The 576,716-nt window shown below is 34.9% G+C and overlaps 3 protein-coding genes, 1 long non-coding RNA gene and 1 pseudogene across 8 annotated transcripts; 3 read left to right on the forward strand and 2 right to left on the reverse strand.

The window, feature by feature from the left end:
- Positions 1–18,602: 18,602 nt before the first annotated feature.
- Positions 18,603–228,568, reverse strand: DPH6 (diphthamine biosynthesis 6). Of its 4 annotated transcripts, XR_013761892.1 has the most exons (12): positions 228,415–228,568; positions 225,187–225,281; positions 220,925–221,118; positions 206,613–206,663; positions 127,498–127,571; positions 122,788–122,906; positions 75,881–75,942; positions 28,391–28,485; positions 26,169–26,300; positions 22,495–22,607; positions 21,704–21,791; positions 20,465–20,487 (listed from the first exon to the last, which is right to left on the reverse strand). XR_013761892.1 is itself a non-coding variant. In XM_079127487.1 (10 exons), the coding sequence occupies exons 1-10, from the start codon at positions 228,435–228,437 to the stop codon at positions 20,434–20,436; spliced, it is 855 nt and encodes a 284-aa protein (XP_078983613.1). In that variant the 5' UTR covers positions 228,438–228,568; the 3' UTR covers positions 18,603–20,433. The 4 variants fall into 4 exon arrangements, 2 of the variants coding, with proteins under 2 accessions (XP_078983613.1, XP_078983614.1); XM_079127487.1 differs by lacking the exons at positions 22,495–22,607; positions 26,169–26,300 and having other exon boundaries at positions 18,603–20,487; XR_013761893.1 differs by lacking the exons at positions 20,465–20,487; positions 22,495–22,607.
- LOC306652116 (mesoderm induction early response protein 3-like) lies at positions 130,354–133,417 on the forward strand. The gene has a single exon (XM_079125173.1). It carries the CDS (start codon positions 130,369–130,371, stop codon positions 131,935–131,937), a length of 1,569 nt encoding a protein of 522 aa, XP_078981299.1. The 5' UTR covers positions 130,354–130,368; the 3' UTR covers positions 131,938–133,417.
- Positions 228,569–228,684: 116 nt separating the features above from the next.
- On the forward strand, positions 228,685–437,673 carry LOC306654183. Its single transcript, XR_013761899.1, has 3 exons — positions 228,685–228,764; positions 436,362–436,440; positions 437,597–437,673. It is a non-coding gene; the product is annotated as an uncharacterized lncRNA (long non-coding RNA).
- LOC306653531 (adenosine 5'-monophosphoramidase HINT1-like) lies at positions 298,825–299,354 on the reverse strand (annotated as a pseudogene). Its single transcript has one exon. The product of its transcript is annotated as an adenosine 5'-monophosphoramidase HINT1-like (transcript).
- LOC306655053 (dnaJ homolog subfamily A member 1-like) lies at positions 299,424–300,871 on the forward strand. Its single transcript, XM_079129243.1, has 2 exons — positions 299,424–300,369; positions 300,448–300,871. The coding sequence occupies exons 1-2, from the start codon at positions 299,490–299,492 to the stop codon at positions 300,783–300,785; spliced, it is 1,218 nt and encodes a 405-aa protein (XP_078985369.1). The 5' UTR covers positions 299,424–299,489; the 3' UTR covers positions 300,786–300,871.
- Positions 437,674–576,716: the final 139,043 nt, after the last annotated feature.

Raw genomic sequence — 576,716 nt, forward strand, 5'->3', positions numbered from 1 at the left:
GTAGAAAAAATGTTGATCATCAGTAGAAAGTCATAGGCTAGTACCATTAAAAAATGAGTTCAATTACACCAAATTAACAAATGAATTCATAATATTGTTTGAAGTAGGCCACTGTAATATAAATGAAGAAACCAAAAGAATGCTTGTAATAAACTAAGTTTACATTCAATCTGGAGTAAATTTGTTATTGCAAATTGGTACAAATTGATCTAAAATACCAGGGAGGCATAACAGGCATCAAACAGGCAGGAGATATCTATTTGCAATCCTTAAAATTTCTCTAATTTTGTATTTAAAAGTGAAATAGGAAAGCACACTTATTTGAGATTTTGGTAATTTCAGTTTTAAAAGGAACTTTTTTAGAAGATGAAATGTGAAGTCAACTTAAAGAAATACTTTCATCAATTAATTCTAACAGGCTCTTGAATTTCTAACCATGTTTAGTTTAAAATAGACTATATATATATATATATATATACACACACACATGCATATATATATAAACATAAAATATATCTTGAAAGTAAATTTGTATATTAAAATAGGAAAATAAAATGTATTTGTCCAGTTTTTCAAAGTAATTTCTTAATGGATTTTAAACTGGAATTTCATATCAAAACAGTATTCTTATATGAGTTTTTAAAATATGAACCTTAGAAAAAAATATCAAATGTTTTCCTGTACAACTAGCCAATAAATTGAAGGTTATAGAAAAGTCAAGATGATTAATTCATATTCATCAACAACTTTAAATGGAAGTAATTTGTGGGTTACTGGGTTCCTTTCTTCAGATACAATCAAATGAGAACTCAATTCACTCTGGAATTCCTCCTTTCAGCTTTATAAACTTTTAGCTCAGGGAAAATCTTTTTCATCTATACTTTTGCCTACTACTTCTTCCTTTACCATGATTACATAAAAGCAAATCTTAGATTCAGAGCATTTCATTTGTATATATTTCATAAAAGATAGGGAACTCTATTTTATTTTTACATATAACCTGATTACTATCATCACACCTAAAAGTAATTCCTTTAATATTAACATAAAAATTAAATAATCATATGATTCTTAACCTTAAGTCTATTGATGAGGTGAGTTACATTTATTGATTTCCAGATGTTGAACCAACCTTTCAAGCCTGGGATGGACCCCCACTTGATCATGGTGCACCATCTTTTTAATATGTTTTTGTATGCGATTTTCCAGAATTTTATTAAGGATTTTTATATCTACGTTCATCAGGAATATTGGACTGAAGTTTTCTTAATGTGTTTTTGTCTGCTTTTGCTTTTAGGGTGATAAAAACTTCATAGAAAGAATTTGCAAGGGTTCCCTCTTCTCTATTTCATGGACTACTTTGAGGAGTATTGGTATTAGTTCTGCTTTGAAGGTCTTGTATAACTTGGCTGACAATCCCTCTTGTCCTGGGCTTCTCTTGGTTGGTAGGCTTTTGATGACTTCTTCTATTTCATTGCTTGAAATTGATCTGTTTAAATTGTGTGTGTCCTTCTGATTTAGTTTGGGAGGATGAAATGTCTCTAAAAATTTGTTGATGTTTTTGAGATTTTCTATTTTGTTGTAGTACAGATTTTCAAAGTAGCTTCTAATTATGTTCTGTATTCAATGGTATCTGTTGTGATATTTCATTTTTCATCACAAATTTAGGTAATTTGAGTTTTCTCTCTCCTCTTTGTTAGTGTGGCTAAGGGTTTATCAATTTGGTTTATTTTTCAAAGAATCAACTTTTTGTTTTGCCAATTTTTTGAATAGTTCTTTTGTTTCAATTTCATTGATTTCAGCTCTGGTTTTAATTATTTCCTGTCTTCTATAGCTGTTGGTGTTGATCTGTTCTTTTTCTAGGGCTTTGAGATGTAATACTAGGTTATTTATTTGTTGATTTTCTATTCTTTTAATGAATGAGCTCAATGCAATGAACTTTCTTCCCTGCACTGGCTTCATAGTGTCCCAGAGATTTTGTTTGTTGCATCATTATTCTCATTTATTTCTAAGTATTTTTTCATTTCATCCCTGATTTCTTCTGCTATCTATCATTCAATAGTGTATTATTTAGTCTCCAGGTGTTGGAGTAGTTTCTGTTTTTTATTTTATCATTGATTTCTAATTTCATTCTGTTATAATCTGATAGAACACAAGGAAGTATCTCTTTTTTTGTATTTACTGAGGGCTACTTTGTGGCATAACATATGGTCTATAATAAGGAAATAAGGTTAAAAATTAAATCAATCAAATGTAAACATGTAATAGACTAACAAAACCTATTCTTGGAAATGAGATTGAGATATGGATGGAGAAGGCACAAATAACCTGCACCAGAAAAATTTTAAAGAATCATTGTAGTTTCTTCTATATATTCTATATCAATATATTCTATATCAATATTCTATATCAATATTCTATATCAATAAATATTCTATATCAATAAACTTGAAAAAAGCTGAAATGGAAAAAATATCTAAAATAATTTGACACCAGAGAAATAGGCAATATGGTGAATAGTTACATATGTATTAAATACATTAAATCAATTTCTAAAAACCTTCAATATTTCCAGACCCAGATGATTTCATTTACATTTTATAAATCAGTTAAATGGTAAGTTGCTTGATTTAAAGAAAATTTTCTGGAAAAGAGGAGGGATTCATTTTTTTGAGATCCATATAATCCAAATTCTGTTAACTGTAACTAGCATTTCTGTTGGAAATATTTTGGAAAGGATGAGTAAATGCCCTTTCAATGTTATTCTGGAGTACTGCTGAAAAGACCCAGTCAAGGAATATTCAATTCTCTAAGAGGTGAACTTTTATTTCACTTACTCTTTACTGATTATAGACTAGATTCAGTCAAGTTACTTATTAATATGTAGATTTTTGTCCAGTAGTAATATAAATGGCTTGTGTCATGTAGAAAATATAACTCTCAAATTATAATTTTATTGTCTTATGGGTTATTTACAAATTTTGTATATTATCCATCAATCTTGTTCCAAAATACTTTCATTACATATGTATTTTCTCTGAGATTCTCTTGAACTAACTTTTCTCAATGGGTCAGATCAGTGTTTATTGATATTGAAAATACATTCAATCTATATTTTCATTAGTCTCATGTTTCCAATTTTTTAAAAATACAGTTAAAAATAATAAATCCTGGTTATAACCTGAGGAAATAGGAAAATTTTATCAGTTTCACTTATTAACATGGATTCTTAAAATCATTAATAAAAAAATCAAATGGAATCCAACTATATAGGAATAATATAACCACTGAATTATTTCAGAGATGCAAGACTGATATAACATCTGCAAAGTAGAATGAATTCACCATATTAAGAGAAAAGCATGTGATAATTTGCAATAGATATAAAAAACATTGTTCTTCAGGGTGAACTGATGAAAGCTTTTCTTTTAAGTTTAGGGGCAAAGTAAATATGAGTGAATGCCTAAATCTATTCAAAAAGGGAAAAGGGAAGAAAAATAAAAGCATAAGCAAAGGAAAGAAAGAAACAAAACTATTATTATTTGCAGATTATGACTATAAAAATAAAAATGCAAAACAAATCTGCAGATATTCTTTAAACTAGTACTGAATTTGGTAGGTTTTCTGGATACAAGTTAATATCCAAATCAATTTTATCTATATAAACCAAGAAACAGAAAATGTGTAAGGTCACCTTCTACTTTCATGTCCAGTGACTTTGAACATATGTTCTAAACCCTCTTGACTCAGTTTCATCATCTATAAAATAGAGATGGTAATGTTGTATTTCACTATTTTTCTTTTTTCCATGTTTTAAAATTCTTAATTTTATTCCATATTTTAGCATATTTCTATATTTTTTTCTAGTCAAGCATGCAAAACACATTTTCCTCTCAAAAATGGTTCTCTTTTCAAATAGCATACCAAAGACAAATGATTAAAGGAACGTTACAAATAAGATTTTTCTCTTTTTTAAAAGCAATTTCCCTGGATTACTTCCAAAGATAGTTCAAATTCAGTTTGAAATAGGAGAGGAACTAGTAACTGCTTATGTTTTTGCACATTCTTTAACTGTGACATAATTCATAATGAAGACTTTCCATCTTCATTGTAAATGAATTAAGTTCAGAACAGAGTTACAAACTCTAGTACCTACTTTTTGTTTCTAATGTATACTATGAATCACATATATGGAAAATTATACATTGCCTTATGTCATATACTATTTAATTATTTTTATTAATCCAATTTGACATCTATGATTTGATCATTTGTTTGCCTAAATATAGGCATATCTAATGAGGGACTATAAAGTCCTTTTAGAATGTAGCATTTTTGCAACAAACTTTCTTTTAAGCCTCCTTCAACATTGCTAAAAGACTAGGGGGATGTCTTTCCTGAGAACTTTCAAATATATAGCTTTTACTTAACTGGAGACTTTCTTCCTTAGGTCAAGTATGCATGTGTACTTTGAATTTTTGGTTTATATTGTTGACCCAAAGCTAATTATAAGTTAAGGGTCAGTTCCCTTGCATATAATGGGGCTTTCAGCTTAGAACAAATATTTTTCTAAAGACAGAGAACATTTTTAAGTGGATTTAAAATCAGCAATTTACATTTCCTCTTTGAACTTAGTATATGTCCTGCCAATCCATTTTCTTTCAGTCTGTCCTCTCTTTATCATTAGTGATAATCATAAACTTCTGAAAAAGAAAGCCATATTATAATAAAACATAGACTTGATGTTTCAAACTTATCTTAATTGATTACTTCAGACTTAATTTCAAGTTGTTTAACTTGCCTTAAACACAGCTATTATTGAACTTTAAGAGTAATGCAGTCCTACCCATAAAAAAAAAAAAAAAAAAAAAAAAACCTAGATTAATCAGTTTAGTCCTACTAGTATTGGTCGAATGGCCTTCTGTATGCAAACTTCTTGCCTCTCCTCATTTTTCCCTAGCAAAATCCTATTTTCTACATGTGAGACACATGTTGGATATTGATTTAAATATCACATTTCCTGATGTTAGAATAAGACTTATTTGAGCCTTCCTTTGGCATATTTTTTGTGTTTTTGTACTAACCCAAATGATAAGATTGACAAATAAGGAGATCCTTTTTCTCTTATTGATTACTAACATCAACAATACATATTACATCATAGAACATTAGATATCACATAGGCATTAATAAATATTTGTTGAATTAAGTTGAATTGAGTTAGGCTTTAAGTTTGTCAAAGGATAAGTAATTTATATAACCCACCTTTTAAAGTAGTCTAGAGTCCTATCTATTCATCACTACCACAGATAAAGTAGTTACTGGGACATAAGGTAGTATGAGGCTGTCATGTAACTAGAAAGATCACATGGACTTTTGTGTGGTGTGCCTAGAAGCAACATTGCCCCTTTTAAATTTGTGTACATGTGTAAATATAGGAAGTTAGGGTGATTATTCACAGAAAGAATTTAACACAGGAGTTATCTCATTAGTAAATGCAGAATTTTGAAGTCAAAATCCTTTTGTAGCCAGGCATGGTGGTGCACACCTGTAATCCCAGTGGCTTGGGAAACTGAGGCAGGAGGATCACAAGTTCAAAGCCAGCCTCAGCAACTTAACAAGGCCCCAAGGGACTTAACAAAACTCTATCTCAAAATAAAACATAAAAATGGTCTGGGGAGGTGGCTCAGTGGTTGAGCACCCCTGGGTTCAATCCCTAGTACCAAAAAACAAAAAGAAAAAAGGAGAAAAACCCACTTCTGTATTAATTATCAGAGACTTCAAATTTAATAATAGTGGGAAGTTAAGAACTTTGCCTGATAATGTCATATGAAAGGAATCATTAATTACTAAATGTGTTGTAAGAATAAAGGAACATATTACCTGTGGGATTTGGTATTGGCCACTTATTACACTATTTGTTGAGATGTCTTATGTTTTGTTGTATTTCATTCAGTTTTTTAAATTTTTAAAAAAATTTTTATAGACCGCATTTTGATTCACTGTACACAAATGGGTTACTACTTTTCATTTCTATCATTTTATACAATGTAGAGTCACACCATTTGTGTAATCATAATGTACATGTAAAGATGTCTCTCAGTCCACTATCTTTCCTTCTTCTGCCCCCTTGCCTCCTACTTCCCTCTACACAATCCAAAGTTCCTCCATTCTTCTCTTACCTCCCAGACGTCCCCCTATTGTTATGTATCAGAATCCACTTATTAGATGCTGATTGCCCTTTGAAGTTTTGGGGATTGGCTTATTTCACTTCTGCAACTGCATCCGTTTACCTGCAAATGCCATACTTTATTCTTCTTTATGGCTGAATAATATTCCATTGTGTATATGTGTATATATATATATATATATATATATATATATATATATATATATATATATATATACCATAGTTTCTTTACCCATTCATCTATTGAAGGACATCTAGGTTGGTTCCACCATCTAGCTATTGTGAATTGAGCAGCTATAAACATTGATGTGGTGGTATCACTGTAATATGCTGATTTTAAGTCCTTTGGCTATAAACTGAGGAGTGGGATAGCTGGGTCAAATGATGGTTCCATTCCTAGTTTTCTGAGGAATCTCCATACAGCTTTTTAGAGTGGCTGCACCAATTTGCAACTCCATCAGCAATGTATGAGTGTACCTTTTTCCCCACATCCACATAAACACTATTGCTTGTATTCTTGATAATAGCCATTCTAATTGGAAAGAGATGAAATCTTAGGGAGATTTTGATTTGCATTTCTCTTATTGCTAGAGATGATGAACACTTTTTCATGTATTTATTGATTGCCTGTATGTATTTTTCTGTGACGTGTCTGCCCAGTTACTTAGCCCATTTATTGATTAGGTTCTTTGTACATTTGGTATAAAGATTTCGAAGTTCTTTATAAATTGTGGAGATTAGTGCTATATTTAAAGTGCATGTGGAAAATATTTTCTCCCACTCTGTAGGCTCTCTTTTCACATTATTGACTGTTGCCTTAATGAGAAAAAGCTTTTAAGTTTGAATCCATGCCATTTATTGACTCTTGCTTTTATTTCTTGTGCTCTGAGAGTCTTGTTAAGGAAGTCTAGTCCTAAGCCAACACGATGAAGATTTGGATCTACTTTTTCTTCTATTTGATGCTGGATCTCTGGTGTAATTCTTAGTTCTTTGATCCATTTTGAGTTCAGTTTTGTGCAGGGTGAGAGATAGGGTTTAATTTCATTTTACTGCATATGGATTTCCAGTTTTCCTAGCACCATTTATTGAAGAGGCTGTTTTTCTCCATTGTATGTTTTGGCACCTTCGTCTAGTGTGAGATAATTGTATTTATTTGGGTTTGTGTTCATGACTTCTATTCTGTACCATTGATCTACCTGTCTATTTTGGTGCCAGTATCATGCCATCTTTGTTACTCTTGATGTATAATACAGTTGAAGGTCTGGTATTGTCATACTTCCTGCTTCACTTTTCTTGCTAAGGTGGTTTTGGCTATTCTGGGTCTCTTATTCTTCCAAATGAATTTCATGATTGCTTTCTCTGTTCCTATGAGGAATGTCATTGGAATTTTAATTGGAGTTGCATTGAATCTGTATGCTTTTGGTAGCATGGCCATTTTGACAATATTAATTCTGCCTATCCAAGAATATTGGAGATCTTTCCATGTTCTAAGGTTTTCTTTCTTTCCTCAGTGTTCTGTAGTTTTCATTGTAGAGGTCTTTCACCTCTCATGTTAGATTGATTCCCAAGTTTTTTTTTTTTTTGAGGCTATTGTGAATGGGGTAGTTTTCCTAATTTCTCTTGCAGAGGATTCATCACTTATGAATAGAAACGCATTCGATTTATGAGTGTTGATTTTATATCCTGCTACTTTGCTGAATTTATTTATTAGTTCTAGAAGTTTTCTGGTGGAGTTGTTTGGATCCTCTATAGAATAATGTTGCTGCCAAATAGTGATAATTTGAGTTCTTTTCCTATTCCTATCCCTTTAATTTCTTTGGTCTCTCTAATTGCTGTCTAGAGTTTCAAGGATGATGTTGAATAGAAGTGGTGAAAGAGGGCATCCCTGACTTGTTCCAGTTTTTAGAGGGAATGCTTTCAGTTTTGCTCCATTTAGATTTATATTTGCCTTGGGCTTAGCATAGATAGTTTTTACAATGTTGAGGTATGTTTCTACTAATCCCTATTTTTTGTATTGTGTTTTGAGGATGAAGTTGTACTGTGTTTTATCAAATGCTTTTTCTGTATCTATTGAAATAATCATGTGATTCTTAACCTTAAATCTATTGATGTGGTGAATTACATTTATTGATTTCCAGATGTTGAACCAACCTTTCAAGCCTGGGATGAACCCCATTTGATCATGGTGCACCACCTTTTTAATATATTTTTGTATGCGATTTGCCAGAATTTTGTTAAGGATTTTTACATCTATGTTCATCAGGGATATTGGACTGAAGTTTTCTTTCCTTGATGCATCTTTGCTCTGCTTTTGGTATCAGGGTGATACAAGCTTCATAGAATGAGTTTGGAAGGGTTTCCTGCTTCTCTATTTCATGGACTACTTTGAGGAGTATTTGGTATTAGTTCTGCTTTGAAGGTCTTGAAGAACTTGGCTGACAATCCCTCTGGTCCTGGGCTTCTCTTAGTTAGTAGGCTTTTGATGACTTCTTCTATTTCATTGCTTGAAATTGATCTGTTTAAATTTTCTATGTCCTCCTGTTTCAGTTTGCATGGAGCATGTGTCTCTAGAAATTTGTCTATGTCTTTGAGATTTTCTGTTTTGTTGGAGTATAGATTTTCAAAGTAGCTTCTAATTATGTTCTGTATTCAATGGTATCTGTTGTGATATTTCATTTTTCATCACAAATTTAGGTAATTTGAGTTTTCTCTCTCCTCTTTGTTAGTGTGGCTAAGGGTTTATCAATTTGGTTTATTTTTCAAAGAATCAACTTTTTGAATAGTTCTTTTGTTTTAATTTCATCGATTTCAGCTCTGGTTTTAATTATTTCCTGTCTTCTATAGCTGTTGGTGTTGATCTGTTCTTTTTCTAGGGCTTTGAGATGTAATACTAGGTTATTTATTTGTTGATTTTCTATTCTTTTAATGAATGAGCTCAATGCAATGAACTTTCTTCCCTGCACTGGCTTCATAGTGTCCCAGAGATTTTGTTTGTTGCATGATTATTCTCATTTATTTCTAAGTATTTTTTCATTTCATCCCTGATTTCTTCTGCTATCTATCATTCAATAGTGTATTATTTAGTCTTCAGGTGTTACAGTAGCTTCTATTTCTTATTTTATCATTGACTTCTAATTTAATTCCATTATGATCTGATAAAATGTCAGGTATTGTCTTCATTTTTTGCATTTGCCAAGAGTTTCTTTGTGCCCTTAGATATGGCCTATTTTAGAGAAAGATCCATGTTCTGCTGAGAAGAAAGTGTATTCATAGATGGATGGAACATTCTACATATGTCTGTTAAGTCAAATTACTAATTATATTTTATAGTTCTATAGCTTCTATATTTAGTTTTTGTTTGGAGCATCTATCCAGTGATCGGAGATGCATATTAAAGTCATCTGGTATTATTGTGCTGTGGTCTACTTGATTCTTGATATTGAGAAGGGTTTTTTGGATGTATGCAGGTGCCTCAATATTTGGCCCATAGATATTTACAATTGTTATGTATTTTTGGTGTACATTCCCTTAATCAGTATGAAATGGTCTTATTTGTCTCTACTGATTAACTGTGGCTTGAAGTCCACTTTATCTGATATGAGAAAACAAATCCCCGCTGTTTATATGTTCCATGTGTGTAATGATTTTTCTCATTCTTTTACCTTTAGTCTGTGAATATCTTTGCCTATAAGGTAAGTCATTTGGAGACAGTATATTGTCGGTTCTTGTTTTTTAATCCAATCTGCCAGTCTTTGCCTTTTGATTGATGAGTTTAGGTCACTTAATTCAATGTTATTTTTGAGATATGATTTTTATTACCTGTCATTTTGAGTTATTTCTAGTTTTTAATTTGTGTTAGTTTCTCCTTTGATTGACTATTCCTCTAGTGTAGTTCCTCCTTTTGCTGGTTTTCACTTTTATTTTTCACTTCTTCATGAAATATCTTACTGAGTATGTTTTGTAATGCAGGCTTTTTATATGTGAATTCTTTTAACTTCTGTTTATCATGGAAGGTTTTAATTTCATCATCAATTCTGCAGCTATATTTTGCTGCACATGATATTGTAGGTTATCATCCATTTTCTTTCAGAGCTTTGTATGTTTTATTCCAAGACCTCCTAGCTTTGAAGGTCTGAGTTGAACAATCAGCTGAAATTCAGATTGGCTTCCCTCTAAATGTTATCTATCACTTTTCTCTTGCAGTCTTTAAAATTGCATACTTATTCTGTATGTTAAGTATTTTCATAATAATGTGCTTTGGTGTGGGTTTTTTGCAATTTTGTATATTTGGGTTTTGTATGTCTCCTATAATTGATTTTCCATTCTATTTTTCAGGTTTGGGAAATTTTCAGATATTATTTTCTAGAAAGGATTGTGCATTCCTTTAATTTGTACCTCTAAGCCTTCATCTATTCCAATAAATCTTAAATTTGGCCTTTTCATGTTATCCCATATTTCTTGGAAGTTTGGTTCATAGTCTCTTAACATCTGTTCTCCATGGTCAACTTTATTTTCAAGATTATAAATTTTGTCTACAATAGCTGAAATTGTCCTCCAAGTTGTCTAGTCTGCTGGTGATACTTTTCAATGAATTTTAAATTTGACTTATTGATTCCTTCATTTTGAGGATTTTTGACTGATTCATCTTCAGGATCTTGATCTTATTGATCTTTCATTTTTTGTATTTTTTCTCTCTACATTTCTTACATCATCTTTTACCAAGTAGATCAGTTTAACCATGAACTTTCTGAATTCCATCTCTGATATTTCCTCTACTGTGGTGTCAATGGAGACTATTGTTGAGGTGTTCTGTGTAGTTTAGGATGGTCTGTTCCTTTGATTTTTCATGTGGTTTGTGTGTCTACCCATATATCTAGATGAATGTGAAGTTGTAGAGTTTCGAACTTATGACTTTAGAGTGTTGCTCTATGTTACTAGTACCTCACAGATGAGGGGGAGAAACCCAATGATAACAACAATCTATCAAACAATATATAGCAGTAGACTAGGTACTTAGTTCCTATTTTCATATCTACACTGTTGATTGGTACAATAGGCAAAAATAGTAGGATCAGCAATTTTCATCTATAAAAGCAGTAAACAATCATGAATTATGCCTGGCTTAAAATCAAACAACAGGTGTTGTCTATGACTTCTGCACATGCCTATAACCATAGGGACTCAGGAGGCAAAGGTAGGAGGATTGTAAGTTTGAGACCAGCCTCAGAAACTTAATACTCAGCTACAGAATTAAAAATAAAAAGGCTGAGGACGTGGTAGAGCACCCCTTGGTTCAATTCCCAGTAGCTACCCCTAACAAATTACAAATGAATAAACTCCAAGAGATATATTATTGCTACATATAGTATATATACACCATCTGCCAATGTGACTAAATTGTAGTTATATTTTCCCACATTTACTCTTTTCTTTGCTCTTCAATCTTTTCTGCATCTCTGACATTCCATCTCAGATTATTTTCTTCTGCCTCAATATCCCTAACTATCCTTTGGTGTGGAGCTACTAGTAGTACTAGGTTTTGTTGAAAAATTTGCTAATTTCCCTTTTAGTTTTCTCAAACTTTTATGAAGCAAAGTTTTAAACATACAATTTAAAGGATTTTACAATTACCACCTAAACTACTGTCTAAAATCTGTAATTATCATTGTATTATTTTATCATAAATCTAGTCTTCCATTCACTATTAACTATCTTATATATTTGAGCATTTTCTAATAAATTGCAGACTTTATTCCTAAAGGCTTTATTAGGCATGTTATTAATTAGGTTAAATAATTATTTCTTAAACAAATGGAACAGAATGAAATGGAACATCACACACTTACCATTGAGTTTTGTCAAATGTATTATTACTAGTTTGGAATTTCTTTTTTTTTTTTTTTTTTTTTTTTTATACTGGGGATTGAACCCAGGGCCACTTAACCACTGAGTCACAACCCTAGCCCTTTTAAATTTTATTTTAAGACAGGGTTTCACTGATTTGCTTAGAGTCTTGCTAAAACTTCTGAGCCTGGCTTTGAACTTGTGATCTTCTTGCCTCCACCTCTCAAGCTGCTGGGATTACAGGTGTGTGCCATTGGGCCTGGCTTGTTATTATTATTATTTTTTAAAAATGTGCAATTGGTGTTTATCTGAATGAATGGATCAATGAGACATAGCTGTTAGGTCATTATGTAAGAAAAAGTTGCAAAGTGCAGGAGTTACGTGATATATAAATATACCTGTGCATTATATTGCATGTAATTTTTAGACATTTTGATTTACTTTTTGGGATATGTAATTTTAAAATATTTGTTCTAATTAGTTATATATGAGAGTAGAATGCATTTACACATTTTGATCGATCATATATAAATGGAGTGTAATTTCTCATTTTTCTGATTGTACATATTGTAGGATCACATCTGTCATGCAATCATATATGTACATGCAGTAATAATGTGTTTCACTCTACTATCCTTCTTATCACCATACCCTTTTCCCTCTCTTTAGTCCCCTCTACCTAATATACAGTAACTCTATTCTTTCCCAACCCTCCTCTCCTTATTGTGAACTGGCATATCAGAGAAAATATTTGGTCTTTATTTTTTTGGGGGTTTGGTTTATTTCATTTAGCATGATATTCTCTAGCTCCAAACATTCACCAGTATATGCCATAATTTCATTCTCTTTAAAGCTGAATAATATATATATACACACACACACACACACACACCATATTTTCTTTATACATTCATCTGTTGAAGGGCACCTAGGTTGGTTCCATAATTTAGCTATTGTGAGTTGAGCTGCCATAAACATTGATGCAACCGCATCACTGTAGTATGCTGATTTTAAGTCCTTTGGGTATAAACCAGAGTGAGATAACTGGATCCCATTCCAAGTTTTCTGAGGAATCTCCACTCTGCTTTCCATAATGGTTGTTCCATTTTGCATTCCCACTAGCAATATGAGTGTACCCTTCCCCCCGCATCTTGGCCAATATTCATTTTTGCTGGTATTCTTGACAATTGCCATTCTGATTGGAGTGAGTTGAAATCCTAGTTTTGATTTGCATTTCTCTAATTGGAAGAGATGTTGAACTTTTTTTCATATATTGTTGATTGTATATCTTTTGTGAACCATCTGTTCAGTTCCTTACCCATTTATTGATTTTTTTTTTTTTTTAGTGTTAAGTCTTTTGAGTTCTTTGTGTATTCTGGAGATTAATGCTTTATCTGAGGTACCTGTGGTAAAGATTTTCTCCCAATTGGTAGGCTCTTTATATTATTGATTCTTTTGCTGAGAAGCAGCTTTTTAGTTTAAATCCATCCCATTTATTGATTCTTGATTTAACTTCTTGTGCTTTAGTGGTCTTATTAAGGAAGTCGGATCCTAGGCCGACATGGTGAAGTTTTGGGCCTACTTTTTCTTCTAGTAGTCATAGGGTCTCTGTTCCAGTGCCTAAGTCTTCAATCCACTTTGAGTTTTGTGCAGGGTCAGAGATAAAGGTTTAATTTCATTTTGCTACATGTGGTCCGACTTATTTTTGAAGGGTATATTTTTCTGGATTGTAGTTATTTTTATGTAGCACTATAAAAGATATGATTCCATTGTCTTTTGACTTCCAATTTTGTTGTTAAAAAGTTGGGTTTCATTCTAATTGTTGCTTTTTTAAACTACTTTCTTTGCAATTTTTTTCTTTGCCTTCTTATTTCTAGTTTTACCATGATGTGCATAATTTTATTTGAAGTTCATAAGACTTATTGAATCTATACCTTGGTGTATTTCATCAGTTTTGGAAGATTTTCAGCTATTATCTTTTAAAATATGACACCGTCCCTATTTCCTATCTCCTCTTAATGATACTACAATTATATGTATTTTGGATCTCACTGTATCTGTCTCCTATCTTTTTTTTCTTTTTGGTACCAGGGATTAAACCCAGGAGTACTTTATCACTGAGCCACATCCCCAACCTTTTTTTATATTTTATTTAGAGACACACTGTATTTTATTTAGGGCCTCACTAAATTGCTTAGGACCTCGCTAAATTGCTGAGGCTGGCTTTGAACTTGCTATCCTCTTGCCTCAGCCTCCTGTGCCACTGGGATTACAGGCGTGTGTTACCACACCCAACATATGTGTCTTTTATCTTTTTCTTCATAATTTATTCTGAATAGTTTCTTTTGAACTTTCTTCCAGTTCAGTGATTCACTGTTTGGCTTTAACTACCTCTTCCTCACCGCACCTCAGGCACTCAAAGCTCATAATCAACATCTGTCAATGTGACCAAAGTAACTGATGTTTTGACCCTCAATCTGGGTTTAAATCTATCATTTAATCATCACATCTGTGGGCAGTGAGGCAACTTTTCCACCATCCCCTCTACTTTATGTATGTGATTTATTTGTTTGTCTTTCTTACTCCTTAGGACACATGTTCCAGGAAGGCAATAATTTTGGGCAGTTCAATACACTACTATATCCCGAAAAGCCTAAACAGGTCTAGGCATTCTATGAGCACTCAATAAATATGTACAGAATGAATAAATGATAAGCTGTTTTCATTTTTAAGTAATCACCAAACTTTCTGAAAAGACAAATTAAAAACTTTATTTCTTAAAATTACAACAAATGTTGCATGAAATAATAGCAATAAAGTAAAAAGTTTGAAAGCAGTGAAGGAAAATAGTTGATTGCTTATTTGTTATTTTCTTCCCCCATATTAGTCAGCTGTCCATAGATTTAAGGTACGCAAACAATCTTCCATTTCCCACTTTGAATCCTGACTCCCTGACTTATGCTTTGGATAGGTGATACTCTCCAAAAGCTCATGTGTGATAATGCAAGAACATCCAGAGGGAAATGATTAGGTTATGAGAGGTATAATGTAATTGGTGGCTTAATCCACTGATAAGGAAACTGGGTGGTAACTCTAGGCAGGGAGGGTGTGGCTGGAGTAGGTAGGTCACTAAAGGCATGTCTTTGGTGTATATATTTTGTCTCTGATGAGTGGAACTCTCTCTGCTTCCTGGTGGTCATGTCCTGGGATGATATTTTTCCACCGAGCCTTTTTGCCATAATGTTCTGCTTCACCTCTGGTGCACAGCAATGGAGTCAGTCATCTACAGACTAAATCCTATGAAATTACATGCCAAATAAATTTTTCTTCCTCTAATCATTCTTGATAGGTCTTTTGGCCACAGTAATAAAAAGCTAACCAAACACCAACACAGTGATAGGTCACAGCTACTACTGAAGTCTATTTACTAGGCTAGACATGAATCAAGTAGGCCTAAATTTGGGTGACTCTAATGTTTCATTTAGTATTAGCTTCAATGATCACCTGCAGCACCATCAACCCAGTAGTTACTTATGGTGCAAGGCTCATCCAAGTCCCAAGTTGTATCATTTAGGTTTAAATATCTTGTTTTAACCTTTCCAAAGAAGCTTTCTTTTCTTTAGACTGATGGCAAATGTTGGGAGAAGGTCAATTAAAAAAAAAAATTGTTTTAGTTGTAGGAGGACATAATACCTTTACTTTATTTTGATGTGGTGCTAAGGAGTGAACCCAGGGCCTCACATGTGGTAGGTGAGTGCTCTACCACTGAGCCACATCCCCAGCCTCAAGATCAATTTTTTTCTTAATCAAAAAAATTTTTTTTGGGAATTAAAATGTATGCTCATTATAAGAAGACACAAATTACAGAAATATAAAGAAGCTTCTCTGTGTTTTTCTCCTTCTTGGTCCCTTCCTCCATACCTAAATCCAATTTCAATATAGCAGTTTTATATGTAGCTCTTATTGTTCTCATTCATACACAAATAAATATTTTTATAAGTTCCCAGTGTCTACTATAAAAACATGTAGATACAGGAGAAAAACAGAACCATAACCTAAACATTATTCTTCATTTTTGAATCAACAATATAGTATGGCCATAACTTTAGTTCAGATTAGCTAACCTAGTGATATTTGTTGCTATAATCACAGCACTGGGAATATAAATGCCAGTAATAATTTGTACTTAATGTCAAAACTAGAATTATTCTGTAATTTGCCCATATTTATAGTTAATTCCATGTAGAACTGAGTAAATGCTCCAAGTTGTAGGTTTGATGAAGAGAAAGATAAAAGCACAAAGTTGGTTTAATGTTATACTGTTTTTCAAGTATTTGATGACATATCTAAAATACTCTAATTTTGAAAATAATGCAAAACAAAATGAAAGGCAAAAAAAAGACATGAAAATGATGATGTCTTTCAAAGTTACAAATTCTAGGTTTTTGTGCTTTAATAATTATATAAAACATAATTTCCTATGTAATTATTTCAACAAAAACAAAGTGCTAAGCAATTAAAGGATAAAATTGTAATCAGATGATTATTTGCATAAAAGCAAAATTAACTACTAAGTCATAGTATAGAAAATTAGCAAAACTGAGACTAAATTTCTGTGAACCTTGCTTCTTTATAAATACATTGGCTTTGCTAACAATTAATTTGAAATACTATTTCCCAAAAAGCTGTCTGAAAACAAAACAACTATATAAGGGAGAGTTTCTGAACAGTTACAAATAAGTCTTGATTTTTCTCTTTTTGAAGGTTATACATTTTAATATGATCTTTTGGTTGATTTATGTAAAGCTTTGTATTTTTCATTTTCTCAAGTCCATCACTGCAGTGATGTATAATACATTTTAATATCAAGTTTGCCAAAAGCAATAAAATCAGGGTCTCAAAGAAATTTTAATGTATTTCTCCCATTTTTAACTCAGAGCTTTCCATTATTTAACTATTTTGCTTGACATCTCATGTTTAGGTGATATTTATATAATACTCATATAAATAATTTAAGATTTTAACTTAATGGTAAAATTTAAGTAAATGAAAAAGTTTAATGGTGGTCATCATATATAAAGTGAAAATCTAAATGATAACTTAAAATACGCACCAACAATCTTTCTAAATGTTCAATTTTATATTCTAGTTTGCTTACAGCATTTTTCTATAAAGAAAAAAATAAAGGGACCCATAGAATGGTATTAACATGAAATGGAAAACATCTCTAAGAGTCTTTATGAAGAAAAAAAATGAAGTATAAATAATTTGAGTTAAGTTGAAAACTTCTTATTGAACTTCTATCTAACACTTCAAAAGCTGAATCAGAGGATAAGACAATGAAAAAGGATCAGTCCTCAAGAAATTTGCAACCTAGTAGAAATAATTAAGTCCTTGATAACATAAAGCTGAATAAAGTTATTTGTCACAAAAAGGGAAGAACAAAGTGTTAGGGAAGTTTATCTTGTTGATTAAATGCATAAAAGTATTAGAGCTCAGGGTTGTATCATGGATAAAATGTAAACAGTTAAAGGGAAGAAGAAAAGAAAGCAGATAAGACAAAATGAGCAAAGATAAGGGAGGACAGAAGCAGAAGGGAGTATCCAAACGGTTCAGTATTATTAAAGCAAAGGATACATACAGGGGAGGCCTAAGAGAAAGACTGAAAAAGGATCCTATAGACATATGCCAAATGGCCTTCAATTCATGGCTAATCATTTTATCACTTTAGAAAGGAATGTAACACTATCATGGAATTCTGTGCAGGGAAATGAACACTAGAAATGAAAATCAATACAGCAGTGGAATTGACTATGGAAAGTATGGAAGCTAAGAGTCAACTGAAACTAAAAGAATTTGGGTAATATACAACTTTAATTGGAGAGATGCACATAGAGTAAGAGAAATATTAAAACTAGAATATAAAAAAATGAGATAACCAATTGAATGTTTATGGTGAAGAGATATAGTTTATAGAATGATGCCAAAATTCTGTGCCTGAATCATTAAGGGTAAATCAGTTGTGCTAAATAACAAAATGGAGGAAAAAATACTTGGAGTAGGAAATGAATTCAAATTTTATACATAATTACACATAGTCCTAAGTCCATATTTAATATATCCAATTTTACAATGGATATAAAAGCTATCTAATCAGAACTCTGATGAACTAAATAAAAGTTCTAATAAATAACTAAATAATATAAACTAAATCAAAGTTTTGAGAACTGAATATGTGGGTAGACAGGCCATATTCATACACAGGGAGACTCAACATTACCAAAATGTCAGTTTAACTTAATGTGTCATTCAACACAATTCCAATAAAAAGCCCAACAAGGTATTTTGTGGACAAGAAACAAAAGACACAGTATAGTCAATATAATATTGAAGAAGAACAAAGTAAGTCAGAAGACTGACACTATCTGATAAGACTTACCATAATGTTAGAATAATCAAAAAAGTGTGGAGTTGGCAAAGGGGTAGGCAGGGCAATGGAACAAAACAAAGAGTCCAGAAATAGTTCACACAAATAACTAAAATAACAAGACAATAAAATGAATAAAAATGGCGCTAGAACAAATGACTATTTAATTTTAAAGAATAAATATATACACTGATTTTATGTCCTTTACAAAATCAATTCAAAATGTATTAAAGACCCAAATGTAAAACGCAAAATGCTGTCCAACTCTCAAAGATAACAGAATAAAATCTAGATAACTTGGGTTTGGGTGTGATTGTTTAAATTTAACAATAAAGATCCAATAAAAGAAGGAAAGAGCTGATAAGCTGGACATTAAAATTAAAAACGTCTGCTCTGTGAAAAACACTAGTATGAGAAGGAGATGACAAACTACAGGATGGGAGAAAATATCTGCAAAAGATATATCTGATAAAAAAGTGCTATTCAAAATATATGAAGAACTCTTAATGTTCAATATTAAAGTAAATAATCCAATTAAAAATGGGCAAACGATCTACAGAGAAATTTCACCAGAGAAGATATATGAATGGCAGATAAGCCTAGAAAAAGATGCTCAACATCATAAATTGTTAGAGAATTGCAAACTTAAACAACAATGAGATAACAAAACCAACTATACTGGCAAAAATTCAAAACATAAACAACATCTAATGCTGGCGAGGATATGGAAGAAAAGAAAGTCATTTATTACCGGAGGGATGCAAAATAGTACAACTATAATGGAAGACATTTTGTTAGTTTCTTACAAAGCTAAACATCCTTTCATTATACTTTTATAATCTAGTAATGATACTCATTGGTATTTACACAAATGAATTGAAAACTTACATTTACACAAAAACCTGCACATGGATATTTATAGCAGTTATATTCAAAGGTGCCAAAAGGTAGAAGCAACCAAGATGTCCTTCAGAAGGTGAAAGGATATAATAAACTTTGGTATGTTCAGACAATAGAATATTATTAGGTACTAGAAAGAAATGAGATAACAAGACTTAAAAAAACACAAAGGAAGCAAATTTATAAGTGAAAGAAGCTAATCAAGAAAGGATACATACTAATGATTTCAACTATATGACACTGTGGAAAAAGCAAAGGTATGGAGACAATAAAATGAGTGATTGCCAGAGGTTAAAGAAAACCAAGGAAGAAATGAATAGGTGGAAGAAAGATTTTTAAGGGGACGAAACTATTCTGTATGATACTGTAATGGTGGATACATATCATTTAACATACAAAACTCATAGACTGTAACACATCAACAGTGAACCTTAAGGTAAACTGTGGGTTTTTAGTGATAATAATTCATCAAAACAGGTTCGTCGACTGTAAACATATATGACTCTGGCATAGGAAGTTAATGGTGGAGTAGGCCATGCTTGTGTGGAAAGGGAAGTATATATGGGAACTCTGTACTTCTCAATTTTGCTGGAAACTAAAAACTGTCCCCTCCCCCTCTTTTTTTTTTTTTTTTAATTGTGTAAGGTAAAAATGGTTATAAAATAACAAATAAATGTTATGGTATTATTTATACTTGTTCAGTAATATTGATACTTTTGAAACATAAATATATTCAAAACAAAAATGAGAGATCACTTTGGTGATATGCAGTAAAATAAACTTGACTGGTTAAATAAAGCGATAGACTTTTCATATGCCTCTGTATTATGACGAAGTTTGCAGAGATAGGAAGGAGAAAGAGGAAAATAGTGGGATGAAATAATTGCACACACAGGAGATGCAGTAAAATTAAAGGGGAACAAAAGGAACTTATGTCACATAGAGGTCACAGAAAGTCTGTGTTAACCAAAGAAAAATTCAGCACAGAGCAGTTGGCAATGTTAATGAATAAGCCACTGACATTTTTTTCAATTGATCAATGTTTCCATTAATTTCTTCTTAAAATGCTTTTTCAAAAATTATGTATATAAGTAGATGTTTTGTAGTTGTCAGGCTCTGGAGATACCTAAAAAAAAAAAAAAGAAAGAAAAGGAAGAGAAATTCACCATTTTTATTTTTATTCAATGTCAGTAGATATCTCACCTTAAAGATATAACATTGTAATGTGCAATAGGGAAATTGACTGTGAAGACTGATGAAATACCAAAACAGTAAGATGAATAGTGAACTGTTTAGATAGAGTAATGGGAGTAGTATCTAATCAATATTGTGCAGCAATAGCTGAAGGACCTAAAAGTAAGGGGTTCCTTTCAGTAAGTCTGAGAAATGTTTGGATAGTATTATTCATACTCTTGAGGGTTACCAGTTTTTTGATAAAAGGCAACTAACAATCATCTCCCAGCCCAACTGACTGACCTATTTTCAGTCCTGTTCATCATCATCTTTCTGGAGAACTGGTACCAGTAACTATTTTCCATTATGAAAGCTCACATTCAGACATTTTGGCATTACCATTCTTCTACTTTTGATGAATCCTCATTAATCTTTTTGATCCTTCAGATTTCCTATCACATATATGTAAGCAGAGGGTGTCTCAAGATTTGGGGAAAAAAACAAACACACAGAAGACTTTTTCTAATCTTTTTTTCCTGTCACTACTCTCAATCCTCACACAATATCAGTATTTCTATAAAGACAGAAATATATAAAGCAATATCTCAAGGATCAGATGATCTAATCCAGATCTTTACCAATTCCAATGGACATCTTTAAATTGGCATATTGCTCTATTTAAAAAAAAAAAAAAAAAAACTCTACTGTACTTTTGCCTCACTTTCCATCTTTCTCTTGCACCTCCATTCTGAATATTTTCAGGAAAGCTGTTATATCTCCTTTCTTCTTATTTGTATGAAGAAGATCCAATTCATCATTGAATCTTCCCTGTAATGCTTATGCCCAATAACCTAATTCTTACCTTGCTACATGATTTAATACTTGGTTTTATATTGTCCTTCATTTTCTTACTGTTTAATGTATATATTATTCCCATTTCATTGACTGTAAGCTTTTCAGAAACATAATGTCTTTGTATCATAAAGCTCTTAAAATTATAAGCAGCTGTAATATTCTTAGTTATTTACTGAGGACCTGGAAAAAAAATCACTAATGACAAAATCCATTTTCTTTTTCCTGTCATGTACTGTCATAGAATTATATATACAGAGTCAATGTGTGTATCTCAGTTTTCTAATAAAATCACTGTGAATCTTAGATTTACTTGCCTTGTCTTCCAAGTGCAATTCTAAAAAACGTAGATAAGCCACAGGTGCAAATGCATCAGCTGAATGTACAACTACTTCTGAGGAATCCCTGAAATATAATTTAGAATGCATTTACTACACAAATTATAGCAAATCATTCCTGCTACTGACAGAAGAGACCAAAAATCCTTGCTTTGTACTAATTTCCATTGATGTACAATATGCAGTGATTAACATATTTTTAATGATTAACTGGGAAATAGGATCAAGAACAGTAAATTTTTAAGAAAAAACAGTGAAGTTTTTCATCTTTACAAGGACACAAAGTTCAACTTTCAGGTTCACTCAAAGCTCTGGGAACAATTTTAAGACTTAAACTTCTGCTCAATTTCATTTTCACAAATTTGCTTGGTAGGGGCTAAACATTAAACATTAGTGCTTTATCTTCATTATTCTTTTCATTTTCAAAAGGTAATTCATTCAATGTTTCACACAAAATCTCAATTATCCTTCACAAAAGCATTACCCAGGATGGTTTAAGCCTTGGCTGAACTCTTCACACTGCAATATCATTGCTATTAAAATTGATCGTCTGACATAGTAATTACCACATTCAGGCAAAACAGTATGAACTGCTTGCTGGCACCATATGGATACAGGTAAATTAACTCAACTTTTATCAGAGATACCCTGTAAAGCATATAAGAATAACTAAGATTATGTCTGAAGTTCTAATAACTAATTATTTTTTATTATTGCTTATTGGGAGTGATAATGCTTTGCATTTTAACCAAAAATTTAAATAGAAATACCTCTTTTATCTCTTCAATGCCTTAGGAAGCAGTTCCATTGTTTGTATTAATATTGTTAGCATTTTGATCACTGTAGTATAGCAGAGTAAATCCTTACTTTGACCCCTTAGTCACTAAGGCAAAAAAAATTTTTTTTGAATCAACTTTTGTGATGCAAAGTTACTTAGTAGCAATAGAAGAAAACTCAAAATACTTGACCACAAAGTACTAAGTTTTCATGAGCAATATGTTATACTTTCTATTTGAAAGATTCAAGAGAGATTTAAAAACTATGTTTGATGCCAGGCATGGTGGTGGATTATGCCTGTAATACCAGTGATTCAGGAGGAATCCTTGTCAGGAGGATTGCAAGTTTGAGGCCAGACTCAGCATCTTAGCAAGATTCTATCTCAAAATGAAAAATTAAAAAGACTGGGGATATAGCTTAGTGGTAAAGGACCCCTGAGTTGAATCCCCTGTACCCCAAACAAACAAACAAAAACAAAAGTATGTTTGATGATTTTTTAGAGACTGAGTTACATTTATGAACCTTTATATCTTCTTTCTGCATTTTGTTAATTAGATTAGGAAAAGCAACATTATAAAAGACTTCTTTTATATGCAATTATAATGTACTAAGATATTAATAATAACTAAAATGATCACTAGAGTAGAGGAAACAGATCAGGGGAAGGGAGGTTGGGTGGGAAAGTGAAAATATTACAGAATGTGACTAATCAGTTTATGTTATATGTGCATGTACAAATACAGCATAATAAATTCTATTACTGTGTATAATTATAAATCATCAATTAAGAGACAGAACTTCTTGGACATTAAAGGAAAAGTAAAGTATAACACATAGAAATAGAATCATTGGTGAGTCAGGATCCTGATGAAAAGATATAATTTACCTTCACAGGTTACATCAACCAAACAGAAAGATAAAGTACAGAGGAGCCCTCTTGCTTGCTACCACCTACCTCTCTGGATTGATCCCCACTTGGTTTGTTACCCCTAATTTGTTATTTCTTTATTTCTCAGAGTTGTCTACTCTAGTTGTATTTTGGTTCAGCAATCAGATTCAACCATCAATTCTTGTTACAATATCACTTAACAGATTAAATTTTAATCTGTTTCTGAACCTGGCCTTGGAAACTGATCCTGAGCCTTAATTATGCCTAATTTAGGCAGCTTGGTTTTGATATCCTGGACAAAGGAGTGTACCAAAACTATACTTAATCTGAACCAATATTATCTACTGAAAGGATCTATCACAGTAGAAGGGGTACATGTCTTCCCTTCTTATGTCAGTTATCTCCATTAAAAACAGAAGGATGACAGCAAATAGTTTACTTAACTGATGCAATTACTGCATTTGGAATCAAGGTTTTATCAAGAGAGAATATATAACATTCTTAGCATTAAATAAAAAGGAAATGCGATTTTTGTTGATTCAATTAAATCAGTAATCTCTAATTGATTAAACATCATTTCATTCATTTATATAAAGCAAGAGTCAACTGGAAGAGACTAGATCTAAAACCAGAAGTTTTTAGTTTAGACAGAATATGCTACTATTGCTCTTATTTCTGAAGCTACTTTTTTTTCAAGAATGCCTAGTCTCTATTTGCATCACATACTTCTGAGTTCTAAATGCAGGATCTGTCAGTACATCTTCAAATAACCCAGAAAATTAAGATCAATTGTGCCACACCAAAAACACTTTTTAATTGGCTGCCGTCTTCCCCATTACCTATTAACACAAGTAATCAGTGTGTTACTACCTTTCCTACAAGTGAGGCTTTTCCATTCTAAGAGCTTGCCCATGTTCCCTTTCATTGCTATGTTGGGCTCATCCCTACTTACTACTTTAAAATGGTAGCTAAGTCTGGTTTGAGCCTCTTTCCTGAGGCCACTCTACTGAGATATGAGAGAACCTCAGAAGATACCCTCACCTCAAAAGAATCTCTTACCTCAAAAGAAAATCCCTTGTATTATCTATTGAGCCTCAGAAATGGCTTTTGTTCTTTCCTCTCCTCTAATAAGACAACTGTGATAGGTTGGGGGCAAGATATTGTACACCACTCCTGTTCAAACATATGGTCTCTGTTTTCACTAACATGTACACAGATAGTCTCTGTGGACTCACACCTACCCTCTGTACAAACATCTAGATGTGATTTCTGTGAAGCTTGTCCTGACACCCACAGTTAGTGCTGGTTTTCTTCTTTGTGTGTTTTAATATTGTCTTTCTAGCCCTCTTGTAAAACATCCACTGTAATTGTGTGAGAGGTACACATAGAAGTATATGGAACAAAGCATGTAAACAAAATAATAATGATGATTTAATTATCCTTAATATGCATATTACATTCATGCACACATACATATTAATAATGTCATATAATATTCCTAGCATAATAAAAATAAAGTTTAATGGGCCTAAAAATCTAAGTATAAGAAAAAGAGTTAATACATTTAAATAAATTCTCAGGTAATACAGGATCAATATAAGATGGCAACTAAGTTAAAGTATTTGTTTCCTTCTCACAGTAAAATGCCACAGTATGGTGTTCTGTACTGAATCATATCTTGAGTAGGTAGCAAATGTGAGTAGTTTGGAAAAGTGGAAAATGAATGGACTTTTTTTAATCTTGTGATTTAGTCCTTCCTTTCTTCCTTCATTCTTGTTTTTTCATTACCCTTGTAAGTAACAACTTCATAGTAGTAGTGTAGTAATACTGACCATTCAAAAGGAAATACAGGCTTATCTCAAATACTGACATTAAAAAGAAGTATTCATCAACAGAGAAAAGGAAGTGATTATTTTCGTTATTACAACTTTAGGATTTAAGTTCTGATATATATGTATGAAATAAGAGAAGCTGTAATTTCCCGGCAATTGTCCTCTTTTTTTAAAAGCCAGGCTGTAATTCTTTTCATCAGAACTTCTAAGGGAAAAAAAAAAGATGCTCATTTTCTGATCTAAAATTTGTATTTTAGAGGTAAGTGATTTTATATATTATTTAATATAAAAATGAATTAAAAATGTTCCAAGTAGAATTTTTAAAAATTACTTCTAAAGGTTTGAGACTTTCATAGAAGATTTTTAAAATGTTAAACTTCTAGAATCACTTCAATCTCTAAATTATTTTACCGTACAAGGATTCAATCTGTATTTAAAATATTCCTAATAATAATCAAATAATTTTGCATGTGAAAGTTTATTTTTGTCCTCTTAGATATGGCCTTTCCTTTTTTTTTTTTTTTTTTTTTTTTTTTAAATAAAAAATGTTATTTGAATCAGACATTTGAAATAGGAATCCTGGACTGGGGTTTTGGCTCAGTGGTAGGGCGTTTGCCTAGCACATGTGAAGCACTGGGTTCAATTCTCAGCATCACATAAAAAAATAAATAAAGATATCATGTGCAACTACAACTAAAAATATTTTAAAAAAGAAATAGGAATTCTTATAAATACTCATTTGTATGCTAACTAGGGCAGACCAGTATTTATTATATAAAACAGAAATTATTAAATTTTCCCAAAATGAATTCTAAGGTAGATGTTCCATCATTATTAATGGTCAATTATTAAAGTTATGTTTTGATTGTATCATATGGAAAAGTATCTCTAAATAAAATCTTTCATTTATACATAGTTTTAGAATGGATAATGCATGTTAACTTACATTTGATGCATATTAGGCAGGCATGATAAGGATATTTGTATCTTAAGAAGAGGAAAGATTTTGTACATATTAAGAGATATCCTTTTTCTAATGAACCAGGATAATTCTCAGTCTGTAACCTCTAAATATAACCTAAGACAGGGATACATAAAAATATGCGAAATAAAGCATGTAAACAAAAATAATAATAAATGACAATTTAACAACACAACATTTATCAGTGCCTACTGTATGTTTTGAGAGTTCAGGTATAAGAACAAGCACTGGAAATGATGGCAGCTCAAATCTTCAGAAAGGGAAATATCTAGCAAAGTGGGAAGAAATAGGAAGGTGATTTAAAGAAAAGAAATCAAGTAAGAAAGAAATGAAGCTGAAGACAGATATAACCTATGAAGAAAAGAGAGAAAAGGATATGCTTAATAATCAGAATATGATTGGTGATAAACTGACAAATGAGTAAGAACAAAAAGGCAAGGTTTCCTTTGTGTTCTCAAGGGACATATTGTTGATTTGTCTGTTCACCTCTCTTTTTACAGGAAGAACTCTTGCAGAGAAGGGAAGTAGCTTGCAGTTTCACTTACAAAAACTTCCCTCAATAAATGATTATTTGGCTGCAGTGAACAGTTCAGATGAACAGATGGTTCTAATACACCTTCTCTGACACCTTTTCTTGAATAGTATGACAAATTTCCCTCAAGCCATTGTCTCCATCAGGCTTAAGGGATGGAGATGTCCACAAAATTAAGAGGCTGAAAAACTTCATTTTCTAGGGTAAAGTACTATGATAAAGAGAGGTTCTGGTTGTGAAGTGTAAAGCAATACATGTTTTATAATTATGGACTGTCCATAAAGACTTCTGGAGTACTCAAGAACTTCAGTTTTTCAGGTAAATGGGCAGTCTTATTTGTTGGCATTTCTTCCTCTTAATGTCCTTCCCCGCTGCCAAATTTGGCTAGTCTCATATTAATAAGTAAATATATATCAAGTTTTCCATTATACTACAAATTCACCCTAGCACGTGGATGCTGTTCTTAAATAATCAAACAATGCTATTTCATGGAAGTGATACCTTATGTATGTTTCATTCATGAATCATTGTGTGATCAAAATAGCCAGAAGTATCTCCCATCTGGAGTTTATGACTCTTATTCCTTACTACCTTGTATTGTAATTATATATAGCGATGTCTTCCTCCCACTCCTATGAAGGTAGACACTCTCTTTGGACATTAATAGTTTTCAGTAAAATGATCTGAACATAATAGATACCTCATAATTATTTGTTAAATAAATCATCATTATGTTGATTATTAATAGGAAAGAAGTCAGGAAAAACAAGAAAAAATACATGAATTTTGTACAGGAATTTTGTGATGAAAATATTTTGCCATGTTCTTCTGTTAAATAAACATATTTTTTAGAAAATCTACCTTGAGCTGTCTTAATTTTCTTAAATCACTTCCTCTCTTATTAGTATGTACACAGAATTCAAATCTTATTTTTGAAAAGACCTAAAACTGTCTTTCTAGTCAAGCATAATTCAGACAATCTTTTCCAAGAAGCATAAGAGTTCAGGAAAAGGAGATAAAATGCTCTCTTAGCATATGAGAAGAGTGACATACATTAGAACATGGATAATGATGTAATAAAATGAGGAAAATTCCTGTTTTTCAGTATACTAATTTTAACAATTATGATAAACAAATCAGACTACTCAACATAAATTGAACCCATTTAAAAAACCAAGTTTACACATAAAAATAACCACAAGTAACTGAAGAGAAATATTAAGCATTATTATTCTAACTTTTTAAAGCCAAAAATAAAAGGAAAAAGAGGATGGAGTTAATGGAACCCACAGGCTACTGATGTGGCAGTTTATCAAATGTAGCTGTAATGAAAGATAAATAATACAGGCAATTCACACTTCATGAAAGGATAAAAGTGTCAGTGTGTAGGTACCAGTTTTACTGCAGGCCATAATCAGCAAGTAAACGAAAGTGCAATGTCTAAAAAGTTTATAGCCTTCTATGAAGGCCTCGTCTTGTCAGGTATTGATTTAAGTATTCAGACGACTTCACTGGCATTAAACAAATTGAGTGTTTGTGAACTTAGAGGACAAGTTCTATTTCTCCCAACAAAAGTTGCCTCAAGCTTAATGTTAAGTTGCTTCTATCACTTAAATTTAAGGAAAGGGAAAAAACTTCTGAAATGATATCTTACACAATTATTTTCTTCTTAAATAGAGGGCAATCCAAAGTGAATGTTTCATATTCTCCACCTTCTCCACATATATGGACTCCATATTTCTTAGAAAGCTGAAAATAGGAGGGGGTGGAAAAGTAATAGAAAATAAAATTAGCAAAAATGCCCACTTAACCTGTATTATTTTGTACTAAAAAAATCATGCAGGAAACTGATTCCAAAATAGATTGCAAGCTACAGGAAAATAATCTTTCTGCTTAAAACACATTTAAAATAATTTAAAACATTTTATCATAAAGCATAGGATATTCAATAGTCTCAAAACCTTTACAAAATGGTGAGGGACCAGTATTTTTATTTCTAGTGTCAATACTTACAGATACTGTAAGTTTTAAGAGTGATACTAACTTTAGATTCAAAATGAGGTTAAGCTACTAAGAAGTAAATAATCTATGCAGCCATACTGTGCTCTCCTTGTCCTTTGACCTTTAAGTGTAAGCGGGGAACCCTTTTCTTAGGCCTGTGAACAAAAAAAAAGTCACATACATGGTTATTATACTTGAGGTTATTACTATTAGGTAAATTCCAAGGCTACTAAAAACCAGTGAAGGTCCAAAGTGGTAAGAAGTCTTAAAAAAGTTTAAGTCCAAGAAAAATTGAGAGAGCTTGTAAAGTTGTCACATCCTACTTGAAATTAAAAGATAAGCAAAGAAGCAGAGAACCAACAAAATTTATGATTCTCATTAAAAAATAAGCCATGTTACTAAAATGAACCTGATACCAGAATTTTTAAAAAAATCTCCTACTTGGCTGGTTCATGGATGGTATCAATGCTGGGGAACATTCTCACTGGCTGTTATCAATGTAAATCTTTTGGCTCCTACGTGAAGTCTTTATCACTATGATTCCATCTCCTTTATTCTGAATGTCACAGCTTTTTCTGCTTATAGCCTTTCTTTGCCTAATGTTTTCATAGCCCAAAGAGTGAATTGTTTGATGTTCTGTTACTGCTAGTGCTAGAACTATTGCCTATGTCTTCAGCTTTACATACATAGTTACAAATTTATTAATTTGGTTATTTTTGAAGCTATGATACTATTCTGAACTTATTAAATTTCAACTATCGACCATATGCCTTTAGGAATGTAAAGCATAGGTCTAAGAGAATTCCACTTTTCCCAGTAAGGATGAGTAGTTATGTGAGGCATTATAAAGAAAAAAAAAAAACAAAAAAACAAAACAAAACAAAAAAAAAAACACAAGAAAAGTGAAGGGGAAAAAACAGAGTGATATTTTCTATGAGGGTTCCCAAGAGTAAAGTAGATACATTTTTACCATGCTGGGTCATAAAGCAGAGAGTTAGCAAGGCCAAATTATGAGTTGGTCCCTTGAGTCCAAACAAGAGGAACAGACTACTTTATATTAAACAGAATTTAATTTTTATCTGCTTTGCAGTGAAAACAGGGATAATAATGTGATAAGAATTACAGGGGTGTTTCTGTTTTGTTGGCTAGTACCTATCCCCTTCTTTTCATGGCTGATCTCTCATGCAAGCTTTCCACTGAGTGAACCTTCTAATCTCACATTTATGACTTACTGCTAGCCTTTTTATATGAGTCTACTTTATCATTATTAGTTTTCTTTTGTTAGAAAATGCTTCATTGATTCTTTACATTATTTTTGCAATCCACTATCAAAGAATAACTGGCTTTTTAAATTAAAATTTGGATGGTTGTTTTGTTCTTAGTAGAAATTATATAAGCTGTTATGTTAAACCAGTACTCTTTACAAAAGACTGATATAGTCAAGATGGTGCTCATTAAAATCTGGATGTACCCTGTGATATTTTCAGTTTTTAGAAAATATTTCTATTCATTCAATTAATTCTTTAATAAATACTTATTGAACAATGATTATTAGCTAGGACTTGCTAGACATTTAAGATCCAAAAATAAGCAAGACAATGTCCTTTGTCTCTTTAAGTTTATCGAATATATTTCAATACTACAAAATAATGACATGACAGTGATGTTGTCTCGATAAATGAATATATACAATTTTTCTGCCTTTCTATGAATGATTCACCAGCATAGACACACAGATTCCAAGTCACGAAATCTAGATAAAGGGCCTAGATTTTTAAGATTGAGAAACCAGTTAAGTATTCTGACCATGATTCTTTATAATGTCTCTTGTGGCTCCTCTAAACTATACTAGCTTCAAACTCTAATATACACAAGTACTCAAAAGAAAAACTCACCTTTACTGGCTTACTTTTAGCTAGCTCCAAGGCCTTTTGATGTTGTGAGAGAACTGCCCCATGAAGCAAAGCCTATGCTAGCCACATTTTGAAAATTTCACTATGAAAAATCAAACCCTTAGTGGCACAAAAGTATGATTTATGCATGTAATAGTATCATTTAAGGTAAGTGAAGGACCCAGATATACACATTTCAGAGACACATTTATGGCACAACCTTCAATTCACTTTTCTAAAACTCATAGGTCAATGTTACTAATATTTCACAGAAAACAACAACTTTATTTCTATTACATCTCAGATATGTCCCTGGCTTACCTCAAAATTGGAATTAATGTATGCTATCATTTAGGCATTTCAAATGCAATTTTTGCAGTTATCTTTGATAAGTTTTTCTATCAGCATTATTACAAAGAAAATACTAAAAATCTAGACTGGCCCCGGCACAACGCCCACAATCTCCAGCAATGACTGGGACCAGCCCGCAGTCCAGTGCCAGCATGCTGTGTTCCACATGGTCTAGCGCCCGTGCTGTGGCTGACCATCCATCAACACGTGGAGTTGCCTCTGCCCACTAGCATGGATTTTTCCCAACCTGGAGGCCACTGCTCATAGTGGGGCAGCTCCCTTTGTGGGACACTGCATTATCAAGTACCTCTCAGGCATCCAGCTTCTGGAGAATAGGAGGTTTCAATAGTACAGTGAAGTTTTATTATAGAATATTTTTTAATAGTAGTATTATTACAATTATTCCCATTATACCTATTATTATTCCTACTTTTCTTTTATTAATATTTTGTCTCACTCTATTTTCCTCTTATCTATTTCCTTGGAGACTTTTTCTCCCTTTTCTCATGTTAACAATCAATTTCTTTTAATTCCACTTTCACTAATCCTATAACCTAGTACCTCTACAGACTCACTTCTTATCTCATTATCATTATATCCTACACCCCTCCCCATCTTAGAAATTGAGGTCCTTATTGCAAACCTATTGTTTATGCTGTAGATAATAATCAAACTCATCATCTCTGTTTAAGACAATACAGTTAATATCTTAATAGGGACTATTTGGGTTAAGGATGCATATTGTTTGTATGGTGTGCTGCTAATATTGATCTTCCACTTAAAGGTGAGGCATTGGAAACCTGCAGAGACACTATAAGTCTATGGGGGGAAACTGGAATAGCTCGGATTTGCACTGCTAGAGGGGAAGATACAAGAATAACATGAAAAAACAAAGGAAGAAAGTGTCCCAAACAAACCTACATGCTATATTAATAGAATCCAATGACAGCATGGAAGAGGAAATGTCAGAAAGGGACTTCAGAATGTAAATAATTAAAATGATCTGAGAAGCACATGATGAGATAAGAGAGCAAATGCAGGCAATGAATGACTGCACAAATAAACCAGTTAAAAGAGCAAATGCAGGAAGCAAAAGATTGTTTCACTAAAGACATAGAGATTCTGAAAAAAACAAAAATTCTTGAAATGATGGAAACAATAAACCAAATTAAAAACTCGATAGAAAGCATAACTAACAGACTAGATCACTTGGAAGACAGGACCTCAGACAACGAATACAAAATATTTAATCCTGAAAACAAAGTTGGCCAAATAGAGAAGATGGTAAGAAATCATAAAAAGAACCTCCAAGAATTATGGGATATCATGAAAAGACCAAATTTAAGAATTACTGGGATTGAAGAAGACACAGAGAAACAAACCAAAGGAATGAATAATCTATTCAATAAAATAGTATCAGAAAATTTCCCAAATCTGAAGAATGGAATGGAAAATCAAATACAAGAGGCTTATAGGACACCAAATGTACAAAATTACAACAGATCCACACCAAGGCACATTATAATAAAAATACCTAACATACAAAATAAAGACAGAATTTTAAAGGTTGTGAGAGAAAAGCATCAGATTACACACAGGGGGAAACCAATATGGACATCAGCAGATTTCTCAGCCTAATAAAAGCTAGAAGGGCCTGAAACAACATATTTCAAGCTCTGAAAGAAAATGGATGCCAACCAAGAATCTTATACTCAGCAAAACTTACATTCAGATTTGATGATGAATTAAAATCCTTCCATGATAAACAAAAGTTAAAATAATTTACAAATAGAAAGCCTGCACTACAGAACATTCTCAGCAAAATATTCCATGAGGAAGAAATGAAAAACAACAATGTAAGCCAGAAAAAGGAGGAACTACCCGAAGGAATAGCCAATTAAAGGAGAAACCAAGGCAAGTTAAAAACCAAAAATAAGCCAAAATGACCAGGAATACAAGTCATATCTCAATAATAACCCTGAATGTTAATGGCCTGAACTCATCAATCAAAAGACATAGACTGGCATATTGGATTAAAAAGAAAGACCCAACAATATGTTGCCTTCAAGAGACTCATCTCATAGAAAAGGACACCCACAGACTAAAGGTGAAACAATGGGAAAAAACATACCACACACACAGACTCAATAAAAAAGCGGGGGTTTCCATCCTCATATCAGATAAAGTGAATTTCATGCCAAAATTAGTCAGAAGGGGAATGGAAGGACATTTCATACTGCTTAAGGGAAGCATAAATCAGCAAGACATGACAATCATAAATATTTATGTCCCAAACAATGGTGTATCCAGGTATGTCAAACAAATCCTTCTTAATTCCAGGAACCAAATAGACCACAAAACAATAATACTAGGTGACTTTCTTTCACCATTGGACAGATCTTCTAAACAAAAATTGAACAAAGAAACCACAGAACTCAATAATACAATCAACAATTTAGACTTAACAGATATATACAGAATATTCCATCCAACAATGAGCAAATACACCTTTTCTCAGCAGCACATGGATCCTTCTCTAAAATAGACCATATGTTTATGCCACAAAATTACTCTTAGCAAATACAAAAAAATAGAGATACTTCCTTGTATTCTATCAGATCCTAATGGAATGAAATTAGAAATCAACTAAAATAAAAAACAGAAACTATTTCAACACCTGGAGACTAAATATATGCTATTGAATGATACATGGATAGCAGAAGACATCAGGAAGGAGATAAAAAAATTCTTAGAAGTAAACAAGAACAATGATACAACACATCAAAATCTCTGGGATGCAATGAAAACAGTACTAAGAGGAAAATTCATTGAATTGACTATGTTCAATAAAAGAACAAAAAGTCAAAAAATAATTGACCTAATGTTATATCCCAAAGCCCTACAAAAAAGAACAGATCAACACCAAAAGTAGTAGAAGGCAGGAAATAATTAAAATCAGAGCTGAAAATCAATGAAATTGAAACAAAAGAAAAAATTCAAAAATTGAAAAAACAAAAAGTTGTTTCTTTGAAAAAATAAACAAAATTGATAAACCCTTAGCCATGTAACGAAGAGAATGAGATAGAAAACTCAAACTGCTAAAATTAATGACAAAAAAAGGAAATATCATGACAGACACTACTGAAAAACAGAACATAATTAGAAGCTATTTTGAAAATCTATACTCCAACAAAATAGAAAATCTTGAAGACACTGACAGGTTTCTAGAGACATATGATCCACCCAAACTGAATCAGGAGGACATACACAATTTAAAAAGATCAATTTCAAGCAATGAAACAGAAGAAGTCATCAAAAGACTACCAACCAAGAAAAGTCCAGGTCCAGATGGATTCTCAGTTGAGTACTACAAGACCTTTAGAAAAGAACTCATTCCAATACTCCTCAAAGTATTCCATGATATAGAAAAGGAGGGAACCCTTCTAAACTCATTCTATGAAGTGAATATCACCCTCATATAAAATGAGACAAAGAAACATCGAGGAAAGGAAATTTCAGACCAATAACCCTAATGAACATAGATGCAAAAATTCTTAACAAAATTTTAGCAAATCGCATAAAAAATATTAAAAAGATAGTGCACCATGATCAAGGAGGGTTCATCCCAGGGATGCAACAAGGTTGGTTTAACATTCGGAAATCAATAAATGTAATTCACCACATCAACAGACTTAAGGTTAAGAATCACATAATTATTTCAACAGATGCAGAAAAAGCATTTGATAAAACATAGCACCCCTTCATGCTCAAAACACTAGAAAAAATAGGGATAATAGGAACATATCTCAACATTATAAAGGCTATCTATGCTAAGCCCACAGCCAACATCATTCTAAATGGGGAAAAACTGAAAGCACTCCCTCTAAAAACTGGAAAAAGGCAGGGATGCCCTCTCTCACAATATTTCTATCCAACATCATCTTTGAAACTCTTGCAAAAGCAATCAGACAGACCAAAGAAATTAAAGGGATACAAATAGGAAAAGAAGAACTCAAACTATCACTATTTGCCAATGACATGATTTTATATTTAGAGTATCCAAGAAATTCTACCAGAAAACTTCTAGAACTATATAAATAAATTCAGCAAAGCAGCAGGATATAAAATCAACACTCATAAATCTAATACATTTCTATTCATATGTGATGAATCCTCTGAAAGAGAAATTAGGAAAACTACCCCATTCACAGCAGCCTCTAAGAAAAAAAAAAAAATCCTTGAGAATCAATCTAATAAAAGAGGTGAAAAATCTCTACACAACACTAAGTAAAGAAATTAAAGAAAACCTTAGAAGGGGAAAGATCTCCCATGTTCTTAGATAGGCAGAATTAATACTGTCAAAATGGCCACGCTATCAAAAGCGCCATACAAATTCAATGCAATTCCAATTAAAATCGCAATGATGTACCTCACAGAAATAGGGAAAGTAATCATGAAATTCATCTGCAAGAATAAGAAACCCAGAATAACTAAAGTAATCCTTAGCAGGAAGAGTGAAGCAGGTGGTATCACAATACCAGATCTTAAACTATACTACAGATCAAAAATGGCATGATATTGGAACCAAAATAGACAGGTAGACCAATGGTACAGAATAGAGGACACAGAGACAAACCCACGTAAATACAGTTATCTCATACTAGACAAAGGTGCCAAAAACATACAATGGAGAAAAGATAGCCTCTTCAATAAATGGTACTGAGAAAATTGGAAATCCATATGCAGCAAAATGAAACTACACCCCTATCTCTCACCCTGTACAAAACTCAACTCAAAATGGACCAAGGACCTAGGAATTAGAGCACCTAATAGAAGAAAAAGTAGGTCCAAATCTTCATCATGTTGGCTTAGGACCAGACTTCCTTAACATGACTCTCAAAGCACAAGAAATAAAAGCAGGAATCAAAAATTGGGGTAGATTCAAACTAAAAACCTTTTTCTCAGCAAAGGAAATAATCAACAGCCTACAGAGTGGGAGAAAACCTTTGCCACACACTGTTCAGATAGAGCACTAATCTCCGGAATTTATAAAAACTCAAAAACCTTACACCAAGTTTACAAATAACCCAGTCAATAAATCAGCTAGGGAAATGAGCAGGCACTTCACAGAAGAAGATCAACAATCAACAGATACATGAAAAAATGTTCAACATCTCTAGTAATAAGAGAAATGCATATCAAAACTACCCTAAGATTTCATCTCATCCCAATTAAAATGTCTATAATCAAGAATAAAGCCACAATAGGTGTTGGTGAGGATGTGCAGAAAAAGGTACACTCACACATTGCTGGTGGGTTGCAAATTGGTGCAGCTACTCTGGAAAGCAGTACAGAGACTCCTTAGAAATCTTGGAATTGAATCACCATGTGACCCAGTTATATACTCGTTGGTCTATACCCAAAGGACTTAAAATCAGCATACTACAGAGATACAGCTACATCAACATTTATAGCAGCTCAATTCACATAGCTAGATTGTGTAACCAACATAGATGCCCTTCAATAGATGAATGGATAAAGAAACTGTGGTATATATACACAATGGAAAATTTATTCAACCATAAAGAAGAATAAAATTAGGGCATTTGCAAGTAAATGGATGGAGTTGGAGAATATCATGCTAAGTGAAATAATCCAATCTCAAAAAAACAAAGGCTAAATGATTTCTCTGATAAGTGGATGATGATACATAATGGGGTGGGGGAGGCAAGAATGGAGAAAGTATGGATAGTATGGAGAAAAATGAGGGATTGGGGAGGGGGTCCAGGGGAAGGAAAGATAATAGAATCAGACAAACATCATTACCCTATGTACATGTATTATTACACAAACAGTGTGACTCTACTTCATGTACAACCAGAGAAACAAAAGTTGTACCCCATTTGTGTACCATGAATCAAAATAAAAAAGAGAAAATGAAAAAAGAAATAAAATAAAACCCTTTATTAAACTCTCAAAAAAAATTTAGACTTTTTCTAAACTTTAGTTTCTTGCTGAAATTTTGTGATTCCATAATTTAGATATATCAAATAGCAATCTATATTGAAAAAATATTTTCATGTTGTCTATTCTTTCACTAAGAACTAATATTTTTAATGATTAAAATACATTTATGCTTTTTACTTAGTACTGTATATGAAAAGTAGAAGCTGACAGTGTTTGTCATCATAACAAAAATGTCAGATGGGTTATAAAACTGTGCTTTTATAACCCAGAGAGCTGAGAACGCAATCATGTGGACAAACTAAATTACAGATCCATGAGCCTTTCCTACATGAGTGAAATCCCATGACTACTTTCTTAATTGGGAAACAGATGCAAATCTCCATAGATTAAAGGATTCTATCAATGTATATTGAAAGTAGCCAAACATTTATGAACAGTGGACTCCTGTGATGAATTATTAAGAGTCTTGAGGCGACCCATGGAGTCTTTTTAGTCTGCCAATTCTTTACCACAAATACTAATCAAGTGCACATAGTGACTACATGCAGTATGCTAGGGTTGGGACAGAAAGGAGGTAAAAGATCCCTTGGGAACACCTGCTCATTCAAATCTTTCCTATTAAGCTTCCACTTCCCCAAAGACTGGGGACAGGGTAGGAAAATTGAGAAATTTCCTCTAGGGTTTGGAGGAGCTGAGAGTAGTAAATTCTTGTAAAAACAGAACTGGATATAAAGTGAGGATGGGGCCTTGGGTTCCTTAGACTCACTGGAGTTGAACTCCAAGCCCAGATGAAAAGGAGAGTCCTGATCTTGGACTCAAAACAACTTCACGAAGTGCATACTGAAATGAAATGCAACTAAGAGCAGTCCCAGTTCAACTAGAGATTAGTTTGAAGAGAATAAACACCCCAGACTAGCTGCCAGATAGAGAAAGGGGGTATGCTTTTTTCTGGGGTAAGGATTATTTACCTCAGTCTCTACCATTCTGTTTTATTCATTATCTGACATAAAATATAAAAGAGATGTGAAAACATGCAAAATGTGACCTATAATCAAGAGAAAAAAGAAAAACTCAAAACAAAAGGAAATAGAAACCGACCAACACAATAACCAAATGTTGAGCTCAGTAGACAAGGACAAAACTATTATATTATAGTGCTTAATAGAAGAGGTAGATAAAATTCAGGAAAGATGGTAACTGCAACAGAGATGAAAAATCAGGGGTAGATTCATCTAGTTCATATAATGGCTGTAATACTTCTTGGACATGGGACCTTGGATAAACTGCTTAACGTCTCTGAATTTTGGTTTGCCTAGGTAACAGCTTTTGGGGATGTTGTGAAGTTAAATAAGATGATAAATACAAATCTCTTAATAAGGCCTGGCACATAGAAAGCACTCAGTATATGCTATCTTCTCCCCATTAGATTAATTTGCCCTTCCCTTGAGTCTTCTGCTCCTTTATCTATTACCACAACTATTATCCATTACTTTTATGCAAATAACTCTTAAAACTCCAAGCAAACAATCTCTCTCCAATATATTAGTTCCCCCAAATGTTTACTGAATGTTTTATTTGGAAGCATTATTTTAAATTTAACATGAATAAAACAAAGTTCTTGGTTTTTCTGCTCAATTCCTTGTAATAGTCTACATATAAAAAATAATTCATTTATTGAATCAACAAATATTTGCTCAGTACTTAGTAAATGCCAAATCTATTTATAAATTAAAGGATACGGCAGTGAACAAGACATATAAAGTACACAGTCTCTTCTATCCTAATATTCTGATGACCACTCTGCACTTCAACCATTAAAAGGATCTCATCTTCCTACTTTGTTTTCACCTCTCTCAAACTCGTTTACTTGCTATCACCACAATTACTTTCCTTAACATTATATTATTGTGGCACACATCTGCTTACTTTTGGTGGCTGATAATTTTCTATTCAGTAAAAATCAAGATCCTTAAACTGATAATCAAAGACTTCAGCTAACTCAAAAGGACTCAGTTGACTTGAACAAACCCCAAAGACTAAATCTTATAAAATATAAAGACATAAAAATAAATTCCAAGATGTACTATTTTCCCTTCTCTTTAACTTAGAGAAATCAGTCTATTTTCTGCCTGTGGTACTATTCCATCCTACTTTGAGACTTGTATTTCCAAAATGCATCAGCATGTTACTTCTTGAATTCAGATATCTTACATATGTGAGTTTTACATGTCTACAATTTCTAAATTTCCAAGACCCTCTCTAAGGGCCTTCTGAGTAGTGTGTAGCACATGGTTCTCAATGGTCAACTGGTTTTCTTCCCTATGGTTCAGAAATTGATGTATGTCCCAGAAAATAACCTCACTGGAATATACTGATAGGTCTAATCTGAACCAGAAATAAATGCTACATCTAACCAGATAAATTATTTTTAATAAAACAATAAGATCATTTTTATTTTATTGTACAATTTTCACTGTATAAAAGTATATTCATTGTTTCACATATATCTGAATTGTTATGTTCTTTTTCAGATAAAATTTGTAAAGAAAGAATATTGGCTTACCATCTAACTGTATTGTTAAGGTAAGCTTTAAAAATATTTTTGAACAGATGTGGCTAACTTGAGCATTTCATAGCTTACAGGAATGCCTTAGAGTCTCAGCAGTTAAAAATTCCTTATAAATGAAAAGTAAATTGCTACATAAATATGTTTTTTAGTATACGTATTTATGTAGACACACACTCATATTAATAACAATGCCATGTGAACATGGCATTGAACTAAAAACGTTAAGGGCATCGTGATTTCTCTGTTTAATTTTTTAACATCTTAAAAGACTGGAATAACACTAATGTGAGAAAAAGACTTTTCTTCTTTTAAATGAACCTCTTCTGTAAGTCATTTTTTAAACTGAAGGAAAAAAAAAAAAAGCCAAATCAAATTGCACTTCTTTACCTTCTATCTTCACCTAAGGAACACCATAAGGTTTATAAAAAGCACCACAATTTCATTTTATAAATTGAATCTTAAAATTTCATGCTGTATAGATTTACTTATAGCACTTTTCAAAATTATTTTTTTGATATTTACTAAAGGTGGTACTGCAGATAGTAGTGTGAGGTACTAACACAAAGAAGCAGTTCAAATAAAGAACAGTGATTGCTTTAGCAGATGCATATGAAACAGTGGAGTTCAAAGCAGGGAACCCACCTAGAAGGAACCCAAAAACCTTCTCAAAGTAAATAAAACTTGAGCTGAGACATGAAAGATATGTTAACCAGGAAAGGTATACAGCAAGAAAGATAGGAGAGAAGGAAGGGGTATTCCAGAAGAAATAGCATGTAGTAAGTCACAAAGCACACGATGAGTTCTAGAAACTAAATTAAGTTTGGTCTAGCTAGAGCCAAACAAGATGAGTAATGGGGGGGGGGGGGAGTGAAATGATGCTGAAAAGTTGGAAAAAGGACAGATTTTATTGCCCTTTATAAGGGATGCTAAATTATGATGCTAAATTCTGTGATAATCCATAGAGAAATTTTAAGCAGAAAACTGACCTGACTGCATTTTTATTTCATAAACATTGTTTTGGCTGCACAATGGAAAAGGGCCAAAAAGGGAATAAATTTAGAAGCAGGAAGAACTGAGAAGTTGCCGGGAGAATGTAGACAGCAGGTGAAGATTTTCCAATCTGGAAAGCAGCACTGGGAATACACAGGAGAGGGTGTATATCTTGAGAATTTTTTAGGTGGTTGAAAGTGTACATAAGAAAAAGTAACATCTTTTCGTCATCCATTGAAGTTAATATCTGAGACCTCTTTGAGAAAAGCCAAATTAACAACAGCAAATCATGCAATTTTATTAATAAGTTTTATGAGACATGAAAGCTTACATAAGAAAATGAAGACACAAACAGGGAAAATGGTGTCTTCTTCTGGACGGTCATGCAGTTATGACTGGAGGACAAAGGGGTAGTAAACTAGTGGGAACTTAGCAAGAACTGTTCAGATTCTTTCCTACATTCTGGTGTGATGTGCCTTTCTTTGATGTATAGGGAGGAACCCTCCGGAATGAAGGTCCTATAACTGCATTTAGAGGAAGGTCAAGAATTCTTTACAACTTGCTTCAGGGAAGAACAGCAGAAGAATGTTAAAAGTGACTTTCCTGCTTCAGGTGTTTCCTCAAATGCCAAGGTACCATACTTTTGGGCAGCATGTCCTGAACTCTATGAAAATTAATGATTAGCTGCTGGAGGACTAAAAGAAATTTAAAGAGTAAGGGAAATTCTTAGTTTTCTGCATTGGGAAACTGAAAGAATAGTGATCTATTCAGTTTTCCAGGTAACAGTTTTCTAGGAGGATCCAATGACCTTATCCTTTTCCAATTTATTTGGCATGCACCACCATTTAATTCTCAAATCTTTGTAATCATCTTCCTCAGGCTTTCGTGTTGCTGTATTTTCTAAGTTACTGTTATGCTTCTTTGCCTCCTTTCTTTTCTGCTGTTCCTAAATCTTCCTCATGTTTTTTTTTTTTTTTTTCCTACAATGTTCTTCCCTCACAATGTATTCCCTCTAAGATGTCATGTATCTCATGGCTTCAACTATTACCTTGATGCTAATATGATCACTATAAATTACAGACTATTTGCTTTATGCCTTAAAGTTAAGAAATGATATTATCTTATTTAATCCTTAAAATAATTTTTCAGAATGAAAAAGACCAGAGACTTTGAAACCAGATAGGGTTAGGCTTAAATTCTAGTTCTGCTATCTAGAGTTGTAGCTTTGGAAGTACTTACCCTATGATTGATTCCTCATCTGTAAAATGCAAACATTAATAGTACCAACCTCATAGATTTGTCAGATGATTAAATAAAATAAGGCATGAAAAGCACTTAGCACAGTGTATGGCACTAAGTGAGCACGTGAGAAATGCACAGTTTAATTACAAGAGTAAGTAAAGCCCATGTAGCCAGGCACTGTGAAAGCACCACTGCATAAATTATTATCAAGAATAACGTCATATTTTATTCCTGATTTTCAGGAATAAAGTTATTTGAAATGTATGCCAAGTAAACTGTCCAGCACCTAATACATACTCAATAAAATTACTGCCAATTTAACATTTTTCCCTGCCATATACTGGTATGGTACAGGTTGAGTATCCCTTATCTAAAATACATAGGACCAGAAGTATTTTTGATTTCAGATTTTAGAATAACTGCATATATATAATAAGATATTCTGGGGAAGAGACCAAAGTCTAAACATAAAATTCATTTATAATTTATGTATATTTATATGCACTAATGTGTAACTGTATGAGAGAGATTATCTATCTATTAATATAGATAGGCTATGGAACTGGAAACTGAACCCAGGCCCTCAAGCACTATACCACTGAGCTATATCCCTACCCTCTAAGGTAAATTTATACAATATTTTTAGTGTACCTGTGTTTTACCTGCAACCCATCACATGAAATTAGGTGTGGAATTATCCACTTGTGGCATCATTTTAGTGCTCAAAGAGTTCTAAACATTGGAGCATTCAGATTTTTGATTCTTTGACTAGGAATGCTCAAACTGTATAAACTATTTTCTTACCTATAAATATTTAATCAATCAAAAAAGTTATCATTTGAATCCACTGCAGCTATCAATTTAACTCTTAAATTATACCAAATTCTCTCAATATGTGTTTTTTCCTTCGAAGTCTTATGATACATGTTTTTTTAAAATTTATTTTTATTATAAACAAATGGGATACATGTTGTTCCTGTTTGTACATGGAGTAACAGCATACCATTTGCATAATCATACATTTATATAGGGTAATGATGTTTGATTCATTCAGTTATTTCCCCCCCCCACCCCTCCCTTCCCTCTATACAGTCCCTCCTTCCTCCATTCTTGGCCCCCTCCCGCCCCCCATCATGTGTCATCATCCGCTTATCAGTAAGATCATTTGTCTTTTGGATTTTTGAGATTGGCTTATCTCACTTAGCATGATATTCTCCAATTTCATCCATTTGCCTGCAAATGCCATAATTTTATCATTCTTTATGGCTGAGTAATATTCCATTGTATATATATATACCACAGTTTCTTTATCCATTCATCAATTGAAGGACATCTAGGTTGATTCCACAGTCTGACTATTGTGATTTGAGTAGCTATGAACATTGATGTGGCTGTATCTCTGTAGTATGCTGATTTTAAGTCCTTTGGGTATAGGCCGAGGAGTGGGATAGCTGGGTCAAAGGGTGGTTCCATTCCAAGTTTTCTAAGGAATCTCCACACTGCTTTCCAGAGTGGCTGCACTAATTTGCAGTCCCACCAGCAATGTATGAGTGTACCTTTTTCCCCACTTCCTCTCCAACACCTATTGTTGCTTGTATTCTTATAATCGCCATTCTAATTGGGGTGAGATGGAATCTTAGTGTAGTTTTTGATTTGCATTTCTCTTATTACTAAATATGGTGAACATTTTTTCATATGTTTGTTGATTGCTTGTCAATCTTCTGTGAAGCATCTGTTCATATCCTTAGCCCATTTGTTGATTGGGTTATTTGTATTCTTTGTGTAGAGTTTTTTGAGTTCTTTATAGATTCTGGAAATTAGTGCTCTATCTGAAGTATGAGTGGCAAAGATATTCTCCCACTCTGTAGGCTCTCTCTTCACATTGCTGATAGTTTCCTTTGCTGAGAGAAAGTTATTTAGTTTGAATCTATCCCAGTTGTTGATTCTTGCTTTTATTTCTTATGCTATGGCAGTCCTGTTAAGGAAGTCTGATCCTAAGCCAACAAGTTGAAAATTTGGACCTACTTTTTCTTCTATAAGATGAAGGGTCTCTGGTCTGATTTCAAGGTCCTTGATCCATTGTGAGTTGAGTTTTGTGCAGGGTGAGAGATAGAGGTTTCGTTTCATTCTGTTGCATATGGTTTTCCAGTTTTCCCAGCACCACTGTTGAAGAGGCTATCTTTTCTCCATTGCATATTTTTGGCACCTTTGTCTAGTATGAGAAAATTGTATTTATTTGGGTTTGTGTCTGTGTCCTCTATTCTGTACCATTGATCTACCTGTTTATTTTGGTGCCAATACCATGCTGTTTTTGTTACTATTGCTTTGTAGTATAGTTGAAGTTCTGGTATTGCGATACCCCGTTTCATTCTTCCTGCTAAGGATTGCTTTAGCTATTCTGGGTTTCTTATTCTTCCAGATCAATTTCATGATTGCTTGCTCTATTTCTGTAAGGTACATCATTGGGATTTTAATTGGAATTGCATTGAATCTGTATGGCACTTTTGGTAGTATGGCCATTTTGACAATATTAATTCTTCCTATCCAAGAACATGGGAGATCTTTCCATCTTCTAAGGTCTTCCTCAATTTCTTTCTTCAATGTTTTGTAGTTTCATTGTAGAGATCTTTTACCTCTTTGGTTAGATTGATTCCCAAGTATCTTATTTTTTTTGAGGCTATTGTAAATGGAGTTGTTTCCCTCATTTCCCTTTCAGATGTTTCATCGCTTGCGTATAAAAATGCTGTAGATTTATGTGTGTTGATTTTATAGCCTGCTATTTTGCTGAATTCATTGATGAGGTCTAGAAGTTTTCTGGAGGAGTTTTTTGGATCCTCTAAATATAGAATCATGTCATCAGCAAATAGTGACAGCTTAAGTTCCTCCTTTCCTTTTTTTTTTTTTTTTTTTTTTTTGCGGTGCTGGGGATTGAACCCAGGCCCTTGTGCTTGCGAGGCAAGCACTCTACCAACTGAGCTATCTCCCTAGCCCCTCTTTTCCTATTTGTATCCCTTTAATTTCTTTAGTCTGCCTAATTGCTCTGGCTAGAGTTTCGAGAAAAATGTTGAATAGAAGTGGTGAAAGAGGACATTCCTGTCTTGTTCCTGTTTTTAAAGGGAATGGTTTTAGTTTTTCTCCATTTAGAATGATGTTGGCCATGGGCTTAGCATAAATAGCCTTTACAATGTTCAGGTGTGTCCCTACTATCCCTATTTTTTCTAGTGTTTTGAGCATGAAGGGGTGTTGTCTTTTGTCGAACGCTTTTTCTGCATCAACTGAAATAACCATATGATTCTTATCCTTAAGTCTATTGACATGATGGATTACATTTATTGATTTACGGATGCTAAATATGATACATGTTTTTAATTTTTTACAGTACATTTTAATATTTTGTAATTTGTTTATAATAGGCACCTCAAACATAAAGTTCTGTATATCCTTCTTACTCAGTTATATTCAAAGTTTAATATCTCTTATAAATGAGGTCGTGCTTCCTCTTCACTTAAAAGGTCAGTTACAGGTGTTCTTTTTCCACAGAAATGGCATAAAACCACAAAGATGAAGAATACAAGGGACAAGGTGACAGCATTAACCAATTTACTGGAACCAAGAACACTGACTCCTAGGACAACAGTGGGGAATGCTGAATATCAACTGAATTACATAGAACCACCAAAAGGGAGATAAATTAGAGGCCCCAGTTACCTCTGGAAGTGAGGGAGACAAAAAATCAGCAACACAAGGAACAAAGTCTAAACTTTTTGTCTCTCTCAAAGGCAGCATGAAATCAATTTTGATAAAATTCTCTTTCCCTTTTATTTTTAAAGTGATTTATAACTGGAATTGCAAATTGTGCTTTTGTCAAACCAATAAGGAAAACAAGTTAACTTCTATTAAAGAGGGAAGAAAAAGTGCTAATCACCTTTTCTTATGATATAACCCAATCTCTTATGAGATTCAGAGAAATTTGGGAAAGGAAGTATTTTTAAGTAGTTGCCCATTTTGATTTTCAAATAAATACATTCCCTAGCAATATTTTTAGCTTGAAATCTGAGTCATATTTATCCTGGTTTAGATTGTATTGCATTCAGAAGAGTGTAATGCTTCTTAAATAGTACATATCTGTTTATCCTTGACTCAAGGCAAGAAGGCCAATTTCCCAATTCTATGTGAGCTCCCTAGAAAGAGAAAAGAACCCAATAAACTCACAATTTTTTTTTTTTTGGTACTGGGGATTGAACCCAGGGGCACTTAACCACTGAGTCATATCCTCAGTCCTTTCCTGCCTCAGTTACCCAAGCTGCTGGTATTATAGGTGTGTGAAATTGTGCCTGGCCAAACACACATTTTTTTATACAATGTAGTTCTGATCTTCTATCTTTCTAGTAGACAATGTTTACTTAGTTGATCTTAAAAAAAATCTCTTGATTAAATAAAGAAATATCTTGATTAATAGAAATGGTTGCTTATAGTAACAGTGGATTAAATCCCACATATCTATTTCCATGCCCTTTTAAAATTCTAAGGCAAGGAATTTCACAAAAAAGACATAAAACCACAAAAAATGAAATCCACAAATGAGGAGGTGACAGTATCAACCACTTTGCAGAAGCAAGAATACCCAATTGTAGACCAACAGAGGGGAATGTTGAGGACCAATCTAATTTACACAGTACAACAACCCAACAGGTGATGAATTAATGGCACCAGGTAACTCTAGAAGTGAAGAGGAATAAAAAAAAGGGCATTAAAACAAGAATTGATTGACAGTCTATTTGACATGCAGTCAGATTCCTAGATCCCTTTCCTCTAGTCTGGCAGCTGTTTCTTTCTCACCTTGGCAGAACAATAGAGGTTTATTCTCTGCAGAGAGTAAAAGAAAGGAAATAGCCTGGGAGAAAGGAGGCACAGCTGAAGGCAGAGGTAGTATAATAAAAATCGAGAGAATCAGTTAACTTCTGCACACAAGATTGATTCTAAAACCATTAGCTATTTTTCCTCTCAATTCCTAGTGTTTATATGTGAGTTTATATGTGAGGTGTTCCCCAAAAGCTTATTTATGAAACAATGCCAGAAGGTTTAGAGGTTAAATAACTGGGTTATGAGAGCCTTAACCTAATCAGTTTGTTAATCCCCTGATAGGGATTAACTGAGTGGTAAATACAAGCAGGTAGTGTGCCACTGGAGGAATGGGTCATTGGGGGCACGCCTTGTGGGTATATATTTTGTCCCTGGCAAGTGGAATCTCTCTCTCCTTCCGGATCCGCGTGTCCTGAGTTGCTTTCCTCTACCACATTCTTCCACCATAATGTGCTGCCTCACCTTGATCCCAGAGGAGTGGAGCAGTCATTTGAAACTATGAGCCCTCAAACAAACTCTTCTTCCTCTAATTCTTGTCATGTTTTTTAGTCACAGCAGTGAAAAAGCTGACTAAAACACCTAGAAAAAAAAAAAAAAAAAAAAAAAAAAACAGGAGACTGGAAAACCCTTTTCTGTGAAAAATGACCAGGAAGAGTATGTGTATTATCTATATTTCCTAGATTATTATATCTGTTTTTTGGTCCTGGTTCCTAAAACAAAGCTCCTAAAACCCTTGTTGATGAATGCCAGGATAATTTTTTGGTTTAATATTTAAGGACAACCTGCCTTTGGTTGCATGAACTAGTGCATTTTTTTTTTTTGCATTTATTGGTATATTATAGTAATACAATTGGGTTCATTTTAGCATGACCATACATGTATGAAGTTTAATTAACTCTGTATTAGTCCCTGGCACCCCCCCCAACACACACACCTTTTTCTTCCCTCCTTCCTCCTCCTGTTTCCCTTCCTCTCCTTTACTGGACTTTCTTTCACTCTTTTATATATTCATTTTTAATTGGTGCTATGTAGATACACATAAGGATAGAATTTACTGTGGTATATTTATATATGCACAAGTGTAATTTTGGCAAATTCATTCCTCAATTCCTTCCCTTTTCCACTCCTATTTTTGCTCTTTAATCTCCTCCTTCTATTGCACTGATCTTCCCTATATTTTTATGATACCTGACACTCCTTTTTTTCTCCTTACTATGCTCTAGCTTTTCCATATGAGAGAAAACATTTGACTTTTGATTTTTCTGAATCTCTCATATTCCACTTAGCATGATATTCTCCAGTTCCACTAAATTATTGGCAAATACCAAAATTTAATTTTTCTTTATGGCTGAGTAAAACTCCAGGTGTGTGTGTGTGTGTGTGTGTGTGTGTGTGTGTGTGTGTGTGTGTATCACGTTGTCTTAATTCATTCTACTGACACGCACCTGGTTGGTTCCATATTTTGACTATAGTGAGTTGCATAGTTATAAACACTGATGTGATTGTATCATTATAGTATGCTGATTTTGCATAAAGGAGTGGGAGAGTTGGGTCATATGGTGGTTCCATTCTAGTTTTCTGAGGAATTGTCATACTATTTTCCACAGTGGATGTACTAATTTGTAGTCCTATCAACAATATCTGATTGTACTTCCCCCCACATCCTTTCCCACATATATTATTTTTATTCTTTGTAACTGCCATTTAAATTGGAGATGAAAGCATTTCCTTAATTGGCATTGTTTGTTGGCTATTTGGGTTTCTTTTTTTGAGAAATGTTCGTTGTGTTCTTTCATCCATTTCTTGATTAGGTTGTTTTCTGGGTGTTAAGCTTTTTGAGTTCTTCTTGTATTATGAATATTAATCCCCAATGTGAGGAGTAGCTGGCAAAGATTTTCTCCCATTCTGTAGGCTCTATCTTCACATTCTTGTTTCCTTTACTGTGCAGAAGCTTTTTAATCCCATGGCATCCCACTTACTCTTTTTTTTTTTTTTTTTTTTGAGTATTCAGTGTCTGATAAAGGAAGTTTGTGTCCACACCAATATGTTTGAGTGCTGACCTCATGTTTTTTTCTAGAGATTGCAACATTTTTGGTCTAATTTCTAAGTCTTCGATCCACTTTTATTTGATGTTTTTGCAGAGTAAGAGACAGTCATCTGGTTTCATTCTATTTAAGGATATTCAGTTTCTCCAAAAACATTTATTAAAAAGGCTATCTTTTCTCCAACATATAATTTTAGCACCTTTGTCAAGTATTAGATGATTGAATCTGTTTCAGTGTCTTCTACTATGTTCATGTCTATTTTGACAACAATACCATACTGTTTTGCTACTATAGCTCTATAGTATAATTTGAGATCAATTATTATGATGCCTCCAGTATCATTTTTGCTCAAGATTATTTTGGATTTTCTGAGCCTCAATTCTTCCAAATAAACTTCAGGACTTTTCTCTTTTAGTTCTGTGAAGAAACGTCATTGGTATTTTGATGGGGATTGCACTGAATCTGTATAGTGCTTTTGGTAACATGGCCATATTAGCAATATTTATTCTGCTTATTCAAAAATAGGGGAGGTCATTCTATCTTCTAAGGTCTTCTTTCTTCAGTGTTCACTATAAAGATCTTTTACCTTCTTGTTTAGATTAATTCTCAAGTATTTTATTTTATCTTTTCAAGGTTATTGTGAATGGAATACTTTTCTTGATTTCTTTCTCAACAGAATCCCTGTTGTAGTACAGGTAAAACTACTGATTAATGAATGTTGATTTTGTATTCTGCTATTTTGTTGAGTTCATTTATTAGACCTAGTACTCTTCTGGTAGGGTTATTTTTTTTTTTTTTTTTGGTGGGGGGGTCTTTTAGATATAGGATCATGTCATCAGAAAACAATGATGATTTGACTTCTTTTCCTATTGTATCCCTTTAAATTCCTTCTTTTGCCTGATTGCTCTGTCTAGAGTTTCAAGAACTATATTGATTAGGAGTGGTGGGAGTGGACACCCTTATCTTTCTGATTTTAGAGGAAATGATTTCAGGTTCTGTCTATTCAGTATGATATTGTCTTTGTGTTTGTCATATTTAGACTTTATAATGTTGAAGTAGGTTCCCTCGTTTCTCCAGTGTTGTAACATGAATGGGTGATGGATTTTATTAAGGTCTTTTATGCATCTATTGAAATGATCCTATGATTCTTGCCTTTAATTCTATTTATATAGTGAATTATATTTATTGATTTGCATATACTGAACCAAACTTGCATCTCTGGGATGAAATCCACTTGATGATGGTATAGATCTTGATGTGTTTTTAAATGTGGTTTGCTAATATTTTATGAAGTATTTTTGCATCTGATCATTAGGGATATTGGCCTGTAGTTTTCTTTCCTTGATGTATCTTTTGCCGGTTTAGTATTAGGGTTACACTGACTTCATAGAATGTATTTGGGAGTGTTCCTTCCCTTTCAATTTCATCGAATAAATAGTTGTTCTTTAAAGGTCTGGTAGAACTCAGCTGAGAATCCATCCAGTCCTGGGTTTTTCTTTATTAAAAGGCTTTTAACTATGGTTTCAATTCCACTGGCTTGGTATTGGTCTGTACAGATTTTCTTTATCTTCCTGGTTCAATTTGGGCAGATCACATGTGTCTAGGAATCTGTCAATGTCTTTGAGATGTACCAATTTACTGGGAGTATGTATTTTCAAAACAGTTTCTGATTCACCTGAATTTCCAAAATGTGTGTGGTGGCATCTCTTTTTTCATCTCTAATTCTGTTAATTTACGAGAAACTGAGAAAGAGAAATCTCTCTTTTTCTTATTTTGGTTAAGGTTTATTAATCTTGTTAATTTTTTTTGTATTGATCCTTTGTATTATTTTTTTTATTCTCAAGTTCGTTAATTTTGGTTCTGATCTGAATTATTTCATGTCCTCTATGATTTTGGTGTTAGTCTGTTCTTTCTTTTCTAAGGCCTTGAGGTTTTAGCATTAGCATTATTTATAATTGGAATTTATTTTTCAATATAGGCACTCAATGCTATATTTTTTCCTCTTAGAAATGCCTTCATGCTGTCCCAGAGATTTCTATACATTGTATCTCTCTTCTCATTAGTTTCTATGAATTTCTCAATTTCCTGTATAATTTCTTCTATGAGCCTTCCCTCATTTGAGTATTGTTCAATCTGCATGAGTTTATCTGGTTTCTATAAATTTTCTTGCTGTTGATTTCTAGTTAATTTTCATTATAATCTAGTAGTATACACAGATTATTTCAAATGTTTTTTGTATTTCTTAAGAGTTTAAATTATGATCTAGAATATGGTCTGTTTTGGAAAAGATTCCATGAGCTGCTAGGAAGAAACGGCTAGTGAATTCATCTGTTTTTGGATGAAATGTTCTGTAGATGTCTTTTAGGTCCATTTCATTTATGGTATTATTTAGGTTGCAATTATCTTTGTTGATTTTGTTTGGATGACTTGTATATTGCTGATAGGAGTGTGCTGAAATCATCCTGTATTATTGTATCTGGGATTTAATGCCAAGAAGTAATTTTTTAATGCAGTTAGGTGCACTCACATTTGGGGCATAAATATTTATTACCATTATATCTTCCTGTTAGATTATCTCCTTAAGTATGTAGTGTCCTTGTTTCTTCTGATTAATTTTTGATTAAAACCTGCTTTGTCAGATATGAGAATAGTTATTCCTGTTTTCAGATTCTCTTGCATAGAATATTTTTTCAATCCTTTTACTTTGTCTATGTGTGTCCATACTTACGAGTTTCTTGCAAAAAGCCTTGTAGCCTTGTTTTTAAATCTATTTTTTCCCCCCCTTTTTTTTTTTTTTTTTTTTGGTACTGGGGATTGAACCCAAAGGTGCTTAACCACTGAGCCACATCCCCAGCTTTCTTCATAATTTATTGAGAGGCAGGGTCTTGCTAAGTTGCTTAGGGCCTCATTAAATTGCTTAGGCTGGCTTTGAACTCAGGATCCTCTTGCCTTAGCCTCCCAAGCTGCTGGGATGACAGGCATGCCCCACCACACCCAGTTCATCTGTTTTTTAATCGGGGAGTTACTTTCACTATCATTATGGACAGATGTTTGCTATTTCCTGCCATTTTGTTTTGTTTTCTATAGTTAAGTCAGTCTTGATATTCATTCAGTTGTTCTAGTGAGCTTCATCTATTTGGGATCTTTGGGGTTTGTTTCTTCTGTATGCAGTATATCTTTAAGCATTCTCTGTAGTGTTTCTGTAATGGTCATAAAGTCTTTTAGTCTATCCTTATCATGGAAAGGTTTTATTTCTTTGTTGTTTCTGAATGACAGCTTTGGTGGATATAGTAATCTTGTCTATTGTTTTCTTTTAGACGTTGGAAGATCAAATTTCAGGCTCTCCCTAATTTGGGGTTCTGAGTTGAGAAGTCAGATGTCAGTCTTTGGGGTATGTCTCTAAATGTGATCTGACCTTTTTTTCTTACATTTCACAATACTTTTTCCTTATTGTCTGTTAGGCATTTTGATTAAGGTGTGTCTTGAGAGGCTCTTTTTTGATCTTGTTTATTTGGGGTTCTATATAATTCCTGTATGTGGTTGTCTATCTCATTTCAAAGGTTGGTAAATTTTTCTTCAAGGCCTGAAGTTCTGTCTTCAAGGCTTGAAATTCCAGTTTCTGTGCAATCTAATCTGTTAATAATACTTCCAACTGAACTGAACTTTTTTTTTTTTTTTTTTTTTAGGTTCTGGGGATCGAACCCAGGGCTTTGTGCTTACAAGGCAAGCACTCTACTGACTGAGCTATCTCCCCAGCCCCTGAACTTTTAATTTGATTCATTGTTTCTCTCATTTCTAGGAGTTCTGATTGCTTTTTCTTTTCAATATTCTTTTCTTTATTGAAATGATCTTTAACCTCATGTATTTGCTTTCTTAATTCATTCTTCAGATCTTCTTCCAGTTCATTGAACATTTTTAGAATCAATTTTTTTTATAGTCATTCTCTAGAATTTTATTCACTTCGATATCTGTGGGTTCCTTTGTTGGGGGGATTGTGAATTATGGAGGGAGATTTGTTTTCTTGTTTCCTCATGTTTTTGGAGGTCTTGTACTTGTGCATCAGTTCAGATAGATTCCTCTACCTCTTTTGGACACATGTCCTTTTGTATGCAGCCATCTTTTTTGTTCTAGGGATTGCTTTGTTTTTGAAGGATGAGTATATGTTCAGTGAGTGGGACCTGAGATTCCCCTCTACTTGTTACTCCTTGGGAAGAGCTGGTTTGGGGTTTTTGTCTCCTCCATTCTATGTGCTGAAGTATTGTTGAGACTCGACTGCAGCTAGTTTATGTGGGAGTGAGGTACTCTGTCAACTTGATGGGTTCCAATCACTCCCAAGTCCCTCTTTGAGATGGAGGGTGGGGGAGCAAGGAATAGAAATAATGTTAGCAATTAATGTACAACCTTAAAATAAAAGTGCAATGTCTACTTTGAATTCTATAACGCTAATGAATATCTGTATAGAAATGTTGGGGTCAGCATTTAACATAAGCACCAACAATAAACAATCATGAAACAACAAGTGTTCCCTGTCAGCTACTGTAATAATCACATGAATGGTGTAGGAATTCCATAACCTCTATAATTCTATTGGATAGAATTGTAGTTTCTAAAATGAAGAGAAAATAGGGTAGGATGACAAGCAAAAAGTTGAAAATATTTAAGAAGTGAACAGTGGTGAAGCATGAAGTAGCATATGATGGTTATAAAGGAGGAGGAATAACAATTAAAAGTAATAAAGAGAGGAAGAAGGAACAGGAAAATTTTGCTGTTGGTGGGAAGAAAGTGAAGAAGGGGTAATAAAAGGAACAAAAGCCAAGGTACAAACAAACAAAAATAAGATCAAAACAATATATAAAATTTCATCCCACCAAAGTAAAACCAAGTGTAAATAATAAATGGGTGAAGAAGAAAATGGAAGTAAAATTACATGATTATATGTAATTCTATCTATGTGTCAATATATAATTTATATTTAATTTTATGTAACATATATATAAATTTATATAATTATATGAATATTTCTTTGTATATATGTATACATACATGTGCAGTTACAACATGCACACTCACACACACACATACACATAATCGTGCAGAATGGAAAACAAGTAAAAAGTAAATATATAAATAAAAATTCAAAAAATATAAAAGTAAAAATTAAAATTCAAAAAGAAGGGAAAAAAGGAATGGATAGGAAAAAAGAAACATTCTTAATGAGAAATAAAGTGCTTATTTCCATTGAGGTGGTCAAAACTCTTGGTAAGTATGGCTTTTCATTGCTTATGCTGTTGTGCCATTTTTTGTATTTATTTTTGGGCTCTGGGGCTGGGGGTTGTTAAATGTCTCTGTTTCTCACCCACCTGCCAGGAATTGCGGCCAGGAGCCAAACCTGGTTATAGTAACTCTCTTCCATCTCCAAGTATACAGTGGGGAGTGCTGACAGATGATGTACTCCTATAACAGCCCTGGTACAGAGTTCTACATTGAGTGTTTCAACAGTTGGGAATTTAGTCTTGGTTGACTATTGGAATTCTGTTGGTGAGTATTTGAGATTTAATCAATATTCACTATTGCTGAGGAGATGCTAATCTCTGCTGGAGGTAAAAGTCTCAGGGGTCTTCTGAAAATTCTACTTTTAGGGTGAGGAGTCTAAACTTCCACAAGTCTTGGATTCACTGCTGTGAATATAAACTACCCAGGATCAGACATGGAGTGCAGATACAGATGTCTGGTTAGTTATTAGCATCTATGGGGTGCCATTAACAAAGAGCTCTCTTCTAGGCATCCTGAACTTGGATTGCCTTAGGCACAAGTCTCCCTGCACCTGGTTCAATCACGACGGTCCAGGCACACTCTGGACCCCATTATAGGTAACTGTTGGGTGAGAATGGTGACTTCTTTTATGAGTTTTCAATAGCCCACTTTTGCTCACTGCTGGGTAGCCAGTTCCCACTATGAGGGTGACTGGTTCTAGCTGGAGTTTCTGTCCAGGGGGGTGATTTGGTAGTTTTTCATTCAATAACTTCTCCCACTGTATTTGAGTCAAAGATCAGTGGCCCTTTCTATTCTGCACATTAGCCCAAGTCAATTTTATTTTCCCTCTTTCTTCCTCCCTCTTTGCCTGTGCTTCCCCTCCCCACAGCAGAGGGCTGGCATCACTGATGCTAACACTGCCACTGTCAGTCATGTCTCTAATGTATTATTTTTTATGTTATATTCAAGGTTTTCAATATTTTGTATCTCTATGATTTTTTTCTAACTGTCCAATGTTTACTTTCAGTGAATTTAGAAATTTCTGAGGAACAGACTTCTTGCTTTTTTAATCTTGAGCTAAGGAACTGCTGGGGAGTATATCCTTCCTTTAAATATGCCATCTTCCTCTCCAATGTACTTGGTTTTTAACTCAGGTCCTGATACAAATCTCCTAAGACATTTGTAACTTCTTGATAAGAGCATCTAACATAGAGGTCCTAAATCACTTAGAATTTCCTGGGTGGTAGAAATAGCTCTTGTTCTGATGAGAAACTCTCAGTGGGTTCCTGGATAGCTTCAGGTTGGGAGCTGGTTTCTAGGAGAAGAAATCCCATGACTAAGGATTGGAACTTGAAGTCATAACTTCTGACCTTTGGGGAAAAAAAGAGGTGCTGAGGATGAGTTGATCAACCAATGATGTAATCAATCATGCCTATGTAATGAAGCTTCCATAAAACTCTGAAATGAAGAGTTTGGAGAGTTTCCATATTGTTGAACACACAGAAGTCCCTGGAGGGCAGTATAACCAGAGAAGGCACTGAAGCTTGCACCCCTTCCCACATACCTTGCGTTATAAATGTCTATCTGGCTGTTCATACCAATACTTCAATAATAAACCAGAAAATGTGTTTCCTTGGGTTTGTGATAAGCTCTAGTAAATTAATCGAACCCAAAGAGAAGGTTCTGGGAACTGGATGGTCAGAAGTATAGGTGACAACATACTATTTACAACTAGCATCTGAAGAGGAAGAGTCTTATGGGACAGAGCCCTTAATTTCTAGGACCTGACATTATCTTCAGGTAGACAGTGTTAAAATTGGATTGAGTTGTACACCACTCAGTTGGTGTCTGTTGGAGACCTGGTTTTTGTGGGGAGAACAATTTCACAAATCTAGGATCAGAAACATTGTATTAAATGATATGCGAGAATAGGGAGAAAAATATTTTTTTTCCTCCAGATTTCCCTATTACAGTGAAACTCAAGGTCAGAAATCTCCATCTATATGCTTAGTGCTTACAACAAATTTCCAAGAACTGAAATTCCCGAACTAAAAATTCTTCCTGTCTCAGAACAGTGGATAAAAGTATACAAACGCAGGTTACATCACATAAGATTTTACAATCTTAGGGGCAAAAGAAATAATATACACACTTCCAAGAGTTAGTAGGAAGAAAAGAGAAAGTCACATATAGATAGGAATCAGAACAACTTCGAACTTTTCTACTGTATACCATGCTATATGCCAATGAAGCAAATGTATCAATATCCTGAAGGAAAATTATTCTAAAAAATAGAATCCTATTGCTTACTAAAGAACCAATCAAAAGTGAGGAAAGACATTTTCAGATATGCAGTCTGTAAAAATGTACTTCTCAGTGGTCTTTTCTTAAAAGTCTCCTAGAGAAGGTATTTCACAAAAGAGTAAATAACAAAAAAGGAAGACACTGTCTCCAGGCAACAAGGGATTCAGCAAAGAAGGAAGGTAAAAGGAATCCCAGGATTACAGAGAGGTGCTGGAATGTCTTCCAACAGACACAGAGAGAAATGGGTTCATATTAGACCTGGTCAGAAGGTTCTGGAAAAACTTTAGTAGTAAGAAACCGACAGAATAATTCACATATTCAAACATGTGGACACAAGATTAGAAAACTGGTCAATAGTGTAGCATTGAATTAGTGATTATTACACAGAATATTAAATAAATAAAGAAATCAAGACAATTATTCACTCAAGGGAAAAAATAAGAAGTTGTACATTACCTGATTTATTACCTGATTCAGTGAGTATTGGGTTTTCAGTTATTCTAATGATAAACACTGAACACTCATCCAACAGAACTGCAATATAACCACATGAAAAAGATGGAAGGAGGGAAAGTACATGTATGTGATGGAGGCAAAGGAAGTAAACACAGCTAAATTCGTACATTTCAGAGTGGCAAATGGATAAATTATGCTAACACTGTGTAAGACTTAAAGATGTTGTTCTTTAAAACTGAAATTACATTCATAGAAATTTATCTTATGAAAATAATAATCAGAAACGTACATGAAGATTTATTAGAAAACATCATAATCCTAATAATTTAGAAATAACCAATATTGCAAACAAGTGATAACTTGTAATCTCTTTTATAAAGATCAAGCATATTATATATGTAATATGTAAATATGACATGATACATTCATAAGTAGAATATAAATGTTGGGATCTACACAGCCTCTAGTTAATGTTTTTCAAAGTACACTTATTTATGTGAGAAAATGAACATGTACATCTGGAAAAAAAAGATGATAAAATTACATGTATAGTTAACTCCATAATATAAATAAAATCTGTATTAAGTATTCAACTACATGAATTCGCATATGAAACAAACTCTCAGAAAATAAATCATTAGGGAATATACTAATATGTTAGCAATGTGCACTATGGGACAGTTAGAACTATAGTTTTAAATTATTTCCCTACACTTCATTGTATTTCAAATTCTCAGCAAAAGGTAGGCATTTTTATGTTTCTGTTTTTTAAAAAAATTCCATTCATCTTCACTCCTTATTCGCCCTTTTCATTATTATAGACAGATATTTTAAAATATTTAATGTATCTTTTATGTCCTTATAAGTATATTGGTACTCTGTGATGCCTGAATTTTTAAACTATTTATATGCTGATTGTTTTCACTTAGCAATAGTGTTACTATAAGTCCTTTGAGTATATTTTCCTAACTTTGCAGATCTGTATTTTATGATGTACATCTACAGCATTTTAATATCCTCTCTTTCAGGAACTGATATTGATATCGCCTCCAGTAACCCCACCACCATAAAAAATTAACCCTGATAAGACTCTTTTTACTAATGTCCCTTTATAGACTAGTAGAATTGTTATGTTAAGGCGGATAGTTATATTTAATCTAGGTATTTCAAGATTGTCCTTAGAATGGAATCGTCCCTGTCTATAGTCCAGAGGGGTTCTATAAACCAACTCCTGCCAACAATTGGCATTATCTGGCTCTGTAATTTTTCAAAAAATATTTTTTTAGTTGTAAATGGACATAATATCTTTATTTATTTATTTTTTTCTGGTGCTGAGGATTGAACCTGGTGCCTCACACATGTGTTTCAAGAACTCTGCACTAAGCTACAGCCCCAGCCCTGGCTTTATAATTTTTGACAAATAGGTAAAAACTAACAACTCCTTATTGCTTTAATTTGCATTTCCCTAATTGCTAAATCAGTGAGCATCCTTCATATTCATATTAGCTTTTGAGACATTCTCTTCTGCATAGTGGTTCTCCATAGGTTTTGCCTATTTTTTCTGTTAGGATTATTATTTTATATATGTGAGATAACAATCCCTTGACAGGTTTGAAACTTATTCTCATTATGACCCAGTATTTGATATATTTTGAAAAGCAGAGAAGATGGAGGACTAGAGGGTGGCTGCATTTCATGTTGCTCCAGGACTCAGGATTCAAAAGAGGAGATATTGAGAGACTTGGGACCAACTCAAAGAAGCCAGGTGAGTCTCTCCCATTGGGGAGGCGTCCCGGATGGGGCGGTAGTCCTGGAATGCAGGGAACTTTGTTAAGTAGAGCTGCCTGGCGAGACACCCCTCCCCCCGCTGGAGCAGTGAACTCGGACAACTGGGAGCGTCGTAGAGGAGGCCGCTCAGCACAGCGCTGGGACTCGGAGCAACCACTGGGGCTCCGGGCGGCTGCCCAGAGGAGGAGCTGCGAGGAGAGCTGTTTGGACTCAGAGCGACCACTCCTGAACACCCGGGCCTGCCCGGAGGAGGAGGAGGAGGAGCGTGGCCACTTGCATTCGGAGTGACTATACCAGAGCTACCGGCAGTTGCCGGAGGAGGAGCTGCATGGCAAGCTGTTTGGAATCAAAGTGACCGTTCCTTAACACCGGGGCCTGCCCGGAGGAGGAGGAGGAGGAGTGCAGCAGGTCGCTTGGACTCTCAGTGACTGCGTTGGAGCTCTAGACAGCTGCTCAGAGGAGGAGGCAAGTGGTGCGTTGTTTGAACTCAAAGTGACCACTCCTGAACACCAGGGAGCTGCCTGGAGGAGAAGCGTGGTGAGTCGCTTGGTCTCGAGTGGCAGCACCAGAGCTCCAGGCGGCTGCCTGGAGGAGGCGTGCACCGGGTCACGTGGACTCATAGCAACTCAGAGTGACCGCTCCTGAACACCGGGGGACTACCTGGAGGAAGAGGAGGAACGGGGCGGGTCACTTGGACTCGGAGTGACTACCCAGGGCTGTGGGCGGTTGGCAGGAGGAGGAGGCACGAAGTGAGTTGCTTGGACTCCTAGTGACTGCACTGGAACACCGGGTGGCTGTCTGGGCGAAGAGGCGTGTGGCGGGTCGCTGGGACTCGGAGCAATTGTATGGGGCTCCAGGTGGCTGCTCAGAGGAGGGGCCGCATAGCCAGGCAATTAGGTGCAGAGCAGGGTCCCAGGATCTAGGAGGCTTCTTCGTGGAAGAGCCCCACAGAGACACGCTTAGGGCGGAGCAAAGGTTCCAGGCCTGAAGGCAGATTCTCTGAGGAGAGGCAGCCTAAGGAGACTCGTCTGTGAAGGGTGAGGCTCCCAGGCCCAGGAGGTACGTCCGGGCCCTTGGGAACATTGCAGAGGAAGGCAGCCCAGCCCAGGGGGTAGCTGTAGATTGAGGGGAACCTCTAGGAGGGGAACTGACCAGTGAGACCTCCCCACCGGGTGAGTCTTCCCTGCTGGGTGAGGTTTCCCCACAAGGACGGTAAAATCAGGGACACAGGCCCAAACAGGCCTTGCCTCAGCCCGCAGCCTAGTTCCCCTTTGGATGACCAGTGGTCAACAAGTGGAGCCACCTCTGCCCACTAGCAGGGAATATACCGCACCTGAAGGCCACCACCCCTAGAGAGGCAGCTTCCTTGTGAAGCACCGCGCTATCAACATCCTCCAAGACTTCAGTCTACTGAAGGCTAAGAGGGGATATACCAGAAATCTTCAGGGACATTATAAGTCAATAGAGGAAATCTGCAATATCTCAGCGGTCCACTGACACCTGAACAATATGAGAAAACAAGGGAAAAAAATGCCCCAAACAAATCTAGATGTTTCATCAATAAAACCCAATGACAGGATGGCAGAAGAAATGACAGAAAAGGAGTTCAGAATGTACATAATTAAAATGATCAGGGAAGTAAACGAGGAGATGAAAGAGCAAATGCAGGCACTGAATGATGAGATGAAAGAGCAAATGCAGGCATTGAATGATCGTACCAATCGACAGTAAAAAGAGCAAATACAGGAAGCAAAAGATCATTTCAATAAAGAGTTAAAGATACTGAAAAAAAAAACCAAACAGAAATCCTTGAAATGAAGGAAACAATAAACCAAATTAAGAACTCCATAGAAAGCATATCCAATAGGACAGAACACCTGGAAGACAGAACCTCAGACACTGAAGACAAAATATTTAACCTTGAAAACAAAGTTGAACAAACAGAGAAGATGGTAAGAAATCATGAACAGAACCTATAAGAACTATGGGATATCATGAAGAGGCCAAATTTAAGAATTATTGGGATTGAGGAAGGCCTAGAGAAACAAACCAAAGGAATGAACAATCTATTCAATGAAATAATATCAGAAAATTTCCCAAATCTGAAGAATGAAATGGAAAATCAAGTTCAAGAGGCTTACAGGACTCCAAATACACAAAATTACAACAGACCCACACCAAGGCACATTATAATGAAAATACCTAGCATACAAAATAAAGACAGAATTTTAAAGGCTGTGAGAGAAAAGAACCAAATTACATTCAGGGTGAAACCAATACGGATATCAGCAGATTTTTCAATCCAGACCCTAAAAGCTAGAAGGGCCTGGAACAACATTTTTCAAGCCCTGAAAGAAAATGGATGCCAACCAAGAATCTTATACCCAGCAAAACGTACCTTCAAATTTGACGATGAAATAAAATCCTTCCATGATAAACAAAAGCTAAAAGAATTTACAAAAAGAAAGCCAGCATTACAGAACATTCTCAGCAAAATATTCCATGAGGAAGAGATGAAAAACAAAGAAGCAAATAAGCAAAGGGAGGAATTATCCTAAAGGAATTGTCAAATAAAGGAGGAACCAAGTCGTGTCAAATAAATAAATAAATAAATAGATAGATAAATAAATAAATAAAATTTAAAGAAAGAACCAAATGACCGGGAAACCAAATCATATCTCAATAATACCCCGAATGTTAATGGCCTGAATTCATCAATCAAAAGACATAGACTGGCAGATTGGATTAAAAAGAAAAATCCAACAATTTGCTGCCTGCCTGCAAGAGACTCATCTCATAGAAAGAGATACCCATAGACTAAAGGTGAAAGGATGGGAAAAAACATACCATGCACATGGACTCAGCAAAAAAGCTGGAGTATCCATCCTCATTTCAGATAATGTGGACTTCAAGCCAAAGTTAGTCAGAAGGGATAAAGAAGGTCATTTCATACTGCTTAAGGGAATCATAAATCAGCAAGATATAACAATCATAAACATCTATGCCCCAAACAGTGGCTCATCCATGTATATCAAACAAATCATTCTCAATTCCAAAAACCAAATAGACCATAACACAATAATACTAGGTGATTTTAACACATCTCTCTCACCACTGGACAGATCTTCCAAAATTGAACAAAAATTGAACAAAGAAACCACAGATCTCAATAACACAATCAATAATTTAGACTTAACGGACATTTATAGAATATACCATCCAACTAAGAGCGAATACACTTTCTTCTCAGCAACACATGGATCCTTCTCTAAAATAGACCATATATTATGCCACAAATCTAATGTAGCAAATACAAGAAGATAGAGACACTACCTTGTATTCTATCAGATCATAATGGACTAAAATTAGAAATAAACGAAAGAGTAAAAAACAGAAACTATTCCAACATCTGGAGATTAAACAATATGCTATTATATGATGAATGGATAACAGAAGATATTAGGAAGGAAATTAAAAAATTCTTAGAGGTAAATGAGAACAAAGAAACATCATATCAAAATCTCTGGGACACTATGAAAGCAGTACGTAGAGGGAAATTTATTTCATGGAGCGCATTTAATAAAAGAAGTAAAATTCAACAAATAAATGACCTAACACTACAGCTCAAAGCCCTAGAGAAAGAACAGACCAGCACCAAAAGTAGAAGACAGGAAATAGTTAAACTCAGAGCAGAAATCAACGAAATTGAAACAAAAAAAAACAATACAAAAAATTGATAAAATAAATAGTTGGTTCTTTGAAAAAATAAACAAAATTGATAAACCTTTAGCCACACTAACAAAGAGAAGACGAGAGAAAACACAAATCACCAAAATTCGGAATGAACAAGGAAATATCACAACAGACACGACTGAAATACAAAACATAATTAGAAGCTATTTTGAAAATCTATACTCCAACAAAATAGAAAATTTTGAAGACATCAACAGGTTTCTAGAGACATATGAATTGCCTAAACTGAACGAGGAGGACATACACAATTTAAATTGACCAATTTCAAGCACTGAAATAGAAGAGGTCATCAAAAGCCTACCAACAAAGAAAAGTCCGGGACCAAATGAGTTCTCAGCGGAGTTCTACAAAACCTTTAAAGAAGAGCTCATTCGAGACCACCCAGTGAGAGCCTCTCGACGCAGAGCCAGCCACAAGTCCCCAAGCCAGCGGAGACCTCCGACCTGCAAGCAGCTTCTGGGACCAGGGCTGGGTAGCCAGAGACCTCTCCAGGCAGCCTTGCCCCCCTCCAGCTGTAGGCTTTTTCCACGGGGCGATCCAAGATGGCGGACTAGAGGGTGACTGCATCTCCAGTTGCTCCAGAACCCAGGATTCAAGAAGGGGAGGCATTGAGAGACTCGGACTAAAATAGAGCCATGGGGTGAGTCTCCCCCACCCAGTGAAGCTCAGCTGGGCTGCAGGGCGGGATTCCAGCGGCTTATTAGAGTAGGACAGGGCAGATAGAGTCTCCCCCAGGCAGCTCTGTGCACTCTGGCGGTGGGCTCCTCCCACAGGGACAGATTCTTCAGCCTCACGGAGCAGGCCCCCCAGTGAGAGCCTTTCTGCACAGAGGCAGCACGGCCAGCTCCGGCCTGCCCAGCTGCCAGCGCCGGCCCGCCCCCAGGTTGCTTCAGAGACCAGCACAGGGCGCCAGGGACTTCCCCAAGTAGCCCAGCCCCATCCGGCGGGAAGCGCCTCTCTAGGCTAGCTTCTCAGGGCAGACCGCCCAGTGAGAGCCTCTCGACACAGAGCCAGCCACAAGTCCCCAAGCCAGCGGTGACCTCCGACCCGCAAGCAGCTTCTGGGACCAGGGCTGGGAAGCCAGAGACCTCTCCAGGCAGCCTTGCCCCCCTCCAGCTGCAGGCTTTTTCCACAGGGCGATCCAAGATGGTGGACTAGAGGGTGACTGCATCTCCAGTCGCTCCAGAACCCAGAATTCAAGAAAGGGAGGCATTGAGAGACTCAGACTAAAATAGAACCACAAGGTGAGTCTCCCCCACCCCCAACCAGTGAAGCTCAGCTGGGCGGCAGGCCCGGATTGGAGCAGCTTATTAGAGTAGGACAGGGCAGATAAAGTCTCCCCCAGGCAGCTCTGTGCACTCTGGCGGTGGGCTCCTCCCACAAGGACAGATTCTCCAGCCTCGAGGAGCAGGCCCCCCAGTAAGAGCCTTTCTGCACAGAAGCAGCGCAGACAGCTCCGGCCTGCCCCGCTGCCAGCTCCGGCCTGCCCGCAGGTTGCTTCAGAGACCAGCACAGGGTGCCAGGGACTTCCCCAAGTAGCCCAGCCCCCTACGGCGGGAAGCGCTTCTCTAGGCTAGCTTCTCAGGGCAGACCGCACAGTGAGAGCCTGTCTACACAGAGCCAGCTACAAGTCCCCAAGCCAGTGGAGACCTGCGACCTGCAAGCAGCCTCTGGAACCAGGGCTGAGCAGCAAGAGACCTCTCCAGGTCTCTCTCCCTGGAATCAGTAGCGGGCTAGGGGCAGCGTTCTTCTGAAGCACTACATTATCAAGTTAATCCAAGACTTCAGGCTACTGAACGCTGGTAGGTGATACACTGGAAATCTACAGGGACACTATAAGCCAATAGAGGAAATCTACAGTATCACAGAGTCCCACTGACATCTGACCAATATGAGAAAACAAGGAAAGAAAATGTCCGAAACAAACCTAGATACTATATCAATAAAACCCAATGACAGCACAGCAGAAGAAATGTCAGAAAGGGAGTTCAGAATGTACATAATTAAAACAATCAGGGAAGCAAAGGAGGAGATGAAAGAACAAATGCAGGCATTAAATGAACGCACCAATCAACAGTTAAAAGAGCAAATACGGGAAGCAAAAGAGCATTTCAATAAAGAGTTAGAGATACTGAAAAAAAAACCAAACAGAAATCCTTGAAATGAAGGAAACAATAAACCAAATTAAGAACTCCATAGAAAGCATAACCAATAGGATACATCACCTGGAAGACAGAACCTCAGATATTGAAGACAAAATATTTAATCTTGAAAACAAGGTTGACCAAACAGAAAAGATGGTAAGAAATCATGAACAGAATCTACAAGAATTATGGGATATCATGAAGAGGCCAAATTTAAGAATTATTGGGATTGAGGAAGGCTTAGAGAAACAAACCAAAGGAATGAACAATCTATTCAATGAAATAGTATCAGAAAATTTCCCAAATCTGAAGAATGAAATGGAAATCCAAGTACAAGAGGCTTATAGGACTCCAAATATACAAAATTACAACAGACCCACACCAAGGCACATTATTAAGAAAATACCTAACATACAAAATAAAGACAGAATTTTAAAGACCGCGAGAGAAACGTATCAGATTACATTCAGGGGAAACCAATAAGAATATCAGCAGATTTTTCAATCCAGACCCTAAAAGCTAGAAGGGCCTGGAACAACATTTACCAAGCCCTGAAAGAAAATGGATGCCAACCAAGAATCTTATACCCAGCAAAACTTACTTACAGATTTGACGATTTGATAAGATCCTTCCATGATAAACAAAAGCTAAAGGAATTTACAAAAAGAAAGCCAGCATTACAGAACATTCTCAGCAAAATATTCCATGAGGAAGAGATGAAAAACAACGATGCAAATCAGCAACGGGAGGAACTAGCCTAAAGGAATAGCCAAATAAAGGAGAAACCAAATCATGTCAAAAAACAAAAATGAGTCCAATGACTAGGAATACAAATCATATCACAACAATAACCGTGAATGTTAATGGCCTGAACTCATCAATCAAAAGACATAGACTGGCAGATTGGATTAAAAAGAAAAAATCCAACAATATGCTGCCTGCAAGAGACTCATCTCATAGAAAGAGATACCCATAGACTAAAGGTGAAAGGATGGGAAAAAACATACCATGCACACGGACACAGAAAAAAAGCTGGAGTATCCATCCTCATTTCAGATAATGTGGACTTTAAGCCAAAACTAGTCAGAAGGGATAAAGAAAGGACATTACATACTGCTTAAGGGAAGCATAAATCAGCAAGACATAACAATCATAAACATCTATGCCCCAAACATTGGCTCATCCATGTATGTCAAACAAATCCTTCTCAATTCCAGAAATCAAATAGACCACAACACAATAATACTAGGTGATTTTAAAACACCTCTCTCACCGCAGGATAGATCGTCCAAACAAAAATTGAATAAAGAAATCATAGATCTCAATAACACAATCAACAATTTAGACTTAACTGACTTATATAGAATATACCATCCAACAAAGAATGAATACACTTTCTTCTCAGCAGCACACGGATCCTTCTCTAAAAGAGAACATGTTTTATGCCACAAAGCTACTGTTAGCAAATACAAGAAGATAGAGGTACTACCTTGTACTCTATCAGATCATAATCGACTGAAATTAGAAATAAATGAAAGAATAAAAAACAGAAATTTCTCCAATACTTGGAGATTAAATAATACATTATTATAAGATGAATGGATAAGAGAAGACATCAGGAGGGAAATTAAATTCTTAGAAGTAAACGAGAACAAAGACATATATCAAAATCTCTGGAACACTATGAAAGCAGTACTTAGAGGAAGATTTATTTCATGGGGTGCATTCAAAAAAAGAAGTAGAAATCAACAAATAAACAACACTACAGCTCAAAGCCCTAGAAAAAGAAGAGCAGACCAATACCAAAAGTAGTAGAAGACAGGAAATAGTTAAAATCAGAGCCGAAATCAACGAAATTGAAACAAAAGAAACAATCAGAAAAATTAACACAATAAAGAGTTGGTTCTTTGAAAAAATAAACAAAATTGATAAACCCTTAGCCACACTAACAAAGAGAAAGAGGGAGAAAACTCAAATTACTAAAATTCAGAATGAACAAGGAAATATCACAACAGACACGAGTGAAATACAAAACATAATTAGAAGCTATTTTGAAAATCTATACTCCAATAAAACAGAAAACCTCGAAGACATCAACAAGTTTCTAGAGACATATGAATTACCTAAACTGAATGAGGAGGACGTACACAACTTAAATAAACCAATTTCAAGCAATGAAATAGAAGAGGTCATCAAAAGCCTACCAACAAAGAAAAGTCCGGAACCAGATGGGTTCTCAGTGGAGTTCTGCAAAACCTTTAAAGAAGAGCTTGTTCCAATACTTCTCAAAGTATTTCATAAAATAGAAGAAGAGGGAACCCTCCCGAACTCCTTCAATGAAGCCAATATCACCCTGATACCTAAACCAGACAGAGACACATCGAGGAAAGAAAATTTCAGACCAATATTCTTAATGAACATCGACGCAAGAATTCTCAACAAAATTTTAGCAAATCGCATACAAAAATATATTAAGAAGATAGTGCACCACGATCAAGTGGGTTTTATCCCAGGGATGCAAGGTTGGTTCAACATCCAGAAATCAATAAATGTCATTCACCATATCAACAGACTAAAAGTTAGTAATCACATGATTATTTCAATAGATGCAGAAAAAGCATTCGATAAAATACAGCACCCCTTCATGCTCAAAACACTAGAGAAAATTGGGGTAGTGGGATCATTCCTTAACATTGTGAAGGCCATCTACCCCAAGCAAATGGCCAATATCATTCTAAATGGTGAAAAACTGAAAGCATTCCCCCTAAAAACTGGAACAAGGCAGGGATGCCCTCTTTCACCACTTCTATTCAACATTGTTCTTGAGACTCTGGCCAGAGCAATTAGACAAAACAAAGAAATTAAAGGGATACGAATTGGAAAAGTGGAACTCAAACTATCCTTGTTTGCTGATGATATGATTATATATTTAGAGGAACCTGGAAATTCCACCAGAAAACTCTTAGAACTCATAAGTGAATTCAGTAAAGTAACAGGTTACAAGATCAATGCTCATAAATCCAATGCATTTTTATACGTAAGTGATGAATCTTCAGAAAGAGAAATTAGGAAAACTACCCCATTCACAATAGCATCAAAAAAAAAAAAAATACTTGGGAATCAATCTCACAAAAGAGGTGAAAGACCTCTACAATGAGAACTACAGTACACTAACGAAAGAAATTAAAGAAAACCTTAGAAGATGGAAAGATCTCCCATGTTCATGGTTAGGAAGAATTAATATTGTCAAAATGGCCATACTACCAAAAGTGCTATACAGATTCAATGCAATTCCAATTAAAATCCCAATGATGTACCTTACAGAAATAGAGCAAGCAATTATGAAATTCATCTGAAAGAATAAGAAACCCAGAATAGCTAAAACAATCCTCAGTAGAAAGAGCACAGCAGGGGGTATTGCAATACCAGATCTTCAACTCTATTACAAAGCAATAGTAACAAAAACGGCATGGTATTGGTACCAAAATAGACAGGTAGATCAATGGTACAGATAGAGGACACGGACACAAACCCAAATAAATACAATTTTCTCATACTAGACAAAGGGGCCAAAAATATGCAATGGAGAAAAGATAGCCTCTTCAACAAATGGTGCTGGGAGAATTGGAAATCCATATGTAAGAGAATGAAAGTATACACATATCTCTCACCATGCACGAAACTAAACTCAAAATGGATTAAAGACCTCGGAATCAGACCAGAGACCCTGCAGATTATAGAAGAAAAAGTAGGTCCAGATCTTCAACATGTCGGCTTAGGACCAGACTTCCTCAACAGGATTCCCATGGCACAAGAAATAAAAGCAAGAATCAATAACTGGGATAGATTCAAACTAAAAAGCTTTCTCTCAGCAAAGGAAACTATCAGCAATACGAAGAAAGGGTCTGCAGAGTGGGAGAAAATCTTTGCCAATCATACTTAAGATAGAGCACTAATCTCCAGAATCTATAAAGAACTCAAAAAACTCTACACCAAGAATGCAAATAATCCAATGGACAAATGGGCTAAGGAAATGAACAGACACTTCACAGAAGAAGATCTACAAGCAATCAACAAACATATGGAAAAATGTTCAACATCTCTAGTAATAAGAGAAATGCAAATCAAAACCACCCTGACATTCCATCTCACCCCAATTAGAATGGTGATTATCAAGAATACAAGCAACAACAGGTGTTGGCAAGGATGTGGGGAGAAAGGTACACTCATATATTGCTGGTGGGGCTGCAAATTGGTGCAGCCACTCTGGAAAACAGTGTGGAGATTCCTTAGAAAACTTGGAATGGAACTACCATTTGACCCAGCTATCCCACCCCTTGGCCTATACCCAAAGGACTTAAAATCAGCATACTACAGAGATATAGCCACATCAATGTTCATAGCTTCAATTCACAATAGCCAGATTGTGGAACCAACCTAGATGTCCTTCAATTGATGAATGGATAAAGAAACTGTGGTATATATATACAATGGAATATTACTCAGCCATAAAGAATGATAAAATTACGGCATTTGCAGGCAAATGGATGAAATTGGAGAATATCATGCTAAGTGAGATAAGCCAATCTCACAAAACCAAAGGTCGAATGATATCACTAATAAGTGGATGAGGACACGTAAGTGGGGGAGGGTGGGGTTAGTGTTAGGGTTAGAGTTAGGGTTAGGGAGGGGCGCAAGAATGGAGGAAGGAAGGTCTGCATAGAGGGAAAAGAGGGGTGGGAGGGCTGGGGGGAAGGGAAAATAACAGAATGAATCAAACAATAATACAATATGTAAATTTATGATTACACAAATGGTATGCCTTTACGCTATGTACAAACAGAGAAACAACATGTATCCCATTTGTTCACAATTAAAAAAAAAAAAGAAAAGCAGAAAATTTTCTGAATTTTTCTTCAGTAATCATGAACTTTATGACAGTAAATATTGCTAACATTTACTAAACAGAACATGTCAGATACTGAACTAGGCAACTTATGTATCATTTCATTGTTATTTCTTCCATTTTACATATAAGAAACCACTTAAATTTATGTTTCAGGTAAGCAAAAGGCCTAGAATTCACATATGGGCATCCAGGTATAGTGATGCTTTGCTGACCACCATCCTGCACCTTCTTTCACTACATGTGATCTGAGTGAACTATAAAAACACCTTATAAGCTGGGCACAGTGGGCATGTCTGCAATCCCAGTGGTTCAGGAGGCTGAAGCAGAAGGAACACAAGTGCAAAGCCAGCCTCAGCAACTTAGTGAAGATCCTGTCTCAAAATAAAAATATAAAGGGTTGGTGAGCTGGGTGATGTGGCATACTCCTGTAATCCCAGCTGCTTGGGAGGTTGAGGCAGGAGGATTGTAAGTTCAGAGCCAGCCTCAGCAAAAGTGAGGTTCTGAGCAACTTGGTGAGCCTATGTCTAAATAAAATACAAAACAGGGTGGGGGATATGGCTTAGTGGTTGAGTACCCCTGAGTTCAATCCCTAGTACCAAAAGGGTTGGTGATATGGCTCAGTGGTAAAGCAACCATGGGTTCAATTCTCAGTATAAAAAAAAAAAAAACGGGGGGCTTCTGCCCAAAGTTATCTTCTTTCTACCATGGCTACCACCAACCTGTCTGTAATCTCACAATCAAGTATTAATATGCAAAAGGGAAACCATTACAATATATAGATATTCATTTAATTAAAAATATTAATCCTTACATATAGTAAAATATTAAAACAATGACAGTGGTAAACTGATTTATTACAGTTAACTAGTAATATCCACCTGTATTACACAAGGAGTACATAAGAGCTATCTCAGGGTCATTGAGGCTGGTGAACAAAATAGATTAGGTTTTCCTATATCTAATCCTTTGTCTCTAACATATACACGTTCAAGGGTTATCTGTTTCTCTCTCTTGCATGTGTATTCCTTATTATTCATGGGACTGTGTCAAAGGTTGAAAAATAAACATGGATAATCTTTTATCTGATTTGATTAAATTAATCATATTTATCAAGATAAAGAGACATTCCTTGCCATATGATTTGTATTAGGTAATGATGGAACATAGAGTTGGAAGTAATAAGTCAAACAAAATATACTCTCTAAATGCAGAAAGAAGATAAAACTTAGGTGACTCATTCCACTTTATATAAGAATCATCATGCTCTAGATACATCAAGGCTCCTTTATGAGCTTATGCAAAAATGAAAGGTAAAAAGTAGAGAGAAAAATGTGGGGAGTCTAAATTAAGACCTGGGTTCTATAAGATAACTGTTGTGAATGATGTGAGAAACAAACTGTTGTATGTGTAAACATTTATTTAGCAATCACTTTATGGACAAATTAGATAGATTATACCTCAGAGAAAAATTTAGAAGATGACACTCAGATTGTCTTGTATAATTTTCTGTACCTCTCAGGAAAAGAATTTCTGTTCAAAATATATAATTATATTAATATCCTTCCCTACCAGATAGGGCAATTTTTATAATCCTGACAAGCAACTTACCAAAATCAGCAAAAATATCCACAGCTAGGTTTCACAATATAATCTCTTGAAACATTGCTCTGTTCTATCCTTTCTCCCTTTCACTCCTGAAATTCTAATTGAACGTGTATGATGATGATATTTCCTCTCCATCTTTTATGTATTTTTTTCACTATTTTCCATCCTATTTTCTCTGTGCTTCAGTATGGATATTTTGTTTCACCTTATCTTCCAGTCACTATTTGTATATAGCTGTATCTGATCTACTAGAAAACTCATATATTTATGTTCTTAATATCTGGTACTATTATTTTTAAGATCCAATATTTCATCTGCTTATTACAGATTCTAATTCTCCCCTAAAATACCACATCTGTTTTATTGAGCACATTAGCCTTAACCATTTTGGAGTGTAAATCTGATAATTCAATTAAATGGATATACATGGATATTCTCTGGGATGTTTCTATTGTCTATTCTTCTCTTAGTTTCAGTTAATTCATCAGTTCTCCTGATACACTTGGCAGTTTTTGATTGCCTGCTGAAAATTGTAAGCAAAATATTGTAGAGGTAATTTGAGGCTCCGAATCAAGTTATTTTTCCTCAGAAAGAAACAGGCAATAAAAGTAAACTCCATCACTTAATTCAGTCTAGAACTGATATGACTTTAAAGACAGATATGAGTATTTGCAAAGGCTAGACTATTTTAGATTTACCTTTACTCCTAAGATATAGTTTATGCAGTAGTTACAACAAAAAAACATGGAGGGATTACCAGGTCCACTCTACTTCAGTTGCTCTGAATGCTAACTTTTGTCTCCCTTGCCCTGTGAAACTGAATGCCTTATTCATCTTCTTAGTTGGAGTTTTCGCCTCAGTTTCTTAACATCTCTGCACCATTTCTGAATCAGAAATTACTTTGAAGGGAAACTAGGCAATGTTCAGGCTTCTACTTTCTTTGAAATTCTGGTCCTTCAATTTATTACAGATCTGGCAATTCTCTAATGCCAGATCTAAGTTATTTTTCTTTAAATTTCATACAACTTTTCAAGTTGGTTGTGGCAAAATTGGTCTGATGTAAGTTATTCCACCATAGCTGGAAATGAATGTCTTTAATTTTTAATAAAATTTAAAACATATATACCCTCAGATTCAGAATTTCCACTTCTAGTATTTTATCCTATAGAAAAACATAACATGGACCCCAAACATATGTACAATAATGTTCAATCCAGCATTATTTGTAACAACAGAAGACATGCAAACTCAATAAAGAATAATGCCCACTAATAAAAAATAGCCTTGAGATATTACAGCATATCCATGTAATGGAACACAATGATTATAAACAAATGGCATGGATTTGTACATGTTAAAATATGCAAGGTGAAAAAAAATACAAGAGTATGTGCCAATTTAGGTAAAAATGGATAAACACATGCATATATATTTGCATATGCCAAAATGTTTCTGAAGAAACACATTAGAATAGAAGAGAGAGGTTGCTCTGGGAAAGAACACAAAACCTGGATGCTTGGAATCACTGGAAGATTCTTAATTATTTTTAGTCTTCGAATTTATTATTTACACAATACAAACCTTAAGTCTACAATAAACACTGAGAGAAAAATAAAATATACCATGTGAAATATAAATAAGGAAAAGAGGAAACTGCTACTCCAAGAGGTTTTTCATTTTTTAAGCAAGAAAGTCTCACAGTAGTGAGCAATGAACTTAGACTTTAAATCAAACAAAAAAAAAAAAAGAAAGAAAGAAAGAAAGAAAAGAAAAGAAAAAAGAAGATGCCCACAGTGCAAAGTCTAGCCTTTTGTAATCTTCATATTGTACATTAGGACTATAAGCCATTGCTAGCTCATTTTGAACTTAAATGTATAATTTTTGTTTTATTTTCTCTCTGTGAGGAAAATGATGCTTGATCCACCAATGCTCTTTTTAATGTTTTATAACTATGTATGTATATAAACAAAATAATATGTATGCATATGTGTGTGTATATATCTATGTATCTATATACATATATAGATATATAGAGAGGTTTTAAGACAAAAATGCAGAACGTGAAACTGAACTGAAGAGTATGTGCCGTAATTACTTGCATCTGGTCTCTGGCACCTGGTTATTAAGAACTGAATATTTTTCCACTTGAATATAGTACTATTAGAAATTTAATATATGTGTTTCATTTATTTGATTTTTTTTGTATGACTAATGCAAAGTTTGACATTTTCACTCAATAAAAACTAGAAAAAAAAGATAAAATGGATTTATCTAAGTAAGGGAGGGATAGTATTCAGAGAAGGTGAGTAGAATCATCAGAACTTCAAAACTGATGAAGAACAGGATAGATGTAGTAGATTGTCATATTACAAGTCTCATTTTCCTCAAGGACACAATGAGTCAAGGGAAGGTGTTTAAGTTTTATTTTGAGGCAAAGAGAAGCAACTAAAAAATTTATAAGGAAAGTGTGATAAGATCACCTTTGCACTTCTTGTACATTGTGATGGTGAAATTGTGGACAATGAATCAACAGGGAGTAAGACAAGTAGGAGAAAAACTGAAGCTGGAATGCTGCAATAACCTAGAAGAGACTCTACCGGGGTAACAATGAGTATAAAAAGGGGGCAGATAATGAGATATTTAGAAGGTGAAATTAAAAGACTTAGGGCCTTATTTATGAACAAAGGAGCGGATGAAATCATGTATTACAATTTACTTTTTTGAGCTGAACAACTGAGCAGATAATGGAGCTCTTCGCTGCAGAAAATGAAAAAATGGCACTGATTAAGTTAGCATAAGTAGAATTCAGTTCTATGTAGAGGTTGAGTATTTGGGGACATTTCAGAAATGAAGGTGAATTCAAAACTGGTCAGGAAATCAAGTCAGGAAAATGATGGGGAACATATTTAATTGTTTTAAGAATAAAACTGGTAGTTGAAGTCATTGAGATACTTAAGATCATCACAGAAGGAAGGCTAGGGATGCAATCATACATTTAAGGAAAAGAATCTATATGGAAAGTCTGAACAAGAAAATAAGTACTCAAAGTCTTCAGAAGTGAGTAGTACCATAGAAGCAAATAGTCCACAGTTTCAAGAGGGCACATATTTTTTCAGAGAAATATAGAAATTCAGGATCTGCAATGTGTCAGTGGTATTAAGAAACTAGAAGCTGATACATTGTACTTGATCCCTGTGTCAGAATTACCTAATGCTTGATTAAAAGGGTCATCATCACATCTTGTCCCTCTGAACTGAAATTTCTTGAGGTTGGATGAGTATATGATTTTTAATAATGTCACCAGGGAACTACATTTTAGGTCTGAAAACAACTAGAATAGATTGTAAATGCCTCAAGAATAAGGATCATAATTGATAAATTCATCATGTATACTTACTGCTCTCTGTAGCATCTGTCACATAACAGACCCTCAAAGAATGTTGAATAATGTAAATATGGGATGAATGGATAGATGGAGAGATGAACAAGCACCTGAATGAAGAACTAAAGAACTAATGCTTGCCAAAATTTTGGCAAGATTATTAGAGTTTATATTCTAGAGTGGCAAGGGAGAGCAATAAACAGATCCATAAGATAATGTGGAAAGACTGCTTTACGTTGGCTAGCTAGGAAGAGCTTCTCTGAGATGACTACATAAATTTAATTTGTCAAATTATGAAAAGATATTAACCTTGTGATGGTCTGAGGAAAACATGTCAAGAAGAGTAAAGTTCAAGGAGAAAAATGGAAGTAAACACGCTTAAGTTATACAGAGGTACATGAGGCTATGGCTTAGTGAACATGATAGAAACTAGTAAAAGATAAGCCTGGAAAGACTGATAGGATGCTGATGATACAGGGTCTCAAAGGTTGTGATCTCATAGGAGTTTAGATATTACTCTAGCTTCAATGAAAATCCATTTAAATTTTAAACAAAGCAGTAGTATAATTTGATTTACACTTTAAAAATATCACTCTGGCATCTGTATGAATAATGAATCACAAAGGGCAATGGTGGAAGTAAGTAGACCTGTTAGGGGCTGATGTAGCATGCCAGACAAAAGATGCTTATGGCGTAGAGGTAGCAGTACAGATGGTAAAGCAAGCTTGAATTTAGAATATATTCTGGAGACAAAGCAAACAAGATCATGTTCATGTATCAGATAGAAGAGGAGGACAGGAAGAGTTCAAAGAATTTAGATTTAGCCTGCAGACAATGAGGTTCATTTAATTTTGAGGCATGAGGCAAAATTTGGGAAATAAAATGGAAGGCAGAGGAAAATTTGAAGGGGTCCGTGATAGTCTAGGTTTAAAGAGACAGGCATGTGTATTAAGATGAGGACAAAAGGAATGGTAAACAACAATGATATAAAAGCAAATCAAGTATGTAGGGATGTAATTTGTGGTCCCTCTGAGCAGTGGAGCATAGGAGAGAAATATGAGCTAAAAATATATGAGCAATCAGAACAGACCTAATAATTAAAGCCACGTGAGTTACTGTGATCACCCAGAAAAAGTTTATATAGAGAAAATGGAACCTCTACTATAAACTAAGTGGCAAAAGAGATGAAGAATGACCAGAACAAAAAAAGGAAAACTAGGGAAGTGTAGCATCATATATGTGAATAGAAACAGTTCAAGAGTGCTTATAACTGGCAATAAAAAAAAAAAATGAGTGTCCATTGAGTTTAATAAAACAAAGTTGTGATGATCTTTGAGCTGTATCCATTTAGAGGTGAAAGAAATCAGACTCCAGGTATGAAGTATCCAAGAAGTATTGACAAAGAATACAGATAACACTCCTAATTTTTTTTGTTTGAAGCAAAGATGAATTTTCATAATTTTAAACACATTCTTATATTCATTAGAAGCATAATTTTTTCATAAGGCATATAATAAATGTTATTTGAATTTTTCTAAAATAAAAACCATTTTTATAGTCATATCATGCATGGCACTTCTTTTTTCTTCCCTTATATTTCTATATTTTGAAAATTAGCATGAATTCTTACCTCTAAGAGATAAGGCTCCATTTCATCCAGCGTTTTCCCAAGATGTTTATCTGGATCTAAACCTGCCAAGAAAGATTAAATTTTTCTAGATAACTGTAGATAGGAATTTTAAAGACACATTCATCTTCCCTTTGCCCCTCTCACATAGGAAAGCATGAGAATACATTTTAAGTTGCTTTTGTCTTAAAGTAAAATGTACTTTGCTAGTGTTTACTTTCCTATTCTTGTAGAGCTAATTTTCTTGCTCCTAAAAATAAGTTTCAGATCATTTCAATAGCACTGCATCAATAATTAGATGCATTATTTTGATTCCGCTCTCTTTTTTGAGTAATTATAGTTAGAATGGGAAAAAAGGATAATTTTAAAGACATGAAATTTAAATTTTTGGTATTTTAATCATTGCAGCTTATTTTACTCATGAACAACAGTATGACTTTTCTGATTTTTCCTTATTTAATTCAAACTTGAAACATTGCACTTAAAAAAAAAAAAAAAAAAAAAAAAAAAAAGGTAGCTAGGCATGGTGGCATATGCCTATAATTCCAGCAAGTTGTGAAGCTGAGGCCGGAGAATCGTAACTTTGAGGCTGGCCTGGGCAACCTGGGGAAACACTGTCTCAAAATAAAAATAAAAAAGGATTGGGGATGTTGCTCAGTGGCAGAGGACCCTTGGGCTCAATAGCCATGAATGAAAGTAGAAAACAGAAGAGAGGTAGACTGTTTTCTATGTAATTAATTTGCTTAATAGTAGCACATGGGCATAAATAATTATATTATCAAATAAACTGACATTTCATTTTAATGACCACTTGTGCAACAATGTGTTTTCCAAGAAAAAAAGAGAAACAACTATGAAATCAGTACTGTGCCAAGAGCATTTTGTTACCCTACAATAAACAGATTCAACATAGTCAACATTACTGTTACTAATGTAACAGTAGAGTATGTAGGTGATGGAGCAATAATAAGAGTGGTGAAAAATCTCATACCACAAATCAACTATAAAATTAAAGAATTCATTTTAAATATTTATTTCCATATATACATTTGTGGGTGTAACTTCATTTAAGAAAGTTGTTTTTATTTATTATTGATTAAACCATTCAGATTCTTAATTATACAAACTGATTAGTAGTTTTCTATTTTCATTTGGATGCCTTTTTTGGGTAACATGACCTTTTTCTCTTTTTCTTTCTTTCAGTATTGGTGATTGAATCTGGGGTGCTCAACCACTGAACTACCCCCAGTCCTTGTTTATTTTGAGTCAGCGTTTCACTTAATTTTCTAGGCTGAACTTAAATGTGCGTTCCTCATGCCCCAACCTCCTGAGTAGCTGGGATTTCAGGAGTGCACCACAACCAGCCACATGACATTTCTTACAGTCAAAATATCACAGCACCAAAGAGAAAGGCAGAACTTATGGATTCTTTTGCTACTGTGTATTGTTAGATCATATTTTTAAAAAAAGCAACTCACACTGGTAGCACTGGGCACATTATTTAAATCAGTTTCCTTCATAACAATCCTATTCTTGTGGAAGAGTCATTAAAATTAAAATTTCAGTATGCTGGGGTGAACACCAATGAACTCTTGACTCTGTTCAAATATATTGCAATTCAATATATAAAATGAATAAATAAATGAAATACTTTGAAACAATATCCATCAACATCCAGATTTAATAAGAATTAACATTTTGCTACATTTCTTCCATAAGCATTTTTTTTTTTCTTTTTGCAGTATTGGAATTGAATCCAGGGTCTCACTCATGCTAGGCAAGCGCTCTACCTCTGAGCTATATCCCCAGCCCACACTACCACCAATGCAATGGAATTTCATGATATATCTACTTCTAATCAATATGCCCTATTCCTTTCCATATGGACAGTCACTCTTCTGAAGTTAGTGGGATATTTCTCAACTATGCTTTTGTAATTTTACTACATATCTATGTCTATTAAAAAAGCATTTATTATTGTTTGTGGACATTAAAATTTTGCACAAATGATATTATTTTAACTAGTTTTTTCAATTCACACTGCTAATGAGTTATACATATTTACTACTGTGACTTCAGTTCATCTATTTTACCACTGTATTACATTTCATTATGTGGATATAGTCTCCAGTAGATAGACACTTAGGGATTAGGTTGGTTCTAATTTCTTATTTACTGCTGGTACTTTTTGTACTACAGTAAATATGCTTTAATATGGAATTACTATGGGAGAGAATAAATATTTTTGTTTATGTGTGTGTGCATGCATGTGTATCTTTCACTTCTATTAGATATTGCCAAATTTTTCCCTAAAGCAGTGTTACTAATTTATACTTCCAACATCAGGGAATTATAATTTCCATGTCATATATTGCAAAAATAATTTAGTGTTGTCAAATGCTTCATTTATTTATTTAATTTTGTGTTGCTATAGTTTGAACCCACATCTTTACTCATGTTAGGCAAGTATTTTAGCTCTAAGTTATACTAGATGTCAGATGTTCTAATCTTTGGCAATCTGATACATATACACACAAACACAGAAACATTTACACATACATATGTATTTATATAAAATTTTTTCACATATTGTTTTAATTTCTATTTTGTGATTATTACTGAAAGTAAATATTGTTTCATACTTCACTGCCTACTCATTCAGGTTCTCACTTCTATGAATTATTAAAATCATTTGGCCACTTTTAATGGTAAGTTTTATCTTTTATTTGAGATTCATAGTTCTTGATATATTCTGAATGCTAATCTTCATTGTAATAAGTATTAAATATCTTCCCTACTCAGTGGACTATCTTTATACTTTGTTTTGGTGGTAGTAGTAGTGTCTTTTATAGTAGACAAATGTATATTTGTAATTTTTTTTCCCCTTTGTATTGACTGTCCATGTGCTTTACAATTTTTCTAATAGACTATTCATCCTTTTTCCCATAATTCTGAAACAAACAAAGCCATTATTAGTTTTGTACTTACCAAATGTGTTTGTATGATGAATTTGTATGATGCCATTTGTATAATGAATTTATTTGGGGCAGAATAGTTTATTGTTGATTGCTGTTTTGTTCTCGGTAGATCTTACCAGATGTTTGGCTTCTAAGGGTCTCATCAAAGTGCCAAATTTTTGTTTATGTTTTCAGTGTTTGCCTTTTCATTTTCATAGATTTTAGTCTTATCTTTACCATTTCCTTCCTTCTGCTTTTAAAATGCTTGCTAAGTAGCTTATTTAATTCTAGTTTCTTAATTTGAACACTTGATTCACATATATTTACATATTTTTTTTTAAATAGAAGGATTTAAATACCAATTTTGCTGCATCCAAAAAGATTTGAGAAATGGCACTTTTATTGTCATTTAGTTTTCAGTGTTTCATGAATTTTATTGCTATTAAGGAATTATTGTGTGAACATGTTTATTTTCACTACTTTTTGTTGTTCAATAACTTGATTGCCCTGAGGTTAAAGATTGCAGTCATTATGATAATAGTTCTAAAATATGGTTAAGTTCAACAGAAACCTTACAAAACAGAATGCACCAGGGCCACACAGGTTCACTGGTAACACTACCAAACATTTAACAAATTATACCTATTCTCTACAGTTTCTTTCAGAGGACAGAAGCAGAGCATATTTCCAAAAACCCATTTTATGAGGCCAGCATTATCCTAATACCACAGTGAAAGCAATTACAAGTAAACTAAAAACTAATATCTCTCATGAGCACACATAAAAGCTTCAACAAAATATTAGCAAATGGAATTTAAAAATATATAGTTATATACTATGAGCAAGTGTGATTTATCACTGATATGGATGGCTGGTTGAACATCTGAAAATCAAGTAATGAAAACCATTACCTCCGCAGAATAAAATGATAGAAAAAATCATATGATCATATCAATAGATGTGAAAAAAGCATTTGACAAACCCAACACCTATTTATGATAAAAACTTTCAGTAAACTAGAAAATAAGGAGAACTTCCTCAACTTGATAAAGAATTTCTGCAAAAACTCTACTGATAACCTCATACTCAATGGTGAGAAACTCAAAGTTCTCCTACTAAGATGTGGAACAAGGAATGGATATCCCTTTTCCCTACTCCTTTCAAAAACTTAAATTCTAGCTAATGAAATATAAAAGGAAATAAAATGTATACAGAATGGTAAAGAAGGAAAGAAAAAAAACTACATTTGTTTGAAGATGACATAATTATATATGTAGAAAAATACTACTGAAACTAATAAATGATTATAGCATGATTGCAGAATACCAAGTTAATACACAAAACTCAATTGCTTTCCTATATACCAGTAATAAACAAATGGAATTTATAATTAAAAATACAATGGCATTTAATTTAGTATCTTCTAAATGAAATATAAAGGTATATGTTGAACATAATGTGCACAAGATCTACATGAGGAAAACTGCACAATTCATGAATGAAATCAAAAGAATTAAATAAATGAAAAGATGTGCCACACTCTTGTGAATAGAATCAATAATGTCAAGGTGCCAGGTTTTCCCCACTTATATATAGATTCAAAGCAATGACAAACTACCAGCATGTTGTGGGTTATCAACAAACTAATTCCAAAGAATATATGGAGAGACAAATGATCCAAGGTAGTCAACACATTAAAGAACAAAGTCAGGAGACAGAAAATACTTCAAGACTTACCATGGTTACAGTAATTGAGACAATGTAGCACATTGGTAAGAGAATAGAGAAATAAATCAAGGAAATAGAATAAGGAAACCAGAAACAGTGCTACATAAGTATAGTCAAATGTTTTCTGGCAAAGGAACAAAGGCAGTACAATGGAGAAAATAAAATCTTGAAACAAATGGTTCTGGAATAGCTGGAAGATTCATATGCAAAAATGTATCTAGACACAAATCTTAGACCTTTCATAAAAGTTGATTCAAAATGGATTATAAACAAAACTTTAAGATGCAACACTATGATTCCTAGAAAATATAACAAAGAAAACCTACATCACTTTGGCTATGGCAATGACTTTTTAGATATGACACCAAAAGCAGGATGCATTAGAGAAAGAATTGATGAGCTGGATTCCATAAAAGTAAAAAACAAAGAAACAAAGAAACAAAATAAACTGCAAGGAATGTAAAAAAAAAGAAAAAGAGTAATTTGTAATTGTAATCATTTGTAATTGATAACAGGGTGAATGTCAAATTAGTATCCATAAAACATATTTATCATTGGACTCATTTTGAATTTTTATAAATGGTTCAAAGAGAAACATTTTAAATAATCAAGTCAATGTTTGAGTTAAAGTTTGGCACAAAACTTAGAAAAAATAAATCACTTATCAGTTCAATTTGTTTAGTTTATCAAAAAGAATTCATTTATATTCCTAAGCACAACTAAACAATGGTGCTAATATACCGATGTATTTATTTTCAAATAATTCTATTATATAGTATAAAATTAAAATGTATTAATATATAATAAGACCTCAGTAGTTTTCAAATTTATCTTACACATTTCCTTCTATTTTCAATTTTGAAGAAGTACTATTTAACTAAATGTAACCAGTCCAAAGGGTACAATCTTTTCTTTAAATAAACTCTACTATTAAGACCCACTATAGTTTTGGTATAATTTGAAAACTCTTTCTAATTTTTGCAATGGCATCATTCCTATTTCATTCTATACAAAACTGTGTTATATTAAAATGCTTTGAGGGACTATGAAAAGCCTATGTAAAAGCCCCATAGGCTTTTTCAGTGTAATTCAACTTTATTTAAATGCTTCAATTTATTCTAATCCTTAAACAAGATGTTTCTCTTTTAGGTTGATTCAATTTAGTTTATTGTCTAGTATGGATGGACACAAATTTTGACTCACCAAGTCATAAGTCAGTTCAATTTACCTCCTCAACTGGTCAACTATGGAATATGAGTCTCGATGCATCTATCTTTTCTACAGAAATTTTTATAATTATTAAGATGGTTACACTTACCAATGCTGATATAAATATCAATATCAGAAAATATCAATAATATAAAAGATAGTCCATAGAATCGAAGTTGTTGTTATATTTAGAGAACATTTTAATTCAAGTTCATGAATAAGTTCTTTAAGTTACTAACAAGCTTTTCAAAGTACAGAAAAAAATTAACTGTTAAGTCCTGACATGTAACCATTTAATCATGTCTTACAGACATTCCTTGATGGAAGCTGGGTGGATGAATAAACCCACAACAAGACCTAGGCACTGGATAACTCCATGCAGAATTAAGAAATTAATTAGGAGGAAGAACCATAATTTGCAGAACTGACATCTATTTTACTTTACTTGCATGTATCAATGGGAAGCAATTACAATTCAATTAAAATATTCAATTTTATTACTTTACTGACTGACCTTGAAGTTAATGCCTGTTTTATTTAATTGCATCATCTATGAATAAATGTTAACCCTACAATGTTATGCCCCATTATTTTCAATGCATTTTGACTTCTCAACTGAATTATATCAGTCAATTTATTATCTACTGTCATAGAAGCAAGTGAAGGTTTATTTCTTCACGACAGTACAATATATGAAGAGAGAAACATCACTAAATGCTTGATAATGCTATTTTTAACAGTCAAGTAAAATGAATTGTGTTCTCATCTCAAGTTTTGTGGCTTAGACTTTTACTATAAAATCACTATGTGATATTAGTAAAGGTATAATCAATTTTAAAAGCAATTTCTAGTCTGCCTCTAATTCTTGATTAATTCATTATAGACAGGGACTAAATATCCCATGTAGTTTTAAAACTAACACACACACACTCCTAATAATCTCTTCTTATCTCTACCAGGTTCAACTTCCACCAGAACAAGGAGTTTCATTTTTTAAAAAAACCTTTATTTTAAAACAAATATTATTTTATTTTTTTCCAGAGTCCAGATAAACACATCATTATTCTATAATTGAGCATTTTAGAAGTAAAATGACAAAATTTGTGTTAAAAAAGAAAAGACAGAGAAGACGACCTATTACGTGATCTCTAAAATAAAAAAAGCTAAAATATTTGAGTGACTATCTATGGAGAGACCCTATTTCAATTCCTAGATTTCCACTTCTACAATCAGACCACCAAATGCTATTTGCCTCAGGGCTTACATCAGGGCTTAATCTCAACATGTGACTTTTTTCTGAAATTTATAAAATGGCATTTTACTTCAGTATAAGTAACATAAAGTAGATTCAAAGTTTATGGATTCACTTTTAAGATCTATGGCATACATGAAATGAATGACCAATAAATCATATTAAATGCAATTATGCATTTAATGATAATCAATACTTGCTAGGAATATTTCAAATGATCATCTTGTCTACCTTAAAAAATACTATAGTTTTTAACATGTAAAGAATAAAAAGTGAAAGATATACAGAACTAAGAGGTTTTGTTCCCTGAGGAAAGGATTTGAAATATTTCTAGCTAATATTTCACAATAGTTTTCAACATGAAGACTACTAGAAACTGAAAGTAGTTCAATCTGAGTAGACAGTGTTCGAAGCAGGAAAAATTAAAACTAAAAATGTAGAGAAGAGTTAGATCCTATAGCAACTATTGTTTCATTTTAAGGAGTTTATATTTGAAAGGAAGGCCAGAGAGAAGACTGAGAAAATTCTAAGCAGAAGAATGGCATGATCTAGTTTGACTTTTAGAGAGGTCATTCCAGTTTTGGTCTAGTTCTAGGAAGGGAACCAAGATTGAAGATAAGAAGGCAAGTAAGAGGAGTGCTGCTATAGTGTAGGTGAGAGAGGATGTGATAGACAAGATTATATATATATATTTCTTGCTGACAAACCAGGTACAGGAAATATAGGAAAGAGAAAAGGCAAAGATGATTTCTAGGGTTTTGGTTTTAGATAAATTAAAAAGAGAACAGCTCTAGCAGCCATTACATCAGACACAGAATAATAGAATAAATGTAACTTTGGGAAGGAAAAAAAAGGGTAAATGCTATTTCAGACACTGAGATTCCTACGAATCACCAGAGAAGAAATATCTAACTGGCAATGAGGTTAACGGTTCAGAGTATAGGTAAGAGGTCTGGGATGGATACTAAACTAGAAATAGAAATTCATAGATGAAATAGCTCATGAAAAATACATAATGTGGCCAGAAAAATACAGGAAAGATCCTGGAGGAATATAAATTTTAATGATTATAGTAAGAATAAACTGTCCAAAATGTAAATCTGATTTAGTCATTTTCTTATCATCTGCAAACTTTACTGAAGTATAACTGGCAATTAAAAATTGAATATACTTCAGGTACGATTTGATATATGTATACATTGTGAAATATTCACTAAACAAGATAATTAACATACCTATTATATGATAGTTACCATTTTTTAATATGGTGAGATACCTAAGATCTATTTTCTGTACCCCACAGATTTGTATCATTACTATGTATCAATTAAAAATAAACAAAATACTCAAGAAAAGAAAAATTGAAAGTCAAACATTTTTTAAATCTATCACTTTCACAAATTTAAGTATATTACAATATTATTAACTGGAGTCACATTATTGTACATTACAGTTCCAGAACTTATCTTGCATAATTGAAACTTGTCCCCAAATGCCCTCTCTCCCTGGCTGTGTGTAAACACCTTTCTATTCTCTATCTTGGTGAGTTTGCCATTTTTCGATTCCACATATAAATGAGATCATGCAGTATTTGTCTTTCTCTGTTTTATTCGGCATATTGTCCTTTGGGTTCATCCATGTGGTTGCAAATAAAATGATTTTCCTTGATTTTAAGGCTAAATAATATTTCATTATATAGAAATACTACATTTTTATTCATTCATCCAAAGGTGGACAGTGAAGATGGTTCCATACCATGGCTATTGTAAATAATACTGAAATGAACATGGGAGTGCAGACATCTCTTCAAGATACTGCTTTTATTTTCTTTGGATATATATCCAGAAGTGGGATTGTGGGATCATATCATAGTTCTAGTCTTAAATTCCTAAAGAACTTCAGAAACTATACTATTTTCCATAATGACTGTACCAATTTATAATCCCATCAATCAACTTTTATATCTTTCGTCTTACTGATAGATAATAGACAATCTAACAGTTGTGAGATGATTTTGTTTTGTGATTTTGATTTCCATTTCCCTGATGATTAATGGGTAATCATATAATTCTTATATATGTGTACCTTTTCATATAATTCTTATGTATGTGTACACCTAGTTTTCCTAGCACCATTCGTTGAAAAGATCACCCATTCTGCATTGTGTGTTCTTGGCACATTGGTGTAAGATATGTTGGTCACATGTGCATGTATTTACTCATGTATCTGCTGCTTTCTTTTTTAAAAACTCTGGCTTTATGACATGTTAGGAAATCTTTAAGTATAATGTTTCCTGCTTTATTGTCACTCAAGATTAACATGATATCTTGGGGATACTTTTGAATATTGGGATTTTTTTTCCCCATGTTTATAAAGAATGCCAATAGGATTCAATAAGGATTGTATTGAATCTAGAAGTCATTTTGGTGTGTATTATCATTTTAATATTAATTATTCCAGTCCATAAACATGAAATAATTTTTCATATTTTGTCTTTAATTTAATGTTTGTATCTTCTTTCATTAATGTTTTAAATTTTCAGCATACAAGTCTTTTATCTCTTTAGTTAAGATTATTCCTAAATTACATTATTCTTCTTGTTTGCTGCTGTGAATTGGATTGTTTTCTTGATATATTTTGCTGATAGTTCTTTGCTTCTATACTAAAATACAACTATTTTTAGTGTGCTTATTTTGTATCCTGCAACCATACTGAACCTAGTGATTAGTGCTGACTTTTTTGTAAAGTCTGAAGAGTTCAGAATGTATTTGATCATGTCATTTGCAAGTAGGGAGGATAACTGTGCTTCTTCGTTTATTATCTGGGTCCCTTTTACTTGTGTTTTTGTCAGATTGCTCTGATTAACTAGCTAGTACTATGCCAAATAGAAGATAAGAGTGGGCAATCTTGCCTTGTACTATGATCTGGAAATTTTCTACTTTAAAATCCTTAATCATACTACTGGCATGACATTGTTCCTTTTCTTCCCATTCCCATTTCAAATACTACTGAAAAGATTATAGAATGAGGATAAAGAATATATCAGGACTAAAAAAGTAGTAAAAAAAAAAAAAAATACTATTCACATACCCAGAACTTGAACTAAATTCTGCTTCAGTGAACGTGGAATCAAATTAAAAGGAAAAGCTCTCCTATGACTTTTCCAGTGCAAGAATAACTGACTAGAAAAAGACATAAGAAAAACTATGGACAACACTGACGACAGCCTACCTTAGCCCTCACATTGGTTTTTATTACCTCATCTGGTTCCTATGTAAGTTTAATATGACTGGGACCTATATATGATTATAGAAATTTACCTACATACGTTTAAGACAGCAATCAATACAATAGTATCTATTTGTAAGATAATTCTTTAAAGGATAAGCACTTTACCTTTTTTAGCACCTCCTTGCTCCAAGCAGTTTTAATACATGCATACTGGGCTTTCAGCTAAGGTAAGACATTAAATTTTATCATTATGACAAATAAGGAATATTTGTTTTAAGGTGCTAAACCTCAATATCTGCTTAGAAGTATAGTCATTAAATAATCTGACTGCTATATAGACAAATAGAAAAATACTTGCTGACCTACTTTTTATGAGGCGTTTTCAGGTAATAGTCACATATGAAGATGAAAGTGATTTTAGTATAAGTTGCCTGACACAGCCATATGTGTTACTACAGAAGGTAAATTTTTATAGTATCATACACTATAATTGAATTCTCCCCTAATTGTTTGTGAATATTATAGTTTATATATTTTTAATTTTAGGAGGAATTAGAACTATTAATTGTGATGAAGGCAGAAAGTCAGCTTTTATAATTATGAAGTAGATTTATATATATATATATACATGGTTATATACATATACAATATAAATATGTATATACTTTATGTATGGAGTTATAGGAGATATATATGTATGTATTGGATAGATAGAATCTTAATCCATTCAAAAATTTAAGGAATATAAGCACCAAGTAATTTTAGGCCTAATTTATTTTTAGAACAGCTTGCACTACCTGGTAAAAAAACAATTTATGTCTGTATGCCTGTATGTATGGTAAAATGAAACATAATAGCATTTCTTTCTCCTGCCATTATTATATGTTGCTCCCCTTTACAACTAAGCAAACAATAACTCTGTTAAGAGATGGATGGCTATGTGACCAAAAGTATTTTTATTTAAAACTACATAAACAGAATTTGATATTTAATCATTAGTGTTGTTTTTAAATTGAAAATGTAGGTAATTCACAATACATTTAGGAAACTGTTAAAACTCTCAACTTTTGATGTTTGAATTCTTGAGTCATAAGTTTAAAAACTCTGTGCTAAATTACTCTGAACAAAGATAGAATATATTTAAATCACAATTAACTATACTTGAAAGCATATTAAGTAATCTTTTTATAAAAAACAATTATTTGAACAAAGTTCAGGTGTAAAAAATGTTATGTTAACTATAGAATATGAAAGAATAACAAATTGCTTTTAACCTTTACTGCTCAGCATTTTTTTCTGGGGAGGCTATTACAATGAACAATTTTAATTATGTCCATTATTATCCAAATGAATGACAGAAGAGCACAATGTGTAGAAGCAATAATTAACATGCCTTATCTTGGCTTATTGGGCAGTGATAAAAGAGGAATCAGATTAACATAACATACAGGAATTATTACAGGTGAGTATGCGTAGGAGTGGGATTCGGCAACTGGGATGGCTGTTCATGTTCTAATTAGCATGGGCATCTCTTAATTTTAACCCAAAGGGTGAGAATTTTAAAGTATATGTTAAAAATAAGGAGAAAAGTCTGGTTAGCAGCCTTCCAAGAGGAAAGGAAGAGTTTAAAAATCATCTGAGCAGCTTTGAAGACAGATAAAGACACTAGCTATGAGAGATAAATGGGCTGTGACATTATTTGAAAGGTCAAAAAAGAAGTTGGTGGATAGTGTTAAAATAAAAAACTGGAAACAATTTGGAAGAGACATTTATGAATAAGTTTAAAGTATCTAGAGCATTTTATAATCTGACATTTTAAAAAACGATACCAAAAATGCAGCCAGGAAAGGAAGAATCTGAAAAATACAAAGGCGAAAAGTAACATGAAGATAAACAGGCAATGTGAATGACTGGACTAACTGCTGAGTTTCTCATTAGATAGAGCAAGTAGAAGGATAAGAAGTAGCAGGGAAGTTTAATTCAATTTTATTTTGCATTGACCTTTGCTATACAAGATAGTGAGGGAAACGACTATTCCAAGGGCACTTTCTGAGAAAAACCAGTGGGGCAGTAACGGAGAGCAATCTCCTAGGAGGAAATAATAGAGCAACTTGAGAAATTCTACAGCAATAAATCACCATGGCCAGATGGTATTCAACTGAGAGTTTCTGAAGGAAATAAAGTGTGAAACGGCTAAGCTAAAGATGAGGATATGCAATGTATCTGAAAACCAGCACTGCTTCTAAATATTACAATTTTGCTAATATGAAGCTTTTCTTTAGGAAAGAAAAAACAATAAAATTAACATTTATAAAATCACAGAAGTGAGGATTTCTTGTTGATAGTGGAGAAACTGATAGAGTCTAATTAAGACTAGCTTTCTTTAACATCAGGATAAGGTTAACCTGCTGAGGTCAAATCGCCCACTGAGTCTATAAAGAACACTGTTTCTCTCCATCCTATTAAACTTATCTGGAAATGTCAATAAAATACTAGAGAGAAGTAAACCAGTAAATGTAATTTATTTGGGAGTTACATGAAGCTTTTAACAAGGTGACATGAGACTGTTGGGGAAAATAAATAAGAAGAGTCTTTGGGAAGAGAAGTCAGAAACTTCAGTCATTAATTGCAAAACTTGCTAAGTAATGAAAACAAAGTTTCAGGAACAATTTTTCTTTCCTTCTCTAATACTGGGTTGCCTGTTCCAGAAGTATAGATCATTTTCAAATGAAAGAATAAAAATAATTTCACTATAGACAAGGAGGGAAGGAAGATGAGATTCCAAATCAAAAAAAGAAAACAACAGATACACAAGCAATGGTAAAATAAGCATATTATAAAAATATTTATTCATGAAATGCAATCTGAAAGCTGCAACTGAGTATAAGTTTTTCATCAGTGTGCTTTTGGTAAGCCTAAGATTTTATTAAAAAGTAACACATAATAATATAGAGATCAATTTCTATGTATCCAATTGAGGGTTATCTCCTTTAATGTGGTCACTTTGGAAAATTATTAAATAGTATATTTGCCCTTGACCCAATTATATTTGAAAATACTATTGTAGAACTGTCTTTATAGTCAATAGTATATTGGTCTGAAATTAATCAATAATTTAGAGTGGAGCAAGAAATCACTAGGGAAAGAGGGAATTTGCCCCCGAGAAGCAAACTTAATTAGCATGCAGTTAAGTTTGTATTTAATTCTACAACCTTCAATTACTTCTCTGTCTCATCATGGAGCACTGTTATAAAGGGAAAGAACAAGGGCCATGCAATAGAAGCTTCAAGAAACCCATACAAGGGCTTGGGGTACCATCCTATAACACATATGAGAGCCTATGTTAGAAATTAAGACCTGTTTCACATAACTTCTTCTGGCTCTTAGAATTGTTCTCTGAGGCCACTGAAAGTACTAGTTGCCTTTCAAAAATTACTGTTCTCCTTGGCCCAGTAACCTACTACCTTCACTTGAAGTTAAATATAACCCCTTTAAATAGGTATCATATGGTACCATGAATTATCATTTCATTGTCCTGATCATTTACCACTATGTATTGTAGTTGTTTCTGTGTCCCCATCTTAATGTAACCTTTTCCCATTTAAAATGGCAATTTCTACTCATTATAGGAAATATGGAAAAACCTGAAAAAGAAAATTTAACTTTTTCTTATTCATACTGGCTGGAGGTATCTGTTGCTAATATACTATCATTTTCATTTTTAAGGCTTTTTTTCTATGAATACCTTTAGTCTAAACTTGAGATCCAATTGTTTTTACTGACTCTTCCTTCAATTACTGTTAACTTTAACCCTCATAAGTGAAAATGCCTATAACAAACAAGATACCTCATATTAACTTGCTAATGCAACCTCTTAGATCTGATTACCTGTTTTGGAAGCCACAAAAGACAACTGACACATATTAAGTATAGTACATAAAACCTCTAATTTTTTTCTCTCAAGTGCTAGTGTTTAATCATTTCCTCTCATCCTATATTGTATAACTGGTTTTAGGTACTGACATTCAGAAGTCTACATATACCTATTACAGTTCACCTAGTAAGAGGTAGTCTCTCATTTCAACCACTTATTATGAATCAGTATTCCAATTCTGTTATTCAAAGTATTACTGATCACAACAATCTCTGTCATCTGAAAATCTAATCAGCATGCCATTAAAAAGTGGTCAAATAATTGTGTGAAAGAGTTAAAAGAGTGGGATAAAGAAATAATGATGTTACATATCAATAGGTTGATACTAACTTACCAACTTCATATTAGGTTCATTTGTTTAACCAGTTGAATTAATTTATTTGCTTTATATTACATTCATTACACATTTTCATATATACATGAAGTCTGATGTCTTTACACAAGAGATATGTCTCTGAGAAACTAAAGAAAGTTACATCACATTTTAAATATCAACAAAATTCAATTTGAAAGGATCTGTGTAATGAAAAAAATCTACCCCTACTATGAATATACTTTGGTAATGCTGTTTTATCTTAACTGTTATGTTGGTGTGCAACTGTAATGAGTCAAAATTGCAAAATCAAAACTGATTTAACAGGAACTAAAGATTTTAGAAAGAAGAGATAAACCTAGTATAGTGAAAAAAAGAGGAAAAGATTAATTTGTTAATGTGGATCTCAGGGTTGGAGCAAATAGCTTGCAAAGAATGAACTGAAACAAAAATATTTACCTGTTATTTACCTGTTCAAATATATGTTATTTAAGTGAACCTGGAGCTTTTCCAGAGAAAAAAGACTGAATGAAGGGGGGAAAAAAGGTATGGTAATACTAATGCATGCAGGATGCAGATCTAATGATTGCATACTAGCAGCAGCATGCACTTCTGACTAGAGTCTATTATTTGTTGATGTATTCATTGCAACTTGGTTTATAGAGTATGCATGGTTTTTTTACCTACAAGATGAATAGATAATCTGTACTTTAACTTGTTTTGCTATTTTATATATTAAATAACCTTCATACTTTAAAAAAATGCAATTATTGTAGCACAGCTGAATGGCCCTAGAGCACACAATCTCCATTAAATTTGCTTACATTTAATTACTCCTGCCAAAGGTAGGTGAGAAATAATTCTGATAAGATCTTTATCCTGGTAGCCAAAAAATAAAATGAGATAAAATCAGTGATTTCCAATCAAATTACTATCTGAAACTATTTGTAGCATTTGCCCTTTAATACCCTATAAAACTGGGCTTTGTGTGATAACCATTATAATTATGTTAACTGGTAAAATCATTTCCTCCTAGAAAAATTAGTGTAAGTCATTAGTGTGAGCCATCATCAAAGTCAACTGTGACTGTACTTCCTGTATTTTTTCATGTTAAACATTTTAAGGTTAGTTTTAAAAACATCATTATTTGAAAATTGTGATACTATTTCAAATCTCCTAAAAAACATATCAATATTTGATCTGAAATATGTTTAACAAAGTAAGTAAAAATGTAAGATTAACAAGTATATATAAATCCAAAATGCTCCAAGGCTGAACCACAGTTCAGACAATGATTTTTATGAATCTGTCAAAAAAATGAAAAGAATATCTTCTAGTTCCAGTTTCATTGAAAACTATAAGCTTTATGTTTTTACTTATATTCCATTTGTTTCATGGGAAATTCTCAAAGATTTTTAAAGGTGAAGAAAAGAAAGGGAGGTGTTTTGAATTTACATTGTAGAGTAGTTGACACTTAACACCTATGTGACCCCTAAGGTTGTTCTTTGCCGATAGGAAAGTGAAACATGTAAGAAAAACCTCAGTTAATATTTTCACTTGTTCTCATATATTACAGTATATCAAAAGGTGCTCCACACTTACAGGTATGAGGTTATATAGTAGTATTTATGTATGTAACACATTCAATTATTCAAATAAATTTCACACATACTGTCCCATTTTAATAGTAAAATCACAGATTTTTGACTTTGAGTCCAGTAGTCTTTCCTGAAGATGAAATTAAACCATAATAAAATAAAGAAGTGATCAGAAAGCTAATATACAGTCATGGTTGTAAACCACTGATACAATGTCGTGCAAAATATGGATGAACAAATAAGGATGTTGAACAAAAATAAGTTCTCTAGTTAAAAAAAAGCAAAGAAGTATATGATACAGGAATGTAAGAGAAGGAAAAAAGCCTATATGATGTTTCATACATGAAATAGGCTAAACTGGGAAATATTTCATGCAAAATACATAGATGATTTGTTGAAGGAAATTCTAGTCTTACAGCATGAGTTGCAGTGGGGTTTCCTGTCACCATTCACTATCATTACGGATGGTTTTTCAGACTCTCATTTATAACAGATATCTTAGACTATGTACAGGTCTTACTAGAAATAAACCCAAAGAGTACAACTGGAAAAAGAAAAAGGAGACTTATTCTGGTAGTGGGGGTGGCAAGAATTGTTGAAACAAAGCCAGGTGTGGTCATATAGGCCTGTAATTCCAGCAGCTCAGGAGGCTGAGGCAGGAATATCACAAGGTCAAAGCCAACCCCAGCAATTTAGCAAGGCCCTAAGGAACTCAGTGAGACCCTGTCTCAAAATTTAAAACGTAAGGGGCTGGGGATGTGGCTCAGTGGTGCCCCTTGGTTTAATCCCCAGTACCACTCCCCCCAACCCCCATTTTAGTCAGTTTTTTTTTAACCTCTGTGACTGAAAGACCTGATCAGAACAACTGCAGAGGAGGAAAAGTTTGAGGACTCACAGTTTCAGAGGTCTTAGTCCATTAAAGCCCAGCTCTATTCCTCAGGACTTATGGTGGAAGAGTGTGGCAGAGGGAAGCAGCTCACATGGTGATCAGGAAGCAGAGAAAGAGGTCTGCACTTGCCAGATACAAATATATATCAAAGTCACACCCCAGTTCCCATCTCCTCCAGTCACACTCTACCACTTCAGTCAATCTCTATCAGGAGATTAATTCATTGATTGGGTTAAAACTCTTACAATCCAATCATTTCTTCTCTGAACCTTCTTGCATTGTCTTACTTGTGAGATTTTGGGGGACACCACATCTAAACCATAACATCTCCCTAAAAAAAGTGTTGTTGAAACAAACTAAAAGCATTTTCTATATCCCAGGGAAGAAGAGCACAGGTATATTCATAGAACATGTTGAACTATTAATAAAAATAATCGCAAATGAAGCAAATATCAGAGCTAGGTCCTAAAAGGGGGAAAAAAACTATCCCTAAATATGTTAGCTTTCACATGTTGATACAAATGAAAGATAATCTGGGATCAGAGAAAATATTTTTGAAATATATATAATTCCTGAGACGGGTATGGAAGATATATTCCACCTAAATGAATTTAAAAAAAAAAAAATAAGTGAACCAAGAATAAGAAAGGTGTGTCATAAAATAATTAGTGACAATAAAAGTTCATTACCACATTAAGTGGTAAGCCAGATTTTGGCCTTTAAGGTAATGCAGTAATATTTGACCAGTAGTTCTCTGCCTTGGTTTACTATTGGAATCAATTCATAATGCAGCTCTAAAACATACATGTGCCTGGGTCCTATGTACAGATATTCTGATTTAATTGGTCGGGACTACTGGAATTTTAAAAAGCTTAACAGGCAACTGTGATGTTCATCCAAGGATGAAAACCATTGTTCTAGGAACCTGACCTGGGCTACTGTGTCTATGAAAAAGAAAAGGGAGGTAAAGTGTCTTTATTTGGCTGTGACATCCACAATGTACAGGTTGCCCAATACAATATATAAACTGTCAAGGTACAAGAGCACATTGCTCTGAAAATATTCATATGTATTTCACTATCAATTTATAAATAAGTGCAAATCAGACCCAAAACAGGAGACATATTTCTGAAAAAATGCAGGAGGGGATGGTTTGAATCAAAGATCAATCCTATGACTCTCTGAAATCTAAGCATCCCAAATAAGACTGCATATCTAGACTATCTATAGGGCCAATAAATTAAATTCCTTACATTGACTAAAAAGGCTAAAAAGATACTATTACAATTTTGATGATGTTGATATTTAAAGAATTATAAGTTAAAGAATATTTTTGTAAAGATTAAACCTAATTATTAGTGGGATGTATTCCTCCCCAGAGGACATTAAAATATTCCACGTAGCAAAAGATAGAAAATAAAGAACTAAAACATGAAAAATTGATGATATACAAAGAATATAATAAGATTAAAAATTAAGAAATAGCTTATCAATTCTACCAGTAAGCATAGTGAATTAAAAAATTTAAAGACGAATATTGGATTATAATAAAATCAAATGCTATGCTGATTATAAAACACTCATCTGAAAGCACATGCACACTCAAAGAAAGGTTACAAACAAATGAACCAATAACAATATAAAAGGCCAATGTAATAAAATACTGCAGTAGTCCTATCATTAATATCAAAGCAAAAATCATAGCAATGATGATTTTAAAAGGATTGCTTTCAAGTGATAAAAATTAAATGGAGAAAAAATAAATAGCTGATGAATATTTGTGAGTTAAATAATACTATACTGTTACAATAAAAAGGAAAAGTTCCTTTCCCACAGAATACCCAACTATATGGCCTTCCCACAAAAATATACCTGGATGATGCACAGATCACTACAAATATTTTTAAAAGATACTGTTGGACTCACAAGAAAGAAAATGTCTGAAGAAAAAGAATGAGCCAGAATCAGAAAATGAGTGATACAACAAACATAAAAATCAGAAAGCTTTGGATAAAACTAAAACTATCATTAAAATCAGGAGACTCACCTTAGGATCTACCTGAGGTAGGGGAACTACTTTGAGAATTCTTCACAAGCTAGAACTCTCAAAGGCAGCTAAAGTGGTCTGAAGATAATGCCATATTCTTTCTTCTAATATAAAGAGGAAAAGGAAAGCCCCATATACACAAAACCATTCCCAGAGGATTTTAAACACATTGTTTAATCATGTAAAACACAAAACTAACCAAAGAAGGAAATATGGCACTCAAAACAAGAAGTGGCATATGATTCAGTATACAAACAAGAACAGAAATTTAGACCAATAGGATCTTCAGATATTAAAATGGTCAAATAAAAGACCATGTTTAGGGTTTTTTCAAGATGGCAGAATAGAGGAGGTTTTGTTCCTGGCTGCTCCTTGGCATGAAACCAAGAATGCAGTCAGCTTCTTTGCAAGGTGGGCAAACAAAAAAAGGGCGGGGGGGGGGGATTTACTGGAATTTAAAATGGGACATTCAAAGCAGACCAGGGACACAGGAGGTTGAATATAATAAAATAAGGAAAAATATTCCAGTGGCTGCCAAGGCCAGGCCTGAAGCACCACCCAAAGCAGTCCCTCTATGAGCATAGTAGAGGGATAAGGGAATTAAAGGAACCTGCATTTTTGGGAGGCTAGAGGTGTGCCTGGGTACGGCACATTTACCATCTTGGCGTGCTACATGATGTGCTACATGATGTCCCTGTGCGGGGAAAGAAGCCACCATCTGTTCAGATAGCATGTAAAGACGAAGGAACCATTTTGCAACTGCAGCATCCGGGCTGCAGCTGAGGAAGCCAATTCTCGGCAAACGCAAGTTTGCCCTGAAATACACACATTTCATAGCGCAGAATGTGCTTAAATGGCCAGGAGAAAATCAAACCTGGAGAGAGATTTACACAGGGGACAACTGGTCTCAGAAACCAATCTGGCTCTACCCTTCTCCCTCCAACAGGGCTGCTTGCAGATCTGCTGAGAAATATGCATCTGGCTGAGAACTCAGAAGGGTGGAAGTAGGAGAGATTGTTTAGAGAATGACCCCAAGATCAGGAACGGTGGGGCCTGCAAGTGACAGAGGGGACTAATAATTGGTTCCCCCACCACATGAGTGGAAGCCAGGGGAGATCTTTGGGGTAAAGACATCCATTGTGGACTAGCAAGTACTGGATGCTGAAGGAACACTGATTTAAAATCTCTAGAACAACTGGATTTCAGCAAAGAGATGGGAGACCGCCTAAGCCTAAACCCTGCCTCCAGAAATTCCACCTATAGGATTAGTGTCAGCAATCCAGAGGGTGGAGCATCAAAATCCAGATGACTCTACCTAAAACTGCTGAGAAGTTGAGAATATTTTGAACTCCAACAGAAAGAATTCTTTAATTTTTCATCAATATTTTTTCCATTTTTATTCTTTTTCTATTTAATAGTGACCTTGATGTTACATGGACATTTATACATTTTTATAACTTTTTTCTCATTTCTATCATTTTTGAAACCAGTTATTTCTTATGGATTATTTTTTGTGAACTAAGATATGTATTAAAATATTTTAGTTTTGTTTTGTAGTCTCTTCTTATTTTGAATTTTTTAAAAAGTTTTACTTCACATTTTTTTTCTCCTACCTGTCTCCCTTGATTCTCTTTTCTACTAACAGCCAATCTCTATTGTTCTCTCTTTCACTCTTCCTTTAATCATTTACTTCTGTCTTCTCTCCTCCTCCCTCATAATCATCACATCCTATATCACTTCTGTTCTCTCCCTGTCCAACATTTGAAGTTGGAAACCCTTTTGCAAACTTGCTATTTTTATTGTGGGCAATAACTGATTATACCATTTGTTTATTGTGATAATTAACATTGTAGATGGCATAGTAGGAACTATTTGGTTTAATGCTGTAAATTGTTTGCATCGACCACTGTTATTATTTGTTTCACCTAAACAGTGAGGTACTGGAAACCTTCAGGGACACTATAATAAGTCCACAGGGTAGAAATTCTACTGACTAGGATTCATACTGTTAGATGGGTAGACATACGAACAACATGAAAAAGCAGAGGAACGATTTCCCCAAACAAACCAAGATACTTCTACAATAGAATCCATCGGCACCACAGTGGAGAAAAGGTCAGAGAAGGCATCTAGAATGTACGTAGTTCAACTGATCTGTAAAGTAAAATACAGTATGAGGAATGAAATCAGAGAGGAAATACAGAAAGTGAAAGATCACTTCAAAATAGAGGCACATATTCTGAAAACAAATGAACAGAAATCCTTGAAATGAAGGAAACATTAAACCAAATTAAAAATTCAAGAGAAAGTATCACCAACAGACTAGACCACTTGTAAGACAGAACTTCAGACAAGGAAGACAAAATTTATAATCTTGAAAATAGAGTTGACCACAGAGAGATGTTAAGAAACCATGAACAGAACTTCATGTTATAGGATAACATGAAAAAAACAAATTTAACATTTATTGTGATAGATGAAATGCAGAGATACAAACCAAAGGAATGCACAATCTTTTTAATGACATAATATCAGAATACCAAAACCAAGAGAATGAAATGAAATATCAAACACCAGAGGCTTACAGAACCCCAAATGTACAAAATTACAATAGACTCAAACCAAGGCACATTAAAATGAAAATGGCTAACATATGGAATAAGGGTAGAATTTTAAAGGCTGGGAGAGAAAAATATCAGATTACAAATAGGGGGAAACCAATTTGGATCTCAGCTGATTTCTCAACCCAGACCTTCAAAGCTAGGAGGTCCTGGAATAACATACTATGCTCTGAAAGAAAATGAATGCCAACCAAGAATCCTATATCTAGCAAAATTAAGCTTCAGATTTGAAGACAAAATGAAAACCTCTGATGGATGATAAAATGTAAAAGAATGCTCAACTAGAAAGTGCACACTACAGAATATTCTCAACAAAATATTCCATGAAGATGAATTAAAAAAAAAAAAAAAAAAGGTGAAAACCAGCAAAGGGAGGAACTACACTAAAGGAACAGCCAATGAAAAGGAGAAACTAATTCAAATTAAAAACTAGAAATAAACCAAAATGACTGGGAATACAAATCTTATCTAATAATAACCTTAAATGTAAATGGCCTAAACTCATCAATCAAAAGACATAGATAGCAGACTGGATTAAAAAACAAGACCGAACAATACAGTGTCTCCAAGAGACTCACCTCATAGGCAGACATTCACAGATTAAAGGTGAAAGGATTAGGAAAAAATCACTCATATGGATCTCATAAACCAGTAAGGGTTTCTATTCTCATAGCAGACAAAGTGGAGGTCAAGCCAAAGTTAATCAGAAGGGATAAAGAAGGACATTTCAAACTACTTAAGGGAATTATACATCAACAAGACATGACAAGCATAAATATTTATGTACCAAACAATGCAGCATTCACGTACATCAAACATTCCCTTCTTAATTTCCAGAATCAAATAGATCACAACACAATAATACTGGGTGACCTTAACACACCTCTCGCACTGCTGGGTAGATCTTCCAAACAAAAACCAAACAAAGACTACAGAACTAAATAATACAATCAATAATTTAGACATGACAGACATATAGAATATGTCATCTAACAATGACTGAATATACCTCCTTCTTGGTAGCACATGAATCCTTTTCTAAAATTGAACATATCTTAGGCCACAAAGCAACTCTTAGGAAATACAAAAAACAAAAAACAAAACAAAAAAAAAAAAAAACAGAGATAATGCTCAGTAGTATTCCACCAGATCATAAAGGAATGAAATTAAAAATCAATGACGGAATAAAAAGCAGAAGCTACTCTAATACCTGGAGACTAAATAATACACTACTGAATGATAAATGGATAGCAGAAGACACTAGGGAGGAGATTAAAAAATTCTTAGAAGTAAATGACAACAGCAATACAACATATCAAAATCTCTGGGACACTATGAGGACAGTGCAAAGAGGAAAGTTCATTGAATTGAGCTCATTCATCAAAGAATGGAAAGTCAACAAATAAATGACCTAACATTGTATTTCAAAGCCCTAGAAAAAGAAGAAGAAATCAACACCAAAACCAACAAAAGACAGGAAATAATTAAAATCAGAGCTGAAATCAATGAAATTGAAACAAAAGAAACAATACAAAAAACTGACAAAATAAAAAGCTGGTTCTTTGAAAAAAAAATCAATAAAATTGATAAACCGTTAGCCACACTAACAAAGACAAAGAGAGAGAAAACTGAAATTATTAAAATTTGTGATGACAAAGGAAAAATCATGACGGACAATCAACGAAGACATTGGCAAATTTCTAGAGACACATGACCTACCCAAATTGAATAAGGAGGACATATACAATTTAAACAGATAAATATCCAGCAATGAAACTGAAGACTCTATCAAAAGCCTACCAATTAAGAAAAACTCAAGACCAGATGGATTCTCAGCTGCATTCTATCAGACATTCAAAGAAGAACTTACTCCAATACTCCTCAAATTATTTCATGAAGTAGAAAGGTAGGGAACCCTTCTAAACTCATTCTATGAAACCAGTATTACCCTCATACCAAAACCAGACAAAAAAGAAGGAAAGAAAACTTCAGACCAATATCCCTGAAGGAATACAGATGCAAAAATCCTCCATTAAATTCTGACAAATTGCATACAAAAACATATTTAAGATAGTGCACTACAATCAAGTGGTGTTCATCCCAGGGATGCAGGGTTGGTTCGACACAGGGAAATCAATAAATGTAATTCATCTCAACAAGAGACTCAAAAATAAGAATCATATGATCATCTCCATAGAGGCTGAAAACACATTTGACAAAATACACCACCCCTTAATGTTCAAAACACTAGAAAACCTAGGGATAATAGGAACATACCTCAACATAGTAAAAACTACATATGTTAAACCCAAGGGCAACATCATTCCAAGTGGAGAAAAATTGAAAACATTCCCTCTAAGAACTGGAACAAGACAAGGATTCCCTCTTTCAGTACTTTAATCAACATTGGCCTTGAAACTCTAGCAAGAGTAATTAAAAGAAATAAATTAAAGGGATACAAATAGGAAAAGAAGGACTCAAACTATCATTATTTGCAGAGGACATGATTCTATATTCAGAAGATCCAAAAAATAACACCAGAAAACTTCTAAAACTAATAAATTCAGCAAAGTAGCAGGATATAAAATTAACACCCATAAAGCAAATGTGTTCCTACAAATCAGTGATGAAGTCACTGAAAGAGAAATTAGGAAAACTACCCCATTCACAATAGCCTCAAAAAAAAAACAAAATACTTGGGAGTCAATCTAACAAAAGAGGTGAAAGACGTTTACAATGAAAACTATAGAACACTAAAGAAAGAAATTGAAGAAAACTTTAGAAGATGAAACGATCTCCCATGTTCTTGGATAGGCAGAATTAACATTGTCAAAATGGTCACATTAACAAAAGTGTTACACAGATTTAATGCAACTCCTATTATAATCCCAATGACATTTTTCATAGAACTAGAAAAAGCAATCATGAAATTCATTTGAAAAAATAAGAGACCCAGAATAGCCAAAGCAATCCTTAGCCAGAAAAGTGAATCACAATACCAGACCTTAAATTATACTTCAGAGCCACAATAGCAAAAAAGGCGTGGTTTTGGCACCAAAGAAGATACATAGACCAATGATACTGAAAAGAAGACACAGAGACAAACCCATACTAGACAATGGTGCAATAAACATACATTGGAGAAAAGATAGCCTGTTCAACACAAGGTACTGGGAAAACTGGAAATCTGTATGTAGCAAAATGAAATTAAACCCCTATCTCTCACTTTGCACAAAAATCAACTCAAAGTGGATCAAGGATTTAAGCACTAGAATAGAGACCCATTGCCTAATAGAAGAAAAAGTAGGCCTAAATCTCTATTATGTTGGCTTAGGATTTGAATTCCTCAACAAGACTCCTAAAGAGCAGGAAGCAAAATCATGAATCAACAAATGGGATGGTATCAGAGCTGGGGTTGTGGCTCAGTGGTAGAGTACTTGCTTAGCATATGTGAGGCACCGGGTTTGATCCTCAGCACCACATAAAAATAAATAAATAAATAAAAAGTCCATCAACGACTAAAAAATATTTTTTTAAAAAATGTCAAGAGCGAGTCCATAGAATGGGAGAAAATATTTATCATGTGCACCTCACATAGAGCACTAAACTCCAGGATATAAAAAGAACTCAAAAAACTTAACACACACACACAAAAAACAAATAACCCAATCGATAAGTGGGCAAAGGAAATGAACAGATACTTCACAGAAAAAATACAATTGATCAACAAATATATGAAAGATATTTAACATCTTTATCAGAGAAATGCAAATCAAAACTGCACTGAGATTCATCTCACTCCAGTCAGAATGGCAATTATCAAGAATACAAGCAATAATAAATGTTGGTGAAGATGTGGGTAAAATGATATTCTTATACACTGCTTGTAAGACAATCTGAAAGCAGTATGGAAATTCTTTAGAAAACATGGACTGGAACCACCATTTGTCCCAGTTATCCCACTCCTCGCTTTAGAGGACTTAAAATCAGCAGGCTACAGTGACAGAGCCACATCAATGTTTACAGCAGCTCAATTCACAATAGCTAAACTATGGAACCAACCTAGGTGTGCCCTTCAACAGATGGAAAAGAAATTGTGGTAGTACAGAATGGGATATTATTCAGCCATAAAGAAGAATGAAATTATGGCATTTGCAGGTAAATGAATGGAGCTGGAAAATATCATGCTAAGCAAAATAAGCCAATCCCAATGAACCAACAGCTCTATGGTTTCTCTGATATGCAGATACTGATTCACAATAAGAGGTGGGGGAGAACAGAAGTACTGTGGATTAGACAGAGAGCAGTGAAAGTGAAAGAATCAGATATTATTATCCTATGTGCATATGATATCACAACCTGCATAACTCTACATCATGTACAAATAGAAGAATGAGAAGTTCCACTCCATTTATATATGATATGTCAAAATGCATTCTATTGTCATATGTAAATAATTAGAATAAATTTTAAAAAAAGAACAGACTATGTATGAAATGTTTTAAGAATTTTTAAAAATGAATTATATGGTAAGAAAGTAGGTAGAATTTCTACTTTTTCCCCAAAAAGAATGATACATAAGGGAATTCTATAAACAACCAGAAAACTGGATTAAATTAATCAAACAAAGGATTTATTGTACAAAATAAGTAGCAGATTAGAAAGAATGATGAGAGTCCCAGGTTTTCACTTTGTTTCTGTCTGCAGGTTATTTTCAGACTTAAGTGCACAGAATGGAATCTACACTTAGTCCAGTGATCCTATTTGAAGAACTAAAGATTTAAGGAAACTGAGGGGCCTACAATATGTAAAACAGAATAACAGAAAAAAGTTACAGAAATACAGAGTTCTAGAAAAATCTGGGGTCTCTCAGATTGTTGTCTAAAGAATAATCTGCCAAGGTACACAGTGAAACTATATTGGACTAATTAAAGAACACTGGTTGGGGAAGAAACCAATTAACTCCGGAACTAAACAATTTTTAGAACTTATACAAGGTGGGGCATTATCTGGGTTCACACCAGTCAGGGAGTAGGTTGTGGAATATAGATGACATTCAATAGAAACCCCAGAAAAGTCAGGCCTTAGAGTGCATGTAAGTACATGCACTCAAGTACAGGTTACTCTAGCTGTTTTCTAAAAATAACTTATGAACAAGTGTTAAAGGACTAGTAGACAAGAATACACCAGAAATGATAAAAGGTAAGATAAAAGGCATATATCTATAGATTGAAGACACCAAAGTATACTGATCAGTTAAAAAAAAGAAAAAAGAAACCTATTATGCCAGTGGCACGTACCAAACTAAAACTATAAAAATGATATAGCATAGATAATATGTCTTAATACAGAAAATAAAGAAATATCGTCTATAAGAAAGAAAAACTAAAGAAATAATTACATTAGAAGCAATCTTCACAGTACCAACAATGGAAACCAGAAGACAGTGGAATAGCATACTCAGATACTGAGACAAAATGACCATCAATGCAGAAATAACAACAATAAAAAACCCAATCTTTCAATAATGATAAAGAAATAGTCATTTTTCAGAGAATAAAAACTAAAAAGCTGTACTTCTCTTTGGGAACCTTTAATGGTTAGATGGCAATAGTCAGGAAAGAGACCTAAGAAGGGAAGCCTGAAGTACAATAAGGAATGAAAAGCAACATTTAAGAAACTTAAACACTGTATAAATAATAATAATAATAATAATAATAATAATAGTAATAATAATAAATGTTTCATTAGCAAAATTAAAAACAAAATTAAAATCTAAATAATTTAAAAATATGGCATATAAATCATGATGGAGAAGATGAGTCCAAGCATTGTAAGGTCTTGTATTATTTAAGCACAATTTCAATGCTAATTAACACTAGATTGTATTTCCTACTTAAAAATGGCTTTAAAAATGGAAGAAAAATTTATGCATGTTGAGAATCTATGTTAAAAGAATATTAAATTGAGTTACTCAGGAAGAAGAAAAAAATGATCCAAGAAATATACAGGACTTTAAAGTGGAATAAAATGAAATACTGCAGGTAAATATAAATGAATTTTGTGAAAACAAAAACAAATATTGTAAGAATAAACCTAAGTAGATAATTAAATGCAAGACAACAAAAACACAAATTCAGGATAGAAATAAAGTAACCACCAACGAAGAGCTAAAAAAAACAGAGTGCAGTTTATTAATTGCATAGCTGGAAAATCAAGAGAAACTGATAAATACAAAAAAAAAGGCCAGAAATAAGGGAAAAAGGATCATTAAACATCTTTTCTAATCAAGATAAACAGTAAGTTGAGGATAAAAATCCAAATACAGGAGACAAAAATGGCAGAAGGGAGCTCAACAGCAAGTCCCCAATTTCTTCACAACACAGAAAGGGGGCAAGAAAAGAAAAGAAAAGAAAAGGAGTTGGGTAACAAAACAGATGCTCTAAGACTCAATATTACAAAGTCTAAGATCTAGAAAGCCTTCAAGAAAAGGTACCACAGTAAAGAAAAAGCACAGAGCTCCCTCCCACTGAACAAGTCCAAGGTAGGGGAAGTGGGAAGGGTAACAAAGATAGACAATGTAGAAGTGAAAAAAACGTCTTAAGCTCACCCACTTAAAAACATTTGGAAAGGCAGACAAAATTAAGTGAGACGGCACAGCAGGGCCTTTAAAATAGCTAAGAATTTAAAACCAAAAAGTGAAAAGAAAGCTGAGCCCAGGGTCAGCAGCCAGCTTGTGGAGACCTCCTCTATCTAGTCACCTCCTTTAATCAATACAAGTGTTGTCCTATGCTCAGACACTACAAATTAAACCAGAGAGAAGTCTCTTGCAGTAAGATCTCTTTTGAATCTGGCCAGATACAACTTTTGGAGAAACCCATACTAGCTGAAAACCACTGAAACCCCCGCACCCTCTTCCTCACCTGGGGAATCAGGTGGTATGGACCTGTGTCAGGAAGTACACCCAACCCAGAGCTCTACTCTGCCTCTGGAACTCAAGCGAGGGTGGGAAGTTCTGTGCAGCATTCGCTCAACTCAGTGACAGCAACAAAGCGGCTTTGGCCCGGAGCAGAGGAAAGCGGATTCATCTGGTCCTGACCCCTGACATTGGGAAGCCTTGAGATGTCCCCTGGTATTGTGGGGCCCTACTAGAGAGAATCTGTCTGAATATCCACTGACATACAGACCTGGTTCTTGGATGGTGACAGTCATGGACATAGACCTACTACAATAAATTCCCTCAATACCCCAGGAAACGTCTGCGGAAGGCACCTACGAATATAGCCAAAGGCAGGTAAGTTAAGGCAGAAAATTACCAGAGCCTAGGCAACAGGAAGTGGCTTCTCCCAGCCTTAATTGGTGTGCAGCCTGACCTGTGATCACAACTGGGAAGTAAAAGGGCACTGTTGGGATAATGGCTGTACCCTGCATTAGACATAGTCAACACTCACCACTCACAACCTAGGGCAGTTGAAACTACAGCCCAGGTAAATCATGTGACTCCCTTAACTACAGTACCCGAGAGTGATAATAGCCAGGGGAATACATCTACACACAGAACATGCAGAGAAAAACCCAGAAATAGTAACTGTGTTCACAGACAGCCACCAGGATCTTCATCACCACAAAAAGGATCCTGTAGAGGGCAGCAGGTACACGGTACAAACAGCAATCACAGGGACATATCCAGAGCCTACATCCTAAACTGCACACAACAGCAAAAGGTAGGCCACAATACTGCGTCCTTTGAACAGTCAGATGCAGGTTTCCTGAGCTGACAAACCAGAAGCTGCTGTTGGGAAGTTCATAGCAAATAGGAAATTTATTTTTGTGTCCCTGGAACTCTGGTGAGATCCACAGTCAAAGAATGATGGGTATCACTAAATGTTCAAAACCCAGTGAAATCCAAACCAAAATTCAACAAGAATTTTCTTCACCTTGACATGATTTATTATAAATAACTCTAACATCATCTTTGATCATATAAATAGTTCTTTAACTTGACTGATAATTATTATCCTAATAGCCAACATTGTACCTTCAACCCAATATAATGTATTTTATCTAATAGTTTAAAGCATTAATTACAATCGATCTTCCTATCTTTGTTTTCCTAGCTCTAGTTTATACTCGCTCCTCTTACCCTCCATTCATCATTTTGCATTAACTGCTACTACCTCAAATATTTAATATTCATCTGTTTCTATTTACTATCTTGGTATGAATGATTCTATTTCTTTTTTTTTCTTTTTTTTGTCCCCCCCCCTCCTTTTTGCCCAATCTTTCTTCCTCCCCCTTTTAACTCTCACATGGGATTATATAAATTTACTAAATTTAGTAAGCAATTTTTCGACCTATTTCAGAACAGTGTTACAAGTTTATAGCTGGATTTGAGGAACCATGGAGAACAACAGCAACAAGTTTTTGTTTCTTATAAGGTTAAATAGAACAAGAATTGGCTCTGAAGAGATTACAGTAAATAGGGCTCAGTGGTATCTCTTTTAAAGTGGTGCTGATATTAGAATTAGCGAGGTCATACACTGACTTAAAATATTATCATCTGGATATAAGCCCAACCCAGGGCTCTTATGAGAAAGAAGCTCACAAAGTAGTCACTTGAAAGAAGTGAGAACTATATCAATAGATGGGCAGACAGACAACAATATGAAAAAGCAAGAGAAAAAAAACATCTCAAATACCCCATAATGCTTCAACAACTGACTTCATCAAACCACAGTGAATGAAATGTCAGAGAATAAATTTAGAAAGTTCATAGTTAGAATGTTCTATTAGTTAAAAGAAGTTGTAAGGAGTGAACTCAGAGAGAGAATATAAAAAGTCAAAGACTACTTCAAGAGAGAGAGATTCTGAGGAAGAATCAAACAGAAATCCTTACAATGAAACACTCAATAAAACAAATTAAAAATTCAATGGAAAGCATCACTAAATAGATTTAGTGATTTAGATTTAAACTTTGAAAACAGATTTAGGCCATGAAGACAAAGTATAGAATCTTGAAAATAAAGTTGACCACACAGAAAAGATGTTACAAACAAAATATTTAAGAAATGTGGGCAGCCAAGAACCCCCTCCACCCCCACCCTGGCCCCGGCGGCAGGCCCGGATCACGGGCAGCTTTTTGGAGAAGGGCCGGCCAGTGAGAGGCTTCCTCGCACAGCCAGGCTCCCCCCGGCCCCTGTGGCAGGCCCAGATTCCAGGCAGCTTCTCGGAGCAGGGCCGCTAGGCGAGAGGCTTCCGCGCACAGCCAGGCTCCCCTGGCCTGGGCAGCAGGCCAGACACAGGACCAGACCAGCCATGCTGCAGCCTGCAGACTAGTTCCCTTTTGGCTAACCATCAGTCAACAAGTGGAGGCACCTGAAGGCCACCACCCCTAGAGGGACAGCTTTATGTGGAACACTGCATTATCAAGTTCCTCCAAGACTTCAGGATACTGAAGGATAGGAGGTGATATACTGGAAATCTACAGGAACACTATAAGCCAATAGAGGAAATCTGCACTATCTTAGCATTCCATTGATACCTGACCAATATGAGAAAACAAGGGAAGAAAATGTCCCAAAGCAACCTAGACGCTATATCAATAAAATCCAATGACAGCATGGCAGAAGAAATGTCAGAAAGGGAGTTCAGAATGTACTAATTAAAATATTCAGGGAAGTGAACAAGGACATGAAAGAGCAAATGCAGGCATGAATGATTGCACCAATCAACAGTTAAAAGAGCAAATACGGGAAGCAAAAGATCATTTCAATGAAGAGTTAGAGATACTGAAAAAAAAACAAACAAAAATCCTTGAAATGAAGGAAGCAATAAACCAAATTAAAAACTCCATAGAAAGTATAACCAATAGGATAGAACACCTGGAAGACAGAGCCTCAGACATTGAAGACAAAATATTTAATCTTGAAAACAAAGTTGACGCAACAGAGAAGATGGTAAGAAATCATGAACAGAATCTACAAGAATTATGGGATATCATGAAAACGCCAAATTTAAGAATTACTGGGATTGAGGAAGGCACAGAGATACAAACCAAAGGAATGAACAATCTATTCAATGAAATAATATGAGAAAATTTCCCAAATCTGAAGAATGAAATGGAAAATCAAGTACAAGAGGCTTACAGGACTTCAAATATACAAAATTACAACAGACCCACACCAAGGCACATAATGAAAATATCTAACATACAAAATAAAAACAGAATTTTAAAGGTTGTGAGAGAGAAGAATCAAATTACATTCAGGGGAAACTAATACAGATGTCAGCAGATTTTTCAATCCAGACCCTAAAAGCTAGAAGGAACTGGAACAACATTTTTCAAGCCCTGAAAGAAAATGGATGCCAACCAAGAATATTATACCCAGCAAAACGTACCATCAGATTTGACAATGAAATAAAACCCTTCCATGATAAACAAAGGCTAAAAGAATTTACAAAAGAAAGCCAACATTACAGAACATTCTCAGCAAAATATTGCACGAGGAAGAGATGAAAAATAATGATGCAAAACAGCAAAGGGAGGAACTACCCTAAAGGAATAGCCAAATAAAGGAGAAACCAAGTTGTGTCAAAAAACAAAATGAGCCAAATGACCGGGAATACAAATCATATCTCAATAATAACCCTGAATGTTAATGTCCTGAACTCATCAATCAAAAGACATAGACTGGCAGATTGGATTAAAAAGAAAGATCCAACAATATGCTTCCTGCAAAAACTCATTTCATAGAAAGAGATACCCAAAGACTAAAGGTGAAGGGATAGTCCATGCACATGGACTCAGCAAAAAAGCTGGAGTAGCCATCCTCATATCAGATAATGTGGACTTCAAGTCAAAGTTAGTCAGAAGGGATAAAGGAGAATATTTCATACTGCTTAAGGGAAGCAAAAATCAGCAAGACATAACAATCATAAATATCTATGCCCCAAACACTGGCTCATCCATGTATGTCAAACAAATGCTTCTCAATGCCAGAAATTGAATAGACTATAACACAATAATACTAGATGTTTTTAACACACCTATCTCACCACTGTATAGATCTTCCAAACAAAAATTGAAAAAGAAACCACAGATCTCAATAACACAATTAATAACTTAGACTTAACAGACGTATATAGAATATACCATCCAACAAAGAGCAAATGCACTTTCTTCTCAGCAGCAGAAGGATCCTTCTCTAAAATAGACCATATTTTATGCCATAAAGCTAATGTTAGCAAATACAAGTGATAGAGCTATTACCTTGAATTCTATTAGATCATAATGGATTGAAATTAGAAATAAATGACAGAATAAAAAACAAAAACTACTCCAACACCTGGAGATTAAATAATATGGTATTGTATGATGAATGAATAACAGAAGACATCAGGAGGGAAATAAAAAAATTCTTAGAGGTAAACGAGAACTAAGAAATATCACATCAAAATCTCTGGGACACGATGAAAGCAGTACTTAGAGGGAAATTTATTTCATGGAACGCATTCAATAAAAGAATGAAAAAAAAAATCAACAAATAAATGACCTACCGAGACAGCTCAAAGCCCTAGAAAAAGAAGAACAGAGCAACGACAAAAGTAGAAGAAAACAGGAAAAAGCTAAAATCAGAGCTGAAATCAATGAAATTGAAACAAAAGAAACAACTGAAAAAACTGACAAAATAAAAAGTTGGTTCTTTGAAAAAACAAACAAAATTGATAACCCCGTAGCCACACTAACAAAAAGGAGAGAGAAAACTCAAGTTACTAAAATTCGGAATGAACAAGGAAATATCACAACAGACACGAGTGAAATACAAATCATAATGAGAAGCTATTCTGAGAATCTATACTCCAACAAAATAGAAAATATCGAAGACTTCAACAGGTTTCTAGAGACATATGAATTACCTAAACTGAACCAGGAGGACATACACAATTTAAATAGATCAATTTCAAGTAATGAAATAGAAGTCATCAAAGGCCTACCAACAAAGAGAAGTCCATGATCAGATGAGTTCTCAGCCGAGTTCTACAAAACCTTTAAAGAAGAGCTCATTCCAATACTCTTCAAAGTATTCCATGGAACACAGGAGGGAACCCTTCCAAACTCATTCTATGAAGCCAATATCACCCTGATACCTAAACCAGACAGAGATACATCAAGGAAAGAAAATTTCAGACCAATATCCTTAATGAACATCGATGCAAAAATTCTCAATAAAATTTTAGCAAATCACATACAAAATTATATTTAAAAGATAGTGCACCACAATCAAGTGGGTTTTATCTCAGGGATGCAAGGCTGGTTCAACATCTGGAAATCAATAAATATAATTTACCATACCAAAAAACTTACCAAAGTCAAGAATCACATGATTATTTCGATAGATGCAGAAAAAGCATTTGATAAAATACAGCATCCCTTCACGCTCAAAACACAGGAAAAATTGGGATAGTGGGAACATTCCTCATGGCCAATATCATTCTAAATGGTGAAAAACTGAAAGCATTCCCCCTAAAAACTGGAACAAGGCAGGGATGCCCTCTTTCACCACTTCTATTCAATATCGTCCTTGAAACTCTAGCCAGAGCAATTAGAAAGACCAAATAAATTAAAGGAATACGAATAGGAAAAGAACTCAAACTATCCCTATTTGCAGATGACATGATTATATATTTAGAGGAACTGGGAAATTCCACCAGAAAACTTTTAGAACTCATAAGTGAATTTAGTAAAGTAGCAGGTTATAAGATCAATGCTCATAAATCTAATGCATTTTTATACATAAGTGATGAATCCTCAGAAAAAGAATTTAAGAAAACTACCCCATTCACAATAGCCTCGAAAAAAATAAAATACTTGGGAATCAATCTCACAAAAGAGGTGAAAGACGTTTACAATGAGAACTACAGAACACTAAAGAAAGAAATTAAAGAAAACCTTAGAATATGGAAACATCTTCCATGTTCTTGGATAGGCAGAATTAATATTGTCAAAATGGCCATACTACCAAAAGTGGTATACATATTCAAGCAATGCCAATTAAAGTCCCAATGATGTACCTTACAGAAATAGAGCAATTTATCATGAAATTCGTCTGGAAGAATAAGAAACCCAGCATAGCTAAAGTAATTCTCAGCAAGAAGAGTGAAGCAGGGGGTATTGCAATACTAGAACTTCAGCTACACTACAAAGCAATAGTAACAAAAATGGCATGGTATTGGCACCAAAATAGACAAGTAAATCAATGGTACTGAATAGAGAACACAAAAGCAAATCCAAATAAATACAATTTTCTCATACTAGACAAAGGTGCCAAAAATATGCAATGGAGAAACGATAGCCTCTTCAACAAATGGTGCTGGGAAAACTGGAAATCCATATGCAACAGAATGAAACTAAACCCCTGTCTCCTCAACCTGCACAAAACTCAACTCAAAATGGATCAAGGACCTTGGAATCAGACCAGAGACCCTGCAGATTACAGAAGAAAAAGTAGGTCCAAATCTTCAACATGTTGGCTTAGGATCAGACTTCTTTAACAGGACTCCCATAGCACAAGAAATAAAAGCAAGAATCAAAAATTGGGATGGATTCAAACAAAATAGCTTCCTCTCAGCAAAGGAAACTAACAGAAATGTGAAGAGAGAGCCTACAGAGTGGGAGAAAATCATTGCCACTCATACTTCAGATAGAGCACTAATTTCCAGAATACATAAAGAACTCAAAAAACTTTAGACCAAGAATAAAAATAACCCAGTCAGCAAATGGGCTAAGGAAATGAACAGACACTTCACAGAAGAAGATCTATAAGCAATCAACAGATATGTGAAAAAACGTCCAACATCTCTAGTAATAAGAGAAATGCAAATCGAAACTACCCTAAGATTCCATTTCACCCCAAATAGAATGGTGATTATCAAGAATACAAGCAACAATAGGTGTTGGAGAGGATGTGGGGAAAAAGGTACATTCATACATTGCTGGTGGGGTTGCAAATTACAGCCACTCTGGAAAGCAGTGTGGAGATTCCTTAGAAAACTTGGACGGAACCACCATTTGACCCAGCTATCCCACTCCTTGGCCTATACCCAAAGGACTTAAAATCAGCATACTACAGTGATGCAGCCACATCAATGTTCATAGCTGCTCAATTCACCATAGCCAGATATTGTGGAACCAACCTAGATGCACTGCAATTGATGAATGGATAAAGAAACTGTGATATATATATATATATATATACACACACACACACACATATATATGTATATATATATATAAAACTGTGATATATATATATATATATACACATACACACACACAATGGAATATTACTCAGTCATGAAGAATAATAAAATTATGGCATTTTGCAGGCAAATGGATGAAACTGAAGAATATCATGCTAGGTGAGATAAGCCAATCTCAAAAAATCAAAGTACGAATGATCTTGCTGATTAGCAGATGATGATACAAAATGGGGGGTGGGAGGGGGGTAAGCATGGAGGAAGGAGGGACTGTATAACTGTATGAGGGAAATGAGGGGTGGGAGGGGTAGAGGGAAAGAAAAAATAACAGAATGAATAGAACACCATTACCTTATGTAAATGTATGATTACACAAATGGTATGCCTTTACTTCATGTACAAACACAGAAACAACATGTATTTCATTTGTTTACAATGAAAAAAAAAAAAAAGAAATGTGGAATAACATTAAGAGGCCAAATTTAAGATCTGTTGGGATAGATGAAGGCTCTAAAACACGCTAAAGGGATGCACGATGTTTTCAATGAAATAATATTAGAAAATTTTCTGAACCTTAAGAATGAAATACAAATTCAAATACAAGAGGCCCATAGGACTCCAAACATTCAAAATCAGAACATATCTACTCCAAGTCACATTATAATGAAAATGCCTAACATACAAATAAGGATAGAATTTTAGAAGCTCCAAGAGAAAATAACTGGTCACATTTAGAGGGAAACCAATCCAATTTTCAACTAATTTCTCAATCCTGACCCTAAAATCCAGGATGGCTTAGAGTGGTATAGACCAAGCTCTCAAAGAAAATTGATGCCAGCCAAGAATACTATACCCAGCAGAATTAAACTTCAGAATTGAAGATGAAATAAAAACCTTCCATGATAAGAAGAAGCTATACAAATTTAAAAGAAGAAATCCTGTACTACAAAACATACTCAACAAAATATTCATGAAGAAGAAAGGAAAAATAAAAATGAAATCCAGCAGAGGGAGACATCACACTAAAAGAATAGTGAATTAAAGGAGAATCAATTATCATTTAAATATTAGAAATAAATCAAAATGGCAGGAAACAATCATCTCTCAATAATAATATTGAATGTAAATGGTCTAAACTCCTCAATCAAAAGACATAGGCTGAAAGACTGGATTAAAAAACAAGACCCAAAGGCATGGTGCTTGCAACAGACTCACCTCATAGGCAAAGACATCTACAAGACTAAAGGTAAAAAATGGGAAAAAACATACCATTCACATGGGACTTGTAAACAAGCAAGATTGCTATCCTCATATCTGCTAAAGTGGACATACAGCCAAAATTAATCAGAAGAGACATAGAAGGTCATATTGCTTAAGGCAGTCATATATCAACAAGATAGAATGATTGTAAATATTTATGCCTCAATCAATGAAGCATACCCACACACTGCAAAGACCCTTTCTCAATATTAAGAATCAAATAAATCACAATAGAATAATACCGGGTACCTTTAATATGCCTCTTTCACACTGGATAGATTATCTAAACATAAACTGAGTAAAGATTATACAGAACTAAAAAATGCAATTAATAATATGAACCTAGCAGATACTTGTAGAATATTCCATCCATCAATGACTGAATTCACTTCTCAGCAGCACATGGAACATTTTCTAAACTAGAGCATATTGTAGGTCATAAAGCAAATAAAAAAAAAAAAAAAAAAACAACTCAGAAATACAGAAATAATATCTTGCATTCTATTAGATCAATATGGAATGAAATTAGAAATCAAAGATAAAAAACAAAAAACACTCTTAACACCTGGCAATTAAAGAATACACTTTTGAGTGATCAATGGACAGCAGAAGAAATCAGGGGAGAAATAAAACAATTCTTAAAAGTAAATGATAACAGTGACATAACATCAAAATCTCTGGGACAGTATGAAGGCTGTTTTAAGAAAGTTCTATAACTGGGACCATATCAAGGCTGTTCTAAGAAAGTTCTCTCACTTAACTCATACATTAAAAGATTGGAAAGATACCAAATAAATAATCTAAGATTATATCTCAAGGCCCTAGAAAAAGAAGAATAAGCAACATCAAAATCAGTAGAAGATATAAAATAATTAAAATAAATAAAACTGAGAATAAGAACAATACAAAAGATAAGACAATTTGTTTGAAAGTATAAACAAAATTCATAATCCCTTAGCCAAACTAACTTAAGAGAGAAAAACTCAAATTAACAACATTTGTGATGAAAAAAGAAATATCTCCACAGACACCATGGAAAGTCAGAGGATAATCAAAAACTATTTTGAAAATTTACATTCCAATAAGCTAGAAAATACTGAACATATTGATTTAAAAAATGATCAAAATTTTGAGCAGCCACTCAAAATTTTAAAGAACTGAAACAGATTCTAAGTATACTATCTGACCAAAATGCAATTGTGCTAGAAACAAAACTTTATAAACAGAAAACTCTTGTTTGGAAATTAAGCAACACACTTCTAAATAACTCATGGGATGCATAAGGAATTTCAGTGGAAATTGGAATGTATTTTGAACTAACTAGTAATGAAAATAGAACTATATCTGAAATTAGAGGAAAACGTATAGGTTTAAATATTTACATTAGAAAACAAGCATGAAATTTAATATCTATGCATGCATCAAGAAATCAGAAAACAATAGCATGTTAAAGCCACTGAAAATATAATCAAGGAAATAAAGCAGTAGAAATTAATGAAATACAAAATCAACAGGTAATATAGTATATCAAGAAAACCAGAGAACTAATAAAATCAAACATTTATAATACTGATAAAGTGGAGGAAAGGAGCAAATTATCCACTGGAATGAAAGGATAACATCATTACTGATCCCAGAAATGATAAAAAGACAATAAGAAGACATCAGGAACTACTTAATACCTATAATTTCCAAAACTTAACAATAATGGTCAAATTCAAAGAAAAACATACCTTATCAAATAAAAAAAAAAAGAGAGAGAAACTGAATAGTCAAAATTTAACACAGCAATGGAACATCTAATAAAACCCTTCCCCACAGGAAATCATCATTTCCTATGACTTAAGCAATAAAAACTTCTAAACATTAAGAAAAAATTAATACCAATCTCTTAAAAACACCTTTCAGACAACAAAGCTTATTTTACAAAGTCTTATTATCCACACCTGCCACTACTAGGAAAGTGAAATTATAGACCAATCCCTCTTATGAACAAAAATGCAAAAATTCTAAACAGAGTACTAATAAAATCTATCAAGCAATGTATAAAAAGAATAATTCACCACAACTATGACATTCCAGAAATGCAATCAAAATGATTTTGGTAAACAAAAATAACAGAATTCTGTAATTTATTTCTTAAAAATATTCATAGATGAGAATTACTTCAATTTGACAGAGATTTAAAATAAACATGTTCACAAATTCTATGAAACTCATCCCAATAAAGAAGTGGAGTTTATGACCCTGTCCTTGAAACTCAGTGGGTTTGTGGCTGCTTTGACCAATAGTTCAACAGAGGAAATATATGTCTTTAAAGACTAAGTGAAAAAAATCTATGTAGTTCCTATCTTGAGGACAACTTTTTGGTGATCTAGGCTACCATGTAACAAATAAGACTACCTTAATGATATCATGATGCACTTCACTCACAAGGTACAGGTGATGACAGGCACTGAATATGCAAATGATGAAGTACCCAGATGATTGCACCAGTCAGTCATTTAAGTCATCCTGAGTTGTCCAATAATTTCCAATTGGTACCCCAAGTGTCAAGGAGAAAAAAAAAAAGTTATTTGTCCTTTCCAGATTATAGACCCACAGATTCTATAAACATAATCAAATGCACATTATTTTATGCCATTGGTTTTGAGTAGTGTGTTTTCAGGAAGAGGTAACAGAATGTAACAAATTTCTAGAAATATTTACAGCAAAAGTCATTTTAAGGCTCATTGAAACCTTTCTTATGAGAATTATACCTATAACTACCATTTTATTCAACACTGATGATCCAGGGCTTCTTCCCATGACAAGATCCTACACTGTTAAGAAATTTCTAGGAATAAAATGGAAATTGAGCAAGATAGGAACAATTGAGCAGAATAAAGAAAAGATAAGCTCAAATAAAAGTGGAGAACAAAACCAGGAAATCTCAAGACATTATAAGTATAAAACTATTAGAAGAAAACATAGAAGTCAATCTTTATAACAGAGTTAGGCAATGATTTCTGAGATATAATGCCAAAGAAACATTGTTATAAAATCAACCGATTAGGGTTGGGGATATAGCTCAGTTGGCAGAGTGCTTGCCTCACATTCACAAGGCCCTGGGTTCAATCCCCAGCACCACAAAAAAAAAAAAAAAAAAAAAAAAAAAAAAAAAAAAAAGAAAAAAAAAAAAAAACCAACTAAACTCTTAAAACTAAAGACTTTTGAACTTCAAGGTACACCACAAGAAGGTAAAGAGAAAATCAGAATGGGAGAAAATATTTACAAATCACACATCTGATAAGGCATTCATTTCAAGAATATATGTATAAAAGAATTATCTACAACTCCATACATGAGTGAAAAGACAACTCAATTTAAAAAAATGGATGAAGGACTAAAATTGTCATTATTCTAAAGATGACATACAAATGGCCAATAAGTTCATAAGGAGATGCTCAACATCATTAGTCCTTAGCAAAATCCAACATAAAATCATGATGAGATATAACTTTACATTACTAGGATAGCTATGGTATGAAAGACAGGAAAATTATTATTTTTATTACTTATATACAGTAACTAAACAATATCCTTCTGACTTTTTTCTTTCCTAGTTCTTACCCCAGGAATGAAGTGAAGAGGATGAGATATAATCTTTTGTTTTTTATTGTAAACAAATGGGATATATGTTGTTTCTCTGTTTGTACATGGAGTAAAGGCATACCATTTGTGTAATCATAAATTTACATAGGGTAATGTTGTTTGATTCATTGTTATTTTTTCCCTTCCCCCCACCCTTCCCACCCCTCTTTTCCCTCTATACAGTCCTTCCTTCCTCCATTCTTGTCCCCCTCCCTAACCCTAAACGCTCCCAACCCCCATTATGTGTCATCATCCACTTATTAGCGATATCATTCGACCTTTGGTTTTTTGAGATTGGCTTATCTCACTTAGCATGATATTCTCCAATTTCACCCATTTGCCTGCAAATGCCATAATTTTATCATTCTTTATGGCTGAGTAATATTCCATTGTATATATATACCACAGTTTCTTTATCCATTCATCAATTGAAGGACATCTAGGTTGGTTCCACAATCTGGCTATTATGAATTGAGTAGCTATGAACATTGATGTGGCTGTATCTCTGTAGTATGCTGATTTTAAGTCCTTTGGGTATAGGCCAAGGAGTGGGATAGCTGGGTCAAATGGTGGTTCCATTCCAAGTTTTCTAAGGAATCTCCACACTGCTTCCAGAGTGGCTGCACTAATTTGCAGCCCCACCAGCAATGTATGAGTATACCTTTCTCCCCACATCCTTGCCAACACCTGTTGTTGCTTGTATTCTTGATAATCACCATTCTAATTGGGGTGAGATGGAATCTTAGGGTGGTTTTGATTTGCATTTCTCCTATTACTAGAGATGTTGAACATTTCTCCATACGTTTGTTGATTGCTTGTAGATCTTCTTCTGTGAAGTGTCTATTCATTTCCTTAGCCCATGTGTCGACTGGATTATTTGCATTCTTGGTGTAGAGTTTTTTGAGTTCTTTATAGATTCTGGAGATTAGTGCTCTATCTGAAGTATGATTGGCAAAGATTTTCTCCCACTCTGTAGGCTCTTTCTTCGCATTGCTGATAGTTTCCTTTGCTGAGAGAAAGCTTTTTAGTTTGAATCTATCCCAGTTATTGATTCTTGCTTTTCTTTCTTGTGCTATGGGAGTCCTGTTAAAGAAGTCTGATCCTAAGCCGACATGTTGAAGATCTGGATTTACTTTTTCTTCTATAATCTGCAGGGTCTCTGGTCTGATTCTGAGGTCTTTAATCCATTTTGAGTTTAGTTTCGTGCATGGTGAGAGATATGGGTATAGTTTCATTCTCTTACATATGGATTTCCAATTCTCCCAGCACCATTTGTTGAAGAGGCTATCTTTTCTCCATTGCATATTTTTGGCCCCTTTGTCTAGTATGAGAAAATTGTATTTATTTGGGTTTGTGTCCGTGTCCTCTATTCTGTACCATTGATCTACCTTTCTATTTTGGTGCCAATACCATGCCGTTTTTGTTACTATTGCTTTGTAGTAGAGTTGAAGATCTGGTATTGCAATACCGCCTGCTTCACTCTTTCTGCTAAGGATTGCTTTAGCTATTCTGGGTTTCTTATTCTTCCAGATGAATTTCATAATTGCTTGCTCTATTTCTGTAAGGTATGTCATTGAGATTTTGAGATATAATCTTGTAAATAATTTCTTTTACACTTGGTAAGGCGCCCCTGTTACCTTTGGAGATAATTTTCTTTAAAAGTAAAAATAAGGACTGTGCCTTCACATTTTGGAATGTAAATAAACCTTTGGTGGGGTGGGTGGGCAAAAAATGGTGAATCTGGTTTTACAACCCTGGAGATGTCTCCAAGATTCTGTTTTCATCCCTGGCTTCAAATATAATCACACACTGCTAGAGATAAATCTCTCAGGTGTTCCCAATATCTATTCAGTCATATGTTAAGTTTTAAAGCTTGTCTTTTAGTTCAGATCCCAAGTTTCTTTAAAATTTGCTCAGAAAGCACCAACTTCAAAACTTTTAAAATATTTTCCTCACAACCCCACATATGTAATGCAATACAAAATAAATAAGAAATTGAGTTAAGCCAAAATATTAGATTGTCAAATCATACCTCTGAAAAACTAGAGAATTTAATGAGAATTCTAGGAATAGAAGTAATCAAACAACACAGCAAATCAGGTAGAGGTTCAGAACCATAAGAAGAGCTCTCCAGGACCTTCTCTACCTACGACATTACCTATTCTGACTAATAGTAGCACATATGTTTAATCAGAATTACAGTACCACTGTCCATTTCACATTTATGATGACTAGCACAGTGACCAGAGATTTCATTGTCAATAAATTCTAGATTTCATCTTGTTTGAGGATGTAATTATATACCAGATATCACTTATATACCAGATAAAAGTGTAGCTTTTAACAGTTACTGGCTTCTACGTGTCATTGTGCCAACAAGTTCCCTTCAAAACAATACAATGTCGTTCCTTTGGTTTTGTCCAGTTCTGATCAATGTTTCATGATGACAAATTCTCTTTTTAACAATAATACCTGAGCCATCCATGAATAACTGTAAAGGCCACACTATCTTGTATCGTCCAACCATAATTTAGGCTAACTATGGTATTTCCCTAAGTGGGCATCCTTAACTTGGTTCTGGTCAGACACCCATTGTTATTTAATAACTTCCCCAGTGATTAGAATATTTAATAGTCTTCCCTGGGTAAGGGGAATAGCCCTCTTCTTGTATTGTTGACTGATAGGATGTCCCATTTATGTAAATATTCTATTAGTCCAGGCATTTAAAGTTTTCTTGTCCCTCTAGGGTCATCTCCAGATGTAGCCAGTCTCCTGGAAGAGAGCTCCCTCTAGTGTCTCTGTTTGAATTAGTAAGTCTTTTTTATCATCATGAGCTTTCAGGAATATTGATTTGTTCTGATACAATACCCCAATCCCTGAGACTAGTATCAAAAATTCCTACAGAATATGAAGACAGCAGGGAAGACACTGGGTAAGCCATTACATGGATTATTATCATGGTTTACTAGTGAGATTTGTGCAATTTAGGAAAATGGTTTGTACACCCCCCCCCCAAAAAAAAATATGTTCCAAAGATTGTCATTTGGTATATCAAATAAAGCTCTACTTGGATATCACAGGTTTTCCATGAACATACTTTGCACAACTCCAAAGAAGAGTTATCAGCAATATCTATTTATTAAGCCATATCCAAATCTATCTCCCTCAAGGGTGGTCTTCTAATCTTAAATGAAATCTAAATTCCATTCACATTTACATATTCTATTTGGAGGAAATCACACAATGGTAGACAGTAGAAATTTACCTTCCATTTTAACTAGGTAGATGTCATAGTGACATACTGTTTTGATTATTCTCACAAAGTGTGCAAAAGCTCTACTATTTAGAATTTCCCACTTACATAATTCATTCTGAGTAATTAAGTCATCAGAAAAATGATCAGAATAATAAACATAGTCTATGAACCAAGAACTGAGTGGTTACTATGGGTACTAAACTACCTATAGTGAATTACCCTAATATAGTTATCAAGTAGCACTGTCACTTTTTATCCAGGTAGAATCTTTTTAGGTGGAGCTTGTACATCCCCTATTTCCCTTCTCTAGAGAAAACAAATCCAATTTTCTTAATATTAGGTAAGGTTAGCATCGGATCTGTAAGAGACACCTAACAGTATCATTCTCTAGCCTGGACGCTCTGGCATGGGGATCACAGGATTATATCCCTCCTTAGGACTTTCATTCATTTTAAAGTTCCTTTCCATCTTTTAAGATTCCCCTCATCTCCATTTATTACCTATGTTGATATATATCCTTTCCTCTATAATTAGGATTTCTGGCTCAGTAGATGTATTATAAACTCATAGGGCCAGTAAAAACAGCAGACTTGGGAACACTTCTTGGGTAGAAATTATAGGGTTTGATAGGCAAGGAGTCACAGAACACTTGGTTTTGTGTTTAGAGATAGGTCTTAAATTGCCTAAAATGAGATTAAGTTATATACACCCCTAAGAGCCTTAGGAATATGTGTTGTCAATCCTTTTGTGTGTTCATAAGGGTGATGATTGGCATTTTACACCACTATGTAAGATCACCTCCCTCAAACCTTGTTACAATGTTGGTACATTGCCTGTTTGATGTGGGGTGGGGGGAGAAAAAAAGAGAATATATGTTATCAAATTTAATGGTATTGATATAGTATTTTGTAGACTGATAATACTTTCCACTATTTGGTATATGCAACTTTGAACTCAGGTGTGGGTCTGGTAAATCAGGCCAAAAAAAAAAAAAAATCTGCAAAATTGTGAGGCAGAATTGTGTTCTTGTATCCTTCCCTCTTCTCTCCATATCGCTATCTCCCAATCCCTGAAACTTGACCAGTAGAGTCCTGTCATTACTCCCTTTCACATTCAATGTTAGCACAAAATCATTTAATTGATTAAGCTAACCCTTAAAGTTGTATTATTTTTTCTAGTGATCAATTCATTTACTTTGCTAACAAATATATCTTTCAAGAAGATCTTCCAGTAATAAAGTGGTTTAAAGCTTTTTCTCTGTCATATCCCTTTCTCTTTTTTAGCAACAAGACTACTATAAGTTTTCATCTAAAGATGAAAACTCTGCCCCTCTAGTAAATATGATAATTTTTTGCTAAGTTTTTGTCACAAGGTTGCAACTAATGTGTGTATAAGGAGATTATATGAGTTCTTCCTTCTTTCTTTCCAAGATGTGTACTCTAATTATTAGAAAGAATGGATTACAGACCTGTTTTCTGATCCTTTTGTTTTCAATAATTATTAGATTTTCTAAAAAATATATCCTCTGTTCTTAAGAATTAAGATTTTCATTGTGGAAGAGAAAGGAAGAACAGAAAGAATACAGAATAAACATTATTTCATCATTCAATGACATGGATGAATTTTATAAACATAATATTGAGCCAAAGAAGCCAGATGTAATAGAGAATATACTCAGAATATATAGAGAATATAATTAACATATTCATTGATATAAATTTAATAACAGGGTTTGGCTCAGAACATTTGCAAATAGTTTAATCCCCTGTACCACAAAACCAAAACAAAACAAAAAATATTTTCTTAAATTAAAAAACAGGAAAAATCATATCAAGTATTGGGAGACTTGTTAACTTTGGGAGGGCAAATATTGACCAGCATAATGTTAGCAATGCTAACATCTGCACTCTTTACCTTCCTTTGAAGCTGTTTGAAAGTGAATTTATTTATAAAGTTTTTCACAGCTTGAGACCTCTTTATTTCAGAAATCAGCAAGGTAAACACTTACATGAGTTAGGCTTTGGAAATCCTGAGGCTCCAGGGCATTTTCTATAATATGTTCACAAAACAAATGCACTGGGCTCAAACCCTATAGTTCCTCAAAAACCAATATATTTATAAAAATTCAAAATAACAACTTATACATGTTCATATAAAATATCTGCATTTGAATCAGATTACCACCTGCCTGCTAATGTCTGTGCTAACTAATCAAACAGTATTCCCTCAAACATGATTTTGTCACCATCCCCAACAAAAACCCATTACCGTGTTTATTTCTGATAACACAAAGTAAATCAATCATAATTTTAGTATTATTCAAAATATGTTAAAATATAAGAGAAATATCATGTGTTGTGCCAAATACATATTTTAAGAATTTTTTGAAAACAAACCAAAAAATCCCAAGGATCCCTATATTTCTTATTTCCTACAAACCTGAATTCCAAATCCTATAACAACTTAAATGAAAGAAACATAACACAGTATCAATTTTAGAATCAGTTATATATTCAAAAAGAGCAGCTCACTTTTAATCATTTGACAAATGTTCAAAAGCCAATTTTAACACTTTCTCTTCTTTACAAGATGTGTTTAATTTCTTTTAACTTGTGACTACTAATTTTTATATTCTAAATTGTTCTTACTTTTTCATTTTAACTGCCTTATTAGTGAACTAAGATTATCTATGTGGCAACAGTCCCTTTTAGAGTCTAGTTACATACCCAGGGCTGCTACTTTGATGATCACTGCTTGAATGTTAGATGCTATCATCTCTCGGAGCAAATCTTCTTGGTTCCTTTGCCAAAGGTAAGCCAAGAGCTGGAGATTAAGCCTTTTACACCTAAAAAGAAAAAGAAAAAGAAAAAAAAAATGATCTTTTAATATTCTATACTTAGATCTATAGCGATTACTTAGATTTTGTACATAATGCTTTCTTCAAGGATTTTAGTATTTAACATGCTTTAGAAAACATGTCTTGCCTAATGAAAATTTATATGTATATACATTTATATATATATATATATAATACATATTACATAAACATATTTAATTCCTCTGGACTATGCATAAATATGTAAAATGAAATGTCCAAGTTGACTGGATATATTAATGTTAATAAGGCCCAGAGTTTAAAAATCTATGTAAGAAAGCTTACAAATGTCAGTGGATGATTAATCTCATTTTGAAAACTTCCATGATACCACAATTGTGAAGCATATACAATCAGGAAAATAAATTTATTCTAATAACCATATATTTTGTAAATTTACAATGCCTATGCACTAATCTATTAACTTGGAAATATTTTTTAAGAATTTAATTGAAAGGAAAATAATAACAAAAAGTACAATTCACTGAGTATATGATACACTGTAGGCATTGTACTAGATACTTTATACTCTTGGTAGAGTAGAAAGAATATGGGTTTTGAAGTCAAAACATCTGGGTTTGAAACCTCATCTGTATTCTACCTGGATGGTTTTTGCAATTCAAGTAAATGCCAAGATCTTGCCCTTAGTTCTGTAGTTCATAAATAGGGGCAAAAATATTTCCCTTCAAAGTTCTTGATAAGATTAAAAGATGGAAAATGAAGTCATGATTTGTTCTTGTTTCACATTCTTCACATTCCATACCCAATCTATCACCTTGCATAATGTGATGAGTCCTCATCAGTACCACTACTAAGGATCTGAGTCACCCTTATCTTTTTTTGGTGGGAGGAGTATCAGAGATTAAACTCAGGGGCACTCATCCACTGAGCCCTTTTTTTTTATATTTTATTTACAGACAGGGTCTAACTGAGTTGCTTAGTCCCTCACTGTTGCTGAGGCTTGCTTTGAACTCGCAATCCTCCTGCTTCAACCTGATGAGCTTCTGTTAAGTCACTATTATCTCATATCAATATCTTAATTTCTTTTCCTATTTCTACCTGCTCCCTTTTAAAATTCATTTATAATATCACAGTCAGTGTGATCCTTTTAAAACATAGATCATGGAATTCCATGCAATACTGGCATGTTTTATACTTTTCTTTGTAGCGGTCTTTCACCTCTTTAGTTAAATTTATTCCTAGGTTTTTTTTTTTGGTCAGCTATTGTAAATGAGACTGCATTCTTGATTTCTACTTCAGATAACTGGCTACTGATGTATAGCAATGCTACAGATTTTGCCTGGCTATAAATACCAAGGAAATAAAAAGAGTATATTGAACAGATATCTGCATTCCCATCTTTATTGTAGCACTATTTACAATAACCAAGAAATGGAAACAACCTAAACATCCATCAACTTATTAATGAATATGGAAAGAGTACATATAAATAATGGAATAATATTCAGCCATTAAACATGTAATCCTACCATTGTGACAACATGGATAGATCTGGAGATCACCATGTTAAGTGAAATAAGACAGGCACAGCAAGACAAGTACTCATTCACACATGGAATCTAAAAAATTCACCTCAAAGAAGTTGAGAGAATGTTGGTTACCAGAGTTTGGGTGGAGAGGAAAGCAAGAGTGAGAGATGGGGAAAGGTTGATTAACAGGTACCATGTTACAGTTAGATAGGAGTTACGAAGTTCTGGTTTACTACCGTATGTCAGGGTAACTACAGATGACAATCATGCACTATATATTTCAAAAGGCTAGAGGAAAGGATTTTGAAAGTTTTTATCATAAAAAATGACAAATGTTTGAGAAGACAGATATGTTTCACCTGATTTAAACATATGATACACACATATATCAAAACATCACATGACTACCTTTTTAATATGTATCATTTTATGTATTGGTTAAACATTTTTAAATCCTTGCAATGAACCTACATAAGTCTCACCCTTGTTAGTTCCTGTTCCTTACTTATATCATGACTTTGCTTAAATGTCACTTCTCAGGAAGGATTATAATCAATTAATAAATTAAAGATAATGTAGATAAAGAATGTAACAGAATGCTAGATAAAATAGGCACTCATGAAATTGTTGTCAAGCCAAGTGACTTGTCCAAATCTCATAATAAGTAGCTGAGATCGATTTCCAACCAAGAATATAACTAAAACCCATCATATCTAGTGTCTGTAAGGTTTATTATGCTAAAATCTATCATCCCTAGAATCTACATGGTTGCTTAGCTGACTATTCTCAGTACCTACTCAATGTACCAAACATCATTTACTCACAAGTGGTATTAAAAATATCATTATCTTTTCAAATACATACATCCTGCCTTTCAAAGAAATCAAAATCTTCTTCATTAAAGAGATTTTTATGTCATTTTTGCCTTTGTAAAATGTCTCAAAGCATCTAAAGCAATGCTGAGGCAGTTAGTCAAAAATAATAAAATTTAAACTACCCATATGACACAGCACTATAGTTCTTGCTTTCTTGTCACTGATGTTTAATGCCTACTAATCAAACTAGATTCTCTACATTTTCTTGTTAAGATTTTGGTTTTTTTAAAAAAGACCTTATTCCTTCCAGTTCTCACTGCAAAATTCCTGGTTGTTGCTTTGGAATTCACAACACTGAAAAAATATTTTAGACTTAAATCAATCTTCCGATCCTATTTAAACTCTTTAACAGTTCAAAATATCTTGGCTCAAACAAACTGCCTTTGAAAATCACAGTTGTATTTGAGCTTGTGAAATCTATAAAACACTTAAAAAAAAAAAAAAGAAACTGATGCAACACAAATTATAAATTGAGAAATAAGATAATTAAAAACTGAATGCATAGCCATCAGTGGTTTCCCAGTTATACCACATTAAACTTTCTGAAGTTAAAATTATTGCAGAAATGCTTCATGATATAAAATATAGTCATAAACCATGTGTTGAAGTATACTTGAACTGTTTTGAGAAAGCCTTGCCCTCTATCCATTGGTATGTCATGAATCATTCATATGTATGCATGTGCATATGCAGCTTCCTAATCAGATGCACATTTTAATTTGGCTTTTTAACTTGAGATGTCAGCCCTATACCTACTAACCCCTGTAAGTTTGAACTTACAAATAAACATTAATTTGTAAACTAAGTAATTCTCAGAGAAAATGACACAAAATTGCTGAAAATAATATTTCTAACTTAAGGCTTAAAGGATACGTAATCCATCTCCATCTGTAGATCAACTGTTCTCAATTGCAAGCACATAGAACTTAAGGAAAACATTCTCAAAATTCTGGGGAATGTTTGACTTCCTCTTCTACACCTTCATCCTCCATTGCCCAGAGATCCAGATATACTCCTAAAATGTGAGATCATATGCTTTCCCCTCCTTTCCCAGCATTTACTTTTAAAATCCGTATTTTTTAATAGCCTTAAATTCACTGTGAAATTTTAAGCCTTAAATTCACTGTGAAATTAGAAAACAAGTAAAAATAAAATTCTGTTTTCAAGTCTATTAATATGCAAGTTTTTAACGAGACAATCTGATATTTTATAAAAATTACAAAACTATTACATAAATCATCCATGCATTACTTCCATTTATCCTTTTGAATAGTTAAATAATTTATTTCCAGTCAAGATTTACTTAAGATAAATACTGGAGTACACATTTTCTTTTTTGCTAATATAATCATCCACATAAAAACTTTTGTTTAACAAAACCAACATTAAATAATTAAAAATAGTATGATTTAACCTTATGATTTTTGAATAGATCAATGGAACTGACTGCTTCTAATTGTAGATAAGACAAAAATGTTTTAAGTCATCCCTTGGAGACTGATGAGATGAAGGAGAGAAACAGTTTAAAAATTCACTGAAATCAGCATGTATTCATATATAAGTATTTCAATCACAGAACTGATTTCTATGGATCAAAAAGGAGGAGATTCTTCAGTAAGTTTTTTATTCCTTTAAAATATTACTGCATTTCTTTTATTAGCACCTGATTTTTATTACTAATGATGATGAGTTAAAAGAAATGAAATAGGTATACTCAATCAAAGAACGAAAAACTGAAGATATTATCTACCACTTTAAAACTCTGTCTCAGGGATGGGGATTTAGCTTAATGTCCTTAGTTTTCTTGTGTAAGGAAGGTCCTAGATTTGATTCTGAGCACCACAAAATACAAACAAAAGAACTCAACGTCTATCTAAATTTTTAATTACAAATTATTTAGGAGCAGAAAGAAGTAAATCTGACTTTTGAAAATGTACACACACATTTTCACAGGGCATGTATAATGTATTTATGATTTAGATATAATTATTTTCACTCATTTACATTATTCTATTTTTTTTTGTGTCTGTCTGTGTGTGTGTGTGTGTGTGTGTGTGTGTGGTGCTAAGGATTAAACCCAGGGCCTTCTACATGATAAGTGCATGCTCTATCACTAAGCTATACTCCCAGCCCCTCATTCACATTCTTAAAATACAAATACTATAAAAACTATAGGACAAAGTAATGTTTTCTTACACATTTTCTACTCGAACATGTTGATAATCAGAAAGTATAGCACCTACTGATATGCCATCTACTTCTTCTTTTTCCTGAAAGTAAAGGAAAAAAAAATTAAACATATTGCTCTGCATCATGCTCTAAAAATTATAAATGAATTGCATCTCACCTAGGAAACCACCTTTGATGAAGAGAAATTTCCTGAAAGTAAAATTTAATTCAGAAAAAAAAGGGCATACATATGTTTGAATCCTCTTATCTGCAGTAAGAAAAGTAATTATTATTATTTTTTAAATTAAGTTACTAAGTCACTAGAGATCCATTTCCATGGGAGAAAGCAAAAACTTGGGGAATACTTCCAAACTTTCTTTACACTTTTATATTTAAATACCCACTAATATTTGATGCAAAATTTTGAGAAATTTCTATTCAAAAACCATATTTTTGCAGGTTGTATAACTTTCTTAGAAACTGTAAGCAATGACACAGATGAAACAACACAATGATTTTTATCTATATCTTAAAAAACACAATTGATGTAGGAGCATCGAAGAAGCAGGAGATAAGCATAGTAGATACAGAACTGTATAATGGGATGAAAACAATGAGTTATTATTGATATTGTTATAATTGAGGACATCCAGCAATATAAACCAGCACAGTCCCACAGGGACAAAGACTACCCTGTCTAGTATACACATTAATGAGCTGAAGGAAGATGGAAATTCAAGTATGATCAAATACAATACTAGGATGAACTAAAAAGAAGATCAATCAAGTACATGGATAGATACGAACAACTTGGGGATTTGGAAGGACAGGTAAAAGATGAAATTTAATGTAAAGAAGTATAAGACAACACAGGGAAGAATAAAATACAATATGGGTATAAACGAGGGAACCCTTGTTTGTAAAACAGACCTGAAAAAAGTGACTAGGGGGTAATTACTAATAACAAACAGAATAGGAATTCTCTGAACAGACCTAAAAGAAAATTCATCCTAGCATATGGATATATATAAGAAATTACTTCAGAGAGATGACTTCATTAATAATACTGTTTTATCAAACAAGGTAACCTAGAAAGAGAAACAACAGCATTTTCAAAAGAAACAAAAGTCATTACTTCCATACATACTGAAATAACCCCGAGACATACCATTTTAAAATGCCATAATAAATAATCAAAAAAGCACAACAGGAATGTCTCAAGTCTTTGGAGATAGTCAATTTAAAATTTCCCCTCCAAAAATGGTAGAAATATTTGCCCAAACTACTCCAAAATAAAATGATTACTTCTGTCAAATAAGGTTTCAGAAAAAGAGCTACTTTTAATTATTTTCCAATTTCAGCAACTTTGTGAGAACACTTGCTTATAACCTTTTTCTAACACAAACCTAGTAATTTTCTTTTCATAAAAGTCATCGTATTCATTTGGAAAAAGTCAAAGCACAGTGTTTCTCTTTAAGTGCAAATACAGCACAGATCATAGAGTAGTGAAGTTATAACAAGAGCAAAATTTTAGTTATATCCCTATTCAATATATTTATCTGAAGTTCTGCCCTAAGAAAATGAGGTATAGAATGTTAAATACATATGGATGTAGGTATATGTGTACATGTGTATTTCTCTGTAAATCATGGAAACAAAGACTAGAACCACTAGTGTTTTTCCTCCTAAACTATCAAATCACTGTTAAAATAATAATTGGAATTTGTTATCCACGTTACTACGTACTGTTGTGCTATGGTTCTCATTTAAACATCATCACAACCCTAAAACATCTATTTAATTTCATCTTAATATGCATTCATTTTCTAGAATTCTATCCTACTTACATCTCTCTCTCTCTCTCTTTTTTTTTAATGTGGTAACACCTAACAAATCAGTTTAAGAATCATATATCTGGCTGAATTCTGACTTCTTAACACTAAACCTATATAAAGATTATTAGTTGTGTTTGTTCAACAATTGTAATCACTACTACCCAATAGAACTCTGGTCCTACCATCTACTAGTTCCATGATTTTTGAATAAGTTACTTAATTTCTCTGTTTCAGATTCCTCATCTATAAAGTGAAAATAATAACAATTCCTGTTTTCTAGGGTTATTGTGAAGATTAAAATAATTTGGGTACATAACATAGTGTCTAGCACCCAGTGAGGGCTCAGTAAGTATTTTTTTTATTTCATTATCATAATCTTTATTATTCCTACTACTTCTATAACTACTTGTATTACTACTTCTACTACTACTCCTACTACTACTACTCCTACTCCTACTACTACTACTACTACTGGTACCAGCATGGGATAAAGGCCTAACTATTTGATTTGACTGACAAAGCCCTTCATTCCTGGACTTTAACACTCTTACTCATTATTATTTCTCAGCACTAGCCTACTTTGACTCTAAACTCTGGTTGCAACAAACTTTTTCAACATAGTAAGTCCTGAAATATGCAGGGATCATCATGACTTCTACTGAATTCTTCATCATTCTGAATATAACCACAAACTTCAAAGAAAGGTAAAATAGACCCTTAAGAGATGAAGATCTATATATAATCAGTCCTCTCTGTATAAAGATACAGCTAGGCTCACTCCCTAATCTATACCTTCTATCTTGGGGGGAGAAGTCCGTAACTTAATAACAGAGGCAAAATGGCAGGAATGGATGTGTCAGAGGAAAAAAAGAATGTCCTCAGATTAAAAGGCATCATACTGAGACAGTATAAAAGTATAACCAAATAAATGGTCTTGTGCCCAAAGCTGAAATAAAATAAGGGCGGGTGCCGGGCGGACCGCGGCGGCGGCGGCTGCGATTGGCTCAGGCGCCCCATCCGGGGACTGGGCTCGGCGCTGCTCGTTCGCCCTAAAGGTACCAATATGGCGGAGGCTTCCTTTGGAAGTTCGAGCCCAGTTGGGTCTTTGTCTTCTGAGGATCATGATTTTGACCCCACTGCTGAGATGTTGGTCCATGACTATGATGATGAAAGAACTCTTGAAGAAGAAGAAATGATGGATAAGGGTAAAAACTTCAGTTCGGAAATTGAAGACTTAGAAAAGGAAGGAAACATGCCTTTAGAAGATTTACTGGCATTCTATGGCTATGAACCTACAATTCCAGCAGTTACCAATTCCAGTGCAAACAGGTCCCCAAGTGAACTTGCAGATGAATTACCAGATATGACACTAGACAAAGAGGAAATAGCAAAAGACCTCTTGTCAGGTGATGATGAGGAAACTCAGTCTTCTGCAGATGATCTGACACCCTCTGTGACTTCTCATGAAACTTCCGATTTTTTCCCTAGGCCTTTACGATCAAATACTACATGTGACGGTGATAAGGAATCAGACGTAGAAGATGTTGAAACAGACAGTGGTAACTCACCAGAAGATTTGAGGAAGGAAATAATGATTGGTTTACAGTATCAGGCAGAGATTCCCCCTTATCTTGGAGAATATGATGGTGATGAAAAAGTGTATGAAAATGAAGACCAGTTACTTTGGCGTCCTGATGTGGTTTTGGAGAGCAAAGTTAAGGAGTATCTTGTTGAGACCTCATTAAGAACTGGAAATGAAAAAATAATGGATAGGATTTCTGTGGGAGCACACACAAGGGACAATGAACAGGCATTGTATGAACTTCTCAAATGTAACCACAATGTAAAGGAAGCAATCGAAAGGTACTGTTGCAATGGAAAAGCATCTCATGAAGGAATGACTGCATGGACAGAAGAAGAATGCCGAAGTTTTGAACATGCGCTCATGCTTTATGGAAAAGATTTCCATCTTATTCAGAAGAATAAGACAAGATTTGGAAAGAAACGATATAACCATCACCCTGGAGTTACGGACTATATGGATCGTTTGGTAGATGAGACAGAAGCTCTGGGTGGGACAGTAAATTCTTCAGCCTTAACTTCTAACCGGCCTGAGCCTATTCCTGATCAACAGCTGAACATTCTCAACTCCTTCACTGCCAGTGACTTGACAGCTTTGACCAACAGTGTAGCAACCGTCTGCAACCCCACGGATGTGAATTGTTTGGATGATAGCTTTCCTCCACTGGGCAACACACCCCGTGGACAAGTAAATCATGTGCCTGTTGTAACAGAAGAGTTACTCACCCTGCCTAGCAATGGGGAAAGTGATTGTTTTAATTTATTTGAGACTGGATTTTATCACTCGGAGCTAAACCCTATGAACATGTGCAGTGAAGAATCAGAAAGACCAGCAAAGAGGTTGAAAATGGGCATTGCTGTCCCTGAATCCTTTATGAATGAGGTTTCTGTAAATAATTTGGGTGTGGACTTTGAAAATCACACACATCACATCACCAGTGCCAAAATGGCAGTCTCTGTGGCTGACTTCGGCAGTCTGTCTGCCAACGAGACCAATGGTTTCATCAGTGCCCACACTCTGCATCAGCACACCGCCCTTCACTCCAAGTGACCCAAGGAGGAGCCCAGAGACAGTGGGTGTGCAGTACCAGTAAACTTGAGGGGAGCTATCAGGTTTGCATAGTCTTTCACTGGAAGTTTGAATCTTTTTCACTATGACATCAGTGATGTCAGTATGTATAGAACTATATCTTGATTTATCAAGAGTATTTTCATTTTTCAATCCATAAATGTGGAAATGAACTATGATCAGCAGAGTTGGGAACTAAGATTGAACTCTGTGGTGCAGCTTTAAGCTCTGCTTCTCTCTTCCTCATCCCCTAGTACCTCTTCCCCTCTCCCTTATTTTCTATTCTTTTCTGTTCCCCACTGCCCCCATACCCAATTTTAAAACCTGTAGACAAGAGGCCACCAGCTCAAAACCAGCACAGATGTTCTGAACTGAATGGTGTGGCTTCTTTTCCTGTAAATTCCTTTTGCTGTAATGGATGCAGTGGAATATCAATGTTTACAGGTACCAATCCCAGTCCCTGCTCAATGCAGCATTTTTTTTTTTTTTTGGTTTTGTTTTCTTTATTAATAAAAGCAGGGCTAAGTTTCTTTAAACTGCACAAACATGCAAGGATTTTTTAAAAAATGGAAACTTCTCTCATGTTATTCAACTAGAGCACTTCAGTTTACAAAACAGCAAGTACATCTTTATGGAAGCCAGCACGAGGAACCGTGTGCAAATTATGAAGACTCTTGCTTGGATCCTGTTTAAAAATTCTAGACCAGGGCTACCTTACACAGAGTTGGTCATTTTACTGCCGGGAGATTTCTGTGTAATTTCATTTACTGGCTAAAAATTGGTACTTGAAGATGTGGTATTCCTATGGGGTTTTGTCCACCATTGTTAAGATTGTAATCTTAAACCATACCGGTCACTGATAATTTACTTTATCCTGAGGCAGTTGACTTGCAGACGCACAGTCTACAAAGCCTAGGATGTTGCCACTCAATGGTTTACATTTTGGGACACCTCTTTTAAGTTGTAGCACAGAAGTTCAAAGTGTTAATATTTAGAGGGACTTCTAGATTTTATGCATAATGCAGTAGAACCTTGAAGTATATTTAAGCTCTTTTGTTTAGCTTGAGCAGTTGGCAAGAGAAATGTGAGTGCCTATCTGAAATAGAATGGTACGTTACCACTTTTAAGTTTTAAAAAGTGACAGATGTTCAGCTGCATCTCAAAACTTGGTTTTATTTTTATTCCAAACGTGAATGAGAAGCCATCGTCATAAACTTTGGCCATTTCTGTTCTATGGACATGCATCTTTAAGTTATAAGGTAAATCAGACAATATGTAATACAGTATTAGGATATAATAAGCTTTGCTTTTTTAGTACAGTTAAAACAATTACCTTTTTTTGCACCGTCTTAACTAAAATTTTTGATTTTTACTAGTTGTGTCGCTTTGCAAAAAAAAAAAAATGTTTGGCTGTATTGCTAACATTTGTAAGTGTAAATCGCTTCAAGGTTGTGCTGATGAGTAGATAGGATGTAGTTAGTGGTCTTAGTAATGATTGAAAGGGAGGGGATTTATTATACAAACTGTGAACTGCAATGACATCCTTAGTTTTGGATGATGTGTATTCTTGTTTTTTTCTTTGCAGCATTTTAATGAAGATTGCTTTGAAGTGTTTACGCAGTAGCACATTTACTATAAAATTTAGTTTAGCACAGTGGACAAAAGTAGTTAAATTAATAACTTAAAATCAGTCTCTAATTTATACATCTAAAGTCTAGCATTCCTGTATGCACAGTAAATAATGGGTAGCCTGGGCTCTGTTGCTTTCTGATATTTTTATCCAAGTTGTTAGCTTCTTATTGCTGTGTTGTTGTGCTAAACTTTGAACCTTATTTCTTTTGTGAAAAATCAATACACTTTCTATTATTTAGTAAGATACTGGCCATAATCTTCCATTGTTATAATTTTAATTTTCACTCTGGGTTTACAGTGGCTGGACTGTATAAATAATTTACACAAAGATGACTGAATGCTAATACCAGTTGCACTTACATGCCCATTCTCATTAGCTGATGCAGTAATATATTCAGTTTATCTATGCATTGCTGGGATCTTGATATAAGATGGAAACAGTGTTTCTTATCTAAAGTTTTAATTATCAGCAAGTTGAATGGACACTTTAGTTATTTAAATATTTTTGACCAAAATCTAGAAAATGATATGAGAGAAAAATAAATTCCAGCTACTTTAATAGATTTTTAAATGCCAATCTGATTTTAGCCTCTTGGAGAGTGCTAACTAGCTGGTAACGTTTACTTTTAATTCCTTGTTAAAATGAGGCAATAATTTGCAAGATTTTTGTATATATGTGTAAATCCTTCATATCTTTTTAGATCTAATTCAATATTTTCTGAGTACTTCTGTCATGTATAATACTATTTTTGTGCATGCTTGATGTGACATTCACAAATTGTACCACTATGACTTTATCCATGTAAAATAGCTATTTATTGAATTTTCTTTTAAATGCTGGATTTACTGTTTTTTTTTTTTTCTCTCCGTTTAAGCATCCTAACAGTTTGTTGCTGTTTATTAAAAGAATCGCGTTTGAAAGCAAAAAAAATAAAATAAAATAAAATAAGTGTGCTTTAGCAAAGAGTTAATATAGACTCCAGGACCTAGAAGTTTAGGTACATTCAAACCAACTTCCAATGATCCAATTCTGTGTCCATCAAGCAATATAAAGACTATAATTTAGGCTGCCTTCTTACTTTCTATCCCTAAAAGTTTATGCTAGTCTATCAGCACAAGCTGTCACCAAAAATCAGAGAATCTGGAGTTTAATATATATTAAATTACATACTTGTCATCAGAATAAATAAAAGGTATTTTGCCAACTAAAGGAGAAGAAAATAAAAACAAAAAATAATGATGTCATAGAGAAATTAGGGACAAACTGGACCCTAAATGGCCTGGCACATTGCTAAGACACAGGGGTTCCCAAACACGAGTGGAAACTCTTCAGCTTATACCATTATTATTATGAATGATGGATGTATAAATACAACTCAGGAAATAAAGTCAGCAATAGCATCATTGACTAATAGAACAGAACATAAAGTCATTAAACACTTATATTAGTTACTGCTCTCAACAATGCTCCTTGAGGTAGATTATCATTATCCTTCCCATTTTGTAAATAAAGGACATTAAGAGATACTTACAAAGTCAGCCATGAGCATATGTGTGAAACAGATATCACAGGCTCATTTGTAGCTTCAATCACTGTCCATAACCCTAATCTTTGTCAGGATGAAAGAGGCCTGTGGAATGCCTGGAAAGCTAGTCCAGGAAGCTATCTTACCTATACTGACAATCCTAGCAGAGAGGGCACAAACAACCTAATAAAACATAACTTCATTATTACCACTATTTCCACACTAACCAAAAGGACAGATACACCAAGAATTCATTCAGAAAGAATCTATATATCAACCCAAAACAATTAAGGATCTAAGGGCTAAATACAGATGATCAGCCATGATTCCTGCAACGTATTTTAAATTGTTCATGTTTATGTGGAAGAAGAACCACAGCAATTTCTTCACTGAGGCTGGGAAGTAGCCTGTATGTACAGCAATTATGAGGCAAACAGTTATTTTTGTAGAATTAGGTGTACCTATACATATGAACATACAAGTACAGCATAGAGGTATAAGAAGTCCTGCCTTTGGTCTTTTAAAGGAAATAAAAGAAATACTAAACTATAGTGAATTTTTGTTTTGTTTTTTGTTTAATAATAAGAGACAGAACAAATTGTTTCTGGAAGAACACATGCTGTTGCTAATAAGCAGGATTGGGTGGAGAATAAGAGAAAGGGATAAGGACTTGTATTTTTACTTTATACACTTCTGTGTTTCTTGAATTTTTTTCTGCAAAAACATGTGATACGAAATTTCTAAACATTTACATTAAGAAAGCAAATAAGGGATATTGTTCTTCGAAGAATAAAAAACAGCCATTAAAACCATATTTTCCAAGAATATGTAGTAAGTTATTTATGACATAAAATTAAGTGGAAAATATCAGAGTGTACACTAAAATATATAAATAAATCCAATAAACATAGAAAAAGGACCAGAAGTAGACCAAACTATAAAAGTACTTATATATGCCTGAAGAGTGGTATTTCATTTTTTTCTATTTTATTTCCAAACTTTACATCCTCAAATGATTTTACAAAACACATATTGCTTTTGTAATTACAGGGAAAAAATTATTTAAAATGCTTCTATAGATATAGGCATTCATTTCTTGTCCCACATGCTGTTAATATGGCAGGCAGAATTATTCATGGGTTCATCAAAGAGTAATTTAGAAAGCCTCTGTAACCAGTTTAATACCATATTAGGAAAAAGGAAATATGAAAATAGCATAACTGAGGGACTTAAGAAATTAAAATCTAGTAGTGAAGGATGTAGGGGAATGGATACATAAAGAAATAAATAAAATGTCATATAAGTCTAAATATATTATAACGGACAACAAAAGATAATATTAGAAATTATTTTTTAAAATTATACTCCAAACATGAAATATTCAGATTATTGAATCTTTATTCTTCTAACTATAATAAAACATGGACAACAGGTAAACTCCTACTACTGACTTCCTGCATTCTCCTTAATATATACAAAGTCCAACAAAATTTTTCAGAGAAACAAATCTGGTTCTATGAAGAAATAGAAATAATTTATCACCTTACAAGTTGAAACATTCTTAATTGTCAATCTCCATTTGATAGTTGATTGTACAGTTACATTTTCCAGGTTATGCAAATAATCAATAAGGGCCTAATATACCATAGTATTATTCTAATCACAAAAAGAGCTATAAACATGGATCTATCCATAAGAGTTCAAAACCTAGTCCTAAATAATTTTTATTTTTTTTAATTTTTTTTTATTGCAAACAAATGGGATACATGTTGTTTCAGTTTGTACATGGAGTAACGGCATACCATTTGCATATTCATATATTTACACAGAGTAATGATGTTTGATTCATTCCGTTATTTTTTTCCTTCCCCCCACCCCTCCCACTTCTCTTTCCCCTCTATACAGTTCCTCCTTCCTCCATTCTTGTACCCCTCCCACCCATTAAGTGTCATCATCCGCTTATCAGTGAGATCATTCCTCTTTTGGATTTTTGAGACTGGCTTACCTCACTTAACATGATATTCTCCAATTTCATCCATTTGCCTGCAAATGCCATAATTTTATTATTCTTTATAGCTGAGTAATATTCCATTCTATATATATATCACAGTTTCTATATCCATTCATCAATTGAAGGGCATCTAGGTTGGTTCCATAGTCTGGCTATTGTGAATTGAGCCGCTAAGAAAATTGATGTGGCTGTATCTCTGTAGTATGCTGATTTTAAGTCGTTTGGGTATAGGCCAATGAGTGGGATAGCTGGGTCAAATGGAAGGTCCATTCCAAGTTTTCTAAGGAATCTCCACACTGCTTTCCAGAGTGGATGCACTAATTTGCAGTCCCACCAGCAATGTATGAGTGTACCTTTTTCCCCACATCCTCTCCAACACCTATTGTTGCTTGTGTTCTTGATAATCGCCATTCTAATTGGGGTGAGATGGAATCTTAGAGTAGTTTTGATTTGCATTTCTCTTATTACTAAAGATGTTGGACATTTTTTCATATATCTATTGATTGTTTGTACATCTTCTTCTGTGAAGTGTCTGTTCATTTCCTTAGCCCATTTGTTGATTGGGTTATTTGTATTCTTGGTGTATAGTTTTTTGAGTTCTTTATATATTCTGGAAATTAGCGCTCTATCTGAAGTATGAGTGGCAAAGATATTCTCCCACTCTGTAGGCTCTCTCTTCACATTGCTGATAGTTTCCTTTGCTGAGAGAAAGCTATTTAGTTTGAATCTATCCCACTTATTGATTCTTGCTTTTATTTCTTGTGCTATGGGAGTCCTGTTAAGGAAGTCTGATCATAAGTCAACAAGGTGAAGATGTGGACCTACTTTTTCTTCTATAAGATGCAGGGTCTCTGGTCTGATTTCAAGGTCCTTGATCCATTGTGAGCTGAGTTTTGTGCAAGGTGACAGACAGGGGTTTAGTTTCATTCTGTTGCATATGGATTTCCAGTTTTCCCAGCACCATTTGTTGAAGAGGCTATCTTTTCTCCATTGCATATTTTTGGCACCTTTGTCTAGTATGAGAAAATGGTATTTATTTGGGTTTGTGTCTGTGTCCTCTATTCTGTACCATTGATCTACCTGTCTATTTCGGTGCCAATACCATGCTGTTTTTGTTACTATTGCTTTGTAGTATAGTTGAAGTTCGGGTATTGCGATACCCCCTGTTTCATTCTTCCTGCTAAGGATTGCTTTAGCTATTCTAGGTTTCTTATTCTTCCAGATCAATTTCGTGATTGCTTGCTCTATTTCTGTGAGGTATGTCATTGGGATTTTAATTGGAATTGCATTGAATCTGTATAGCACTTTTGGTAGTATGGTCATTTTGACAATATTAATTCTGCTTATCCAAGAACATGGGAGATCTTTCCATCTTCTAAGGTCTTCCTTAATTTCTTTCTTCAGTGTTTTGTAGTTTTCATTGTAGAGATCTTTTACCTCTTTGGTTAGACTGATGCCCAAGTATTTTATTTTTTTTGAGGCTATTGCAAATGGAGTTGTTTTCCTCACTTCCCTTTCAGCTGTTTCATCACTTGCGTATAAAAATGCTGTAGATTTATGTGTGTTGATTTTATAGCCTGCTATTTTGCTGAATTCATTGATGAGGTCTAGAAGTTTTCTGGAGGAGGTTTTTGGATCCTCTAAATATAGAATCATGTCATCAGCAAATAGTGACAGCTTAAGTTCCTCTTTTCCTATTCGTATCCCTTTAATTTCTTTAGTCTGCCTAATTGCTCTGGCTAGAGTTTCGAGGACAATGTTGAATAGAAGTGGTGAAAGAGGACATCCCTATCTTGTTCCCGTTTTTGAAGGGAGTGGTTTCAGTTTTTCTCCATTAAGAATGATGTTGGCCATGGGCTTAGCATAAATAGCCTTTACAATGTTCAGGTATGTTCTTACTATCCCTATTTTTTCTAGTGTTTTCAGCATGAAGGGGTGTTGTATTTTGTCAAATGCCTTTTCTGCGTCAATTGAAATAACCATATGATTCTTATCCTTAAGTCTATTGATATGATGGATTACGTTATCGATTTACGAATGTTGAACCATCCTTGCATTCCAGGAATGAACCCCACTTGATTGTGGTGCACAATTTTCTTAATATGTTTTTGGATACGGTTTTGTTAAGGATCTTTGTATCTATATTCATCAAGGATATTGGTCTCAAATTTTCTTTCCTTGATGTGTCTTTTCCTGGTTTGGGTATGAGGGTGATATTAGTTTCATAGAATGAGTTCGGTAGGGTACCCTCCTTTTCTATTTCCTGGAATACTTTGAGAAGTATTGGAATGAGTTCTTCTTTGAAGGTCTTGTAGAACTCGGCTGAGAATCCATCTGGTCCTGGGCTTTTCTTGGATGGTAGATTTTTAATGGCTTCTTCTATTTCATTGCTTGATATTGATCTGTTTAAATCCTGTATGTCCTCCTGGTTCAGTTTGGGAGGAGCATATGTCTCTAGAAATTTGTCAATGTCTTCGGTAGTTTCTATTTTGTTGGAATACAGATTTTCAAAGTAGCTTCTCATTATGTTCTGTATCTCAGTGGTGTCTGTCGTGATATTTCCTTTTGCATCATGTATTTTAGTAATTTGAGTCTTCTCTCTCCTTCTCTTTGTTAGTGTTGCTAAGGGTTTATCTACTTTGTTTACTTTCTCAAAGAACCAACTTTTTGTTATATCAATTTTTTAATAGTTTCTTTTGTTTCAATTTCATTGATTTCAGCTCTGATTTTAATTATTTCCTGTCTTCTATTACTTTTGCTGTTAGTCTGTTCTTCTTTTTCTAGGGCTTTGAGCTGTAATGTTAGGTCATTTAATTGTTGACTTTTTATTCTTTTCTGGAATGCGTTCCATGCAATTAATTTTCCTCTTAGTACTGCCTTTCATAGTGTCCCAGAGATTTTGATATGTTGTATCATCATTCTCATTGACCTCTAAGAATTTTTTAATCTCCTCCCTGATGGTTTTTGTTATCCATGTTTCATTCAATAGCATATTATTTAGTCTCCAAGTGTTGGAGTAATTTCCTTTTTTTATTTTGTCATTGATTTCTACTCTCAGTCCATTATGATCTGATAGAACACAAGGCAGTATCTCTATTTTTTTGCATTTCCTAAGAGCTGCTTTGTGGCATAACACATGGTCTATTTTCGAGAAGTTTCCATGTGCTGCTGAGAAGAAAGTGTATCCCCTTGTTGATGGATGGAATATTCTATATATATCTATTAAGTCTAGGTTATTGATTGTGTTATTGAGTTCTATGGTTTCTTTGGTTGGATTTTGTTTGGAAGATCTATCTAGTGGTGACAGCGGTGCGTTAAAGTCGCCCAGAATTATTGTGTTGTGGTGTATGTGATTCTTGAAATTGAGAAGAATTTGTTTGATGTACAGGGATGCACCATTGTTTGGGGCATAAATATTTACTATTGTTATGTCTTCCTGATTTATGATTCCCTTAAGCAGTATGAAATGTCCTTCTTTATCCCTTCTGACTAACTTTGGCTTGAAGACCACTTTATCTAATATAAGGATGGAAACCCCTGCTTTTTTACTGAGTCCATGTGCGTGGCAGGTTTTTTCCCATCCTTTCACCTTTAGTCTGTGGATGTCTTTTTCTATGAGATGAGTCTCCTGCAGGCAGCATATTGTTGGGTCTTTCTTTTTAATCCATTCTGCCAATCTATGTCTTTTGATTGAGGAGTTTAGGCCATTAACATACAGGGTTATTATTGAGAAATGATTTGTATTCCCAGTCATTTGGCTTATTTTTGGTTTTTAAGTTGGCTTGGTTTCTCCTTTGAGTAGTAGTTCCTCCCTTTGCTGACCTCCATTGTTGTTTTTCATTTCCTCCTCATGGAATATTTTGTTGAGAACATTCAGTAGTGCAGGCTTTCTATTTGTAAATTCTTTTAACTTTTGTTTATCATGGAAGGATTTTATTTCATCTTCAAATCTGAGTTTTGTGGGTATAGGATTCTTGGTTGGCAACCATGTTCTTTCAGAGCTTGAAATATGTTGGTCCAGGCCCTTCTAGCTTTTAGAGTCTGGGTTGAGAAGTCTGCTGCTATCCATATTGGTCTCCCCCTAAATGTAATCTGATGCTTTTCTCTTGCGGCCTTCAAAATCCTATCTTTATTTTGAATGTTAGGCATTTTCATTATAATGTGTCTTGGTGTGGATCTGTTGTGATTCTGTGCATTTGGTGTTCTGTAAGCCTCTTGTATTTGATTTTCCATTTCATTCTTCAGGTTTGGGAAATTTTCTGATATTATTTCATTGAATAGGTTGTTCATTCCTTTGGTTTGTATCTCTGTGCCTTCCTCAATCCCAATAATTCTTAAATTTGGTCTTTTCATGATGTCCCATAGTTCTTGGAGATTCTGTTCATGATTTCTTACCATCTTCTCTGTTTGGGCAACTTTATATTCAAGATTAAATATTTTGTCTTCATTGTCTGAGGTTCTGTCTTCCAAGTGGTCTAGTCTGTTGGTGATGCTTTCCATTGAGTTTTTTATTTGGTTTATTATCTCCTTCATTTCAAGGATTTCCGTTTGGTTTTTTTGAGAATCTCTATCTCTTTGTTGAAATGATCTTTTGCTTCCTGCAGGTGCTCTTCCAGCTTATTGGTATTATCATTCATTGCCTGCATTTGCTCTCTTATCTCATCCTTTGCTTTGTGAATCATCTTAATCATGTATAATCTGAAGTCCTTTTCTGACATTTCTTCTAACATACTGTCATTGGATTCTATTACTATAGAATCCAGATTTGTTTGGATCATTTTCTTCCCTTGTTTTTCCATGCTGTTCATGTATCTTCCCTCTAGCAGTGCAGATCTGGGGTATTGCAGATTTCCCCCATAGGCTTATAGTGGCCCTATAGGTTTCCAAAACCCTTTCTTTAAGGGAAGATCAATATTAGCAGTGCCCAGATCAGATACTATGCAATCCTAGACCAAATAACCCCTATGGAGACAATAACAAAATTGTCATAATAAACAAAATGAGTTCAAATGTTATCTTCGGTAAAACAAACAGGTTTGCAATAAGGTCTGCAGTTTCTAATGGAGGACAAAGAGGATGCAGAGGGATGTAGAATATGGCTGTTAATGGGATAAGAAAAGAATATACAGAAGTTCTAGAAAATAGAAAGTGTGAGAGTATAATCAAAAGCAATCAGATGTTAGCATGCAAAAAAGGGAGAAAGAGACTCTGAAGGAACAGGTAAACAATAGGAAAAGAAAGCAAGAAAAGTAAAGAAATAAAAACTTAAATTTTTTTAAAAAGGAGAAAAAAGAAAATCTACTGTATAACAGTCATATACTAATGAAACTTCCCAGTGTTCAGTAGCCTGATGCATGAGAGGTACCTGACAATGAGCTTTAAGCCTCCAGCAGGCGTTGCAGGATGGGATTTGCCCCACCCAAAGATCGGAGCTAAGGCTTCCAGGATTATCCAAGATGGCCACTCTGGCTTCGAAATGTGTTGGCAAATGGGGAGTTACAGCTCAGGGGTGGACGTGGTCAGCTGGAGGTCCTGGAGACGGGATGCAGTTGGTCCGGCAGGGGTCCTGGAGGTCCGGTGTGTTTGGTGTAGTTGTGGGATCCTGGAGGCCGGGTGCAATCAGTCGGTCTGGGTTCCCAGTGATAGGGCGCAGTCACATGGTCTGCGGGTCCTGGCAGCAGGGAGCAGTCAGTTGATGTGAGGGCCCCAGAGGCAGGGAGTGATCGGTAGGGCTGAGGGATCCTGGAGACGGGTTCAGTCAGTCCAGCCAGGGTTCCTGGCTGTTGTCTCAAAATGGCGGCAGCCACATGTAATCAAACCTGCAGGTACTGTGACAGTGAACTTCCAGGCGACAGCAGGCAGCTGGTGCTCCACTGGCGGTCTGCGGTCAGTCTGCTGGCTGCTGTCAGATGATCGGGAGGTGAACCTCCAGCGTTGGGTGATGGATAGGGGTAAGGTAGGTGATGGACAGGCGAGAGGCAGGCAAATGGTGAATGATAGACCCCTGACAGTGAGCAATCTGCTCTCAAAAAAGGCGTCAATATGCTGGCAGATTGCAGGTCATCACAGCAGACAAATGGGGTAAACACCAGGGGATCGATAAGCAGCAAAAACTGCCTCACCGAGAAACAGATATCCTCTGCTTGAATCTGGTGTTATGGAGCGACAAGGAACGCAGCCTCCCTCTAGTCTGCCATCTTGGATCTCCGTCCTGAAGAATTTTTAAGACTACTCTAGAAACCTAACTATTAAAGTATCAGGAACACACACACAAAGGGATAGAACATGCATTTCTTATACAAAATGTACCTGATGCCATGTTCTTATTCCTACACAAAGTTCCACCAGACAAGAGTGGAATGATGAAGGCATCCAGGCATATGGTAACAGTACAAGTCTGAGAGGAAAGTTTGAAGGTAGAAATCCAGACCCAAATTAAGACTCTGTGTATTCAATATTCACTTGTCTCAATCCAAAAAATTGGCTCACAAAGTCAGCAAAATAAATTGAAAACAAGCTGTTCTTTTTTTTGCAAATAAAAATGGGATCTACTTATTCTAAGGAAGATATGCAGCTTGCAAGTATCAGAGACATTAGTTTTTTTGAAAAATGCCTCAGTTGCCAGTATTATTCTGTTAATGAGTTCTTGCCTGTTGAGAAAAAAATGATCTGCTGAATTAAAGTGGTTTTCATCTGAAAGACATTCTAACATTTTAAATATGAACCATTCATTAAAGAGGTGTACTAGCATTATAGCTCTGAATGGAAATATTTAGACTTTTGGCAACATGACATTTTTAAATAAAAAACATTTATGAATGCCAGTGATGTTGTAGGGCCTGGACAACTAGAAATTTATATGGTCAGTAAAGCATTAGATGCTTTTTCCTTAAACTTCCAATTCTTCATTTGGTAACATTACACATGTTTAGACTAATAAAAGTACCATAGAAATGAATACTATTTCATGTGAAATAATTCTGAAAGTGATGCTTAGAATATCTGAGTAAAATATTCAAGCATCTCACTGAGAATTTTGCTGAAGTGACTGGTTAAAAAAGTATTTGTTTTTCTTAGCATCATCAAAAAAAAAATAAATTTCTAAAACAGGAAATGATCATCATCTGGAATTCTTCCATTAAACAGTGAACTTCTGGAAGAATATTAGGTCACTTATTTGCAGCATTACTATCTTTCTTATGAGTTTTCTCAAATAGGGGAAAAAGTTGTTAAGACTAAAAATCAAATGACAAATTGCAGAGGATTGAAATGATGTCAGTTATTTACATTTAAAAAACTAACAATTATTTTACTTTTAAATCTCCATCTTAAAAAAAAAAAAAAAATCTCCATCTTAGTTGTAATAGCATGAAGGCATCTGAGACCAAATGAATCTACAAATGAAGGCCTCTACAAATGAAACTGAAAAGAAGTGTAGAACTACAGTTGCTTTCTTTCCTTAAGCTCCCAAGGCATTCTTCTTGTTAAAAGGATTAGGTGGCATTTTGAAAACTTCTATGGAATGCTTTGACAACAGCAATAAATACATAAACTAAAAAACGAAGCATTAAATTGTTCAATCCTTATTTTAGGAAAATGAGGCAACACTAAGGATGAATTCATTTCTAAGCAGCCCAGTTTAGTAGCAAGTGTTTTATCTATTTAGAAGCTGCTTTCTAAATTTATTTTCTAAGCTGCTGAGGACATGTTCTTTGATTAGTTTGATATGACTTTTAAATGCAATTTATATAAACAGGGCTAGTCTGTTCTAAAACCTACACTTAAACCAGTTCTATAAAGAAAAAATAATTTATATAAAATTTCATTTGCAGTAATATGACCACACGGAAATGTACATATATAAATATTACACATGTTTCATAAAACTCAATTCCTCGAAGAATCTTCATTGAATATGAGTAAGCCTACTACTCAAACTTTATCCTGCTTCAGTATTCACTTACTTAACCTGAACTTATTATGAACTATCTAGAAAGCACTATGCTTATCACCAACACTGCATTATCTCATTTGATCATCTCATAATCCTTCAAGGGAGATTTGATCATTTTTATTCTAAAGATGAGGAAACACTAGGTCAAGAAAGTTTATATAACTTGTCCAAGGTCACTCGCTAATAAATAAATTAAAACTAGGTGAAAGTCTATGCTTGGAACTGTCATTGAGCTGTTTATTCACCTGCTGTGAGCCACAGACTATTTCAGCACTTGCTTCACAGTGCTTTCTCAATGTTCTTGGAAGAGTTAAGGGTATTTTTGTTTTTTTCTTTTGGTAGGCTCAAAACTTTTCAATGGTCATATATCACTCAAAATAAAATAAATCCCCCCTTCCTTCTCTATTTTCTTTTACTACTCTCCCTCTCGCTCACTCCAATATAGAAACAAAGAAGGCATCTGAGGTTGGTCTAAACTGAGGAGCTAAAGTTTGAATGCAGTCATGAAGAACCAGACCTGTCTTGAGGGAACAAATCTGTTACCCCAATGGACAGGATTTTCAGAGGTTGTGGGGCAAAGAACTGAAATAGCAAAGGAGAAAGCGAAAACTGGTGAGAATGGAAGAAAAGTTAAGGCTCATGTTGAAAGGGGGCAGTGAGCAAGAAGATGAAACTAAAAGACTAGGCAGAATCAATAGCATGAACAGCATTGTATAACACAATTTTATAGACTATAGTAAAGAATTTAGGCCATATACTGAAGAAGGAGAAGGAAAGAAGGAAGGAAAGGAAGACTGACAGACTTTTAAGTATGATAATATCAACATTAGATTTACTTTTGTTAATGTGGTAAAATATACCCAACATAAAATTTACCATTTTAATAATTTAAAGTGTGTAGATAATTGTTTAGGCATTAAGCACTTTAACCCTACTGTGCAATTGTTTTTACATTTTAAAAAGATTAAGGGAAACTACTGCTTTTAAAAATGTCTAAAGTTAGAAGCGGAGTAACTACTTAGGAAACCCTAAAGAAATATGAGTAAGAAATGAGAAAGCCTAAACTAAGTCAGTGGCTATAATTACAAGAAGGCGGCTGATTTGGGCTATGTTGATAGAGAATGAGCAACAGATTTTGGTGATATGTAGCTGAGAAAGGAACCTGAAATACTTTCCAGTATTTGACTTGGTCACTTGATGGAGAGCAATGGCATTGGTTTGATAAGAAATGCACAACTTCGGAGAGGAAGTTGCTGAGTATCTTGGGTCACTGAGTCATATGTGTTCTTTTGTCATTCAGTGGGAAGGGTCCAGGGGTAGTTGGGTATGGAGCACAAACAAACAGGTATAATGATGTGATATAAATGTGTATACCAGAGGTAGCTAAAGTCATGATAAGAGATGAGATAAAACTGAGATTGTAAAAAGTAGATAATGAAAGGGAAGGTAAAGAATGAAAAAAGCCTTGAAGGACTAAAACATTCACAAAGTGTTTTAGTCAGCTGTTTCGCTGTTGTGAATAAAAGATCTGGTCATAACAATTGCAGAGGAAGAGAATTTTATTTGAGAGCTCATGGTTTCAGAGGTCTTAGTCCACAGAAGGCAGGCTCCATTCCTCAGGATTCAAGGTAAGACTGAACATCATGGCAGGAGAGGGTGGTGGAGGGAAGCAGCTCACATTGTGGTGATCAGGAAACAGAAAGAGAGACTCCACTCTCCAGATACAAAATATATATGACCCATAGTCAAGCCCCCAATTAACCACTTCCTCTAGCCACACTTGACCTGCCTCCAGTTAATCCCATCAGGGATCAATTCACTGATTAAGACTCTCAGAGCCCAATCATTTCTCCTCTGAATCTTCTTATATTGTCTCACACATGAGCTTTTGGGTAACACCTCATATGCAAACCATAACACAAAAGAAGAAAGAAGAGTCTTCAAAGAAAACCAAAGACAGACAGATACAAGGAATACAAGGAGGAAGGGATATCATGAAAGCAAGGTCAAAGAGGTTTTATAAAAGGAAGGAGAATCTATATTGCCAAGTATCATAAAGAGAACAAGGAAGGAAAATACTGGAGATTTTAAGAAAGAAGAAAAATTGTCCACTGGATTTGGATGTTATTGACCTTGACAAAAGAAGTTTCAGTAAATTGGGAACTAAGCTGCAACAGGATAGGAGAATGAGATGAGAGAGAAAATAAATATAAATATTTCAAAAAGATCTGTTACAAATAGACATTACAATTGCTAGAAATAAATGTAGGATCAAGGGGAATGTATCATATTTTATACTAAATCAAAAACAAGTGATATGATTTATATAAGTTCACAAAACATGCTGGCAGCACCATTATGGAAAGAATGATATGTCATTTCCCAGTTCATTCTTACTTCTGCTGGTAAACAGAAACATCATCTAGTTCAGGAAAAATAAAGCCATGAAAAAAAAAAATGTATCTTAAAAAAAAATGTATCTTAATTTATGGTATTTAAAAACATAGTTGACCTCTCAAAAGCAAACTAAATAAAAATTCCTATCTTTAATTATAAACACTAACTGCACTATCTAGAAAAAAAAACTTTAAAAAGTATATAACTTTCCTTTTAAAAAACATTTTCAAAATTAAACTTATCAGTGAGGCACCACACAGATCAGCTTTCTTTTAATTAGTAGAGGGACTGTAATTGATGATCAAAAGAATTTGTGATTTTAAATGTGATCAAAAAGAAGATTAAAAAAAAAGAAAGAAAAACAGGTCAATAAGAGAGCTTCTAAGTTAAAAAAACACACAACTTTACAATGAATCCAGTAAAAAAAAAAAATAAATAAATAAACTTTCACAAGCTTGGTTTTCTCATAAAATACATATGACAATTCCTACTTCATAGGATTGTGAGGCAACTACTGTAACATTTGGGAATGCACTTGAATAATCATAAAGGACAATGCAAATATTACTTATTTCCTCCTTAATCTACTGTATGTTCTCCTTTCTCTATTTTTGTTACTAGTGTCACATAGGCTTAAACTGTACAAGTGATATCTGACTCTCCTCTCTGTGAGTGCTTATCTGATTCCAGGTAGACTAAAAGGATGCTCTCTCCACTTTCTGATTTCTTGGCCCTCCATCTGGTACAACTAATATTTATCTTCTTAAAATCAATCCCTCCATGCCAAACAAAATTTTCTCTCTAACTTTATTTTCATAAACCCCTTTCATAACTATCTATGATTTGGTTGAACACCCTAATTTCCTATGTTCATGCCTTTGTTTCTACTCTTCTTTTCATTTGGAATTTTCTCCTAATCCCCTGCCTTCAATCTCCATCTAAATCCTATTCATTTCTCATAACCTGTGAAGCCTGATCCCACTAACCAGAAGCAATCTCTCACTCCTTTAAATTCTTTATATCTCTTACTTTGAATGCTTCTTGAGGTACTTTAAATGTCATTTCATACATGGTCTAGGTTCTATTACATTCTATTAGCATCCACACACTACTAAGCATAGGGCTTTATATTCAGTTATCAAAAAAGTACATAAGAATAATTCAGTCATTTGTATGGATTCTACAATAACAAATGTACAGGGGTTGCCATTTATTATATCATTTAGCAATATTTAAGTTGTATTTTATAAGATTAAGATTTCGAAGACTATATCAGTCAGGGCACAACTGGAAGAACAGAAAACATTCTAAGAATTTGAAGAAAAGTATAGGGAATTTATTATAGCTGACAGAACTAAGAAGCTAAACAGAGGACAGTGAGGCACCACACAGATCAGCAATAACAAAAGGCAGTTAAACTATCCCTAGACCAAAGAAATAGAGAGGAATATACCAGAGCCCAGTAACAAAGTACCCATCAGAAGTAACCTCAACAGACCTGTCTAATAAGAGCTAGATCTAGGGCAAGTGGTGAACTAGCAATAGCACAGGTTCCACCCAGACACAGAAAGGGGGAAAAGTCAGGAGTCTTCCCTTCCTCTTGCCTTCTTATCTTCCCAGTACCTCCCTTCCACTTACCAAGTCTCAGAGAAAGCCAGCCAACACTGACATTTTATAAGTCAACCAGGCTTCCCTGGGATCCCAAGCCAGTGCCTGAAGTGGGGCAAAACAATGATTAAAAAGGTAAAAAGGCTCAAGAACAGCAGAAAGATCTTAACAGGATGTAATCATTTTTTAAAATTGAAAGTGGGGGAGGAAAAAAGAACAAAAACACGAACCAAATAAAAATGTCTCCAAACCAGCAAGAATCAGATCCCAATAGACTTTATTTTCCTACTTAGTAAATTATTTAGCAATTATTAGAGTTCCCATATGCTCTGCATTCCAGAGAGCACAATATACAAGCAGACATTCCTGCATTCAAGGAAATCACCATCTTGCAAAGGTATCTAGGACACACCAACCCTCACAAATAAGATAGAGTAAAATTCAGTGGCTTCTAGCATCACCACATAAAGCACTAAGAATCAAGGGCTATCACCTCTATTTTAAAATTTCTTTTGATTTTCTTTTATCAAATCTGGACACTGACAGAAGCAACTTACCTAACAGCACCAATGAAAATTCAGGAGAGGAAAGATACTCAGTTTGAAACTACAGAATATTCTGCTAGGAATCAGGGGTAGCAAGATAATCTTTATTTAATAAATGCCACATAAATTACTCAACAAACAGGAACTCTCACATTTTCATGTAAGTCCAGTTATCAATTCAATAAAGAAAGAAAGAAAGACATGGTGCCAGCTTTCAAGATGAAGCAAGTGCTTTAATTTGTGTAAGTTTGTGAACTAAATCAGAGGCATCATTATCAGGAAAAGGACTCAGGTATTTCATTTTTTTAAAATTATGTGCTCCTTTCATAAGGAAATGAAAACAAAAGTCTTGATAAGAAAAAACAATTATGTAAAAGCCTATCTAGCTTCATATTCCTTATAAATGTCTTTTTTAAAAATGTTCAATTACTTCAATAAAAGAACATGATAAATTTCATCAAAACCCAAAAGCCCTTTAAAGAAAACAGAAATGCACATTAGCAAACCTATCTTAGAAGGCTTGAACTAGGATTAAGGCAATATCTATTAAAATTACAAACACACATTTCCTTGGACTCAAAATTCTACCTAAAAACTTACAGATATGGTAGAGAGAATGTACCTACCATGCATGAGGCCTTGGGTTTGATCCCCTGGCCCACAAAACAAAGAAAAACAAAAAACAAATCAATAAAATCATAGATATATTTACACACAGAAAAATAATTAGTAGAATATTTGTAGTTACAGCAAATAATTGGAAAAAATCGAAATGCCCATCATATAGTAAAGAAATGATAATACCTACATATAATGGAACATGACTCAACCATTAAAAATGAGAAAGCTCTTTTGAAGTGAATTACGTCTAGAATATATTATTCAATGAAAAATTAAAGGGATAGAACATTGTACATAGTGTATATGTTTCCTTTTATAGACATGAAATATTTCTAGAAGTATAACTGAAAACTAACAACAATGATTAGAGAAGAAACTAAGTACTAAAGAAAGGCACATGCCTCTGAATTGTGATTTTTGAACCAGATGCCTGTTCAATAAATAAACAAAATTAATAGCAACATCAGCAACAGTAAAATCCTCTAAATCTCTGCCTTTAGCAAATCTGGCAGGAAATCAGTTGATTTCTGAACTAAGTTAGTTTCCCCCATTCTTTAAGACAGAGAAATTTTCAAGGGAAGGATTCCAATCAGCCTTGATCTACATATTATTGTCTGAAGTGGTGTTACCACTATAAAGTTACTGGGTTTCAAAACTGTAGCAGAATGTAGCTACATAAACATATGCATTTGCACACTGAAATAGTAAATACTGGGGACTGGTTACATTCTTCTCTCTTTTGCCCTTGATAAACTCCAAGAAAAAACCCAAAATCTACCAACAGCCCTACCAGCAAAATTGTAAGGCAGACTATAATCTCCAGAATTCTTTTATGGTTAACCTGCCCATAACCTCCACATGGTTAGGTAAATTAAATTAAAACACAGACCTATTAGCAGATTTTTCTTGGTACAGTATCTTTTAGATACTCAATTTAGGATTCATGACAAAAAAGAATGCTGACTACCAGTCAAAATATGCTTCTCTCAAACCCTATTTGAAACAATGTGAATTAAAATACTTTTTCAAACACCTATTATTTGTCATCAATAAGTATTATCTGAATATCAGCTCCATGACTGTAGAAAAGTAGAAAATACATGAAATATCTTTATTCAAAAGATTTTTTGTTATCAAGAGTTGGTACATAAAGATCAAGTCTATGAAAAGTGTTAGAACACTGCCCCTCAGCTACCTGCAAACTGTCACACTTGGGAGAATAGAACAAAAAAGCTTAAACAGCTATTATCATTCCTGATTTGATCCCTCTGTCAAACTTCATCCCCCACAAATGGACAATGAAGCAATGCACCACTGGAAACATGTAGTAAAATACATTTAATATAAACAATAGTTATCTTTGTTCTAGCTGCCAAACATTAAATCTTGTTTTACATAGAGATAGGTTGAAGAGTAAGAGTCACACAAAATATGGAGATGGTCTTTTGTAGGTCTTCGTCCCATGTTAAACTCCCTGTACATTAGAGGGATCAAGAGATTGCCAATGTGATTTTCTAATTTCAGAATAACAGATTAGCTGTAAGCAGATAGAGAAATAAACCTAAGGATCAGAAGTGGTTTTAGAATCTGCAGATATCAGTGCATATTTGGGGTCTCTGAGGTACCTCAGCAATCAAAATCAGAAATCATAAAATTAGAAAACCTAATTAGAATCAGTATTTCAAACTTGCCAAAGCCAAATATTGACTAAAATAAAACTTCAGCATCAGGTGACAATTAAAAAGAGACTCCAGTGCTATTGTAAACACACTGCTTAAGTTGAATAATATATTTCTTTGGTCAAACCTTTAGTATTTTGTGGTCTAGTACAGAAAAGCAGACTTTTCTGCTGCAGTTGTTAAAGAATGCTGCTTTGAAGCATTTTCTATCCGGCCAGTTATATTACATTAATATTTTAATATCACTACTTTATGGACATAATATATCAGAGGGAACAAACACTAACTTAGAAAAGACTGGATAAAAAGACAGTCAAAAAACCAGGTAAGAGTGGCAGAGCAAAAATAATAACAAATGCACACAAAAATTAAACTGGGAAAGTATAGCAATGTAAATCAGAATCTGTCCTTAAAAAGTATATAGGCAGCTGGATAAAGGACACAAGAATAGAAAATTAATACAAAAAAGTAAATGAAAAAAACAACAGTTTAATAGAATAAAACATCACGACATTGCTGTGAGAGGCTACTAAGGGGAAAGAAGAAATGAAATTATTTTAGACAAGAGAAGTCTTACTAGTTTTTAACAAAAAGTCTTAAAAAATGTATAGCCACTTGAAAATATAACTATCTTTTTTTATTTTTGTTTTTAATTTTTTTTAGTTATAGATGGACACATTGCCTTTATTTATTTATATGTGGTGCTAAAGAGTGAACCCAGTGCCTCACATGTGCCAGGTGAGCACTCTACTGCTGAGCCACAACCACAGACTCTGAAGATCTTTAAATAATCTATAAAAGTAAGAAATATCCTTAAATGAGGTCTCATAGAAGTAGCATTTTACTAGACATACTTTTGATGATGACTAACTATGAGATGTTGGCCAAGATTTCTAACTTCTTTGGATATAAGATCCCTCACAAATAAGAGGTTTAAAGTCTGAATGTCTATTATTCTGATACTGAGCATTTTCTTTCTATGAAAACTACTCAACTTTTCTGCTCTAAAATGAACATGAGATCTTCGAAAGCAAAACAAAAGCAAATATATTGTTTTAAAAATATTTTTAGTTGTAGATGGACACAATACCTTTATTTATTCATTTTATGGGGTGCTGAGGATTGAACACACTGCCTCACACGTGTGAGGCAAGCACTCTACCACTGAGCCACGATCCCAGCCCAAATATATTTGTGAACTATGGCAAAAGACATTTAGCAGTGGCATAATACTTTACTATATCTACAAAGATAAGACTTCGCAATTATGGGTTTTATTTCTCATAGCTCTGAAACTATTATATTATTTTAGTTTTTATTATATCCTATTGCATAATATTAATGGAAATGAGAAAAAAATCCTGGGGGATTACTACTAGATTAAAATGTACAATTATATAATAACTATAAACCAGAATATAATATTTATTGTCTGAATTATATACAACTTCAAATACATCTTGTTCTAGATATTTTCTTCTATTGTTTTGTTAAGAAATCTTTGAGAAGGGTATGTTTTTTAAACTGCTGTTACTATTATGCTTTGTTATACAGCATGAAATATTTTTAGAAGTAGAAAATAAATTATATTACAAAGTGTTAAGAGCTATGTAACAAACAAAGGTACCGCAAGGGTCCCATAACATCAGTGTACTCCATCAGTCCAATGTATTCCTTCATTAGAATAGTGCCATCACACATGTGGATAGTAGTGATGCATTGGTTTCCAGTAGATGTACTACTATTACAGCTCAGACCAATGTAATACTTTATAAACCTACAATATATAATGATCCATTCATTTAGAAATTTCCTACAATGAATTCTTCTAAACATTCATTCACAGTGATTTCATTTTCTATCTAGATATACAGACAGAAATGTTTTAACTGGCCAACTAACTAACTGTTTAAACTGGTGTGACTACATGGGCTTTCTTCAATTTCACATTCTCACTTCTTATCCAGCTATCTTAGGGTTCAGTAAAAAGAAAATTAGTGATAATGCTTTCAATTTAATTAGTATATTACACACACTGTAATTATTAGCAGGAAATGTTATATTAATGAATGTAAAAGTTAGCTGTAAATTACCTTATAGCCATTATCAATTTCCCAAGCTCCTGCTCCTTAAGATAACCCTCTCCCTATGGTCCTTCCGGTAATTTTTCTTTGCCTGATAAACATGATGATTAAATAGCACACAGAGCAAACCTTTGATACTTTTTAAATTAAATCCATGCCCAGCCTAAGGGCTGTGTCTGATTTCAAGTAAATGTGTCAGTTAATCAGATAAAAAATTATCAGTAACTCAGAGAAACAGCAGCCGTAGGCTTCATCAGTGCCAGGGAAGGCTGAACAAAATAAGACATTCAGACAATATCACATTATGTGTAAAGGTTACTGATAAGTCTATAACTAAAAAGATCTGCTTACCACTGTAACAATGTCTAAAAAAATGTTAATTCAACATTCAAATTATCTTTAAAATTTTAAAGAAAAAAATATAGAGAAAAGCCTGAGAATACTTTATCCATCTATCCATATACACACATATACAAACAATCCCACATAAAGAAAGCAAAAATATGCAGCAGATTTAGAAGAAAAATTCTTAAAACTATCTTCTCAGAGAGATTTTATTGAGAAAGAACTTAAGGAATACTAATGCAACTTGCACTAGGACACTGTAAGAATTATAGAAAGTAAAGTGAATATTTTATGGTTTATAAGGGAAGGTATATATGAGTTTAAGATAATTTGTCTACACAGTTCTACTCAGTGCCTCAAAACAGTTTTGTGCAATTTCATAAAATTTTCTAAAAAATCTATTCGATGACCATAGGAAGATTCTAATTTAATTAAGAAAGATCATTTTTGACCTATAACAATGAACACCAACAGTCATTTGCAATATTACCAGTTAAAATAATATCAAGGGTCTGATTATTTTAATAAGAGGATTTAAAAGTTCCCACAATTATTAAATAAATCAGCTGGTAAACTTACGCTCTCAGAACATATTATGATTTTCAAAGCATTCTCAGATACCTAATTAAGATTACTTTAACTATAGAAGAAGGCTATCTTATAAACTGATATATCAGTAATAACTGCAAAAAAGAAAATTAAATCTGAAAAGAATAGAAAATTATCTTTGAAAGACATAATGAGTAGTAGCTATGAGCAATCCATTTATAAAGCAGAATAGGAATCCCAAGTATTCTGACAAAGAAAATTTCAAATTAATACCCTATCATCTTTATTCTTGTCTTCTACTGTGATCAGATAATTTATTCAACTGCAATAAGATTCTCATTCCTCTTCACCAAGTGGAACTTCAGTTAGTAGACTTCAGAAAGAAGTGGGTCAATTTTATACAAACAAACTGCTATCAAACACCCATACAAATTAAAGAAATCCAACGATTCTAAATTTATTACACATGTATGGATATAGGGTCATTCTATCTTAGAGTTGTGATTTTTAATACATTGAAAAGTTTAATACAGACTCTCTGAAATCACTGTTTTAATCGAGAACTTTTGAAATGCAGAGGAAGTAGTATTTCTTTCCTGACTGCTACAAGCAGCAATGTATAACTTTTAGGAAATACTTTTGAAGAGGAGAATCCACAAAGAACTTACCTTGGTTAAACTAGGTTAATGCTTCTCCAATACTTCTAAATATTTGAGTTCACTGAAGAATAACTCAAAAATTATCTTCGGATTACAGGATGAACATCAAACTGGTCACCAAGTGGTAACTTAATAGAGCTGCATCTACCAATCCCCAGAGCTTTCTGGTCTCCTCTCATATATCAGAGGGTTTAATTATTAATGCCTGCTCCCTTTGACCCTCATATGTCTTATATTAATGCACACAATACTGTCTCTCTAACACTCCACAACTTGACATCTATGCCAGAGTGTTAATACATTGTTAAAGTGAAAAGCACAATGATTTATTTATTGTTCTTAAAAATTCTAAGTGAAAATAAGATTGTTTTTTAACTTACTACAAAAAAAAAACTTGCCAAAAGGATTCCAGTGATGTTCTATAATTATAATACTAGGTCTATCCTCTAAAATTAACTGAAAAGGAAATAATAATTTATTATAATGATATGCTTATTATTGGATTAAAAATACAACTTACATTTTTCAAATGTATATTCCCATAGTTGCTGTAGTATGAATGTCCCTTCTAAAATACATATTGAAATTTAATTGATAATCAAACAGTATTGGAAGGTGGGGTCATTAAAGAGGTATTTAGGTCATGAGGGCTTGCTCTGCTTTCATTATGAATTAAGACCATTATCACAGAATTGGGTTAGTTATTGTGAAAGTGAGTTGTCATAAAAGCAAGTGTGGCTTCTTTAGTTTTATCTTGCTCCTAATGCTTGCTTTCTTGCATGCTCTCCTGCCCTGTGATGTTCTCCACTATGCTATGACACAGCATAATGGCCTTTGCCAGATACCAGCACCTACATATTAGTCATCTCAGCCTCCAAAATTGTGAGAAATAAATTCATTTCTTTATAATTTACCCATCTCAAGTATTTTGTTATAGCAGTAGAAAAACAGACTAAGATAATGGTCGAAATGTTACTTTTTTAAAATAAGTAATGATAAAATTCATTTTGGTAAGGAGTGATTTAAGTAAATCAATATTAAACTTCAAAAACCAAAATAAAAGTTAATCTTAGAATAAATTAAAAAATAATTTAAAAATCAAACAATTTCTGATTTTATAATAATAGCCTAATTTTGCTCCTGGGTTGGATTCAAGGCATAAGATTTTAAAACCATATGAGGGAAAAAAAGCACCCAATTATCAGGTATAAGTTTATTTGCTGTCATATGTAATTTCTGTGGTCTCGTACTTTAAAAATTTGAAAATTTAGAGAATGCATGCCTATAGATAATTGTTTTAGGAAGTCCTATGTAGTAAGGATGACATCTATCAGACATCTGATGATGGTGTGTATTTAAAACTGAATTTGGGGTTTGGGGATGAACCTTAGAAATAAAGAGCATATTTAACATGTACAAGGCTATCAGTTCAATCCATACCACCACGAAAAAGAAAAATAAATAAAACTAAATTTTGCATAAATGAGCTTCTCAAGATTTAATAAATGAATATTATTCTGCAGTGTAAAGTACCATAAACACTGATGATAATGAGATCTTAGTGCTATGTAGGAGCTATCTCATATCAACTACATAAATAGCAAATATATTTGTGAAAGTCTGCACAGGATGCCTTTAAAATCTACAGTTTAACATTTTTACTCATGATTTAAAATAAATCCTATAACAGTGTTTTACAGTATGCTAATCATATTTAATTTTAGAATTTCACAAAAATAAGAGAAATTAAACCATCTTCTACTTAAGGTTGGATATAGTTTTAAGGGAAATTTACTTTCAAATAAACAAGGAATTAAAGATTTATACTAGTTTATATGAAAACAATACTGGGTAATTGCTTAGTAATTACATAATAGGTAAAGAGAGTCTCTTTATAGAATATCTACTCTGGCTAGTAACTTAAGAAGGAATGGCAGGATTACAGCACCACCATTTTGCAGTCTCTATTAAATAATACATAAGCAACAATCATCAACAGCTGTTAACATCACTTTAAAAAAGAGATAATAAGACAGTTCCTGTCTCATGATGGAAGGACACACAGCCATTTGTCCCCACAAATTTTTCTTTAAAAGAAAAATCTGAACCTGAATCTGATTAAACTTCTAGATTTGTGTTGCCCTATAGAAGTTTTTGCACTCTGATGGGAATATTCTAGCTATCCTGTCCAATACATATGTAACTGCTAGTCACAAATGGCTAATAAACATCTGAAATATAGCTAGCAAGCCAAAAGAAATATTTTCAAAATTCACTTGTTTAATTAGTTACAACTTCCATTTATCTAACACGTGGCTAACAGCTACTATATTGGACAGCATATCTTTAGATCTAACTACTAAGTTACAGGAAATCAGAAAGAACAAAGCAACATATTACAAAAACCTGTGGAGATTTAAACAGTATGTTGGAAACTCTCCAGGACAAGTGCATTGATAATTCAAAATTGAAATTAGAGAAATTGAAAGGAAAAAAAATAGATTACAAGAAACTTTAGAGACATACCAAACAACTGCAACTCATAAAAATTATTTAGATTCTCATACAAATAAAAAAAAAAACAATTAGCAATTATGGAAATGCAAATCACACTGAGATTTCAGCTCACACAAGTCAAAATGGTAGTCATCAAGAATACAAATAATCATAAATGCTGAAGAAGATGTGGGAAAAAAGGAACACTTTTATAATGTTGGTGGGATTGTTAATTAGTACAACCACTATGGAAATCAGTATGAAGGTTCCTCAGAAGACAAGAAATGGAACAACCATTTCTGACCTAACTATACCATTCCTTAGTGCTTACCCTAAAGAATTAAAATAATGATACTACAGTGAAACATGCATAGAATATTTACAGCAGCACAATTCACAATACACCAACTATGAAACTAGCCTAGGCATCCATCAATAGATGAATGGATAAAGACAATGTGGTACACATACACAATGGAATTTTATTCAGTTGTAAAGAAAAATGAAATTATGTTATTTGCAGAAAAATGGGTGGAACTTAAGAACATTATGTTAAGTAAAATAAGTCAAACTCAGAAGGCCACAGGTCCTATGTTTTCTCTTATATGTGAAAAGATAAAGAGAAAAGAGGATGTGTGTATGGAAGGGGTCCTCTTGAAAATGGAATGGGACCAGGGAAGGGAGGAAAAGAGGGAGGGGGAAAGTGCTAGGGAATGATATTGGTCAAATTATCTTGTTATATTATATGCATGTATGAATAAATATGTAACAGTTCCCACCATCACGTACAAGTATAATATACCATTAAAATAATGTGGTTAAAAAAAGGAAAAAATTATAAAACCAAAACAATAAAAACCCCAGAACACTGTAACAAATTTACAAAACAACTGGAAATTTGAACACGGATATGTAAAGAATTAAAGATTACTATTAAGTACCTTATTTGTGTGATTATGGTGTTGCCATTATGTTAAAAAGAAAACCTTACCACTTATTACTGAAATATTTACAAATAAAATATAATGTCTAGGATTTACTTCAAAATAATAATGGAGGAAAGCAGGTGGATATATGAATAAAAGAAGATGGGTTACAACTTAATTGTAGCTAGCTAATAAGGGATGAGAAGACCATTACATTACATTTTCTTTAAACTGTTTACATTTCACTATACTGTACAGGTTAGCCTCCAATTACTAGGCTCAAACAGTCCTCTGTCTTAGCCTCCAAGTGGTTGGGACTACAGGTGCCCACCACTGCATTTGATTCAAAAGTTCATAATTTTTTGAAAAGAAAAAATTATATCATAAATATTTTTTTAAAAAAAAGGTAGAATTTCAGGATCAGCAAATCCTGTTCCACCCGAGCAATGATAAACCTGGACAAACTGTCAAAACAACCATCTCAGGAACCTGGAAACTGACCAAAGCTAAACATCATATTAGGAAATGTTATACATGAAAGACTACTGAGCTTTGGCAGTTTAGAGCGGTCTTGCCTCATGTTGCTCCCATAGTCAAGGTGGAATAAAATTAAAAAATCAGCAGTTTTACTAGTAGAGTGGGTTGACTGAATTTGCAGTGGGACAAGGAGAGTCCCCACCACCAGCAACATTATCAGTAATTAACAGAGGAACTGAGAAGAACAATGTCTCAGCTAGCTTGAGGTTGCAGTCCTGAATGAATCAAGCAATGAACCTTCAGAACAGCCATAAATTTAAAAAGGAGATCCAGAAAATGAAACAGCATAGAATAAGTTGATACACTCTACACACATTATGTTGAAGCCATCAGGAAGGTCAAACTAGCAACAAATTCCTAGCTGATCATGAGCTTGTGCAGAGAACACACAAGAGAGAACAAATGGGAAAACTTACACTACTTGATTTACTAAAATTTAGTATAAAATCACAATAAAGATGCCAGATGAAGCATTGGATAACTTCATTAATGCTCTGAGGAGTCTACACACACAGCAGATTAATGGTTGCCTGGGACTGAGGTGTGAGAGCACAGTTGACTGCAAATGGCATGGGGAAACTGACTATGGTAGTAATATTCTAAAACTGGATTGTAATGACTGCACAACTCTTCAAATATTATCACTGAATTGTACACTTAAAATGGGTGAATTTTACAGCTTCAAATTATTTCAATGCTTGAAACTATGTTCCAATAAAATCATAAAAATAACCAGATAGGAATAAGGGGTGGGAAGACAAGGATAAAACAAGTTGTTTTTTATGTAGTCATCCCTCAGTATCTATTGGAAACTTGTTCCAGGACCTCCTGGGAATAGCAAATCTAGGGAAGTTCAAGTCTCTTGTATAGTATGGCTTAGTATTTGTATATAACTTGTGCCTATCCTCCTGTAACCTTGAAATAATCTCTATTATTTATAGTACCTAATACAATGTAAATGCTAGGTCAATAGTTTAGTCAAAATTGTTTAAGAAATGTCAAGAAAAAGAAAGTATGTACATGTTCAATACAGATATTATTTTCTTTTTTAATACTTTCTATTAGCGGTTGGTTCAATCTGCAGATGCAGAACCCACAGACATGGAGGGCCAACTCTATATTAATAATTTTTAAATATGGGTATATTAGTAGCTGCTGTAGTTTGAATATGATTTGTCCCCACTAAAACTCACAGAGAGACTTAGACTCCAATGTAATGGTATCAGGAGGAGGTGAGGCTTCTTTAGGAAATGTTTAGGGTTAGGGAATTTGTCATCATGAATGAAATAATATTGCTGTTGTTTTGCCAGAATGGGTTAGCCATAGAACCCTTTTGAGCCCTCTTTTTCTCTATTTTGCTGTCCACCATGAGTTGATATAACATGTGGCCTCCATCAAAGCAAAGCAGATGCAGGTGACCAATTTTGGACTTAAGCCTCTAGAACTATGAGCTAAATAAATTTTTTTTCTTTATATATTACCCAGTATCAGGTATTCTGTTATAGTATTACTAGAACAGTAACCTATTGCTGAAGAAGAAATTAACTCAAAACTTACTGGCTTAAAACAAATATTTATTATTTCACAGATTCTGTTTTTCAAGAACCCATGTACAGTTTAACTGATACACCTGATGCAAAGTCTCTTTTGAAGTTGTAATCGTGCCATCAGAGATCTCCTCTGTCCTAAGCAGTGATTTTATCTGAAGACTCAATTGGAAAAGGTCTTCAATTCCTTGTGAAATGTTTCTCAGTGGCCATTAGCCATTTCCTCAGTTTGTTGTCACATGGGATGCTTATAACATGGCTGCTAATTTCTCTCAAAGTGACTGAGCAAGAGGGCATGAAAGAAATCTTGCAAAAAAGTTTTTTAATATTTTTTTTATAATCTCACACTTACATTCCATCACTTTTGCTCTAGTTGATAGGTTAAAAGTAAATCATTAGGTTCGCCCACAAGAAACTGAAGATTATAAAAGGGCATGAATACTAGCAAGCAGAGATCCCTTAGGACCACTCAGCAGCTGCCTACAATAGGTGATAACTAATTGGATTAGCTCTATTATTCCTTTTATTTTTGTGTGTTTAAGTTTTTATAGGGGATTCAAGATGGCGGACTAGAGGGTGGCTGCGTTTCGTGTTGCTACAGGACTCAGGACTCAAGAAGAGGAGATATAGAGAGACTTGGGACCAACTCAAAGCAGCCGGGTGAGTGTCTCCCACTGGGCAGGCGTCCCGGACGCGGCGGTAGCCCCGAAAGCAGGGAACTTTCTGAAGTAGAGCTGCCGGCGAGACGCCCCTCCCCCCGCCGGAGCAGTGAACGCAGACAACTGGGAGCATTGGAGAGGTGGCTGTTCACCACAGCGCTTGGACTCGGCGCAACCCACCCAGGCTCTGGGAGGCTGCCCAAAGGAGAAGGTGCTTGATGAGCTGTTTGGACTGAAAGCGACCACCCCTGAACACAGGGGGCTGCCCAGAGGAGAAGGAGAAATACGGGCTCGGCACGTCGCTTGGACTTGGAGCAGCTGCGCCAGGGCTCTGGGCGGCTATCCGGTGGAACAGCGTGGTGAGTGGTTTGGTCCCAGAGCATCCGCTCCTGAACACAGGGGGGTTGTCTGGAGAAGGAGGAGGAGTGCGGCGGGGTGCTTGGGCTCGAAGTGACTGCACCAGGGCTACGGGTGGCAGTCGGGACGAGAAGGTGCACAGTGAGTTCCTGGGACTCGTGACGCACCAGATCTCTGGGTGACTGCCTGGTGGAGAAGGAGGTGCGTGGTGGGTCACTTGGACTTAGAGCGACCGCACGGAACACCAGGTGGCTGCCGGAGGAAAAGGCGTGTGGCGGGTCACTGGGACTCGGAGCAATTGTAAGGGGCTCCAGGTGGCTGCTCAGAGGAGAGGCCGCATAGCCAGGCGAAAAGTGCAGAGCAGGGTCCCAGGGCCTAGGCGGCTTCTTGGTGGAAGAGCCCCACAGACAAACTGAGGGGCGGAGTGAAGGCTTCAGGACTACAGGCAGCTTCTCTGAGGAGAGGCAGCCTAAGGAGATTCATCTGCGAAGGGCGAGGCTTCCAGGCCCAGGAGGTAGGTCCGGGTCCCTGGGAACATTGCAGAAGAAGGCTGCCCAGCCCAGGCGGTAGTTGTGAATTGAACGGAACCTCTGGGAGGGAAACCGACCAGCGAGACCTCCCCACTGGGTGAGTCCTCCCTGTCGGGTGAGGTTCTCCCAAAAGGACTGTAAAATCAGAGACACAGACCCAAACTGGCCTTGCATCAGCCTACATCCTACTTCCCCTTTGGATGACCATTCATCGGCAAGTGAAGGTACCTCTGCCCACTAGCAGGGAATATACTCCACCAGAAGGCCACCTCCCCTAGGGAGTCAGCTTCCTTGTGGAGCACCGCATTATCAACTTCCTCCAAGACTTCAGCCTACTGAAGGCTAAGAGGGGATATACTAGAAAGCTTCAGGGATATTATAAGACAATAGAGGAAATCTGCAATATCACAGCGGTCAACTGATACCTGAACAATATGAGAAAACAAGGAAAGAAAATGCTGCAAACAAATCTAGATGTTACATCAATGAAACCCAACGACAGCATGGCAGAAGAAATGACAGAAAGGGAGTTCAGAATGTACATAATTAAAATGCTCAGGGAAGCAAATGACGAGATGCAAGAGCAAATGCAGGCACTGAATGATCGCACCAATCGACAGTTAAAAGAGCAAATACAGGAAGCAAAAGATCATTTCAATAAAGAGTTAGAGATATTGAAAAAAAACCAAACAGAAATCCTTGAAATGAAGGAAACAATACACCAAATTAAGAACTCCATAGAAAGCATAACCAATAGAATAGAACACCTGGAAGACAGAACATCAGACATTGAAGATAAAATATTTAACCTTGAAAACAAAGTTGAACAAACAGAGAAGATGGTAAGAAATCATGAACAGAATCTCCAAGAACTATGGGATATCATGAAGAGGCCAAATTTAAGAATTATTGGAATTGAGGAAGGCTTAGAGAAACAGACCAAAGGAATGAACAATCTATTCAATGAAATACTATCAGAAAATTTCCCAAATCTGAAGAATGAAATGGAAGACCAAGTACAAGAGGCTTATAGGACTCCAAATATACAAAATTACAACAGACCCACACCAAGGCACATTATAATGAAAATGCCCAACACACAAAATAAAGACAGAATTTTAAAGGCCGCAAGAGAGAGGAATCAAATTACATTCAGGGGGAAACCAATATGGATATCAGCAGATTTTTCAATCCAGACCCTAAAAGCTAGAAGGGCCTGGAACAACATTTTTCAAGCCCTGAAAGAAAATGGATGCCAACCAAGAATCTTATACCCAGCAAAACTTACCTTCAAATTTGATGATGAAATAAAATCCTTCCATGATAAACAAAAGCTAAAAGAATTTACAAAAAGAAAGCCAGCATTACCGAACATTCTCAGCAAAATATTCCACGAGGAAGAGATGAAAAACAAAGAAACAAATCAGCAATGGGAGGAACTATCCTAAAGGAATTGTCAAATAAAGGAAGAACCAAGTCATCTCAAAATAAATAAATAAATAAAATGAACCAAATGACCGAGAATACTAATCATATCTCAATAATAACCCTGAATATTAATGGCCTGAACTCATCAATCAAAAGACATAGACTGGCAGATTGGATCAAAAAGAAAGATCCAACAATATGTTGCCTGCAAGAGACTCACCTCGTAGAAAGAGATACCCATAGACTAAAGGTGAAAGGATGGGGGAAAACATACCATGCACATGGACTCAGCAAAAAAGCTGGGGTATCCATCCTCATTTCAGATAATGTGGACTTCAAGTCAAAACTAGTCAGAAGGGATAAAGAAGGACATTACATACTGCTTAAGGGAAGCATAAATCAGCAAGACATAACAATCATAAACATCTATGCCCCAAACAGTGGCTCATCCATGTATGTCAAACAAATCCTTCTCAATTTCAGAAACCAAATAGACCATAACACAATAATACTAGCTGATTTTAACAGGCCTCTCTCACCACTGGACAGATCTTCCAAACAAAAATTGAACAAAGAAACCATAGATCTCAATAACACAATCAATAATTTAGACTTAACGGACATTTATAGAATATACCATCCAACCAAGAGCAAATACACTTTCTTCTCAGCAGCACATGGATCCTTCTCTAAAATGGACCATATATTATGCCACAAAGCTAATGTAAGCAAATACAAGAAGATAGAGACACTACCTTGTATTCTATCAGATCATAATGGATTGAAGTTAGAAATAAATGAAAGAGTAAAAAACAGAAGCTACTCCAACACCTGGAGATTAAACAATATGCTATTACATGATGAATGGAATATCAGAATATATTAGGAAGGAAATTAAAAAATTCTTAGAGGTAAATGAGAACAAAGAAACATCATATCAAAATCTTTGGGACACTATGAAAGCAGTACTTAGAGGAAAATTTATTTCATGGAGCGCATTCAATAAAAGAAGTAAAAATCAACAAAGAAACAACCTAACACTACAGCTCAAAGCCCTAGAAAAAGAAGAACAGACCAACACCAAAAGTAGTAGAAGACAGGAAATAGTTAAACTCAGAGCTGAAATCAACGAAATTGAAACAAAAGAAACTATACAAAAAATTGACAAAATAAATAGCTGGTTCTTCGAAAAAATAAACGAAATTGATAAACCCTTAGCCACTCTAACAAAGAGAAGACGAGAGAAAACCCAAATCACCAAAATTCGGAATGAACAAGGAAATATCACAACAGACACGATTGAAATACAAAACATAATTAGAAGCTATTTTGAAAATCTATATTCTAACCAAATAGAAAATTTCGAAGACATCAACAGGTTTCTAGAGACATATGAATTGCCTAAATTGAATGAGGAGGACATACACAATTTAAATAGAACAATTTCAAGTAATGAAGTAGAAGAGGTCATCAAAAGCCTACCAACAAAGAAAAGTCCAGGACCAGATGGGTTCTCAGCCGAGTTCTACAAAATCTTTAAAGAAGAGCTCATTCCAATACTTCTCAAAGTATTCCATGAAATAGAAGAGGAGGGTACCCTCCCAAACTCATTCTATGAAACCAATATTACCCTGATACCCAAGCCAGACAGAGACAAATCGAGGAAAGAAAATTTCAGACCGATATCATTAATGAACATTGACGCAAAAATTCTCAATAAAATTTTAGCAAATCGCATACAAAAATATATTAAAAAGATAGGGCACCACGATCAAGTGGGTTTTATCCCAGGGATGCAAGGTTGGTTCAACATCCGGAAATCAATAAATGTAATTCACCATATCAATAGACTTAAAGTCAAGAATCACATGATTATTTCAATAGATGCAGAAAAAGCATTTGATAAAATACAACACCCCTTCATGCTCAAAACACTAGAAAAAATAGGGATAGTGGGAACATTCCTTAACATTGTAAAGGCCATCTATTGTAAGCCCATGGCTAATATCATTCTAAACGGTGAAAAACTGAAAGCATTCCCCCTAAAAACTGGAACAAGACAGGGATGCCCTCTTTCACCACTCCTATTCAATATCGTTCTTGAGACTCTAGCCAGAGCAATTAGACAGACCAAGGAAATTAAAGGAATACGAATAGGAAAAGAAGAACTCAAACTATCCCTATTTGCGGATGATATGATTATATACTTAGAGGAACCAGGAAATTCCACCAGAAAACTGTTAGAACTCATAAGTGAATTCAGTAAAGTGGCAGGTTACAAGATCAATGCTCATAAATCCAATGCATTTTTATACATAAGTGATGAATCCTCAGAAAGAGAAATTATGAAAACTACCCCATTCACCATAGCATCGAAAAAAATAAAATACTTGGGAATCAATCTCACAAAAGAGGTGAAAGACCTCTACAATGAGAACTACAGAACACTAAAGAAAGATATTAAAGAAAACCTTAGAAGATGGAAAGATCTCCCATGTTCTTGGATAGGCCGAATTAATATTGTCAAAATGGCCATACTACCAAAAGTGCTATACAGATTCAATGCAATCCCAATTAAAATCCCAATGACGTACCTTACAGAAATAGAGCAAGCAATCATGAAATTCATCTGGAAGAATAAGAAACCCAGAATAGCTAAAGCAATCCTTCGCAGGAAAAATGAAGCAGGGGGTATCGCGATACCCGAACTTCAACTTTATTACAAAGCAATAGTAACAAAGACGGCATGGTACTGGTACCAAAATAGACAGGTAGATCAATGGTACAGAATAGAGGACACGGACATAAACCCAAATAAATACAATTTTCTCATACTAGACAAAGGCGCCAAAAATATGCAATGGAGAAAAGATAGCCTCTTCAACAAATGGTGCTGGGAGAATTGGAAATCCATATGCAACAGAATGAAACTAAACCCAAATCTCTCACCCTGCACAAAACTCAACTCAAAATGGATTAAGGACCTTGGAATCAGACCAGAGACTCTGCAGATTATAGAAGAAAAAGTAGGTCCTGATCTTCAACATGTCGGCCTAGGACCAGACATCCTCAACAGGACTCCCATAGCACAAGAAATAAAAGCAAGAATCAATAACTGGGATAGATTCAAACTAAAAAGCTTTCTCTCAGCAAAGGAAACTATCAGTAATGTGAAGAAAGAGCCTATAGAGTGGGAGAATATCTTTGCCAATCATACTTCAGATAGAGCACTAATCTCCAGAATCTATAAAGAACTCAAAAAACTCTACACCAACAATACAAATAATCCAATCGACAAATGGGCTAAGGAAATGAACAGACACTTCACAGAAGAAGATATACAAGCAATCAATAAACATATGAAAAAATGTTCAACATCTCTAGTAATAAGAGAAATGCAAATCAAAACCACCCTAAGATTCCATCTCACCCCAATTAGAATGGCGATTATCAAAAATACAAGCAACAGGTGTTGGCGAGAATGTGGGGAGAAAGGTACACTCATACATTGCTGGTGGGGCTGCAAATTAGTGCAGCCACTCTGGAAAGCAGTGTGGAGATTCCTTAGAAAACTTGGAATGGACCCTCCATTTGACCCAGCTATCCCACTCCTTGGCCTATACCCAAAGGACTTAAAATCAGCATACTACAGAGATACAGCCACATCAATGTTCATAGCTGCTCAATTCACAATAGCCAGACTATGGAACCAACCCAGATGCCCTTCAATTGATGAGTGGATAAAGAAACTGTGGTATATATACACAATGGAACATTACTCAGCCATTAAGAATGACAAAATTATGGCATTTGCAGGCAAATGGATGAAATTGGAGAATATCATGCTAAGTGAGATAAGCCAATCTCAAAATGCCAAAGGACGAATGATATCGCTAATAAGTGGAGGATGACACATAATGCGGGGGAGGGAAGGGTTAATGTTAGGGTTAGAGTTAGAGTTAGGGAGGGGGGCAAGTATGGAGGAAGAAAGTACTGTATAGAGGGTAAAGAGGGGTGGGAGGGGTGGGGGGAAGGGAAAAAATAACAGAATAAATCAAACATTACTGTATGTGAATTTATGATTACACAAATGGTATGCCTTTACGCCATGTACAAACAGAGAAACAACATGTATCCCATTTGTTTACAATAAAAAAAAATAAAATAAATAAATAAATAAATAAAAGTTTTTATAATAAAAATTTACAAGGTGCGAGAAAATATTATTTGCAGAAATTAGTAGAAGAAACCCAGTTCTTGATTAACAAAATTCCGGGGCTTTTACAAAGGAGCAAAAAACAGAAAATGACACTTTTTACAAAGTTTAACACTTATTGACCACTTACCACAATCACAAAGTGTTCTAATGCTTAACATGTTTAATAATAGTTCATTCTTACAACAAGTAGGTACTACAATTATCTCAACTTTAAACATGAAAAATAGAGACTGAGAGATTAAATAATTTTTCCAAGTCAAACAGCTAATAAGTGACATAACGAAAAAATTCCATGAGTGAGTGACAGGAAGGAAAAGGCACACAAGAAAGTCATCAAAAGTTTAGAATTAGGAATTCTTGGTGAAATTGAGATTCTGGGGGTTGCCAGATGCTGTCTTATTAATGATTAATCATTGCTACATAATTTGTATGTTAGAATACGCTATTGTATCAAAATAACTAAATGTTTTTACTCCTTTTTACCAAAATAGGACCATTAAAAAGACAAGTTTATTCTATGATTCATCTCTTTCTCAAAACATCAGGATGAATTATGTTTAGATACAAGCAATATTTAATAGTTAATTTAATTTTCTCATTTATATATATCACAAATGTGGCCAGCTGTTTCTTTCAATTTATTCTTTATTCTTCTATCAAATCACATTTCTTCCTCAGTCTCTGATCAGTTGGCAAGAAAAAAAAACTTTTTCCTATGCTTCACTTTCCTTGTGTAAAGTCAAATGTGTAATATTGATTTGCTTGAATACAATGCTTAGAATTTATGAAGTACTCTCTCTCATACATGTTATCTTATTGGATTTTTCTCACAAGAAGCCTATGATAGCTTGACAGTTTACTGTAGTATTGCTATAACAGGACTGTGGTGATATGATGAATATGCAATGACTTAAACTGACACTAATGACACTAATGTAATACTGGTCCACTTCAGGCTTTGAATATAGCTCTTGCTGCTGGGCTGTTAAGATTTAGGACAACTTTCTTCCTTTTCCTCTTCCTCTTCCTCTCCCTAATCTGGGGAAAGCCAGATTACCCTTCTTCCCCATCCTAATCCAAGTTATCTGTCCGTGGGCATACACCCATCCCAGGAATGAAATAATTCGGACTTGGGGATGGCACCAGAAGATCTAAGAAATTTCCCAAATTAACAAGTGAATTACATCTCACCACCCACCACCACAAAGGGACACACCTAGAATGTAGACTTCAATCACTTCTTTAAAAACCCTGATCCCTTCTTGGGAGGAATCATAACCTATGTCTTTCTCCTTCACTAGCAAAGCAATAAAACTTCTTTTTTCTTTATCTCAAAACCATGTCCTCATTATTGGATTGGCATTGGGAACAAGGACTGAGCTTTCTGTAACACTCAGACTTCTGCTATTTATTTCAGGGTCCTTCCTTCCCAGTGAAAGAAAGGACATTTTTTTAAGCTGTTTTATCTCAACTCCCTAAGGTCTCCCTCCCAGTGACGGGAACAAAGCCCTTAAAGCTGTTCCAGGAATCAGCCCCAAACAGGGAGTAAAAGGGTAAATTGAGCCAGATAGCCAGATAGTTAGTGCTCAAACAGTAGGATTACCAGAAACTATTGACCAGAATCTACGCCCTGTTGTAAAACATTGTGAAACATGTTGTATGTTATCAGCAAACCCAGACCCCCTTTGAAATTTCCTGGCAGCTTTGTTCCCCTTTTCCCTTTCATGTGCGACCCCTCCCGATGTGTAGTTTCTGCCTTTATAAACCTGCAAGATTTTCTGCTAGGGACTCGACTCCTCCAGTCGGGTCCCAGCGCGCTGGAATAAACACCTCTTGCGGTTTGCATCAAGTGCGCCTCCTGCGGTTGATTGGGGTTGCCGTTGATCCATGGGACAGAGTTGGGGTTTCCTTTTTGGGGGCCTAACACCAGTATTCACTATCTTCCTCCATGTTGGTTCCAGACTATAAAATATGAGAAATTACCAGCAAGCTTAAGTAGTTATAAACCAATTTAAAAAGAAAAAAGTTGTACATTACGTAAGAATTCTGCTGTGCTATAAAAGACATAAAAATGATGGGAAAGGAAATTACAATCAGAAAATGGAACTAAGAAGTCTGGGTGGGCTGGCATAGTGTGCAGGACTATAATCTCAGTTACTTAGGAGGATCCCAAGTTCATGGCTACCCTCGGCAATTCAGCAAGACCTTTTCTTAAAACAAAAAAGAATGGGGGCCTGGGATGTAACTGAGGGGTAAAATATCCTGGATTCATTCCTCAGTATTGTGTGTGCAAGACACACACACAAACTCAAATTTTACTAAATTCCCTAAAATTACAATTTTGCTACTCCAACTTTGCACAGCAAGCTATAAAGTCACCTAGAAGCTTGCAATTTCAGGCAAGTGAATAGTATGTGCCTACTGAATTGTGTGCCCAGTATCTTTTTCCTGGAAAGCACCCACCCACCATCTAAGTGGTAATTATAGCCACTGTTTATAAGATGTCCCTCTGGCAATAATTAGGGCATTCCAAACTAGACAGTAGTTTGTTTTTCAGATATCTGAAATAGAAATGGAGAGATTTCAATCTCAGGCTAAAATACACTCTTCAACAAAGAGATATAATCTTAGAAAGTACAAAGCAGCCATATTTTCTTCCATGTGATCTGGGAAGCTGAGAAAACCAGTCCATTAAAAGAAAATGGAGTGGATAAGCAATGCAAAGCAGATACAAAAAAAATTTGGAAAGTGTTCTAACTCCAGGTCCCAATTTTATGAAATTCCCTTCTATCCTAAAATCACACATGTATTTTTTTTTTAATTTTAAGTTAGCTTAACTTCATTTCTATCACTTGTAAACAGAATCTATTAATATATTACTCAAAGAAATATTATGCATATTCAAAATAATAACTAGAATTTCAGTGAATACTTGTTCTCTAAACTCTTGCAGGGAAGGGCCCTGCATCTTTCTCATATTTCAATTTCTGTAAACAATCATCAAAAATACTGACTCAAGGCCAAATATTTGGACATGTTTCCTCAACATAATATGAAATAGAAAAAAAAAAAAAAGAAAAGGAGGTATATAATATAGTAAAATACATTTTTCTAGAGCTATATTAAAAAAACTATTAAAATGTTTTGCTTTAGGAGGATGAAATACAAATTCTATACCTTCAATTGCAGGTTTATTTGCCTAGCAATGTACTTTTTAAAAAAAGAATGTTCACAAGAGTTATCATGTTTATCTGTATTATGTTTTCAAATATTTTTTTAAATTAAAAACCTAATAACGACTACTTGTAAAAAGTAGCAAAGCTATTTTTGGCAAACAAACTTTTAGACAAAACCATTGAAAATACATAAGCCTAGAAGAAAAGCTCTTTATGCAGAAGGGGCATCCAAATTTAAAGAAAAGACCCCAAGGCTAAAAGAAGACTATTTGAGCAATTATCTCCTTACTTGGCCTAAATCTATTCCAGGCTCCCTAGATCTTTTTCAATTGAACCTGGATCCTTGGGTTAATTTGCACTTCACTTAATAATAAAGTTTGAGATTCCTGTGGCTCCTTACTCTTAATAAAGGGAAAATGAGAAGAAGGGGCCCGAGGTGGGGGTGGGAAGAAGACAGGCTGAACTGTCAGTCATAAAAAGAGATTTGTAGTAGACCAAATAAATGTGGGTTATAATACACATAAATGAATATACTCCATCACTGTAAAATAAAATTTCTTTAGTTTATTTGACCAGAAGAGGAACAATTATGAATGGCTGTTCTTAAGCCATATGTGACCATATAAAGCCACATAATGATAGCAATCTGTTGTGGCAACATTTCATTTTCCTTAGGTCCAGGATTACACAAAAGAATATTTTCTTGTAATAAATTCATGTGTGCCACTTCATGCTATTTTATTTAGAATTTCTCTTCTCTGAGATAGCCTCCTGAGACATGCATCTCATTTTCATGAGGTCCCTGAGAGACTTAAGCATACAGTATTTACTTCAGTATAATATCAACAACATATTGCAGAACATTTCATCTAAAATAATAATAGAAAATGTTGAGCCATCTTTCCATTTGGAAAAATATATCTGGAAGAATGTGATGTCTGACGAAAGGCACATTGCTTAAACACATTGTGCCATCTCAGCCTGCTTTGAGAATTTAAAGGGAGTGCGTGTGTGTGTGTGTGTGTTTGTATAAAGAATGGAAGAATGAAGACTGATAGAAGGCTGAGCAACACTATGGAAAGAAAAGTTAATGCCTTTCTACAAGATGTGACTCACACAGAGTAAATAAGGGCACCATAAGGTTAATGGGCTGCCTAGATTGATCAATAATAAAATGACTGAATCTTCAGATAAACAAAAATTTTCTAAAAGTTACTGAAAATAGCTTAAACAAAATTCAACTGTTCAGGGGCACTGTCAATTAATCATATTGCGTGTCATGACCAACATCAAATATGGAGTTGTATTATTCAGGTTTCTCCAGAGAAACAGAATTGGGGTGTGTGTGTGGGGGGGGGGGGGGATACATTTACAGATGTGAATACATAGAGTTACTATAGGTATTGGCTCAATGCTTATGGAGACTGAGAAGTCTCATAATCTTGCACCTGAAAACCTTAGAAGCCCAGGAAGGCCAGTGGATTACTTTGAAGGCCTGAGAGCAGACAGCCAATGGTACAGATTCTTGTACAAACCTGAAGGTTTGACAATCAGGAGCTCTGAGAGTAGGACAAAATTGATGCCACAGCCCATACTAGACAGAATCAGAAGCTGCTTTTGCTAAAAAAGCTCAGTCTTCATTTAGGCCTGCAAATTCCTAAGGGGTAACTGAAAGCACCAAAAAGTTAGAATCTCTGCCTTTATTTTATATCTGTCTACAGCTCTGCATGTAGGCAAGCTAATTTAAGGAGTGTTCATCTAAAAATTGGTAATACAAGGTTTATTAGCCCTAAATTTACCTAACCTATCTTGTCCCCCTTCAAGACTGAGGACAAGAAGATAAGAGTAATTAAGGTATCTTTAAGATCTGTAGGGACATTCAATGACTACTTTTACAACTCCTGTTCTAGGCCCCTGGAGTGTTACCTTTAAGTCTCCTGTCATTGCCCTAAATGTGCTAGGAACAGGAAAGCCTTGCAAGCAGATCAACTCAAGATGATAGTGCACCCAAAGCAAAGGAATCATCTCAGGGAAACCAAATAACCCCCTCCCAGAATCACAGGTCTGACTGATAAACATCCTGCATCCTGGGAAGCAAATGGAGATTGCTCCCTCAAGGGATAACGACTTCTCTGGAGCCACTCTGCAGAACCAGAACTGAGATAATGGTCAACCAAAGCATTTATCCAAGACTGCTTAATTATGCATAACTCTCCTCCCCTGCCCTAATTCTTTCCCTACTTAAATCTAAAGCTCATACCAGTACCCCCAAAACAGGGCTGAGATGCTTCATCTTCCTGTGCCTCCCCAATATGGTCATACTGATCGAAGTTACTTTCCTTCTTTCCTCGATTACTTTCTGCATTTGGTTTTTGGAGTTGGTGACTCAACCTTATTTGTCTGACCAGCAGAATCTGATCTCTGGTTACAAATCTGGTAACAACACAGTCAAGAAGTCGAGGCGGGGTGGGGGGAGAGAGAAAAAAAAAGAGAGGAGAGAACAAATTGCCCCTACCTCTACCTTTTTTTTTTTTGTTCTATTCAGGATCCCCAATGAATTGGATGATACTCACCCACAACAATGGGGAGGGCAATGTGCTTTATTCAGTTTACCAATAGAAATGCTAATCTATTCTGGAAACACCCTCATAGACAGACTCAGAGATAATATTTAACTAGACATCTGGATGCCCAGATACCTGAATGCAATCAAGTTGACATATAAAATTATCACAGAGGACAATGAAGAAAGACAATTTATTTACTTATTATTCAAGTTTTCCATTCAGACATGGATGTATCTGTTAGGTCAGAAATTAGGCGACTGTAGGGGGCAGAGCTGAGCAGCTGGAAGAAAGAAGCTGAGCAGCTGGAACAAAGACCAGCCCCCAAAGGTGACTAGAAAGTTCCCAGCACGGTGGATGGAAAGTTCCACTGACCATTCACACCCACTTGTCACTCAACAGGACCCCCTCCCATCCCAGCCTATAAAACCCCTGGGCAGCCAGGGCCACTGTGCGATTTTCTCTGGGTCCCTATACCCTGGGGGTCTGGGAATTTGGCCCGAGAGGCAAATTCCAATAAAGCTTGCTCTGGCCACCTTCTGTCCATTTTATTTGGCCGCTAACTGTACCCGCTGAGCCCACCGAGCCCGCCAAACTTACATTTGGTCCCGCCGCCGAGCCCGCCCGAGCTTACAATATCTATCAGTAAATAAATGAAAACTATATCACGTAAGTGCTAGAAGGGAATTCATAACAGTTCTCTCTCTTTTTATTGGTAATAGTAGTAACCTATATATTGGAATAAGATTTCCTAAGATTCAGAAATATTTTCTTTTCCCCAAAGATTATTTTCACTGTCTACCACTGACATATTTTTAAGTTTGAGAGCACTACTAAGAATCACTGAGATGTTAATACACATGCACGCTCTCTGCTTCGGAAATTTAAAGGTATTATTTTATTTAATCTTCACAACTTCAGGATATATGTTCTTTTATTTTTGATTTTACAAAGCAGAAATGGAAGCAGAGGGTTTTAGTAACTTCCAAAACAACATACAACTTCTAAGTGCCATATGGAGCAAGATGTGAACCCTGGCAGGTAGATTGAGTCAGCATGTCAAGACTATACTAAAATATCTGCGGGAAGGCATAGAAAGAAATGAAGTTTGTTATTTTGGTTTACTAGACAGAATAGAATGCATTACAAATATAGAGTCAAATGCACTAATTACTTTGGTATGACTTTTAAGGCTTTTATGAGGAAAAGAAAAAAAAAATGGATATATTCCTTACCACAGAAAAGACACTACCTTTAAGTCATTTGTCTAATGGCTTTAGAGCAGATTCATGTTAATTCATCAGAGTAGATTTATGCTAATTCATCAACATTCTCTCATTTTCAATCAAAATAAAAAACATTTCAGATGATTCTGTTTAGAGAGTGACTCTATAATCACAAATGAAGCCAGTTGGTTCACCATTATTTCCACCAGCTGAATTAAAAAGTCACAAATATCAAGCATATTAAATGTTCATATAACAATATGAAGCATGTATGTAGACATCAACCCACAAAGGAATTACACTTCATGAATCTATTCCATTTATTTTTATTTTTGGTGCTGGGACTTGAACTCTTAGCCTTGTACATGCTAAGCATGTGTTCTGCCACTGAGCCTTACCTTTAACTCCACAGAACTCTATTTTAAATGATGGTTGGGTTCCTAAGCTAAACTCCTGAGCTAGTAATTTTATGTTACTATATGTAGTAATTAGTATTTCTATCTTTATAATGAAAAAGAATAGAAAGCAATAGAAAAATAATAATAATAAAAATTGTACTGGAAACAACAACAAAACACTTAGACATGAATCTGAAAGAATATGTGTATGATTTCTACACAGGAAACCTCGAAACATTACAAAGAGGAATAAGGAAGCTTTGATTTGCCATATCTATGGATTGAAAAATAAACGTTTTAATGATGTCAATTCTCAAATTTGTCTATAGAGTTAGTGAAATCCCAATCAAAAATAATCCCAGCATATTATTTTTGCAGAAACTAGCAACTTGATTCTAAAACACTTGAGAACGGCCATGGCATTCTCTAAAAAGAATAAAGTTTAAATAATAAATGCAGGAGAGGATGTGGAGAAAAGGAACACTTTTACACTGTTGGTGGGATTGAAAATTAGTGCACTACAGAAATCAGTATGGAGGTTCCTCAAAAGACTAGGAATGGAAGGACCCACCATATGACCCACCTATACCACTCCTCAACATTTATCCTAAAGAATTAAAGTTAAAATACTATAGTGATACTTTGTATATCCATGTTATAGCAGCACAATTCACAATAGCCCAACTATGGAACCAGCCTGGAGGTCCATCAATAGACCAATGGATATAGACAGCATGGTATATATACACAATGGAGTTTTATTTAGCCATTAAAATGAAATTATGTCATTTGTAGGAAAATGGATGGAACTTGAGAATATTATGTTAAGTGAAATAAGTCAAAGTCAGAAAGTCAAGGGTCATATATTTTCTCTTGTATATGAACGCCAGAAAAAAGGAAAAGAAAGGTGGGTGGGGGAGAGGGGAATCTCATGGAAGGGACCAAAAGGTAGGGGCAGTGATGCCAAGGAATGATATTGGCTCAATTTTATTTTTAAAAATAACAAAAACCAAAAAATCTTGCAATACTAAATGCTTACAAGGATGTAGAGCAAATAAAACTCTCAAACATTGCTGCTGAGAATGCAAATTGGCTTATCTACTTTGGAAAACTACATTACTGAAGCTGAACATATGCATATCCTTTAATCCAGCAATTTGACTTTTGTACATCTTACTAACAGCAATAGAAACATACGTAGGCCTAAAATAAATAAAAAAGTATTCATAAAAGCACCTTCTGGAATAGCCTAAAACTAGAAAAACCCAAATGAATACCAATGTATTCACATACTGAAATACTACGCTATAATAAAAATGCCTAGATTCCTTTTATATATTAACACAGAAGTATCTAATAGACATAATATAAAGCAAAAAAAGCTAGATATAAATTCATTCATATTATGATTCCAATTTTATGAAGTTTATATGTGGAAAAATAACCTATGGTGACAAGTCAGGATAACAGTGGCCCTTGGGGAAGGGAGAGTGGTGATTGGGAGTAGGTACAAGAGGATTTCTAAGGTTTTCTATTGTGTAAAATCTTAAAGCCATAAACTCATCATTGAAATACACTCCAAAATTTTTTAAGTAAACTTTTAAAATGAAGTATATAATACACACATAGAAAAAAAATCAGATTGCTTGACAAATACTCAGAAATAAATAACGTATCTAACTGCTCCCCAAATCTAAATACTTCTCCAGGTTGTTCACACATCACATCAACTTTCACTGTGTGTACCACAGACACATAGGCTTTCTCTCATCCTAATCCTACTCACTAGGCTACTTTATTTCCTGCCAGAGGCCTTTGCTCAAGCCCATCTCTCAAGAAGAAACATCTTCCTTGTTCAACTGGAAACACCTCTTATACAAGTCTTCCTCAAAGTAGACTTTTCTAATTTTTGATCAGCTCAGTAATTCTCATAACCTCTTTCTTGTATTTTCCCTCTGAATTACTTGTCATAGTTGCAATTTCATGGTCTCAATGGTTTATTTAATTAATGTCTGTAGACACTAACAGCTAATTATGTAATTAATTGGTAATTAACACAGCCATTAATTACCAGAATATAAGCAGATGCTTACAAAAAGTGCATTTCTCTTTGTTAACCATTATATACCAGCCATGAGCATAAGGCCTGTCACTCAAAAAGCACTTAACAAATACTTATTAAGTGAATAAAGGAAAATATCATGAAAGCAAACTGTAAAACAGTATCATAAAGTCAAGAAATGGATATTAGTGAACTTTCCTTTACATCACAACTTTTATTTTTGTTGTTCCTCAAGACCCAATTTTCAACTCTACACATTTTAGAAACTATCACTGACATTAAGGTCTATCATGAAACAGCAGAGTTAGTAGCAGCTCTATTCTCTAAACTATTCCTTTTCATAGACAAGTTTCCTTGCCCAAAGCAGGTGACCCCTAAGAAAAATAGCCAAATTCAATATTTAGAAGTTGAGAGAGCAGAGCTCCATAACACGGCTAATTCACTGCTAGTTAAAAAAAAAAAAAAAAAAAAGGTCCCTTCTTTTAATCAATTTCTGTATTCTGGAGTTGCAGGGGTTGGGGGGAGAAAGACTATTAATGATCTATCAAAAGTTCAATCAACCCTCAATAAAATGATGGAGAATGAAAAATGACCCAAAATCATAGTTAAAAGTAATAAAACCAAGGCACAAAATTGATCTAATTCAAATTCATTTATTAATTACTTAATGTTATTCCAAAACAATTTACTAAAAGAACCAGATATTCAAAAGACAATTGCTATTCTACTAACATTACCCAACAGTGTAAAAATAATATGATGATATGATTACAACTGTGTAGAAATAGCAAATATCACAAGAATCAATATTAACAAGCCAAAATTCTCATCTGTTAAAAACAACTGGATACTGAGCTATGCTCTTCCTTTTTTAATACTAGATGGAAACTTATACATTGTTAGTCAATCTGAAAACCATTCTCTTCACTTTTTGTGGGTTGACACAAGAGTAGTATTATAATTATTCATAGCATCATGCAAGTTCATTTTTAATTGTTAGCACCTTCATTTCATGGAGACCAAAGATGTCCTCAGTTCAAAAGTTAAAAAATCTATGTTCTTCAAGAGTCAAATAGGGTAGGGAGGATATAGGCTGCAGATTTCAATTCCTCCACAGTTTGGAAGAAAAGCAGAAGTGAAGTTCATTGGAGAGGTAGATGACAGAGAAGATACTGATTCACAATACTGGAAGGTCAGAAACTTGGAGGGATTCAGACACCTTGGTTCCAGGAACAGGAAAAAATCTGTTAACCCAGAACCAGCACCTGCACCATCAGGGCAGGTCTGAAGGAAGGGTAAACAAAGGGAGGATGAGGGAAAGGTAAGGTTGACAAGTTTGCTTCAAAAACAGTGGTAGAAGAGAAAGACTGAGTAAAGCTGGAAGGAGCAGCAAAGCCAACTCATCAATAAAAAATGCTGTTAATTTGCTGATAGAGAACTGTGGGAGATAGCTATTTTGCAGAGTCTACCTGTAAACTTAGAGCACGGAAAGCAATTAAATCTCTATAGCTCCACCCTACCTATAGATATCAGCTAATAATCATAGGGAACAACTTTGAAGTAGGCTGGCCAAGTAACCTGTGTAGTGGGACAGTTGTGAGCTGAAAGCTGCTGAACACCACTCCTTAGCACCCGCAATGAGGGTATGGTAGAGCAGAGAACAGTATGCGACACTTTTAAGGAGTGCTGCACCTAGGAAGCAATGTATGCCTCTACCATGGGCCTCCCACAAACACATCTACCAGGGAGGGTGGCACTTAGAGAGGTACCTCTGCCATGGGTCACAGCCCTACACCCTGGCCGCTGCCAAGCACCCTGCTAAGACCCAGACACTAGCCTCCACCCTGCACCTTGGCTGCCACACTGCATATCAGTCAAAGGCCACCACTTCACACCCCATGCCTCTGCCATATGCCACCTTACAGAAAATACTGAAAATTACAAGGGAAAGTCCACACTTGCTTTTATAACTAAGAGCATGCATAAGAAATACCTCCATTTTAAATATCATGGCAAGAAGAAATTTGAATTTTTAAATGAATGTTGCATTAATTGGTTTGTATAAAGTGTTTTATCTTCCCTCATTACATATTTTTTCACAGTTCCAACTCATTTTCTGTATTCTTTCAATTAACTGGATTTTTTCTTCTTTCACATGACCATTCCCCTCCCTTTTCTCTATTCCTCTTTGCTTGTTTGTTTTTCTACATCCCTTCCCTCCCTCACCTGTTTTTTTCCTTTCTATTCTTTCTTGCCCTTCTAATATAATTTAGTATGAAGTATAATATCATTAATATTTGACTTTTTAGACTATTCTGTACTACTTCTCCCTCACTTTTCTCATTGGTTCCAGTGGACTACAGAGGTCATTAGCAGTAAATTTTTCAATATGTTGATAGATGGTTTGCTTTTACATTACCACTGCTACTGATAGAAGCTCTCTTCTCTTAAAGTGGTGCTGGTAGTAGAACTGAGCAATTTACAATGATTAGATGTATTTACACTAAGATATCTGATCAACCCAGGGTTTATCGTAAGAAGATATGTGCTAAAAGACTCTCTCATAAAAGAGGAAAAGGAACAAAGCCGAAGTGCAAAAATAAGATCTCAGAAAACATGAGGAACAAACAACAAAATGTCATTTTTATAACCCTAAAACAATGAATCCAAACATCAAAGTAGATGAAAGATTTCAAAAAGATGACTATTAAAAGATCAAGGAGTTAGAAGATCTAAGAATAAACTAAGGGAAAAATGAAAGGATACATAAGAGCATTTCAATAAAAAGATTCTGAAAAAGAACCAATTGGAAATCTTGGAAATGAAAGGCACATTAAGTCAAATAACTCAGCTGAAAGTCTCTTGAATAGGACAGATCAAGTGGAAAACAATTTCAGAGTTTGAAGACAAAATGGACACTTTAAAAATTAAGAAACTGTGACCAGAATATCCAAGAACTCAGGGAGAACATTAAAAGACCTAACTTATAGCTCACAGATATTAAGAAAGGAACAGAGATACAGGTTAATGTCATTTTTAACCTATTTAGTGAATTAACTGCAGAAAAATTTCCAAACTTTGGGAATAAAATGAACATCCAGAGAGGAGGCATTTAGATATTAGAGAATTCCAAAGAGAAAAGAAAGGAACCTCACTATGACAAATAATTAAAATGCCAAAAATCAAGATCAAGGAAAAAAATCTTAAAAGCAACAAGAGACTAATAGCAGGACACTCTAGAAGAAAACCAATCAGAATAACAGAAGATTTCACAGAAGAAAACATGAAGTCCAGGAGAGCTTGGAATAACATATTTCAAACCCTGAGAGAAAACAGATGCCAACCAAGATTGCTATATTCAGCAAAACTATCATTCAGAACTGACAAATTGAAAATCTTATAAGATAAGCATAAACTAAAAAAAAAAAAAACTCATGACTACTAAGCAGCACTATAGAAGACATTTAATGGACTCCCACACAGAAAAATAAAGTGAACTAAGGAAAGAATAAATCTCATCAGAAGTATATAAAAGAAAATGAGACTAAGGATCATATCAAACATTATAAATAAATCAAAATGGCAGAAAGTAATAAGTACTTCTCTGCAGATATAATGTAAATGGTCTCAATTCTCCAGTTAAAAGACACAGACTGGCAGACTCAATTAAAAAAATGAGACCCAAATATGTATTAGCTGCAAGAAATATATCTCATAAGCAAAAACATCCATAAGCTAAAAGTAAAAACATGAAAAATGATATTCCATGCCAAGGAAACCCAAAAGCAAGCAGGAAAGACTACTCACATATCCAACAGAGTATAAGCCAAATTCAGAAGAGACAAAGAAGGTCACCACACAGTGACAAAGGAACCACTACAAGAATTCAATAAGACATAATGATGATAAATATCTATGCCCCAAACATTGGTGGACCCAATTACATAAAATAAGCACACGATATAAAATTACAGACACATCTCAATACAAAATACTAGGTGATTTAACACACCTCCCTAACCAGAAGATAGGATACAGACATAAAATCTACAAAAATTATACAGACTTAAAACTTACTATATATCAAATAATTTTAACACATACTACAGAAAATTTCATCCAACAGCAGCTGAATATACTTTCTTTGCAGCTACTCATGAAACTCTAAAATAGATTGTATTTTAGGCCAAATGTTAGCACATAAAAAAGTGTTGATATAATTCCTTGCATTTTAATAGATCATAATGGAATGAAATTAGAAATCAATAGCAAGAAAAACTATATAAACTATTTAAACACATGGAGATTAAACAACATGATTTTTTTTTTTTTTTTGTACCAGGGATCGAATCCAAGAGCAATTAACCACTGAACCACAGACCCAGCCCTTTTTTTAATACATATTTTTATCTAGAGACAGGGTCTTGCTGAGTTGCTTATGGCCCTTGCTAAGTTGCTGAGGTTGGCTTTGAACTTGTGATCCTCCTGCCTCAGCCTCCCAAGCTGCTGGGATGTGCTGCCATGCCCAGTGAATAAGAGGCTTTTGAATGATGAGTGGATCATCAAACATAACCAGCGGGAAATTAAAACATTCTTAGACTCAAACAAAAATGGAAATACAATGTACCTGAAACTCCGAACACCATGAAGGTAATTCTAAGGGAAAAGTTTATAGCTATGAGTGCCTACATTCAAAAATCAGAAAGAGTCTAAATAAATATTCTAATGATGAATTTGAAGGTCTCAGAAAACAAGAATAAAACAATTCCCCCAAAAGTAGAAGAAAAGAAATAATAAATATCACAGCCTAAATAAAAAAAACAATGAAAAGATCACTGAAATAGTTGGGTTTTTTAAAAGATAAGCAAGATTGACCAAACAAGAGAGAAGATCAAAGTTAATAAAACTAGAGACCAAAGGGGAAAAAAAAAAGGAAATATAACAAAAGACATCACTGAAATCCAGGGGGTCATTAGGGAATATTTTTGAAAATTTATACTTCAATAAATTAGAAATCTAGAAGAAATGGATAAGCTTCTGGACACATATGACCTACCAAAATTGAATCAACAACATGAAGAGAGCCTAAACAGATCAATTATGAGCAATAAGGTTAAAGCCAGGGTTGGGGGTGTGGTTCAGTGCTAGAGCACTTGCCTAGCATGCGTGAGGGACTCGGTTCCATTCTCAGCACCACATATAAATAAATGAATAAAATAAAGGTCTATCAACATCTAAAATTAAAACAAAAAGATTAAAGTCAAAAGCCCACCCACAAAGAAAAGCCCATGACTGACTGACCTGATGGATTCAGAGCTGAATTCTGCCAGATCTTTAAAGAAAAACTAATGCTAATGCTCCTCAAGTGATTCCATAAAATAGAAAGATAGGGAACACTTCCAAACTCATTCAAAAAAGCAGTATAGCTCTCATACCAAAACCATACAAGGACACTTACAGGAAAGAAATCTATAGACCAATATACTTTATAAACACAGATGCAAAAATCCTTAATAAAATATTAGCAAATCAAATTCAACAACACATTACAAAGATCATACACTGAAATGTAATATATCACATAAATAAAACCAAGGACAAAATCACATAATCATTACAATATTGCAGAAAAGCCTTTGACAAAATACACCCATTGATGCTAAAAACCCCAAAGAAACTAGGGATAGAAGAAACCAATTTCAGTATCATAAAGGACATATATAAAATACCCAAAGCCAACATCATACTGAATGGAGAAAAATTGAAAATATTTCCTCTAAAATCAGGGCTAAGACAAGAATATTCACTCTCACCACTCCTATTCATATTGTACTTGAAATTTTAGCCAAAACAATAATGCAAGTACAGGAATTGAAAAGAATACATATAGGAAGAGAAGAAGTAAAATCATCACTGTTTGCAGATATGATCTTTAACTTAGAAGATCCCAAAAGCTCTAGCAAAAGACTGTAGAGCTGATAAATGAATTTAGCAAAGTATGAAAATACAAAAATCAATATGCAAAAATTTTTATACATCAATAATGAATCCACTGTAAAAGGAATCACTCAGGAAAATAATTTCATTCACAAAAACTGGACAGACACTTTACAGAAGAAGACACACAGGCAATTAATAAATATATGAAAAAGTGTTCAACATCTCTAGTAATTAGAGAAATGCAAATTAAAACAACTCTAAGATTTCATCTTACTCCAATTAGAATGGCTTTTATCAAGAACACAATAATAGATGTTAGCGTGAATGTGGGGAAAAAGGCACACTTTTACATTGCTGGTGGAGTTACAAAATTGGTTGCAGCCACTCTGGAAAGCAGTATGGAAAATCCTCAGAAAACTTGGAATGGACCCACCTTTTGACCCAGTTATCCCACTCCTCGGTTTATACCCAAGGGACCTAAAATCAGCAAACTACAGTAACACAGCCACATCAAAGTTTACAGCAGCTCAGTTCACAATAGCTAGATAGTGGACCAACCTAGATGCCCTTCAACAGATGAATGGATAAAGAAACTCTGGTGTATGTATACACAATGGAACACTATTCAGCCATAAAGAAGAATAATATTATGGCATTTGCAAATAAATGGATGGAATTGGAGATTATTATGCTAAGTGAAAGAAGCCAAGCCCAGAAAACAAAAGGCCAAATGTTTTCCCTGATAAGTGGAGGATGACATATAATGGGGGGTGGGGGTGAGGAATGAAAGAATAATGGGGGAACTTTAGAATATGTAGAAGAAAATGAGAGGGACAGGGGTATGAAAAATGGTGGAACAAGACAGACGTCATTACCCTATGTACATGTATGATTACACGAATGGTATGAATCTAAATTGTGTACAACTGTAGAAACGAAATTATGTACCCCATTTGTGTACAATGAATCAAAACGCAGTCTGTAAAAAATTAAAAACTAAATAACAAAAAAAACCTAAATTTTTTTTTTTTCTAGGAATAATTCTAACCAAAGAGGTAAAAGATCTCTACAATGAAAATTTTAGCTCATGGAGAAAATAAAAGAAGATGACATTAGAAGATAGGAAGGGCTTTCATGTTCATGGATTAGAAGCATTAATATTGTTAAAATGGCCATACTAACAAAACTGATCTACACATTCAGTACAATCCCCATCAAAATACCAATGACATTCTTCACAGAGCTAGAGAAAACAGTCCTAAAATTCATATGGAAGAACAAAGTACACAGAATTAGTAAAAGCAATTCTGAGCAAAGAGAGCAATGCTGGAGACATCACAAAACCCAATTTCAAATTACACTACTGAGGCATAATAACAAAAACAGTATGGTACTGGCAAAAAAAAAAAAGAGAGAGACAGAGACAGAGACAGAGACAGAGAAAGACAGATCAATGGAATAAAAGAAGACACAGAGATAGACCTACAGAGATATGGTCATCTAATTACTTTGGGGTAATGACAACTTTTTAAACAAATGCTGGGAAAACTGAATAGCCATATACAAAAATTAAAACCAGATGCCTCTCTCACTTTGCACACAAACTGACTCAAAATGAATCAAAGACTTAGGAATTAGATTTTAAACTCTGTAACTACTAGAAAAAAACAGGGGAAATACTCCGACATATAGGTGCAGGCAACAACTTCCTAAATAGTACTCCTAAATCTGAGTAAATAATACCAAGAACTAATCAACAGGATGATAGCAAATTAAAAAGCTTCTGGACAGGAAAGGAAATAAGAGCATAAAGAGAAATCCCAGGAATTGGAGAAAATCTTTTTCCAGCTACTCCTGTTACAGAGAACTCATATCCAGAATATATAAAAATTTTGAGAAACTTTACACAAAAGTAAAATTAAAAACAACTCAAACAATAAGTGTGCAAATGAACTAAACAGATATTTCTCAAAAGAAGAAATACAAATAGCCAACAAATATATGAATAAATGTTCAACATCTTTAGCAATCAGGGAAATGCAAATCAAAACTACACTAAAATTTCATTTCACTACAGTTAGAATGGGAAACATAAAGAACTAACAATCAACAATAAATAGTGGTCTGGATATGGAGGAAAAGGAACTTTCAACTCTGTTGGTGGGAAAGTAAATCAGTACAACCACTATGAAAATCAATATGGAGATTCCTCAAAAGACTAGTAATGGAGCTGTCATATGATTCAGCTATACCACTCCTTGTTATTTATCTAAAATAAGTAAAGTGAGCATACGATACTGAACACGAACACTCATGTTTATAGCAACATAATTCATAATAGTCAAATTATGGAACCAGTCTACTTGTCTGTCAATAGATAAATGGATAAAGAAAATGTGGCATATATACACAGTTTTATTCAGCCATAAAGAAGAACAAAATTATGTCATTTTTCAGGAAACAAGAAACTGATGACATGGGATCAATTTTTGATATGTGTAACTTTTCCTGGAAATCTTCTTCATGTTTCATACAGAAAGATGAAAATCACAGAAAGGTAACTGCTTACTACAACTTTTCTTCAATTTCCTGAGGAAAACAAAAGCTTAAGTCTGTTATACACATGAACTTAGAAAAAAAATTTAAGGATCACTGAGTTGATCTGAGTACTGGAGAAAGTACTGTTCTTCATTTTGTTTTGTTTTTCTTTTAAATAAGTACAGCAAATATGTTCTTGAAAAGTTAATCACATAACAAAATTCTGGTCATATTTTTGTTCTTGCATTAAGAAACATCAGAAACACAAATTGTTAAATCTAATAATTATCACATTTTTAGAAAAAAGTAGAAAGCTATTCTAACTTTAATTTTGTTCATATATTTCTAAGTGAGGCTATATTTTAAGAGGGTTCAAAGAGTTTCCTAAGCAAGGTAAAAAGGACTATTCAATATGTCAAAGTTGCCATCAACTCTGACCTTAACTCATTCAATTTAAGTTCAGCACGCAACACTTCCAAGAAGTTTAGTTTTAGTTATCTGGATGGTAGATGTTCATAACTTGAATTTAATCTCTGTGATAAATGACCTAGAATTATAATGCATTACTTTTCTTCACTGGAAAACCATAAAAACCATAAATTAAAAAAGCTCAGAGCAAGGTAGGGGAGGGGAATGCATTGCTTGAATGTCTATTTATAAGTTAATGAATTTTAAAAGCTACTTTGGACTTTTCTATATTTACAATCAAGATATGATCTTTATTGGGCAGATAATGGAATAGATATTTTTCCAAAAAGATAGATATGAAAGGTCAATAAGTATATGAGAAAAATGTTCAACATCACTAATCACAGAAATGCAAATCAAAGCCACAATGAGATATCATCTCACCTCAGAATAGTTACAATAATAAAAGACTAAAAATAACAAATGCTGGTGATGATGGGCATAAAGGGGAACTCTACACACTACTGCTGAGAATTTAGATCAGTATAGTCATGATAAAAAACAGTATGGGGCTTCTACAAAAAACTAAAAACAACTACTACATGATCTAGCAATCCCACAACAAGGTATATATCCAAAGTAAATGAAATAAGTAAGTCAAAGAAACATCTACACTCCTAGACTTACTGCAGCACGAAATACAATAACCAAGAAACGTAATCAACTAAGGTGTCCACCAACAAATGAATTGATAAAAAAATGTAATATACCGCACAAGTGTGCATGGGGACACAGACATACACACACAGACACACACACACATACAAACACACACAAAGAGGAATATCATTCTGTCATAAAAAAGAACAAAATCCTGTTATCTGAGACACAGAACTGGAAGATATTATATTAAATGAAATAAGTTAGGCACAGAAAAATACTGCATTTTCTTGCCTAAATATGGAAGTTAAAAAAGTTGGCTTCATGGAAGTAGAGAGTAGAATAATGGTCACTAGAGGTTAGGAAGGAGAGAAATGATAGAGGGAAGTTGGATAATGCATACCAACACACAGTTACAGGAATAATGTTCTATAGCATGGTAGTGTGACTACAGATCACAAAAATTTATTATATATTTTATAAAATAACTTGGAGTGCTTGAAGGCTCCCAACACAAATAAATGATGTTTAATGAGATGAAAAAACGTTAATTAGTCTTACTTGATCATTATATGTACATATAAAATAATCTCACTGTAACTCATAAATATAATTATTATATATCAATTAAAATAAAATAAGGTCACTACACCACTGAAATCAAGACATGATGAGGCACAGGGAGGTAAAGTAATTTGCCCAAAATCACATAGCTAATAAATGGTAACTGGGCAACTAGGTAAAAGAGCCAAAATACTCTCCATCTATGCAACACTATCCCTGCTCACATGATTTTGATTATTAATTATATGCTGATGATCTCTACCATCAATTTATTCATTCTTGATTTCTCCCTTTTAAGCATCACTGTCTCCTATTTTGAAATTCCTCAATCTCACTATATTCAAAAGGCCTAAAACCCAACTTTTCTCTCTATGCCTCTTCTTCATTACCATAAAATACAAATCTTTTCAGTTTGTATCTTAACTTGAAAATCTTCAAAGACGCCTCATATCTACAGAATGGAATCTTTAAACTCTTCAGCAAGGCACACAGGCTCTGAACAAAACTGCTCCCTATTTACCTTCTCACTCTTACTTCCTGTCATTACATATATATTTTCCCGTCATTACATATATACATATATATATACACACACATACACACACACATATATATAATATACAGACATGCACATATACACACATGGTTTAGTGACAACAAACTGAAAAGTATGTGCCACATTTTGTCATATCCCCATGCTCCATGTAAAATGTTATCTCGGTCTGGGAAGTCATTCATCTTTCCTTTTTTGTTGGGGGTTTGGCCGGGGAAATATACTGGGCATTGAACCCAGAAGTACTTAACCACTGAGAAACATCCCCAGCCTTCCCAACCCCACCTTTTTGTGAGATCAAGGTCTTACTAAGGTGCTTAGGGCCTCACTAAGTTGCTGAGACTGACCTCAAACTTATAATCCTCCTGCCTAGCCTCCTGAGTCACTGGGATTATAGAAGCATGCTACCAGCTTGGCTATTCATCTTTTCTTAGTGAATCATTACCTCATATACATTTCCTCAACTGGCTGTTGTGCACCTTTCCAGGTAAAAATTAATCTCTCTCTCTCTCTCTCTCTCTCTCTCCTCGTCTATATTCCCACAGCATTTATTTAAAAAAAAAAATTATCGTCATAGTATAATGCTGTATTGTCATTAGTAATGTAGATTGTGAGCTCTAAGAGTGCTGGGTCATTCTTTTATTGATATTTGTATTCTGTATCCAGAAAAGAGTAGTCACTCAGAACACACTTGATGAATGAATGGTGGTGGCTCTTCTTTAATATTCAAAATCAATATATCCTAGACCCAGAAAGATAAATTAACATATCACAGTATATATCATAACCTTAATTAATCATCATTTGCCTATGAAATGTTACAAATTTAGCAATATCCACAAGATATTTGTTTAAATATCAATATAAATATAGACCTTCTTTATTAAAATGTTAGTAATAAAGAACCCTACCCTATAATAATAGGGAAGTAAATAATAAAATACATGAAGGCAAAAATAAGTAAGAAATGTTAGGCCTGTCTCCAAGCCAAAGACTTGAACATGAATAGCCATCAATTTGTAAATATTACAAAATATGCCCATAAACCAAATAGTGAAGTTAGTCTCAACAGCTTCCCAGCTACATTAATTCCTACATGTACAAAATATTTTGGTACTGGCATGACAGTCATGGCTTTAACAAATGGTTAGCAAATTACATTCATAATTCACAACAAAGGCATCATTCATATGTTCATATATATATACACACACACACACACACATATGTGTGTGTATATATATACACACACACGTAAACATACACACACTCAAGTACATGTAAGTATGAGGTAGACTGAAACTGTCTCAGCCTCTTGTGTGGAAAATACATTGCTCATTTTTGCTCAGAAGAGTAAACTACACAAGTAGATCTTTAAAGAAAAAATAAACTAGAAAACAATGTGATTTCCACTAAGTTTTAAACAGTTGTTTCCTCTGCAGGTATTTTCCTCTTAAATTCTATTGAGAAAAAAATGCACAGGTTCAAAATAAGGTGATGAGAGGAATGCAAAGCAGCATAAACAAAGCAGAGTAAAGATTAAATACACAGTAGTTTGGTTACTTAAGCTACAATGAGGTAAATTAAATCTGTCTTTAAAATTCCCTTTAAAAATGTGGAATATCTAGAGAACTTTCACTTAATTTATATTACACTCTCAACATCAACCTTCTCTGACTGAATTTAATGAGTTGCCTTGAGTGATTCTAATCCTAAAGTCACGGCTTTGGCTATACTCAATGTTCACACTTGGGTTGGCTTATAGTTCAGAGTTCAAAATAATACAACATGTAATATACATGCAATGAAAAATTACACCTAAGTCAGTCACCAGAACATAAAAGCAACATTAATATTGCTGTTGTAGACTAAACAAAAGCAGGAGTTGTCAGTCTTTAAAACTTTTACTGATTTTCTACCTTCAAACACAAAAGGCATTTTGGAAATAAAGGATTCATTAGAAAAGCCCTTTCAACTACTGTTGTAATTCATGTTTTTGCCTTATAGATGGGACTCCAAGACAGGATTTCATGAACATTCTTATTTACACTGTCAGTATTTTGGAATTTTACACTCTAAAGAGAACAGCTGATATCTGACATTACAAAGTTTGACATTGCAAAGTGCACACAGTATGTTAAATCACTAGCAAGTCCAAGACACAAGAGAAAAAAAACTTTGATTTATTACAGAAAAAACTTAATGTACAGTTCATTTTTCTTTTTGTATCACAAAGTTGATATTTTTGTCTTCAGAGCCAAGGCTTAAAACTAAGATGAATAAAAATTAATTAACTAAAAATAACACAAACATCAAATCATCAAAATATTTGGGGGAAAAAAAAACAACTCTAGGAATGTTTAAAAAATTCTGGAGCTTGAAAGTTATAATGTAACAAGAGGGCAGGTAATAAAGATGGCTTGTATGACAATATTGTCTTTGTTAGTTTTGTCCCCAAAGAACTAAAGATCTCCTGATTACAACTTTGTAATTTAAGTCAACTGAAAAGATTCCTGGGGAAAGGAAACAAAGCAGAGTCTGAGTGCCAGCATTTAAGTGAACTATATTACCTAAGTTTACTTTTCAGTGTGGGACACTGTAAGTAAGAAGGGCTCCTACTTCTACAGCCCATGCTAGGTCATGACCTGAACTCACCATATTGGTGTAAAAGAGAAAGTTGTGCTGGAGTCTCTGTTTTACATGCTTCTCTGCCTCACCTTCAGGATCCTGTAATCATATACGGCCTTACAATGAAGTGTTCACTCTGTACTGTAGCTCATTGTCACGATTTTTAAACAGTTGCTTTTTTATTGTAATGAGCCAATTATGAGCCAGTCACTCAAGCAGTCATTAACAATAGATTTTTTTAATTGCATTTTTAATGAATTTTATTTTGGATAAAAGCCCTTAAAAGTACCTATGGCAAAGGGTAATCATACATTGAATTAACAGCAAAATCTGTTTAATAATTACTTGTCTTTTATTTACTACAACAAAACAAATTCCATGAGTGAGCTAAAAAATTGACAGTGTCAGGGAAAAAAGGTTGGGGAGTGGGAGAGTTGTATACTGCACTGCTAAAAATTTTTAAATAAAAACAGGCCTGTTTTGCATTGTATTATCTCCATGTTCTTTTTTTAATTTTATGGTAACAAATATATCTTGTGAACATAAAGTTTGACTCTATTTAGGAAATAAGATTTATTAACATTTTATACATGTTATTAGTGAAAATATAATTATAAAGAAATAAATGATTAGAGAAAGCAAACATATAATACACTCCTTCTAAAGATGGATATACTGGTAAGATATGTTACAAGTTATTTTTTGAAACATTTTTAAACAAAACCTTTTGGTGTGAAAATCTTCATTTATCTCAAAATCTTTTTTATGTATGTGTGAACAGAAGTTTTGGCTGAAGATAAAAAGTAATCTTAAAGAAAATTTGAGTAAATATAATTGTGAATGATCAGATATATAAATGTAGATTTAAGTTAACTGTTAGAAACTCCTACATATAAGTCTGAATTACAACAGAATATGTAAATATTTCTAGGTACAATGAAATAAAGACTAACCTTAAAATTTTATCCCCGCAAAATTTTAATACGAGTTGCAAAAAAGTACCTCATTTAAAACATATCTATTCATACAATTCTGAATCCCTTAAATTAATTTACTACTATTAAATCATACTAAGAGATCTCTACTCAAGTATGATTTAATAAATCACTAATCAGGAATTTTTAAGGCTGTGTTCTGCTGCTAGAAAATCCTCTCTGGAGGACACTGGTTAGGTTTTAAAGTTTTTAATCCACTAAAATCGCATACCTATACAATGAGAAAAAAATACATGTACAAAATACAGATATATATCTGTATATGTGTATGTAAGTGAAAAACAATTTCTGGAAAAAGTGTCCCTATGCACTCTTATTTTGTTAAGAAAAAAAGAAAACTTTTTGAATGTTCAAGGTTTTTAAAAACCTTGTATTTTCTGCCTCAAGAATGGGCTGACTGAAATCACAAGGCTCTGCAGGAGGACTGTGCTGCCTCTGGTTAATTAATCTGCCAGCTGAATGACAGTGCGCCTAGGGGCATGGTGCTGGCATCCCACACAGGGTCCCAATGTGCTTTAAGCCTTGGATAGCTACATTTTGCACGCCAAGACTTTGCCCAATAAATAGTAGCACAGCCTTCAGAACCTTCCTTCTCCTGCCTGAGACATTCCATTTAATTAATGTAATCCCTCTTTATATTTAAAGTTTTAATAAAAATTGAGGCTGAGGCAAAATCAACACATCTATGCCCCTGAATGCAGTAATCAGTTGCTTTAACACTTATGTATCTAAAAGATTTCTTTACAAGGCATAAAGAAAATGAAAGCAAAATGTGCTACTGCATGCTCAGAAAGTATTGAACATGCTATTTGATTTATTAAAAAAAATTTGTACAATCTAACTGTTTAAGAATTAAATTTAATGACTCTGGTAATTTCCATTTCAGTAGGTTTGTGGTTTTATTAATTACAAAAATATAAATCATACATGTAACTCAAAACACTTTGAAAATTACTAATACCTAATCTTGAATAAGGTAAGGCTATTTTTTAGCAATAGGATACAAACGATACTCTCCTAATCCCTTTTACTGCCAGAACAAAACATCTTTGAAATCAAGATAAAATCACTACATCATGAATGTTAATATCATCCTGAGCAAAATAATATCTTATGACTAAAAAAGGCCATCCCTTTAGGGATAAATGTTGTGTTAAAGTGGATTATTCTTTTAGTAGTATAATAGAATGGCTCCCACCTAGTCCCAGATGGAAAACCAAAATCTGCATTTAAATGGAAATATTTTAAAATAGATAGGACAAAAGGCTAAAAAACATAAGGAATACCTATTTCCTTGCATTTTAAAACTCCACAGTGCCACATGAGAACTTTTCCAGAAGGTTTTGGCTTAAAGATTAGTTTGTATGTTTGTTTCATTTTTACAAAGAACTTGTAGCATAACATTATTTTGCAGTTTTGTGATTAACAGATATTACTTGTGCCTATTATATCAAATTTGCAAATTGGATCAAAAAGCTGGGCTGCACATTACAAGAAATGGATTTACGGTTTAGGCTTATTAGGTAGAGTTAAGAATGAGTCCTTTATTTCCTTTTTATTTTTAACCATGCCATTTTATAAGTAATTCTTACAAGGCAATAGTAGATTGTTGAAATCAAATAAAATCTGAGTTTGTTCAGCATTGATTCAAATCACCACTATGGCTAGAGAAAAAAGAAAGCAAAATGCTAGGCAATATTACAACAACTGCTCTTCGCGACCTGAAAGATTATTTTCAGTTCTTCAATAGTTAGGGCAATTTTCTTAAATCCTGAAGGAGCCTGACAGCACTGCACATTTCTTAATGCTTGCATTTACTTTTACATTATAAAACAATAAAACAGCAGGATAATGTTCATGCAGTTTAGAGACTTGTAACATTACCACAAATAATTCTACTGTATTATTGCAAAACATAAGCTTTTTAAATGTAGGCAGACTAAAGAACAGGTAATCTATATTCATTGAAAGCAGAGACAAATAAGGTTGAAAATATAACATGAATGTTGTACCTAGTTCTAAAATAAAGTTTGAAAAGGCAAAATTCACGATGGATGATTTTCTTTGGTCCTAAATTAAAATAACAATTTTCAAGCATAGTGCTTACTGGCAAGGGAAAGGTTTCCCACATTTCTTTGAGTTTATAATAAAGTATGTGACTTCTGCCACCTCAAGAATCAGTTTCATTAATTAATTTGATCATTTTTTCATCGATGTTGTAAACTGAGAAATTTTACCTTAAAGATACAGGTGTTATGCAATAGTCACATTTGATTATTTGACCCCAAATCAAGAGTCGATCTGCAGAACTTAGTCATACAGCCCCTTTCTCAAATTTCCCATCTTCAAATTACTATTCAAGTTTTAATACACACCCTTGTTGCTGCAAGCTCTGTCCATTTTTGTACAGGAAATCACGTGGATTTCTTTATATGAAAGACAATTTATTTAAAAGTATAAGAGGAACAAAAGTTCCTACATATGTACTGGGTAATTTTCTTACTTTCAACAGGCAATTCATTTCAATTTTTGTTAAACATGACTATTCTAGTGATAATCTTAAGAATGAGAAAGATAAAAAGTATGTGGGGCTGGGTAGAGCTTGCTGAGCATGCACAAAACCTTGAGTTTAAGCCCAAGCACCCTTCCTCCCCCACCAAAAAAAAGGCATTTCTACTCAGTAACCTAGTTCTCAGATTTACCTGAGGAACTCCATCCCTGCATACAGTTCCCTACCATATGTCCCATCCCTTACCTTCATCCCCCCAAAAATCCCCTAAAATTTTTCAACCATTGACCATCACCAAAAATAAAAAAATTAATACATATAATCATTAGTCTACACTAAGTAGCAGACTAAATTAGGGAAGCAATATGTGAGGACCATCAAGGAAGATCTGACTCCCAAATATTTCAAACCATTATCCTTAAAACAATGCCCAAACCACTGAAAACTGAATAAGCAAGGCAAACTAGGTTTTAAAAGGAAATACACTCTTTCTAATTTCTGTAGGTACTGAATTCAGAGCTAATGTGTAAAAGAAACTGCCCTATAAATCTAAATTTTCCTATTCTAAATAAATGACACTCTCCATTAGTAGGAAACCCAAGTCTAATACCTGACTGCTCCAAGGGTAGCCTCAAATAAACAGCATTAGCATCACCTGGGAAGTTGTTTAAAAAAAAAAAAAAAAAAAACAAAAAACAAAAAAAAAAAACTTTCAGGATCCACTCAAACCAAGAGAATCAGAGCCTGAATTTCAAATAAGATTCCCCAGATGATGTATGTGCACGATCAAGTTTAAGACTCTCTAGCGTGTATCTGGTTCCTCCATTTATTCTTCATCTACAGACATAAAAAAGTGAAGAATACAACAACCTGTACTCATTAAAACCCATAAATGTTGTAGATGACCATAACTCAAATATGAAAAACAAAGAGAAATTATGAGCAAAATTGAAGTATTTGAATTAGATCTACATCCTGTAATCTTTGTTTTAACACTTAAAAATTCATTGATGTTGTTTATGTACATGCACACACTTGTGAGAAAAGAAAGAAAAGACAGAAAGCAAAAACAGAATGAGAATGAAAGGCAAAAGAATAGGCAGAGAATAAAACCATACAAATGTGCATAGTAAGCATACATAGATGTGTTCATAGCTGGAAATTAGAAGAAACAAACAAACAAACTCAGCAATTTGGAAAAGAGCAGCAACATTCCCTCTCAACACTCACATGTACACACCCAAGTCCACTTTCATATCATAAGTAAGGAACTACCAAAAGATAAGTATTCAAAAAATAGGGTCAAAAAGCCATTATTCTCTTAACCCCGTAAGACAAGAAAACAGGAAAAATTAGTACTGAGAAAGTAAAGAGACTATTGGCAAAATGTAGTTACAATACCAAGAAGGTTATGTAATATTCTTTTCCAAAGACTAAATAATTAGTAGTAATTACCATAAAAAATCATTCTACTGTTACCAAAAAACACCTATTACAATGTAGAAATTAAAAAGAGTAGCACAATAGTTTTGTTTGTTTTAAATGCCATTGTAGAAAGTGCTAACATTAAAAAGTTAATTACAAAGAAAACATGAAATATTTTCTATAGAATTTTTAGTGGACATAAAATAATGGTTTAAACCTGCAGTAATAATTTGTACAGTGTGATATACATCTAAAACATTACATGCTTCATATAAAAACATACACCCAAAATGATTAATCTATTATGATTAAGTCAGTATTTGATCACCATTTGTTTACTTAAGAAAAAATTAGAAATCATTTATAAATTCTGCCAAATGTAATGTTGCCAACAGAAGTAAGTCAGTTGTTATCAAAGTGTGGTTAACTGAAAAATGGAACCTACTGGAAAAAATAATTATAACATCACATCTATAAACATTTAAAAAATAGCATATGTCTGTGTTCATCCACATGCACATTATTAGTATACAGCATACTAAAATTTAGCCCACTTTCAGGTGGTCACCAATTGAATATAGTTCCATTAAACCCTAGAAACTGACTTCTCACAATAATGAGGAAAATCACCCTATGCTTTGTATTACATGACTGACCTTCCCTAACATATTTCTTTGGTTTTGTTCCAAGAATAAAATGCAATCAAATGTGGACAGAATGCTATTCTCAGCTTGTATTCACCAAATTTAGAAACTATAAAAACAGAATTTCAAGTTAAGGTTTCACATACACTAAACAAAGACATAAAATTTCAAAATAAAAATAATAAATGCATAAATGGGTAAAGTATTAATGAAAATCAACCACAATGTATATCAATGGCCTTAGGAATTACTGGATACTTCGATTCATTAATTCTACATATGGAAATATATCCTGGGGAATTAATCTTGAAAAGGACAAGTTCCTGTTTCAATGTGCAATTCTTTATAGTAATAGAATAGATTCAACCTAATTTACAAAATTGGGAATCATTAAGGAAGTATTTATACAGTCACATGTTGAAATATTATTAATATTAAATTATGTTCATGAAAAAGTTCTAGTGACATGGAAAAATATTCTTGGTATTTTAGATTTAAAAAAGTAATGTATAAAGGCTGTACACAAATGATTATATATCTACATACAGATGTATGAATCTGTGTGTATGTGCTAAATACATGTTTGGAGTATATATCAAAATATTAACTCTGACTTAAATCTTGAGCAATATCTTCATACTTTTTATATTTTTATGCATTTTCTTTAATTTAAAAATCATAATTGTTCAATGTATCAAAGAAAATCAGGGAAGAATTTACACAATAAGTTTTTCTTAAAAAATAATGATACTATAAAACTATGAAGACTGCATGTGTCTATAAGGAGTACAAGGATTGTTAATATGTAACTACTCTCAGAAGATACTTACTTCAGACTACCTGAGTGGTAGAAGACAGATAAAACAAAACTGACAGTGAGGCATAAAAAATCAAAAATTAAAATGAAATAGCACAGAATTTCAGCTTTATTAGCATCTAGTAACTAGACAAAGTTACCAAAAGGGATAATGTCTAATGCCAATATTACTTTATGCAAATGTACCAAATAATTGCAATGAATAATTTTAAAAAATAAATAATAAGAATCCTTTTTTTATGAGGCTTATTGTAAGTCTAGATGACTATAAGGAAAAAAAACTAGTTACTACCAAATTACAAGACGAACTATAAGTAGCATAATTTTGTTTTCTACAAAGCAGACACAAAGATTGTTCTGCTCTTTGCCAAAATACAGTTAAGACACATCTTTAAGTTGTCCAGATAATGAACATTATATACTCAAATATGTGCAAAATTATCAAGTTAGGGCTTTTTATCAAACAGTATTTTAGTCAACAGGGTAATTATTAACAGTAATCTGAAAGAAGTTGCAAATGCTTCATAATCATTTCCATTCCATATGGCTTGATTGATCAACTGACTCCAAGTCAATAAACACATGAGGTGAAGAGTATGAAAGTATACACACTAAATCTACTGCATCTAGCAAGGAATTCAGTGATAGCAATGATTTTTACACAAAGTAGGGACTCAGTAGTTATGAATTAACCATAAAGAAGAAAGCATCAATATAAGTTTGACATATTATAACTATTTAAATCTTTATACAAATTAGTTTTACCTATTAAAATAATGTTGCTCTGTGCTCTAAAATAAGCACGAGTAGCAGTTCAAAAAGAAATCTTACACAAAATAAAAACACATGAAGGATAAACAAAGCAACTCAAAGTTAAGACAAAATTTCTACATAATGTTCAAGAACTCCATCCAAAAACAAGACACCTGCTACTAGGTGCTACTTTTGCTACTAGCCAAAAGTTTTACAGAATGTCACCAAGTCTTTATTAGAATCTCGTCCATGATAACACTAAAGAATATCTGACATAGATGATGCTTCTACAAATAAGAAGAGGTGTCTGGCTTTCCAAAGCAAGTAATTCAAAAGAGTAAAGTAAACTGTTTCTGATCCATAAACTCAGTATATGCTAAATTGGAAGTTTCATTTATTTCTGAATCATGACTTCACTTAGGCAAATACCTTACAGTGTTACCTTGGTGGAATCCATGCAAAAATGATTGTTAATATGTAACTATCTACTCTCTGTTGGGGAGGACCAGGAGAAAAACTGAATTAATAATCTCTGAAAAATCCTAGAGACTCTAAGCTAGTTAAGAATGAACTAATAAATTATTTCAAGGTATTACTTAAAATTATAAGATAAATTAAGAATCATAAGTATAATTTCCCAAACAGGTACAGATAGAGCAAGATGCCCTTATGGAATTGAACACTCATTGCAAAAACTTAGTACTACTGGTCAGATAAGGAAGGATGGTCACCATAGCATGAACAAGGAAGAAAGCACAAAATAATGTGCAATATTTTTAAAAGAGCAAATAATCCATCATTAAAAATAATTTTGATTAGTTTATAACAGCAATCTTCTGCCTTAAAATTCAATGCTCAGTCTTTGAAACAGGCAAGCATCTACAACTGTGCCTTAATCAGCTACATCTCTAGCACATAGGAAAATGGCCAGAACACAACAAGATAAAATAAATAAACAAGTATATGTTACATTCTATGACTCATATGGCATGCGTAAACATTACAAATAATGACTAGATAGCATGTGACTTCTTATCTTCACATCTATTTTACTTCTCATTTTATTGAAGCTCAAAAAGAAAAGCATATAGAAGAAAACCCTCTTCTTAAGTTCTTCCTCATGTTGTTTTCTCATGTAACTTTTCAAGTTTCTGGTGATGTGTCTTTTTTCTACCTTACAAAGCTTTCCTCATTAACAAGTTTTAGTAGGTGGTCACCGGAAAGATCATTTAGAAAAGTGAAACATGGAAAACATTCAATTAACTGCAGCCTATATGAAGCTAGAGCAAAGCCAAAGTACTAAGTTTGAGATCATATACACCAGAGCAAAAGTAGCTGATATGTAGAGTGCTGAAAAGTGAGACAAAAACAAAATAAGGAGTAGCAGAATTTCCACCACACAATGCAGAGGAGAACATAGCTAACTTCTCTAAGAACCAGATCAACAGATAAATCATGACAGACAATATTTAGTTAATTATGAGAAATGAATGATCTATGGTCTCAATGAAAGAACAAGTATTTTACCTAGTGACAAATAATAATGTAACAGAGTTAACCTTTATTGATGCTTCCCATATGAACTTTTCTACACATATTATTCCATTAAATGCTCACAATAATCCTTTGATTGAGGTATTACTAGTTTTACTTTAGAAGTGTGAAAGCTAAGTCAATAAAAAGTTTAACCAAGGTAAAACCAAGTGGTGGGTGCCTATAGCACAGGCAAGTCTAAACCTAGAGTACCTACTTATCCCTTGAAGGCAACAAAAAAACAAACAACATTTCTTGTTAAATGCAGGATTCATTTTCTTAAACATATTGAATTAAGACAATATCACTAGTCCTCATGAAAGGGAGAAAATGTGCACTGTGACAGGGGTTTCTCAACCACTCTTTTGATCTCCAGAGACTTGTTGGTCTCCCTCACTTCTGTGCAATAATATTCCTCATCACAAAACAGTGATGGAGTAGAGGAAGAGCAGCTGATCCTGATATACCTACACTGTAAGAGATGTCTTGAGACATATTTACACCTTCTTACACCTTTATTTGTAGTAGTACTACTGGCTTCACCTGAGTTTTGCTTGTGAAGCCAAAAGATTTTTAAATAAAATATATATTCAAAGAGTTTGCCACATTTCTCTCTTGTACAACTCATTTCAAAAAAAATCACATAATTCAAAATCAACTTATAATAAAGACAAGTGAATTAAGAAAAATAATAGCATGATATTTCTTTTCCTCAGGTTTAATCTGTTTCATTCAACAGCAGTAATAATCTTGTCTCCTATCCTACCACCTTGAAAAAAATTCAAGGATTTTGAGGACTACTATAAAATTATCATTGACATTTTAATTAAAAAAAAGAAATGTACACAGAATAAACAGGATGTTTCCTGTAACAGTCTGCAGTGGCTGCTCCATTGCTTCTCTGTACAGTCTTGGTAAATTATGCAGGCTCTCACTAGACAGAGCAGCTGTATTTCACTGTCTTCAGTAATGTAATCTACATTTATCACTATTTTAATTAAGCAGATTCTTAATTTGGTACTCTCATTGCAAAGGAAAAATACTTTATTCCATTTATTTGGTAGACAGTATCTTGTCATTCTTATAAGCAAGAATTTAATTTTAAACATGTTTCTTAGTTCAACCAGTCATTATTTTGAAAAGAAATATATTATTTTATTAATTAAGTTTTGTTCTTTTTCATTCTATTGGTTTAAAACATTGGTTTCTTCTTTATTATGATAAAAAAGATACTTTTGTGGATCTCAATTTTAACTCAAGAAATATATACTAAAAAAATGTAGTTTATTACATTGCATTCAAAATTACTCCAAATCAATATGAAACACAAATAAGAACTTTATGAGAAAAAGAAAAATTCATTGACTATTAAGAAAATTCAATTCAGAAATTGTATAGGATGATTTTTATCATTGGGTTATCTGAAATGTCTGAATCTTTAGCTAAACCATCTTTATGGAATACAACTTTTAATCACCTTGAAGGTAAGTTCTGAATATTTTGTTATTCATTTCCTATTACTATTTGTAACTATAATAATTTAATTAAAAAACAAATTGATAATTATGCTGGAGGTATGCGTGTTTTATAGCATAACTTATTTCACAGAGAAATAATTATTACATGGCCTTGTTAGATTGTACACTTTTATACCTGTGCTATTTCCCATCTTATATAGCAATAAAAGAAGCCACGACCTTTGAAAAATTTTGTATTCAGCACATATTAATTGAGCATCTTTTATGTGCCAGGCAGAGAAATAGTTACTATAAATCCAAAGCAAAACAAAGGTCTTGCACAAAACAAAAGGAGTATTAGCCATCAACAAAACACACATAAACAGGCAGCCAGTGGCTTTTGAATTTTATTCCCTGGAAGAAGACGGCCTGTAGGTCCCCATCTTCACTTCATCCAGCTAAGATCTATTTTACCTATCAGTTACTTACTGTAGCTGGTGTAAGAAGCAAAAGCCACTTACCTACAAAACGTGAATAAGGTCTCTGGATGAGTACTAAGAACATGGGTAAATGAAAAAGTATCCTAAGTATTCCTTGATACTCTAAAGGAGAAAATTTATAACTTCTATTTCTTCGTATCTAAGTTTTATTTGTTATCAATTTTTACATATTGCCATATTTTGGTTTGAACATAAATGCCTACCAGAATAAAATTTCTAAAAGTGGTCTGTTTAAGACTTTTGGAAATAAGGTCTGTAGGGAGTTAAAAAAGTAAATGCACACCTAATTTTGTACATTACCAAGAAATGCTGTGCCAACTTTCAGATTCACAGAAATCACCAGAAGTTGCCTGATAAAACATTTAAAAATGTAAAGTACATTAAATGTATTCTTGATTTTATATTAAAATTTCCTCACATAAAACAAAGTCATTTACCTTTGTACTGTGATATTTAAAATACAGTTATCATTTAAGAATTTATAATGACCTGGCCAATTTATATATAGTGTCTCTAATTCCTCACAAAAAACTCAAAGGATGAGCTTTTTTATTCCCATTGTGCAGATTAGAAAGCAGTCTCAGAGGACTGACAATGTGTTCAACATTACATAGAGAACGCATGAAGAAACAAGGACTTCAGTCCATACTTTTTACTAGAATACTTTCAAAAGCAAAATAAACTTGATTCAGGTAAATTTTCACTTCTAATCATATTTAAACATGATGTCTGCTTTTATTATCAATTAATAACTCAACATCTAGTTGTATTTTACAATGAAAAACTTAGCTATCCACACATTCAAATAGGTAACCAAAGAAGAGAGGAAGGGAAATCTAAAATTTAAATCAATGTTAATGAATGACAAATACTTCAGGCATTGTGTAACTCTCTTGGTTTGAATTTAAATAACATCAAACCAGGGTTATGCAACTCAGGAACAAGTAAAGTTAAGTTCTAGGCAGCCCACTCAGATTCTAATTAAATAAAAGAAACAAGTACAAAGGAGTTAAATTATTTTTAAATACTCTTATTAGAGTTAAACCTCAAAAGATATTTTATGAAGAAACAGTGCAGCCTGTAAGATTCCTTGTAGCTCAAATTACTCTGATGAATGTTTGATAAAACTTGAGAATTATCACTAGGTAACAAGAGGTAGCCAATAATTCTAAATGAAAACTCAGAATGATCTTTTGTTTCCTTTGTTTCAAGTAAAGCCGCTAGCACAAACCACAGACTGTCTACTTAAGAGGTCTCTTGTCTGAGCAAAAATTAAATTTAAATATCTTGCTTACCTGAATATTTCAAATCATCTAAATCTAGCTACTGTTTGCTAAAAGACCATAGAGGGCACTGTTGCATCAGTTTTGAAGCTTTACAATAGAAGCCTAAAAAAAGAAAACTGTCTATAATATAATTTCTCTAAAGGGTCAAATGTATGGAATCTACTAAGCCTAATATAAAAGAAAAAAATGTATGTTTTTCTAAAACAGGCCAGACTTCGATAGGAAAAACTTAACAAAAACAACTGTCAAATTGAGAACACTGCATGGGACACATTTTGCATTTCCTTTTGTAGTGCTTTCATGAGAAAGGTAACTAATCATAGCACCTTCTTATCCACTGGAAACAGCACCCCATTGCAGAATTCTCTTCACAATCAATAGGAAAATGAATGTGGCACCTCATGCAATCCTTCCATAATTCTATCAAGAGAAAGAATGCAGTTTGTTTGCATACTTTTGTCTAAAAGGCCAACTCCATTTGTCCCCTCTTTGGGTAAAATGACAACTACAGATCAATCACTCTCACATGAAAGTAAATACACTGGGGGGAAAAAAACCGAAATCCTCACTTTTTAAAAAAATTTTTTAACACTCAAAGCAAAACAGAAAATATTTAGAGCTACTGTGAAACAGTACATGATATGAAATAAATGATACATACAATACTCAAGAATCTTGTAATTATGTATGAATAGCTTTCAATTAAATTTCCATAGATTTTCTGTTACATCGTTCCTGTTTTAATTCTTTGAACCCAAATTCAATGAAGTGCAGTGCAAAAGGGTTTTTTAGTACGTTTGCAACATATACAATAAGACCAGTACATTACAACATAAAGCTTCTATTACACTACCACTTAAATTTTTCTACTTGTTTATTCACCAAAATTTTAAATTTTTTACCCTACAAATACTATAAAAGTGAAAGGAAAATCAAATTATTTCATTTGGGTAATTTAAAAATACTGTCCTGAATTGCTAATCGCTAGACAAACATATACATTAGCCATGAAAATTATAATAATATGGCCCAACAAATTAGAAATAATATGTAAAGTGTGGTACTCCATTACCACAAATCAGACTACTACATATCATAGCAAACAGATCAACATTAATACAGCAACCATCATAAAACTGAGGCTTCTAATATAAAATTCCAAATTACCTAGAAAAAAGAGTATGCAACACATTTTGTCGCTTGCAAACTTCCAGAGAGATTAGCACCTTCTCTGAAATCAAAGTTCACTCAAAGTGCAAAACTGTGAAAGTGGAAAAAATTCCTTAATAATATGTCAACCCTCTTATAATTCAAAAAGAGGGGAAAGGACTTTAGATGGTATATAGATTTCATTTTATTACAAAAGCTCCAGTTTAACAAGTTATTTTCAGCCAATAAAAGTCAAAAGTAAAGGATTGTTAAAGTCTCTAGTACTGACTCTAGCCTTTAACTTATTAACATAACCAAAATGGTACTTCATATCGTTCCCTTAAATTATTAATTTATGAGATTTGCTTAGTCTCCTCCTGAGGCAAGACAGTCTGTAGGTATTTTCAATGCATGTAAACAGAAAGCTTTTATAATGGTCTAATAATATACTAAACATAATAAAACAACTCTTTTTAATGAATGTTGAATGCACAATCCTATGAACTTATGTTTATATAAATGGACTATATAATTTAAAGAATCTGTTAAGATCCTTTAGGAAGTTAATACACAAATTTAGAAAAATTAAACATAAACCTATTGCTTCTTATTGATCTGATAAAATAAATGTTTATAACAGAATCAAAGTGCTGCTGTGACTAAGAAGACTCACATGCAGTTTCAAAGAAATTTAAAAGAAACTGTCATAAACTGTGAGAAAATGTATTTGCAATACTATTTTTTATTTACCACAAGAATGATTGTGAAAATCAGGTAATGTCTTTTTAATATTCAGGATTTTTAACTGGATATTTTAGTTTACTATTGTAGAAACATAACATTAAAATCAATTTTAGTTAACTAATTTATGCAAAGCTTGATTATGAGCAATAGTTGCTAAAAGGATGCAGCATTGTTGATTCACATACAAGCATTTCACTTAACTACATTAGATAATAGCAGTGCTCCTAAAGGAGAATAAAAAGCAAAGTGATTACCAGTCATTACAGTTAATTAGTGCTCACATTACATTCTTTGGGATGGTTCTCCTTTAAGATGAATATTTTTGAAGGTTTGCCAAACCTTGCCTAGGTAAGCATTGGGATAAGCCGTCAACTACCAGTAAGCAGAATGAAAAACAGGGACAGATCAGTTCAGTATCCAATTAGTATGTCTTTTAAACAGGAAAAGGTTGAGGGGAATGAGTAAAACTGGAGACTCATACTTCACATTCTGCAATCTCACTGATAAAAGGAGGAAATGTGTGTTTATCAAACTTGCTGTGAGTGCACAGTTCATTTGGAATCCTGTAAACAATCGCCTGGCTTGCCCACTTCCAAATGCATGTGAAAATCTTGGAGATTCAGAGCATCATATTCAGCAAGCAAGGTCACTCTAGTGATGCCCTGGAAATGGGAAATTAGGAAAACGTGGCAATCAGAGGTTTAGGACTGACCAGAAAAAGCCCTGAGGCTGGCTTCCCATCTTTCACCACCAGTCAGGCTGTCTCTGCTTATTCAGTACTAAAACAACAGCATGTAAGAAAATGAATAGAACTCTAAGTACCTAACTAGAACACTGGTTTTCTTATTTAGAAAATACTAGATATTTGTCACAGCAAAAATTAAATTAATTAAAATTAAAAATAAATTTTAAAAAATCTTTCAAACACAATATTTAAGAAACAGCTCTGAAAGAAAAACAGATTCCTCATGAACCTTCAGAAAGGACCTAGGGAATGGCTGACATCCTGTTGATTATCAAGTTTCCTTTCCCCTATACCATTCTGGGAGTTATTAAATAGCAAACAAACCTTCAACAAAGAAGCCTGGAAAGCACTACATGCTCATTAGAAGAAAAATATTTAAAAACTCTCAAATGTGCAAAAATTATATAAACATTCTTAATACTGTTCAGACTTAAAACATCTTTCATTTATTTTGTGCTTATTATTATACATATACATTTTACAAAAATGTTACTATATGGAGTTATTATCTGGTTCCTTCTCATAATTATATATACTGATGCAACTTTATTTTTATGCTATATATAGCATACCACTAAATAGATATTTCATAATTTAGATCACTAATTACTTCTAAATCTTCAAGTATATCTTTAATTATTTCTTTAGTATGAATTCCCCAAAGTGAAATTGCTTGGTAAAAGAGGTATATTTTTTTGTCTGATGAGCTCTCCCAAATTACCCAACAGGAAGGCTGAACCAATTTGTAAGGGTTTCTGGCAACACATAAGAGCACCCATTTTTCTAAAACCAGTATCACTTCTTTTTCCTGCCAAAGTGATAACTTGCATTTTTTAGTTAGTGAAACTGAATATTTTTTTGCCGTTTGAATTTATTTCTCTGTGAAGCCTATATTGAAGCTCACCAGTGTGATTCACATTAGCTTTCTGTTATCAAATTCAGGTCACATGACCATTTAAAGTAAGAAGAACTTGGATAAGGCTTAAGATCAACACAAAAATAGCTATGAACCAATAAAAATGTTTAAAGGAACTAAATTATGAAATGTTCAAATCAAGAGCATGGGTTATTTACCAAATTATGATGGTTCTCCCTTCTCTCTCTATCTCCCTCCAACAGTACTTCCTAGAAAAGAGACCACAAAAGAACTGATCTTAAAATAGTCCACAGGCTATTTCAATGGCTCCATAATAAATCTTGTAGAAGGTGGCAAAGAAGACTTCACAAAGAAAAGAAATGAATGAATAATAGTTTCTACTTCTTCTGATTTTTAAATGTATTTTTAGAGATATCTAAGATGATCCAAATTAACTCACCCTTGTCAAGATCAGATAGGCTTAACTTCGCTCAGTAAGTTTAACACTGCTCATTGTAAAACCATTTGATCCAGTACATGAAGTGACCACTTTGTGTGCACTGTAGAATACTATAAATAAGTATGATAATTCTGTAGGTGGTGAGAGGAATTTACATACAGGAGTATATAGCTCCATTCTACCACTTCTTAACATCCAAAAAGCCATTTTTAAAATCTTTTAATTTTTCAAATGCTCTTTGCAAAGTCTAAATCCTCTAACGTCAGTTCATCTAACTTTCAGATGGAAGAAGTGGCTGGAGGTTTTTTACAAATAAGTTAACAGAAAATGCATTGCTTAATTTTAAAGATAAACACAAAGTTAAATCCTAAAAGAATATGCCAAGATAAACTGGTAATGGAAAAAAACATGTATTAAATTAGAATCTTTGTCATCTTTGGATTCACCTCTTTATTTCCTTTTTAAAAACTCCATGCCTCAGTTTTACTCACATAGGAAATATGAGTTCCATATGTCTCTTGGAAAGCGAACTATCTGACTGAAAGGGTCTAAAAATGACTCAGGAGGGTCAAAAATTATAGGCAACAAATGTAGAAGGATAAATTCAATTCAATCTATAATACAAATCTGTCCCCATTAAAACTTCATAATTTGAACGATGACCATTCTTTTTCTTGTCTGCATTAACTTACTAATAAAGCCAAGAAGAATTACACTCATCTCAATGCCCACTTGCAGCAACTATTTAATATTAATATCTTAATAGAACTTTGTATGCAATGAGAAAAATCACTTAACGTTACTGGATTATTTTGGAAGAAAGAAGAAAGACCCACTACCGACATTAGGTTGACATGCATGATAAAAAATAAAACAAAACAAAAACTTAGAAATAAACGAATTTATATAGCAACTTTCTTTATAAAAACTTACAAAGGTTCTCATTTGTGTTCTCATTTTGTTCTCAATGAGGGTAAATCAAAAAAGCTCTCAAGAAGATGCTATACAAAATATGATTTGGAAAGGAGAGGTAGTTTCTAAATAAAGCATAGCACTCATGCAGAAAAGACACAGGCTATGTGGAGAAGAATGAATTCTAATAACAGTCTAGTTTAGGTGGAACATAGGTTACATGTAGGAGAATCTGGGAAAAGATAGAAGATAAAGTTATTCTGGAGCTCCTAACAGATCAACAGTAAGCAATGAAGATTTTGCTGAAGAAGAGAAATGTGATTAGATCTACCCTTTAGAAATATGAACCTTGCAGGAATTTGTATGATAAATTATGGAGGGTAAGAGACTGGAGAGATACCACACATAGAACATAAGGGGTCAATTAATTTACGAGCCAAGAGCCAGGTTTAATCTGATCTGATGTCCCAAAGGCTACAGACCCTATTAAGATTTTATATTTTGCTTCATATACCAGTAAATAATTTTTCTGTGTGATTACTGTATTTGAATCCCATCTACATGGGTTATCATCATATTAAAATACATTAATATATATTTTGCTTCCTCCTATGAATCACTACTAGGTGCTTTTAAGAAATAAAGATAAAATATCATAATTTATTTTGGTTATCAATGTTGCCCAGTGAAAGCTATGTAAATTAGCCATGGAACTGTCCATTTTACAGGTATTGTATACAGGCTGCTTCTCAATATTTCAATACCATCAAGCCCTATAAATTCCTCTTTAATGTCCTCTGTTCACATTTCCCATTGTTGAACCCCCAGTTCATGTCTTTATAATCTTTCAGTTAGTCTATTTTTCAGTTTGAACCCTATATCTATAGTGTTACACTTCTCTTATCTACTTCTTGCATTATTAGTAATTCAATCTGATGATCTTAAAGTTACCTTCAAACTCTACAATTCTACATCATTCCTTTGCAAATCCTTCAGGGCAGTGGTCTTCAATTTTGTTTGACTACAAGAACTTGTTTAACAATAAGAAAACATCCTAACATATACACAATGCATGTGTATATACCCCACACACCCACAGCCCTTCCTCATACACTCATTCAATAGTGTTCTGGAAGTTTTAGTCAGAGCAATTGAGAAAGAAATAAAAGGCATAAGAATAGCAAAGGAAGAAGCCAAATCATACCTTTGTGCAGATCATATGATATAAAAACTAAAGAGACCACATGAAACCTACTAGAACTAATAAACAAATTAAGAAATGTAGGATAAAAAAAATCAACATATAAAATCAGTAGAAATCATGAAAGAAATCATGAAAACAATTCCATTCTCAATAGTTGTATACACACACACAAACACACACACGTGTGTACATGTGTATGTAACAAGTATGAAGAAATTTAACCAAGGAAATGAAATACCTCTACAACACTAATTGCAAAACACTGATGAAAGAAATTTAACACACACACACACACATACACACAAAAAATAAAAAAATTTTTAAAAAAGGAAAGAATTCCCATGTTCATGGATTGGAAGAATTAACATTGTTAAAACTCCCATACTACTCAAAGTAACTTACAGATTCAATGCAATCTCCATCAAAATATCAATGACATCCTTCACAGAACTAGAAAAACAAAATCCTAAAATTCAAATGGAGGCACAAAATACCCAAAATAGTCAAAGCTATCCTAAGCACAAAGAGCAAAGCTGCAAGCATGATAATACCCTATTTCAAGATATACTAAGAGAGTCATAGTAACAAAAATAGCAAGGCATTGGCATGAAAAGAGACATGTGAACCTATGGAAGAGAATAAAGGATCCAAAAATAAATCCATGCATATTCAGAAAACTGATTTTCAACAAAAGTGCAAAAAATACACATTATAGAAAGGAGAGCCTCTTAAATAAATGGTACTTGGAAAATAGTAAAAAGTATGCTTATGATTGAAACTTAACCCCCATCTCTCAACCTATGTAAAAACCAACTCAAGATGAATCAAAGATCTAAACATAAGGCTTAAAAATACAAAAATTACTAGAAGCAAACATAATGGAGATACCTCAAGGTATTAGTAGAAGTAATGACTTTTTACATCTAACTCAAAGTCACGGAGATAAAAATAAAATATAGATAACTGGAATTAAATCAAATTAAAAAGCTTTTGCATAGCAAACAAGAGAATGTAAAGACAACTACAGAGTAGGAGAAAATATCCGCCAACTATTCATTCAATCAAGGCTTAATATTCAGAAAACATGAGGACCTCAAAAAGCATCAGCAAAGCAAAAAATCAAGTAATCCAATTAAAAAATAAACAATCTGAACAGGCGCTTCTCAAAAGAAGAAATACAAATGGTCACCAAATATATGGAAAAATGTTCACTATCATTAAGGAAATGCAAACCAAAACTATAAGATACCACCTCATTCCAGTTAGAATGACTATTATCAAGAAAACAAAATTTAACAAATACTAGCAAGAATATGAAGAATAAAAAAAAGAACGATTGTCACTGTTAAGGGCAATGGAAATTGGTACTATTATTATGGAGATGAACATGATGGCTCCTCCAAAAGCTAAAAATAGAATTACCATATGTTCCATTTATCCAACTTCTGTGTATATATCCAAAAGAAATGAAATCAATATACCAAAGAGTTCTCTGCATACCCTTGTTTATTGAAGAACTATTCATAATAGATAAGATATAGAATCAGTCTAGGTGTTCATCAAAAGATGAATGGATAAAGAAAAATATGTTGTATATATGGGTACAATGGAGTATTATTCAGCCATAAAGTACAAAAAATTTTGTTATAGCAAAATGGATAGAACTGAAGGATATCATATTAAGCAAAATGACAAACACAGAAAAACAAGTATTTCATGTTCTCTCTCATATATGGCAGCTAAAGAAGAAAATAAATAAATGAATAAGTCAGTCTGAAAAAAAAAGAGATTACAAGGGACTGGAAAGGGTGCAAGTAGAAGAAAGGTAGATGAACATGTTTAATTCTTATGTATGCATGCATGGAAATATCACAGTAAATTCCATTCATCTATATAATAAAAAATAAAATAAATTGAAAAAACAAACACTGAATGTTACATGAAAGAATAATTCATGTTGCACCTTGATATTTTCTATTTTATTTTAGTCTTTTATTCAAAAAAAAAATGGGAAAAAAAGGTTGTGACCCATAAAGTTGAGTTTGGAAAACACTACCACAGGGCTTTCAATTTACTGAACAATCCCTGACTAAAATTTAAGACACTCTCTTTTTTTGGTTTCAATCCATCTTTAAGGAATTATTTTCCCTATTCCTCAAACTCTAAATGCTAGCCAAATTGAACTACTTTATATCCTTCAATATCTCATGATTTCCTGCTTCCATGACTTTGACTAAAATCTGCCCTTAATTTGCAACTTTCTCTTAACCATTCTGTTACACCTGTCTCTTTCGAAATTCAAACAACCTTCAAAAATATTACATGACTTCCCCTGTAGGGCCTTCTCTGATTTCTCTCCTAATATTTTTTAGTCTAAACCTCTATAATCCTCTGACTAAACACTCTTATGGCAACTGTATTTTGTGTTAGTTTCTCTGTGTATACATCTTATCTCCTCATAGTCTATGGGGAAAGAAACAATGTTTCATACAACTTTTTTATTCTCTAGTATTATTATGTTTTGAACTAATGTTTAATGAATAAGGACAAAAAAATCTATAAATAGTAGTAATAAGGTAAAAGATAAGTCAAAATCAGGTAGGATGTACTTTTGATTTACTCAGTATTTTCTCACATCTACACATCACAGAAAAAGTTCTACTAACTCACCTCTTACACCACATCAAAAGAAAAAAAAACTACAAATAAATATTTAGGCATATCATTTGTCTTGTTTTATGACTATTTTATGATTGTGACACTATGAATTTACAGACTGAAGATATTTCCAATTTAAAAAGGCAAGCTGACATAAAAGATCATTTTAAGTTATATCATATTATTGTATGACCACCAATAAAGTCCTGTACTCCAAAAATATATAAGGATGACAATAAGGAATCAATCTTGGTAATGTGTTCTCTGTCATTTAATCAAGAACATAGCAAAAACAAAGAAACTACATCTAGAAATGAGGTAAAAGGCTATAGGACAGAAACATATCTAGCACTTTAGACAACACAACTCCAGAAGCAGACATCTATGAAAGGTTTCTTTGAAAATAAACATATTCAGGGTTGGGGTTCAGGGGAGCCAACAGGACATAATGCCAGAGTTGGAAAGCATAAAGAAATTTCAAAGAAAAGTCAAATGTACTCAACATACTTTAAAATACAAAGTAGCTGATTAAATAGAAAAAAAAAAAAAATCTAGTTTGCAGAAGTAAAGAATACAGGATATGAAAGTTAAATGGTAAATTGATGCCCTGTATTTTAGTCAGCTTTTTCATTGCTGTGACCCTGACAAGAACAATTTTAGAGGAGGAAAAGTTTATTTGGGGGCTCATGGTTTCAGAGGTCTCAGTCCATAAAAGGTCAGCTCCATTCCTCAGGGTTCAAGGTGAGACAGAACATGAAAGTGGAAGAGTATGGTGAGAAGTGGCTCACATGATGATCAAGAAGCAGAAAGAGAGACTCCACTTGCCTGACACAAAATATGTATCCCCCAACAACATGGTTCCAATAGCCCACCTCCTCCACCCATACCCCACCTACCTCTAGTTAACACTCAGTTAATCCCATCAAGGGATTAATTCACTGATTGGTTTAAGGATCTCATAACCCAATAATTTCTCCTCCTAACCTTCTTGCATTGTCTTACACATGAGCTTCTGGGGGATACCTCATATCCAAATCATAACACACTAAATCAGAGAAAAGATAAACAGAAAGCGTATGTATGTTTCTACACAATATATACATTCAAAGAGTAACAAAAGTGAAGGAAGATCAAGATTGAGGAGACAGAATGAGTTTTACCAAAAATGAAGAAGTTATATTTTCTAGGCTTTAAGAGGAATCTATAGATGAAGACTCTGGACCTGTGATAATCTTAGGAACAATAAGAATTACAAAGTATGTTACAGAATTTTATTTTCAAATAGATCTGTCATCATGTACTTCCTCATGTATACCTGACCTTATCCTCTCAAAAAGCCAGAAATGACAGTCTCAAAAAAGCTGCACCTGGAAGTAAAAATGACACTGGTCTGTTGTAATGCAAACTCTTCCTATTTGAAGTCCAGAATCAACACTAGAAAAGAATTTCTTATGCCAAGGGATCAGGTTAAATGTCTAAAATCTTGGGAAAAGACAGGGCTTACAGCAAGTTGTACAGTGCTCAAGAGCCAGGAACAATTTGTACAGTGTTATATGCCTATTTAATTAGCACCATGTTGGGGTCTCTCTGCAAATCAATCTTAGGGTCCTCTTAAGTTTCTCTCACTCCAAATCCTCTGTATTTGTCTCAAAGTAATCCACAATCCAAGATATTTCTCCCCCAAGATTTAAAGTAAAAAGAGATTCACAAAGTCATTTTTTTACCATAAGCAGGTTTTCTAAAGTGAAGATGCCAAAATATTTTGAAAAGAGTTTGCTCAGCATTTTTATAAGATAGTCTGCAACTGGAAATTATTCTTGGTACAGATCATGGTAACACTGCCAAAACTGATAGAATGCCTTATTATGAAAGCTCTCACTACGATGCCTATTCACGTAAGCCTCTAGATAAAAAGCAAACACAAAATCAATTTACCACTGGTTTTATACCATATAATGAAACGATGTTGTGGTTCCTCTGCCTTACATAAATTATTAGTTAAAAAAAAGGTGATAAATTTTGGACTTAACTACTTTGTTTAACAATTCTTTAAAAGCCTCCATATACCAGGAACTCTGCTAGGTACACTTGAGACACAAAACTGAAGAGCACTGAGCATGTCTTTAAAGATCTCACAGTCTAACAAGAGAGACAGTTAAACAATCCTAATACACGAGAACCACAGTAGAGGTATAGACGAACTGCCATTAAAGAGATAGGAAGAAGGTAAATTAGTTTCACAAACTAATTTTCACAAAAGGATATGAGGTGAGAAGGGGGCCTTTAGGAGAACAAAGAAATAAGAATCCAGAAAGACAAAGGTAAAGATTCAGACATGAAAAAAGAAAGCTTCTAGAAACCTAATTAGTTCCTTATAACTTGATCCCAGAGGCTTATATGGGAATGGCAAGATCGGACTCATAGGAATGCAAGGGCATTCTCAAAGGATCTTCTGTGTCAGACTAATAAATGAGTTGTTCAAGCATCTGTATATTGACAACTATGTGTAGAAGAGCTAGTTGGAGTACAGGGCAATTCTGAAGGCAAGCTGACTAGTTCTGACTTGCATAGTACATAAGAAAAACCTGTTGTGAGAATGAGGACAAAGGGTCAGATTTTAGAAATCACAGATGTATTATCTACAGATTCTAGAGATCTAATTGTGGTAGTTGAGGTGGAGGTGGAGGACTGAGAAAAAGTAAAAATCAAGTAGTGAGGACCAGCCTTATTTACACTTGGAGATTCATGATTTCCTTACTCCTAGAAAATGTGATCCTGATAATCTTGATTCCACCTCTCACTACAGAAATGGCAGATGATCTAGGCCTTTATAGTCTAATGAAATCATTTTCTTAAACCTATGACTGGATTCCCTAGCCCAGCCCACCTAGTCCTCCTGCCACAAGGTCCCACATACGCCGGTGTGGAGGGAGTAACCAGCCCAACCACCAGTGGCATGTCCTAGTAAGGAGTATGATACAGTAGCCCCATTCCCCACAAGTAGTGGGAGATAATTGTTTCACAATTTTCTACACCCAAACCTGAATTGAACCAGGAAAAATGGTTAAAATGCCCTAGGCACAAAGTTTCTGCTAAAACCTGTCAGCTCCTTCTAGATCTCAGACAAGGCTTACATTGAAATGTAAACGGAGGAAGCCAGAATGCTTAGTAGGAGAGGGCCTCAAACCCAAGGAAAGAAAAAAAAAGAGCAAAAAGAGTCTTACCTGAACTCCAGAAAAGTAAATTTTATGGTGCTTTACTAAAGTAATTAACGGCCGTATAATTTTTCCAGGACTTTTGGTTTTTTTTGAATTCTACATTTTTTTGATCTCATGAATATTTTGATCAGTTCTATTTTTTTATTCAACTATAGTTTTTGAACATCTGTTACACTGCAATGGAGATTCACCTATAAAGTTACAAGGCTTTGATATTTGTATGTTGTGCTGTCTGATGTCATGTTTTGTCTGTATCAAAACTGAGCACTCCTAAAATTAAAATTTAAAAATGGATCCAGATACTTTTAATTCGTGTGGTTTTAAAAGGTTCAATTCAAATTGGGTAAACTAATAAAAGTAAAATGTCTTTAAAAATAACTCACAAGTCTCTAGGTGGTCAAACTAATAAAATGTTGATGTTAATAAAATGTTTAACATCAATTTTTTCTAGGACTTTCCTTCAACAAGAAAAAGATGGCAAATACTGTTAAGGACACTTGTCTAATATCTTGGTTTTTTTTTAAGAAAATAAGTGAATTAGAGTTAACATGTATGCATGTATGGGATTACTCAAATGTGTTTGTAGAGACATCTGATTAATTTACAAAGTTAAAATGCTAATTGTTAAATAAAATCAAGTACTCTTAACTCCTTAAAAAAAAAAAAACTATGACTGGATCATGGATGATAAGAGTCAGTCAATGAAGTCTTTTGAGTTATTAAAGAAGAATGGAGCTTTTTCTACTAGATTTGAACCAGGAAGACTTGTAACTGGAAGCAGTCCTCTAACTATAAAGGTTAGAGAAATATAAAAGACTTGACTGAGAAAAGAGTCAACAGAAAGGAGAGGAAACAGAAAACTAAACAAAATAAGAAAGTAGACTTATGTATTTTGGTCCTATATTTTCTACTTGAAGCCAAATGTACATTTGAAGCCAGAATTAAGGACAGGTAGTTAGTGTAGAAATAGGGGATCGGGTCAAATTGAGGAAATGAAGCCATGAAGCCATCTGCCTCTGGAAGTTGGAGACTGCCCCTGGAAGAATGGAATGTCAAGGATCTCCGCGGAGCCCATTGATTACCAAATTTGCCTGCCTTTATCAAGGACTGCAAGCAAGGAGCTGCTAATTAATGCCCCCTGGGCCCTTGCCTGCCTGAATCACCTTGGCCCTCCCCCTGACCATGGCTTCTCACTTTATGGTAGGCAGGAAGGAAAGATAAGGGGGGAGAGAACTGGAGAACAAAAGAGAATTTAACCTATAAAAGATGTAGGGTGCGCTCACTTCTTGGGACTTTAGAACATCAGCCATGGCCCCCTTCTTCCTGCCAGGAGAAGTCTATATTATTACCTTTAAATAAAACCTGCTTAATATGCTTGCCTTGGCTGCTTTTCTAGTGTTCAATCTTCAACATTAGAAGAAGCAGAACTCGTCACCGGTAAACGGCGGTATCACATTTAGATTATTGCTAATAAATTCTCTTTTCACTTACTCCTGTTTGAATGTAACTTTCTGTCCCTTGTAACCAAAATATTTTAACCAATACAAAGAAAGCGCTAACTGATATTTCCTTAAACCATTAAAAATCTAGTTTTTAAATAAAACCATTCATTTGTATTTCAATAGAAAATATTCCATTTAAAAGAGAAGCAAAAAAAGACAATTATTCATACATTATTATATTCAAATTATTAGAAGAATTTAAGATCAATATCAAGATACAATACTGCAAGAGAAAAACAACAAAAAAGAATAGCACCGAAACTTAGAAGAGGAAGCCTGAAAATGAATATTTAATTTAAGGAGGTGTATTAAATATAATCTATTAGAATAAAGTTAGCACAGGTTTCTGGATCATGAGATTTCATTAAAATGAAAGCAAAGGTACAATCCCTTAAAAACAAGAACAGGAGGGAACCATCAATGCTAAAGGATTTTAATTAACTTCTTGAGTCAGAAAGTAGATTAAGGAATGATGACTGATAAATCAGCACAGGAAGCCATAATCCACTGTTTGTATGGAAGAGAATAAAGACAAGAAAGGAACCAAGTCAGGCTTGTTATACTCCAAGTATAACAAGTCTGAAATGTAAGAATGATAAAACTAAATCAAAAGCATTTATAGTCAACTTTCCTCTTTACTTATATTTGAACAGGCAACTAGGACATTCGAAAAAAGCCTACAGCATGAAAGGAAAGAAAACATGAAAAGAAGACTCCTGAGAAAAAACACTAACATTTCAGGGAAGAAAAGATAATAGTTAACATCTTATTTATATTTTAAGAAGGGTGTAAGAATGTTACTCCTAAAGAAAGAGAAAAAAAGTTGTTATAAAAAAAAAAAATCAATGACAAGAAAAGTTTGTGACTACTGAAAACACAATTGCTAAAATTAAAAAAATCAATGAGAAAGTACAGTTTTATATTCTTGCAGAATGAACAACAAAAGACACAGATATGAAAATATGTTAGAAAAGATACACATGAAGAATTGATCTTGTTCTAATATTTGACCAGGAAGAGTATCAAAAAAAAAAGGAACAAAGAATATCAAAAGGAGCAAATTATCAAACAAATAATGAAAGGACATTTCCCAGAGCCATCTTTACACTGTAGTCCTACTGGCTCTGACATTTTTTTGAGTGTCACATTTAACATCAAGCAATCTTCCCTGAAAATTTTTTAAAAATTTTAAAAAATAGAAAAAAAAAAAGTTAGAGCAGTCCGAGGTCTTATACTCAACACATCTCTCCATGTGTGAGGAGTTATCTTCTGCCAACACCCGTCATCCTACACTTCATTCTATTAGAACCAAAATAAATTAATACAACCATCATGGATTCTATCACTATAGTCAGAGGAATGCCCTGTTGTGACTGACTTTCAGCAGGATTACATGCCCACCCATGAATCATCAATGGGAGAAAGAAGGTAGGGATATGCCGTGAAATAGGGAATTATGGAAGAGATTCAGGGAAAGAATCCCTCAATGTTCACTGTGGCATTATTGTGACATTTTGGAACACTAAGCATAAAGACCCAATCATAAAAGTTTACAGAGAACAAAAATAAGTCACGTAAAAAAGAAGAAAAATCAGATCAACATCAGCAAAGGATAGAGGACAGTGAACAATTCTTTCAACAATTTGAGGAAAAAAATGATTTTCATCCTCAAATTCTAAATTCAAGTAATGTATAAACTGTCCAAGAAGAATGGGAACACTTTAAAACTATAAGGAATGGAAAGCACCCTCTCTGAAGAAGTTTCTTAAAGATGATTCCACTGAAGTAAAACTAAATAAAAAAGAAGAGGACATTAAATTCAAAAGGAAGTAGTCCCAAGCTAGTGGAAAAAGAAATAATATGATGATACTTAAATGTTTTCTATAGAAATATGATGCTTATGTGTGTCTTTTGAAAACTATTACATCGTTTATGTGATTTAAAAAGAAAACTCACACAATCTGAAAACTACTACATTTTTCAGAATATAATACAGGTTATCTATAATGCCAAATTAAACTACTTGAGAATCAAAGTTACATTTCAATATTAAAGAAATTCTAAAGAATAAAGATTAGTCACATAAAAGCCAGAAATTTTGCAAACACCTTGAGATATATATATCTCTGTCACAGTTACCTGGTAATCTATAAGACATAAAGGCTTATTACTTTTCTATTAGTTTTCATAATTGCAACAAAATAGCTAGAAAATTTATAACACTATAAAGTATTCCAACTTTTCCTCTCTTATTTTCAGCAATAAATAAATTAAATTCCTTGTAAAACAGAAAATCACCTCACTCTAATATTTGCGTGGGGCAAAGAGTTACAGAAACAAAAAAAATAAACTTAAATATGAAAGTTGCATAACTGAAACCTACTATAAATGTTTAAAATGAAAATAAATCTAAATATTTTCAATGATTCATTAATATTCAAAGAATTAAAATGTAGTTCTGTATTCTTCTTAGAACAAATGAAGATAACTTAAAAAATTATAGCTTTTCTAGATTAGTTTTTTCCCACAATTACTCCATTATTCATTAGAATATGTAAGACCTCTACAGGAGTCTTTACACCAGTATTTCATAAATGGATTTTACTATAAAAGCCTGGTTACACTATGTCTTCCACAAAAACAATATATTTCTGATATTTATGTCCTTAAAATATTCTATAGTAAAATTAATATTTTTACACAGGAAAAGAAACTATTTAGTACCAGACAACTTGATAACATCTCTTTCAACTATAGTTATAATTATCATGCATGAAATTCCAAAGCAGAAGTTGTCAAGATTTAACATTAGCATTAATTTATGTCATAACTGACTGTTACTATAAAGATAATGGCAAAGAATCTATTTCCCAAAGACAGCAGGGATCAAAGGGAAAATTCTTCTTAATTACTACTAATCTGCCCATTTTTAATTAAATTGATTAGTAATTTATTATCTTTCCTTTTCTTGGAGGGCTGTTATCACAGAGCTTCTTCAAAGTTACCAAGTCTGTGATTTTTATATAACCCAATTACTTCTAATATGAGTTCTACCATTTTGTAATATTGGCTTATATTTCAAATTTCTTCTTCAGTTTCTGTGTACCTTGAAAGAGAGCTTTTGAAAGTGCAAGATTTGCACTCAATATTTCACATCTCAAAGTGAACACTGTTGAAATCATAATTGTACCATTTTGTAAAGCCGCCTATTAAAAGCAAACTTGTATTCCTTCCCCTTTCTTTGATAATCAAAATAGTTATAATTAGCATGTGATCTCCCCTATGATTTCCTTTGAAAAGCATCTACTCCTTATCATATCTATAGCTAAATAACAAATTATAGAACTGTTTTTCCTATCAGTTTTTAAATAAAAATGAAAAATTTCTGACATACTAAAGAACCACTCTAAACAAGAAAACTGTAAAAGAATTTAAATGCTTCATATATTTAAGTCAAAATCCTGAATTCATATTAAGCTTTAATTGGTATCAAATTTAAAGTTGTAATGAAGGAGTTATTTGAGACTAGAAAATTTTCATGACAGAGGTTCATGATAATACTTCTGAAAAGGCTGAACTTATATGAAGCACGAGAAAATGAACTGCAAGATCCCCTGGTAGAGGAACGAACAGAAATCTTTCTTCCTTTCCCTTGTGAAAAGATTTTAAGATATCCAGGAAATACTCGTCTAAATGGCCATATCATCAATATACCTTACATGATTTGACTGTAGCTGACTGGATAAAAATTCATATTAAGAAGAACACTGAATTATACTGAATGGTTGGCTATCAATGAGAATGAAAAGATAACCGCTCAAGACAAAATCATCATCATTAATTAACCTTAATGAGAATAATACATATTAGATTTATGAGCTCCATGCTTCTCTCCTAAATGTTGCCTACTGAAATTAATTAGTGCGAAATTTATACACAGTACTGAAGTATTTAATTCATACTTCTTCCACCAGATTTAAGAAAGGCACACAGCTCCTACTTCCTTTAGGTTTACTTAATCTTTGTCTTATCTGAAAGATCTCCCTTGATCAACTATAGTACCACCCCCCAGCCAGGCCCTGCTATCAGCTGCTATCTCCTTGACTCTGCTTCATTGTTCTCATAGTACTTTTCAACAGAAAACATGTTATTTGTTTGTTTATTTTCTGCCTTTCATTAGAAAGCGTGATCTATCAGAATAGGCCTTGTCTGATTTGTTTACTGCCCTATCCCAAGTGCTTTGCACCACATGCCAAGAACATAGTAGACATTCCAAAAATATTTTGTAAAACTACTACTGAATGGCCATCAGTCTCAATATTCTAAGGGAAAAAAAATTAAATATCATTTGATAAGCCTGAATGTCAGACTGTATCAAAAGTTTCATTTTTAAATATCCTTTAATATAAAGGCATATTAACAGGGTTTTTTTCCCTCCCCTAAAAGAGATAAAAAATCCTTTCAGAGAATAGTTGGGCTATTAATAGTTATAAATCATTTACTACTAAATAATTCAACAATTTAAATTTTCAGTTACACACTAAATTAGAAAAATGTAAATGATCACTCTGCATACCTTAACAAGTTTCAGAAGTTCATAGAGATCTTCAACTTCATCACCTTCACGTTTGGTGTACACTTGTCCTATATCCAAGCTCCTTCCTCTTATGGTTCTGCGGTAGAGGGGAAGAGCCATTGCTTCTGCATACAAGTCAATGGCATGATGACCCACTGTCTGATACATGTAGCTATCCAGTTCATCAGATCCCACTGCAACAATTAAAATGGAAATAATCAGTAAAACAGATTGAAAGTATGGATTTCAAAGTCCAAGTAGGTTTTACTGTTTGAAGAGGATCAACATGGACTTAAAAGCTTGCAATACTATATCTCTCTGAATTTATGGTGAAATAACACCAAAAACTTGTACATTTGGCTGGGAGCAGTGGCGAATGCCTATAATTCCAGTAACTCAGGAAGCTGAGTGGGGAGGATGACAAAGTTAAAGGCCAGCCTCACCAACTTAGCAAGGCCCTAAGCAACTTAGTGAGACCCTGTCTCAATATTAACAATAAAAAGCACTCGAGATATGGCTCAGTGATTGAGTGCCCCTGGATTCTAACCCTAATACCAAAAAGAATAAAAAATTGCACATTTGTCCACAGCTGCTCTTAGTTAATACCAGCTCTAATCATCTATACTGTTAATTACAAATAAAACTAAAAATTTTAAAACAAAATGCAGCAATGTTTAAAGAGCAATGTAACAAAAGTTTGATTATTTCATTCAATTAAAAATTTTATTAAAAAAATAAAATAAAATAAATTTTATTACATAAATGTTTTTTTTAAAAAAATCATTCAAGGTGATTCACAAAATCAGAGTTGTAATAAAAACCTTTATTAATTAAATATCCATTTGGTTAATAGGTGACACATTTATAAGAAAAAATGTATATGTTCCTTATATATTTTATATTTAGTACTTCAACAAAACATATATAAATTCAATATTGATAGACCAGTTACAAGTATGTATAGAAACATGGCAACTGAAGTTGTTCAATAACACAATCACTGGTTGTCACAAGATTCCACAAATACAATATGCATAAAATATTCAAAACAGATGAGTCACATCAGATCTTATGGTGATATAAGTGAACTTAGAAATATGTTGGAATAGACTTCGATTTCATAAGTTTACGTTTTAGAAAAAGAATACTGAATAAACACCAAGATTATCTACAAATATATTCATCATACATTTATAATAGATTGAAAATTATAGTGTATTCATATAATAAAATACTAGGCAGCCAGTAATATAAGTGTATTTTCTAAAGAGTGTTCTATAGAATACAAATCCTATAAGATGTTAATAGCTATTGGATGAAAAAATGAATCCATGTCAAATAAGTTTGCAAAATATGAGGATAAAAAATGCTAAATAAATGTCTGCTGTAATTCTCCCCATACTAATATGCTTTTAGGCCTTCCAACAAGGGGAAAGAGGGTGACCTATCTCATAAATTTATCTATCCACAAAAATCTTATATATATATATGTGGATAGATACATGGAAGTATCTGTGTTCCAAAGATGATTTTTGGAAAATGCTGTTGTAAAATGTTATTTAGTAACAGAAAACGTTTACAGCATGTTAACAAAAAGTTACAAAAATTATTTACTTTGACAAATATGTATGTATGTAAGCCAAACAAATCCACTTTCCCCTTGATGTGGAAATAGCCTATTAAAAGGAATGAATGGTATTTTAAGTACTTTTTCAACAATCAAAACTGTTATCACATGCCATTTTTCATTTTGGCTCACCAGGTTAGGTTTCTGACCCACACATCAGACTGTCTTCTTGCAGAATGGTACTCATATGATTATCAGATATCTGTCTTACTCCTAGTCCCACTAGGAAGTAGAGATAGATAGCCAGTTACCTAAAAATGTTTTAGCCTTCATCTCAAAGTTAGACTGGGTCTTTAAAATGTATCCTTTAATTAGTGTTAAGGGATGCTGATATAATTCAATCAATTTATTCAAAGAAATTTGAGCTTCTTAGCAAGGAACTTCCTAATGTTAGTATAATTAAAACATTCTACTGGCTTCAAAAACCTAAGAGATAATTTTTCTTTAAGGCTCCATTTAGTCCAAACCACAATGTAACTTTTATTAGTGGAAGCTACATAGCAACCATGGGTGGGACATCAAATAAAACCAAAAGGCTCCACTGTTGCCTGAAGCACCTCTATTAACACACCACAAAAGTTCCTACTACAAATTTAAAGAAATGGTTTTGCGAATTTTATGACAAACGCATGTTATCCCCATAAATGTGAATAAATGCCTTTTCAGACTACTGAAAATCCAATGTGTGAATGCCTTCTAACCAACTCTGCTCTATAGTAGAGTCTTCTCTATCAGTCATTCTTCACTGTGGTTGCTTTTACAACTTGTTTAAGGCAGAAGTCATTCGATGAATCACTCAATGATCCCAACTTCCTGCTGACTTTAAATCAATATTAGCTAAACTCTCTCATCTACCAACCCACATTAATCCGTTCTCTTCTACAATAGTTTCAGCTGATTTTTCCAGATTTTTACTTTACAATATTCTAATTCTTCTTACTATTGAATTTTTTAAATCACTAACACGATTCTAAGTAAATGCTTCCATTCCACTAACAGGTCTAATTTAAAGATATACTTTCTTCTTTTGTAAGGTAGAGGTTACAGCAGTTCCTGATCACCCTCGGAGAGTTATCTCTTTCTTGAGGTTAGAACTAGAAGAACATTTTCAGAAAATCTCACTACTTAAAAAAAAAAAAAAAAAAAGTAGCTATTACCCATCAATAGGACCCTTAGAGTGTAATCTACCCCTGAATCTCTATAGGATTATGTTCTATTTGTCTTTATAAAATACTGTAATCTCTATTTTTCCACCTCGCTTCCAACATTACTTGGGTCTTGATCACAGAAGGAAAGAAAATTCATATATCTGACTGAAATAACTGCTCACTATTTCAGGGCTAATTCAAGTGTGTTCACTATTCATTGGTCTAGCAACAAACTTTGAGTGAACTCTAACCATGGTCAAAAAGTTATCCCAAGTGCATAGAAATACTCAAAGGAAAATAACAGTTATGATTTCTCCTTTCAAAATTATAATCAATTTACTTGGGGATACAGGACTAAGGTAAAATTAATAGAAAACAACTATAAAATTAGATAAATAAAAATACTACTGACTTGCAGCCCTGAGAAGGCACAGGAGAAAAGGAAGAAAAGATGGGAAGGAAAAAAGAATGCAGGAAGGAAAAGGGAAAAGAGAGGAAGGGAAGAAAGGAAATATTTAGTGTTACACTCTCATTCAACTAAATTTGCAGGATACCTACTTCATACCAGGAACTATGATTAATATTTTCACATATACCACTCATTTTATTCATTCTAAAATAACAGTAAGTGAAAAGCAGAGTCTGAAAATAAATTATGTAAGGGGATGATAAAAAAACCTTACTAGAAGAGACATGTATAAGTAAAAATTGTAAAGTTAGGCCAGTGCTAATCTTTTCTCCTTTAGACTTAAGCAGTTTAATTATATAGATTTAACAAAAGAATAAAAGCAAATTTGTGAACACTTTTTTTTTTTTAATTCTAATTGGGGGAAAAAAAAGAAAGAAAGAAAAGCCAAAATGAGATCTGTGGTTCAAAGTGAAAATGAATTAAGATATATGTCTGGGCTGGGGTTGTAGCTCAGTGGTAGAGTGCTTGCCTGGCATGTGTGAGGCCCTGGGTTTGATACTCAGCATCACATAAAGATAAATAAATGGAAGAAAGATATTGTGTCCACAGACAGCTAAAAAAAATATAAAAAAAAAAAAGAATATATGTCTTACTTCCAAGCTCCTTGACTCATGAGACTGTATCTTACCTACCTATATACTGCCTGCAACACTTGGAAATAAGGTGTAGTGGAATGGCAGTGCATTCTGAAATAAAAGCATTCAAGTCTCAGCTCTGGAAGTTTGTGCTGGCTATTTTACTTTAGACAACTTAGATTCAGAAACTTCAGTATTCCAGTCTACTAAAAGTAACAATAATAATGCCTCTTTCTAGGAGTTGTTATGAAGATTAAAGGGTATGTAAGTAAAAACAACGATGACTTTTATGCAGAATTGAACATCTAATATGGTTAAATATATACTGATTCTTTTTTTCCCCCTCCGTCTACTGCATATAATAGAATTGCATATAATAGAATGCACTTATAAATCTGAGTTTCAGTCATTTGGAGAAGTTCTCAATAAAATCATACACTTACCTTGGTTTTCATCTGGTCTTAGATTTGCTAAAGCAACAATCTGATGCCCTGCAGCAATGCACTGCATCATGTTATAACAGCTGTCTTTACCACCACTAAAAAAATAAATAAATAAATAAGAGCGCAAGAGAGAGACAGAGAGAGTGAGAGAGAGAACATGAATTATCAGGTTACTGACCATCATTCAACATAGAATAACTAGATATCAATATAAAACACATTATTTACTCAGCTTTTCCAAATATATGAGGGACTGTTTCATAATAAGAATGCAATAAGACACATTAATTTCCATGTTGTAAGCAAATTTTTCTGAATGTCAAAAGTTGCAACTTAGGAGATCTTTTAAAATTATATACCATTATAACAAAGAGCATTCCAAATAAAGTATAATAACTCTTAGGTTCATGATGGTAGTTTTACTTAACATAAAAAGTGCTTTACAAATAAAAACTATTTTAAAACTTACATCCTAGCTAAATATTTATTACATATATCTCTTAGAAAAAATTCTACTAAGTTAAAAATGAGTCCCAATTTCAAGACAAAGTGTGACATACATGGTTTCAGATTCTGTAGAGATGAAAAGCAAAATGCTGAATTAAACATCAGTACTATCAGTACTTCAGCTACCACCGTACATACAACTCATTCCAGACCTTCTCAAGGAGAAGGAGAGTGCAAAAGGCAAGGGAAGTATAAAAGAGTCCTCTCTCTCTTCAAATTCAGATACATATAAGTAGGTCTTTCAAAACTTCCCCAAATAAAAAGAAACTAATTCTATGATATGAACAATATCATAGAATATGAATAATTAAAGAGCATGCATTCACAATCAGAACTTAGTCTTACAATTTATTTTAAAATATGCTAACTTTTTATATATGGTTTCAAAGCATTATTTCTCAAGTTGTGTTCTACAGAACACTAATGACCAACAAAAGTTAACTGCTCTGCAGGATTTCTCACCTAACACACAGTTGAAGAACAAAAGTTTTCAAGGGCAAACAACTCTGGAAAATGCTGACTACCTTACTCTCCTCTTAAAATTTCATGAATTATGCAGTACAGTAAACCCTCCTTCTCTATGGATTCCACATCCATGGATTCAGTCAAGTGAAAATATTTGAAAAAATTGCATCTATACTGAACAAATACACTGTTTTGTCAATATTCACTAATCAATATAGCATGACAGCTATTTACACTGTTAGGTATTACAAGTAATCTACAGATCATATGAAGTACATGGGAGGATGTGCATAGGATATATATACCATTTTATATGAGGCACTTGGCAATTGCAGATGTTGGTATCCATGGAGGTCTTGAAACAAATACCCCATGAATATCTGGGAATGACTGTATAGATTAGGTGAGAAATCCTACAGACCTGAGTTTTAGTTTCCAACTCAGGGATATTAAGCTAAATTATTCATTGTGCTTGGGTTTATATGCTTCATTATATAATTAGAGAAGGGCCTTGCTTAAATAATACTCAAGGTGTCAATCAACTGTAAACTCTGATAACACCTGTTTATGTATTAGAAAAATAATGTTATATGGTCTAACAATACATACCAACCTCAGTTTCAATTACTCCCTAAAATGCAAACACGTATCCTACCTCTGTTATACAGCCATATATGCACAAACAAAATTGCAAATCGATTCAGTGTTCAAATTTAAATGCATACATCTAATACATAACTATATATAACATACATAATAAATAATACATAGGTATACATACATCATAAGCATTAATATATGTATATACACATATGGCTTTGAATTCATTCTTATGGCGTATCTAACATTTATATAGCTATTGAAATTGGGCAAGAATTTTCCAACATTGCTTTCTTTAGTAAATTATTATAAAAGTAGCGTATGCACTTTACAGAATATTTAGTGTGACAGACTACACTGATCTTCTCTCCTCCCCACCAATAAGTCTAATGTTGTGTATTACGTTAATCCTTAAATTTTTGGCAAAATGACTGTGGATGTGAGTTACTCATTTCCTGGGCTACTTTAATTCTTAATATCTCTAGAGCAAATGAAATCCACAACGTTTAAAGCTTAATCATTCCCTTCTCATGGGCAATTTACTGAATAACAATGATTAGTGTGACAGTACAGTCTAGTTTTCTAAGAATGGCATTTAGGTAGGAGAAATTGGAATATTTCAGTCACTACAGAGAGACTGGAATCTGGAGCCTTTAATTGGTCAATTTTGTCAATTACCATCAATTACCTAGAGCACTGAATTAAACGTTATGAAATCTACAAAATCTGTAAATGTACTGTGGCAGTGTATTTCAGGCACCGTTCCGATCCAAATCTCGGAAAACAAAATATTTAAGTAGACTAAATTCCCTTTTGTAATATTGCTAGTATGTTCCCCTTTGCCTCAATTTATACACTGAGTATTGAGAAATGTAAACTGGCTTGGTTTGGGTTTGTTTATCTATATACCTAAACAAGATGGGTCATTATATACTTCAAACTCCTGTTGGAATATTTTAACATGTCATTAGAGCAATGATGAGCAACCGAAGCAACTGCAACTAGATGTAGTATAAAATGCACAATTCCTTCTCTGCCAGAAGAGATTCCCACTTTGTACTTGAGCTCCAAGACAGAAACATGAGGATGCCATATGCAATCCACTTCGCTCAGGCAGGCAACCCAAGTGCGATGGAAGACCAGGGAAAGGTGGCCTTACTGCGAGGGGCGGGACTAGAAGGTCCAGGGAAAAAGTTAGGGCACCGCGGCCCGGCGAACTTGAAGGAACTAAAGAAGGGTTAGAAGAAAGCTGGGGAGAAAAGGGCAGGAGTTATTAAACGGAATAAGGGGAGTCAAGCAGTGGCTCTCAAACTTCAGAGCCTAACATTAGAGCTTTTAAAAATCCGACGCCCGGTCGCACTAGAGTAATTAAACCAGCGAAGCCAGGTGGGACCCAGTCATCAGGACTTTTTAAAATATTCCCAATGTGAATCCAAGTGTGTGGGCCCAAAGAGGAGAGGCAGCAACGGCCGGGAAGGGCCGAGCGCTAGCCAGGGCCGGACCTAGCAGCCAGGCAGCAGCCCGAAGGCTCCGCCTCTTCCTGTGGCCCGAGGAGCCGCCGAGGACAGACCCGCGGCGGGGACCCAGACACCCGCTCGGTGGGCGCCAGCGGCTGCAGGAAGGAACCAGAAGTAGGCGGCCCCGGCGCCACGTTACCTGATCAGGGCCGCGACCCTCATGGTGGGCGCAGTGCGCGTGCGTGCGGCGGGAGGGGCGGGGCCGAAGCCTCCGGGGCTGCTCGCGTGAGGCGCCGGGGCCTCGCCCGGGTGTTCACGCCACCGCCTGTCCGCAGACCCGCGCTGCTGAGCCTTTTGCTGCCCGCGGGACGTCTGGCCCCTGAGGGAGCGCAGCCTCCGCGTCACCGCCCTGTACCAGGGTCAGCCTGGCCCGGAAAAAAATAATGTTTAGGCACGGCATAACCACCTAAGTGAGGGCACTGAAGCTGCCAGGAGAAGGGCAAGGCCGGCCCCGCACCCCCGACCCTGGGTGGCGCTGAATTTGTTTTGGTAAAGGTACTACTGGAAGTCACATGTGCTCAGAGTTGAAACTGCTTGGGTAGAGGAAGTTTCCCTCCCTCAACCGCCCCCAAGAAACTAGCTACACACTTTAGCTGTTTGGCTTATAACGCCTCTATCCTCCAAACTTTCTGAGGTCCGGGTATAAAATTGGGCCGCTCAGGTGCAGGGCTGTGGTGATTTTAAATTCCAGGACTAGCTCAATGAGCTAGACCATCTCTGGTTATTGCTCTTTGTTATACACAGAAGCTGGGAAACTTACTAAGGCTCATAACCAAAGAACAGTCGCCTTGCAGAGAGAAAATCTAGCTTCATAATAAATTCACCAAGTATTTATTGAGTTTTGCATACACCAGTACTGTTTTAGGCTCTTGGGATACATCCATGAATAAAACAGACCACTCTCCTCGTGGAGTTTATGTAGAGGTAGGGAAAGCAGACAGTATATATATGGGTTAAAAACCAAATAGTATGTTAAGTGAGATGTGCTAAAAAGAAAAATTTAGGGAAATCAACACAGGGTAGAGGGGCAAATGCAGAATTAAATAGAGCTTCAGTGTAAGCCTTATTGGTGAGGTGAGTTGAATTGAGAAGAAGACAGCAACGTATATAACTGGAGGTGTGTTCCAGGCAGAAGAAAAAACTATATCTAATGCTCTAGGTGCATTGTGGGATGGTGAAAGAACAAGGCAGATGAGTAGGTAGAGAAGCCAAAGTGGAAAAAGAGGTTAGAGTAATGGAGGGGGAAGATCATGTCTGATCTTGTAGGTCCTCCCAGGCTTTAGAACAGACATGTGACCTAAAAGTTTGAAAGGTTACACAGCATTGTTGAGAACACATTAGGGAACCATAATTCAGGAGGAAGATGCTAGGGCTTAGAGTCAAGATGATGAGTTTGATGAGGTGTGAGAGGATTCCAGCTCTATTTTGAAGACAGAATCAATAAAATTGGATGAATTAGACATGGGGTTTTAGAAAAAGAAAGCTATGAGAATGATGAACTAAATAAGACAATATATGTAAGAAGCTTGGTGTCTTAAATGTGCATAGGTAGGCATTTAATGTATTATACTGTAATGTTTTCATTTGCACCAAATACTTGGTATGGTTGACTACAGCAGTAACAATCTACATATCAGTTTTAGCATCCAAAATCACTTAGTTTTAAAATTCTGCAATTCTGAATATTTGCAAAGTGAGTCAAGTGTTCAAGTAGTTTGTAGTCTGGTTGGGTAGGGAAAACACATTGAACAAACAACAAGAAAGCAACAAGTTAGGTGGTGCATATGGTAAGAACTAAACTAAGGCTGGAGTAAGGATAGGACTTGAAAGATGAGCAGAGTTGAACAGAAGGAATAGGTACTTTCCAGACACAGGCAGAAAGATAGGAATACATATGGTATGTTGAATAAGTGGGCAGATCAACCTGACAAGTTGAGATGGTATATTGGAGATAGGGGGAAATAAATTGAATGAAGCCAGGTTGTCTAGGATCACAGAAAGCCAATATAATGAATTTCCATGCCAGGAAGATTACTCTGGCCTTCTGCCATCATTTTTTTAGGAGATTGTGTGAAATTAGTAATAATTAACATGATGAGTGATTTTGATGAAATGGATTTAGAACATCCCAAAAACTCCTCTTGTATTTTCTTCTTACTATTGTTTTCTTGTTACTTTCCCATAAAGATGGGGAGAGGAGACACTGAGGTCCTCTTTCTAAAACCACATCCTTAAGATTATGTTTGTGTTTCTCTCTAATACAGTTATCAGAGCTCTGGAAGCTTTTTAAAAGACATCCTCTACAAACATTCATTACAGTGTGTACATCCTATGGTTAAACTATATATTAGGAAATATGCTGAGGCCATTCTTCAGGTCACTCTATGTTTAGCTCCTGGGCTTCCTCTTAGGACCTTTGTTTTTATCTTTCCTTCAGGTTCTTTTTATCCCTTGAGAAAACTTTTCTCTCAGTATCTCTTCCTTCTTTTTAAAACATCTTACATAAATTCAATTAATGAAATGTTCTGGTTTTCTAATATAACACTGTTACATGTATTGTCTCTTTTAAAAGTTTTGTATTTCCTCACTGTATCTTCTCAGAATCACCATGCAAAGCTCAATGCTAAATGTCCAATCAGGGCCACTATACATATAGTAGGTTCAATTTGTTATAGTTCAATAGACATATTTGCATTACTAAAACAAAAATAAATCAAAATGGTCTTGACCCAGCTATCAGTTATTCTTAGATTCATAAAATTTTTGAGTTTTTTTTTTAAACCCCACAAAACCAGAGCAATTCTTGACCCTTTAAAAAAAAAAAAAAACACAAAGAAAAAGAAACAAAAATAAGTTCTATCAGAAGCTAAAGTTTGGGCTATTCTCTGCTTTTCCTATAGAGGTCTTAAATCATTCTAATCACCTAATGTGAATATCATTTTCTTTTGCCAAAATTAAGAACAGCAACAACAAAAAGCCCAGTGTGTCATTAACCATCTTCTGAGAAGCATTCGCCAACCAGGGTTAGCAAAAATTGATTGAAGAAAATGGGAAGGAAAAAGGAAAGAGCAGAAAGCAGAGAGACTCAAATTGCAATGAAGGTTGAAACCTGTGAAAGCGGAAAGAATAGTAAGTAATAAGATTGCAGTTTGCAGCGCAATTCTGAAAATCTTGCTCAGACTGATAGGTAGCCCTAAACCAAAGAGCGCATTAGAGGAATTTCAGATTGGCCAGTTTGGGTATCTTCATTGTGCTTAGTCATTGCCTGAGAGCAGTGCAGGAAAAACACCTATAATATTTTCTCTTTATTTCTTAAAAGTACCTTATGTAGATTCACAGAAGGAAGCAAATTTAGTAGTGCAGAAGTTAGAGACTACAAATTTATTCATATGTTTGTGATGTAACTTCTCCATGATTCCTATAAACCTTTCTTTCTAAGGATAAACTCAGAAAAGGAAGGTGGATGGGACAGGCTGTAGTCCTTATTATTGTAGTTGGTCTCAGGCCACACTGATACTTGTCCTGTCCTCACTACCTACTCCATATTCCCCTCACTCTCGGCTCTCACTCAAATCATGTTGATTTACCTGATAGTATAATCCAAGAATTTATTTCTTAGGAGTTGTAAACCACTGGTCATCATCATCTTTTAGTCTGAGTTGCTACACTTACCTATACACAAATACATTTGTGTAAAGGAATACTAAGAGGCTCCCAATAACCCAGATAACCTGGGTTCCCCATGTATACTACTTTATTCTCCATGTGTAAAAGTACTCTCATTTCCTCCTGCTAATCATTTTCCCCTGCATACTGACCCTGGGTGCAAAGAACCAAAAATGTACAACTATACATTTATTATAACTTAATGAATCCTTGTTCTACCCCCTTGCAAGAGAGGAAACCTTTGAAGACCAAGATCTCTACCTCTGCCCAGCCCAGAGTTTTGCTAAGCAAAACACAAAGTTCCCCATTGGGTCATTGGGAATAATTGTAAATGGGCCCATTCTTGCTTTCATGCCTTCATTCTCAGATCCACGTATTCCTATAAGAGACACATTAAGGTCTCTGATGTAGTGCCCATGTTATATCATAAATCATGGCCCACCATCCTTGAAGATTGTTATCTCTGAGCTACTGGTTTAGCTGTGACTTCGTAGGCCTTTACAGTACTTTATGAGGCTAGTTTCACCTAAATAATATAGTATATAACAATTAGATCTCATGGACATAGACCATTCCTGTACCTCCTTTTCTATGAAGTGAATTTTCTGTGGATGCTGTGCTGGGTGGGATTCCAAGCCTGTAGAGGCAGTCCGCTCGCAGTACCACCTAAGGCTGTGCAGACAGGCAAGGCCTGGATGTGTACTTTCACTGTTCTCAAATGTTAGAAGTAACCTGAGAGAAGCATGGTCTGACATGAATTCCAAGTGTATGGCAACTGATGTCTGTCAGTCATCTGCACTTTCCATAAGAGGTACTTTTGAGGGGAAATCTGAGTGAGACACCTCCATGGTTACCATACCATGACAAAGTGACTGTCCCAAAATCACATAATGAAAAGTGGGAATATTTATACTACTGTTGATACTATGCCCTGCTGGAATAAGAAATGGAGAATGAAGAGTTTATTCAAATTAAGAATAGTATTTGAAGGAAAGCCAAGCTAAATTTGTGAAATTCCAAATTATAAACAACAGTATTTTTAAGGAAATGCTTTAGTTTACTTCCAAACAAACATACTAATCTTGAGCATACTAACATTAATATTGAATCCTGGCAAAATGTTTTTAAGAAGAATCATAAGTTAATAGGGAAAACTTATTTTAAACTACTAATATGCATTTGCCTATACATAATTTGCCCAAATTTAAAAAGCACTTGGTTAGACCCCTATATGGACAGTGTAAAAATAACTTCAACTGAGTAAATGTCAACATGACATTTCTTATCAGTATAACCTAAAGCAGCTCTGTTGGTAAGACATTGGAATGTCTTGCTCAGGATTCACTTTTCAAAGGCATTCTGAAACTTCCTAGAGTTTCAAATTGTTACATACAAATGACTATGGATTGGCTCGTAGGACCAACAAAATAGGTGAACAGAAAAATCAGCCTCCAAATCTCAATCTTTTGCCAGCTCACTTAAGGAAACTCTCCATAGCCAAACACTGTTGCTGGTAATAAAACTTGCAAGCTGTCACTGAATTCTGCTTCCTTGGCAGTACATCTCACTGATGTACTGATTGATAAAGATTCAGATAATCAAATTGAAAATACTACAGGTAGTTACTCTTCAGAAACCTTGAAAAGATTTCAGTCCATCTTCCTAAAGTCGTGATATATAGGAAGTTATCAGAATGAGACATTGCATTGTGAGGATTTAGTGAAAAAAATAAACACAATTATTTGAAGCACAAATTTAAAGGTATCAGGATGTGTTATAATTTATGTCATAATTTCAGCTTACTATGGGCTAGTCACTTATTTAAATATCAGAACTCATGAAATAGGATGCATTGTTATCCCATTTTGCAGATGAAGAAACGGAACACAGAGAAGTAAAATGGCCTGATAAAAGGCTAATAAGTATCAGAGCTAATAAGAATCAGAACCAAGATTAGAACACAAGCAGTGTAGCCCTTAACCAGTATACTATAATCTGCCATTGAAATATTTGGCTAAAATATCCTATCTTCAGGCTATATTTGGAAAGGTATTTCCATCATTGACCTCCTGAATCTCCTTTTTCTATGCTTCCAAGATGAACAGCACTGTTGCTGACAATGATTTGATTATATAAATTAATATATGAGGTAATTGGTAAGCATTATGGGACCAAGAGTCTGTCATTTTAAAAATATCTTTTCCTTTGTTCCTTATTGGAGAACAACACATTTAAAATCTATAGGATCCCGGAATAACATAAGTGAATGAAGTGGTCTGGTGTAAGGCAGTTATTGTTGAGGACTGTGGCAAATCATTACTCATCACTTTGTTCTGGCTACCCTATGCACATGTAGACCCAGTATTACCAGAGACTGATTTTTTCAAGAAGTGACAGAAATCTTCATTTTAGTTAACTCCTTTTTTTAAAGGTTAGAGACTGAGTTCAAAATTGAAACCACTATATACATCAAATAAAACATATCTACCTATGTATTGAGTCTATAATTTAGCTGTAAAGAGCAATCTTTACTCACTCACTCAACTAAAACTTTTTGATGTCCTCTTACATGTTCTTTTGTCAAAAATTTAAACGTTTAGACTTTTTTCTACAGAAATATTTTGCAGTCATATATGTGCAAAACTGTACAAGAGGGCTTGAACAGCAGATAAATGGTAGCATACTTCACTAGCACGCACAAGGTCCTGGGTTGGATACCCAGCACTGGAAGAAGAAGAAGAAGAAGGAATAGGAGGGGGAGGGGAAAGGGGAGGAGGAGGAGGATCCATTACAGCAGCATTTTCAGAAATGGAATCATCAGAGCAGGAACTTTGTTATTTATTTCTAGAATAGTCCTGGCATGTAATAAGTGCCTAATGATATTTACTGAAAAAAATCTATAATTAATCAAAATGTTCACAAATAGAGCTGTTTATTACATTATTGTACCACCACATGAAATACTGTGTAACATTTAAAGAAAAACAGAAATATTTTCCCAGACATATTTCCACTTGTATCAAAGCAAAATTTAACAAATAAATATGCAGAAATTTGTGAGTAGATGATAAAATCTCTACAAAGTTACATGTTGAACTGCTACAGTGATACTTCTGAAAAGAAGAATAGAAAATAAGACTTCGTTTTACTTAATATACATTTGTATTGACTATTTTAGAAGAATATATATGCATCACTTGTACATTTTAAAAAACTCATTGTTTAGAGCCATTCACAACATTTTTAAAAATTTTGATAAAGAGTTCAATATTGGCAAGAATATAGGAAAAGCCCACTGGGCACAGTGGCACACACCTGTAATCCTAGCTACTTGAGAGACTGAGGTAGAAGGATCACAAGTTCGAGGTCAACCCAGGTAACTTAGTGTAAGACCCTGTTTCAAAATGAAAAATAAAAAATAATGGGCTGGAGTTGTAGCTCAGTGGTAGGTTACCCTTGGGTTCAATCTCTAGTGTAGAAAACAAAAGGAACAATCTCATTAAATACCACTTTGGTGTTATATATTAAATTTTTAATGTATATACACTTTGACTATGCATTCTCATTTTTAGGGATATATCTTAAGGAGATAATTGGAAATAGTACAGGACTGTATATACCAAAGTGGTTCTTACATTGTGGTTTACAATATTGCAAAGTAGAGTAAGCCAAATATCAATAATTAGGTAATTAATTAAATCAGCATACCATAGTATATCCAGACAGTAAGTGTACTATAGTACACCCATAGAGTAAAAAATTATGCAACTTATAGAGTGGTGTATACCTATATTTATTAACATGTAAATATATCCATGAGATTAGTATGACTGCATTAGCATACAAAGGCTATGCATGCATGCGCGCGCGCGCACACACACACACACACAGATGCACACACACACAGCCTATGTATAGATTATGTATAGATTGTGGTTTAAAATCTGGAGTCAGATTCCCTCAATTCGAATATGAGCCCTGCCACTTACTGAGTTTATAATATGAGATGACTTACTGAAACTTTCTGTTCTTTAGTTTCCCAATCTAAAATAGAATGAATAGTATCTACCATGCATAGTTGTTGTAAGAATTAAGTAGTCCATTTTAATAACATAGTCTTATTATTTTACATAGAGCAAGGCCTAAAAAAAATCACCAACATGTCAATGGTGTTTGTCTCTGGTAGTGAAATTGAATGAATGTTTTTGCTTTCTCATATATACCTTTCCATATTGTTTGAATTTTCCAAAATGAACACATTCATTATCTTTATAAATAAAGTAGATGATAGAAGAATGGATGATTGGTAGGGAGGGGAAGAAGGGAGGGAAGACGACTGATTCACAGACGCCTCTCATAGGTAAGCCATACCTTAATGAAGTTATAGGAAAGTATAGGATATACTCTTCAATTTTCCATAGTTGCGAAAACTCAACTATAATGTTTCATCCAGTATAGATCATACTATAGGAAACTTATAGAAGCAAATTCTGACAGAATTTAAATATTTTAGCCCATTCATTTGCCAGTGGGAGAATACAAATTGGAAATATATTTCCTTCCTTCATCAAAACTTTGCTTGATAAATTAAAGACATAATGAGATATCAATATACAACTAATAAAATAAAGTTAAAAATAATGGCAATACCAAGTGTTGATGAGGACATGGAACAATTGAAACTCTGATATATTAGTGGAAGTGTAAAACTGATACTATCTCTTTGTAAAACAGTATGATATAAGCATAACAAACTTTACCTTATGATTCAGAAATTCTTCTCATAAATACCCAGAGAGTAGAACACATAAGTTCTTGCAGAATTATATGTGAATATTTATAGCAGCATTTCTGATAATAACTAAAAATAAAGACAATCCAAAATCTCCATCAACTGGAGAATGAATAAACAAATTGTGGAATATGCATACCCATAAAATATTGCTTAGCAATACACATGGTGACATGGATGAATTTCAAAAGCATGCTAAAAGAAAGAAATCAAACACAAAAACTATACTTTGTAGGATTTAATTTACATGGTGTTCTAGAAAAAACAAAATTTCCAGTGGTAGAAAGCAGATCAGTCAGCATACTGTGTCAAGAGTGAGGGAAAGTGGTCAAAGACAAGGGGTCTTGAGGAAACTTTTTCAGGTGAGGAACCTGTTCTACTCTGATAGTAGTAGTACTTACACAATGCTGTGCAACTGAAAAAATTCATTGAACTCTTAAAATTAGTAAATTAATTATATTATTTGGTGAAGATGAAATCAACTTCTCTTATCAAGTAAGCAGTATCATTACATTAATTCCCTTTATTAATATATTCATTTTATACTCTAGGAGTATAAATACTTTTATACTCTAGGAGTACAAATAACTATCACAGAAGATAACTACAACATCTACATACATTGGTGGCATATCCTTTTTCTTTAATTATTTTCCCCAACAGTAGTAGTTCTAGAATTTCTGTATCAAAGATATTTTATTTCAAGGGTGTTAAGAGATTGCAGGGGGCCTATAAAATATAAAACCTCCCAAACCACCTTTAATGGCACTTAGACTTTCAAAGTCTGTATTGACTTCAATCAATTTCTAGTCAGTTATAAACATCTGAAAGGAAATATGCATTGCATACAAACCTCAGCAACATATTTTAAAAGTTTACCTTAAGGGTAATATTTTATCTTAGCAAATAGCTAACTCTTCATTCTTTGCTTTACTGCATTCTGTTTTAAAAGAAGAGAGAGAGATACAGTATCGTATTCTTGACTTTATTTCCATATTCTGGCATCTGGCAATCCATGATGCTTAGAGCTCTTTCCTCTGTATAATATCCATGTATATATTCAATAATTTATAATAATAATTCAATTTTTAGCCCACATTTCCCTTTTATGCACTATGAACTATATCAAAGACTGAAAGGTTATTCCAATATTTTCCTAAAACTACAAAATATGTTTTAGAGCCAGACAAGCTTGGGTTTGAATTCTAGTTCTGAGACATTAATTTGTAAATTCAGCAAGATGTTTTTCCATCTTCCATAAAATAAGAATATTTATACCTACTTAATGAGGTGAGAATTAAATACATATAAATGCACTCATCACAGCATCTGTCATATGTAAACCCTGAAGAAAAACAAAAAAATTACAAAATAATTATATTTAATAAGCCAAAAAGGAAATAGAGATTATATGAAATCATATAAAATACTCATACTAAAAGAAGTCAGAAAAGGAGAGAGAAAAATACGTGACAGAAAACAAATATCAAAGTGGTAGATTTAAATCCAACAATATCAATCATCACATTTAATGTAAATGTTGAACATCTAAAATGGAAATTGAAAGATTGAACACAAAACAAGACCCAACTACATTCTGACTATATCAAGTCCACTTTAAGTATAAAAACACAGGCAGATTAAAAGTAACAGGATAGAAAAAGATAAATACTATGCAAACACTACTCAGAAGAAAGCTAGAGTGACTATGTACATATCAGACTTGTAGATTTCAGAGCAAGGAATAACATTATTCTTTATCCCTCCTCAGAACTCCAGTCCCCCAGGTCCCTTCCTGGGAGGCAACCCATTATCCATTTTTCTGTATCTTTCCAGAATGAGTTTATGAAGATGTAAGTATATATCACTTTTATTTTTCACTAAGGGAAGCACACTATATTCACTGTTCTATACTTTGTTTTTCCAAATATATGTATGACATTATTCTGTATCACTCTGTATAGATTTATCTCATTCTTTTTAACTACTATATAGTAAAGAAGAAAGATATTTTTTAAGGTCTTCATCAAGGATGCCAGCATCTCCAAATTCTAGCTAACAGAACTAGGTAAAGCTCTCCAAAATGTGATTTAAAGAATGCTAGACACCTGCATCTATAGTTATGTTCAGATCAAGGGTCAATATCTTGGTTTAGCAGATTCCTAACTGTCATCCCAACACACACTTAATCATCCCTTATTTTTAAAGGCATTGTCCTCTACTAATCTGGTTAAAAGTTAATCCCTACCTTTCCTTTATTCCTTATCCTTCCCCAATCAGTAGCCAATATCTTAATACATTCTACTTTCAAGATATCTCATGAAATTGGAGATGGATGATGAAAATATTGTTAATTGTCACCTATCTGGTATATTAGAAATAAGGCTAATACTGCATTCAGTTTCAATCACCATTACCAGATTTTTTGTAAGATAGCATCATTGAAGAACTTTTTCAAAATGATAAATTGATGTTTTTAATATTCCCTATTCCAAAAAGTTTATTTCCAGATTCTTAATAATTGTACTCACTTTTCTTCTGATTCAAGATGTTTCAAGTCTGATGGGATATAAAGTGTTATATAATCATAACTTAGATTTATAGATCATCTTTCTTTTGACAAACTCCAACTACTTTAACAAATTTTATTTCATATATCCTAATAATAACCCTGTGAAAGAGGTTGAAGGAAATATATTTTCTTTTCAATTTACAAATGAAAGTACTGAAACACAGATTTATCTGGTAATTAGTGCTTGGCTACATAGTGTGTTAGTGGCAGAACTGGGATTAGAACCCAGGTTTCCTGACTTTCAAGCTAGAATATAAAGTTTCATAATCATAAAACTGTCTACTCTTCAATTTTTAAGACATAACGACATATATTCTCACATATTCTAAATTTCTAGATCTGTGATAGTAATCCATTAAAAATGAAAAATGACTTCCCTGAGAATTTCACTGAAAAATTACATTTTGCAAGAAATGTAGAGAATATATATATTTAACTACTGATTCTCTTCAAGAAATTCTCTTTAAAGTGAGCTTAAAATGTGATGACGTCAGGCTTAATGTTACACCCAGTTCATTTCTCAAATATCGCCCAAACATATAAATGTCCTGGACTCTGAATCAGTCATTTAAAACTGGTTGACTCTGGCCTTGAAATTATTGGAAGCATCATAAACATCATAACCACTTGTCATTTATTTTTTTTTTATCATGGAACATATATAGTCTGCAGTTACTCATAGCAGTATCTCATGACTCTGGTGAAAATTTTGAATAGCCTTCTTTGCCCAGCTGCATATTTCTGGGTAATTAGATGAATTTGAAAGTACAGCAAACTGAATTCTAAGTGGCAATTCAATGGTAGTGGGAACAATTGAATATTGTTTAAATGGAAATCCACATTTCTTTGAAGTAGAGCAATTTGCAAGAAAAACTAGGAAAGCTAGCCTATGAAAAGAGAATTTAAATTTTGAAATTTTCATTGCATTTCATTTTATTGTAATAATATGTTAAAATATAAACATTTTAATTATGGTCACTTTCTCTGAGCTTTTATTTTATCAAGAAGATGTCCTTACATTGACTTTGATCTTTTTGTAGAGACAGATAGATTAAATTTTTATTGTGTATAGCAATGTGTCTTAGGTTACATGTGTACATTATTCTAATATTCTAATTTCTCATCTGTATATCTGAGAATGTGTACATACTCACAGAATAAGTGGTATCTAAGAAATATTCAAGTATGGGGATGGAGAACATATGATTGGTAGGGTTTAAATTATTTAAAATAAAAACAGGTAGGAGTTTTAAGCAAGCAAAATTTACTACATAAGCATCTATGGAATCAAAATAATGGTATATGTTTGATGATAAAAATAAACAATGAATACTTAAACTATTACTACACAATTTATATAGTTCCAGAAATTTAAGAAAGATCATTCTTCTGTCTTTTTATAAACATTGGTTTAAATTTTTCCAAATTTTATTTTTGTTTGTAGCAAAAATGCACATAACTTTAACATAATTGTTACATGGGTAGACATAATTTTGTATTCTGACTTAGTAAAAATAACCAATTTTTACAGATAAGGTATACTTTATAAAATTTTAGTGGACATTAAATAAATTTTGTTTCAAATATTGATAGTAGATAGGAAGAATCATTCTGATAAAGTCCCCTCAAATATTTAAAAAATAAAAAGTAATGATAGAAAACAATAAGGAGCAAATACGTAAAACCTCTTAATATATATTTAAAATTCTCATTTTCCCCTCTCGGGTGAAATGAAATTTATGTGCCCTTAACCCTGCTTTCTTTTGAAATGCATAAAATTTTGATGTCTATTAGTTGAAATGTTTTGATGCTATTAGTGCAGAATACTAATACATGAATAGATGGGAACATTCAATAGAAGCTATAGTATTAGAACAGTATAGCCATTATCACAAAAGTGCACCAATAAAGGGAAATTTTAGGGGGAGAAATACCATGATCTCTTCTCCAACTGCCCTGTGTCTCCTGCCAATACCTCCCACTGGTTGAATTCCACACAAAGTCAGAGGATAAGAGAACTAAGTGATATGGTTCGCAGAGATCAGCTGCTTAGGGCACAGAGGAAGGCAAAAGACGAAGAATGGGAGGGATGGCAAGCAGAACAACCTACACACCTCCTTATTGTTATCTTTCCAGGTCCTCTTTGTTTTCTGAAGTACTGGCAGATATTTATTGGGTGAAAGAATGAGTAGGATAGATATTAAAAGTAAAATAATCTGGAAACTAAGATAAAGATGTGCTTCTTGGGTTTTTTTTTTTTTTTTTTTGGAATTGTTCTACTTCAAAAGTTGTCACTAAATATGGTTGTGAGAACCTTTTAGGTATTTATATTAAGTACTTCAGAAAACATAATTTGAAAGGACACTAATATGTAAAATAATTTGGGAAAACCTGTCAGAGAGTCCATATTTGTGGGTAAAAAAATGAGGTGACTCATTTGAACAAGTTTTTAAGTAGATAAGAAGATGAGTCATAAATGGTAATTCATGGCATGCAGTTAAAACACAGATTATTTCTGATGTAGCATTGGATGGAATGTAACCTGGGGCAAAGCATCAGGAGATGGTGATTACAAAGGCATACTGGCCATTTCTGTGTTGAGAAGCTTATTAAAAGAAAAAGATAAGTTCATTTAGGACTCAAATCAAAGCATGAAGAGGCCTCCAAAGTTTCTATGGAAGTTTTAAGCAAGACTTCTTACCTTGGGGTCTACGGTTAGAATTAATGTTTCTTATGCTGAAATAGGAGCACTTGTTGGGAAGAAGTGACACACTAATATTTGGGATGGAGATATTTGAGCAGTCCTAGATGAGATTAACAATTTAGAATCCTCAAGGACCTTAGAACCTGCCTTGAGAATGGAGGCAGTTTTCTTTTCTCCCTTTCTCTGATCCTGAATATAAAAAGTTCTGATGGCAAGTTAATGTTATATTGGAAGTTTTAGAAGTGAGCATGAATGGACTGAAGTCACTCCAGAACTGTAGCCTAACTGATGGGATTTAGCATCACATCTTGTGTTAGGCAGGTATTTCTTCCTCTGATTAAGGGAAAAAATGAATGTTGTGAGGCACAAATAGTAAGCTGTTCCATTTATTCTCTGTTGCCCTCTTTCCTTTTATTAGTTATCTCTTGATGTATAGAAGATTACCCACACCATGAAATCTAGCAGCTTCAAACAATCTTTTATTTTTTCATAGTTTTCTGTGGGTTAAGAATTCAGATGGCTTAACTAGTTCCTCTGGCTCAGGTACTCTCATAGGGCTGAAACTTCATTCAAAGATTTGACTGGCAAAGAATCCACTTCCAAGCTCACTCTTGTAGAGAGTGGCAGGAGTCAGTTCCTCATGAGTTGTATTGAAGGCCTCAGTTCCTTGCTAGGATGGAGATGTCTCTTATTTCCTTGCTCATAGCATGCCAGTTCTTCCATGAGAATGAGCAAGTGAGAGAACAAGAGAGAATATCCCAGATGAAGGCCAAGAGGAAACCTTATCTTGGAAGTGAGATTCTAAGATTTTGACATGTTTTATTTGTTAGAAGTATATCACATTCAGTTCACCCTCAAGGAGAGAATATTACACAAGCAAATAAATATCAAGAAGTATTGAGTCATCAGGGGCCAACTTAGAGGCAGCCTCTTATATCCCAATTTGTTCTTGGTCTTGATCTGCCTTAATGTGGATTCTCAGATCCATGGTAACAACTCAGACCCCTGCCCTTTGACTTTCTGAGTTTGCCAGTGAGAAGCTCATGCAGAAGAATGGGAAAGGAAAGAGAAGTCACAAATTTTCTTTACCTTCTTTCTTCCTGAATTTCATGCGATATTTTTGGATTAGTTGTATTCTTTATTAATACAACCTCAGCCTCATGGCCCCACTTCCATAGCCCCAGCCCTCATTGATCACTGGTATCACTACCACACACCACATACTTTTTGTGGGATTAGAAATTACTTAGGCTTCCCAAAGTTGCCAGTTCCTGGATACCTTAACATCCTGTCCCAATCCTTCAGCTCTACCCACACCTTTATAAAATAGTTTTCATTCAATTCTCTTGTTTCCCTGCTAAGACATTCAGAAAAATATGTCTCTTAAGGGAAAAGGCTATATGCTATTTTTAAGTTTTTTAGTCCTAATGCTCGACATAGTTGGCACTTAATATTATATGGATGATAATGGGTAGATGGCAGATGAGTGAAAATAATTTGAGTAATATAAAAGAAATAACCTCAATTACATGAAAATTCTTTACTGATACAGGGACTTTAGGCCTCTTGTATTTTGTTTAAGACCATAGGGGAGAAAAAGATTTAAATGATCTCTAAGGGAAAGTGGGAGTTTTAAAGAAAAAACATTTTTTATTCTAATAGAGAAGGAAGAAAAGAAAGTTGCTTAAATTGACACTAAGTCTACAACAGCGAAAGGGGTGCTTTTCAGTGAATTACCAAGTTCATGGAAACATAAATGCATAACAAATTGATTTACTATTAAATAACTATAACCAGAGGGTGTGGTTATTTTTATACCATTCCTAAACATAAGAGGAGTCCAACTGTGTCATGAAAAAAATTTACCAATGATTTTCAACTTATATTAATATGTAAAGGAAACTAAACTGATACTTGAAAGCATTTAAGAATTTTAGGCATAAACTACTTTATAACAAATCATACTCAGATTTAAAAAATAACATACAGGAAATAAGGGACTCTGTGATTCTTACTAAAAAAAAGAACTAAAAAATGCACTAAAATATACTTTAATTCTACAAAATGTAATATTGCAGAAATTGGGCATTTTCACATTTTGTCAGAGTAGAGTACCATATTTTTGAGATGTTGACTTGTGTTCCATTTACACCATATTAAAAAAATACCCTTATTGTTCTGGGTTATAATTTTTCTGTTTTCAGATAGACCTAAAGACTATCTGTTTTCATTCTGTAAAATGTTTTATAGGAGGCTTACAAATAATTTTCAAAAATTGACTTGCTCAATATTTTCTCTACCTGCCCTCCCTTCAGAAGGCATAAACTTGGGCAATAAATTCATCGTCTTTGTTTCCCCCAAAATCTACATGGTTACTTGAAGCCTGTAAGCAAATATGGAACATTTGCAAGGCTGTTGTAGAGACTGAGGAAGAACAAAATGTTTAAGTAAAAACTAGTGTGTTCAAAACCATTTTATCAGTGGTGAATTAATTTTTTAAATGTATTTTTTTATATAGACTGATTTGTCTGCTAGTTTATGTTTTAAAAGATCCCTAGAAGTACCTTTTCTTGTCTTAATTGGCAGTTTTATTGGCATAGTGTTGAAAACAGCCCTCATTAATACAACATTCATTGCCCTGAAAGAAACCCAAGATGGTATGCTGCACAGCATAAAATTATCTTAAACAACCCTATACCATCTTATTGACATTTGCAAATGAGTAAAAAAGAAAAATAGTAAGGTAACAGACCCAAATAATGTCTGAAAAGAAAGTCTACTACTAAAACCCCAAATCTCTTAATTACATCCTCTTTTCCAGGTCTATATATTTATTCTCATACCAACATATTCTATATATATTCACTTTTGCAGATCTCTAAAAAGGCAAAATATCTAGGAAATCGTTCAATTAATAGAGAATCAAGAATCCCTTTAATTAAAAATATTTGTAATCAACATCCCTAGTGGGTAATAAGATACATGACTGAATGTGGAGCTGGCAGAAAAGAAAAAACTAACAAATCCACTTATTTCTCAGAAATCAAAACATTATATTGGGAAATCTGTTACTCCCTCACCTGCCAAGTTCTAAGATTAGAAATCTTTGTTTTCACTGTAACAGTTGATGCTACTGAAAGCTGCTAAGTCACTTGAGGAACCTGCTCCATGTTCTATTTCAGATATTTCTTCTTCAGTAACTTTTTAATTTTAAAGCTTCATAGATCACCCTAAACTTACTGTAATAAGAATAATGTTTTTCAGATTTTTTAACCTTTTGTGTTTTTTATATATCTGTAATTCTGCAGGTAACTCTACAGTGCCTGCTCTTAATATCATCTGCTCTTAGTATTGTTCACAGTTTAAAAAATTAAATCAATCTTTTCCTACAGGTTTCATATAAACATGACTTAAACAATCATGATAGCCAGTTAGTTGCCATTTCATTAAGATGTTATTTCTTGTTTATATGTTGTTATATATTTATATTATTAGACACACATTATATTACTATGGTATATTTGTGCTTGCTTTGATATTGAGGGAAACATATAAGCTTTGAACAGTATCATGAGTTAGGAGGTACTAAAAGGCCAGTCTGGTGACAACTATTCTTCTTCCAACATGATGTGATATGTGGTATGTGAAAGTCTCACCAGTAGGGTCATTCCATTTAGTTAAGGACTGAGGGAAATTATATAATCTGATGATTGTAGAAGGAAAATAATCCAATAACACAACAAACCATTTGTGTTTGGCATATATGCAAAGTATATCTGTAGGCAATTTGAAACACATAATCCTTACCAATGGGTTTGGGAAAAACATTTAAGTTTTCATTGTGTCTTCAAATTCCACAACTTTCTAGTACTTAAGATGTGTTCTTTTAAACTCCAGGAAGAAATTGTGTTTTTTAGAAAAGAATCTTCTCTTTACCTATATAGCACCATATAACTGAGGTTTAGAGAACACTCCATAGATTAAGGAATATGTATAAAAGATCTTAAATAGTAGAGCTGTTTTTGTTCTCCCTGCCCTGTGACAAAGAAAATCAAGAACATAGTTGATTTATAAAGATAAGGAAACACATTTCTGTCTATAAGCCTATAAGGAGCCATTGAAAACAAGGGTATGAAATAAAGTTTTAAAAACTCATGAGGAACATAATCAGAGAAGACCTTCAAATGAACAAGCAATTACTGGATAACAACAGAAGCTAAGCATATGCCAAGGCCTACGAAATCCTGCAATCTCAAGTCCTTTTTGTAGAGATATTGCTTTCTGTTTCTGTGTAATCCTATTCTGTACTTGGTGACCTGTGGTGGAAAGAAAGGTGTTCACGAATTAAAATTAGGATTATCGTTACTGGTAGAAAGAATGAGAAACTAGTGAATTTATTATTTATAAACCATTCCAAGTAAAAATACCAGAGCAAGGAAATTAAATTTTACCTGAAAATAAACTTGATAAGTAGAACATAAAATTGCTGCAAGTCTACCAACTACAGAGTGTACTGGAATAACCACATGGGGCAATATAAAATCATACTTTACAAGTTTATTTATGCAAATACTTGGCCAAGATAATTTAAATAAGTAGAGTATTCTTGACCTTGGTAACCACACATTTTATGCCTCAGTGTCCCCATCCACCTCTTTCACAATTTGTTTTGTGTGCATTAAGTTGTACAACTTAGATAAAAACATTAGATAAGTGCCTGGTGCAGAATAAGCACTAAATATATATTATTCCCTTGTCCTTAATAACATATAGACTTGCTTAAAATATCTAGATAACTGCTTCAATTTTCCAGTATACCTTAATAATAAAAAGTTCTGCATGAATGTCTATAATAGGTTGAATAATGTCCAGGTATATTATAATCTCTGGAATGTGTGAAAGTTATTTTATATGGCAAAAGGAACTCTAAAAACATGATTAAATTGAGGATCTTGAAACATTTTCCTGAATTATCCAGGTGGCCTTATACATAGTCACAAGTGACCTCATAAGAGAGAAGCAAAGGCAGATTTGACTGCAAAACAGAATAGAAGGCACCTGAATAACTGAAATTGATGCTACATTGCTGGATTTGAAAATGGAGCAAAGGGCTAGAAGACTCCAAATGAAAGGAGTACAGCTCCAAAAACTAGAAAAGAAAAGGAAACATTCTCCCCTGAAGCCTGTAAGTGGGCACAGTTTGCTGACACCTTGATTTTGACCCAGTGAACCTGATTTTTTTTTACATCTGTCCCTAGAACAATAAGAGTAAGCTTCTGTTGTTTTAAACCACTAAATTTGTGGCAATTTGTTATATCACTCATAGAAGCTAATATGATGTTATACAGTCTCTTTAGTTAATTTTTAAAATGTCTTAATTATATACTATTGAATAAAATACATATGAGAAGGTATGATTATCTCAAAACATGGATCTATTTGCTTGTATTGTTAAAGTTAGTAATGGTACATCCTCTCTCATCTCTACAACCATTTTAACTATTTAGACAGAACAGTAGGAGACCCTTTTAACTTTCTGCCACTGATTATATTACCATGTAAACAGGCACTCCTTATTTCCAAAGTTATGATATTACTTTATAGGTAGCTGTCTTAAATATAAGAATAAAACTGCCAAGTTTTACAAAGCAAGAAGTGGATGGGTCAGACAGGGAAACACTGGTGTTGTGGGAAAATACTAGCTTTGGAGCCAGGTAAATCCAAATTTAGACCATGGGTCTATTTTGAGATTTGAGATGTTTATCAAATGTAGTCCGTAGTTTCTTCCTGTGTAATGTGTAAAAAGTGCCACATGTGTTAAAAAAGTTTAGTCTTGTTTATATTTAAAAGCAGATTATAATGCTTCAAGCCCACATTCCTCTTAGTAGCAGGAATTCTAATCATTTTTACAGACATCCCCCTTATCAAATGTTTCTGAGAAATTAAGTCTACACTAGGGACCCTCCACTGACTGAGAATGGAACAGAAAACAACTGATGCTTCTATGCTGTACTTTAAAACTGCTGACCACATAAAAGACCTTGATGTCTACTCATCCCAGAAGCCCTAAGGGAGGTTACAGTCTTATCCTAATGTTCTCTGTGCATGTTTATTTCAAGTCCCCATTGAATATAGTAAGAATGGAATCTTGAATGGCCAGGCAGAGCGGAAGATGTCCTGCCTTCTCTGTTATACTATACCCACAGTTTATGTTTGATGGCAGATAACTGGGATGCAAGGCAGCACCATAGATATTGTATCTTCCAGCTCTTTGATTCTCCCACGAGTGTTTTCCCTTAAGCATATCCCTAGTACTGAATTTAATGAATCCATAGGAGTTAATGGCAAGAAAAAAAAGATAAATTCACAGTTGACAAATTCATAGAATATAACTTGGGAGCTTCCAGCTCTATATAAGAGAGGTTATTAATCTTTTGTAGATACTATCAATAAAGAACTGTGACCCTCTAGGAACTATTCCATAGTGTCATAGATCAAAATCCAGCACTTTGGCCCTAGTTAGAAATTTGATCTCAGTCTCTTCTCATAGATTGGATGCACCAAATATGTAGATGTTTTCCTTAGGGCCTGCCATATTACACATTCTTCAGAATATATGTTATCCTTATGAGCATGGAAAATAAAGGCCACTAAACTGTCTTAACATTTGGTTATGGGGGGAGAAGGGAGGATGGTTTGCTTGATCTAACAAAATTTTTGTCTCATGATTTTTTTCACTTAAATATCTCACTGTGTATCACCAAAATCATTCATTTGATATTATCTCATTGCCCATTTAAATCCATTAATTAAAATATGTAGCATTAAATTCTTTTCCATTAGGGAACCATCTTTATTGCCTACTGATTTATCACATAAAATATTCTGAGATTCAAGTTGTTCCTAACTTTTGAAATGACATATTTCTCCTCATTACAGTGAATAGATGGTGATGCCCATAAAATGTGGCCAACAACATGCACCAAGAGGCTTTTGTGGTCTGTACACTCTAGGTTAAGAACTTCCAAGACACAAAGAACTCCATGTGGAGCAAAATATTCAGTGTATCTGTGTGACAATATAGAACTTAAGGGTTCATATTGAATTTTTGTTCTGCCGTGAAAATGAGGTGTTCATCAGCAGTTGGATTGTGGATAAATTAATCCATTTGAGTATTAGGGTTGGTCAAAATAATTACTATATTTGGCATGATATCACAAATAGATTTTAAAATCCCTGTTTATATTATATAGTGCATTATTTTAATAAGGCTGCCATAACAGAATATCATAGTCTATGAGGATTAAACAACAAAAACGAATTTTATTACAGTTTTGGAGGCCAGAAATTCAAGATCAAAGTGCTGTCGGGTAGGTTTCTTCCAAGGCCTCTTTTCTTGGCTTATAGATGGCTACTGCTTCACTGCTGCTTCACATGGCTATTCCTCTGTTCTGCACAGCACTGGTGTTTTTTGTGTGTCTCGATTTTTTCTTATTTTAAAGACATCAGTCAATTGAGTTAGGACTTACCCATATGACCTCATTTAAGCTTGTGGATTTATTTAAGCTCCTGAGGTATTGAAGGTTAGGTCTTCAAAATATGAATTTTGGGGGATATAATTCAGTCATAACACATAGTATCTGAATTTAATTGCCTTTTTTCCCTCTAAAAGTATTATCTTTCATGTCCAAATTATTATAAAGGAGTTATCCTACAGATTCATTACCTGGTATAGAAATTGTGCCCCATTTTCTTAGGTTAACCTGAAAAATAGTTAATTTGTATCACAAACCAAACAACCATAGACAAAGGCTTTCAAAAACAAAAACAGTAATAACTGGAGTTTGAGGAGCTTTTCTTAATTTTAAATGTCATCACAGAACAAGTAATATAAATATTTAATATCTGATTTTGAAAAGATTTATAATATTTACTTAATTATGTTTATTTTCTAAGCAGAAGAACTAGCATGCAGGTTGTTCTTAGGAATGTAAGAATCATACAAATGTATTTTAATCCTTATCACAGCCACTGATTTTGCTATGTTCCAAACATATCAATAATATATTTGCAAATATGCCAGCTGAGGATAGAAATTGCAAGGGAAAAAGAATTGATGTGTTTATATTATAATAGGTTAAAAGATCAAACATTGAACATTTATTTAGAAATAACACATTTATTGTTAACTTTCACTATTAAACTAACCTTCTGAAATAAAACATCTTATATTGGTGTGCATACAGAAATGACGAAAGGTGAATAGCAAGAGGGGGAAATTATACAGCTGAAGCATGGACACAAATCCACAGCATATAAAATTAATAATGGATATTAAGATGGTAAATATTTAGGCAATAAATCTTGGAATATCAAGGTTATCAGAAGGTCAGTTTCCACATTTGTGTAAAAGATACCAAAAAGAGATGACTTTAGTTAGTCCTCTTTTCTTACCAAAAATCTTGTTACAAAGAAGAAATCCCTTTTCTGTGAGAAATGAACTTTTAATTTTTTTCTAATGTGCCATCAGTTTTGAGCAATATTAAAGACATTTAAATACAGAAAATATGCAAAGTATCAACAAAAATTTAACCCTATTGCACAGTGTGTCAGATGAACAACAGAAATAATTGCTGTCAGCTTGTACTTTTTTGACCAATAATTCTCTGTATTTCCTGCAAGTAACTTGAGTGATGCAAATGACCTTATTTTTACAGCATGCTTTTATTAAATAGTTTATTATTTTGGCAGACTAATAAAGATTTTGGTATTTGCTTTTATTTGCAATAATATTACCACCACATAAAAAAGGATTTTATGTTCTTTTTGAGGAACAAGGAGGATAAAAGTGGTGATGGATAGCGCAACTGAGGCATCAGCAATGAGCTGGAAATGAGACACATAAATATGAAAGCAGAGCTAAGAAAATAGAACTGCACCCTTGGCCTTTCTTAAAAGAACATGCACACTTCATGGTTCATTCACACTCTTACAGAAACTCCTTTTGTTTCCAATGAATCAGAAAATGCATGTAAAGTCTGAAATACTATTTTTACTCATAAATAACTGACTCCTTCTATTTAATTAGACTCATTCCAGAAAAATATTTCCATGCTTTTGGAGGATGTTTTGATTTGAGAAAGAAAAGTAATTGACTGAAAAGTTGCTGGACATAGGGGCTGAAGGGGAATCAAAATAGATTTATTCTTTCCACCATTATTTAACACAGAACACAGAAATAAAACATTCCATACAGTAGCATCTTTAGAGTTGAGCAGTTGCAGAGTATTTTAGAATATTAGAGGTAGGTGGCTTAACAACTAAATGTATCCTTAAGGAAGAATAATATCATTAAAAGATAATATAATATTAGATGGAGACTTTGGGGATTGTAGCATTGTATCTTGCCAGTAATGGCATGTGTTTACTCAAAAATCATGATTGTTTGCATGTAGCATGTTTTCTCATCTAATGACAGTATGTAAATTGTACGTGTCAAATATATATTTATTGTCAGCAGAGTGTGTTTAGCATTGATTCTATGCTCTTTCATTATCAACTTGCTTCTTTATCATAGCTTTTAATTGTTATCACAAATGAAAGCAGATTGTGCTGAAGAAACTAAAAGGAAGGTGAATTTCCTCTTTAGGGCTAGAACCTGAATTGGCACACAGCAGCTCTTAGCTCAGTAATATTCAAATGTGGAACTATTTTTCTTTTCACACTAAAGTGCAGCCAATAGATGGAAAGTAGGAAGAAGTAATATATTGTGAGCCGAGAAATCCGCTGCTTCATTATCGACATGACTGGGATCTTACAGAGGGAGAGAGCTCTACCATTTGGACTCTTGTCGCAAAGGCTTACAATAGACATGATTCTGACAAGAGGTTGGTGGTAGCAGAACAGACTTAACAATTAATGGTATGCCAAGGCTGAGTTCAGAGAATTGCTTTACCCAATGCCAATCATTCATTCCTGGCAGTAGCACTTCACATCTTTCCTGGGATGCCATCCAACCACAGTGGCATCTAAAATATATCAAGCAGTGTTGTTACAGTTGGAGGTGAAATTGAAATTTGCGCCAAACAGAAGTGACAAATTCACATGGCTGAGTGTTGCCTAGCAATCAGGTCCAAGGGGGGATGTGGCAATTCTGCCTTTACCCATGGGTGTGTAGAAGTGGGGGAAAGAAACATTTACATTAGAGTTTGGGTGGTCTCATGAGTAGAGCCAGGTATAGGAGAAACTTCCTTTTACTACCAGCACAAGAGGAGGTAAGGTATTAGAGCAGTACAGGGAAAGGAGGAAAGCAGCTGAAGTTGGTAGGAGAGCAGATTTCAAGGCTGAGGTTCTCTGCAATTAACCTAGGGGAGGGGGAGAGCAGCAAGATGCCAAGATGCCAGACTTGCTGTGGAAATTGATGGCAGTTGGCCATCCTGCTGCCTTTTGACTGCAGGCCTCTTGATGAACCTCTGTTTAACTAGCACTTGGCAGCTGGGTGGCCCCAGGGTATAGTGTACAAATGGTAGCTTTCTCTTCTCAGAAATCCACCTGAGAGCAAAGCTCCCTATGGGCAGTCAGACTCAAGAGATTAGTAGACGGAATGGGATGCTCAAGCTAGAAATTCTTACCTCGTGCCTTTATTTTTCTCTCTCTTTTGGGGGTTCATTATTTCATCTGTTTCTATTATTTTTTTCTTGATTTGAGGGATCCCACCTAGACTCTCCCTATTCCATTTTCTGAGGTGTGAAGTGACTAGAAAATTAGTATTAATGTATGAAGCAGCAAGTGGATATCTCAAAATACCAACCATAGAAAAGTTTGTCCCAACCTGAGAAATTTTTCACAAATAATTTTGTTTCTGGGCTTTTTTGTTACTCCTTTGAAAGAAGCATAAATCTGAAAATATGAACAGCAGATTTCACTGTTAATAGAGGGACTTATGTGGTTATTTTCCCCTTTGCTCAACTCTGCTGTTCTTTTTCTCTCAAACTCTTGGGGCCTCCTTAACTACCTGAGCCTAGTTCTTCACAGCCCTATATGAGAGAACAGTTTGGCCTTGGCTATGGTGAGCCCTTTGCCATTTCCTGCTTTAATGCTATTCTTTCCTCAGCCCCATTCTTGTTTTTGGTTTTTTTTGTAGGTACTGGGGATTGAACTCAGGCACCACGTCCCCAGCCCCATTTTGTATTTTATTTAGTGACAGGGTCTCACTTAGTGCCTCGGTTTTGCTGAGACTAGCTTTGAAATTGTTATCCTCTTGCCTCAGCCTTCTGAGTCACTGGAATTACAGGCATGTGCCACCGCACCTGGCCTCAACTCCATTCTTAACAATCAAGCCCCAGTGCTCATCCTCAGTATTGCAAAATTTCATACCATAACCATGGTATTTGACTGAATATATATGTAACCTGTTGTTTTTTCAAAGAGACTGAGTTCTAATAGCAGGAACAATTTCTTATAAGTAGGATCAGATAAGACAAACAGGAAAATTCAAAGTACTATCAATTGTTAAGCTATTTTTGTTATTATTATAGTATGCTATTCATTTTACAAAAGATCTTCAATAAATGCAGCAAATAAATGGGTGGACTAAATAAATGGAAGTACTGATAATGACTAATGCACATATAAAATCATATATAAATTTAAGAGAGTGTGTACATCATAAAGTTGACTACTAATTTAACAGCTAAATTTTATTGATTCCTCATTTTGGGTTATCCTAATTTTTAAAAATTATATCATAAAAAGCACATGACATGAGATATCACCTAAAACAAATTTCATATATAGTACAATTCTGTTAACTATAAACATAATAAACACAATATTATACATCAGAATTCTGGAACATTTTCATCTTACATGACTGAAACTTTATAGTCTTTGAACAGCAACTCTTTCTTTTCTCCCTCCTCCCAGCTCCTGGAAATCATCATTCTACTTTTTGTTTTCATGAGTTTAATTACTTTATATACCTCAAAGTAAGGTCATCTTACAGTATTTTCTCTCTGTGACTGGTTGATTTCACTTAGCATAATGTCTTCCAGGTATATTCGTGTTATAAGGCAGGATTTCCTTATTTCTGTGGCTGAATAATATTCTATTATGCATATATGTATCATGTTTTATCAGTTAATTCATATTTTGATTGACAGGTTATTTCTATATCTTGGCTATTTTGAGTGATGTAGCAATGAACACAAGGATGCAAATATCTTTTCCAATATTATGAAGCTTTCCCCCTGTTTTATTCCAAGAGTTTTATAATTTCAAATCCTACATTTACATCTTTAATTTATTTTGAATTTTTGTGTGTGTATGATATAATGTAAGGGTACAGTTTCATTCTTTGCATGTGAATTTTCAATTTCCTAGTACCATTTGCTGAAGGCTGTCCTTTCCACAAGGTATTATCTTGGTACACTTAAAAAAAAATCATTTCACTAAATATGTGTTGGTTTATTTCTAGTCTTTCTATTCTGTTACATTGGTCTATATGTCTGTGTGCCTCTATGATGGTATCATACTCTTTTGATTACTGCAGCTTTGTGATATGTTTCAAAATCAGGATGTGTGAAACCTACAAGTTTGTTTTTCTTTCTCAGGATTGATTTGACTGTTTTGGGTTCTTCATGATGCCAAGTGAATTTTAGGATTTTTTCCCATTTCTGTAAAAAATATCACTGGGATTTTTATAGGAAGTAATATGGTCATTTTAATAATATTGTCTTCAAATTCCTGAACACAGGGTGTCTTTCCCTTTTCTTGTGTCTTTTAAAATTTCTTTCAGCATTGTTTGGTAGTTTTCTATGTCCATCTCCTTGGTTAAGTTCATTCCTAAGTATTTTATTCTCTTTGATGCTCTTTTAAATGGAGTTGAATTCTTAATTTCTTTTTCAGATACTTTGTTGTTAGTGGATAGAAATGTGACTGTTGATTTTGTATCCTTTTACTTTACTGGATTTGTTTATTAGTTGTAATGTTTTTTTGTGCATGTATGAATTCTTTAGAATTTTCTACATATAAGATTATGTGATCTATAAACAGATAATTTTTCTTTTTTTATTTGTATGCCTTCCTAAATTATTTACATAAATTAATAACAACATCATGAGGTTGGTATTGTGATTCACATTTAAAATGAGGAAACTGATGCATAACTGATTAATTTTGTCAAATTGTTAGTGGAAAAAAAACTGCTTTCTGACTGGACTTTATAAGTAACCTCCACTGTGGTAATTAATTATCCATATATATGGTAATGAAAAATTTATATCTATTCTATTTGAGTTTTGTAAGCATGAAGAGTTAGAGTTCAATGTAGTCAGTACACTCTTGTTATAGGGAGAATAATGGTTATCAAAAAATGACCACCCAAATCCTAGAATATGTTAGATTACGTGGCATCAGGTTACACACTCATTAAGGTTGTAGATGGAATTAAGGTTGCTGACCCTGAGTTGGAGAGAGATTATCCTGGATTATTTTAAAGAGCCCAATGTAATCATAAGAATCCTTAAATATGAAGGTGAGAGGTAGAAGAATCAGTGTCAGAAAACTACAATGTGCTAGAAGCTAGAAAAGGCAGAAAAATGGATTTTCCCCTGGGTCCTCTAGAAAGGAATGCAGCTCGGGACACCTTACATTTATCCCAGTAGCACCCATTTCAGACTTCTGATATCTAAAACTATAGGCTAAAAATTTTTTTGTTGATTGAGGGCATTACATGTGGTAATTTTTTACAGTAGAAACAGAAAAAAATTACAGCTTACACATTCCAAGGTTACAGAATAAATTAGTTTCTTACTAATACAACACTGGAGTTTAGGAATGTAACTTCCAACAGTTGGAGTGGAAGCCTTGGCCTGATTTAGATTCACCATTAATTTTGTATGTATTCGAACAACTTGCGGTAATCTCCCCTTATATTTTGTGATCTGTCCCAAGAGCCCCAAGGGATGCCTGAAACTGGATGGAACTGAACCCTATAGTTATTATAGTTTTATCCTCGACATACATACCTATGATAAAGTTTAATTTATAAATTAGAGTAAAAAGTTAGTAGTAACTAATAATAAAGCAATTATAGCAATAGACTATAATAAAATTGTAATAATTAATCTTGCTCTTTGAGACCATTGTTAAGTAAAATAAAGACTTTTTAAACACAAGCACTATGATTTTGTGAAAGCTGATCTGATAACCAAGATGTGTACTAAGTGACCAATGGTAGGTAGAATATATGGTATGGATACGCTGGACAAAGAAATGATTCAGGACATGGGCAGGACTGAATGCAATGGTATAAGATTTCATAACACTCCTCAAAACAGTGTACAATTTAAAACTCATGAGCTTATTTCTGGAACTTTCTTCTTTATATTTTTGTACCATGGGTAACTGAAATTGCAGAAAGTGAGACTACAGGTAAAAGAGGACTACTTACATGAAAATCTTTCTACATACCTTTCTATAATTCCTAAATACTTAGTGGAAAATAAGCATTCAATGTTTTATTTAAAACATAATCATATATTTAAAATTATAAATATAGTTACCAAAATTTACCCACAAAAGAGAAACATCAAATCATCAGTTCATAACTTTAAATTCTTCTACCCTATTGTTTCACTTTCCTTCTTCTCTTTGATTTGTTCTTCTTGTCCATCCACCTCCATCCACTATTTAAGTGACAAAGCAATGATTTCCTCAAACCTGGTATTCTTCTGGCTAAATTTCCATATATTTCTTTTTTTTTTTTTTTTTTTTTTTTATTGTAAACAAATGGGATACATGTTGTTTCTCTGTTTGTACATGGCGTAAAGGCATACCATTTGTGTAATCATAAATTTACATAGAGCAATGTTGTTTGATTCATTCTGTTATTTTTTTCCCTTCCCCCCACCCCTCCCACCCCTCTTTACCCTTATACAGTAGTTCCTTCCTCCATACTTGCCCCCCTCCCTAACCCTAACTCTAACCCTTCCCTCCCCCCCTCCATATATTTCTATTCCTCTTCTTTTCTCATTAAAAATTAACTGATAGATGAAATTTATAAAGAACTTATATGCCAATATTATGATAAATACTTTATATATGTTATGCCATTTAATTCTCATTAAACTATAAGAGTGAAATACAACCTATTATTGCTATTTTTCATGTAAGAAAATTTAGACATTGAGAGGGTTAGAAACTTGCCCTAAATCCCTTAGCTCAAAAATGGAAGAGCTGGGATTTAAATCCAGAGCTCAGTCCAACCCAGTCAAATGATTTAATTTTATAATCTGTTGTCTTGTTTAACTTTACACTGGGAGAAGCTAATATTAGGCAGATGTTAGACTCCCCAGTACAAGTGGGAAGTACCCAAATTATGCCATAAGAAACTACATCTGTGCATTAGTGAGTTTCACTTAGGAGAGTCATAAGTAATCAACTAAATAAACAGGAAAAAATATACCATTGGAAAGTGAGAAATGCAGGTAAATATTGTGCACCCAGAAGACAAGACCATCCGTATCAGCAACAAAGTTCAGAGCATATCAAGTAAGGTGTCCTAACCTATATATTTTCATATTTTTAGCACTCAGTGCCAAGCTCAATTCCTCCTAGGTTTTAAATCAGTGATTCTGAATCCAGGATTGTTGTGCTACTGAGAAAATGATCATGCTCTTGGGAATCTATGAGTTTATGGTCAGTATTGTAAAAAGTCAAAGGAAATTATCCATCTACAATGATAAGTCTGCATAGACGATTTGAAATTACAAGTTTCTTTTTGACAGATGGCTGGAATTCTACCAGTTTAGTAGATTGCGTATTGTTTGCTTATGAAACCCGGAAACTTTGATTAATAGATATGTATGTATAATGAAATAGGAAACCAAATATTGTTTAAAATGAATTCTGCTAAACAAAATATTTCCAAAGTGGGTGCTGTGGAGTACAATGGATTATAAAATCTTTACTTAAAGGTAAAATGGTTGAGAACCACAATGAAATGATGTACCCCATTTGTGTACAATGAATCAAAATACAGTCTGTAAAAAATTAAAAAAAAATAATTAAAAAAAAAAGTTGAGTTGAGTGAATAGGTTGAAGTTTTGTGTTGCCAAATATCTCCAGTTAACCTAATGCTACTATTAATTTATTAATGAGATATCTTCCAGTCACTATACCTTAGGGCTAACTAATTCAACTTCTGTGACAGATGACATGTAGTTGAGATGAGGCCACTGAAGGAAGTTAAATGAGGGAAGGCAAATTTCCTAAAAAGGTCTGTAAGGATTAGTCAACTGTAAGCAACTAGGTTTTTGTTTTTGTTTTTGTTTTGAGTTGGCAGTGTATGGATAAAAGAAGGCAACATACAAAGGAGAAAAAAAATTTTTAAAAAGATAATACATTCAGGGACAAACATTGTCTATTTCACAATTTTGACTATTTCTGGTAGTTTTGACTAAAACATGATAAATTAGTAAATAATTTAAGCCTCTACTTTAAAAGACTCTGCTATACAAAATATAGCTTGTTTTTTGTTTTGTTTTGTTTTTGGTACCAGGGATTAAACCCAGGGATGCTTTACCACTGGGCTACATCCCCAGCCCTTTTAATTTTTAGACAGGGTCTTGCTAAATTGCTAAGTGCCTCCCTAAATTGCTGAGGCTGGCTTTGAACTTGTAATTCTCCTGCCTCAGCCTCCCGAGTCACTGGAATTACAGGCAGGCACCACCATGCACGGCTAAAATATTATTCTTGATCTTGTTCAGAAAGACAAAGCTAGGGAGCATAGGGCTAGTGCTAAGATGAGGAGAATGAGGGGTTTTGCTTAAACATGAAAATGATATGAAATAAAATAAATTCTGATTTTATCTAAGAATTCGGTGGGTGTTATGAAGTAGTACCAAAATAATTAGTCACAGATAGGATATGATGCAAATTTGGGGCCTGGAATTGGGTTCAGAGATAGGCCATCCATCAGACTTATCCTATATTCCTAGGTATGCACTATGCTGGATTACTCCTAAAATAGAATTTCCCTCTACTCTTTCTTCTAATAGAGGATAGCAGGTAAAATTCCAGGGATCCCTTGGTCTTCTCATGTCATTTCTAAGATCTTCAACATGGCTATCAAATGTTCTTCTATCACCAATACTTTATTTCTAAAACACCACCTATCTCTCTGAATGGACTCCTCAGTCTCCCATAAAAATATTCTTCACCATCCCATGCTGGCTTTCTTTAGATGCCTCTTCCTCTTCTCTGACAGTTCTTGCCCAGTAGGTCTCTGCTTTCCTATGTGAACTCCTGGAGTGAATTGAGTGTGCTCCACATTTTAGCATTTATTTATTCAACCATTTAACAGATACTTGTAAAGACCCTTATCCATTCCAGGCATGGATCTACATGCAATTCGATGTATCTTTTCTTATTTAATTATTATTTGTGTCACATGGTTTATGTGGTAGTAGAATAATTGGATATAGAATCTTACAGTCTAAGTTATATCTCAATCCAGTTATTTTGTTCATTGTATAATCCTGGGTGAATACAAAACTTATTAAGCCTCAGTTGTCACATATTTTAAACAAATTCTTGAGTGAACTCCACAAGATAATATTTTTTATAATCTTTGAAAATATGAATGTGCTAGTCAAATGTAAGATTATAATTATTATGCACCCCATATGTCCCTCAGGCTACTTGTGTCCAAATTGTGCTGCCACCTAAAGTAAATGTATCCAAGTATCAAAGATGATAGAAAAGGAATTTCGAACTTTTCATCTGTTCATTGTAGAACACTAAAGATGATGAAATTCTTAACCCAAAGCCATGCTTCACAATCTGCCCTCTCCTCTTCTTAATAGTCTGACATTTCAAAGCTAAATTGAAACTTTACTCACCAGTCCTTTTTAAAAAACTTCCAGAGTCCTCTCTACTTTTTCTTCTTTGGTTGAATCCCTTGTCCCAGATGACCAAGACTGTCTTTTTCTCTCCGTTTTCTCATTTTTGTGTCATAAGCTTCAAAATTGGGCTGGCAAAGTCAGAGGTTTCCAGAGAAAACAGAAAGACAAAAAAAAAAAAAAAAAAAAAAAAAAAAAAAAAAAAAAAAAAGTGGATAGATCCCACCAGTGAATATTTGTTTTTTTTACAACCACCATATTTTTCTTAATTCCATATAGATAGGACCATAATTTATACTCTTTGTTTTTTCTATAGCACTAATCAGAATTAGGGTGCTGGATCCAGGGAAGCCACTCAATAAATGCCTCCTATTTCTATGGCATAAAAAGCATTAAACTTGGAAAGGTTTCATCAAGTGGCTGCTCCACCACATCCTAGCAGTATGAGCTTGGGTTAGTTACAGAATATTTTATTTTTCTACTCTATATAACAAGATGACTAACTTCTACAACACAAGGTTCCAATAAGCATTGTCTGAAATAAATATCAATATTTCTGATGCCAATTAAACATGCAAATATTGACTATAAACTTGAAAATTTATCTTATGGTTATATAAAAATGTAGGCTGACACCTATAGTTGAGAAAAGTTGTGTGTTATTTAGAATCAGGCCCACTTTAGCCTGTTTTTTTTATCTATAAAATGAAGGCCCTGAACAAGTCAATTTGGAAGGTCACTGAAATTATAATGATCTCTGTGAGTGAATGACTGTAATCAAATATTTTCTAGACCCAACAGCACTGATACATGGCCTACTCATCAGTAACAAAAAAACAATGTCTCTTTGATCTTTGGGAATATGCTTACAACTTGAATCAGTTGGTGTCAGTGATACTGGTGTTGAGAATCAGGGCCAAGTCCCATTCCCCAGTATTGAAGATTGAATACCTAAGAATGCCAAGGCAAGTTCAAAATGTTTATTTAAAGAGAGAGAAAAACGAACATTTATAATTTCCAAGCTGCTATTTGAATTGTCATGCCCCAAAAGAATAATACAGTATATTTGGGGAGATTTTTCACAAGAAGTAAATTTTAGCAGGTATTATTACAAATTTAAAAACTGAGGGAAATAGCTATTGAAAGTGCATGCATAAGGTAGATTTTAATTCTCCAGTAAAGTCTTGGTTTTGACAACCTTTTGACTAACTTTTGAAAGCATTTCTATTGTCAATTAATATACAAACTTTTATGAAAACTAGAGACATTTTGTGATTTAATAGCTTAATCATGAAATTATTAATCTCTAAATCATTTGTCAGATGTGAAAAACTATCATTGTTCTATATCAGAAATATTTATGTTTTTATCATTTTCTTTTATTTATTTATGTTTTATTGTAAATAAATGGTTTTGGAATTTGATCCAATAAACAATGTTTACTTGTCTCTGACAACCTTGAGTGTTATGGTAAGTTAAAGTTATCTCAGACCTGTTCTTCATGTGTGTTGATACCAGGAGTGAAAGGAAACAGAGTACCTAGGAACTTATCCTTAGTGCTCAGCATATTAATTTCTTATCAGAATTAAAGATGTACATTTAAAAGTTGAGTTTGCATATGCTATGTCCAGCCCTGTTTATTGTTGTAGATAGTTATTTAGTCTGAACACAGATTCATATATGAAGGAACATGCAAAACAACTTCATGTCAATCAATGGTTGCAATAATCTGAATAGACTTAACAACAGCAACACAGTAATGTCTATCCCCCAGAGAAAGAACACATTCTGCAATATGGCATTAATCCTTGTTTAGAATGGTATTTTCCTGCTCTAAGTAAAGCATCCCAACTTTTTATCTATTCTTTTGAGTTGAGGATTATTGATTGTGTATGTTGAGGTTCTGTTTTATATATTTTATTTGTTGGACAGAAAAGATAGGAAGAAGTTTTACCTTTCCCATTTTTATGCATCATTCATGACTGTATAGCCTATATTGATGTGGTTAATATTTGCATCAGAACATTATGCACATGTATCTGTATTTGATGGTGTTGGAAGAGAACATAAACCCAGCCATATATATTGGGACCAAATAGTGTCATAAAGCAATATTTAGTATTTTTAAGTCAATAAAAGACAATAAATTTAATTTTATAAGCTGATTTGAATGAGAAATATAGTTTTGTTTTCTTTACCTCCTCATTTTATATTTTTACTTTGAAAATCGTTTTTAGATTCTTCATCCATTCTCATATGCTGGTCATGGTTTAAGATTCTATTCCAGTAGGAGTAGATCTCAAGGTGTCTGTGTGTGAAGGGCAGGGAAAGGAGGCATGCACACCACTAGCAGTTTTCCTGCCTTTAAACTTATTACAAGATCCTTTAAAGGATGCAGTATTATGCTTTAAATGTATCATCAACAAAAGTAAAAAGAAGTGTATTCATGATCTAAACCTTATTAACTTCTTGCCACCTCAAGACTATAAGACAGGCATGGTTTTGGTTTTCAAGTGTGGTTTTGTGGCCACATCATGTAAAACAGGGTTTGTACTTCTACACTTTTAGACCAGAAGTTTTAGAGAATGAACTTTTTTTCACCATCTCTAAATTAATTTGCTTTGGAATCAGTATGTTCTTTTCAGGGGAAGTAGAGGCATATATACGATTCATTAATGTGTAGACTATGAACTACTATAAGTACCGACTAATAATAAAACATATGTGAGTGTGTGTGTGTGCATACATGTTTAATAGTCTAATAAAAGAGAACCCATAGTTCTGTATTCAAATGTAAGCACACATATTCATATTTTATGCTTATACACAATTTTGATACCACTGATACTTTGTATTGAAATAGGACAAGCTGGTGTCACCAAACAGGAAAATTAATTCACTCAATGCTTTAGTATGCTCATGGAGACCATACAATTTATTATAAGCATATTGCCAATACAAAGACAAACAAACAGCAAGCATATCCTATTAGATTTAAATCACAGCAGAGAGCTGAACTTGTAGAAAATATAGTGCATCCGGCCTCGTGCATTCTGAGTTGTACGCATGAATAACTTTCTGTATGCCTAGGTTCCACTCCAGTTCTTTATAATTTACACAGGGTCACTATACATTGTGCCTCTTCCCAAATCAGTTATCTTTTTAAGAGGCCTATCCGTTATAGAGTCAAGGGAATGCGCAGGTCCAGTTCAAGAATGTTGTGTCCACATGGGAAAAAGAAAGCAAAAATGTGCAAAGATGAGCAAAAATGCTCATCTCTAAACATCACTCTTAAAATTTCACCTATGAAGAACCTTACAACTGGTCTTAAGAAGTATGTGACTGGTTATTGGGACTAGATCATTCAAGCTGTCATGAAGTTGGATGAAGTTGGGGAAATTAGATAGTTAAATCTATGGCAAGACTGTTGCTTCTCAGAACACTACATACACACACACACACACACACACAAGCACAAACATACTTTGAAATTTTATAGAGGAGAAACTTTATACTTAAATCTATATAAAAGAGACACTTTAAGTTCCATATAATATCAGGCTAAAGTAAAATTTCAGTCAATATCACTACATAAAATGCAGTCAACATCACTACAATTAACATGTATATTTTTTAGAAAACAAAACAATTTTTATGAAAACTAGATATATGATCTAATAATGGATGCATTTTATATATTTTGTGACTAGAATGTAGTAGGTATTGAATAAATAGCCACTGAATAGGGAAAAGAAATCATTGCTTTGTGACATGTCAGAGCAAGAACACAGCTCTAAACAGGCGATGTATTCATCACAGTGGAATTTATTTCTTTGGTGCTCAGAAGTCCAGAGGATAAAACTCAAAGCAAGTTTTATAAAGAACATTCTAAGTTCTTTTCTGATATGATATTTTTGTAGGGTCAGAAAGGTGACTTATTAGGGGTATGTTTAGCTGCAAATAACATAAAAATGCTACAGAGCCACAAACCTAACAGGCAGGCTTTGTCTCCTGCAACATGGAGTTTGGAAGTAGATAGAGTACAGGGTAGGTGTGGCAGCTTGATCATGCTATCAGGAACTTAAATTTTTTCCTTATGTCTGTTATGCTAGACATTGTTGTAGGCTTTTGACCTCAATCCCCTCAATTTTGTCATCTTATGATCGCAAGAAAGATGCTTGCCCACTGTATCTTATGCTAACATTTCAGTGGACAAAAAGAAAAGACAAAGGAGTGAAGAGGGAGGCAGAAATGGATGGTGACTATATCAGGAAAGCAACAGCTTTTCCATCAATCCCAGCAGATGTCTGCTTACATTTCATAGAGCAGGACTGTGCCACCTGATTAGGATGCAAGGGAGTCTGGGAAAACAAGTATTTTTAGCTGGACAGATTGCTATGTCTCCAAAAAGCCAGGGTCCCATTGACAAAACAAAAGTGAAGAAGGATATTGGGTAGGCAACTAGTTATGTTTGCTCTAGGGTACAGAGAAGAAGTTAGTTTAATTATCAGGACATAAAATCTGAATCGTGATGCTTTGATTTCACTCTTCTGAGAAATAAATTCAAACTTAGAGTATTTCTATGGGGCAACAATTTAAGTGACATTTTATTCGTAACTGAGTTAAATCAGACCTTGTAATTTTCAAAAACAGTTTAACAAATAGGCAAAGATGAATTTTCATCATGCATTTGTGGTTTAGGTGAAAAAAACAAGTTATTGCCTTCATACTGCCAAAAACTTAACTCTTCTCTTTACTGGACCAATTTCTTACTCATTACTCCTTTCAAAACTTTTTATAAATAGCTCTGAGAGAAGCATTATGAAAAATGAGTACCAAAATGTGAATGGTTGACAGTGTATTTCTATATCATCCCATTTGGGGACTATTTACTAAGCTTAATTGGATAATTGCCAAAAAAGTCAATCTCTGCTTTTAGTAACCATAGAAAGTGTATGTAAGATAGATAATTCTGAGTAGAGGAATCATTATCTTAGCTATTAAGTCAGCCATGTGAATACTTTTCTAACCTAGGAACCTTGCTTTTATTCACCAAGAGCGACATAAACGTAATAATAATTTTCCTCATTTTAACATTTGACAATGTGCTGATGGAACATTGATTGTTTTAACAGATGACCTAGGTAAATTATGTGATACCATGAGTCTTTCTTCATGGAAATATCAGCAATTTAATAGTGGTTAGGAGTTGGAGATGCTTAAATCTTGAATAAGTTTCTGGTCTGTTCCTTGGATTCATCATTTTTTCATTTGACTAACGTTTTATTAACATAATATAGGGAAATATTTGGCAGAAATATACAGTGTAAACTGATCCTTTATAAATTTAAGAAACTAGCAAGGAAGGATGGAAAAAGTTGTTTATAAATGAAACAATAGAGACTCTTGTTGCTGGTGTTCATGAATGTTGTATGTGCTCCCAGAAAGTCTTCAAAACAAACTATACAGCTTTGCCATGTATTTACTACTCACCACCCACTTTCACTTATAATTTTTCTTCTCTGCCTGCAGGCTTAATGGTCTTGGAACAGAAGACAGCTTATGGGAAATATTCATTGACTCCTCATTGTAGCAATGTTGTTTCTGCATGGGAGCCAGGCTAGAGTGTAGGTACAAATCCCAGAGCAACTTCCTTGATTTTACAAGAAGGTCTCTGAGGGACCCTTATACCTCAGTAACATAAACAGAAACTCTCATTCTAAGGTTTCACAGAAATGTACACAATCCTCCTTTTACTTCAGTTTCTGGAAGATCTTACCCTTAGAGAATCAGCCTGGGCTCTATTCATTCTTGGACAAGAGGCACCTGAAGGGTCATTGTCTCTACTATTATTTGCTCCAGGATACCCATCATATTATTTTCCATGCAAGTCCCACTTTAAGGCTATGTGAACCTCCCTCCATACTGAACTACACAGCAGCCCCAAACTATCTGCCTTTGGATGGGACTTAGGGATGGAGATGTGTAGAATAGATGCAAAGAGGTCTTTAAGAATAATTGTCAAAAGATGAGAAATATTGGAGAAGATCCCCCCCCCCCACATGGAGCACATTATTCCTGCTTCTCAGTCCCAGAAAACCCTGTCCCTCAGGAATGCCATAAGAATAGACTCAATTAGCAGAATGTAATTACTTGAGTGGGAATCATGTACTAAATGATGAACCTCTCCTCCCAAATGGCATGAACTCTTGAATAATTTAGAAGGCAAAACCAGTTAAAGACAAGGCTCATCCTGATAGTGAGATGTTTGTGCACATGCTTGTGAACATGGATGCCACAGGGAGGTTAGAACTAGAAAAATGTAACTAGCTTAAAGTAGAATAGATATTTTCTTTTATAGAAAAGAAAGCTCATCAAAATACTGAGAATGGTATCAAGATTCCAGATAGACAAATGCACAAAGGATATGAAGAGTTAGCTTATCCAGGAGAAAATAAAACCAGTAAACAAGGCAAATGTTCATCCTTATAAGGAATCTAAGACATACAGATTAAAACAATAAGCACCCATTTTACATTTCTTAAAGAGATAAAAAACATGACACTACATAATACTAATAAGACTATGGAGAAGGCGATATTTATATTGATTGCTAGCTTAATTATAAATTTTTGGAAACAAATGCCAAGATTTTCTTTTATCAAAAACCTTGAGAAGTGTTTATAACTGGTGATCTTCAGAAATAACTCAATGAAATCATAAAAACCACATGAATGAAGACTGTTATATTGTCTATAGCATATATTTATAGAGGAAGCAAAATTTAGATATGGATTATTTTAGAAAAAAATTTTTAGTTGATAACGGACCTTTATTTTATTTCTTTATATGCAGTGCTGAGAATCTAACCCAGTGCCTCCCACATGCTAGGCAAGCACTCTGCCACTGAGCCACAACCCCAGTCCAGAAATGAATATTTTAAAAATACTAATAATTGTAAATTATAAAACTAATTTAATGGAATATTATGTGTCTTTTACAATGGATGATATGAATATGACATAGGAAATAAAAAATAAGCATTTTAAATAATAGTATGATATAGCTATGTAAAATAAATAACTACCTATGCACAAACCATAAAACCAGATTTATGAAGATAGTATCAGTATGTTAATGTGTTATGATTTTCAGGGATTTATTTTTTCTAAAATTTATTTTAGTTTAAAAAAAACAGTTTTAAAAAAATCTCAATTTATTATGAGTTTTTTGAGGAGCCTTAACTTGTTGAGGGATAAATATGAACTAAATTTACTTTTCTGACAAGTGTACTATGCTGGCTTCTGTAATTTGGCTGAAGTACTACCTCAAATTTCATGACTTACCAGTCATTTAAATTATCAGAACAGAGTCTCTAGTTTAAGGAACAGTCCTGTGTTTTTTTCATCTTTAATATTACACTCAATTCAATACCTTCACTTTTCTCTCTAGCTTCAGTTAGAATTATGTCTCATATTTTTTGCTTACACCTCTCTGGTAGACATGGCTTCTTTTCTTACTTTTTCTTCAACAAAGCTGTTCTCCATCTAATGCTAATGGCCATAATTTAACTTCAACTCCTTGGAGGGCCCAGAAATGCCCTTTCATAATTTTTCTGGAATGACAGATCCTGGTTGGTCTGTATCTCTTCCCTCAAGCCTTAACCCCTCTCAGAAGCCATCCATGCTGCAGCTTCTTACTGCTGGGTTCCCCTTGGTAGACAGGCTTCCTGGGTTAATACCAGCAGGATGGCTCATACCCAGTTGGTCTACTCAAGGTCTGCATAGGTAAGTGTGAATTATCTAACAGTAGAATGTAGGGTGTTTTCACTATTTCTTACATATCATCTTCCTCTTGACCTTTATCCACTTTCTGCATCAGTTGAATAGTCTAGAAAGTGCCTGGAAACTTAAATAAATTATCAACAGTTGCCAACTTAATGGGGGGTGGTAGAATCATTAAGGCAATCTTTGAGAGTAAGTCTTTTGGGGCTGCTTACTACTTTGGCAAGAAGTGGACTGTCATTTCCCCAGGGAAAACAACTGCCTTGATGTTTAGCTTTACAACCACTGTTCTCTACCAAAAAGACATGCCTCCTTTCCCATTCCCAGTCTTCCTCGTCAATTGATAAGGGTGGCTATGGTGATGGTCTTTTTTTTTTTTTTTTTTTCTTTTTTCTTTTTTATATTTGAAACATCCCTTTGGTGATTTTCCTTTTTTAATTTTTATTTTATTTGTTCTAATTAGTTGTACATGACAGTAGAATGCATTTATACATTTTGATAGATCATACATAAATGGAGCATAATCTCTCATTTTTATACACATTGTGGGATCACATCGGTCATGCAGTCATATATGTACATGAGGTAATAATATGTTTTACTCTACTATCATTCCTTCCCCCAAACCCCTTCCCCTCTCTTCACTCCCCTGTACCTAATATAAAGTAGCTCTATTCTTCCCTAGCTCCCCAACTTATTGAGAATTAGCATCTTAATATCAGAGAAAACATTTGGCCTTTGTTTTTTGGGGTTTGGCTTCTTTTACTTAGCATGATATTCTCTAAATCCATCCATTTACCAGAAAATGCCAGAATTTCATTCTTCTTTAAAGCTGAGTAATATTCCATCATGTGTGTGTATGTATGTGTGTGTGTGTGTGTATATACTTTCTTTAACCATTCTTCTGTTGAAGGGCATCTAGGTTGGTTCCATAGTCTAGCTATTGTGAATTGAGGTGCTATAAACATTGATGTGACTGTGTCACTGTAGTCTGTTGATTTTAAGTCCTTTGAGTATAAACCAAGGTGTGGGATAACTGGGTCAAATGGTGGCTCCATTCCAAGTTTTCTGAGGAATCTCCATACTGCTCTCCATAATGGTTGCACCAGTTTGCATTCCCACCAGCAATGTATGAGTGTATCTTTTTCTCCACATCCTCACTAACATTTATTGTTGCTTGTATTCTTGATAATTGCCATGCTGATTGGAGTGAGATGAAATCTTAGAGTAGTTTTGATTTGCATTTCTCTAATTGCTAGAGATGTTGAATATTTTTCATATATTTGTTGCTTGAGTGTGTATCTTCTTCTGTGAAGTGTCTGTTCAGTTCTTTAGCCCATTTATTGATTGGGTTTTTTTTTTTTTTTGGTGTAAGTTTTTTGAGTTCTTTATATATCATAGAGATTAATGCTTTATCTGAGGGGCATGTGGTAAAGATTTTCTCCCAATCTGTATGCTCTCTCTTCACATTATTGATTATTTATTTTGCTGAAAAGAAGTTTTTTAGTTTGATTCCATCCCGTTTATTGATTATTGATTTAACTTTTGTGCTTTACACACAAGGAAGTCAGAAGGTAGTCAGATCCTAAGCTGACATGGTGAAGGTTTGGGCCTACTTTTTCTTCTATTAGGTTCAGGGTCTCTGTTCTAGTGCCTAAGTCTTTGATTCACAGTGAGTTGAGTTTCATGCAGGGTGAGAGGTAAGTGTTTAATTTCATTTTGTTACATGTAGCTTTCATTTTTTCCCAGCACCATTTGTTGAATAAGCTATCTTTTCTCCAGTGAATGTTTTTGGCACCTTTGTCTAGTATGAGGTACCTGTATTTATGTAGGTACATCTCTGTGTCTTCTATTCTGTATCATTGATCTACATGTCTGTTTTGGTCCCAATACCATGCTATTTTTATTACTATAGCTCTGTAGTATAGTTTGAGGTCTGATATTGTGATGCCTCCTGCTTCACTTTTCTTGCTAAAGACTGCTTTGGCTATTCTGGGTCTCTTATTTTTCCAAATGAATTTCAAGATTGCTTTTTCTAGTTCTGTGAAAAATGTCATTGGGATTTTAATAGGAATTGAATTAAATTTGTATAATGCTTTTGGTAGTATGGCTATTTTTACAATATTAGTTCTTCCTATCCAGGAGAATGGGAGATCTTTCCATCTTCTAAGGTCTTCTTCAGTAGTTCTCATTGTAGAAGTCTTTCAGCTCTTTTGTTAGATTAATTCCCAAATATATTATTTTTTTGAGGCAATTGTGAATGGGGTAGTGTTCTTTTCTTCTCTTTCAGTGGATTCATTACTGATGTATAGGAATGCATTTGATATATGGGTATGAATTTTATATTCTGCTACTTGGCTGAATTCATTTATTAGTTCTAGAAGTTTTTGGTGAAATTTTTTTGATCTTCCAAATATAGAATCATATCATCAGCAAGTAGTGATAGTTTGAGTTCTTCTTTACCTATTTGTATACATTTAATTTCTTTATTCTGTCTAATTGCTCTGGCTAGAGTTTCAAGGATAGTGTTTAATAAAATGATGAAAGAGGGCATCCTTGTCTTGTTCCAGTTTTTAGAGGGAATGCTTTTGATTTTTCTCTGTTTAGAATTATATTGGCCTTGGGTTTAACATTTTATGATGTTGAATGTTGAGGTATGTGCCAACTATTGTGGTGGTGGTCTTTATGGAAAGATTGTCTGTGCAAGCCCCAGGAGGAAGTGTTGGCTCTAATAACTGGCATTTTTTTTTTAAATTAAAGCATAAGGTACTTACAGTGTCAATTCTAGAACTCATCTTACTATTTTTAGATGGAGACTTATTTTTTTCATTAAAAAAATAGTTTAAGTGTAGGTAGTTCATAGAACCAGGTAAATAAATATGATACATTCTTACCAGTAAATATGGTGTTATCTATATTAGTTTTCCAAATGATTACATATTTTTTGAAAAAAACCAAGACAATAATTTAAAATCTTTTAGAAGCAACTCAAAAGCAATCTAACCCAGTCACACTTTATTTTCAGACTTACCACCATCATGTTCTGTCTGCTGGAAACCCTTCCTCTCTCCAGGACATCTGCCTTGCATATATCTTCTACCTGGGTTAAAATTGTCACTGGTATGAGTAGGGGATGGAAGTTGGGGTGAGAACAGGAGTGATGGAGCAGATGGGGAGATGGACACTTCCAGACCAAACTCTACTCACTTTATACTTTCCCAGGACCATCATCACTCACATGAAAATCAGCGTAAACTTTGTATTTGTTTCCTTTTCAAATAAATTAATGAGTACTTATAAATCCACTGGCAATTAAATAGCGAGAGGGCACAAATCCTCTTCATTATCAGTAAAATGCCCAGTAATTGCCTAATGCTAAATAGTATGAATGATACTCTTTTGAATTTTTGCCATTAATTAGATAAGAGTGGTACAACTTAAATCAATTCTTCACAGTTAAAAGTGAAATACTAGTTAGAGTAAAAGCTAGGTTGGAAAGGAGGAGGAAGCAAGGGAAGAAGGGGCTAGGGGGAGGAAAGGGAAAGGGAAAATGATTTATTATTACTGTTTAGGAACTTCTAGAAGTTAGAAAAAATTCACCTAAGTCTTTTGATTTTGACACAAAATATTTTTCTAATAGGGTTATTTATCTAGATTCTAACAAATACTGTTTTTTCCTTATGGATTTTGCTTCAGATGTACATCACAGGTAGATATATTTTTAAATTGATCAATTTGACATAGTAGCTTAAAATACAATATTTCCCTTAAGAACCAAGTCTTTGAAAATAGGAAATTTGAGGTTGAAATAGCTTAAGGCTGAGTTAGACAAATGGCCTATATTAATATCAATAAGCTTGTTTTGCTTTCGATCACATAGAGACAGAAAATCATGTCTCAGAAGTAAAATTGTTGTATATTATCAACATGCCTTTACATTGTTCTTACATTCTGAAATGAAAGCTACTAATGATGATTCTATTTGGAGCTATGTGTTGTTTTAATAGATCATCACTAAATAAATATAATTGGATACAATAGACTCAGTAAAAGTAAAAAAAAAATACATGCTAGATGAATCTGTAGGACCTGCTATGGTAAATTGACTTTGGAAAGGCAAGAGCTAACAGTTCTGTTGACCATAATTTTGACCTGTGTATAATGCCTACCTTTCAAGAAACAATAACCAAACTGTATGATTAGATATAAGTTTCAAATGGGTCAACTCAAAACACTTTTGACCTTTCTTGAAAATGACATAGGCTCAGTTATATATTTTATCACCATTGATTTAGCATTTAACTGCAAAGTGCTTTGTTTACTATTGAACTGCCTATACATAAAGCTTTTCATTTCTATTATATTTCTTTTCTGTGTGTACTTGTGATCACCTTATATCATAACAGGAAGTTAAAGAGTATACAAGACAAGGCCCTTAATGACAGTACCAATCTCTCTTGGTGCTGCTTTGCTTAATTGTGTTGTCTCCTGAACTCCATCCACATCCCGGATACTTAATTTTCTCTTCCTGCAAACTTGTGATGTCCTTTTACAACTTTGCTGAAATTCTGGTACTCATACATAACATCTTTCCTATTTTTAGTCTGTCTTCTATTACTCACCCCATGCCTTAGAATAACAAAGAGCAAATTAGTTGCTTATTGACTAAGGATAAATCTTGCTTATGTTGCTCTAGATCAGTAGGCAGAATACTAGAATTAGCTAAATTTTGTCAAATAATTTGAGTTGATCCATGTTAAAATGAAATATGATATTTGCCTTTCTCCTATATGGTTAGGAATTTTGATTTTTGGAAATTCGACAGTCAAAAGGTGCTGAATTTAAGTAGTGAGAACTAAGAGACACTACATTTGTGGCTTTAAGAGCAATGATTAGTTATATACATTCTTGAGATTCCAGTTCCAGTCTATGTTAAAAAGAAAAGTCACTTTGAAATAAAGATGAATTAAAATCTGCTATTAGATATATATATATATGTATGTATTTGTGTGTGTGTGTGTATATATATATATATATATATATTTTTTTTTTTTTTTTTTTTTTTTTTACTTTAAGAAATCAGTCCAGAAAGTCCAAACTTTGGTAAGTCATGGTCTTCTTTGAAACCACATTTCCCATATGTTTTATATTGTCACTGCATGAATTCTCTGTTCCTTTGATGTACTCAGTAATTTATTATTTTTTGCATTTTTCTTGTGATACAGACCACAGAGCTATAAGAACATGACCCTTGCATTTCAATTTTCTTGGGCTTAAAAGTATATATCTATATAAAAGCAAAAATAGTCACAATATCTAATTATATTACAAAAGGTGTTCTGTATAACAAACCTTATTCCATTCATTCAACTTCTCTATGAATTATCTTGTTTTAACAAATCTTATTAAATGAATATTTTTTACAATAAAATTCTACTTAATATCACTAAGCAACAGACATTTGCTGCTTGCAATAATGAGCTATTGATGAATTTATACAATCGCATTATCCCACCATCAAACAGCAATTACCCATAAACCCACCTAAAGTTTTTTCTCTTTAATTGCCAAAACCATAACTAGAGAAAAAGACTCAGCCCCCTACAATTTGATATCACTGATCCTAAACAATTATAGAAAATAACCCCAAAATAGCAGAATTTGCATAGCATCTCCCACTTTTCCTGACCGCAAAACAGTCTTTTTTTTTTTCTCATAATCTAATTCAGAATGGGAATTCTATCAGATTCTTTTCATCTTTACTACTTTCAGAGGCAAAGTTAATTCTGCATAAGATACAGTTATGAAGCAATGGGTTTACCTTATGCAGTTTGTTATAATACTTTACAAATGTAGCCATCATAAATAGGTGAAAGTCCATTTTAATTGTGTGTGTGTATGTATTTGTGTAATTTTGTGATCCATGAGAACTGTGTAAAGATACTATGATCTCCCCACTAAAAGAAATTTAATACCTCTTTGTTATCTCAAAAATATTCAAACTTTCTATTAATAGTTATAATATAATTGTTTACCTGGACTAATAGAAAACATTTTTAAAGAATGTATTATTCGAAACAAGTTCAGACCCTATTTAGCTTTTTGGAAATAAATGAAAAGGAAGGAATATACAAGACAAACAAAAGAATTGTATTATACTGAAGTCTAGCACAGCCACCTACTTGGCCCTATGCAAGAATCTATCACTTCTGAGCCTTTTTTCCTACTAATGTATTCTAATACTGAAATGCCAAGCAATAGAAAGAAATTATGAAAAGGAGCTAACATGATTTAACTGCTTTTCATCTTTTTCTCCCATTTATTATTTTTATTTTTTAATATAAATTGTTAGTATTACTTTTAGTGGCTAACAATCATTTTTCTTTGCTAAAATTGTTTTGGTTTTTGTTCTCACACATTTAGTGGTATATATATTCCTTTGGGATTCACTTTCCGTCTTGCCAAAGTATGTCCCTTAATAGTGTTCAGAAGGAGTGTTTATATGTAGTAAACTCTAAGTCCTTATAGATCTGATAATGTACTGAATGAGCTCTTATTCTGAAGTAGCAGTGTAGATGGATATAAGCAATGTCCAGGAACAGTTGGAGATTCTTACACTCCCAAAGGGATCTGAGAAAGCCTATATGAACCACCTTGGCTTCTGGAGTCATAGTGGACTTTATGAAGTTCTTGACTTTCAGTAGGCATTCACCATCAATTGTCCATTTCACACACTGGTAACTTTTATAATGCTTTTTAGAGATGTTTTGAAACCTGTATTGGAAGCAGTAAGCTGAGTTGGTGATTCTAAAAAGTTGACTGATATATGGTTTTCTTTCGAAGGTGAAAATTTCAAAGACCTCATTACTGTTGATTGAAATTAATTTTGTTACTATTATTAATTTGCTTAAATATGTAAATTAGAGGAAAGGGACAAGAGGGAGGAAGAAGGGGAGAGAAAGAGAAAATACTGGGGAATGGATATTGGTCAAATTATATTATTACATTGTATGCACGTACCAATATGTAACAACAAATCCCATCTTTATGTACAACTGTATTTTACTTCCATATAAAAATATGGAAAATAAAAAAGTAGATAAATGTTTCAACAGGAAACTGGTTCTAAACTTCTTATGATTAGATCTCAGATACAAGGATAAAATTAAAAATTGTGTATTGACTACAAATGAAACTATAGCATTAATAAGATTTAGAATAGCATTTATTTTAATGAGATAGATGATGTTGCTTGTCTAAAACCAAATGATGCTTGCAATATGAACATAGCAATGACTTGAGTTTCATTGTATCAGATGTAACATGGTAGAAAATGAATGATATTTCAGGAGTATGTGAAAAGAGTTTAATATGGAAAATATATACAAAGGTGTAGACTGGCTTAGAAGAAACTAAAGAAAGCTAAGTAATAGTAATAATGAAGAATCATTATCACCTGAGAGACTGTAGAGGCAAATGAAGAAAATAATGATGAAATTGAACAAATTATGGTATGTGCATGTACAAATATCTAATAACAAATTCTACTATTATCTGTGATTATAATGCATCAATAAAAAATAAAAATAACCATCAGAACATGGAGAGTGTGGCTGCAGTTATAGGAGAGGAGCAACTTTGAGAAGCTGTGTCCTTGTTTGTGGGACCTGATCCACTTATGAGAACACAGTTGGGAGGAAGCCAGAAAAATCAATAACCTGACCTTGCTCTTCTCACTCTTCAGTCTCCTGCTCCAGATTCTCACTTGCTGAGTGCAATTAGAAGACAGAGGGAGAAAAGCTTGGTGTGTGTCATATGTAGAAAACAGAGAGGACAAAGAGTAGTCTGAATGGGCAAAAACAAATATTTGTTCGTGTACTTTTGGACTCAGCACTCCCATGTATTTTGTAGTGACATAATATCCCACAACTTTTTGTGTGTGTGATTCAAAATGTGTACTAAAATTTCTGCCTTTACCTTGACATAACTATAAGCTTAAATTTGAAGTTTCTTTTATTTTTTTTCCTTATTAGCCTATGATGATTTAAATTGTAATTAGTACCAAAACAATAAACAGAAAGAAGACAAGAGCACTGAAATTTGTGTAAAGTGTCTATTTAGATGCTCCTGAATATGCACTTAACAATTATCACCAAAATGAATGTAAAAAATTTTTAATGGTGAAAGAAACCAAGCAAACAACAGCAACAGTATCCTCAAGGAGAACTTTGAATCATGCCAGTAGATTCCCGAGTGCATGAACTTCATCTGATTATCCTTGAGCTAAATTATTTCATACTTCAATTTGAATAAGTTCTCTAAGCTCCTAAGCAACCTGCACACAGTTCCTGTGAAAATTGTCTGATAAGTCACTGTGATTCAGTAATTCTTTTCGTAACAAACTTTCAATGACTCCTCATTTCCTACAGGTTTTTGCATAAGGTCCTTAGTCTGGAATTAAAGCTCTCAACTTACTTTTTGATCTTTCTCATCAATTATTAGACACATTATGTACTCTAGCCAAACTAGAAGGTGTATTTTGGCCTGAATATATTCTATCTTTTTGTACTTTCTTCGTTCCTGTTCGTTTGTCTTTTCTTGTGCTAGGAAATGCCTGTTTCCTCATCTCTGCTTTAAAATCCCATACACCTCAAAGCTCATTTCAAATCTATCTTTCATGAAGACTGAACACCAGAATCAAATACTCAAATCAGACTCACACAAATCAGAGACTTTACCTAGTATCAAACTTGATAATTAATTTCAAGGATACAAGTATTCAATAGACACAGACAAGGCAAGAAGACTGGGACATCTCACAAGACTTCTTGTTTTTGTAGGTACTTGCTGTTCAACCCAGACCAATGTCTGTAATGAGGATTGCAGGTCAATGGAGAGCATTTAAATTAGAAAACATTTCCACTTCTTGCTCCAGAGGGTTATAGGACTAATGCCACATTCTCTAGGGAGTAATGTATCATAAATCCACAGACAGTAGACTTATTTACCCTAAGCACTCCTAAACCAGAAATATACTGCATTATTAGTTTATTTGCCCATACTTGTAAGGATATTAGACTGAATCACTGACTTGTTTATTTTTCTAAAGCATCTTAATGTTTATGAGAAAGGAATGGATCATAGTTCAATTACTTCAACTCCTACTTCCCCAAACTCTTCCCTAATTATTCTTATATCATTTTGCCTTGTAACACTTTGTGCTTCTACCATAGCACTTCTTTTATCTTTCATATTGTATTTAAATGATCTTCTCCTAAAGAAAAAAAAGTTGGGGGTGGGGGGTTTTAAAGGTTAATTGGGGTTCAGCTGTAAAGTTTCAGGGGAGAGCAAATAAAGAAGCAAGCACACAGGATGGTGAACATCAAGAAGTGCCTTCCTGGGAAAGCCAGTTCAGTTTTATTATCTATTCCAGGGTCATATCAAGTTACATTAAGTTTCATAGCACATGTGTTGATCATATAATTTGCTTGCTTCTCAGAGTCCACTAGTACCAAATGTTTTTATAACAAGATAGTGTCTCCAGGCCTCAAGGACAGAGGAGTTGCAGAGCATTTCTAAGCCATTCAAAGAGCAGGCCTTTATTGTCCGAAGAGTTTGATTGACTTGAGGACTTCACTCCTCTGTACACTGACTGGCCTGAAACCCTTACCAGGGGTGAATCTCATGAAAAGCAAAAGGAGACCAGTAGAGTAAAGGAAAATGACCATGAGGAGGAAAAATGAGAGGGAAGGGGAAATACTGGGGATGACACGGACGAAATTATACTGTTATATCATGTGTGTGTATGTATATGGAACAATGAATCCCACTATTCTGTATAATAATAATGTACTCATAAAAATGGAAAAATAAAATAAATTATTCTCTCCTAAAATTCAGCAGAAGTGATATGATTTATTCTTTTGGGGACACTTCCAATACTATGCAAAGTACTTTGCATATAACAGTTATTTAATAAATATTGAAATTAATTAGGAGAAAGCAAGAATTTTCTATTCTGATTATTTCCCACAGATATCACTGTTGAGTCTGTGGAAGGAAATTAGACAGTTAAGTTTATGGGAGTCTAAATATGTGCTTGTGTAAATAATTCAATAACAACCCCACAGAATCTCATTCCTAAAAACCATTTTGCTTCTTCCTCAGTTGCCTAGATCTGGATCTTTCTTGTAGGATAGGATGAGCTTTGCCCAGAGAAGATACTAATTTAAAAACTTCACTGTTACCAGGGGAAGTCCTAGGGGATGTTTACAGACATTCATCTTTGGAGTATCAGAATCAGTGGTAGGAAAGATAGGAGCAATAATGGAGCCATACTTAAAGATAGGGAAATTGCAAGGTAGTCAAACAATGTATCTACTAGAAGGATAAGGCAAGAACAGAACCGGTAAGCACAATGAGGAAGGTACGAAGGACAAGAGACATGTTAGCCACTGAAGCAAATGGTTCAGTATCTTGGTCTGAAATCCTTGTGGATTCTGCTTTCATGTAGGTTTTGCAAACTTTGCTGGGTTACTGGGCTGAGATTTAAAAGAATGAAGCTAGCTTGACCAGCAGGGTTTTCATGCTCTTTTTTTTACTCATAAAATTTCATTCTAGTATGTGAAATGATTGATAATTGTTTAAAATGTCTTCTTTCTGAGAAATATTGCCCAGAATTCCAAGTCTTAGCATAAAATAATGAAGGGTTTTATTTTTGCTTTTTGGTGGAGAGCATTGGGTGTATAGGAACTTTTCTAATATTATTTACATTGCCTACTCAGATGTGATATACCATTCCTCTTATTTGGTATATTAACATTGATAATTTGTAGATATTTCTATGCCCAAGCTTTCTAATTGGTAATAAATATAACAAGTTTTGTGCTATTTCTTTTTTTTTCTGCAGAGAAAATAGAAGAACCCACAGATATACACACACAAAAATACTTGGTTAATGCTGTTCTTGTTTGCATAACTTTGTATCTTTTCTTATCTTTTTAAGACAGAATGCTTCCAAAAGTTCTATTGTTTTTCTAATATTGCATATCAAATTACCATGGATTTAGCCCCATTTAGCCCAAGATTCTGGATGTAGCTTAACTTGGTCCTTGGCTTTGGTTTTCACAAGGCTGCAATCAAGGTGTGGATAGAACTGTGTACTCACCAGAGGCTTGTCTGGGAAGAGATCTGCTCCTTACTTGGTATGCTGTCGGTGTATTCACTTCCATCAGCTGTAGGATTCATGCGTGGCAGCTATTTCTTCAAAGCTAGTAACAGAAATGATCCATTTCCCCATTAACACCTGTAATTTTTTTGTGCAAATGCGTGGTTCTCTATGTGTATTAATTCTAGCCATCTCTTTTTTTTTAAATTTAAGGTAGAATTTTAATTTTAATTTTTATTTTTTTATGGTTATATATGACAGTAGAGTCCATTTGACATATACAAACATGGAGAATATCTTATTCTAATTAGGATCCTAGTCTTGTGAATGTACACAATGTTGAGATTCCCTGTGGTGTATTCATATATGTATGGCCATTTTGACAATATTAATTCTGCCTATCGAAGAACATGGGAGAACTTTCTATCTTCCAAGATCTTATTCAATTTATTTCTTTAGTGTTCTGCAGTAGTTTTCATTGTAGAGGTCTTTCACTGCTTTTGTTAGACTGTAAAGTTTTTTTTTTTAATTGTGAATGTGATAGTTTTCCTAATTTCTTTTTCAGATGATTCATCATTGGTGTATAGGAACACAATTGATTTATGGGTGTTACTTTTGTATCCGGCTACTTTGCTGAATTCATTTATGAGTTCTAGAAGTTTTCTGGTGGAGTTTTTTTGGTCTTCTAAATATAGAATCATGTCATCAGCAAATAGAGATAGTCTGAGTTCTTCTTTTCCTCCTCATATCCTTTTAATTTCTTTCTTTTGCCTGATTGGTCTGGCTCGAGTTTCAAGGATGATGTTGAATGGAAGCAGTATAATAGGGAATCTCTGTCTTGTTCCCGTTTTTAGAGGGAATGCTTTCAGTTTTTCTTCAGTTAGAATGATGTTGGCCTTGGGTTTGATGCAAATAGCTCTTACAATGTTGAGATATGTTTCCACTATCCCTATTTTTTCTTGTGTTTTAGACCTGAATGGATGCTGTATTTTGTCAAATACTTTTTCTGTATTTATTGAGATAATAGTGTGATTCTTGTCTTTAAGTCTATTTATGTGGTGAAATACATTTATTCATTTCTGTATGTTGAACTAACCTTTTATCCCTGGGATGAAACTCACTTGGTCATCATGCAACACCTTTTTTAATGTGTTTTGGTATCAGATTTGCCACTTTTTTTTTTTTTTAATTTACATGTATGTTCATCAAGGATATTGATTTGTCGTGTTCTTCCCTTGATGTGTCTTTGCCTGTTTTTGGTATCAGGGTGATACTAGGTTCATAAAATGAGTGAAGTGTTCCCTTCTTTTCTATTTCATAGAATAATTCTTCTCTTTTATGAGCTCTTCTTATCAAATGAACACTTAAAAATCTATATTTCCTGGGTATTTCTCTTCAGTGCTCCTTTTCACTGGTACCAATTCTTCCCAAATACTCATCTTCAAATGGTATCATTTCATGAAAAAAGCCAATTTAGCATGAAGAACAATGTAATGAGTATTTTATATATCTTAATTGGATAATAGAATGATTATTGTTCATTGTAAGACTATGTTAGGGGTTGGGATTGTAGCTCATTGGTAGCATGCTAGCCTACCATGTGTGAGGCACTGGGTTTGATTCTCAGCATCACATATAAATAAATAAATAAATAAATGTTCATTGATACCTAAAAATAATACTGTTATCCATACTTTTTGTGTTGAAATAACTGTCTTCTACTTCATCTGTGAGATAATAATGACAGTACATGGATATACATATATATACTTTTTAAAAAATATTTTTAGATGTTGATAAACCTTTATTTTTATTCATTTACTGATATATGGTGCTGAGAATCAAACCCAGACCCTCACACACGCTAGGCAAGCACTGTACCACTGAGCCACAATCCCAGTTCCCATATATATACTTTCCCTTAACAAAGTAAAAATTTAACACTTCTAACTATTTAAAAATATACTATACGCATGCAAATAAATGTAACATACCACGTTAAGCAATGATGGACAAAAATGACATGATCATCCAAACAAATGCCGAAAAAGTTTTTGACGAAGTTCAATTTCCTTTCATGGTAAAAACTTTTGAGAGTTTTTTCTTTAATATAAAAGGAGAACAGGTGAAGAAGGTAATTTCTACAGTATAATAAAGATCATTGCAAAAATCCCTTAGCCAATATATCAATGAGAAAAACTTAAAGCTTTTCCTCTATGATATGGTACGAGAAAAAGATACCAACTCACACTTCTATTGCATAGTACTGAAAGTACTAATAAAAGCAGTTGGTCAAGGAAAATGATTAAAGGACATCCACATTGGAAAGGAAGAAGTAAAATTATTCCTGTTTGAAGATGTCATGATCCTATGTGTAGAAAACCCTGATCCCTCCACAAAAATTATTATAACTAATAAACGAAGTCAGTAAAATGGCAGTATACACAAACCAGCAAAAATTATTTGTATTTCCTTACACCAACAAAAATCTATCTGAAAAAGGAGTCAAGAAAACAATCCTATTTACAATAGCATCATCAAGAATAAAATACCCGAAAAAAATTTAGCTGAGGAAGTCAAAATATCTGTTCACTGAAAACTATAAAGCATTGATAAAGAAGTGAAATGTGCAAATACATGAAAAGATATCTTGTGTTTGTAGAAAGAATTAATATCATCAGACTGCCCATCTGACCCAAAGCAATATACAGATTCAACACAATCCCTGTTAAAATTCCCATTCTATTTTTCACAGAAACAGAAAAAAAAAGATATAGTTCATATGAAAACTGAATAACCAAAACAATCTTGAGAAAGATAACAAAATTTTGAGGCTGATTTCAGATGATATTGATATTTAGGTTTTCTCAAATATCTTCACTCAGCATTTGGTTCATGAATTCAATCAACTGCTGACTGAAGATATTTGGGGAGAAAAAGTATCTGTACTTAATATGCACATACCTTTTTCTTTTTCATTATTTAATAAACAATGTAGTGTAATGATTATTTGCCTAGCACTTAAATTGTATTAGATATTTTAGGTAATCTAGTAGTGATTAGACCTGGCCTCTTCTTCCCACACACATTTCCCACATACCATTTCCAACTTCTTTAATTTTTATCTGTGTACTATTCCATCAGATGATCCACTTCACTGAAATTCCCATCTTCTTGGTTATACCTTATTCCAAAGTACTGCCAATCATCCATTCAATGTACACTTGCAACTTCTACTATTTACAAGCACTAAGAGCACAAGATGAAAAAAAGTCTGAGAGCCTATTTTAATGGAACAATCTTGCGATTCCTGGATCTTTTAGATTTTAAAGAATAATTCTAGGTTATTATTTATTTTCAAATCCTGAGTACCTTGAAAAAGTTCTCATACTTGTTGAGTGCTTATGCATTTTTTTAAGGTTTGATAGTGAAAACCTTTCTGTTTTGGGAAATTTAAAATGAATGACTTATGTTGAACAAAGAATTTATACCCTACATACTTGGACTATGGCCTAAGGAAATTCCCTTAACCTCTATTTTGGTTTCCCATTTCAAAATGGAATGGTCATGTAGGAGGCTAAAGGAAGTTGGTTGGTTGCTCTGATCTAATAACCCTGTGGATGAAAATCAAGATTTCTTACTTATTCATTTAAAAAGCTTTGATTATGGGTTTTATGTTATAGCTATAAAAGGTCATGTATGCAGTAATGCATACTTAAGTATATGCAAATGTTTTATTTACTCTTTTCTCAAAGGAAAACCAAAGCATGGGACTAAGAAGGGCTGGTTTAAAAGGTACATATCAGGGCCTGCCCCCCAATACCGAGGTCGGAGGCCGGTAGCTGAACCTGCCCGCCTGCTCCCCTACTGCTGAGGGACACTGCCCCTGCCTCCGTGCTGACTCAGAACACCCTTGCTGGGGCTCCCCAGCTTCTTTGGAGACTGGTGAAGGCATTTTGAATTATTTCTGAGGGCGTGGCCATTATCATTGTAAGGGTGGTTCCCTTCCTGAGACACCTACAGGAGACTGGAGGCCTTTTGACAGGTACCTCTGTTAGCTCACTTACCTCCTACACTCTTCCCCATCCTCTTGTTCACAACTAGAAACACTGTAAATAGTAATCAAAATCATCCTGTTCATTATAATAATGTTAAAGTCTTTATAGGGGCTATCTGGTTCAGGGCTGCATTTTCTCTATATTGGGTGTTACTGGTATTGATCTCCCCTTCAAAGGAAAGGTAGTGGAAAACTGCAGGGACATAATAAGCCTGCAAAGGGGGAACTTCAGTATCTCTGATCTTCAGTGCTAGAGAGGAATATATAAAAATGATATGAAAAAAAACAGGGGAAGAAAGTGTCCCTAACAAACCAAGATGCATTGTGATAGAATCCAAAGACAGCATGGCAGTAGAAATGACAGAAAAAGAGTGTAGAATGTGCATACTTAACATGATCCATGAAGCAAAAGATGATAAAAGAGAGCAAATGCAGGCAATGCATGACCATTCCAGTAAACAATTAAAAGAGAAGATGAAAGAAGCAAAAGAACACTTCAATAAAGAGATTGAGATTCTGAAAAAAAAAAAAAAAACAATAGAAATACTTGAAATGAAAGAAACAATCAACCAAATTAAAAACTCAATAGAAAACATCACCAACAGAATAGACCTTGTGGAAGACAGAATCTCAGACAATGAAGAACGTATTTAATCTTGAAAACAAAGTTGAACAAACTGAGATGTTAAGAAGTCATGAATGGAACCTCCAAGAATTATGGGATATCATGAAAAGACCGAATTTAAGAATTATTTGGATTGAGGAAGGCACAAAGATACAAACCAAAGGCATGAACAACCTGTTCAATGAAATAATATCAGAAAATTTCCCAAACCTGAAAAATGAAATAGAAAATCAAATACAAGAGGCTTACAGAACACCAGGTACACAAAACTACAACAACTCCACACCAAGACACATAATGAAAATACCACACACACAAAATAAAGATAGAATTTTAAGGGCTGTGAGAGAAAAGCATCAGATTACATATAAGGGGAAACCAGTGTGGATATCAGCAGATTTCTCAGTCCAGACTCTAAAAGCAAGAACGGCTTGGAACAATACATTTCAAACTCTGAAAGAACACGGATGCAAACCAAGAATCCTATACCCAACAAAACTAATCTTCATATTTGACAGTGAAATAAAATCTTTCCATGATCAACAGAAGTTAAAAGAGTTTACAAATAGAAATCCTGCCCTGCAGAACATTCTCAGCAAAATATTTTGTGAGGAGGAAGTGAAAAGCAACAATACAAGTCAGCACAGGGAGGAATTACCCTAAAGGAAAAGCCAATCAAAGGACAAGTAAAAAACCAAAAATAAGTCAAAATGACCAGGAATACAAATCATATCTCAATAATACCCTTAAATGTCAATGACCTAAATTCAATAATCAAAAGACATAGACTGGCAGATTGGATTAAAAAGAAAGACCCAACCATATGCTGCCTTCAAGAGACTCATCTCATAGAAAAAGATATCCGCAGACTAAAGGTGAAAGGATGGGGAAAAACATACCATGAACATGGACCTAGAAAAAAGCAGGGGTCTCCATCCCCATATCAGATAAAGTGGACTTCAAACCTAAGTTAGTCAGAAGGGATAAAGAAGGACATTTCATACTGCTTAAGGGAAGCATAAAACAGCAAGATATAATAATTTTAAATATTTATGCCCCAAACAATGGAGCATCTATGTATATCAAACAAACCCTTCTCAATTTTAAGAATCAAATAGACCAAAACACATTAATAGTGGGGGATTTTAACACACTGCTCTCACCCCTGGATAGATCCTCCAAACAAAAACTGAACAAAGAAAGTATAGAACTAAATAATACAATCAATGATACAGATTTAATGGATATTTACAGAGTATTTCATCCATCATCGAGCGAATATACTTTCTTCTCAGCAGCTCATGGATCTTTCTCCAAAATAGACCATATGCTGTGTCACACACACACACAAAAAAAAACATTTGTAAACACACACAAAAAATAGAGATCCTCCCCTGTATCCTATCAGACCATAATGGAATGCAATTAGAAATGAACGATAAAATAACAAACAAAAACTACTCATACACTTGGAGACTAAATACTATGCTATTGAATGATGCAAAGATAACAGTAGACATCAGTGAAGAAATAAAAAATTCTTAGAGGTAAAAGAGAACAATGACACAACATATCAAAATCTCTGGGACACTATGAAAGCAGTACTAAGAGGAAAGTTCATTGCATTGAGCTCATACATTAAAAAAAAATAAAAAGTCAACAACTAAATGACCTAACATTACATCTCAAAGTCCTAGAAAAAGAAGAACAGATCAACACCAAAAATAATAGAAGACAGGAAATAATTAAAATCAGAACTGAAATCAATGAAATTGAAACAAGAGAAACAATTCAAAAAATTGACAAAACAAAAAATTGGTTCTTTGAAAAAGTAGACAAAATTGATAAACTCCTAGCCACACTAATGAAGAGAAGGAGAGAGAAAATTCAAATTACTAGAATTCCTGATGAAAAAGGAAAGATCACGACAGACACCATTGAAATACGTAACACAATTAGAAGCTACTTTGAAAATCTATACTCCAACAAAATAGAAAATATCAAAGACATTGACAAATTTTTAGAGAATATGATCCTCCCAAACTGAATCAGGAAGACGCACACAATCTAAACAGATCAAATTCAAGCACCAAAATAGAAGAAGCCATTAAAAGCCTACCAAACAAGAAAAGTCCAGGACCAGATGGATTCTCAGCCGAATTCTACAAGACCTTTAACGAACTGATACCAATACTCCTCAAAGCATTTCAGGAAATAGAAAAGGAGGGAACCCTTCCAAATTCATTCTATGAGGCTAGTATCAGATACCAAATCCAGACAAAGACACATCAAGGAAAGAAAACCTTAGATCAATATCCCTAATAAATATAGATGAAAAAATCCTTAACAAAATACTGGCAAATTGCATACAAAAATATATTAAAAAGATAGTGCACCACGATCAAGTGGGGTTTATCCCAGGGATACAAGGTTGGTTCAATATCTGGAATCAATAAATGTAATTCATCACATCAGTAAACTTAAAGTTAAGAAACATATGATTATTTCAATAGATGCTGAGAAATCATTTGATAAAATACAGCACCCCTTCATGCTTAAAACACTAGAAAAAAATTGGAATAGTAGGAACATACCCCAACATTGTAAAGGCTATTTATGCTAAGCCCACAGCCAACATCATTCTTAATGGAGAAAAACTGGAAGCATTCCCTCTAAAAACTGGAACACGCCCTCTTTCACCACTTCTATTCAACATCATCCTTGAAACACTTGCCAGAGCAATTAGACAGACCAAAGAATTTAAAGGGACACAAATAGGAAACAAAGAACTAAAGCTGTCACTATTTGCTGATGACATGATTCTATATTTAGAGATCCAAAAAACTCCACTAGAAAACTCTAGAACTAATAAATGAATTCAGCAAAGTAGCAGGATATAAAATCAATATGCATAAATCTAATGCATTTCTATTCATAAGTGATGAATCCTCTGAAAGAGAAATTAGGAAAACCACTCCATTCACAGTGGCCTCAAAAAAAAAAAAAAAAAAAAAAAAAAAACTTGAGAATTAATCTAACAAAAGAGGTGAAAGAGCTCTACAATGAAAACTACAGAACATTAAAGAAAGAAATTGAAGAAAACCTTCGAAAATGGAAAGATCTCCCATGTTCTTGGATAGGCAGAATTAACATTGTCAAAATGGCCATTCTACCAAATATGCTATACAGATTCAATGCAATTCCAATTAAAATCCCAATGACATTCCTCATAGAAATAGAGAAAGCAATCATGAACTTCATTTGGAAGAACAGGAGACCTCGAATAGCCAAAACAATGCTGAATAGAAAAAGTGATGAACAGGAGGTATCACAACACCAGACATTAAACTATCCTACAGAGCAATAGTAACAAAAACAGCATGGTATTGGCACCAAAAGAGACAGGCAGACCAATGGTACAGAACAGAAGACACAGAGACAGAAACACATGAATATAGTCACCTCATACTAGACAAAGGAGTCAAAAACATACAATGGAGAAAAGATAGCCTGTTCAACAAATGGTGCTGGCAAAACTGGAAATCCATAAGCAGTAAAATGAAATTAAACCCCTATCTCTCACCCTGCACAAAACTCAACTCAAAATGGATTAAAGACATAGGAATTAGACCAGAGACCCTGCACCTAATAGAAGACAAAGTAGGCCTGAATCTTCATCATGTTGGCTTAGGATCAGACTTCCTCAACAAGACTCCCAAAGCACAGGAAATCAAAGCAAGAATCAATAAATGGAATGGACTCAAACTAAAAAGCTTTTTCTCAGCAAAGTATACAATCAATAATGTGAAGAGAGAGCCTACAGAGTGGGAGAAAATCTTTTCCACACACACTTCAGATAGAGCACTTATCTCCAAAGTTTATAAAGAACTACCAAACTTTACACCCAAAATACAAAGAACCCAATCAATAAATGGGCCAAGGAACTGGACAGACACTTTACAGAAGACACACAGGCAATTAATAAATATATGAAAAAGTGTTCAACATCTCTAGTAATTAGAGAAATGCAAATTAAAACAATTCTAAGGGCTGGGGAGATAGCTCAGCTGGTAGAGTGCTTGCCTTGCAAGCACAAGGCCCTGAGTTCGATCCCCGGTACCGCCAAAAAAAAAAAAAAAAAAAAAAAAATACTCTAAGATTTCATCTTACTCCAATTAGAATGACTGTTATCAAAAACACAAACAATAATAGATGTTGGCATGAATGTGGGGAAAAAGGCACAATTTTACATTGCTGGTGGAGTTGCAAATTGGTGCAACCACTCTGGAAAGCAGTATGGAGAATCTTCAGAAAACTTGGAATGGATCCACCTTTTGACCCAGTTATCCCACTCCTCAGTTTATACCCAAAGGACCTAAAATCAGCAAACTACAGTAACACAGCCACATCAATGTTTATAGCAGCTCAGCTCACAATAGCTAGATTGTGGAACGAACCTAGATGCCCTTCAACAGATGAATGGATAAAGAAACTCTGGTATATATACACAATGGAATACTTTTCAGCCATAAAGAAGGATAATATTATGGCATTTGCAAATAAATGGATGGAATTGGAGAATATCATGCTAAGTGAAATAAGCCAAGCCCAAAAATCCAAAGGCCGAATGTTTTCCCTGATAAGTGGAGAACAATATATAATGGGGGTGGGGGTGGAGAATGAGAGAATAATGGGGGAACTTTAGAATATGTAGAAGAAAATGAGAGGGACAGGGGTATGAAAAATGGTGGAATGAGACAGACATCATTACCCTATGGACATGTATGATTACATGAATGGTATGGATCTACATTGTGTACAACCATAGAAATGAAATGATGTACCCCATTTGTGTACAATGAATCAAAATGCAGTTTGTAAAAAATTAAAACCTAAATAAAATAAAATAAAATAGTTACTCAAAACAAACAAACAAACAAAAGATACATATCAGGACCATGAAGAAACTGGGAACAGAGCCTATATATTTTATATGGTGGTTCAAAGCAAAGCTGTTAGAATATGTTGCTTATCCAACATGCTGCTTGCAGAATATGGAAGTCCAGCTTGGGCAAGAAGAACTGAGTATCTGGAATGTATGATTACATCTGTTGTCTCTGCAATCTAACCTTGGGTAATGTCCAATACTTGATGTTTTAAGAGAAGAACAAACCCACTACTTTTTACATATTTTTATTTATTAAACCATTAAAATATGGAAACTATCTTCCTTGCTACCATTTATTTGGGGCAATGTTTTTTTCCTTTGAAATTTGGTTCTTTCAACTTTTTAAAATGGAACAGAGCAAAAGACTGACATGCATAAGTATCAAAATCTTGTAGGTAATATAGCTGCTTTGCAAAAATTCAGTTATGATAAAGACCCTAGAGGTTATAGAAGAATTTTCAGAAAGAAAATAAATACTTCACATATCCTGATGGTCCCAAGATATACCACTAAAATTTATATTTTCATGGTACATTGACTTTTCTTAGCAATTTTGGTTATATTCTGGCCCAGGAAATGGGCAGGAGAAATCAAGAAGTCAAAAAATAAATAAATATATGGAACAATTTCCTTTACAATCCTTACCTATCTGGGTGAGTACAAAGGAGATTGACATCATGGGAACTAACATGTTACAAATCTAGAAGTTACCCTTAATTATATTTGTTTGGGGTCCCCAAAGTCATATTTTAGTTTGACAGTGTGTTCTTGAGCAACATTCTCTAATCAAGAATGAAAGAGCAGAGTTGATTGTTGATAACAGGACATTTCAGGTATCTTCCTCCATGACTTTTAGACTCTACAGAATTATCCCATTGTTATATTGAATGGGACTAAGATAATCAAATCAAACTTTTTCAGTTTAATTCCAATCTTTGGCCTCAGAAGTTTCAATTCCTTAACTTTTTCATGGTTACTAAGTACAACTATGAGTCGCACTCCTATCCACTGTTCTTTCCTTTTACCTAGTGTTCTCTTTTCTTTATTGAAAATTGTCTTCAAAATCTCATATCATGAAAATGTTAGAAGAGATAATGGAGATCATTGCAGGTGCAAAACACTTAAGAATATGAGAGGGGAATAAATCTAAGCACAAATGGAGGAACTGGCATGGACCAAAGCAGAGACACCTCTTTTCTTTCTTTGGGAAAAGAGGCAAAACATGTGAATATAGATGCAGGTGGATTAATGGGTTGGTGATGGGAAGGTGAGGTGATTTTTATATGTTTACATCTTTATTTTTTCCTCTATAAAGTCTGAAATGAAGGTTTCAGTGAAGGAGGAGACAGTGTTAGAGAGCTGAAGACAGAAGTTACAAACTATGCCTACTAACTGGAGAAAATATTTAGGAAAGCATATTAGGATTAATTGGTTGTACTGGATTCCCATTTAAGATAACGTGGTCATAAATTTAAAGTAAATGCCTAAAGCATTAGGTGCAATTTTAAAAATTCTTATGCTGGGGAAAGAATTTGGGAATAAATAAAAATATTATTTTTAAACCCTCCCCACAAAAAGAAAATGAACAAAATAGTTTAGAGTGACGCCTTCCACATATTGCCTCATGTAAACTCCATTTTTACTCTTTCATAGCAGTAAGTTCTTTTGAAGAGGATCATAGTCTTAGAGATGGAACAGATATTCATGAATTCTAAGCTCCTTATTTTACAAATATGTATACCTAGACCTAGGCAGTCAACCTCCCTGAAGTCACACAGATAGGGTAATTCTAGGGCATGAACTCAAGATCCCTATGAGTGTAGTCATTTTAGCAGAGAGCTTCAGTACTTTGAAAGACTTATCTCTTTTTCTAAGTCATGTCTGCAGGTTGAACACATAATGGCTATTAATTAAATATTAAAGCCTTAGGACTCCAGATTCTACGATACCCAACTATTCTAGTATATCATGTCTTTTATAGAATGAGTGAAAAAAAATTAAAGGAACACTATTGTAAATAAAATCACTATTTCAATGAGAGCTCAAAATGAAATCCAAAAGATAATGATGATTTTTTAAAGAATTTATGGGCTAATTAATTATCAGCTTTCCTGATGTTAAAGATTGGTGTCCAACATTTTTTTTCCCTAGAAAATACAAAGATACCAGCTTGTTCTATGGCTCCAAGCCATTCCCTGTGGACTGTTCTTGGCCTCTGCCTTTACAGACCATAACTTGAAAAAGAAAATTGACAGACAGGAAGAAAAATCCTTAACAGCTGGAGCTTTAATTTACCTACGTGGGAAAAAAATACTTCAGTTCTGAGATTTCTCCTGGATTGCCCTTTATGGAGGTAGAAAAAGAAGCCAGAGGAAAAATCACCAACAAAGGTTTTAAAAAGAAATACTATGAAAAGAGCAAATCCTGAGAATTTTGTTTAATAACAGCAATGCTGAATTTTCTGGCAGTCTGTACCAAGCAGTTAAAGACCAACCAGCATGCAAAAGAGACTAGATTAGTTAGACTGGTCTATAGCAGCCTAATAAAGAGCACCAGAAGACTTATTCCCTCATACATATAATTTTGAGATATGAACGATTCTATATTTAAGAAATGCACTACAATCATCATATTAATTTTTACTATGAGATTCTAGCTTGACTCAAAGCAGGGTCTGAAAAATGAAAAATAATGCTTTGAGCCACAAAGTTAGTGCCCCACGGAATATTTTAAAATTATTTAACACACATCATCTCAGTGTCAACAACTCATCACAGATAAACTATCTAATTAACAGAACCCTTCATAGTATTTGATAACTGAGTCTTGGCTCAGTTTTTATACCAGAAGGGCAATCCTTGATAAGCAGAAATTATAAAAGCAGATTTTAAAAAGCATTAATTCAGAAATAAAATCAAATTGATTTCAAATTAACCCCCTGTTGGTATTTAAACTTATTTAAAAACCACTTAGCTTAAAGATAACACCCAAGGGGCTGCCTTTGACCAATCTCAGGCTTTGTCTGAACTGTCAACCTCTGTATTTTGATTCTCTTTGCTGTTTACCAGCCTCTTCATGCCCATGTAATTGATATGGATTTGTGTTAGGGACAGATGAGTTTATCCTGTCATTTGAAGCTCTTCACAAGATGCCTTAATTATTAGGGCTATCGAGGATTTGTGCTGGATGTTCTACTTAGGATTGTTTTCTCTTTCCAATTTCATGTTGGCAACATTTTCAGTGACAAATCCAATAAAGAATTATAATTTGGATCCTTCTGATCATGGAAAAAGAACAACAAGAATGAACAACAGTAACAGTTCCTTTCTATATAGTTTTTTTTTTAATGTAACAAAGTTATTAGTGCTACATTAAGGACAAAGACTTATGAAAAGTAAAGGAATCTGAATAATCTCCATAAAGATTATAATTTGTGATCCTTTAATCTGTTGATAATTAATATTAGCATTATTTAGTTTTGCAACTAAATGGAAAATTGTAGTTTCCAGTGAGATAATTGTAGATGAAGTAAAGGTAAGACATTTTCATTAAAAATAATGTCCTCTTGCTTAGGATACAAAGTGACAAGCAATTGGAGACAATTAAATTATAATTGTTGGGATTAGATAAATCAGGTTACCAAACTCCCAGTATAGACATTTGATACAGGTGAACTCTTTTTGGTCAGGAATCTACTTTCGTATTTCTTTGGGACTACAAGTTTAATTAAGACTGAGTGTCATCCTGCATTATGGTGGGAACAGTAGAGACAGCTATATATTAACAGGTTTATATACTTCTCAGGAACACAAACAGTATGTACTATATGTTTCCAATTTGGTATTATGGATATGTTGATGCATAAATGGTTAATTCCCAATTATAAATTGGCATTATCTTTGGGTGGTGTAACTATGAATAATGGTATGAATGTTTAGCTTCATTGTCTACAATAGGCATGCTCCATGTCTACTCTATTTCTGATGTCGGGTAAAAATCTAGATAATAATCAAACCCATAAACCAGCATCATAGCAAGACTAAATATCCGTGTGTCCTCATTTTCACCAACTGAGTATTGGAAATTGGGATGTATGTATTTGAAGAAATATCACAAAGCAGGCACTCTACAAATTATAACTATTTTTTTTATTACAACAGTGAAGCATGGCTGGGTGTGGAGGTGCACATGTGTAATCCCAGCAAATTGGGAGGCTTAGACAGGAAGATTGCAAGTTTCAGACCAGCCTCAGCAATTTAGTAAGGCTCTAAGCAACTTAGTGAAACCCTGTCTCAAAAATAAATAAATAAATAAAGTGAAAAAGGTATGGGGATGTGGCTCAGTGGGAAAGCACCCCTGGTTTTGATTCCATAAAAACAAACAAACAAAACAACAAACAAACCAAAATAACCATGGAGCATGCTCATAATTTTCTTATTTCCTGTAGAAAATATTGACCTCTGTTTGTCCATATGATTATTCTTTGTTCTTGTTAGAAGGCCATCAATATGATAGTTTTAAAATTCTTGAGTTCTTACTTTTGAGAACTTAAGGCAATTATTCTCATTGGTTATGATTCAAAATATTGTATGAAAATTCTTTCCTGGAGTTTCTGATTTTTGTAGATCTAAAGTAAGATACAGCATACCCTTGCATTTTCTGAATGTCTTTTGAAGAAAAATAGTTTTTTTTTTCTTTTTCCACTTTTTAAAAAAAATTTATTGTAAACAAATGGGATAGATGTTTCTCTGTTTGTACATGGCGTAAAGGCATATCATTAGTTTTTAATTAAGTATGATTTACTAATTTTCAATAGTCTGAAATCTTTGAGTATTTAGGAAATCTTGCCTGACCTAAGATGACTAAAATATTCCCCTGTTTTCTTCTAGACACTTTATAGTTGTTTCTTTTAAATTTAAGTCTTTGATGCATTTTAAGTTAATTTTTACATGTAAAAGGCAAGGATTCAGGGATATGTTTTTTGCATATTAATATTAAATTTCCAATTATCCCAGCACATTGGAATTCAGTTTTCCATATTGAATTGTCTTGGCATGTTTATCAAATATCAACTGAATATATGGGTCTATTTCTGGACTTCTGTTCTATTGATCTATTTTTACACCATTATCTCAATTAAATAATAAGTCATACATCTTTAGAATAAGTCTTACAATCATATAGTGTATGTCTTCCAAATTTTTCTTTGTTTGCATAATTGTTTTGGACATTTTAGTTCCTTTGCATTTTCACATACATTTTGGAATTGATTTTTCAGTCTCTGGGAGAAAAAAAAAGCCTGTTGGATTTTGAATGGGATTGTATTGCTTTTATAGATTGATTTGACAGGAATTAACATCTTAAGAATGTGAATTCTTGTGATGCATGAACATGGAATATAAGCATATATTTAAGGCACCTTTATTTTCTTTTAATAGTTTATAGTTTTTAGCATAAAAGTCTTAAATATATTTTAAGTCAATCCCTGAGTATTTTCATATTTTATTTCTATTTTCAATTGAATTATTGTATCTATTTTTCTAACTCCTTTAGTTAATTATTATCATAGTTATTGGAATGTAACTGAGATATAATAAACTACAAATATGTAATGTATTCCGTTTGATCTGTTTTGATTTGTTTATATATCCACAAAACCATCATCACAATCAAGATAAAAATATTTTATCACCTTTTAAAAGTTTCTCATATTCTTTGCTGTTGATCCCTCTTGCATCCCTAGACCACATAGGTTGGTTTTTCTGCTCTTGAATTTTATGTAACTTGAATATTCAAATATTATTAATTGTTTACCTTTTATTTTGGTACCAGGGATTGAAATCAGAGACTCTTAACCACTAACCACATCCCCAGCCCATTTGTTGTTGTTAATGTTTAACACAGGGTCTTGCTAAGTTCCAAAGTTTTTTGGATTTTGCATTATTTGTATACACATAATGAGATATCTTGAGCATGGGACCAAATTTAAATAAGAAATTCACTTATGCTTTAAGCATACCTTATATACATAGCCCAAAGGTAACTTTTTGGGGTATTTTTAATGTGCCTGCCTTTTGACTGTGACCTGAAGCCAGGTGTGAAGTCACCTACTTCTGTAGGTGCTCAAAAAATGTTTGGATTTGGAATGTTTCTTATTTGGGATTTTCAGATTAGGCATAATCATCCTATAAATAGAAATACAGTTGATTTTTGTATATTGCTTTGCATCTTTTGGCTTTGTTAAACTCACTTATTATTTCCATACCTTTTTTTGCTGATAAACATAACCAATTGAAAATATGGACAGATTTACTTCTTTTTCAGTTTTGTGTGCCTTTTCTTTCTTCCTTTTTTTATGTTGCCTTATGCTGTGGTTAAAATCTCCACTAAAATATTATATAAAAATAAGTAAAAGTAAAAGTGGACATTCTTGTAATTTCTTTGTCTGGTTTTTGTCAAGGTAGTAATAGGGCTATTTTGTCCTTGCTTAAGCTGAAAAGAATTCTCTTTTGTCTTCGGAAGAGTGTGTTGAATTGGTTTTATTTCCTTTTTATATGTTTGGTAGAATTCACTAGTAAAACCATTCTAATATTTTCTTTGTAGGAAACTTTTAAACTACAAATTCTGTTTTTCTAATAGAGGAGCATTCAACTTATATACTGTACTTGAAAATGTTTAAGTAATTTATGCTATTCAAAGAAATTTCCCATTGTACCCTAGTTATCAAAATTATTGGCATACAGTTCATAAAATTCTTATTTGATAGTATCTTTATTCATAATACTGGCCATTTATAGTTTCTTTTATCCCTGAGATTCTGATTTTTCAATTTTCTTGCCCTTTTTAAAGAAGTACTTTTGATATTCTTGATATTCTCTAATGTCTTCTGTTCTCTTTATTGACTTCTGCTCACATTTTAAATATGCCATTTCTTCTGCTTATTTCAGTTTAATCTACTCATTTTAGAGACTTAAATCTTTGATTTGATTTTCCTTTTTTTCTCCCTAATAACAGTTTTAAAACTATACATTTCTGGTCTGGAGGTGTTGCTCAGAGATAGAGTGTTTGCATAGCAGGCATATGTCCCTAGGTTTGATACCCTGCACCACACAAATACCAAAAAAAAAAAAAAAAAAAAAAAAGGCTATAAACTTTCCTCTAAGGACTGCTTTATCTGCATTTTACAAATTTGATATTATGATTCCATTTTTGTGCAGTTAAATATTTCTAATTTATTTTGTGATTTCTTCTATAACCTAGGAGTTACTTAGCCATGTAACATTTAATTTCAAATTTTGGAGATTTTATAGGCATAATTTTAGAATTAATATCTAATTTAGTTTATCTAATCAGTTTTGTCAGATAACATAGTTGTTATTTTTCAGTCTTTTAAATTTTACTGTGACTTGTTTTATGCACAAAATGTTTTATCTTCCTGAGTGTTTCATGTGCATTTGAAAAGAAGATTCATTTTTTGTACAGTGCTCTATAAATATATACCTAGTAAAGTTGATTGATAGTTTTGTTCAAGTATTCTATAGCAATACTGATATTTTCTTTATTAGTTAATGAGAGTATGATATTCTATAGTTATAAATTTTCTTATTTCTGCCTTTAGTTTTATTAGGTTTTGTTTCAAATATTTTGAATCTGTTACTAAGTAGAAACACATGTAGAATTGTTATTGCTTTGTGATAAGTTGGCTCCACCATCATAACTTGACCCTATTTAATCTGGTAATATTCATCGTTCTACTTTGTCTAATATAAATGGAGCCACTTCTACTTTCTTTAGATTAATGTTTTTGTGACATTTCTTTTCTGTATTACTTATGTTTAAAATATTCTTCTCTGTGGGTGTCAAATGGGGACCTCTTTTAGATAGTGTAGGCTATAAGATTTTGGAATTATTTTTCATATAACTTAACAATGTATGTGTTTTTTTGAATATTTTGAAATTTATTCCTAAGTACTTTATATTTTTAGCCTATTTTAAATTGCATCATTTTCTTTTATTTTCTACTTTTGGTTATTTTACAAATTTATGAATGTATAATTGAAACACAATAAACTATACAAGTATACAGTTTGATCAGTATTGACCTACACATACACTGGTGAAACCATCTGTAAAAGAAAAGCAATGATCATTTCCATCACTGCACATTTGTATTGCATGAATATATACTGTTACATGAGTATCAATATGGTCAGCTTTATTTATCATCTTGTTATATGACCTTCATTTGTCTTCTTTGCACTTAGTTCCTTTTTTTTTTTTTACTATTTCTCATCAGATTAATTTTAAATACTTCTATTTCATCCTCATGATAATGTTAGTTATGCTCATTTTATTTTTAAGTAATTTTTTATAGTTTACATTATATACTTCTAATTTGTCATAGTCTGTCTTCAAATAATATGATATCCTTTCACATATGCTGTGAGAAACTTATAATCTTATATTTCTATTTTTCTCCTACCAACCTTTTCAGGTATTTTTGTTATAAATTTTACTTCCAAATTTATATGCCCCATAATATATGTGTATTATTTTTTTTTGAAGGAGATAAAAAGTGAAAAATATGTTTAAAAATATTTTTTCATGTTTTTTTTCTTATGATCCTCATTTCTTGGAGTAGAACCATATTCCCATTTAGTTTTATTTTCATACTTATTGAAGAACTTTGGTTAACCTTTCCTGTTGTTCCCATTTTCTGGAAATATTTCTCTTAGCATTGGTAAGTCTGAATAAACTTCTATTTCATTCTCATTTTTTAAAAGGAAGTTGAGCCTGTAAATTCTTTTAGTTTAATTTTTAAAATATTCTTCTGTTCCTTCTCTTTCTCCTTCTTATTCTTTTATAATTTAAAGATTTTTTTCTTAAATTATTTCTGGCTTCCATGTTTTTTATGCCAAGCCTGTCATATTCTTTTTTTTTTACAAAATGTGTATTTTTTCTTCTTTGATTGTCTTTAAGATTTTCTCCCTAGTTTACAATAATGTGATTATCATATGCCTTTGCATAGTTTAATTTTTCTTTTGCTGAGCTTCTTAGATTTATGGATTTATAGTTTTCATCAAATTTCAATTTTTTCAATTGTTATTTCAAATTTTTTTCTCTCTCCCTGCTTTCTGGGACTTGAGTTATCCTTGTGGTAGGGTTCCTAATATTTTCCCATGATCTACTTATTCTGTTTTCATTTTTATTTTCATTTCAGCCATTCTCTTTGTGTTTCATTTTGTATAGCTGATATTGCTGTTTTTTTTCAAGTTTACTAACCTTTTCTATGTAAAGCTTAATTTCATTTGATATAATTTTTATTTCAGATATTTTACTTTTCATCCTAAAAGATTTTTTAATTATCTTCCATTTTCTCTCCAACATATTCATAGTTTTCCTCTTTATCATATGGGCTACCTTTAGTTTAGCATTCTTTTAAACTTATAATCATGTATTTCCATTTTCTCTGTCATTTTTGAATATATTTCTAATAATTAATTTTCTCTTTTCATCATAGGTCATAATTTCCTGCTTTTAATGCGAGGTAATTTTTTGTTTGATAACATCATGTATGAGTTTTATGTTGTTTTGTGAATTTTTAGGGGAGGTAATCCTTTAAAAAATTGAAAGCTCAGTTCTAGGATACTATTAAATTACTTAGATTCAATTATATTTTTTGAACATTCTTTTCAAGCTTAATTAATAAGGGTCCAGAAATTATTTAGTCTAGAGTAATGTGTGATTATATAGGCAATATCATTCTGAGAACTCTACCCCATGCTCCGTGTGCTGGAAGCTATTTCCACTCCGGTTAGTGAGAATAGAACCTACCTGTGGAGAAATATGACCTTCCGGGGTTGATCTGCCTCTTCTTTTCTGGAGTTTCTTTTCCTGGTCTCACACTCTTACACTTATTAGTACATAGCCTTATGTTAAGATCAAAACAATTTCCATGTTATTATTTTATTATTGCATAGTTAGAGGTCTTAGAATATTTCTTTTGATTTTTTCGATTTACTGATAATGATGTTTCTGTTCTTGAGTGATTACAACTGATTTAGAATCCATGTGTCGATAATTTAAACTTCATACTACTATTGCATATTACTTTATTCATCTGTTACCCAATTTTGTATTTAATTCTATTGTCCAATTATATTATCTAATATATTTTTAACCATGCAATGATGTCTTTATTATATATAGGTGTTTAAAATCATTTCCTTAATACCTCCAAATCCAGGCAAAAATAAACGTGCTGTTTAACATATTAGAAATTGCAAGCATAATCATTACCTAGAGAATGGAAAACTGTCCCCAGAACATGCTTAGCCAGGAGGCCAATTCATCTGTACACCTCTAAGAACATGGAGATGATAGACTGTCCCCCATCTACACCTTCATTCACCACCATTTGATAACCCTTCTTCAGGCCTAGATCAGCAGCACATTTCTTGCCAACGATCATTAAATGTACAAGAAGATTTTCATTATCTTCTGCAATAGAAAACTGGTTGTGTTTCTTGAGTATACCAGAAAATGTGTTGGTGCTTGAAGGGAAATGTCATGGGAAAGCAAGACACTGGTCATCCTCGAAAATTATTTTGGCGGGTGATTCCTTGCCAATGATCTTCCCAAAGATGGTGTCACAGCCAAGCTGGGTGACCTGAGCCTTAGGGATCTCATCTGCCATCTCCTATTATCTAATATTTTTAAGGTCTTTCTAGAAGACACTATTATTCTTATTTTTGTCTCTGCTAATTGGTGCTGTCAATAATTTCTACATTTGAACAGTTTATTAAATACACAGCATGTGAATTCATTGTAAATTAATTCACCATTTGCTATGTACCCTGACCTTCTTCCACAACTTAAGAACTGACTTGAAATAAGAACTGAAAGTTGGGAGGAGCGGTGGCTGCCCGAGCTGCACAGAGTTACAGCTCCTTCCCACTCCCCAACTCGGCCTCAGCCGGCTCACCGGCTGTAGAAAATGGTGAAAGAAACCACTTATTATGATGTTTTGGGGGTCAAACCCAATGCCACCCAGGAAGAATTGAAAAAGGCTTACAGAAAACTGGCCTTGAAGTACCACCCTGATAAGAATCCAAATGAAGGAGAAGAGTTTAAACAGATTTCTCAAGCTTATGAAGTTCTCTCTGATGCCAAGAAAAGGGAGTTATATGACAAAGGAGGAGAACAGGTAATTAAGGAGGGTGGAGCAGGTGGTGGTTTTGGCTCCCCCATGGACATCTTTGATATGTTTTTTAGAGGAGGAGGAAGGATGCAGAGAGAAAGGAGAGGTAAAAATGTTGTGCATCAGCTCTCAGTGACGTTAGAAGATTTATATAATGGTGCAACAAGAAAACTGGCTCTGCAAAAGAATGTGATTTGTGACAAATATGAAGGCCGAGGTGGTAAGAAAGGAGCAGTAGAGTGCTGTCCCAACTGCCGAGGTACTGGAATGCAAATAAGGATTCATCGGATAGGACCTGGAATGGTTCAGCAAATTCAGTCTGTGTGCATGGAGCGCCAGGGCCATGGGGAACGTATCAGTCCTAAAGATAGATGTAAAAGCTGCAAAGGAAGGAAAATAGTTCGAGAGAAGAAGATTCTAGAAGTTCGTATTGACAAAGGCATGAAAGATGGACAGAAGATAACATTGCATGGTGAAGGAGACCAAGAACCAGGACTGGAAGCAGGAGATATTATAATTGTGTTAGCTCAGAAGGACCATGCTGTTTTTACTCAAGGGGAAGACCTTTTCATCTGTATGGACATACAGCTGGTGGAAGCATTATGTGGATTCCTGAAACCAATATCCACTCTTTTTTTTTTTTTTTTTGGGTACTGGGAATTGAACTCAGGGCCTTGTGCTTGCAAGGCAAGCACTCTACCAGTTGAGCTATCTCCCTAGCCCTCAATATCCACTCTTGATAATTGAACCATAGTCATCACCTCTCATCCAGGTCAGATTGTCAAGCACGGAGATATAAAGTGTGTGTTAAACGAAGGTATGCCAATTTATCGTAGACCATGTGAAAAGGGTCGCCTAATCATTGAGTTTAAGGTAAACTTTCCTGAAAATGGCTTTCTCTCTCCTGACAAACTCTCTTTGCTGGAAAAACTCCTACCTGAGAGGAAGGAAGTAGAAGAGACTGATGAAATGGATCAGGTAGAACTGGTGGACTTTGATCCAAATAAGGAAAGATGGCGCCATTATAATGGAGAAGCATATGAGGATGATGAACATTATCCCAGAGGTGGTGTTCAGTGTCAAACCTCTTAATGGGGCCAGTGAATAACACTCACTGCAGGCATTTTATATGCAGTAGTGAATGAGTGAAGAACTATAATCATAATATGCTCACTCTTTGCTATTGTTTTTGTTTTAATATTGAATTATAGTAGTGTTTTAAAAGTTAAATGAAGAATAAACGCAAATATAAAAGTTCTGGAAAAAAAAGGAACTGAAAGTTTATAACTTTGTATGTTCTGGGGAAATGTAGTACAATATAAGAGAAATATTACTGGTTTAAGAATCAGTGTAATTCTGCATCATTAGGGTTTTCGAATTAAAGTAAGAGTTATGCCAAAAAACACAGAATTTTTTCAAAATATTATTGAATAAATAGATGAATAATTATTAATTTAATATATGTAATATGGGCTATCCCCAATTACAAATTAGTGATTAGTCTCATTTAATTGGGAAAAAATGGATCATCTGCAAGTATTCTGCAATAAAATGTGTAATTATATTCACTATTGTATATTCTGACTATCTTTCCAAATTTTCCCCGGTTCATAAAGTGAAGTTTGCTGCTGTTGGATTTAAAAATCTTTTGTAGCTGCTCTTTAAAAACACAAATCCTTGATTTTATACCTTCGCAGACTGAGTTTTATTTTTTAATGTGCATTTATTTCTTTCTAATAAATAAAAATCTTATAAAAATCAAAAGTCAAAATGAAAAATAAACACTCAGATTTAGCACCAAGAGTATAATTCTTAAGGGGAAAATTTATAAATTGGACCATATCAAAATTTAAAACTTGCCTCATCAAACATGTTAAGAATGCCTTGCAAGCATGAGGCCCTGGGTTCTATCCCCAGCACCGAAAAAAAAAAAAAAAAAAAAATGTTAAGAAGATGAAAATACAAATTACAAACTTTCAGAAAATATTTGCAAATCATATATTTGAAAAAGAACATGTATCTAGAATCCAGAACCAACTTACAAATTCCACCTGTAAAAAATAAATGACCCAACTTGAAAATTGTAGGAAAATATGAGCAGACTTTTCACTGAAGAGCATACAGTTGACAAGCACATGAAAAGGTGCTCAACATCATTAGGTATAAGGGAAGGACAACATAAAATAATAAGATACTAAATGCATTCCTATCAGAATGCCCAAAATAAATAAGAATGATAATGTCAAAACTTGCCAATGATGTGAGGAAATTGAATCATTTATATTTGCTGGCACAAATGTAAAATGTCATAGGCATTCTGGTGAAGAATGTGACAATTTCCTATGAAGCTCAACATATGCTTAACATGTGACCCAGGAAATATACGTTTTGGTAGAGACATGAAAATGTCCATACCAAAACCTGTATGTGAATGTTTAGAAGAAAAGTTTTATCTAATAGCCCCAAACTGCAAATAACCTAAATGTCCTTCAGTAAATGAATGGTTAATCAAGCTGTGGTACATCCTCTCCATGGAACATGACTACTGCCACAGGAAATAACCTCAATGGATCTCAAGGGCATTATACTGGGTGAACGAAGATACTCTCAAAAGGTTATATGCTGTATAATTTCATTTATATTGCCTTCTTTAAATGAAAAAAAAATATAGAAATGGAAAAAAGATTACCACTTTAAAGGGGTTCAGGAGATTGACTGGGAGAATTGCTGTGGCTGTAAAGGGTTACACCAGGAATCCCTATGATAGAACTGTTTTGTGTCTTTACTGCTATGGTGGCCACATGGATCTAGACAAGTAATAAAATTGCATAGAATCGTGTAGACACACAAAACACTTGAATGCATGTAAAACTAGTGAAATATTTTTTTAAAATATATTTTTAGTTGTCAATAGACACAATACCTTTATTTAATTAATTAATTTATTTTTATGTGATGCTGAGGATTGTACCTTGTGCCTCACATGTACTAGGCAAGTGCTATACAACTGAGCTATCCCAGCCCAAAACTAGTGAAATCTTAACAAGATCAGTGGATTGCATCAATGTCAATTTCTTGGTTGTAATATTATTAATTATGCAAGACATTACCATTGAGGGAAACTGAGCAAAAGCAATATGGGGTTTCTTTTATTTCTGAAAACTGCATGTAAATCTATAATTTTCTCAAAATAAAAAGGTAATAAATAATTACTACAATTATGAATTCTCTATTGCAGTCTGTATTCACCATTTGTATAAACACTAATCTGAAGAGGGGTATTAGATGACTGATTACACCAAGCCTGAAAGAGGAGGGAGGAATTCACCATGAACTTTGAAGGGGATGCCAACATCAAAGACTGTAGTGTATTAGACCAGCTGGAGGACCTGGTAAAGTGCTAACTTTCATATCATAGGTCTAGGTGAGTAAAAGGCTTAGGTATAGGATGGAGTTTTGGAAGTAGGCTATGAGATGGAATTTAGGGTGTTTATTGAAGATAGACATCTATGAAGAAGGTGAAGGATTGAGTACAATAGAGATTTAAAAGGAATAATACTTCTCAAAGTAATCCCGAGCTGTACTCTGTGGCCTTGATCAGTGAATCACAGGGCATGTCCACGTAAAGTGACTCTCTGTAACTGAGATGGATATTGAAAAGACTGACAGTTGGAGGCTCTCTACTAAGTGGACTCCCCCCAGCTGGGCAGCAGGTTCTTCCAGGAAGGGGGATCAAGGTAGTGCATCTCTTTGTATTGACAAACATAGATCCAGATCAGTGACTGAGTTAATATTGGATTCAAGCAAATTGTAAAAACAAATAAAAAATGGAATTTAGACAAAGAGACTGAAAACAAACAGGTAGGTCTTCTTAACAACACAATTAGATGAAACTGTTCATCTAATAATAGGAGTAATGCTGGAAAGCATTGGCATCTCACTGCAAATTGGTGAAGATATACAGTGAAATGTGGCATATGTTTTGGTCTTTTAGATCTTTTAAGAATTTTGTTATGTCTTATTGTAAATTGCTGGATTGCTGTTATAATTTTTCTATTGTTGAATTACTAAAAAATGCCATTTGAAGTGATACAAGGGCTTTTATTATTAGAATGAATGCTTTGACTTTACAGAAAATAATTTCAACACACTCACTTTCTGATCTAAGAGGCTGCCTGTTACCTACTTGTCAGTTGCAGAAAATGTTGACACAGTTTCACTCACTGAACTGATTTCATCCTCCATTTGAGTAATGTGATATTTCACAGATATGGGAAACTAATGTTTATACTTCGCTTAGGGCTCTTACCATTGAATTCATAAGGAGATGGCTAGAATTGGCATGTAACACAGGAAAGCTCTTCAAAGGGACATGTTAACACATCCTTATTCCTGCTGAATGGAACCTGAAAAAAGCTATTGTTACATTCTTATGGAGTTCCCCAACGCCTCTTATAAATGAGCCATATTTAGTTTTAAACAAATTTCCTGAAGTAAACACTATATCTCCCTGATTTTCATCTCTCTTGGTAAGCTTCCAAAAAACTTGGAAGTGAATTAGTGTGCAATTTGCATCCAAATCTTAGCCAAGGGGATGTGGTTTATTATAATACATGGTCCTCCTAATTATTGAACAGCTCAAGAAAACTCGGCCCAGTGTACATCTGTTCTTGCTTGACCACATTGCCAAACATAATTTGGCAAGCACAGAAATGTACATTGAGCAGACCTACAGTCTAATTTGCATTAGAGTTTGTGGTAATTATATGAAAGCTATAACTGAACAAGCTTGTCCTCTCTTTTTAGATCACTTCATTTCTAAAAAATAAACAAGAAGCAAATCCTCTAAAGAATTTCCCTTTTTATGTGTCTCTGAGGTCTCTCAGTGTGATTTAATCATGGTCCAAGTGTTAGTTCTGCTCACATTTAAGAGAAAACCTCTTTCCCATATATTTCACATGGACTTTCTTTTATTATCTTTGATATCTGTGGATTGATTATGCATGTTTCAGCGTATATTGCATATATATGCTCAAAAGAGTGAATAGGGCTACTGCTGACCAGACATTGCTCTCTTTGTGAATTTGTATTGAAGAATCAATAAATAGGTTCATTCTCTAATTATAACAAGAAATATTATTAAGCATATACTGGTGCATATAAAGAAACTTGGTGGCATAGTGGACCCTAACTACCCTCAGAAACAATCAGAGAATCTGACGCTCCAGTCAGTGGGAGACCTGGGAGCTGGGTATGATTATAATCCAAAGGTTTGAGAGCGGCACTGTCTCATTGGGGAGCCACCAACCACATGCAGCCCTGGAGCACTTGAAATGTAGCTAGTATAAAATGAGATATTCTGTAAATGTAAAATACACAACAGATTCAGTGTTACTATAAAAATTGTAAAATATATCAGTTTTTATGATGATTGTTTTCAGTATATTCAGTTAAACTCAGTATATTACAAAATTTATTATCTCTGTCTCATCTTACTTTTTAAATGTGACCACTAGAAAATTCAATGTGTGGTTTATATTATATTTTTGTTAGATAGCATGATTCTAAGGCATGGAGCTATGAGTTTCTGAATTATATTCAGGACTGGAGCCAGAGTTAGGAACTAAACAGGCCATTGGAACACAAAGCAGGCACAAAGCAACAGGATAGTGACTGGGGACACCAAGCCAGAGCTAGTAGATTTGGAAGGGTGGGTAGGAAATGGGGCTTAGAGATATTTTCTGGAACATGTTTTAGAATTGTGGTTATATAAAGTCCTTGGCTTTGTTTGTGGGTGGAGAGGGAGCTATTAAGGGCATCAACCAGTTCATACATACCAGTATTATTCTTCAAAAACTATTATATTTAATAAAACCACAGTAGTCTAGAGTCTTCAGGGAATGCATCATTTTTTGTGTTTGAGTATTGTGGTTATTTTAGTGTTTATCCTTTAAATATCAAAGCTGAGACTTAATTTGAAGTGTTTCAAGTGGAAATATTTTTAAAAATATATTAGAAAAATTTTTGGCTTATACAGAATATACTCTACATATTTTTGTGACATGCTATTTATATAAGGTAACCATCATTGATGTAAATTATAGTTTTCTATAATATACTAATGATCCATGCAATATTGTGGAGTTTGATTCATGAGTGGCTGCTTTCTCCAACACTAAACAGCCCCAGGTGGGGGTATGGATCAAGTTATGTCTGTTTTTCTATTTCTCCACATTCCCTCTTGCTATCAGACTACCAACCAGCACATTCTTGTGTTCTTAATTTGCCTGCAAATAACAGTCTTCACCCATTAATTTGTTGCAGTAATCTGCTATAGAACTAGAAATTGAAAAGAACAGGATCTTTTGAGTAGGAGAAAAAGCAAGTATAAATATGTTCTGAGAGTTTAGCTCCTATGTATAAGTTATGATGATGGATTTTGTGACATTTTGCTTAATCACAGACATATTTTTGTTTCACTGTTATGAACTGGGATCTAAGCATGTTTGAGAACTAAAATTTCAAATATCTGAAATTTAAATATGATAAATTTCCTGTGCCCCAGTGAGAAATGATGGACCTGTTTTGGCTTGCCAAACAGGAATGCGGCTCTTTGGGTTGGGAAGAGGTAAAAGGCTTTTAACTCATTGAAACCAAGCACTCAGATCTCTTTTCTAGAGTGCCAAACTCATACATCTATTTAAAATTCAAATGCCTTATAGTATTTCACTTGTTATTTCTTAACTTGGTATTCTGTGCACAGTTAATGAGAAGGAGATAGGGAAAGAAATGTTTTACTAGCTGGGTGTGATAATGTGCTCCTATAATCCCAGCAACTCAGGAGGCCAAGACTGGAACATTGCAAGTTGAAGACCAGCCTCAGCAATTTAGCAAGACCCTAAGCAACTTAGGGAGACCCTGACTCAAAACAAAAAATGAAAAGTAAGGGGCCAAGCTCAGTGATAAAGGACTGGGAATGTTGCTCAGTGGTAGAGCATTTGCCTAGTATGCATGAGCCCCTGGGTTTGGTCCTCAGTTTAAAAAAAAAGAGGAAAGAAAGAAAAGAAAAAAGAGAAGCTTTTCCCAATTTTTGGTGATTTCTTAGTGATGACACTTTATAAACTTACTTATATAATAGCACTCTGTTAAATGTAATCATACTAGCCTAACAAAACACTGATAACATTTCAAATGAAATACCCATATAAAACATATATCACTAAGTTTAAAAGTAAAATGTTCCATTTCTTATGAGGTCAGCAGGCTTTATTGAATTTGGTTATTTTTATCCATTTTATCTATATTTTACCATATCTATCATTAATTGTATGCTTAGCAAGTATAAAGGCATTTCTTTTAACCTTTACCATAACTGAAAAATATGGGTCCCACTAGACTAGAATAAATTAAATGTGTACAATAGTACTAATAAATATAAGATTTCAGTACCCTACTTGCTCTCATTTTGGGAAACTTGAATTCCTTAGAAGTGAGCATACCACAAATTACCATCACTAATGGTTGCTTCTGAAAGATCAACCAGTTTATTAGTGCTGGATGCCCATGATAGCTCAACTAACCCAAGGCTGTGATCACTGTGAGGTGACAGTAGAGATGTAATCCCAAGAGAGAGAGCAGCTGGAATTTAGGAGACTGGAGCTAATCTTACATTGGCCCTGTAACATCTCTATGATTCTTCTTTTCTAAACTTGTCCCTACTCATCTGCAAAATATAGAGGGTAATCATGCCTACTTCCTGGCACCTGGTTAGAATAGCAAGTATTATTGTATTTAGGCCAAGTAAACAGTTTTTAAAACAAAGCTGAGAAAAGAAATATGAATATTTATAGTTTTTGCTTCTGAAACAGAGTATCTTACATGTTCATTTGATACTGGGATTTAGAGTGATTCAATCAATGAAAAGTGGCCAACTTTACAAAAAGACATACCACAGCCTATGAGGAGAAGCACTAATAGCATGCATGATGAAAAATCGATGAAACATTGATTTGGTCAACATGGAAAACCACTTATTCACATGTCAATAAAGATAGAAGAATTTGATATAAGTAGAACATGGAGATAGAAGAATGTTATATAAGTGCAAATAATCCAGCACTTTTAAAGTATTATTTGGTTGGTAGAAATGATCAGTAAAACTTTTGCAGCCATTCTTTGTCTTTTCCTAATATTGTCATCAACACTAAAGAAATAGAGTTTCCAAAGTTGAAAAGGAGAATGGTTCCCACAAATTTAATTAAACAACTTTTGAGTTTTAGGAGATATATTGTTAGGGATATACCATAAATTAAAGCTTACTTTCATTGTTCAAGCTAGATTTAATATGTGTTTTGTGCCTTTATGCAATGTTTTCTTTCTTTTTTAATCTTCACAATATCTTTTCTATTACACCCATTTTACTGATGAAGAAATGGAGGTACATAAGGAAGTTAAAGTTGGCAAATATGGATGAGCTAAATTATTTTAGGCTATCTAGCTAGTAATAGGCAGAGGCAATATTTGAACCTATTTAGGCAAGCTCTTAAGTTATGAATTTTTTCCAGCAATTTTTAACCTAAAAAATGATCAGGGGTTAGTTTATATGACAAAGACTCAGAAGCACTAATTGTATTCATTGCTCTTCTTATACATTTTGGTAAATCATACATAAATGGAGTAAAATTTATCATTTTTCTGATCATTCATATTGTAGGATCACATCAGTCATGCCGTCATATTTGTTCATGAGGTAATAATGTCTGTTTCACTCTGCAATTCTTGATATGTTTCTGACCCTTGACCCTCAACAACACATGGTACAAAGTGCATCAAGACATATTTAAGCCCAAGGAATACCAAGGAAGGGTCTTTGAGATCTGAAAGATAATGGTAAATAATAAAAGTCCAGCTTGTGCTATTATTATTAATATCAAAAGTATTTTTCCATTTATCTTGAATTTATAATAAAGATATGTGGTTAAATTAATATGAATTCTGGTTATTTATAATGTAATAATATGTGACATCATTTGGTTGTTTACTCTTTGTACTATATACCCAGTATTTCATGGTTATATACTGGAGGGACCTGGTGAGGTCTAGAGTACTTAAGGTCAATTTCTATTCTTAGCCCTATGAGTGTTTAGAAACTTGGGATGAAAGAGGCTGAAATTTTGGATTTTATATTATTCAGCAATAACCTTCAATGAAATTAGCTTTCCTTTGTGAAGTTCAAAAGTAAACACTAATATCTGAATCTTATACAGATCTAATATCAAAGGAATACTTTGTGGCTGGAGGGTGGGGAGTAAGAAACTCTTCTTTCTGTGCAGACTGTAACACTCTAGCATTTCACATATTTCTAGGAAGACTTATTTAATCGACCTTGTCATGTGCTGACATTTAATAAACACCTCATTCCTCTCCAGGTATTTTAAACAGTGAGCTGCAGAATAGTAAATCCCTGGCCGGTTAATGGTATTGAAATGACTAAACATTTATACAGCTTCTCTCTTGAAAAATAAGGTTAATGGAAAGATTTTCTATTTTAATATGACTTTCTTCATTTTGTGAACTGTATACATATGCACACCTGCAATATATATTGCTTGCTGTGAGGGAGCCATCCTTTATTTGTGATGCCTTTATAATATTATGCATGTGGTTCCATTTGAATGACATATAATTTATTACTCTTTTATTGGTTAATATTTTTATGAGGATTATTTTCCCAGTCCAACACAAAATGTGCCTGCCTGTGCATAGCACACATCCTCAAAGAATGCTAACACTTTACAAATTTGCTGGCTAATGTGTAATCTGCAGAGAATATCTGCCTCATCTGACAAATATCATCTCAGTTCAGGATGCGGCTTACAATCCGTCTATCAGATCTGACATTGGTGGTATCTACGCAGCCCTTCCCAGCACACACCCTGCCTTTAAAGGTCTTCCCATCCCTGTTATTGGTCTCACAGATGATAGAGTATGACACTCCATAAACAATGAGCTAGGCCTTTTGTAGGCTGCTTTGCTTTTCTTGGCTTCAAACTGCCACTGAATGTCAAATCAATTTGGCTCTCATTAGAACAGCTTTATATGTGCAAATGTATTTGGGTCTGGTTGCCACTTTTTTTCCCTATTTTTTTTTTCTCCTTTCCATTCCTCTTCTTCTCTTTGAGATGATGTAATTTTTCTCTAATCCATGCCAACACCTGTTTCTTTAAAAGAGAGAGAAGAGAAAGAAGAGTGAGAGAAAATGCTGGAGTGTGTTGCTCTTTATCACAATCAGCATGAACACCAGTCTGGCACATTATGGCTCAAGTTTCCCCAGAACAAAGAGAAAATGCCTTGTTGCTGTGATATTGTACATCACAGAGCCCAGATAAAGTCAGGAGTCTATGTAAACCTTGGTTTCTGACGTCTGGAGAGACGGCTGTCGAGATAGAGCAAGGTGTGTAAGCCGGTTTTATTGATAAGTAATGAAGCCAGCAATAAATCTGATGCGGTGCTTAAGGAAGTCTGAGCTATAGCACCATGTTTGATGGAAGACTGCTTTCCTCCAAGTTGGGAGAAATGGAGTGCTTTGTCTTAGAGAATAGTATAGACAGCAGGAGCTCAACAGTGAAGAGATATTTGGAGACAGATGAAAAGACAAATTACAGTCACTGGTCTTTTCGTTTTGACCTGTTTATATGTTTCAGTTTGTGTGAAAATATCCTCTCCTAATACATGGACTTTGATGTGTTTGATTCAAATAAGTCATCTTACTAAAAAAAATACATAGGCATTAGATTGCCTTTTGAAGAAATATGTGCAGTTCCATCTTTGACTATACTGATAAATTCCTTACTGGACTTATTGACTCAAAAGAAATATGAGTGAAAGTGAGTTGAACCAGACAAAACCAGACAATCATAATAATTTTTTTTTTTTTTTGGTACCAGGGATTGAACCCAGGTGTGCTTAATCACTGAACCACACCCCCAGCCCTTTTTCCTTTTCTTTTCTTTTGAGACAAGATCTTCCTAAGTTGCCTAGCTTGTTAAGTTGCTGAGACCAGCCTTGAACTTGTGGTCCTCCTGTCTCAGCCTCCCTAGCCACTGGGATTACAGGCATGGGATAACATACTTCTTAAAATTGTTATATGCTCCTCCTTCCAAGAAATTGAGGTGTATCCACATGCAAGTTTTAAAACATTTCCTGTCCTATGGACCTTTCATTTTATTGGGACAATTAACAGTGAGTATGTTTGATTACAATTTAAAACACAGGAATAAAGGTAGATACAATTGAAAAGGGAGTGAGCTTTCTTCCATGGGGAAGAATGCACTTGATAGAAGGAACAACTGGTGCAAAGGCCTGATTTGGGAGCAAGACTGGAACATGTGGAGGGTAGTGTGATCAGAGAAGCTTGAACCAGGGAAAAAATAGCAGGAGAGACATCAAGAAAAATAAGAGAGATGAGCTCAGACAAAATAATGCTATATGGGTCATTGCAAAGTATGAGATTTTACACTTTAAGCAAAATGGTGATTTATTGGGAGGTTTTAAGTAGAAGAATTATATGATGCCTATGCCATGCTCTTTTTTTTTTTTTTTTTTTTCTATGAAGGATTATAGCCAGTTTGGGATTTAGAGAATTTTTCAGGAAGTCTGATATATAAAAAATTAGATCAGGACACTCTGGACCTTTTGAGAACTTTTATAAAGTATTGCTAATAATGATGAAAACCAAACTTGTATCAGAGAAGCTCAGAACCAAAAATCTTTCTGGGTAAGTTGCTGGAGAAGTAAATGAGAAGTTAGAAGTAATGACCTGGTTATGATCCTAGAAACAGGAATACTAGGTTGGTGTAGACTCAAGGAAATAAATGTAAAATTAGTCCTCCTGTGCAAAAGACATTGCAGCCAGATTTAGTACTATATCCCAGTTATGCTACTGTTTTTGTGATGTGAGGTTAGTTAATCTATTTGAATCCTTATTTTCACTTTGTAAAAAGAGACTGACAATAACATGCCCCTTGAATAATTGTTTTGAGAGTTAAATTATACACCTTATTTATAATGTGTACTTTGTCAAGTATTTTCTTCTGTATTTTCCATGGAGTTTATATTCAACAAATATTTTTGATATTTGTCATTTTTACTGAGATTTCTCCATGGGGGAAAAATACAATGAAAGAAATGATTCCTGATTTTCAGGCTCCCACAGTTTCTAGGGAAGATGGTATGTGAAGATTCACTTACCGGTACATGTCTAGGTGTTCCAAACTCTAAAAGAATGAATGCAGAGCAAGTATACTAGGATTACATAAACAAGAAGGTATTCTTTTGGAGTACAGCAATCTGGCCAATTGGTATAGATTCGGCTCAGCCAATATTTGTTAAATGTGACTGAGTGTGAGCAAGAAAGTAGAACAAAGGGTGGTCCCTGACTTTCTTAAACTTCTGGTCTGGTGGACGAATTCTCAGATGATTTGATTCTTTCTCCTCATAGACTTTCAACTTATTTATTTTTATTTTGTTTTCTGCTTAATCATGTTATTATCTACCCCCTCTAGATATATTCCTTTTGTTTGCTTGGTTGATAAGTAGTGACTATTATGTAAACGAGCAGATCTGAAGGGATGGGGCAAAGCATTTCTGTTATTGTTTTAATGCACAATTGCAAAACTCATCATTCTCCAGTTTGTGTTTTCAAGGCCAGGGTAGCTCTACTTAGGGGTGATGTTTGGATGTTGAAGGACAAGAGTGAAGACTTATTCTATCATTGACAATAAAGAGAAAAATACTTTAGTTCACTATTTTTCTGTCAGATACAAGCCAAAGCCCTCCTAGAATTGCATTAATAGAACTGAAGAAGAAAAATGAACTAAAACTTTTAAGCCCTGAAGAGTCTTAAAAATAGTCTTTAAAAGATAGGAAAAAAAAAAAAGAACAGAAAAATTCCTTTAAATTCCTGGGTCCCACAAATGAGATTTTACTAGTGGCAAGTAAAACATATTGATTGGCACCAAAGTATAAGATCTTTGTCACCATCTGTTTCCTGATTGTGTCAGCAAGTATTTTTTCCCCATGAGAGTGTGAGAATACACCATAGCCTAAAAGTATCAAAGTGTCAATTATGCACCACATTTAAAAGTTGGAAGCCCAGTTCATGAAAGTCAGTGACAAAAGTCCTGATTCCTGTTTCTTCTTGAAGTGAAATCCTTGCACTTCATTCATTTTACTACCTACAAAGAGACTGATGGCTCCACAGTTCTATGGGGTGAGGAGCTGTAGCAAAAGGAGTCAGGGAAAAGTCATCTTAGATGAATATTTATCAAAAGCCTCCCCAGGCAAGTCACTTTGCTAGAATATGATGTTATTATGAATGCTATATGCAAATGACAATTTTAACAAGTATGGTGTGACAGGGAGAAAAAAAAAGAAGTGAAGGGAAAGAAGATACAGAAAAAGAGAAGTAAGGAGAGAAAGAGGGTGGGTAAATGGAAGAATCTGAGAGTCTGGGCTAGAAAAATGACAAACCAGTTGAAAAATTAGGCCAGGAACAATGGAAGCTTAAAAGGGTAGAATTTCTCAGAAAGATTCAAAGTCTAGGATTTTCAGAATGAACTCAAGATTCCCCACTCCTCCCTTTTATCTAGTTGTTTTCCTGTTGTTTAAATTTGATTTGTGATATCCTTTTTATGTTTTCCTCTTGGTTGGGATCAGTGCTATTGTTAAACATAGCTAATGACTAACTATCCTGGTTTTCTTTGAGTTCCTGCACATATCAGTCGAGTTCTGAGTGGAGAGAAGGACCCCTTTCCTCTCTGCCTTGATTATTTCTTGATGTGTTGCATTTCCAACCAACGTCAGCAGTTTTGACACTGCCAGTTTTGACACTGTTCTTTTGCCCAAGAATGTTACAATAATGTGTAGAAGCCATTCCTATGCTACTGGAGGATGGCCCTATGCTCAGGCCAGTGGTACAGATACCATCTGTCTGCTCAAGTGTTTCTCCCTTTTGTGATAAGCCCTGGGAAGTTGTTTCTCTGGATCAACACAAGTTCTTTCTTTACTTTAGAGATGGGAAACTCAGGTTCCCACAACACACTCATTGTTTAGCATCAAAAATCAAAATAAAAACCACAAATTTGTATTCTAACCAAGGGCTATGTATACTTACAGAGACAGGGTTCTGGCTTGAACAATCAGAAGTCTATGCCAAACAGAACATACACATGCCTCCCGGTTTCCTCTCCTCACCTGAGTCATTCTGTGAAGTGGCAGGCAAACCTCACCTGGCAGGATCACCTCTGCTTGTCCCAACCATGGCCTCCACTACATAGTCTTCAGGTCTAGGGCTTCAGATATGCCAAGGCAGAAAACAGCCACATTCTCAGTTCAGATTTGTTTAGCATATTAAAGCCAGTCATATGGGTCTGTGGCACACCCTCAAAATCATGTATAATCATAATTAAATTTAAATTTGTGTGACTCTGGAAACCATTGGATATCTTAGACTTCATGGATTTTATTTGCATTTGACTACACATTTGAAGGGTGTTTAACCCTTTGTAAAAAAAAAAAAAAAATATATATATATATATATATATATATATATATATATACATACATATACACCAGGTAAAGCATCTGAGCCATCAGAAAATAGGATCACTCATTTATTCATTTATTCAACAGACCTAAATTGAGTACCAGCTATTTGGATTATGCTGTAAAAAGCAGTAGTTATATAATATTAAATAGACTATCTGGGAATTTACATATCACTGAGGGAAAGAAAAATAAGTATAGAAATTAATAAAAACAACATCTTATAACAATACTATGAAAGAAAACAAAGCAAGGAATACTGAGGAATAGGAGAAGTGATGTAAAGGGGTAAATATTCAGAATCGATGATCTGACAATATCCTAACTTTCCATCTTTATCTTTCACTATTTCCTTATGACATATTATGTTTGAAACAAATGAACTATTCATTATCTTTTTCATACACCCCGTGCTTTCCTGATTTATTGTCCTCACTCATCATTCCCTCTGACCCACAGGACTTCAGGGCCCTAAACTGTCACACTTCAGGGTCCAGCTTCAATGTCACCTTGTTCAGTCCTACTAATCTGGTCCTCTGAGCTCCCTCTTCTTTTCACATTTGATTTGTAAGTTTTATATTACTCTTACTTGATATATTCTTGTGTACTTATATAAACACTTATGTATAAAGTATACATAAACATATATACTGTATAAACACTTTATAGAATACATATTCATTTATAGAATACATATTCATAAATATGTATTATAGATATATATATAAATCTATAATATGTATATATGTATATATATACATATTTCAGCTCTTATCTTTCTAATCTAATAATTCTAAGAGTGCAGTGTCTGCCGTAATATAAAATATCCCACTATCTAGTAGACATTTAACAAATATTATTTCAATAAAAAATAAATCAATTCCAACCAGTAGAAAGCTTGGAAAATTGATATCACAAAAATTTGGTATGTGGTAAGTTTTGTGTCTTAAATTGTGTTTCCCTTAAGACGAATCCTGTGACAAGGATCGGGCACAAGGAGTTTATTTGAAAACTTATATCAGGAAGCATTGTGAGGGAGTAAGAGATGAAGGTGAAACCAGTAAAGAATATGTTAATATGAGTGGGTTTTCACTATGAACAGACCTCTGAGAGACTATGAAATATGCTTCAGAATTTACTCTCTAAAGGGTGTGCAAGAGTGAGGATGCATCCTCCATTTGTTAGAGATTGCTCTTGAGATGTTGAGCAATGTTTACCCTGATGTAGTCTATGTATACCCTTTCTCTTCTGTGACTATCCTGTTCATCTTCCAACAGCTGGGCCAGGAAGGTGCTACCTGAAAACTCTACTTCACCATGAGTGATACACTAAGAACAGTTCCAAAGATTTGCAAGGCTTCTGCTCTCTGGCTTCACTTTTTTTTTGGCTTCGTGTTTCCCCAAACAATTCTCTAAGAAGTTATTTAGCTTGCCTTTGGTACAGAATTTGTTAAACTTAGTAATTGGTGTAGCTGAAGGTAGTTAAGTAAACCTTCCGCAATTGACACAGAATTGTTTGAGAAAATGCTTTGGGGACGGTGTTCATATGAATGTGGTAATAGTGCTTGAGGTGGTGGCAAGCAGTATTCATATAGTGGGCCTCTTCAGGGCTTCTTAACATCATGGTTTTTGTGCCTAAAACCATGGGAACAAACATTGTACTAGTGTTGGAGCACTCACTTGATTAATTCACAGTCTATAAAAGACATTATGTTCAAGGCTTGATTTTGCTACTGGGAAGGAAGCATTTGTAGCTTGAATAGCATGTTGAATGAGATGCTTCAGGAGGAGTCAGTGCCCATCACATGGTATCTGAGGTGTCCCATAGAGAGCCTGGGGCCATTGTAGTAGATATTCTACAACTCTTCTGCTTGATTCAGCATTCCCCAAGAAGGAGTACTTCAAGGCCTCTGAAGAGATCACGGGGAACATCGAATGTGCCAAGGCTATTATGGTGTTGATTGCAGTTCAATAAAAAGTTCTCCAGCTGTGAGTGGCAATAAAAGAAATTGTTGCAGATAACTTTAGCAAAGGGGACTGCCTCTAGCTTTAAGATATATTGATCATGCCCTGGGTTAGAAGAGTTCTGCCTAACAAGAAGTTGTGGAAGTTCTAGCTGCCTGCAAAGGAGGCATGGTCCCTGAAGTGGTAACTTTTGATTGATGAAGATTATAAGAGACTAGTAAAAGACTTCCAAAGAATAAGAGCTTTTGGTAGATCTCAGCCTGAGTCAGGCACTTAGCCATGCAAGTAGCCTCAGAGAGGAATCACAGATGATATAGTTACCACCTCACCTCCACCAGATACTAAATTACAGAAGGAAAAACATTTAAAACTCAGAAACATGATTATGTTGTCACAAATACATAAGGTCAGTGGTGTAAGCAGTGAAACAAGTCACTGTTGTATTTTCTCTGTGGTACTATAAAAGTATCATAATTATTCCTATCAAGATAGGAAATAAAACAGAAAATTTAGCACTAGATAAAATTAAACTTTTTTGCTAGTTGTTAATGACTTAGTGTTGTGATCTGAGATGCCTACTAAGTTCTAACATCCCCCAGATTTGAAACTGGGTCTTCATCTTAGACCTTGGCTTTTTTCAGGCAAGTTCATTAATTGCTATAAAATATAAGAAGATGTTTTGGGAGACTAAGTTTTTGCCTACTTGCTAAATTGCTAAATGATATCTATTGTAACACTCTAACTTATTATATGCTTCTTCATATTTATGGCCAATACACAAGTACTCATGACTTCATAGTGAGCCATACATAACCCAGAAGGTAAATCCAAGTTTTAAAAACTATCTACAGACCAGCTCTACTCTTTAAATAGCTTTCTTCAGTTTCACATTTTCCAAATGAAAAAAGGGATGAAAACTACCCAGATCCCTAAGTCTTTCTAAATTTTATTTTTCATATGATCATTTAAAAATTATAGCACAAAGTTTTGGGAATATTAAAACATGGAAAGCTTTGTGTAGTGACCACTATAATCAGAACACAGGACAGTTCTGTTATTATCCAAAGCCCTCTGTATCACTGGGTTAGAGCTACATTCTTCCCTTGCTCTTGGAAGCCATTGGTCTGTTCTTTATCATTATATCTTTGTCTTTGTGAGCTTGTCATATGAATGAAATCACACATTTGAAGATGATGATCTAGATAAACTATATAAAAAGGTAGCAAAGAATCCTTGCTAGACTGGGACATATAAAAGTGGTAGAAAAGCTCAGTGAAAATTGACATAACAAAAAGTTGGTTCTTTGAGAAAGTAAACAAAATAGATAAACCCTTAGCCACACTAACAAAGAGAAGGAGAGAGAAGACTCAAATTACTAAAATACATGATGCAAAAGGAAATATCATGACAGACACCACTGAGATACAGAACATAATGAGAAGCTACTTTGAAAATCTGTATTCCAACAAAATAGAAACTACCGAAGACATTGACAAATTTCTAGAGACATATGCTCCTCCCAAACTGAACCAGGAGGACATACAGGATTTAAACAGATCAATATCAAGCAATGAAATAGAAGAAGCCATTAAAAATCTACCATCCAAGAAAAGCCCAGGACCAGATGGATTCTCAGCCGAGTTCTACAAGACCTTCAAAGAAGAACTCATTCCAATACTTCTCAAAGTATTCCAGGAAATAGAAAAGGAGGGTACCCTACCGAACTCATTCTATGAAACTAATATCACCCTCATACCCAAACCAGGAAAAGACACATCAAGGAAAGAAAATTTGAGACCAATATCCTTGATGAATATAGATACAAAGATCCTTAACAAAACCGTATCCAAAAACATATTAAGAAAATTGTGCACCACAATCAAGTGGGGTTCATTCCTGGAATGCAAGGATGGTTCAACATTCGTAAATCGATAACGTAATCCATCATATCAATAGACTTAAGGATAAGAATCATATGGTTATTTCAATTGACGCAGAAAAGGCATTTGACAAAATACAACACCCCTTCATGCTGAAAACACTAGAAAAAATAGGGATAGTAAGAACATACCTGAACATTGTAAAGGCTATTTATGCTAAGCCCATGGCCAACATCATTCTTAATGGAGAAAAACTGAAACCACTCCCTTCAAAAACGGGAACAAGATAGGGATGTCCTCTTTCACCACTTCTATTCAACATTGTCCTCGAAACTCTAGCCAGAGCAATTAGGCAGACTAAAGAAATTAAAGGGATACGAATAGGAAAAGAGGAACTTAAGCTGTCACTATTTGCTGATGACATGATTCTATATTTAGAGGATCCAAAAACCTCCTCCAGAAAACTTCTAGACCTCATCAATGAATTCAGCAAAATAGCAGGCTATAAAATCAACACACATAAATCTACAGCATTTTTATACGCAAGTGATGAAACAGCTGAAAGGGAAGTGAGGAAAACAACTCCATTTGCAATAGCCTCAAAAAAAATAAAATACTTGGGCATCAGTCTAACCAAAGAGGTAAAAGATCTCTACAATGAAAACTACAAAACACTGAAGAAAGAAATTAAGGAAGACCTTAGAAGATGGAAAGATCTCCCATGTTCTTGGATAAGCAGAATTAATATTGTCAAAATGGCCATACTACCAAAAGTGCTATACAGATTCAATGCAATTCCAATTAAAATCCCAATGACATATCTCACAGAAATAGAGCAAGCAATCATGAAATTGATCTGGAAGAATAAGAAACCTAGAATAGCTAAAGCAATCCTTAGCAGGAAGAATGAAACAGGGGGTATCGCAATACCAGAACTTCAACTATACTACAAAGCAATAGTAACAAAACCAGCATGGTATTGGCACCAAAATAGACAGGTAGATCAATGGTACAGAATAGAGGACATGGACACAAGCCCAAATAAATACCATTTTCTCATACTAGACAAAGGTGCCAAAAATATGCAATGGAGAAAAGATAGCCTCTTCAACAAATGATGCTGGGAAAACTGGAAACCCATATGCAACAGAATGAAACTAAACCCCTATCTCTCACCCTGCACAAAACTCAAATCACAATGGATCAAGGACCTTGGAATCAGACCAGAGACCCTGCATCTTTTAGAAGAAAAAGTAGATTCACATCTTCGCCTTGTTGGCTTAGGATCAGACTTCCTTAACAGGACTCCCATAGCACACAAAATAAAAGCAAGAATCAATAAGTGGGATAGATTCAAACTAAATAGTTTTCTCTCAGCAAAGGAAACTATCAGCAATGTGAAGAGAGAGCCTACAGAGTGGGAGAATATCTTTGCCACTCATACTTCAGATAGAATACTAATTTCCAGAATATATAAAGAACTCAAAAAACTCTGCACCAAGAATACAAATAACCCAATCAACAAATGGGCTAAGGAAATTAACAGACACTTCACAGAAGAAGATGTACAAGCAATCAACAGATATATGAAAAAATGTTCAACATCTCTAGTAATAAGAGAAATGCAAATCAAAACTACACAAGACTCCATCTCACCCCAATTAGAATGGCGATTATCAAGAATACAAGCAACAATAGGTGTTGGAGAGGATGTGGGGAAAAAGGTACACTCATACATTGCTGGTGGGACTACAAATTATTGCAGCCACTCTGGAAAGCAGTGTGGAGATTCCTTAGAAAACTTGGAATGGAACCACCATTTGACCCAGCTATCCCACTCCTAGGCCTATACCCAAAGGACTTAAAATCAGCACACTACAGAGATACAGCCACATCAATGTTCATAGCAGCTCAATTCACAATAGTCAGACTGTGGAACCAACCTAGATGTCCTTCAATTGATGAATGGATAAAGAAACTGTGGTATATATACAATGGAATATTACTCAGCTATAAAGAATAATAAAATTGTGGCATTTGCAGGCAAATGGAGAAATTGGAGAATATCATGTTAAGTGAGATAAGCCAATCTCAAAAATCCAAAAGTGGAATGATCTCACTGATAAGTGGATGATGACACTTAATGGGGGGTAGGAGGGGGACAAGAATGGAGGAAGGAGGGACTGTATAGAGGGAAAAGAGAGGTGGGAAGGGTGGGGGGGAAGGAAAAAATAATGGAATGAATCAAACATCATTACTCTACATAAATATATGAATATGCAAATGGTGTGCTGTTATTCCATGTACAAACAGAAACAACGTGTATCCCATTTGTTTATAATAAAAATAAATTAAAAAAAAATAAAATTATATTTTTATACACATCATATATTTTCATCACATATAGTGTAAATATTAAGTTACACAACTCGTGTCTCCTTCTTTGGAGAAAGTTTAGGTTTTTGTTGTTTATTTCCTTTTCTCATTGTTGTTTTGACCTGATTTTTAACTTAAGTAGTTAGGTATAATTCATTTGCATTACCTTGCGTTTATATCTCTGTTCCTCTAATAATTTTTTCACACTGGTTGGTATATGTATTTATTATCTTTCATGTTCTACAGTTAGGAAGTTTCTTTAAATTGTAAATAATTATATTTTCCTCATTATAAAGAGTGTGTATTCTATCTAGAAAAAAAAAAAGAAAAGAAAAGCTCAGTGAAGTCTTATCATTGTTGGACTAGGATTGATCAGAAGAATAAACATGCAATTAAGAAAGTGAGGGGAACAATGTAATTTGAAGGGAAGAATCCAGGCATGTTTGGTGGCCCTTAAAATGGATAGCAGCATGAACAAAGTAGTAATCTTTGAAGATTAATTAGGCAGTGATGTATGAAATGAGCTACCAGGCATATCATATTTGGGAAATAAAATGCACATTGATGCCTGAAGAACAGATAAACTGAAGGGGAGAAGGCTGAGGGCAATTAGCACATAGTCAAAGACTAAAAGTTGAATGGTAGCTGGGTACTGGGGAAGATAGACTTCTAGAAAATTTAAGCAAGGAGCAGAGAAATAATTGTAGAGGTTAGATGAGAACCAGTTCCCAAAAGAGAGGCAGGTGATCAAAACATTAAACATCATACAGAGTTTGAAAGTGTGTGATGTAGAAGAAACCAGTGGTGAGTGTGGTGAAATTTGGTTGCAGTGGGATTATGGGAATAAAGGCCAGATTGCAAAAGCATGAAGATGGTATACTGAAGGTGAAGATGAATTCAAAGCAGAGTTGATTATGAATTGTCTAAATACATAGAAGTAACAGCAGGATCAGGTGAAGGGTTTACAAGCTAAGGAAGAAGCATAAGCAATGAAGGCAGAGATGGTAAGCAAAAAGAATAGAGCCAAGAAATTTCCTTCATGAGCCAGAGCTTATGAGGACTTCAGTTGAATTACCTTTGCGTGCATTTTGTCTGATTAGGATCATGGGTCAAATGAATATCCATTCATCTGCTTCTCCCATCTCACCAAAAGAAGTCCTATAATAATTGTTCTCTGTTGCTTAAACATTTCAGTTCCCATAGAATATACCCTCACCTATCATAAGCCTACACATTCCAAGAGAATGAATGACTATTGTACTAAACCAGGAGCAACTACTTACAAATATAAATGCTTTAAAGTTTATAGAAAACTTTCATAAACATTTTTAGTTTACCTACCAGTAATATTTAGAGTCAAAAAGAAAATTTACTGTAGTATAGCTGTTTGGGAAGATTTTCCCAACCTCATTACAGCAGAGACACCACATTTCTCTCCAAGAACTCAACCATGTCAATCACACAGTAGTATCCCTAAGCATTTGCCTCCAATTTTCTTGAATTGAAGAATCTCTCATAGTTGTTAGTATCTAGCAAGCTGGAATTTTAAACAAGGCTTTGCTTGCAACCAAAATTGATTTCTGTAATTCTCTCCAGCATGGCTTTTCTGACAAGGCTATTTCTAGATTACTCAGTGTTTGGACTTAACTCATGTTGCTTATGCAACTTTAATTCTTGCCTCTAAGCTGCAACCTGGTCCCTTTACCAATCACGGCTGGAAGCATCCTCCCATGTTATGGACCCTTTCATCAACTGGGCTCTACCAATCACTACTATCGACCCTTTACTCCTCATAAAATAAAAACAGAGACTTCGAGGGCTTCTTGACATTTCACTTGGTTTCCCTGAAGACCCATCTAGGACACCTCCGTGGATCTGCTTTACTCTGTAAGGATGATCTATTTCACAAAGACCCTACCATAACTCAAAGAAATCTTTAAAATAAACCTTGCAGGACAAGCTAGGGCTTATTGATTACCTCTCCTCTACATTCATGTCCTGGATAGAAGCCAACCAGCCTACTGTGAATTCTGGATGCTTATAACTTTCTATTAAAGAAGGATGGCAGTAAGGTACAGCTAACGCCTATGGTCCAACGAGAATTTAAAACATAATCCCTGAGACTCTTTAGCTGTTTTAGGCTGAAAAGCATGTAAATATAGCTTTTAAAATTTGCAAGGCATAAAAGTTTGCAAAACCCTATAACAAGTAAAATAAAACCTTTCCAAATAGGGCTCTTGGGCAGACTTATATAAGGATACAGAAATCAGTCACCTACGTGGTACAATTTGCAAGTCTTCTCTGCTTCTAATTTCTTTTCTGGGATATATTCACAAAGCCTGGCTTTCCCAGTGAACGTAATATATTTGAATTAAATATTACCCTTTTTCATCAGATTTTCTTGTGAGAGGTAGCGCACGGTAAGTCATTAGCCCATTAGTAAATTTTAGGCTATGAGATTCATCATTGCCATATCAAGAGTGATCCTGGGCATATGAAAGCATTGTTTTGAGGGAATGGCACACAAACACAAGGGAGGAGCAGGGTTTATCAAGAGAGGAGGAAAAGAAGAGTCAAACAGATTAGCAGTTTGAAAAAAAAAATATGCTTTGGGTTGCTTTTGGTGATTCTTTTCTAAAATGTCATTATCCTCCTTTGCAGACAGGCTATTGCAGAGCTTGGTGACATGTCCCAGTAAGGAATGGGAAAATAGGCAACACCCTACTGTGTGAAAACAGGGAAGGGGAACAGAACTTCAGATTTATTAGCATTGTTTGCTTTTTGTTGGTGAGAAAATTACAGGAATTCAAAATTCATCCAATTAAATTATCCTGCAATTTATTATTATACTGAGAGAACCCACATTTATTACCCAGTAATTCCTAGCTCTTTACTTCATAAAAAGTAAAATGACTAAAGGGAAAGTATCTAATATTTCAAGAAATGAAGAAAACTGTCTTTTAAAATGGCCTACCTAAACTAGATCACCATATTTTTGGGCAGTAAAGAGGTCAGTAAAGAGAACAATGTCAAGAGAAAAAGTGTATATTCTATACTGGAATCTAATGGAACTGTACATAGGGAATAGTTACAGGGGTTTAATGTTCAAATTGAATTTAAGAATAAAGAATCATGCATGGATGCCAAGGAGAAAGGTCAAGTAAGAAGGGAGAAAATGAAGTATATACCAAAAGACCAACAGTATCACTGAGAACTAAATGGGAATGGGTATTTAAAAAATGAATCAGATTAGATGTCAGTGAAGAATAGAGCAGTGATGTTATGGGGAAAGATGTGTTTTAGCAGCATTTTTAGGGATATAAGTTAAAGGAGGTGAAAGTTGGGAAAGTTGGATTCAAGGCTGCTTACCAAAGAAGCACAAAAGAGGTAGTTAACAATAAGTGAAACCATCTGCTGATAAGAACTTGTAAGTGACAGAAGAAAATGAGGGACAGCTAAATAATTTACTGCTGCTGCATGCACAATCTTAAATGAATCCATCTTTCTAAGAATCAGCCAAAAATGGAAGAAAGATTACATGATTTGGGATCAACACTGAGAGTGGCACAAATTAATTAGAGTGGGATCAGGAAACTAATGGCAGAGGGAGTGCAGTCATGAGAGAATGGGGGTGACCCAAAAGAACTTGGTTTCAGTAATGCTCTGAACAAGAAAAACATGAAAGGCATTGCCTTTTACTAGGAGCACATGCAGTAAGAATAACATGAAGCAGAACTATGTAATCCCAATTTTGTTTCTTCTCTATCAAGAAGGAGTAGACCTAGCATAATTCAGAGAGAAATTTGTCTGTGAAAATGGTCAGGATATATTTAGATACTCTCAAAATCTATCCAGTATCCTTAAGAGGAAATGCATTTTTGTTGATGTGATTCTGTTTTATTACCACAAAGAATACTCATAGCCATTTTCTTATTTTCACATGATTATTTAAGTAATACATGTTCTTTATTATTCCTCTAGGTCAGCGGTTTTCAAATTTCTTGCCTGTGACCTTATGTAGGACATTGTTTTATATTGTATCCTGTGCATATGCACATAAAAATAAAATTTTCATAAATATCTGCCTTTGTAACTTATGTTTGAATCTATTCTATTCTTTTCCTTTTCCATACAATTGGACCTGTGACCCACTACCTGAATGTCATGGTTAACCAAATGGGTAGCCCACGGTTTGAAAGCCACTGCTATAGATTATGAACATTACATTGCCTTAATGATTCAGTCCTGCCATTCATCACTTTGTTACTCAAATGCATTTTTCCATATTTATTTCTTTGGAAATAATTGTTAGTGTTCCTTTTTTCTGGGATAAAATAATCGGCTTTCTGAGACTCAATATTGTGGTGCTTTATAAATAAATATCTGAACTAATGCCTGGACTCTCCAAAAAAACTACTGACCTACTTTGTTATTAATTATAGAAGAAGTTGAACAGTGTTGACAGGGATAGACTTTGCAACCAAGTGCTTTGCATGCCACTTTAAAGCATTTTAAATTGATATATTCAAACATAGAAAAATATTTAAATGTTCCAAGAAACAAATTGATCGCAGGAAATAGTTATGGAATATGCTTGTGAATGGAACTATGAACTTCTATGGTTCTTTATTTTTTGCAAATATAAATAAAGCTTTCTAGAGAGAACCATAAAAAACATCTATATGAACTTAATAATATACAAAAATTTCCTCTCCACAAGAAATTTTTTCAATATAATCATAAATAATGAAGATGTTATTTTCCTAAATAAGTAGATAGTGTAACATGTTTTACTAATGCATCCTAGTTCTAACTTATTTCACATTCTAGTTACAACTTATTTCACATCTTTGAGTTTTTGTCTTTCACACATGCCTGGGGCTCTCAAAACTGGCCAAAGTTTGCGATATCAATTTCATGAATGGTACCTGTTAGTCCATATCGTTGGGCACTGCCATGATGTTGGGCAGTTATTCTGCATTGGTTTAGTCAGGGACTCTTCAACATTTATTTGAACTTATTTTTATATTTTATTTCAAGGCAGAACATAAACCTAAGGACTAAATCTTGAATGGTCTTGAAGACAGGAGCAGGAACCAGCATTATACTCCATATGTTCTATATTGCTACTCTTTTGTTCCAAAATCATATAACAGGTTATGAGTTACACTTTAATTATGAATATCCTTCTCCAAACTTTTATTCCAGTAACTTCCCTACATTGGTCTTATCCAAATCAGGCTGTTTGATCTACTGATTCTCACATACACTTTGCCTCTGCCTACTTGTGTATCTTTGATTACAAAGCTCTCTACCAGATATCATCTTTTTTCCTGTCCAAATATTACCATTTCTTAAATCATATACTATCATCAAATAAAACAGAACAATGTTTTTGCCTATGTTAATCTTATCTCTTAAGTACCTGCTATCTCTATAACTTACTTGCCAGTCAAGGGAAATAAAAATAACATGAGGCTTTTTTCCTTGTATTTTTCAGTGCATATCTTTGATGTTCGTGTAAATTATTAGTCCCCTAGCATCATTTTTTATTTGTTATATTCCACTAAATTTGTTGAGTGCCTGTTACGTATCAAATACTGTACTAAATGTTAGTTTGCATATAGAAATTAATATTTTATATATTACAAAATACGAAGGCATATGAGAGACTAGGCCTTGTTCACATTTCTCCTAGAAGTCTGTGTCAGAGAATTCACAAATTCACATCTATCTCAATATTTCCTAGATCCCATACAACTGGGTGGTATTATGTGACTAATTCTCACTAACAGAATATGAGCAGAAATAATGCATCATTCTGGTTGGAAGCAGGAGAGAATAAGTGATATTGCATCTCTATGGCTATAAATGAAAGACTGTGAGAAGGCAAAATTCTAAGTTGGGGTAAGTGTGAATCAGTAAAGATAGATGCTTAAATGATGTCAACACTGATTCAATTATTAAATCCTTAGGGGATTTTGCATTTATGAACATCTTTGTCATTGTCCAGACCAGTGCTATGTATACAGCAGACTCCCAGCAATTTTTGTTGAATGGATAAGTAAACAAACTATGGATGATTACAAGACCCCATTATGACCGAACCAGAGGAAAGAACTGGTGATAAAATCCAGGAGTATCTAAGATACACATCCAGAGTCAGAAGCAGAATTGAACAAAAAAGATGAAGATTAAGGATTGACAAATGAAAATTGTTGTCAAACTGGCAGAATTTCTATATCTTGAATTCCTTTACTAGAACCCTGGAAATAGGTGCAGGCAAATGAGAATGCATCAGTCTTTATTCACTAAACTAAACTATCAGGCTCCTTGAACTGGATGGAGAATGACAAAGAATTTCAGCTTCTAAGTCATAGATCTTTGGGAGTTTCTTGTCTGGCTGATACTTCTTGGTTGTTCTTAAGAGGATCCTCTTTGTATTATTATCCTCCTAGTAGGATAATAATAATAAAAAGTACAAAGAAAGGGAGCTTTTTCCTTATGAAAAAAGTAGCAATTATTTCTCTAATTATTATTGCCTTCCATTCTCTGTCATCTGTCCTGAGCCAATTCCTTCCATTTGCTCTGGGACAAACCAACATTTAAAACCCTTGGTGGAGACTGGGAATTGTGGCTAGCAGATAATTAACTACTGCCCCAGAAGGGGGAAAATGTAAACATGTTAATGAATTGGTTTCACTTAATGGAGGTAAAATGACTAGAGATTATCTATCTATCTATCTATCTATCTATCTATCTATCTATCTATCTATCTATCTATCTATCTATCTATCTTCTGTCATTGTCCACTGTACTCTTAATTAATCTTGAAATGATCAGGCAGAATAAGGAAGGATATGATAGTCTACACACACACAGACACACATACACATATGCTGGATATATAAATCATCCAAAAGATACAATCTTTGAGTAAATATTTAATAAAAGAAGAAACTATTATTGAATAATGGGCTTCTGTTATAAGTATGAATAAGTCAGCTACAAAAATGTCATAAAATCCAGACTCAAAGAAATTTCATGCTCTGCTTTATGCATAGTCTATTTGTTAATCATAAAATGTTAGCTCTTCTAATGTTTCAACATTCCCAGAAAGACAGAGATAAATTTTATTGTCTTCAGGTTGCAGATGAGGAAACTTCAACCTAAAGGTATAATACTGCTTGCTCAGGGCCATTCAGCTGCTCTGTGGTTGGGCTGACTGCAGCTCTGTTCTGCTGACTGCTAGTCTGGGTCTCTTTCCACTCCATCACATTTTATGGTGTATAAAGATCATTACTCTAAGGCCAGTCATAGATGTGACAGCTCAGTGCAGGGGAGCCAGAGCACCAGCAGATTTTGCCATTGCTGTTCACTGATGGCCTGAGATGCCCTAATATCTCATTCAGGGCCGATCACACTTGAGACACAAAGAAGCACAGCTCAGCTCCAACCATTTGGTTTTTATGGGGCACAACCCTTCCAGATAATCAGGTGCAGCACCCTCTCTTGCATAGTTGATGGTCTTTCCTGAAGGCTATCAAGCGTATCTGCTGAGACTGCACTAAATAAAATGGCTGTCACCAAGCCATCTGCTGCATTTGAGCTTTTTCCCCCTCTAAGATGCAAGTTTTCAGTTTGTGCAGCACTTCAAATCCTTAATACACTTGAGTAAGTCATTAATATTTCACTTTCATTACCATGTATTAATAACAAGAATTTAGAATGATCTTGTTCATCTAACTCCTAGAAAACAAATAATTACATTCGTGCATATTGATTGTCAGATAACTAAAGATGTTTAGCCTGGAGCTATGAAAAATCCACCAGCAGGCCCGGTTTTGGTTTTTAGCCATATTCAAAGTATATCAAACTGATGTCTGTGAAACACTAGAGACAGCAGGAGAGAAGTTCGGAAAGTTGGAAGGGACATCCTTTACTGGACCCCTTAAAAGTCTCCAAAATTCTTTAGGGTGTGGTTTCTTGGCAGGGGGTTGAAAGTCCTGAAAGATATTCAAAGCAAGGGCAAAGACATGAAAAGTTGTCCTGTTGTCCTTCAGGTTTATTTTGTTTTTTAGTAGGTGGGGATGGTGGTTCATTTTCTCCCCTTTCCTCTTTTTTTGTCTTAAGGTTGGTAGGTTCTAATGGTGGAAACATTATTCAGTGATTCAACATTTCCTCAAAACTGAAAAAGTACATCTACCTAGAGGTAAGTACTGGGGTAGAACATGACAACTTAGCATAAACAAAACAGTAGTGTTTTCTGCTTACTAGTGGGAGAGACGATATGAGAGTGAGAAAATTGATAAAGAAGTTTAATTCCAGACTCAAAAGTTTTGTGAAAAAATAAACAAGCAGCTTTGATATGTATGCACAAGTGTGTGTGTGTGTGTGTGTGTGTGTGTGTGTGTGTGTGGACAGAGAGGGAGAGAGGGAGAGAGAGAGAGAGAGAGAGAGAGAGAGAGAGAGAGAGAGAGAGAGAGAGAGAGAGAGAGAGAGAGAGAGCGCCACTTTATATGGAGATCAAAGAAGGCCAAGAGAAGATGCTTAGGTTAAGGTGATAAGAAGCCAGGCATGAAAAGAGCGAGGGGAAGTGCCAAATGCACAGAGACTAGTTGTGCAGAGGCCACAAAGCAGTGCTTAGCTGGCTTTAGAAACAGAAATAAAGCTATGTGGATTAAGAAAAGGGGAAATGACACCTGATGTTCTAGGCCTAGGTAAGTGCCTAGAACACTCCTGTAAAACTCTTGTAGCCATGATCAGACCTGTGAATGTTCTAAGTGAAATGCAGTGGAAATACATTGAAACCTTAAGGGATGCTAAGCAACAGTATTATTGAGGACTGAGACAAGGGTAGAAATCTGTTTCTCAGTTAGACACCTGGTAGAGAATGATAATGACCATTAAATCAGAGAAGGCAGTGGAAAAGAGAAGAGACATCAGAGAGGAGACACACCCTTTCAAATCCTGATATCTTAGAAGATAGTGACGGTTTGTCCTTGCGTTCCTGAAATAGTCTAATTTATGCCTGTTGTCCCTCAACTTTAATTATGCCTCTTTTTACTCTCACAAACATATCAGTTTGAGTCTTAGAACATCCAGACACATTAACTACCTATAGTTGGCCTCTAGTTCCTCTCCTGGTTTCAAGAATACTGAGGGCAGGGAGGGAACTCTGCTTCCTACCAGCTTGCTTTTCTGGCAATCTTCTGGATTCAGAGCAGGATACCTATCGTTCAGTCCACAATGGGTGTTTCCCTCTCTTAATACTCTCTTTTGGGGACTGGGGGTGTGGCTCAGTGGTAGAGTGCTTGCGTGGCAAGCATTAGATCCTGGTTGAATCTCTAGCACTACAAAATTAATTAGTTAATTAATTTAAAATGCCCTCTTGTGGTTGCTACCACTGCCCACTCCCCATTACTATTCCATATCAAGTAATGAATTTTCTTTCAACTATCAGTGGGTATCTCTTGCTATGGGGAAGGCTCATTGGACCACACTATGAAAATTTTCTCTCAAGGCATCCCCTTCCAGGCAGTAAAGAGTAAGGATGTGGACAACAGCTGTGGTTTACGTGGAGAAGATTCAACAAGGCTGATGACAGCTGAGGTTTTTCAGGACTCCTGTGCTCTTGAACACACAAACCTAAATAAGGTCTCTGTGCCAAGATTATTCTTTTCCCTGAGTTGCCAAATCAAGGCAGCTACAACTATCATTGCCCTCTCTTAGCCTCTGAATTGAGATCTTGCCCTCTCAATCCAGACTTTGCAACATTGAACCTCAGGACTTATAGATAAACCAGCCATAAATATCTATGAGATTTTCCATGCTCAATATTTTGTCTTCCTCCAGTTCTCTTTCCCTCATTTCTTGCTTTACCTTTATATGAAGCTTAGCTCTAAATATACTGGGCAATTTATGCTACTGTAGGTCACATGCTCTTTCATTACACCTTTGAGCATGGTATTCTTTCTGCCTGTAATCTTCATCTGTTTAATCAATTCCTATTCAACTTTCAAGGTTAAGCACATTGTTTCCAGTGAAACCTACATCTCATTATCATAATATCTGCATTCCTGAGAATCATACAAAGATGAAAAAGTGCCTGAATCTATAGGGTTAGGTGGTAGTCATTTAAGGGGAGACAGGACCATCAAGTTTTATCTTCTGACTACAGGGGCATAAAAAACACAACTTCAATCATTTGGGTGTAGGAGACCTCTCCTTTTTAGAATCCACACAAGCAACTTCCACTCCTTCTACAAAGGTCCCCCCAGGTCTTTAAACCCTCTTGTTTGTACTTTCTCTTGAATCTGTGGAACTGGAAGCAATGAAACTCCAAGCATAAAGCTGGCTTAGAAGGGAGGAGAACACTTTTTAATAAGCAGATGGTCTCTATAGTTGAGGGAGTGTTAACATTAAAAACATATGCTTGGTACCAGAGAGAGAGAGAGAAACACAAAAGAGGATCACAAGGCACATGGTATCTGTAAACAAGTAGTCTTTGTGGAAGTTTCCCATGTGAGGGAAACAGCTTTACAGGGTGGAATGAAGAAACTTGCCTGAATAATTCTGATTTCATCTGCAAGACTGTTTACCTGACATGAATTATAATAGCACATTACCAAGAAACGACATCTGCAGAGATGATAGCTAGATGAGCTTGTGTTTATTTGTTTGATTTTGTTTTCCAACCCATTTGATGAAATAAAAGCATTAGAAAATAGTCATGGTGATTTTGAACTCAGTCTCTGTGTTTGTAGCAGAGAAATACAACTGACTTTTTGTTAGCATTTGATATTTTCTGTGTAGATATGCAACATATACAGGAGTCAGAAATAGGTATAAAGAGTTCATACTTCTTATTACTCCATATTTCGTATTATTTCTAACTGATATGCTAGTTTGATTTTAGACCAACAATTTTGATTTTCTATCAAAGATACAGATAAGTGAGTAGACAACAAAACGCCCTCATGTCAAATATATGTAATTTCTTTTTTGTTAAATTTGACTTGGTTTATTCTATTCTTATTTTTGTGGATGGAAATCAATAAAGAAATATAACTTGTATTTTGATTAGGTTAATGCATTTTTCCCTTTCTACACTAAAAGAAAACACATAGAAATGATGAGAAATATGAACTGAGCCAAACAGTAGTTTAATGAACTTAACATTGGACTAAGAGTCAAAACATTCTGGTTCTGACACTACATAACTAAGTGATCTTGCTTAAGGTCATTTTATTTGTCAGCATGATTTCCTTGACTAAATTAAAGAGGTTAATTTAATTCAGGGATCACAAACATTTCTGCCTGGTCCAAGCTGGGATTGTACATGAGTTAATCTACCCAGGTTTACAACTATTGGGGATGGTGAAGCTTGTGATGAACTGAAGAAAGCATATGTTCTTTAAATGGGAAGCTACTACTAAGTTTCAGTTAAATATCACTATATGGTAGTGGAGGGACTTGTGTTTTCAGAACTTGTAATTTTTCAGTTTTTCAAATTACAAATCTGGTATTTGTTTCAAATAGCTCAATTTTTTTTTCAAGGTGAGTAATTTATTTAAATCAAAATTTTAAAAGAAAAGAAAAAAAATGTAGCATCAAATAACCATGTTGTCAGACTCTGTGAACTAAAAGTGAGAATTCTAAACTCTAGGGTCTTTTCTAGTTTTAAAATTCAAGGTCTCTGGTAGAAATTGCAGTAAAAAGGAATTCATTTTTGCATAAAACAGACCTTGTCATTTTTCTGTGATCTGAAAAGAAGGCTCCAGAGAGCTGGTGCACTAATTCAAGAATGTAAGTGCTAAAGGAGGACTGGGTGACCACTGCTTGGGATATGGTGGAGAGAATTTCCCTGTTTGGATGCCTGTGTACATGCACATGCGTAAAGTGAAAGTGTGTGTTTTGTGTGCGCATATGTGTGTTTTGGTGAAAGGATGGGAACTAAGGAAAATTATCCCATCAGTTTTCTCTGTGAGTTATGCGTTTAGCTTTGTACTCATTTTCACTTCTCTTTTGTTTTTCTCTGCTTACCTTTATTCTTACTTATTTCACTATTTTTTTTTTTCTCAGAGTTAGTGGTATGGATATTTAGGTCTGGGTAGGAATGAAAGAGGTGGTAATGAATTTGAAGGAAAGTGTAAAGAAGGGGAAGCAAGTAAAGGGAGTTAAATTACCTGCGGATACTGTAGTTAAGAAGTCTGTTATTTCAAGCTTGACTTATCTTTACTGTGGACATAAAATATGATCAGGGAGTATGATGTCAGTGCATCCACTCTCAATAATTGATATGATGAATAATCTCAACCTTACAACACCTTCTGTATCTCTCTACATCTCAAGAAACTTCATTCATCAGCCACATTTGAAATGTTTGAGTAATCTCAGTGATGTATGGAACCCTGACACTCCCTTGTTAGAAATTCGTGCTACTAACATTCTATCAAATTAAAAAGCCACTGAGCTCTTGTGCATAAAATTATCATAAATTACCTTCTGAAGGTTCATTGCTGTTTGGAATGTTTAATTGCTCACTCAGCTGAACTTTAACAGCTCAGTATTATTAATCAACTTGTCAAAGGTTTTTCATTATGTAGTCTTTAGATGGAATTGGGCAAGGTACAAACTTGTGCTTAAGTTGATCTGATTGTAGCAGATCGCCAACAAATCTTGATAGAGTTTGGCATCTTTTATTCACTAATTACAATACTTTTTACAAAGAATTCTTAGGAAAACTGGCTGTCCTGCAGTTTTCAATAAAATAAATGAATTCCTTTTCAAAATAGAGAACTGTACTGACCATTTAAGGGACAAAGAAGGCAGGTGAATGAATGATGATGACTCCACTTAAAAGTGATCTTATGCATTTCTGTTGAATTATGGTAAGAGTGACAGACAAGCTTCAGGATGTTATTAATGATCCTATGATGGTTTCTAATGTGACTTTATAGTAATTATGCTTAAAAACAATGTTTGAAGTAATGGGATGTTTTAGATAATTGAATTGTTTCTGTGTGCTGTTATAATAAAGCCAGGGCTAAATTGTTTCCAAGGGAATGAAGTTTTTTCTTAATCTAAGTTAGCAAAGCCACATCACAGGCTAAAAAGTCTTACCAGATTCTAATTTCTTCAACTCTTAACCCCTAAAAATAATTACTTAAAGTTTCAGTGGACATGGTTGCCACTTTCATAAGCTCAGGAAATATGAACATATCTCAATGAAAGTGAAAACAATACAGTATTTTATACTATGCATAATTATTCCTTGTTTTCTCTTTTCTTCTCCCTCTCCCTTTTTCTCTCCATAGTTTTTATTTTTTTTTTAACTGTAAAAATATTTGAAAACATTAGTATGGAAAATCATGTTTTTCTACTACCCATGTATTTCATATTTACAAAGCAAATGTATTTTTAAACCCAAGAAATAAATAACATCCACCAAAGGAAGATTCCATAGCAATTGTGTTAGTGTTAAGAAGGGTAGTATCCCAACATACTGATAAAATTAGCATATTTGTGATGTTTGCAAATGACTGTCTTCTGGGTCACAAAGTAAAAAGCAGAATCTCATGATGCCATCACTGTAATTGAAGCTGTAGGACCACCAATGGAAAACTAATTTTTTTTTTTTGGGTGCTGGGGATCAAACCCAGGGCCTTGTGCTTATAAGGCAAGCACTCTACTGACTGAGCTATATCCCCAGCCCCTGGATAACTAATTTTATTAAAAAGAACTTTGGTACTAAACAATGAATCCATGTTGGGAAAGAAACTGTGTTTACTAGAAAGTCTTCTCTAAAAAATTTGAGTGATGTTTTAATATATTTCTCATTGCTTTTTATGTGGCAAATTATGGAAACAAAACACCCGCAGAAAGACTAATTCAAATACAACTAGATCCTGAGATGACTAAGGATTCTTCTCTCTGCCCACACCTCACCCCATCCACCCATCCATGCAGTCAGCATGGCATAACTTCACTCAAAATTCCTTTAAGTAGCACACAGTAATGATAAAACTGGACTCCATAAATCCATCCTACGTTTTCTGTCTTTCCATTACTGCTTTCATAATTTCCTGCCCTCTTTTGAAATAAAAAGAATGGTGCATTTATGGAAGGAAAACAATTTATATAGTTTAAGATTTTGAGTTTGTTAAAATGATAAACAGGTCATAGTGAATCACTGACTGAACCCTTGCATTAGGAAGGGAAGGCTGGTGCTGGTATGCACATCATTTGTAGAAGTGAATATCTTATCATCACGATCATGGTATCAGTTAAGGTTATGTTTGACTGCAAGTAGCAGAAAATCTGATGAATAGTGACCAAAAGAAGGCTTCATTCTTCCCATGTAACAAGAAATCAGGAGACAGCTTATTGCTGCTGTTGATTCAGTTGCTCAATGGTACCATTGAGGACCTAAGTTACTTCTCTAGTGGTTTCACTCCATTGTTTTTACTATGCTAACCTTTTGTTAACTTGCATGTTGCCGTAAGATTGGGAATAGAGGTTTTAGTTGATCAATTGTGTCATTCATAAATTTAAAAAATTTATTTAGCCTTCATAAGATGAAGTTTTACTTGTGAGGGCTGGGTACTAATTTTTTCAGTTAGTCAAAACTTCACTCTAACTTCTCTATATTTAACAGACAGATTTAAAACCTAAATGAAAACTTAGAAAACAAGATCTAATGACAGGTTAAAAGAAGCTTATTAAAGAAAAGTTAGAATATTTTCTCTTTTCAAATATATGAAAGATGATTAGGAAGATGTTGACCAATGGATTTACTTTTCCTATATAGAAGAAATGCAAAAATATACTATTATTACATGCAGAAGAATTTACTGTCAATGAGGATTTTGAAGTCCTGGAATGAATAACTTGAGAAGGTTAGAAGAATGTCTTAGAAAAAGAATATATTTGAAATAATTCAGGCGAACCTTGCATGAAATGATCTCTTGAGGTCCCATTCAATTTGATGTCTTTTTTCTTCTGTGATGCTAAATTTTGATATGATTGACTAGAATGCCTTAGGACTGAATTCCACTCATTGATTCTAGTACCATATAGGGGAAAAAAATCTAGAAATTACCACTTTATCACCAGTTTCAGCAGCTGACTTTCCCCCCAAACTTTGTAGTGATGCATATTGAGAGTAGAGTGGAACTCATAGTGGAAGTTTTCTTTAGTGCATGGATTATTCATTTAGTAGATCATGACCTTCCATTTTGTCAGAACTGGTACCACATAGGTTCTGAGTTAGCAGGCAAATGAAACTTATAAAATATTTGTAGTTAAAAAAAAAAAAAACTGATGCATAAGATGAAATTAGAGCTCAATAATGTTTTAGTCAGTTTCCTGATAAAGTAAGGTGATCATAATCCAAGAGCCAGAATCTTTAGAAGAATAGTTATTTTGCTTCTTGCTTTTACTCCTGTCATTATTCAATGGCAAATTTTAACCCAGCAGAAGGAAAAAAAAATGAGGATCTTTTAAGGATTTATAATATAAGGATTAAATGATATCTAGTTGGATTCTTGATTGTCAAAGTCAGGGTTGTCAGAGTCTGGAAAACAGCTATTTGGCTATTTGGTTTCAGACAGTTTATTAAGTAGCAAAGGGGAGCAGAACTGTGCATAAGAAAAAGTCAAACTGTGGTGCCATCCCAGAAGTATGCAGGTCTAGGCAAGTCACAGTGAGCACTGGAAATGAGATATTCCTTTAGAGATGTCCCAAATATAGGAAAGGGAACTGAGTCATCACAACTTTCTTTGGTAGATCATTGGGTGTAGTCTTTCCTGGGCAAGAGACATAAACTTGGTCAGGCAGGTCCCTTTAATCAAAGGCTATTATTGGTCAGGATCAAATTTGAGGAAATGAATGGCTTGGCCCTGAGAGAGATCTGGGGACACTCAGCAACATCCAACACAATGCACTCCTCTGCCACTTAAGTTCATTTGCTTCATATAGTAAATTTACCCTATTTGGGAAGAGCTACTCCATTGTGATTTCCTTTTGGGATGAAACAATAGCCCCAGGTAAGACAGCTGGTCACAAAGCTGTATCTGATACTCAACTTCCTTCTAGATTTTCTCTCACCCTTGGTGAACAACTCTGTTGGTCCAGGTGGCTTCCCAGGAAGGGAGATCAGACTCACCTGTGAATTTGTGGTTCCCATGCTTTTCTCAGGCCATAGCTGAAACACTTAATGATTACAAATAAATTGTCCACAGTAGTGTCAAGAGATGCCCCAGGGCTGGTTGTGGCTCAGTGGTAGAGGGCCTGCCTCGCATGTGTGAGGCACTGGGTTTGAACCTCAGCACCACATAAAAATGAATAAATGAAATAAAGGTATTGTGTTAGACATCATTCATCCTTGTACTTTCTGTGTAAAAATAGACTGACCTCCTCTTGATTATCAAGTTCAATTATTTCTGTTAAGGTGAGAATTCCTTCCTTACTGCTCCTCTGTGGAGCCCAAAGTGATCAAGAGGAACCTGAAACTTAAAGTATAATGGAACTCTACGTATATCCCAAGAATCAAAATCCCATTTTAGATTTTATTACATCTCAGTACCAACTCTCAGTTTCTCCACAGGTTCCTGGGTAAACAAACTTGTCTGAGACTTAGAGATTTGGTCGTGGAAGTTTATTGAGGAGTCCTCTCAGGAACACCACCAGTGAGGGAACAATAGAAGCAGGGTTGGGAAGTTGAGCTGCAATGGGATTATAATAGTGGCCTCAATTGATTCCACAGAGAGACTGGAGCTAGGATCATTCTTCTGAGATGTCCACAGTTGAGGAGAAAGGCCAGGCTTGGTAACATTGCACTGACCAGCCATCAAATGCAAGCTATCCCCAGAAGGAATTACAAACTTAAATGAAACAGTTTCCTTTACCCAAGGCAAATTTCTAGACAGGGACATAGTTATGATCTGTGAGTTGATAGAAAGAATGATGCCCCAGTTCTGAAGGATAATCTAGAGGGTGAATCACAACATTCTGTCCCTTGATGCTCACATTAGTAACTGTATAGTGAGGATAAAACTTTGGTTTTAGAGTGAGAATTATTTTGTTCCTTCATTCCTCCTTCATTATAAATATTTGGTAAATTACTTTTGAATGCATGCATGATTGAAGCTCTAGAGTGTTTACAATGTGCCATTATTCTTGTAGTTCTTGTGATACAAGTAATAGAGGCAGGCAACAACCAATTGCCTTCAAATTTGCTGAATGGAATTTTTCTCTTCTCCTTATTGGAAGACATTGTACTCAGGCAAGTTATTTAAAATTATATGCCTCCATTTTATTATCTTTAAATAGGGAAGAATAATGTTTTCTTGTTTAACCTTAAGATTAGGTGTATCAAAACAGTGTGTGAAAATTCTTGGAAGATGTAATAAGTATTTCGTGACTTTGTATATGGAGTCATTGTATAAGTCATTATTAATATTCAATATATAATGGGCAAATAAACACTTCATTTTATGTTGGCTGGACTTGATCTAAAGTATATCTTGAACATTATTGGAAGACTTGGTTAGAGGATATTTGAAAATGAAAGTTGCAGTTAAAAACTCTTTCCCTGCAGTTCACTGGATTTCATTGTGATGTTCTACTGTACTAAAAATATGTATCACGATAGGCATCTGGACAATCTTAACACATGGAAAATATATATAAAAATATACAATTGACAAAGTTCAATGGCATTATATATTTTGTTATTTAAATAGTTAAATGTGATCATTTCCTTACTTATATAATATAAATCATTATTTCATTTTCCTCTTTTTCCTTTGTATATAATAACCGTTTTAAATATTTTTTTTTTGCAAATTTCATGGAAGAAAATGTTTTTATATCAGTATGTTAAATATTAATTTAAAAATTCAACTGAAAACTGAAGTCTGAATATTGCCATTGTACACAGACATTTATACAGTTGGAGAGGTTTGGCAGAGACATTTTAGACCACTCCTATCTCCATACCACAAGGTTGACCAAATTCAAAGTCAATAACAATTACTGCACACCTAAAACATGTAAGGCTCTGGGCCAGGTGATGTGAAGACAAATAAAGATAAATAGGATGTGATCCAGGATCTTTAGGGACTCATATTGTAGTAATGTTCATCTTTGGTTAGGCACAAATAAGAAAAATGCATTTACTCATGTCAGCCCAGAGAAAGGAGGGCAGATACAAATAGCTTATTATTCTAACTAGAATAGCTAGTTCAAGAAAAACTCAAAGCATTCTAGTTTTTCCAACTTTTAGTCTTCTCAGGAAGAATTGGCTCCTTAGGACTTCCTTTACATTTATTGGTTACCAATTGATGAATTGATTGCTCTTACTCCTAGAATATTAATTGGTACTAATTATAGACTAAGATAAAAGAATAGAGACCTCCATCACCCCTCATAGCACAAAATGGCCTACATCTCTAAAACACAACTTCTTCAAAAACTGAACTCTTTTGGATAAAGAAGATGGGCCATAATTTTTTTTGATCTGAGTTCACAAAGACACCCAGCAGAGTTGATTCAAAAACATCTTCTTTGGGGAAAATGCATACTTAACCCACATTTTCTTATCAGCTATATCTGACAAACAGAAGTTCTCTACAACTTGGAAGATTGTTTGTTTTGTAAGTCATCTTGACTGCTGAAGATCTGTCTATGCCCTGTTGTTGAGGCTGTTGCACATATCCCATGAGCAAACATGGTGGCAGCAACCAGAATGCCACGCCTACCCTGAGTACCTATAGTCACATGTTCAGTCACAGGTTTCCTCTAGTTTCATAGATGTTTCAGGGTTGAAAAAATAAACTTTCTCAGAGGTGGTCAGGAATGAGTTAGTGCACAGGCAAACAAAATGTGTGCTATTGAAGCCAGAATTGGGGACAGGCAGTTAGTGTAGAAATAGGGAATCAGGTCAAATCAAGGAAAGGGAGGCCATCAGAGTCTGGGAAGTTGGAGACTACCCCTGGGAGATTGGAATGTCAGTGTCTCTAGATCCCTTTTGATCACCAAGGTTACTTGCCTAACTATCCCTCCCAAAAAGCTGCAGGCATGAAGTTGCTAATTAAAGACCCCTGGGCCCCTACCTGAATCTCCATTTGGCCCTTCCCCCTGCCATTTGCTTCTCACCTTTTTTGCTATGTCACAGGGGTGGTGGGCAACTCCTGGGCCTAGTTCCTCCTTCCTAGTAGACAGGAAGGAGAGATAAGGGGGGAGAGAACAGAACAAAGAAGACCCTAACTATAAAAGATGTAGGGTGCACTCACTTCTCTGGGACTCTAGAACGTCAGCCATGACCCACTACTCTCTCCCTGGAGAAGTTTGTATTATTACCTTTAAATAAAACCTGTTTAATATGCTTGCCTTAGTGCACTTCTCTGATGTTCAAACTTCAACATTTGAGGAAACAGAACTCGTCACCAGTAAATGGCGGTATCACTATGAATGTCTAGTCCTCAGAGGACTAAGCAATATTCAATTCTTTAAGTAAGATTTTAAAAGTCAAAAGGGAAAAATGTAAAAATACAGAAGCAAAGTTTTGGTCACCATTCATGCCATTCATATTTCCCAGCATTTCTATGAAGTTGTTTAGGGACATCTATTAAGCTGACAAGAAACAGGTTTTATTCTACCAGGCAGAAAAGTGTTCTAAAGATATCTACAATGAAACATGTATTGCAGAATTAAATAGATTAAAAATGGGTAGTTGGAGGACAATGTAAAATACCTGGGAGACAGGTTAATCAGTGTGTATAGATGTATAAAGAACGTTAAGCATCTACTCTACCAAGCAAATCCAAAACTTGGACTGGAACAAGAACCTAAGGACAAAACTCTCAGACATTTCATGGGATGTAATATTCAGTTTCCTAAGCAAGTATTATATCTACAGAATTAAGTACTGGTTTACTTTATTGGCAACATATCACATATCATTTATAAAACATGTCAACTCTAAATTGGCCCCATGAATAAAAAAGAAACCTAGGTTTTGATGATTTCAGACAATTGATATTTGGAAAACTATAATTAATTTTAACAAATACAAATTGAATGCCTACTTTATTGAAGGCACTGTGCTTGATCTATCAGAGTCTTTGTTCAAGGAACTCTATAAAACAGCCAATCATTCAGCATTACATTTACAAGGTCATATGTAATGAATGCCCCCCCCCGCCCAAAAGAGAGAGAGAGAGAGGGAGATGTAGAGGAGGAAGGGAGTCTGCCCAGATGTAAAAATGATGAGACTTCATGGTAAAGGCAACAGTGGCATTTTGAGAAGTAAATGAGAAGGGAGGAGAGAGTGTTGCTGGATGAGAAGTTAATAGTGAAACCAAAATTGGTAAGGTGGAAAGTGAGAGGCATATTTGGGACATCAGAATTAGGTCATTTTTGCTTGTTATATAGAACATTTGTAGGACAATAGTAATTTAGTGTGAAAATGAATTTTTACAACATACTAGATTTCAGAGTTAGAGAATTCCTTAATGCTGTATAATCTTGGCACTGGAATATGTTGAACCAGATAACTTAGTTGTGAGGGACTAGCCTATGTATTATCCCTGGCCTATTGTCATTCTTCTCCTCCTTTTCCCTCCTTTTTTGACAACCAGACATGTCACAGGCCACTATATATACCAGGGAACAAAATCACCCCTGTTGATTTTACAACCACCACTATAGAAAATAGGAGTCAGGGAAGGTTTGAGATACAATAAAAGCCTTGCATTTCCTCACCTTCTACATCCAATCCATCACCAAGTGATCTAAAATCTTCCTAAATATCTGTTGAGTCTTTTTTTGCATCACTATTGCTATTGACTTAGGAATGCCTTTGGTCATTCACACAGAGAGCTCTGCAATGCCTATTAACATCTCCCTGCCCCAGGTTTTATACCTATAAACCATTTTTTCATACACTTTCATACCTTCATATGAATGTGATCATGTCATTAATCTCCATAAAATGCTTTCCTGGCATAATGCAATCTTTAACATGACTCTTTCTATATTCCAGCTGTGCTGGACTACTGAAGTTTCTTGAAAGTATCACTTTTCATATTTTTATGTGTTTCTACATGGCATTCTTTCTATCTGAAACTGTAGTTTCCCTGCTTTGTGGCTAATGCTTATTTACTTTAAAATTCATTTTAGGAGTTATTTTTTCCAGGAAACATTTTCTGTCACAGTCATCCATGTCTCTAACACACTTTCATAACCATTGTGCTTTGTGCTGTTCTGTCCTAGCCCAATTAAATTTTTATTTAATCCTCTGTACACATTTTTGCCTTGCCACTGAAACCTACTTTTCTTGAGGGGAAAACTTTTATATTGTTTTTATATATTCATGGTGGAAACTCAATAAATAAGAAAGACAGACTAATGTGACCATGATGTAAATGGCCATTGGCAAGACTATTGGGAGATGAATGTGAGACTAACACAATGTATAGGGAAGAGATCTTGAGGATGTGAACTAAAGTACAATAAAATGGAAATGAAATGAAGAAGTGGCTCAGAAAATATGTATGTTTGTGTATGTGCATGTGTGTGTGTGTGTGTGTGTGTGTGTATTGTTGTGAAATAAGAAGGAAAGGGAAATAAGAGGGCAAATGATCCTTTGATATTTGGTGATGGGTTGAGATGTTATTATGGTGTTTAATGAGTTCATTTCTGCCATAAGGCATAACAAGGAAATGGAGGAAAACAATCTAGAATTATAAAGATCAGCAATATGAATTTGAGGGTCATTAGTAAAGACATGATGATGTCAGTAAAAATGCAAAGAAAAGTATGAAAAGATAGTCAGAAATGAGAATTAAAGATTACCAAGTACCCAATTTAGGGGTTCAAGAAAGAAGAATGAATGAGTGAATGAAGCAGAGTTAGATAATTAGGGGAAAAAAAATCCTGAATGGGTATCATCAATCTCTTATCACTTTGGCTCACCTTCACTACTAATAACCTGGGAGTTCATGAAATGGCATTGTGAAACCTACTAGTGATTCTCATCACTCATTATTGAGAAAACATTAGAAACTCACTGTTGGGAGTGGTCAGTGATATGGTTGTGAATTTTCAGACCATTAAAAAGTTGCCAAATAAATACAGGGTACCCAGTTAAATTTAATTTCAGATAAACAATGAATTGCTTTTACTTTAAGTATGTCCTATTCAACATTTGGGACATATTTATACTTAAAGTTACTTATCAGCTATCTTAAGTTCAAATTTAACTGAGTATCTTCTGTTTTTTTTTTTTTTTTTGCTAAAGCTAGAAACCCTATTCACTGACACCTTGATGTGTGTGTACTATGGTGTGTGTACTGAAAGGGAAGCAATGTAGTTTTGGCTTATGGTCATTAGCAATCAATATATTCTTCAAGGAGTTGTTCTTCCATAGAGAACTCACACATGAAAGCTTGCTGGCCTTTGGGGTATAACCTCTGCTTTTGCTAATTTCGAGAATGAGAATAATCAACAAAATTCCAAGTTGCTTAAATTCCGGGCTCACCAGTACTTTTGTTTTATGAAGGAATTCTATTTCTATCTACTGAAGAAAGTGTTCCAAGTAGGGTTTATGATCCCATGCAATTATTTTCTAAGAAAGAATGCACAGTTCTAGGAGATTTTAAAAGGACTCAGCATCCTACAAAGGTTAGGAATATTTTTCTTAGGGTATTTTTACAAAAAGCACCAGATCTCAAGTAAATTTTGAAACCTTTGTCTCCTATGAAATCCACTTGTTAATTTTCAAAAAAATTTTTTTACTGTAAACATAGAAGAAGCTCTGAGTGTGGGAAAAATAACTTGAGAAAATCAGACATGATTAAATTACAAGCTTAAAAATAAGGCCTATGTTCTTTTCTATATTAAAGGGGAAAAAAAAAGAACAAAGAGATAAGTTAGATGTTGAATTTTCTGGAAACAATTGCAGCATCTGTAAAGGCCTATACTGATTTTGAGTACTGGCTACTCCCAGGTCTGACATGTGCCACCTTAATCAACGCTTTGTTGTGGGCATAATGGAAACCATGTTCTCTTTGCCGTAACTCTAATGTAAGCTTCTGACATTAGCCAAGTGGGACAGACAGTCTGATTCCTGTGATAGACAGTCCTTCTGACAGCTAAAGAGAGGACGCCCTGCTCAGGAAGATAGCCTTGATAGATATCACAGCCTCCAAGTTGAAAACCCTCTCTTGGAATAGAGAATTTGGCACAATTTGCCCCAGAAACTCTGCCAGAGATGTTTAATACTAGAGGCAGTTCTCCTAATCACAAACTCTATTGGTTGGTCTCTTGACACAAATGCTTGGTGCTTTTCCATCTAATCAGACTTGAGCATGGAAACTGCCCAAGGTTTTCTCGGGTGTTTATATTATTTCAATGGCACTTCCTTTGATTTACCTAAGGGATGTTTTGTTTTAATTAAAGTTTATGACCAAAGACGGGCTGAAAAAGTATTGAAGTGGATGTACATTGTTTATGGGTTTTGAATACAATTATATCAACCATAAAAATAGACCAAACAATTTTGCTTGTCTGCCAGAAATCAATTCTTGATCACAGGATTGCAGGTCTTCATTTTGCTTTCATTTAAAGTCATAAAAGGTGCTTGCTGATCATTAACTGTAGAAAACTGTAAAGTCAGTAAATCTTGAAAGTAACATTTATTAAGTTTCAATAGGGAATGTTGTAAGGAGATCTGATGTTGGTTAAATTATGGACTCTTTCCAATTAGTTGGCTCTCTCTCCAAAACAAATGTACTAAAAATAAAATGACTTCCTTTTTGATGTCAATTATAAAGCGTGCATTTTTTCTTCTCTTTTTGTCTTTTAGGTTTTGATAAGATTTGGCAAGATAGTAGCTATGAACCTCTCTGACACCTGCCTCAGAAATCATGCCAAATGTCAGAAGGTCATGATCCATTTCCTTCACACTCTCTATACCAAATTCTTAAATTAGAAGCAAGAGAAATAATGTACTGTGTAATCCATCTTTATTGAGAACTTTTATTAAAACCAAACAAGTTTTCATGAGGCAAAGTATAGATTAAAATGGTATTCAGAACAAAGCTTTCAACTTGCTACCAGGAATACTAGTCCATTACTATACATCTATCATTATTATAACAACATTTCCAATTAGTGGTGCTTTCTCTTGCATCTGCAAAGATGTTCAGGACCACAATAGGTAGGGCCCCTGCTTCAGGATCATAAAATATATGTGGATTCAGATTCACAGCTGCTCTGTACCTCCCTCACATTTGGCAAATGTGTGAACTGTATGAACCCAGGTTGTGGTCCTCAGTCTCAAGTCTCTCCCCGGATATGTGTGCATTTGAAAGGAAACATCAACATAGTGATACTATTAATGATTTATTTCACCTTCCTTTAGGCATTTTCATTCCAGAAAATGAGTTTTTAAATCGAGACTTTGAAAACAAAGAGATTGTTTAAGAATATACCATCCACATTGTCAAGAAGATTTAATTGAATGAAACACTGGAGTTCCAATTTTAGTTGAGAGCTGGGAGTTTGAATTTTGAAGTTGAACATCTAGTTTCCATTTCTGGTTGAACTTTTCATTTTTATATGTTTTTGGTCAAGGCATTGGAAACTATAAAGCAGGAACAGTAATATTTCTTTATAGGAGAAAGATTCTAGGAGCTCCTACCCTTGAGGAATGCGGCTCTACATTGTTTTGGTTGATTTTGTTATCACATTACTAAGGGTTTCTCCAGGTTAAAAACTGGCGTACACATGAAGGTGGCCCTTTTAAATGTTCCCACCGCTGTCTAGTGAGTTTGGATAGGTTCCCTTTAGGGAGAACAGGCAATATTTCTTGCTACCATATGTATGGTGAAGTAAGAGTGACCATGAAGCGGTTTCTGGAGTTAAGACTGAGATTCAGGGTAGTTGCTTCCTTGCTTTTGCAATTTCTGCTACGTCCCACTTCCCCATGCATTCTGGCTGAGGTTTTTCTTTCATTGGAATGGTAAACTGATATTCATATCCTGAATTAGGTTGGCAAGGAGCGGAAGAAGCCTTTAGAACTTCTTTGGCTTTATTGTATTTGACTCTACTTTGCTAGGGTAAATAAAACCTTTCACATGGCTATTCTTGAACTCTATAGTCTTGTGTCATGTTTGGGTCAAGGCCCCAGAGAGTAATAATAAATTCTTCTTTTCCCTGTGGGCTTTTTTTTTTTTTTTTAAATTCATGGAACTTGTAGAGGGATGACTGGTCAAGACAGGATTTAGGTATTTAGAATCTTATTTCTTGGTCATTTATCTCTCAGTAGATAAGTATCTACTGGCATTCTGTTACTACATGATTTATACCTATCTCACAAGGTGGTTTATAAGATTAGTTGAAATATATGTCAAAATACATGCTTTGGGCACTATAAATAATTCTACAAATATTTTTATTCATTATTATTTATTGTAGGCTTATTACAAAGGTATATTTCTGCTTTTTATTATTTATTACAGTATATTATACTAGGGAGTTGACAATTATTTATTAGTCACAGTTCAGTTCTCCAGCTTCTTTCTTCTCTTTACTGCATTCATGGTTTTGTCTTCCTTGTTTCTGCTTCTGAGATGTACATGTATAAATTCTGAGACTTTAAGATTTTTTTTTACACTTACTAAATGACTAGTTGTGTTTCAGGGGCTTTGTTGTGCCAACAATGAAAACACCTCTGGACTACATGTTTTCCTGTTGTTTTCTGAAGAATGATGGTATCTTTTCTCAATCTCTTTTTAACTTCTTGGTTCTTTTCACATTGATATGTAGGGTGCAGATATATGTGCCTTGTTGTTTCTGCCTTTAAAACCGTCTGTTTTCCCAATGCTGTACTCTCAGTAGTGAGCAATGCCAGGAATTTGCTCAGTGCGACACTCTCCTAAGTATCAACTGCTGTCCCACTCCTGTCATTTTCACTCTTCAATTTTCCATAGCTACTTTGGATTCCTGCTGTTTGGGATTTCATTCATATTTAGGGGAGAAGCTGAAGAGCTTTTGCCTCATGGGCTAACCCCAGCTTTCCCATTTGTTCCCACTCAAGAGTTGAGAATTCACTACATCTTGACGGTTACATCCATCCTTCAAAGACCAGTTAAAACACCCCCTTCACATCAATGTTAATTTCTTGCTTTATCCTGCCTTGGCTTACTGTTTGCCTCTCCGTTAGCTAACTTCCCCCATTTTTCTTGCATTTATGTTTGGGTTTCCATGTGCACTGGACTATGAATGTCCGAAGAGATGGCTTCACCTTACTCATCTGTATAATTCAGTACACTTGTATCATCCCCTGTATATGTCTAGTACATGGGTAGAGATAGATGATTGGTGTGTATTGAACCTCTCCTTCCTATCTTTATATACACACTACAACCTGCCTCTGGAAGGCACTTCATCTTCTTTTTATCTACTTACTACTTACTAATGCCACTTATTCAGGTATCCCCCAGATTAGGTTAAAGGTTCTTGAGAAATGCCATTAGCATATGTACTTCACCCTAAAGAAGATTTGACACACTTAAAATTATGTGTTCAGTATCTATTTTCTCAGATAGATAGTGAACTCCATGTTGACAGAGATAAGATGTGACTGCCTTGTTCTCCATTATATATTGATCATGGCACAACTATCTGCTAATTTATTGATTGAAATAAGTTCACTATTTTTGCTTATAATTTTATTATTATTTTTTGTCAGAAGTAATCCCTTCATATTTGGAGCATTGGAAACTGGAGTCAAATTATAAGGGTTTCTATAACATCTTTATCACTTATAAGTTATGCATTAACCCTTTTAAGGTTAAATTCTTAAAGAATTTTAAAAATTCCTTATGTTTAAAATGAGGATTATAACAATGCCTATGCTAATGAATGCTGTATTAAGGATAATGTGGATCACACAGAGTGCTTCACACAAACATGTCACTTAGTAAACATCAGTTATTATCACCAGTCAGCCACCTCGTGGAAGACAGGTAACATATGAAACTATTAAAAACTCCTGTTTTCTTGTTCTGAAATCTCACCTTCTCAAACTAAGCCAAGAGGGTATATGCCAGCCTTCACTCTTGGGAAGGTCAGTATTCCCATGAGCTGTCCTTGTGGGACTGGGGTCCAGTGATGGAGACACTGAGTGTTTCTATGACCCAACGTCTTCCAAGATTGAGCCTCGTTCAGGAAGCACTGAACTTCAATTGGCTAATCAGAGCCTCTTTGTTTCCAAGGATAAATATTAGAGCTGATGCAGAAGCATCTTTAAGCAAATAACTATAGTATAAGTGTGTATGATTCTCTTCTAAAGTGCTTTAAAAGAACTTTCATCCAAGTTATGCTGGATTCCTTTTATAGCTGCAGCCAACACCAATACCCTTTTGTTTCTTCATTTTCTTGACATTTTATCCAATCAATTATGAAGTAAATTGCTCTTTGCTCTCCAAATGGTATGGTTTTCTTTCTTTTGAACCAGCTTATGAAAATGTCAGAAATTGTTAAAGGAAGTGAAGAAACAAAAAGCCACAAATCAAGAAATGTAGCTTTTATGTATAATTGACATACAGCCTGTCTTTTAGCCCCAGTGATCTGAAATCGTGTGCATGAAGGATATGGGAAATTCCATGTTAATTATTCACACACCTTTTCTCATTTGATCCAAATAACCACCCTGTGGGGAGAAGGAACAGTTAGTTTTAGACTCATTTGAGAGAAGAGGAGCCTGAAACTTAGTGATTCACTAAGGTCATAGATTCTAAATTTAGAGTGATTGGAGTTCTGGTTTCTTGATTTCTAGGTCTAGCCATACCACTTACTAGTTCTGTGCCATGACTATATGACCATAGCCAAGTTATTGTAGAGTCTTTTTATTTATTTATTTTTTGGTACCTGGGATTGAAGGCAGAGGTGCTTAGCCACTGAGCCATATCCCAGCCCTTTTTGAATTTTGAAACCAGGTCTTGCTAAGTTACTGAGGCTGGCTTGGAACTTGTAATATTCCTACCTCAGCCTCCTAAGCTGCTGGGATTACAGGCATGTACTACCAAGCCTGGCTTCAGTCTTTGTGCATTTCATTTTCCTCATCTGTAGAAGTGGGGTAACACTGTCAATGCAGGATTTTTGCTGTGATTAATTTAATTAGTTCTCTAAAAACAGTGCTGGGTTAGTTCTCAGTGTTAACTATTAATCCAATACTGTAAAATAATATTTACTTTTTAAAGTTTGTAGTGAGGTTTAAATGAGATCATCCATGCAAGACTCGGAAGACATTTTCTGGCACAAAATAAACACTTAAAGGTTTGGAATATTTTTCATATTATTTTCATGTTTTTATTATTATTATTATTGTTATGGTGATGACATATATGATCATGTAAGTCTTTGGTTAGCAGCTGAAAGAGTATTTTTCAGTCCCTGTCTTGTTAGAATGCTGGTGTCAATGATATTCAATGATACCTTTCAGTTTCATTGGCTATCATATTTTTGAATAAACCAGATAGGATAAAGATGGATAAATTAACCATAGGTAATCATTTGGCTGTGAACACCATTTACCCACTTAGAATTGCTATAATACATAGCAGCGTTTTTTTCCCTCCCTCTCTCTTTCTTTCTTTCCTTCCTTCCTTCCTTCCTTCCTTCCTTCCTTCCTTCCTTCCTTCCTTCCTTCCTTCCTTCCTTCCTTCCTTCCTTCCTTCCTTCCTTCCTTCCTTCCTTCCTTCCTTCTTTCTTTTTCCTTCCATTGTTAGGTATCACTTTTTACATAGAAGTTTTGGAGAGAACTCAAGGCACATGAGGCAGAGAGGCAGATGGGGATATTAGACTTCATGTTAAGCAACATTGTTTTCAAGGGCCAGCCTTTTCCTTGACCTCGTTACATACTTTGAGCCTTAACCACAGAGGTATATAATTTGATTCTAGGTTTATCTTGGGAGTAAATCAAATGGAATTATTGACAACAATATTAAATGAGCTTTAACATTTTGACCATTGTAAACCACCAAATTCTAGGAAAATGCTTTTATAAAAGGTTGTAAATGCTTCCTAGAAACATTTTTGTTTTTATTATATTTGGATTAGACTTTCAATACTTGGGTTCTTTGTCTTTTGAATATCAAGAAATTATTCTGTTGAGTTAGGTAACTTTTACTACCTAGTTCAAAGATGAATTTATTGCAAATGTCTCTTGTAAACCCAATTTGCTTGGATTAGCAAAGGAGACTTAACTGCTAATTTGAACATGCAATCATAAGATCCTCTGCCTCTCTAAATCTAAACTTCAGTATCTCTAAATTCCCAGGTTTGAAAAGCATAGTACAGTAATGTTAACTTAAGGGATTTTAAGCAGACCTTTGCAGAGGCAGAAGAGACCTCTAACTAGGACTTTCAGAGAATTTCAGGGCATGTCAGTTTTTAGCAGAGAGGAAAAGCTTTATAAGAAAGTGAAAGGTGAAACTATGCATTCTTAGAGCAGAATGCAGGCTTTCAAATGCTTTTCAGATCTTGGGTTTTTCTTTTTTCCTTACCCCTGCAGCCCCCAGTACTAAGCTCTACCCCTAAGCTCAATCTACAGCCCTTTTATTTTTTATTTTGAGACAGGGTCTTGCTAAATTGCCCAGACTGATCTGAATTTGGGATGCTCCTTCCTCAGCCTGAATAGCTGGGATTGCAAGTGTGTGCCATGGTGACCAGCTTCAAGCTCTTCTTTTAAAGAAAACTTTGCAAGGGTGGGATCATGGGATCCATGTCAGCCTGGTCAACTCAGTTCTTTGATCACGTATCACAAGATGTTTATGATAGTCTGGTCCTCCCTAGAGTCTTCAGGTTGACATTTCTCCTCTGTGTAGATAATATCTGTAGTGTGCCCATATTATAGGTTTCTTAAAATATATCTCCTTTGTTTTACCTGGTCTGAAAATATGGGTCAACAGTGCATGTAAACTTGTAGTCAAAATAAGGCAATTTTCATAAATAAACGAGTTTGTAGCAACTGGACAATTTATATATTTCTCAGAAATTTGGGTGTGATTGGCCTCCAGCTTGGAGGAAAACAAGGTCTGAGAAGTAGCTCTGATTATGGGGCTTTTAGATTTACAACTACAGTCTCTTTTTAATTCCTGTTTGTCTCTTCCTAACCATCTTTATTTCTTCTATCCTACCTCAATAATATTCAGTTCGGCAGTCCAGCTAGGGATGAGACCTTTCTAGCCTATGATATAACTTTAAATATTTTAGATTTGGGTTTTAAACATTTAGTGTGGTCAAATTATTCAGATAATTGCCAAGTACAGGTTCTCCAAATGGTATGTAGGCAGTGTTCAATGCAGTGTTGCCATATTTGGAGGGCATCTCTTATACCTTCAGCCATGCTCAATGTTAGCCTATTTGTAAATCCAGCTGTTAAGTGGAAGTTTACATTGGTCTTCTCCCCAAGGGCTTTCAGAGTAGTCAGTATAAAGTCCGGAAAAAAAAAAAAAAATGAAGGGTAGATTGTTCTTAGCATGCAGGAAGGAAGTTGTCAGGCGGAAAAAGGATACGGGTCTGTTTGCATGCAAGGGTCACTATTTGCTAGCTAGATATTTCCGCTGTGTCCACACGACAAGAAAATCCTCAGTTTCCTGTGCTGGACAAATAGCAGGAAAGGGTGTGAGAGTTATTGAATGACATTATCATGTTATAGCCTCTCGGGTGAGGAAAGGCTGCTTATCAAAACTGATAGTACAGAGGACGTGATTAGGGAGGAGACCCAAGGTGCTGGAGTTGCTTGGGGTGTTTTTCATCTTGGGCCCTTTGCATCCAAGTTTGGTTTTACAGACCTGACATTCTTCCTTTGAGATAGAAGGGACTGTTCTTACTCATTGGAAAGTTACTGTCAGTTCCAGTATTTGCCATCTCCTATCTGGCAAACAGTTGAGATAGGGGGAAAAAAATTAGAAACACTCAGCCTGATTGGCAAAGTAGAAGATATAAAGAACTGAAAGTTATAATCTCCTTTCATACCAATCTTCTTAGGTTTAGCTATTGATACTCAAGCTGCACACTTGACTTTATTTATTCAAGTGTGGATAGCCTAGTGCAAATCCCATTCCCAATAACTCCCAGTATTATGGTTTAAGAGAATGTTAGAATTAAAAGAACAATTCACTCTACTGATTTAAAGGTTCCGGGTATTAAAGGTCATTTTTTAGCTTCTAATTCTTTGAGTTGGAGAAATATGCAGGTAATGCCTATACTCCTGACCTGTAAATCTATTTAGATTTTTATTAGATTGAGAAGTATAATTGGACATTTATTTATTTGACCTAAAATTAATTAGTGTTTACTTTTAACAATGACTACAACCCAGAATTGAGTGATTTGGTAAATAATGAATAATTGAAGATGTTTTCTTATCAACAACTTACATTTTGTAATAAGTGACTTAAACATTCAGAATTGAAAAACACCATGAGCAAAATACATTGGTTAAAGTGATAATATCTGCATTTAGTGAAAAGCATTTCGTTTTATTATTTAAATTCAGCTGAAAACTCCCTGATTCCCAACTAAAAATATTTAAATTCAATAGAAAAGGAAGAGTTCAGAGCCTATTCTCACAGTTTTATTTTAAAGATAAGTAATGAGAACAATTAATCTTCTATTAAACACATCAAAGATAACTGAATGAAATCTTTAAAGGCGATAATAAAATGACTAACAGAAAACATTGCAGAATATTAAAATACTAATAGAAGAGACTTTCAAAAGTATTATTTGGAAAATAGATCAAATCTTTAATGACACCCTGGGGATGAGGGTTATAGTTCATCTTGAAGTCAGAAAATCATTTTTTAATGTTAATTTGGAAGTACCTTTTCTTCACATAGATTTATGGAGTAAAACATTCTTCCTCAGCTAACAGTGCCTGTAATAAATTTGCAACAAAGTTATACAATTTTGAAAAAAATGTATAGCATGAAGAACAAATTGTGATTTTAAATAGATTTTTTAAAGTGAAATTACCTGTATTAAGTACCAAATTTTCATCTATATTTTTCGATATATACTACTATTATGAAAAATAATCATAGTGTGATAATTATGATATTTGTCATATATTTGTATATATCCCCAATCACCTATAAATTTAACAGTAATCAGTGTAGAAACTGAATCAGTATATAAAATTGATCAAAGCAATGGAATAAAATAAACATCTTGTCCTAAATTTGGTCAAATGACTAAATTTGACTAAATTTGACAAAAGTCAAATAAAGGGATTATTTGTTCTAATTTTATGGACATAAGGATGCTAAGAAGAGGCATAAGCTGCTTCAGGAAGATAGGGGCTTCTCCTGTCCTAAGTATTTGTGAACCTTCAGTAACTGGTTCCAGAGGTTGTCGAAGGGTTTTTATGTTTGGAGTCACTGTCATCCTTTTTTTTTTTTTTTTTTTTCCTCTTTTTTGGTTTGGCACGGTTCCCAACCTCCCTGGCTCTGTACTTCAAACGTTTTTTGCACACTTCTCAGAATTATTTTGCTTTCTGAGAACTCTGACCATGTCACTCTGCTTCTCACAGGCCCCTGAGGCTTCTCCTCACTCTTTAACTTGAATGCTGACTGCTGCCTTCAAAACTCTCTAACGCTGTTCCCTCATGACCTATCTGTCCTTCTCTCCCCAAGGTTAGAGCAATATGTTGTGTGAAATGGTTAAAAGGATGGAGGAAGAAGGTGCTTGCTGTGCACTTCTTTGTTAACTTGGTTGTGTTGGCCCAGCTTGTTTTCTACTACCCCCCAGGTACCTGCAAGGTAAACGAGGATCTCTGAGTTAATGCTTGCTTGGGCTGGAGACCTTCTTGTGATCTGAACCTTTGTACACAAGCGGTAGGAATATATACATTCGATAGACATTTTCATAAGCAATTTTTCTCTTTTTTAACTTTAATGTCTTCCCATATTGCATTCATCTGCATAACAGTAAACACATGCCCCGACAGAAAGTTGCAGGCAGGGATATTTATTTATAACAGATGGCACAAAGCAGGAGCATGATGAATTGGTGTGTAGCTCCTGAACTAGCAGGCCCATAAATAAAGTATCCTCAAAGCTACTTTGGGGATCTTGCTTGCTCAGAAGGAAGAAAGGAAAGATGATGCTCACAATTTTGTTGCCTTATATAATATAATCCCAAACATGTGCAATTTAACCACATGCAACCATAATTTTATAACAATTTTTTTCAGTTAAAAAATCTGTTCATAGGTAGTTTTTCAGACCCACGAAACAATTACAGCAATTACAATTTTCTTTCTTTAGCTCCCTTTATGTTTATTGATCTAAAGACTCAATGCATTTTAAAAAGCATATAATTGCAAAGTGATAATGGTCAAAACAAGACAGACCAATAACATTTACATAACCCTTTGCGTAAGGCCTTATGTATTGATAGCTAAGATAATGAGATAATTTCCAAGAATATAGTAATTAAAAACGAATGTTATTCCTTGAGCTTTGAATAATTTTGTTGCTTTCCCAGCATAAAAGTATACTAGGATAATAAATATAAAACCAGTTTTGGCAGACTTTGTGAATTGAATGCATATTATTCAGGTAAAGGATTCAGAAAAAAAAAAAAAACACAATTTTTTTCTATCAACTTTGGGGTTTCATTGACCTTGTTACTATTTTTAAAGGGTCCTGACGTTGAAACTAACAGTTTCATCAATTCTAGCACATATATAGTGGGTCGAATATTTTCATAGAAATATGTGTATTTATGTAGGTGTTGTGTGTGCATATTTACATACCTTTTAAAAGAAAAGCCACTGCCGTTGTTGTTATTTTTGTTGTTTTTTGGGGTACCAGGTATCGAACTCAGGGGCTCTCAACCACTGAGTCACATAACCAGACCTATTTTCTTTTTTATTTAGAGATGGAGTCTCTCTGAATTGCTTAGCACCTGGTCTAAGCCACCTTGCTGAGGTGGGCTTTGAATTCACGGTCCTCCTGCCTCAGTCTCCCAAATCACTGGGATTACAGGCATGTGCCACCAAACCTGGCTGCCATTGTTTTGATGATGGAAAAAAAAATAACAAAAACAAAAACAAATGATGTACATAAGTCTTAACCAATGAGGAAATAGTTGGACATTTGAACATAGATTCTGGACTTAAACTGCTGTAAGGTATAGATATCATTTACTATTGTGTTCAAATTGGCAGTTCCTTAAGTAAGACAAGTAATTTGACTAAAATTAAAATTTACCATTGTGGTTCTTTTTATTCAGAGAGGAAGGAGCATCAGAGGCTCACTATCCTTACATATTAAACAAAACAAACTCAGTGCTGCAAGTATACCAGTCTTCGTAATCACATCGTCTAGTTGCTGTAGCCCTTTTCCGATTTTTCAAAAATTTTGCCAAAGGCAGGAATGCAGAGGAGTATAGAACCCAATGAAATAATTGAAGGAGAAGAGCAGTTATTTTTTAAAAGTTTAAGCAATTTTTAAACTGTTTCTTTGCTTAGTGGACATATGCATTGAAGGGTTACAATGTTACCTAAAATGTACTAGGTGACTCAACACAAGCTGCATAAGAAAATCTTGCTGAGAGACAGACAGATAATTCTAATAGAATCTGCAAATGACATGATAGAGATGTTCCACTGGTAGAATGTGAACAGAGGACTAGTTCTCAACCTTGCTCTGGTCTAGTGGGAAGGAAGACTGCCTTCTCCTGCAGATATATAGAGCTAAAGTGTAGCTGAATGCCTTTAATTAATGTTTCCTGAAAAAAAAAAAAAAAAAACTTTTTAGAAAATGTCTAAAAATTATTTGTACTTGAATTTGAATTGAGTTAAGTATAGAAGAATAATTTGACATGTGTTTTAGAAACTTAAGTTTAAAAAAACATCTTGAAAATGCTTTAAAAGACCAGGTCTTATATGAGGTAATGCTTGCAAAACCCTTAGCATATTGACCACACACAATAAGTGGTATTTATCTAGGTTGTTATTACTATTACTGTAATTTTTATTATTACCACTGCTTCTAGGACTTCTACTTAGCCTACTTTATAAAACTGTGATTAGAAATGATCAGATAATAGTAGATGGAAAAGCACCACTGCTAAATTGTTTATTAATGTACATTAACTAGGATTACTCCTAGCTATAAAAAGTAGAGCAAACAATAGCTGCAACAAAGCTGCTTATTGGGGTTTTTTGGTCCTGTAAACAGGAAAGGCCAGAAATTGGTTGGTTTTGTCAATGACATGGTAGCCTAACAAGATAAGGGCCCATGACTCTGGGGTTGTCTTTTCCTTTTTCTTGCTGTGAATGACCATTAGATTGCCACACATTCTGTATTTTGTCCAGGAAGAAAAAAGGGGACAGCATTGCCTTGTGATCCTTTGCCTTTTTATTTTGGAAGGGAATTCTTTTCAGCAGAATTTGTCTTACATCTCTCAGTGGAAAACTGTGTTATATAGCCACCTTAGTTACAAGAAAGGTCAGGAAATTAAATATTTAACTTACCAAGTTTTACAATAGAAGAAGGCAAGAAGAAACTTTTGGGGAAAAGTTTTGAGTAGATTAACCTACATTGTCTGATATGCTTTATAATTAATATTGTGATGTATCAGAAATGCCAGTTTACATTTTCATAGGCTTATTCAAGTCCAATGTCTAGATAACTTCAGCTATACACAACTCTAATAAGATATCTATAATTTTTCCTTTGTATTTTTGAAATATTTGTTAGATGAATGAACTGAAATCTTAGACAAATTGTAATTATTTTAATATACTTTATAAATAAAATTACGATAATAAAATGAACTTATTTTTCACAAAGTGAAAAAGAAAAGAAACTAAGTACATGTATTGGGGCAAACTGTTGTAATTTCTTATGTATTTGAGACTGCTGATTCGCTGTCCAGGAGTCTCAATTCCTTGCAAAGTCCTGAATGAAAATTTTTTTTTTTAAGGAGTTAATTTTTTTTTTGAGTCCCAAACACTTACATTTTATTTATTTTTATTTTTTTTAATTCTGTTATTTTTTTCCCTTCCCCCAACCCCTCCCACCCCTCTTTTCCCTCTATACAGTCCTTCCTTCCTCCATTCTTACCACCCTCCTTCTCCCTAACCCTAAACCTAACCCTAACCCTAACACTAACCCCTCCTACCCCCCATTAATGTTCTCATTCACTTATCAGCGACATCATTCGTCCTTTAGTTTTTTGAGATTGGCTTATCTCACTTAGGATGATATCCTCCAATTTCATCCATTTGCCTGCAAATGCCATAATTTTATCATTCTTCATGGCAGAGTGATATTCCATTGTATATATATATATATATATAGTTTCTTTATCCATTCATCAACTGAAGGGCATCTAGGTTGGTGCCACAATCTGGCTATGGTGAATTGAGCAGCTATGAACATTGATGTGGCTGTATCTCTGTAGTATGCTGATTTTAAGTTGTTTGGGTATAGGCCAAGGAGTGGGATACCTGGGTCAAATGGAGGGTCCATTCCAAGCTTTCTGAGGAATCTCCATACTGCTTTCCAGAGTGGCTGCACTAATTTGCAACCCCACCAGCAATATATGAGTGTACCTTTTTCCCCACATCCTCGCCAACACCTGTTGTTGCTTGTGTTCTTGATAATCGCCATTCTAATTGGGCTGAGATGAAATCTTAGGGTAGTTTTGATTTGCATTTCTCTTATTACTAGAGATGTTGAACATTTTATTCATATATCTGTTGATTGCTTATACATCTTCTTCTGTGAAGTGTCTGTTCATTTCCTTAGCCCATTTGTTGATTTGATTATTTGTATTCTTGGGGTAGAGTTTTTTGAGTTCTTTATAGATTCTGGATATTAGCGCTTTATCTGAAGTATGAGTGGCAAAGATATTCTCCCACTCTATAGGCTCTCTCTTCACATTACTGATAGTTTCCTTTGCTGAGAGAAAGCTTTTTAGTTTGAATCTATCCCAGTTGTTGATTCTTGCTTTTATTTCTTGTGCTATGGGAGTCCTGTTAAGGAAGTCTGATCCTAAGCCACAAGTTGAAGGTTTGGACCTACTTTTTCTTCTATAAGATGCAGGGTCTCTGGTCTGATTCCAAGGACTTTGATCCACTTCGAGTTGAGCTTTGTGCAGGGTGAGATATAGGGGTTTAATTTCATTCTGTTGCATATGGTTTTCCAGTTTTCCCCACACTATTTGTTGAAGAGGCTATGTTTTCTCCATTGCATATTTTTGGCACCTTTGTCTAGTATGAGAAAATTGTATTTATTTGGGTTTGTGTCTGTTTCCTCTATTCTGTACCATCGATCTACCGGTCTATTTTGGTACCAATACCATGCCATTTTTGTTACTATTGCTTTGTAAAAGAGTTGATGATCTGGTATTGCACTACCCCCTGCTTTGCTCTTTCTACTGAGGATTGCTTTTGCTATTCTGGGTTTCTTATTCTTCCAGATGAATTTCATAATTGCTTGCTCTATTTCTGTAAAGTACGTCATTGGGATTTTAATTGGAATTGCATTGAATCTGTATAGCACTTTTGGTAGTATGGCCATTTTGACAATATTAATTCTGCCTATCCAAAAACATGGGAGATCTTTCCATCTTGTAAGATTTTCTTTAATTTCTTTCTTTAGTGTTCTGTAGTTCTCATTGTAGAGGTCTTTCACATCTTTTGTGAGATTGATTCCCAAGTATTTTATTTTTTTCGAGGCTATTGTGAATGGGGTAGTTTTCCTAATTTCTCTTTCTGAAGATTTATCACATATGTATAAAAATGCATTGGATTTATGAGCATTGATCTTGTAACCTGCTACTTTACTGAATTCACTTATGAGTTCAAAGAGTTTTCTGGTGGAATTTCCAGGTTCCTCTAAATATATAATCATGTCATCAGTGAACAGCGATAGTTTGAGTTCTTCTTTTCCAATTCGTATCCTTTTAATTTCTTTGGGTTGTCTAATTGCTCTGGCAACAGTCTCAAGAACGATATTGAATAGAAATGGTGAAAGAGGGCATCCCTGCCTTGTTTCAGTTTTTAGGGGAAATGCTTCCAGTTTTTCACCATTTAGAATGATATTGGCCATGGGCTTAGCATAGATGGCCTTTAGAATGTTAAGGAATGTTCCCACTATCCCAGTTTTTTCTAGTGTTTTGAGCATGAAGGGATGCTGTATTTTATTGAATGCTTTTTCTGCATCTATTGAAATAATCATGTGATTCTTAACTTTTAGTGTGTTGATATGGTGAATGACATTTATTGATTTCCTGATGTTGAACCAATCTTGCATCCCTGGGATAAAACCCACTTGATTATGGTACACTATCTTTTTAATATATTTTTGTATGCAATTTGCTACAATTTTGTTGAGAATTTTTGCATCAATGTTCATTAAGGATATTGGTCAGAAATTTTCTTTCCTTGATGTGTCTCTGTCTACTTTAAGTATCAGGGTGATATTGGCTTCATAGAATGAGTTTGGGAGAGTTCCCTCCTCTTCTATTTTATGGAATACTTTGAGGAGTATTGGAATGAGCTCTTCTTTAAAGGTTTTGTAGAACTTGGCTGAGAACCCATCTGGTCCTGGACTTTTCTTTGTTGGTAGGCTTTTGATGATGTCTTCTATTTCATTGCTTGAAATTGATTTATTTAAATTGTGTGTGTCCTCCTGGTTTAGTTTAGGTAATTCATATGTCTCTAGAAACTTGTTGATGTCTTTGAGGTTTTCTGTTTTGTTGGAGTATAGATTTTCAAAATAGCTTCTAATTATGTTTTGTATTTCGCTCGTGTCTGTTGTGATATTTCCTTGTTCATTCCGAATTTTAGTAATTTGAGTTTTCTCCCTCTTTCTCTTTGTTAGTGTGACTAAGGGTTTATCAATTTTGTTTATTTTTTCAAAGAACCAACTCTTTATTTTGTTAATTTTTCTAATTGTTTCTTTTGTTTCAAATTCGTTGATTTTGGCTCTGATTTTAACTATTTCCTGTCTTCTACTACTTTTGGTGTTGGTCTGCTCTTCTTTTTCTAGGGCTTTGAGCTGTAGCGTGAAGTCGTTTATTTGTTGATTTCTACTTCTTTTTTTGAATGCGCCCCATGAAATAAATCTTCCTCTAAGTACTGCTTTCATAGTGTCCCAGAGATTTTGATATGATGTGTCTTTGTCCTCGTTTACTTCTAAGAATTTTTTTATTTCCCTCCTGATGTCTTCTGTTATCCATTCATCATATAATAGTGTATTATTTAATCTCCAGGTATTGGAGAAGTTTCTGTTTTTTATTCTGTCATTTATTTCTAATTTCAATCCATTATGATCTGATAGAGTACAAGGTAGTACCTCTATCTTCTTGTATTTGCTAACAGTATCTTTGTGGCATAAAACATGGTCTATTTTAGAGAAGGATTCATGTGCTGCTGAGAAGAAAGTGTATTCGTTCTTTGTTAGATGGTATATTCTATATAAGTTGGTTAAGTCTAAATTGCTGATTGTGTTATTGAGATCTATGGTTTCTTTATTCAATTTTTGTTTGGAAGATCTATCCAGCAGTGAGGAGGTGTCTTAAAATCGCCTAGTATTATTGTGTTGTGGTCTATTTGATTTCTGGAATTGAGAAGGATTTGTGTGACGTACATGGATGAGCCAATGTTTGGGGCTTAGATATTTATGATTGTTATGTCTTGCTGATTTATGCTTCCCTTAAGCAGTATGTAATGTCCTTTTTTATCCCTTCTGACTAACTTTGGCTTGAAGTCCACATTATCTGAAATGAGGATGGATACTCCAGCTTTTTTGCTGTGTCCGTGTGCATGGTATGTTTTTTTCCCATCCTTTCACCTTTAGTCTGTGTGTATTTCTTTCTATGAGATGAGTCTCTTGCAGGTAGCATATTGTTGGATTTTTCTTTTTAATCCAATCTGCCAGTCTATGTCTTTTGATTGATGAGTTCAGGCCATTAACATTCAGGGTTATTGTTGTGATATGATTTGTGTTCCCGGTCATTTGACTCATATTTGTTTTTTGACCTGATTTGGTTTCTCCTTTATTTGGCTATTCCTTTAGGCTAGTTCCCCCCGTTGCTGATTTGCATGATTGTTTTTCATCTCCTCCTCATGGAATATTTTGCTGAGAATGTTCTATCATGCCGGCTTTCTTTTTGTAAATTCTTGTAGCTTTTGTTATCATGGAAGGATCTTATTTTATCGTCAAATCTGAAAGTAAGTTTTGCTGGGTATAAGATTCTTGGTTGGCATCCATTTTCTTTCAGGGCTTGGTAAATGTTGTTCCAGGCCCTTCTAGCTTTTAGGGTCTGGACTGAAAAAATTTGCTGATATCCGTATTGGTTTCCCCCTGAATGTAATTTGATTCTTTTCTCTTGCAGCCTTTAAAATTCTGTCTTTAGTTTGTATGTTAGGTATTTTCATAATAATGTGCCTTGGTGTGGGTCTGTTATAATTTTGTGTATTTGGAGTCCTATAAGCCTCTTAAGGTACTTGGTTTTCCAGTTCATTCTTCACATTTGGGAAATTTTCTGATATTATTTCATTGAATAGATTGTTCATCCCTTTGGTTTGTTTCTCTAAGCCTTCCTCAATCCCAATAATTCTTAAATTTGGCCTTTTCATGATATCCCATAATTCTTGTAGATTCTGTTCATAATTTCTTACCATCTTTTCTGTTTGGTCAACTTTGTTTTCAAGATTAAATATTTTGTCTTCAATATCTGAGGTTCTGTCTTCCAGTTGTTCTATCCTACTGGTTATGCTTTCTATGGGGTTTTTAACTTGGTTTATTGTTTCCTTCATTTCAATGATTTCTGGTTTTTTTTTTTTTTTTTTCAGTATCTCTAACTCTTTATTGAAATGATCTCTTGCTTCCCGTATTTGCTCTTTTAACTGTTGATTGTTGTGATCATTTAATGCCTGCATTTGCTATTTCATCTCCTCCTTTAATGCCTGCATTTGCTCTTTCATCTTCTCGTTTGCTTCCCTGATTGTTTTAATTATGTACACTCTGAACTCCCTTTCTGACATTTCTTCTGCTGTGCTGTCATTGGGTTTTATTGATGTAGTATCTAGGTTTGTTTGGGACATTTTCTTCCCTTGTTTTCTCATATTGGTCAGATGTCAGTGGGACTCTGTGATATTGCAGATTTCCTCTATTGGGTTATAGTGTCCCTGTAGATTTCCAGTGTATCACCTCCCAGCCTTCAGTAGCCTGAAGTCTTGGAATAACTTGATAATGCAGTGCTTCCAAAGAAAGCTGCCCCTAGCCTGCTACTGGTTTTAGGGCTTGGAGCTGGCTCTGTGTTGAAAGGCTCTCACTGGGGGGCCTGCTCTGAGAAGCTGGCTGTGTGGGAGGAGCCCACCGCTGGAGTGTGCAGGGATGCCTTGGGAAGACTCCAGCTGCCCTGCCCTACTCTAATAAGCTGCCCGAATCCAGGCCTGCCACCTGGGCCGAGCTTCACCAGGTGGGGGAGACTCACCCCGTGGCTCTATTTTTGTCCATGTCTCTCAGTGCCTCCCCTTCTTGAATCCTGGGTTCTGGAGTGACTGGAGATGCAGTCACCCTCTAGTCCGCCATCTTGGATCAACCAATGGAAAAAGCCTGGGGCTGGAGGGGGTAGGGCCGCCTGGAGAGCCTTAATGAAATATTTAATGAAGATCATCTACCTGAAATCTGGAAACATAGCATGACATGTTCAAATGTACTTATGGGAACAGTGAGGCCAAATATTTGAAATGAGAGTTATCCCAGAAAATTTAATGTCCATGGTTACTGTAATTATACTTATTAGAATAGCAAAGTCCCAAAGGCATATTTTGGAAAGTATTTAAACAACAAAAGATGTACATTGCTTTTCTATACTCTCCAAAATAAAATTAATTGCAACCCATGCTGATCACCTAATGGTGCTGGTTAATGTAGTTTTGTGCATTATAGTCTACATTTGCTTATAATCTGTCATACTTGATAAATCACTTCATGTGTGTGGGTGTTCCCTTCCCAAGTGGATTATGAACTCTGTGATTTTCTCTTCTTTTACTCCCGCACATTCTTGACTGAGAATTCTGGTCTTTCTTAACCATCCACGTGTTTCTTCCTCTTCATTCTCTCATTGTCTCACACTACTTCAGCCCAAGGTTAGCTTAATATAGAAAAGGTAAATAGAAAAGTGCTAAAGGTCCCAGGATACATTTTCCTGGGAAAAGCAAGTTGGCATTTTGTTTTTCTTTAGTCTCATTTGAATTCCTCAAAACCAGAAAATAGCAGAGTTTGTATAGACAATTGCCATTTATAGATATTTAGTAGGGTTTCATCTCCTTTATGCAGTAAAAGAGGATATTGAGCTGATTAGCTATTCACAACTAGCCTAAAAGGCATGATTTATTGCCAAGATTCAAGTCAATGCATTGACACTTGTTGCCTTTTATCCTTTCAGCATCTCTCTCTCTTTTTTGGAGGAGCAAAAAAAAATTAAAAATTAAAAAATGATAATAATAATAATAATAATTCAGCTGACTAGCATAATTGTAATAGCTTTTACTCAAATATTACATTGTTTTGCCCTTAGCCACATGATTCACTGTTACTAAGAAACTAAAATCAATAATTTTCAGAGAATACACAAATATTCAAATAGATAACCAGTTTTCTTTTTTCTTTGCCTCAGGCTTTGGAAGTCTCTTCAAGAAACCTAGTTTCAAGTGTATCTCATGCTATATAAGTTCAGCAATCAAATTTAGGTGACTTGGAGAGAATCCTAAGGGATGGAGTTAAATTTGTAAGATAATGATCCTCAGGTCAAAGATGGTTAGAAGGAAGAGGTTTGTTATTTTAATTTTGTTAGTTATAGAGGTATTAAATCCTAATGTGTGACCTTGGTGAAGGCAATTTATTTTGGAGGATCTTCAATTTCCTACTAACTTGAGATAGTTGTCATTAAGAAAATGTTGTCTATTAAGAAAATAAAAGTAGAAATTCGTTTTAACAGTAAAACACTTTGAAATCACTTTTGTTAAAATCTTAGATCTCTACAATTCTTGAAGTGTTTGCCTTGTATAGTCTTTCAGATTATTTCCTATAGCCCAAACAGATTGCCTAAATTTTTAGAGATTTAGGAAGATTAAAATTTTTGGTTAGGTTTTTTTTAGGGGTTGTTTCGTTTTGATGGTCTACAGGTTATTCTTTTATATTTTAATTGATTAAATATTATCTTATTTGACATGCTCAGCTGTTTTTGACCTTTGTCTCAGAAACCATTTAGTCAATCCAATGTTCTGATTGTCTGTAAGAGCATTATTCCTGTGTGGAACCCCCTAGGCATAACTACTTAGAGAATCTGCCTTCCTACTCTGTAATTGTCAGCTAAATTGGGAAGATTAAATTCAAAAGCAGCAAGAAAGTATGATAATAAGTTCAGAATAAGTTGAAATGCTTCTGATTCTGAAAACTGTTTTGATGGAGGAAAACACATCATACCTTTGGAGTACATGTGCTGCTACTGCTGCTTAGAATATAAAGGAAAGGTAGAACACATATTACAAAATGGATATTTTATAGTCAGTTGTGATTGCATGGTGGCAGTGGGAAAAGGATATTTTCTTAGTCTAAAAACGGATACATGCAGACTACTTCAGGGGAAAAAAAGGCACCCCCCCATGCTTACTGTGTATTTGCTTTGAATCTTCTGATGCTATGTTAGTTAGATTTCTATAACTATGACAAAATACATGAAAAAATCAACTTCAAAAGGTGGAAAGGTTTGTTTTGACTCACAGTTTCAAAGGTTGCAGCCAATGGTCACTTGGCTTTGCCACTCTGTGCCTGTGGTGAGGCAATACATCACGGTGGAAACAAGTGGCAGAGGTCTGTTCACCTCATGGCATCTGGGAAGCAATAGAGAGGAAGGGGCTAAGGTCCTAATATGCCTTGCAATATCAGGTCCTCAATGACCTAACTTCTTTCCACTAGACTCCATCTCTTAAAAATTTAACCACCCCCCAGTAGTGCCACAGACAAACCTTTAGCATATAGGCCTTTGAGAGAATATATACAACATAATATTCCACCCTGGCTCCCAAGATAAGATTTGTCTATCTCCTAATGCAAAATGAATTTAGTACATCTCCAAGAATCCCCAAAGTCTTTCTTAGCTCTTCCAAAATTGCTCAAAAGTCAATGTCCAAAGTCTCCTCTGAGATTTACAGCGAACTCAGCTGTGAGCCCCTTGTAAAAATAAAAAAAGAAAGTTACATACATCCAAGATAAAATAGCACAGGGCAAATATTCTCATTCCAAAAGGGAGGAATAGGAAAATAATGAGGAATCAGCCTAAAGCAAGAAGAAAACCCAGCAAGGCAAACATTAAATCCTATAGTTCTGTGTGTGGTATCTGGGTCACACAGTAGCCCGATGTGAGTTCCATCCCCTGTCCCTGTGACCTTTCTCTCACTTGGTAGGCATTTTTATTCCTGGTATCTCAAACTTTCTGGGATCTCTATTTAGTTTCAGCTTCACTCTCACTTTTTCATTCATTGCCCCATCAGGAACTGCTTGCAAAGACTTGAAGCTTGCCACGTACTGCCTGGACTATAGACTTTCCTTTGAATCTTGATGGAAACCTCTATGACCCCATAGCTCTTACATTCTGCATGATTACAAAACCAGCATCATATGAATATCACCAACTTCTGCCACAAGGGCAGACTACCAAAGTCCATTTGAACTGTGGCTACAACAGTCTTCAAGTGCCTTGCTGACTGAACATAGAAAAAGAATCCTGGGGAAATAATTCCCTAGGCATCCCAATGCTAGCAGGGTGCCTGGGGCTTTCTTTTCAGATAAAAAGTTTACCCTTTTACACTTTTGAGACTGTGACGGTATAGGTAGGGTCTTACCAATACACTTAGGGCATCTTTCCTACATCCTTGTACAAAGTACTTGGCTTCTTTTTAATGTTGCTGATCTCCAACCTTTCTTGGCTACAACCTTAAACATGCTGCACTCCTTTTCTAACTAAACTGCAAGTTTTCAAAATTTGTTTTTCAGTTTGCTTCCAATTCTCACTTAAAATATGGCTAAAAGCCAGCTGCAATATCCACACCACTGCCTGAATGATGTGAGACTGAAATTTCCTCTAGCAGATGAATTAGTCTTTCACCTTTAAACACAGCCTCTCACATGTCTCAGGACACAGACAAGATGCCTTCAAGTCTTTCGGTACAGTATAAAGAACCTTTGGTCTGATTCCCCATAAAGTCCTCATTTTCATCTGAAACTCACCAACGAAGTCTTTACCCTTCACATTACTGTTCATACTACTGTCAATATTTGGGTCTTCTGAGCCTTACCAGAATTGTTCACCAAAATATGCTTACAACATTCTAGGTTTTCTCTCACTCAGACTTCTTCAAACTTTTCCAGCTTCCTCCTGCACACCAATTCTAAAGGTTCTGAACCACATCATTAGTTATAATAATAGCAATGACCCCATTTCTTAGCACCAATATTCTGCATTAGTCATATTTCTGTCAGTGTGACAAAATACCTAAGAAAATCAACTTAAAAGCAGGAGAGGTTTCTTTTGGCTCATGATTTTAGGGATTTAGTTCATGATCACTTGACTCTGTTGCTTTGGGAATTTCATGAAGTATTACATCTTGGCAAAAGTGTATATTTTAACAACGTAAACACATCCAAATGGTGAATATGTCGTCTTTCATCCTGTGTTTGCCTTGCTTCCATTTCCTATATTTAACTGGTAAAATTATCATTTATATAAATCTAGGTTTATGTACAAATACATAATCTTGAAATTTTATATTACATAAATGGGTTTAAATATAAAATTTATGGAAATCTTGCTATTTTATTTATGTCTTAAAAATCTTGCCATGTCACTATGTTGAGTTAACTCTCTATATCTGCAGGTTCCATTCCTGCATATTCAACCAACCTCAGTTTGAAAATATTTGAGGAATAAAATCTGTATTGAACACATAAACTTTTTTCTTGTCATTATTCTTCACAAAATATAGCATAACGATTTACATAACATTTATATTAGGTACTATAAGTAATCTAGAGATGATTTTGTATATGGGAGAATGTTAGTAGGCTATATGTAACTATTAAGCTTTATAACTTGAGCATGCAGCTATAGGATCTACAGGGTGAGGGCTAGATGGATCCTGGGAATAATTCCCTGTGGATGACTCTATTTGCTTATAACCTGCACATTCTCACTTACACTTTAAGTCACCTCTACATCATTTGTAATACCTATATACAATGTAAATAATGTGTGAATAGTTGTTATGTTGTGTAGTTTAGGAACTAATGACAAGAAAAAAGTTTTTACAGGTTCAATACAGAGAAAGTTTATTTTTTGAAGGGGGATATTTTCAATCTTCAGTTGTTTGCATTTATGGGCACAGAATCTGTGTAACTATATTACACCATTTTATATAAGGGACCTGAGAATCTGCAGATTTAGGTATCCGCAGGGGGTGCAGGGCCTGGAATCAAACCCCAACAAATACTAAAGGGTGAATGAATATACTTACCAGCTAATCTCATGGACTGTGGTATAAGAAGTCCTGTTTTAAAATTCTATCCCTATGAAAACTTAGGCAAATTAATGAAGTTCTAAGATTCAATTTCCTTATCTGTTAAATAAAGATAATGATAGTAATATTAACTCAATGGATTATTGAGATTAAATGAAAATCATACAAAGCATTGATGTTGAATTAACATTAACATATTTTTTCTCATTCTTTTATTGCTAGTCAGTATTCCAGAAATTACACAGTTTTTTCTAAATACTGTTTTAACTATACCCTTAAATGTTAAAATAGAGCATATTCATTGTTTTTAGGTATAAACAGTTTGCTAATTTCCAGTGCCAATTCATGTTTTTTTTTTTTAATCTATCTTTTGTGTTTTTAAATTTTCAAGTGGAGGGATCTTTTTGTTTGGGGTGGGTGGTAGGAATACATACTATCCTTTTTATTGAGGGAATGGCTTCCTTTTTTATTTATCTTTATGACTTTTCTCCATTTGTGAAACAGGGGCAGAGATATAATATGACTGATATAATAAAAATTCTTTGCTATTTATCAGGAACTGTTTTGGGCCAAATACTGCTCTGTTTTGCATATGTTCCAATATTATCTTAAAATAAAAATGCATACATTAATTTTCAGATACAGATTCTATATGTTCACTAGATTAATTGTGATTTTTAGTTACTTACATCTTTTATATACTTATTACTTTTTAGTTTTTTTCATCAATTTTCATGGTTCCTTAATATTTCTCATTAAAATTGTGAATTTGTGAATTTTTCCATGTAATTTATTCAAATTTTCAGGATTGTTTTTGTTGGATAAATATAGTTTTGATTAATATTAATATTTTAGCTTTCTGATTCCATGTTTATTTTTCATAATATATGCTGACTGATAATCCTTGTTATTTCTCTTAACCTTAAAATAGATTTTTAAAACCTTAAAATCTATTTTTTCTAATATTATAACAATATTAGCTTTAGTTTTGTAGCATTTACTGATTGTAGGAGTTTGATTATGTTGATCACTCCAATCAATGGTCTCCATAGATGTACATATGGCCATAACTTTATAGCTCCTCTCATGAAAAGGTAGAATATTTTTTGTCACCACTTTAATCTGGGTTGTTCTTGTAACTTGCTTTGTCCAATAGAATGAAGCAGAAATGGCAATGTGACTCTTCTGTAAGTTTAGGCTTTAAGAAGTTTTTGGGTTTCTTTTGTCCTTAGAGCCCCGCGACTGCTCAAATTATCCTGCTGCATAATGAGAGGCATGTGACCCATCCCAACCATTCCCTTGCTTCAGCCAAGAAGTAGCATGCATATGTAACCATACTAGACTAGTAGCCCCTAACCTACCTTCTAGCTGGTGCAGGTAAATGAGGGAGCCCAGTCATGATTGGTCCTGGCTCATGTCAGCACAAGTTCCCAGATGACCTGAGACCAAAGAGAAATGATAAATATTTATATTTTTAAGCCACTGAATTTTGGGGGTACTTTATTACATTGCAATAGTTAGCTGATACAAAGTATAAATTTTTCTAACTTTTCAATGATCTCATATTTTTAGTTACTGATAATATTTTTAAAGATGACATTTACTATTAGTTTTGCATTTATTTCACCTATGCTATATTTTTGAGTACTGTTTAAAATATCATAATAAATAGATTTTAAAAATCCAGTCTGAAAGTTTCTTTAGCTCATTTACTTTTATTGTGATTATTGGTGTGTGTGTACCACACATACACAATTCAGCTAGAGGTTAGGTTGGGCTTTCTCTTTACAGGAAGTAGAAATACTTTTGGTAGAAACACTTTCTATTTTTCTTAGTAGTTATCTTGACATTTTAAAAGTGTGTATTTAAGAAAAGCTAAATGATCAATATAGTTAATCTATCTTCCTTGTAAGCAATACAAGATCAAGATCATTATAGAGTATTTTAACTTGTACTACATCTCTGTTATATGCTGTAATTACCTAGTATTATACTAAAATTTTAGTTTTATTTCCTCCTTCTAAAAATGGTTGCTACTTTCTACAGTCGATGTTTATTCAGATTTCTTACATATTTATCCATTACCTTGATCACTATTGTTTCCACTTGTTTCTTCCATATTTGCTTCTTTCTGGAGTCCAATTTTTGGTAGTTCTTTTAAGAAGGATTTGTGAATGGCAGACTTGTTTTTATTTACCTGAGGAACATTTGTACCTTGTCCTTGCTTTTAACTAGTAGTCAGTTGCACATAGAATTCTGGATTGGCAATTACTTCGTGGTAACACTTTGGAGATATTATTTAAAGACTATTGTTTCTATTGGCAAAGTCTATGGTGCTTATATTGGTTAGTCTAATGTAGACATTTGTTTTATTTCATTGCTTTTCAAATTTTCACATCTTAGTGATTTTTGTAGTTTTACTTAGGAATATGTCAAAGTGTAAATTTATTTCTATATATTCATATCAGGACTTATGTTTCTTGAATTGATTATTCCTTTTTTTTTCTTAAAATCTGGATACTCTAGGTTATTTTTATCTTTGAATACTGTCTTAATTTCATTTCTTTTAAGTCATCTTTAGAGGTATAGCTTTTTTTTAGTCATCCCCCACAGCTTCTATTCTTTTTCATCTATTTTATCTTTCATTCTCTGTGTTGTATTCTTCATTGTTTTCCAGGACCTATGCTTTTGTGCACTAATTAACTCTCAGTTATGTCTCATCTTGTTTTACTCATTTACTGAAATTTCAATGATCATTTTATTCTATGACTTTCATTTCTTTTGTAAATCTGCTTCTTCTTTTGCCACAGTTCTTCTAGATTCTGTTCCATCTTTTATGTCTTTAACACTTCTAAATATAATCATTTTATATATCTGTTCAAATATTGTTGTTATTTTCTTAGTCTTGGTATACCTAGAAGTCAGTCATTTCTTTTTTTCCTCTCTTTTTTTTTTTAATTAAAATTTTCATTTGTTCTAATTTGTTATACATGGCAGTAGAATGCATTTTGACACATTGTTTACAAATGGAGCACACATTCCTCTGGCTATACATGGTGCTGAGTCACACCAGTAGTGTAATCAGACATATATATAGGGTTATAATGTCTGCCTCATTCTACTGTCCTTCCCATCCCCACTGCCCCACCCTTTTCCTCATTCCCCTCTGCACAATCCAAAGTTTCTTCATTCTTCCTTACCTACCACCCCCATTATGGATCAGTATCTGCTTATCGGAGAAAACATTTAGCCTTTGATTTTTTGAGATTGGCTTATTTCATTTAGCATGATATTCTCCAGTTCCATCCATTTACCTGCAAATGCCAGAATTTCGCTCTTTTTTAAAACTGAGTAATAGTCCATTGTGTATATGTACCACATTTTCTTTATTCATTCATCTGTTGAGCATCTAGGTTGGTTCCATAATTTCGCTATTGAGAACTGAGCTGTTATAAACATTGATGTGACTGTATCACTGTAGTCTGATGATTTTAAGTCCTTTGCAAATAAACCAAGGTGTGAGATAACTGGGTCAAATGGTGGTTCCATTCCAAGTTTTCTGAGGACTCTTCATACTGCTTTCCATAATGGTTGCACCAGTTTGCATTCCCACCAGCAATGTATGAGTGTACCTTTTCCCCCACATCCTAACCAACTTTTATTTTTGCTTGTATTCTTGATAATTGCCATTCTGACTGGAGTAAGATGAAATCTTAGTTTTGATTTGCATTTCTCTTAATTGCTAGAGAAGAGGAACATTTTTTCATGTTTGTTGATCGATTGTATTTTTTCTGGTAAGTGTCTGTTTAGTACCTTAGCCCATTTATTGATTGGGTTATTTTTCAGATTTTCAAGTTTTTGTCAATTTTCAAATTGTCAAATTCTTTGAGTTCTTTTTATAGCCTGGAGATTAGTGTTCAATCTGATGTGCATGTGGTAAAGATTTTCTCCCATTCTGTAGGCTCTCTCTTCACACTATTGATTTATTTTTATTTTTATTATTATTATTATTATTTTGCTGAGAAGAAGCTTTTTAGTTTGAATCCATTCATTTATTGATTCTTAATTTTACTTCTTGTGCTTCAGGAGTCTTGTTAAGGAAATCAGGTCCTAAGTTGATATGATGAAGATTTGGGTCTACTTTTTCTTCTATTAGGTGCAGGGTCTCTGTTCTAGTGCCTAAGTCTTTGATCCACTTTGAGTTGATTTTTGTGCAGGGTTAGAGATAGAGGTTTAATTTCATTTTGTTACATATGGATTTCCAATTTTCCCAGCACGATTTGTTGAATATACTCTCTTCTCCAATGTATGTTTTTAGCACCTTTGTCTAGTAGGATGTTACTGTATTTATGTGGGGTTGTCTCTGTGTCTTCTCTTTTGTACCATTGGTCTACATATCTATTTTGGTCCCAGTACCATTTTGCCATTTTTGTTACTATTGCTCTGTGGTGTAGTTTAAGGTCTGCTATTGTGATGCCACCTGCTTCACTTCTTGCTAAGGATTGCTTTGGCTATTCTGGGTCATTTTTCCAAATTAATTTCATGATTGCTTTTTCTAGTTTTATGGAGAACATCATTGGAACTTTAATAGGAATTGCATTAAATTTGTATGCTTTTGGTGGTATGGTCATTTTGACAATATTAATTCTGCCTATTCAAGGGTATGGAAGATCTTTCCATCTTCTAAGGTTGTCTTAAATTTCTTTCTTTAGTGTTCTGTAGTTTTCATTGTACAGATCTTTCACCTCTTTTGTTAGGTTGATTCCCAAGTATTTTATTTTATTTTTTTGAGGCTACTGTGAATGGGCTAGTTTTCCTTATTTCTTTTGCAGTGAATTCATCGCTTGTGTATAGAAATGCATTTGATTTATGAGTATGGATTTTATATCCTGCTACTTTGCTGAATTAATTTATTCTAGAACTTTTCTGGTAGAATTTATTGGATCTTCTAAATATAGAATCATGTCATTGGCAAATAGTGATAGTTTGAATACTTTCTTTCCTATTCATATTCCCTTAATTTCTTTCGTCTAATTGCTCTGTCTAGATTTTCAAGGACCATGTTGAATAGAAGTGGTAAAAGAGAGTATTCCTGTCTTTTTCCAGTTTTTAGAGGGAATGCTTTCAATCTTGCTCCATTTAGAATGATGTTGGCCTTGAGCTTAGCATACATAGCTTTTACAATGTTGTGGTATGGTCCTACTATTCCTAGTTTTTCCAGTGTTTTGAATATGAAGAGGTACTGTATTTTGTAAAATGCTTCTTCTGCATCTATCAAGATAATCATATGACTCATGTCTTTAAGTTTATTGATATGATGTATTAGGTTTGTTGATTTCCGTATGTTTAACCAACTTTGCATCCCTGTGATGAACACTACTTGACCATGGTGCACTATCTTTTTAATTTTAGTATGTGATTTGACAGATTTTTTTTTTTTGAGAATTTTTGCATCTATGTTCATCAGGAATATTGGTCTGAAGTTTTCTTTCCTTGATGTGTCTTTGTCTCGTTTTGGTATCAAGATGATATTAGCTTCATAGAATGAGTTTGGAAGGGTTCCCTCCTTTTCTATTTCATGGAATAATTTAAGGAGTATTGATGTTAATTCTTCTTTGAAGATCTTGTAGAAATTGACTGAGGATCTGTCTGTTCCTGGGCTTTTCTTGGCTGGTAGGCTTTTGATGGTGTCTTCTATTTCATTGCTTGAAATTGATCTGTTTAAATTTTCTATGTCCTCCTGCTTCAGTCTGGGTAGATCATCTGTCTCTAGAAATGTGTCAATTGTCAATGTCTTTGGGATTTTCTATTTTATTTGAGTATAAATTTTCAAAATAGTTTCTAATTATCTTCTGCATTTTAGTAGTGTCTGTCATGATATTTCCTTTTTTATCATTATTTTAGTAATTTGAGTTTTCTCTCTCTTTCTCTTTGTTAGTGTAGTAAGGGCTTATCAAAAAATTATAAAAATTTTTTTAAAGAACCAACTTTTCATTTTGTCAATTTTTCCAATTGTTTCTTTTGTTTCAATTTCATTGATTTCAGCTCTGATTTGAATTATTTTCTGTCTTTTACTGCTTTTGGTGTTGATTTTTTCTTCCTTTTCTGGGGCTTTGAGATGTAATGTTTGGTAATTTATTTGATGACTTTTCATTTTTTTAATGAATGAGCTCAATGCAACAAACTTTCCTCTTAGCACTGCCTTCACAGTGGCCCAGAGATTTTGATATGTTGTATTGGTATTCTCATTTACCTCTAAATATTTCATTTATTTCCTCCCTGATTTCTTCTGCTATTCATTCGTCATTTAATATGATGATGTTTAGTCTCCAGGTGTTCTAGCAGGCTCTATTTTTAATTTTATTGTTGATTTATATTTTCATTCTGTTATGATCTGATAGAATACAGAGTAGTATTTCTATTTTTTTGTATTTGCTGAGAGTTGCTTTGTGACATAACATATGATCCGTTTTAGAGAAGGATCCATGTGCTGCTGAGAAGAAAGTTCATTCCCTCAATGATGGATGAAATACTCTACTTGCCCAATAAGTCTAAATCATTGATTGTATTATTTAGTTCTATTGTTTTTTGTTTAGTTTTTGTTTAGAAGATATATCCAGTGGTAAGAGAGGTGTGTTAAAGTCACCCAGTATTATTGTATTGTGGTCTATTTGATTCCTGAAATCGAGAAGGGTTTGTTTGACATAATGTTGATGTTACATTGTCTGGGGCATAAATATTTGTGATTGTTAGGTCTTGTTGATATATGATTCCCTTAAGCAGTATGAAATGTCCTTCTTTATCCCTTCTGATTAACTTTGGTTTGAAGTCTACTTTATCTGAGACGAGGATGGAAACCCCTGCTTGTTTACACAGTCCACATGAGTGATAAGTTTTTTTTCCTATCCTTTCACCTTCAGCCTGTGGATATCTTTTCCTAGGAGGTGAGTCTCTTTAAGACAGCATATTGTTGGGTTTTTTTTTTTTTTTTTTTTTTTTTAAATACAACCTGCCAGTCTATCTTTTGATTGATGAGTTTAGGTCATTAACATTCAGAGTTATTATTGACATATGATTTGTATCCCCTGTCATTTTGGTTTATTTTTGGTTTTTAACTTGATTTAGTTTCTCCTTTGATTGACTTTCCCTTTAGTGTAGTTCCTTCCTTTGCTGGTTTTCATTATTTTTTTTCATGTCCTCCTCATGGAATATTTTACTGAGAATATTCTGTAGTATAGGCTTTTTTTGTGAATTCTTTTAACTTTGGTTTATCATGAAAAGTTTTTATTTCATCTTGAAATCTGAAGCTTAATTTTCTGGATATAAAATTCTTAGTTGGCATCCATTTTCATTCAGAGCTTGATATATGTTATTTCAGGACTTCCTGGATTGAGGGTCTGGGTTGAGAAATCAGCTGAAATCTGAATTGGTTTTCCCCTATATGTAGTTTGACTTTTTTCTCACACAGACTTTAAAATTCTATCCTTATTCTTTGTTTGTCATTCTTATTATAACATGTGTTGGTGTGGGTCTACTGTAATTTTGTACTTTTGGGGTCCTGTAGTTGATTTTCCATTTTATTCTTTAAATTTGAGCAATTTTCTGACATTATGTCATTGAAAAGATTGTACATTGCTTTGGTTTGTATCTCCATACATTTTCCTTATTCTGAGGAATCTTAAATTTGGTCTTTTCATGTTATCCCATATTTCTTGGAAGTTCTGTTCATGGTTTATTACCATTTTCTCTGTGCAGTTGACTGTCTTTTCAAGAGTATATACTTTGTCTTCATTGTCTGAGGTTCTGTTTTCGAAGTGGTCTAATCTATTGATGATACTTTCCATTGAATTTTAACTTGGTTTATTGTTTCCTTCATCTTGAGGATCTGCTTGATTCCTTTTTAAAATCTTTGCCTCTTTACTGAAGTGATCTTTCATGTCCAGTGTTTTCTCTCCAAAACCATCCTTTATTTTGAAGGTCAATATAACTATGTATTTTCTAATCTCCTTTTTCTGACATTTCTTCTACTGTGTTGTCCATGGATTTTATTGTTGGTACATCTTGGTTTGTTTGAGGTGTTTTGTTCCCTCGTTTTTTCATGTTGTTTATGTGTCTCCCCATTTTGTGTTATGGATCTGAGGAAGTACAGTTTCTATTCTTAGTCTTATAGTTTCTCTGAAGGCTTCCAGCACCTCACCTTTAAGGGGAAGACCAATATTAACAGCACCCAATGCAAATAATACACAAACTTAAACCAAATAGTTATTATTGAGGCATGTACAATGTTGTCACAATAAACAGAAATGATATGTTCAATTATTGTCTACAATATAAACAGTAAGTTTGCTAAAAGGGTTTGCCATTTCAAGTTATGGACAATGAAGGAAGAGAAGTAGTGTAAGATGTGATGTTTATAAGGGAGAAGGAGATAAGATAGAGGTACAGGTTTAGTAAGAGCAAGGGAGGAGTTACTGGAGGTTGCCTCTTAGTATGAGAGAAGTGAGTAAGAGAATACAGGGAGACAGGTGAGAGAAAAAATATATACAAGTTAAAAAAAAGGAAAAATATAAGAATACACAGCAAAACAGTAATACACTAGTCAGATATCCCATTCCTCGATTAATTGATGCATGAAAAGTCTTTAGATTCAAAGATGGTAGAGGTGTGAGAGAGAAGGCCAAAAAAAAAAAAAAAAAAAAAAAAAAAAAAAGGAAAGTCTCAATGGAAAATTGAATGATTGTTTCTATTGGCTTTCAAAATTTTTCTCAATTTCTTTTCTCTGCCAAGAGGTGAGGTTGTCTGAAGTTTGATGTTATCTCCAGTCCAGTGGGTGCTAGAGCAGTTGTGTGGGTGAACTGATAGCAAGATGCCCTCACACCCTCTTCCAATATTCCCATCTGTTGTAGTCAGTTCCTTCCATCCCTGTGCACGTTAGGACTCACTGAGTTAGAGAGAGCCCAGTTTTTTCAAGTTTCTCCAACCTGTGATCCCCCTGGGGAACTGCTTCTAGTCTCTGACTTTCCACAGGGTTGCCAGACCCAGACTGGCCCACAAAAACCCACTTGCAATCTGATGGACTTCGACTTCAGCTTCCCCATGCTCTGCCTTGCTGCAGTCCTAAGATCTCAATGCCTTTGCAACTTGCAGAGAGACCACCAGGGATGCACTCACACAAAGGAGTGACCCTGCAAAGAGGTAGCCAGATGGCAGCCACTAGCTCACCCAGCAGAAAGATCTCAGGTGCAACCAGACCTGCAGGTACCCCAGCGTATCTCCAGGTCCTGGCTGGTGTCCCCAGACCCAGGAGGCCATGCCCTGAAGTAGTGGTTGCAATCCTGCAGGCCCTGATTGGCATCCCAAGATGGTGGTGGCCTCGTGTAACCAAGCCTGCAGGTACTGTGACAATGAACTTCCAGGCAGCAGCAGGCATTGCGCTATCTGCTGGTGGTCTATGGGTGGTCTTCAGGCTAAGGATGTGCAATCATCAGGTGGACGCTGGGCCGTGGGCAATGAGTAGGTGAAAGGTGGGTGATGGACAGGCAAGAAGAGGGCAAATAGGCAAATGTGAACCATAGGTGGTGTTCAGCGAGCAATCTACACTCAAAAGACTGGAAATATGCTGGCAGATGGCAAGTGATCATGGAGGTTGAATGTGGGGTAAATAGTAGGGGGTTGGTGGGCAGTGATGGCTTCCTCACAGAGAAACAGTATTTTCTCTGCTTGAATCTGGAGTCACAGAGCAACAAGGAATGTATCCTCCCTCTGGTTTGCCATCTTGGATCTCCCCAGAAATCATTCTTGAGGAGATTCATGTGTGTCTTCTTTGGGAGGTGAAGGAAGCACATAGGGAACAGCATAAGATACATGCTTCAGAGTTATCACCTGATATTCCCTGCCCAGGAATAAGGGAGCTGGGATGTATATTAGTTACCAGTTGAGGGCTGGGGGAGTTAATTCCATGGAATACATTATCTCACTATCTGTAAGGCTTCTAGTGCTGCTTTAAAGGAAATCCTCTGGCAAAGGATTCCTTTAAAATATCTGAACCTGAGAGTTGTCAATGAACATGAAGTAGTAAGGTCCAAGTTTTAAGGCATACCAAGAGCGTAGTCAATATTTGCTCCTACTGGGTTTGTTGCTTACTCTTGTTTATGTGTACCTTGTAAATTTTAACTATGAGTTTATCTTTAATGGTTGTGTGTGTGTGTGTGTGTGTGTGTGTGTGTGTGTGTGTGTGTGTGTTTTCTCTTATTCTCTGCCCTGTGAACTTAAAAAACTACGTCTCCCTAGTAGTTTAACTTTTACTTCTACCTTGTTTCCCTAGGGCCATTTTTTAAAATTAAATTCTCATTTGGAGGGAATCTTGAACTATGAAGGAAGTATAAATTCAGTCTAGTATTAAATCTATGCAAGTTGCAGGCTTAAGTTTTTCATTAATAATTTTCTGTTCCCCAGAGCTCATAGTCAAGCTTCTTTATCATTTCCCTTGAGTAGTGGTCTATTTTCTTTCTATGTTCCATATCTTTGAGAGTGTAGCTTTAAAGGTCCTGGTTTTATGCTCAGTTTCATACTAGATCTTTGTGTCACTTAGGCCCAAGTTCTTGTCTCCTGTCCTGAGTATGCTTGTAACCCTCAGTCTCTGATTGCTACCAAATTTGAGGACCCTACCCCATGGCTGCTGCAGAGTCAGCTGGTATACTTACCATCAGGGCTTTTGGTTCCCTTGTTTCTGCCACTATCCCCTCCCTTTTTTTCCTATGCATTTTTACATATGCATTGAAAAATTTGTTGTGTTTTTCCATTATTTCTTTTAGATGTTGGTAGCAGGATGGCTTCTGCTTTTTGTATGTCTGCATTTGTTTGTTGGAATTGACCATATAGATTTTAAGTACTATAAACATGCTGAAGTATCTAAAATAATGTAAATGTTCATGCTTTTAGTATGGTTGTTTTAGTCACTTTTTTTTTTGTCATTGTGATCAAAAGACCTGAAAAGAACAATTTTAAGGAAGAAAACTTTATTTGGGGGTTCACAGTTTCAGAGGTCTCAGACCATGGGTGGCCAAATCTGTTGTCCCGGGCTGGTAGAGTGAGATGGAGGAAAGCGGTTCAGGTCATGGTACCAGGAAGCAGAGAGAAAGAGAGTTTCCCACTATGGACAAAATATAAACCCTAAAGGCATGTCCTCAGTGAATCACCTCCTCCAGCCATACCTACCTGCCTATGGTTACCACCCACCAGGGAATTAATGCACTGATTAGGTTAAGGCTCTCATAACCCAATAATTTCACCCTTTCTTCCATTTTCTCACACATGAAATTTTGGGGGACACCTCATATGTAAACCATAACAATGGCATTATGCTATTTCAGTAAAAAGATTCCTGGGAGTCCAGATAATACTCCTTAATTGGGAATCTTTGAGTTATGCCTTGGACAAACTATTTAAGCTTTGTATGACTCATTTCAATCACATAGAAGAGAGTCTAGATATTTGCTAAGGTCTGTTATAGGAATAAATTTTTACCAATTAGTTTATAATCTAGCATATAATGCCAATACAGCCAATTTAGGTTGGTTAATACAATTAATAAATTAAATAAGTCTATTTGCCTACCTTCTTCACTAGACAATATCTCATAGGGCAGGACATGATAGAGTTTTGTACATGTACCCAGGGCGTGGCTCTGGCTCTACTTTTAGCAAAGCATGCTGGGACATTTTTGGAAGTGCTCTGACAAGTGGTACAAAACACTATTTCTTTATAATCTTGTGTTGCTCCCTTTCCACAACCCAAAACACCAAGTTTCTCTCTTTCTAATCAAATACATTGTCAAAGGTTTTTATCCACTTCCTGCTATTATCCTATCTTTCTTCTTTCTTCCTAGACAAGTTCTGTGAGGTAATAATTTTGCATATTCCTCTGCTTCCATACTCTTCTCCACTTTTATTCATAACCCTGAGCTTTCCTGATTCACTTCCATCTCTCTGGATTTTCTTTCTCAAACCATTTCATGACTTCTCTGCTAATCCTGCACCTAAAATCTCAAAATCATTAAGGATTCTGTTTGCTCTGATTCTATATATCTCCCTGACTCACATCATTTATATTCTGGACTTCAGTTGCTCCTTTGTGCTTATAATTTTCATAACCAAAATTATGTATTTTATTTGTTAGTCTGTCTTCTTTACTAAATTTAAGACTTAGGAATATCCCAAGTCTATATAAAAACAGACAGAAAAAATATATAGGAAAATCAGAAACCCATAGACAAATTTTAAGATAAAACTAGGTGGCAAGAAATTTCTAAATATTCCAGAAAACAAGTAGATTGGGAAAAACCACTTACAGATACAGGAGCTGAATACTGTTGACATCAGTGATGGAGAAAGTGGAGAGAAGCAATGGGGTGAGAAACAAGAACCAAAAATAGCCAGTGATATTTCCTAGAAAAAAGTGGAAGACGGATTTAAAAGTAGAGGATAAAACTTGGGAAAAGTTTTATTTACCCTAAGAATGGAGAATTTCAAAGTTTCCAAGCCCTTTTCTAGCTCCCACAAATTCTCAAAATAGATGCCAATGTTATCTTCCAGGACAACCCTCTCCACCCCCATACAAGGGCATGCAAGTAAAATCAAAATTGAACAGAAAAAGTTAAATGAAGTGGATGGAAAACAGAGCAAAGAAATCTCAGAAGTCAAGCCATATATTTAAATGGTGTTACTGAGGTATAATTGACATGCTACAGCCCTACCTATATAAAATGTATGATTCGATGAGTTTTGACATGTGAAACCATCACCATACTCAAGAGGTGATATCCATTACTTCATGAAGTTCCTTGGTGTCTCTTTGTGACCTCTCCCTCCTTCTCATCTGTGCTCTTCTCTGGGCAATACATGATCTTCTTTCTGTCACTGCAGATTAGTTTGCAATATTCTAGAGTTTTATATAAATTGAACCATCAAGGTTCTACTCTTTTTTTCTGGGTTTTTTTCCCACATGATATAATTATTTTGTAATTTATCTGTATTGTTACATGTACATAGCATTAGTTCATTCTTTTAAAGACTAAGTAATAGTCTGTTGTGCATATAGATAAATGTGACAATTAGTTTATCCACTCACTGTTGAAGGACATTTGAGTCCATCCAGTCTGGGTTATTACAAATAGAGCAGCTATGAATATTGATGTCTGAGTCTCTGTATGCACATACTCTTTTATTTCTTCTTGGTAAATACCAAGAAGTGGAATGGCTAGATCATATGGTAAGTGCGTATTTAAGAAAACACCAAACTGTTTTCAGAAGTGGTTCTACCATTTTATATTCCCACCAGCAGTTTTTGAACGTTCTAGTCCCTCCACATCTTCAGCAGTGCTTGGCATTGTCAGTGTTTTTAGTTTTAGTTATTCTAATAGATGTGTGATGATATCTCATGATTTTCAATTTGTATTTCTCTAATGACTATGAATATTGAACATCTTTTCATATGCTAATTTGCCATCTATATCTGTTTTGGTGAAGTTTCTGTTCAATCTTTTGCCATATTAAAATTGGGTTGCTTGTTTTCTTAGTTTTGAGTTTTTAGAGTTTTTTATATATTCTTGATACAAGTCTTATTAGATATACCTTATAATTTTTACCATACTCAAAAATAATACAGGAGAATGGTTTGTGAGGGTAGAAAGGTTATGGAAGCTAATTCTCCTTCTAAAAGTCCAGAAAAACTAAGCACATAAAAATGAGGAACAGAAAGGTATTGAGTTCAAATTTCATATGATATTAATGTAAGAAAAAGAGAATGTAGGAGTTTCGAGGGCCCTGCCTGATACATAGGACAATCCTCTGCCTTAATAATGTAGATTGTTGCCTTTAATAAATAGGAAACAGGAGGTTTTCAAGATGGCGGCCTAGAGGGTGGCTGCATTACGTGTTGCTCCAGAACTCAGGATTCAAGAGAGGAGATATTGAGACGCTTGGGACCAACTCAAAGTAGCCGGGTGACTCTCACCCCCTGGGGGGGCATCCCGGATGGGACGGGGGTCCCGGAACGCAGGAAACTTTGTGAAGTAGAACTGCCGGCGAGACGCCCCTCCCCCCGCTGGAGCGCCATAGAGGAGGCAGCTCGGCACAGCGCTGGGACTCGGAGCTGCCACTGGGGCTCCGGCGGCTGCCCGGGGGAGGAGTGGCGGGGAGAACTGTGTGGACTCAGGACACCGGGGCCTGCCCTGAGGAGGAGGAGAGGAGCGTGGCCACTTGGATTCAGAGAGACTGCGCCAGAGCTGCAGGCGGTTGCCAGAGGAGAAGCCGCGCGGCGAGCTGTTTGGAATCAGAACGACGCTTCTGAACACCGGGGCCTGCCCTGAGGACGAGGAGGAAGAGGAGCGGCCGCTTGGATTCGGGTGACTATACGGGAACTACAGGCGGTTGCCAGAGAAGGGGCTGCGTGGCGAGCTGTTTGGACCCTGACCACTACTGAACCCCGGGGCCTGCCCGGAGGAGTAGGAGAAGGAGGAGAAGGAGCGCGGCGGGTCCTTTGGACTCGCAGTGACTGCATTAGCGCTCCAGGCGGCTGCTCAGAGGAGAAGGCGAGTGGTGAGTTGTTTGGTCTTAAAGTGACAGCTCCTGAACACAGGGGGGCTGCCTGGAGGAGAAGCGTGGTGGGACGCTTGGTCTTGAGGGGCCACACCAGAGCTCCGGGCGGTTGCCCAGAGGACCCGTGCAGCGGGTCACGTGGATTCAGAGCCACTCAGAGGGACTGCTCCTGAACACCCGGGGGGTTATCTGGAGAAGGAGGAGGAACGGGCAGGGTCACTTCGACTCGGAGTGATTGATTGCCCCGGGCTACGGGTGGTTGGTGGGAGGAGGAGGCACAAAGTGAGTTTCTTGGACTCCTAGTGACCGCACCGGCATACTGGGCGGCTGTCTGGAGGAAGAGGCCTGTGGCGGGTCTCTGGGACTCAGAGCGATTGTTCGGGGCCACAGGTGGCTGCTCAGAGGAGGGGCCACGCAGCCAGGCGATTAGGTGCAGAACAGGGTCCCAGGATCTAGGAGGCTTCTGGGTGGAAGAGCCGCACAGAGACAGGCTTAGGGCGGAGCGAAGGTTCCAGGCCTATGGGCAAATTCTCTGAGGAGGGGCAGCCTAAGGAGATTCATCTGCGAAGGGTGAGGCTCCCAGGCCCAGGAGGTAGGGCCGGGCCCCTGGAAACTTTGCAGAGGAAGGCAGCCCAGCCCAGGCAGTAGCTGTAAATTGAGGGGAACCTCTAGGAGGAAACTGACCAGCGAGACCTCCCCACCAGGTGAGTCTTCCCTGCTGGGTGAGGTTTCCCACAAGGACGGTAAAACCAGAGGCTCAGGCCCAAACAGGCCTTGCCTCAGCCCACAGCCTAGGTCCCCTTTGGATGACCATTGGTCAACAAGTGGAGGCACCTCTGCCCACTAGCAGGGAATATACCCCACCTGAAGGCCACCACTCCTAGAGAGGCAGCTTCCTTGTGGAGCACCGCATTATCAACCTCCTCCAAGACTTCAGCCTACTGAAGGCTAAGAGGGGATATATATAGAAACCTTCAGGGTCATTGTAAATCAACAGAGGAAATCTGCAATATCTCAGCGGTCCACTGATATCTGAACAACATGAGAAAACAAGGAAAGAAAATGCTGCAAACAAATCTAGATGTTACATCAATAAAACCCAATGACAGCATGGCAGAAGAAATGACAGAAAAGGAGTTCAGAATGTACATAATTAAAATGATCAGAGAAGCAAACGAGGAGATGAAAGAGCAAATGCAAGCATTGAATGATGAGATGAAAGAGCAAATGCAAGCATTGATTGATCGAACCAATCGACAGTTAAAAGAGCAAATACAGGAAGCAAAAGATCATTTCAATAAAGAGTTAGAGATATTGAAAAAAAAACCAAACAGAAATCCTTGACATGAAGGAAACAATAAACCAAATTAAGAACTCCATAGAAAGCATATCCAATAGGATAGAACACCTGGAAGACAGAACCTCAGACATTGAAGACAAAATATTTAACCTTGAAAACAAAGCTGAACAAACAGAGAAGATGGTAAGAAATCATGAACAGAATCTACAAGAACTATGGGATATCATGAAAAGGCCAAATTTAAGAATTATTGGGATTGAGGAAGGCCTAGAGAAACAAGCCAAAGGAATGAACAACCTATTGAATGAAATAATATCAGAAAATTTCCCAAATCTGAAGAATGAAATGGAAAATCAAGTTCAAGAGGCTTACAGGACTCCAAATACACAAAATTACAACAGACCCACACCAAGGCACATTATAATGAAAATACCTAACATACAAAATAAAGACAGAATTTTAAAGGCTGTGAGAGAAAAGAACCAAATTACATTCAGGGGGAAACCAATACGCATATCAGCAGATTTTTCAATCCAGACCCTAAAAGCTAGAAGGTCCTGGAACAACATTTTTCAAGCCCTGAAAGAAAATGGATGCCAACCAAGAATCTTATACCCAGCAAAACTTACCTTCAAATTTGATGATGAAATAAAATCCTTCCATGATAAACAAAAGCTAAAAGAATTTACAAAAAGAAAGCCAGCATTACAGAACATTCTCAACAAAATATTCCATGAGGAAGAGATGAAAAACAAAGAAGCAAATCAGCAAAGGGAGGAATTATCCTAAAGGAATTGTCAAATAAAGGAGGAAACAAGTTGTGTCAAACAAATAAATAAACAAAATTTTAAAAATGAACCAAATGACCGGGAAACCAAATCATTTCTCTATAATAACCCTGAACGTTAATGGCCTGAATTCATCAATCAAAAGACATAGACTGGCAGACTGGATTAAAAAGAAAGATCCAACAATATGTTGCCTGCAAGAGACTCACCTCATAGAAAAAGATACCCATAGATTAAAGGTGAAAGGATGGGGAAAAACATACCATGCACATGGACTCAGCAAAAAAGCTGGGGTATCCATCCTCATTTCCGATAATGTGGACTTCAAGCCAAAGTTAGTCAGAAGGGATAAAGAAGGTCATTTCATACTGCTTAAGGGAAGCATAAATCAACAAGGTATAACAATCATAAACATCTATGCCCCAAACAGTGGCTCATCTATGTATGTCAAACAAATCCTTCTCAATTTCAGAAACCAAATAGACCACAACACAATAATACTAGGTGATTTTAACACGCCGCTCTCACCACTGGACAGATCTTCCAGACAAAAATTGAGCAAAGAAACCATAGATCTCAACAACACAATCAATAATTTAGACTTAACGGACATTTATAGAATATTACATCCAACCAAGAGTGAATACACTTTCTTCTCAGCAGCACATGGATCCTTCTCTAAAATAGACCATATATTATGCCACAAAGCTAATGTTAGCAAATACAAGAAGATAGAGACACTAGCATGTATTCTATCAGATCATAATGGATTGAAGTTAGAAATAAATGAAAGAGTAAAACACAGAAACTATTCCAACATCTGGAGATTAAACAATATGCTATTATATGATGAATGGATAACAGAAGATATTAGGAAGGAAATTAAAAAATTCTTAGAGGTAAATGAGAACAAAGAAGCATCATATCAAAATCTCTGGGACACTATGAAAGCAGTACTTAGAGGGAAATTTATTTCATGGAGCGCATTTAATAAAAGAAGTAAAACTCAACAAATAAACAACCTAACACTACAGCTCAAAGCCTTAGAAAAAGAAGAACAGAACAGCACCAAAAGTAGTAGAAGACAGGAAATTGTTAAACTCAGAGCTGAAATCAATGAAATTGAAACAAAAGAAACAATACAAAAAATTGACAAAATAAATAGTTGGTTCTTCGAAAAAATAAACAAAATTGATAAACCTTTAGCCACACTAACAAAGAGAAGACGAGAGAAAACCCAAATCACTAAAATTCGGAATGAACAAGGAAATATCACAACAGACAGGATGGAAATACAAAACATAATTAGAAGCTATTTTGAAAATCTATACTCCAACAAAATAGAAAATTTCGAAGACATCAACAGGTTTCTAGAGACATATGAATTGCCTAAACTGAATGAGGAGGACATAAACAATTTAAATAGACCAATTTCAAGTACTGAAATAGAAGAAGTCATCAAAAGCCTACCAACAAAGAAAAGTCCGGGACCAGATGGGTTCTCAGCCGAGTTCTACAAAACCTTTAAGGAAGAGCTCATTCCAATACTTCTCAAAGTATTTCATAAAATAGAAGAGGAGGGAACCCTCCCAAACTCATTCTATGAAGCCAATATCACACTGATACCTAAACCAGACAGAGACTCATCAAGGAAAGAAAATTTCAGACCAATATCCTTAATGAACATCGACGCAAAAATTCTCAACAAAATTTTAGCAAATCGCATACAAAAACATATTAAAAAGATAGTGCACCATGATCAAGTGGGTTTCATCCCAGGGATGCAAGGTTGGTTCAACATCAGGAAATCAATAAACGTAATTCACCATATTAATAGACTTAAAGTCAAGAATCAAATGATTATTTCAATAGATGCAGAAAAAGCATTTGATAAAATACAGCACCCCTTCATGCTTAAAACACTAGAAAAAATAGGGATAGTGGGAACATTCCTTAATATTGTAAAGGCCATTTATGCTAAGCCCATGGCTAATATCATTCTAAATGGTGAAAAACTGAAAGCATTCCCCCTAAAAACTGGAACAAGGCAGGGATGCCCTCTTTCACCACTTCTATTCAACATCGTTCTTGAGACTCTGGCCAGAGCAATTAGACAAACCAAAGAAATTAAAGGGATACGAATTGGAAAAGAAGAACTCAAACTATCCCTGTTTGCTGATGACATGATTATATATTTAGAGGAACCTGGAAATTCCACCAGAAAACTCTTAGAACTCATAAGTGATTTCAGTAAAGTAGCAGGTTACAAGATCAATGCCCATAAATCCAACGCATTTTTATACATAAGTGATGAATCTTCAGAAAGAGAAATTAGGAAAACTACCCCATTCACAATAGCCTCGAAAAAAATAAAATACTTGGGAATCAATCTCACAAAAGAGGTGAAAGACCTCTACAATGAGAACTATACAACACTAAAGAAAGAAATTAAAGAACACCTTAGAAGATGGAAAGATCTTCCATGTTCTTGGATAGGAAGAATTAATATTGTCAAAATGGCCATACTACCTAAAGTGCTATACAAATTCAATGCAATTCCAATTAAAATCCCAATGACGTACCTTACAGAAATAGAGCAGGCAATTATGAGATTCATCTGGAAGAATAAGAAACCCAGAATAGCTAAAGCAATCCTTAGCAGGAAGAGTGAAACAGGGGGTATTGCAATACCAGATCTTCAACTCTACTACAAAGCAATAGTAACAAAAACGGCATGGTATTGGTACCAAAATAGAAAGGTAGATCAATGGTACAGAATAGAGGACACGGACACAAACCCAAATAAATACAATTTTCTCATACTAGACAAAGGGGCCAAAAATATGCAATGGAGAAAAGATAGCCTCTTCAACAAATGGTGCTGGGAGAATTGGAAATCCATATGCAACAGAATGAAACTAAACCCATATCTCTCACCATGCACGAAACTAAACTCAAAATGGATTAAGGACCTCGGAATCAGACCAGAGACCCTGCAGATTATAGAAGAAAAAGTAGGTCCAAATCTTCATCTTGTTGGTCTAGGACCAGACTTCCTTAACAGGACTCCCATAGCACAAGAAATAAAAGCTAGAATCAACCACTGGGATAGATTCAAACTAAAAAGCTTTCTCTCAGCAAAGGAAACTATCAGCAATGCGAAGAAAGAGCCTACAGAGTGGGAGAATATCTTTGCCAATCATACTTCAGATAGAGCACTAATCTCCAGAATCTATAAAGAACTCAAAAAACTCTACTCCAAGAATTCAAACAGTCCAGTCAACAAATGGGCTAAGGAAATGAATAGACACTTCACAGAAGAAGATCTACAAGCAATCAACAAACATATGGAAAAATGTTCAACATCTCTAGTAATAAGAGAAATGCAAATCAAAACCACCCTAAGGTTCCATCTCACCCCAATTAGAATGGCGATTATCAAGAATACGAGCAACAACAGGTGTTGGCGAGGATGTGGGGAGAAAGGTACACTCATACACTGCTGGTGGGGCTGCAAATTAGTGCAGCCACTCTGGAAAGCAGTGTGGAGATTCCTTAGAAAACTTGGAATGGAACCACCATTTGACCCAGCTATCCCACTCCTTGGCCTATACCCAAAGGACTTAAAATCTGCATACTACAGAAATACAGCCACATCAATGTTCATAGCTGCTCAATTCACAATAGCCAGACTGTGGAACCAACCTAGATGCCCTTCAATTGATGAGTGGATAAAGAAACTGTGGTATATATATACTAGGGAATATTACTCAGCCATAAAAAATGATAAAATTATGACATTTGCAGGCAAATGGATGAAATTGGAGAATATCATGCTAAGTGAGATAAGCCAATCTCAAAAAGCCAAAGGACGAATGATATCGCTAATAAGTGGAGGTTGACACATAATGGGGGGGAGGGAAGGGTTAGAGTTAGGGTTAGGGAGGGGGGCAAGTATGGAGGAAGGAACTACTGTATAGAGGGTAAAGAGGGGTGGGAGGGGTGGGGGGAAGGGAAAAAAATAACAGAATGAATCAAACAACAATGCTCTATGTAAATTTATGATTACACAAATGGTATGCCTTTACGCCATGTACAATCAGAGAAACAACATGTATCCCATTTGTTTACAATAAAAAAAAAAAAAAAAAAGCAAAAACCTTAAAAAAAAAAAAAATAAATAGGAAACAACTCAAAAGATCTATTGCTGAAACTTGAATTTATATAATTGAATATTTGATTTTTTACCTTAATAATATTAAAAGGTATTTATACTACCAAAAAAGATAACGTATTAAGTTGCCATCAATTTAATAGACATAATTTTTTGTACTCTTTTGTGATATGATAGAGAACTTAGAATTACTTCTCAGGGGAATGACCCACTCAATAGATGGAAGAAAGATCTCAAATAGAAGGAGACAGAACAATAACTTGATGCAATTGTGATTCTACCAGTCAGGTGGAAAAATAAATGAGATAAAACAAATCCTTGGCTCTGACAAAAGTATCAGAAATAGGAAATCTTACTGATAAAATGTTTATGACTCAGGAAAAAAATACAAGGAAGAAAGCAGATGGAGAAATAGAAGCCAAAAACTGGTGTGTATGGGGTGGGGGAAAGGGGTGGCTAGAAAGAGAATAGGGAAGGAAAAAAAGCAACACAGACAATTAAAACAATCTTTTTTAAAGGTTTGCTCCCTCTTTTTCAAAAATTTAAAAATATTTTCAGCAAACAATATTGCTTCTCTCCTGGTCCTGTTTTATTCAGTCTTTCTTTCTACACTGTTGTCTGTTCTTTGTTTTGTATCCTAGTTTGCAGGGGGAATTCTGCCTAACCAGACACCAGGGGAACTGCCAGCTATGTCAATCAGCTGTCATAACTAGGGCCAGAGACCAAAAAAGAACAGCATAAGCCAAAGAGGAAGAAAAAATAAAAAAGAGACAGAGATGGTGTGTAGGAGTATGTAGTGGGCGGGGGCTGGGCGTAGACAGGAGGAGCTTGCTGGGCTGGGAAAACACATTTTACCCATTTCTCCTGAGTCACTACGGCTATACTTTTTTTAAACTCTGTGGGAAATCAAGAGTACAGACTTGGCTTATCAGTGATTTCACTGAACCAGGATTCAGAAAGCTGAAGGGACATCCTGTACTAAGTTCTGAAACGCTGACCTCAATAGATCCCCACCCTGACGATCTAATGATTTGCTTCTTTTGTGTGGTAGTTCTGGAACCTATGAAGGCTAGGGCAGGCAGCAAGGAAAAAATTGGAGTTAAATAACTGATTTCAAATATAAGACTGGATAAAGTAGTGGACTTACTTCTGTATGAAATGCAGTATACTGAAAATTTTACCAAGCCATTTGGTTGTGTTTGGATTACTCTTGGGAAGGATCATTAGACCTTCATTTCTGCCAAACCCAGTTAGGATTTGCCCAGGCTGATGCCCAAATACAGACCTTGAGTTCAGTGTTGTGTCTACCATATGCATTGTTAATCCAGAATGAGCTTGCTCATCACGCTCTTTCCAGACATAACATAAATTGCCAGGACAACTGTAATTAAAATTAAAAATACTGAATAACCCTTGGCTAGAGCAATTTTGACCCAACTATTTGAGTTCAGTAGAATAAGACATCTAAATTTATAACCTTAATTGAGCTCTGAAGTCCTCTGTGACATAATTTTTTCCCCAACTGATAATGTTCTATGTCCAGGAATCCTGGAGAGCTTAAGGAGAGTGAATTTAGGTTTGTTCTCTTTAGGCGTAACTTGTTTCAGTTACTGGCTCTGGTTTTGGTTAATCCATTGTGATTATATGATATGATATTAACATAGATTTAAGGATGAGACGGTTTGATGAAGAACTATTATATATGAATTCCTGATTATATCATTTTAATATCTGATATATTAAAAGATAATCCAATTTAGCTAAAGAAGAAATTAGACAACATGATCCTTTTATTATTATATGTAGGTAGTGAAACTACAATACATATTCCTTGGGTAATCAATATATTAGAATCAATTACACATTAACACTTACGAGGTTAGAGTTTCCAAGGCCTTCACAAACATGAATGATATTTCCAATGACAAATTTGTCTTTAAAGACTTTCACTTAAGTGAAATATAGATAATAAATTCAAATAGCCACATGCCTATCTGTACATCATTATTGAAGAACACTCATTTCAGCAGAGGTTGGCAGTTACACTCCTTAATGTGTCTCCAGAGTCGTATCCTTCATGTACTTTATCTGAAATATTTTTATCTATTTCTGGCCAAAACCACTTTTGATCCAAATAAAATCCATTTTTTAATTTGTGGTCTCTCATGGGGAAATTCATGTCTATTTGTGATTATTAAGTTCAGGGCACGGATGTTTTAAGCAGCTACTTCCATAGAATTCAAAATCAAGCTAGAAAAACTCAGAAGGCAAGATGTTTCTCTTAATATGCAGTTCATTTTGAACAAAGTTGCAGTCAATATATGCACCATAACAGGAAATGCTGTGCATGCAATAATATTTTTACAGTAAGTAACATCTTGTCATTTGTCAACACATTTGTCTTTTATATCCCCCTGCAGCTAAATTTGGTTAGAAAAAAATTCTATATAAAAAGACATCTATGTATTCCTGTATTTCTAGTACTCATCTCTGAAAGGCCAAAGCACTTGACAAGCTGGCTATTTTAGAAAAAAAAAAAAAAAAAAAGATGCAAAGGGATAAGGAGCAGATAACAAGGAGAATATCAGTTTTTTTTTGTTTTTGTTTTTTTGTTAAACCCTAGATTTCTCTGAAACTGTAAATTTGTCAGCAGATCAGGTCAAAGATCAGTTTGAAATGGGTAGCCTGCAGAGATACAGTGATAGCTAAGATCATCTCTCTGCTCCAAGTTCTGAGTTGTGTTTCTTGGGGTGAATGCATTTTTAAATAAATCAGTTTGAGCAACAGACAACTTATTTGGTATTCAGAACCCAACAGTGTAACTTGGTGTGCTGAATTCACAATGTAGACACAGAGAAAAGTAGCACTCAGGAAGGATTATCATAGAAAAATGTATGGAAGGAGAAAGGTATGGAAAAATCCTCATTCATTCATTTATTCATCCTTACTTCTGTAGTAAGGTCACGCTGAAATAAAAAATAAAATTAACCCAGCTGGGCATGGTGGCACAGGTGTGTAATCCCCAGTGGCTTAGGAGGCTGAGGCAGGAGCATTGTGAGTTCAAAGCCAGCTTCAGTGACTTGGCAAGACCCTGTCTCTAAATAAAATACAAAAAGGGTTAGGGATGTGCTCAGTGGTTAAGTGCCTCTCAGTTCAATTCTTGGTACCAAATGAAAAAAAAAAATTTAACTAGACCTGTAATTTAAGTATAAGTGGAAATTTTCTGCATAAGGAAGAAAAAAAATGTGGCAATCAAGACTTGAATAATTTTTAGCACTCCCCAATTAAAACACCAATACACATAAATGTGTAGGTACTAATACGCACACACTCATTAAACTTCCTAAGCCTCAAGTTGGAAAATTCTGTGCCTCAGTAATTCTGCATAGCTCTCCAAGGTTAAAGTTTCTACCTAAATTCCAGACATTTGACTCCTCTTCTCATTCCGTAATGTATTTGGAAAAATTTTCCACAAGCCTTCCCAAAGACCAGATAAAAATGCCCTTTCCCTGCCCCGTGTCATTCTCACATTTCCTGCACACACCTACTTCTGGGACAGCTGCATTTTATACTAAGTTCATGTCCTGACTGAAAAACTCTTGACTTTAACAGAGAGAAAAGTTTTGAAGTAAAAGAGGCTCTTATTTATAATCTTAGAAAAGAAACTCTTTTCTCCTTGGTGTGTTAAGAAAGAAGCTGATCGGTCAGCCTCTAAGTCCAGAATGGAAGAATATGTTTCACTCTAAAATTTCCTTGCTTGTTTTTGAATTAAAGAGTATTCTTTTCAGATTTTTATTTCCTCCATACGAACAGGAATTAGGAAAAAATATAATATGTCTTATCCTAGAGTCAAGTTAACAATAGTAAGTATCTTTGATAAATGTTCACAATATCCCTAAGTATATTCAACCTTATAATTTCTGGGATTTTCCAGAAATTATAACAGAAGGAATCCTAAGTGTTGACATTCCAGTATTTCTCTATAACTCAGTGTCATTTCCAGTTGTATATACTCTGTACAGGTTGTAGTTCTTGGAATAAGATAAGTTTGCCACAGAAATCACATTTATATAGTCAATATAGAGGCAAACTTCTGACCTGATGTGCCTTCTGTTGGCTCAGGGTTATGTGTGGGGGGGTGGGGGGCGTGAGGAGGGGACTCTGTTTAGAGCCAAAGTTCTTCAGTTCTCTCTAGCTTAACTATTATCTTCATTTCTCCTGGGTTTTGAAATTCTGTGTTACATCTTGAGTGCATCCAGCAGGACCTGAAGTTCATGGTTAATGTTAACAAGGTCAACATTCTAGAAACAAGGCACTGTAGCAACACGGAGACTGATGACATCTGAAGGACAGTTCTGAAGACATAAGATCAGTTTCTGCTTAGCCATATAATCAAGCATAGGAAGTTATTCAGATACTTGCCTGCATTCTTTAGGCACACTTTTTAAATTAATTAATTTCCTCATAATTTTCCTTATTTATGCTCAGGAAAAATTCTGAAAGATAAGTTAAAAGTATATTTGCCTCTTTTTTCATAGCAGCCTAAGAAATACTGTTGCTCATGTTATGATTCTATCATTAGAAAAATGGTCTAGATTATAAAATTCCACGTTAGACTGTAGGTTTTTTAAAATCAGAAGATAATAGATCCAGGTTTTTCATAACACATAAAACAGTGCTTCATGTACAAATAGGTGCTCGATAAATTTTTAACAATGTAATACTACATACTTCGTTTTTGGTAACAATTTTCCTGGAATTTTCCCCAAGTATTTCACAAAAATAGTGTTGCCAAAAGTTTTAGAAGTAATAGACCAATAATAACCCCATTTAATTGAGATGGAAATTGAGGTTAAGTATGTCCAAGTGACTTCAATTGGGCCATAATACAGAAACAAGTTAGTAAATTCTTGAAGTATTGTGTTTTTTAGCTAGAGAACAGATAGTTTCCCTAATGTAGCTTTTCTAGCATGAACATGGATATATGGAGAAGGAAAGAAATGGATGGAAAGACATTAGGAAACACCTGGAATAACTCATTTAATTTCATTCTTTTTAGGAATTCAATACAGGTTTATGTTTGGTTTTACTGCAAGATCCCTCCCATAGTACATTTTTATGGAATATGTAGGAGAGGATTAAGACATATTCCTGACAATTCTGGAATATAAAAATTATCTCTAGAAACCTTTTTAAAAGGCAAACATAATTAGCCTTATAAAGTAGTAAATTAATTATATTTGTACTAATTAAGTATGAGTCATTTCATTTGCAAAGATCAGGACCCTAAAGTAAAAAGACTTGGAAAGGTAAATGATGGTGGAGAATGGTGAAGTCAAAGGCTTTGGGCATTATCCAAGAAAAAGTGCTAAGGGTAGAGGTGGGGGGAATAACTGACAGAATCCCTGGTCCATAAAAGGCCGTGGAGTGATTCTAAAAGCCTATTTGGGGAAGGGATATTGAAACACAGGTCTCTTGATCTGGTCCTCAGCTTTTCTTTGGTGACGATGAGATATTGGTAGAAAGACAAGTAATGAGGCATGGCAGGAGGGATGTGATGCTTCATGGTACCTGTGACCTTTCTGAAGAAACAGGAAATAGTGATTCTTTAGAAAATATCAGCCTGTTTGCAAGAATACGTCCCTTAAAGCTTTATTCTTAAGGTGTTTACTTGACATTGACAATGCATATTAATAATCCCATGAAAAATTTCCTCATGTATTATGGTTTGGATGCAAGTATCCCCCAAAAGCTCATGTGTGAGAAAATACAAGAAGGTTTGGAGGAGAAGTGATCGGGTTATGAGAGTCTTAATCCAAACAGTGACTTAATCCCCTGATGGGATAACTGAGTGGTAACTAAAAGCAGGTAGGGTGTGGCTGGAGGAGGTGGGACATTGGGGATTTGCCTTTGGGGTATATATTTGTATCTGGCAAGTGGAGATCTTTCTTTCTCTTCTTGCTGATCATCATGTAAGCTGCTTCCCTCTACCATGCTCTTCTGTCCTCATGCTGAACCTCACTTCAAGCCCAGAGGAATGGAGCCAGCTGTCAATGGACTGTGACCTCTGAAACCATGAGCCCTCAAATAAACTTTTCCTCCTGTACATTTGTTCTGGTCGGGTCTTTTAATCACAACAGTGAAAAAGCTCACTAAGATACCTTGATATATTCTAAATTAGAAAAATCAATTCTAACCGTAGCCAGTTCTATCTCTGCTCCGGTTTACTTAGGAATATGATTATAATACCAAATTCTTTCATAAATATTTTCTTTTGAATCACTATGCCATACTATTGTAGAAACATGCTTGCTTTTCTGATTTTTTAAAAAAGCAAACTACCATATTTAAACAAACAAATATTAGTCTGTAAAAGATGAAGTAATATTGTAAAGCAATATTATTTCAAGTCATACTTTAAAGTGGGCCTGCTTTAATAAACCAATATACTAGAAGCAAGGCTGTATTGAAGACTATCAGATACTTCCTTGAATTCAATTAACATTTGAAAAATTGCTAGGAGGAATTAGATACTAGTTTACTGATGTTAAATCCTATTTGAATTTGACTTTGCTATTTATTGTACAGATCTATGGAATGAAAAGAAATATGAACCAGTTTGGATTTACTTTCAATGTTTGGAGATGGGTTGGTTCTAGAATTAGGTTGATGGTCAGGAAGAGGAGATTTTTGTTTTAGAGGGAAATAATGGGAAAATATTCAAGTCAAGATGTGAATTTTGAGACGGTCTGGTTTCTAGTAACAGAAAACAACTACAGCTATTTAAGTGGTATTGGGAATTTATTTTTACGGGAATATGGAGACCTCACTGGACACCTGCAAGAGCACAGCCAGTCTTTGGAAAAGGCTTGACATAGAAGTTGGAAAACCAGAAAGTACTGTAATCCCAACTCTTTGGTGTGGTACATGTGACTGGTACACAACTCTCAGAGGCATTCATTTTGTGTTCAGTTGAATATGGAGGATAAATGAACTCTGTAATCATCTAATTCTTAGTTCCTGGGAGAAGGGGATGGACCCCACTTGTATCAGCTGCTCATCCTGGTCTAATCACCTCATTCCAGTGGATTTGGGTATGGTGAGTTGTGAAGGCAAGAAGACCATCCAGGGGACCTACTCCTGTGAGCCATTTCCCAAGAGATGTAGGTCAACTGAATAAGGCAGATACCCAAGAGTCACCAAGGGTTTGAAATGCAGTTAAATAGCTGCAACAAACTAGAGGGGAATGAAAAGGCAAAGCAAGGGAAAGAAATGGCAGTAGGGACAAAAGTTTTTATCAATGAGGACTGGGGTCAGTCATTCTTAAACTCCTCAGTGAGAGTACTTCCTCTGCTTGGCCATTGTGTAAGGGGGAGCACTGTAAGGATTTCACCTCCACCCTAAAGCATTTCCTGACATCATTTCTCACTGATGCCTTTAACCTCTAACCCTCTGCATTGCTTGTAACTTGCACCTCACTGAACTCTTGCTAATATACTATTGTTTTAAAGCATTATGAGGAGAAATTATAATATATATTATTTGATAAGAATATATATGTATAAATACATATGTATGTGTGTGTATACACGCGCACACACACACACACACACACACACACACACACACACATATATGTATTCATGTTCCTTCAGAGTAGATTTTTTAAATTTTGTTTGTTTCATTGTGACCCATTTGCTTCCAAGAGTATCTAGGGCAACTGTTCACCTGAAGATGGGACTACTTGAAGGCTATACAATTCCTTCACTCTTCAGCATCTATTATTATCTGCAAGATCAGAAAATTGCACTGGATGAGCTCTCAGATGCCTTCTGTCCCTAACATTCTCTTATTCCAAGATATAAAACTCTCTCAAGTAAATGGAAAACTTTCTGACAAATCACAACCATGGGGAGCTTGTGACAGTTTTAGCCTGCAGGTGTTGCTGTGGTGTAAGAAGAATTAAGAGATGGTGAGGGACACATCAAACAATAGCCACAAAAAGATGTTTTTAAGGATTCTGTTTACATCCCACATGTGAGAGCAGGTTTCCCCTGCTCCAGCATCTCTGTATGAAAGGACTGGAGTTGATTTCCCGAACAGGGCAAAAAGCAGAGGGCGTGTGTTCTGGCCAGCTGGACCTTGCTATCTGAAAGGATGTCCTGTTTACATCTGGCACCAGAGCCATGACTGTACTCCTTGAGTGCCCAGAGAATGGGATAAAACTCAATGAATTTTCACACAAGTTTAAAAAATAACACTCAGCTGACCCTGTCATCATTCCACCTGAGACTGGTTTACCAAAAGCTGCTCTCTGCTCTCTGAAGAATGCTTAGTAAGAAGGTTGAGGCCACGGTATCCATGGAATGCTTTTTTTTTTTTTGACTTTTTTGGAGGATTTTCTTCATCCTTTCTCTTCCCTTTCTTTCTTTTTCATTCCCAACACCTACCTATTTGGTTCTTTTTCTTTACTTTTTTTTTTTTTGAACAAAGAGAGAAAGGAGAGGCTGCTGCTGACAGCCAGGCTCATTTCATGAAATGACCTGTGTAGGTAACTGAACACTGCACAGTGTAATATTATTATACCAAACATTCAGTAAAGAGAAGATAAGCAGAGCAAGTACATTTTAAGGCCAGAAAAGTTTGTTTCTTTTTTCAAGCAAATAATAGTCTTTAAGAGAAGGCCGAGGAAGTAGTGGTGGGGAGCCAGAACTAAGAAGAGAAAGCAATGAAGCACTAGAAACAAAGCTACTGGTGAAAATTGTCCTGAGAGACAGAAACTCTTCAAGACCTGAGTTTGTCACTGTGGGTCAATCTATTTGTTCACTGCAAACCTTTGCTAAGCCAAAAAACTTCATTATGATGTTTTCTTCTATCATGCTGTTAACACCTCACCTTTCTGATTCCCTGAACTGGTTATAGTTAGTGCTACATACTATCATCTTTTATTGTTGGTTACTGCTCTGACTTAAATTCTTCTTGGTATGAAATGGATATGGAATGTATTTATCTACCTGTATATGTATATATACACACACACACACTCACATATATGTGAGTGTGTGTGTGTGTGTGTGTGTGTGGTTCCTCATGGTAAATTACCACAAAATTTCATTTTTTTTTTTTTTAATGCTGACACAGAAATTAATCAGGGAAGATCAGAACAACCTAGAGGTTTCTAAAGTTTTGGTCTTTCCCAGAGGATTTGCTCCCCATTTCATGATTTCTTTGTTTATTCGACGTTACATGTGCAAAACAAGACTTGAATACCAAATTGTGTGTGTTTGAAGATCCCAGCCCTGCACTTGTAATAAGTGAAGCCAGGATTAGCAATTGAATAGCCAAGTAAATGAAGACCAGGTACTCATAACCCACCATTTATCATGGGTTTGCAAGACAACTGCATTTATTTCAATCTACATGTGAGAGAACGTGCCTAGCAATCAGGTCAGCACTGTGAGCATTGCACTGTATTTATCTTTAGTCTCTAAACATTGTGTGTAATCAAGGAAGTGAGATGGAGTAATAAAAAACCATTATAGAGTTCTGAAAGCCCTCAATTTCATATTTACATCTTGGAACCAGCTCATTCTGACTTCATAACTCCTTAATTAGAGGCACAGTCGTTTTCTTTTCTGTAGGGCATTTTTTTCACCCTCACAATACAAGCATACATTTGGTAACTAATACCAGCAATTAGCCTCATCTGCTATGTAAATGAGTGTAATTGCAATTAAATACTTTAGTAGGCCCAAAGGGAAAACATGCAATCATTACAAAGTAAGTAGGAGAGCATGGTTAAGGGACATTTAGAAGTGTTAGCAGAAGTGCCTTTTCCCTGTGGTGTCAGGAGCCTTTTCTATGGTGACTTATTTCACTGGGAGCTCTGGAACTTGACTTGCATTTTGTGGCCTGTTTTTCTTTAGAGATAGGAGAAAATTGTCCTTTTCAGCATTTCTATGGGTAGATCGGTTGTGGTAAAAATCAATTTGGAAAATTGGTTTCTCTTCAGGGTGAATCCAAGGCTTAATAATGCTAACTTTCAACTACATTTGTTGTACCGGTCAAGAGAGAACACTATCTATTCACCAAAAACTCATTTTTAGTATCAGTATTTACTCACTAGTAGATCTGAATGTTAAGAACTGTTGAAAAGCCATAGCACACAGAAAAGATGGTCTGCTAGGGAGTCAAGGTACTGGTACTAGTGACTAGCCACACAGTGGCTTAGAGTCCAGACTCTGGAACCAGGGTTGGGGACCTCTAACCATCACAAGCTGCATGCACTTGTGCAAGTCATGAATCTACTTTTGGTATTTGTAAAATGGGAAGACATAGTATATATCTCAGAGTTGCTATAAGAATGAAATTGGTTAATTCATATGAAACACCAAGAATACAGCCTGGCAAAGAATAAGTACTCAAGACGTATATTTCTTCATGAAAATTTTCTCCCAGATAAAACCAGGTCTTAGAGCTTTAGGCACCTAAAAGAATTGTTTTGGTCTCTAGTAAGCCTGTTGTACTTTGGGACTTCTTTGAGGGGCATGATTCCTATGAAACTTGCTATCTTAGGCATACATCTATCTCCCCTAGAGGTAATTCACACTATAATATGGGGACTTCTCAATGGGAATCCAGGTAAAAACTGGTTTGTTTTTATCATTGGACAATGAATACGTGGCATATCATTTTCCTTTCTTTGTACTAGTTGCAGGAGTCTCAGAGGCAAATATGTAGCCAATGCATCTCTATTTATCTAGGATTCTACTGCATTTGGGGGTAATGTGGCAGGCTTTTGTTTCTTCCTCTTTTCCTTTCATAAACACCCATTTCTTTATTTGTAAGAAATTCTTCACTGTTTGCATCCTGTGAACCCCTTCAAATATTCTTATGTAGCTATATGCCATTGAGCAAGTCACTTTCCTTGTTTGAGATGGAATTCCTTCATCTTTACCCCAATGCAAAGTTAGCCTGTGACATAGATGGTATCTTCCAGCTTCAAAATGCTAATTTTTAATTTAAAGGAATTTTTATTGTGTTGCTAGTAATGCTAGCCTAGTTAAAGGAAGGTAAAATACCTTAGAAAATAAATGATGTATAAAATCTCTATCAGAACCAAAGGATATAGAAAACATTTCATACTGTCTCACTTTAGATATTTTTCCTTTCACATACTCTTAACCAATGAAAGCATTTAAAGTCATGATAATGAATGTTTCAGTCAACTCTTGGTTCCTTTCCAGCAGCGAAGAGAAAGGCAGAAGGCTTTGTTTTGGGCTGTGCAAGTGGGCAAAGCATTTTGGTGACATTCCCCATGGATTCTCCTGTATCTATTCAAGGCAAAGGAAACAGTGGAACCGCCAAGACTAAAAAAATAAAAAAATTAAAAAATTTAAAAAAGACCTCTTGTGTAACTTTTGAGAGAAGAGAAAAATCTAGAGTCCTTATCTTCTTTTCTTGTTCACCCTACTTAAGAGCTACCAGGGGATCTTCAAAGGCTTAGGACTGTCCACCCTACTGAACTGCATTATCAGAGAAAAGACTGCCAGATGTTTAGCAATCAAACCTGGTACAGAACATAAGTTTAATGGAAAACAGAAGTGTGTTCTGTTTCCCTCCCACTGTGCTATCTATCTGGGAGACTTTCAGGAGCCCACTTTCCTTACCCTCTTTGAAAAGCACACTTTCCAAAGGGCTATAATTTGACCCAATTTGATATAATAGTATGAATCTTTGTGTATACTTGTGAAATAAGTGACTTTGTTTCCTTGGGATGGAATTCATAAAACCTGCATTTTCTGCAGTTAAGACCACCATAGAGAGCAATTAATCAAACACAAATAAGAACATTTGGTACTAAAACTGCCCCAATGGAGTCAAATCCTATTTTCCCTGTTTATATCTAGTCAGTTCCATGGAATCTTAGATTCAATATCATTAAAAAAAAAAAAAAAAAAAAAAAAAGACTTGGTAACTTTTTAATAGCCTAAGGGGATGGGAGAGAGGTAATGTATTTCTTTAAAAGAAGGAGAAAACAAGTTATTTTCCCCTTCCTTAGGATGCTTTTACAAAAGAAAAAGACATGCAGATTATTTTTAGACTGAATTGAAAAAGAGATGGTTTAGGTAGGAGATCACTTTGTATCACAAAGAGATAGTGCCCTAAACAGGAATATTATCTAAAAGGGCAAGATGTAAAGATTACTCATAACTTCAGAGATCAGTGTTTAATTTATTTGAAACATGTATTTGCTTAAGGTGGAACTGGCTCATTTTTAAAGAGTGTGTCCCACATGCAAAAATTTATTCTTTACACACTTATCACACTTTACAGTGCCTGTCTGTGGGTTATAAAACAACTTTAACACTTCTGGTTGTAATGGGACCATGGATAATTATAATGAAAATTCAATTTTAGTGGCTACTTCCTCTAGAAGCTGTGCATTCTGACCATCTCTTTTAAAAAAACAAAACCAAAGAATGAAATAAATGGAATTCCCAATGTAAAATCATTTGTAGATTTTCAACATTTTTTTTTGTACCAGAGGCATTTAATCACTAAGCCATGATCACAGCCCTTTTTAATTTTTTTTTTTTTTTAATTTTTTTTTGAGACAGGTTCTCACTACTGAGGCTGGTTTGAACCTGTGATCCTCCTACCTCAGGCTCCTGAGCTGCTGGGACTACAGGCATGTGCCACTGTGACTACTTCAACTTTTTAATTTTGTTAGAATTTTAATTTCAGATCTTCAACCTAGAAAGTGCAAATCCTAATGTAATTGAAGTTTATAAAATGGTTTGTTGAGCAAATGTTACTCTATCATTTAAGACACAGTTTCTAGATTTGTCTCTGCTCTTCTGCTGCTTTCTTATCACTCTGCCTACCTTATTTTCCATAGAATTTCCAGGGTTTAGAACATTACTCAAGTCTACATAGAGAATTTTTCTTTCACAAACCTGTAAGCATGCTCTGTGTGCCCATACTTGATTGACAAATGGTGTTTGGAAAGGGAAATTGTTGAGAAGGTAATAAAAATATCATTGCTTAAAGTTTGACTGCAAAACAAAGTGAGAATTTCTCAGGCCCAATTTCCAGTTCTCTGGTTCAAAAAGATGACTTGGGAGCATGCTGGAACTCACTTGGTGGCCAGATTGCTCAGACTTTTGAGTTTAGGGTCCCTCTCCAGATGATGTGGTTCTGCCTTCCTTTTAATATCAATGCTCTTCCCTCATTCAATTGCCGTGAGGGCCCTTACTCAGGAGCACGCTCTGCATAGGTGTAACTTTTATTTTCAACTCTGAAAAAGGACTATGTCTCAAAGGGAAGTCAAGCTTTTTGTCTAATCTCTTTTTTTTCCCCAAGTTCACGGCCATGTTCCCAAAAGATCCTAGATTAGATTCCAGAGGATCTCACCTATTTTAGGCACTCAAAGGAGGACTTGACTTTTGGGAGAATATTTACTATCAAATATTTGTTACTATTGAATTATTACTCTCAAATATTATACTTACTTATTTTTCTTGCTTTTTTAAAAATCATGGCAAATTCATGAAATACATATATTTTAGAAGGGGAGCAACTTACAGAGGAAAAAAGATTAATATTTTCTTTAGTTTTAGGACTATATTTTTAGATCATTATTTTAGAAAACACATAAATCTAGAACGGTATGAAGGTGAGCTGGTACTGTCACTCAGCACCAAAGTAGTGATACTTTGTCTGATGAAAGAAAAATATATTTTGTCATCTCAACTGTGTACTCTTGGATATGTAAGTTTATTTAGATCAGTTATTTATATATCTGAAATCCTGGATTAATTTATTTCTGCTGCCAAGGTACTTCCTGTTTAACTGGCATAGAAACCAAGACAAATTTCATAAAAAATTCTAAGTGTATAAACACTTTAGGATTATAAACACTAAATTTTGTTTCTTCTTTTTTTTTTTTTTTTTTTGGCGACTATTACATTCATGGCCACTAAGAATATGGAAGTAAACCAAACTGGAATTTGAGACTTCAGTCAGGGACACAGCCATCCTGAACCACCACTTTTAGTGGATTGCAATGGCCCCCAAGAAAGGATAGGCTAAGAGCACAGATCCATTATCAGTATGAGAAAACAAAAAGCATCTTTTCCTCTGATGGGAAGATAGTATTATGTATTTGCTTCAAACCACACAGAAGCAAGCATTTTATTGAAAGGAGGTTGTAGTGCTGGTCCTAGATGGATGAATGCAGAATACAGTCTTTAGGTGTAATAAATAACCAAAAGTGTTATTCTTAATCATGTCTAAACAATAATTACAAGGTTAAAACAAAATAATACCTATAAATATTTCATTCATTTCATGCCCCCCATATTCTACCATATTTTAACAGTTTAATAGTTTCTGCTCCAATGCCCACTGTGAGCACTGCACTGTCATGGAGAGTCACAGAGTTGGTCTTTATACTCTGTGACCCTGGAGACTTTGCCCAAGTTTATGAAAAGTCTTCATTCTTTCTGGAATATATAAGTACTTAGTAGATCTGCTCAATGAGAGAATGGAAAAAATAATACAAAAATCTGTAAGATGTAACCTCTGCCCCCACAGGAGCCTAATGATTACAAAAGCATTCACAGAGTGCTTCACAGGTCACAAAATCTGTTAACCTACATTATTATCTAGAAGAGTCAGTAATTCCAACCCTGATTTGTTTCAGAACCACCTGGGGCAGAATACTTATTATTATTATTTTATTTGTAGAAATTTATAGTCCAGCCTGCCTTAGGGAATGGAATCTTTTTGAGAAGAGGTAGAGAGGACTGAGGAGAAAGGTTTCAGCACTCCTCAGGAGATTCTGGCATCCACATACATGCTAATAGTTATTCTGGTGAAGAGAACTGGGGTTCTGGCTCTGCAGTCAGACTGGGTTTGAAAAGGGTGGTAGCCATTTCTAGTCTTTTAACTTTAAGGTTTAATGACCTTAAACCTAAGTTTTCTCATTCACAAACGGGGAGATAACAATGGCTACCCCAATAAGATGGTTGAACAGATTTAAGGAGCTGATCTATGTAACGTGCATATCTTGGGATTGTACTCAATAAACTTTGTTGGTGATTGTTAACCATTAAGGCCCATGACTTATTTCATTTTTAGCACTAGACCTAGACCAAACAACCTACCATATCCCCTATCTCTTCAGGCTGAAGCTGCCTCCTCTGTTCAACCACAAGTAGACATTGGGCAAGTTCGGGGTAGGAGAGACTGTGGCATTTCTGATGCACATGGGGTTCCTTCTAGGATGAACATAATCATGCTTCAGGATTTTCAACGAGGCCCAGACTGGATACCAGAAGTTAAAGGTAACAAAAAGTGCTAAGCTCAGGAACTACATGAAATGTTGATTTGGATATAGTTTCAAAGGTTATCAAATGTTCAGAAGCTGAGAAAAGGATGGTAGTTTAAAGGTTGGATGGGTAAGGAGAAAATCTCTTATATAGAGAAAAACAAGTTTTACTGAAGTAAATGGCCAAGAAAGTAAGTTTCTTTTTAAACTAAAGATAAACTACACTATCTGTCTCTAAAATAACAAAATAAGCAGCTATAATCTGATGAAGTTCATCAGAGTGTGATAGGAAGTTCAGGCGTGACAAATTGGGAGACTGGAACTTTGAGCTGGCTCATGACTATTATGTAACCCACATTGTTGCTAAATTTAAACACCAGTAGCCTTCTCTGGAGGTGTATGGGTGGAGAGGTGAAGAAGCATATTGAAAACAATGGCCTTTATTTTCATTATGTGTTTTCAGATGAAAACTTAAGCTAACAGTATGCTTTTTGGCAGTCCTGTGTTTTTTGAACTGAGGCTACCCTTAGTCCCATGAAACACCCCTGTTTTTCTGTCACACTACTACATCCAGTGCATTTTTCTTTGGCCTCCCTGGAAGTGGAATTGTCTGGGCTTTTCCCCTGCAGAAGCAAAACATAAACATAAGGGCATTAAAATGGAAACAGGATCTTGGTTCTCACTGTTTCACCAGACTCCTTAGCACTGACCTCTGACCCTCATTAAGCTCCCATGGAAAGTCTGGGCATCTGGGGTGTGCAGCTCACTGTGGGAATTTTTTTGTTGTTATGATTGTTGTTTTCCTCCTCCTGGATTATTTTGGCTTAACCTGGGGCTATGATGTAAAATAAGCCACTTTTAAGAGCTTCCCCTGACCTTGTTTGGGGTTAGGGTTAGAAGATGGGATTTGACTACTGCTGTTGTCAACTCAAAGATCCCATTTTCAAGTTGCCATTTAAAATTTATGTGCAGAAGCAAAAAATAGCATTTCTTTCATTCTATGGCATTGAGAGTAGGTAAATTCTGATTTCTGAAAACCCATGTAAAATTTTTGAGGATATTGAATTTTCATGACTTCTCTCTCACAATGTTACTTTTTAAAAGTAGGCCTCTAGAAAAGATAACTTTTACCCCATTTTTCTTGAGTTATACTATATCACATCAAACTGTCATTAAAGAAGACACCTTTCCTGGTCATCCTACCCTAATGATCTCAGACAAACTGGCCTTTCTTTGATGGAAGTCTTTATTCTTCTTGAGCAGAGGCTGAAGGCCAAAAATATAGTTAGAAATCAATTTTAAACACACTAGCTAAGGGTCTCATATATTCATACGTTTAGGAGTAATTAGAGGATTTAGAAAATTTTCAATAAAAGTAGAAGAGCAGTCATTCACAATGAGGTAGAAAATGTTTCCCTCTTCAGTTGGGTACTCCTTTGCATGTCTCAGGGTCAGAAACTTCAGTTTGACAAGGAACCAGCCTCATCTTAAACCTTTCTCACATGTAGTAGACATTCTCATGGCTCAATTCCAGTTTATATAGAAAAGAGTAACTGGTATAAAAATGTTATACTCAAGGAGGTTGAGAAGTTTTCTCAGGAGTATTTTTAATTTCTTTTCAAAGATAATATTAACAGAAACAAATAGTGTTTATAATATTCTCCCCATGAATAATTTAATGAAGATAGTCTATAGAGAGCAGATGGAATTCTAATTTTAAAATGGGAAAATTGGAATTCTGGATGATAACTGAGTTGCCCAAGGTCACTCAGAAAGTCTAATTGCATATAAAATTCAAGTTATCAGCCTCTAGTAGTATATTGTATGTATTTTAAAAAAATAACAACTATGCTCTACTTCATAAAAATAAAACAAAATCCAGAAACTAGGAATACATGTGTGTATCCTTTCAATTTCTGTACATTAAAATACATCTTTTCCAAGAAGCCCTCTTACTGGATGGACACATATGGAATATTCTAAAATCTTCCTGATAGAGTCAATTTTTACTTTAATTTTATTTTAGAAATATGCTTATGCTTTAAGAAGGCAGTGATACATCTGATTTCTGCAGCACACAAACTATAGTTAGTTGGACAATTCTGTGGAGGAGAAGCAAGGAGAGAGTAGACAATTGCAAGATTAAAGAGTCCCTTGAAGGTTATGCAACAGATCCTTGTTGTACTATATCATTTTATATCCCTGAAAGTAACTTTCTCTCTTGCATGCTGCTACTCTAGGCTAGAAATATTTTTTAAAAAGTTCATTCCTTGATTGACAATTAAGCCTCCTCGATTGACACAGTTCAGTCATCTAGGAACATCTAGAAAGTTTCCTTTGGCTTGACACATTTTTTTCTTAGCATTCTTCAGCGCTTTCATGTGTCTTTTCAGTAGTTTTAATTAAATTATACACGTACTTTTTTCATTGTTTTTTTTTTTTCTTTGAATTCCATGAGGCCTAACATACTACTTCACACAGAGCAGGCAGTCAATACAAGTTTGTTGACTAGCTGTAATTCATATGAGTCAGGAGCACAATAAATTACTTGACCACAATGTAGAGTTATACGACCCCTCTTCTGTGTGGAGATGGCATGGAACCAGGACAGGGTATGTCTATGTAGCCTACATGTCCCATCTCAGAGAACCCCAAATGAAGAGTGTGGTCTGACATGGTAAAATTGAGTTACCTTTACTGATAATAGCAATTTATGTATGAATAGCTCCTTGGGCTTCAATATTTTTATCATTTATCATCTCTTTTGATTTGTGAGTCAATATATATTAACTGCATATTTTGGCTAAGGAAACTGATTGGTTATTGATTGGTTATTATTGATTGGTTCTTATACACATCTTGGAATTGGTTGAGACTTGAACCCAGTGCTTTGTTCATTTGCTTATTTCTTTCACCTCTGGGTTTCATGCTCTTTCCAGTCCACTGTGCTGGTTCTCTCATTCCATGAAGCTAACACTAGAGTAATTACTGTGACTCCTCCTGGATTAGCAGCCTGGCTCAAGTGTTATTTGCAAATACTGTTAACCAAGAGAGTCCCACCACTATTTATATGCCCTGTGCCTTCTAGCATAATAAAATTGTTTATTGAAATAAGAGCTCTTAAAGAACTGAAGGTTGCATGAAAAAGAGATGCATTTAGCTCAAATATTGCACCCTGAGCATATTGAGCTTTTTAAAAATTGACCAGCATGAATATCATAGCTCAAGAGGAAGTTTAATATAAGCTTCTGAACAAAATGACCTAATAAAGGGAAGATTAGAATATTCTTTTCCTTTTTCTCAGAATTGGGAGGGAATATTTAATAGCAACTTTTTGAAGGAGCAGAAAATTCAATCATTATGAAATTATCAAAAAATAATAGTAATGTAGGATAAATAATAATCACCATAATATGCTTTCAAATCAATATGTAATCTTAAGTATTAACAAAAACACTCCAACTAAGCCATGTAGAATTCTTGATAGACTAACTCCTTCCCGTTTACCCTCAAAAGCCACCACTACCACTGTCCCATGTGTAGTACTTTCTATTTTGTTTTGCTTTTAAACCCATGGGTGATTTTAGCTAGTTGAGCATTCATAATCTCAAATCTCTTATGAAGAATAACTACTGTGGCTCAGATCCTTCCACTGACTCCCACTACATTGCCTACTCCCAGTTGCACAGACAAATCTTCTAGATTTAGTAGAGATCATTACTATCCATAAATTTTATGTGCCTTAAAGATAGTTTTCCTCTCTTGTAATCATTATTAATATTTGATGGCCTAGGTATTATTCTTTATCGATAATTTTATAGATCATAGTTAATTTAGAGAGAAAAAATTCAGAACTATAATGCAAAGTATTCAGCTCCACTTTAAAAAGTGACCTTGTCAAAGAGACGCATTTTTACTTCAATTAAATTCAAAGTCAGTCAGTCCCATAGGTAATGTTAGCAATTATAAGAATACTTTGCAAAAGTAGTTAAAAAACACTCAAAGAACTTTTATGTGATGCTAGTTTTTAAAGCAAGAATGACTTTCTTCCAAAACTTCAATTCTTTATGAGATCATTTTGGAGTGTACTGTTACATAAAACATGAGGTCAGTAACTAAGGCTAATTAAATTTTAGTAGGAGCAAAAGTCACCAAAAGGTTTTTGCATTCATCCTACCAATTCTAAAAGAGTGATACAATACACCATTAATAGCCTTAGAATTGCTAATTATTTCAACATGAATAGCGATATCAATGCTGTCAGTTTAATTTAATACACTCAGGAGAATTCCTGCAGAATGCATGATTTCTCTATTATTTCCTGGTTTTCACAACCACTAAAAGCTGTAAATTTTCCTTTTTTTTCTTGAGAGAGAGAGAGAGAGAGAGAGAGAGAGAGAGAGAGAGAGAGAGAGAGAGAGAGAGAGAGAGAAAAGAGCAGAGGAAAGGAGAGAGAGAAGGAAAGAGAGAGAGAGGGAGGGAGATTGATAATCTAGACCTTTCTCACTTTTTTGAGGACAGTTGCAGTTGTTATTTTTTAAACAAATGGGAAGTAAAAACGAAACGGAAATTCAAAAACGAGCAGCCCAGGTTTTATTCTGTGACTTAGTATGAGGTAAGCTGTTCCTAACTCCAAAAGAATTGAAACATTCATGTCTTCTGTTGATTTCAGTGAAGTTCCCACATGGGGAATAACCTTAGATTTGGGGTTGAAAGTGTCTTCTTTTTGGAAAGAAGTTAAAATGAAAGTCTGGAGGAGTGAAAATGAAAAAAAAAAAATAAATGAATGAGTAGGTTTTATTCATTAGAAACTGCTAAATTAAAAGGAAGGAGTTACTTCACAAAGTACTTAATTTAGAAGGCAATAGGAAACAACTACATTTTCCTGGTAAGTATGAGTTAAAATATATTCTACAAAACCTTGATTCAGTAGTACCTAATTAAAAAGTACTGAGTTTGGCCCTAAAAATCATGAGATCTCGGATTGGTCAAAACATTTAAGATATTCTAAGCTTCTAATTCATATATTCTCTCTATAACATCTCCTAAAAGTGATTGACCAATCTTGGTTTGCATCTATCATAAAAGGAAAGTCAACTACCATGTTCTTATCATTCTAATTGAAAATTTTTCTTCATACCAATGCTGTTGTCCCTGAATTTTATCTCATTTGCTGATTCAGTGCCTTCCAAATGTGATATCTGACATGTTTTTAGGTGATACACAAAACAGCTTCTTTTGGCTAGAATAGTAATACGTATCTCAGCATGCATTGAATCAAACTTACGATTTCTCAGATTTTTATGGCTTACCATGAAGATAAGGGGAAAGATGAGTCCATGTAAGGCTGAGTTGAGAAAATTATTATGTAATTTAAAAATATATGTGAATGTGAATATAAAATGCCCTTCTCTGTATAATGGTGGAACTGTGCTCCCATAAGATTGGTCAGGAAGGCATCTGTGAATGAAATGGGGCAGACAGAAGAGATAGAATAATAGAATAATGTGGCAGGCATAACCCTGGCCTGGACCATGGTGAAAGCAGCAGAAATGTTGAGAAAGAAGTCTGTTAGGGGGGTACAATGGAAAGAATACCATCCTGCACCACAGAGATCTCAGATGTTAGTTTTACTTCTCTTCCAGTTACTCCTCCTCATACTTATGTGGACCTTAGAATTCTTCTTCTGTAAAACGAGGTTGGTTTTCTATGTGAACATCAAAATTCCTTTCAGTTTTGATGACCTTTGATTACATAATAGTCATAGTGAAGGTGTGGGCTGCCAAATGAATGAAAATAAGAGAAATGGGATAAATAAAGAATCAATTATAGCAGTGAGATTTAAAGAATGGGCAAATAGTGTCATTTGTAGAAATAAAAGGGTCAAGGGGGCAGGATGGTTTGGAATCAGTGGCCAAGCAAAGATTAGTTTGGATTGTTACAATGGAGATGCCAATGACAACTTTTCATGATGTCTCATGGGTTCTTGGATACTTGGGAAAATATAAGATTCCATTTTCTCATATGTAAAATAGGAATGAAATGGCATATAGCAATTTTGGAGTCACTTGTATTGAGATAGTAGGTAAAGCCATAAGATGGAGAGGATTATCAACAAAGGAAAGAAGGAAAGAAAATCATAGAGTCAATGGATTTACTATTTATTGAGAAGCTACATATGCCAGACATATCTCATTTAAACTTCACAAAAATCTTGTAAATTAAATGCAATTCTCTCTGTCTTAAATATTGGAAAATTGATGCTCAGCAAAGTCCAAGATCATACAAATGTTAACACATAGTTCAGGTTTAAACCTATCTGTCTGACTCTCAGATCTATATGACACAAGTCCCATGGTGATAGAAACATGTGAAACATAGGCAATGAGGAAAAGAGATGAGGACCCTGAATAGGTGTCCTCAGAGGGGTTGGAGGAGAGCCTTTGAATCCTAGATAGTGTCAGGTCAGTACTACCAAAGATGAAGAGAAGGAAAGGAGGGGAAAATCAAGGCATAGTAAAGTCAAGGGGAGTGTAAACTCTACAAAAATTGGATTATGAAGATGGTAGTTCTAATAGGAAATTTATAGAGAGTACTTACTACATGTCAGATTCTTTTTTAAGTGACTTACATGTTTTAACTCTTCTAATAACTGGCTTATTGATTGCGTTAGGCCCAGTAGGATTCAAGGCAGAAAACAGTTTCATTTTCTTCTAGTCTATTTCCCTCAGCTTTCAATGATAGCCCCTCAACAATTGGGCAGATTTCCTAGCTTTTATTGATCATTATTTAGATATTGTATTAGAAACTAATCCATACAATCCATACATTAATATAAGGTATAACATGTGGTGGCAAAAAGAAGGAAGATATTCTTTGATATTAAGTGGGGAAAAAAAGCAAGAGGGTGAATATAATAACTTACAAACTTGTAAAAGTGGAAAATCATATATATCCCCACTTAATTATATGTGCCTTAAATATCACTTGGAATATTACTGAGGAAATAATAAAAGTATTTGCAGATGGTAAGGGAAAGTTTTTGACCGGGCTGACTGTAGAGGGAGGGATTTTTTCACTGAGTGTCTTTTATTCTCTTTGACTTTTATTCTATGTCAATACATTACTGTTGATGTCAGTTAGCTGTTGCCACAGTAATGATGCATAACAATCACCCCCAAATTCAGGACAAGAAGCATTGGTGCTCATAGGCAAGTGTTCTGATTGACACTGTTCAGGTAACTGTAATGCAAGTTGACCGTGGTAGCTTGCAATGAACTGAATGTTTGTGTATTCCCTGAAGTTAAAAGTTCTAGCCCCTAGTTGTGAGGACAATATTAGGAGTTGAGGCCTTTGGGAAGTTCTAAAGTTGGACCTTTAATTAGTGAGATTAATGTGCTTATAAAAGGAACCCCAGAATGCTCTCTCACCCTTTCTCTGCCATGTGAAAATACAATGAGAAGTCAGCAGTCTGCAATCTGGAAGAGAACCTTCACCAGAACCCAGGCATGCTGGCACCCTGACCTTAGACTTTGAGCCTCTACACATGTGAGAAATAAATATCTGTAGGTTATAAGCCACCTAGTCTATGACACTTCTTTGGAGTAGCTCAGACTAAGATACAACTGTACTCCATTTGTTTCATTACAGGATCCTATCTGGAGGAAGAGAATTTCTGGAGCATGTTCTTCTCACAGCGAGATCAAGAGCTTCCAGAGCATGACAGAAAGCACTCATGTTTCTAAGTGAAGGCCTAGACTTGAAACATTTACCTACTCCTTTCAAGTCTCATGCTAGAATAAACAGGGAAGTGTATTCCTCCCAGAGGTAGAAGGGAATGAATCATTGATGAAACTATAATCCACTTTACTATTTAAAATATATATACAAGTCCAGTCGTGTCAAACACAAACATTTTATCTCTTGCCTAAACCCAAACTTCCCCTTTCCCACTTATAGCTTAGAATAGACCCGTCTCCTCAACTCTTTCTCCCTTCCTCCTTCCTTCCCTCTCTTCCTCTCTTTCTTCCTTTCTTCTTTCCTTCCTTTTCTTTGATTATTTCTAACTTCTAGGTTCAATTTCTATTTCTGGCTTCTACAAATTTGGGTGTAAGAAATGAGGATGACAAGAAAAGAAAAGTAAGTTCTAATATAGTTGGGGTCCTAGGTGTGGGCATCACAAGGTATTGATTTTTTGTTTCATGAATATGTCATGGATTCCTTTGGGATTCATGGCAGGGAACTCCTGCTGGACCATTCCATGGCACAGGTGATGTACCTTATGAATGAAGAGTCCTAACTCCTGCTTCTGATTTGCTTTTCCTGCCCTCACAGAGCCTTCAGTGTGTCCAATATATTGGGAAGGGCTTTTCCAAGCATACTCAGGATCTGTTGCTATATGCCACCTGTAGGGAATAAGCATCTTGCCAGCTCATTTTCAGCTTTTCTATGTGAAAGTCAGGTAGTTTCCACATCCTCAAAGTTTTCTTGAGTCATTTCCCCAACTTGGCTTGATAGTGAAGAAGTACCTTGTCCCTTCATATGAATATCTCTAACCCACTCTTTTCAAACAAATTCTTAATAAAAGGCTTGATACAGACTTGGGAGAAGAGGAGTGAGGATTTATTTGAAAAGAGTTGGTTAGAACTGGTTACAGCCATGCATATGAAAGTACAGGGTATTTTGTCACTATCAAGCCAAGTTGGGGAAATGGCTCAAGAAAATCTTGATGTGGAAACTGGTTCTTGATTTTTACTTGGAAAAACTTCATAGGTTGGAGACGGATGGTGGTTTAAAGCAGTGTAATCCAGAAGCATGGTTTCCAGGGACATAAATGAGAATCTAGTTCAACAGTATTTTTTCAAAAAAAGGAAAAGTGAGGCTCATACATTTTTTGTAACTTATCCTCTTTAGTTGCATTGTGGCAAAGATCTACCTAGAATCTGTATTTCTTAGATCATAGTATAATGTATTTCTCCCACTGAACCAAAGCAGGAAGTCTTTTCTTATGTTTAATTTATCCTCTTTTTGTGATTTAGATCTTTTCTTTTTGTTTTGGTCTTGGAAAGGACTAGACCAGAAGAACAGCTGGTCACCATTTTTAATTTGTGAAGGTTATAAACATAAAGTCTTTCAGTTCTGCCTCAAGAGTCTTCCACCTCAGGGACTCATTTAAATCTGTTCAAACCGCAAACTCCTTTGGTTCTGAATATCTTCTTCTGAGAGACCCCAATAAAGATCTCTTCTCACAGTCCATTCTTCAGTTGGTCCCTCTGTAGGGCTGGGGAGAGACAGGCAAAGCCAGCTGGACTTTGAACTCATTATTCCTATGGGAAGGTATATTTCAAACCTGATACTTGGAGACTGAACTCTTTTCTCTGTAGGAGTTGTATTACTTAAGTAAAATAACATTCTTAACTCTGAGTATAGAGTTCTTAAATAAGAACATATATCTTTCCTTTTACTATTTTTGGAAATTTAAAATTTATTCAGTTATTAACCTTTGAAAATGTGCATCTTCCCACTTCATTGTCTGTCAGCCTAAGTCTTCCCTCCTCTTTGTCACAGTCTCTTTCCCTATAAGGATATATTCTGCTCCTTTAGTGCTTCATTTCTCATGCTTCTCAACATTATTGCCCCTTCTGTGCTTGTCTTTAAAGGCTTGCAAATGTGCCTGTGCATATCCCACATTCACACGTGTAACACCGACAAAAGAACAAAATCTGTCTTCTGAGAAAAATTTTAACTCTCCTCAGGTACTGTAGGTGTCTCATTTCATATTCCTGGTTGAAAATATAAGAGGAGCCCAGAATTGTAATCTTACATTATGCTTCAGAGCAGCCCTACTTAAAAGTACAGTTCTTTCCCCAAAGGAAATGAGAGAGCTATTTAAAACAAGCAATCAATCCATTTAAAACTCACCACAATCTGAAGAACATTTCTTACGGTGATGAATAGAAGGAAAAGAGGCAAAGAATTTTTAAAAAATTGATTTAAAAGGAGATTTTGGACCCATCAGCATTCACTGAGTCCAAACATAGAAATTCAATTCAATTTGTCATGTAAAGAAAAGATTAATCACTTGCAGAAATCTTGAAATCAGTGTGCTGCCTTCAAAGTTGTTAAATGAGAATCATTTTTAATTACCACTATCTGCTCAGTATTCAACTTTTCTGCATCATTTGATTATCTTGCTGTAGAGTCATCTTAAGAGTCATCTTAAATTCCTTTTCCTTTCTATCCCCAAATCAAGTCCATAGATACCTACTAACAATTTTGGAGAGGGTTCAGAACTATCCCTTCTTTTGAAAAGTCAGTACTTCATAGGCAATTAACTAGTTAAAATAGAAGCATTAGTCTAGTCATCTGACTGTTGCTTTTATGTTTTCTTTATTTTGGTATATTATAGGTAAAAGAATCATTGTCTATAAATACTATTTAAGAAATGTCATTTTCCATGTTCAATCTACCTACTTTGCCTTCTAGTTATTTCTTAAGCTAGATCTAACTCAAAATACCATCTTAGAAAAGGGTTGCTGATGTAGCTTGCCCCACATGCCCAAGGATCTGGGATCAACCCCCAGTGCAGGGGCAGTTTTGGAGTGGAAATTGAGCCACAGTGCATTCACACATGCACTTTTTAACAAAATAAGCCAAAGACAACTTACTGGTTAGATTAATTCTGAATCACTGCCATCAAATGTAAATTAGCCATAGGAAAACAATTACCAGAGTTCCCTCCTGCTCAGAGAGCAGGAGATAAAGTGTAGTAAGGGACAAGCAAAATATAGGCAGTGTTTAGTGCACAAAATTTATTCTTTGATTCATATACACTGTAGGCTAGCAAATGTTCCTAGTGATCTCACATAACAATTAATGTCTTACACTCCATCTTTAACATGGGTTAGCAGGGATTTTCTTTGTAGTATAACCTCTCAAAGACTCATGTTGGTAGAGGCATCTTGCTGATGAGCAACACTTCTGCTTATATATCATTGCAAAGTAAATAACATGGACATACTATCTTTAAATAGGACAGGGCAGTGAAATTCTTCCATCTGCCTGGAAAAAGCATACAGATGCCTTCTTCTTGATTGGTATTTTCTTCCCCTCATTATGCCAGCATTCTTCAGTTTAGAATTTCCTACTTCTTCCCAGCTACTTTCTCTAGGTCTCATACTTGATGTAATCAGTCATTACTTGACCCCATGAAGACATTAATTGATAAGGACATATTGAATTGATAGAGCCTCTATAATTTAGATGGCATTTCTATATAAACTAGCTCCTTTGACCCTCACCAGCCACTCAGGGACACAGGTGGGGCAGAGAGTATTAATTCCACTTTATATAATAACTAAACTGGAGCATAAGAAAGCAAAGTGCCAGACTCAATTTCACAGTGATAGAGCTGGAACTAAAGCATTATATCTTTCCACACTACACCTGTTGCTCTGTGTGTGTGTGTGTGTGTGTATCTCTGTGTATGTGTTGTGCAGTTAGCAAATAAGGTATATGACCCCTATCAATTTTATTATCTTATAAAGGCTATCTCCAAAAATATATAAGTTCTTTTCAGAAACAAAAAAATAAAGCTATAATAAAAATAGGGCAACCCTTACAACAGATTATGCATTATGCCTAGTGGAGGGAAGCCTTGTCCCCTGTCCTTTAACACATCACAAAGGTGGCTGCCTACTTTTTACCTACTTCTGTGAATAGCTTGAAGCAGTGTTTGTCTTATTGCCAACTGATTATAAAGATGAGGTAGGGTCACATAGATTAGAACTGCTTTAAAGTAAAGCAAAGAATCCTTTTGATGTTGCTACTAAAATGAGAGACTAATCTAATTCCTATGCATAGTAATAGTTTATATCTTTTTATCAAAATAATAGCAAGGCATATACTTTTAATATCAACTTTTCAGGTTAGGAAATTGACTTAAGGCAAGTCAACTTAATTTCTAATTTTCTAGGAACTAGTTTGTTGCAAAAACTTGGTAACTATAATTTCCTGACCCAAACAGGTGTCAGTGATCTCCATTTTTTGATTTGAACACATAACTCATGTTACCAGGGGAAAGGGAAGCAGTGTGACTGTGGACAAGGATTTAGCTGCCTTATGCCATTTACTTCTCTTGTCAGCCTCTCAAAGGCATGGGTTTTATTACAGGAGCACACTGTGGATAGTTCAGAAACTTCAAGGTGACAGAAAGAGAACAGTGGAAGTATAATTGAAAACTACACACACACACACACACACACACACACACACACACACACGCCTTCAAACAGATGAATATGTGAAATCATCTAGTAACATTTACTGCTGAATATCAATCACTGCCAATCACTATTAAACTTTTCCAATAACTCAGGCTCATGTTCCACATCTCCCTAGGAAGGGCCATCCATCTCATGGGCATGCAGCACACCTGCAGGCAGGCCTTTTCTGGCATTTGCCTACAGGAAGGTCATTAAAAGGCAGCACAAATTAGGGCAGCTCCCCCAGCAGCAGCAATTAACCTTCAGGAACCTGGCAGGCATAGGTATATTTTAGGACTGCAGAAATCATTAACCTTCTCATTATTTACAGGAATGAACAGTAGGAGGAAAAACTGAGATTTCCTTGTCCATTTCTCTCTCCGCTTCTCCCTTCTTCACCTCTCCTCTGAGACACTCCCCTCTGTCTCCTTCATCCCTTGGCCAGCTGTTTTGAGATGTGTGGAGTGACCTCCTCACACTACAAACATGACATCATGTGGGCATGGTGACAGTTACTTGATGCCAGTCTATAAACCCTTAATATAGGCAGCCTTAGGTTGGTGCACACAAATAGTTAAGTGAGTCTTTTCTTCTCTAGGTCCACCCTGAGAGGTGTAGTCCAAGAGGACTTGGTGCTGGTCCTGACACCTCCTGGCTTCATTCCAGGTGGTGACAGGTGCCACTGATGCCTGTCATCCATACAGTGCTCCTGCAGGTGCCTCATGAATGCCCATCCATCTCTTTTCTGTCCTTCCCCTCCTGGCTCTCTAGAAAAGAAGGAAGCCCGCCCTCTCTGCAGGGGAGAGCAAACAGCAACTTGGCTCATCCTTCATTGCTTCTGTCAGGTGCAAGCTGTGGACAAATGTTCAAAGACTGGCACAGCACTGGTCACAAGCTATAAATGAGGCCCCTTTTCTTATTAGCTAGGGGTATTTGACTGGGAAGAAAATATTATCTAACTCATGTAAAAATGTTAACATTCAAAAAATAGCATTTTATTTTAAATATCTGTTAAACCAATCTCTATAGCTGAGATAACTTACATTTGGATTCTAATGTTCAAAAAAGAGAATCTTTGAGTTTAATTTCACTTCACTTTCAATTAATATTGCAATGGTGAAGAAAGAGGAAAAAGGAAAAGCATGTTTTCTGAAATTCTTTTCTTTTTGATGTGTGTGTGGGGTACTAAATTCTGAAATTCTTATACCAAGTGTCATTGGTGTACATTCACTTAAGAGAGAGTGAAAGAGAGAATGTCAACTTGTTTAATTTTATTAAAGAACAAGTGATATTCATTATTGTTCAAGAATAATCCCTAGGTTTTTAGGAAAGAATGTGATAATCCAATCTGGCAATGTTTGTGATTGTCACAAGACACCTATGAGGAAATTCTAGGGAAACAACTGATTCAGGATTTGATGTGGCTTCTGGCAAAGTGAAGAGATGCCAGGATTGTCCCAGCCACTGAGGAAGTCTCTTTAATTTAAATGTGCATGCTGAGATGCAGCTGTGCGGACGAATGCATATTTATTGGACCTGGATAGGAGGCAAATGCGTAACTAATTAAACTATCCTGGTGTCAGCTACTCTGGCCAACATCCCCTTTGAAAAGAGCATCACTGTTTAAAATGTATTTTGGAAGTTACAAGTTATCTCTCAAATTGATCTGTAAATAGTATCTGTGAAAGTATACTAAGGTAATTTTATTGTAACTAGAAAAAATAGGGTTTAAGAGATGACTTTAATTTAGAGGTGACTTTATGAAAGTTTACTAAATGGAGAACTTTGATCAACTATTTCTGCCCTTGAGTTGAGACTATTTTCTTCCCATTTTATGAGATTAAGAGAACACATGATCTAGTAAATGTATAGAATAGCATATTAGAGCTCATCTAGTCTTCCTGTTCCTTATATTGCTGAGGCAGAAGTGCCTGGGATATGAACTAAGTAAGGTTCTCTGGGTCCCAGTGGAGATGGCTTCCACTGCTTTGCACTACAACCACTTAACTGATGAAGAACTTCATAACACTCATCTTACACACACACACACACACACACACAGACACACGCAGACACAAACAGTTTAACAAAGAAAGTTCTTGAAATTTCCTTCTTTATGCAAAGCTATAAATGGATTTAAATGAGAAGAGGCAATGGATGGGACTGAATAGCATCAGAATGCTGGAATTTTACTCCTAGAATTTCCAATATGTTAAGCGGTTTACCCTAAGCATTTATTCCATTGCACTATGCACACTTTGGATTTTTATTATTTATTTACTAAGTATACATTGATAGATATAGGTTATGGAGAAAATTCAAGTTTGAGGGCTTTCTGAAGCAAAGCAATACATCCCTCTTCTTTGTCTTGCCCAGATCCTGAACTAATCAAGAGATAAATGAGGAGTGAGCTAATGGAGTACTGAAAGATCACCTTATTACTGAAAAACATTCAAGCAATATATTTCAAAGTATGTTGAAGTGGGCAAGCTGGGCTGACTCCCAGAATCCAGCAGATTCACTAGTCAGAAGCCATGACTGAGTTATAGAAGGTGGATCCTCTGGGTCCTAGGGTAGAACTGAGACCTAGCAGGTTTACCACCATACACCTAGATATAATTTTATAAAGAAAAAAGGATAAGCTGGAAAAATCTGCATGTGCTGAATTTCCAAAAGAGAATACTTGAACTAATCCTGATGAAGAGTAAATTATCTATGAACTGAATGTTTAAACTAAAAGGAAGCTTTATACTGGAAAAACTGAATTATCTTGGTTTAGATTAAATTTACTTCGTTTTCCCTCAGATGTTCTGTTAGGGAGATCATAAGGGCAAACAGAACATCTATAGAGAATATGAACTGCATTTCCTTTGCCAGATTACAGTGTGGGAAATTTCATATGAACAAAATTTCACTGCTGTGGAATGAATATTTGTGTCCCACCCCTGACCAATTCATATGTTAGAATCCTAACTCCCAATGTAAAGATACTAGGAGTTGGGGTCTCTGAGAATTTCTTGGTAATGCAGGTGGAGCCCTCGTGATTGAGAAGAGATGTGAAAGAGCCTGCTTTCTCTCTCTGTTCTCTACCACATGAGGACAAAAGGAGAGGACAACCATCTGCAAACCAGAAAGAAGGTCTTTACCAAGAACCCAGTCATTCTGACATCCTGATCTTGACTTCCAGCTTCCAGAGAAATAATTACTTGTTTAAACCACCCAGCCTTGGAATTTTGTTATGGCAGCCCAAGCAGATTGATGGTCGCATAATTAGCAAAGTTACCTGGATGACTCACTGCCAACCCTCATGCTTAGATGAATTTTGAGACAAAAGAGAGATTCTTCCTTTCCTTTTTTGAGGTTGGTGGTCTTAATTAAACTCCATCTACCAGAGAGGAGTGATTTGTCAATGACTTTCATTGTATACTGTACCTTCATGGTACCAGAAAAAGAAATAGTAGTATAGATATGGTCCTTGGACATAGGACTCCACATTGTTTAAGACACTGAAATTTTAGTTCACTTCTAAGGAAGTGAAAAGGTAACTCAATGGCAGAGAAATGAAGTAACTAGGTTCTCAAAGGGATTGGACCAAGAAATTCCTATGGAGTTATTTTGGTCCAACGTGTACTTAATCTTTGTATAATATCTTCAGTTCTTTCCCTTCATATCCTGAGGTTCATCCCCAATTTTATCACTTTTCTGAATGTCAGCAAAGACCTCCACATCCCAAATCCAGTGGTCACTTTGAGCAAGTCCTCCATCATTTTCACATTGTATCTTGTTTTGGAGGTTTATGGATGGTCGAGACTCTGCTTCTTCAAGATTCTGAGAGTACAGTGCTGGTTCTTTATGTTTGTAAAAATTCTTTGTTGGTCTTTGTTGTGGGCTTGTGTTCCTCCAAAATTCATGTGTTGTAGCCCTACCCCCTTAGAATGCAATCATATTTGGAGACAGGGTCCTTAAAAAGGCAGTTAAACTGAGATCATCAGGGTGGAACTTAACATAATATTACTGATGTCCTTATAAGAAGAAATTAGAACATAGACATGTATGAAGGGAAGATCATGTAAAGACATAGGGAGAAGACATGAAAGACCATGTAAAGATATGGGACACCTACAAACTAAGGAGAGAGATTGTAGAAGAAACCAACTCTACTGACATCTTGATTTTGACTGGTAACCTTTGAAACTGTGAGGAAATAAATTTCTGTTTTATATCTACTCTTTTGGCAGCTCTTAAAAACTAATAGTTTCCTTCATTTTGCCTTCTTTGCTCATCTCCCACATGTAGGCATTTTCCAAAATTCAGTCCCTCCTGCAGTCTTTGTTCTTAGCTTTGTTGATCTCAGATACCTCTACATGTGCGATTATAATCTTAATGAAAGTGATTCTCAATCATATGAAATGGCTATTTTTGTAGGTTAAAAGTGATTGACTAGTGGCAATTTTATATGGTTCAAACCTAATGTTTCTACTCTAAACTTTCTCTGAAGCTCTGAACCTGCATCTCCTCCTCTGTTTAACACACGGCCACAAGATTATACCAGAGGAACCTCTCAAATAACACATACAAAATAGAAATGACCAGCTTCTTTGGAAACTGCTAGGCTTAAAGCATTGACTTACCTTTGATTCATCTCTTTCTCTCTCAGTGTTCCACATCCTGATTACCACTTGTGTGGCCTTGTCTACCTTCTATACCCACTTTCATAGGACAGCCATTTTGGGTAAAGTGCTGAGGATCCTTCTAACATTTTCCAAATTAAGGTGTAGTTCCTGAACCTGCAGCAACCTAATTACCTTGAAACTTGTTAGAAATGAGGACTTGCAATCCCTACTTGGACTTATAAAATCAGAATCTGTTTTTTTTTTTTTTTTAAGATCTCTAGATGCTTGCTTCTTATACAAATTAGTTTGAGAAGTAGTACCTTAGAATATTGTGGTGGCCATGGGAATTCTTCTAACTTTCCAGAAAGATTATATCAACTTATGTTCTTGCTGGCAATCAGAGACTAAAAGAAAACCCAGCTCACCCTAGTCTCTATAGCAGAGTATTACTCTTTTTTAAAAAAAAAAAAAACAAAAAAAAAAAACAAATTTATTTATTGATTCATTGTTCACAAATGGGGTATAACTTTTCATTCCTCTGGTTTTACATGAGTAGAGTCACACCATTTGGAATATTACTCTTAATTTTAAACAAATGCATTTTTTTAAATAAAATTATATTATTCATTTATTTATATGTGGTGCTGAGATTCAAACCCAGTGCCTCACACATGCCCTGCAAGCACTCCCACTGAGCCACAACCCCAGTCCAACAAATGCATTTTTAATAGATGAATAATCAGATTTTAGTTTTGTTGATATTTATTTATCCCTCAGATTACTGTTGAGTTTTCTTAATTAATATTTGTTTATAACTTCTCTGTAGTTTTGGTAGTTGCTTTTTCTGATCTAATTATCTGAATACTCTTAAAAATTTCACTATTCTTTTCTTTGTAATTTCAATGTGGACAACTGCTAGGACCTTTTATTAACTGAGTTTGAACTGAAGTATTCTCAATATTACTGATAGCCATGCTTTTTTTTGCTATGTAGGATTTGAAGAACAAATTGTTTTCTTCCCAAATGGTTGTAGAGAGCTATACAAGTCACAGTATTTATGTGCACGATTAAGGAAATTAGTGGATAATGATAATTTTATAGTGAGTGCTATAGTGCCTAATATACAGTAGGAACTTAGGAATGATTCTGAACTGAGTTGCAGAGCAAAAAATATAATAAAGCACGTCCCCATCCAGCAACATCTTTAAGCTTAGTAGCTGCAACACACACACACATACACACACACACACACACACACGCATGCACGCATGCACATTCTGGGGAGCCAGGTTGGATATGGAGACACTGATCACTAGGATATCATGCCCCTTCTTATCATTCAGAATGATTACTCTGCTGGTTGTGGCGATCTGTGCAACCTGGGAGGTGGCTTGACAAGGTTACTTAGGTCAGAGCAGGATAACAAGTAACAGAAGAAAGAGCTATACACTATTTCAAAAAGTAAATAAACAGCCCTGATCATGCTCCTAAAGCCTGCAGCTTCACTCTGCAGTTGAGTAAGCTGTACTTGTCTTCCTTGTTTCTCTTTGTTTATGAGGGCTTCTAAGTCCTTGCTGGTTGATGGTATAATTTGCTTAGCCAGACAAGCAGGTACTGTACACAATAAGTTCTTCTAAATAAAGGGGGTGATTAATCAAGGAAAATCAAACTGTGAGCCTTAGTACCACTCCTTCCTGGCTGGTCCCAGACTCCCTGCTTGTTTATTTAGTGTCACCCATAGTCTGTCATGGCTGACCTAAAACTATCAGGAACAGCCACAATGGCAGCCAAGCATAAACAAAAACCTGAACTGAAGGTGCAGAGGGACTGCCATTCCACAGATAAGATCTATTGCTGTAATAGCCCTTGATTATGAAGACCAAAGGAGAAAAAACGCCAACTATACAGACACTTTTCTGTTTATTTATACATGAAGTGGGAGGGGGAAGCAAATCATTTACAAAGAGAAGGAAAAAAAGGGAATAAGGTTGCATTACATGTCAGTGTTTCTCAGTTTATAAAACAAGATTTTGTGATAGCAGGGGGTTGCTTCTGGTTTCCTTTGTTTGTGTATTGACATTTTGCAATGCTTAAAAACATAGCTTGCTGGGGCCAGAAATTAAAAAAAAAAAAAAAAAAAAAGCATAAAAAAGAGGAATTGAGGCAGGAAAACCTACTAGACTGTTACCTAGGGAAAGAATGTTTTCTCTTCTATATAACTATTCCAGCTGAGCTATAAGATTAGGTCAAAACTGAGTAGGCTGTTAGATGACTTTTTAAATAATATGTAATGAAACTAAGATTTTCAGATGGATAAGATCACTTAATTTTTACAGTCATCCATAATGCACATTTAACATGCAAAGAGTCTTTGGTGAAGTCCTCACTTCTATGTTGGTCATGGTACTCTTCCAGGTAGAATTCACTCACATTTTCTACTAGATTATTTAATTTTGTAAGGCCTGTGAGTTACTGGGAATGAAAGTCAGCTGGAGATGCTCTCTCTCAGAATGTGAGTGATGTAGGTATCAGCCTCAGAGTCAATCTGGTCATTGTCTCAAGATGAAACATGGAAAGATTACTTTCATCCTAAAAGAGGCCCACAAGTTCTAGAAAGCAATGGAAATGGATCTCTTCATTGTTGTTTGTAGGTGCTACACTACTGTTGCTCATGTTCAAGGGGTCAAATTTATCCATTTAATGGAGAAGTGTGCTTGTCTTAGTAGCATTCCAATTTATAAAATGTGTGAGAGAGGAAGGGCAAGATGTTTCCAATAGGATACTGGTATTGAGGAATACTGCTTTATTGTTCTCTGTTGGTCAATTACTAGAACAAATGGCTGCAGGACGTTCTTTCCAATCTATTTTCTTGCAGCCCATGCAGTATTACATTTCACTTGAAGAGTAAAGCTCTAATGCTTTATCACATTCCAATGCTCAAAAGGGAAATTGCTGGTAAGGTACTTAACACTAAATGCATCCATTTTGGTATACTGACATTGCCTGGGACAACAGATAAATTTCAACACATCACACTTGTACTCCAAGGAATTGGGAATTTACTCTCTGAGGCACTGTGAAAACAGAAAGCTGTGCCTAGGGAAGGCACAAAACGAGGGCTGGTGTTATCAAGACACTGCACTGAAAAGGTGAAATGTTCTAGCAGCTACTGTGCAAATCCCAATTGTGTTCACTTACATCACTGGCGCAAAGTTCATTTTCCTTTTTTCTATTGAATGTTTTGTGGTAAAGAAAAACATTTGGGCGAGGGTGGCATTAGCAACAACACCGGGTACACCAATAGTCACAAAAAGGTGACAACTGGGACTAACTAAGCTCAGCAGTTAGCACTCAACATAAAACTTCAGTTCATTTTCTGAAAACTTCTCTAAATTTATATTTCTACTTGAGTAGTCTTCTGATGATTTAGGATGCAAAGTCTTGAAGGTGCTTCTGAAGTACAGTTTTGGCTATGCCCGCTTAAAGATCAGAATATGTCATTCTCTTGCTCTGGGGTGTCTCCCCCTTTATGCTACGACTCCCTCCTCTACCCTAGAGGTATTACTTGTATATGGTTAATATTTGTGATTGGGATGCTTCTGTATATAGAATATTAACCACATTCAGGCCATTTTTAGAGTAATGTGAGGAACAGAATCAAGTGATTTATTCTCATATGCATTGTTTATGCTCTAATTTTGTGTCTATAAAATTTTTTCTTCTATAATTTTTTAAGTTGATATATGATTGATATACCATAAAATTTACCCTTGAAGCGTTCAGTCTGGTGACTTTTAGGATAGTCACACACTTGAACCAATATTATGTAATTCCAGAATATGTTTATTTTCTCCTCCCCAAATCCTGTATCCATTAGCAGTCAATCCCTTTTCTCACTCTTCCCAGCCCCTGACAAATACTAATCTACTGTCTTTATGAATTTGCTTATTCTGGACAATTCATGTAAATAGAATAAAGTTGTTTCTGGCCTTTTTTGTCTCACTTCTTTCATGTAGCAGAATATTTTCAAGGTTCATGCATGTTGTAGCATGTATTGCTATCACATTCATTTTATGACTAAATAATATTCCATTATATAGATATAAAACATTTTGTTTATTCATCAGATAATGAATGAAGGATTGTTTTCACTTTTTGTCTACTGTGAATAATATTGCTATTAATATTAATTTGCAAGTTTTTGTTTAAGACCCCATTTTCAATTATCTGGGGTATACAACTGAAAGTATCATTAGAAGTATAATAATATGGTAACTCTATGTTTAACTTTTTAAGGAATTTTCAGACTGTATTCCAAAACAACTAAAATATGTTTTCATAACTGGATAAATTATAATTAACATTTGACAACTTTCTATCAGTCTATCTGTGCTTTGTTGGAATTTTAATTCTGCTATACTAAATATTCTCAGACAAAAGCTTCTTTTTTTATATGAGATGATTAGGTTTGATTTTCAAAAAATTCTTTTGTAGTTGTAGGTGGGCCGAATACTTTCATATATTTATTTATTTATTTTAGTGTGGTGCTAAGGATGGAACACAGTGCCTCACACATGTTCGGCAAGCACTCTGCCACTGAAATACGGCCCCAGTCCCATTAGGTTTAATTTAACTTAATCTATGTACTCATTCTTGTATCCACTAAAATTTTTTCTGATTCAAAACTTTTACCATGCTGTTGCAATTAGTGTTAAAAAACAAATGCTATTGCTTTGTAGTATAAAGTTCTGGTATTGTGATACCCGCTGCTTCACTCTTCCTGCTAAGGATTGCTTTAGCTATTTGGGTTTCTTATTCTTGCAGATGAATTCCTTGATTGCTTGCTCTATTTCTGTGAGGTACATCATTGGGATTTTTATTGGAATTGAATTGAATCTGTATAGCACTTTTGGTAATATGGCTATTTTGACAATATTAATTCTGCCTATCCAAGAACATGGGAGATCTTTCCATCTTCTAAGGTTTTCTTTAATTTCTTTCTTTAGTGTTCTGTAGTTCTCATTGTAGAGGTCTTTCACCTCTTTTGTTAGATTGATTCCCAAGTATTTTATTTTTCTCGAGGCTATTGTGAATGGGGTAGTTTTCCTAACTTCTCTTTCTGAGAATTCATCACATGTATAAAAATGCATTAGATTTATCTTATATCCTGCTACTTTACTGAATTCACTTAGGAGTTCTAAAAGTTTTCTGGTGGAGTTTCCTGGTTCCTCTAAATATATAATCATGTCATCAGCAAATAGGGATAGTTTGCATTCTTCTTTTCCTATTCATATCCCTTTAATTTCTTTGGTCTGTCTAATTGCTCTGGCTTAGAATTTCAAGGCATGTATTGGTACCAAAATAGACAGGTACATCAATGGTACAGAATAGAGGAAACAGACACAAACCCAAATAAATACAGTTTTGTCATACTAGACAAATGTGCCAAAAGCATGCAATGGAGAAAAGATAGCCTGTTCAACAAATGGTGCTGGGAAAACTGGAAATCCATATGCAACAGAATGAAACTAAACCCCTATCTCTCACCCTGCACAAAACTCAACTCAAAATCGATCAAGGACTTGAAATCAGACCAGAGACCCTGCATCTTATAGAAGAAAAAGTAGGTCCAAATCTTCGACATGTCGGCTTGGGATCAGAATTCCTTAACAGGACTCCCACAGCACAAGAAATAAAAGCAAGAATCAATAACTGGGATAGAATCAAACTAAAAAGCTTTCTCTCAGCAAAGGAAACTATCAGCAATGCAAAGAGAGAGCCTACAGAGTGGGAGAATATCTTTGCCACACATGCTTCAGATAGATAACTAATTTCCAGAATATATAAAGAACTCAAAAAACACTACATCAAGAATACAAATAACCCAATCAACAAATGGGCTAAGGAAATGAACAGACACTTCACAGAAGATGTACAAGCAATCAACAGATATATGAAAAAATGTTCAACATCTCTAGTAATAAGAGAAATGCAAATCAAAACTACCCTAAGATTTCATCTCACCCCAATTAGAATGGCGATTATCAAGAACATAAGCAACAATAGGTGTTGGCGAGGATGTGGGGAAAAAGGTACACTCATACATTGCTGGTGGGGCTGCAAATTAGTGCAGCCACTCTGGAAAGCAGTGTGGAGAGTCCTCAGAAAGCTTGTAATGGAACCACCATTTGACCCAGCTATCCTACTCCTTGGCCTATACCTAAAGGACTTAGAATCAGCATCCTACAGTGATGCAGCCATATCAATTTTCATAGCTGCTCAATTCACAATAGCCAGTTTGTGGAATCAACCTAAATATCCTTCAATTAATGAATGGATAAAGAAACTGATATATATATATATATATATATATATATATATATATACACAATGGAATATTACTCAGCCATAATAAAAAAATAAAATTATGGCATTTGCAGGCAAATGGATGAAACTGGAGAATATCATGTTAAGTGAGACAAGTCAATCTCAAAAAACCAAAGGACAAATGATCTCGCTGACAAGCGGATGATGATACATAATGGGGGATGGGAGGGAGGCAAGAATGGAGGAAGGAGGGACTGTATAGAGGGAAAAGAGGGGTGTGAGGGGTGGGAGGGAATGGGGGGAGAAAAACACAACAGAATGAATCAAATACCATTACCCTATATAAATGTATGATTACACATATGGTATGCCTCTACTTCATATACAAACAGAGAAACAAGATGTACCTCATTTGTTTACAATAAAAATAAATTAGAAAAAAGAATAAGCACACAGACCACATATGTAACAAAGTACACACATAATTATTTAATACTAAACTGTTGAAATATTACTTTCTAAAATGGATCCAAGATGGTCAGCAGTACTATTCATAGTTTTTAGCAAAGTCTTTTCCCCTTTACTTGATTGTGATATTTCAAACACTTTGCAGATACAAATGGAATAAATGCCAAATAGAATAGCAATGATAACTAATAATCAGAATAGGTAATGATTTAGTCAATATTATATAGTTGATTATATATGCATTAATAGTTGTTAGTAAGAAAAGTACCTTGACACTATATTAATTCTGATTCTTTTTATTCTTTTCTTATGAGTTTTTGTTTAAATAATATCCTGTTTCTTGAAATGAAATGTCAATTTTGAAAAATATTACCTGAGCCCATATTCCTGCCATAAAATGTTCTATTTCATGTAACTATATTAATGAAAATAAAAAAAGCCTTTTAATTTATAGTGGGGACAGAAGTCTTTAAAATAAAAGAAAATATCATAATTAAAAGCAAGTAATTATTAACCTTGAAAGTAGAATAGCAAATTAATCATTTTGCTAATTGTCCTGTAGACAGGCAACAAATTATTAACTAATTGATTGTTTTCTTTTTAATGTGTTAGATTGAATTATGTTGTTGGGACTAGTAAAAATTTGGAGGCTAAATACCCTTTAAAGCATCTGGTAATATTCAAGAGTTTTTCAGAGATAAGTACAAAAACACTGGAAATAAATCCTCCTGTTCATGTTTCTACTAAGGAGAAATGTTCTTTATTTTGGGTCTTTTGATTGTGTAATCATGTTATTTTTAATAAATTAAGAATGGGCTGTGGGTGAGGGAAGAATGGGCCAGATTGTCTGCTAAATTTAGGAAATTGGCTCTGTCCTAGCTTTATAGTTAGGTTCCATTTGCTCAGCTCCCCAAATTTAGTCAGTTTAGATACTCTGTTCTTGTGTACTGTTTAGTGATGAGAATGGAATTAAAAACCCACAAGAAATTGAATGAAGAAAAGAATCCTCTGGGAGAGGCTACCAACTGCATTTTAGAAAATATTAAGTTTCAGAAACATCAATAACAAGACATTTCTAAAGGTAAATAATATCAGACAGGAAGCCAACAAGCACCATTATGGTCAGTGGTCAGATTAGAGACATCTTCTCCAGTAAGGACCTTGTGGCACCAGGGAAACCAACACAGACTCTGTTAAGATGTTTGAGATCGTTTTTCATTTAGGAGAGTGTCTCATATAAAAGATCTACTGGAGTGTTTGAGACCACATATCCCACTCAGGTAGAGTGTTACTTTCAGGTCTAAAAGGCTTGATTGTTTTGTGAAAGTCTAATATGCTTTTGTGGAGTAGCAGATCAATTAAATGTAGCAAATTAACAATGTAGCTCTTCATAGCAAACTTAAAACAGATAACAAAGCCTTCCTGGGAAGAGCTTGCAAATTTTCATATGTAAAAATAATTAATAATTGATTCCAATTTTAAAAGGACATTCATTGCTTCTGTACTATTGAGATTTATAATAATAATATCATCATTATTTTTATTTCAGAGATGAAGTCTCTGAACAATTAGATAATTCTTTTGTTTTTTGTTATGAGTCCCAACAAGAGGTAATGGAAAACAACTCTGGTAAGCTTACGTAGGCATGGGGAATTCATTATAAAGACATAAGGGAATTCTAATAGAACATAGTAGTGGGAAGGAATTTGGGCTTAGAAAGGAGTTGAAGCAAGGAACTAGAAGGCTATATTTTTCTCTCTCTGAGGATTGGTTTCTTTTGCATGACAAGTGGGAATTTTCTTCCCCCATTTCTAAGCCTACATCTCATAGGGCTAGACACCCTAAAAAATAGTACCTATCAGTTCGAAATCCAATTTCCAAGAAAGGAACCCCATTTGACTGAAATTGAAGCAGGTACACACTCCTGGTCTAAACAACCATGGCCAAGGGAATGACATTATAAATAAAATGGCTGCTGATATGTCCACCATCATAGATGGTGTGGCAGTAGATGTAGGATGCCTGGCAATGTAATGTAGTATGTTGTATGTGATGTGGACAGAAATTGATCCAGGTGTATGTTAGCTAGAACTCATTTCAAGTAAATCACACAGAATGAAATCCTGAGCAGAAAACTACTTGTCCCAATCCCAAACAACAGGAAGCAAACAAGTACTATTATCTTCAGTGCTCAGGTTTAGAGACATCTTCTCCAGTAAAGAGCTTGTGGCACCAGGGAAACCAACACAGACTCTCTTTAAGAAGTTTGAGATTTTATTCACTTAGGATAGTGTCTCACATAAAAGACCTATTATAAGTAGCTGTATTGTACTACTGTCCTAGAAAAACCTTGTGTATGGTTATTTAAAAAGAAAACAAATATTGACTTATGTGTATTTTTTTCCTTCAAAGTACAAATCAAAGCATGCATTCTTAAGGGAGAGCATGGTAGATATTGTTTACCAATCTTTTGAATACATACTCCAACCAGGGGGTAAAATCAATTGCTTTTTAGTTGTCTTTATTAAAAGTCTTGTGAGGTCTTCAACAAAGAGCTGTCGGTTCAAGAAATTTCAGAGTCAAGTAACTATTTATTCAAGAGCAATGTATAAAAGTGCAATTGAGCACAGCAATTGGGAGGTTGTTGGAGTGGCTGTTAAAATACTTAGAGTGCACAATGTTGTCTTTCCTCTGTACCCTTGAGGAATAAAACTCACATAAGCTTTGTTCTCAAGGTATACATTTTAAGAGTTATTTAGTATTTTATAAATTCTCAAATAAAAGGCCATCATGTGAGTTAACTGTTTTCAGGAATGTATTGCTTTAAGAGTTTGATATTTATTAAAAATAAAAGACAAGTTCTAGTTTTCCCTTTCTTTGTCTATTCTGTCCTTATTATTATATGCATCCATTTAGATAGATCCCATTTTAAACATGTAATTATCTACTTGCAAAAACAAAACAAACAAAAAACCAAACACATATGACTTTACAACAAAATTATGGTAAAAGGTGATTGTTGCTAATTTAAAAGGAGTATTTAGTACTTAGAAGGTAGAGTTTCAAAGATAGGAATGAGGAATGATCTTCATTTGGCAAACAGGAAATCAAAATATGTCTTCATGGCAGAAGGTGCTTTTAAAATTGTAAGGTGGAAGAAGTTATAGGGTAAGGAAAAAATCATGATCAAATTCATTGAATGAGGAAGGTGTGGTGTGAGCACTGGTTCAAAAACCAGTAATCTGTGACAAAGATACTACTAGGAGGTATATAAATATTTTAAATTGGTGATAATAGTATTTGATTGTAATATGGATGATCAAAAAGATTGCTGTGTGGCATACATTTGCATGGAGGCTTGGAATATTAAAAATGACTGCAAACCGAGGTCATGCAGAGTGATCTTAACAATCAATGAAAAAAGTTACAATTGTTTAGTTACTTAAAAAAATTTTTGTCAAAAGAATAAAATTGTCTTAGTGTCAGTTAGAAATATAGAGTGAAATGAAAAACATGAATATATGTGAGAATCATTAAGAATTAAAAAGTACATTAATTTTGGGGCAAAAATCTCGTGAGTAATTTTTAAAGTGTTTTTCCTCTAATATGATTCACCACAGAGAGTGAGTGTTTTTTTTTTTCCCCTATGCATTGGCATATTATCATATTCCTTTTAAAGTTTTGATCAGCTTCCAAAATTTTATCCTTACAGCTTGCAATGTCACAAAGTATCTCTGAGAGTTTTTTCTTTTTTTTTAATGTGCAGTTGTTTGCTGGCCTCACTTCCTCTGGGACATCTTCATCCTTTTTGTCAAAACCACTTCCTTCATGTATGTTGATAAGTTCACCTTCACAAAGTTCCTCTAGTGGTATATTCTGAGTCTCTCTAATGTAGCCATGTGCACTGGACTTAATCTTTGTCCTCCCATCAAATTCATAGGTTGAAATCTTAGCTCCTAGTGTGACGGTATTAGGAGGCAGGGCCTCTTAGAGGTAATCGTGTTCTTATGGTAGAGCCCTTATGAATTGAATTAGTTCTCTTATAAAAGGGAACCCAGAGAACTCCCTCACCTTCTGTTATGGACTATCCAGCAAAACTCATGTGTTGAAAGCTTGATCTCCAATGCATCAAGGTTCAGAGGTGGGAATTTTAGGCAATGATTGGATCATAAGGGCTGTAAGATCATCAGAAGATTAATACATTTAGTGGATTAATAATTTGAATGGGACTGTCAGGTAGTAACTGTAGATAGACAGGTAGACTTGACTGGAGGAAGTGAGTAGGTAACTGGGAGTGTGCACTTGGGGACTAGATCTTCTCCAGCTTCTCCCTTCCCCCATCTCCTCCCACCTTTGATTTCTAGTTGCCCTGTGCTAAGTAGCCTTCTTTCTCTGTGTCCTTCTGACATGATGTTCTGCCTCATCTTGGTCCAGAGAAATGGAATAAGCCAATCACGGACTGGACTGAGAATTCTGAAACTGTGAGCCAGACTGGAGGACCCTCCCTAGCTTCATTGTGAATTCATTCCTGCATACTCTGCTGGCCATCTCCAATCTTTCTTTAAACAGGGTTAAGCATTCCTTCATCCCCCCAGTCCTTGAGCCTGGAGGAAATTTCCAGAGAGTCTTGCCCACTTGACTGGTTTACATTTGTTCACCTTGAAGACTCTAGATAATTTCTGACCTTGTAGACTTTGTCCAGAGACCAGACTAGTGGAGCCAGGGGGAAAGGGCAGGAGCAAAGGGTCATTTTGTAACAGTCTTAAACACTGGGTAGAGTCCTTTGGACTAAATTGGGTATGCAGTAGAGAGCCACTGAGATTTTTGATCAAATGACTAAAATGATCAAAGTTATATTTTAGAAAATTCAATCCCACAGTGGTACAAAAGCAGGTTGTGAAGAAGAGAGGTCTATTAGAAAATGATTGTATGAATCCAGCCTAGAATTAATGAGGGCCTGACCCATGGTTGTGGGGATGGGTAGGAAAAGAAGGGCAGAAAGAGGAAGCATGGTCCCAAATCCTACCACAGTCTTATTCCATAGTAGGTGCTCGTTAACTGCTGAGGTATCAGTCATATCCAGGACAATAACTAAATTTATAACTATTTCCAGTAGTAAAAGAATGCTTATTAGATAATCCCATCACTGTTCTCTATCTAACTAGGAGGACATATTTAGCTGGTGTGTTCTTGGCAACTTTACAGGACAGGGTTGCTGCCTTGAATACATCTGTATCCAATACAGACTGCAGGAGACCTTTTTATTTTCATTTCCTGGTATAGGGTTCTTGACACTTTCTCCCCAGCTCCCCTTACCCCAGCTCCTCCCATTCATTATTCAGAGTTTGCCTGAAGCATCGAGACTAGAGGGAGAAATCTTAGTATTAGATGCTGTGAGAACACCAAATTATGAAACTAAGAGGTGGTTGGTTGTGGTTAAGTTTTCTGTTACAGGATGCACTCCATTGCACTTTAGGTAGAAATGTCATGCTGAGCTGCTCTTCTAGAAACTCAGTGCTCACCTGCTGTCATTCCTCTCAGACAAATTCTAATGACCCCATAAAGAATAAAACAGGTGCAACCGAAAGCACTCAGGGATTTAATACTTAGACTCCCCTAGAAATTTTGCTGCCAAAGGAAAATCTTAAAGAAATGGGTCACAAGGTAAGGTAAGGTGAATATGTGGCCTAGCAAGCTGCTCAGCACAAGGCAAGTGAAGGGAAACTGTTTAATGAGAACAGGCTTGTGTGGATCAGATGCCAAGCATTTGGAAGACTCAGAGGGTCTGCATGACATTGCATGGAGTGACATTATCTGGTTGGAGAGTTTTAGTAATGAAAATGTAAATGTTGCTACTGCAGAAACCCTGGAGACTCTACAGAACCAGCAGTTGTGAGTCCTTATATGAGCCAGGCCTCCAGACCTCAGGCTGTTACAAGGCATGTTAAATTGGAAGCAAGTGAGGGTGTGTGTGTGTTGGGGGGCGGGGGCATGTGATTTGTGTTAAGTGCAAATCTTCAGAGCACTTGGTAATATCATGGCATTGGGAAGGCACATAGATGTTTAGTAAACATTGTTGATTGTCGCAGTGACAAGACAGGCTGTCAAGCCTTGCCTTAGAACTACTTCTATACATAAAGTCCCTGCTGTTACTGTGGGTTGTCAAGAGCTAGAATAGATTCTTGGTTAAAATATTTCTATATGTTTAGAAATATTTTAGACATCTAGGTAACTAACTGGTTGTTTTATGCTTTAATTTCCTTGCCTTTATACATTATTTTTTTTAGTTACAAAATTCCCTTTCAAAAGGTCTTGAGTCCTAGCTACTCACCATCTTTGAATTTCTGAGGCTCTGTGGTGACAGGATATAGATAAGGAAAAGTCTTTAAGATAAATAATTAGCATTTAAGCTTGACATCTTAGTTTCCCAGTGAAGCCCCCTCCACCACACCTCATTCTGGATTATAATAACTAACCTAATCCACATGAATAATGGTAAAAATTGCTAGCATTGTTGTCATTTCATCTACAAAGGAAGTGGAAATCAGTGAATTTAAGAACTTGCTTGAGTCATCTGGTTACCAAGTGATGCAGCCCTGATCCTCTGACTTCAAATCCTTGCTTTTTCAACTTAGGTATCGCATTATGGGGATGAATTGTTTATCCTTTTTCATTTTTAAAATTTTATTACTTTGGAAGATTCAGGTTAATTTTGTCTCTGGTAGTGTACATATTTTTTCTCACAATGGAATTTTAAACTTCTTCAGAGCAGGAGCAATTCTTTATATTTCTTTAAATCTCTCATAGCAAATGATATCTTGCTTATAAGAGTTTAGCCAAGATTTTTAGTTGGCTCTGTCTCTTCTGGTTCCTTTATTCCTTCTATATTTACCTTTTTAGTCAATCAGTACTCACTTATTGGGTGACTGTCACTCTCTTTTTATCACAAATCTATTAAATTCTGGTCTATGAGACTTAGTTTGAAAGTGGTCTGAGGATAAAAAGAATTGTCTTCCTAGGCATTTGAACACTACACATACATTTAATACAAATGCATGCGTAGCCTTGCCAACCATTTCCTTTTTGTGGGCATGGTTCCTTCAATACAGCACAGTAGAAAAGTGACAAAAGTAAGTGAGGAAGAATCACACAGCCTGGCTAATGATGGATTTTTCTTATAAAAATAGAAAAACAAACCTGAGGTTACTAAATCATATTTTGTCTATGTCAGCATTTTCTCTTGAGTCCAGAAGCTGGTCTTTGGGCAGTGTGATGAATTTTGGCTGCTTTGTAACTGTGAACCCCATGGCTTGCTGACTCCTTATGTGCAGAGCAGTCAAATAGAGTGTGGAATGTCTCTGTACATACTTTGACTAGCCATTCTTTCCCACAGTATCTCATTTATAAAATGGAAAAATACTAACACAGCTCACAGGATTGTTTCATAGCCTGCTTTAAAAGTAAAAAATAAAAAAGAGTGTGATTTTATCCTTCCTTATGGCTGACTAAAACTCCATTGTGTATATATACACCACATTTTCTTTATCCATTCATCTGTTTAAGGGCATGTAGTCTGGTTCCATAATGTGGCTATTGTGTGGCACTGCTGTAAACAGCAGAATGCATGCATCATTATAGTTTTCTGATTTCAATTCTTTTGGATAAATACCAGTTAATGGAATGGCTGGGTCATATATGGTGGTTCATTCCTAATTTTTGAGGAATCTTCATACTGATTCCCATAGTGGTTGTACTAGTTTGCAGTTCTACCTACAATGTATAAGTTTTCCTTTCTCCCCACATCCTTGTCAGCTTTTCTTATTATTTATATTCTTGATGGATGCTATTATAACTAGGTTGAGATGAAATCTTTGTGTAGTTTTGATTTGCATTTCTCTGATTGCTATGTCATTTACTGGTAAATGGATGGAACTGGAGAATATCATATCAAGAGAAATAAACTGGAGTCAGAAAGTCAAGGGTCAAATGTTTTTTTCTCATGTGGAAGCTAGAGAGAAAAAGGAAATTTTTTAAAAAGAGTAATCTCATGAAAATGGAAGGTAGATCAGTAGAGTAGAGGTAGGGTAGCAAGGGCGAGAAAAGAAGGCAGGAAAAGGTGAACAACGGGGGAATAAAATCGACCAAATGATACTATACTCCATACTATACTCCAGTTAATTCCACTTTCATGTATAATTATATAATGCACCAATGGGAAAAAATCATATATGTTTAAATAAATAGAAAGATGACCAGAAAAGTAGAAGAAGAGGGTCAAGGGGAGGGAGTAAGGGAGGGAAAAAGGAATCAAGTAAATTATTTATTTTGCTATGTTCATATATGAATATATCACAATGAACCCCACTATTATATACAATTATAAGGCACTAATAAAACAAAAAATTAAGACAAAAGAGCTTGAAACCTTAGCAAAGCTAGATGGCACACATTAATTAAGTCATGGCAGAGAAATAGCACTTTACATGCTTACCATGCCCTGTGTGCTTCAGGTTTCAGCTTCTGATGCTCGTTTTCTATTGATTTTTATTCCTCCATCCTATTTACAAATGGCATGAATTTATTTGCTTACATTTTATACCTGTAGTTTGGCAAAACTAGAAAAACAACTTATTGAGTATATCTTCCCCCCTCTTTCTTTTGATTTGTACTTTTTCATCATTACTCTTCATATTTAGGCATTTACAAATAGCCAATAATTTTTTTTCTAGACTGAAGGTCAGCAGATAGGTCTCAATTATTCTTGACATGTGAATTTAGTACAAATTTTCAAAAGCAATAGAGAGCTGTGTTTAATATGAATGGTGTCTAAATCAGAGTAGAGACAACTTTGAAATCACTTACTTTAAAAGTAACGTGTTATGGCAATACCTCTTCCAATATAATCTAATAGGTAGATAGCATCGTTTTTGTTAGGAGAGTCTGCTGGGCTTTTGAACCATGTAGGCTTTTATTCAATTATACAGTTAAATTCCCATTTTCAGCTTTATCATTTGCCTAAATGGCTTCACTATAACTAAACATATGTTAACCTGTGATGGAGAACAAGTACCACTTCATGCTATATATTTTTTTTTTTTTGAGAGAATCAATGTTTAGAAATTGTGTCTCCTTTCCTGGAAAGGTTTAAGGATAGCAGCAAGATATCCTAGAACACTGTATACTATTTGAAAAATAAGTCAGTTTAGTATTGGTAGAACTTATTTTTTAATTTTCTTTTGTTTAGAGTAAAAATCATACTTTGACCTACTTTGATGAGATATTGTTTTGGAGGACCTCCTGGTGCTTCAAAGCATCACTAATAAGAGATTTGTTATTGCTCATCCACTTTACAGGAGAGGAAAGAGACAGAATTCATAGATTAGGAAGTCACGTGACCAAAAGAGTTGTTTAAATTCCAGCATTCATAATCAGGTATGAAAACATATATCCTGTCTTTCTCTATATGTTTACCTATGTAATATTGTTTTTTTTTTTTAAATTCAGCAAGTCTATTCTTAAAAATGACTGAGACACCAGGATGAGTAAAATAATTTCCTATCTCTTCAGGGAAATGATATTGCAGATTGAAGATTTGGCTCCTTCCACTTCAAGAAGGCAAATAAATTAATTACATGTTGTAGAATGCTGGGGTCCTTGCTGACAGTCTCATTCTAATGGGAAATTAAGTACTATGTGGAGGAAAGAAGTAGGATGAAGGATCTTCTGGATGAAGGAGATGGAAATGAAGAGAGGGGTCTTGAGAAGGCTAGGGAGGATTGGGGGTAGAGCATGTGGACACGTCTTCCATCCCTAAATGTTATTTATTAGTCAGCCTCTGATCAAAAGGTACTGTGGTCTAGGAGTCTAGGAGAAGAACTACTCTGAGGCTAAACACTCAAGTGCCTAGAGTCTGTACATACCAGAGAACTAGAACCTGTTCTAGAATGGAGACCCAGGGAGGATCCATCCTGCCAGCATATTGTCCTGTCATCACAGAAATGTAATCAGTGCCTTTTGGGATAAATCTATGCTTGGCATACCTTTGGACCCTGGAAGGATATGCTTATTTGCACACCAGGAGACTTCAAATCCCTAATAAAACCAGTGGAAGGAAAAAGCTTTTGTCCTTGTACTTACTGCTAGGCTCAAGCAGTTCAAACCATCACAGTTAGGGTGAGCAAGATGTGAAAATCCTTGGTCACATTTCTTAATTAATAATATAGGAATGATGTAAATGAATTTTCTGATATATTTTCATAGTAATGTAATAATTTTCCTTTGTTTTCCTTTATTTGGCTATGTATTAAATGATTGAAATTCAGTTTTGTTCACAGAAATCATGCTAATTTTGATATTCTTTCTTCTCATTTTTATATTAGATTGTCCTTGGAACTAATCAATAATTCAATTCTTATAATCATCTATGTCAAGTAGATCATTGGCTATAATATTCTATTCTATCTTAGAAGTTAACCCATGGTTGTTTTATTTTCTTCAAGGATGTTAAGAACAATTTATATAAAAAATAATATTTTTGTTGTCTTTACCTACTTTGAATTATATTCTTAATCTTTGCCATGCTTTTTAGATAACAAATTTAGAATTACATTAAGGAATATCAGTAGAAGAATGAAGATGAATTGAAAAGCTACCATTGTTATAAAGGTAAAATATCACTGAAAAACGATTTCAATTTCCTAGTTTATTTATTTTCTTTTTACAAGAAAATAAAATCTTCAAATCAATTAGAAAACATTCTAAAATTCATTTCATTTCAAGAAATACTCCTACATTAACTTTCTTCTCCAACTCTACTTCCACAGGCCCCCCTGTTAGTGATTAACTAACATACAGCTGCTGAGGACATCAGGAAACTGTACCCCTCCTTTCTATCCTGAATTCCCCTGGTGCTACAGATTGCACAGAGGGACTGTGAAAGGGGAATGGAAGAGCAAAAACCTACAGCATCATCATCTTTCAATTAAATGCAGTGTAAAACCCTTATCAATCCACACATTCTTCCTTATGTTATATTTAGGGCTGGAAATTCCTTGACAAAACTGTTTTTGGCTTATTTAGAAAACTGGCATAAAAAATGAAGAGCTAAATGTTCATCATCCTTCATGGGCTGTTATTTGCTTCTTATAGTGCTGCTATCTAATCAAGGCAGGATATCTGCTAAAGAGATATTTGTTTCTGTTAATAGATTGACCTTTCCTTGAATTGCTCCTCTAAGGAGAAATACCAGACCTGAAGCAGACTCAAATGTGTTGCCAGAAAATTAGGTCTGACTCAGGGTGATTAAATGCATCCAATTCAAATTTATTGTCCTATCTCCAGGTCTATCTTCCTTTAACTCTTCCTTCCCTACCACAGGCCAAAAGAAAAAAAAAAAAAAAGTAGTTTTAATTTCTCGCTTTTCTTCTTCTTCAAATTTAGTCCATCAGCAAGTTGAAATCGTATTACAAATCCATTCACTTCTCCTTTATCACCAATACCACCATCCTACCCCAAGCCAAAACCTTCTCTCACTTTCGTTTCTGAATTGGCCTCCTAATCCCTCCTCTTACTTTTCCTCTTGCTCTTCAATCTATTCTTCACATGAAAACACTCAGCATGTTTTTTTTCGTCCCCTTGCCCAGAATTCCCCAAGTTTCCTACTGAATTTGGCATAAAAATCCCAACTTACTGTGGCCAAAAGGTCCATGAATGATTTGACTTCTGCATACCTCTCCAACCCTTTCAATTTTATTGAGTGTCTGCTATGTGCTAGGCACTGTTCTAAGTGATAGAAACTCAGTGATCAAGATATATTCTCCCTCAAAAAAGTTTATATTTCAGGAGACAGAGACATACCACAAACAGAGAGTAAAAAGAGTAAATGTACTAGAGTGAGTCCCATTTGGACTGAACCATGAAGAAAGGCTTCATTTAAAAGGTGGCATTCAAGTGAAAATCTGAAAGACAAGATGAACCCCACCATGTGAATATCAGAAGGAAATGCAAAAGGAACTATCGAAGTATTTTATGTAGACCTATTTTGCATTTTTGAGAGATGACTCTGGCTGCTATGAAGAGAATATGGTTGAAGAAGGCAGAGTGGAAACATGAAGTCCAGTGAGGAAGCCAGAGCAGTGGTCCAGATGAGATGATCATAAGTTGGTCTAGGATGGCAAATAGAAAGGGTATATGGATTCAGAGTAAGCATCCAAGTCAACAGGATGTGCTGATTGGTGAGATGTGGGGTGTGAGGACCAATAGAAAGTGAACTCATATCCTTTTGGCTTGGATGATGAGTGGGGTGATATGGAAGAATGAGATGGAGAAAAGGAGAGGGTGAGGGTAAAAACAAAGAGCTTTCATTTGTGCCCACATACCTGTTTCTGGTGTGTACACACTTTGGTTTAGCCAGCTTTAGGTCCTTTGCACATGGCATTTCCTTTCAACTAGCATATCCCTCTTATGTGTAAACATGATAATTCCTCATCCTTCAGAACCCCATTGAAATGCCACCTATTCAGAGATATCTTCTGACCACTTGCCCAAATCCCATTATTCTCTATTCAGCTAATTTTTAATTATTTTATTTGCAGATGTTAAAATTTTTTACTCGATTTTCCCACTACTGTAAAACCCCTTGAGGGCAGAAATACCTGCATTTTGCTTACCACCAAATTCGACCCACCTAGCAGAGAATGGTATATAATTTGGACTCAATCAATACTTTTTGAATTGCACTCTGTAAATCATTATTATGTAGACTGCACTATGTTGATCATTGTGTGAGCTTATTAATTGCATGTACATACCAATGAATTGTTTAATTCCAATTGAATAGGTTTAAGACAGATAAAATTTTATGTGTCTCCATTGTTTTGTACACTGAGGAAGTTTTTGACAAGTAGACTATTGATTTCTTAGGAAATAGATTGCCTTTCCACAATCTTTGAATGCCCACTGACCAACTCAGAATGACCAGACTGAGACTTACTTTTCTAAGCCTCAGTATCATAATCTGTAAAACAGATATAAATATAGCCTCTGCTTTAAAAAGTTTTCATAACAGAAGGAATAACTTACATAAAGCATATATCACGTTTCCTAGTAAATTGTAAATACTTAATTAATATGACTGTTATTATTATTAATACTCATTGTTGAAAGAACAGGACATTAGTGATACCTAAGGACCTTATATATGAGCAAACATGCTGTGATGCATACTTAACTGACCATAAGTAAAAATTATTATGTCAATATTCCAAATCTGCATTCTAAACAGTATTTTACAAGGCAATTTCAGAACTGGCATTTAACTTCATGATCTTTGCTATGATTTGAGTAGATTTAATTAAAGGCCAGTTTTCTTAAGCTTCATACTTAAAAAGGCTTTAATGGAATTAGCCTTCCAGAAATTATAAAAATGTAAAAGTGAAAAACATTTGACTCTTTAGATATGTACAAGCAATAGTAAACAATCAGATCTACTAAATAGATTAAAAGTAGCATTCAACATTTGTTAAATATCCTTTTACTTTCACTATGAAAAGCATATCAGAATTCTACATAGCAGGTTCCTATTATAAGTCATTTATTTTTCCTCACTAAATGTGTATAGTTTTGATGTTATGGTGTCATCATGAATTAAGGTGTCAATATGCTTAAGGACCCTCACTACAGAACCATTTTTATATTTAAAAGGTTTCTGCAATTTTAAAATAAGGCAGGGCTACACAATATCATAGCATGCTTCATGAGAAAAAGATGCTAAATTTCCTTGACCTACTTTCATCTTCATGTTTAGGAAACAGTGCCTAAGAAGTAAACAAAGTAGTTGTGCCTCATGCAGGAGATGATTATTGTTTGAATTTATGATTCATGCCTTGAGCAAAATTTTGTTTGTGGCCTCATTTGCAACCATAATTTACAACTTTACCAGGGATATGCTGTGTATTTGGAAGGTAATATATCAGACTTGCTTTGTACTGGAACAGTTTTCTAGCTCTGGGTATAGTATTTTCTGTGTTTCTGTTAGCTATAAAATTTCTAGGCATAACATTTATTGTAGCAAATATGGAAATTTTTTAAAAATTGTATTCCCCTTAGGAATGTCTTATCGTATTTATATTCTTATTATGGCTAAATCCGACTAGTGTTTAAAGGAGTTGTTAATCCTGCAAATATCTGGTTGCAAACGTAGGAAGATTTAACCTTTGTGGATTTTTTAAAAAATAAAGATTGCATCATTTTTGCATTTTGTGTACTTCTCATCCGAGAAGCTAATAAACAATATGTGACTCAGATACAATGTTTGTGTGTGCACTTAAAAATTCAGAATTTTTTCTATTGCAAGTAATAAGTAGACTGTAATACTGTAAAATGAGTTTTGCCTATTTTCTTTGATCTAAGAGTTAGTGAAGAATTTTCTATAGCATTCCTCAAAAGTTCTGTTGTCCATTTTAATTTCAATTGTCTTAAGCAATACACCTGGAATAGAGGGAATTTTATAAATAAGCAAAGTAATCTATTCCAAGTTGCAGAACTGCTCAACTTAATGCAATATTTTTCTCTAGCACTGATTTATTTCTTTGTATCTTCCTATTTTATAATTTGTATTAGGATGCCTTTTTGTAAAAGGAGTAATGCTTATTCCACCAACTAAATTAAAATTCCATTAATTTTGAAAAATTTCAGGTAGCTTGATTTTTAAAATAGCAATTTTATCAATTAGAAAGAATATCAACCTTAACATATAATTTTAAATTACTAAAATTACAATTCTGCATTTGATTATATAAGTTTAAAGCACAGTTAAAAATAGAAAGTATTTCCGTCTTTCCTGTCTTCTGATAAAATTAGTGAGAAGGAAGTTAAAAACCTGAAGGAAGTTTAAAACTTTAGGAAAAAGCCTAATAATGAACATTATAGCTTCACATGCTTGATGGTACATGTGCTTACATCATGAAAAATAGATCAACCTAGAGTCAGACTCCTCCAGAAGTTTTTCCCTCATCAAGTTCTTAGAGTTTTTCTTGACATAAAGGTAAGTAGACTGGATAGTCTACTGAGGAAGAAAGCAATCACTTTTATTGACAGGTGCAGTAGGGAGGGAGAAGTAGGGTAATGCCTTTAGTCACGATGCTGGGACTTCAAACAGAATTCAAATTCTGTTTAGTAGTATGTAGGCTCAAGAATCATTTCAGCACTATTACATATTTCTTTTCTTCCTCCAGTAATTATTCATTCAGCTATTATAACTAACCACAGTCATTTTCTTAGAACAAAGGAGAGCATGGCAACAATAGCTTTAAAAATGACGAAGTTTAAATGCCCAAGGTCAGAGTGTAACATTTTGATTTCCATAAGTATTTCAAATGCTACAGGCTTTATGTAATAATTTTAATGTGAAAAATATGCAGGCCACGCTTCACTGCTCTTTGCATATACTGCAAAGAGGGAAAAAAAACCTTAAAAATTGCTTAGCTTTAATTGAGCAAAAGGATTCACATGTGATCTGAACTTGTGGCTCATAATTCCTCTAGACAGCTCCGGTTGCCGTGTGATGATCCTAATTAAATTATGTAACGGCACTGAACTAGCTAAGCTAAAGGGCCTGTTCTTTCAGATCACCTGGTGGCTTAACTCTTTGCAGGATTCTGGGTTTGGGGCTTTGGTCTTCTACCACGATCTTGTTTTTCATTGTTAAGGTTAGGAAAATCCCATTATTGATGGAATCCGCTTTGAAAGCTTCAGCCTGAAGGTGGCAGCATTGTAAGGTTTTGGAAGTCGGGAGTTCTGAGGACTTGCTATAGCTGTCTCGCCCCCACGCCTCACCCCCACCCCCACCCCCACCTCATCAGGCCGAGCTAACATCATTACACACTCATGTCAGGTAAAACTAAAGTGGGGAGAAATGTCATAGCCAAAAAATTAGGCTTTGTTCACTTTGGTCTGTGTTTCATTATATTTCTGATAATATGGTACATTTGTAATTCTGACTTGAGATTCAGCTAAGGAAGGCTTCTCGGTAGGCAGGCGTTAACCCATTGCAAACCTGCTACTTCAAGATAGGCTTTTTACCAAGTATAGGAAGGGAAAGTACATTTTGGGTGAACAGTTAATTTAACTTAATCTCTCTCATTTTAATCACTTGGGAACAAGTTATAAGGCTTGAGAGTCCATGTCAAATCACTTCCTGAGTTCCCCACAGCAACTCTGCTCTTACAAAGGTTTCCCTCCCCTCCCTTCCTTCCTTCCATCTTTCCATCCTTCTGTTTCTGTGCATGGTCAGCTGTTTAGTTATTACATGAGTACTTTTTTGCTTTGGCCAGGGTAGAAAAGAAACAAAGATGTACAAAAGTTGATATATCTGATTTAAAAGTCACTATTTATTTGGCTTATGATAGTACTAATATCGTTTAAGATTATACCAATAAAATACATGCATATACAGTAGTTCTTCCTTATCTGAGTGGGATATGTTCCAACACCTCCGCATGGGTGCCTGAAACCACAGACAGTACTGAACCCTATATATTATGTTTTTTCCTATGCATACAAACCTGTGATAAAGTTTAATTTATAAATTAGGCACGATAAGAGATTAATGACAGTAACTAATAATGAAATAGAACAATTACAATAATGCACTGTAATAAAAGTTATTTAAAGTTTATGAATTGTTTACTTTTGAAAATTTTCCATTTGTGTTTTCTAACCATGGTGGAATGCTGGCAACTGAAACCCAGGAAAACACAACTGTAGATAAGGAGGAATAATGTACACAGATCCTAGCATGGATTTTATTGACTGTGATGTTTTTCATAAGATACACAGAGAGCTTGCAGTTTTGTCTTACCCGTTTCTCCTCTCTGAAAGATAAGCTCGAGAAACTTGCCCAGGTGTTAATGGAAACAGTGTAGGGCAAGTACATTAGTTTTAGGCCTTCCTTGTATGATGTCTTTCGTTAACTGAATCCTTAGGGAAAATTGTTTCTGAGGTCAAGATTGACAAAATTGTTTAAGTATTATTGAAAATATAAAACAAAATTGTTTCCTCAATAAATATAATTAGCTATATATATTGCAGTTTCAAGAGCAAGCACTGATGTTGGGACCAGCTCTTTAAATAAAATAGGACCTCTGTGGTCTCTGGAGGGAACATGCATAAAGCAAAGTAAATGATTTTCTGTCAACACTAAGTAGACAGGTGCTTACATTGAACAGCATTCTAATATGTCTCTGAATATTTATGTCTTCTTTTTCAAATGCATTGCCCATGAATGTCACAGCTGTCAAACGTCTGTACACAAGAAGATAAAAAATGAAATTAATAAAAGGCAGATCAACATTTCGTTTGTTTGGAATACTTCCCCCCTGCTTCTTTCTTTTTTCTTTGCTTTTCTCTTCTTTTCTTCCCTTTTTAAATTTTAGCTCAGTTATGTTTTAGGATTTGGGCACATCTGCATTTTCTAAAAGGCCAAGGGAAATGTGAGTTGACTAGTTGTGTTTGGGGCTGGCACCAGGGCTTGTCTCAGTATTTAAACACCAAAATAATCAATGGAATTAATGACCAAGAGAACCGAGGTCTGAGGATTTTTCTAGCCATTTCCGCTGTCCATGTGCTTGGTTTGCCTGGGTGCCACAAACGAGATTCTGACAGGTTGTCACTGAAACTCAAGTTTGTGAGGTGAGAGGCTCTTAAATCTTTCTGCTTCTGTAGTGCAGTTTTAACTTAACAGAGTTAGTGCCAAAACAAGCCATCATGTGCCCTCAGAGTTACAGGGGAACTGGGTTTTCAGAGCCACGATGACTAAATAGAATTGGTGGTAGATCAAAGCAATGGAAAAAAGGGCCATTTAGTTGACAGATCCCTGTCTCTGCTTCTCCTGGTTGCTAAAAGGAGTATGTGTTGGGATGAACTTGGTGGTCATTGGATGAACGTTTATTCATGAGAAGCAACAAAATTTGAGGTGTCTGATTATTATTTATTACTAAGTAGCCATCAGCAAATATACTCTTTACTCACACCTCTTCCTCCCAGCTACTTCCACATCCACCCTGAAGTATCTGGATGAACCATCTGTTACAAAGAAAGAACACAATTTACATACTGAACTAGGAATTTAAGCTCAGTGACTCTTTGCACTTGTTTTGCCCTTAATGAGAATTGTTATAAATAAAAACTCTCTAAATTGTCAAATAGCTGTTGTAAAAGTCTCAGTTTAGAAAGACTTACAAATTAGTGTCCAAATTTTAGTGATGTAATTGACTTTTATTGATAATCAGAGATATGAAGCAGATGTAATGAATATTGGTTTAATTAATATTTGATTTGGAGAATATGCTGGTTGCTCTGATTGTGTTGTTTATGAAAGTAAAAACAAGAAACCCATGTAGATTCAGTTCTGATTTAAAGTGGTTCACTGAACATTTTTTCTTTAAAGAAGATTTCAGTTCACTTGGCAGCAGTCTGATTAAATAAATATTTGAGTATATTTATATTAGAAGTTCTAAAAAGTAGTTTGTTACATGGTTCAGTTCAAGTTAACATGGTTGGCAGCACAGTGCAATTGATAACGAATCACTTCAATAAAATACCAAGCTATTTTAACTCAGTAATTTAATCTTTTATCAGTAAAATTCAGGGGTGACCATATTGACATAGATTGTAAGGATTTTTCAGAGGTTGCTGTTCATGCTGTGGCTGAAGCCTAGAATCTCTCTCCATCAGCCCATTGAAACTCTACTCCTTCATTAAGATCCAACACAAACATAGCTTTTTCCAAGTCCTCCTTGATTTTCCTTGGACAAAAGTATTTTTTCTCTCCTTTCTTTTTACTTAAGACTTTATATACATTTTGATTACTATATTCTGCTTCAGGTTTTAAATGGTCGTTGATGTGTTTCTTTCTTCCAGTGTATCAGACTTGTTGAGAGCAAGGGCTTTCTCCATGTTATCGGGATTCTAGTACTCTCATTTGCAGATTATTTTTAAATGTTGTGGTTTTCACTGTTGATTGTATTTTTGTTATTGCTGCTTATTTTTTGTTTTGTTTGTCAGTTGGCTTTGATTGTCAGTTGGTTTTAGTTGGAGAGGGTCATTTGGAAGGAAAAAAATGTCGTTATAAAATATAAACTAAAAGTTTACTATTGAAAACCTTGTAGGGCATTTCATAACATATACATAGCCTATCTACAAAATATGCAGCCATTACCAGTGGTTCACTCTGAAGTTCACATTTCAAATAGATTGCATCTGTTTCTAATCAAGTAACTGAATGATTAGCAGGAGAAAACATATGATTAGAAAGCATGCAACCCTTGCTGATATGTATTATTTTTAAAGTTCTCCAATGCTAAGGTCAATAAAGAAGTAGTACATGTAGCAAGAAGAGCTAGATTAGAGGAAGAGTTTAAGCTGTCAACTCTTTTGTGAGCTCTTATAAAAACGGAACCATTGGGTTGAGGAATTTGGAGCTGACATGCAAACTAAGGGATGTGAAAATAAATGAAAAGAATGATGACAAGAAAACTTATGAGAGTTGTAGTTGAAGAAAATAAAGAAAAAAGTTTATTAAGTTGAAAGTTAATGAGCAGATGACTTCATTCCTTTTTATGGAACCATACTTTTTACTCCAAGAAAGCTAGTGAGAATAATGGGGGAAAGACCCCAAATTCGATAAAAGAAAATAAACAAGGGTTATTACAAATATGAAATTTTGGAGCACTCTCAGTTTACTTTCATTACTAATGGGAAAGAAAACAATGACTTTCTTGAGGTATTGAGGTAATATATCATCCTAAGATCATACTTATCTCTTACATTAATATAACAAACTGAACTACAGCTCTTTTTGAACAGTTTTTACACCATTGAGCTTGAAGTTCACAGAAGGAAAGAACAAAAAGCTCTGTTCTTTAGTGATTCAAACCAGACACAACCTACTTCAAAACTGCATGCTATCCTTCGGTTAATTACTCTCCCTTTGAATTCTATCAGATGTCCCATTTTCTACAAGCTACAGACAGTCTGTGTCAGGAAAAAGCAAGTACAGTGACTTGCTTTATGAATTGACATGGTGTATTTTTCCAGAATTTATTGCAGAAATTGGCTATACTTTTCTGTGGACCATCCTTATCAATGTAGTCAAGGCTAATTGGCTTAATAGGACTTCATGTCTGACATATATTACTATCCTAAAATAAGGGAAATACGATTTGTATAAAGGTTCACTGTGTACACAGTGCCTTATAATAGTATTTTATTATTATTACTGTTATTATTATTATTGAATTGGGATGTGAAACCCAGGTGAGGCATAGATTTGCAAAAGAACTTAAAGCCAAACAGTCCTTGGGAAATTTAGGGGAATTTTGGAGGGCATAGAAGTTCCAAGAGTCATAGAATAGGGACCTTGAGACAATTTTAACTAAATGTAAAGGACATATTGGCCTTACCTGGTACCGGGCTTAATTTTTTATATAATATATTTTTTTTAACATTCTGTTTTTTTATAAACCTGCAGCTTCACTAATCTATAGTTGATAAACAATTCAAACAATTATAAATTATAGTAATAGTTTTCCTCAAGTTTACTTTTCCGATGAAAGTCAAAGAATTGATAACAAAAGTTTACATAAATTTTTAAAACAAAATTTAAGTTATGATTCTCTATTCTGCATTAAATGGTGCTCTTTTATAGAATTACAGTGCCTAATTAAAAAACTTTAATAACACAAATTTATTGATTGTTATTATTTCTATCCCAAATTGTTTCAATTGAAGCTTTTGCCAATTAAGCTCCATGTTCTTGTGCAGATACAATAGCTAGTTGTCTATTTCCTATCAAGATTTTCATAGGTTTGGAGACAAGGTCATATTAGTCCTCAGCTTCCATGCTCCAGCTCAAATAATTCCATGTTCCTCCTGCTTTTCCCATAGATCTTATTTTTCATAACTAGTCACAAAGTCTCTGAACCCATAAAAATATCACGAGCAGAGCCTTCTATATATTTATTTTCTCTTCTTTTCTTGGTGGTAGAAATAGTCTAAGGAATGCATCTTTAAAAGTCATGGTAAAACAGAGCAAGTAGTACTTTTACTTTTAAAGTTGTAGATTTTCTTCATAGTTTATCTTTTGCTCATGACATCCTATAAAACCTCTTTTCTAAAATCCAGACTCCAAATTTATGTCAATCAATTCACACCCTGGAAAACAGACCAGTTCACCACTCAGATCAATCTCTAAGCACATGAGAATCCAGGCAACAAGCACTTGTCTTTATAGAACAACTTAGTTTAAGCAATTAGCAATCAAGCCCTATACACATAAACACACTATAATTAACTGTTTAATAGTGGAAGCTTGCTTTTCAAATTTTTCCCTTTGAGTGTAGTCAAGGTGAATTACTGGGTTTTTCCATCACTAAATGCTGCAGCAGCCCAGTCTTTTGCAAGTCTCCCGTCTCCACATATTTTCCTATACCCACTATATTTGACAGTAAAACTGCCAAGCTCCATTATTTCCAACTGGCAGCAATTTAATACATAGTTGAGTCAGTTATTTAACTAAATAAATTGCTTAAAGTTAACTCTATTTGTAAGACCACAAGGTGTTTCTAAAATGTGCTGCCCTTTTATATCATAAACCTGGATTAGGTTTACAACCCCATTTCCCCTCAGCAGTTTATAAATCAAACAAAGAACATAGAACAATGCATAAAAAATCCCTGTGAAACCACCCTCAGAGTTTTTGTTAATGACAAAAGCATACTGGGAGCTGGATTGACTCTGAACAGTGGAGAATAAAAGTTTGGTTTAAAGTAACCAGACTTTGTAAGGGTTAGCCAAGCTCCTTTAAGAGTGATCAACTTTGAAATTAGAATGAGTCCAACATAATTTTCCTACGTACATATATGAAAACATCACAGTGAATCCCATCATTGTATACATCCACAAGACTGGGGTCCTATAAGAATAAAATATGTTCCATGCTTGTATAATTATATCAAAACTGATCCTACTGTCATGTGTAACTAAAAAGAACCAATAAAAAAAAAGAATTTTGTGAAGTCACAAACCATGCATTTGATGCTTTAAGTACAGGAATGGCAGGACATGCTAAATGACTTTGGGCATACTTCTGTCTCCTTTGCTCCTGCTCATTAACAAATAATCTGCCAAATGTTCTAAGAAATATGTAGGAGAATAAATGAATAAATATTGACTTCCTTATGTCTCTTCACAGGTGCCCATGAAATATAAAGGAAAAAATACACATACTCACAAGGCCCCAAAATGAGTGCCACATAATCTGGTCCAGCTGTAATATTTTCCTTTCCCAATAAATTGGGATAGGGTGTTTAGACAGATTAAATATGGTTACTAGTTCCACTGAAGATATGTTTAAAAGAGTAGAAGAAAACTGACAATTGGGCATTTTCTCTTTGAGTCTATGACTAACTCTCTTCTAAAAGAAGATAAATTAGTTTTTATGACTTACTTCAAGATTTGTGTTTAGATAGGAAAAATCCTGTAAATTGTTCTATCTGCAAAGAGTAAAAACCATAGATTAGAAACCCATTCCATATTTAAATGTATGTCATTTAGAATTTAGAGTTCTAATCATGATAATATTTGCAATTAGCAAATAAAATTCTGTTTAGAGCAGAGCTTGGTGTTTCTGGACTTACTATTTTTCTGAATGGATAAGGACTGCAGAGTTGATAGCCACAGCTAGCAGGTACTGTCAACTCTTTCATATTTGTGCTAATTGAAGAGACAATCTCCATGGCATTTGTAGTAGTCCCTGGGGGGACATGGTTATATTCATTTACATTTGGATATAAATATGTTATACTCTTGAGAGAATAAAAGGTGATGTCATCCTGACTCTACTCACCAGGGCCTAGAAATACCATTACTTTCTCCACTTGCCTGCCCTCCATCTCACTTCTTTCTTTGTTCCACTTCACGTGGGGGTAGACCAGTGTCTGGGAGACTGAGCTCAAGTTAAAAAAGAAATGCATAGTTTATTTTTGAAGTTCACGTTTAGGAACACACACACTTTCAAGGGATGAACATTTCTTGCAAAAAAAAAAAAAAATATGTAGATGCAGGGCAGATTCCTCAAGTAAAACTAAGGCTCCAGCTGTTATTTCCCAGGCTGTTGTAAATTTCTCTGTTATGTTGCAGTCCATGGCTGGTTATAAGTTATTTCTTAAATCAGAAGAGATAATAAAAATTCGTCAGAGAGATTAAGACAGAAGTACCACAGGTTTTTTCAATTTCAGGTTACATTGGTGAGAGTTGAAATATTTGGGGAAAAAAAATCACAAAGCCGAAAAACATCCACAGCTGATCAATGCTGTACATATTAAATACAAAGTTAGTTATTTACAGAACCATTTTTTTACTTATAAGAGGGCTAGAAAAATATTTATGATAATAAAAATTTTAAAACTAGGTAAATTAATAGTCCTGATTTTTCAGAATATTTATCAAACCACAAATAAACCAAATAGAGCAGTCTGAGGTATATCCTTTTTTAACCTACCTTGAGTCTTCATGGAGAGTTAAAGAAGTGCATAATTTTCAGAAATGAAAACTGGAAACAGTGCATAATCTGAAAAATTAATAAATGTTTTCTCCACAACAACAACAAAAAAGCTTAAGAGTAGTGTTCAAGACAAAAACCAAACAAACAAAAAAACGAAAGCAAGGCTAAACTAACAATTATACCCAACTCCATAAAATTGCTGACCTAATACAAGTTATCTCTACAAATTACCTCATTGTCTTGAGAGGACGATGCTTGCAAAGGAGAGAAATTGTCACAGAAATTAGTACATGTTAGAGATATTTGACTAAATTGGATATGTCATATGAAGAAATTCTGATATGCTTTGGATGCCAGAGTAGCTGGATCACAGTTCCATTTGTTAAGGTTTATTACACCTGAAATAAGCAATATTCATAAAGAGTAGACTGATCCCTAAGAAGATAGACATGAAAATTGTAACTAGGAGCCACCAGGAGGTGACAAAGTCTGGGACCTTGTCAAAGTTGTGCCTTTCTATGGTTTCCTTCCTCTGAATCACTTGTTGACTCTCCCCATTTAAGTCACCCTCCATCATCGCCTGTATTGTTCTGTGATTTTGTGTGTGTGTGTTTGCAATGATGCAGAATTCTCTGTCTTTGTAGTTTTTCAAGGTCATCGTCTGCCGCACAATATTTTCAAGTGTTTGTATTTATTTCTGTAAGTCAGTTCTTTAGTTCTGATTTGTTATTGCATTAATTCTTGCAGATAGGGGAACTTCAGAACTGTTAAAGTCGAACTTAGAACTGCTAACATCCTCTAATTTCTGCAAATGTGCCTACTATCATTGTCCTTAAATAAAACCTGTTTGTGGCTCTGGTGGAGAGGGCTATGTAAATTCCTACCTCCTCCACAAAGTGAGAGTCTCTAGAATGGCCTATTTAGTTACAAACCATTTAGATCATATTTACCGTAATGTAAGATTTCTTCTTTCTTTCCTGTGCTGTTATTTTAAATTGCTTGTTACTTAACTATTTGTTGGACTCTTCTGAGCGTATCACATCACTTTTTATTCATTTAATAAATATCTATTAAAAATCAAATGTTAGTGATTGAGTCAAGCTATAAACTCAGGTTTTGGGACCCTGAAGCCATCTATTAGACCAAAATGCTTGATTTCCATGTATTTAATATCTAGAATGTAGGATGCACATTCCATTTGAAGCAGAAGATAATCCTTTATGGAACCAGTTTCCCATATTGTTTTAACAGATTCTGGGCATTTTAATTTCATAGCCAGGATCCATCACTTTGCTGGAACATATGCTCTAGGGAACTCAATGCTGAGACAGGAAATTTTGTTTTCAAAGGTGATGTTAGTTTTGAGAATGGATTGATATTTGTTTTATTGTTTGTTTGTCTCACTGATCACTTGTGTGGCATGTTTTGATTTAATTGTGTTAAGAATTTCTTTATTTTTCCCAAGTCTGCCTAAGGGCAGTGGGGATGGGTTCATTGAGAGACACAAATAGAAAAATAATAAATTCAGAGCAATTTTGTTTTGTACTGCCCTTTGGAAAATAGTTGCAAGAATGTCCTGTTGTACTAGTATCATTTACATGCCAGAAATGAAATCTGGCTATAGGAGCAAATACTCCATACCTGGGGGGTTTTATTTGGTGGAAGAGATGACCAACCATAGACACAAAGATTTTGCAATACTGAAAATATTGAAGTCCCAAGACCTCAAAGGACTTTATAAGTGGAACTTCTAAAATTTGTTGCTCAGCTATATGCATATATTCTTGAAATTTGATGACAACCCAAGGTTATCTCTTCCTTATCTAAAACCAACTTGATTCTTTCTAAAATATTTTCAAGTTCCTGCTATAACAAATATATATTTCTTTGAAATTTTGCATTTAAGACCTTTTGTGTCATTGATTCAAAGTTTAAATTGCCTGGAATTTTTGGAAAATTTTGTGTACTTATTAGGTTGAAGAAAGACATTCTTGGGGCAGGGAGAAATAGATTGTTAATTTATATTTAATGGGCCTGGCACTGTGCTAGGCAGTTTACATACATCATCACAAAGTAGTCTTCATACTAACCTTTTTTTCTTTTTCAATGAATGAAAAGTTTTTTTTTTTTTAAACACATTTGCTTTCATGAGAAATGTGTGCAAATATATATTATCTTAAAATATGACCTTAGACTTGAAAAATTTGGGAAGTCATAGTCATATTCATGCTCACTTATATGAACTTACAAAATTGCTTGATAACTAACAATATAATGTGTTTGTAAAAGATTCCCAGCTCCCAGGTGAGATTAATTAGGATTTTAACCTCTAACTTTGTTTGTAATAGTACCAGAATTTAGTTTGCTGGGCCAAGAAGTTCAAGCTACTTCACTGTTCAAAATTTGAAATGCTATAAAAATGATAAGATAACTGCCTATAATAACATAGATGCAGTGGTTCTCAAAGTGTGACTCAGGTACTCCTAGGGGTCCTTGAGGCCCTCTCAGATGTCTGCAGGGAGAAAACAATTTTCATAATACTACTAAGATGTTACTTGCCTTTTCACTCTCATTTTCTCATGAGTGTACAGTAATGTTTTCCAGATGCCACATGACTTGTGCTGGTGTTAGTGATCTGACAACTAATAATTGTTTTTGTTGGTGAATTCTTGCATTAAATATAGTATGCCGAGGTAGTGGTTTGAGGATAAAAATACATGTATGGTTTTAAAAATTAACTCTTTGTTCTCAGTTACTCTTATAGTGCTTTTACCAATTATTGTTGGTTATGTCTTCTATAATCTCTAACTCATTAATGTTATTTTTAAATGCCAGAAATTTCTATCTCTACAGAGACACAAGACGTATAAGTCACAAGAAGTACAGTTTGTGACTTGTTTTACAATAATATTAAGAGAAAGGTTTTCAAATACTTTGCAAATGTTAAAATTTATTTAAATTGTATTTAGTATTTGGTAACATTTATTCTAAAACAATGTGGTCACCTTAAGATGTTACTCAAAGGGCATAAAGTTTCAGTTTTGCAGGATGAATAAGTTCTATAAATCTAACATCCAGCATAGTGACTAGTTAATAATTATTATGTACTTGAAATTTGCCAATAGAGTAGATCTTAAGTATTCTTACCACTGAAAAGGTTAGCTATGTGAGGTTATGCATTTGTCAATTAGTGGGGTAATCATTTCACAATATATATCTTTATATCAAAATGTCATAGACTTTAAACATATACAATCTTTATTTGCCAATTATACTTCAATGAAGCTACATTTTAAAAAAAATAAATTTTTGTATTTAAAGTTAGATTATTGGCTTAAAAAGGGAATTATAAGATTAGATTTTTTGATGTAGTTGTGTTGAGAATTTACATGCTTTGTCTAACATTGCAGAAAAAGATAAAAGCTACGGAACAAAGAATTTACTCCAAAGAAATTGGGAAAATGTAAAAAAGAAAATACGATGAAAGCTATCTTACCCTTGGCTTTATAGATGTTAGAAATTTACATTATTGTATCTTCTGCTCTAGAATATGTTTGAATAGTATTAAGGTGCCAGTTATGTTGCAGCATCATTTTGAGATATTAAATGTAGACATGATGACCTCATAAAAAGCAGAAATTGTTTATTACAGTTTTTCAAACCAGCAATAAAAAATGACTGGAGGAGTTCGTACAATAGCTTATACGGTTGACATTGTTGAATGTCTGCTGGATGAAAAATCAGGACAAAAGGAAAATCATGACAGTACCAACTGACTTGTTGAATTAAAGATTTAGCTGTTAACCTGAAGGTTGAGTTAATATCTCATGGGACAAATTGTATTTTTTGCCTTCAAAAGTATGACTGTACAGCCATGGCTGGACTTGCTGTTTTGCTTAGGTTTGATTCTGGTTTTACTCTTTGAGAGGAGGCAGTGTGTGTGTGTGTGTGTGTGTGTGTGTGTGTGTGTGTGTGTGTGTGTGTTTTGTGAATGCTTGGCAAGCAAAGAAGTGGTTCAAATATTCAAAGTATAAAAGTTATTCAATACATCAAATAATGCATCATTTTTGGATCTCTGGTTTATATTGGATCAATTTTTTCCGACATTTGTACAAAAACATTGCTGGGTAAAACAGTTGACAACTTTGCAGGAATTGATGCAATGGCACCAAATTGTACTTGTAACAATAATATTCATCACTAACATGCACACTCAGTAAAATAAGGTAAATAAATATATTTCATTTAATAATGTACTGCAAAGCAAAAAAAGATGGCTAATTTTTATTAAATATTAATCCTCCATTATATTTTTTATATTAATCTATAGAACATATGCATAAAGCACTTCTGCTTCACATCAAACTATAGTGCCCATCTCAAGGTACAGCACTTGTGGGATTGTGTGATTTGGAAACTTTGTATCCTCTGCAAGAAGCTTAATGGCTTTCTAACAATTACATACTTTCTTATAAGATTGGTAATGACATAGTCAAATGCAACTTTTAGAAATTGTACAATAAAATGCAACAGCATTTGGAAGATCTGTTTAATTTAGTAAAACGTATAGATATATGTGTGTATATATACACACATATGTATATATAAATATATATTTATATAAAGAGATCATATGATAAAGACATCATCTATATCATATATCATATAGATGATGTCTTTATATATCCTTTACAATACTTATTTACTAACTCAACTATGAACTAGAGAAAAAACAAAATTAATCCCAGTATGGATTGTTTTTCATGATAATCCTTTGCCATGATTCTGCTTTAGATCAGTTAGGTCAGTTAGGTAGAGACTTAGCTTAAAAGTGTTTTGGAGGCTGGTCACTGGGAAATGGAAACTTTGAGAGTAAAAATGAGTGATGCTCTTTTATAAATGAAAACATAAAATCCCTTAATAATTTGACAAAATCCAGTCTTGTGAATTGGGAGCAGTTTGCTTATTCATCTTTGCCTAACAGTGGAAACATGGAATTATTTACATGGAATTCAAACAAAATCTATTGAAAATGACACTGGATTTTGGGTTAAGAAAGACCAAATTGAAAAGCATGTGAGAGCAGCAGGATCCTGGCTGCAACCCTATCTTCATTAGAGAAAGTGTTTATTTCTTACATAATATTACTGCTACAGAGAAAATTATTTTCTAGACTTGAAGAATTGATAACTGATTATAAAGGGTTAACGAGAGTCCAATTTCAGGGAAGACATGATTTTAACTTGATAATGAAAATACTTCTTTTGAAAAATCTGCCTTCTCTCTGCTCATGAAAATAAATAAAATGATAAATTTTGTGCAAACACTTTCATTACTTAATGCAGCGTGATAAAATAGAAGTTGCAGTTTTAATCTTTTCTCCTCCTCCTCCTTCCCCTTCCTTTTTATGCTGGGGAGTGTATACTAGGCATGCTCTCTACCACTGATCTATAACCTTCAGTTTATCACTTTTTTTCCCCCTTGAAATGAAATGGTGCCATTGCTGTTGTTTGTGACATTATGATTTTTAATGTTAGACATTACTGGTCTTTAAAACCCTATTTTTGAGGGACCACGTGTTTTGTGTTCTCTGAGAATTTGGCACTTAAATAAAAAGCTGGCATTAATGAGAAGTGTATTGTATCTACAGAGCCCTCTTCTATTTTGGGAAACACAGCAGGTCATGTCGTTTTGTGGTGATGAATAAAAATAATGGAAATTAATCACATGACCAAAAAAAGTGAATGTAAGAGGAATGAACAGAATTAATTAGACTATGAGGATTTATATATTCTAGACATCTTCCTAGGTATACAAGAAGTCAGTAAAGTGCCACCATAGTGAAAGGCATGGATCCTGAGTGGAGTGGCCACCCAAGCTGCAAGAAAGACTTGGGGTGTGATTAATGAATATCTTACACAGTGATTCCAAAGAGACCTGGTTTGTGCTGGGATGAGAGGTAATACAGGCAAAGTTTATCTCCTGATACCAAAAAAACTGCATGTGATGATTCTTTACAAACCATTTGAGAAGCATAAGAAACTCTTACTGGTGTTTAAACGACACTCAGTGGGAACTTTCAGGACAAGAATGCAGATGGTATTCCTATGTTATGCAGATTTCATAAGTCTCACAGAAGTTTTGGAGGGGTAGACTTTACCCAAGTGTCTAGTTTGTTAGCTCTAAACATTGTGTCTCAGCCCTCGTAAAGATGCTTCAAATCTTTTTTTTATGGTTAAAAAGACTTTTTAAAACTCGATAAACTAACAGAACTTGTTTTGAGAGCCCTCACAGGTAATTTAAAATTTCTATTTCCATGATGCATTTCTAAAGGTAGAAGCAATTGAAGAAATGACAAGGGCAACATTCTAGATTGTAAATATTTCTCTTTCATTTGTGGCTTAATTCTCCCCAATTAGGACAGCTAAAGGTGTTTCCACTGCTAACAGTTAATTATGTAGGACAAAGAGTAAGTTATAAGCATAAAACTTTTCTCCTTACAGAGTTAAAAGTTATGCATTTGATGTGCTAATAAACCCTAAGAAACAATATTGATTAGCTAAATAAAACATGTAAAAAGCATCAAAGTAGATTTAGTCTGCTGATAAGTTGAGGAGTTTGAATATCATCTTAGTCTACTTTGCATTGCTGGGACCAAAATACCTGACAAGAGCAACATAGAGAAGGAAAAGTTCATTTTGGTTCATGAATTCAAAGTTCTCAGTTCATCGTTGGCCAATTCCATTGCTGTGAACCCAAGATAAGGCAGAAAATCATGGCCGAAGCTCATGGCAGCCAGGAAGTAGCACAAGAAAGAAGGGGCCAGGGTTAGATATAGTCGAAGGCCACAACCCCCACGACCTACTTCCTCCAGCTGTGCCCCACCTGCTTACAGTTACTACCTAGTAGTCTATTCAGCTATCAATGGATGAACTCATCAAGTGAATTAATCCACTGACAAGGTCAGAGTCCTATTTGTTGCCTAAAATCCTCTCTAAACTTTGCTACATTGGGGATCATGCTTTCAAACAATGAGCTTTTTGGAGAAACTTCCAGATCCAAACCATAACAGATATTCACTATGTGAAAAATTCTAATCATAGTAAAGTTTTAAGACTATATTTTATTTTTTGGAGCTATTTATTCTTCTTTTTTTCAGAATTTTTTTTTTTTTTTTAGATACACATGACAGCAGAGTATATCTTGACATATTTATACAGACATGGAGTATATCTTATTCTAATTAGGATCCTAATTTGTGGTTGTAATCATGTGGAGATTCATTGTGATGTATTCATATAGAAGGTGGGGGATAGAAATAGAAAGGACTATATTTTGAGTAGACATGTTTGTAGAACTTTAGAACCATTAAGCTGAGAAAAGGGGGATCACCAAGTAAGGTCATAAAACCATTTTGCAATGCCTGAAAAATATCTTAAACTAAAAATGAAGGCACTGTTATAACGGTGAACTTTTTGAACTATTTCTTATAAGGTGCCCACTAAGCAAACAGATAAATCCTAATTCTCATGACAATCCTTTGGGATAGGGATTAATATTATAATTTTCAGAGAGGATATATCGTCAGAGAGAAAATGGAGTCTCTTGTCCACGGATTAGAAGCAACTGAGGGACAGAGCTGTGATCTGAAACCAGACAGTAGGGCCTTCAAATCCAATTTCTTAGTCACTGTGCTATAAAGACAGGGATAACTAGAAAAAGACTTGAGCACAACTCAGTTCTTTGATTTGGAGAAGACTAAATGAAAACGAGAAGAGCTAAATTCAAGACATTTTACTTGTGTATTAGAAGGTCACTATTAAGTGCAGACATTCTGATGGTCTGGGAAAGATCAAGCTGAAGAAGAAAAGAGGGACAGGCATGTAAATAATAAAGAGGGGATGCCATAACTGAGAAGATACTGCTAAGAACGAGAGCACTATGATTCAACTCAGTTTTTCAGTTTAATTACTTGGAAGATGTTTTAGTTAGCTTTTTCATTGCTGTGGAAGAAAAGACCAGGGAACAAAACATAGAGATGGAAAACATTGTTTTGGCTTATGATTGCAGAGGTCTCAGTTCATAGATGGCTGATTCCATTCTCTGGGCCCACAATGAGGCAGAACATCATGGCAGAGGTTGTGGCAGAGGGAAGCAGTTTAGGACATGGCAACAAGGAAAACCAGAGAGCTCCACTCACCAGAGACAGAATATAAACCCCAAAGGCAAAACCCTAAGTGATTTACCTCCTCCAGCTACACCTTCCAGTTACCACCCAGTTAATACATATCAATGGATTAATTTACTTATTAGATTATACCTCTCATGATCTAATAATTTCACCTCTAAAACTCTTACATTTTTTCACACATGAGTTTTTGGGGGACACCTCATATTTTAATGCTTAACCATAACAGAAGACTATTTTTTTATCTTGTAGAAAAATCATGGAAAGCAATGGAAAAATAAAAGTTGTATAATTTTCCTTAAGGGGTATTGACTTACTAGCTCTCTTCTCCTATAATAAATAAAGTAAGGGTTAATTCTACTTACACTAATGTATACATTTGAACAGTAGACTGTATTTACAACTGGACAATATAATTTGAGTATTTAATATATTTGAGAAGAATAATAAATGAGATTGTTGCTGAAAAAAAGTCTCTTTATCAAAGACAACTTCTAATTTTAACTTTAAATAATCTTTACTGTCAGTGATGCAATCCTTTATTTTTTTACAAGGGTAATAAGTAATAATGATAATGGCATGAATTGTTATCAATTATAACAATAATAGCTATAATATATGGGGTGTCTGCCAATCTTAATCACTACACTAGGTGATTTACATAAATATTGATGTACAACTTTCAATAACCTCATGTACTAGGTATTATTTAAATCATCCTACAGATAAGGAAACTGAGGCCTCAATTAAAGAAACTATCTTGTCCATAGCTGTACACATCAAGCCTGAATCATTTACTTTCCATCTTTGTACCTGGGCAACATTGCTAAATTTATTGTCCTTAGATATTTCAGAGGCCAATAATGAAGTTCATTATCGTGATATGTAGTTTCTAATTTCAAAGCAGTATTTATTGAGATAAAGTAAAATGAATTATAATCGTTCTCAGAAAATTAGTTAGGAAAAGTCAGTGATGATTTACTAAATTATATTCTCCACCAAAGAGCTATATTTGACCATCTTTACCCTTATAATGGTCCAAATATTAGTGCATACATAACAATACTTTTTCTTTTGTCTAGATTCTTGTCATTAATGGGAAAGGAGAGATTCTGCCTACTGTTGTAGTTACTCTGGTTCAAAAGTACATTATTTGACAAAAATGTTATTACTTAGAAGAGAAATTAGTAGTAGAATTTTAAAAAATTAGTCCCTTATTAATTAAAGCTGCCGTTCCCAAGTATCCCCCTTGGTACCCCCAAACAAAGGAAACCTGTTTCAATAAGACAGCACTTAAGCACAAATGCACAACTATTTTTCTTATATTTTGAGTCTGTCAGCAGGCAGTGTGACATGCTGCCTTAAAGGGCTGATGTTTTTCTTGTGGGTGGAGACCCAGTCAGCTTTGATGGGAGTTGTGGGTGGGGAGTGGCATGCCTGCCCTTCTGTGAATGTTGATAACTTAACATTGACAAATGATCACATTATCATTAATCGGGGTGTTTGATATGAAGACCTGCATATTCATCATGTAGACACCAGCTTTAAAGTTGAAGCATTCCTAAATAATCATATATATCAGGTTTAGAGGAGGGGTAGAAATGACATGGATATATGGACAGTAAATTTAAATTACCCTTCTAACTTGAAAATCATTTCATTGATTTGGAAAGAAAACCACAAGCTCCATCTAGTTATTCATGAGCTGAAGTAAAATAATGAGAATGGGAATAAGGAAGTACCCCTGCTCCCCCACCACCAATGCCCTGTACTTGACTATGTGGTATCTACCATTAATATTCATACTTTAAAAAAATCCTTATCCCATTGACTTCAACTGCTTATTGAACATGTAAGAGATACCAGGTAGACTTTATAAATACAGTTATGGGCTGCATAGAATCATCAGATCAAGTAACTAGATGCTAATCCTTTTAATGTTGTCCAAATGTGGTGTTGGTACTGGTGTACTTAGAGCATGTGTCACTGATGCAGGATGATGTTAAAAGATGGAGCAGACTGCTTATTTGTGTTCTGGAGTTCCTGCTGAGACTGAGACTTTGGACTAGTTTTCTCATCTTTTAAATAAGAGTACATATCTCATAGGGTTTCATGAGGTTTAAACAAGTTAACATTTGTAAACACTATGCCAGTCTGCAGTAAGGTCTTAGTAAATATAACTCATTTCATTTGTCATATCTCTTTCATAGAGTTAATCGGTCTTTATTGAACAGATATTTGGAGTAAGAAGGATGATGTGTTATTCATATCTGCATCCCTAAATCTGATGCTCGACCATCTAAGGTCTAAGGTCTGCAACTATGTATGTAGCTATAATGTAATTATCTTGAGTCTTCCTACTTGTTGAAATGCCAGCGAGTTCTGTGTACTCTGTTTTTTTTTAAGGGAAGGAGATGTTTTTACCAAAGGCATTTTAATAGCACGAATAGTTCCCCCAACTTTTTGTTATTTATGAGGAGCTACTTGCTTTTTGTTTGAAACTTGGTAGATGGCTGGTATTGGGATGACAAGGTGTGTTCTGAATTTATTCAGTCACCACATAATTATTGAACACTGACTATACGGTAGGCATAGTAATAGGGCAGTGGGGACATGCAGATGAATAAGACACATGAAGTCTTTGTTTGTGGAGAGTAGGGGCATAAGGGGAAGATAATAAATTTTGTAAATTTATTTGCAAATTAATTTGTAAATGAATATAGGAAAATTATCACATAGGAGATAATTATGTTCTATCAAAAATGAAGATTGTACTGAAATATTGGGTGGTTGGGTGGCCATTTATATTCACTGTTCAGGGACAGTCTTCTTGAGGAAGTGACTTGTGACCTGAGCTTTGGATGACAGGAAAGACCCAGGTAACTGAAGATAGAGACAAAGAACATTTCCCTAATAAAGGGACCAGTTTAGGCAAAGACGATGAACAGAGGGTAATGCGATTGCTTGGGGAGTTGATAGACGGTTGGGTGAAAAGGGGAGAGTAGAGCAGGCTGGGGTTAAAGATAAAGGCAGAGGCTTTGTAAACCATCTTAAGGAGTTTGGATTTTATTCTGAACATAATTGGAACCATTGGAAAATTATTTTAGAAAAAGAGCAGAAATGTTTTTAAAATGTCACTACGGCTACTTGGTGGGAAAACCAGTCTTGGGGGTGATGAATGTCAGTCTCTGGCTAAACCCTGGGCTGGCATGGATGAAAGAGGATTGCAGATTATTAGAAACCCAGGAAGAGCTGAAGCAACCCAGGGGAAAGCCAGAGAGGCAGCTGGTTTCAGGTATGACTGAAAACCAGTCTTAGATGCTATAAGGACTCTCTCCCTCTAGCTTTTTATCCTACATCCTTCATATAAACTTTACTTTTTCTTAATCCAGATGGAGCTGCCACCAGAATGGATTAAATCTGTCTCCAGTCATATGTTGAAATCTCAGGGGAGGACTCTAATCAGCTACTCCTGAACTAAAAAACTGTGTTCATGGAATGGGCTCCTTAGGTCACCACGCAGATGATGAAGAGTTGGGGGTACCAGCATAGATACAAAGTATAAAGGAAGGGACTGGGTAGGCTACCCCACTCTGCCACTGCTGAAAGGAAGTGTATTCTTAAAAGAGAGAAAAGTGATTCCTAAAGTTTACTGGAGAATGCAGCAGCAAACAGAACAGACTGAAATCCCTGTCCTTGTGGAGGTGCCATAGCAAGATTCAATATTCAAAGAGTGCTTGCTGTGGCACCTTCTAACATAACTGTTCCAGCAGGTAGCAACACACCGAGGAAGTGAAATAGGCAGAGCTTCTCTGTCTTCGTGGGGTTTAGAATCTGCACAGAAAGGTATAAAAGGAGAGGCAGAGGAGAGGGAAGAGGCTCAGGGTGTCCCTGCTCTATGTACAGTTCTCTGGAAGAAAATTAAGAGGAAAGAGATTCTAAAAGTCAGTTTTCTCCTTGATGTCCCTACTCACTCACCATTATTGTCAATAGTCCCAAAAGAGGAAGGTTGCCTGGGAAGAAGCTGCATAGTAGTAAGGCATCCTCTGTGCCTTGCATGGCCTACGACCTGAACTGAGCATCAGAGCCCTTGTTGCCAGTCTTTTCCACAGGCTGTACATTCCAAGTGCCATGATGTAGGGAGTCACCATGCTAGCGGTTAGGGCAGCACCTGTTCTGACTGATCTCAGTCAGCCTGTGATGAATCCCTTCTCAGTCTAAGTATGGGATTTGTAAAAGCACATGTTCTGGGTTTAATGTACTGGGGTTTTCACTGCCATACCCATCAGTCAGTTTCAATCATTTGCCAAACAGGTAACAGAGCAAGAAGCCAAGAACCTGCCAAGGGCAGGAAAATACCTAATGGTTTTGTCTGTCAAGTTCATCTTAATCCCCTGTTTTATTTAAATGCTTTTAGTTAACTAACAACCACAGTATGAATGACTCAACTTTTCTTTTTCTTTTGAAAAGAAAAAAAAAAAACTGAGAAAATTGTTAAAGATAGAAATAAACCAATGGAATAAAGGTCAAGATATTAGATTAATAGCTTCATAGCCAAGTATACTTATTAGACCAATGAAAGGATTAGGCATGTGGGCCGGAGGCAATATTTGTTCTGGTTAGGAAAGTCGTGTGTTAGATCCTCAGTAGTATTGCGACAACTCTTTCATGAAAACTGGAATGGGCCAACTAATGTTATTAAATGCCATTTTTTTTCCTCAGCAAAAATTAAATAGAGAAATAAATGTTAATAAGTTGAAATTGATGGATTTAAGTTCTATTTGGGTCTATGATTTTATATCATTTCAATGTCATTGACTTTTGTTCTTTATGCTGGTTACCAATTTATTGTCCCATTACCTCCAGATCTACTGGTGATTGATTGATCTGCAAAAATAGAGATGGACCCTTTAAATATTTCCCTTGCCTTGAGGCCCCTGAAAATATACTGCAGCCTGAAGGAGTATTCCTTCCAGATTCTCTTATGCTTCTCTTGGTAGACTTCTGTGGTGTGGATAGCTTCTCTATTATCTGGCTTCTGAAGCACAGGTGTCTTCTCAGCCCCTATGCATCTAGAACCACCTTCTTAGGTATGCAAACTGTGTAGTCAGTTGTACTGCTTAGTTGTTTGCTCTTGCCGTTTTGAAATTCTTAGTACTTTTTTGAATAAGGAATCTCACATTTTCATTTTAATATAGGCCCTGAAAATTATGTAGTCAGTTTTGCTTAAGTTTAGGATAGCTTGCCTAGTGTGCCAAGCTCCCGCAGCATGGGCAGCTTTTCCAGTACCCACTTCCTACAGGGTATTGTGTTCAGCAATACCCATTGTCCAACAGCTCCCCCAACACTCTCATGGGTGGTTTTATTGTAGACCCCTTTCTGTGAATAGCATTTGTTTACATCTGGATTTGAAGCATTTTCTGGCCCCCTTGTTCCATGACATTATTTTCTACTGAGGATATTGAGCCCTCTTTTGGCCTTGGACTTGACAAACCAGGTAGCAGCATTCCTCACAAGGGTTACTCTGAGGCAAAGAGTCCTGCGGACTGACATGGACACCAAGCAGTTCTGCAACGGAGTGGCAAATAGTAAATGGGAGAACAAAGGAAGGAAGCAGAGAGAATGATATGGATATCAGAAGCAATCAGGAATCAATAATAGCGAAGGTTGGGGGAAGCCATTCAGGGCAGAGGGAGGACATGTTGGATCTCCCTTCTGGCGATGTCAGTTGTTGATGTGGTTTTGAGACTCTAACTTTGAAAAACAGAATAAGCCCACCCTGTGTTTCAGGAACACTTTCACGTACTGACACCAGAATAGACTTCTCTGGTTTATCCTGTCCTCCCTGTCTTTCCTTCCTTCCTCTAAACCCTGGGATGAAGGGTAACATTATCCTACTGAGTTTGCCTTCATGGATAGGCAACAACATCAGATAAAATCCCAGACCCTCAAATGAACTGAAATAAAATGCTGATTACCAAAGAACTAATCACCCTATATAATTTATGATTCCCTTGACTCAAGTGTGTTGAATTATATTTATACTTTTATTAGCTGAGTTTTATGACTCTAGTTTAAAAAAAATAGATACAAATCTCAATACTTTCTGGTTGGTTTCCCCTCCATAAAAATTTAGTGAGGAATAGTTTCACATGCATTGGAAATATCCTAAGTGCTCATTTATTATTTAGCAGTATAAACCTACCAATTTTCTATCCTATGTCTCCAACTGACTGGTTGTGAAAATTTTCTTTTTCTTGTATTTTATTGACTTAAATGATAGTGTGTGTTAATAGAATCCCTGGGATTTACAGTTTGCAACATGAAGAAAAGCTTATGCAAGATACACTTAACACTGGAATAAAAATGTAAAGCGAGTCTCCATTTTAAATTAATTTTCATGTCCTCTTCAAAAAGTGGCAATAGTAAAGGCAATTTATCAAAAAAAAACTTGTGAGAAAAATTTAAAAAGGAAAAAATAAAAATTGAAATACATGGAATATATTCAGTAATGGGATAAAATTGTTATGTAAGTGATTTCACATTTATTGTCCTAGGTTCTTCTATTGTTGGAATATTTTGAAACTCTTCAAATTGATGTTAATTTTTATAAACTGTATTTTAGGCTGTTCATTTTTCCAAACTTTGACAATTTTACTTCTACTACTGTCTTTAACCCTGGACTATTCTCAAACATTACCTTTTGAAATTTCACTTTTCAGTCCTTCTACCAATTTCTTCTGCTGGAATTTTTATTAAATGTACATTGAATCCTCCCCACAAGTTAATTTCTTTATCTCTTTATTACTACTTCATATTTAATTCCTTTATCTTTTGTTGTTACATTCTGGGGTAACTTTTCAAGTGTTATTTCTTATTTACTTATTCTATATTCAACTATGATTGGTTTAAAATATAACTCAAGATTTTAAATTTAAACTATTTTATGTAATTTTTCTGGATTTCTAATTCTTTATTTTTTTATGCTTTCTTTATAAAGTTTTGAAAATTCTTATCTGAATCCTAGCCATAATCTTTTTTTAAAAAGTAATTTTCGGACTTTGCTGTTATTTTCATTTTATTTGTAGTGAAAAATCTTTCCAACTATAGATTTTGTTTGCTGTGATTCACTTTATTTCCTTCCTTCCTGACTCCTTTCCTTCCTTCTTTCCCACATCTGCTCCCTTCCTCCATTCCTCCCTTTTTCTTATGCTCTTCTCCTTTGGTGTACTTGTCTCATAGTTGTCTCTACTTTGTTTGTTATGTCCTCCAGTTCAAATTCAGGTCTTACACAAGCTACCCAGGGCTGATATTCCACAGCTTTTGGTCACCAAGCCAGTTGGTGAGTTGAGCCAGGATTAGGTGCAAGACTGTCTGCTCTCTTACTCCTTGTAAAATGTAGTCCTTGGCTGCTATCAGCAGTTATTCAGACTCTTTTCTTGAGTTGGGGTTTGGCAATGTAGGAAGGGCAGAAAAGAGTTCTTCTAAGTAGTTGTTCTTTAACAGTGGGCCTAGTTTTTTGTTCCCTGCCTCCAGAGGTGCAATTTTAGTTCCCATTTCATTTTCTTTGCAGAAGTTCAACTAAATTTGTTTGAAGGTCTCTCAGAGTATGACTTTGAATAATTGTCTTGACAAGTAATCTCAAAGTTGTGTGTAATATTCTTCAAGACAGAGACAGAGACAGAGAGAGAGAATATGTGTGTGTGTTTCATTCCAAGCCTGGACTAGGTGGTAAGTAATGTGAATGGCTCTTAAATAGAATTTCATCCACAAGTAGAACAACCCAGTCACTCTAGGAACAATTGGTCAGGGCACACTATGAACCAAAGTAGAACGCTAGGTCCTCTGGGTGTAGAGGGAAAAAGATAGGGCCCCCTCCTCTATATTCTCTGAGGCCAATAACCTGGGCAGAACAGACAATCTCCCTTTTCCCTGAATTTGTTGAAAGTTTAACCTGTGCTATTTCTGCTTAATTTTGAGATTTTAGGAATTGCTACAGTCCAAAAATATATGCCCTGTATTGGACATTTGTGAAATGGTCTCTGATGTTACTTACTTATGAATGTGCAAGGGCAAGGTCATGTGTGCATGTGAAATGATTGCATGAATTTGGTCAACTTTTTCTCATCTGTTCTAACTCTATCAGCATGGCTCTTGTAATACTTATGAAAATAACTTAAAATGTAAAACTTAATTTTTTATTTTTTAAAAAATCAGAACTAACTAGGATTAGCAAGCAACATTCAGATTATCTTTCTTACTAATAAATAGTGAGTCAGAAGGGAGAAGTACCATCAGGAAGACCAGCAGCTGTGCCCAAGATGTGTTATTTTTACACATTTTTATCTTTGACATTTTGTTTTCATAAAGAGGAAAGCAAGAAAGGAAAGACAGAAGGACACCAAAGGACCCAAAGGGGGATGATTGCAGAGGGAGGAATTATTCCAGAAAAGAAACAGCAGAGAACTTTACTTGGGAAAAGAAAGGAAATGAGACAGGAGGTCAAGAAGAAAATAAAATTAGAATGTGTGAAAATTAAGTGTCCTTTCCTTCACATGGATGAAGTTACGTAATGTAAAATATTGTTCTGTAACTCACTATTCACTATCTTATATTTTCAAGTGAAAACATACACTGAAACATCCACCTACTTTCAATATAAAGAGGAGGATAGCTCTCAGATAAACTCATCTCTCAGTCTCCCTGTTCCCCCAAGTCTTAAATGGATTCATTCTCCTAGGAATAGAAATTATAGAATCTAAGAGTAAGACAATAATCTGGAAAAAGAGAAAGGAGAGAAAGGGCAAAATTTTCTTTTGTTTGCAAATGTAGTGTATTAATTGCATTCCTGGGAGACTTTCTGGACAGAGCCTCTGGTAAACAAATTAGATATAAACCGAAGGCGAGGGCACCAAGGTCACCGTGGTGAGGGAACATCAAGTGACAGGCGCTGGGACCCCCGATGCATGGCTTGCAGAGCAGATGTTCACAAGGATGCAGTGATTATTGAACTGGTAATAAAAAAGCATCAGCTTACAGGCAGCCACGATGGATGCTGGTAATTATAAAGCATCCCCTGGGAGGAAAATGACACAAGTCAGCCACAACTCCACAATCACCGGGGCATAATTAAAGCTCCAGTAACAGTTGTTAATAGGGTGCAAATAAAACAGGGGGAAAATTTGAACACCACCTTTTTTTTTTCTTTTTTCTTTTTTTAAGAGACGGCAAAGGGCAATGTAATTACAGGGACAGCAGATTTTATAATATTTCTCCACATCATAAAACAAAAGAGTTGGAGCTGTTAGGTAGACATATATATATAAAATATGGAAGCCCAAATATACCTATGTGTATAATATATATATGTATATGTATACATATATACACAGACACACACACACACATACACACACACACACACACCCCAAAGGGAAAAAAGTGTGTTTGCTCTTTGAATATGTAGTACGTGGGGGAGAACAGATTTTTAAACAGAATGTTTATATTCTAATTTTCGAAATGGTAGAAATACAAATATGTAAAGAAAACGGAATGCATGTAAATATTTGGCCATTTCATCCTTTCCGGAAGATCTGTAGTGGTATAATGTGCCAAGCTATATGATACTGTTGGTTAAAATGGTTTAGATATTGTTAAATAAAGTCAGCAAATCACTTACAGTGTTGAAAGTGTCACTTTTTCACAGAATGCTGCCAGCCACTCCCTAACCTAAAACATTAAGCAAAACAGGGCTTGTTTTCCATGGGCTAAATCACTGAAGTTATTTGCCAGCAGAGGACCTCAGAAAAATACATCTACACCCATTGCGACCCAGTTGCTTAGGCGACTGGGCAACTAACTGTGCGTCTGCATGAGTATTACCAATTAGGCCTACATAAAGATCTATTTTAAGAGGCACTTTGGTAGTGGGATGAGAAGAAAAAGAACCCTATTTAGTTCCTATTTAACTAGTTTTACATATTTTGAAAGATTGGGTTAAGGGGCTAATATAGAAAACCACACTTTACATCCTTGTATAGAACTTCATGTTAAAAGTATATGAATACCAGTATGTGTTATGTTTCAAAAAAGTGTACTAATAAGAGGAAAGGGAAGAGAAAACTATGGTAGAACTTCCACTTTCAGATTTTAACATGATCACAATTAACTACAGAATGCTTTCTCCTGCTTTCTTTTGGTGCTTGGAGAGCTGGCCAATTAAAACATAACTAAATATTAAGGTATTTGGTATGCACTCAGAAAGAAACATATTTAGGATTGAATGTATAAAGAATATATCTCAAATAGGAACATAGATTCTTACTTAGTGCTGGGTAGGGTTCAGAGGTCATGACCCTCATTACACTTGAGTGCCTACTATGTGCAATGCACTGGTAAACATTATGAAATGTACTACAAGGCAGGCATAGGAAGAATTAGTTAATGATATAAGGTGAATTTTATGACTTCTCCTGGGTCCTCACATCATGGAAATTTAATAAATCTTCATGAGAAACTTCTGTTATTCCAGGAAGGATTCAAGACATACTACCTAAGGACTAAAATACTAAGATATATGAATGTTTTAGTTTTGGGGGTGGTGAAAGAGTTTCCTTTAATTGGGAATTAAGATCTGAGGAGGGCAAAATGCACAACTGTAGGATCTGTCCTGAAAGTAGAACAAAGAAGGACGAGTGAGAGAGAAAAAGGGAAATCTATCTTTACCTAAGGGTAAGATAGGAAACAATGTTCTGCAGTTGCCTCAGAATCAGTAAAGAAAAGGGAGGTGATAAATGAATGGGCTGTATGTTACATTCCCCTCTTGGAGATTCACAATCAAATTAGCCTATTAAATTCTCTGATAAAATCTTATAGGGAGACCATCTTATAACTGATAAGATGTATGTGTGGCTAAAGTTATATAGTTTAGTTGGAACCTCGCTCCTGGCCCAAACTATGCAAACTATTTAACCTATCAAAATCATAATTTAAGAAAATTTTATTCTTTGTTTTCCTCAATTATGAAATAAAGAAGTTAATAGTATCTACCTTCTTGGGTTGTTGTGAATATTAAATAAGACAAATTACATGAAGCGCTTAGCACAGTTCCAGGTACATAGGATTTCCTTCAAAATATCGTGGATATTATTGAACTCAATATTTTATTGTATAATAAATAAGCCAATATGTTTAACTTTGCTTGCTTCAGTATTTTATATCCTTTGCCTATGGAACTGGCAAAACCTCTACAAAACCTCTACAAAAGTCTAAAAATATACCAGTATTTTGTGATTGTGAAGCATTTGCCTTGTGAGGGAATCACATGGTCCAGGAAGATACTTATGACTTGCTTCTCCCACCACTACGAAGATATTCAAATTTAATGTGAGCATTGGTGCTTGGGATGGGAGGCACAATAACTCTGGGGTGTCAGAAGTATGACAAGAAGGCAGCAAGGGAAGAAAGGAGTTTGAGGAGGCAGTAGACCTTTTAATCTAGTTTTGCTTTTGTAAATTTTCAAAAAATTGCACAATTATCCTAAAATTACATTTTTTGAGGGGGAAGTTACCACAGACGGTTTATGTCTGTCTATAAACTTCAATCACCAATATATTAGTCCATTTTCATTGCCATAAGAAAATTCCCAAGTCAGAATAACTTTTTGAAGACATTTATTTAGTTTACCATCTTGAAACTTGAAAGTCCAAGATCAAATGACCCTGTGGATTTGCCCTCTTGTGAGAGCCTAATGGCAGATGGCTTTGTAATGGCAGGAACATGTGTGAGAGAAAGAGATCACATCTCAAAACAGGAAGGCAGAGAGCCATTTGGGGATTGACCATCCTTAAAGCAACTTGCTCTTGCAAAAGTGAGTCCATGCTCCCTTCTGTGGGAAGCACCCCCAATGACCTAAGGCCCCACCATGTAAAGGTTCCATTACCTTCTACATAGTCACAGTGGGGACCAAGTCTCCAACACATGAACCTTATGGAACAAACTGCATCAGAAATTTTTGCAACTATAGTCTATTATTTTATAGTCTTTACTTTCCCAAGACCTCAAAGAAAACCCTCAAACCCTTACTTCTCCTCATATCAAGGGAGCAAGACACTATGCTCTTATTTTCCTTTAATTTGCTCTCATACTTCATGGGGCCTCCATTTCCACTTTTGTCTGTTTACATCTGTGTTTTTCTTTTATCTTTTGCCCAAAGTATGGAAATGTAGAAGGATGAAGAATGTGAACGAAGTTGACTTGGTTGAAGGGGAAAGGAGAGATAAAGTTTGCCAGGATAGGTGAAACCATTTCCCTTGATCCCAAACCAAAGTGAAATAAAAATGATCTTTCATGACTTACTCCACAACTGCCTAAAAGGATGATAAAACCTATGCACATATCCAAGTCAATGTGCAAACCTGCAAAGAAGAATTTCCTTAGAATATTATGAAGTCTATCATATGTAAATTCAGGGATTTCCACTTCTTTTACGAAAAGTAAGTTTTCCATTAATAATTATAAGTTATTTGTGAACAGCAGATTTTGACTGTTATATAAATTTGTACCTAATATCTGTTTTCAACTTAAAATAGTTCTAGGATAAATTATATTAATCTTAGAGAAGACTTGGAATGAATTGTAAGATTTACAGTTCTCTCCTAAACAAGGGACACTACTATAAATTTCCCTGATTTTGTTTCTATAATAGTTCAACTGTTATAGATGAAGGATATTTTGGCATCACAGAAAAAAAGAGCTACGTAAAAATGAAGAGAACATATAGATCAGATTATTTTCAATTTGTAAAAGTGTTTCAAGAAGTGGTCTGAAAGATTTTTTCTCTCTCTCATTGCCTACAATTTCAACCACTCAACGTGCTTAGGATTCTTGCCAAGAAACTTAGCCAAATTTGTTTTAGATTTCTGATAGGACATGTTTATAGCAGATTTATTTTTAATTCTTCCTCTAGGGGCTTTGTGCTCTATTTTAAAAAATTATATGTATCTCCTTGGAATGTAACTAATCTCCAGGTTCATAATATAAAAATATCTTGGCTGGTTATTGAACAAAACTAAAAGGAAACAGATAACTACTTCTACCTTATACTATCAAAATCTTTAAATAATAATATGTATTTTTTAACTAACATGGATAGTAAATTCATTTACTTTGGCTAGCAAAGTAATTTACTTTGGCTAATTTGTATGTTTCAACAACCATAGAATATACTACAGATATAATGATAATTAAAACAGCACCAACCTCAAGAAGTTTTCATTGTACTGGCATGACAAGAAAATTCAGTATGTGCCACTTGTGCTATTGCAATGGTCAGTACAGGATCTAAGGAACTAAAGAGAGCAGGGAAGCCTTGATAGAAAAGCTACTATTTAAGTTTCGTATTGAAGAATAAACAGGAAATACGAAAATAGGTTGTGAGCTGCAGTTGAAAGAGTTATTTCCTGGTTCCTTTTCTTGGACCTTTTGTCATATCTAGGTGTTATTACATCCTATGTCATCTCTAGTTATGTGACTATCAATTCCATTTATATTCACATGATTACCATATTTATTTCTTAAACTCTGACTTTCCCTCTGAATTCTAGATTTTTTTCTAACTCCCTATCTCAACATTACACCTGGACATTTTATATCATATTTTACATGTTTAAAATAGAACCGTTTTTTAACTACCTGCGACCAATGTGTTCTTTCTCTGGTGTTCCATGTCCCATTAAATGGCCCCACTCTTCACACAGTTCTAGATTTATTTTTACTCCCTTATGTCCACCTACTAGGAAATTCTAATGACTTTGCCTTCATATTAGATCTTGAACCTAACCCTTTGCTGCACCGTTCTGCACAAGTCATCTCTGCTCTAGATCCTCACAAGAGACTCCAAAATGGTCTCCCTGCTTCCCTCTTACCTTGCCCCATGCAGAAGGCTGAACAATTCCTTTGAATCTTGGGCTAGACCATGTCAAGTCCTTGCTCAAATTCTCCAGTGGCTTCCTATCATGAAATAAAATCTGGAGTCTTGAGCATAGCTTTGAAACCTCCATATGATCTCCCTGCATATCCCCGCAACTTCCCTTCTCACTCATCTGCTCAGGCCACACTGTTCCTCCAGCTTTTTCTTGAACGTGGATGCACCTCAGGACCCTCACACTTATTATTCCCTGTCTCAAGTCCCTTTCCGCTTGCAACCCACATGCTGGTTTCCTCTCCTCAAGTCAGCTGCGGTCACCTCCTTGAATTAGCTAAAGTACTGAAACATAGTGGTCTATGTTCTCATGGTCCTAATTCATTCTTCATCACATTTATTACTATGTGAATTGACCATATCTCTACATATGCTCCATGATAGCAGTGGCCCTGTCCATTCATTCACTGCCACATCCCCAGTACCCAGAAGAGGACACAGCACAGTTTCTCATTCTCTTGGGACAATCAGGTAGAGATGTTTAGTTGAATATAAAATAGGATATGAAATTAAGGAGAACTATCTGGTTAGGAATAAGAAATACCCAGCACAGTAAGTTACTGAATTCAGGGAGAGGTGAATGCAGACAGTGTAAGTGAATTCCAAAAGGGTGAGAAGGGAAGAAGTCTATAGTGACCCACCTCCCTCATTTAATGGGTAGTCTGCTTAAAAGCAAAAGTTGCACTAGTAAATTAAAAAAAAAAAATTCTGCCTGTCTGAAGAGGGTTCTTCTCTCCTTCTCTTACATGCTTCCTCTCTGGTTTCCTTTTTCCTTCCTTAGGCATGTTTTGGTACGTACTTCATTTCCATGTATATCATCCATCTAGCACAGCATGAATCCTCCACTTCAGCAGCTCACATTCCAAATATGGAAGATTTTTATGTATTTATAATAGTATTTACATTTACATTAATGTGTATGGCATGTATATGTATACACACATATGTACACATATATAAAGTGTGCATACCAACATATTTAATATTAATACAAGTTAGAAAGCATATGTCTTCATAGTCATAGTCAAATAGTAGAAAAATTTGGAGGATATATCTAAACTAGAGGCTCAAGGAAGGGAGAAGGCATTCAAACTGTCTCCTACATCAACAGGCATGAGTTAGTGAGGAAGAGAAGGCAAAACCATGGACAAATTCCGAGAGAGAGGTGGGTATAGGACACTTTTGGGAGAACATATCTTCAGTTGACCAAATCATAATCTAAGCATTTTATTTTGAAAACTGCAAATAAACTTAGCTTACTTTGTTCTTGTTCACTTTTTCTTTGCATGTTCAAAGAAAACTAAATATGAGTTATTTTATTGTATTTAATGGCATCATTATGTGTGATAAAAGCTTATGGTTTTATTTAGACTGTCTATGTTTGCAAATCTGTGTTGAAAATTCATAAGTTAGATGGTAAAGACACATCTTGATTTTCTGTTCTTCCATGATTTCAAGGATTCTTTATATTCTGTGTTGAAGGAGCTAGACCATTGGTAGTTTAGTAATAACATTGTTAATCTTACCCAGAACCAAAGCCATACTATGACAGAGATTTCTGGTGTGATCTGAAAAGTGCCTGTTATGGTTTGGATCTGTAACGTCCCCCAAAGTCTCATGTTGAATTTCAGAGGTGAGGTTTTCAGGCTATGATTGAGTCATGAGGACTCTGACCTTATCAGTAGATTAATCCATTGATAGCTGAATGAAAGTCTGGGAGGAAGTAGTCTCTGTGTGCATGCCCTGGAAGTGTTTATCTTGTCCCTGGCTCCTTCCCTCTCCCACACTCTCCTTCCTGGCTGCTATGAGTTGAGCACCTTTCTTCTACCAGGGCCTTCTGCTATAATGATCTGTTTCACCTCTAGTCCAAATAAATGAAGGTGGCTAATCATGGACTCAAACCTCTGAAACTGTGAGCCAAAATAAATCTTTCCTTCTTTAAGTTGTTCTTGTCAGGTAATTTAGTCACAGCAACAAAAAAAATCTAACACTATGCCAAAGAACTCTCTTCCAAGAAATAGCTCCCTCATTGCTCTTTTTGAAATTCTAGAGGTCACTGTTTTGAGTAATAAGTGTTTTCTATGACAATGATTCCTTAACTCATCAGTTTTCTAAATTTTGTGCCAGAACAAGCACCTGGGGGAATTCTTTTAATATTCAGCATTTCTGATTCAATAAATGGCTCTATAAATATAATTTTTTAACATAGTTCAGGGATCCAGGGACCTGACTTTGAGAAGCATTGCCTTAGAGGGCAAGCAGTTTATGAGGCTAGTAATTCAAACCTTTAGTGTGAATTTGTTAAAGAGTTTTCTTTCTAATAGCAATTTCAGACCAAGTAGAATCGAATAAGTAAAGATAAGAAGTGAAATTATGGAAGTGAGTGTGTACTGGAGTAGGAAAAACCTGAATGACAGTGATGGGCACCTACAAAGAAAAATATATATGGGATATTCTTACAAACATTAAAAAAAAAAAAAAAAAGCACGAAAGATGCTTTGATTACCTCACAGCTTTGTTTATTTACTTTCTGCTAACTTCTTCCAGTAATTATTTGATCTATTTCATATGATTCACATTTTCTTGCCACTGGGTGTTTCTTACATATAGTTTAAATCATTTGGGAATATGCTGAAGAAGCATTTGTTTGAAAATTGAATGACAGTATTTTGGTGTGAGAAAAACTATACTGTGGAAATATTTCTGTTCTGTCTACCAAATCTAAGTAGATGTGTAAAAGAAAACTATGTTCGTACACAATACTTTTTCTGGTCAGTTCTTTGTAATTTGTTGGGAAAATATTGTAAAACATCATGTTCTATTTGTTATCTTTTCTAACATTGCTATTCCTCTCTGCTTGGGGACTAACAATTACATGAACAGATGCATGCCTCTTAAGACCTAGTTACTACTCTTTGGCAGCCCTGCTTGTCAAAAAGACTTATTCACTAGTTTCTATCAGTTTAAGCATTAAGAATAATGTCTTTCGTTTGACCAGCAAGCTATTTTATTGTCTAACTAAATGTTTAATCTCTGCAAAAGCTCTTCATAACTCCCACTTCATAGCAGTGCTGGTGACACTTCTTATTTTAACAGTGTCAAATTATGCCCAATTTATTTTGTTTGATTTCCTTGTTGTGAACTGTTATGTGTTCTCCAAACCTTCTTTCTGGAAGTTAACCCACAGCAGGGAGACACTTGTCACAAGGTGACTTTACTAGCAGTACTTTCTCCTCGGTGATAGAATTGGCTCACCTGCCAGCTTCCAACGGCTTCTCCCAAACACATAATGGCCACCTCCCACTGAGATCTGAAGCAACCCCCCTGCATCTTGGAACCTGGCCAAAATGACACTGCTGAGATACACAACTAGGAACTTTGCTGTTTTCTAATGTGGAAATGGGACAATGAAACATTGAACAAAATCTTCCTAACTTAGGACTCTTCTTTCTGGGTGATTATAATTCTACATTTAGTTTGAAGTTTAAAAATGTGGACAAAAATCTTATGAAAAGACTCTTGAAAAAATAAGAAATTTATAGAGATCTGAATAAAAGTCCTTAAAATCTATAATCTGTAGCATTACCAACTATTAGCTATTCTTGTAGCTTTGGAATGTTTGTTCAGTTGTTCCAAAAAAAAAATGTTAAATTATTTCTATAGTTGATAAAAGGTAATTTATTGTCTTGAGAAATATATCATATTCTTACAAATATAATATCTGTAAGTATGGCATTTTGACAATTTATTGTGTTAAAATCACTACAGATTAATTCACTATGTCTGGAATTTTTGTGACAAGAGATTTTAGAATCTGAGTTTTAGAGAGTCAGTTTCTTTCTTTGTTTGGTTGTTTTGCTTCTCATCTCTACAGTGATGATTTTCAGTTTGCTAGAGACCAAATTATAGTGATATGCATGCACAGTTCCCATTAGTGTCAATAGGAATTACGCACAGTGACGGAAGAATAGACCCCATATGTTTATGAGAAATGAATGATTTGAAGCATCTGTGAAACATTCTTAAAGGCATCTCTATCACTGCATGCAATCCCAGCAAGGTTTAAAAAAAAACTCAAGAAAATTTCCCTCATTATATAGACTTTAAGGAGCTTATCACTCTAACTAAATCATACTTTTAAAAAACTGTACCTTTAAACAAAACACTACATAGAACAGTTCCATAACTGTAAAAATAACTTTAAAATATGGATATCCCATTCCAAAGAATGTTTCTTTTTGTGCTAGTTCCTGTGTGTGTGTTTTAGTATAATATTAGCATTTTTATTTTATATAATCCTACTTATAGATTATAGAGTCATGCTTGGCAGATATTTTTGAAATTATGAATTTTAAAATAATTTTAGATTTACAGAAGTTTCAAAGATAGTACAAAAAATTCCTGTGTGCCCCCCTCTTCAGTATCTCCTAATGCAGCATCTTACATAAACAGGTGCATTTGTCAAAATTAAGAAGTTCCAAGGGACAATATATTAATAGGCTATATTCAAAATTGGCTATGTCCTTCCTTTGTCTTTGCTAGCATCAAATCCTGAGTATCATGATGTACTTAATTCTTATGTCTCTTCATCTAATCCTCATGGCAATTTTTTCAAGTTCTTACCTTTTTTTTTTTTCCTATGACATTGTTAATTTGGGGAGAGTATTGGACAGGTATTTTATGGAGAATCTTTCCCCTGTTTTGGATTTGTCTGGTGTTTTCTCATGAATAGACTTAAGAGTATGGGTTTTTGGAAAAATACCAAAAAGTGAAATGTCTTTTTTTTTATCAGGGAATATACGGTATCAATATAACTAACCAAGGGTAATGTTAAACTTGATCACTTGACTAAGGCAATATCTACTTTGTTTCTCCACTGTGAAGGTACTAGTTTTCCTTTTCTATACTAACCCTTGGCAATGAATCAGTATGTTTTGCCTATTTTGAAGGGGAAGAAAATAACACTCCACCTCTTGGACTAGTTAAGGACATTATTTAGATATCTTCCAAAAGGATTTGTCACTTTTTAATTAATTAGTTCAATAATGCTATATCAGTGAACTTTATTACTATGTCTTCATATTTTATTTTTATCCCATTTACTTTCTCTTCTTTCTGCTATTTTCAAACTATGTGTGTTAGATACTTTGAGTTACCCAGTAGATCTTGTATTCTCTGCTCCTTTTTTTCTTTTTTCCTCTTTCTTTCTTTCATTCTCTCTCTCTGTTTCCATTTGGGAAATTTCTATTGATATGTTGAAGATCATTGATTCTTTCCTTTGTTTTGTCTAGTCTACTTATGAGACCGTCAAAGAAATCCCTTGTTTCTTTGTTGTGTATTTGATTTCTAGCATTTTTACCTGATTCTTTCTGATAGGTAATGGTTTCAGAAAGATGGAAACTATCTAATCTTGCATGTTGTCTACTTTTTCCATTACGGCCTTTAATATATTAATCATAGATATTTTATATTCCCTGTGCCACATCTGGTCATATGTGAGTCTGGTTTCAATTATTTCATTGTCTCTTTTTTTTTTTTTTTTTTTCTTGCCAATTGTTTTTAAACTTTCTAATTCTTTGTTGAAAGCTGAACATGTTGTATAGGACAATGAATATTGAGGTCGTTTTTATTTTCTTAGAGATGATTATGCCTTTGTCTTTTTAGAATGTTAGTGCTGGTGCTTAGTCAGAATTTGAATGGAGTATGGACTTTGTTGTGCTGTGATCACCCTCAGAGCATATTTCTCTATGTGACTCTCTATGCAAGCTTCTCCCATTGACTTTGGGTCTTCCCTTTGTGTTGCTTCCCAGGGACAGTTTGTCTCTTCCTGCTCTCTAAATTGCACCCATTGCTATTTTTCTATGGCATGCAGTATAATGAGATAGGTGAAGTAGAGAGATGTTATCTGATGTTATGTATGATAAAAGCTCAGTATTAGAGAGGTCCATATCTAATGTTGGGCCTAGCAAATATTCATGTACTCTCTCCAGGAAGGGAGTTCCCCTCCTTCTCCTTCAGCTGCAGTGTAGGTTTCTCGCAGTGTTGGTTTCTCACAGTGTCATCAGGTGTCCATTTTGATGCCCTTCCCATTGTATAATAAGACTTTGTTCTTCAGGGAAGATGGATTTGGGAACAGTATCCTACAAACTTCTGTCCTTTTCCCCAGCTAGTGTCATGGGCCAAGATTTCTCAGGAGTCTTCTCGACTTTTCCATATGAGTTTCCTAGAGTAAAAACTTGCAACCTTGTACAACCTCCTTTATGCCTATGACCCACTGTTGTTTTGCACTCTCATACTAGGCCATATCAAGCCTTTAGTATTTGCTAGAAATGTTCTAGCCTAATCTTATTACCAGCATTTAAAGTATTCTGGAGGATCTTTCCTAGGTAAACAAAGGCTTTGTTTGTTTCTTCCTGAAAATACCAGTCAACATCTTGATGGTTGTTGTTTGTCCTTCAACCTCAGTACTATGATAGATTCAAGAGAAGTTATTAATGCAGTTTTTCACCATTATTATTGCTTTCCAAGTGAAAATCACTTTACAGCTTTTCACATTCCTGATTTCAAACTGGATACCTTATGTCTTTTTGAAGCTCTGTTGAAATGCACCACCTTATTTAAAAATGATCAAAGAAGTCAGGCTATTTTTTTTTATTATAGATTAGAATGTTTCTTTGACTGAGCTGATAGTTCATGTTGAGTTAGTCAAGCAATTGTGCTTGTAGTCAGAAATGAAGTACAAGACAAAGATATACCAGGTAGATAGTCTTTTGTCCCTGAAATCAGTGAGTGAGTTGCCATGTGTGATTTTTTAAAATTATCTGCTTCTTTTGAATGCTCCTTCCCTTCATTTTAGTATACCTGATGCTATGAGTAGACAGGAATGTCATGAGGGTTTGGGCAGAATGACTCTGGCCACACAGATTCCAAGAGAAAGGGCTTAACAGAGGATATAAAGAAGATGATGATCCTGTGGATTCCTGACCTGTCCTGGCCCACCAGCATTACAGAGAACTGTCCAGTCTTGCTGCTCCTTGTGCTCTCTTCTGTTAGGAAGATGGCCTATTCATACCTGATACCCCAAGTGATGACAAGTGAGCATAGTTCCATGATAGTGTCTTCTTGAACCCGAAGCAAGGTTTTAGATACAAACTCTCTCCAAACTTTAGAAGTTCTACCCGTAATTTTTTTGAAGGATAGTAATTTCTTTTTATTATTATTATTTTTAGAAAGCATGTCAATAAGTCAATATTTGAACCAGGCTCAGTCATACATGCCTGTAATCCCAGCAGCTCAGGAGGCTGAGTCAGGAAGATTGAGAGTTCAAAGCAACTTAGTGAGACCTGGTTCTAAATAAAATATAAAAAGGCCATAATTTTATTCTTCTTTATGACTGAATGATATTCCATGGTATATGTATACCACAGTTTCTTTATTCATTCATCAATTGAAGGGCATCTAGGTTGATTCCACAATCTAGCTATTGTGAATTGAGCAGCTATAAACATTGATGTGGCTATATCTCTGTAGTATGTTGATTTTAAGTCCTTTGGGTATAGGCCAAGGAGTGGAATGACTGGGTCAAATGGTGGTTCCATTTCAAGTGTTCTAGGGAATCTCCACACTGCTTTCCAGAATGGCTGCACTATTTTGCAACCCCATCAGCAATATATGAGTGTACCTTTTTCCCCACATACTCAACAACACCTATTGTTGCTTGTATTCTTGATAATCACCATTGTAATTGGGGTGAGATGGAATCTTAGGGTAGTTTTGATTTGCATTTCTCTTATTACTAGAAATATTGAACATTTTTTCATCTATCTGTTAATTGCTTGTAGATCTTCTGTGAAGTGTCTACTCATTTCCTTAGCCCGTTTGTTGATGGGGTTATTTGTATTCTTGGTGTAAAGTTTTTTGAGTTCTTTATAGATTCTGGAGATTAGTGCTCTATCTGAAGTATGTGTGACAAAGATTTCCCACTCTGTGGGCTCTCTCTTCACATGGTTGATAGTTTCCTTTGCTGAGAAAAAGCTTTTTAGTTTGAATCTATCCCAATTATTGATTCATGCTTTTATTTCTTGTGCTTTTGCAGTCGTGTTAAGGAAGTCAGGTCCTAAGCCAACATGATGAAGATTCGAACCTACTTTTTCTTCTAGCAGATGCAGGGTCTCTGGTCTGATTCAGAGGTTCATTATGGCATTTGCAGGTAAATGGATGCAGTTGGAGAATATCATGCTAAGTGAGATAAGCCATTTCCAAAATACCAAAGGCTGAATGATCTCTCTGATAAGTGGATGATGATACATAACAGGTGATGGGAGGGAAGCAAGAATGGGGAAAGGATGGATTGTATAGAGGAAAAAGAGGGGTGGGGAGAGGGTGGGTGGGAAAAATAGTGAATGAGACAAAGATCATCACCCTATGTACATGCATGATTACACAAAGGTGTGACTCTACTTTGTGTACTACCAGAGAAACAAAAGTTGTACCCCATTTGTGTACAATGAATCAAAATAAATAAATTTAAAAAATAAAAAAGAAATAAATAAAAAGAAATAATGATTTGTAAAACAATATGACTTTATTTTCACTTAATGCTGAGATAATAATAATTGTGGAATGTAAATAAAAATAAATATTAGGGAATCAGTATATCATTATATATATATAATATATATATATTATATATATAATATAATATATATATATTATGGCTAGGGATATGGCTCAGTGTTTAAGTACCCCTGGGTTCAATCCCCCTTACCAAAAAGAAAAATAAAATAAAAAGAAGAAGTCAATGCTTGGTGAATTTTGATTTCCTTAGTATCAATTCTTATTAAGAAAATATGATAACTCATGTTGACATATAAGTTTAAAATATGCATAAAGCTAACCATAAAGCTAAAGGTATTACACACCTATGTCTGTCCTTCAAAGTGTCTTTCAGAGCATCTTGTTACACACAACACACACACACAAATACATACACCTTATATTTGGCAATTTTCAATAAATGAATAATATAAAATAAACAAAATTTGCTCTAGATAACAGATTACAAAAAAGAAAAAAGTGTACTTCTCACTCTTTGGACTCCCAGGTGAGCGATTTCCAGATAGTATTTTCTGCTATTTCACTTAGACCTCACAGTTAACCATGTAGGATCTTAATGCTTGCTTGATAGAATATTCATTATTTTGTGTGTTGTTAGCTGCTTGCCAAGATCTTTGCATTTTTCTTATTTCCAATCACCTAGGATGCATTTTCTATCTCCCTTCATAGTTGAATGGAACCATTTGACTGGGTTCTACTAAGTGCAAAGAAGTTACCTGTGCCATTTCTGGGCTGACACTTTTAAGAGTTACTTACTCCTCATGGTCTCCTTCCCACTTCTGCTGCCTGGATGCCAATGACCAAGAGGACTTAAAGGATCATGGAGCCAAAAGTGAAAGCCATGTTTTTCCCTGAATTATTGTTTAATTGAAAGCCTCCTGCTAATAGAAATAGACCTGCTTTAAACTGTCAGGTGATTAAGAAATAATGAACTATTTAATATAAGCCATTTGCCATTGCTTATTTGTTTCTCTCTATTTGATCTTACCACTAAATATATCCTTGAGGTCTTTGCTGCATTGTTGATCATGCTCCTGTGTGTTTTCATTCCTAAATTCTTAGAGATCCTGTTTTGAGAAGATAACTCTTTCCCATTCCAAGTACTGGGGTAGGGGTGGGGGAGTACAAAAAAAAAAAAAAAAAAAAAAAAAAAAAAGAAGACAAAAGCAGCACGTACTAAATTAGTTCAGGTTTTAGTTGGTGGTATGTAGTGTGGGAACTTGGATTTCTTTGTCTTTGGTGCCATAGTTAATTGCTCCCACTTTTATTCCATATGTATATTGATTTTTAAATTGTGTTTTCGGTGTCACCTAGTTCTATATCTCCCTTCAGGACCATACCAGCAAAAAATAAAGTGGGAAATATTTAACACTTTTCATACCTTTTTCAGTATGCCTCAAGAAAGGCACCAAAGTTTAAACTCAAATATGATCTCATGGTATTTTCCCTTGTCAAGATCCAAGAGATTTATGAAACAAAACCAACCAACACGAACAAAAAAACAACAAAAACAACAAAATAACCTGATCATTACCACCTACATGGTGGTTTTACACCTGGAAGAGTGCATGTGGCAGTTGCCCACTCCCAACTACCTACACACAACAAGGAATCCTGTGGAACACTTACATTTGCTCTACAGATGTAAACAAATAAGTTTCAGAAAAATTGAATATTCTACTCCCAGATATACATATCAGGTACTTCTAGCTTGTGAGAGGACATCCTGCAGCTAAAACTTGCTTAACTTTATTTAGACCATTCCTATACCAACATGATCCCAACTTAAAAGAGTTATGATTGTTAAAGTTGTTAAATTGTAGTCTCTCCCACAATAATATTGCCATTACTAGTTTTTATTTTCTGGTTTGCATTTGCCTTTTGTCTCCTTTTATTTTTCTTTTGCAACTTAAGCATAGTTCTTACAAAGTACTTAGAACTAGACTTTATTTTGTAGAACCAATTAAACAGTTTTTATTTTTTAAGAAAAGATTCAGTTTACTTAGTATGACTAGTTTGATTGATTTTATGCCTCTTGTTTTAGTTTATGTATTTTTTAAAAAATTTATCTTTCCTTGTTTTTATGGATTTGATTAAATTGTTATTTTCTTTATTTGTCTCCATGATTAATTTGGAAAAATTTCTATGATTTTACATTTAATTCATGGTTATGCCTCCTTTCCAGCTCTCCTATGCCTACATGTATTTTTTAGGAAAGAAGATGCCATTTCATTTAGTAAGAGGTTGTTTCTTCAGTTTCTCACCCCTCCATAAGGTGAAATTGCTGAGATAATTTTACCTTACTCATCCATCCTCCCTCTTCTGTTGGTTCCAATAAAGTTTTGGAATGCTTATCTTTTCTTTTCCCTACCTCACCCTAATTTCCAAATAGTTTAGTGTTATTTTTGTTGTTGTTGTTCTTGTCTCTATGGCTTTTTGATCTGTCTTAAATTTCAAAAAATATTCATATTTCTGTTGTTATACAATATCTACCACCTACCTACTTCTGTCATTTGTAATATATTATTTATTATAATTTCTTCTCTTTATCTTTGCTTGTTATTCATTCTGATTTTTGGCTTATTTGATATTTTGTTAGAGTCCTTATTTATTTATTTTTGACATAAAGTAACTGTACGATTCCTCTCTAGTTTATTGAATGTTTAAAATTATTTTCCTTTTTGATGTATGACTAATTTTTACCATTAGTAATTTTGAATTGACATTCCATCACTTTGTATCTTCAAAGGTTGCAAATGAGAGGTCTGATTATCTAATTAAGTTTTATTTATTGGCAATTTCTTTCCTCTTTCAATGTGTGATTTCTATTTTTATATTTAGATTTTAGTGATTTTTTTCTCAATGTGCTAATATTTCATTTAAAAAGGCAGGATACTTAGCAATAAATAGAGCAATATATTTCAAGATAATATAAAAGAAACATGCTACTAACTGGAAACACTAAAATACTACAAATGTAAAGGAATTTTTCAATATTGCATGGATAGATTGGTACTTACGGTTATCAACTGTTTCTAAAGTTGATACACATTTAATGGCATTCAAATGATTTCCTGGCAACTAAACAAGGCAACTTAAAATATATTTTTGAGGAATAAACTAAATATAGTTGAATAGTCAGGAAAATCCATAAGTAGAAAGTGAAGAGGAGATTTGTGCCCTGTTAAATGTCAGAATACATGATAATGCTACAATATTTAAACTCTTAGGCATGGAAGTGAATGTATATAAAGATCAGTAAAACAGAACAAATATTCAGAAATGAATCAAAACTTGAAGATCTATAATAAATGTGACATTTCATGTCAATGGGAAAGGGTGGCTAATTCAAGGAGAGGTGTTGAGACAATGAACTGAAATTTGTTCACTCCCTACCACCTTTATTTCAACAAAATACTTTTCAGATTGATCAAAGTTTTAAATGACAATGTTGAAGTCATTAAGATAATAGAAGATGGGGAGATCCAAGATGGTGGACTAGAGGGTGACTGCATCTCTCATTGCTCCAGAACTCAGGATTCAAGAAGGGGAGGTATTGAGAGATTTGGACCAACATAGAGTCACGGGGTGAGTCTCTTCCACTGGGTGAAGCTTGGCCCGGGCAGAAGGCCCGGACAGGGGCAGCTTCTGGGACCAGAGCAGGGCAGCAAGAGACGTCCTCAAGTAGCCCTTCTCCCTACGGCGGCAGGCAGGGTCCACAGCCAGCTTCTTGAAGCAGGCCCACCCAGTGAGAGCTTTTCCTCACAGAGCCAACCCCAAGCCTTGAACCCAGGGCCGGCCCCGGCCTGCAGGTGTCTTCTGGGATCAAAGCAGGACAGGGAAAGGCTTTCCCCAAGCAGCCTGGCTCCCTCAGGTGGGGGCAGGCCCTATCTATAGCCAGCTTCTAGGAGTAGGACCGCCCAGTGAGAGGATTTCCACGCAGAACCAGCCCCCAGCCCTGGACCCAGTAGTGGGCTAGGGGCAACTTTCTTCAGAAGCACTGCATTATCAAGTTCCTCCAAGACTTCAGGCTACTGAAGGCTGGGAGGTGATATACTGGAAATTCACATGGACACTATAAGCCAATAGAGGAAATCTGAAATATCTCAGAGTCCCACTGATATCTGACCAATATGAGAAAACAAGGGAAGAAAATGTCCCAGACAAACCTAGATACTATATCAATAAAACCCAATGACAGCACAGCAGAAGAAAGGTCAGAAAGGGAGTTCAGAATGTACATAATTAAAACAATCAGGGAAGCAAACGAGGAGATGAAAGAGCAAATGTAGGCATTGAAAGAAGAGATGAAAGAGCAAATGCAGGCATTGAATGATGGCACCAATCAACAGTTAAAAGAGCAAATATGGGAAGCAAGAGATCATTTCAATAAAGAGTTAGAGACACTGAAAAAAAGACAAACAGAAATCCTTGAAATGAAGGAAACAATAAACCAAGTTAAAATCTCCATAGAAAGCATAACCAATAGGATAGAACACCTAGAAGACAGAACCTCAGATATTGAAGACAAAATACTTAATCTTGAAAACAAAATTGACCAAACAGAGAAGATGATAAGAAATCATGAACAGAATCTACAAGAATTATGGGATATCATGAAAAGGCCAAATTTAAGAATTATTGGGGTTCAGGAAGGCTTAGAGAAACAAACCAAAGGAATGAACAATCTATTCAATGAAATAATATCAGAAAATTTCCCAGATCTGAAGAATGAAATGGAAAACCAGGTACAAGAGGCTTATGGGACTCCAAATATACAAAATTACAACAGACCCACACCAAGGCACATTATTATGAAAATACCTACCATACAAACTAAAGACAGAATTTTAAAGGCTGCGAGAGAAAAGAATCAAATTATATTCAGGGGGAAACCAATAAGAATATCAGCAGATTTTTCAATCCAGACCCTAAATGCTAGAAGGGCCTGGAACAACATTTACCAAGCCCTGAAAGAAAATGGATGCCAACCAAGAATCTTATACCCAGCAAAACTTACTTTCAGATTTGATGACAAAATAAAATCCTTCCATGATAACAAAAGCTAAAATAATTTACAAAAAGAAAGCCGGCATGACAGAATATTCTCAGCAAAATATTCCATGAGGAAGAGATGAAAAACAACGATGCAAATCAGCAACAGGAGGAACTAGCCTAAAGGAATAGCCAAATAAAGGAGAAACCAAATCATGTAAAAAAACAAAAATGAGTCACATGACCAGGAATACAAATCATATCACAATAATAACCCTGAATGTTAATGGCCTGAACTCATCAATCAAAAGACTGGCAGATTGGATTAAAAAGAAAAATCCAACAATATGCTGCCTGCAAGAGACTCATCTCACAGAAAGAGATACACACAGAGTAAAGGTGAAAGGATGGGAAAAAAACATACCATGCACACGGACACAGCAAAAAAGCTGGAGTATCCATCCTCATTTCAGATAATGTGGACTTCAAGCCAAAACTAGTCAGAAGGGATAAAGAAGGACATTACATACTGCTTAAGGGAAGCATAAATCAGCAAGACATAACAATCATAAACATCTATGCCCCGAACATTGGCTCATCCATGTACGTCAAACAAATCCTTCTCAATTCCAGAAATCAAATAGACCACAACACAATAATACTAGGCGATTTTAACACACCTCTCTCACCGCTGGATAGATTGTCCAAACAAAAATTGAATAAAGAAACCACAGAACTCAATAAAACAATTAACAATTTAGACTTCACCGACTTATATAAAATATACCATCCAACAAAGAACGAATACACTTTCTTCTCAGCAGCACATGGATCCTTCTCTAAAATAACCATGTTTTATGCCACAAAGCTACTGTTAGCAAATACAAGAAGATAGAGATACTACCTTGTACTCTATCAGATCATAATGGATTGAAATTAGAAATAAATGACAGAATAAAAAACAGAAACTTCTCCAATACCTGGAGGTTAAATAATACACTATTATATGATGAATGGACAACAGAAGACATCAGGAGGGAAATTAAAAAAATCTTAGAAGTAAACGCGGACAAGACACATCATATCAAAATCTCTGGGACACTACGAAAGCAGTACTTAGAGGAAGATTTATTTCATGGGGCGCATTCAACAAAAGAAGTAGAAATCAACAAATAAATGAATTAACACTACAGCTCAAAGCCCTAGAAAAAGAAGAACAGACCAGCACCAAAAGTAGTAGAAGACAGGAAATAGTTAATCTCAGAGCTGAAAACAATGAAATTGAAACAAAAGAAACAATCAGAAAAATTAACAAAATAAATAGTTGGTTCTTTGAAAAAATAAACAAAATTGATAAACATGTAGTCACACTAACAAAGAGAAAGAGGGAGAAAACTCAAATTACTAAAATTCGGAATGAACAAGAAAATATCACAACAGACACGAGTGAAATACAAAACATAATTAGAAGCTATTTTGAAAATCTATACTCCAACAAAACAGAAAACCTCGAAGACATCAACAAGTTTCTAGAGACATATGAATTACCTAAACTGAATGAGGAGGACACACACAACTTAAAAAAATCAATTTCAAGCAATGAAATAGAAGAGGTCATCAAAAGCCTACCAACAAAGAAAAGTCCGGGATCAGATGGGTTCTCAGCCAAGTTCTACAAAACCTTTAAAGAAGAGCTCATTCCAATACTCCTCAAAGTATTCCATGAAATAGAAGAGGAGGGAACCCTCCCAAACTCATTCTATGAAGCCAATATCACCCTGATACTTAAAGCAGACAGAGACACATCAAGGAAAGAAAATTTCAGACCAATATCCTTAACATTGATGCAAAAATTCTCAACAAAATTTTAGCAAATCGCATACAAAAATATGTTCAAAAGATAGTGCACCACAATCAAGAGGGTTTTATCCCAGGGATGCAAGGTTGGTTCAACATCCGGAAATCAATAAATGTCATTCACCATATCAACAGACTTAAAGTGAAGCATTACATGATTATTTCGATAAATGCAGAAAAAGCATTCGAAAAAATACAGCATCCCTTCATGCTCAAAACACTAGAAAAAAATTGGGATAGTGGGAACATTCCTTAACATTGTAAAGGCCATCTACGCTAAGCCCATGGCCAATATCATTGGAAATGGTGAAAAACTGAAGCATTCCCCCTAAAAACTGGAACAAGGCATGGATGCCCTCTTTCACCACTTCTATTCAACATCGTCCTTGAGACTCTAGCCAGAGCATTTAGACAAACCAAAGAAATTAAAGGGATACGAATAGGAAAAGAACTCAAACTATCCCTGTTTGCTGATGACATAATTATATATTTAGTGGAACCGGGAAATTCCACCAGAAAACTCTTAGAACTCATAAGTGAATTCAGTAAAGTAGCAGGTTACAAGATCGATGCTCATAAATCCAATGCATTTTTATACATAAGCGATGAATCTTCAGAAAGAGAAGTTAGGAAAACTACCCCATTCACAATAGCCTTGAAAAATATAAATACTTGGGAATCAATCTCACAAAAGAGGTGAAAGACCTCTACAATGAGAACTACAGAACACTAAAGAAAGAAATCAAAGAAAATCTTAGAAGATGGAAAGATCTTCCATGTCCTTGGATAGGCAGAATTAATACTGTCAAAATGGCCATACTACCAAAAGTGCTATACAGATGCAATGCAATTCCAATTAAAATCCCAATGATGTACTTTACAGAAATAGAGCAAGGAATTATGAAATTCATCTGGAAGAATAAGAAACCCAGAATAGCTAAAGCAATCCTTAGCAGGAAGAGCGAAACAGGGGGTATCGCAATACCAGATCTTCAACTCTACTACAAAGCAATAGTCACAAAAACGGCATTAATTCGTACCAAAATAGACAGGTAGATCAATGGTACAGAATAGAGGATATGGACACAAACCCAAATAAATACAATTTTCTCATACTAGACAAAGATGCCAAAAATATGCAATGGAGAAAAGATAGCCTCTTCAACAAATGGTGCTGGGAAAACTGGAAATCCATATGCAACAGAATGAAACTAAACCCCTATCTCTCACCCTGCACAAATCTCAACTTAAAATAGATCAAGGACCTCAGAATCATACCAGAGACCCTTCATCTTATAGAAGAAAAGAGTAGGTCCACATCTTCAACATGTCAGCTTAGGATCAGACTTCCTTAACAGGACTCCCATAGCCCAAGAAATAAAAGCAAGAACCAACAACTGAGATAGATTCAAACTAAAAAGCTTTCTCTCAGCAAAGGAAACTATCAGCAATGTGAAGAGAGAGCCTACAGAGTGGGAGAATATCTTTGCCACTCATACTTCAGATAGAGCACTAATCTTCAGAATGTATAAAGAACTCAAAAAACTCTACACCAAGAATACAAATAACCCAATCAACAAATGGGCTAAGGAAATGAGTAGACACTTCACAGAAGATGATCTACAAGCAATCAACAAACATATGAAAAAATGTTCAATATCTAGTAATAAGAGAAATGCAAATCAAAACTACACTAAGATTCCATCTCACCCCAATTAGAATGGCGATTATCAAGAATACAAGCAACAATAGGTGTTGTTGAGTATGAGGGGAAAGAGGTACACTCATACGTTGCTGGTGTGGTTGAAAATTAGTGCAGCGCTCTGGAAAGTAGTATGGAGATTCCTCAGAAAGCTGGGAATGGAACAACCATGTGACCCAGCTATCCCACTCCTTGGCCTATACCCAAAGGACTTAAAATCAGCATACTACAGAGATACAGCCACATCAATGTTCATAGCTGCTCAATTCACAATAGCCAGATTGTGGAACCAACCTAGATGCCCTTCAATTGATGAATGGATAAAGAAACTGTAGCATATGTATACAATGGAATATTACTCAGCCATAAAGAATGACAAAATTTTGGCATTTGCAGGCAAATGGATGAAATTGGAGAATATCATGCTAAGTGAGATAAGCCAATCTCAAGAAACAAAAGGACGTATGATCTCGCTGATAAGCAGATGATGACACATAATGGGGTGGGAGGGGTTAGTGTCAGTGTTAGGGTTACGTTTAGGGTTAGGATTAGGGAGGATGGCAAGAAAGGAGGAAGGAAGGCTGTACAGAGGGAAAAGAGGGGTGGGAGGAGGGGGGGAAAGGAAAAAAAATAACAGAATGAATCAAACAACATTAGCCTATGTAAATTTATGATTACACAAATGGTATGCCTTTACTCCATGTACAGAGAAACAACATGTATCCCATTTGTTTATAATAAAAAAAGAAGATATAACAAAGGAGCTTACCATGAAAAGAAAAAGATAAAAGAAGACAATAAAGATTAAAAAATCTAAATGTTGAAGGCCTTTTAAATGTGACACATAATTTAGAAACTTAAGTTGATAAATTCACATTAAAACATGCACAGCTTCTAATTATGTTTTGTATTTCGATCCTGTCTGTTGTGATATTTCCTTCTTCATTCCAAATTTTAGTGATTTGGGTTTTCTCTCGTCTTCTCTTTGTTAGTGTGGCTAAAGGTTTATCAATTTTGTTTATTTTTTTGAAGAACCAGCTATTTATTTTGTCAATTTTTTGTATTGTTTCTTTTGCTTCAATTTCATTGATTTCAGCTCTGAGTTTAACTATTTCCTGTCTTCTACTACTTTTGGTGCTGGTCTGTTCTTCTTTTTCTAGGGCTTTGAGCTGTAGTGTTAGGTCGTTTATTTGTTGAGTTTTACTTCTTGTATTAAATGCGCTCCATGAAATAAATTTCCCTCTAAGTACTGCTTTCATAGTGTCCCAGAGATTTTGATATGATGTTTCTTTGTTCTCATTTACCTCTAAGAATTTTTTAATTTCCTTCCTAATATCTTCTGTTATCCATTCATCATATAATAGCATATTGTTTAATCTCCAGGTGTTGGAATAGTTTCTGTGTTTTACTCTTTCATTTATTTCTAACTTCAATCCATTATGATCTGATAGAATACATGCTAGTGTCTCTATCTTCTTGTATTTGCTAACAGTAGCTTTGTGGCATAATATATGGTCTATTTTAGAGAAGGATCCATGTGCTGCTGAGAAGAAAGTGTATTCGCTCTTGTTTGGATGGTATATTCTATAAATGTCCGTTAAGTCTAAATTATTGATTGTGTTATTGAGATCTATGGTTTCTTTGTTCAATTTTTGTCTGGAAAATCGGTCCAGTGGTGAGAGAGGCGTGTTAAAATCAGCTAGTATTATTGTGTTGTGGTCTATTTGGTTTCTGAAATTGAGAAGGATTTGTTTGACATACATGGATGAGCCACTGTTTGGGGCATAGATGTTTATGATTGTTATATCTTGCTGATTTATGCTTCCCTTAAGCAGTATGAAATGTCCTTCTTTATCCCTTCTGACTAACTTTGGCTTGAAGTCCACATTGTCTGAAATGAGGATGGATACTCCAGCTTTTTTGCTGAGTCCATGTGCATGGTATGTTTTTCCCCATCCTTTCACCTTTAGTCTATGGGTATCTTTTTCTATGAGGTGAGTCTCTTGCAGGCAACATATTGTTGGATCTTTCTTTTTAATCCAATCTGCCAGTTTATGTCTTTTTCTTTTTTTTTTTTTAATTGTAAACAAATGGGATACATGTTGTTTCTCTCTTTGTACATGGCGTAAAGGCATACCATTTGTGTAATCATAAATTTACATAGAGCAATGTTGTTTGATTCATTCTGTTATTTTTTCCCTTCCCCCCACCCCTCTTTTCCCTCTATACAGTCCTTCCATCCTCCATACTTGCCCCCCTCCCTAACCCTAACTTTAACCCTTCCCTCCCCCCCATTATGTGTCATCCTCCACTTATCAGCGATATCATTCGTCCTTTGGCTTTTTGAGATCGGCCTATCTCACTTAGCATGATATTCTCCAATTTCATCCATTTGCCTGCAAATGTCATAATTTTATCATTCTTTATGGCTGAGTAATATTCCATTGTATATATATACCACAGCTTCTTTATCCACTCATCAATTGAAGGGCATCTAGGTTGGTTCCACAGTCTGGCTATTGTGAATTGAGCAGCTATGAACATTGATGTGGCTGTATTTCTGTAGTATGCAGATTTTAAGTCCTTTGGGTATAGGCCAAGGAGTGGGATAGCTGGGTCAAATGGAGGGTCCATTCCAAGTTTTCTAAGGAATCTCCACACTGCTTTCCATAGCGGCTGCACTAATTTGCAGCCCACCAGCAGTGTATGAGTGTACCTTTCTCCCCACATCCTCGCCAACACCTGTTGTTGCTCGTATTCTTGATAATCGCCATTCTAATAGGGGTGAGATGGAATCTTAGGGTGGTTTTGATTTGCATTTCTCTTATTACTAGAGATGTTGAACATTTTTCCATATGTTTGTTGATTGCTTGTAGATATTCTTCTGTGAAGTGTCTATTCATTTCCTTAGCCCATTTGTCGACTGGACTATTTGAATTCTTGGAGTAGAGTTTTTTGAGTTCTTTATAGATTCTGGAGATTAGTGCTCTATCTGAAGTATGATTGGCAAAGATATTCTCCCACTCTGTAGGCTCTTTCTTCGCATTGCTGATAGTTTCCTTTGCTGAGAGAAAGCTTTTTAGTTTGAATCTATCCCAGTGGTTGATTCTAGCTTTTATTTCTTGTGCTATGGGAGTCCTGTTAAGGAAGTCTGGTCCTAGACAAACAAGGTGAAGATTTGGACCTACTTTTTCTTCTATAATCTGCAGGGACTCTGGTCTGATTCCGAGGTCCTTAATCCATTTTGAGTTTAGTTTCGTGCATGGTGAGAGATATGGGTTTAGTTTCATTCTGTTGCATATGGATTTCCAATTCTCCCAGCACCATTTGTTGAAGAGGCTATCTTTTCTCCATTGCATATTTTTGGCACCTTTGTCTAGTATGAGAAAATTGTATTTATTTGGGTTTGTGTCCGTGTCCTCTATTCTGTACCATTGATCTACCTGTCTATTTTGGTACCAATACCATGCCATTTTTGTTACTATTGCTTTGTAGTAGAGTTGAAGATCTGGTATTGCAATACCCCCTGTTTCACTCTTCCTGCTAAGGATTGCTTTAGCTATTCTGGGTTTCTTATTCTTCCAGATGAATTTCATAATTCCTTGCTCTATTTCTGTAAGGTACGTCATTGGGATTTTAATTGGAATTGCATTGAATTTGTATAGCACTTTAGGTAGTATGGCCATTTTGACAATATTAATTCTTCCTATCCAAGAACATGGAAGATCTTTCCATCTTCTAAGGTGTTCTTTAATTTCTTTCTTTAGTGTTGTATAGTTCTCATTGTAGAGGTCTTTCACCTCTTTTGTGAGATTGATTCCCAAGTATTTTATTTTTTTCGAGGCTATTGTGAATGGGGTAGTTTTCCTAATTTCTCTTTCTGAAGATTCATCACTTATGTATAAAAATGCGTTGGATTTATGGGCATTGATCTTGTAACCTGCTACTTTACTGAATTCACTTATGAGTTCTAAGAGTTTTCTGGTGGAATTTCCAGGTTCCTCTAAATATATAATCATGTCATCAGCGAACAGGGATAGTTTGAGTTCTTCTTTTCCAATTCGTATCCCTTTAATTTCTTTGGGTTGTCTAATTGCTCTGGCCAGAGTCTCAAGAACGATGTTGAATAGAAGTGGTGAAAGAGGGCATCCCTGCCTTGTTCCAGTTTTTAGGGGGAATGCTTTCAGTTTTTCACCATTTAGATGATATTAGCCATGGGCTTAACATAAATGGCCTTTACAATGTTAAGGAATGTTCCCACTATCCCTATTTTTTCTAGTGTTTTGAGCATGAAGGGATGCTGTATTTTATCAAATGCTTTTTCTGCATCTATTGAAATGATCATGTGATTCTTGACTTTAAGTCTATTGATATGGTGAATGACATTTATTGATTTCCTGATGTTGAACCAACCTTGCATCCCTGGGATGAAACCAACTTGATCATGGTGCACTATCTTTTTAATATGTTTTTGTATGCGTTCAGGAGGGTCGCTTTAAGTCCATACAACTCACCAATCGCCTCCTCTGAGCAGCCGCCTGGAGCTCTAATGCAGTCACTGCGAGTCCAAACGACCCGCCGCGCTCCTCCTCCTCCTCCTCCTACTTCTCCGGGCAGGCCCGGTGTTCAGAAGTGGTCTGAGTCCAAACAGCTTGCCACGCAGCCCTTCCTCTGGCAACCGCCTGTAGCTCTGGTGCAGTCACTCTGAATCCAAGCGTCCCCGCTCCTCCTCCTCCTCGTCCTCAGGGCAGGTTTGAAAATCTATACTCCAACAAAATAGAAAATTTTGAACATCAACAGGTTTCTAGAGACATATGAATTGCCTAAACTGAACGAGGAGGACATACACAATTTAAATAGACCAATATCAAGTACTGAAATAGAAGAAGTCATCAAAAGCCTACCAACAAAGAAAAGTCCGGGACCAGATGGGTTCTCAGCCAAGTTCTACAAAACCCTTAAAGAAGAGCTCATTCCAATACTTCTCAAAGTATTCCATAAAATAGGAGGGAACCCTCCCAAACTCATTCTATGAAGCTAATAACACGCTGATACCTAAACCAGACAGAGATACATCAAGGAAAGAAAATTTCAGACCAATATCCTTTATGAACATCGACGCAAAAATTCTCAACAAAATTTTAGCAAATCGCATACAAAAACATATTAAAAAGATAGTGCACCATGATCAAGTGGGTTTCATCCCAGGGATGCAAGGTTGGTTCAGCATCAGGAAATCAATAAACGTAATTCACCATATTAATAGACTTAAAGTCAAGAATCACATGATTATTTCAATAGATGCAGAAAAAGCATTTGATAAAATACAGCACCCCTTCATGCTCAAAACCCTAGAAAAAATAGGGATACTGGGAACATTCCTTAACATTGTAAAGGCCATTTATGTTAAGCCCATGGCTAATATCATTCTAAATGATGAAAAACTGAAAGCATTCCCCCTAAAAACTGGAACAAGGCAGGGATGCCCTCTTTCACCACTTCTATTCAACATCGTTCTTGAGACTCTGGCCAGAGCAATTAGACAACCCAAAGAAATTAAAGGGATACGAATTGGAAAAGAAGAACTCAAACTATCCCTGTTCGCTGATGACATGATTATATTTAGAGGAATCTGGAAATTCCACCAGAAAACTCTTAGAACTCATAAGTGAATTCAGTAAAGTAGCAGGTTACAAGATCAATGCCCATAAATCCAACGCATTTTTATACATAAGTGATGAATCTTCAGAAAGAGAAATTAGGAAAACTACCCCATTCACAATAGCCTCGAAAAAAATAAAATACTTGGGAATCAATCTCACAAAAGAGGTGAAAGACCTCTACAATGAGAACTATACAACACTAAAGAAAGAAATTAAAGAACACCTTAGAAGATGGAAAGATCTTCCATGTTCTTGGATAGGAAGAATTAATATTGTCAAAATGGCCATACTACCTAAAGTGCTATACAAATTCAATGCAATTCCAATTAAAATCCCAATGACGTACCTTACAGAAATAGAGCAAGGAATTATGAAATTCATCTGGAAGAATAAGAAACCCAGAATAGCTAAAGCAATCCTTAGCAGGAAGAGTGAAACAGGGGGTATTGCAATACCAGATCTTCAACTCTACTACAAAGCAATAGTAACAAAAACGGCATGGTATTGGTACCAAATAGAAAGGTAGATCAATGGTACAGAATAGAGGACACGGACACAAACCCAAATAAATACAATTTTCTCATACTAGACAAAGGTGCCAAAAATATGCAATGGAGAAAAGATAGCCTCCTCAACAAATGTTGCTGGGACAATTGGAAATCCATATGCAACAGAATGAAACTAAACCCATATCTCTCACCATGCATGAAACTAAACTCAAAATGGATTAAGGACCTTGGAATCAGACCAGAGTCCCTGCAGATTATAGAAGAAAAAGTAGGCCCAAATCTTCACCTTGTTGGTCTAGGATTGGACTTCCTTAATAGGACTCCCATAGCAGAAGAAATAAAAACTAGAATCAACCACTGGATAGATTCAAACTAAAAAGCTTTCTCTCAGCAAAGGAAACTATCAGCAATGCGAAGAAAGAGCCTACAGAGTGGGAGAATATCTTTGCCAATCATACTTCAGATAGAGCACTAATCTCCAGAATCTATTAAGAACTCAAAAAACTCTACTCCACGAATTCAAATAATCCAGTCGACAAATGGGCTAAGGAAATGAATAGACACTTCACAGAAGAAGATCTACAAGCAATCAACAAACATATGGAAAAATGTTCAACATCTCTAGTAATAAGAGAAATGCAAATCAAAACCACCCTAAGATTCCATCTCACCCCAATTAGAATGGCGATTATCGAGAATACGAGCAACAACAGGTGTTGGCGAGGATGTGGGGAGAAAGGTACACTCATACATTGCTGGTGGGGCTGCAAATTAGTGCAGCCACTCTGGAAAGCAGTGTGGAGATTCCTTCGAAAACTTGGAATGGACCCTCCATTTGACCCAGCTATCCCACTCCTTGGCCTGTACCCAAAGGACTTAAAATCCGCATACTACAGAGATACAGCCACATCAATGTTCATAGCTGCTCAATTCACAATAGCCAGACTGTGGAACCAACCTAGATGCCCTTCAATTGATGAGTGGATAAAGAAGCTGTGGTATATATATACAGTGGAATATTACTCAGCCATAAAGAATGATAAAATTATGGCATTTGCAGGCAAATGGATGAAACTGGAGAATATCATGCTAAGTGAGATAACCCAATCTCAAAAAGCCAAAGGACGAATGATATCGCTAATAAGTGGATAATGACACATAATGGGGGGGTGGGAAGGGTTAGTGTTAGGGTTAGAGTTAGGGTTAGGGAGGGGGGCAAGTATGGAGGATGGAAGGACTGTATAGAGGGAAAAGAGGGGTGGGAGGGGTGGGGGGAAGGGAAAAAATAACAGAATGAATCAAACAACATTGCTCTATGTTAATTTATGATTACACAAATGGTTTGCCTTTACTCCATGTACAAACAGAGAAACAACATGTATCCCATTTGTTTACAATAAAATAAAAAAAAAAAGAAGGAAGAATGGAAAAAAAATTAAAAAAAACAAAAAAACAAAACAAAAAAAAACATGCACAGGGAAAGCAGCATAAACAAATTCGAAAGACAGATAATGAACTGCAAAAAATAACTTGTAAACACAAGTCATATTGTAGAATAAGGGCTGATGTTCTTAATATGTAAGGAATTCTTGCAATTAATGATAAAATTACCAGCAACGTAATAGAACAATGTGAAAGGAATATGAACAGTGTACTGAAACGATGATCCAAATGGTGCCTTAAAGGACTTTTAAAAAGCTTAATCTATTCATAACAATAGAAATGCTATTAAAACTATAATGGGGATACTGTATATAACGTTTTATACATGTTAATGTTTTTGAGCATATGAGGAAATACTTTCATGTATCATTTTTACATGATCACAATTGCTTTAATTTCTATGATGGGCATTTATCAATTTGTTATGAATTTAAAATATACGTATCTTTTGACTCTACAATCCTAATTCTAGAAATGTCTTCCACAATTATATTCATGCAAATGTGACCACATGTACAAGCCTATTTACCATACTATTTATTATAGCAAAATATTATAATCAACCTAAATTCCATTAATATAGAAATAATTAAATGATAGTTTATTCACACAATGGAAAATCATGTAACCATGAAATAAAACATTATAATGTGCTTACAGATGTATTATTAAGTTAAAAAAGATTCAGAATATAGAGCATAATAGATACATGCATTTATCTTATATTTGCCTGCATATTGCATAAAATCTCCTTGGAATAATACTTACGACCCTGTTAAATGTGGTTGCCTCCAAGGAGGGAACTATGGGGTTGAGGAATGGAGGTGAGTGGGTATATGAATCTGCCAGGGTTTCTAAAATAAACTACCAAAGACTGGGTGGCTTAAACAGCAGAAATTTATTTTTTCACAATTCTGAAGGCAGAAATCAAAGGTCAATATGTTAGCATATTTGGTTCTTCTGAGGTCTCTCCCATATGCATATAGATGATTATCTTGCTGTGTCCTCATGTGGTCTTTCCTCTGTGCAAAAATCTCTGGAATCTTGTGTGTTCAAATTTCCTATTTTTTTTTTTTTCCCACAAGGATACCAGTCTGTTTGTCCTATGGCTTATCCTGAAAGCCTCATTTTAGCTTATTCACCTCTTTAAAGGCTCTATCTTCAAATAGTTACATTCTGAGGGACTAAGCGTTAGATCTTCAACATACGAATTTGGGGGTGGGGTGGCATAACTCATTGAATAACAAAGAATGACTTACTTTTCATTACATTCCCAGTTATCTTGTGTGAACTTTGTATCATGATACTATGCTTTGCCAAAAATAGATAACTTCAAAAATGACCTGTAATACAAAATATCAATCTGACAATTCAATTGCCTAGTGGTCCAGCAGAAAGAGTTCAATACCATTTGCTGTGACAGCTATCTCAAATATTAAAATAAATTCAAGTACAGGTGAGCATCATTTTAGGGAAATATATGCTTCGATTCATGGAAAAAATATTTACTTTATTAAAGTATTTACTATATGATTCCTTTAAATAGGAAACTTTCAACATGATTCACTTTACAGACATTTTCAGGAGTATTTTACTGCATAAAGGGAATTACACCTGAACATTTTCATTAATTTAGCAGTTTAATGCTGCCAAAGTAATATAACAAGATTTTCATGTAGAACAATTTTCTTTCTTTGACATTCCATTCTCCTTTGAGTTACATAGGTTATGTATCTGTTTAACAGTGAATTCACACTTACATTTGAATAGAATTTAAAATGGAATGAACAGAAGTACTCTTAATACTGTAGCCATAAAAAGGCAGTTGTGTATATTACTCACAGATATTGCACAGTTATCATGATAATCTAACTACTATATGCTGTCTCAGAGGTTTTAAAAAACATCATGAACAGCAGTCTTTCTGGGTTAAGTATAGTCTTGTCTCTAGATAGGGGGACATTTGGGTGGTTCTCAAGATCTCATTCTGCCTGGAGATTAGTGAAGTAACAGTTCTAAAAAGAACATCAAAGCTACAACCTCTGTAGAACTTTCTATATAATATGAAATTTTTACAAAGATGGATGTGGACACCAAGCATGTTTCATCTATTACAATGGTTTGCTTTTAAAAATAAATATGGGACAACAATGCTAATGAAAAGAATGTGTCCTCAGAACATGATCCATTACTTGCTGACTTTCCATCATAGTTCTTTAAAATTTAGAATATACAATACTATGTCAAGAAATTAGAGAGATGTTTATGTTACTTAGGGCTGGTGTTAGGTCAGGCCATGAACTAATCAGCATTTTTCCCTGAAAATGTGGTTTTTGAGAGAACTAGTTTACAAATACTCTTCTTAGATATGTGATATTTAGGGTACCTATGTTTAGAAGCATTCATTTGTGAGTAAATCAAAGACAGCTTCTCTTATGGATGGGTAACTCTTGTCCTCAAGGGGACAGAGGTTTGTGAGTGATGACAGTCTCATGGAGCTCCTTTACAAACAAAAACACATGACCCATCTCACCCCCAGCCCCAGTGCCCCTACCTCACAGTTGACAAGTACATTTGTATAGACTATAGTAGAGAGCTGGATTAAGTGTTTTGACAATAGACATAAATTTTCACTTAACTTTACTAGCTAGAAAAGGCTACATGAATTCTGGACTTAAGAAGGAAATATTAAGTACAAATAAAATCACAAATTAGGATGCTTTTAGCATGTGTTTACTCTAAGTTAGAATGTCTAGTGACAGAATCCTTCTTTTTGGGAGAATGGATATTTTTCCCTAAAGCCTGAACCCTACTTGAAAGGCAAACAAATTTGTTTCATTCAATGACACCACCACCTCCACCACATTACTGTATTATAACCATTTTACTACAGCCACACACATATTCTGTTTTGGAATATGGTCTGTTGTGTTACAATTGACCACATTTCTGGCATTCTACAAATAGAAATAATTTAAAAGGTCAAATACTTCTAAATGGTGTTCTTGACCATTGGTATAGGATAGGTAAGACCCAAACTAGCAAGTTCAGGTACAACAAATACTCTTGTTGCTATACTGTGATTTCTGATATGTCCCTTTGACCACAAGAAAGGGAGGAACAGTATTTTTGAGACTAAGTGGGCCAAAAGATTAGGTGAATACCATTTGTTCCTACAAAAGTAATATTATTTTATTTGCTGGAAATAGCTTATGAATACAAACAGCAGATTTCCCAATTATCTGTTTAAGTCTCAGTACAGTATTTGTCGCATTATTTTCTTTCACCTATAGAGATTGTTATGTGAAGCTGCCTGTTGCAGCAAGAAAGACAAAAATGTACTACCACCCTATCAGCTTATATACCTGTGTTTGTGTGTATGTGTGTGTGTGTGTGTGTGACTCTTTATGTATGTTTACATGTGTTGTATGTGTGTGGGACAGAGAGGGAGAGAAGGAGAGAGGGAGATTAGTTTCCCTCTCTGGCTAGGTTCTCATCTCCCTGTCATCCCACTATCAGCCACGTGACCATCCTCTGCTATTTGTTTTATATTGAGACTTGTCTATATCCCCTTCTTTCCTCCCAACATGCAATGTGAACCCCTTTGATTGCCTGAAGGCACCCAGATCTAACTCAGTCCTGGTCAGCAAAAGATGGTAGTTATTTAATCCTATAATTACTTCTGAGGGGTGAAAATTTTTAATTTTTGAAAATTCATCAACATAGTCTTTGCAAAAGCAGGAAAGAATGAGTCTTTCCAGGAGTTCCCATGACTGGGAATGCACTTTGGTGGAGAATTAGGTTTGCTTTCTTGCCTGCTTTGAGGTTGATTTTGTGATCTTCAGCGACACTTTCTTTTGACAACTGGAATACTAATGCAAACGTAAGGGAGTTGGGTAAGAATATAATTGGTGCAGACTTACTGAGCTTCTGCTACATGGCCCTCTGCTCTTATAGACATGATCTTAAGATCTTATCTCTCACCTTTATAACTATTCTGAGATGCACACTTGGCCTCATTTATAATAAGGAAACTGAGGCTCATAAAGTTTATATGACATAATGAAAGTCACAGTTATTTTGTTGACAGCTCAGAAGTCCTGACCCAGGTCTGGATTTGTATTCACATATCCTTTCTGTTGCATTACAGCTGGTTCTGAGAATGTAAAAACGAATGCATCGACACTACAAGGAGCAAGGGTAAAACTAATTTAAAGATATGATGTAGAGTTTAGGGTATGAACAACTGAGTAGAATTAGTAAGAAATTTACTTTTTGAAGAATACTATTCCAAGGATACACCTGTCAAAAAGATTATTTGATATTATACTTAATATACTATCTGCAAAGGCATGCGTTAGGTTTTTCTGTACTTCAAGATAACAGGCTATTCTTCAAATAATTCTTGTGTCAAGTTCCTGGCAAGGAGCTATACTCAGCTGCTAAACTACAGTCAAAGGAGTAGCAGTTGCAACAGAGTTTCTGAACCTCCTGGCTCTATTTTGTTAAACCTGGTTTGTCCTTCATGCAGTGAGGTTAAATTGGCTTACTTTTAAGGCAGCAATATTGCATAGAACACTCAGAGCTCAGCATGCAAAGAAACACTTTGGGGTTGAATAGTCTTGCATTTGGCCTACACCAGTCTCAATGAAGTTGATTTCTTAGTCATGACAAGAGTTTATTTTAAGGAAAAATAAGATCACTTGTGCTAGGCTAATTTGGTACTTTTGTTCCTGAGATATTTTTATGAAGAGAGATAGTGAACTTAGCCTTTTCCTCTGCCCCTTACACCATCAGCTGTGTTTGAAGTAGATTTTAATGTTGTTTTTACTGAGGTCCGCCTTTGGAGAGCAGCTTTCATCACCAGGCTGGAGTCCTCGTTCAGCATTTTTAGAGCAGTCAGGGGTGAGGCCTCCCTGCTCCCACAGCCCCATTAATAAGCAAAGATCTGGCTCTGCAGCCACCGCTTTGGCTCCCAGTGCAGTCACCCATCCCAGTGCAGTAGTAAATCAGCCTTGCGTGTTTTCCTAATTTTAGGTTTGGTCTGACTTAATCCATCTAATAGGAAAAACACCTGGTCTAGTTTTACTTTTAATCTGTTCTTTACATCAGGAAACTTATCGCCCTGGGACCAGGTAGTAACAAGAGGTTGGTTCTTATACCTGCCTGGGCCTGACTATGCGTGGTCCAATGCCTAATAAGGGCCTGGTTTCCATTTATGCTTTCCAGCCCTTTATAGGCCTCAATTTACAATAACGTCTTGACATTGCAATCAGTTTCGGGTTGTAAATTCCCTGATTAGAGAAAAATCTGTGTTGTGACACATTTTGGGTCAAGGGAAGCTGGATATATAATCTGTGAGTAGGTTTAAAGTTATTTTTCAGTGTTAAATTTGCAAAGAACTAGATATTTAATGATATTTCTATTAATAATATTCTAAAACATGTCTGAGTTGAGTTTTGCCTTTTTATAGTTATATTGAAATATATAGAATACTATTTAAAAATACATGGAAATAGCTTAGGAAAATTATAAAATATCATATGGAGTTACTTTAGTTTCTGTTTATTTTAGGCATACAAGATATCACAGACTATGTATCCTTTTGAAAGGGCCACAAAGTGACTCCACTTTAACATTTTTGACTACAGATAGACGTGGTTTTGGGTTTTAGAAATGATTTAAATGAAAAGGCACCAGGGTCATTGTGTTTCCTAAGTAACATTTTTCCTCCTACCATACACTTCTGATTATTCTGCCACCTCCAACTCTCCATCTTCCTGAAGTCCTGCCTTTTAGAATCTTTCCTCTCCCTTTTGTTTTTGAGAGAACATTTGGTATAATACAAACATGGATTTTCTGATTGCACTGAGATCAATTGTTGCAAAGATATCCAGCTTTCCACTTGGCTCTCTCTTCCTCTGAAATGGTTAGGAAACTATGGACAACATGAGGTAACAAGGGACTATATAGGAATTAACTTCAAATAGCCCCGGGTCTAAAAGCTCTTCCCAAATCTACAGTATGTTAGGGGACTTTAGCTCCCCAAAGTAATGTAGCTGTTTATGCACTCCTGCCTCTGAGTTCCTTTTAACTGGGGCCTGAGGAGGAGTGCATAAGCAACGTTACTTCAGCAAGCAGGAATTAATTATTGAAATCAATTATTGCATCTTTCCGATGGCTGCAGTCAGTCCTCAGTGAGTTGACATAAAAAATACTTGTCTCAAAGGCTGTCTCTGTGAAAAGAGATTGAAATAAATCAAAAAGTAAAGGGACTGCCTTTTGACTTGGTTCTATTCCGTCTCATAGTATTTCTCAGAAACTTTACTAGTTGGAAGTTTAAAAAAAAAAAAAGAAATGATTTTTAATTCTTTTATTCCATGGATGAAGAATTATGTTTTTTACATTAAGGATTTTTCTTAAAACATAGTTTGGTTTTGGACTTCTGATACAGGTAACTTTTAAAACTGATGTGCTACTGTTGGTGCTGTCTCTGAAGTCTATACAGTATCTCTTGAAGATGATGCTTATCTTTCTTAACTGCTGATCTTTTCAAGGAATGTCCTTTTCTATTCTCATGTTTATTTTGGAAATGCTAAAGATTTATTTGGCAGACCATCTTGAATGGGCAAGGTGGAAAGACACACAAGAACACCATTAACTGACTTTTCAATATATAGGAATAATTTGAGTGAACATTTAAAGGGGGTATTTTGTGGACATCTCTGAGAATACAGAGTCACCTAATGAATAGGAACAGTTAAATATGAATATACTTCCATGAATTTTAAGTTGAATTATTTCTTATAAATAGTGAAACTGACTCAACATATATGAGAAATATGTTAGGTTTCCAAGAGTTTCCCTAGTGGGAGATAGTATGTGTCATAGTCCATTTGAGCTGCTAAAACAAATTGCCACCAACTGGGAGGCTTGTAAACCACAGAAATGTATTTCTCATGGTCCTGGAGGCTGGTAAGCCCAAGATCAAGGTGTTGGCATATCAGTGTACAGGAAAGGGTCATTCATCATAGCTGGTGCCTTTCTTCCCTGTCCTCACATAAGACATTCTGGGGTTCTCTTTTTCTAAGGTCACTAATACCACTCATGAGGATTCTGAGCTCATGACCTAATCATCTCTAAAGGCCTCCACCTTCTAATAGAATCACCTTGGGGGTTAATATTTCAATTTATAAATTTGGAAAAGGTGCACAAGCAGTACATAGCATGTGATTCTTAGAAAAGAAGTGAAGATAAGGCCCAAGACCCAAATATTCACTATTCTCCAGGGAGCATATCTACCACTGCACAGCAGACAAAATATGAGGTTCCCAAAAAACAAAAGATTATACAGACATCCAAAACTGCAAGATAATGGGAGTGATTTTGAGGTGAAAGTTAAAAGAAAGGGGAGGATTTTCCATAAGACTTGAAAAGATTCCCTTGCACCAGCAGGAGAAGGAGAGATACAGAAGAGTGATGAGAACAGAGAGGTTAGTAAGCTCCTAAGAAAAGGGTCCTGCAGACTGGATAGATGGTGTGACCCAAAAGAGGGCATGGCTGAAGTATTCATCAGGCAGCCTCACAGAGACATCCAGGCAAGGTCCAGACCCACTGGTTCAGGGAGCCTGCTGGACAGGAATGAGACATAGTTTGGTGACCACAAACTGTGTGACCACCAGCCATCACTCCTTTCCTACTTACAGTATCTTTTCAAAATGCCCTGCCCTTTGAGGAAAGTGGTGAAATCCAAAGAACCGAGGGATAGGACTTGAAAGAATAATGAAGTTAGCTTATGCATCCTGAATTCTGGAACCATTATTTCAACCAATAGTAAAATCTGTCCTAGTTCAAATCTATTCCATTTTCTACAGCTCTGAATGGACCTATGACTTGTCCCCTTTCTGATGTCCACAGGTACTATTTTCTTTTGGGGCTTCCCATCAGCAGAGACAGTGGCATCTGAAAATTGCCATTGTATAATCTAGATTCTCACTAGCTTTGTGATTACTGAATGGACACCTCTTTTCCTGTTCTTATAGCTCAGATTTTAATTCATATAGTCAAGTGAATAGATTTAACAAGTATTTCATAACTTCTCCTGCCTAAAGTATTGCTCAAGACCTTGCCCTAGAAGTGATAGAGATAAATACAACATTGTGAATACAGTAGGAGAAAGGCTTAGTTAGTTAAGTGGGAAGATGAGTTGTCTGTATGGACTGAATTTAGAAATAACCCTGAGCAAACTACTACTAGAACATTGGCATTAGGGGCTGGCAAGGGTTAGGGATATAGATAAGGACCCATATCAAGTTAAAATTTTCTAAAAGGTGGAAATTTGAATTTTAAAGTATGAAATTATTCCCACTTTCTGTTGTTTAATTTTATTGCAGAAACATTTTCTTTCCAAAATTTTGCTATTAAAACCTCTTGCTAAGATTTCACTTATTAGAGCATCAGAAGTATGTTTCTTATTTCATGTTTGGAAATTGTAGCACTTATTCGATCTCTTGCTCAGATTCTTAGAAGCAGACTCTGAGACAAGAGTTTGGGGGTGTTGTTTATTAAGTGAAAACTCCCAGGAGAAAGGGAGGGAGGAAGTAGAATATGGAGAAAGTAGAAAGGAGTTAAGCAAGGATGTGTGGTTGACAGCCTGATTCCACAGGGAGTTCTGGAGCACAAATTGCACCATAGATATAGTTTCTTACAATAAGGTAAGGAACTGACCTATTGTAGGTCACATGAGTTAGACATTGGCCGTGGGTTGCACACTATCTTGTGCCTTATGTGTGTGAACATGCATCTAGGATTTACCCAGTGAGGTAACTCTCATGGTCAGGGGTAGTCCTTCAACATTCATGGTGGCTCATTCTGACCCAATGAAGGGGATCTGCCCAGGGGACAAATGGGCATTCACTTTATTTGAAATTTTCCATTTTATGCATCATTAATATTAAAAAATAATTCTAAATTTTTAAACAATTATTGAACTTACTAGCAGCTTTACTAATTTTAACATCTTCAACATTTAATATAGAAAATGTGCATTTCATGTTCATAACTTCATTAGAGTTAACTCCTTTAGTTGTTCAATAGATTATTTTTCATGTTTCTAATTTTTGGAATGTTGTTAAGCAACATAAATATCAATAAATCTTAATATTGAGTTAATGTAAGAAAGAGGTACTAGAAATAAATTATATATCTATATTTTGGGGATTCCCTCACCATCCTTATTTGGCCAGAATGTACTAATAGGATATGTATCTTCAAGAAGAGATTTTATTTTATTTTATTTTACTCAAAATTTGCCAGACAGTGAAATAATACTTCTAATGAACAAAACCACAGAAGAATGTGCAGGAGAAAGTAGAAATGGCATTTAGAAAATGACAGAGCAGTGGCAGTATTATGGGTTCATTATTTGGAGCTTCCTTTTTTTGGGGGGGGATGCTGGGGATCAAACTCAGGGCCTTGTGCTTACAAGGCAAGCACTCTACCGACTGAGCTATCTCCCCAGCCCCCCTTTTTACATTGGAGATTGGTACCAAGATTTATAAAGAGCTAAGTTGTTACAAATGTTCTATGAAGGTCATAATTGAGTATTAACCAATAGGTGTTGAGACTATGCATATTGGTGAAGTGAATTTTTTTTAAAATTTCTTAAAAAAACAAGGAAGAAGATGGATTTCAGTCTATCAGTCATTATTATGAAAGGAGAAAATGTCTTGATTCTAAGAGATCATAAATCATCATGAAGTCACGACTTTTTTCTTCTCTACTCTTGCCTTAATGGGTCATTTGGATTTATGCAGGAAGGTACAAACTCTTGAGGTTGAAATTTATCATTTTTTTCTCTTCCAATGAAGACCACATATATGAAGATATCTTCGTGTATCATATTCTGTTATTAAGTATTTGAACCTTTCATAAATTTGCAGAAGGATTTTATTGCATGGTGTGATCCTTCTTTCCTATCTGACTAGGAACCATTTGAAGAGTTTGAAACTTGTTATTTTCACATTGGTGCAGTACATATGTCTCCAGAGTGTGGGAGCTTCATAAACAACACATTTTGATCTGAGCAGATGTACTGCATCTCTAGAGGTTAGGAAGTTCATTATTACAGACAGCCCACCTAACATCCATTTGGTAAGATTGCATTAGGTATATTAAAATACAGTGCAAGATGTCTAAATGAAATGTTTATTTGGTGAGCAGTGGGGTATTCATAACTCCTCCAGACTAGGAAAAGTTAAGTCTCAATAGCAGCAGCCACATTCAAGTGATATATATTTGTAATATTGACTACAACTATGTGGGTACCACTGAAGGCTTTTACTAGTTACTAAAATAAATGTCTACTAGTAACACTTAATAGACATGATCATATCCATTTTTATATTCCTGAGAGGGACTAGTGTTATTGTCCTATAGGAGATAAAAGAAGTATGGAAGCAGACAGGAGGATACATGATATCCTTATACACTTTTGATTCATATTTCACCTACATAGTCATGCTGCTTTTGCAGAAATGATTCTGTTCTTCCAGAAAAAAAAAAAAAAAAACTGCTTTAGGATTAGCTGGACAGCAAATGGCAATTCTAAAAGCAGAGAGCTTAAAGAGGAAATTATAAAATATATTAAATTTTTCTCAAATGAAATATGATCCCTACGATGGCAATCAATTTTTAGTTGAGAGGTAGTGAATGGAGGTTAAATCATGAATTCACACTTTCCCTTGTGATCATCAAATCAGCACTCTTAAATTATCTTCTTTAAAGGCTCAAAGTCACTTGTTGTTTTATGCTTCTCCTGTGTCCCTGGTGCTAGCATATTAATGGTCTTTGCCATTTGTAGAGTAGCAAGCTGCGAGATCAATAAGCGTGCTTAGCTGCTTGCCATTAAAATTGATCTGTAGTATCCTTCCGATTGACGTCATATCCAGCTGTAAATATCATCAAGTAAGCTGTCAACTCATTTTCATTATGAGTGTTTTTCATCTCAAAAGATGGACTTCAGTTGGACAGCACATTAGGATTTTTCTTCATTATTTCTGACATTTCCTCAATAGCATCAAGAGCATCTTTAAAGGAAAACCAGGACTGGTCAGTAACTTTTGTCATGGAGGGGAATGAACAATAGCAGCAACAACAACAAACAAACAAAATAGACAACAAAAGAGAAACCTTTTTGCAAACTAGAATGTCAGAAATTAATATGAAATTCTAAAGTGACAAGATGTGGGATGTTCTCTTTGACATGTAAACCAGGCCCAGGAGACCTTCATGGGCATTTGGATTTATGTAAAGAAAATTCTAGTGCTATACCTCCAGAGAGACACATTTCTAAAAGGATTTACCATTGGGACTTCAAAGGAGCATTTTTTCATGTGATCATTCATCAAAGATCCCTAAGTAGAGCAAAACAGATATTATTACCTCATGAACATATATGACTGCATGACTGATGTGATCCTAAAATATGTACAATCAGAAAAATGAGAGATTACACTCCATTTATGTATGATTTATCAAAATGTATTCTACTGTTGTGTACAACTAATTAGAACAAATAAAAAATTAAATATAAAAAATTTTAAAAAGAAAAAAAATATTCCCAAGTAAAATTCTGGTACTAACCACAAGCTCCATCTTGAAGGTGGTGCCCTATAATGGTGAGAGTGCCTACCTGATGTCCATTCAGGTGAAAGTCTTAAAAATTTCATGGTTTTACTGATAAAATATCACACTTATTGCACTAGTTTGGTTTCTAAACAATATTAAGAATATTCATCTATCCTCATCTGTGATACAGAATACAGTTCCCTAGAACTGTATTCCCTACAGAATACAGTTCCAGAATACAGTATCCCCCAGTCTGTAGTGAAATTCTAGAAGAGGGGCTGAGAATGGGCTCAGTGGCAGAGCATTTGCCTAGCATGCACAAGGTCCTGGATTTGATCCTCAATCAGAAAACAACTACAAAAACAAAAACCTAAAAGAGAAGCAATACTTATTACAAATGACTTAAAGCTTCATCATTCCTTGAGGAATTCTAATGGGTTTAAATATAATAGCACATATGTGTGTACATATGTACACATACACTTTATAATATGCAAACAAACAAAATATATTGGGTGTAAGATACACAAGAATCTAAAAAACGTTTTTCAATTTTCTTGTGTATTACATATCTGAATGACATTAGTTCTCATTGCCATGTAATTATTGTTACTTGATTTTTTTACATTAGGACTTGGTATTTTTATTGAAAGATATCAGAAGAAATATTTACAAGAAATTCACAAGAATTTGTTGCAAAAGTATTGAGGGTGTAGTCTGTATCACTCCATGTGCCCTATGAAAACATTACTTAAGAAATATCTTTTAAAGTTCAATGTTAAGCAAACTTTGCTTTTATGAGTGACAAGAAATAGTTCTTTTTTGATAATGAGAAATGTTGACTATCTTTCCCTTTTGTTTTGGTTGCCAGGAAGGTCAGAATTATATTTGAAATCTTGCAATAGAAAACCCACTAGGTTATGCTAGCATATATGTTCTACATATATGCAGTCTTGATTTTCTCCTTTTAAACTGTCTCAAATCCCTTGTGAAAAGAGACAGGGTATAAGTAGTTATAAACAAATAAATTATTATTTATCAGAGTATAGTTAATATTGTTTTAAAATTTTGCCTATTTCCAATAAAAGTGAAAACCATGAATTATTTATATTCTTTATATCCTCTTTCATATTATTAATAATTCCTATACTTCTGTGAATGTCTATGTAGTTGTAGGGAGATTTTACTGTAACTTTGCTTATCTTTACCACCACCTTGAAAATAGGGAAAATTTCTTTTTTTTGTCAATCAGAGAGTTCGTGTAACTTATTTAAGGTCACCTACCTTACCATCTGATAGGTAACAGAGCTGTTGCTCAAATTCTTCACATGAAGTAGAGAAATGAACTCTGGCAAAGAGTAAATGCTAAAGAATATTTGATACAGAATTGAAAGAACAAATGTATAAATTAATTATGAGTTATATAAATAATAACAGAAGTCATATACATTATGAATAATATAATTATATAATGGAGATATTAAATAATTATATGATGAAACAATTTGGGTTAATGTTAATATATACATCATTTGTATTACATACTATAAAGTGATAAATACCTGTTACTTCATAAGCATTTCATAGGTGACTATACATAAATTATTCCACTGAATTTTTACAGATCTATGTGGTCCATGTCTAGGAAACCAGGCTCACAGATATTATGAAATAACTAGCTAAAGATGTGGAGTGATAGAGTTGTGATTTGAATCCCTAACTCTGGAGCTCCTGACCCTATCAAATGATGCTGATAAATAACCTTTATTTAATTCCTGCTCAAGTTTCTAAAGAGTAGGTTCCACATTTTATAAATGTACTCCACTAACCTACAGCTACATGTCAACAAAATTGATCACTTTTTCTCCCTTTAAATACTTTCTTCACTTGGCTTCTAGAACCCTACCCCCTCTTAAGATTATCCTACCTCACTGGATAGTCCTTCTGTCTTTTTTGCTGCTTCCTCCTCTTTTCATTTAGGGGTAGAATGCTAACCAGTCACAGTGGCTCACACCTGTAATTCCAGCTAGTCGGGAGACTGAGATGATTAGGATGACTTGAGCCCAGGAGTTGAGTCCAGCCTGGTCAAAATAACGAGGCCCTGTCTCAAAAACAAACAACAAACAGTAGGACAGCATGTGCCCAATACTTGGTCCTTGCCCCTTTTCATTGTCAGATTCACTGCCCTGAGGAAATCATTCATTATCATGGCATTAAAAAACAATTTTATGCCCCGACTCCTAACCTCTAGATTCATAAATTCAGCACCTGTCTTTTATTTCCTTTTGGATATCTACTAGGCATCTCAGATGAATCAGATTCACATCTGAATATCTTATCTTTCTTCCCAACCTTGCTCTATCCATTTTTTTTCTCTTCTCAGCTGAAGAAAATGTCATCTTCCCAAGTGCTAAGGCCCAACAACTTCGGTGTCATTCTCAATCTTTTCGTATTCAACATCTGCTACATTAGGAAATCCTGTTATCACTAAATGTATCTAGAATAGGATCATTGGACCAGTTCTCTTATGTATTATTACCCTCGTTTGACCTTCCTCATTCCTCTTCTGAATGATCACAATAGCCTTCTGACTGGTCTCTGCTTCTGCTCTTGCCCCTTACAGTCTGAAAAGAAACCATGTTGATCTTTGTGAAATAAATGATGTCATGTCAATTCTCTATTCAAAAAACACTTAATGGCTCTCTATTTCAGTCAGGTAAAAGAAAATCAGTCTTGAAAGTGGTCTTTAAGGCTCCACATGCTTTACCTTAGTCCTAATAGTTTGTAATCCATACATGAGTATTCATTGCCTATTAGGAAGGCTCCTGATTATTTTCCCTTTGTCATTCAAGTACAGAAATATTAAACATTTTAAATAAAAACATCATACCATAATCCAAATGTACATATTTTAGTATTTTTATCAGTCTCTGTCCACCTGCATATTATTTATAGTTGAAGTTTTAAGGTGCATTACTTTTAACTGTTGTTTCTCCAAATATAACCTATGCTTTTTAGTTAACTATTTTGTTTAGTGCTGTAACACTGAGTTTCATTACAATGGAATCCTGTAACGAGAGAGAAAAACAGAAAAAAAGTAGGCACAACTCTTTTTATAATGAACTTTTTCCCTTTAATTTGGCATATTCATTTCCTTTCAAGTGCCTGAGAGATTCCTCTTCAAATATTAACAGAAAAGATAAAATGGTCAAATTTGTGATGAGTGTTAAACACCCCACACTAAAAATAATTTTGATAGATCTAAAGCATAGAATGGCAAAATTTTAGTATTTTCCTGCATTCCACTCCTATTTTTAAGGAAAGTATTAACATTTAATTTATTACTTTTATTGTTATTACTTTGTCTTCCCCCAAACAACAGGTATTGTCTTTTAATGAGTTGCCTAATTTTCTCTAGTCTTGATTAACAATTTAGATTGCCTTGGGTTTTCAATCTGCTTTGTGAGTTTAATTCCCCCTTCCCAAGTTCTGTATTCATTTTCCTAGGTTTATTTGATTCATTCTCAATTAATTAATTTACAATTAATTAATTAATCCCCCCCTGACAACTGCCTTAGTGGCATCACAACTCATATTAATGGTGGAGTGCCCTTTTTAATTAAAATCAATATGTAGTTCTTAATGACATAGTCTTATCTACTAGAAATAGTGAGACAAGTGAAACACTAGCTAGAATCCATTCTGTTTTTAAACCAAGATCCATATGACCTAATACCATCTGGTAGTAAAATTGCAGTCAAAATACTTATTTTATATCTTCAAATATAATATGACTGAGATCATTTATATGCCAGCACATCCCAGTTACCAATATATTGACTAGAAATTAAAATGGCATTGCCTTCTTCAATCAGAGAATTCATTCTCCTTCCCAACATGTTATCCACTTTAGATTTCAGGGGTATATAATGCACTTATTCAAATGCCATCTGAATTGTTAGACTTCACCATGATATAAATTCTAGATTTGTCTCAATTATTGGTAAATTTGTAGAGTAAGGGCTTCATCTTAACAGACTTCTAGTTTCATTTGTAATTCTGACACTGACCTGAAATAACACATTAGGAACAGACGGCATTACTTCTGTTTCCATCCCTACTGGAGCAGCACTGATAAAATTTTATAGTGGGCTTGCATGAGGATTAAGTTATGGTCCCCACCCAATTAGAGAACTGCCAGTTTATTATACTATGCTACGGCAGAGAAAGCAGAGAGCTCATCTGATATCAGTTGAAATTTGGCATACAATTTTATATAGTGTGGGCTTTGTCCAACTAATGATGGTGGGTATAATTTTTAAAACATGTCTAGGATCACATGCATTACACTGAAGAGAAGCTATCTATACCTTCTTGGACCAGTGAAAGGTCTAAAATGTGCATTTGACAACCCGATTTTCTAAAAACACATTATGCTATTCTGTTTCTCTGACCTACTTTCCTTGGTCAGCCTTATGATTTCTCCTTTTTTCTCTTTGACAAATTATGTATCATGTAAAAAAAGAATCAACATCTCTAGGCACTGTCACAGTCTATATATCCAAGCAACTCATATTGAATCAGAGCTTTATGCAAGGTTCTGTGTGGAAATGTACATAAAATCTGAAGAAGTCCCTGTTTTCAAGGAGCTAACACTTCTGACTTCTCAATGTCAATTTCTCCATTCTAGCCAGTCAGAAACAGTCTGCTTTTTTGTTTGGTTTTAAACTTATACACTTTCTTGCTTTTATATCACTTGTGCCATTTCATTTAGGCTTTTAAAATGATTTTCCTTATCGTTTCTGTATTCATTCCCAAAATGTAGAAATTTTTTTTTAAATGTAAGCCCTTTGGTTTTGTCTCTTTAATGAAATATTGAGCAACAGAACCCCTGTCTTATATGTAGAATAGTTATATCTTATATAGAATAACGAAAACTTACTTTGGTACAAAAGCAAAACAATCAGACACTAATTCTGGAATGCATCTGTGAAATGCAATTCGAATTATTTATCCCTTGAGAATCACTGGTTATATGATATAGAGAAAAGCACCTTTCAAGGGAATAACCTAACACAGGCATTTCTCCTTATCAATGCCAATATTAATCTTTGTTGAAGCCTACACGGAGGGTAATTCTCCTAGTAAATCTGGTGACCCAGGTAGCTTTTACATTCAATGACATGTACTAAAATAGCAAATCAACTTTTTAGTTTTAGAAGACTCTTGGGCTTTCTTTTTTAAATCAGACTATCGATTCTCTTGCCTGATTGCTGCTACCACCAAACACAGACTCACAACTCTGGCATACACTATCCATTATCTAAACCAACCTCTGACATTGACTTTTCACTTGTACACACTGAACTATCTGGGATCCGTTTTGTGATACTGAGAATGATCAGCAAAATCACTAATCTGGCACGGTCCTGTGTTATAAAAACAACATTCATAAGCCAAAGTGAATATTCCTCTATCTTCCCACAAATGATAATGTTTTAAAAACTAGATGAGAAGAGTCAATAATTCAAAAAATATAAAACTGGATATTGTATTCAGTTGTATGTGAGGGGGCTTTCAATCCTGTTTTTGTTCCTATTGTTCTTGGTTTCCTGTGTGTCCTTCCATATTCATTACACAGACTTCAGCTATTTATACCTCTCATTCTTCTAGAAACACAAATAGTGACAGAGTTAGACTATTATTACTAAATGAATTTCATATGATGAAAACTATCTATTGAAGGGTTCTAACCAATCTAAATGTACACTCCTCTCAATGAGGCATAGAATCACTCCCTGCCCCTTAAGTGTGGTCTATTCCTGGTGACTTTGTTCTAAAGGGCACAGTACGGAAGTATTTCACTCATAGTGGAATATAATATGTAGTTTTATATTTCTCAAATTATTTACTTTGTTCAACTATTTTTTTGTCTTTAAAATATAAAAGACTATCATTTGTGAGACGAGGTAAAATTGATGAAAACTAGAGAGGAATGCTTACACTGGCTTATAAATATTGTTTTTTATAATATAGTAACTATATAGTAGAGAATACTAACAAACATCAACTCAGTCAGATGATCAAGGGTAAGTGACAAATCATGTTGGTAAGTCATCAATGTTTGGTGGTCACATTGATAGCATATCCTTGATATTATGTGTTGAAAATGGCAGTTTATCTCTATGGTCTTCATCTTCAAATAGCCACACATTCTTGTGTGGCTGTGAGGAAAAACATCAGATGAACCCAAATTAAAGGACACTATGTAATACCTGACCTACACTCCTCAAAACTGTCAAAGCCATCAAAAACAAGGGGAGTCTGAAAAATGTCACAATCTAGAGGTGCCTAAGAAGACATAGCTAAATATAAGGTGGCATCCAAGATGGGGTCCTAGGATGGAAAAAGGATATTTGGTAAAAATCAACAAAATATAAATTGAGAACTTTCATTATTAATAATGTATCATTACTGGTATTCATTGTGACAAATGTACTATAGTCATTGGATGTATGGTATGTGCAAATTTTCTTGAAAATTCTTGCAAATTTTTTTGTAGTTCTAAAATTATTCTAAAATGCAAAACTTGTTAGATTTTTAAAAAGTATTTTTGTATATGACTATATTTATATTGTACTATAACCTACTAGCCATATAAGAATTTGTATGTATTTCATGTAATGAGTTTACTTTAAGAAATAAATTATAATCTTAAATAGAATGGCTAAAATATTCAGTACTCTATAGATTGTTATTCTATTAATATCTTCAATTTTATATATCATATGGCTAAAGAATGAAAAGGAGACTGCTTCATTATAATAAGTGTTAGGAAATAAAATGGGAATTATTTCCATAACCAAAAGTATCTATCCTATTTTCATACTTCTTTTGGATTATATACTGGTTAACGTTTATATCAATAACAAAGTAGATTTTATGTAGTTTTACCATGGTGGATGCAACTGACTTGCATTCTAAGCATAGATAATAGGTTAAAGTTACCAAAGAATAAAATTTTATATATATATATATATATATATATATATATATATGAATATGAAAAAGTCTGGATGGATCTAAGAATCAGAATTAATTGTATATTATTAGGCATAATAATATCACTGCAAATCAACAATACAAAATAGTTTACAATGAGCTGCAAGTTTAGGATGTTTACCCATTGAACTTAAATGCATCCAGAGGGATGGTGGGGGGGGGGGGTTTGAATAGGACCACAGATTTTATCAGACTGATGAGACAGTGACAATGTGGCCCTGGAAATCAGACCTGCCCAGAAAACTAGCTGCAGAAATGAAAGGACACAGGAGAATGTTTCAGATTGGGAGGTACAGCAAGAAATAACTCAGAGATGCATTAACTGAGTAAAGTATCCATAGGACCAATAGAAATAACCTGTGGACCATTTGACAAAAGCACCTGTTTTTATATTTTTGTGTCCATATTAGTGCTGCTCCTTTTACCTGTATCTCCTTCTTTTCCCTTTTCATTAACTCCTTTACCTTCCTATAGTTCAGCTCTCATAGTATCTTTTGGGGGAATGTGTCTAACCTTCCGAGTTGAACTAGGTGCTCCTGCAATATGTCTCCATGACCCCCTGGTCTTTCTATTAGAGACACAAATCTGTTGACCTGAGCTATGTCTGTTTTTTTGTTTGTCTCCTAAAATAGCTTGTGAATTCCTTCCTGGCATGGACTCTGCCTTTTTTGTTTGTTTATTTGTTTGAATCTCTGTGTGTTTTATGACTAATGCCATGTGTAGTCACAGTGGACATTCTGTGTTGTAGAATAGAAGGACCAGAAAAATGAGGCAGAGCACTCATCTTGAAGCCACTCAAGTATTTGACAGGTTATCAACAGAAAAGGACCTAGACTCTAATGTTTTGTGATTCAGTACAGACACCATAAGCCACGAGGCAATCCTTGATTAATACCTTGTACTATTTAGATATAACACTTGACCTATACACAATCTGCAAACACACAGCCAAAAACAGATCTTAGGAAATTGAAATGAACTAATGACACAAAGATGACAAATTCTAGGGAGTAAGTCTTCAGAAGAAAGGATAAAGGAATCAGTGCTTTGTTTATTTTGGGGCCTAGAAGAGAAAGCAATTTAATAAAAATCTTTAAGTTTAGACAAGAAATTTCCATCGGCCCTGAAAAGAGAAGAAAAAATGAACTCAAACTTGACTATGAGGAAAAAATACCTATGAGTTACAACTGTTTATCTTGAAGATACATTTAGGGATGTGGTTGTATAACTATATTCAGAATAGATTTTTATCTACTGGAGTTGGTTCATGCTTAATCCCACATGAAGTTGAGTCAGGGAGCTAAATGACTGCTGCAAAATACTTTGCCCGACTTTAAGATTCAAGGATTCCATTGGTAAGAGTACATTTCTACTTATAACATTTATCCTGGAGATGTGTGATTCTCAAACTTGAAGATAAAGCAGTACAGTTTGGATCTTCCCAAATGATCTCCTCTAAGTTGTTCTACACGCTTGAGCCTCTGATGGTCATGAATCACTGTTAATCTTTTAGAAACATATTTCTCCAGATAACATCAGTTTCTCTCAGAATACAGAGAGGAGAAGACTGCATTTCTTTTATGCTTCTGCTGAGAATAAATGTACACATTTATTTGAGTCACAAGAAGTTGAAATCAGTTGGGGTTAGTATCTGGTTCATAAACAGGCAGTTCTTTGTGTATAAACCTAACCAGGCCCAAACAGCATCTGGATTGTTCCCTGTAGTAATATAAGGGTGGACAAAACTCCCCTTATATTTTTTCCTTCATTCACATTTTCCAGTCACCACTAAAATGAACAAAATCTATTTCTTTTGTCAACCTGGTAACTTAGTCTTAAATAATAGTTTATAGCAACCTCTGAAGATAAGATTCATAATAATGCTAATACTATGAGAATATTTATTTCAGGTATTATTTAACTAGTTATGAAAGCACTTAGAGTTTTACAACAGCCAAATAAATTCCATTATTACGCCATTGCAAGGCCTGTGAAGTCTTCTGAGCAACCGCAGAAGGGGATTTCCCCTTCTTTCCTGTTTATTTCTGCATTTAGATCTTTGGATGAAAAAAAAAAAAAGCAATCCAGATAACGTAAAAACAGAAGATAAGAAGAGCACAGTCAAGTTTCCTTTTGACCTTGTAGCTCTGATATGCAAGTAGCAAATATTCACTTGAAAAATAAGCCCTCACAACACAATCCCCCACCTTTTGTAAGAGAGGGAGAGGGGGAAAAACAAGCCTGAGGCAAACATAATCAACTATTCTAGGAAAAATTTAAAATATGTATGCAGCCATAGGGAATTCTAGTATTTGAGTGGAAATGCACAGTTCCAATTGCAAGCTGCTGTTAGGGTTACAGTGCTCTGACCACTTAGGCTGAAAGTGAAAGAGGCATTAATTAAGTAATAACGATCAAGGTATGGGGCATTTCCTGGGGATTAATGACTAGCTGGGGGAGTTGATAGCCCACAGTGCAGCCAAGGGCCATTAACCCCAGCTGGTCATCAATTCCTGGGCCCTGTGTTATAGTCATTATTGCTATCATAAGCCAAAAATGAAAAGCAAATGGGTCTATGGATTACTTTTATGGATGATGCAGTTTCAATTGGTATCTACAGGGCATTCCTGAGAATGAATGCTCTGTCCATGAGCCAATCAGGTGCTTCGACATTCCATTCTACTTAGGATGCTGCCTGGGAGGAATGGAGGGCGAATGAGGTAGGCAGCCAACGCTTGAAAAGTTTCAGGTCTCTGTTGACACTTGAGAGCTATCGAAGCCATAAAGATCACACCCAGGAAGAATCCAGGAATGGAAAGAAAATGTGCTGTAGAGTTAGGTAAGTGTGTTTTCTTGTAGATGCCCCAGTTTAGTTCTCTTATTGAGAAGTGGAGAAAAATCATTGGCTAGTAATGAAACTCCTAGAAGACAGAAAATGCCAGTTTGCAGAAGGAAAAGAAAAAGATGAAAGGTTGATGTACTCTATTGGGATAAAAAAAAAAAACAAAAAACATACATTTAAAGTAAAAAATACTGAGGGACTGTCAGCCTACACTGATCAGGTTGGACAGATAAAAATTAATTGTATTTGGTCTAAGAAGCTGCTTCTAGCAGCCTTGGTCAATTTTAAAAAGCACATTAGAAGATATCTCAGACTAACTTTCCAATTATCATGGATGGCAGCAAAGTATGTTGAAACAAAACTCATTTTATATGGGTAAATACATTCAATGCTGACTGACGCTCTTTTCAAAATTCATAAATTTAGTCCCTGGTCAAGCCATTTTGAAGGTGATTCTGAGGCAAGTTGGCCTCTGCTAAAAGAGATGATATTAATGGGTGCCCTCTCCATCAAGTTAATTACTTCAAATGAAGGGATGCAGTGGGACAGTTTGTCTATGCCTATGTCACAGGATGTGGGGAGCAAAGAGAAATTGAATTAAAAATGATTGTTAATGAGTTTTCATTTTAATTGTAGAATTTTACAAAAATGAACACTCAAATCCACCTTTTCCTAGGACTTTATAATGACTTAATGATAAACTTTCTAATGAAAATGTGTAAGAAATAAAGAAATTGGGGTTCAGGGCAGTTATTTTATTCTATGAACAAACCATTTAAACTGTGATTTTTTTCAGTGGAGAGGAACTATTCACAGAACAAAATACAAATAAAGTACGTGGTGTGTTCATGGTCTCTCTCCCATCCACTCCTCCCACTTCCCAGAATGAAGCCTTAAAGTTGGGTGGCTGGGTTCAAGAGGGACACACAAAAATCAGCAACAAAATAACAAGGAAACCTTAGCGGCTCTTCGTTAAATAACAAAAGTATATTTTATTAAATACAAATTCTGGGGTGTGTTTTTGTCAGTTCTTTTAATTTTTATTTTGTTTTTATTTTATTTTATTTTTTTTGCCTCTGATGGATAAAGATTTAAATAAAGGGAGGAGATTCATTTTTTTTAATGGACATTATTTTAAACTCAAAGTATGCCCTATAATCTGGATTCAGTTCTGTTTCTGTGACTCCCTACTATGAGAAAAGAAGCACCCTAAGGGGTAATCCTTGAATGTTTGAAATTCTCCTTACTTCATGTAGGATTCTTCTTCCTGTTGATCTGGGTTATTAAGATGGAGAAGAGAAATTCACAAAGTAATCTGTTTGTATTATCCACCTATCATCCAGTAATAGAATAGATGTGAACAAAATAAATCATATTAAGTTAATTATTTTTTAACTTTTTCAACTTTCACCTCTCCTAAAACCTTTCAACCCTTAGAGTTTCAGATATACATCCACGTGGATGATGTCCAAATCTCCATTTTGAGCTGTGATCTTTCACCCAAACTTTAGTTTTGAAGACCTGAGACCTTTATATCTTGTGGTCCTGCCAACTTCCAATATTTGATACCTCCCAGACCAGAATCAGCACATTTCCAATCACCTCTCTCCTCTTTTTGAAATCATACTTTTATATTTCCAGGACTAGAATAATTCTCTTGGGTTAGAGAACTTGAAGTTTTCCTTGATTCGCTTTTCCATCATCCGGCATAACTAGATTGCCAACAAATCCTAATGTTCTTCCATATGCAGAGCATGGCATCTTTTCCCTTAGATTCCTCTACCTTATGTTCTCTTCTTCCATTGTTACCAGATGAATGGGCTGATAAAAACAGGAGGGAACTTTCTGTGGACTTGACTGCCCTCTTCAATATTTTAATCAATGACTTAGATTAAATATACAAGCCACAATCAAATAAATAGCAGAGTCCAAAAAGTCCAAAGACCAAAAAGAATAGTGAATAATTTGCATGATATATTCCGAATCTACAAGACACAGACTCATCATTTCCTTAATTTATGACTTCTTGATGCTTCTCTGCCTTTCTCCTGGAGTCTATTTTCTCTGCCTGGATGTAAGTGTTTACTTCTCACCATGATATTTTGTTCACTCTACCTTCTAGCCTATTCAACAATCTCTTCATGCATTCTGCTTTCTTACTACTTAGTAACTTTCCTCAGGGAGTCCCATCATCAGGAAATAGCCCTATACTACACATTTTCTGGTCTACAGACAACTCCTACCATCTTTCAGTCCTAACTTGAATGTGGAACTTTTTCCTCAACTCTCCAATAGAATAAAATGCTTCCTCATTTTTGTTCTAAGGGCATTTTCTACAAACTAAACATTATGGTCTTTACCATTTTGTGATTTATTTGTTTCTCAGTTTCCTTGCAGTCTGTGAGTTGTTTAATAGAGGGGTTACTTAATCTCTAAATTCATGGCACCCAAAAGAAGAAAAGGAACCCCATGAGTACTCAAGTATTTGTTCCATTTTGCTAATTAGAGTAAGGGCCATCCTTAACTAGGTGAAATTGAATATGAAAAATATCCTGGGTTGTAGTATTCAAGTATAGGGTGACACAAGAATGGGTGATTTTGGTTGAAAGTAACCTCATTTTGAAACAATATGATTTTACGTGGCATGATAACACCTGTCATATTGTGTCCTATAAAATTTTAAAAGGAATACAGACATAATGGAGCATTGCATTTTTTTCAAAGTTGAACTACAAGAATAGAGAAGGGAGTAAAAAACCAACCAACCAACCAACCAACCAACCAACCAACCAACCAACCAACCATGTCTTAAGAGGATGTGCGAAAGAGACAAAAGCACTAATTTCTAATTGTCTTGTTTTTCTTCTGTTTTTGTTAGATTGGCTCCTTGATTATCATGAAGAATTAAAAAAAAAAAAAGACACTTAAATACATATGGATCAGTTGCCATAGACCCCACTATATTTTACTCTCCTATGGTTGCTTACTGTATGCTCTTATACTTTACCTGCCTGGCCCTTGAAGGCTTTGAAGTTTGCAAACACTGATTTGGAACATTCTTCCTATAGTGAGATTTTAGACTTGTCTTCCTCAATATATATTCTCTACTTTCTTTGAACAGTCAGTGTCTTCACTGGTCAGTTGTAATTTTTCTTTCCCTGAGACATCCTTTTCTTCTTCCCTTCTACATACTTGCCTCTCTCCCCATATTTCTTTCATTCTTCTTCTTCTTCTTCTTTTTTTTTTTTTTTTTTTTTTTTTTGGAGAGGGGCAGTGCTGGATATTAAGTCCAGGCCTTTTACCACCGAGCTACATCCGCAGCCCTTTTAATTTTGTGTTTGAGACAAGGTCTTGATAAGTTGCTGAGACTGTCCTCAAACATGGAATCCTCCTGCCTTTGTCACCTAAACCACTAGGATTACATTACAGGCATAGGCCACCACACCCACCCTCTCTTTTATACTCTTAAGGTGACATTCTTAAGGTTCATTTGCTACAATCACTCACGCTTATTTTAAATCCCAAACTATTTGGCAATTATTGTCCAAGGGGGTCACCAGTAAAAAGCACTTTTCTTGCCAAATCTAGACTTAAACAACTTGAATAAAACAAAGAGGAGCGACTACATGAGAGGACCTAGCATAGTGTGAGATTAATCTGGACTTTAACAGAAGCTCCAAGTTGGGTAGACTTTATCCACTTTATTTCAGTAAGACTTAGAGTGTAGAGGTGCAGAAGAGAACTTGAGCTTTCTTCAGTCAGGAATTCTCACAAAAGCAGAACAGAGCAAACTATGCATGCCTGGTTATTCTTTCCAAATTAAACTCTACCTTCGAATGATAGAGGGAAGCCCGAGTTATTAAGGGAAAAAGGCATTTCCTATTTATATAAATGTTTTTTATAAGAATTTTATATGTGTAGGTCTAATATGTTTGGAATAAAAATAAAAATATGTTTGGAAGCAGGCACTTATTGTATTTGCTCCTTGTATAAACCAAAATGCCCGGCACTGAAAAAAAGCTTACTACATACTAAACATCATCATGTAACATAAAGAAGAATGAATGAGAAATCTGAAGACTTGAGTTATAGTTCTAGCTCTGCCACTGTCGACTGCCTAGGTCTCAACTTCTCATCTGTGAAATGGGGAGATTGGAAGAGATCCTCAAGAGGGAGTCATAAGCCTACAACTCAAAAATTTTGGTGAAATAGATTATGTGATTAGATTATCAAAATGCATGCAAATGATAAATATAGTTTATCACTGATCTTGCAGAACTGAATTGCTGTAATTGAATTTAATATAAATGAAAGAGATTAAATATCTACATTTTCTGATAATGACATAAATGTCTTTTCTGCACACTAGTTCCCATTTGCAGGTGCCCAGAGCTGCCTCCCTAGCTTCCTTATCCTGGACAGCATCATATACTCCACAGTTATCTTTTTCTATCCTGTTTTATCTTTAAAATATTAATGTCTTGATCTTAAGTTGTACTGGAGGATAAAGATCTGGCAACCTAATTCACATTAAGATGAGAGGTTACCTTATGTATTCAATCATAGCAAAATTTTAGGAAAGTATTCCACCGTAGGTAGGGAGGTATTTTTGAACATGGAGTCTTTTTCCAGCATCTCTCATATCATCATACAGGGCATCTGTTCACTCTGCACACATGCATAAAGCCAGTTCTGCCTGTGTTTGAGAGGATGATGATTGTACACGTGTATGGGGTTTTGTGTTATGCACTATAAAGGCAGGCTGACAGGGAGGTCTGTGGCTAGCTGTTTCACATATAGCTGGATTATCCTGTGAAATATCTAGAACTATATAAATCTGCTTGGATTCTTAAGAGATGAACTAGATAACTTAGTAGGTATTTTTGTCTGTCTTTATTTCTTGAGATCTTTAAAAAAAAAAGAAGAAGAAGAAGAAAAGAAAAAAAAAGAAAAGGAAAAAGAAAAAAATAAAAAATTTTGGGTCTCACATGTTGGAACAATTATCCAAGAATATTTCATCCCTGAGAAAAATATAACCCTTGAGTTGCTGCCAAAGTCAGTGAGATCTATGGCAGCTTGCCTTCTGCACACAGACCTTACACATTAACACTTTAGGGACTCTTGCAGAGAGCACGTTTCCCTGCCTCCTGCAGCTCACTTTGGAATGAGTGAGATTGACTAGGACTTCAAGAAGGTGCCCCAGAACACCTGATGGAATTTTTATCACAGAGTGTGTGTTGAATGAGTTCATTCTATTTTTAAAGTTGTCAGTCACATGCTGTAAACACCTTTTCTTTTTACATAACTGATAACTTGAATAAAATATTTGAAAGGCATTTTTCAAGGACAAGAATATTTTGACACAGACCACTAGCTGATTACCCACCCATTCCCTCAACTTACTAGACATAAAATATAAACTCCACAACCCAGCCACTTTTGTAGTCAGGTGAGGCTGTGAAACTGAGCTCTAGCCAATGGAATGTGATGAGAAATGGCATGCCCTACTTCTGGGCCTCACCCATAAAAACGCTTCACTCAATAACCTAAGTTTTTTGTCCCTTCCAGTTAGCTGGAATGGTCAACCCCAAGAGTGACATTGGGAGCCATGTGTTCAAGATGGCAGAGCCTTTCAGTATTTCTTCAAGATCTAGCTAACTGTAAATCCCCATATTAGACTATTATGAGAACAAGAAATAAGGTTTTACTGGGTTAAGTCATTGAAATTGGGAGGTTTATCTGTTATGATTGGTAAGCATTGCCTTAAGATGACATTAATATTCTTGAAGCCATTTTTGCATTTGAATGGTTTTTAGTTGAGAGAACATGCTTTTTTGGTATGTTAAAATTATGTCTGACAGGAAATTACACTGCTTGATTTTGAGGTTTTCCCCTCTTTTCACACCTAGCCCACAATATGACAACATTTTCAGTTCCTCCCTAACCTCATCAGCATTGAGCTCATACTGATGCCCATTTGCCATCCTCCTTTCATTCCTTCCCCATTTATTTCTTTTCTGGCACACATTCTTCTCCTTTTTCCCAGTTGACAGACTTATTCACTCAACTAGAATTTACTTTGTGCCTGTTACTGTCAGGCGTTTGTTGGGTAGGGAGTAGACAGATAAAGAAAAGACCTGGTTCTGCTCTCCTCTCATGGAGTTTTTGGTAGTGTGTGTGAGATAAGTAATATACAATAAAACAAACTAATTTATTATTATAAATTATAATGAGTACTAAAAAGGAAATGAATAGGGTCAGGGATTGACACTAATGACAGTGGGGTGCAAAGAATTCTGTTTAAGAAAGATTATCCCAGAAGGTTGTGATGGGCAACATTCCAGTTATGAGCCAAGAACAGAAGAAAACTAAACCATGGGATGAGTAGAACAACAATGGGACTGAGGCAGGAAAGGGTTGTACAGGTTCGAAGAACTGAAAGCAGACCAGTGTGACTACAGCTCTGTGGGGTGAGATTAGAGGGTAGATGCAGTAATCCAGGTCCAGGGTTGGAATGTCACAGGAAGGAGTTTGGCTTTTGGAAGTACAATGAGAAGTCATTGCAGCATTTCAAGTGGAAAAGTTATTCAATTAATGTTTTAAAAATAATCTAGTGTTTGTCTGGAAAACAGATGAAAGGAAGCTAAGGGTTGGAATGATGATGATCAGGAAGCAACTTTTCATAGATTCCAGGTGAAACATGATGGTAATTTGAAAGAGGAGGAAGTGAGGATTAAGGGATTTGGATATATTTGTGGCACAATTTCAAGCACCGTGTGACATAGAAGTGGAGATATTGAACAGGCAGTTAGAAACATGAGTCTGAAACTCAGGGGAGGGATCTGTGAGAGTTATATTAGTGATAGTACTTTAGTCATGGATCAGAATAAAAGACCCAGGGGGGTCTATTTAGACTGTGTGCTCTTTTGGATCTATCGGTTTTTATGGGGAAAACCAGAATATTAGGGTGCCAATGAAAAATGGCTGTAAGGTAGAAAATTTACTGATTAGCTCACAGCAATGGAAAACATTTTTCAAGGTGGTTCATATGTTACATCAAGCCATCCGCTTTCCTATTTACTTAATATAAGTAAAGATGCAATTTTTTAAAAAATGTTGCTCTTGAGCATTGTGAACTTTCATAGTAGTAAACTGACTGGTTTCCCTTCCTACATCCCAGAAATCTGAATATTTTAATCTTCAGATCACTTAAGTAATTCTGATAGCTAATTTCTTTCAAATGTTAACTTTTGAAAACACTTATATGAATTAAGGATTATTCTATAATAATCATCTTCATTTCATTGATATCTCGGCTTCTTATTGATCGGCTTTTCAAAATTATTTTTATTTTGATAAAAATATATGTGTATAATAATCCAGAAATCACAAGTATACAGCTCAAGAAACTTTCGCCAAATTAACACACCCATGTCATCAATATGCAGATCAAGTAACTGAATTTTTACATCGAAATTCTTTTATCTATATCTTAGTTCTGAACCATCTTAGTTCTTTGCTCTTTCTTTCAACAGATGCTTACCAAACACTCTTAACTGCCAGACCTTAATCTAAGCACTGGATTATGCTGGGGTATAAGAAAGAAAAGGTTGCTGCCTTTATGGTACTCCATACTCATAATCAGATTCCTGCCTTTTATCCCTAGTTTTTCCAGGGTTAAATTCATCCCATGATCCCCTTGGTCCTCAGTAGTGGGATTTCCTGCCTTCTAAAGCCTAGTCCTCCTAAAGCCTAGTTCTAATTGAATATTTAAAAATCTGCCTGCAGACTTTCTAGCTACTACTGCAGTTCCTTGCATATAGTTGGTCTTCAGTTTCTGTTGAGTGAAGGAACATGGGTGTCCTTTATCCATTCCCTGGCACTTTAATCACCTTCTTTCCTGAGCCAATTGGAAAGGCAGACTGAATCCTGGACTCAGGAGTCACCTTCTGGTAACGGTGTTCGTGGCCCCTCTTTCTTTTCTCCTTGGACTAGGATGATTTCAGCACATTAGGCTGATTTCTATGCCTTCGTGCTTTTGTGCAGTGTCCTTTGCCCTACACTGGGTAGCCTTTCCAGAATATTTCTGCCCTGTCTAGTCTGTTCTACCATCAGATTCTGATACTTGTAGAACTATTAAGAAATATCCAGCTTATTTGGTCACTAAATCCGCAGTCTCAGCCATATCAGTGTCATGCTTCTGATGACCTAAACGATGCAGCTCAATACCAATATTGCTATTATCAAAAACTATTTGCAAATAAATGTAGATATGAATGTAACTTTTGGGTGACTGGATCACACAATCTGGCTTTTAGCTTCCTTTCTGCTCTTTTCTCTAAGGGAAGCCATAACGAGAAGGGGCACAGGATTGATTATAATAGGTGGGGAATCAGGAAACTGCTGTTGGACAGAGAGAGCCACCAGTCTAAGCTGAGCTTTGTAGGCCTCGCTCCCATGCAGCAGTTGAATTAACTCCACTCCTGTGACAGTCGAGAAGGTGACAGTCAGGGGTGAGATGCCTTGCTGGGTGATGTTCTGCTGTAGTGAAGTTTCAGGAATTGAATCCACTGATGGTGGCCACCTCAGACTCATCAGGGGATGTGCTCTGAGATGCAGACACCCAGTGAAGGAACACACTAAAATGGCTAAAATGTGAACCGACTCTTCCTCCTTCCTCAGGCAATTAGAGAGCCTCGTTGCACACTTGGAGACAGTGTTCACACAGGCGATTCTTCTGCTATTAGAGAGGCAGATTGACTCCGTTTTGATCATCCTGCCCTCGTCTGCTTGGCAAGCGCAGTGTGATGTCCATATGCTCTATTGTTCCCGTCAGCAGGGCGCTAACGGTTCTTTTGCTGCTGCTCTCACTTCTGTGGGGGATGTTTTTTTAGCCCCCTTTTCAATGTTGCCAACACATACATATATATTTTTAAAACATAGCACTTATTCTGGAGCTGCAGAAGGTGTGAGAGCTGTGTCCTCTAGCCATGGTACTGCATTTTCATTCAAACTCCGCTTCCTGCCTTTAAATGCAGTGTAGATTAGTTTTCCAAAGAGGTACAGATCACCAGTAAGTGGCAGTAGCCTGGCTTAAAGACAGGCTGCACTTACACTTCAGAGGCGACTGCCTGGAACTGGGAAAGGGTTGCAGCCAAATGGAATTTATTAGCGGGATCTATAGAATGTGTTTGAAGAGTTACAGTGGTGTGAGCCGGCAGGCACACAGGTTGGCCCACCATCACACAAAGTCAAGCAGGCCAACTGCTCAGGGGATTCAGCCTGGCATGCCTTGTCAGCATTTCTTTATTTCTTCCTGCAGAGAAACACAAATGGAACAAATTTTCAGTCCCAGGGACTTAGGCTTCTTGTGCATTTTCCCCCCTTCCTTTAGAGCTTCCTTCCATGTTGTCAACCTCTACTCCCTAGCTTTTCTTCCCCAGATGGTGTTAAGGAAGCAATTGCTTCTTTAGTGGTTCCAGCTGATTCCCTCCCTGCCAGTACCTGGATTTCCTGTGGTGCTGGATTTTTGGCTGGGGAGAATTTTCTCAGTTCTTCAAGGATTTTAAGCTCCATATTCAGAGAGAGGGCCGTGGAATTTGGCTTCTTTACAAGAACAAATCAATGTAAAGTGCGGGCTCTGCTGCACCTGATCCTAAGAAACCCCCACTGGAGGGGGAAGATCACTTATTCTTCTTGTTGATTTAGTTCTTCCAGATGATCTCTTTGTGGGGAGTTTAGCCTGATAAGGATCACCCAAACAGCCCTGCAGACAGCACAGTATGGTGGGAAGATGATCACTTTTGGAGCCATATACATGGACTTGGCATCAGGGTGACCTTGACTCTCTGGCCCCAGTCTCAGTTACCCTACCAGCCGATGGGAGAGAGAAATCCAGGGATATGACTGAGATTTTGAGGAGTGGAGTGGGCGAACAATCTGACATTGTAGTGATGGGTCTTCCTATGGGATGACAGTCATAGTTTTTCATCATTTTAATTTCTGTCATCAAGGAAATCTTGCAATTTTGATAATTTTAGAACAAATAGACTTACAACTCATTTTCTCACAATAGTTAACTTCATGCTAATGCATTTTTACCACCTATCACATTTTTGACACTTAGAAGTCTGAAATCTCTATCTTAGGACCTTGGATTGGGGTGCTGGGTGAGGTATACTCTGCTTGTAGTTTGTGCAGGTAGGAGGACTTTCCCTCCAGTGCTCACCTCTCTCATACTCTGGTCCTCAGCATTAGGATTAAATGAGTTAGTGTGTGTGAAACCCCTGGAGATCAATTTGTCCTATTTGAAGTTTAAGTGTCTGAACTGATTTATTATTCCAATTTCCACTAATATTCGATTTTATCTTTCAATACCAAACTCTCAAAAGCAGCCTAAACCTTCTCATTTCTCCAACAGGGAGATCATAACTCTACTTGTTCTGAAACTGCTGCTGCTACTGTTGTTGATAGAACATCTGCTTAATTGTGATGGCATTTTTTTGCTCTCTTCCCTTATAATTTGGGTGAATTTTGTCTGAGTCTGAAGAAGTTCACTGCAGTTATTTAAAAGACAACCCCAATGATGTCTGGTTCCTTCCCATCAGACTGATCTCTGCCACATGAATATTCAGGGGCACCCAAAGAGTCCATTAAAAGCAAAGGTGAACTCTACCTGTTTATAGATTACTTCTCTTTGTAATTACACTATGTTTCAGCAACTAATGGGAATGAAACTTCCTAACAAAAACAACTGACTTTCCATAACATGAATTAAAGGAGAAATTAAGGTCAATTCTGTTTCAAATAACTGTCTCAAAAGGAAAAAAAAAAAATCTCTTCATTAATCAAATGCATCCAGATCTACTTCCCCCTATTAATCCAGGTATATAGAAGCTCCTAACACTTGTAACCAATCTCTGTTTGCTCTAATGGATATTTGGAACCTTTATTGATTTGGGTAAATTTGCTTCTTCTAAGGTCAATAATGATAAATGAGTCATGTTCTGCATGAAGTGACTTGGTACTTTGAATTAAATGATTGTAATTATCTGTAGTTATTCTGTAACTGCTACTGTTACTGCTGTTGACAGAACATCCATGTGATTGTGATGGGAATTTTTTCTCAGCTCTTTAATAATTTGGGTGCATTTTTATCTGTGTATGGAAAAGCCAACAGCAGTGGTTTAAAGGCAGATATGGCATCAGGTACCTTCCCTTGTGCTTCTGTCCTCATGTGCCACACTCCCAGCAGTTCTCACACTGCATTGGAGTTGATCTCAACCTGCTTCTCAAACCTGACACTGGACACTTGAAGGAAGAACTTCATGACTCCTCTAGGCCTTGAAAGTGGAACTAAAGCAGACCCAGAATCCAGAGATAAAACGTTAATCACCCACAGTGTTTCCTTGGCCACCCTTAGTAATAGGGTATCTGCTTGGATGTGATCATCTATCCTGAGATGTTAAATAGTCACTGGTGATGGGAAAACCCTGCTGGCCCACAAGCCCTTACCTCCATTTGCAGCTGCCTTTTGAGGAGCCATCAATATACATGCCCTACCTGTCTCTATGATGCAGTACCCCCAAATTAACGTAGGCACAAGTGAGATTTCTGCTCTCAGCTGGACATTGACATGGATGCATTTGCCAATGGGAGTTTCAGCCTCCAGGTGAGTTCACCCTACAGGCAGTTTAGCAGAATATTTAAAGAAAGAAAGACCCACTTTGCTCCCTCCAGCCATTTGCTTTCCTTCTCAACCAGAGAGCTCAGTGATTTGTATTTTAACAACCCATGAGGCAAGTTTTATGTTTTTAAGATGTTTTAAGGAAAACGTGGTAAGCTGGGCAAAGTATTTCAACTTTCCAAGCCTTAGATTCCATTCCAGCAAAATGAAGAAAGAAACGACTTTTTAAGACGTCTAACTGCAGTAACAGGATTTTGGGTCAACTGGGACTCTTAGAGGACAGAGATAATACCTTTGAGTGCAAACATGAATTAGAAATGTCTTCATTTCAGATTCTACCAAACAGCATCAAGTGGTATAGTGAAGATCACTGTTAGTTGTTGCCTCAAAATTCAGAAAAGAGAAAGAGATGGAACCAAACCTTGTGGGGACAAAGAAGGACTTTGCTAGAAGTGAAACAGAAAAATGAACTAGCTGGGCAAGGCCATGGACATATCAGCAGACTTTGAATAAGAAATGACTTTACAAATTGCAAGTTAGGGCAGATTACCAAATAGGACAGCAGGGCATAATTTGTGCTTTCAGAAAATAGAAGGACATTGATAATAGCTTTACTTAAATGGTAAAGGGAAAAGGAAAGAGATGAATGAAGGGAGAAGCATCTTAGAGCTCATGGAAGAGGTGGGTTACTGTTCAAAATCTCCACCTCCACAAAGAGGAGAGGTTTGTAAATGGATGCTGGTTGCATAGTTAGAGGTAAGCAGATGGGACTGGATGCCACCTTCCAAGGTGCTCTCTCCCTGCTGTGCTGACTTGGGGGCTGGCCTTTGCTTTGGGGGAGTAACTCTGGGTGGATAAGCCATTTTGAAGCAAGTACTTTCCTGCCTTGAGAGTGGTTCAAGGGAGTGGTGGACTCAGCCTGGCACCAGAACCTCTCAGTCCTGCCATATTCTACAATTCCCCCTCCCACCTTTCCTAACTACTTAAAGATTCCCAGCCAAGATCCAAGCCAATTTATTTTTACTCTGGAGAGTAGTTTATAACATTTCCATCTGTTTCTTGTTCCCCACATTAGTCTGAAACCTCAAGGTTTATCTTCTTGTCTAGGGGAATAGGCCATGTTTATCACTATCTTCAGCCTACATATACTATGAAAAAGAGATCTACAAAGAACTACCCCTTATGCCTCTGGTTCTCTCAGAAAAGTAAGAGATCGGCCACCTCCACTGGTCCTACTGCTGCACTCATGGGTAATGAGGACGCAGAGGCACAGTGCTCTGTCACAATGGAGACGGAGTAGGGCCGTGAGGGCAGCAAATGAGAAAAGCCACTGAGAATAAAAATGGCACATCATGACAAGGCCACTGCTCTCTTCTCCATCTTTTACTGAGTAAACTGTTGAAACACCCGACAGCTAAGAAACCAGCAGAAAGGAATGAACTTGTAGCAGGTGTTAGCACTCGTAGCTGTCCAATTTCAGCTTAAACTCACCATTCCCTGGAGAAGGAAGTTATGGAGGCAGGAGAGAAAGTGAGAGCATGAGTTTTTTAAAGTTTAGAATCCAAGTCTTCAGCTAAAAGCCAAAACCTTTAACACAATTAACTCCTTTCTGAAACAGAAGAACATCAAGAAGAAACTGAACCTACTAAGTTTTACAGATAAACCAAGTGGAGGGTCTAGGTCAAATAGAGAACCTGGTAAGAAAGAGAATTAGCACCAATGAACTGGTTTTTTTTTCTTTCTTTCTTTCTTTCTGCACATGAAGTGTATCAACTGCAGCCCAATCCCACATCTGTCTGACACATAATGTGCACAGCTGTATGCAAGTCCTTCCTGTCTACCAACAGAATATCACATGCTGGATGCTCTGCACTTCAGATGAATTAAAAGGAAATCTGTTAGCGGAAGTAGCAAATAGTTAGCTTTGAATTCCAGTTTGAATTTATTATATTTCTTTGAGTACCCATTCTTCACTGCAGAGTAGGAAATTTAGAAAACAAAGCAGAGGGGCAGCATTTAGGGAAGCCAGCTCACTCACTTGCCAGGGTGTGTGTTCTTCATCAGCTTTGGTTGCAACAAAATCCTACAGCCATTGCGTCATTCAAGTGCTGGCTTCCCTGCAAGCCCTGCAGCTTGAGGAGTGCAGGCGGAACCAGTTCTGCTGTGGCCTTGGTAGACATCAAGCTTAAAGTCAAAGGAGGTGATGCTGAACAGAACACAACTGTTCAACATCATTGTCTCCCTACCTTATTATTAAAGAGACACTTAGTAGACAACTGGGAATTGTGGACTTGTTGGCCCTTACTTTAATTTTTCTTCCCAACAAATTCTGGGAGTTGCTTCTGCCCTTTCCTTTCACTTTTTTTTTTTAAACCTCTCTTCCTGACCCAATCCTCTGATCCTAACATAGACACTTCAAAAGAAAAGTACAGTAATCATTCTAATCCACACAAAGTAGAGAAATGGAAAAGGTCATAGATACTTGCAATAGGTGAATGGGAAAAGGACATATTGCCAGGTGGACCCCAAGGAAAATGAGATGTTGTCTGATATGAACCCACAACACACAGCCACACACACCCCAAGAACACTTAATTGAGCCCCGTTGGCCCTCTGCTCAGCAGTGGTCTTGTAATGAAATGATGTGTAACAGTGACCTCCTTCTTAGGAAGTGTCTGCACAGTTCAGGGATAAGGGTCTTGAGGAGGGCAGAGCTGGGTGCTCTGGTTGCTGCTGCACCTCCTTCCTAGGTCAAGATGAGGCAAAGGCTGGGAAAGGGGGAAGGATATTTCATACAATTTAGTGCTCACACTATGAGAAATTAGCTGCTCTTCTGTTGCTGTAGATCAATGAGAAAGGACAGGATAAAATAAGCTCAGCAAAACGGAGAGGCTATTGTTAACACCAGGGCCCGAAACATCCCATGGAAATACTTAGCTTTCATATCTCTGTGTGGTAGCTTGTAACCTTTCATTTAAAAAAGTCTGTGGGATCAGTTCATAGCTATTTATAAGACATTATAGAACAGCCTCTCCTATCATCCAGAGAGTTATAGGCCACTCTGGAGAGGCTGTCTTTTTGATGAGGTCATTAGAAAACTCCAGTTATAGCAATCAAGCAAACAAAATATAAACTCTAATGTATCATCCCCAAAGCAAATATTCAAGAGAGCTAAATTTGGAAAGTAGCGGCTCCTAGGTTTCTCATCTTCCATAAACTAAAATTTCCCTTTAAGGAATTGGAGCATAAACTACAATTATCATGGGTAGAAATGGCTGAGAACAAAGGGATTCATATTCCTCAAATCACACACACCTAGTTGGTTTAAAAAAGATACTAGGAACTAAAGTCACTGTCTCTCCCTTCCTGAGCACTGACAGGAAAGAACTTAAGCCATGCTCAACACATTACCCATTGCTGAATTTTGAAATTAGAGGAACTAGATGCAGCTTCGACTCTAGGTCTATTTCCCCTTTCCCACACCAAAATGGAATCCTAAGTGAAAAATTGCAGTATCTCCACCCTGTAATAAAATGTGCAGAAGAAATGAAAAACACATTACTTTACCCCATGTGTACATAAGACATCATTACACCACAGAGAATGTTTCACTAATGATACAGAACATATGGGGGTCTTACATAATGAACTACAATGAGGTACATTAAAGATATAGATGAGTTTAATTTTATTTATTTAAGTGATTAAAAACTTTTGTAAGGCAGTTTCATAAGCCTTCTATAGATGGCAGTTATTCTCATGGGTATAGTCTAGGTCCTGTGTGATTACAAAGTTTATACCAGAATAAGTAGAAAGTGATCTAGTTAGCGGAAATGAAAAATATTCCAAGTTCTAAAGTCTTGACTGTTTTAACAGTTTGAATTATGAACTAATTCCATTCATATCTTCTGTGTTTGCTGCAACTCTGAAGATATTTTTCTTGTTTAGTACAATATATTTGTATTTGTGATAACCACTTCCATTTTACCCGCAGATTTTTACCCTCCCCTTTCTCATTTGTGCATCATAACCTCAGTCTTAAGTATTTTCAAAAAATAAAAGTTTAAGCTTTCAAAGAGGAGGAAAAACTCAATTTACTTTCTACAGTCCTGATTTTTGTTTAATGGTATCCACAACCAGCAACAGGCTGCAACAATTTTGACACCCTGGTCTTTGTTTAAAACTCAGACTAAAACCCAATTTTCTGTTAGGATAATTTTATATAACCCCTGTTGCATCTCAATTTATGGAAATAATTAGAGCAAATTAGATCACAGGAAAGTTTAATTAGCCAGGCATAGTTTGAATTAAAGTTCATTTTCTGTGAAAATTAGAAAAGCCTGAGTGCTTGGTTCTGTTATACAATGACCTAGCATCATACATCAGTGGCACCCTGGGCAAATTCTTGCGGGGTAGTGTGCTCACTGACCCAGAACTGGAGATGGTGCCACAAAAACTGAATGGTCAAGTGGGAGGATGATTTGGCAAATTGAGACCTAACTATTTCCAGTGCATTGAACTCCAGGTTAAAGCTTGCTGCTCTTGATTACCCATTTATGATTTTTCATGTTGTTTATTTTATTTGAAAAGCTTTTTTTTTTTCTTTATTAATCCCTTATTCCTATACCATATCTGCTGGAAGCAATAGGATGTTGTTTGTTTCTGAACATTTAGGCTTGGGGATTATATTTTACACATGTAAAAGGGAGAGACTTTTAATATTTTAACTATTTTCACTATTGTGCTTTAATTTTTCTCACATATCAGAGATTTTCATTAATACCATGCATACAGCACGTATGTGGCTTAATATTTGTATATACGTAGAAGACTTGACAAATTATTTACTGATAATTACTGCCTTTAATTAACACTTATTTAGTCACTGTGACTTAATTTGGATTAAGGTAGATAATTAAGCTCTATCTTTAAAGCCTGACTCACATCTCCCGCTCTGAGTCTCCCTGAACTCTCACCTGTGGTCTCTCCTGCTTTTTTTTTTTTTTTTTTTTTTTTTTTAAACAATTGCCTTCACACTCAGGCTTAAGTTATTTATGTTCACCTCCCACCCACCTCAGTCAGGGACTCTATATCATTCATTTTTGCATTTGTCATAGCACTTAGCACAGGGTTTTGCCTATAATAGGTGTTCAATAAGTATTTTTCTTATGAATGGAAAGAGCTGTGCATTATTCAGACCATATGGTTTTGAAACATGTACAATAAAAGCATGTGAATTATTTCAGTGTAACATCTTGGGGTTCCTGTGGTCACCACCACCCATTTTCTTGGACATCCCTGTCCATCTCAATTCAGACCAATGATTCCAGTGTGGAAAGAAGAATCACATCATCCAAAAATCATACTAAATCAATATTTTGCATCATAAGTAGGAAACCTTCAAACATGGAATTTAGCAGATCATACAGATCAACCATGAAATTAAATTTGCCTTTTCCTGAATATGGTAGGTAATATCAGAAACTTCTTACACAGGGGAGTTCCAAGAAATCCAGTAAAGAATTATCACAGATAATCAGAAGCATAGTTTATGAATTACACTCAAATTAAGAAATATGGGTCTTGCAGTTTACAATGTACATTTTTCTCTGTAACTCTTCTGTAATCACAGGAACACAACACTGGCCTTTGATTCCCATCAAAACTTATTAACATCATAACATTTTATGTTATCTGAGAACCAGTATTTAATTTTGGAGAGTAGTTCTTAAAAATTTCTTATTAATTAAAACACATGTTCTTCAAAACAATAGACATTATTACAATTTACATCACTTTAATCAAACATCAGAGAACAGAGGCAGAATAGGCTAAGGCTCACATAGCAGATTGGGCTGGTATGATATTGAAAGTACAGAATGAGTAACATAAATGGTTTGGAAAGTTACCCAGATTTAACTTCCAGCATAAGTGTGACTTTAGCATTTGAGAGCTAGAAGACTAATTTTTCTAGTTGCAAAAACTAGACATCCACAAATAACAAATGATTTGGTTAATATTTTGCAGTGAGGTAAAGGCAAAAGCAGGTTTTGAAGTTCACTCTCCTAAGTACACAATAGCACAGTCTTCCACCAAAGTTGTCATGAGTTCATTGCAGACTGCCTTTCAGAATCCGTACTTAAAGGTAATTAGGCAGCCTGTAGAGACTCAAGCTTAACACAGTCAGATCATTTGGTACTGACTCCTGATCCTGAAAGTATCTAAATGAAATAAGGGTAGGTCTAACAAATATTTCTGTAAAAAAGAAGAAAGAAATGCTTCCTTCACATTTTCTTGATTCTTAATCTTATTCATGTCTTTTATTTCATATTTCAAATCATTTTAAAAGGAAGCAAATATGAAATTTCAAAAACTAAAAAGTCTTAGCCTTGATGTTTTACATTGTTTTCCCTTTGTCTCTGAAATCAAAGTTTAATATTTTGAAGTTGGAGTATATACCAGGAGCCATTTCTTAGTTAAACCTTTTTTTTAAAAACTTCATTTGTAAGTTTGAGTAGATACTATACATGCATGAAGTATCCACTTCATTGCTCCATATTGCAATTGAATTTACAATAAAAAGAAATGAACTTTCTAAACCTTTATTTTAGTTTTAGGTCTAATTTTAAGAAATATGTGTATCATATTTATAGCTAAATGAACTTCATATTTGCAACAATAAGATGTGCCTCATTATTTTAAAACAACAATCCATGTTGCTAAGAGATATAAAAGAAGACTGAAATTAAAGAGGAGACATACTATGTTCCAGTGTGGAAAAGAACTTTTCAAAGATGAACTTCTTTATTTCTAGGCTTAGTTTACTTTTAGTTCAGATACTTGTGGTTTATTTCCCCTTAAGTTTTCCAGTTATTTAAAAATTGATCTGAAAACATAACAGGGTAAGACTAGACCAGAAAATAGAAAGGGGTTGGCAGCTGGGTATGGTAACCCAGGCCAGTAATCCCAGCTGCTCAGGAAGCTGAGGCAGGAGGATGGGAAAGTCAAGGCCTGCCCAAGAAACTAACCCAGACTGTCTTCAAATAAAATGAAAAGGTCTAGGGATGTAGTTCAGAGCTAGAGCACCCTTTGGATCAATCCCCAGTATAGAAGAAGAAAAAAAATGTATGGTACTGGCATAAGGATCACTAAAAATGAAAACCATGCAAAAGGCAATATCTCATTTTATTTATATAAACATTTGTTCACATATAATTTACTAGAATTCAAATGAAATGGAGAGCTTTTAAAAAGCTGTACCCTCTGGAGTTTGCTTTGTATAGCAGAAGGCTATATGTTGTCTCTTTTAGATCCTGCCCAATCTGAAAGCTTCTCCCCTTGTACTTCCAGGGACTATTGGTAGGAAATTAAAGAGATTTAATCCACAAACTCTGAAGCCATTATAAAGAAAAGTGATTCCAAAGTTCTTTATAAAGCTGAAGCTGAGGGCCAGGGAAAAATACCATTTGGAGTATCTTGAAAGGCAGACTCTGAGATAAGGATTTTCCTGGAAGTAGTTGATTTGGGAGGCCAGGAAATATAGGCAAGGGAGAAGAGAGAAGGAAACCAATATGGGTTTTGATATTAAGCACCTTACTGTTGTGAGCAAGTGAAAAGTCTGTTCTTTCTGGGGAAATCTGAGAGCCAGGATACAACATGCTTCTAAACTCATCCACTCTAATTACCCAAGGATGAGCTAAATCAGACACAACACATTATCTGTTATTGTTAGAAGGGTTCTAGGTGGGGAAATAGAGGCATTAATCTCTGGGAAATTTCAATCTGCTGCTCCCATGGACAAAACAAATTGAACCCTGAGACATTAAGAGCAGGTGCTGGCAGTTGGAAGTCAGATCAACAAGTACCAAAGTACTAAGGAAAAGGGTATAGATGGACAATGAAGTAGCAGTATCTGATATATTTTGATTTGAATATGAGGTGTCCCCCAAAAGGTCATGTGAGAAAATGCAAGAATGTTCAGAAGTGAAATGATTAGATTATGAGAGCTAACTTAATCAGTGGATTAATCCACTTGAGTGGATAAACTGGTTGACAACTTTAGACAGCAGGGTGTGACTTCAGGAGACAGGTCACTAGGGTGTGCCTTTGGGGCTTATATTTTGTCTCTGGTGAATGGAACTCGCTCTCTCAGCTTCCTGGTTGTCATCTGCTTTCCTGCTGTGCCTTCTGCCATGATGTTCAGCTGACCATGGACTGAACCTCTGAAACCATGAGCCAAAATGAAGTTTCTCCTCTAAGTTGTTATCAGATCTTTTGGTCACAGTGACAAAAAGCTGACTAAAACCTGATTCAAAGGCGGATATTCTGGGCGCTTACTTTGCAGCATAAAGAAATAAGGCTTTTCAGTGTTCCTGTGCAACTTGAACTGAAAAAAGGTGGGGAAGGAAGTCTGATAATTGCTGAGCTCAGGAAAGATGTTCAATGGGTGGGCTAAATCAATAGGGAGAAAGCAAGCTGGCACTTTACCAAGTCAAGGGAAAGATATTGTGACCATGATCTGAGAGTTCTGCTATGGGATTTTCAAAAGCGATATTTCATTATAAATCTTAGCATGTTTGCCCATCTGTGTTATACTCTTCTTCAATTATATCCAAACTTTCAGTAAAAATTTCTTAGGCAGTACCTCAGGGGACAATGTCCACACTAAAAATGAAGCTATTCAGAATGGTGACACCATGGTCAGAAGTGTTTGACAATTGCACAAGAGTATGGTTTGAAAAATGAGTGTTTAGAGAACCTAAGTTCCCACAGGGATCCTTGGAAATATTGGGGAAATGACTAGTAATCATATTATTTAAAGAATAATCCTAGAAGATTATAAGATTTGATTCTGTCTTTACTTAAAATGCTGACATATGGCTCATTCTGAAGTTTTGTATCAGTATTGATTTTTTTAAACATTGCATTAAAACATTATTTATATCGATTACCGGTATTTTTGTTTTGGCGTTCTTAAATTTTGCTCCAGTGGTGACTCCTCACTCATATAATCTAAATCCTAGTTCTGACGTGAGGTTATTTGGGTCCTACACATAAGAAATATACTAGCATAAATTAGTGGAAAAGGAAACAGTGACAGGAAATTGACAGCTACCTTGGGGGTTGGGGTACAGATCCCAAACTCGTACTTTGTAGCAAATACATTTTAGTGTGAAGTGTTAAATGAAATTAAAATTTAAGAGAATAATATTGGATCTTGGAATACAAAAGGACTTCCTAAGCACAAAACAAAGGAAAAAAACTACAAAGAAAAATGTGCATAAATTTGACTATGGAAAATAAAAATTAAAACTGTTTCAAAAGACCTGAAAGGTAGACAGTTAAGGAAATTTGCAACACATATTTTGAAAGTATTAAATCACTGATACATTAACACCATTTTTGGTGGGGCGGTAAAAGTAATTTTGAAGTTCAAATATCGTTAAGACTGTACTCCTTTTTATAGGAACCTCACTGCTAAGAATCCATCCTTATGAAATAGAAATGTAGACAGATTTATATATGAAAGCAGTGTCATATAGAGTTATCAGTAACACAATTTCTCAAGAACCGAAAAATCAAACTATTCGTGGATAAATAATGACAGTAAAAACTATGATTTTAAAGCGTATTTAACCTGGTTGTGAGCTATAGCAGTGGGTCATACAGCTGAGGGTGACATAGAAAAGCAAACAATAGGAACACATCTTTGAGTTGACCATGATCATTATCATGGAGACTACAGTTGACTGAGGGACAATTGAGAAAGTGCCTCTTTCAAAAATTTCTGGATTTTCTAAGTCATAGTGTTTTATGTAAGATCTGAAAGGAGGGGAAATTAAAATATAACTTAAACTGTATTTCCTAAGGGACAAGGTCCTATGTCAAATGTGGTTTGACTTAGAAAAATAAATACATATCATACAGGATGTATAATCTGTTGGTGATGGAATTTTTTTTCCTGGTTACACTTGTCAGCATTGTATTTAAGAACATGTTATTGGAGCGAAGGATTATTGTATCCCAGTTGATCGCTTTGGCACACTTTCTGAATACTTAAGATAAATTTCTTCCAAATAAACAGTATAATATTGAGCTGTAGGAAAACAGAGTTTGAAATGGGGGTTTTTCCTAGCATTTTTCATATTTTAATAATACAGAGGCAGGATCAGGAATCATAGGTAAAAGGTAATAAGATGACAGCAGAAGCATGTCTAGGATACAGTCAATGAATGTCAAGAAGATACTTGTTATATGAATTTACAATTCTCTTAAGAAGTCTGGAGGATTAAAGATCATTCTTGGCATTCATTCATTCTGCATGAATCCACAGGTTGCAACATTAGGAGCAATGGACTTAAATATGAGGGGACAGAGGTTCCACTGCCTTTTCTAATACCCCATCCAGAAGAGCTCAGCCACAATTTACCACCCAGCCCTCCTGTAGACTATAACAAGAAGGGTTTTTTTACAAATCTTTATAGATTTTAGTTGAATATCTTGAAATATATGAAGATGTGAATGAGTAGGTTTGATAAGATTATTGGTAGAATTCATCTCCGGAACTTCTCGCTTAGAACTTAAAAAATACATGCCAACTAGTAAATGCAGTTTAATCAATTCCTTATCTTTAAAGATATGAACATAAATTCTCATAAGAGAACCAACCCCGGAAACTGAAAAAGCCACACTGGGCAAATAAAAAAAAATCTCTCGTTAGAAGATGTATATATACACATATGTATATATACATAATATATATATATATATTTAGAGAGAGAGATAAGGAAAATATATATTATATAAATATTTTAAAAATCAAGAAAATTTGTAACAAGCATTTTTAAGGAACTAAATCATTAATATGTTAACAACCTTTTTAAGGTAATTTTGAAGTTTGAATATATAATAAACTATGACATTATAATCATATGCTTTGTGTGATATTTATACCTTAAACTAAAATTGTTTAAATGAATGATGGCATTTTTTGATTGGCATTTTAAGGTGCATTTTGAGTTTTGTCATTCTGAGACCACAAAAACTGACAGAAATGTACTTATGAGTAACAATGACTCTAGACACTACAGTACCACCATGTCATTTGCTCAATGGGTATATCCAATGCTGTACCACAAATATTAAATCATTCTTCCTTATAGGGTTGACATCAGGCAGAAAATTCAGATCCAGTATTAAATGGTGTCATTTTTTAATTACAAAAGAAGCATCCCCTCCCTCCCCTCACCACTTTCAATTCTCTGCTTTTTGTTTTGGTTCCCTGACTCAAGGAATTTGGTGAATCACTAAGTACAGTTGCTATCCCACTCAAAAGATATTGACTGGAACACTCGCTTATTTTATTCCTATTTTTAATAGCATTTTTGTTACCTTTACTATTATGTGGTGCTGAGGATCGAAGCCAGTGCCTCACATGTGCGAGGCATGTGCTCTACCACTGAGCCAAAACCCCAGACCATTTTCCTCCTGTTTATCAAAAAAAGAAAGAAAAAGAGAAAAAAAAAATCTGTTAAAAAAATTGAAATCCATTATTTAAACATAAAGAAGAGTGTCTTAGCTGAAGTGTGAGCTAAGGAAGAGTAAAGCAACCAGGATGGCATACTTTGGATATGAAGCCACCTTTCAGATGGTTTTCATTTCATGCCCAGGAGATGGGCAACTTAAGGAAAAAAAAAAAAAAAAAAGCTGGGTATTGCATATAAAGTTTAGAGAATTGAGTATTGTCTACTAAAGCAACAAGATTTACGAGAAACGTCTGGCTCAATTGCATTAGGGAAAAAAATGATTTCAAAAAAATCGCTTCCCTGCCTTTTAAAATGAAAACCATCTGCAATGAAAAATTTAAAATGATAAATCTCCTCTCACACTGCTACTGATAAATGGTTAGTTGTCTTCCTCTTTTTGGAAAGGGCAGAATATGATATAGGAACATGTGATATTTGTACATTCGGACATTTGAATAAATATCTACATTTTCTGGAATTTTAAATAAGGTTCTAAGTTGTTATTACTACATGATATTTAGAGAGCTATTGCATGGAACCTCCAGGCTATAACTTTTTAGATTTGAAGTTCAATAATACTTGACCTCTCTTAGCTATGGGGTGGGGGGAGTTTATTGTGTCTCAGTAAATACAGCGATTTCAAATCCAGGGAGTATGGTTAAGTTATGATCCTTTCAATGGAATAACATTTTAAATTAGTTTACACAAGTTTATAGCTAGAGTTGATTTTGAACAATCCACAATAGATGCTTTTTACAGGAAAATCTTTTAATTTTGATAAAACCCTACAAATTCTAGCGTTTATTCAGAATGTGAAAGAAGAGGAAATAATTATATCCATAATTTTTTTTCTCCAACTTTTTGATTCACACAGAGAGAAGGGGTGCAGTGACTGACATAATAAAGCTACACATCAGCCTCTTTTTTTTGCCTTCATACTGTAAAAGCATTTAGGTAAGTGTCCATTGCTTCATCTAGCCCAGATCCTAACAAATGGTGAGAACCTAATAAACGGCAATGACTGAATTCACATGAAATAATTCTTCATGTACCATTGCTCTCAGTTTACTCACCTAGAGGAACTTGATTCATATGTGACTTATACTGAAGCAGCTGTGAGTAGAGCTGTCCCTAATTTTAGTGTCTATTCTTCTCCTCAAAAATAGGGGCACCCAGCCTCCTTTGGAAACATGCGAGTTTAATTGTAAATTCTGGTGTCTACTTTACTAGTCATAAGCTAGGTAATTGTTTCCTAATGCAACCTGGCAGTGCCATTGAGGGCAGATTATACAGACCTGCCATCCTGAGGTGTTCTAAACAAGTGACAAATCATTAACAGCAAGTCTCTGGATCTCTGCAAGTGAGCTCCGTGGCTGCTACTGGAGGGAAACAAGACCAGAGAGGAGCACGGAGATCTGAGTAGGCAGAAGGTGCTGCGTTAATGACTGGCATTGTCAGCACTGCACGCTGGGGATGACTGCAGCATCTTCACTTTCACCTTCCTCTCAGGGGTGTTGCTATGGGTACCATCTCAGAGGTGTCATAGAAAAAAGAGCAGGAGATAGACTGATGAACAACATAAGGAAGTAAAGGATATGCAATGGCATAACAATATGAAGACATCCTTCCCATATGAACGAGTGTGTTGCAGACTTCGATAGGGACCCATTAAATATGGAGGATGGCAGACAGGAGAATTGGTTGCATTGTCAACAAATGACAAATAAAAGGTGCTTTGGAACCATTTTATGGCCCCAATTACCCATAAAGATAATCGTAGTACTGGACCTTATCACTGGGGTACAATCTTTTGTCACGAAATTAATTTATGAACCCCTGGGAATTGTTTGCATGTGTGGTATAGAAGTGTTTGTGGCATGGCAAGACTTGGGAAAGCTGTTCATTATTTTCAAGGCTGTGGGTTTTCTTATTTTTTGCACTTCTTTTCAAACTCCTGCTCTCTCCCATGATCAGATTCTGTGAAAGTGCCAACTCCCTAGCACTCTGACTTTGAAATTAAACCTCATGTAAACTTTACCTCTGTCACATGTGAGTCTTCATCAGCCTCATTCTGTGCCATACTTGAGATTTTGAATAAAAGTCAGAAAAAAATTATTAGTGTGCTTTAACAAATTGCAGTATTGCCATGATTTGTGCAGCAGTTGTCAGATTCCTTCCTAGCAGAGTTGGAAAAGTGACATGTTCTTAGTCTCCCGAGTTTATTCAACTTATTAAAATAGCATAAACAATGTTGAGGTGGAAAACAGGTTTTGCTACCAACCTTTATTTTGTTATAATCATAGAGTCCAACTATATATATGTGTGTGTGTGTGTATGTATAGGGGAGATTATTAAAAATATTCTGGGAATGCAGAATAACTTCCCCTCATATTTCAGTTGGAAACTGAAAGTTCTTATTTTATGGGTCATGTGGCATTCAGTCTTCCCAAACTGGTTCCAGTAATTTTGGCAAAAAATATAGCTAGAAAGTTCGCTTTCATTTCTTTTCTCTTACTATTTTTACTTTTGTTCTCCCATTTTAAAACCATGCTAGTTGCTAGCAATGTCAACCAAAGTAACATTCATAATCTGAAATCACGACCCATTATTTTCACACATATATCATATAACAGTTATTGGAAACCAAATTCTGGGGGTGATTTGACCAAACTCTTGGGAGGTCATTGCATACACTTTCTATAAAAAGTGTTTTCACTGAAATCACAATAAAGGACCCTTGGCCCTGACCTACTACATATTTATTTTTTGTAGGCATTGAGTTACCCAGGCCAAGAAACAGGAGAACTTCTTAGCGAGGGATGAAGTCCTGACTTTAAGACACTCCTCTTTTCCTGGTTCTAACTTCAGGTATAGATCATTGTTAGAACTGAAAGTAGATATTTATGGGAAAATGAAATTGGATTTGACTAAGCACTGAGAGCCAAGGCAAATTAGAAAATATAGAGAGGACCTGGTCTTTATTCATTTGTTCATGAATTCAAAATTTATGGAACAGCTCCCATGAACCAGCTACTGTATTTGACATTAGGGCAAAATAAGATGGGTGAGGCTCAGGCTTCTTCCAAGGATCTTGCAGCTACAAGACTTAGTCTTTAAGTAACTGATTATAAAATGCTGTAACGTTTTCTGTGTAATTAGTGTGATCTGGACATCTCAAACGATGGAAGTAGTGAGGAGTATGATTCGCTATGGGAATTTCGGAATATTGACTACAGGTGATATTTTCAAAGATGCTTTAGGTATGAAAACAACTTAAAATTTCGAAAGCAAGTGCATCAAACTTCTTACTAGACAAGGGTCGGATGGGAGCTAATATCAGGGCTGTGGTTGGAAGCAGCAGAGAATAGACCTCAACAGTTGGAGCTTTGGTACCCACGTGTTATTGTGTCTATCTGGAAAAGAAAATATTCTTTGAAGAATTAAGTCATTAATTTTTTCTGTATATTGTGCCCTTATGGCAAGTAATAGTTAAAATGTTCTTATAGTCATTCTTCAATATAATGTGAGAATTTCTGGTAATGGAGTTTTTGAAAACAATTGTTTTTTTATTACAGGGTTCAAAATAATTTTCCTTCCAAATACAATGTCAGATTACAGCTAGTCCAAGAAAGTATTGGGAAGAAATTGTTTCTATTGAGAACTCAATCATTATTTAACCAACTTTAATTCTATCACTAAATTTGACTTTTCTATTTTTAATTTGTTAATTTTCCAACTTGAAAGTTATCTACAGATACTAGAAATATTTGGGGTAGTATGTACAGTTTATAAAGTTACTAGTACTCACCATTGGTACTTACTGAACAATTAATAATGCTATCTATAAATAAAAGTAGCAGATATTAATAATCAATAAAAGTAGCAGATATTAAATCTTGCAAGATAGTTGGAGACTGTGGAGCCATTCTCCCTAACTCTACAAAATTTAAGTAAATTTTATAAAATTATCCAACTGATTTACAAGTTGAATTTAACATATTTACAACCTGCAAATATATTACCATATGATTATAAATTGCTTTGGGATTTTTTTTTTCTACTCAAAAAAGGTCAGCTTTTACTACAATGTAAAACGTAGAACTTTTATTGAAATATGTCTTTGAGAAAGTTGCTAGGAATTTTTATGCAACCATTAAATATATAAACACTTGTAAAGGACAGTGTGTCTATATATGTATTTATGTGTGTATGTGTGTATATTTATACATATTTATATAAAGCATGTGTGAATATACATTCTCATATTTATCTGTACATATGTCTGCCCCTGCATCTGGAAGAATATATTTGTGTTTGGAGAGAGTTGGTCCAGTGTTCATATCCAAATGCAAATTTTGACTCTTAGAAGCACATTTTCACATTTGTATCTCTTTCTTAGTAGTTTTGCCAGTTGGTATATATCTTTGCTTATTTCCACTTTTCTTCTTCTGCAGTATCCCCCATGAAGTGGCGCTGAAAGATCACGTTAGCACAGTTCCATGATGTGAAATACCACAAGTCTGCAATTTTTCGGTCTTGAGAGCCTCGCTGGGCTGAGAGGATGGAAATCTTTCAGTAATTATACCAGTTTGTATTCGTCTCACATTTGGGACCAAATACAAATCCGAACCACTCTTTCTTCCTGTGAATATTCATAAAAAACAAAGTGCCAATTCTGGGCTAATCATGTATGGAACCAAATATGTTGATGAGTCCTAAGTATATACTGTATGTATGTATACATACGAATATATATATTTATACACATTAATTTTGCTTGTGTCCTCCACTGTGCAATTTGTTTGTTTAGTATAGGGGTTGCTGTTATAATGTGTTAATAAGCTGCTGAAAGCTTGGCACCTATTACTTGAAATGACAGCTATGTTAGAAGCCTATTAACACTCCATAGCAGCAGCTCTACAGCTACTAGAAATGAATTTCAAAGAAGGTAAATGAACAAAAGCGATTCATATCTCTAAGGAAAGCAAATACCATGCCCAGAATCATATACACTTCGGAAATTTACAGTATATAAAATGAAAGACCTTCTTCCCAGTTCAACAGCGGAACAGAACGTTTGGAAACCTCTAAGGCGGTTATCCTTTCTCCAAACAACCTTGAAGACGTAAATGTGAAGGACACCAAGCCTAACTTCCTCTCTTTGTTCCTATTATATTTAGAGGAGAACCATGTCAAACTTAGTTATAGGAACAGAACAGCACAGGTGGAGGAAATTCACTTGTCTCTCCACGAGAAAAATTTAAACCATCTGGATTTAGCTCAAACTTTTTCTTAGTCTGAGTCAGGACACCATTTGCTATTGTTCTCGGCAGGAGAGCTCTTTATGAGTCATTTCACTCTGCCATTGAGCTACTTCACCTTCAACTGTCACTGAAAACTCACAAGAAGCCTCAAAGTCCTGGGTAAATTTTAACTGTGATAAAAATATTGTGCATTAAGTTAGTAGAAAGTGACAATAATTGCTGTTATTGTTTTACAATACAGTGTTTGAGGGTAGGGAGTATTTATAGTGGAAGGGAATTTACATGCTGATGTTGATAAGAGTACAGTTCCATGATTTTAGGTTAAATTCAGATTAAACTATTGGTTTTAAGGCCATTGCTATTGAAAGAGGTACAAGGGGAAAAAAAAAAAGAAATTTTAACTTAGGCACAGAAATTAGAAATTGTGGTTTTCAGAGTTTGTATAAAATTAGCAATCTGAAGGCTTTAATAGGCAGTCTCATCTGAAGAATAGTTTATATTACCTCTGGCTCTTTCATATTGGTACTGTAATGACCAAGACACATAGTAACGCTACTTTTAATTCATAGCACCATAGTACATTGAATGTATGCATTACTATGTGTTGCATATGCTATGCTATTCAGTGTCTTTCTTTATATGCCTCCTATGCCCTTTAAAAGGAAAGCTTGGAAATCTTTAAGAGAGATAGAAAATGGTTTCAGACCCTAAAAACTGTATAAATATAAACCAAAAGCCATTCTTTGTGTGCATGCACTTCACAGGCCTGTGAATACACCAACAGGGCTTCACAAATCACTTTGGGACAAACTGTTGCCATGAAAGAGGAAAAAGGTGTGAAGAGCAATTCTTTTATTGCTGAGAATTCTTTATGGCTCAATACAAATTTTCTTTTGGATAATGTCTAAATGAAACTTTAATTTGCCAGGTTAGTCGACATTACAATTGCCCTTAGGGGCAATAACCAGAAGAGCTCTTTTCTAAAATTCTGTCAACCAAAACTTACATTTCCCTGCTCTTCTATATGTCAATGGTCAAATGATAATTGATGTTCACTGTAACGATCCTGCAGGTATTCAAATAAGGTAATGTTTACCTCTGTGGATCACTAACAGTTAATTATGCTCAGTATTCATAAAAATTATTTTTAAATGGATTCCAATATCTTAAAAATGTGTATAGACAGTAAGTCCATCGTTCAGAATATTTAAACCCAAATGCCTCACTACATGTCTAGCAGAGCATAGGCTAAACGTAAATTAAGCAGTATTTATTAGAAGTCTCTAAAGACTTGTATTTAAAGTTTTCATTGTGCTCTTGTTATGTGTAGTTTAGTTTTATGTTAAAAAAAAAAATGCTGCCTCTATCTTCCAAGATGGATGCACAATTTTGCATTCCCTCTAGCAGTGATGTTGCCCACATCCTCACCAGTATTTGATGTTGCCAGCATTCTAGATATTTAGTAATTCTAATGAGTATGTAATTTTATCTCATTGTTTTTATTTGTATTTCCCTGATATCTGATGTGGAGCACCTTTTCATATGCTTATTTGCCATCTGCAAGCTCTATCTTTGGTGAGATACTATTAAGTTTTTTGGAACATTTAAAAAAAATAAGTATTTTCTTATTGGTTCATTTTAAAGGTACTTTGTATATTTTAGGTAACAGTCTTTTATCAGCTACGTCTTTGCAAATATTTTCTTCCAGTCTCAGGCTTGTCTTATTATCTTGATGGTGTCTATTTTTTGTTGTTGTTTTGTTTGTTTGGTACAGCAAAAGAACCCAGGATCTTGATCATAATAGGCAAGCACTCTACCACTTAGCTACATCACCAGACTTTTTTTTATTATTTTATTTTATTTTTTGGATATAGGGGATTGAACTCAAGGGCAGTCAATCACTGAGTCACATCCCCAGCACTATTTTGTATTTTATTTAGAGACAGAGTCTCACTGAGTTGCTTAGCACCTCACTTTTGCTGAGGTTGGCTTTGAACTCTCCATCCTCCTGCCTTAGCCTCCTAAGCTGCTGGAATTACAGGTGTGCACCACCATGCCTGACAGATGTTTTTATTTTGAGACAAGTTCTTTCTAACTTACAAAGGCTAGTATTCAACCTGCAATCTTCTTACCTCAGCCTCCCAAGTCACTGGGATTGGAGGTGCACCAACACATTTCTATTGACAGTGTCTCTTAGAAAGCAAAAATTTTAAGTTTTAATGAAGTTCAGGTTATCATTTCTTTCTTTCTTGGACTGTACCTTTGACATACCTAAAAAGTCATTGCCAAACTTAAGATCATATAGATTTTCTACTGTGTTTTCTAGAAATTCTATAGTCTTGTGTTTTACATTTGGGTCTATGATTCATGTTGAGTAATTTTTTGTGAACAATGTTAAGACTGATGTCTAGATTCGTTTTTATTTTATTTTTACATGTAGGTGGCCTATTTTTTCCCCAGAATATTTGCTGTAAACACTTTGTTCCAACCTTGACACCTTGTTGCATATCAGGTGTCTTCTCACTATGGCGTTAACTTCATTTCTCCTTATTATTAATGGAATTAAATCCCCGCCTATGTTTATTGGTCTATCTTTAGTAAATAGGTATCATTTCCTTTTTAATTTATCAAAGTTTTCATTGTGCTCTTGTTATGTGTAGGATCCTTTTATAAGTTCTATGGTTTCTACCTTGTGGTATCTCGTTTCATCCTCTTAGAGTATTATTAACAGAAAATCTATTTAAACTTAATTTAAAAGTTGAAGATTTTTACAAGTTCCATTTTACCTAGATTTTAAAATTTTTTAATAATGTTAATTTTTAACATTAATATACACAGGACCCATAGTGATGTTTCTTCGTATTGATAGTGGTTATTTATGCCTGCTATAACATTTTATTCTTTAAAAACAAATATGATTTTATTATGATTTCTCTTCTATCCTCTTCATATTAACTTTCTTCTCTAATTAGAAGATGAATACTTCATTGAATTTTAGCCTTCTAGTGTATTCGTTTCGAGTTATAAATTCTCTTGAATTACAGTTTTAGCACTGCTCCATGTTTTGATAGGTCATATTTTCATTAGCATTTAATTGACAATATTTTCTAAATTTATTTTTTATTTGATCCAGGAATTACTTTGAAGTATATTGTTTAACCTTCAAACATATGGGGATTTCCAGGTTATCTTTTTGCTGATTTCTAGCTTATTTGCATTGATCAGAACATTTTATATGATTTTATTCTTTTGAAATTTTATGAAATTATTGCCCAACATATATTCAGTTTGGGATAAAGTCATATAATTGAAAAAAATGTGCATTCTGAAGTGGTTAGTTCCATATTTTATATATTTTAATTGCATATTTTGATCATGTAGTAAATTTTTCTATAATTTCTAATTTTGCCTGTGTATTTTACCAATTACTGAGAAAGATGTGTTTAAATCATTCAGTGGAATTATTTGTCTATTCTATCAATTTTTACTATAATATATTTGAGGGCATCTCAATGTATATTTAGAATTGCATCTTCCTGAAGAATTATATCTCTTTTTACTAAATCCCTCCTCCTTTGGCAATCCTTAAAATCTATGTATAAGACATCAATTTGAAAATACTAACTTTTGGGTTTTTTCTTTACACTGCTGAATCCTTATATTTTAGATATGTCTTAAATAATATTTATATATTTTGTGATCATCTGATACCCTTTTGTCTTTAAATGAAATAGTCTCTTTATATTTAATGTATTTATTAGTATATCTGGCTTATGTCTACTATCTCTTCTATATCTTCTGGTTCTGTACCCCCCATCCCCATTAATTTTCTATTTGAGTTATTAATTCCCATAGTTTCACTTTTGTTCTTAGTTTGAAAGTTAAATGTTCATTTACTGTCCTTTTCATGATTATACTAGAGGTGATAGTATTGATGACTTACAAATGTCTAATACTAATAGGAGGTCTTATTCTCTTCTTTAATAATACAAAGACCTTAGAGTAATTAAGTTTTATCCCTACACACATATCAATAAAACTTAGATGCTTTCCTGTGGCCGATATTAATATTTACTCTAATATTTAATGGTTTTGGGTTTTAATCTTTCTTTAGTTTTCAGTTTTCCACTTGAGATGTTCTCAGGAGGAGGGTTAGTCTGCATTACCTCGTCCACTATTATCAAAAGTGGAACTGCTGTCCTTATATTTGTTCTAAATCTTTCCCTGTCTACTGTGAGTTTATTTTATTGGTTAGCATTTAGATTGAATTTTCATTGGAAAATGATTGTTATTGACATAAAATAAACTACAGCATACGTGGGAGTATTTTATATCTTATTGATCTAATTCTTGTCCTGATCTGTGTCCTCTGTAGGCTCCTTCAGATGCAGATACTCTGGTGAGGATTCTTGAGAAGGTAACTTATTAGGAAGTATTCTGGGACAAGTAGGAAAAAAACAGAAGGATACAAGCTACAAGAATGGAAATTTGGCTCAATCATTCAGAGGTGTTCTAAAGATACTGTTGGTCATCCTTCAGAGAAGTTCCAATTGGGCAAAAGGAGTTAGAATATTTACACCTTTGCACTTGTTAGTTATAAATCCCTGTACTCCCTACTTTCAAAATGTAGAGGCTGGTTGTTTGCAATGAAAGCACACTGGGAAACTGGCAGGCTTTGTAAGGAATCCAAGGGGATATAAGCAAAAAAAAATTATTGCTTACTACAACTTACATTTTGACCAATGTCCATCAATGGAACAGAAGGCCCAGGAACTTCAAAGGGAAGAAAATACATATGCATTTTCATTAAATTCTAAAGAAATTCAGCATTTAAAAATCATTAGAGTAGTAATATGTCTAAAGTATGTTCCTAGGTAGCTCATGGTGGGGCATGTAGTAAGTAAATTCTCAGTGTATTTAATTTTTGGAAAATGAATAAAATAACACTGAAATTAGGTATAAATTAATGTTTGAACTAGCCACATTTCCAAAGTCAACACAGTAGAGTTGGACTAGAAATTGAACATGTTGCTGCAATCTCTGATCATGTAGTACCACAGCAAATGATAACAGTATGAGAAGTGTAATAATGACCTAGGACCAGTCAGTGAGAAAATGGAAGTTAATTCTGATAGCCAGCATCTGTCCAGAGTTGTGGTTACTGTTAAAAACAAAACAATCAAGCATGACTAATTAACAATGGATTTATTTCTAAAATTCATAGCTAAACTTATTATGGAGAAAGTAAAATGTCACCCACAGCACCATCAGACAAATGCATTTTCCAGAACCAGAAAGTTTTTTTTTTTTAAATCCAAACTTCCTTAATCTAGGTTGAGGCAAATCTCAACCCAAATTCGGAGATGATGAATTCTTTTGTCTTCCCAACATTCCTTGTGGAGTGTAGTTTTATGTCAGAAAACTATCTTGGGCTTCACCTATGGGAATTTCAATACAAAGAGCCCAGCCATAGCACCATAGGCCAGGTGGGTAGTCATGACGTTTTCACCCCATAAGAAGGCTGCACAAATAGGACATAATGTATATTTATTCTCTTTCCTTCCATGTATTAAATATCCCAAGCCAAATAATGAAAAGCTAGATTTTTCTTTACAGCCGTTATTTCTAGTTTGATGGTCTTTGAATATTGTGGAAAGAATCAGTCCAGTGGAGATCTGTCTCTACCAACTGTCACTTAAAGTTCATGTTTACTTGGGGTCAGTGTGTACCTTTCTAGAGAGACAGTTCGATGCCAGTCATTTCCTGAGTTTGGTAACTAAAACTCAGTTACACTCCTAACAGATTCTCCTTTCTTGCTGGGCTTTGTGCATTCTTCTTTGGGCCAGGAGCTCCCCTGTATATCAAAGGCGGCTCCTTGTAGAGAAGGGAGCTGTGAAGGGGCAAAGGAGCCCAGAACCTGACCCCATGTTACTGCTTCTGCTTGAGGAAGCAGAGAAGTTAAAAACACTTACTAAATAATTCCCTTTAAATCAGAAGAAAAATGATTTTTTACAGTTAACAGTTAGATGCATGATGATTAATGTTTTCAACCTTGAGGGCAAACTCTGCCTGTTTAGTATAAATTTTTTATTTCTGTTTCAAGTGAAAAATATCCTGGGGTCCTTTTAGAATTTCAAACAATTAGTCCAAATTCAAAATGTATTAGGTTAATTGTATATTTTTTAATCTAATTTAATATTCTTTGACTCTGAAATAGATAAGCTAGCATTTATTTGCTCTTAAAATCTTTCAAAGTTTATAACAGTCTTTTATGCCTTTTTATTTAAATGGTATTAATGCTTAATGATAAAAGCCTGGCCTAAGGAGGAGATAGCATTTAAGAACTGTATGAACCCATGGGGCCAGGGCGTAAACCATCTATCTGGTCCTTTCCTTTCCCATGAGTGTGTATTATATTTTATGAAATTTGGTGTGGGGTATCCCCCTCTGGGGAACAATTGACTTAGATGTAAGTGATAGTCTAAGAAAGATGTGAATGTCATCATTAGCTCTGCCACTGGGTTGCACAGAAAGACAAAGAGACCAATTTACATAGTCTGTCCGAGGAAATAAGATAACTGCCCATTCTTGATAAGAACAAAAGAGATAGACCTCAGTTAAGATCTCTGCTCACCCATGTTACTCTGGAAAAGTAAAATTTTCTTTAAATGTTAAATATAGAAAATAAAACTTAATATGTATACATAGGAAAAATCTGGATGGGTATACAACGAAAGGTTAATAGTTATTTTAGGAAGGTACACATTGTCTTTTGTCTTAGGTTTTATTCTTTTATTACAATAATAACGATATGGTAGGATTATTTTAAGTTCTCAAAATTGTTTAAATCAATAGAGCTCTTTTTTGAGAAGAAATTTTCCATGAGACTTACAAACAGATAAGTGGAGCTGTTCTGCTAAAGTTGAGATGAGAATGTTAAACCCCAGCCCCATCCTTGTCTTTCCTCCTCAGGTGTCCCCTTAGACATCTCCACGAAGACCTGGCCTCCAGGGAATAAGGGTTTGAAACCCACTTCAATATGAGTTAGTAGAGACCAACAAATGTAAAAGTCTAGAGAAATGCTAGTCACACAGAATTTACTCAATTAATATGAGCTATAGTTATTGTTACCAGTTGTCTTTAGGCTTTACTCTGGAAGAAAACAGAATAATTTAGGAGAGGAAAAATAATACATTATTTCTCCAAAGAGCATTTACCAATTCAGTTTCTATCATGAAAATGTTTAATCAGCAAGTCCATGTTACTGATCGAGACTTTCTGGGTTGAATGGGAACTTACTAGTTAACTAGTGCTGGTGGTTTAGGATTATAGTTGCCTTTTCTGATCCAATACTTACAGATAAAGCATAATGGGGATGACTGTATAGTCAGTTCATCTTTTCTCAAACCTATTCATTTCTCTGCTTTTTAGGGAGGCCACCTGATTGTCCCCCTTCAAAGCTCAAGTTGCCTAATCTTTCAAGATACCACTTTTGGTCTTTGGCAGAAGAAATGAAGAGAGGGACTAGCTCATCATTTGAGGTTTCTGCATTATATTCTATCCTGACTGTTTTTAACCTTTTGCTTCTTTTCTGAAAACCAGGCTCCATGTGTGCTGGAACTGACTTATACTGAAAGCCAGTTGTTAATATTTTGAGGATTTTGCAAGCTGGTTGATGTCACATACGCAGCTTTAAGTAAGCCATGTGGGAGCATTTACACTATGGAAATTGCCAAACTCTAAAAACAACATCTTCCTTCTAGATCATGCCACTGGCATAGGACCTAGACAAAAGCTCATGCTCCGATTCTTCTGACTGGCTCTTTCTTAGACCTCACTTCCTATCTTGCCTGACAAGTGTTTGGACCCCTCATTATTATCAGGTTTTCCAATAGCAAGATCTTTTATTCTAGCTCTGGGCTAGGTCTGTGCTCTAAATTACCTGCTTATAGATCTCTCCTAAAGCCTGTTTAGCTAAGATTATTATTATGTTTTTATTTAGATTTTCTTGTCTCACTGATGCTGGGTATTGAACCATCACCCTGCATTCTCTGTTACGTAATAGAAGATTCCTTCATGCCAGGGCTAGTGCTCACTTACTGACTTTCCTTTTAGTTTGTAGTTTTGGTTTTGCTGTACTTTTTTCTCCCTCCAATCTGTCCCAATGAACAATAATAACTCAATATTATTTCTGTAGCATTAAAAAAAGTTTAAAAAATTCTCTTCCTAGAAATCCTTTTCCATATTATTAGGCTTTAAATTATTTAAAGGTGATTTGTTAGTGGTTTTAATTTTAAAACCCAATTTAGCATTTTAATAAATAATAACATTTAATATCCATAATGAGGGTTCACCAGTCTTTAATTTCTTAACGCAACAACTATATTTTCTCATAAAATAACTAACATTAATTGTTGCTGTCCATGTTCCAGACACTGTTCTTTGTGCTTTGCAAGTATTAATTCACTTAATCCTACAGAATCCCCATGAGACAAGTACTATTATCATCTCTATTTTACAAATGAGGAAATTGAGAGGTTTTATAGCTAATAAATGGCAAGATGATGGTTCGACTCAGGACAGTGTGGCCCCAGAACAATTCTGCTGTCCTGTCTCTTCCTAAAAAAGCACAGAGCTATTCCCTATGAGAAATTCCCCATTTTCTTATTGTCAACGTTGGTAACTCACACTGTGCAGCAAATCATTGAAGAAGGCAAGACTAACCAACAAGAGATCTTTCAGCTGAAAAGTTCCTTCTCTCACCTGAGAAAAAAATGAGGGGAGTTACTTAAGAGAGAAACCATTAAATACCAAGATTGCAACTAAGCAACGAACACACTCCCTCATTCTCCAAAAAACGTAGTTTATTTCCTCGGTTATAATTTTTCAACAAAGTGAACTACAACAGATGTGGAAAATTGGGAAAGAAGGTGTGCATTGACTAAAGCAAATCATTTAACAAAATTCAATTCCCTTTTGTTATTTGGGGAAATAGAAAACTGCATACTAAGTAAACATCAATATTTTTGAGTACATATTTAAAAATTATAACATTGTTGTGTTTTATTATAATGTTTATACTGTTTGGTAAAACTGGAAGTTCTAGAGTATTGCTGGGATAATGCTGAAAAAGTTTCTGTAATGACATTTTGCCATTTGGTCTCAGAAAAAAATGTCACCACATTTTATCTATCAGGGTCATGAGATTTGGCAAGTAGAGTAGAAAATGAAACTGCATTTAAGCAAAATAAATATGAGAAGGCAATTGTTCTTGGTCCTAAAGTCTAGAATATTTTCTGGAAAGTTCACACAAAATGTAAGACCTGGAAGGTTAAAAAACCTCAGGAATCATCTAGGTTTTAAAAAAATGTCTCCAGATTATTCTTATGAACCTTAGGTTTTATGAACCATGTTCTTTAGAGGCAGTCTACTAATTAGTGTCTGTCTGTATTGTAGGAGTTGTATTCCTGGTGTGTTTATCACAGTTGCTCATCAATGGAATTGGTAGGAAAAAAAACATGTGAAGACCATGGAAACATGTTAGACAGGCAGCTGGAGCTCCACTAAAATGTGATTTCTTCTTTATACTTTCTAAGCAGAAGACAGACCTGGAGCAGTGACTCTAGGACTGGTATATCCCGCTTACCATCCCTCAGTTAGGGCATCTTCTTATACCTGACTTCCAGAAGAATAATGGAAAGGAGTAGTTGTTTTTTCTCCTATGCATTTTTCAGAACAATGATTGAGTCCACTTAGGTATGTTCTCCCCGGTCCAATGGACACTATTATTAATTTTTCAGAAAAAGAGAAAGTAAATGATGCTTGTGTGTTACTAATAAATAGTGGATTTGTACTACAGACCAGGTGGGTCATTACTGGTGTTTGAATAATCCTTCCAGGTCATGCTTGCAACGTTTTTCTAGTGGAAAGTATATGTCTATGATACTGATATGTAATTAATTTCAGTTGAATTAATTTGCCAGGGAAGGTTCTGGCAATCATTTGTGTCAGAGACAAATATTTTGTGCTTTTCCTGTTTTGTCTTTGAGAGGCACTTCCTTTCTTTATTGGTTTCCTACTTGATACTTGGGACCACACCCTGTCTCCTAGATGCACAAGACTCTCTGCTTTGTATTCTACTGGTTCCTCTTAGCACCTACCAAACACCCATCTGTGTTTTGTTTCCTCTCCCCTTCACTTGATAATGCACTCCTCCACCAACCTACACCCCTAAGCCCCTAAATTCTGATATGTGTTGGTCAGATAAACCAAACCTTATTGCTATCTATCTAATAAAGCATCAAACACTATGTTAACCAAGTTAAATTAAACATTTCTTTAAGGAAATACTTCTAGGACAGGAGCAGTACCTGATAGGAGTTCTATTTCCAGGTCAGAATGCATCAGTATGTTTACACCAAATAGGCAGAGACTTAATCCACTTTATATAAGGCCAGCCCTGAATATTGGCATTTATTTAAATACCCTCCAGGGGCTCTCAAGTCTTCAACCCTGAACACATAAAGATTCAAATCAAACACACAGGCTGACATTTTCCCACTCTTTCCCTAGATACTCATAATTTTAAAGCCAAGCTGATGTTGGAAACCCCCCTGAGAATGGAGCTGCACCTATGGGAGTTGCCTAATGGAGCCATTGGCACTTCCTAGTTGACCAGAGAAGTGCTGAAAGTGATGACTTTGCAAAGTCTCCAGGGACTGCAGTTAGCATGGAACTCAAAATCGTAGTTGGTCCAGACCAGATCCAAACAACCTAAGAATTAAAGTGTATGAAGGACTGGATTCTCTTCTCTTTCCCATCTCCCATTGCAAATTGCTGTCTGTGTTAGAAGGGGCATCACATAATTGAAAATCACTGTTACTACTAATAATTTAGCATCAACAATCTTTTTCATATGCCATTCTTCCTTTGATCCTCACAAATATTTTTCTTTTTTCCTTTTTATTTTATTTTATTGGTCTGGCATTATTGTGAAGCTCAGAGGGACTGGAACTTCACAAAGGCCACCTAGCTGCAGATTGACAAAATAATTTATGAAGATTTTAATTTATATTTAGTTCTCATTTTTCCAACTGTATTTCTAACTGGCCTTTTTCTTCTTGGGCCCCTTGTGATGGTGTTGAAATAAAAGTAACCCCCAAACAATTCCTTTTCTGTTTTTGTTTTTGTTTTTGTTTTTCCTAATCAGAACGTAAAGCATTATACCACAAAGACGGAGAAAAGTGAAAGCTTTTGGAGGGAAAAAGAAGGAAAATTTCCTGGTGAGGGGAAGCAGCAGAGGCTTGGCATACCTTGGGGTGAATACTTCCACTTCACAAAGCCAGGGTGCAGAACCTAAGGGAAGTGACTAGGTGATTCACCTAGGAAGGCTGGGCAAGTGGTAGGCACCAGGCTCCACAAAGCAGGAAAACAAAAGCCTACTGCTTTCAGAGACAAAGATAGTAATTGGAAACCAGAGAGGCTGCCACAAATGTCTGTTTTGCATAAAATTTCAACTCATTTGTGTCATCTTGGACTGGGGAGAGAGAACCTATAGTTACTACAAGTTTAGTGGGGCAGGACTCTTGATATATTTAATTTGATTTAAATATCTGAGTTTAAGTAGCATGTAAACCCATCGAGTTGGGGAATCTGGCACTGCAAATTTGGTTCTTTCTGCCGTCCTTACTGCTTAGACAGATCTCAGTGGGAAAAATCCAGTAGAGTCATTGTTCTGTGTGCTTGTAGTAAAGAGAAAGCCAGTCCTGTTTCTTATTGAATTGCTTGGTATTTAATCTATGGACATGGATCAGACAGCATTTCTGGACAAGTAGATCAGTCATCTAGTATCAGAGGTCTGAGATGGCCATATGGACAAAGCATAAATGAATCTAAGGAAACATGGAGTTGATAGCTTTCTGTGGTAGTAATAATGGCTTATAAAACACACTGGAGGAGACTGCAGGAATTGTTTAAAAATCAAATTGCTTATTAGATTTTCCAACTCCTTGAACAGCTTCTAATATTTTCTAGACAGAGCCATCTACATATATCCTCTGCCTTTTGATGGTGAAACATAACAATTTTATTGTTATATTGCTTCAGAGCAGAAAAATGTTCATGATTCTGTGTTTCAGTAAAAATCTTTGATCTCCAACTTAAATTAAGCTGAAGCTAAAATATAGCCTACACATTTACATATGGTATTTGGTCATTATACTAAAAAAAAAAAAAAAAAAGCAAAAATGAAAAGGGGAGGGGTTAAATAGAAAAATCCTTCTCCCTAATCCTTCATCTCCTCCTTCCCTTCCTCCTTGTTTTCCCTCTTCAATACATGGACCTCAGAGAAACAGCAGAACCACAAATTACTGTGGGGTGAAACTCCTACTTAATAATGACATCTCTTAAGTTAGTAAAAATCTGCCAACATCTGCAAGCTCCTCTACAGAGTTGTGAGCCAAAGTTAAAAATCATGTGTGACAGTACTGTGGAAAATACAATTGATTCCAGTCTGATTGTGTCAGTTCCAAACAGAGACAATATTGATGATACTGAACAGTAATCTTATTGGGCTTGGACCCAACTGAACATTGGTCTTTGTCAACTCATTATTCCTCTATCAGAGGGATCTCCGCAGATTGATCTTGCCAGCACCTCTTGATGTGTCTCACAAATCACTGCTCTGTTGGCAGGCAGATTTGAGTACTGCACAGTAATTGCTGGATTTTGGGTGGCGTTTTTTTTTTTTTTTTTTTCTCTTCTTTCCTTTTCTTTTTTTCGTTTTTCTCTCTCTCCCTGTCTCACTACCAGCTAGAAGACAGTGACTACCTATTAAAAATCATTGTCATCTGAAAGACCAAAAATGTCCTAACAAGATAAAGTATGTACATGTGAGTCCTTGGAGAAGCCAAGAGCTATAGCCATACCACCTATGCTTTTGGATTGGCAAAATCAAACATTAAACTTTTTCTTTTCTCTTAGGCAATTAACTAAGGGAATCCCTGAACTTTTCAGAAGTTTACAGTGTTGTCTGTAGGAAAGTTCAGCTTTGTAGTTGAATGGTCTTGTATGGATGATTAGCCATCTTGTATGGATGTTTTGCATTATTAGCAAGTTAAAAAATCTCTATCTCATAAAGGTGGGTTGGAGTAACAAGGCATTGGGCATAACATTTGTGTCTAATAATAGTGTCCTCTGGGATTTTATCTGCCTTTTTTTAGGGCTAATTTGACATTCCTATAAACAAAGCATACTGAGAGCAGTATGATCTTAAAATGTAAATGGATTTTAGGGGAATTGGTCAGGACAGTCAGATCTTTATGTGGTGCCTCTTCCAGACATCTTGTTTCTATGCATTTGTTGGATTACCTAGCTAATTGGAGGGGAACAGCACCAAGGATGATCCAGAGTCATATTTATTCAGATTGTGTGTTTGATACAATTAACGCCCTCAAATATAAGGATTTATCTGTTGCTCTAGGAATTCATGACTCTTGGAATCACTGATAGCAAATAGTTTCAAACTCCCAAGCAAAAGGCCCAAACCCTATGTTTTCTGTGGTACTTTTGTGGTACATACAATAGGGAATGGACATTGAGGCTGCCAAGGTGACTTCTTCTTTCCTTCTGACTCCCTTTGACTTTTATGCTTCTTCCAGTCAGAGTTGTGTATATCATGAAGAGTAAAAGCAAGCAGAAATAACTGATTTCAACAGAAAGGAATTTACCACAACCTTAGCACAAGTGAAAATTATAAGCAATAACAATTTTGTATAGTGCCATGACAACACTTATGGAATTAGAATCTCAGATATCAGGACATCTTTCTTGCTGTCCATCATTTCTGAAGTCAACAGTGTGTTTTGGCAGGAGCCATACTCATATGACAGACTCCACGGGAAGCACTTGTGATACACTGATGTCAGATGAGGAAGCTGAGAGTTTTTGTGACCTCTCCACTCCATTCCTTATGAAGAATGCTCCTGGCTCTTGAATCTATGCCAAAGACTACAATGACTGAGGGTTCATATGAAAATCTGCCTAAATAACTCAATTTTGCTGCATTGATTTGATATTTATTTTTCACAATTTTCCTGAATTGGGGAAGACAATGAGTATTTGGGTGTGAAAGGGTCCCTGCTGGGCAGTAGGCTGTATGAGAGGCAAAGATGAACCAAAGACAGTTAACTGACTGCATATCAAGCTTGATTACAGAAGAACTTGAAAGCAAGACTGAAGTCAGGTTGGCAGTATGGATAACAGAGGGTTGACCGTTCAGAACCTGTTCAATTCCACTGTCTCCCTCCTCTTCTCCAGAATGTGGGAGAGAACAGCACAACTTGGTCATCATGACTAGCCTTGAAGATGTACTGAACAAATAGAAAGGTAAGATAAGAATCTCAAGAATTCTGTTTAACTTGATGTGCAGGTGAGGAGTTTGGTCATCCTGAGCTAAGTACATACATAAAGGGGCACCTGATTGAGAAGTTGTCTTCTTCATTGGCTTCTCACCAAAGAGCAAATTATCCTTTCCCCTCTGTCTTCAAAACTTGTCAGACAGCTCACATCAAGAAACTAGGTCATTCTAATGTGATGATTTTCATTATTATAACATTTTGGAAATTTCAAAATCTAGAAAACTTTGAGAATGGTTCTAATCCCTAATCCAAGATGACTATTTTAAATAAGAAAGAGCAGCACAAAGATTCTATAGTTTCATAAACACCTAGTTTAGAAAGCCTTGTTACATACATTTCTTGGACCTATTTAAATAAGTCCCTCAATCCTTTCCTTCCAGAAAAGATGTGCTGTTAGTAGTTTGTCCCAAAGACTAAAAATGTGCCATGAAATTCTTGCTTTGACACGTTTACTACTTATATTAAGAAACAGGACCAACTTCATTGATAGGTCATCTGTGCAGTCACATAGTGCCCCAGCTTGCTTAGTCTCTCCTGCTGCCATATTGAATTTTTTTTTTTTTTCTTTTTAAACAAAGAGCTCCCAGTTTTTCTTTTGCAAAGGACTGTATATGGTAGTCAGTCCTATGAGGAGCATATAATTTGTAGTTACATTAAATTTCGTTCTCCCTCCTTCTGTGCCTTCTGACCAGAAAGGTAGTGAGAACTGTAGGAATAGGTATAGACGAAGATTTGTACTACAGACCAGGTGGATCTTTACTGGTGTTTGAATAATCCTTCCAGGTCATGCTTGCAACATTTTTCTAGTGGAAAGTATATGTCTATGATACTGATATGTAATTAATTTCAGTTGAATTAATTTGCCAGGGAAGGTTCTGGCAATCATTTGTGTCAGAGACAAATATTTTGTGCTCTTCCTGTTTTGTCTTTGAGAGGCACTTCCTTTCTTTATTGGTTTCCTACTTGGTTCTTGGGACCACACCCTGTCTCCTAGATGCACAAGGCTCCCTGCTTTGTATTCTACCAGTTCCTCTTAGCACCTACCAAACACCCATCTGTGTTTTGTTTCCTCTCCCCTTCACTTGATAATGCACTCCTCCTCCAACCTACACCCCTAAGCCCCTAAATTCTGATATGTGTTGGTCAGATAACCAAACCTTATTGCTATCTATCTAATAAAGCATCAAACACTATGTTAATGCCACAGTTACACCTAGAACATGAGTCCCTTTGTGCTGCTGTTTATAAAAGTCTTCTAGTGGGACCAACCAATATTTTATTCCTTTGTGTAATGACAAGGACATTTCATTTTAAATTAGACTTTTCATTAACATCCTAATGAGTTACAAAAAATAAAAGCTAGTTCTTTTTCTCTACCCAAAACTGGAAAACAAAAATAAACCAGGAGACTCATAGTAGTATTCCTTGAATGCAAGTCGGAAGGAACTTGCTGGAGAAAATAACAAAAACAGTGCCAGTTATAATTTTTAATTCTTGTCAACTATAGTACCATTTGCAAATGTTTAATGAAACTTGTTTCAATTCTGATAACTTTGAACATTCATATTGCCAAATATTAATTCCTTTGGGAGCATACCCAGGTTGTTTTTGGTAGTGATGTCAATCCATAAGACAGGGCTTCAGACCTGGCTGTGCCCAAATGGGTTGTCATTTGGCATTATCTTCCTGTATTTCTATCTGTGGTGGTGTACAGCAGCTCATTGCTGAGGCTCCCAACAATTACTGTTCCCGTTTTGCAAATATTTGCATGATTAATTTTTCCTGATGTGTATATTTCCAACCATGAGTACAAACAGCTTTTCATTTCAAACAAGTGAGGAGGCACCCTGAGGGGCAAGATCATACATTTTTATGAAGTTACTGCTGTGGAAACTTATAATTTTTACAGAGAATTTTATTTTTTTCTGGGGCAAAATGAAAATTTAATACCTGTGAAAACTACTTTTCATTTTTATAAAATAAAGTGACAGCAAGAATAAAATATATTTAGAGTCTTGTAATTTTGGGGATGGGGGTGGCAGTACTCTGTTCTTTCTGCATGCATTTACTTAGTACCGCTCCCTATAGTAGGAGGTGCTTATAATTTTGAGACTTTTGTGTGCCTCTATTCCTACAAGGGAGAACTCGTGGGCAGCTTCCACAAGTTATGAACATAATAAACTGGGGAAATAAAGCATAGGTTATTAAATACTTTGAGAAAAATTCCCTGATGTGAGGATTCAATACCAGAAATTTCTGTGATAATGGGGAAATCAAGACATAGAAAGTGTTTGCTTTTTTAACAGGACAAGAACTTTCTTCCTTTTGCAACATTCTTGTAAAATTGTCATCATCTTTTGAGTCACCAATAAACTATAAGTCTGTACCTTTTAATCTTTGATCAACTTAATTTTAACCTGGGTGACTAGTCTAAATGTCTGTGTAGATGATATTTCCCAAGCTATGGTTCTAGAGATGATTTTAGGTGCTATAGGGATGGAATTTTTGGTTTTAACTCCGTGCATATTTTAATGAGTGACTGAAAATTGTGTGTATGTGTAATATCAATTAGCACATCAACCTCAAGTTTTAGTAAATTCTCTTAGCACTACTTTAAATATCCAAAATGTTATCTTATTCTCCATACATTCACATTATATTTATGACTCGTCCACTATCATGTCACTGAAACATTAGGACCATGTTCTCCTAACAGACCTCTCAACTTCTACTCTTCCATCCCTGAGGGAAATCTTCCTCAGCAGGAATAGAGAAGCTCTAAAATTTTAAGTTTGATTAGGTCTTTGCTCTGCTCAGAATCCTCCAGTGTCTTCCCATCTTTCTCATCATTAAAGCCAATGTCTTTGCCATGGTCCACAAACTTTCTCTGGTCTTCTCTTGGGATACCATCTGACCTACTGTTCTTTTTTGATCTCCTACCACTATATTCTCTCCTCTGTTCTAACTTCCTTGCTGTTTCTCAGTTGTGCCTATACCAATTGACTTCAGGACTTCAGGAGTTATTTTTCTTTCCCTATCTAGAATTCTTTCCTCCAGATAATCACCTGACTCTACCTAATTTGATTCAAACTTCTGCTCAAATGTCACCTGATTTGGTACAGTCCCTGATGTCTTCACTTTGTTCCTTTACCTTCCTTTGTTTCTCCAAAGCAGTTGTGCCCATTGAAGGAATGGCTCCCATTCTGTCATCCCATCCTGGATCCTTTGTCATAGGACTTGAATGTCCCTCACTCTGGTGCTGACTATTGCCATGGGCTTGCTTTGAACAATAGAGTATGGGCTGTTGTGATGTAGGCAGAGGCTTGAAAAAGTCTGTGATACTTTTATATTTGCTACTTTTCTACATTTTCCATGAATACATGATGGATAAGGTTTATAGATCAAAACTAAATCACTGTAGTCATCCCAGCCACAACATCTTAGATCAGCAACAACCAGCTGAATTTTGGCTGTATAAGCACAGTCAGGTTAGATCAGAACAGATGAACAATCAAGCCCACAGACTGATGGAGCAAATAAATGTTTGTTTATTCTGACAGTCCCATAGTGCATTATTATGCTGTATTACTATAGAAAAATATATCCCTTATATCCCTTAATGATATTACATTTTGATCTATCTACTCTAGAATGTAAGTACCCCAGAAGAAATGCTCTGTCAGTTATAGTAATTAGCAGATGGTGTTTGGCACACAGAAAATACTTAATAAAATTTAGTCAAACACAGTGCATTTTATGGACAATGTTGCTAACAATAATATATAATAAGCAATGCTGTGGTGAACCATTGAGGCCATATGGGTTCCAAGTACAATCATTCAAATGTTCCAGGCCAATTGTGTATGTGTATGTGTGTGTGTGTGTCTAACTTTAACAATCATGACTTTGATTAAGGTGGTAAACACTGATTTAATGTACTGGAATATTAAGTTATGCCATACTTCATGTCATCTAAATATGTAAGCAAAAACAGGAATTTTGCATTCTTTTTATGTAACTTCCAGACACCATAACCTCGAAAAATATCAGATCAGCAATTAGGACATGGATTCTCCTAAATTACCTAATTAACTTATGAAGACACTGTGATAACATTTTCAGAAATATACAATACAAAGAACACTTACCACTACTACTTTATATTAAGGGATGAAGTTGCTCTTTGGTCAATTAATATTCATTGTTGAATAAAGTTATTTACTGTATAGTACACTTGATCTGAGCACTGGGAATACAAAACCAAAACATACATGGTTTGTTTATATTTTTAAAATTAAAAGAAACACACTTTAAAAAGCACTCAGAACAAGAACTTGGCTGGGGAGTTGGGAATACAGAAATGAAAATATTTCTCGCCAGCTGGTCAGAAGGCTGGGAGGGTCTGTGTTCTGATTTCACTCATTAAACTATCAAACCTAAAGACCTCCAATCACTTATTGAATACTTATGTAATAAAATGCTTGCGTGTGGTTGTCAACCACCATGAACTCATTTTCCAGAAATCAAAAGATAATTGAGGGTATTCACATAGCACACTGAATCACAGAAGCAGAGCCTAAATGCAAAACCCCTTCATGAAATTTATAAGGCAAGAGAAGGAGGAGTTACTTGACTTTTTACTGCTGTGATAAGGACTATCCTGTACCTCTCTTGCAGAACAATCAAGTTTATGTGATGTTGACTATGGTCCCCCATACATGGGTATTAGATAGTGAATTTGCTATTGTTATTATCTGATTTCAGTCAAGTTTTTATTTTTATTTTTTGTGTTTTTTTTTTTTTTTTTTTTTTTTTTTTTAGGTCACTGTTACCAAAAGACCTGACAAGAAAAAAATAAAGATGAGGAAAAGTAATTTTGGCTCATGGTTTCAGAGGTTTCAGTCCACATATGGCTGACTTCATTGCTCTGTGTCCATGGTACGGCAGGACATTATAGTGGAAGTGCATGGAGGAGGAAAGCAGCTCAGGACATGGTAATCAAGAAGTGGAGGAAGTGCTCTGCTCACCAGGGACAAAATATAAACCCCAAAGACATACTCACAGTGACCTACTTCCCCTAGTCATACCCTACCTGCCTATAGTTACCACCCAGTTAATCGGTATCAGTGGTAACACTCTCATAATCTAATCATTTTGCCTCTAGAAATTCTTAAATCATCTGCATATGAGCCTTTGGGGAAACCTCATATCTTAATCATAATATTGTCCAACTAAACCAAAGATGCTACTGTTTCATACTGTATCTCTGACAAATGTATGTCTATAATGTATGCATGTATGTAATACATGAAATCTTCCCTTTGACATTCCTTAACAGATTTTATTACTTTTTAAAAGTATTTTCTTAGAAATTTATTTCAGATATTAAATATAATGTTTGGAAGCCAAAAATGACTCCTGAACTAGTGAACTCTGATTTAATGTATTCACCAAATACCATAGAATGGCCATATTATTCATAAAATTCCACCAAATAATATGTAAGTCAGATTTGTTTTAGGGAATTTCCCTCTCCTTTATTTTATTTGTAAAAATGGTAGTAAATAATGTTTTTAAAATTTCAGACATTTGCCCAACTTTTTCTTCTTTAGAACTAGAAAAGTGCAATTCAAACCTTAATATCATGACTATCTATGAGGGAGATAGTTTGTATGTTTTGCAATATATTTTCAACTTAGAGATTGCTCCTCCCCAAGTAATACATCTAACTGAATCAGTATTTTATAAAATGTGTCTTGGGAAATTATACCTAGTGTGTACACATCTGGATCATGGCTTTATGTCTGACCAGAAATAGTATTTAACCATGATGTTTGTCATCTTCTCATTGCTGTAACAAAAGACTTGAGAAAAATAATTTAAAGGAGGAGAGGTTTGTTTTGGCTCATGGTTTCAGTCCAGTCAAGTAGCCATCACTTTGGGCCTGTGGTGAAGTAGGACACTGTGGTGGGGAATACATTGTAGAATATTATTGCTCACCTCAGTGGCTGGGAAACAGGAAGAAGGAATGAGTGGCAGAGAGCTGGGGCTGGGGTCCCAGTATATCCTTCAAGGTTACTCCTTCAGTGACTTACTTCCTCCAACTGGGCTCAGCTCCTGATGTTGCCTCCACCTCCCAATAGTGCCACTAATTGGGAATCAACCCTTTAATACATGAACCTTTTGGAGATACTCCATATCCAAACAACATCATCATGGCCCTGGACTCCAAAGGCTCATGCTCAAATCAGAATGCAAGATGCATTCATTCTATCTCCCATAGCCTTAACAGTTCTAATATTGCTTAAAAGTCCAAATCTAGTCTTCCCTGAGACGCCAGGCGAACTCTTAGCTGTGAGCCCCTACAAAATAAAAAAAGGTTCATATTCCCAATTATGGTGGTGGTATAGGGTATACATTTCCACTCTGAAAGGAAGGAACAGAAAAATAGCAAGGTGGGACTAAAGCAAGATGAAAACACATCAGGGAAAACATTAATTCCTGTAGCTCCATGTCTGGCATCCAAGGCATGTGGTGGTGGGATGTGGGCCTTGTAGGTTTTTGGCAGTCCTGCCTTTATGGCTTTGGTGGCTGCAGCCCACATTGGCCATTCTTCAGCAGATAATGTGCATTCCTGGCATCTGTAACTACTTGGGGTCTCCACTGAAGCTTTAGCTTCACTCTCATAGTTTCTTGCATCATATTCTTACATACTGCCCACAAGAACTCTGAACCTGCCACATACTGGTTGACCTCCCAGACCTTCCTTTGAAATCTTTTTGGAAACCTGTGACCCTTCCTGCCTGTAAAACCAACACCATATGAATGACACTAAGGTCTGCCACCAGTGTGAGTCATATCCAAGTCCACTTTTACTGTGTCAAATTGACTTTTGAGTGCCTGGATGGCTAAACATGGTGAAATGGATACTAAGGAAACAACTTTATAGGTGGCCCATGGGAGCAGGATACCTTGAAGCCCTCTCTTAAATGTAATCTTTACACTTTTACATCTTGGGCCCTGCAAGAGGTGTGGTCTTGCTGATTCCTGAGATATTCTCAAGGCATCTTTCCTAGTGTTCAATGTAAAGTACTTGGCTTCTTTTTAATGGTGCTAATCTTTTTTTAGGAACTGCAATCCTTTACTGCAACTTTTACGTGTGTTTCTTTTCTGGCCAATTCAAGTTTTTCAACTCCTTCAAGTCTTCTCTTTGCTATTGATTCTCATTGTAAATCTGGCTGAAAGCACTCAGCAATATGCATGCCGCTGCTTAAATATTGTGTTTCCTTGACATTTCCTCCACCAGATTAATTAGTTGGTCACCTTCAAACTCCACTTCTCACAAAGTCTCAGGACATGGACAAAATGTAGATGAATTCTTTAACAGAAAGTAATATGAATAACCTCTAGTCCAATTCCCAATGGAATCCTGTTATGATTTAGACATGAGGCATCCCTCGAAATTTTCTGTTAATGCAGGAATGTCCAGAGGTACAATGCTTACATTATGAACACTATAACCTAATCAGTTCATCCTAGTTTAAATGGACTAACTGGGTGGTAATTCTAGACAGCTGGAGTGTGGCTAGAGGAAGTGGGTCACACCCACTGTGCCCTGGAAGTGTGCATCTTCCCTGTAGCCTCTCTCTCTCTTTCTCCCTCTCTCTTTCTCTCTCTCTCCATCCCCCTTACTTGGTGCCATGAGGGTAGAAGCTTCCTACTGCCATGTCTGTCCCCCATGATGTGCTGCCTTACCTTGGGCCCAGAGTAGTGAGTTGTCCATCTGTGAACTGAGACCTCTGAAACTCTGGGCCCCAAATAAACTTCTTTAAGTTGTTGGGTAATATTGGTCATAGAGATTCAAAAGTTAACTATAATAGTCCTTGTTTCCATTTGAAACCTCAGGAGCACAGCCTTGATCTTCCACATTCCTGTTAGTATTCTGATCTGCTGAGTTCCTGGCAGAATCTCCCATTAAACTCTACTTATAGCATTCTAAGCTGTATTTTGTTTGCTTCTCCAAACTTTTCCAAATTTCTAAACCAGTTCCAAAGGCTTATGAACCACATGATCAGGTATGATCAGAGCAATGAGTTCACTCCTGGTCACAATTTTTTTGTGTTTTTCAGTTTTCTATTGCTGTGACAAACTACCCAACAAAAACAACTTAAAGGAGGGAAGATTTATTTTGGCTCATGGTTTTAGAGGTCTTTGATCCACAGTCACTTTGCCCTGTAACTTTGGGCCTTTGAGGAAGAATACTGTAGAGGAGAATGTGTGGTAGAACAGGGTTGCTCACCTCATGGTAGTTGGGGAGCAAAAAGAGAGAAAGAGAAAGAAAGGAAGAGACTGGGGTCCCAATATACTCAACATGCACCTTGCTTTATTGAGTTTTTTTCACTGCTGTAAATGAAAGACCCAACCAGAACAATTGTAGAGGAGCAAAGATTTATTTAGGGGCTCATAGTTTCAGAGGTCTCAGTCTATCATAAGTTGCTGGCTCCATTCCTTGGGTCTTAAGGTGAGGCAGGACATCATGGCAGAAGGGTATGAAAGAGGGAAGCAGCTCACATGATAATCAGGAAGCAGAGAGAGATCTCCACTTGCCAGATACAAATATATACCCCAAAGTCATGCCCCCAATCCTATCTCCTACAGCCATACCCTGCCACTTCAATTACCACTAAGTTAATTCCTATCAGAGGATTAATTCACTGATTGGGTTAAGACTCTCACAACCCAATCATTTGTCTCACACATGAGTTTTTGGGGGACTCCTCACATCCAAACCAAAACACACCTCTAGTAACCTACTTCCTCCAACAAGGTCCCACCTCCTGAAATATGCACTACCTCCCAATGGTGCCACTAAATAGGGACCAACCCTTCAACACAGGAGACTTTAAGGGACATTGCAGATACAAACTATAACAACTTTTTGGTTGCTATTTAACTCAAGATTAACTGAGCACCTGCTGTGTTTGACTCACTGCTAAATTGGGAAGGAACATAAAATGGTCTTGATATACACACTTAACAATATAAACTAGCTCTGAGTGGGTAGTATTGACCAAAAGTTATGATAAAATAAATGAATTTCAATTGATAAACCAAATAGTAAAAGTAACAGCTTGTAATGAGACATTTGGTAAACACAGAGGAAGGAAGGAACTGGATATCTTCTTCCATTTAGCATCTTTTTTTCTCTTCCTTTTTATTTGTATTTCTACTTTTATTGTTATCCTTCGCCCTTATTCCAGTTATTTCTGTTACTGCAATTTATTATGAAAGTACACATAAGTGTATCTTATTATCTCTTAAATTGATAATCTCATTAAATACTGTGCTATTAAGTTAACCTGGTAATAGTTACACAGTATTTTTCCAACTGGGCTCTGAGCTCATTTAGGGCAGGCATTATGATTATCCCTTCCTTGCAATCTTCAGAACACTTTACCATGAACAAACCAGTTGTCTAATAGTTATTTGGTAATTTGATTTAATTGAGATGTCATTTCCATCTACCAATAGTGCTCATAATATTAAGCATTAATAACCCATTGCTAGTCCTCAGGGAAGAGGGAGGTAGATATTACTGCACTAATACAAATAGAAGAGAATGGGACAGTTTTCATTGAAAGATCTTTTAAGTATATTTCCAAATTGACAACCTGGCTGTAGAGAAGGTATTCTTTTAGCTTGGGATGAGATGACATATTTGAATAAATATACTCCTCTCTATTTGTCAAGCATCTGTACCAAAGATTTTGCCACAATTTAAAGGTGATTCAGGTGGTGAAGCATCTGGAATTCATGATGGCATTCACAGAACTTCATAAAAAGTTGACATACAAAGCTTAAAATTATCTAATGTACCATTTTGTACTAAATCAGATGACATCTCATGCTAGATTCTCCTGTTGATGAAGAGTGGCATGAGCCAAATGTACTAGAAAAAAAAAAATGAGAGAAATAGTCTAAAGAAATCTGATTTTTTTTTAAACTAATGAATTGGAGAAAGTGCATTATTCTATTTTGGTCAAAAAAACCTCTAAATATATCTATCATGAGTATTGTTTTAAATAGCCTAAATGTGTTCCTAAACTTGTATTTGACTTCTTAGTTAAGAGTAACTCCATAATCTATTTTACGGACTGAAATATGGAAGTCCTAGTCTGGATAAAATTATTCCCTCCTTTAAAACCAAACAAAAAAAGCAAAATTGGTTACAGCCCTGTTACTGCATTTAGAGAATTGGAAGAATTCGAGTTAGTTTGACTCTTTTGTTTTGCACATTTCTAATCCATCTTGGTATTCTGAAAAAAAAAAAAAAAAAAAGTTTTAAGGAGAACATCTGTTGCTACTCACGTCATTTTTCATCCACATCAGGGCCCATAATAGTTCAAGAGGGTTTCTTTCTTTTTAAAATTGTAGTCTTTACAATTTTCAGTTCTATGTGTTTTGCATTGCCTGTTTCATTAAAATTATCAGAATAAAACAATGCTGCAGCCTTCACCTTCCCCTGCGTCCATTAATAAACCCCCTCCACCTCTATCCCAAGTCAGGGACTGCCTCCCCTCTCCACCTCTCAAAAGCTCTTCCAGAGATGCTGCTGCATGATCTCCTTTGGCTTCTATCTCCACACATACTGCCTCCCTGTATGTATCTTCCATTTCCAAGCCCAACCTTAAGCTTTTCCCTATTGCTTTGCTTTTAAACATGGTAACTTTGAAATAAAATAGTTGATTTGAAAATAAAAATAAACCAGAAAACAGAAAACTTTTGCCTTGCCATCCAAAACATCTTTTGTGTACCTGACAACACTAAGCACTATTCTACATTTTAAGAATATGGTAGGGGAAAAAGACAGGTGAGGTTCCTAGACCAATGAAGCATATATTCTAGTGTGGGGACTTGGAGTGGATAAACCTTAGTTTTAGAAAATCAGGCAACTTTAAGCATTATGAAGGTTTACTAGATTTGGCAAAGAAGAAAACCAGATAAGTTTGAATTTCAGATAAACTACAAATAATAATTTACCCTAAATATGTCTCATGCAATATTTAAATTAAAATGAAACAGACTATGACCAGGGTGATTTTTAAAGCAGTTCTGTTGCTATTTGTTCACCAAAGGCACATACATTCAACTTGCATTTATATGCTCTATTCAGACTCTTCCTTTGTGTTCAGTTTTTCCCTTTGCTCAATGTAAGTTGATGCAGATTTTGTTTATTCTCAAGTTTCATGTCAAACATTGTCTGGCAACAGTGCCAGATCACATAATTCTCTTCTTTTATAAGTCACTTACTACTCACATCATATAGTTCACATAAAAATGCATGGCCTACGATCATATTCACATTCTAGAATTTGGTCTTTTAATCAAACTTTAGTGCTGTACTGGTATATTCATGATTTTTTTTTTTTTTTTTCTAGTCATTCCTTCTATTTCCAATGTGCAAGTTCAGAAATCCTGAATAAAGTCTTTGGAGTCAAACAGTCCAGAGTTCCAATCCTGATTTTGCTAACTGCTACTGGGATTCACACAGCTCACTGACTGTGCCTCAGTTTCCTCATTTGTAAAAAGGTAAATATGATTATCCACCTCATAGATTTCTTAACAGCAAATATAATTGCCTATATGGAATGCCTGCAGAAGCAAATTGGCTCTCCTCCTCCACCTCCTTTTTCTCATAAATATTGCTGTCACCTGCGTACAATTTCCAGAATAGTGCAGAATTGGGAAGATTATTAATAAATAGAAAACTTTGGTACTAAGTGATCATTGAAATGAACAATGTCCAGCAAAAGACATGAATGAACAATGTCTTTTATCATTCTGCTAATACTTTATATGCATCTGACCCTCTTTTTGGTCACAGTGAATGGTCAGGAACTGTTTATCTTGCATTATTTTAAAAGAAAAAAATTATAGATTTAACTGAGAAGTGAAAGAAAGGAAAATATTTTGAAGTACTATACCCCAAACAGATAAGCAAACAAACTCTTATATGTGAATTAAGTGCTATTCCCAACTAATCTTTCTTCCCTTTTGGAAAGTGGATTTACAAAAGGCAAAACTGGTTTCTTCTGTAAGAAGCCATTCTCTTATATGTATAGCCTTTGGGTCACTGGTAAAAGTATTTAGTGACAATCATGGTGATGGCACCTTATGATCTGTCCAAGAAAAATTGGATTAAGCAGCAGGTTTCCAAACATACCATTCAGTAGGAAATTACTCATTTTATATTATACCTTTATAACTGATGTTTTTGATATTACATTATTTGTTGTATTTGTCTTTGTAACCAAGTTTGGGAACTAAATCTACCATGTACCTTCTAAAGTTATGAGAAATAGAATTCATTTGGGGTAAAATACTGTATGTTTGATCTTGCCAGAAGAATATGGGGAAACCTAGTATAAAATGTTCCATCTGCCTGAGAGATTAGTGAGCCTGTAAAATTCATTATTGCTATAAATCTATAGTATTCTTACATTATAAGTTTAGAATGTGCTTTTTGGATACAAGAATCATCAAATGATGAGAATCATCTGAAATGACCCCTAAACTATAGAGGAGCTGGAGTTGAAAACTCCCTTAGAATGAGAGCCAACAATTATTCTAGACATGATTCTGTATTCTTGGAAAAAACTAAATCTTTGGGATAAGTAAGAGCAAGTTAGGATTAAAGTGATTATGAAAGCATGGATAGAAAGAACACAATAAGCTCTGCCCCCGCAAAACTGGGTTTAAGAGGTTCCCGTGTTGCCTGGGGTTATTTGAACACTCTAAATTGCATCCAGAAGCAAAATATGTTCTGGAAAGGACTGGGAACCAAAAAACATTAAAAATAAGTCAATAAGAAATTTAAACTTAAATGTCCCTTAAATAAATGTGATTTTGCATAACAAAGAACAGTAAAATTTAAACTTTCCTTATTCCTATACTTACCTTAGAGACTTAATTACTCCATGTGACTGAATCTTATCTTTTAATTTCTACAAACTTTTCTTTCAATTTCCTCCTATATTCAAGATATGGAAGACAAAAAAATGTGGAAGACAATAGATAGTAATTCTACATAACTTATTTCTGCTCCTTTCCATTTTAAGCTCTAAATCATAAGGAGATTTAGGATCAGAATATTTGTCAGTAATATATAAGTATGATATTTGAACTCATTCCATTTTTAGGCAATTTCCCTAATTCTATTTAGAATGACTTTTATATGGGGTGGTATGAAGAGAAAATAAAGATTATAACTTCCCTTAATGTCTCTCCTAAATGCACAGATGTATCACTTCTTTTCCTTTTTAGAGGTAAAATTCTATTAGAATAATTTGAGAAATACAAAGGTTTGGGGAACAATTGTATTCCCTTCAAAAAATAAACAAACAAAACCCCTAACAATTCTGGTTTTCCTAATTTTAGGGCAGAACATGTGCTGTAGGGTGCCAATTAGGGGATAAGTTTCCTAAAAGTCTACCTGCTCTCCATTAGAACCAACGACTGTATTTCAGACAGCTAATCTTGGACAGAGAAGCACATATGATTTACCTAATTGATTTGGGGACTTTTCAAATGAGGGGGACACAAAGTATAGCAGAAACACTAGATAAAGAAAATATAACAGGTGCAAATGATACAAATAAGAAAAGTTGATTTCATACTTCCCATGTGTGAAAAAGGAAGAAACTGGCTCAGAGAAGTATGTAAAGTGTCTAACTCTTTTGGGAAGCAGTTGATATTTGGACTTGACTCAAATGACACCAGACAGGTTTTTAATATAGTTGCTGAAGCCAACCCCAAATCTCCAGAATATCTGCTACTAGAAAAAGGATATACTTAAGAGTTAATTTACACTGTGTTGTAAATTCCTCATTTCAAATTGCCACAGGATGGGAAAACTCCATTTCTCCTGTCTGCCCAGCATGAGACAGGTGTAGGCAGCAGATGCCGCTGTCCTCAGTGAGTGCTGGCTGGTCTTTTCACAAGTCTCCAGCAGCCTGCAGTGACCTGCCCTTGAAGTGGTGGTTTAACAACCTTTGCCCAAGCACTCTCTGGCTCTTTGTACATCTTTAATAGTTTCCTTGACGGACTATGAAGAACTGCCAGATGACAGTTCTATTTCATTTTTGTCACTGCCTTGTGCTCCTTTTTTCTCTCTGGCTTTTTCTCAAGGGCATGATTCTATAAGTCAATGTGGCAATGTTCACGATGGGTATTGCTCTTTCAACCACTGTATATTGATGCAGTGCCAGCGAGTCACGGACATGTCAAGATTTCAGGCCTTCAAAAAAGTAATCAAGGAGTATTTTATAAACTCTAATGTCCTTTCCATTGGAAGCAAATTGAAACTGGGGATTGGGATCTGATATTAAGGGTTTACTTTAAAACACTGCTGCCAGAGGCATAAAAAACCCCTTTGATTAATATACCATAGGATTTTGTTCGCTTGGAAAAAAACACAAGAGATGTGCTTTTGTTTCCCAAGTTTTAAATAAAACATTTGTCATTCTTGCACGCTGTTTATTACTAATTGCACAATTATTTTATTATATGGCACCAGAAAAAAATATGATTTAAGTTTCCTCCTGCATATTCTATGTTTAAAGTAAATAATTGCTTCAGTCAAATTATTTATTAAATTACATGATTCTTTTCTAAATATAATTGAGACGTCAAGACATTTTATATTAGTTCTGCATAATGAAATAATTGAGGAATTAGTAATAAATTATTCTTCTTGTAATTTAGAATAAAT

This window comes from Sciurus vulgaris (genome assembly GCF_902686455.1).
Source record: "Sciurus vulgaris genome assembly, chromosome: 2".
Taxonomy (NCBI): Eukaryota; Metazoa; Chordata; class Mammalia; order Rodentia; family Sciuridae; genus Sciurus; species Sciurus vulgaris.

Coding starts and splice junctions, on each gene's coding strand:
- LOC306652116 (XM_079125173.1), top strand. CDS start 130,369: ATGGCGGAGGCTTCCTTTGGAAGTTCGAGCCCAGTTGGGTCTTTGTCT.
- DPH6 (XM_079127487.1), bottom strand. CDS start 228,437: ATGAGGGTCGCGGCCCTGATCAG. Junction 206,664..220,924: donor AACTTCTGAAACTTGTTAAG/GTATGCAGAGTG, acceptor TCTCTTTTCTAG/GAAGTACTGTTGGAGGGAGA. Junction 122,907..127,497: donor CATGTTCGAGTAGAAAATGT/GTAAGAAAACAT, acceptor TTTTCTTTTTAG/GTGTAAAAGGCTTAATCTCC.
- LOC306655053 (XM_079129243.1), top strand. CDS start 299,490: ATGGTGAAAGAAACCACTTATTATGATGTTTTGGGGGTCAAACCCAAT. Junction 300,370..300,447: donor GGAATTGAACTCAGGGCCTT/GTGCTTGCAAGG, acceptor ATTGAACCATAG/TCATCACCTCTCATCCAGGT.